Source organism: Panthera pardus, unplaced genomic scaffold (genome assembly GCF_024362965.1).
Source record: "Panthera pardus isolate Hobbes unplaced genomic scaffold, ASM2436296v1 HiC_scaffold_11, whole genome shotgun sequence".
Lineage (NCBI taxonomy): Eukaryota > Metazoa > Chordata > Mammalia > Carnivora > Felidae > Panthera > Panthera pardus.
In genome coordinates this window covers 71,614,445-72,100,256 of record NW_026526666.1, presented here as the reverse complement: position 1 = coordinate 72,100,256, position 485,812 = coordinate 71,614,445, and the positions used below count along the sequence as shown (strand labels likewise).

At 46.4% G+C, this 485,812-nt stretch overlaps 5 protein-coding genes, 4 long non-coding RNA genes, 1 other non-coding gene and 1 pseudogene across 25 annotated transcripts in view; 5 read left to right on the top strand and 6 right to left on the bottom strand.

Moving 5' to 3' along the window:
• Positions 1–8,347: 8,347 nt before the first annotated feature.
• Positions 8,348–16,906, top strand: DMAP1 (DNA methyltransferase 1 associated protein 1). The gene is made up of 10 exons (XM_053896189.1): positions 8,348–8,734; positions 9,287–9,378; positions 9,644–9,839; positions 14,644–14,802; positions 14,931–15,098; positions 15,355–15,540; positions 15,667–15,738; positions 16,042–16,114; positions 16,252–16,547; positions 16,792–16,906. The coding sequence occupies exons 1-10, from the start codon at positions 8,630–8,632 to the stop codon at positions 16,849–16,851; spliced, it is 1,407 nt and encodes a 468-aa protein (XP_053752164.1). The 5' UTR covers positions 8,348–8,629; the 3' UTR covers positions 16,852–16,906.
• Positions 16,907–17,313: 407 nt separating this feature from the next.
• ERI3 (ERI1 exoribonuclease family member 3) lies at positions 17,314–145,278 on the bottom strand. Of its 10 annotated transcripts, XM_053896211.1 has the most exons (10): positions 144,833–145,162; positions 142,739–142,814; positions 130,596–130,873; positions 112,330–112,446; positions 105,736–105,795; positions 101,365–101,456; positions 79,750–79,822; positions 43,653–43,752; positions 30,581–30,678; positions 24,708–28,282 (listed from the first exon to the last, which is right to left on the bottom strand). In XM_053896211.1, the coding sequence occupies exons 1-9, from the start codon at positions 144,965–144,967 to the stop codon at positions 30,626–30,628; spliced, it is 984 nt and encodes a 327-aa protein (XP_053752186.1). In that variant the 5' UTR covers positions 144,968–145,162; the 3' UTR covers positions 24,708–28,282; positions 30,581–30,625. The 10 variants fall into 10 exon arrangements, with proteins under 10 accessions (XP_019284560.1, XP_019284555.1, XP_019284554.1 ...); XM_019429015.2 differs by lacking the exons at positions 24,708–28,282; positions 30,581–30,678; positions 144,833–145,162 and adding exons at positions 17,314–17,844; positions 145,201–145,247; XM_019429010.2 differs by lacking the exons at positions 24,708–28,282; positions 30,581–30,678 and adding an exon at positions 17,314–17,844 and having other exon boundaries at positions 130,596–130,867; positions 144,833–145,158.
• LOC109254808 (uncharacterized) lies at positions 145,180–162,039 on the top strand. Its single transcript, XR_002074982.2, has 3 exons — positions 145,180–145,549; positions 146,237–146,255; positions 161,331–162,039. It is a non-coding gene; the product is annotated as an uncharacterized LOC109254808 (long non-coding RNA).
• A 13,583-nt stretch (positions 162,040–175,622) lies between these two features.
• On the bottom strand, positions 175,623–176,232 carry LOC109254807 (60S ribosomal protein L17-like; annotated as a pseudogene).
• Positions 176,233–201,050: 24,818 nt separating this feature from the next.
• On the top strand, positions 201,051–426,108 carry RNF220 (ring finger protein 220). 3 transcript variants are annotated; one of them, XM_019429025.2, is made up of 14 exons: positions 201,051–201,792; positions 390,597–390,729; positions 398,574–398,619; positions 402,148–402,249; positions 406,995–407,037; positions 410,172–410,215; positions 410,664–410,796; positions 418,941–419,037; positions 419,243–419,329; positions 419,468–419,523; positions 419,660–419,738; positions 423,976–424,084; positions 424,237–424,311; positions 425,055–426,108. In XM_019429025.2, exons 1-14 carry the CDS (start codon positions 201,168–201,170, stop codon positions 425,124–425,126), a joined length of 1,701 nt encoding a protein of 566 aa, XP_019284570.1. In that variant the 5' UTR covers positions 201,051–201,167; the 3' UTR covers positions 425,127–426,108. The 3 variants fall into 3 exon arrangements, with proteins under 3 accessions (XP_019284570.1, XP_019284565.1, XP_053752135.1); XM_019429020.2 differs by having other exon boundaries at positions 410,172–410,293; XM_053896160.1 differs by lacking the exons at positions 201,051–201,792; positions 390,597–390,729; positions 398,574–398,619; positions 402,148–402,249 and adding an exon at positions 406,611–406,865 and having other exon boundaries at positions 410,172–410,293.
• On the bottom strand, positions 381,713–406,571 carry LOC109254813 (uncharacterized). 2 transcript variants are annotated; one of them, XR_002074984.2, is made up of 3 exons: positions 406,529–406,571; positions 402,096–402,225; positions 381,713–381,942 (listed from the first exon to the last, which is right to left on the bottom strand). It is a non-coding gene; the product is annotated as an uncharacterized LOC109254813 (long non-coding RNA). The 2 variants fall into 2 exon arrangements; XR_002074985.2 differs by lacking the exon at positions 406,529–406,571 and adding an exon at positions 406,103–406,515.
• On the top strand, positions 409,497–409,603 carry LOC128775957 (U6 spliceosomal RNA). Its single transcript, XR_008420935.1, has one exon. It is a non-coding gene; the product is annotated as a U6 spliceosomal RNA (small nuclear RNA).
• Positions 409,643–420,036, bottom strand: LOC128775289 (uncharacterized). The gene is made up of 2 exons (XR_008419912.1): positions 419,610–420,036; positions 409,643–411,087 (listed from the first exon to the last, which is right to left on the bottom strand). It is a non-coding gene; the product is annotated as an uncharacterized LOC128775289 (long non-coding RNA).
• Positions 426,109–428,360: 2,252 nt separating the features above from the next.
• On the bottom strand, positions 428,361–449,098 carry TMEM53 (transmembrane protein 53). 2 transcript variants are annotated; one of them, XM_019429029.2, is made up of 3 exons: positions 448,990–449,098; positions 433,302–433,423; positions 428,361–429,089 (listed from the first exon to the last, which is right to left on the bottom strand). In XM_019429029.2, exons 1-3 carry the CDS (start codon positions 449,048–449,050, stop codon positions 428,436–428,438), a joined length of 837 nt encoding a protein of 278 aa, XP_019284574.1. In that variant the 5' UTR covers positions 449,051–449,098; the 3' UTR covers positions 428,361–428,435. The 2 variants fall into 2 exon arrangements, with proteins under 2 accessions (XP_019284574.1, XP_019284575.1); XM_019429030.2 differs by lacking the exon at positions 448,990–449,098 and adding an exon at positions 432,913–433,033 and having other exon boundaries at positions 433,302–433,415.
• Positions 449,099–461,376: 12,278 nt separating this feature from the next.
• LOC109254815 (uncharacterized) lies at positions 461,377–465,593 on the bottom strand. The gene is made up of 3 exons (XR_002074987.2): positions 465,240–465,593; positions 462,348–462,727; positions 461,377–461,929 (listed from the first exon to the last, which is right to left on the bottom strand). It is a non-coding gene; the product is annotated as an uncharacterized LOC109254815 (long non-coding RNA).
• ARMH1 (armadillo like helical domain containing 1) overlaps positions 462,339–485,812 on the top strand; it is a 37,266-nt gene continuing 13,792 nt past the window's right edge. The window contains exons 1-6 of one of the 3 annotated variants that reach the window (XM_019429026.2): positions 462,345–462,452; positions 463,481–463,708; positions 468,678–468,746; positions 469,439–469,605; positions 470,669–470,865; positions 474,083–474,167. In XM_019429026.2, coding sequence (XP_019284571.1) covers positions 463,503–463,708; positions 468,678–468,746; positions 469,439–469,605; positions 470,669–470,865; positions 474,083–474,167 — 724 coding nt within the window. In that variant the 5' untranslated portion in view covers positions 462,345–462,452; positions 463,481–463,502. Of the gene's footprint in view, positions 462,453–463,480; positions 463,709–468,677; positions 468,747–469,438; positions 469,606–470,668; positions 470,866–474,082; positions 474,168–485,812 lie in introns of all 3 variants that reach the window. The other 2 variants (XM_019429028.2, XM_019429027.2) reach the window with 2 other exon arrangements.

The following is a 485,812-nucleotide window of genomic DNA, read 5'->3' as shown; positions in this document are numbered from 1 at the left end:
ACTAATTTCAGCCACTCGTTCTTACCAGAAAACATACCAGAAATTATGGTTTTTAACTGATAAAGATGTTGATATCAGAACAGTCATGAATTTGGTATTTATTTTTGGGCAGTGAAAACCCAGCTAATATCAAAGGCCGCCCTTGGCCTGCCACTAATAGATTATCACCTGCAATTGATTATCACCTGAATGAAAGATGCACTGAAGGCAAAGCTTTGGGGAATCAAATGGTCTCTGCTACAGAAAAGCATGAGAACAGGGGGCTTTGGGAACTACAGTGAAGAGGAGTTTCTTTCTGGACAGAGTAAAGGCAAAATTGTCGAGCTCAATACCCTACAATTTTGGCTCAAGACAAGTCCCAAACCATTGACTTTCTGTGTCTAAGAAAAATAATTTACCTCTTACAGCCATGGGACTGTGTATAGTGGAAAATCAAATCCAAAGCGTGGTGCTGGAAATTATCGTAGTACAATGTCAGGTGTATCGACAGCTTTGCCAGGCCTCTTGTGTGAATGCTGGCGCACTGACCAGAAAAGAAAGCATTCGGATGACGTGAAGCATTCAAAATCCTACCCCCTTGAACCTCCCTCGCCAGCAGAAGTTCCTCTTCCTCTGCTGAGGTTAATGAGCGACTCCTGATAATCCTTGTCAACAGGAAGAAGTAGTGACATAGTTTTGTGAAAGGCTTCTGTTGACCCCTTCTGGTAAATCAAGAATGTGCCAGGATCACAGCATCTTAGATTCAATGAAATAAAGCCAACTCCATGAAAATACATTGCAAGGGTGTTTCTGGAGGTTCAGTGTTCTAGTGAGTGTCACAATGTCCCCTCTCAAGTACATGTTGCTTCACCTTATACCCTCCTACCATATGAAATGGGAAGAGTATCATATTTCATTGGTTCACATTAAAAAATAATTTATTAAAGTAAAATTCACATAAGTTAACCATTTCAACGTGAACCATTCAGTGGCATTTAGTACATTCACAATGTTTTTTCCTCACATTTTAACATCTCAGACATGAGAATTCATCTTGCAATGAATGGTATGTTATGGTTTAATTGATAGTGCTTTTAAAAAAAAAAACTTAAAAAAAAGTTTTATTTATTTATATCTGAGAGAAGGGTGGGGGGGGAGAGAAATAGAGAGAAAGAGAGAGAGTCCCAAGTAGGTTCTGCACTGCCAGTGCAGAGCCTAATGTGGGACTTGAACTCATGAACTGTGAGATCATGACCTGAGCCGAAATTAAGAGTTGGATGCTTAACCAATTGAGCCACCTAAGGGCCCCTAATTGATAGTGCTTTTAAAAATCTTCGTAGTGAAATATGAACGAAGGGACACGTTTCAGTTGATGGTGACTTAGAATAGTAGAAATATGGTACTCGGTGGTCTTAGATTTTTGAGGAGCATACATCATATCTGGGTGTCTTTCACCCCACTTCTTTACTGAGTGACCTGAAAGGTTGTCAGCTTTGGGAAGAATCCAGAACAAAGGAAAACTGTCCAGTTGGTCTAGGCTGCAATGTGAATAGGCCCCTTGGTTTCCATGACCCACCAGATCCAATCATGTTGATATCACCATGCTGATGGAGCAAGCCCAGAAGGAACATTGCAGAAGAAGCCCCTGGGATTTATGAAGAAAGCTGTGCACTGTTTGGCAAATAACTGATCTTCCTTGGAGAAACAGCTTTATCTTACTATGGGGCCCTGATAGACCCTGAATGCTTGTCCATGGGACAATCAGGTGACCTTGCAAACTGAACTGCCCAACACGGCCTGCAAACTATTTGGTCCACTATAAAGTCCTTAGTGTCCATAGCATTCATCCTCAAGAAGAAAGGATATAAATGAGTCCAGACCTAAGCTCGTTCTTTTTTGCTACCCATCTTTTGGCCAACACCTATGGTCTCAGGAGGCAGAGATTGTCTGAATGGATGAAAAAGAGCAAAACTCAAATATCTGCTATGTGTAAGAGATGCACTTAAAATGTAAACAAACTGGGGTGCCCGGCTGACTCAGTTGGTAGAACATGTGACTCAATCTCAGGGTCATGAGTTCAAGCCCCACATTGGGCGTGGAGTCTATTGAGGAAAAAATTAAAATGTAAACATACCAAAAAGATGAAAGAAAATAGAAGGAAAAAGATATACCACGAAAACAGCAAGCTTGTGAAGGCTGGAGTGGCAATAATATCAAATAAAGTATAAGACAAAGACTCTTACCAGAGATAAAGATATTTCATAATAATAAATGGGTCAATTCACCAGAGAGATATAACAATTATAAATGTGTATATGCCTAATAACAGAGATTCAAAATACATGGAACAAAAAAAGGACAGAATTAAAGGAAGAAACAGATGATTCCACAATCATAGTTAGAGATTTTAATCCCCTCTCAGCAATTGATACAATAGACAAAAAAATCAATAAAAGCAGATTATTTGAACAATACCATCAATCATCTTGACCTAATTAATATTTACAGAACTCTATACCAAACTGTGAGACACACGTTTTTTAAGGTATACATGGTATGTTCACCAATGGACCATATGCTGGGCCATAAAACAAATCTCAATAAATTTAAAAGGATTAAAATTATATAGAACATGTTCTCTGGCCACTGTGGAATTAAATTAGATATCAATGATCATAAGAGACCTAGAAAACTCTCCAATATTTGGAAATATAGTAAGCCACAGAGTTCTAAATAATCCATGGATCAAAGAAGCAATCAAAGGGAAATTAGAATGATAATGAAAATGGAACATAATTTGCAGGATGCAGCTAAAGCAATATTATGGTAAAACTTACAACATCAGGTATTAAGAATGGAAAACCCCTTACATTTTATCATGGAATGCTGACTTGCATCCCCACCTTTATGGTTCAGGGAATGGGATCATTCTCAGTTCATGTCAGGCAGTTCCAGTCTCATAGTTAGGTTTCGTGGTCAGGCATTCAGTTTCTACGAGGCCCAGGTATAAGCCAGAAACTGCTTCGCAAGTGGCGGCCAGTCATTTGCAGTCGGGATCACAGCCTTACTTCAGAATCCTGGGTGCCCAGGCTCTGATCCTCCTACTGGGATTGCTTGAAGGTATATATAAGATCTTTGTCACAAAATACTTCCCAGACCATTGGGTCTGTTGAATAGTCAGGCCCAATTGCTCACACAGCTTGCACTGCGACCTGGATCCACTGGAGAACCCCCTTTTTGAGCCAGGATCCTCTCTAAACTTCCAGGTTACCCGGTAAATGAGCCAGAGCAACATGCCCAAATGTCGTACATGTGGCCTCCAAACCCAGAGAGGACTGCCGAGCTTTGTAACCCTTTCTTTGAGGTGGGTGGTACAAGGTGTGATGTCTTGCCTCTGACTTTGATTCTGATTTATTTATTTAGTTAATTTAGAAAAGCAAAAGAGTTGACTCGCAAAGAAGTTTGTAAAGGACTCCAGACTTTAGAAGGACCGGCTCGCCAATACAAACATCTATCTATCTATCTATCTATCTATCTATCTATCTATCTACTTTTAAGTTTTATTTTATTTATTTTGAGAGAGAGAAAGAGAGAAAGTGGGGGAGAGGCAGAGAGAAGGAGAGAGAGAATCCCAAGCAGGGATTCAGGGCTTGATCTCATGACCATGGGATCATGACCTGAGCCGAAATCAAGAGTCAGACACTTAACCCACTGTGCCACCCAGGCACCCCCAAACATGTATTTAAAAGAATAAAAATGTCTTAGATTGAGCGGTTATAGCAGAACTACTACAGACTTGGTGGTTTAAACAGAAACTTATTTTATCACAGTTCTGGGAAGACTGCTTTGCCAAAAAACAAAAAACAAAAAACACACAAAAAACCCAGAACCTTATCATAGTTGTGGGAAGACTGCTCTGCCAAAAAAAAAAAAAAAAAAAAAAAAAAGAATTAGAAGCCAAATGGCATCAAACAGTCTGGAGTGACAGAGTGAGAGTGGAGTGAGGGAAGGAGCCAGGAATACACTCTGGAAAGCTGAAAACTGTCGGTAGGAAACCCGCCAGGGAAGGAGAAGAGAGATGCATGCAAGAGTGAGAATTCCAAAAAAGTTGAAATGGTGAGGGGAGAGAACTCCCGAGAGACCCGGAGTATGTGGAGGTGAGGGGGCCAGCAGCAGTCTTTTCCTTTGTGGCAGATGGGGCAGGAGTGCCCACTCAGCTGCAGGTCTGGAGACTCAGTGCTGGGGATTTGGGGGCTGCCCAGAGAGCCCCCCAAGAAGGCCTCACTCCAGAATCAGACTGCTTGGTGTTGGTGTGGCTTGTGTCCTTCAGCCATTCTCAGAAGAAGTCTTCATCTTTCTTGATCACAAAACTGGTCAGGGACCACACAGTCTCCATCAGAGCCCCTGTCCCCCAGCTTCTTGCCCCAGACTTCCTGGTCCCAGCCAGTTCCCCACGGGCTTCCCCCCCCCCCCCCCCCCCCCGCCCAGTGGCTCTGCCTGAAGTCTTGGTGCCTTAGGAAGGCAGCATCTTGATCAGGCCTAAATGCCAGCTCCAGTTCCTATCTACTTTGTTTCTTCTTATTGAGGAATAACTTTCGTACAACAAAGTGCACAGTTCTTTTTTTTTTTTTTTTTTTGAGAGAGAGAGAGAGAGAGAGAGAGAGAGAGCGCGCGTGTGCAAGCACCCAAGGAATGGGGTTGGAGGGAGGGGAAGATTCAGAGGGAGAGAGAGAATCCCAAGCAGACCCTGAGATGTCAACGCAGAACCTGAACGGGGCTCAATCTCACAAACCACGAGATGATGACCTGAGCCGAAATCAAGAGTCAGATGCTTAACTGACTGAGCCACCCAGGCATGCCCAGGCGTGCCCAGGCACACCGAAGTGCTCAATTCTTAAAGGTACCAGCTGAAGGCAGCAATCACGTTTGTCTTTACTGTAGTATACTCAGGGCTAGCACAGGGCCTGGCTAGAGGGCTGCACTTCTTCCTTTTCTTTTTCTTTTTTTTTAAGTTTTATTTATTTGAGTCATCTCTACACCCAACACGGGGCTCAAACTCACAACCCTGAGATCAAGAGTCGCATGCTCTTCCGCCTGAGCCAGCCACGCACCTCGAGTATGACACTTCTAAGTGGCTTACAGTAAGCACTAAACAATTTGTTGAGTGAATTAATGAACAAAGCTGGATCAATTTACATTCTCATCAACAGGGTAGGCTGGTGGCCATTTCAGTAATACCCTTGTCAAGAACAGGTATCACAAGTATTATTTTATGGTTTTACCCTACCTAATAGGCAAAAACTGGGTATCTCATTACACTTTTTGATTTTTCATTTATTTGAATACCAGTGATAATGCATGTTTAGCTGTCCATTTATTGGCGGTAGCACTTCTGTGACTTTCCTAATCACGTTCTTTGCCCATTTTAAAAAGTGGAAAATTTTTTAATGAAAAAGACTGAAATCTTACCATTTGCAACAAGGTGGATGGAACTAGAACGTATTATGCTAAGCGAAATAAGTCAGGCAGAGAAAGACAAATATATGATTTCACTCATATGTGGAATTTAAGAAACAAAACAGATGAACCTAGGGAAAGGGAAGCAAAAATAAGTTAAAAACAGAGGAGAAAAACCCTAAGAGACTCTTGAATACAGAGAATGAACTGAGGGTTGCTTGTGGGGTATTGGGTGGGAGGGTGGGCTAAATGGGCGATGGCCATTAAGAAAGGCACTTGTTGGGGCGCCTGGGTGGCTCAGTCGGTTAAGCGTCCGACTTTTCAGCTCGGGTCACCATCTCGCGGTCCGTGAGTTCGAGCCCCGAGTCAGGGTCTGGGCTGATGGCTCAGAGCCTGGAGCTTGCTTCCGATTCTGTGTCTCCCTCTCTCTCTGCCCCTCCCCCATTCATGCTCTGTCTCTCTCTGTCTCAAAAATAAATAAACGTTAAAAAAAATTAAAAAGAAGGGCACTAGTTGGGATGAGCACTGGGTGTTATATGTAAGTGATGAATCACTGGGTTCTACTCCTGAAATTATTATTACACTATATGTTAACCAACTTGGATTTAAATTTTTTAAAAAGTGGGAAAGTTTGTCCTTATAATAAAATATATTATATAAAACATATTATATGTAATAATATAATAAAAGTGGGAAGATATTCTTTATAATTAACCTGAGCAAGACCAGGCCAGATTGAGATGTTCTGGATCTTGATCACATCACATACAGACTGCCTCCCCTCTCCCAGTTTCTTTTGTTTGTTTGTCTGAAGTTTATTTTATTTTGAGAGAGAGAGAGAGAAAGAGAGAGAATCCCAAGCAGGCTCTGCATTAAAAAAAAAAAAAAATCTAGGCTGTGGCCAAGAAAGGATGATATTTGATTGCCCATAGGATAAAACCTAAACTCCTTTCTATGGACCACGATGCTTACCTCTGATTTCAAGTCTTCCTATTCTCCCACTCCTCACTCATCACCCAACACAGCGGACTTTTTTGTTTTTTCTTTTTAAGTTTATTTATTTTGAGAGAGACAGCACGAGTGGGGGAGGGGCAGAGAGAGAGAGAGGGAGAGAGAGAATCCCCAGCAGGCTCCATGTTGTCAGTGCAGAGCCCGACACAGGGCTCTAATTCACGAAGCCACAAGATCATGACCTGAACCAAAACCAAGAGTCAGAGGCTTAACTGACCGAGCCACCCAGGCACCCCTGGACTTTTTTCTTTATGTGCTTTTTACATATAGAGTTCCTTCCATTTTAGGGATGCGAGACTTGTTATTCCTCCTGTCTGAAACATTCCTTCCCCAGGTATGCTGTGGCTATTTCCATCATTTAAACCTCAGCTCAGATTTCAAGTTTCCAGAGGAAACTTCCCTGACCGTACTACATAAAGTAGTCCATCCTATTACCCTATTTTATTTTTTTCATAGCTCCTGTCACCATCAAAATTTACACCATTTCATTGTTTATATGCTCAGTGTTTCTCTTCTTTCACTAGATATAAGCCCTACCATGAGCCATTTGTATCTCATTCACCCACTGCATCCCTAGAGCCTAGAACAATGCCTGATACATACATACATTTATGTACCATGATTCTCATAGAAATAAATCTATCAGAGGAGCTAGATATTAAACAAATAATTACACAACCAACTACAAGCAGAGTCAAGTGAGGCAGAGGTGTAGGACTCCTTCCCATTGCTCTTTCCACTTCTGGCTCCAAGGGCTATTCCCTTCCCTGTGGGCAATTTCTGCAGCAGGCCCCTGGCTTCTTCTAGACACTGTTTAGAGCCCAGAGGATTCACCCAGAAATCAGGTCTCAGGAAAAGGGTAAAGTTTCTATCTCCAGGCCCAGTTCTCCATAGTTTTGGGGTCTAGGTAGGCTTGAGGCTGCAGCTGCTACACCCCTGTCCCCTCCAAGCCAGAACAGCCTACCACACTGATAGCTAACTTGTGCAGGCTGTCTGCTCCTCTAGTCCCTGCTGGGTTCTTTGTCAGGCCTTGGCTTGGAGTTTGGTTTCCTTAATGTCTTACCAGGCCCTGACTCCACCCTCCACGCTCATTGGCCACGTGTCTTCCATGTTTGCAGGCTGGTTTGCAGAGGCTGAAGTTGGGAGCTGTTTACCCTGTCCCTTCCGCCCTTCCTGAGGGCCTCCAGTTCTAGATGTCTCTCTCTCCAGGGAGATTAGTAAGTTTCTTACTTTGAGAGAGAATTCTTCCAGCTGCTCCCTGCTCAGGGCCATATTCTTGGGCCTTTTGGTAACCCAGTCTAGTGCAGTTAGCTCCCGGGCTGGTGATGTTCTAGGGAGTTGGCTCCAGGAAATCCCCATGAGAGGGGAGCTCCATCAGAGGAGGTGCAAGTGAGGGTCCAGACCTCACTCCATCTTGGAAGCCATCCTGGGATGCTCCACCTTGACTAGTTTATCTCTTCATCTCCGACGTTTAGCACAGTGCCTGGTGTGTACTTAGGAACAAGGGCCATTAATACCACTAATTAATTTAATACAAAAAAATTAAACGTGCCAGGCAATTTGCTGTTCTGCAAGGGTTATCGGTGCTTCATTTAAGCAGGTCCCATTACAATTTCCATTTTACAAATGAAGAAATGGGTTCAAAGGAATTAAGCGACTTCCAAGGGACAAAGCTCTGCGCTGTTTTTATAGCCCGAGATGCAACAGAGCAACATAGAGGGCAAATGCCAGAATGCAGGCAGCATCCGAACACTGGCCACCCCGTGGGAGCCAAGGCCGGTGATGAACCACCCCCTTCCCCGGGCTTTCACACTGGGATGCCAGCCGGCTCCATTTCTGCTCAGCACATACCGGAAGTGTTCCTGCCGGCCGCGTTTCGAATGCGCACGACCGGAAGTTTCTGTCCGCGGCTCATCGGGGCTAGGGGAGCAGCGGCAGCGGCAGCTGGGGAATCCGGGTGTAGAGGTGCTGGGGCTTAGGAGGCAGACGGGGCCGTAAGGGAGACCCAGGTGGCAGGACGCAGGCGGAACCCCGATCGGACCCGGACTACTTTCCTCCTAGCGGCCCGCCCCTTCACCCCGCCCTGCTTGGGGCTGGAGTGGCTCCGCCTCCTGATCTGAGCTGTGTCCCTTCTCAGGCACTGACCCTTGACCTCGGGGCGCTCCTCCGTCTCTCAGACACGATGGCTACAGGCGCGGATGTGCGGGACATTCTAGAACTTGGGGGTCCAGAGGGGGATGCAGCCTCCGGGACCATCAGCAAGAAGGACATTATCAACCCGGACAAGGTAGCAGGGGCGCCTGAGAGCCTTGGGTATTGCGAGTGAAGTGGTGGGGAGGAGTGACAATGGGAGAGAGATGGGGGAGATGGTGGGGTGCTGCACTTCTAGTGAGATGGGCGGTAAAAGGTGTGACATAGGGGGCAGAGACTATGTGTTACCTTTATGACATGGGGCAGAGATGGTAGGACACCCATGGGAAATGGTGGGGACCAAGAGAGTGTGGCACTTATAAAAGATAGGAGACCACACAAGAGTGTGACGCTTGTAGGATATTGGGGGGGGGGGGGCAGTGGCACCAAGTCAGCGTGACATTCTGAGAGATGATGGGAAAGTATTTTCTATTCTGACAGATCGGGGATCTACTCAGGTGAGGAGGTGGGGTTGGGGACAGGAATGACTTGCTCTAACTAAGGGTGCCCCTGTGAGTGGGTTTCTCTGCTTTCATAGTGTGTCATTGTACCTGTAGGTGCTGTTTGGTTCAGGGATTGAGCTGGGCTAAGGAATTTTAAGGGAAGGGAGTCTAGGTTGTTGTTTCTATCTTGTGGTTTCCATTCTCAGAAAAAGTCCAAGAAGTCCTCTGAGACACTGACGTTCAAGAGACCCGAGGGCATGCACCGAGAGGTCTATGCACTGCTCTACTCTGACAAGAAGCAAGTATTAGAATCCCAAGTCCCCCAGGCTCTGGCTCTCGACCTATCTGCATGTCCCGATCCATCTGCATGGTTTTCTCTGCCAGTTCTCTCTCCAGCTGCCCTCCCCAGCCAGGGCTCCTGCTTACTTAGTAGGATGCAGGATTTGCTCCGACTGCTCATTCTAGGACGTGACTTCCTTGCTGTAGGGTAGATCAGCTTGGTCCCAAAGGCTCTCTACACACTTTCTTACTCTGACTTCTCATCTCTCTGAACCTTGCTGCAGGGATGCACCCCCACTGCTACCCAGTGACACTGGTCAAGGTTACCGCACAGTGAAAGCCAAGTTGGGCTCTAAGAAGGTGCGGCCCTGGAAGTGGATGCCCTTCACCAACCCAGCCCGCAAGGATGGAGCTATGTTCTTCCACTGGCGACGGGCAGCTGAGGAGGGCAAGGACTACCCCTTTGCCAGGTTCAATAAGGTGAGCCACTACCATATGGACATAGGCCAAGATTGCTCACCCACTCTGAGCTACTCACATGACCTTTCAGCCTCCTGGGGTTGGCTCCAGAGGCACATTCAGTCTTTGTTTCAACCATCGTTACCCACTCAGTCCACGTGGCAAATACCTGCAGGGTGAGATTTCGTGGGTCTCTTCTGCCTGTGGGATCCTGTCCCTTCCTGGACCTGATCTGGTTTTTGGTGGCTGCTCTTGGCCCTTCAAATGTCACTGTTCCTCAGCTGTGTCCTTGTCTCTCTATACTTTCTCCCTAGTGTATCTCATTTTCTTTGAGGCTCCAGTTGCCTGCTGTATACCAGTGATCCCACTTAATATCTCCAGTTCAGAGCGATATCCAATCATTTACTTAACGTCTCTCCCTGAAAGCCCCACAGGTACTTCAGATCAAGTAGGTACCCTTGAGCAGAACTCATCTATTTCCTGTCTTTCTCACCCCAAACCCATATCAGTTAATGGCACCACTATCCACCCAGTTGCTTGGGAATGGGAAGTTTCCCACCCAGAAACTTGGGAATCATCCTTGACTTCCCCTGTATATTCTCCAATTATTTCAGTCAACAATAGGACAGGGAGGTAGGGAAAGACAGCGAACATGTAAGCAAATAAATTTGATTCTTTCAGATTTGGGCCATCAGTAAATTGAAACCAGGATATGAATGGGGTATGAAATGAATTAAAGAGTGAACTTATAGGCATAGGGGAGGCCTAATTTAGATAAGGTGGTCAGGTTGGGCCTCTCTGAGAAGGTGACATTTGAACTAGATCTCAGTGATACATTTAATCATTGAGGCCTGCTGATTTTGTTTCCATAATAAACCACGTTTGCCTTTGTTCTTCATCCTCTGTGCTAGCACCCTAGTCCAAGCTGAATCATCTGTGGTCTAGATTACTGAAGCTCAGAGCAGGGCCTTACCCACACTCCACCAGCCAGTGAGAGGCAGCCGGGCTAGGCTAGGATTTCCTAAGCTGTTGTTCAGGCCAGTATACAATATAGTGTCACAGTCCCTGCAGCCTGGAGCAGCCTAGATTTGGGGCCTAAAAGCACTAAGGGCCTAATCCCAGGACTTCAAGTCCCAGCTTCTTCCCCCTCAGCCCAGTGTAGCCAACTGTACCTGGACAACTCTGCCTGAATGGCTCACAGGCTTCTTAGACTGAGCACATCTGGTTGTGACCTATCATTCTTGCTTCCCCCTTCCCCCCAGGAGATCTGATTTTCTTCCATCTCACCAACATCTCAGCCCCCCGCCTCCCCCTCCCAACCCCCCACCCCAGGTCTGGTGGAGAGAGAGGCTGGAAGTGTAGGATTGAGAAGGGACAACCAAGAGGTGAGGTGTTGAGGTGATGGGTGGGAAGGTTGGATGAGATAATTTGAGGAGAAGACAAGAATGTTCATTTTGTATTTGATAAATGCTGCTCCATGCCAAGTCAAGCCCTGCGCATTGAGGACACAGAAATGCACCAGAAACCATATCTGCCCTCAGGAAACTCTGCATATTGTTGGGGAGGACATGAGGAGAGGCACAGGCAGTTACAGTTTGGTGGGATATGTGCTATTTTGGGAGGACCTGAAGGCCATGGAAACTTCCTGGAGAACTTAGAGCTGGAATTGAGTCTTAAAGGACGTCACCAGGCAATATTAGGAAAGGAGTGCAGTGACTTTTTCAGGCAGAGGGGCCAGCATGAGCAAAGGCATATATAAAAAACCAGTCATATGCATGGCATGCTGTAGGCATTTCCCTGTTGGTGAAGCCTAAAGCCCAGGGTAGGACATGGTGGAAGGTGAGGCCTGAGAGGTCAGCAGGGCCAGGCCAGGCAGGGCTTGGCAGCCAGGCTCAGGACTCTGGGCTTTGCCCTGATATCTTTTGAGTAGCTGCTGACAGGGACAGAATGCAAGTTGGGGAAAGGGGCAGAGGGAGAGAAAGAGAATCCCAAGTAGGCTCCATGCTCAGTGAGGAGCCTGATGTGGGGCTCTATCACAGAACTCTGGGATCATGACCTGAGCTGAAATCCAGAATTGGACACTCAACTGACTGGCAACCCAGGTGCCCTGATACTGACAAAGTTTTAAGTAGAGTAGTGTGAGGATCTGATTTGATGCTTAGAAAGATCATGGTGACTACAGATGGAGAGGGAAGCAGAGTAAGGTGAACTAATGGTGTTCCCTCCTGCCAGTTGCTGGGGTCCACTCTCAGTCCGTGGCTCTCCAGCTGCTCTCTTACTCACGCCCAAAACACAGGAGTGAGCGTCTTTCCTCACCTCTCACATCCAGTTGCCGAGTCCTGTGGTTTTTAACCTAAAATTACATCTGTGCCCTTTTCTTTACCTTCCACTGGTGCTGTTTTAGTTCAGTCCTCTTCACTTCTCACCTGGATTATTTCCAAAACCTGTCAGCAGGTCTTTCAGGCTCTTGTTTAATCCTGTCTGTCCTAAATGCTGCAAGAGTGGTCTTTATAAAAGAGAATCGTGGTCATTTCACTGTTCTCTTTCAAAGTAACCTGATTGTCTCCTGTGACCTCTTCCCTGACCAATGTTTGTCCCCAGGCTGGATCAGATGTCACTCACTACATTCTAGGCATATCTTTGTCATCAAACTCTCCACACTGGACTAAATTATTTTTTTCAGCTGAACTGTGAGCGCTGAGAAGGTAAGGCCACTGTCTATCTTATTCAGCACTGTGTTCCCAGCATAGGTCTAGCAGGCCCATGATAAATATTTATTGAATGAATGAATGTCTCCCTCACTTGACTGTGAGCTCCTTGGGAGCAGGCCTGCATACACAGTTCCTACGGATTTTTTTCTTTTTTTAATTAAATGTAATTAAAATACATAGGAGGGATATACTTAAGCAACCCTGGGAAATGAGAGAGACTTCCCAGAGGAAAAGATCGAAAGGATGAGAAGTTATCTTCATAGAGGAAGGAATGTGGAACTGGGGATGCATTTCAGGCAAGAACAGCAAAGGCTGAGGGGGAGAGCCTAGCAATGTTCCTGACATTGCTAGTCACTTATTTGAAACTTTGGATGCATGAGGGACAGTAGCTGCAGAGAGAGGCCAGGTCATCTACATGTGTTTATTGGTTGATTCTGTAAATATTCATTGATACTTAACAGTGTGCCTGGCCCTGTGCTGAACCCCAACGATAGGAAATGAACCAGACAACCCTTGTTCTTGAGGAGTTTGTGACTTATCTAGAAGGCATTTTTATCTTAGTTTATGGAGAGCTTTTGAGAGGCTTAGTATGAGGTAGTTGGGTGACATGATTGATACATATTCTAGAATAGTGCTTCTCAAGTTATCTGTGATGAAGAACTTTAAGAAAATATTTACAATCCATCAGAGTCTGATAAAGATAGTAAAATTACAAGAAAAGACAAAATACAAGTCCACGTTTCTTTCATACTAGGTTCAGTAGCATGTGACTTCTGTGAAATTGTTATAAAGGTTTCTAAATGCCGACTCTCGATTTCCATACTTACATAGACTAGTGGGACCAGTTTGCAAACAGCACAGGTTTGCAGGCTGTCCTCTAAGCAGTATTGGTCAGAGAGATCACATCTTGGCTGCTGATGGAGAATTGCTTGGGGGAGGATTGAATAGAAGCAGAGAGGTCAGTGGGGAGGCTGTTTTTCTGATTCAGGCAGTGGTAGTGGTGGTCTAGACTGCAATCTGGCTGTGAAGATAGAGATTCTGGAGGTAAAATCCACAGATTTGTGGAAGGGGAGGGGTCAAGGGTAAAGATGGGAATTAAAAATGCTTTCTAGGCTTCTGGCTTGGACACCTGTGTTGGCTGATGGTGACATTGACTGAGAACTGAACTGGAAGAGATAGGAGTTTGAGGGAAGGTGATGAGCTCAGTACTGAACACATGTATGTATTTTTATTGAGTTATAATCAATATATATGTTCATTTCAGGTGTACAACATGGTTCATATTTGTATATACTGCAAAATGATCACCACAATTAGTCTGGCTAACACCCATCACCTGAACATATTCAGTTTGAGGTGTATGTGGGACATCCAGTATGATAAGTGCAAGAGGCAGCTGCATATAGTGTCTTGAGAGCAGGTTCAGAGCCAGTGTGGTTTTTGATTAGAGAAAAGGGACTTCCCTAGTCCAGCCTAACATTGACTCCTTCCTGGGGAAGGAGTGGCGGTGGTCCTTTTTGTCCCTGAGAAAGGTCTGGAGGTTGGGCTATGGCAGAGGGGAGGCAGGGGCATGTACAGGGGTGCATCTGTTGGGAGAAAGATTCAGGCCCCTTTTCCTAGAGGTAAGTGACCTTTGGCCTGCTCTGGGGGAGCTGCAAGTCTCATTGTCACCACTGGGTGGCAGGAATGCTTCAGACAAATATTCCAATGGACCAGGGGATCCTGGGCCTTTCTCCGTAGCTCTCTGCTCTACTCCAAAGTTAACCTTTGGACTCCACAGAAGCACTTACATGTGGGCCCCTCCCCTTAACCATGAGGACAGGAGCATGCATCCTGTTACCGGGGCTCTGGTGCTGAAGGCATGGTGAAGCTGCTTTGGGACTGAATCCAGAGGTAGGCTGCCATCTTAGAGCCTGGCGAGTTCTAGTCGAGGAGTTTGTTTCCTCACTTGGAAACATCATTTCCAGGCTGCCCTGTGCAGGGGCCTAGGAAGAGGGTTTTGCTTCGGTCCAGCTTAGAGATTGGCAATAAACAGGAGGGGCTGTGACCACAGGAGGCTGGAGCCCACTGGACGTGACATGACGTGTCCTCCCTCTGTCCCTCTGTGCCAGTAGACTGTGCAGGTTCCTGTGTATTCAGAGCAGGAGTACCAGCTCTACCTTCACGATGACGCTTGGACTAAGGCAGAAACGGATCACCTCTTTGACCTCAGCCGCCGCTTTGACTTACGTTTTGTAGTTATCCATGACCGGTATGACCACCAGCAGTTCAAGGTGAGCTGGTGTCATGCATTTGCATGTGTGTCCAGACCCTGGGCCTGGAAGGCCCACTGCCTTTATGCTACGCCTTCCATATGCTTCTGGGTCTTCATCCTCCCTTCCTGCCATGTCTTTATCCTCAGAAGCGTTCTGTGGAGGACTTGAAGGAGCGGTACTACCACATCTGTGCCAAGCTTGCCAACGTGCGGGCTGTGCCAGGCACAGACCTCAAGATACCAGTATTTGATGCTGGGCATGAGCGGCGGAGGAAGGAACAGCTAGAGCGCCTCTACAACCGGACCCCTGAGCAGGTCGGCCCTGAGCCTCACTGCCTCTCTTCCAGGTCCTGAAGCCCTTTGCCTCTGTCCTGCATGCCCTCATTTCCCTCTTCTGCAGGTTCCCTGCTTTCCCACCTATCCTCCCTCAGGAGCCTCTGTCCCTGCTTTTATAGCTTTTCCCCTCCCTCATGGTCCCTTTCCTCTCAGAGTCCCTTACAGACAGCTCAGTGCCCCTGTGCCTCACTCCCCTGGGCACCTGCACACACTTCACGGCATCTCGCTTTCCCAGGTGGCAGAGGAGGAGTATCTGCTGCAGGAGCTACGCAAGATCGAAGCCCGGAAGAAGGAGCGGGAGAAGCGCAGCCAGGACCTGCAGAAGCTGATAACAGCAGCAGACACCACTGCAGAGCAGCGGCGCACGGAACGCAAGGCCCCCAAGAAGAAGCTACCCCAGAAAAAGGAGGCCGAGAAACCGGTATGGAGATGGAGTCCGGCCCAGGGTGGGAGGGCTCTGAGAGCACCTAGAGCTAGCAGGGTGTTGGGACTAACACTGGGCCCTTTCCCTGCCACGCCTTGGTCTCCATGACTTCTTCTCCCCCAGGCTGTTCCTGAGACCGCAGGCATCAAGTTTCCAGACTTCAAGTCCGCAGGCGTCACGCTGCGGAGCCAGCGGGTACGTGCCACTTCCATCATGGTGCTTGGGCCCTGGGCTCTCCACAGCCCACTTGCTGCAGCCATGGGGCTGGAGCACCAGGCGGGGTTGTGCCATGTGCTGCGGAGAGAGATCGCGGGGACGTGGCCGGGCTGAGGTCAAAGCACTTGCGCCCTTGCTATATTCCACTTGCCAGCTATTTCCTTTTCTGATGCAGAGCTGCCTTCCCGGGGTTAACTTCTCTTCCACTCCCCTTTGCCTTTGGTTCTCCCTCATCCTTAGCTACTTGTGGGGGAGAGGGCTTAGCAGTCTGGGTCATTGCAGATGAAACTGCCAAGCTCTGTGGGACAGAAGAAGATCAAGGCCCTGGAGCAGATGCTGCTGGAGCTTGGTGTGGGTGAGTGGGGGCTGGGCCTGCAGGACCTACCCACCCAAGGCTGCCAATCAAGGCTGGGCAGGGGAGGGCATTTTCTGTTGCTGGCCTTCCCGCCGCACACACTGGCTCTGCCTGTGCCTTCTACCCACCGCCTGCAGAGCTGAGCCCGACACCCACGGAGGAGCTGGTGCACATGTTCAACGAGCTACGGAGCGACCTGGTGCTGCTCTATGAGCTCAAGCAGGCCTGCGCCAACTGCGAGTATGAGCTACAGATGCTAAGGCACCGGCATGAGGCCCTGGCCCGGGCTGGCGTCCTAGGGGGCCCTGCCACGCCAGCATCAGGCCCGGCCCCAGCCTCTGCTGAGCCAGCAGTACCTGAACCTGGTCTTGGCCCCGACCCCACCAAGGACACCATCATTGATGTGGTGGGCGCACCCCTCACGCCCAACTCGGTAAGAGCCTAGATGGGCAGTGGGGAGCATGAACAGGCCCTGCACGTGAGCGAACACACGAGTGTGTACAGACCTGCTCCCTCTAGTGCCCGCAATGGGAGTGGTTACTCCGATGGGTTCTGAGACTGAGGGTAGGAGTGGGTGGCCAGTGGGCATCGCCTTCCCTGAGAGTGTGAAATACATGCACCGAGTGTGAATAGAGACTTGGGAGCCATTGACCCCAACACCTTCTGTGTCTTCTCAGAGGAAGCGACGGGAATCGGCCTCCAGCTCCTCTTCTGTGAAGAAAGCCAAGAAGCCATGAGAGGCCACACGGGGTGTGGGTGATGCTGCTGTGTAAATAGAGCTGCTGAGTTGGACTGGGCTGCTTCCTTTTCCTTCCCACCACTTGTGATGCCCCTGGTTGGGAGGGTGGGCAGGAGGGGTCACCTCACCCACTCCACGGAGTGGCATTGGGACTTGCCACTATTGAGGCCCTTAGCAGCCCTCTAACCACTGCGGTTTTATCCCAACAAATGTACTTGGTTCTCTACTCAAGATGGTTCACACACAGCAGTGGCCTCAGATACCAGCAACTTCAAACATTGCCGTGTGCTCAGACAGCCCCTGTAGCCCTGTGACTATTCAGTGAGGGTCTCACAGGTGCTCCAGTGATTGCCATCCACACTGGTGGCCTTGAGCAGAGCAGCCCAGAACATGCTCTAACCTCTGTACGTATTTTGACAGCATCAGGCACAGCAGCACCTGGTCCACACACACCCAGAGCCTCATTTCCCCGACTTTATTCAGTGGCACGTTCACAGCGGGGATGGGGGTAGACACAAGGTGGGGCCTGATCTGTCCTGGAGCCCTGGGGGCACCACACACCATGCACTACAGATGGGAGGGGGCACAGGGGGGCTTGGTGGCCCCGGCAGAAGCCTGTGTACCAGGGAGGAGGCGGTGAGTGCCTGGGTCCCCCTAGCCCAGGCCCACAATGGGAGGGGCTAATACTGGGCTGAGGTTGGGGGGTTGGGGTGGGGGCCACAAAGTGTCTGCTCCAGAGGGGCCAAGTGGCCAAGCCCTTACCCCGGGCACAAGCCCACAGGGCAGGCTGGGGGACACTCTGGATGTAGAGCTGTGCCACTCTCCCTTTTCCCCTCTGGTGAGGGAAAGGAGGGTTCTGGGCTGGGCCAAGCAGCTACCCTGTCCTGCCCCATCCCGTCCTCGGCCAATCAGAACGGCTTCGATGTCTGCTTGAAGATGAAGCCTTGATACGCAAGTGTCTTCATGATGTTGGCAATGTTCTTGCAGTCATCTAAGAAGAAGAAGAGAAGACATTTAGATGGGCCTCAGGTCGTTTCCCTCTGTGCCCATAGGTGCCCTTACATGGGTGGCGATGGGGAGCAGGGTCAGACTCAAGAGCCACAGGCTCCAAAAGAGGGAGGGGGGTCCTGTCCCCTGGTGGCAGCATCTCCAGCCTCAGGCTGGGCTGGGTGATACTGGGCCGGCGGGAAGCCTGGTCTCAATGCTGCTCAGTCCCATAATTCATGCTGGAAATTGGCCGGCATGTCCCGCCCCGGCCCCAGCGGTGATGTATGGGCGCCGTCGCAGTAAGAAAAAGGCAGAGTAAATGTGTAATTTCTCCCTTGACGGCCCCCGGCCGCTGGGCGATCCTTCTTGTTGCCGCCGCGTGGGGACGGCCCGTCCGCCACACTCCGTCTTCCCGCCACCCGCCTTGATGTCTCCATTTCATTACTGTGCGGCCATTCATCACGCCCACGGCCAGGGTGACTTTGCCGGCACTTGCGTGTGTGAGAGAGATGTGGCCTGGGCCATAATCACTGGTAACAAGGCACAAGTCTTGGCACTTTTGAGCTGGGGCCCTGGGAGACCTGCTCTGGGGCCCAGGCTTGTGTGCTCCAACAGCAACTTGCCTGGGCACTTGCTCCTGTGCAGCCAGTGGAGAGGGCCAGCTTTGTGGTCCTTTGATACTCTGGCCAGCGATCTTCTACTAGACATGCATGTGTACTCAATCTAAACCCTGCCTCTAGCTGTATCTAAATGTCTGCACCTGCCAGACCCTGTCACAGCAGTTTCTCCAGTACTGGTCCCTGTAAGAAACTCCATGCTCAAAACTCCTAGAACCGTGGCAGCTGCAGGAGCAGGTACTCCAGGGCTTCAGGATCATGGACATGGGCCAGGACTTGTTTTAACACCACCAGCAGGAGGTGCAGCTGCCCAACACTTGTCCCTCTACATAAAGCCAAGGACACAAATGGCCCAAGTGCCCAGGGTTTTTCTGTTCCATTGCTCAGAGCAGCAGCCAGATCCCCATCCCTTCCACCTGCTTCTCCCCCCATACTTCTCCCACCTCCTATAGATGCTCCTGGGCCATAACCAGGACCTCAGCCGCTACCAGCCCTCATGGGATCGATGCTGTGATTGCAGAAACATACTTCGATGTCATCATCAGGTGTGGGGCTGTGATAAGGTCAAGGTGGGGTCAGAAGGCCTCAGCATCTGTCAAGGGCCAACCCCTTTCATTAAGCACCTCCAGCCTGCCTTTACTAGAACCTTAGACTAGGAAATGGGGCCCAAAAAAGCTAGAAAAGGACTGTGGGAATGGGAGTCTTGGTCAGCCTGGGGCCTGTGTCACTAGTCAGACATGACTCTGTAGGCCCTATTTAGAGCAGAGAAGTCACACAGGGTCCCGTCACATAAGACCTCAACATGAATGTACCCATGGGGGATGTGGGCATGGAAAGGTGACACAGGCCTCAGACACCTTTTCCCTCCAGGGACTCAGGAAACCATGAGGGCTGGTCTGAGGCAGGACAGTGGGAAGACGGATGGGTGGATAGTGGCGGCCATGGCAACTCCAGACGTGACCCATCCCCGTGGTTTATGGGCCGGACACGCGCCCCGCTCTGCTGAGGCCCCGTCATTTGTCTCCCTTAGTGTGTATGCCTGTGCTGGGGGGGGGGGGGGGCGGGGGGAGGGTGGAGGGAGGGGCTGTGATAGGAGGAGTGAGGCAGCTGACAGAAGGGGAAGGGGGCAGGAAGATCTGGATAGGAGGGGCAGGGTGGAGATGGGGCAGGAAGGGCCCCAGGAACAGGAGGGTTTATGATAGGGTCCAGAGGCTATGACGGTACTGTCAAAAGGGCTATGATAGGGTGCTTTTCTTTCCAAAGAAGTCTGGCCTTGTCAGGGCACCTCCAATCCTTCCTGTCTCCTGCACTCTGGGGACCATGGCCGCTGTGCATATTAAGAATAAGTCCCCTCGTTATCTGCAATTACCCAGCGGCCACACACCTCATTTCTTCCAGCAGAAAAGAAAATTAGTTTTCTATTGACTTCATCTGGCTCCTCCCTCATTGCTGGACAAATTGCTCAATCTGCCTCCCCCGGCCCAAGTGATGTGCCCAGCCCCTCCCCCCAGGCCACCAGCCATCCAGTGGGCAAGCACTAACCTCCCACCTGTGCTGGGCCCCAGTCTGTCCTTGACCTCCCCACACTTGACACACTCACTGGCTGGCTTCATCCACCCCTGAAGATCGCTGTTTCCAGCCTACACCTCTCCTGAGTTCTGGAACATCTCTTTCTAGATATCCATACAAACTCAAAATGTTCAGTAATGAACGAATTTCCTTCACCACATGTCTTCACTATCCCAAGAAACCTGAAAATCAGGCTTGACACTTTGCCCTCTCTCTCCCCAAATCTCAAGTATAAACTGTGGATTTTATCTTCTTGTTCTGTCTAATCATCTACTTCCCTTCATTCTGGCAGCCACCCCCCAGTGTAGACCCCCTCCATCTCTTGCTCTTGCACAGCCTGTCTTCTTTTTTCCCCCTCTAATCCATTCGCTTGTAGCCCAAGTGATCTTTCTTACACAAATCTGATCACATCCTTGTCTCTTTAAATCCCTTCAGTGGCTCCCCCTGCCCTCAGGTTCAAAGCTCTACTCTTTAATATGACTTAAAGGTAAAGGCCCTGTAAAAACGGGTCCCTGCTCTCGCTGGTCTTACCCCTGCCATTCTCTATCCCCAATCCCTGTTCCAATCTCAAGGAACCACTGTTGTCTGAACATGACAAAGTGGCTTTTGGAATCAGAGACCTGTTTCTAGTCTAAACTTTGCTCACTGGTTGTGTGCCTGCGGCAAGTGCTTAGTTTCTTTGAACTTCAGGTTCCCCTTACTAGGGGTGATCATGGGCTACCTTTGTTAATTGTGAGTACTGAGCAGGTGATACTCACCCCCCCCCCCCCCCCCCCCCGCCCCACGTCTTTGTACATGCTTTATGTTTGGAATATCTCCTCTTCTTGAAGGGAAGGCAAGGATGCTAGTTTCCTGGATGACCCAATGGTGAGAAGGTATACACTGTACAATCTATGGCACAGATGACATAGGAGCCAGCGCACTTGATGAAAGCAATTGTCATTCACTCCACAGACTCTGACTGACTACTGACCCTGTTTACTGAGGATTCTGGAGTCTAACTTGTTGTAACTGGTCCACTACAACAAAGAAAAAGAGATCCAGATTGGGGAGGACGCTTGTTTCAGTTCACCAAGTCAGTAGTATGGCAGTTATTGGCTTCCAGCCAGGCTCTTTTTCTAGCCCTTGAAGCCTTTCTAAGAGCCAGTGCAACCTCCTGATCAGTTTAAAAAGTCAGTAGTACAGGTAGAAAATGAGGAAATGGGGCAGAAGCTAAGAGACAGATCTGGGGTTTTTGTTTTTTGTTTTTGTTTTTAGAGAGAGAGGGGGCACAAGTGAGCAAAGGCAGAGAAAGAAAGAGAGAGAATCCCAGAAGGGGCAGAGAGAGACAAGTGAGGCTTGCGCTCACCTGATGAGGGATTCGAACTCACGAACTGTGAGATCATGACCTGAGCTGAAGTCAGATGTGTAACCGATTGAGCCACCCAGATGCCCAAGTCTGGGGCTTTTAACAGGCCAGGAGTTCAGCAAGAGACAGCAGCAGGGTGAGGCTGATGACAACATGGCCTCTAGGAGAGTCCTTAGCTTGAAGCCCTGGGGCCACCTGGGTCAGCAGCACCCCCTTCTGGCTCCTCTCACTGAGGTGAGCTAATGAGGCCAGCCTAAAGCTGTTATGATAAGGGGTTGGGGTGGAGGGGACACAGTCTTGTGCCCACAGTGGAGGCCTCCAAAGTAGGTTTTCCTTACCTCCAAATTCTAGAAGCCTAACCTGTTTTTATGTTCCTGTGAGATCATCAGCTTGTGACAAGATGATCTTCTGTTTTGGGCATTAACATTCCTTTTTTTTTTTTTTTTTTTTTGAAGTTTATTTTTGAGAGAGATTGAGAGAGAGAGAGAAGTGAATAGAGAGGGGGGCAGAGAGGAGGGAGAGAGAATCCCAAGCAGGCTCTGAGCTGTCAGCGCACAGCCTGACATGCAACTCAATCTCACAAATGGTGAGGCTGTGACCTGAGCCGAAATCAAGAAGAGTCAGACACTTAACCGAATGAGTCACCTAGGAGCCCCTTGGGCATTAATATTCTTAATTTTTTAAATGTTTATTTATTTTTGAGATAGAGACAGAGCATGAGCAGGGGAGGGGCAGAGAGGGAGACACAGAATCCAAAGCAGGCTCCAGGCTCTGAGCTGTCAGCACAGAGCCTGACGCAGGGCTCGAACCCACGAACCATGAGATCCTGACCTGAGCTGAAGTCGAATGCTTAACCGACTGAGCCACCCAGGCACCCCAGACATTAATATTCTTAATGCTGGAAATATTTTTATATTTCCAAGACTATAAGGTGAGATGTGCAGCAGCTTAAATCCCTCAGGGAGGTGAGTGGGCAAGTACCTAACAAAGGATAAGCTTGCTGCCTGGGCTCAAAGGTAGTCAAATATCTGCTTGGCAAAGCTGCTAGTGGAAGGGTGGCTCAGATGATTTAGGACACCTAGTGAGAGCTTACACAGGGCAATGACCTGAGGCTGACGTGCTCCAGTTAGCTGCAGTTGTCTGGAAATTGAACAGTAGAGGGCAGGAAGTAGGGCCTGGGCCAGGGCCACCCTCAGGAGGGAAGGGGCCCTGTTCAAGGAGTTTATTCATATACTCATTCGTTCAGCAAATACACACTGACATTTCTGTGTGCTGGGCACACACAGGCCATGCTGAGTCACAGGACTGGCTGCACAGACTCACTTGCTCCCTGCCCTCAAGGAGCTCAGAGACAGACATGTAAGTGGTGGGGTGTGAGCAGTGCTATGGGAAAGGCAGCACAGAAAAGGCACTAAGAATCAAGAAAGGGTTCCTGGGAGGATAAAGCTAGGCAGAAGTAGGAGGCATGTGGGAGGCACTTGCCAGCAACCTGGGGTTGAAGTGGGGAGGTAGTCTTGAATAGTGAATAGCACGGGCACACTGCTGGAGGGGAAACATAGAGTGTCCCAAAAAACTTAAGTGGGCAGGTGGGGATGACGAAGAATAAGAGGCAGGAGAATGGCAAGAGCTGAAGCTGGCAAGGTTAGCAGTGACTGGCCAGAAGAGACCCTGGAGACTAGATGGCAAGCTAAAGAGCTTGAGTTTATTATTCTGGGAATGATGGGGAAATACTAACATGCTTGAGGAAGAGGAAGACAGGGTTAACTCTGAAGGCATAGACACCAATTAGCAGACTGTACTATGTCCAGACCAGAAATGGTGGCCCAGAACCAGGCCAGCAGCAGTGGAGATAGAGGTGGGGATATATCCATGATATGGAGAAGTGGACAGAGGCAAGAGAGTTTTAGGAAACAGAATGAATGAGCAAGCCTTGATGAGGGAATCAGGATGTAGGGGTGCAGGGGTGTGAGTCTAGGATCTTAGTGCCATTCATGGAGATAAGGCAAACCAGAAGTGGTATAGGTTTAGGACAGTGATGACCTTAGTGTTAAATCTTGAGATTCCTATGGGACATCTAAATGTACTGGGCATTTCCTTTACAGCTTCTAGGCTTTGTATCTCGCTTAAAAAGGCCTTCCCTATCCCAGTGCTATTAGAAAACTATCATATATTTTCTTCTAATACTTTGTTTTTATATTTAACTTTTTAATCTGTCTGGAATTTACTTTCGTATATGGTGAGAAATAGAAGATCTAACTTTACTTTTTTCCCTAGTGGTCAGCCGCTGTCCTATCACCATTGATTGAACTGTCTACACTTTCCCCACCCTTCTGAAATGATGCCTCTATTATATATACAATTCCCATACGTGAGTCTGTTGGAGCTAGGAAAGAGAATGAACACGAAATGATCAAAGAGGCAAAATGGAGTGGGAGACATCAGGGGCAACAGGGTGACAAGCTGCTGACCTTATAAGGCTGCAATGCAGTGTGGCCTAAAGGAAGATTCAGACAAACCTGAGGCCTCCTGTCTAAAAAGCTCAGCCTGGTAACACACTTTATTAGTGATCTCCAGGAGCTGGTGAGGAATGGGGCCAGAGCCCATGGAGCAGGGACCAACAAAGACAGGGTGGGGAGAATAGAACTGGGAGCAGGAATCTTGGTAAGGATGAGAGAGCAAGAACCCTGGTGTATTGATCTTCTAGAACCTCATTTTGCCACGACATCCTTCTGTTTGAACATCTTGGCAAGCATCATGCCTGGCAAGCATCAAGCAAAGGGCTAATGGGGTCAATGCTGGGCCTGCTTGACACAGGACTGTGAGATTAATAAGTCCTCAGCCCCAGATGGGACATACTTATACTAAAAAAGTATTTGTTGTTTGCCTGAAATTCAAATTTAATTGGTGTCCTATATTTTTATTTGCTAACTGGGCAACTCTACGCTGGGGGCCAGCATCTCAAGCTACAGCTGGGTACAATTCAGGTTACAACAGCAAATGGTAGTTTAGAAGGAAGATAGGAGCCAAGGCAGTGAATTTAGGACTGAACCAGAAGAGGGCCCCTGAATATCCTTAGATTCTGGGTTCGAATTCAAACTCCATCACTTTAAAACTATGAACTTGAGGGGTGCCTGGATGGCTATTGGTTAAGTGTCCGAGTCTTGGTTTTGGCTCAGGTCATGATCTCACAGTTTGTGGGTTTGAGCCTCCCGTCTGGCTCTGTGCTGACAGTGCAGGGCCTGCTTGGGATTCTCTCTCTCCCCCTCTCTTGCTTGTGCTATCTCCCCACTCCCCCCAAATAAATAAATAAACCCCAAAAAAGTAACTGTGAACTTGAGCAAGTTACCATACTTTTATTTCACCTCTCTGTGTCTTGGTTTCTTCTTTTCTAAAATGGCAACAATAATGATAATTATAGTAACTACGTCCCTCAAAGGGTTGTTGAAAAGATGAAATGAGTTTTTATTTGTGAAGTACTTAAAACAGTGGCTGGGTTAGTGATTATTATTGTGGTTGCTATTCCAATAATACCCAATAATAATGTTATTCCAGCAGTAATACTGATATCCCACAACCCCCTGTTCCTTGTCCCAGACATGGCCCACATAGTCCCCTGGGAGCCCAGACAGGGCTACCTTGGCCCACCCGACACCACTCCCAGATATACACTCCTCTCCCCACAGACACGGCTCCCATACCTCCCTCTGCTTCCCGCAAGGCAGGGCCCTTATAGCCTCAACTCCAAAGTGACCCCTTCTTCCAGCCCCTCCCTGCTGCCCCCTCCACCCCACCGAGGTGCCTGGAGGTGCCACAGGGCTGATGGTGAAGGATGACGGTGGTTCCACAATAAGGGGAAAAGGCAATTTCATCTTGATTAGCAGGCGATTTCTCTCTCCGTAATAAGCGCGCTCCAAATAATTAGCGTGTTTTACGTAATAATGAAATTACAGAAATGCAGTCCACTTATTCAAACAACTCACCATTACCATATTTTTAAATATTAGACTTAATTAGAGTTTATCACTTCAGAGAAGTATGCGGACCGAAGATGTTTTTAAAAAAATCCTCATAAAGTGTTTATTAAGCGCTGGTAAAGCTGGGATAATGATGTGTTTGGAAATTAAGGCAATCAAACACTTACCGCCGCTCCTGGAGGCCGGGCATGGAAATGAGGCCATTACACGCCCATTACCCGCCAGCTCACAGCCACTTGGGGGGCGGGGAGAGGATGCGCCTGGCCGAGAGGGCATAGTGCCCGGAAACGCTTGTGCCAACATCCCACAACAGCCTGGCCAGTAAGCAGGCATCAAAGCCCTTATGTCACTTACATCACATTTGGCTACTAGGAGCCCAACTCACACTTGGCCAGGCAAATGGACTGGATTGATCCCAAATGCCAAAGAAGACACCCAAGACCAAATCTTATCCAGACTCCCGGGCCAGGCAGGACCTGTCACCTCCATTCAAACCCTAGTGCAGAGTGGGGACAGGGCCAGCTTGAGTAGCCAAGACAGGTCAGTGAGAGGCAGAGCCTGAGGAAGCTACAGATCCAAAGCAGGTGACCACTCCCAACTATGGGCCACACAGGAAAGGGTAGCTATAGTCCACGGTCTAGGAGGGAGCTAGGGAAATGTGTCAGGAGCCAAAGATACAGAGGAGCAGGGGTCAGGCCCAGGAACACACCTGGGGACAGACCTTCATCAGGGAAAGCAGGCAAGAAGGGTGGTGGGAGAGGGGCTGGTGGCTCTAGGCCCCATTTATCGCAGTGAATAACTAATTCCAGAATTTATAGTGCTGGGTTTTTGTTCTGTGGCCATTTATATCTGCGAGGGGAGGAAATGAAGAGGCAGCACGGACGCCACATCTTTCTGTGTTATTGCTTGTCTGCCATTTGCAAATCATTATTAATTGTGGGCCCTGGTGGCGGGCTGGGTGGGGGCCGGGCTGGGTACATCCACATAGCTCTTCATCAAGGACCCCAGCCGCTGCCCCAGAGAGCCAATTACCCCGCCCTGATTGGGATCAGATAAAGAGGGAATTTTTACAAATTAGGGAATAAATAGAATTTCCACACAGGGCGCGGGCAGGACCTGAGAGGCTGTAATGAAAAACCATCCGTCACCATCAGCGCGGCCTGGGCACGCAGCCCCGGCACTCCCTCCCCTTGTGGGCCCGCCCTAATGCTCAGGGGCCTGGGCGTACAGGTCTAAGGACATCGCTACTCCCCTACCCTGGGCCCAGAAGCAAGGAGAGGACTTCTCTGTTGGGGCGTCTCTACATGCTTTGGGCTGAAGAGGCCTAGGCCCCAGCTCTGACACTGTCCCTACTGCCTCCTCTTCCTTTCCCTGTCTGCCTCTCCCTCTGGATCTTAACAAGGAAGAGTCTCAGGTGGTCATGAGACAGGCCAGAGTTGGGGACCACAGGGCAGAGACCACGTCCATGCCCCTACAGCTATGGCAGCCCTAGGGCAGAGCCCCAGCCCTGTGGACCACTCACTCTGGGCTCCCATTAGCGCTCCTCCCCTTGGATCATTAAATATGTATATCTTATTACACGCCTTGTTAGAGTATCGAGCTCTATTGACTGATGATAAATCCTGAGCCTCGTCCTGGCCATAAATTTATCTGGAGATGATGAAGACTCAATAATCTAGTCAGGCAGATAATATCATCGGGCCTTAAAAAAGATCATTACATTATATGTCAGAATTAAAAGTGAAATACGCCAGAGTAACAGGGCGGCTGTTCTGGCCATGACAACGGGTGCCCGCCTCCCCCACTCATTCCCAGCCAAGGCCCCATCCAGACAGAGGGACTGAGAAGCCTCACCCTCCTTCTGACTCTGGAATACTACAGCTGGAAGTGCCAGAGGGTAGTCAGATAACAGCCAAGTGAAGGGGACCTGGATGGGGAGGGGCAAGGAGAAGAGGCAGCTACCGAGAATAGTTGAGCACATCTGCCATTACTGGCAGCCATCTCTGCCCCAACCAAGCTTCCATCTTACCCTGTCCCTAGGGGTCTCCTGAGGGACTATCTTCTGAAGGTCCCTGAGTGGCTTTAATAGGAAGGTGATGGCCTTACCCCTTTCCAGAGTGGCCTGACCAACCAGGGTAGATTTTTTTTTTCCAAAATGGGAACATTGGGATACAGAGAGGTTAGGCTATTTGCCAGTATTGCCCCAGGCACCTGTGACCTGGCCCCAGACCTGTGTGCCAGCAGCCTATGTGAAACCTTACTTGTGAGCATGTGCTATCAATCCAGACCCTGGCTACCTCCTTCTCAAGAGACCTGCTTGTCCTAGCCTCTATAACCTGTCATTTGAGAAACTTGCTGCCAGTCTCTTGGTTCTTTGACCTCAGCACTAATGACCATTTCTACTGTATCTTATTTCCACTCATTTCCACAGTTACACTTTCTACCTTTTTAACATCCTCCACTGCTCGTCCTTTGAAATATTAAATTCAAATCTTCCTAGTTACTGGCAATAATACACTTTTCTTTCATCTCACTGGAACCTTGAAACATTAATACCTCTACTCTTTCCAGATAAACCACCCACCTCCTCTCTTCACTTTCTTCCCTACTTTTGACTGCTCACCCAATAGCCATTCCCTTTCTGCCAACCTGGCAGAACTCACTCCTCCCTCACACGACCAGGGTGAATCTTCTGTGTCTGAGCCACTTGTGGAGATCCTATCCCTCTTGCCGGTCATTGGTTTAGGGGTGGCCTTGGGTTCTGGCTACTGAGATGTGAGGGTAAGTTTGCTGAAAGACCTTCAAGGAAAACTTCACTCTTATGAAGAGAAACATGAGGAGGAAATAGTCCTTTATATTCTGCTGGATGTTTTCATGTCTGCACATAATGTCTGGGACTGCAGAAGCCATCTTCCAACCGTGAGGGGAGTTAGCCTGCGAAGAACATGTTGAAGATAAAAGAACAGAAAAATGGAAAAAATCTGGGTCCTTTATGACATTGCTGAGATGCTGAATTAACTAACCCTAGCATCATCTTATGTCTAAACTTTTGTGAGGTAATAAATCCTATTATTTAAGGTATCTTGCACTGGGTTTTCTTTTTCTTGTAGCCAGAAGCATAGTAACTGATATAGAAGGTACAGACAGGAAAGAGAATGATATAACAAATGCACCTTATAACATAAACTTAGCTAAAGGGAGGAGGGAGGGCAAAGGGCAATGAGTGCGCTGTCATTTCAAGCCAGGAAGTTGGTTACTCCTGTTATGCTCTCTTGAAACATATGACCAAATTGTTTCCTGTTATATCTCAAGACACAGGCCATGTTACTACTAAAAAGGCTAAAAGAGTCAAGTTTTGATGGGAACCCACGTGAAAACAGAGAGGCGAAGAACATACAACTTAATGAAGAAAAATTTTTTATGTCTGTGGCTTGCAATCTAAGGTGACTAAAAGTCCTACAGCTCCACAGAGTCATCAGGGGCTCAGACTTCTTTCTGCCCCTTTCAGCATGTTGCTTCCAATTTCTAGGTTATCGTATGGTCCAAAATGGTTGCAGGTGCTCCAAGCATCACATCCACATTTTAGGAAAGAGGAGGAAGGAAACAGCAAGAATAATGTACTTCCTGACTGAGTCACTTCCTCTTAAGTACTGTTCCTGAAGGTCCCACACAACGCTTTTCCTTCTATCTCACTGGCCAGAACTCAGGGACATAACCCTATCTAGCTGTATGAGGAATTAAAAAAATAGCGTTTTAACTGGGTACACACTACTGCCCCTACAAGGGCTCCTCCATTCAGTGAGGAAGGAACACAACGGATATTAGGTATGTACTAAGCAGTTTCTGTCCTAGCAACGTAACCGACACACCTCACGCAGGACCTTGGAGTCCATGGTCCGTCATCTCAATCCTTTCTTTCTCCCTTTTCCTTCCATCACTCTTGCCTGGAAAAAACACAAACCGCCTTCTCTATGTTTGCACTGGGCTAAATGTGACTAGAGAACACTGCAACCATATAGAGTAGGGACACTCATAAAATCATAGTCCTCAACCTCAACTGGGTATATAAAACTGCCCAGCCGATCTCCTATGTTCCTGATCAGTGTGCATTCTCTTTCTCTCCATTCTCTACTTTCTGCCATTCTCAAGTCCCCCTCCCCTTCCCTCCCCCCACTCCCATCCCTCTCCTGCCTTTGTGCCTTACTTCACAGGAAACACAGGAGGCGCTCTCCTCTCACCTGTTAAGAGAGAGGGTACCTCCCAGCCAGCACTTCTAAAGCCCACCCTCACTCCACCTGGGTTCTCCACTCCCCTTCCTTTTCGGGGGCCTTATGTGATGAGCAATCCCCTTTCTCTCTGATATAGTCTCTACTGTTTTTCTGCACTGCTTTCTTCACATAAGCATGAAAATATACCAAATCTCTCCCATCTTTAAAATTTTTTTTAAGTTTATTCATTTATTTTCAGAGAGACAGAGACAGTAAGAGTGGGGGAGGGGCAGAGAGAGAGGGAGAGAGAGAATCCCAAGCAGGCTCTGCACTGGTAGTGCAGAGCCCGATGCGGGGCTTGAACCCATGAAGCCGTGAGATCACGACCTGAGCCGAAACCAAGAGTCGGTTGCTTAACTGACTGAGCCACTCAGGCGTCCCAAATCTCTCCCATCTTTAAAAACAACTTTGCCTTAACTCCTTTTTCCACGTGGCTGGTACCCAATCTCTCCTCCTTTTCACAACCAAAGTTTCCAGTTAAGCCTCAAGGTCTCATTACCCAATCTCTCCTCCTTTTCATGGCCAAACTTTCTGGCTAACCAGGTTAACCACCGCTCAAAGTCTTCCTCATTTCCCACCCTGCAAATCTGATTTCCCCACCTGAGTCTTACTGAACCGCTTTCTCTAATGATCCTTACGACCTCACAGGGCTGAAGTCCAATAGCAGCTTTTCAGGTTTCGACTGCCCCTTACTCACACCCTGAAACTCTTCTCCCTTGGCTTTAGCGATAGCACCTTCCCTCTCTATCCAACTCCTCCCGCTTCTCTGTACTCATCTTTCGTCTGATCATCCCTACAAAGTGGGTGTTAGAGCTGCCACTGGCCCTCTTCTCTTGCCACTTTCTACTCTCAACCTGGGCAAACTTATCCAGCCCTAAGCTTTATCTACCATATATTTCCCAGTGATTTCTAAACCTATATTCCCACTACCACCACCGTGGTCCAGGGTACCACCACCTCTCACCTAGGAGACAGCAGTGCCCCCGCCAATCTCCTCCATGGTGTCCTTCTAAGCCACAAATCTGGTCATTTCACTCCCTGTCTTAAAACCCTTCAATGATACTGGAACAGAAAAAGGACAGCATTGGAAACACTGGTGAAATCCAAGTAAGACCTTCAGTTTAGCTAACAGTATAGTACACATGTTCATCTCCTGGTGCTAGTAATTGTACTGTGATTATGTAAGCTAGTTAACATTAGGGGAAACTAGGTAAGAGATGCACAGAAACTTTCTGTAATGTAAAATCAGTTCAAAGTAAAAAGTTCAAGAGTTCATAATTAAAACAACAACTACCTCCAACAGCAGCACCTCTCAGCTCTCAGGACAGTGTCCCAACTTCTTTATAAAGTTCCAGAGATCTGCCCAGGTTTCCCTCTAAGGCCTCATCTTACCCACTCTCCTGCTCGACCCCCAAGTTCAGTCTCTTTTGCTTCTCAGCTTTTTCACATGCTCTTCCTTTTGTCTGGAAAGCCCCAACCCCTGCTATCATTTTCTGAAGTGCCTTACCTGGGCCCTCATGTTTGTGTTAGGAATCCTTCTATGTGTTTTCACAGCACCCAATGTTCCTCCACTGTGATAGCCTGTCACCTCCTGCTAGACCACAAACCCAAGGGCACTGATGTTTCCTGTGCAGAGGCCCTCAGTAAACATGTATTAAGTGGAAGAAAGGAAGAACTGGAAAAAAAAGAGGGAAGCTGGGAGACAAGATCACAGGTGAACCTACTCCAGCCCTGACATGTTGCCTGAGGCCTCGACATGCCCAGGTCCTGAAAACTAGTCAAGGTTTTTGTTCCCAGCTTCCAAAGGGCTGAGGGCTTCAGCCTCTTCCCCACTGCCACTCCTTCCAAGTATCTTGCTTTCCTTAAGACCTGCTGGGCCAGGAGACTGGCTGGGACCTGAGCTCTCAGCAGTCCAGCCACCAGTCTGTTCAGCAAACCAAGGCATCTGGGGGTGGTAGTAGTGGTGTTGGGGCTCCCCAGTCCTAGCCAATGATGCCCTGGAGAAGGGCCTGGCTGTGCCTGGGGACTCTGCAAGGGGGGCTGTCCTCCCTAAGCCCAGTCCCACCTGGTAAATATTTCATCCTCAAGCTGCTCAGCTAATCCCTATTAATTTCAATACTGCCGCCTTGCCTGGCTCAGCTCCCAATGCATTATTTATCCCCTTTGTTTGTTTGTCGCTAACAGGTGGGCCCCAGCGGAGGCGCTGACTGGGGACAAGCCCACTCCATCACAGTGTGGCTGTGAATTAATCATGAGGACTAATGGGAAGCACCTCGGCTCCAGGCACTGCCCTAGCTGCCTCCCCCTGCCCTGGCACCCAGGGGTGGGCCTGGGCCACCCCAGCTCTACTTAATTCAAAACAACACATTTTATTTACTATCTGCCTACATGAGTCAGACTCAAGGTTACCCTTTGGGGATATAAGCTGAACAAACAGATATAAATTCCTGCCCTCAGGAAACTTACAATCCAGTTGGGGAGAGAGGCGTTAAACGACTATTTATTTGGACTGTGAGGAAATGCTGTGCAGGGAGAGTGCTAGGTGTTAGGAAGCTGTGCACAGGGGAGGACCTGACCAAGTCTAGGGGTCAGGGAAGGCTTCCCTGGGGAAGCAAACTTTGAGCTGTGCTCTGAAGGATGAGCAGGAGTTAATCAAGACAAGGGATGGGAATGAGGGGCTCCCAAGGACAAAAAAGCCATGTGGGAAGGCCCTGAGGTGAGAGAAGGAATGGCAGTTTCCAGAAAGTGGGGGAGGACCTTGTGCTGGAGTGCGGGGGCATGAGGAGAGTGGCCTGAGAGTGGCCAACAAGGCCCAGCTTGGGATGCTCTTCTCCCTAAATGACCAGTGTTTGTCCTGGTGGATTACCATGGACTCATCCTGAACACTTGATACATGCACTCACACCACCTCTGCTGACTTGAGCAACATCTGATTTCTTGACCTTCTGCTTATGGCTCCTGAGAGACGGTCAAGATCATTAATGCTCAATTGCATAGACTAGGAAACTCAGGTGAGCATTCACCCTGGGGCTTATAAGAAGGCCTGTATGGGCATCACAGCTCAGGTGTGCCCATGGCAGGACAGGGCTGGATCTGGCCTATTGACTTTGTGTGGGGACCAGGTACAGGGCTGGGAACACTGACCTGCCTCAGCCACAAGTGCTCACATCACCTCCCTCACCTCTGAAACCCAGCACTGGACTGGGTACCCAGACCTCAGCAAGTATCTTCCGAATGAATGGCTGATCAAAAGTAAACACCCCACCATCCCCCACAAAGATCTTTTTCCCAGACACTCCCTTTAAAACTTTTCCAGAGATTTAAAATAGACTCAGGCTTTATAGTAAGCCTGGGAGGTAGAAGCCATCATCAATCCCGTTTTAAAGAGGAAGAGACAGAGGGCTGGGGTGGTGAATGTCTTACCCAGGACCACACAGCCAGGAAGTGATAAGCCCAAATGAGAACAAGGTCATCCTGTTTCCAGGCTCCTGGCTCCAGCACATCCATAGGTCTGCCCCTCTGTGGGCATCTCCCCAGGAATCTTCCTTGGTGGCTCCAGGGATCCTAGCTCTCAAGAATGACCTCAAAAGGCACCTTGTTTATGAACCAAGTGTAGCTCTGCCAGGGCAGAGCCCTCACTATGCACATGGTCAGGGTTTGTAATTCTATTCAAAGTGGCCGCTTTGAAAATCCATATGTCTCCAGGCTCCCTGTACATCATGGTGTCAAGTCCCGGAGCAGAGGCATCCATCAGCACCTCCCGATGCCATGGTCTGTGTGCCCACATACCTGTTCCCACCCACGTGCCTGTCCTTGGCTCCTGGCTGCTCTGGCGGCACTGCCCCACTCCGTGCAAAGGCTCATGCTGGCCTGCCTGCTTGGCCCAGCCATACCATTACCTTCAGACTAGTCTGGCTAGCTGCTGGGCCCCACCCCAGCCCTAAATGTGTCCTCTGCTCTGCCTGGTTCTCTGCTCTCTTGGAGCCAGGCAGCCAGCACGGAGGCAGCCTCGATAACTCGCTAACGTGCTGCCCATGCTGTTCTTAAAAATTTATGACTGTGCAACATGAAAAATCCGGCTGAGGAGCCGTCATTAGCGGCGCTGCCTCCTTCCCCCACCAGAGCCGCCCTCGTAAATTGAGATTTATGGCTGCAGCAGGCGGGGTGGGGGCGTGTGCAGGCGGTGAGGATGTTGTGGGGGAGACAGGGAGACCGATGGATGAGACAGTGGTGGGGCCAGGGGCTCCCCCCTGCGGCAGCTCCAGTTTATCACAGTCTGCAGTGATACCCACGGAGAGTAAGGTCTGGCCTGGGGTGTCAGCCTGGCACTGATGCCGGAATCCGCTTAGCAGTGGGACTGGAGGGGGAGGGGCCTATCCTGTGCCAATCACTGGCTCCTTCAGGTATAGGACCAGATCCTGAGGTCCAGGTGCCAAGCAAAGGCCTCATAGGAAGATATTTGAGGAGGGTCATCCTTGCTGGAGTCACAAGACTGGGGCCCCCAGAGCCAGCTTCTCCAACTGTAAGCATGTAGGTTGGGCAATGATTGTGGCATCCCAACCAGAGAACTGGAGGAGAGGTAGGAAGGGAGCAGAAGGGTGCCAGCAGTCTTCCCTTCCCTCTCCTCTCTCTGGTAAGAAGGGCCAGTGGAGAGGACATTAGAGTTGGGAGTGCAAGTACCAGACCCTGTCACAGTGTCCCCAGACAGAGGCCAGACTGGGGCTGAAGAGAAAAGGTGATCCCACAAGCCCCCCCACCCCAAACCCCCCGCATATCCCCCCACAGGCCCTCCCTATTACCTCCCTGCTGCCTCCTCCCCTGCTCACTTAGCCCTGTCAGCCAGGCCATTATGAAATTGGGGTTTCATTTACAGACTAATTAAACATTACAGCTTGTTCACAATTACAACGCGGGGATGAGGGAGTAACTAATTACGGAAGAAATGAGCTAACATTTATCTCTGCTCCCACCCTCCCTCTCTCTACTGCCCCCCCCCCCCCCCCAATCTGGCTTCCTCCTACTCTCTGGTCAGTACCTACTCTCTAGGCTTATTTTCAGGATGGGGGACTGGAAGGGCTCTGCACCCACCCACCCACCCTGGACACAAAATCCGACTGCTGCTCCCAGACACTCTGGGGAGGGGTGAAGTTCCCAGGGCCCTGATGCAGGAGACAGGGCTTTTGTGCAAGACCTTGGGTGTGACTAAAGTATGGAACCCTGTGATGGTATGTGTGACTATTACATGGGGGGTGGGGGGAACACTCCACTGTGGTGTGTGAGTGTGACAGTTCTGTAAGGCTGTGTGGCTCTCTGTATCTTTATCTTGCAGGGCAAGGTTTTGGTGTGATTGCTGCAGACAACTATTTATGAGACGGGGTATGTGTGTGAATGAACCACACCTTCACCCTCAAGCCCTGGACACAAAAGAAAAGAACTGGGTGGCTGCAGGAGGTGATGGTCAAAGCAGCCCTGGGCCCAAATCTCCACTGCGCAGCCCTACTCATTCCTGCCTCCCAAGCAAGAAAGGGAGCAAGGTTACCCTGTTCTGGGGGCTCAGCTCATCCCTGCCCTCAGGTTGGTCTTGGCTTCTGGCCAGATGCCCCTGGGGCCCAAGAAGCCTCCTGGGGGCCTGGGGTGCCCCCTGTGGGCAGGAGTCCTGGGGTCTGGCTGGCCTGCTGCAGAGTTTAATAATAGTAACAGTGAGAGTAAGCGTTTCCATCCTTCCTGCCTTTGGGCAGAAGAAGAAAGGAAAGAGGAGGGAGAGGAGGGAGTGGAGGGAGCGGGCTGAAGGGAGGCTTTGAGGCCTCAGAACTCACATCAAACGGCCGGATCTGGGCCTAATTGTCTGACCCCTGCCCCTGCCTTCAATCAGCTCTGCGGCTCCCCGCCCGCCCCTCGCCTAACTAGCAGCCATGTTCTCCTCATTAGGACAAGCTCCCCTTGCACACGTGTCCCCGGACATGTCCCTAGCACTCCCAGCTCCCAACCCTGCCTGGTGGGAGGGTACAGTGGGGACCCAGTTTTGGAGGGGCCCCTGGGACAGCTATACCCTCTGCCACCACAGCTGCCTGGACTGAGCTGATCAGCCCCTCTCCTTGAGCTGCAGGGGCCTGGATGCCACATGTGGTGACATATTCCTGGGCTGGCTCAGCCGCTGGGTGCGTTCTGTCCTCTGTGCGTCCTTCTTGCTACAGCCCGACTGTCTGAGACACACTGCTCCTGAGGGTGGATGTGTTTGAACCCTCCCTTTTGGTCTGGCTCAGCCAGGCAGGGGGCCTGGTCTGGGTCAGGGTCTGTGTTGAGAGGCCAGGAGCGGAAGGAACGTGTCTGCCCGCTGTACAAGGGTGGTTCCTTTCAACGGACCCAGGCATGCTGAGGTGTGAGTGGCTGCGGCTGCAGCCACTGCAGTGAAGCAGCAGAGCTTGGTGGTGAAGAGCTCTGACCTTAGAGAGATGTATGTTTAAATTCCAGCTCTCCCACATCCTTCTCTGCAGCCTTGGGTGAACGATAATCTTCTTGAGCTTCAGCTTCCTCACACACAGTAGTGGTGACAGCCCCTGTCTCACAGGGTTTGGGAAGTCAATGAGATAACACATGTAAACTCCTCTGTGCTACATGTGGCACTCAGCAAATGTGGACAGATGCTGGTGTTGATGGGCAATTCAGACCAAGTTGCCCTCTCCACAGGCCATAGCCCAACTTTGCTCTGGTGGGGTCTGGGGTCTGGGGTCTGGGGTCTGGTCAACAGTGTCAAGGACAGAAGGAGCTGTGGGGAAGGCTCCAGAGCCCTGTAGAAGAGGAGAGCAGCTCCCAGGGGCACAGCTAATATCAGGGGCAGAAGCACCTAGACTGGAGCCTACGCTTAGGGGCAGGGATGTTACACAGCAGCTTCAGGTGGCAAGGGCAGGGCCCAGCTGAAAGACTGCCAGGTAGCCTTAGGTCAGCTGAGTGGGTCTGGGGCTGGTCCATGAGGCGGGGCCCATCCCAGGAGTGTTCTGGGTCTGGGAGGAGGAATGCTGTGAACACCACAAGAGTGAAGGCTGTCTGGCTACTCATGGCGCTCATTTTCAGGATACCAGACCTGTATGTGATTGGGGGAGGGGCTGGCCTGGTCTGGGCCCTGACATTGTCTCTCACCTTAAACCAGTGGTAATGACTTGCAAATATTGATGAAAACGCAAACTACAGAGATTGTGTTTTTCGGGGAGTGAAGGTGGGGAGCCGGGATAAGGAGGAAAATAAACTGAAATGAAGTCCAGTTATCTCTCATCTGTGGCTGCTCCTAATCCCCCAGCCCAAAGGAATCCAATGCAGCCCCTTATCTGCCCTGTCAATCACTCCATCACCGCCCAGTGCTTGGTGGGCACCACACACCCTCACACACTCAAGCACATGCTCACACATGCACATACACGCACACACTCACTCCACCGACTCTTGCTCTAACACTCCCGCCCACCCCCAGCCCATTACTCCTCTGAGTAGAAGCAGCCAGCACGCAGGTCCTGCCAGATGGATGCAATTTGCATAATATCAGCAGTGGAGGCTGCAAGATCACCAGGGGTCAGGGCGCTGACATCCCCGCACAGTCTATCTGCAAGTGCTAATTTGGCCGGCATTGATCTGTCTTTCTGATTTCTTTGTCATTTACGTCTGCGATGGTTTGACAGGAGATACAGAGAGAGACAAGGGGAGGCCAGGCCGGGGCCCGGGGCTAGGAAGGTAGGGAAACAAAGATTGTACTTCCCAGTGCATCACACACACAGAACATATACATACATACACCAGAACCTTCCCCCTTCCATCCATCAGTTCACTTGTCCATCCGTCTACCCGTTTTTCCATCTGTGGTTGTTACGGAAGACTAGAGCCTGGTGTCTGGCAAGGACCAATTCCTCAGATGTCCTGGGGGCTCTAGAGTGTCAGCTCAGGAAGGAAGGAGTGAGTACCCCTCCAGGTAAATACTACCTCCAGGCAGGCCAGTGGAGCCCCTGTCAATGCCTGGAGAGTTATCATCCCTTCTCATGGCCATCCATGCCCCATCTGCTCACTTTCTCTGGGCCGTACCAGAAAGAACCAGACAGGAGTGGGGGGTGGGGGTGGGGGTAGTGCCAAGGAAGCACATACTCCAGCTGTCTCTGGCCCCCTCTCTATAAAGCAGCTGTGCTAACTCCTCCTGTCCCAGCCCTGAAGATGGCCAGAGAGGGCAGGTGGGCAGGTGTGTGTGTGTGTGTGTGTGTGTGTGTGTGTGTGTGTGTGTGTATGCAGCACCCCTCTCTGCCTCTCTGGGACAGCCAGGGAGAGAGCTACTAGGTCTGCAGGGGACTTATATCAGTACTTCACTACCCTCAGGTCATCCGAAGCCCAGACTGGCCTCTAGCTGATTCTGAAGCCCTCGAGCTCAGCCAGAAAGTCTTAAATTAGATCTAAATGTTACCCACTGAACCCTTGGCCACTGTCCCCACATTCTGCCATGCTGTGGGAGAAGCATTCTGGATAGGGATGGGGACACTGCCTGGGTAGATGTCACGGGGAAAGGGAAAGGGAGGATAAGATCACAACTCTGGAAAGAAAGAGCCCACTGCAGAGAAGTAGACATGGTCACTCTGTCAAGAGAGGCAGAGGGGCTTGAGCCTTCCAAGGGTGAAAGCCCCCTCCCTGCCAGCCACAGTGGCTCTGTCTTGGCCCCACCTCCTTTCCCTTGCTGATGGTAGCAGAGCAGGGTGATCAGAAGGAACTCCCTGCTGGGCAAGAGGGGGGCTGGCGTTTGGTGTGTGCTAATCCCGGGCCTGAGGTCTTCAGAGGGACCTGGGGAACTTCAAGGAGGGGAAGGCAAAGCTGTACTGTAGACGAGCTCATTAGCTAGCACCCCCACCCCCCCACGAGGAGGAGGGCGGGCGGCCCAGGGAGCGTGGCGGCAGAGGCGGCAGAGAAAAGGCTGTCACTGTCCTTTCTTCCTTTTGGTACAAGCGTCTCCCTGAGCCGACGATTCTCCTGCAGTGACATCTCTCACGGGAGCTAATGAGATCCGTGTCACAGAGCTAATGCGCTCTGACTGGACTCTTGATAGACACCCTACTCCTTCAGGGGAGACCACAGGCCAGTACTGCCCCCCTGGGCCAGATCCCCACCTTGCCACCTGCCAGCCCAGCTCTTTTGCCAAACCCTACTGGGCAACAAGCTCCTGAGAGTCCACTTGATGTCTGGCCATCCCTCTTTACCATGAGCCTCACAGGGACCCTCCTCAGGCCCTGAACAGAGGGGCTATGGAACTAGGAAGACAGGACCACCCAGCCAGGCATCAGGGAAGGTCCAGTTATTCTCCTAGCCAGCTGAAACCAGCAATCTGTGGGGCCTCCATATCCCAACAACAGGTGAAATTTTACTGACATTTCCTGTGCAGATTTCCAAAAAGGAAAAAGGGAAGAAGGCCTGGGTCCTGCTGTTAGGGAGATCAAGTATGTAGGGCCTGAACATCACCCCCAACAAACCAGAAGAGAGGTCCAAGGGTGTATTCTGTACATTCACACTAGGAAGGCCAGGCAAGATTCTCAGAAAAGGTGGCCCCTGGAAAATGGGTGGGATTCCCCTGGTCCATGAAGTAGAGAGCAAACAAATCAGAGTAAGAACTGTCAGAGTCTGAAGGAGGTCAAAAGCCAAGAGTTGCTGGGCTCTGGCTCTGATGGCAACTGTAGCAGGGGTGAAAGGGTGGCAATGTCTCCTTTCCTTTCTTCCTCAGCTGCTGCTACCAAGGCTTTGTCAAGGCCTGTATGTTCCACATTAACTGAGGGAAATGATGGAAGTGAGCTTGTATTCTTCCTCAACATCTCTGTTGAGAGCACAAAGCCCGACACCAAAAAGGTGCTTCCTGGTTCAACATAGTGGTAAGAACACAGACTCTGCACTCAGATGGACCCGGGTTTGAGTCCTGGCTCTCCAATTCAACTGGCTGTGTGACCTCAGGTGAGTCACTTAACTGAGTCTCAGCTTCCTAATCTATAAAATGGGAATGATAATGCCTGTCTTCCATAAAACTGGTGGGAAAATTATATTAATAAAAAGTACCCCCAAATAATGTGAGTCCCCTGTTGACCCTTTCTATGTACATGCAGTCCCTCTTCGCCCACAACCCGCCCCACACCACCCTGTTCACCAGGCTCCCAAGGCCAAATCCACCACGCCTGAAGGAAGTATCCATCTCCTGACTAAGAGGCCGTGCTGACAGCCCCCCACACCCTCTTTCTGCCTGGAGCTCTACTGCCTCCATCCCTGAACCTACCTCTCCCTTAGTTGCCAGGGCCAACTGTATCTGTCTTGACGACAGTACCTGTGAGCTCTGTGGAGGGACAGGCACTCTGTCATCTTCACCAATACGTCTATCACAGTTCCTGACACATAATAGGTGCAAAGTAAACATACACTGACCTGGTCCTCTACTTCCATTCCCATGGCTACTGCTGGCTCTGAATTAACCATCACCTCCATGCACTTTACTGAACCTTCCCCTCTGCAGTTTCTCCTCGCTAGTCCTCCCTGTACAAACTCTCAGTCTGCTCTAATTGAAGCCCAACTCTGACCAGGTCACTCCTCTGCCAGGAGGCTCTCACAGCTCCTCCTCAAATAGCTCAGCCACAAACATCCATCCCAGTGGGCCCTCTCCCCTCCTACAGCCTACCCCACAGCTCCAGGCCATCTGCGTCACCCTCCAGCATACCTGCCCCTTGCTCTCTCAGGGCCACCACCACCCAGAACTCAGCAGGAGTCCCCACCAGGTAGGTCCAACAAACTCTCCCTACCACACGTACCTTAGAAAGAGGCTCAGGAGATCTCTCTAGGGCTAGAGAAAAATTGGCAATTTGCACACAGAGACATTGCCCGCCCCCCTCCCCCCAACACAGCACTGTGGGAGAGCCAAACACATCCCAGAGATGACTGAGCTCTGGGTTCTGAGGGACCCTTGCCCAGCATCACCAATGCTGCCCCCCCCCCCACCAATATGCATACCACTCCCCACTCCAGGCTGGCAGCTCCTCACGCAGTTAATTAGCACTATGTCACTGAGGACCAGCCTGAGTGGCCAGTGACAGGAGCTGACCCTTGACCCCAGGGCTGGGAAACAGTCCACATCAAACTCTTACAGCGCGACCCTTTTAGCACGCACAGTAACTCGGGGCACCGCCAGCTGAAGCTCATTAAAGCTGTCTCTTTGGCGCGAGGGCCATTAACCTCACTGCTTAAAACCAACGCCTCCCCTCCCCGCCTCTCCCAGCCCAATTAATGCCCTGCATCCTCCCTCCCCTCCAAGCACCCTCACCCACACCTCAGAGCCAGCTAGGAGCTGGCAGGGCAGCCCTCTACATTCAAAGATACAAAGACCCTGTGCCAGGAACCCCTGGCACCCTAGGGAGGCCCTGGTGTTGTCAGGGCCACAGATGAGGGGGCTCCTTGAGCACCCACTGTGTGCCAGGCCAGGCACTGCATAAGTCCTTTACACAGACAGCTTTACTGAACCTCTCCAATAGCCCTGAGAGGCACTGGCATTATCCCTTGTCTAAGGGCACAGGGCTCTGGTTGGTAGAGCCAGAACTTCCTTTGGCTCCAAAGCCCTTAGTCCATTATGACTCGTATCTTTGGACTGTCCCCTGTGGCCCAACCAGATAGAAAAATGTTCTTTCCTGAAGAGGGAAGGAACATCTCAGGAGTTGTAATAACAGAGTGGGAAGAAGGAACTTCTTCCTCTCACAAATACACCCTGGAACACATCCACAGAAGCAGGGCAATCCCACTGACCCAGTCCCACTGGTCCCTCCTACCACCCAGACTCCATTATTTGTAGCCCCTCCCTGCCTGGGCCAGCACAAGTCTTCTCACTGATCCTCATTCCCTGGTTCCTCCCTTTCCCATCCCATTGATTCATCTACTCACTTGTTCATTCAGCAACCCCCCAAAGAGTTTACTAAGCATCTACTAAGAAATAGTTTGTGCAGCACATACTGCCTCATCAATTCTGAGTAAGAGCTTTGATAGTGCTGTTCTCTCACAAACCTCCTGTCTCCTCAAAACCTCATGAAAGAGCCAACCCTTTAACCTGGCATTCAAGACCTGCTTATTTCCCCATTTCTTTTCCAGCTGTTCCCTAACCCAAATGTCCCTCCTGCTCCAATCACAGGAAACTGCTTGTAGGTGTCTAACTTGTTTTCAACATGCCTTTTTATGCTTTTGTACGTACAGTTGCTCCTAAGTAGAAAACCCTTCCCCCATTTTTCTACCTATAAAACTCCTATTCATCCTTCAAGGATCTCCTGACTCAAATGTTTTCTTCTTTAGGAAACTCCCTGCTGGCCTCCCAAGCATATCCACCTTGCTAGGTTTGGGGTCTTCTCTAGGTTGTATGGAATAGCTCCTATGGAAGGGAACAGCAGCTGCTGTGGGGAATCCCCAATTCTCTAGGTGTGTTGACTGCTTCCTCTTTCCCTCAGGACCCCACAGGAGCCTTGGGGTGTCCCAGCAAGAATGATAAGGAGTATCCCTGAAGTCAGTGAGATGTAAATAAAGAAGTAGAAGTCACTTTGGCACCTGAGGACAGGGGAATCCTCCTTTGGGGCAGCCTAAGTGTTCCTATCACATCCCTCAGTACCCTGGGTACCCAGTTCAATCTCTGTCTCCTCCTTGGATATGACCTCCTTGAGGACAAGCACTTCCACTCAGCATGCCCAGCACCCACTAGGCACCAGTGATGTCCGTGGAAAGGATGAAGGGCTAGTCTGTAACAGGTGACTGGGTCCTTTTGGTATACCTTGCCAGTCCCCTCCACCACCATAGCTCCCCAAAGGTACACAGGTTATGATAATGTCATAGCACCTCCCAGGAATACCCCCCCATCCCCCGCCACTCCTCCCCACTTGGAACAAAGCCTATGCTTGTCAAATACCCTGCTTGAGGGGCGCCTGGGTGGCTCAGTCGGTTAAGCGGCCGACTTCGGCTCAGGTCATGATCTCGCGGTCTGTGAGTTCGAGCCCCGCGTCGGGCTCTGTGCTGACAGCTCAGAGCCTGGAGCCTGTTTCAGATTCTGTGTCTCCCTCTCTCTGACCCTCCCCCGTTCATGCTTTGTCTCTCTCTGTCTCAAAAATAAATAAACGTTAAAAAAAAATTAAAAAAAAAATACCCTGCTTGAAAGCATTTGCATGACGTGTGCTCACACACACAAAATCAGATACACAGAAATGAACGGACTTTCTGGTGGATACACACACAGGCTGATGGTTACTTCCATATACAGACACATGCCCTCAGGAAAATGTACAGATATATTGTTACACACACACACACACACACACACACACACACACACACACACACACACACACATATACACCAAACCCATACTGATATATCAGAAGCAGAGCCTCCAATGCTTAGAACCAGAGTCACTCCAGCTCCTTCCCAGGCAGGAATCCCTCTGAGGGTGCACACACGCTTGGTACCCCAAGTGGCCCCTCCCAACCCAGGCAGTGCTCAATGGAGGCTGCTGCTCCTGCGGGGGAGTCAATACCCTGTGGACGGAGCCATCGGTCAGAAGGACCCCGACTAATTAAAAGCTGGTGAGGTTTAAATAATTCATCTCCTTAACTCCCATTGATCGCCCAGTTTAGTAGCCACAGACTTGAAACAATATTAAACAGTCTCCTCTAGCTCCATGGGGGGTGGGTAAGCTGACATGTGCCCACCCCTCTGAGGACATCACCCACCAGAGATGCAGGAGGGGTCAGGGATATCTCGGCCTGAATCCAAGGACACCTGTGACCCACCCAAAGACCAGATCCCAGTCTCCTCCTGAATAGTGTTTTGAGAGATTTTTTCCAATGGTCTGGTTCCACTCTCCCCTCACTCCACCCTCCTTCCCCACTCCCCCCAGCTATGGAAAGCACCCCATTAGAGCACAGAATGAGCCAAAGAACCCCTCTGTGTGCCAAGGGACTGGGGCATGCGGGCACGGGACTGACTGAGCTGCCAGGGGTATATGTGGAGGGACTGACCAATGCCGCTGTGGGGCCGGCCTATGTGTTGCAGGCTGAGGCCCTTGTTCATGTCTAGAAGTCCATTCTTGGGCCAGCAGCCCATGGCGAAGCTGTAAGCCTGGAAGACAGGAGGCAAGAATGGTTAACAGAGGCCCTGGTCCCCGATACTTACCACCTCCACCCTTCAGCCAAATCGTCCCACTAAGGGCTTACTCTCATCATGTCACTTCATGAGAGTCCCCTCATGGAGGCCCCTTTCCTCCAGGACCCCCACCAGAAAACCCCTTCTTCTTTCAGAGCTCCTTTTGTCCTAGGTATCTCCCATCAGAGACTCCCAACCCCCACTGGGTGCCCCCTTGCCAGGCTCCTCTAGAGAGCTCCCATTTACTAAGACCCTCCTTTATCAGGACCATCCTGGGGCACCTGGGTGGCTCAGTCAGTTAAGTGTCCGAGTTCGGCTCAGGTCATGATCTCACAGTTTGTGAGTTCGAGCCCCACATCGGGCTCTGTGCTGACAGCTTAGAGCCTGGAGCCTGCTTCAAATTCTGTGTCTCCCTCTCTGTCTGCTCCTCCCCCGCTCACTCTCTGTCTCTCTCCTTCAAAAAAAAAAAAACGTTAAAGAAAAAAATTTATCAGGACCATCCTGTCAACAGGGCACCCCCTTCACCAGGCAGCCCTATTAGATTCTGCCTTTCCAGACTACCCAGCACTCTGCTGGGCCCCTCCCCACAGTATTGCTGGTCATAAAGCCTGGTGTCAGAAAGGACCTAGGAGACTAACATATCTAAACTTCACTCTACAGATAGGAACACTGAAGTGAGAGGGGGCCAACCACCTGCCCATGGTCTAATTGCTTTAGACTGAGAGGCAGGCCAGGTTATGGAAGGCTAGGTTCCATGTGTGGGCTCAACTGAGGAGGGGTAAGGTCTCAAGCAGCTGTGATGGGAATATATGAAGAGACTGTGTGTGTGTGTGTGTGTGTGTGTGTGTGTGTGTGAGAAAGAGAGAGAGAGACAGAGAGAGAGAGAGAGAGAGAGAGAGAGAGAGAGAGAGAGAGAGACTGTGTGTGGTTGGGGGAACAGATCTCTGCTGAAGGTCAAGTGCTCACTTATGCATATTCAAAGCGGCCACCCATCGATCTGTACTTAATTGTTTTCCTGGGGTTGGGGAAGGAAGTGCTGGGGGCATCGATCTGCTCAGGCCCCTAGCACTTCATTGCCCCCCTCCGTCCCCTACTCTGCGCCACCTGGCCGCACCAACCTCCGTGGTGGGGGGTGGTACATGGTAGAACAGGGATGGCGCTTTTTCTCACAGCCCCTTACAGGCACATCTGACTCGATAGCACAGATGAGGAAACTGAGGCCCAGAAAGAAGAGACTTACAAGGGTTAGAATGTTATTAAGTGACCCAGTGGGAATTTAATTCCTGCTCAGCCCAACAAGGGGGTACCCACTGGGGGTTGGGAGTCTCTGATGGGAAGCAAAGTCCTGGGCTTCTATCAGAGGGCTGTATAGCTGGATGGCCCTTCAAACATTACCCATCCCTCACCTTTGAAGTCCTGGAACCCTAGGCTGCCCTTCTCCCAGGGGCAGAAAGCAAATGGGATGTGGTCATTGGGAATGTAGCTTGGTTGAGTTGCCAGAAGCTAGGTGGTGGAGCCACTGGTGGAATGGAACTAAGGTGACAGCAGCCACGGTCAGACAGGCACTGTAGTGTGCCCACCAATCCCTGGGCCCAGAGGTCCCCATCCCATCACAGACCCCCTCATGGTGAGGAAGGTCCAACACGGGGTCAGGAGGCTGGACAGAGTCGGTGCTAAGGCCAAGGGGCTGGGCAGAGGGCAGGTACCTTTCCTTCTCAGCTGCAGGAACCAAGCTTCAGCCCTGTGGGTGCTTCAACCTCAGCACCCTCCCTAGGCCATTTTCCTTGACATGGAGGTACCAGCCACAACTCAACTTCCCAGTCAACCCTCCCACGTTTTCCCAGGCCACAGCTGAACCCACAAATCGGGGGCTGAGTGTGAGGCACAAGGACAGGGGAGAGAACGCTGGCTTGGAGCCAGGGCAGAGCCGGGGGAACACAGGCAGAAGCGAGGGAAAGCAGCCAGTGGGTGGTGCACAGCTGGAAGAGCTGCTGAGCGTGGTCAGGGCCATGGCTGGAGCGCAGTGGGCCAGAGAGCAGTGGCGGGCCGGCTTTCAAGTACTTTAAAATCACTTACAAAGGCCGGATTAAACGATCAGAAATTCCATTTAATAGGACAAATAAAGAAATAACAATCTACCCTATCAGCCTGGAGAAGGCGAGCTGGATGGGTTTTTTTTCCCCTCTAAAAAGGAAAAAGGGAAGGAAGGGGGAAAAAAGAAGGATAATGTGTGTTTACTCAAGCAAAGAAAAAAATATTTAAGTGATGTCGGGGAGAAGATTGCAGTAACTAGTGAAGAATAACATCGTCTACTTTGCTGTCAAATCACACCCGAATTTCAGTAATAGATTCTCGGCTGACACTCAATTCAATTCGAAGGTGATCCTGCTTTATCCCAGCCCATCAAATATTAAACACTTGCATTAGCAGGTGCTGCCGCTTCCCGGCTTAAAGCGGCGGGCGGGCAGCGGGCTGCTGAGGCCCCTCTGCTCTGCTCACGGCTTGGGGACAGGGCAGCTCAACGTTATCTGCACGTCATCCCGAGTCTTATCGCAGCTAAGCGGGAAGACCACTTCAGATAACATTAGACGCTTGCCCTGACGCGTCACCGTGATTAGATTATTATTATAATTATGACTCCCCAAGATCTTCCCTAGACTGGGACATGTGGAAAGGGGGCGGTGGGTGGCAGAGCCCAGGAGGGCCGGGCTGGGCCTGGCTGGACCAGGGCAAGCTGGAGCCCAGGCAGGAAAACAGAGGCAGCAGGCAAGGCAGAGGCCCCGGTCCCGCCTGACGGATGCCTTTCAGGAAGGGCAGTCTAGCTTGTCAGAGCGAGGGCGAGATGAATTGGCGTCTCCAGCGTGGCCGCGGGTGTCATGCGCACAGTTTCCTATTCCCAGATAAGGCATGATAACCAATTGCTGCCGTGACATGGCCTCATCCAGTTCTTCCTCAGGGGGGCACAGGCGGGGGGAGGGGGGCAGCACGTGCACATGGGTCTGCCAAGCTCCTAATAAGAGGGATTTAATTTTTACAAATGCTGCTTCCAGCGGGGCCTTCACATACCAGCCAAAGTCCAAAATGATATTAAAAATGGTTAATTAAAACTGCTCTCCTTCAGCCTGGGCTCTCCCCCTGCTGCCCCTGCTGAGAACCCTGGCATGTCTCCCCCAGGCACTACCATACACCCCTGCAGAGCTGAACCTTCCGAAGTGACCACCAGCCTCAAGGAATCCCCACAGGCACAGCACCACAAGCTCCCTCCGGCTCCTACATCTAAGGTACCCCTCAGCCACAGACAACAGACAGAGCCACCCAGAGAACACAGGTCCTACAGCAATCTGTGTTCCTACCAACGTGTGGTCTGGATCCTCACACCTGCTGGCCCTCTATGTCTGTACGCACATGCCCACCACCCCCAGCACTCACTTCTTAAGTCCCTCCCCATCAGATACATAACCATCAAGTGTGCATACCCACACAGGCACCAAACTCCCCCTCAGGTTACTCGGCACATCCTTCCACTCCCGACTCCTTCCAGACATCCTCTGGGAGATTACATCCCTCTATGAACCTGAACAGAGCCTGCCCAGGAACCCAGCTTAGAACAAGGTGACATGGGCTGTGTCTCAGAGATTCTGGCTGAGAAGTCAAGGCTGGGACCTAGGGAACCATTAGAATAGGAGGATCAGGGAGGCTGTCCCCTGTGGTTGCCCACAGGGACAATGGAGACAAGCAGGCCTGTGTGGGGTTGGAGAAAGCTTCCTGGACAGAGTGGTAGTGGAGGGCTGGAGTGGGGCGGGGGGGGGGGGGGGGGGGCGCTAGGTTTGACAACATTCCAGGCGGGAGACACAGCAAGGACAAAGGAGAACGGCAGGAGCAAGCTTGGTGAGAGCACAGGCAAGGGCTTGGGTGTGGCTGGGGCAGCCAACAAGGACAGAAAGAGCCATATCTTGAGGTGCTGCTTCCCAGCTCTGTGTTCCAATGGCAACACTGGCATCAATCAAGGGGCCTAATTATCGTCCATCCCCTTTCTCCCGCCTGCATCCTATCCCCACTTCCTCCCTCTTTCCTGCCAGCTTGCAGCGTGCGGAGGTAAAGGACCCAGAAGCTTTCTGACTTTGCTGGGGCAGGAATGTGTCATAAGAGCTCTCACCAACAGCCTATGCCCAAGTCCCTTTCCAAATTCTTGGGGTGCCACTTCTCCAGCTGCACCTGCCCAGCTGTGGCTTCCTGGCCAAAGAGTGGGGCAGATGGAACGATGACTGAGGAGCCCCTGAGTCTATCCAAAGCAGGTGGAGCTGGGGTGAAAGATGCCGGGTCTACCAAACCACAACATCGCAGCCCTGTGCCAGGAAGGCACACACACTTCCCTTCCCCTGGGCTGCTGTAATTTCCATGCGCGGGGAAGCAGGTGCCGAGCTGCTCCCGGCTGGCTCTCCTCTCTCGCGGCTCTGCCCGCCTTGGCTGCTGCCCCATTAGCTTAGTGGCCAGCCATCTGCGACGGGCCTGCCGCGCAGCCCTGCTGTAGGCGCGGCGGGTGGCCCCCTGTGTAACAGGGAGCTTTGCCATTAGCGCCTTTAATATTCTGACACCTCAGCACAGCCTGCTATTACATGCAAACGCTGATCGCCCTGTGAAATTACATTGCTGGGCCCGCGAAATGGAATCGTGTATAATCAGCCTCCTCCATGCACTGTCAGTCCCATCACAAACACGGCGCCCGGCGGCTTACGGGGGCTTAGCAGCTGCGACAAGTGTATTGGGTTTAATAGATGAAGTAGCCCTCATCGGCAGCAGCATCAGATCCTTCAAAAAGGAAGGAAGAGGTATTGATGGCTGCTAGGGTGTCTCTGCCCACCCATTCACTACCTGCGAGGTCCCTGAGGGTGGGGTGGCTACTGAGTGGGCAGGGCAGTGGTTGGTGTTAGAACCCAGCTCAGAGTGCAGACAGAAGCACAGACTGCTCTGTAACTTCCAGAAAACCCAGATCTTCCAAGCTAGAACCAGCACATCAGACCTATCCAGCTTCCCCATGAGGTGGGGAGGAGCAGACCTTTAACCAGACCTGTAGGTGACATGTCACCTGGTGGACCTAAACCCAATGGGTCATTTCCCAAGACGAGCAACCAAATCAAATCACCCGCCATTTCCACAAACACCCAATGGATGAAGCTGTAAAGGTGATACTCTGAAGGATGGGGGAGAGAAAGCCTGACACACGTAACTACCTAATTCTTTATTTAATTGGCCAACACTTCCATAGCTGGTGAACCAAGTACTAAGGACACAGGTAAACATGAGGATGGCAGATCTAGCAGCCCAGGCTTCAGAGGAAGGCAGTGTGGTCAGGCTCAGGAGTCAGACAAACACGGATTTCGTTCCCAGTTCTGCCAGTTATTAGCACTATCACTTTGGAGGAGTTATCAAAGCTCTCTGAGCCTCAGTCTCCCACACTACAAAATGGGATGATCGTTCTTTCCCCAGGTATACCTGAGGTCACTCAGGAGCACCCACTCCCATTATTATCTCCAGATATTCTTGGTGCCATCACCCAAAATGCACACTGACTTTGAGGATGCTGCTCCCTCTCCTTTTCTGGGCTCAGCCTAGCACCAATTGTGGCAGACTGTATTTTTCAGTGATGGCTGCAACACTATCTCCCATCTCACATGTTCTTCTTACAATGTGACTTTGATATACCTCTTATCTACAGAGGGAGTCTATGTCCCTCTCTTTGAAACAGAGTAGGCTTTTGTGACTATTCTAACTAACAGAGTAATGCAGAAGTGATGCTGTCTGACTTCAAGGCTATTTCAGAAACGCTGAGGCAGCTTCCTCCTCATTCACTGGAACACTTTCCCTGGAGCCTGAGCTGTTCTGTTAGTAGTCAGACTGTTCCAAGGCAGCCATCTTGCTAGGAAGCCCAAACTAGTCCATGCAGGGACCACAAACAGAAGCCAATGAACCAGGCAGAGAAAGAGCCAGCCAGCCGCTGCTATTCCAGTCACACCCTGTGCCAGCTTCAAGGACTAACTACAAACGAATGAGAGAAGCTGAGCTAGAAACACCTTACTGAGCCCTTCCTGAATTCCTGACCCACAGAAACCATGAGATATAATAAGATAGCTGCTGTTAAGTCACTAAATTTTGGGGTGATTAATTATGTAGTAATACTAACTAGGAAACCAAAACCTACTCACTTCTGGATATACTCTGCCAATACCTTCAACTTCTTGCTGCTTGGAGACTATTCTTCCTCTCTCTCTCTGGGACTGCATTCCAGGTCATCATCACACTGGGTAATTTCAGTATCTACAGGATAGCCCACCCATGAACCTTGCCTTTCAGTTTCTCAACTTCCTGTGCTCTAATGACCTTCTCCTCCTCTACCTATTTCAGCCATCCATCCCTATGGCCACACCCGGGGCCTTATTATCACCCAGAACTGCTCTCTCTCAGAAATCTTAACAAAGACACATTCCACTCTGACCCCAGCCTCCTATCCTTCAGCTTTTGTACCCTTTACTCTTGCTCTTTTCTCAGCCTGCCCATCCCCTTCTGGCCTCAATCCTTTCTCTACCTGGCCTGTGGCCCTGGGGTCTATCATTTCAACCACTCATTCCCCAGTCTTCAACTCCTTGCCCACTTACCCTACTACACCTTCCCTGAAAAAAACCCAACCATGACTCCATCCCTCTACACCTGTGCTTGAGCTGAGTGATGCTGGAAAGTCACTCTTCTGCATAGGAAGTGGATACTGTGGGTACCACCTGAGCAATTCTCAGTGGTATGCAACAATCCTACTCTTCTCTTTCATAAAGATAATAAAGCTGTGGCACAGAATTCTTTCAACTACATGCCCCTCATCTACACATGCATCTGTATCCTTCCCCGCCTGCTCCTCTGCCAATGTTGTTCTAACAGAAGGGACACCTCACTTCTTGTCTAAGACCAATACTGTACCTGTGCTTTACACCTCGCCTTTCTCCCACCTGCTTAGTTCTGCTCCATCTGGGACCCCCTTTCTTTCTAAATTCTTAACCTCCCCCTCTCTGCAGGTTCCTTTCCACTAGCATTCTAGCAAATGCTTGACTCTCTATCAACTTCACACAACTTCTTATGTCTCAGGTTCCTCTTTGTAAAATAGAGGTAACAGTTCCTACTGAAGAGAGTTGATGTGAGTGTTAAATGAATTATTATGTGTAAAGCGTTTAAAACAGGGGCGCCTGGGTGGCTCAGTTGGTTGCGTGTCCGACTTCAGCCTAGGTCATGATCTCATTGTTCCTGAGTTCGAACCCCACATCAGGGTCTCTCTGCGGACAGCTCAGAGCCTGGAGCCTGTTTAGGATTCTGTGTGTCTCTTTCTCTCTCTGCCCCTCCCCGACTCGTGCTCGGTCTCTCAAAAATAAATAAAGCATTAAAAAAAAAATTTTTTTTTTAATTTTTTTAATTTTTTAATATATGAAATTTACTGTCAAATTGGTTTCCATACAACACCCAGTGCTCATCCCAAAAGGTGCCCTCCTCAAATATCCATCACCCACCCTCCCCTCCCTCCCACCCCCCATCAACCCTCAGTTTGTTCTCAGTTTTTAACAGTCTCTTATGCTAAAAAAAATTTTTTTTTAAATAAAGTGTTTAAAACAATGCCTGGCCCTCTAAAAATTATGACAGTGTTAGATTATTATTTTTAAAGCCCTCCCTTCGCTCCACATCCCCATTGGGTGACTGTTCTCCTATTAATAATAACCAAACTTCCCAAGTTTGTCTTCACTCGGCTCCACTTACCTCCCCCATCACTCCTTAGCCCTTTGCAGTCTGGTTTCTGGCCTTACCGCGGTGCTCTGCTTCTGTTAAAGTCTATGGTCCTCACCACACCACCCACACCTAGGGACACTTTCAGGGTCTTGCTGTCTCCTCTACTCTGTGGCCTGCTTCAGCTTTGAAACCCTTCTCCTTTGGTTATGTTTGAGTTTTCTTATCTCTCTGCCCTGCCATTTTCCTCACAATCTCCCTGCAATCTTTTCTGTGTATTGCCATCCTCTGCATGCGCTCAGGTGCTTTTCGCTTCCTGTTTTGGTCTACACTCAACCACTCTCCCTGGGTGCCTTTTTCAACTTCCTTGTCTTCCAACTCTCCAAGTTCCGATTTGATACTCTTTGCCACTACTTGAGTATCAAACATATATACTCTATTGCCTACCTGACATTTCCACCTGGATTTCACTCAGGTACTTCATCTCAAACTTAAAAAACAAAAAACAAAAAACCCGTTTCAACATCTCTCCAAAGTGCTCCTTCTCTTGGGTTCCCAAATCCCAGTGAAAGCCATTACCATCTCTGTGGTAGATCAGAAATGTTGGTTCAACTGTGCTTCCCTTCTTTCTTCTTTACTGCCCCCTGAGTCCTGGGATTGCTGTTTCATGCCTCCAAGACTTGAGCAGTTCCTTCAGCCTGCCTAGAATGCCCTCTGCCTTCTCCCACTTTTTGTCCTAGTGAACACATACTCTTCTTTCACCACGAACTCAAAGTACCTTCTTTTCCCAAGATTTCCCTGACTCATCCCTTTTTTAACTCCCCCCCACCCCATACTCTGAATAGCATCTGTAACACCAGATTTGTTTACATAACTGTTACCACGATGCTGGGAGATTCTTAAGGGGAGGGGCTGTATCTGCTTTTTCTCTAAATGGTCTCCATTGAGGGAAGGGAAAACCAAACATCTCTTTGCGTCTCATTTTGCCAAGGAGGAAGGCCTGGTTTTCAGAGTTACTACTCCTGTTGACCCTATCCAGTCTCCTTCTAGAATCATTGTTATTCTTGCCCAGCAGACCAGCAATCCCCCCACAGCCAACCTTACAACTGGGGTCTCAGCTGCCTGTCTTAGGAGAGAAGAGGAGATGGTTTCTGCCCCCCTTCTCTTTTTCTGAGCTCTTTGGCTTTATGGATAGCTCCCCCTCCATTCCTGTGGCCCAGCAGCGGCTTGGCCAGCACAAGTATAGCAGCAAAAGGATGGACACTCATATCAGGTGACAAAATCCATCCTCTCTACCCCTAGCGGATAGTTCTACAAGTTCATTAGTGTTCCCCAGCTACCAACACACTTGAGGGTCCCCAGAGCTGCTGCTGCTTCTTTTTCCATCAACAGAACTTGAGTGGGATAATTATGGTCTCTGTGTGCTTAGTCTTCCTGCTCACGGCCCACAACAGGACGGCTGCCTCTACTGTACTGGACCATCATTACAGCAAAGGCAGGAGCTGCACCACAGGTCCAGGGTCCACAACATTTGGAGGACAGCTGCCAAGTCAGTTGGATCTCATGAGGGGCCTGAGTCTATTCTCAGGTGGAGTAATCCAGAGCCCTTGCTTCATTGCTGAGTCAGAGGGGACGTGGAGGCACCAAGGCTTCTGAGGTGAGAACCAGACAAGAGGAGCTCCTGAGCCATGCTGCCTGAAACCCCACAGAAGAGGATGGCCTCTCTGGGGCTCCACCTGCACTGTCACAGAGTTGAAGGTCTCAGCCAGCTGCCCAGGGTGAGAGCTACCTTGTGAGTTTTCTTTGTTTTCATTACAATTTCCTCTCCCATTGCTTCTTTTTAGCCAGCCCTTTCCTCCCCGGGGTGCTGGGGATTGAATGAAACACCACCCCCGGCTCCAATAAGTGTATTTCAATTACATCTGTCACTGCATAACGATATAATGATATATCATGTGATATTAAATCCATGGTAATCATATCAGGGATTTTTTTTAATCGTGCACTAATCGCATTATTACATCTCTATAATTAACAACAGGAGGTATGGAAATTCAGTTAAGGCAGAGGCTCAATGTACTCCCCTCACCCCATCCCGCCCTAGCTTCCCCAGATTAGGGCCCGAGTAGGAGTTGGGAACTGCAGGGCACTAGCAGGATGGGCCAAAGCTCCCACCTCCCAGTGCCTCAGCCATGGGCAGAGCCTTCAGCATCCAGGGCTAGCAAAGAGAGGCCAGACTGAGACCAGGGTGCTGTCTTGTGGATGCTCAGGAAAGAGCCTGGGATAGAGACCACACAGAGAGGCCCAATGACAAGGCTGAGCTGGGCCTTCCAGACCTCCTGTCATTACAGCACTAAATCTTCTCCATGGGGAGGGGAGTTTCCTTTTCTTCAAACCAGCAAGGCCAATGCTTTTAAGGCGTAAGGCAAATTCCTGCCTCATAGTCTCCTGATCAGAATTCTTCTTGCTACTGCTACACATATTCCCTCTCTCTGACCTAGCCCTCTGTGGTGGCAGCTCTTAACATCACCAGGTCCAGCAGCCGTGATGTCTCTGCCTCTTGGTCCTAAAATCCCTGAGCTGAACAAACCCAATGGTTCCTGGGTCCCTTCCTCCCCAGTTCTCTCTCTGAAGTCTGGTCCTTCATATTGCATGACAAGTGGGTTTTTGATAACCACTGGAGTTGTTCCCCTTTCCCCCCAAATGGTCCAAGTTGTTATGTCCTCCTACCCAGACCTATATGGAGATGGGAGGGGCCTGGGACTGCAGCCTGAACTATGTCAAATGACCCTGTCTCTCCCACCCCCCTTCCTGATACTGAGCTGTTAGGGCTAATCCCCTCAGGGGTGTCAGAACCAGTCTGCAAAGCAGAATTTTGTGTTTCAAGTCCAAAGCTTTGAACTTGGCATGTAACTAGTCCTCAGTGAGGGGCAGGCATTTTGCTAAGTTTGACTCTCAGAAGTTGGACAGGCCTGAAGATAAAAGAGAAAAATCATGTCCTTTTTCCTAATAAAAAGGAGACACTAATAGCAGTCAGCACTTAGGCAAAGCACTTTAAGTTTCTAAAGTGCTTTCCAAATTAAAATATAATCCTTTATTGAACATGTGACACCACCAACCCCACACACACACGAAAGCATGTGCCTGCTTGTACACAGCACATACACCTTCACTTTCTTTCTCCCTGGGAAAAATGAAAAGGCTGTTCAAAACCTTCACCCCAGACCTCCCTCCATCTTCATTGGCTTGCTCATGTAACACACACTTATTATTGAGCAACTACCACGTGCCAAGCTCTGTGCTAAGTTGTAGAGACACACAAATCAAGTAGACTAGGCCACTGCCTTCAAGGAGCTTCCAAGCTAGAAGAAGAAACACATAAACTCACATGCAGTGGGGGGCTGAGATCCTGCCAGAAAGGCCCTGAGGCAGAAACCCTAACCAGGTCTGGAGGGAAATCACCAAGAAGACTGAGGTGGGCTTCAGTAGGACACCGAAGGGGGGCGGTGGCGGGGTGGGGTGCCTGGGGAAGGTGGATATGTGTGCCAGGAGCTCAGTTCAGAGGTCTGAGCTGAGACAAGAAAGTCCTAAAAATGTGTATGAGTGGCACATGAACAGGGAAGATCACCCAGAAAGAGAATAAAAAAGCCGTTAGGGTCAGAAGAGGCCCTTCTCTTTTCTGATGTTTGGAGGGAAAAGAGAAAAGCCAAGAGATGGAAGGCTGAAACACTACAGCCTCTAGAACCAAGGCCCAAAGAGCCTCCTGTCTGGGCACACCCACCATCCTGGCCCCCGTACCGCCCTTGTCACAGCCACCTTTACTCCACTTAGATGTGGTACGATGGAAGAGCAGGCTTTGTAATCATACTGACTCACTCATGACAAACATACTGACAGCCTATTACATGCCAGGCCACATGCACACGTTAGCAATACAGACACAGTACTGTCCTCAGACAGCTTCACAGTCTATTGGAGAAAGCAGATATTAAATAAACAGCAACATAAATAATCACTAAGTTATACCTATAGTAGGGGCTCAAAGAAGAAATGTAGGCTGTTAGGACAGGACAGGAGAGAGGAACCCGACCTAGTTGGGGAATGGTTCCCTGAGGACAGGTAAGCAGAAACCGATGGACTAAGAGGGGGAGAGGTTTGGGGTCAATGAAATGATGCATGCTAAGGCCTTTAGGCAAACTACAACAGTACTTGGAAGGAGTCAAGCCAAGGCTGGTATCCTTGGAGCACAGGAGGCAAATATGAGATGTGGCTAATGAGGAAGGCAGGAGATGCCAGACCATGTAGGGCCTCAGAGAACACAATAAAGGGTTTCATATTGTTTCCTAAGGCAATGGGAAGCCATACAAGGGTCTACCACTGTCAGGCAATGTGAACTTAGGGTGCTGTACGAAAGTCACCTTTGCACACCTACCCCTCCCTGTTCCTAAGGGTAGTCAGGCCTGGGAAATGCTAATAGAGGACCAAGGCCATTTTCTTCTGGAAGGAGAGAGAGAAACTGCACAAGCAGCTGAACTCATTCATTCATTCATTCATTGAAGACTCACATATTTGGGGAAGGCCTGCCAGACCCTGGCAACTCAACTGAATTACATGTAGACGTTGCCCTCAAGAACTCACAGCCCTTTGTAGGGAAATGAATACAGATGCTAGGAAGTGCCCAGTCACCGTATCAAAGCCATCAGTGAGAACTGCAGCAGCATTCATTATGAAGGAGAAAAGTGCTCAGGCCCAGAGGCATCTGGAGCCCAGGATAGGTGTGCTGCCTCCTGGTCCCCTCCTCACTGCTCAAGCAGCAATGGGCTGGCTGGAACAAACACTCTGACACAGACTGCAGACTGGGCTGGGGGTAGGGTGTGAGGAGGACCCTGAGCCAGGGCTCCTGGGAAAGGGCTGGAGACCAAGCAGCAATGAACTCGAGCCAGGATCTCCTAATGGTAAAGATGAAGGTTGGAAGGATGTGACCAAAGCTACAGAAGGCAGAAGAGGGAAAGGCTCACTGTATCATCCCAGGATGACAGAAGGGGCACCTTTAGAACAACTAACAGGACTTAAATAGGAAATCAGTTCAGGAAATGGCAAATCTAGTCCCCAGGCCTGTTTCCTCTTTGGAAAGTGAAGGGCTTAATTACTTGACTTCTTAGGTCTCTTCCTGATCTGAAATTCACTGGAACTGAGGTGAATTTCCCACAAGAAAGAGTCCAGCTTATTTCTGATTCCACACCTTTGCTTATGCTATTTCACCCCTGAAACACTAGCCTTCCTCCACCCTCTCCAAATCCTACTTGTCTGCCAGGATACCACTTTCAGGAAGCCTTTCCTGATTTCTCTTCCTCCCTCCCCTAAGTCCCATCCAGACCTCCATGGTTCATACTATGGTTCTCCCTATAGCACTTTGTTTAATTACATATTACACAGGGTCTGGTTCTCTTACCTGATTGGTCTGGGGACTGTCTTATCTCTCCCTGACCCCTGACATCCATTTCAGGGGCAGGAGGGGAGCTCCACTCTCTCAGGCCCTAGAAGCAGGCAGAAGTCTGGGTCCCCACTCCCTCTGCCCACAGTCCTTTGAGAACTCAACAGGGCTCTACTTGAAAAGGGTGCTAAAAGCAATGATGTCTCCAAGTGCGATGGGAGATATTTGTGTCTGCTTTACCCTTGGCTTTTTGCTCCGGTTCAGGTAGGAGCGGGGTGGGCCGGCTGGCAGATCTGAGAGCGCGGCACGCCCCAGCGGGCAGGGCGCACAGCGCGGGGAAGGCGCGAGTCAGTCTGGAGTGCTCCCCATTTATCAAGCTCACGCAGGCCGCCAGCCGAGCGAGTCTTTCTATCATTACACCTCTCAAAATCCGATTCATACCACTAATCCTGCCTTCATTCTCCCAGATTAATAACATCTCTTTCAACCTTCACAGTGTGATAAATAGACAAAGAGAGAACAAAAGGAGAGACAGAAGAGAGAGAAAGAGCTGGAGCAAGTCCCCATAATAGAGAGAGCCGAGAAAGAGGAGAGGGAAAAAAGGAGAGCGAGCGAGAGCAGGCAGCGGCCGGAGACTACAGCTACCTCAGAGAGCCGCTGAGGAGAGCGGGCCGCTGCGCCCCGCTATGCGCTCCGCTCCGTCCCTGAAGAGAAAGAAAGGCTCGTTAACAGCTCCTTCCTGCCTGCACTTTTGTTCAGATTCTTTTCTTCCCTTCCAATCCTGCTTTAGGTCAAATTCCAGTGAAAATGAGTTCCCGGTTTCATGGGCTCCTCCCAGCCTCCCTACCAGGCTCAGGAACCAATTGGGCCCCTGGCAGCCGGGCTGGATCTAGGCCCAGGCAGGGCTGGGAACAGGTTTACCAAGGGTGGGGCAAGCTGGCCTAAAGTTTCCTCAGAGCTGGTTCCTTAGCCTGGTCCCCTGCCTTGCTCTTTAGGCTGAACAGAACAGGAAACAGAGCAGAGGGAGGGCTTGGGGTCTATTTCCTAAGGCTCTGTCCTGTACATCTCTCTGACTTAAAGCCCTGGCAGGTGCAATCCAAGGCCCTTAGCCCCCAGCAGCCTAGCTAGCTGGTGAAAGTAGGCACCACCCAGGCTTGCTAAAACTGAGGTGTGCCCCATACCATCAAATTATGATGGAGAAGTGTGCCCGGGAAAATAAATCCCACTGGGTCCCAGCCCTAGCCTTAACACAACTGATCTGTGACTCCTCTCCTTGTTCTCTCTGCCCAGAGGCTCACCCATGCTTGTCTCCATAGCATACTCCCTATCCTCCTCACAGACTCAGTTTGAGGCCCCACTTCTGGATGCCTGTCTGAGCTCTTCCAGAAGAATTCAGGCACTCCCTCTTCTGGGCTTTGGAAAGCAACATCATTTACATCACCCTGTAGTGACGATCTGTGTCTCTTACTCCACTGGGAGTCTATCAGAATTCTGAGTTCTCTATTCCCAGGCCCACACGGCCAAGGCACTTCCATTCTTGCCCACACTAGCCCTAGCAGAAGACTAAGCCAAACAAGGGTGGACCCTCCCTCCTAACTGCAAAGAACTTCTATGCAGCCAGCAAGCCTAGCTCAGTGGCAGAGGCAGAGGCACTCTGCCCTGGGAAGCCCTCTTCAGGGAGCCTACTCCCTTCACAATCCATCACAATGGGGCAAAGTGGATTTTTTTTTTTTTTTAATATTCTAAAAACTTTATTGACTTGAACCTGATTTGAATATGTCAGATGAGGGGCACTGGGATAGCTCAGTTGGTTGAGCATCTGACTCTTGATTTCAGATCAGGTCATGATCCCAGAGTCATGGGATTGCGCCCTAGATCAGACTCCACGCTGAGCATGGAGCCTACTTAAGATTCTTTCTCTCTCTCTCTCTCTCTCTCTCTGCCCTTCTCCCCAGCTTGTGCATGCTCTCTCTCTCTAAAAAAAGAAAAGAAGAGAAAAAAAAAGAATATGCCAGATGAGAATATTGTACAGCAAGTTGTACAGAATTTCTTACATAGAAAACTTTACATCTGTAAAGAACACAGCCCTCCTTTTGGATCAAAATGGCTGCTACCAACTCCCACCACTCATTCCTAAGAGATCCCATCGCTTCCAGCCCCAATCCTCACATTTGGTGAAACCCTCTGCTTAGGGAAGGAACTTGAAAGCTCAAGAGAAATGGAAGCTTCATAGGGCCAAGTAAAAGAGTAAAGTGGGTAGAGGGTAGTCCTTGGGATCCTATCCCCTCTCACAAAAAATCCAGAAAATCTGTTAACCTTCCTTCAGCACTGTATCAGAACTCTCCACCCTCACCTGCTCCACCAGGCCTCCAATATCAGACACCTACAATAGAGAGGATGAAAGAATGACAGCAACTGACATTTGTCCATGAGTCCAAGTGACCCAAGGGCATGGGTAAGAGAGAGAATGATACAGTCTCAGTGAAGGACAATGGTCCTCCCTACAACCAACCTAGCCCACTGGTACTCTGATCTTCAGGGCAGGCTAGGTGCAACTGGCACATAGGCCCATACTGCTTTCAAGCCCACAGCCACAGGAGAATTCCAGAAGCATGGATCCCAGCCCCTTCCTTCCCTAAGAGCACACATTATTGGCAGATCAGACAGCCTCAGCCAGTCGACCCTGCAGCCCTCTAGACACAGGCAGCCAGCAGGCCCAGACACCCTAAAACTTGCTCTAACCAGCTTCCATGCTCTAAACTCCCAGGTAACTTCCTTGACAACTTCCCCAGGGGTTCAGAGAGATGCTCTAGCCCTTGTAGCCCCATGCGAGACAGGAGGACAATCCTAGGCTCTGAGAAGAGAAGTCATGGCAGCCCCTCCATCCTCTGCCTCTATTGCCAATCTTTACTCAATGCATAGACTCAGCGCCCACCCCTTAGGTAAGCCTCCACCAAGTCATCCAACTCTGAGGGATGAACCTCATGCCTTCAGGGGTTTGACGCCTCAATTAAGAGGGACCACCTAGACCCCAGTAAGGGACCTGTCTGGTGAGTAGATAGAAGGAAGTCAGCCAGACACAACAGGGTCTCTGTCAGGTCATGAAGCCAGATTCCAGTGATGTTTTCCCCCTAAATCAGACTCTGAAAGCTCGCTCCCTGAGTATCTAGTTCTAGAGCCCACTCCTCCAGGCAGCCAGTGGCATAGAGCGGGGAAGAAGTTGGGTCCTAATGTGTAAAAAGCTCCAGCAAAGCAAAATCATTTACTCTTCGGTGTGACTGCTCAGCAGAGCTAATAAATCTTGCATGAGCAGGGCCGATTCTAATTTCCTAATATGAAAAGGCATTTGGATTGAGAGAGAGGGGGAGATAAAAGTGATTGAATCTCCAATAGTCCAGGTTACTGACAAGAAACATCCTGCTCAGCCCTGAGAGAAGGATGGCAGCGCCCGCCCGCCTGCACACACCCATCCGTTCTGCCCCCCTCTTGGCGCGATACATCTCAGTCTCGTCTATTGACAGGACGTGGCTTTAAACACAGTTACACAAGTTATCATTTCTGCCTTCTGATCAATCTGAATTTTCAGGACAATTACCCTCTTAATCAATGATTGCTATCAGCAGCCCTGCGCCTGGACGGATTTCTCAGCAAGGTAATCATGCCGCCAGGCTGGACGGCGCGTGCATAGGCAATGAAGCTCCCGGTGGGGTCTCCTCCCTCCCTCCTGAGTCCCCCATATCCCAGTGCTGCCGCCAGTATCGAGGACAAGGACGGCAAAGTGTGAAGGCCACTTCAAGGAGTGATGGGAATAGAAGGAAGGGAGGGGAGGGGGCCCAGCCACCCAGTCAGTCTTTCAGACCACCTGATTATGGAACAAACCTATTAAAACCCTAGATTTACTGCCCACCACCCTGATGCATCTCCACATGTCCTCCTGCCATCATTCCTACCTCCTAATTAGCCTAATAAAGCCCAATTCTAATTATGGGCTCAAACTATTAGGGTGAGTAAGTGCAAAGAAAAGAGAAATATTGGTTTTACTAATCTCTCAGAGGCTACTGGTTCTAGAAATTCCTTTTTCTTTTACAGACCTGGTTCATATGGACTACTAACTGGAATGGTAGGGGCAACCTCTTCTCCTTCTCAGATGCCTAGGTGTCTGAAGCTATCACAATGCCAGCCTGGCCTACAGCCAGGAAGCCACCCAGCTCAACATTTCCCCCAGGGCCTTTCTGCCCTCTTTGTATAAGTTTTTCCCTCCTTGTATAAAACAATCCAGGATCCCTCAGGAGAAGAGGGAAGCAGGAGTGGGGGTGGGGGGGTAGGGTAGAGTTAGTCTCTGCCTCAGTGTTGAGTTAGCCAGAAACCTTACTGACCTTACTTGCCATCAAGGGGGCAACTCAGGAAAGCTTCTCAGATCAGTTATTGTTGGGCTAAGGACTTACACCAGAGAGGCCAATAGTGGAATGGGAAGGGCATGGTCCAGAACACTGATGAATGAACTTACACCTCAGCATGGGTGGCAGATATATGAATAGTTATACTGGGGGCAGAGTGGCTTGGGGGATTTGCTATTATATCCCAAGGGGAAGAGAATTAGAAAGCATGCATGTATTCATTCACTGACACTTACTGAGTGCTAACCATGAGCTAAGTGGTGGGAATATAGCAATGAACAGTATAGAAGTGACGCTTACTCTCAGGAGCTCACAATCTACTCAGAAAGACAGACAGGTGTAAAACAAACAAAATATATGCAAAAATAGTAAGTGAACTTGTACACAAATATTCATAGCAGCATTATTCATAACAAACAGCCAAAAAGAGGATGCAATCCAAATGTCCACCAATCAAGGAGTGGATAAATAAAATGTGGTATATCCATACAATGGAGTATTATTCAGCAATGAAAAGAAATGAAGTGTTCATTTATGGTACCACATGGATGAACCTTGGAAATGATGCGAAGTGAAAGAAGCCCATCACAAAAGACCACATACAAGAAATTCACAGGATTATAAGAATAGGCATATTTATAGAGCCCAAAAGTAGATTAGCGGTTGGTTAGGGCTGGGGCACTTTGGAGAAACGGGAAGCGACTGCTAACAGAGTTTCTTTTAGTGGGAGACAAAAATGTGCTAAACTCAGATGGTGATGATGGTTGCACTACCCCAGGAATATACTAAGAAATACTGAAAATGGTACACTTTAAATGGGTAAATTATATGATATGTGAATTATAGGTCAACAACACTACCACAGAAGTGCAGAGAGCCCACACAGCAGGCCCACCTAAGTGAACAAAGCCAGGAAGCTCTACCACGGTACATAGGCACTTAATATAGGTGTCTGAAGGAGAAGGAAGTTCCCAATGGGAAACTCAAAGTCATCACAGAGGACGCAGAGTTAAGTCTTGAAGGATAAGTAGTTCACTAGGCAAGAATGCAGCAAAGGGCATTCCAGGTAAATGGAACAAATGTGAATAAGGCCTGGGGGTGACCATGCAGGCTATCTTGGTATAGTTGAAAACCCACAGGGGTTTCAAGACACAGGCTAGAGAGCTTGGATTTCACACAGCAGACATCAAGATTTTTCAAGTAGAGAAGTTAGATAATCAGTACAGGATAGCTTGGGGTTTGACAGCTTAGGCACGGGAAACAACATGCCACAGTTGAAAGGCCATGGTCTTTGGAGTTACAAAGCCAGGGTTTAAATCCTTCAATTTTTCTTCCAATAAACTTGAATGACCAATGAGGGCTGGAATTTTTTCTTTTGCTCCCTATCTTATCCTCAGTGCTTGGCGGAGTGCCTTATCTAGTAGGTGGTCAACAACCATTTACCGAATGAAAATGAAGGAATGAATGACCACGTTGAATTCAGTCCCCTTTGACAAACCTTGATTTAACATCTACTGTGAAGCAGGCATTCTGGTTACATAGCACCAGTTCTTGATGGGCAGGGTCCCTGTCCGATCTCTGATTTCTGTCTCAGTGACTTATGTAGGTTCTGTTTGGCACAGGGCAAGTGTTTGAATTGTATTAATTCCCTTCCCTCTCCTGGTCTAGGAGGTTTCCCTAAGTGAATCTTGGATAGGTGTGGCATGAGCAAGTTGTAGTGACTAGCAAGAAAAGGGGAGCTGAAGCCGTAGGGGTGGGGGGCTTCAGGAGCAGGTGGTAGTATCCAAGGTATTTGTCCCAAAGAAAGTCATGGTGCTCCAGGAAGCCAGCAAGCAATTCCAGTTATCAAAGCCAGTGAAGACCTGAGTGGGAATGAGAGACGATTCCCACAGCCCGCTCACAGAACCCTCTGCAGACTGCCTTGCACCCAAGGCAGTGGGCCTACCTGCAGGGAGGAGGCCAGCATAGAGGTAGGGTGGGAACACAAGCTACAGGATGTACAGGTAGATGAAGAGGGGAAGGTCTGGGCCTTACTTCCTAAGCACCCTGTCCTGGCTCCAGAGACCTGTCATTTCCACTTCTCTCCTCTGGTCAAGAGAGACCTTCAGCTCACAGCTGACCACCGTACGAAGGGGGCTCCTCAGTCTCCCAGCCCCCAATTCCTATAGGGCCTCCTCTCCCCTCCCTCATCTTCCCTCCCTTTCCTTCCTGCAGAGCTTCCCTTGAGCCATAAAAATAAAATAAAACACAAACACCCACAGTCCAGGAGGAGGGCGTCAGACAGATAATGGGCATTTTATATCTTTTTATGACACTCCCCATAGGCAGCTTGGCAATCACAGCGCAATAAAGGCAGGCATGCAGCTTGCATAGTTAAACAACTGCCGGGTAATTAGGCACAGCAAACACACCATTGGGGAGGCCTCAGGGTTGCCCTGGGATCTGCCTGCAGCCTGTCCTCCTGCCAGCAGCCAAGTAGGTGCAAAGCCCAGGTCTAGCACCGTAAGACCTGGTCATGGTGCTGAAGACAGACCACTGGCTGGTGCCCTATGCACACTTGGGCTCATGCCTATGCACACTCACAGGCACACCTATCTACACTGACATATAAGCACTTCCCAAGCAGCTAGCCTGGATCTCATCTTCCCAGAAGGACCACTCATCTTTACCAAGTAGGGCAGCCTAGTGTCTCTTGAGGGCCCTGCTTTAAGGCTCTTGAAAAAGTCACTGGCCTGGCTACAGCCAGGACTAGCTCATCTGAGTAGCTAGCTCTGAGCTTATCAAATCACACAGGCAGGGGACATATAAGCACAAAAACATGCTTACAGGGACTCTTCTCTTTTGTGAATTCTGACTCAGGACAAAGCTGAATTCAAAATAAATTATTTTTAAAAACACAACTAAACACACAAGTCCTATTACTATACCTAATTACCTCTATTGTACTTTTTCCCATTTGCCTTGACCCACCCATCTTCCCTGCTAGACCCGGAGCTCTGTATAGGTAGACTAGACCTGATTCATCTCGGAGTCTAAATGTCCCGATGCACAGGGCTTTATTGAGTGACTGGTGGTTGAATGTGAATTTAGAGGTCCTGGTACAGGCAGAGCACAAGTCACTGGCTACCTGAGGCCTAGGTCCAGGCTGATCAACCTACAGACAGATGTCCTAACCAGCACTAAGGACACTGCACTATGAGTCCACACAGTGCCCATTCCCTCTCTAGTGACCCCAGCCAAATTGAGAAATTTCAGGGAACTGACGGCTAATTCATGGGACAGAATAGACAAAACCTTGGCTATAACTCCATCTGAAGACTGAGACAGCCAAAGGTCCCATATCTGGGAGCCACCCAAATCAGCTTTGAGGAATCAGCCAGGGAAAATTAGCATCCAACCCTAAGCCACTCTTCCCCCAAGAGAGCTGACAGCAGGCCAACAGAGCTAACACAAAGACCTTGGGCTGAACCAGCACAGTCCCATATGAATGTGAACATATGTCCACATTCTTGTCCACCATACTTGTTCTGGTCTCCAGGTGACCTTCACTCTGCACCTGCCTTGACAATCAACAGAGGGGACTGAAGGCCAAAAGAAGGGTCTGTGCTTCACCCTGCCTTTAGGATAGTGAGAGGCCTAAAGAAGCAGTGAGACAACAAGTTTTGCCTCACCCCATATTCTCACGGAGAAGCCCAAAGCCTCAAGGCCATTCAATCTAGTCCAGGCCACCCCAAACTGTGACAGGACCAGCTATCCAAACCCTTCTTCATTATCTGAGCCCCAGTTCTCCTGACCTGATGCCAGGCAATGCTCTGCATTCCCCAGACCTTTAACTTTTCCCAATGGGATAGTGGAGTAGTCCCAAGGCTCAAGATCAAAGTAGATAAAGGTTTAAGGGGAACTTCTCTCACCTTCCTTACATCTGTCTCATTTTCTCCTGAGAACAAACAAGAGGATACCTAAGGTACCATGAGTGCTCTCAGAATGGCAAAGGTAGAAGAGATGGCCTCGTCCAGCTCCCTTATTTGTTAGATGAGGAAACCTAAGGCTCAGAAAAGGCAAGTGACCCAACACCAGAGCCCGTATCTTTTATCTTCCAGCTTCAAGTTCAGCCCAGGGTTCTTTGTATTGTACTGTGCTGTTCTCTGGAGATGAGGGTCTCATCTGCCCACCTCCAGGTAGGTACATATTTCCACAGACTCCATACATACACCCTTACCCATATTCCTAGATGTGGGCATGTGCAAATACCTGAGTGGACACAGAAAGCTCCCACATGGAGAAATACACTTCATTTTTTTTTAAGTTTATTTATTTATTTATTTTGAGAGAAAGAGAGAAAGAGGGAGAGAAAGAATCCCAAGCAGGCTCTGCACTGTTAGCGCAGAGCCCAAAGTGGGCTCCATCTCAGGACTATCACATCATGACCTGAGCAGAAATCAAGACTCAGATGCTTAACCAACTGAGCCACCCAGGATCTCCTGAAATACACTTTTTAAAACACAAATAGACATCCATTTACACCTGGTGCACCCTCGTACACACACAGACAGATCCCCATTAAATAGGTGTCACTCCCAAGAGACCTGGAGTGTGAGGCCAATCCCTATCCTTCCCCCATCACTGACTTTCATTGACCATACAACTAGTAATGGCTGGTATGTGTTTGCCTCAGCCTCCTGCTCCAACCAGGCCAGACCAGAGGAACTGCCTTCAGGTGGTATCTGCTATGGGACAAGTGACAAGAAAGAAGCCAGGAAAGGAGAAAACCTGAATTTACATCCTGGTCATGTGGCCTTGAGCAAGCTTCTTAGTCTCCATTTCAGCACCCATAAAACAGGGACAACAGCTCCCTCCTTGCTGAGTAGCTGTGAAGATGAAATGTAATAAGTGTGTAAAGCACCTAGCACAGAGACTGGCACCAAGTGGGGCTCAAAATGCTGGTGCTCTATTATAGATACTGACAGATGAGGTCTGCTTCCCAGAGTGGCAGCAGGGCAATGCGGGAAGGAGAAGGGAGGCAGGGCTGTGACTCCTGCCTTCAAACAAGTCTCTTTGTCCTTTCCTCTCCTTTTCTGTAACTCCTTCTGGGTTCCGGGGTCCAGAGAAGCAGTAACAATAACAACAACAAAACAAAACACAAAAAGAAAAAAATGAAACAAAACAAAAGCCTGGGAGAAGGCAGAGTAACTCATGGTTCCTTTACTTCTCTCAGACTTAACACTGAGTGTTAACGGGTCAACCTCTCCCTCGCCTCGTCTCTCTCCCCAACTGCCCTCAGCTCTTCCACAGTATCTCTATGCCTCTACTTATTCCTGACATCCCCTCTGCTCATCTGACTCTGTGGATTGGGAATTCTGGTGGATTCAAGAATGAGATCTAGTCCCTATTCTCAAGTGGCTCGTGGTCCTGCACAAGGACAGACCAGGCCACATAAAATAACCAAGAGGTGTGGACCTTGGGCTACTCTGGGCCCTAGAAGCTAGCCCAAGGGTTAGAGTATAGGCTCTAGGGGTGCCTGGGTGGCTCAGTCAATTAAACATCCAACTTCAGCTCAGGTCATGATCTCATGGTTCCTGAGTTCAAGCCCCACGTCGGGCTCTGTGTTGACAACTTAGAGCCTGAAGCCTGCTTTGGATTCTGTGTCTCCCCCTCTCTCTGCTCCTCCTTTGCTCTCTCTCTCTCTCAAAAATAAATAAACATTAAAAAAATATAAAAAAAGAGAGTACCGGCTCTATAGTCAGGATGCCTAGGCTTAAATCCAAGCCCCAAATAGACCCAGGAGAGCTCACACACTCTCTTGTTCTCAGAATTCACTTCCTCAAGGACACAAGAGAAAGACAGAGGAAGGCCCACAGTGGGACCAGGAGAAAGAGGCAGCCTCACTTGACAGGGCGCAGACTCTGAGCAGCAATCAGCAAGAGGCAGACAGATCACGCAGCGGGCCTTGTTGCAAAGACCTGCCATGAAGGACACTGCAAGCATTCCAGAGTAGAGGTCGACTTGAAGCAGCGGCAGGGAACTTCACTGAGGACCCCAGCTGCCATGAGCTGAATGCTTCATCTGCTCCATTTCCCCTTGTGGCCACTCTTACCGGGGATGCAGAACAAGGTGGGCTAGCTCCCTGGCCAAGAGGGGGCTAGGTTACCCACCCACACACCAAGTGTCAGCACTTTGCTAAAAGCTTTACAAACATGACCTAATGGATTCTTCACATTTGCAATTTGCCACGTTTTGCCGTAAGGATGTGGAGGTCTTCTGGCACAGCAGTGTTGGACTGCCCAGCGCCAAAAATGCTACAAGGCATGGTGCCCTCTTTCCCTCCCTGCTATCCTGGGCCCATAGGTTCTTTCTTCCCTCACATGGACACGAACATGGCAGTTTTCTGGAGTGACTGCCCCATTCTTAGAAGGCAGCTTAGGCTGTATCCATCTAGACATCGGGCAATGGTACCTTACTGTGCTAGCTTGCTCTCATTTCTCTGGGAGAAGGCATACACATGGTAGGCCCACATAAGTAGCTTAAAAAACCTGAAAACTATGGTACACAGTTCTCCAATCCAGCAAGCTGCCGCACCCCTCCCAGCCTTTGTTTATACTGCTCCCTCCGCCTGGAGTGCCCTTCCCACCCTGTCTCCTGAAAACTTTCATGGCCCAAGTCAAATGTTTCAGTGACATCTTTGTTGACTTTCTCTCCTACACCCCAGAGGAGATACACCTCCCTCCTCTGCACTGGAGGCAACAAGAGCAATAAGAGCACTGTATCTGGAGTCTACTGCCTAGACTCGGGTACCTGTTCCATCACTCACTAGCTGCTGAACCTTGTGAAAGGTACTTTACCTGTCTGGATGTCAGTTTCCTCATCTGTAAGATGCTAATAATACTACTTATCTCACAGAACTGAGAATTAGTGAGTGACTTCCTATAAAGCATTTAGAGCAGTTACTACTTCATTATTATTAATTATCTCTACTGTACAAAGGAGGAAACCAAGGTTCTGAAAAAGCAAGTAGCTTGTCTGAGGTCATACAGAGCCAAGAACTGTCTGAAGGTAAGTGTGACTTTGCACTCCACTGGACAGCAGCCATGCTGATGGCAGCTGGAGTCAAGAACATGAGATGGTCAACTCTGCTCACTACCTTCACACTAAGGGTAAGCTAGTCCACAGATGGCATGAGGCTCTTCCTCGCTGGTGCTCACGCAAATTCTGCTGGGGGAGCCTCTTTTTCCTAGCTCCTACACACAAAGTCTTCTATATCTACCTTGCACTCCTCTCTCCTTCACCCCTATAGCCTAGTCACATCAGTCCTGGTGGTCAGTACGAGGACAGGGGAAGAGCAGAGGCCCAAGACAACTCTAAGAATGGGTACTGTTTTTCCTGTTCTACAAAGAATGATACTGAAGCTGAAAGAAGTAACTTTCCCAAAACCCCACAGCCAGTTAAATGCAGTCAAGATTCTAAATCATGCCTCCTGGACTCCAGAGTCTACATTCTGTGTGTCAGGTATTAGTCAGATCTTTTGTAGGTTCAGAGAGGTTAAGGAATTTGCTCCAGGTCACACAGCTTAGTTGGTAGCAATGTTAGAAGTTTGAGCCAGACTCGTCTGGTTCTAAAGTTCTCTCTCTTGCATTAATGGTCTCCAGCCTATGAGCTACATCCCCAGGGGCCGGTGGACACACCAAGCACCACCTGAAGACTAAGTGAAGGGCATATCTCACATATAGCCATACCACTAATTTACGCAGGTTTATGCAGATAGTGTTGTAATTAACAAAATACAAATCCACTTGAAAGCCAACCAAATTCACTGCAGCTTTTCTATTATGTACTTCCCTTATCTTACCTCTAAACACCCAAACCCAAGTTCCACCAAGTGCTGAAAGGGGAAGGGAATGTCTGTGAAGTTTTCTGACATAACTAAGAGCTCCATGTACTCTGCCTGCCTACCTCCCTAAGAGCTTTCCGAAACCACAAGTAGGCACCTTTCTTAAGGTACTTTCCTGATCCTTAGTTACAAATGCACAGTAGAGAAGTGTCTTTGTGTGGAATAATTGTCCAAAGGTCATTAGCAGTAACAGGAGGCACAATACCCCAGGACTTGTGACACATGAATGTTAAGAACCAATGCCATCTCTAGCAAAGAGGACTCAAGTCCTGAGCTATGAAAGGAAGGAGTCAGGTTAGTGGGTTTCTGTCTTTCCAACCCTGGCCTCCAACTCCTTCACTGCCCACCTGCCTAAGATATATGGTCTGGGGAAAAGAATACTCCTAGTAGGGTTCAAATCCTAGCTTTACCTCTTCCTGGCTACGTGCCCTTGGGCGAGTTACTTAACTTCCTTAAGCCTATTTGTTTGAGAAATCTGGCAGGGGAATAGGCATCTGGACTCTGGAGCTCATTAGTCCAGCCCTGTATTCAGTGTGAGTTCAGTTGGTTCTTGTTGATACCTAGTGTGTGCCAAGTCCAGTGCTGAGTACTCGAAATACAGAGATAGATGCCATGTATACCCCAAAGAGTTCACTTTAGCAGGAAATACAAACATGGAAGCAGATAATTACAAGTGGATGTGATACACTCATTATAAAAAGTACTGAAACCATACAAAGGTGATTGACTATTTCTACCAGGGGTGGGAGAACGTCAGAGAAGCCTTCACAGAAGAGGGTTTTGAAGGATGAACAGGAGTTTTCCCAACACACCAAAAAAAGGGGGGGAAGGCAATGTAAGCAAAGGCAACAGAATGAGCAAAGGGAAGCAAACAGTCCCTTTGAAGAGTACACTTGAAGAATGGCAAGAAGTTTGATATGGTCAGAATGTTAGAGGGACAGGAGATACAAAGATAGGGATGCTGCAGTGAGATACTTAATCCAGGGCCTTGGGTACTTTGCTCAAGAGAAGGGATGGGCCACAGCCTTCCATACCTACCCACTTGGCTCCAGTGCTCTTCCTGTCAAAACAAGCACACTGCAATCCCACCCTTTCCTGTGCCTTTGATTTAAGAGTTCCTCTCCTGGCCCTGACAGTAAGGCATTTCTGTCCCACAGATTATAACTCACTCTGGGCTATTATTCAGCTCCCCAGCCCTGGCCCTGCTGCAGTTAGTCCAAACATAATATCCTTCATGCATATATTATCTGTCTCCCTATTATCTGGAATCATTTCGGAATTAAATTTCAGTCCTGCAATATTGGCTTCAGGAGCGGCGCGCTTTATGGGCTAGTCAAAGGTTAGAATACCAATCAAAATAACAGTGCCGATGCAGCGAGACATTTTAATATTCCAAAACCCGGTAATTGTAAAAGGACATAATATTTTTTCCCTGATTACCCCAAAGGCAACACATGTTAACAAGGCGAGGGAAGGAGTGAAAGAAATTTCAGAGTTCAGACAGCTGTAAGACATATTTAAAGGAAAAGCCAGGCAGGGCACTACACCATGGGGGCAGGGAGATAAGAAAGGAGACATTCTCTCTAGCTCCAGCTGCCCCTGATTCCAAATACAGCACTATTCCCCCTGCTACCCTAACTATATCCCAAGAGCTCATTCCCAAGGGCAGATGTTGCAGAGGGGAGGAAGAAAGGAGAAAGAGCTCAGGATGTGAAGTCTTGAGGCCTGGGTTCTAGTTTTGGCTCTACAATCTAGGTGCCTCTAGCCCCCAAGACCAGCCCCTCCAGGACCTGAGCATCAAATCCAGCAGCAAGCACTCCAGGCTGCTCTCCCACTCACCTCTCTTTGTCCCATGCTTGTGTCCTCACCTCTCCCTCATTTATACCTGGTGCTCTGTGTCCTGTCCTCTGTACACATATTTCTTCCCAAAGACAGCTAGAGGCCCTGATCTACCTGGCTGAGAGCGGGCTCTCCCACTAGGATAGCGGCCCATAATTGTCCCATGGACAATGCTCTGTACTTTGGATGATGCCAAATACCTGGCCATGGTCTGTCTGGTTCTGACCATTACTGGTCCGGAAGCATGTGTCTTGTTACAGCCCTCTCGCCCTCCAAAATAAAAACAAACACCTTGTAGGGACTCCAGACCTCCACACCCCTCTCTTGGTTTTCGGGGGTTTTTTGTTCTTGTTTTTTGCAAATTAGCTTCTGAATAGCCCCAATGGAGGGGTTCTGCAGCTGGCACCATGTAGCCACCATTCCATAAAGAGTCCTAGCCTCTGTCAAGCTGCCTATAACTTGACCAGCTTTATCCCCTTGGCTCCAAAATAGTGACCTGACCAACAGACTTTCAGATCTGTTCACTCCTGATGGCTTCCCAGCTGACTGAGCCCACTCGCTGGAGCCTCCAATCTGCATCATCCCGACCTGCTGACCTGCCTATGGCCCCCAGCAAAGAACTTCATTAAGGCCAAGAATTTATTCCTCCATAAGCCCTTAATTTATTACTGCACTGATTGGGACTCTGAATGCTCCAAGGTCAGGAAAAGTCGCACTCAATCGTAGACACCAACCTTCCCTTCAGCAGTTTTTCCTGCTGTCTGCTCTCAGGGGAGGGGGGTGGGGGAGACAGAAATGCTTCTTGGAGGAATGCTTCTCCTTTTTGGAGGGATCCAAGAAGGTCTCCTCCTCCTTATTCTCTCTTTCACAGCTGGTCCCCACCCCATCCTCTTCAGAGCACCCAGAAATGACAACCAGGTAGATAGCACAGATGGCAGAGGAAAAGTAGAGCAGCAAGCACCATACCTGGTATATCCGAGTCTGTTAAATTCTAGGTGACGCCTCCCTACAACTTCTGAGCATGACTGCCTGAGCCCTGTCTGCCAGGACTGACTCAGAATCCTCCTAAGACTGTCTGCCTGCTTTCCCAAAAGCCCACCTGAACAGGCCCGGGGGGAATTCCAGACCAAATGTGACTGTATGTATATGCATGCACTTGCATGGTTTGGTCTGAATGCGCATGAACTATATATGTATACGTGGAGGCATATATTTGTATATATACTTATCCCTATGTGTCCATGCATATGCAGTGAGAATGTATACATTATGCGTGCATGTGTGTATACACATACTCACTTCCTTATGGAAGTCTCATCTGAGTTACCCATTTCTTGACCTCTTATTTGCACTAACATTTTCCTCCACCCAATCTTAGTTACTCACTCCCACGGGCACACTTTGGAACCTGCCAACACCAAGAACTGCCCCATCTCTGAAATCACTAATTCAGATACCCTACTCTAATCATAATCTCCTATCTTTCCATGTGGCATGCTCGACTACACCTGATACACCTTTCCTCGTCGTGGTACAGGGACCCAGCTACTTTTTCCATATCCGTCAGGCCCCCTGCTATTTTCTCTTTCCTCGGCATCCAGCTGAGATCTCATAGTTCATCCCGGCAGTATCTTCAACAACTCCTTTGTTCCTTTCATCACACTTCTTGGGAAAGTCTCCACCCTGGATGAATCTAAATGTATGCTCTCGGCATCCCTACAGACAGGCAGCGGAGCTCTGCTAAAGAAAAGTCCTACAACTGAACGGAGTGGTTCCACTAGGAATTAATGCCATCAACCTAGACGGGACTCTCAACACTGCCTAGAAATCCTACTATACTTCTCAAGTCGGCTCACACTTCTTTCCTTTACTAAAACTACAGCAATCCTTCTGACTTTCTACAAGCCTTCCCAGTCCTCTGTTATTAGTTACCAGCAAATGACTCATCTACTTCACAGAGAAAAATAAAAGCCATCAGATGGGAAATACTTCAACTTGCCATCAAATCTGCCAACCTTCTGCATCTACCGCATCCATCTTCTCCTTCCCCCTCACAAGACAAGGGGGTCCTTCCTCCTGCAGACAGCCAGTTTCCATACCACCGTTTTCTCCATCCCATCTTCTCTCAACATCTCTCACTCCTATATCTTCAAACTTTCCTAATAGTGCCTACAAACAAGCACATGTCTCCCATCTTAAAACGTGTCACCTGCCTCAACCCCACACTTGCCCCCTCATGGTTCTTGTCCTTTCTCTCTCCTTCAAAGCCACATTTCTAAAAAGGTTAAAATTTCTCTGTCACCTCATTTACTCCCCAATTCACTCCAATTTGGCTCCTGTCCCTCTTACACCATCAAGCGTTTTCACCAAGGTCACCAAGGTCCTTGTGTCTCAGTCTGGTGCTTGTATTTCAGTCTTTCTGTTATGCGGCTCTCCGAGAGATGACCAGTCCCCTTGTCCTGAAAACTCTTTCTTTCTGTGGTTTCTGTGGCACCACACTCTCCTGGTCTACCTCTTCTCTATCACTCTTTACTCTCTCCTTTTTACCCTGTTTACTCTCCTTAGCACAAAGAGTCAGGCAAAACTAAATTTAAGTTCTACCTCTGCCATGTCGTGGGACACTGAGCAAGTTTCATCAACACTACGTGCCTGTTTTCTCAACCTTAAACGTGAAAAATAGAGATATGCAAATAACAGATAATCATTTCAACAAGTAATCAGTATAAAAATTAATGAACTGTTGTGTATTTAAGTGTGCAATTGACACTTACAATACATCTCAATTCAAATGCTAAATCATCATCAGAAATACTAGATCTGTATTTAGATTTTAAACAGTTAACAGTTGAAAACGTAAATTCACCAACCCAGGTTGTTCTAAATATACTTCAAAGTACTTCAAGAAAGTGTAGTTACATTTAAGTTAATGAAACTGAAATAAAATGAAAAATGTGGCAATTATACCGGACAATACAGGTCTAGCACACAAGACGCGATCAATAAACAAGAACTTTTACCACTGCTATCGGTGACCACTCCTTCTTCTCTATGTCTGATTCTTCCTCCTCTATCTATCAAGTGTAGGTATCTCTCAGTGCTCATTCTTGGCTTTGCTCTCTTCTCACCCTGTATACTCCACTCCCATGGCTTCAATGATCACTCATCCACCAAGAGATCCCCTGAATCTGTACCTCTTAGCCAGACCTTATCCCTGAATCCCATATCTTTATATTCAACTACCTCCTCAACAGCTTCACAAGAATGTCTGAAAAGCATCTAAACTCTGCATGTCCCAATTCATCTTCTCTTTTAATCTATAAACTTCTCCTTCTTCCATGACATCAGTACATTCATTCCAATTCATCCAGTTCCTCAAATCATAAACCTTAGAGTCACTGTGGTTTCCTCCTCCATCATCAACCTTCACAGCCAATCAATCACCATTTTGTATCTACTGTATAGTCAGTTTTGCTATAATACTGGTTTTAAAAGAGCAAATTCACTCCAATGCAATGTATTAGTAAACAGTTGAGCATAATGCAAATTTTGCATTTGTTTATGTGTGATTTTGTCCATACGCTATAAACACAGGAAAGTATACCCAACTAAAGAGAGCTGTGTAAGAATATGCAAAATATACACATGCTTACACTTCAAACAGATAGCAGCTTCCTAGATTGCCACATGTATTATACACTGCATCCATCTGGCTACAACTTTCCAACTGATTCCAGAGAACTCTCTTTCCACCACTTCATAATAACTCCCAAGTTGCAACCTTTCTCATGCCCACTGCCAAGCAAACCTCAGGGTTTTTTCAAGGTAGAGTGCCATATTTATTGTAGTATTTATGTATTTCTTAACGATTTAACATGTGTAAAATTATGCTACCATTTTTTTTAGATTCCTATCTTTTTCATATGTCACTGATGAAGTTTGTGAGTATTATGCTCCTAACCCCATTTTTATTGCAACTTTTTCTTACAACTTTTCATAGCATGGTGATTCTTAAAAAGGTCTATGTTGCACTATAGCAGAACTGACTATACCATTTAACACTGTAAAATCAATCCATGTCTCTACATTTCCACTGCTATAAGTTTAATCCCAATAATTATCAACTTTCACCTGGACTATATAGCAATGGTCTAATTCTGTGGTTCTCAACTAGGGGACAGTGCCTCCCCATTCCCACCCCTGTCTAGGCCCCTGGAAATGTATGTGTACATGGCAGGGAGGGAATGTTTTTGGTTGTCACAATGACTTGGTGAAAGGCACTACTAGCATTCAGTGAACTGGGGGAACAGAGATGCTACAAGCTCAGCAATGTTGCCCATACAATGATTTGCCATCTTAACATGCCAACTATAACCCCATTAAGAGAAACCAGTACTGATCCCCCCATATCAACTCTTAGCGCTCTCTATACTGTATCCAGAAAGAGCTTTTTCAAAATGCAAATCAGATGATACCTTTCTTATGTTTAGTGTCCTTTAATAGTTTCCCATTACCCTAAGGATAAGGATCAAAATCTAAAGTGTGACCTACAAGCCCCTGCCTCCTCCTCTAGTTTCATCCCATGCAACTCTCCTCTCTTCCTCACACTCACTATGCTCCAGACTATCATTCATTCAACAAATAATGATTAAACATCTACTGTGTGCCAGGAACTTTTCAAAGTGATGAGGACAGGGGTGCCTGAGTGGCTCAGTCGGTTAAGCATCCAACTCCTGACTTCAGCTCAGGTCACGATCTCACAGTTTGTGGGTTCGAGCCCTATGTTGGGCACTGTGCTGATAGCACAGAGCCTGTTGGGATTCTCTCTCTGACCCACCACCACTTGCGTGCACTCTCTCTCTCTCAAAATAAATAAATAAACATTAAAAAAAAGTGATCAGGACAGAACAGTGAACAGAGGAGACAAAAATTCTCCATTCTCATGGCACTTACATTCTAGTCCCATGAAGCTGCCAGGCTTCTCCTTATCTCAGGGCCTTGCCACATGCTTAGCTAATTCCTACTCATCCTTCAGATCTCAGCTGAGACACCCTTCCTCAGGAAACCATTCTCTGACTGTGACCCCCTAAATCAGGCCCCCTTATCAAATGATAACACGACTCAGGACTTACAACACAATTAGAATTATTTAATATCCATCTTTTCTGTTATATCTCCAGGCCTGGTACAGTACCTAGAACACAGAGGGCACTCAAGAATATGTGTTTATTGGGGCGCCTGGGTGGCGCAGTCGGTTAAGCGTCCGACTTCAGCCAGGTCACGATCTCGCGGTCCGTGAGTTCGAGCCCCGCGTCAGGCTCTGGGCTGATGGCTCGGAGCCTGGAGCCTGTTTCCGATTCTGTGTCTCCCTCTCTCTCTGCCCCTCCCCCGTTCATGCTCTGTCTCTCTCTCTGTCCCAAAAATAAAAAAATAAAAAAAAATAAAAAAAAAAAAAAAAGAATATGTGTTTACTGATGAAGATGGGTATGTTTATATATACATATGCATGTGTCTTAATGCTTTATGAATAGGAATGTATAAGTGTATTTGTACCTGTGTATATTGCCATGTATTTCTGAAGGTGACTATGTACTATGTGAATATATATACACACCCATTTGTATGAATGGAAACATACATACAATTTTGGGTATGCCTCCTTGGGTATATTCATTCACATGAGTAAACATGTGTATGTTTATGCATGCGTGCATGCGTGTGTGTGTATGTGTGTGTGTATTCTTCTGGCTCCTCAGTGACAGCTCTGACCTCCTAGAGGGAGCTGGGAGCAGGGCCCCAAGTCTTCTCTAAGCTGACAGTTCAATAAGAGTATAAGATCATTCAATGACACTCCAAATGTCAGCAAACATTGGCTTGCTCCACTCTGCTACAGGGGAAGTAGGTGGAGGAGGGAGATGTGGAAACCTGGCTGCTGAAAAACTGTTCTTTCCTGATGCAATGCACACCATTTCTGGACAGGAGAGGCCTTCGGAAATGGGGATAGTGAATTCAGTCCCAGTTCACTCACTGGGCAAGTCTTGGTGACCAAGACCGTCCCTACTTTTTCCATGAGCAAAGTTCCGCTATTGGAGTTGAGCAGGAGAGGGGAAGGAAGGAAAGTAGGGAGGAAAGAGTAAGATCAAGTACAGGAGAGGGCCCTGTAGACAGCCAGGGCCTGGGTCACACAGGGGGTAAGAAAGCATAGAATAATACACTGCATAGTACCCATGCAACCCTGGCAATGCCCTCTCTGGCTTACTCTTATTGTTACTCTTTTTAAGGGAGCAGGAATCTTTGTGTGGCCTGTACTAACTCATGTAGTATAAAGGTCAGACATGCAGCCTCTCTGTCCTGAATGGCTGCTCACAAGGACTGGCCCAGAGTTTGTAATTAAGTCATCTTTCCTGCTGGATCCTGTGGCACAGCTGGAACATGATATGGCTAGAGGGCTGAGAAGGGGTTAGACCCCTCTATTGCCACTCTCCTCATGCCACTCTTATTTTTCCTAGACCTGCTCAGTTGACCTACCAAGAAGCAATCACAAGGCCAACTGGGAACAGAGTCCAGTTTCCACTTGTACCCATTTCCCCCTCTATGGCTCAGCACAGTCTGGCAGAGAACCAAGCGGAACAGGCTCAGGACAGCCTGCCTCCAACCCCTGCAGCATCAAGGTAGCCCTGAGTGGCAATGTTAACACACGGGTCGGCTGTTTTCCTGCCTCTCTGCCAAGGAACCTGGAGGCAGGGAGCTATCCAGACACCAAAAAGTCTAGTGAACTTCACAGAGCAATTGTTCAGGTCAGCGCCTGCCTCGCCTGGCCGGGCCTTCACATTGCATTTGCTGAGGCCAGCAAGCAGCCTCAGATGCACTCTGACAGCTGGCATGCTATCTTCAGGAGCACAGGCCTAGCCACACCTTCATGCATAGCCCGCCAAGCCCTGCATGAGAGGGCCTCTGTGGAGCCAGCTCTCAAAGATCAGTCAGCCAGCCAGCAACTATTCACTGAGCACATACTCTGTACCCACCACTGACCTGGCTACTGCAGACACAGAAAGGAGCCAGCCTCAGTCTCTATGCTCCAGATGGACATGTCTACAAGGAAACATATTTGGACTCAGTTTCAACACTCAAAGATCACAGGTATCCAAAGGGTCAAGGAGTCTCAAGATAAAAGACTGACTGCTGAGCTTCCCAGAAGAGGTGATACCTGAGCTGAATCTTCAAGAAGAGGGAATGTGCCCAATGAAAATTACTAAGGGGCACTTCAGACAAAGATAAGGCCACAGGCCAAGACCTGAAGGTAGGACAGAGCCTGGTCCCCTCAGCCAAAGATGGAAGTTAGTAAGTAGCTGCTGCTCAGGCCCAAGAGACATCAGCTGGAGAGGTGGGTAAGTGTCAAAATACAAACAAGCCAAGGACCAGGTGTGGAGGACCTGAGTACCAGGGGAAAGCAAAGGAGTTCACAATGTTGCCACAAAGAATGGCTGCCCTGAGACCTATGGAACTAAGTCCAAGGTCATTCTCTTCTACTGTTCCTCCACATGCTCACTTAGCTCCAGCCCACACACACACCAAAAGAATGCTGTTCCTCCTGCTGGAAAGTCTTCTCTCCTCTTCAGACCCATATTCCACCTTCCTTGAATGCCCAGTTCAAGACCCAAATCCTCACAATACCTAGTTTTACCCTTCACTGGCTTCTCTCTTCTCTAAGGCCCCCTGGGAGCCACTACTCTGATCTCTGGTGTGTTCTCTCTTCTCTGATTTCCTGGGAGTCACTAAGCTAACCAGCAACATGGGGTCCCTGAGGCGTTCAGGGCTGTTGTCCTTACATCAGAAGGATTTATGGGTGTGAGTCTCCCCAGTGGACTGGGCCTCCTGGAGAAAGGATGCCAACAGAGCAGAGATCTTGGGAGTCTATTCCTGTACCTTCTTTCTTCTGCTTACCTAGTGTAGCACACACTAGGAAAGTAGTTTTCTGGGTAATTCAACCTCTGCCAGGCCCCAACTTCATAGCTACACAGGGTTTCTCCCAGCCCACAGCCCCAGCACCCACTCCCCAGATACTTGGTGTTGTATTAGTGTCAGTCTCCTTCCTCAAATTCAAAGGGAACTGGGCTCTATTGTGCACAGTCCTTCTCACATGACCAAGGCTCTGCCAGGGCTAGGCAGGACCACAGCCAGCCTGAACCAACTCTACCTCTCAACCACATGGAGATACCAGGGCCAGTCAGGAGGGTCAGAGACCATACTCATGACCACATCAAATAAGTATACTTTCCCAAAGGCTTAGCTAGTGCCACATCTCTCCTAAAGGAAATGTAGCTCATCTCAGTGATTTAGTTTTGAGCAAGAATCTGGAAAATTCCCTTCACTGGGACTTCTCTGCATACCTGGATGACACCACATAGGGCAGTATCATACTCTACCCCTCGGCCTGGTCCCCAAGCAACTCCCCACTCCCAGAAAGGGCCCACAACCTTACAGTGCATGTTAACTAGGGAAGAGGAAGGAAGGACGTTGAGAAAAGAGAAGAACAGAAAGAAAAGGAAAGTGATGACAACAAAAAGAGAAGAATAGAGATGTGTAAAGAAAGCAAGAGGGGACAGGATCTGATGCACAGGAAACCCAGAGGAAGCACCAGAGTGGGGCTCAGAACACAGTACCTTTTTCAGATTAATCCACTGCTTGAAGTAGTCCGCCACTGGCAAGCCCAAGTACTGGCACTGACCTGGGAGCCTACAAGAAAGGGAAAAGAGAACAAGTTGGGCACACCCATTGTCCCAGGCATGGAGTCTGAATCTAGGAAATGCAAATAGACCTCAGAAGGCTACCCCATTAGTCACGGGTCCTACCCTGCCCAAGAAAGGCTCCCCACCTCTAGCACCCTAGACACTGGGCTCCAGATCTAAATGTGAAAACTTGGGAGACTCTTCAAAATACAAGCAGCTACTATTTTCTGATGGCCTACAATATGCTAAGGATCTTACTTACAGTTTCACATGATTCTTCAGAACGACGTTATGAGGTAGCTATTGTTGCCTACATTTTACAGATGAGAAAATGAGATTCAGAGGGGTTACCTAAGGTCCCAAAGCTAAAAAATGACAGTGCCAAGAAACGAACCCAGGTCTGTCTCACCCCAAAGCCTATGTTCTTTCCAATGCACCAGTTTGTAGCTGTTTTGTTACAACAGAGAGGCAGGGATATAAGACAAGAGGAAAGAGAAAAGGAACACGTGGAGCTGGCTAGACAGGGGCTTCAGTTCACCCTTAAGTCTCTAGCAATAGGCTTTTTGCAGATAGAGCAAACCATGCAAAAGGATAAGAGCTCAGAATTTAACCCAAGAGCCTGTTATTTTTTCTTTAAATTATAATTTATAAATGGTCTTTCCCTCTAGATATAATGTTTACCCACATAAATCCATTCAACCATTTACTGATGTTTAATAATAAACAGGCACTTAAAGCTCAAAAAGTTAAGACTTAGCCACTGCCTATAAGGGGCTCACAATTTGTTCAATGGAATGGACAATAAAAGAAATAGACTAAACAGCCTTAAGTTGGAGCACTGGGGTACATGAAAAGATGGAGGAAGATACCAAAAATATTAGCTGGGAAAGATCACAGAACTTTCTTGCTAAGCTTGGCCATAGGCAATAGAGAGGCTCTGAATAGTTGTGATTTACATAGATTTTTCTGGGGCCAGCAAAAACAATACACTAAAAAAGCTGGGTAGTAACTCAGAGACTAGACAACAGCTGTAGAGGTAACAAGCAAGGAACAGATAGAAGAGACGTAAAGGAGGCCTTGGCCATCAAGTGGGATGCAAGGCCCAATGAGAAGTGGTAGAGCCCAATTCAAAGGCTTATGGCTTGGCTGGTTTCATTCTACTCAGAATCAGACACAAAGAATGAGGCAGGGGCATAGAGAGGATATCTGACACCCAGAGCAGACCAGTATTTAATCATCATTTTTATTACTGTTTTTAAATTCTCTGCCTAAATCACAGTGACTGCTTACTACTTCACCTCCAAATACCACAGAAGGAGGCACAAATTTGGGAATGCAGTTTTACATACATGCATGGCACATGGCAAGCACTCAATATCTACTGAGTTCAAAGTGTTTAGGAGACATGTGGCAGTGGGATGACATCTAAAGGGGCAGCTGGATATCCACTTTGAGGAGAGGTCTGGATTGGAGATATAAATTGCTGAATCATTAATGTAATTTAAATGAAATTAAAGCCATGAGAGTAGATGAGAGAGCAGGGAAGAGTATGCTGGGAGATGGCCCAGATTAATGTCTCATAAGTTCTACTGAGCTAAAATGGAAATCAAGACCACTGTCACACACATAGAACCCACTACACGCACCAGCCAGCTCTAATTTTGGACTCCCTCAATTCTAAAATTTTTTAATGTTTGTTTATTTTTGAGAGAGAGAGAGAGAGACCAAACATGAGTAGGGGACGGTCAGAGAGAGAGGGAGACACAGAATTCGAAGCAGGCTCCAGGCTCCGAACTGTCAGCACAGAGCCTGATGCGGGGCTTGAACTCACAGACCACGAGATCATGACCCAAGCCGAAGTCGGATGCCCAACTGACTGAGCCACCCAGGTGCCCCAGCAAGGTTTTTGAAAGATGAAAGATAGCCTTAGGAGCTAAAATGTGGTTGCCTAAGGAGAACTATATTGTTTGGATAACTTTCTTATTTCCTTCAATTTTTCTTTTGTGTTCTTATCTTGTTATTTGTGAAAATGCTTGCTGAGCTCAGCTATTTTTGAAAAATCACATTAAGGCCTGTGAGTGAAGGGGGCAACCAGAAGCAGCAGAATCTGCAAAGGAACAGGTCAAGAGGTCTGGCCAGGAAAAAGCAAGAATCGGGCCACCTATCATATTCACCCTTAGCCATTCCCAGTGTCCCCATTCTTTTAGATGACATGGATCAGGAGTACTATTGGCTGGGCTAGCCCTGGCAGCAGGGTGGGTAGGAGGCTCCCTCTTCAGCAAGATTTCAAAGGTAGACATTTCTACCCAGGTAGGAAGGGTCTAGCACAGTAGGATCTTGCCTGATCTTCTAGGGGGAGGATCTGTACCAGAGGGGCTACATCTAAGACAGACTAGACAGTCAGGCTGGATAGGCAGCCTCAGATATGGCTCAGCAGCAACCCTGAGTGCTATCTGTATCCCATGACTGACTAAAGCAGAGGAGGATGGGACTATAATTCTCACCCAGGCTCTAGTCACTTGCAGATACACATAAAGTTTGCAGACTCACAGGCATTCAGGTTGTTGAGTCCTCCAGTTTGTGGGTGGTCCTAGCCCTGTGACTCCAGGACATGAGCAGTAGAAATGTAGCAGGTCCAGGCCCATCTTCACAGAGCCACAGAGCCATATGCCAGAACTTGAAATTCCAGATGGGAGTTTCACGGGAAGACAGCTACACATTTCTAAGACAGAACCCTACCCAGCTTAGAGAACACCAAGAGAAACCCTGTGAGAAAGGTAGGTCAGAGTAGTAGCCATCTCCTACATAAAATAGGACACTGATGTCCAAAGAAGAAAAGGATTTGCTCGATCACACAACAATCCAAGGGAGAACTAGAAATGGGATCTCAGCCTTCTGACTGTACAAGGCATCAGTCATGCACATGCGCTCAGAGTTCTTTACAGTCCCTGGAAAGGCAAGGTTTGGGGCTTTAGAGAGGCAGACAGCATGGTGGTTACTGCTCAAGGTCATACCTGGGTCCAAGGTTCTTAGGAGCCTAAGGCTAGGATCAGTGGGTACCAGTGGGCACACGGTTCCACTAATTTGGAAAGTAAAAGGGCAAAAGTCCCCCTGGCACAAAGGGTCTGAATACTGAGTTCCCACCAGATACTGATCCCAGGAAAAGAGCCACTGGCAGTGGGCCCTGGACTAGCCTGCGGGCATGAACGTGCAGGCAGGTTTATGGTGCCCAGGTCTCCATGCAGCTGGAATCACTGGGCACAGAGCTCCTCAACTGCCCAAACATCATCTGGCCATGCTTATTACTGTTGCCCAATGAAATTTTATGCACCGAGTCCACAGGTGTGATTTCCCCTTCTTTATGAGGGTCGGAATGACATCACCGATGGCCAATAGAAAAGAGCCAATTATGTCCAGGCCATAAAAAGGAATGAGATTTTTTCAACCAAATCAAAACTTCCTTCAGCTTCACGAACGTAAGGGGCCCCCTTTAAGGAAGGGCCCCCAGCCCTGCCATGGGCTCTAAACTGAGGGATATAATCAGTTTCCAAGTACTATCAGACCTAGGGCTAGAGAGGGGCTCCGTCTTCAGCATTCACCATGTGACACTGCTCTCATCACACTGGGCCATCAAAACAGAACATCAAACCCTCCTCAAAGATGCCTGACTAGCTCCTTGCTACTCCATCCAGGCAGGAGTTAGAAAAGATGGGGTATTTCTCAAGTTCCCTTCCTACTCCTTCTAAATAACAAAAAAGAAAGCAGAGAGCCTTCCTCCACTTAGAAAGAAAAGAGTGTGGGAGGAAGAGGGGTGCAGGAAACTCCCCCCCCCCCCACAAAAGCATAGGGCACAAAGCATAAGGAACCCGGCCCTCCCTACCCACCCCTCATCCAGCCCCACCACCTGCAGCCCAGTGCTTGGGCTGGGCCCAGACAGCCCTGATGGCAAACAGGTGTGACCAGCTCGGCGCCAGCCAAGGCAGGGGACTAGCTCATTAAGGGAACACCACCCTCGCTAATGGGTAGGGGCAGGATGAAGCCATTGTGAACAGGAGCTCAGCTTTGAAGATTAGCTGGAGCAGAGCTGGGGGGCTCTACTAGAACTGCTAGGATTGAGTTGAGGAGGCCAGCAGCATCCACGGAGGTCTGAGCGACAGACTGACAGACACCATCAGCCAGGAGCAGCAGGAGTGCAGGCACCAGTGCTGGCAAAGGTTATGCACACTCTTCCTTCTGTGTTTTTCTCTCTCTGTAAATCTTAGGGGCAACTCCAAATCAGGGAGATATATGTCACTCTCAGTTTTAGCACACTCGAGCCCTTAAAGAGCAGGAGGCCAGCTGAATCTGGAGCCATATGTGATCCCTTTCTGCCTCTCTGTGAAAGCCATGAGACCCGGATCTTGAAGTGATGTAGGCTGTCAATCCTGGTACCCAAAAGCTTGAGGATGCACATACAGCTCACCTGCAAGGGCGAACTATTTTGTCCCATCTGATATGTAGAAAAAGGAGAGTACTAAGGAGCAAAGGAAAGAGTAGGGAGAAAGGTTCGGTCTTCTTCAAAGTCACAGTTACACCATGCAGGGATAGAAGGCCCAGTATGGGGAAGAAGTAGGCCAACAGACCCAGCCAATCAGCCAGATGTATGCTCCTGCCAAAGGGACACCTATAAGGGGCAGTGAGGCTCATGGCCATGTTGGGTTTCTATGCTTGCCCATTCTGAAACGAACACGCGTGCACAATGTTGTTGCTGGCTGTCCTGTGTTTCAGAACTGCCAGGTTTCCTAGGCCTCAGGAAAGGTCCCATTCCCACTGGGTCCCAGCCTGGGAGGTGCACCTAGTCAGAGACTCCACAGCCAGTGTGATGAGTCTGCACCCAGCACCAGCAGACTATCCCAGCCAAGGCAGCACTTGGCTGGGGACACAGCTCTTTGTCTCTCCTGTTTCCGTTCCCCCCACCAGAGGAGATAAACAGACCCTGGGTGATAAACGGCCCGCCTTTCAAGATCACTTTTCCTCAAGTTGAGGAGAGTAGCTAGTGATGGATGGGCTGGAATTTGGTTATCGGGAAGGGCTGTCAGCCAGAGGTGCCTATCTCCTCCCCCACTACGCAGGGCATCATTACACTGTGGCATCGAGGTAAAATATGAGCAAGGGGAGGGAAGGAAGCAAGAAGGGAAGGCTGGGCTTCCACACGGAGCAAATTGAGCTACAATGAGAGCGGGTGTAAGGCTGGGACGTTAGTTATCTGCCGCGACACCTTTATCTCTGCGCAAATTGGTCCTTCCTCCCCCACCACATCCTCTTGTACAAACAGAGGCAGGCACAATGTGTCACCACTGCAATAGCGTGGCAATTTAACCCGAATTAGTGAGGGGGTCAAGCTAGGAAATAGGGGTTTCTCATTTCAACAGGTTCCTTAGTCTCTGCTGTGAACCACCACACTGGGGGGAGGAGGGTGGACAGAAAGCAGACTCATAATTGAATTCACTCACTTGGCCACCGCTGATGTATAAAAAATTAATGCTCAAGCCTCCTACTTATTAAAGCTGGTTAGTTTCTGTCTCACCTGCAAGATGCACCATGGCAGAAGACACGGCCTGGGCCACCCCGGGCAGGCTGAGCCCTCAGTGCTTTCAGGCAATGCAGGGATCAGTAAGGTCAGGAAGGGAGACAAAGGTGCTGCCTGAGACAGCAGCCCCACGCCAGCAACCCCTCCTAGAAGCCTACAGGATAGAGTGTAGGGTGGGGTTAAGGATGGAGGCCAGGGGGAGGGGTTGTAGAAGGTGATCACATTAGAGATGATCCTGGTCAGTTCAAGAATACACTTCAGTCTACAGATAGAAGCAGCATTCTGGTTTTACTCTCTACCCTGAGATGTCCAGGGTTTTTAGAGGGGTGTCCAGTAACCCCTCTCTGCCGCCCAGACAGGCAGACAGACACACACACACAGTTGTGCTGAAACTGAGGAAGCCAATGGCAGCACTGATGACAATGACAAGGCTAAAAAAGCCAGGTGTAGAGGAGTCAGGCCCATTCCCCAATGGCTCCCCCACTGCAGACCCCGGAACTAGAAGGGCCCTGATGGTGGAGGGGAGAGGGAGAGTACAGTAGAACCCCCCATCCAGCACACAGCTCTGCTGCACTAAGAGACAACTTGGTCAAGTGCCCATGTGTCCTTGGGCAAGTTACGTCACCTCCGTGCCCTGCTCTGTGAAGGTTGCAGGAGCCAGCCAAGGGAAACATATTCATACATAAACACTCACAGAAGGGATTCTGGCTAAAAGGAGATCAGCTGTGACCAATGCTGCAACAGCCTTTGGAGAGGCTTCCAGGCCACCTGCCTTGAGAAGACAGTGCCTTAGGCATGAAAAATATACTGGAGAAGCTTTGCTGGGGATGACACAGAAAGGGGAAGTTCCAAAAATACTCATCAACTACAGAAAATGAATTCCAAGAAGCTTTGAGGTAAGAAGAAGAGTTGTGCATGGAAGAGGCACTTGGGATTCATTCTCCAAATCTAAAGAATCAGCGCACAAATAGGAGGGAGGGAGCAAAAGTCAAGGCCCCAGTCTAGACACAAAATGGGAAAACTTTCTACCTCAATTGCCAACACATACTTTGGGTATCACTGAGACTCAGGACCCTCAGGGACAGAGGCCAATCAAACCTGATTCCTAGACTCAGGGAGCTTCCAAGGCCACCCAGAAGATAATCACAGCATGAAACATAATGATCACTCCAGGAGAGAAGACTAAGAAAGGGCCATCCCATTTCTGGTGATGGGAAAGCACTGCTGGGGAGCACTTACGCTCTGCTTCGGTCCTCTCTGCTTGCACACACACACACACACACACACACACACACACACTCTGTCCCTCCATTCTTCTCTGCCTGCCCACAACCCTGAGAGAGTGCCGACTTCTCAGCCCATTTTGCTCCCACACTTGCCCCCATCCTCTGGGACAGCTGCAGGTTACAATTCCAACCACAGACTTCAGAAAGATGATACACTTGCTGGAGCCTGCAAAGGGTCAGGAGAGAGTACTGTTTGAAATACCAGCGTGACAGCTGGCTCCTTGTCTGTCTCTTCCTCCCCCACTCCCCTCCCCAAACTTGTCATGGTACAAGAAGTCTATAAGCAGCCCATCAGCTTTAAATATCAGTGTGCGTGAAGCAGGAGCACGAGAGCGAGGGAGCGGGAAGCAGACAGCGAGTGCCTCTGTCGCCACTGCCTGTCAGGGAACACTAATGAATTTCACCACCAGCAGCCATGCTTCAGATGGGGTGGGGGGTGGTGGTGGTGGGGGTAGGGAGTTTTCTAGGGAGAACCTTCCAGTATTAAAACATCTTTTCCCAAAGCCCTGTTAATAAATGTCATTGCAGAGCTGAGAACTACGGCCCACAGCTAGGACTTCAAGGCAAGGGAGGGGTTGGGACAAGCCCTAAGGTCCTCCCAACACAAGGAGAGTGCAAGTGTGAGGCTGGAGGGGGCCCCCTCTGAGCCCTGCAATTGGGAGGGTGACCACCATGACCCATGCTCATCTCATAAAGGCCGTGGGCTGCCTAGCTCAGACGACCAGGACCAGAAGGAAAGGCCTCTGATGAGGGGAGATCACCAGCTGTGCCTTCTGGGCCAGACTTAAGTCCACCCCACTTCCCATCAACTTCAGCCATCTCACTTCACAGGGAGGCCCACAGGCAAGGGGCTCCAGGCCATCCTTCCAGATCTAGGGCGAGAGCAGTGGTGAGGAAACTCTGACACCAGTCCAAAAGAAGTACTTCCCCACAGGTGGCAGGAGTCAGAGCTTATCGTAATCTCCATTGTACAGATGAGGGCATGGAGGTAGAGTAGGAATGTGACTTTCCCAAATCCTACAACTAGTAAGTAGTGGAGTCAGGATTGGAACCCAAGTCTCTTAATTCTAAACAGCATGCAGCTTCTCTGAGGAAGGGCTGATCACCTCACTGTCTCCTGTGTGTCCTCTACTGTCAGGCCCTGCCCCTCCCCTCCATTCTCTCCCACTGGTACACACACACCTCTGGTCTGGCATAGGCCACAGCTGCCATGTAGCACAGGGCTGGGCTCCAGGCCAGGGTGAACCCAGCCTGGCAGAGAAAGCCCTGGGAATGAGCCAGGCCATCACCTGGGAGTCTCCACAGCTCAGAGGGCATGGTTGCAGACATAAGCTTTCCCTGGGGTACCCTCTGCACAGCTCTGATCAGCAGTGTCTGATCTGGCAGCGACCTGCTGTGCAGGGGGCAAATGACATTTAATTTCCTCTTGGTTTCCCTATGGTACAGACGAAAGGCCGTCACCTGCGTCTGGGTCTGGCGGCACAGCTGGAAGTGTTCCCAGACATGCTGCTCTGGAGAGTTCCCAAACAGAAACCAGAATACAGGCAGAGCAGAGGGATGCCCCATAGGCCAGGCTGCCAGTCCTCCCTGAGAGAACCAACCTCAAATCCCCATTGCCGAGCAGTTGCTCAAAGCCTCTGAAAGGTACTGATATGTAAACAGCACTTCCCTGCTCCACTGCTTGCTGGTCCACTTGCCAACCATTTGTCCCCCACAGAGCCCACAAAAATGACCACAAGAAGCACACCAGGTGTCCTGATCAGCTGGTGCCACAAACACCCTGTGGAACAGTAGAATATGCACTTTCCCAATGCTGCAAATAGTTTAGGAAGTCAAATACCTTCTATCTCCCCAGACCCTCTCCAGTGAAACAATAAGACAAGCATCTCTCCGGAGTCTCCCCAATGACAATTTGTCCAAGGAAAGGGCACAGTGCCCCACCTGTGGTGACTGTGGGAAGTGTCGGAGCTGCCACCAGGACCTGGCTAGAGCTCTCTCCCAGAGGGAATGGCAGAGGCAGCAGCAGGGAGTAGGGTAGGGGGAGGAGGGGGAGCTGCTGACAAGAGGTTCTCAGAGCACTTTGGCCAGTGTCTCAGCTGATGAGCTATTCTTTTTGGCCAAGGAAATCAAGAGCTCCTTAGCAATTTGAGCTGTTTCCAAGATAGCTCACTCATCCCCCCAATTATAGTCTCCACCTGGCCTATGGCCATCTTGACCCTTTGCCTGAGCTGCCTTTGTGTGGCCTACGATGCCCTCTGGAGGCTCCACAGAGAGGCATCCTGCAAGCGGTCAGGTTCTGGGATGTAGACTGCTCTCTGCTCCAGTATACTCAAGGACACAACTGTTCCCCTTACCCTGTCTGTGACCGATCTCCTCTGCCCTGATCCCAGCTCCCTTGACTCCTTCAAGACATGTACGCACTTGGCCTACACAAAGTCACCCTTCGGGGTAGGCATTAGAATGGGCTAGTGGTTTTTAAACTGAGCTCAGTGGGGTTCTAGGATTCTAGAAGGGACATCAGGCTACTTTGAGGACTGGGGGAACAGGAGGAAGAATGGCAGGGTCTCACCCCAGCTTCAACCAGAGCAGCTCAACCCTTATATACTTTGTAATATTGGGCTTTCTTTAGTATTTTTTAAAACAAAATTTCCTGCTAAAAAATACTCCCCATTCAGTCTCTCTACTGTGCTCCTCTGGGTTCTCATGGCATTTGTTTTGTATCTTCTCTGTAGCCTTCTCAGACTCCACCTTACTCAGCCTGTAGTTAGTTATGCACGTGCTGCTCTTTCTGTCCTGATCACCTGGTGCTCCTTATAGTCCCGAGCATACGACTTCCTGGCCCAGAGCAGCTCTCAACAGGGGCTAACTTTAGGCTACTGCTGGAATACCAGCACTTCCAGCATACACAGTGGTCAGCACCTTCGATGGCAGTTTCCATAAGAATTCCTTGGAAGAGAAGAGTTGCGGTGAAGCATAACTGACGTTTACAAGAAGGTCCTAGTGAAGACATGTGGCATATGCCACTCTTAAGTCACCAAATGAGGTACACCTGCTACCATCATCAATCACTTAAATCGACCTCCAAGGGACCAAAGAGACTTTTCCATCTGGCCAATCTCTGGGCAAAATGCAGATATTCCAACAGGAAATATCACTCATTAGAAGTTTCCAAACCCTGCACGTAAGACCATCCATGGCAACACAAGATGATGCTCATCAGATGAGTACTCAAGGGTCTGTTGCCTTGCAGAAGAGTCACCAGTCCCACAATTCTGCTCAAAGGACTCAAAATGGGTGCAGCTCCTCAGCCCCATAAACCAAGCCCACTGCCTGGCTTCCTTCTCCAGCCAGCTCTGGGGAAGGAGCAAAAGGGAGGCAGGGGTCTGTGCTCCTCCTACCTAAAGCCACTTGTTAGTAGGCCCCAGATTCCTTTATCCCCAGGGAAAGGAAGGTAGCAATGAGCCCTATCCCTCCCCACCCTCCCCACCCCCAGTATGCCTCCCAACAGGGCCAGGGAAGAGAGCCATTAGTGTGTGCCTCAGCAGACAATGGGGAGGAGAAGTCTCCAGAGCAAAGGACAACTGCAGCAATTAGAATGCAGGGAGGTTCAGAAGCTATTTAACTGGGTGACCCCTGAGGTCGCTGCATCTGACTCCCATCCCTGGATAAATATTGTATGAGAGGGGAGGGGGGAGGGTGAGGGAGCCCTCAGAGTGCTGCTCCTCCTTCCACTCCATTCCCCACCCCACACGGCTGCCTCCAGCCACACACACCAGGAACATTATTTACAGCCCTGACAGTCAGAGCAATCACTCTGCTAACCAAGAGGGAATGGACAAAGTCGACTTACCAAAAATTGACTATGGCAATTGAAGAAGAAACCAGAGCTGTGGGGGAGGGGAGCTGAGCCAACACTGAGATGCAAGGCTTCCCCCACATTCTGGGCCTAGCTGGAGCAAATATTTCCCATCACCCCAAAACTACTAGTAGGTGAAACTGGTCCCAACTGGCAGAGTAAATCAGGAATGGTGCATCTCTCCACCTTTTGGGGGCTCCATGATCAAAAAACTCCTGGATCTCATCACTACCCAGGTGTTCCTTAGCAAAGATGGGAGTCCTAGCTACCTGCCCAGAGGAAGTGGGACTAGCCACATGTCACTTATCCAGCTGGTTCCTCAAGCCACAAGCAGGAGAGTCAGCCATAGCAGAAAGGGGTCAGGCTGAGGGAAGAAGAGGAGAGTGTCTGAGTGCAGGCTGCGTCTCGGCCCCCACATGTGCCGCTCCTCCAGTCCTGCTCTAATGCACCCTGACATGCCTCTGAAGACAGAGAGCTGTTTGCAGTCAGCACCGTGATTTGTTAGTAATTATTTCCATGGTGTCACATTGCTGTCACTCTGTTAACAAAGAGACAGGCTGCCTCGGGCTGCCTGCAAGAAAGAATCGCAGAGAAAAAGGCCTGTCAGGCTCCCGGGATTCTCTGGGCTGGCTGGCTTTCTTCCCCAAACCAAAATCCTTGCAGGCTTTGGAAGAAACAGTTTTACAGAACTATCAAGTCTGAGTATGTCACCCTTTAGCCAGGGACACTGAAAATTTATCCCACCCACTCACAGCCATCCTTCCCGAGCTCTACTGAGCTAAGCCCCCAAAGTCCATAGATCATTCAGGCATGGGCCACTACGCCAGCTGCAGCCCTGAGTTCTCCAGCCCTCACCTTCCAAGACCGCTGCTTCCTGACTCCTCTTCCTCACTGGGGTGTTTGCAGCCTCTCATGCGCTCTTAGGAGTCTAACATAGGAAACCTATTTCAGACCAAACTGAAGCAGCCACCCCGCTGGCACAGATGGTGGTCAAAGAGAATATGATGGCAGGGCATCTTCTCTTCTTGAATCTGCCAACCGCAGTTCAGGGCCAAAGCTGCTCAGGTGTGGATGCCCCTGTAGTCTCTCGATGCCTGTGCACCTGTGAGGAGATCATCAGACTGCTCCGTCGTTCCCAGTGCCTGGATTGGTACAACATCCACTGTGGTTTGCTTTAGCACAAAGTAATGTCTCCATTACCCTGGCTGGGAGTGAGAGGACAGATTGGCAACGCTGACAAAACAGAGGTCACTCAACTTACAGGCACGGAAAGTTGGAGATTAATTCTCTCCTCTCATGGAGGGAATCAGACTCCTGGATAGTGGAAGGGAAGCACCAATATCGAGACACCCTTTCATTGCCAAGCAGCAGCAGCAAGAGAGGAACACTAAAGCCCATAAGCCCTACAGAGGCCTTGTCAATGTGGCAAGGGCCACTGACACCCAGTTCCTGCAGAATCCCACAGGACAGAGGAGCCCGGACAAAACCAAGATTCTTCTGGCATCAGGGTCCAAGGGGCCAGAGGGCAGTGCTGGCTGTATGAACTGGAATGTAAAGTCCATGAAGGCAGGAGGTTTTAGAAGTTTTATCTCTTTGTTCACTGCTATGTCCTCAATACCTAGAATAGTGTGAGACACACGGTGGGTATTCAATCAACATCTGCTGAAAATATAATTAAATGGGTCGGTATGGCTCAAAGGCCACTTCCACAGGCCTGGGGCCAGGCTCTCCCTATCACAGGAGTTCAGAGAAAAGGGAAGCCAGTGCAGGTTCCAGAAGAGACAGGTAGACCACATATCCAAAGGACTGGAATTAGGTTTTAAAGGATGAGGGAGATTCTCATATCAGACTGAACATTTACATACTCATTTGACAAACATGTACCGGAGAGGTAAAGAAAAACTGTAGTCCAACAAAAGGAGAAGAGATAAAGCACAGTATGGAAATACAATGGAAAACTATACAGCAATGAAAAGGCCAACTACTAATATACACAACAACCATGGAGGACTCTCTCATATGTCATGTTGAGCAAAGGAAGGCAGACATAAAAGAGTACATTTTGTATGGTTCTACGTATTAAAAGTCCAGAACAGGCAAAGTGAACCAAAAGTAATAGAAGTCAGAACAGTGGTCATCTGGTAGGCAGAGGGCATTACTGACTGAGAAGGGACACAAAACGTTTTCTAGGATGATGGAAAAGGTTCTTGACCTTGATCTGGGTGGTGGCTGCACACGTGCATGCTTGTATAAAAATATATGAAGCTATACACTTCACATCTGTATACTTTATGTACCCTAACATGCCTACTTCATACCTTGGTTTCTAAAAAAAATAGAAAAAAAAAGTTGGGTCTCAAGAGTCACACAAAGAGGTTTTTTTAAAAAAAAAACAAAACACAAAACTATCTCACCCAAAGTAAAATATTTTCCAGGAGCAAACTCCTTCTCCTTGGAGTTCAGGGGACAAGCCCTCCAATCTTCAGTCCCTATCTGCCAGAGGACAGAGGAGCCCAAATAAGTGGCCAAGGCCTGGGAAGGTCCAGAAATGTTCAAAACACAAAGGAGTGCAGACTGAGTCCCAGGTCTAGGAAGCAGTGACAGCCTTTATTCTGTACCAGGTGAGCTGTGGGGAAGCAGAGATGGAACATATGGTCAAGCCATGCCACCAGCTCGTTCTGAGGCCCTCTGAAGCAGCCTGTCAGATTCTGCCATAGAATCAGACTTCCAGAGACAGTCCTGAAGAGCCATAGGACCAATTTGTCTTCCTGACAAGCTAGACAGACATTGGCTGAGCTACCCCAACTCTGGGCTATGCAAAGGTCTCAGTGCCTACAGCCCCTCCTGCCAGCAAACAGGAGACAATAAGACCCTCACAGAGGGTCAAGGGGAGTATAAGAGTATAACTCCAGGGGCTACTACTTAGGCAGCAACACTTGCCTCACAATGAAGCAGTAAAGAGATATCCATCTAGTCAGTGGCTCTATAGCAGGCCAAAACATGAGACTCCCACCACTGCCATAAACATCTCAAAGCCTGATCAGTTACTACACAAACGTCTTGATCTTTTATCGGGATTTTAACGAAGCAAAACTTCCATTCCAGGAGTTCTAAAAATCACTAAAGTGCTTTAGACTCTGTTACCTTCCTAGTGGATGAGATGAAGCCAACATTAGAGCCCCCCATTCAGGCTCAAAAGTACCCAGAATGTGGAACACCAGAGGCTCTGCCTGCCAAGGAGGAACTGTACTTACTGATCAGATAACAGAGCTTCTCCCCAGTGCCCCCCAGGTCCAAAGTCCTTCCAGAGCAGACCAACTACCCCAAACCCAGGCTCCAAGGCAAGGACACAAGCTGAGTTGTCTGCTGACCTGCGGCTCCAGGACCACAAGCAGAAGAGAGGAAAAGGGATGCAGGCAGGGACCTAGGAGTCCCCATGGACTCCATGGAAACCTGTTCTTGCTCTAGGGTCTGCCCACAGGAAATGGATTATCCCACCAGTCCCATACTCAGGAGCCCTTTACCACTAGTGCCAGGCCCCAGGACATGTGTCGGAAGGAACTCTCAGGTCTCTGTGAGTAGGCTGGCCCCAGAGACCTGCGAGCTCTGGGGGGAGGCAGGGCACCCCTCGCTCCTCAGAGCCCAAGAACTCTCGGCCCAAGGAGCTGTCAGGCTAACGAGGCTACCCCACCGCCACTCCATCTGAGCGTGGCAGCCTGCACCGCACGACTGGCTTCAGGTGGCTCTTCTTTAATTAATGGCATCCCAGGCTCTGCAGGGAGCTTCACCCTACAATGAATGGCCCTCTCTCATTAGAGGCAGGCCTGCCATGATGTATTCAGGGCGAGGGCCAGGATTCATTTCCCTGTCTGTGGGTTGGGGATGGGAGGGAGGGGAGAGGCAGCAGGGAGAGATTTATATCGAGTGACTTGGATTAGCTGCAGCTGAAACATGACCCCATCAACTCAAGCTGCCTTCTTGGGGCTAACCCGATGCACCTCTGCTGACGAGAGGGCTCTAGGGAAGCTGAAGGGAGGGCAGAAGGTCTGGTTCTTGTTCTCTCTGGGCTTAGGCTACAGCTCAAAGGCCCAGAATTCCTATACAACCTCCAGAATCCCCTCCCCACCTGCCACACACACTCAGTGTGCACTGGCAGCCTGGTCTGGACTCTGAGCCAATCTTGCCCACCGAGAGCCTCTTCATGGCCAGGAAGCTGACCCACTGTCCTCCAAGCTATAGGACTGACCATGGCTGGCAGCTGGCTTTCGTCACTACTTTCTTTGGGAAATACCCTCCCTCCCTACCTCAGGGAAGGAGTCCATACCATAGTAATGCCCCCATATCTGCTGTCTGGAGAGGACAGCACCCAAGTACATTCTGCCACAGAGCATCTCAGACCACAGACTACCCGGCGCTAGGGAAAAGGTAGGCATTAGTCTGACATGAAAACACCCTGTCAGCTATCACCTCACTATACTGAGTCATTAGACTGAACCCCTACCTCTACGGTGGGGAGATTCTGTGTAATACTACTTTTTCCCTCCACCTCCCCTTGAGGCCATCTCATAGGGATCACAAGACTGAACAGGGGAAACTGGGGTCTTTGGGCAAAAAGTTGTCTTAGAAAGAAAGCTGCTCTGGCACCCTGCTAGCCACACAGGTGATTTTAGGCCTGGGGGCTAGGTAGGATCAGGCTGGCAGCAAATAGCACACAGCCCTACAAACTCCCTCTGTAGACCCCAGTGAATTAGACATTCAGTTTTGCTTGTGCTTGGGATAAGAATCATACATCAGAGTCTATCTTCTATCCATCCTCAACCCTCTTAGAATGCCCAATCCACTAAGAGAGCTGGAGAGTCGGCCTTCACCTACCCCTGCCAGCCAATCAGAAGGCTGCTCTGCAGGCTTCCTGTGTCCCTAAGAGGGCCAGGGCAGAATGCCTATCATGTGTACACACACCCACTCCATGTCATCCACGCTTCTCCCTGGCCCTTGTGGAAGAGCATTCATTTACCCTTCCTTCCCTACTCAGAAAGAGATGTAGCTCAGTTCCGCTTTGCTAAGCCCTATTTGGCAATGTGTCTAAACACATGCAAACTTAATTAGTTCAGGAGGGGAGCCCAAGCACTTGCAGTGACAGATAAAAGTATCGGGAAATGAGACAAGTCAGGACTGCCTGGGAGTTCTTAGTCAAGCCCCTTCCCCCAGCAGGCTGCTAATCAAAGGTGATGCAGCTCAGAGCTGGGACCAACTGGCACACCCATGGGCAAGGGCAAGGCTTTCATAAGCTTAGTGACATGATGAGATTCCCCCAAGTGCTTCCAAACATACTATAGGATAGAGTATCCAAAATGATACTGGCAGTGGTTTCCTTAAAACAGATCTGAGGACTCATTCATTTGTAGCTCATCAAGGAGGCTCTCAGCCCCAAATCATCCTTCACCACACCTCCTGGCCAACTACGCCCGCATAGCAAAACAAAAATAACAGTGCAGACCTCCACCAACACCAGATCAGGTACCAGCAGCCTAGGGTGTCAGAGAACATCTGCCACTCAGTGCAAACAAAGGAAAGAAAGGCATTCCCACCATATCACAAAGCCATGGGCCATGAAAGACAAAAGCAGATGGTCAGATGGCATAGTGGTTAAACACATGGTTTCTAGAGTCAGAATGCCTAGGTTCAAATCCCTGCCACAAACTTGTATAAGGCCTTGACAAATAACTTACCTCTCTGGGCTGCAGTTTCCTCATCATTTATTTAAGGAAAAAAAAAAAAAGGGTTATAAAAAGAATTTATTCCTTAAGATTGTGGTAGAATTAAATGAGATTGTCTAAATAGCAGAGCGGAACTCCTGGTATATAATAAGTGCTCAATAAGTGCTGACTATCTTTATTATCTAATATAAAACTTCCAGAGCAATCCCAGCCCTCAGTCTTGGAAGGCACAAATCTCTCAGAGAAAGCCCTTCACCCTGCTCCTAAGACCAAACTCCTCCATGGCCCAGGCCTATGGGCCATCTTACCCAGTACCCACCATGGAGGGAGGACCCAACACCCACTACTGGCAGTGAGAAAATCCAGGAACAACTTGCATTAACAGCACAGTTCAACCTTTCACACTGCAGGAAGGCCTAAGATTTCTTCTTCTGTTCCGTTCTCCCTGAATCTACCTTCCATCGATCCTCTGTCATTCTTCCTAAGTACGGATTCCATAGGCCCACTCCATTACTTAGCTGTCATTTATTCAACAAATATTTATTGAAATACTACATGTCAAACATTGTCCAAAGTTATAATGGTGCCCACAATCTAGTGAAAGATACAGATAAGTAGAATTTATACAATTCCAAGTATAAGTAAATACATTCCAGAAACACACAGGAAGGCACCTAGAAAATGTCGTTAAGATGGATCCTAAGGGGGATGCCTGGTGGCTCAGTCGGTTAAGCGTCCAACTTCGGCTCAGGTCATGATCTCACAGTTCGTGGGTTTGAGCCCCGTGTTGGGCTCTGTGCTGACAGTTCAGAGCCTGGAGCCTGCTTTTGATTCTGTGTCTCCCTTTCTCTCTGTTCCTCCCCTGCTCACGCTCTCTCTCTCTCTCTCTTAAAAATAAATAAACATTAAAAAATTTTTTTTAAAGATGGATCCTAAGGAACTGGCTAGCTAGAGCATCTGACTGGGGTCAGGGAGATGAGGTTAGAGAAGTAAGCAAGAGCCTTGAGGCCTCAATAAACTGTGTGACTTTGCCGTAAGAGCAAGAGGAAGCCTTGAAAGTATTGCGCGGAGGTGTGACATAATTTGCTGCAATTAGGAGAATGGCACAAAAGAAGTAAAACTGGGGTCAGAAAGACTAGAGCACTTTTGTATTCCAAAAAGAATATGATGACCTGAACTAGGGCAGTGGTAGCAGGGATGGAAAGAAGGCAATGACTTTGAGAAACCTCTGGCAAGAAGAATCAACAAGAGTTGGCAATTAATTGGTTGTGACTAGAGAAAAGGAATCAAGGATGGGTCTCGGGTTTCTGACAGAAATACCAGGTAGAGGTTCCAGTCACAACTTGAGAGCAAGTTGGAGGACTAGGTGTTGGGAGAAAGATGACACCTGAGCTTTAAGGGGACTGTGGGCACCTAGGTGGAGAAACGGAATCAGTAGCTGGATGTGAAAGCTTGGAGTTCAGATGGCAGATAAAGCAGATTGCTTTTCTCCAGCAGGATCTCTGCTGCCATGTCAAAGCTGGAACCTACAGAGGCATTCCCTGCCTGGGTAGGCAGAGAAGACAGAAAATTGGTGAAAGAACACTAAACCCCAAGAGGAGCTTCAAGAACCATGAGGTAAGGCAAAGGAAAGGTAGGTCAGGTAGGGAGGCAAGCTGACCCAGGGTCGAAGCCATAACAAGTGTCATTTCTTAAGCAAGTTGAGAAGGAAAATTAAATCCATGCCCACTAAATTAAAACCCACCTCGGCAGGATCTGTGACTACAGCATCAAAGCCCACAGAGTATCAACTCATCTGGCTTTGACAAAAGATGGACACAAAATGATTCTGTCGGGACGGGAGCAGATTTCTTTTCTCCAGTGGGATTTCCGCTGCCACTTCAGTTCCCATTTCTCAGTGCCTCACTAATCAGGCCCTTTCCAACAAAAGTGATGTGAAGCTGGTTGGGGGTGGGTGTTGGGAGAGAGGGGAAGGGCAGCAATGAGAAGGAGCCATGGCTCCAGAAAACTAGAGTGGGAAATGAAAATATTTTCTGAATTCCTTAGACTTAGTTAAGTCTGAAAATGGATGTCAAAATAAGAAGTAAGCCACATACTAACAAGTTGCGGGTGTCAATTTAACACCACCCTTGTCAGGCTCATCAGCAGCCTTTACCAGGCGCATAAAAAGGTGATGGCTCTGACGAGAGCCATCTGACGAGAGGTTCCAGGAACACCGATAAGCTGTGCACTGTCACGCAGCACTACTTAGGTTTCCTCTCTGGCTGTTTTTATTTTGTTACACATTTAATTAAGAGCCTTCCCAGCAGTTATGCGGAGTCCTGCTTCTAAAAGGCAGCCACAAAGCTCTCCTCCCCCCAACTCCTGCCACCTGATATCTGCTTCCCTCTTGCACATTCTTTTTCAGAGCTTCACTGGCCTTTTCAATACAAGCCCAAACCAGCTACCAAAGTCTCCGCAACCCATCTCTTTTAGAAGCAACATGGCCTTAGAGTTCAATTCTGTGTAGCTATGAATCTCTACCATTTTGGGCCTCAGGTGTAAATACTATTTTGCGTTTTGCCTCTATAAAAGGGAGATACCACCTTCTACCAGGGAAGATAGTTAGAAGGACTGAATGAGATATGGTACATGCTCATTAAAATTTGGTTTGTTTTATGGGGCGCCTGGGTGGCGCAGTCGGTTAAGCGTCCGACTTCAGCCAGGTCACGATCTCGCGGTCCGTGAGTTCAAGCCCCGCGTCAGGCTCTGGGCTGATGGCTCGGAGCCTGGAGCCTGTTTCCGATTCTGTGTCTCCCTCTCTCTCTGCCCCTCCCCCGTTCATGCTCTGTCTCTCTCTGTCCCAAAAATAAATAAAAAATGTTGAAAAAAAAAATTTAAAAAAAAAAAAAAATTTGGTTTGTTTTCCCGTATGTTTGGATTCAATAACCCAATCCCTCTTCTTGATTACATCATTTTTTGTGAAGATTCAAAGCAGCCTCCTGAGACACCAAAATCTGTTCTGGGCCCACTGGGCTAAACTGGTGCTGCAGGCCAGAATGGGCCAAAGAAGACAACATCCTCTGAAATTCCCTCTTCTTCTTATGGAGAAACCAACTCCAAGCTTAGGAGGCCCGGCCAGATAGTCCCTGCATGCATGCACAGGGAAGTTTTCATATACACATGTATGCACGTGCCATTCACAGTTAATGCAGAACATTCTGAAATGAAATGTGGGTGCCTGGGATATGAACACACCAAAGAGTGAAAACCACTGGAAGAGTGGGAGTCCTGGGAGGTTATCTGGAGAAACTAGGCCTCTGGACTAGGCTACATGAGCCCCAGATGCTAGGTATCAGCCTGAACCTTGCCACCCCAAATAGCTTCTCTTGTGCTGCTGAAATCCACCTAAATCCCTTCTCTGCTTCAAGTGCTCAGAGCTTTCCAAGATGCCATAAATAAGAACAACAGCCTTCCTCCTCCTCACCTTCTCCATGGAACCCTCCCCTCATTCATATCTGCTTCCAGATCCAGCCTCCATAATTTCCCTGACACATGAGTGTCATCTGGGAGCACAAAGATCCTTTGGAGCTCTGGGAGTCATGTGCACACACCTAGACGTATGCGGTCAATGTGTGTACATGACCTAAAGGATATGGAGATGAGGTGTGTGGGTGTATATGTGATCTGGGCTTGTTCCTCCTCCTGTCTCACTTAGGGAGTTGGTGTCCTGTAGCAGTCTTGACATCCACCTGAATGCATAACTTCACCTCAATACCTAGCATCCAAAAGGCATAAAGAAGGACCTAGTTAAGAGGATAATACCTAATTTGCTAGGAAATGTTACTCCAGAGCCACTATTCCCCACCCCCCACCAATACCCCACCCTATGCACGAAGCTTGTGTGCACACGTGTACACACACATGCGTGCGCGCGCGCACACGCGCGCGCATACACACACACACACACACACACACACACACACACACACACACCCAGAATGCTTGCTATTGCCTTCGGTCACAAAGAACACAGAGGTATCGATTCTATCAATCCTCAGCAAACAGTGCCCCCACCACCTCCACCCCGCTTTAGCTCCCTGGGGGCTGTCTGAAGCCAGGTATCCATAAGGATAGACAAGAGGCAAAAGTGTCAACCCGGCAAAGGAACCAGTTCTGTCTTCTATAACCAGGGCAGGACCGAGAGACAAAGGATAAAAAGCAGTGGGGACAAAGGAGGGACAAGGAGGCTGGGGACTTGGAGAGCTCCCTATAAGCAGCCCTCTCTCATTCCACCACTGGGCCCTCAGTTGAATCATCAGGGCTTTGTATTCCAGATAAAAGGGTAGGATGCCATAATGGCTAAGAGAAAGGACCCTGGAGTCAGGTTGCCTGGGTTTGAATCCTGGCTCTGTGTGTTCTTGGGTAAGTTACTTAACCACTCTGTGCCTTAATTTTCTTATCCATAAAACAGGAATAAGAGTACCAGCGTTTATTAATGAGTTACTATTTCTAAAGCACTAAGAGTAGTAAATGCTATATATTTGGTTTAAAAAAAAAAAGGATCTGGGGCACCTTGATGGCTCAGTCAGTTAAGCACCTAATTCTTGATTTCAGCTCAGGTCATGATCTCATGGTTGTGAGATTGAGCCCCACATTGGGCTCCATGCTGGACCTAAGGCCTGCTTAAGATTCTCTCTCTCTCTCTCTCTCTCTCTCTCTCTCTCTCTCTCTCTCTCTCTCAAAAAAGAAAAGAAAAGAAAAGAAAAAGAATCTTCTTTTAACCCCTTCCTCTCCTCCCCTTCCTTCCTTCCTTCCTTCCTTCCTTCCTTCCTTCCTTCCTTCCTTCCAGGACAATAAGTAACCCCACAACTGGAAGGGCTGTCCTGAGCAGTGGGACCTGGCAAAGGCCAGAAGGCCCCGACAACAGCAATCCCAGTAGGGTCCTTGACTTGTCTACTATTCCTTGTTCCAGAGGCAGAAGGCACGGATCCCAGCCCTCTTCCCACCTTGGCAGCCCCAAAGATCCAGACACTCCCTGACTCAGCTGCCCTGTAGGCTTGGATGTGTAAGCCTGTGAAAGGAAGACCTGGCCCCACAGATTCCAAGCCCTGACAGCAAAGTAGTTCTTCTTGTACTCACATGACTTTCAAGTCCCAGTCTCCACAGGTGACAAAAATTGACTTGACGTTTGGATCTAAGAGGCCTTCCTTCGCCATCCACTCATCGACCCTCTGAAAAGTACACAACAAGAACAGATGAGATTTCCCTCTTTTTTTTTCTTCCTGAGTCTGTGAAGAGCCACAACAGTGAAACGCAGATAAGCTGCTTGTAATCAGAGCAGGAAAAATCTGTAATCTTATCCAGCCATGGCTCTGCTCTGGGCTCTCAGCCTTGGCTCAGGGCTGTGGGGGCACAGGGAGGACAATCCCTGTAGGAAGATCCACAAGCCCAAGTGGGGGGAGGAGGGAGTCTCTCCACTGTCCCACTGCCTGCTCCAGACAGGATAAGGACATATCCCAGTAGGCTGGTCCTCAAAAGCAGAGCCTAGCACAGACACAGGTTGCCCTGGGCCATGAGAACAGGCTGGAAGGAGGCCTCAAGGAGGGACTCCAATCCACAGGTTTCTTCATTCACTCACTCATTTCATCCTCCTACCAAACGTTTATTAACCACATTTATGAATTTGGTGATTCCCCCCAATGAAAGTAAAGTTAATCTTCACCGTGAGTCTAGCAAAAAAAGCTCCCTTGCTGGGCTGGAACCCCTTCTTGATCTCTGGGATAGCACTGCCTGCTTTAGTTACTAAAAGCTCATAAACTGGCCCCAGACTTCATGTTTCTCCTCTCCTGGTTGAGGATTCAGATTCAAATTCAAATTCGGTGGACTCTATTGAAGGCTGAGCTCAATTCCTAGACAGAGATAAAAACTGTTCCTAAACATGCTATAAGTATTTCTTTCCCTTCATCCCTTTGATCAGTTTTATTATTTGCACTCACATTGCAAGTACAAACATTAAAATCAGTATATAATGAGAGAATTATCATAAAGAATTCATGAAATATTGCCTATTTTTCAGAAGATCCCAGGCATGGGGTGAGACTATAGCAGATCACCATTGCTCCACTCATGCAGAAGGATTAGTTTTTAAAGGCAAAGAAGCTAGAAACATAGGATTGAAAGTCAGACACATCTGGGTTCTAACCCTGACTCTTCCATATCCTGGCTGTGTCACTGATGGGAAGTCATTTAAAAGTCATTTAATCTCTCTGAACTTCAGTTTCCTTCATCTATAAAATGAGGCAGATGACTAACCTTACAGGGTTGTTTTGAGAATTAAATGTAATAAGGTATTAAGTGCCTACCACAAAACAGACAGTAGGCTGAGAAGGCAAGAAAGGCAGATCATCATAATACAATATAATAGATGCAACCATGGAGAAGTGAACAGAATGCTATAGGACCAAGAGGACAAAGTGGCTAGCTCTATCTTTTACAGGGTAAAGAGTCAGAAAGGAAGGCTTCACAAAGAAGACAACTGAACTTGGGATTCTGTGGTTGGGTTTGCTTGACAGGATGGAACACAGGAAAAGATGCTACAGGCAGAGGCAAAGGCACACGCACAATCATTTTGTATTTGAGAAGCAATTATGTGCTTAACGTCTGCCCTCCCCACCAGACTATAAACACCATGAAGGCAGGGAATCTTATTTGTCTTATTCACTGTCTTAATCCCTAATCTACTGCAGTACCTTCTCACAAGATACCTACTGATTTACTGAAATATGAGTAGGGAATAGTGTGACCAATGTCTACAGTGTGTAGAAAGAACGGACAGGAAATGAGTCTGGGGGCTAGGTTAAGCCAGACTGTGAAGACTCCAGCAAGTAATGGGGAGTCCATGGAAATCTTGAAGTAAGATGACTTCTAGCAGGTATAGGCTGGCTCCCCAGACATCTCAGAGATCCTGGAGGCCTGGTCCACACTGACACAGTCTTTGAGTAGGGCCAAGGATCCTATGTGGTTCCACGGCTAGAGCAGTCCCACTCCCAGGAGGTCAGAGCTGCTCCCTGAGCCAGACTGTGCTGATCCTCTTCATAGTCTGTACACCAGAGAATCCCTCTCGGGCCAAGAGTCTCTGCAGCAAGCTACATTCTGGACCTTCCACTGCTGAATGGCTTGTCTCCCCATCCAGTATGGCCCACTTGCACAGATGAACACGCACACTTGTATACCCTTTCCCAAGACTTTACAGAAGAGGTAAGGCAAACCTGGAGCTCCCTATGTCAGCTAACCTTGTTCCAGCTCACTGGCCTTAAATCCCCAAGGGAAGTGCCCCATCTTCCAGGGGGGCTCTTCAATGCCGCAACTCCTGCACAGTGCTCTTAGATAAGAGCAAGACAGGACTGTCAGGAGCCAATGCTCAGCAAGACCAAGCCTTCCCCATGAGAAGCACTTAATACTCACAGGGGGTCCTTCAGAAGCTTAGGATGTAGGCCATTCACTCATGTGATAGATATTTAGTGAAAACATTCCACTGTGAGCCTGTCCAGGGAAGAGATACTACATTTGGAATAAAGTCTGCCCTTTTCCTTCCCCCTATGCTTGAATGGATAAAGAGCTAGAGGAACCACTGAGAAGACCCCCAATCAGCTGGGCTAGCCCTCCCAGCTACAGAAGGTCTAGCTTGAGTCCTACTTGGACCAAATTAGTCAGGCAAACATCTAGCTGGCCACCTGCTCAGGGACTTGGTTAGGACAAGAAGTTAGCTTTTTAGCTGTGTGACCAACTCAGGGCTAATGGGACAAAGCAGAGCCTATTCTAGTCTCCTTGCCAGAGACTCCCTATTCAGGCTAATGCCAGGAATCTTCCCTCTTTACCCACACAGTGTGCTGAAGTAGCTTCCTGGGTGAGACTCAGAATCCTCTGAGCACCCTGCTCCAGGCTGGCCTGGGGTTAGCAGGAGGAAGCCTCCTGAAGACCACAGGTCCCTGGCAACCAGCACCACTGAAGAAAAAAAATCCCGTAATTTCAACAGCCCTAGTTTGGTGCTGGCCTACAGCAGGCATCTTCCTTTTAGGATCCTGGCCAGAGACATTCCAAGAAAAAAAAGCTGCCTGCTCTCTGGCCTCTGTCAGATGCTAGGCCCTGGCTGGGACATAGGAAAGGATGGGTCCCCTTTTTCTCCTTGAATCCGGTCTTACAGGGTGCAATCCATGCTAAGGGGCCCCCTCAATCATAGGAGTTAATCTCTCCTGAAAAAAAGAGGGTCAGTGGGGCTGGGGGACACCTCAGAGCTCATCTTATTTTCTCCCAATCTATTGCAGGTACCCTAATGCTGACCCTACCCAGAGCTTGACCAGTCACAGAGCCTAGGCTTATACACTCCCAGGAACAGAGAGCACACCTGCCACTAGGTGAGCCTAAATCTGACTCCATCCTGAGGAGCCCCAGGAAATTCAGTCTGCATTTCTCTTTCCCATGGGGCAGAATCTCTTGGCTAAATTAAGAGATCTTCCTCCCTCTCCCTGCCACCATCCAACTTCCTCTAGGCTGCCTACCTCCAATGCAGATGTGCCCTGCTATCCCCCCCAACACTCTGCTTTCTCTTGTGCTTTGATAGGGGCTAAGCTTTGGGTTTATTGGTCTTAAAGATAAATAAAGCACCAAATGAGATCCACAGGCTTTTTCTCTTCTCCCCTCCCTCTAGAGAGGAGGGAGGGGGAGGGGGACCTTCTCCCTTGGTGAAAACCCCCAGGCCAGAAGGGGTGGGAGACTAGCTGAGGCCAAGCATAGCCCTTCTTTATTCCCTCAGGCTGGAGCACAAGAAGTAGCATCTTAACCTTTTCCAGCTCCCCGAGGAGAACATCCTAGAAGTGTGGTCTCTGCCAAGGGTTCTAAAGCCTTTAATTTGATTTCCCTCACATAGGCAATTGTTGTAATTATTCTGATTAGGAATCATTACCCAGTGCAGCCTGTGCACCCCTGACAGGCACAACGCATCCAGCGGCAAGCTGCAGTGGGGCAGGCGGGCCCAGCCGCACCTCCTGGAGGAGCTGACAGCAAACAAAAGCCATCGATGGGGAGTTCTGGGTGAGTTAATGAAGTGCTCACATGCCACAGGAAGCCCACACTAAAGCTAAACAAAAACACCTCCAGTCCCCAGGGCTAGTCCTGCAGTGCCACAGCTCAGCCCCCCCTACTCCCTGACCCGCCCAGCAGAGGCTGCCAATGCCGCCCAGCAGAGGGCCAGGGACCAGGAGGGGGTGGGGAGCCCTGTGAGGATCTCAGGGCAGCACTCGGACATCTTGCCAGTAACCCTGATGGGAACAGCTGGAGATGACAGATCAATGGTTCAATACTCTCAACAGCATGTCACTGATGTGACAGCAAATGTTATTCTAATCAAGCCATAATCATAGTCAAATTACACGGCTACATTCTCAGGAGGGGAGGGAGAGAAAGGCAGCAGGAAAGGGTCAGAGGTCAGGAATTAAAGGTCATTCAACCTACCTCCAGTACTTGCTGCAGGCTTGGCTGACCATCCACCATAGCTTGAATAATCCCGGTGAGCTGAAAGGAAAGAGAAATAGCCAATAGGTGGAACCGGAGGGCATAGGGTTTCAAAACTGGACTGGATCCTTTCTTTCTGTTTTTCTCCTTCTACTGTAAAAGATTCTGGTGTGCACTGCTTTAGGCTCAGAATCTGACAGAAGCCTTGGGAATAAAGTCCCAGGATACAAGGTGAATTCCCCCTGCCCTGAGAGGGGGATACACACCTACATACTGACCACAGGGTGTGTTTCATACCTATTTCAGCTTTTACTTTGAAAAAAACCTGATTTTATGTATCTTTTGTATTCAATAGGCTCAATAACTCCCTACAAATTACAGTCTAAAGTCAATTCACCTCCAAGCTTCACAGAAGTTCCCAGAGAACTTGGAGAATACTTGCACAGGACAGCCATACTTGGGTTCTGATGTCCAGCATTTCCCCCTGTAACATCAGTGAAGAGCCAGGGGAGCCCCACAGGCATCTACCCTTCACCCTAAATACCTGGGCCCTCAACACCAACTAGGCAAGTAAGAAATAGACACCTTTAACTTAATGCAGATGAAAAGGCCTAATGTATGAATCTGCTCTAGAGAATTTCTGACTCACGAGCCTATGCTACACCCAGGTCAGGCCTAGCTTCAAACAAGCTTGTTGCTTTGCATTGTTTGGAAGTGAAAATATCCCTCGGACACAGACTAGGACAGACTGCCTCAGGGATCTGAGGCAGGAGGCCCCTATCCATAGACTTGGATCCAGCAGGAAATCACCATGCCCAATGTGCCCCTGGCTACTTCCACAGAGAGCAGCATCTCAGGCTTGCTTGGGAACTTCTTTTTTTTTTTTGTAAGTGTTGGGGGGGGGGGATTAAACTCCAATTAAACTATAATTACATTTAATGAATATCAAATACCCAAATCACAGGAACCGCTGGCTCTAAGAGGGAAGGTTATTTTCTCGTAGTGACTTACATGGAATGGTAATACACACCTTTTAGGGAAGAAATTTTCATTTTAAGAACGCTGAGTTCCTCTAGGTGGGTTTCTGTAGTTCATCAAGTCATTATTAGGTGGTATTTTAAGGAAGTGTAAGGACACAGCCACTCTATTTTATATTCCAGAAACTGTTTTTATATTAATCTGTATTTTAATTGGGTAACAGCTGCTGCCTACAGACTTCCCATGGTCTAAAAGGAAAATAAATTAGAAAGATTAACTACACTGTTGTTTCGCAAGGCTTTAACCCACAGCATGCCCACCCGGCTGGCACCTCCACACCCTTTCCTTGCTTGGGAGACCAAAGAACTGCCCAGCAGAGGGAGGGCCTGAGCCAAAAAGAAGAAGAGTTGGTCTGCTGAGGGGTGAGTGGAGGGTTAGGGTGAGGAAGAGCTCTGGGTCAGCAGCTTTCATCTTAGAGTGCCAAGACTCCTCCATTTATTTAGTCAACAGCTATTCATGGACAGCCTACAATGTGCCAGACTCCATTCTAAGAACTAGGAATCCAGCCATGAGGAAAAACATGAAAACCCTGCCCTCATGGAATCTGTGTTCTTCTTGGCAGCCCCTCCTCTTCCCAGTCCAGCCAGCACCCAGAGCCACACATTCAGCAGGCAGTTGCCCTGTGTTTTGCCTCAGGCACACAGGGGCCAGAGCCCAGAGTAGGCTTGTTGCCAACTCCAGGTCCAACATCCAGATGACTGACTAGCACCCATGCATCCACTGCTCTTCTTTCTGGTCCAGCTTCTCTCCTGCTTGGTTCTTCCAGAGCCAAGTCACGTCCTCAAGCTTGGAGCTGGGACTTAGGGTCAGAACTATCCTGGAAAACCTACAGCCACTCTTACTTCTTGGAAAGCTCTGGGGTCTGTGTGCCAGTCTCATGTCTAGTCTGAGTCTTCTGGGACAAGGTTAGGTCTACGACTTCTGACTCCTACCAAGGGTCACTCAGATGAGGTGAATACTGAAGGGCTTCCAGAAGGACTCGCAGAAGAAACCAATGGGTACCCTTGCCAAGAGCCCTCCCTCCTTGGAAATGGGACTTAGGTCAGCATCTATGTACTCTACAAGCACCTGCTCTGGGCCCAGGAAAATCACTAATGCGGAGAGAGAAAATCACTCTACTATAAAGGAAAACCAGGGCACTGCTCTCCAGGATCTCCCTCTATAGGCTAGGCCCGCCTCTTCAACCCTGGTGGTAGTGGGTAGGGCTCCAGGGTCCTGGGGCTTTCTCACACTCCTATCCGGTGGTCAGTAGTCCTAGAATCATCAGCCTGAGGGGGGCCTAGTGAGCTCAGCTCCCTCTCTATCTGGGTGTTTCTAGAGCACTTGTGGTTCAGCAAGACATGGCTTACAGCTGAATTCCTGAAGGGCATGAACTCACCCCCAGAGACACAGAGTCTTGAGCTATTGGTTCAGCTAGAGGCATCCTTCCAGGAGGAGGCCTCACTCCTCTGTATTAATGCTTCTAAGGATGGACTACATCTTATCAGCTCTACCAAGGCACTAGATGAAGAGACTGTGGAATTAGGAACATTAGTCCATGCACCTGACAACCTATAAGACATCTCTAAGACCTACACGAGAAGCCATGAGGGAGAGAGCCAATTTAATACAAATAAATATTGGAAAGTTCTACCTTAGGCATAACTTAAATCCTTCCTGTTGCAGTTTAAACCCAATCTCACTTGGGTTAATATATATTTGTAAAAAGCTTTCACATCCTCACAATGAAAGGTACTAGAGCAAAGCCAAGTATTATTAAGCTGAGAACCAGGGCTCACAGGCTAAACAGAGCTCAGAGACCTTAACCACTTAAAGCTGGAGAGGTGAGAGGAAGAATTAATGTGTGCTCTGTGGCTCCTTTCACCAAGGGATTACAGATTAACTCCCGCTTCTCCAGACTCGGAAACCACAAGGCGAGGGCTTTTGACCCTGACTGATAACATGACTGGTTACTGAGATCCCCTACCCACACAAGGGCTTTGTCCAGGAACAAGCTGGCTTCATCATAAACACTGGCAACTACAGGAAGCAGCCCAGGACACTCAGTGCCAATAGAATGTCAGCATCCAGCCTTTCTCCTTTCACAGTTTATCTCCAACACAATCGTATTCTGACACCAAGACAGTTTGTTGATTACATAAGCACTTGTCTCTGGTGTGCAATCTGATAATCAGACCCACTCTTTCTCCTCAGACAAAGAGACCAATAAATCTCAGCCTTTATAAGTACAGGTGCAAGACAAAGCCCTTTACTGGCATTTAGCAAAATGGGTATTTTTTCTAGTTTTTTTTTTTTTTTTTTTTTTTCCCCAAGACAATGACAACAACAACAAAAAAGACTACACATGGTCAGGGACTGTGCAGCAGCCCAGCTGCTAGAGGCAGAGATCTGATGAGCTGGAGCAGATTTTAGAGGTGGTAGGGAAAGGGCTTGGGAAGGAATGAAACATGTCTCATCCTGTCTCTATCAGAAATAAGTCTCCAGGCAGACTATCAACGGGGACTAAGAAAGAATCTCAAGCAGGCTAATAACATGTCCATTACACAGAGCAGTAAGAGTGTCTACATGTGGGCTACAGACCCACTCAAGGCAGAATGCCTCTTCCTGCCGAGCCTGTCTCTCCCCCCACACAAGCATGTGCTCATATGTGTACTCACGTGTCACAGGCATGCATGCATGCACACACACAGGCACACAGACCAGGGTTCTTAAGAACTTCTTGTGCACAAGAGAAAATCCTACTAGAGGAACTGCTGAGGCACAATCCACAGGTTTTGAGTTGTTCCTCACACTTACTAAGGAAAAAATTTCCTCTGATTATGATGATCTCTATCTCTACCCCAAAGGCAGCTACTGTCATGCTGGATTAGGCCCCACAATGATGGCTCCCATCCTTTGTCCATGCCTCTCTCTACATTACAACTCCATCTGGTATGGAGACAGAGCAACATTTGGATGATCTGAGGTTTTCCAAAGAAGACTTCACTTACTCAAAAGAGAGTCAGCAGTACAGTTACTTGGGGTCAGGGGTGGCAGGGAGAAAGGTGTGGCTGAATAGCTCTTTAATAATATTCATTCATTTAAGGAACATGTGTCAAGTGTTTACTTGGCACCAGGCCCTAATGATGGGACAGAGATGGATCAGATCTGGTTCTTGCCCTCAAGGAACTCACAATCTAGTGGGGAGACAGATAAGTATATACAGTTTAATGCATCTGATCAGCACTTTGTGTAGTGGGATCAGCCAGGGGCTCAGGGGAGGCTCCCCAGAGAAGGTGACCCTGAGCAAAGTCCTAGAGGACAAGAAGGGGGGTGGGTGGAGAGTGGGAGCAGCATACAGGCAGGAGGAGCATCATGTGCAGAGGCACACTGTGAGGGGGTAACCTTGGGTGAGGGAAGTGAGGGGGTGTGAAGCAGGGAGATGTGAGGCTGGACAAAAAGGCAGGGACCAGGTCAGGGAGAATTGGGGGCTCTGGAGGCCTGAGGTGAAATGGTACACTTGTTGCCACAGCACAGCCATATCTTCATTTTCAGATAAGGCTTCAGAACAATGGTCCCAACCCACCGTGCTTCCTGCCCTCCAAATTACGTATTTGTGTCTTGGGGTGAAACTTTCTAGAAAAAAGAAAAATATCTCCCATCACAATCTCACAATCCCTCCTCCCTTACCTCCCCAAAGAAGCAGTAGCAGTCCTGATTCCAAAAGATCCCTTTTCCCATTACTCTCAAGCATCCACTCCTGCCCAGAGATGAGCTTCCACAGTGCTGTTCCATCCCTAAACAGCCAGCAACCTTTCTCAAATTTGGGCCTGCCCCACTGCACCAGGCAGCCTAGCTGCAGCTGAAGCCCCCAAGGGGCAATCTGCACACAGAGAGGAGGAAGAGAAGGACAAGAGGACACTGCACTTTCAGGCTAGTGGAGGCTCAGGTAACTGGCTTGTTTTAGGAAACTCTTCCCTTCCCATATGGAATGGGATTTTTGCCATCATTAAAATTTGATTTTTTCCAAAAGGGGCAAAAAGAACAGATTAGCGCCCCCTGGTGGTACAGGTAATTCCCAGGGGCAAGGGTTGTGGGGGCGGGGATGTAGATCCCAGAGGGAGTAAGAATCTCAACATCATTACTGGAAACAACAAAAGGCATGAGAGACTAGACACCTTGGCAGATGGATACCTGCACCAAAAGGCCCACCTGGGTTGGGCGGCAAACACTGGCATCAAGCCCAGGAGCGACCCTCAGACTTTGTATCTGGGCTGAGTCAACCTCAGAGCCCATGCGGCCTTCCCACCAGTGGCAGGCAGGCCCTTTCCCAGCATTCTCCACACCAAGACGATTGTTTTGGGATCACTTAAGAACTCCTTTCCTCATGTTTCACTCATACTTAGCAAGTAGATCTCTAAAAGAAGGTACAAAGTCTCGAATATACCCTAGCCCCCAAATTCTTAAAAAGATTCCAGGAACACTCATGTTTTCCCGTTACCTTCTGCTGCCATACATACTTGGCCCATGATTCCACCACAGCCTGTGGCTACCGCAGAGTTTATAACACAACACATCACAGAGGAAAGCAGCCACAGGAAGCTTTTCCATACAGGCCGGAGAATGAGAATTCTTCAGGGGTACCTCCTCTCTGCTCCTAGCAGCTCTTTTGAGCTGCATCAAGCATCAAGATCTCAGTTAGTCCCAGTTTCACAATCTGTAAAATGGGGCAAATACTAACCTGCTGGCAAGGTGGTGGAGTATAACACCAGCACAGGGTAAGGATAAGGATAAGAATATTTCAGCCTTGTCCAGGCTGTCCTCATACCCCACTTGGACTGCCCTTCTCTTTCCTTGATGATACAGTTTTGCTTCCCACTAAACCAACACTTCACACAGGACCACTTTGCTCAAGGACAGAAAAGCATCACCAGAAAGCTAAGACAGCCTGAATACAACCTCTCCCTCCAAGAAGCTGAAATCTTCACATCTGGTCAAGTGGCCCCAACGGAAATGGAACTGAAAAGAAGCTGAATCCCAAGGGGCGCCTGCGTGGCTCAGTCAGTTAAGCACCCACTTTGGCTCAGGACATGATCTCATAGTTCGTGAGTTTGAGCCCCGTGTTGGGCTCTGTGCTAACAGCTCAGAGCCTGGAGCCTGCTTTGGATACTGTGTCTCCCTCTCTCTCTGCCCCTCTTTGCTCGCTCTCTCTCTCCCTCTCTCTCAAAAATAAAAGAAACACTAAAATAATTTTAAAATTTAAAAAAAAAAGCTGAATCCCAAAAGCACCACCCTAGAGTGGCATACCACTCCAAATGCCTCAACACGAGGAGGAGTAGGGATGATAAGGAAGAGAAAATATTAGGGAAGCTGGGATAGATTGTGCCCTCCTTGGGTCCCCAATGACCACAGTTGTGCAAGTGGAGTGGCAGACTTTATAAAAACTGCTGAATCCAATATGCACCTGCCTTAGCCACTGATAAAACTTAAGCTGTCCCTAAGCGGCATGTACAGAGCACCAGTGACCCATAAGCTCCCGTCCCAGCAGCCCCTGCTACCCAGCTCCAGGGCCCTTACCTCTGTACAGAAGGGAGTAAGCTGTGGATGGACTACAGGCTGGACATACATGTGAAAGGTAGACTCAATCTCCATGGTTCGACCATTTAGCTTCAGGATGGGGAACTCGATAATTTCCTGGAATGGCAAAGATACAGAAAAAAAAGAATATGTTTTTTTAACCAACCATTTCATAACTCAGAGTCAAGAATGAGGGAATGTTTTGGACTCATTAGCTCCTGCCAGGCCAGACCCAAGACTGAGTGTAATGGTGCCAGCTCAGTTCTTATTCTAACCTTCCCACTGTTAACACCCTCACAGGTGGCCAGGACTAGACACATGCCCCATCCCTGCTGTCTCTGGAAAGGGGAAAGAAGACAGTAGTATAAGCTGCCCAGTTTCCCCAACTGGTTCTCTGCCAGAGGCTTGTTCACTGGAGGCCATGAAAATAGCCCCACTCCTCCCCCTTGCCTAGGCCTCTGCCCTGATGGGCCTGGATCTCCAGCCACAGGACCAATCACAGCCCTCTACATTTAAATTTAAGCAGAACCGATGAGTTTCTTCATTCATTTAAAAAAAAAAAAAAAAAAAAAGAAAAGATAAATAATAAATAAAGCCAAAGGGGATACTAAAGAGAAGAAGAAAACTGAGTAAGAGTAATAGGAGCTAGTGCCTCCCACCTTTCTTTCAGGCAGTACACCCTCCCCCAGCCTGCTCCCCCCAATCACTTAGCCAGCCCTTCCCAGTCCACTGGAACGTAATGGAAGAGAAGGAGGAGGAGTGACAATTTGTTTGGTGTCTCTAAGATTAATTTGTCTCCGTTATTTAATAGAGATGCACAGCACCAAGGTCCTGGTGTGCAAACAGGCTTGCAGAACGCTGGCTGTGCAGCACGCCTCATACATCGCTCCTGGGAAGGGAGGAATGCACCAGAGGGGGGAGAGGGCAGGAGAGCACACACGCACCAGAGAGAAGAGGGAAAGCGAGGAGAGAGAATAAAAAAAATTATTGCTTTTTAATATTCAAAAACAGTTTGCAAAATTTAATCAAAGCAGAGGAAAAGCTAACATTTTTACCACTTTGACATTTTTATTAGCGCTTTCATAAATTTTTAAAACATGAATGGAATTAGTTTACAACACAAAAAAACTGCCCTGAAAACATCTGGAAGAGACAAATAGGAAATAATAAAAAAAATAAATAAAAAGCAAAATCCTCCGAGTAAAATTAGCATGTGGAAAAGACCTCCACTGCAGAGAGAGAAGGGGAGCTTTGCCCCCTCCGTGGCCCCAGCAGTCAGCTCCAGCAGCATCCCTACCCCAGGTCCCCAGTTTTGGAGAGGACCTTTCTCATATCACTAAAATCAAGGCAAACTGATTCTCTCCGGGGACAGCCTGGAGGAGCAGCACAGAAGCTGTGGACACCTGACTGCATGCAGGACAAGGACGAGATGGAAGATGGAAGAAATGGCCGATCTCCTTGACATCCCAGGGCAGCCAGGTAGCCTCTTCCTCAAACACACGTAATACCACCACGCTTGTTTTTAAAGCATCTATTTTTATCCAACACATAAAAGCAGGACTGAAGACCAAATCAAGGCAGTCAGATTTCATAACAGAGAAATTCAAAGGTTCTGCTTGCCTGGTCTCCCCGCGCTGATCCCCAAAGATGGGGAAGCTAACAGGAGCCCCTGGAGATAGGAAGGGCAGCAAGGCTGAGGCAGAGGGGGCACAGCAAGGAGGCCCTAGCTGCTGCTCAGATTAGGTGGTATCTTTCCTCCCAACTCGAAGAGAGGGGGGTACTCATCCCAATTCCCCGGGCCTCTCTCATTCCTCACAAAGCACTACTAAGCAGAGATGGGAGAGGAGAATTTCGTGCTGAAAAATAAAACTGAGGCACACATACAAGCAAAATACACATTGGTCCCCCTGAAAAATCAGAAATCAAAGATTTCCAAGCGCTAACTCTGAGGTGGGGCTCATCTGACACCCGAATTTCTGATCTATCCTCCCACTGTGTGGGAGCAGCACTTCCCCAACAGGGGCTCCACAGCCTGGTGAGTTTGGCTGCCCTGGTGTCTAAAGAAACAAATACAGCCAGCTCCTCACTAACAATGTTAGCTGGGCCCACAATGAAATTTAACCTGTGACACAACTGTACTTTTCATTTAAACTTTCATTTGGAGAGAAGCAGTGTTTGGAGACCTGCAGTTTGTCCTGCTAATAAAGACAAGTGTTGGGACCTTTAAGGATGCCATTCATCTCTGGCTTTTATTAAATTCAATTTTCTTAAGCCCATGATACATTATGAAATTAGGAGTTGACATTCCTCTGGAAACAAAAATATCTATCAAACATAAATAGAAAAAAACCCCTCTATTACCAAGAATTTATGGCTTAAAGTTGATCTCTTCCCACTTTTTTACAAGCACATGGTTTGTTTCAGATATCTGAAATGTTATTATAGATCTAGAATTTCATTAGTATTTATTATAAAATAGTAAGCGCTTCAGCTCCTGCTTTGACTAGCACCAAGTCAGCATCCCCAGTAGATTCTCTGAAAACTTAGCCTTTGGGTTTCCCCACTGCACCTCTGTCTTCAAACTGTCCTGCTGCTGGCTTCCTTGCCCCTAGGGAAATGGAGCCAACCTGTGCTTACACTCAGGATCACCCTCCCAGACAGGAGGAACAAGCCAGTCTAGGCTCCAAGCAAAAAGAAGAGTAGATCCCTGAAATGCCTGGGGGCCAGGGACTTGGTGGATTGGACCTATCATAAATACACCTGCCCAGTGTTACTAGCCCATCAGCCAGGCCTTCTTCCTAAGATCAAGAAGAGGGACTTTCAAGAGCCAATCTCAGAACATGACTTTGCACAGGCCCTTTCTCAGCACCATCAGCTATTGTAACAATGACCTTGCACACAGGCATATTCATTTAAGCCAATGAGGATGCAAAGAGAAGCTGAGAGATAGAAGACCCCATGAGGAGTCAGCAGAAAGGCTCTCACTTAGGTACTTCTTACCTTCCAAGATTGCCCAACCAAGCCCAGAACCTCAAAATACTGGCACCAACAGTCCATTTAGGAGAGCGGAACTCTAATCTCTACCAAGTTGACATGACTCTGCAGCCAGTGCACCTGAGGCATGCCAAACACTTCAACAGTTTTTAGCTCATAATGATCAGAAAGGGAATGCTAAAGTTACAGGTTTAGTAACTTCCAACCCAGGAGCTTATGAAGATGTGCCTAAGTACTAGCTTCTGGAGGCAATTGCTCTGATAAAGACACTGTTATTCCTGCCTCTCCTTTTCCCTCCATCTCCTCATTACCCTGGGAAAAAGTTTTTAGGAGTAGATGAGTGTCTGTTTGTGTGGAGGTAGCACCAGGAAGGAAAGAACCAGTATGTATTTACCAGTCCTTTATTCTTCCCCTAAGAATAGTTCCACGATTCCTTACAACTGTATGTCATTTACATTCAATTAAACTACCTGAGTAGCACCTACTGTGTGCAGGGCACTGTACAGGTGTTGCAGTGGGATTCAGAGAGATGTCTCTCTGCTTTGGAGAGGTGCACAGACTAGTGAGCAGAAAAGACACTGAGCAAATAATGAAGAATGCACTATGATAAGTATCTTAGCGGAGGGACATACTGAGCATTAGGACTTTCAATTTATAGTATACTTGCAAATACATTTTCTTTATCTTACCCTTATTAATCCTGGAAGATAGGTCATAGCAGCAGCAGCAGCAGCAGCTCATAAACCAACACTATTAAGCACCTACTATTTACCAGGCAGGGGCTGGGTGTGGACATAGAGACAAATACAAGAAGATGTGGCTCCTCTCTCTGAGGTGCTTGGAGTCTGGGCAAGGGGTAGAGAGGAGCTGGCTCCGACACCCTCGGGATACTTGGGAAATGGAATCATTTCATTCCTTCCATTTGTTGTTTACTACATGGCAGACACTCTGCTAAATGCTTAACAGGAACGACCTCATTGAAACCTCTTAACAACAATTGTCATGATCCCTGTTTTACAGATAAACTAAGGCCCAAAAAAGAAGTGGTCTCTTGCTCAAGGCTTCACACTTTGTGAGGGGCAGAAGTGGGACTCCAAATGGGGAAATAAGACTTAGAACAGGACTCACAGCTTTCAAAATCTGAAGGGTCAAGAGCTGATTCTTCCAGTCTGAAAGGTTGTCTTTAGTGAGCTTGGTCTGTCTCCTAGGAAGAGAGGCTGCTCTCAAGGTACAAGAGACCGTGGACTATGCGGGCAGAGAGTCCTGGAGGACCGCTGCTGCATAGGCTCCACTGCAACTGCAGTGATGCAGACGGTGCTATGCTCGGGGCTCGGGGAGGGTGGGAGCCAGGAGCCCTAGGTTTGCTTCGCCAGCACAAGCTCTGTTCTCGCATGCAAACCTCGCTCTCTCCACTTTTGGTAAGTAACATGTGAAAAGGGAGGATAAACAGCAAGATAAAAGCCAAGCACACGGCTCTAACAGAGATCTCTGCTTTTACAGAGCTCTCCACAGGAACAGGGAGGTGATATGATCTACTGAAGGTGACAAACATGGTAGGTGGTGGAGTGAGGATTCAAATCCAGACAGAGAACACCCCAAAGCATTTCCTGTCTCTCATCTTTAAGTGGCCTCCCATCCTCCCTTCACTGCTACAAACCACCAATGTCTCAGTTTTCTGTCTGTCCAGACCAAGGGTTTCCTGGAACACAGAACTTTCAGAGCTAAAACTGGAATAGCTAGTCACCCTACACTGTCCACAAGCTACCTGCACCACTAGGTTGTCCAAAGGTAGAGCATGATAGATTCAGAAAGCTGGTCTGCTGATGGTGGATGGGAACTAGCCACAACTTGACAACTCAAGACAGAAGCCTCAGAATTTGGACTTTTGAAAGTATCCATGGTTTCAAACCCACTCTATCCGCTGTCTCCCTCAATAAAATGACAACAGCAAACCTTTCTTTGTTTTTTTAAGGGGAGGAAAGACACATAAAAAGGAAGCACCAAGTAAATATTTGTCTCAGGACAAAACTGCAATAGTGGTCCAAATGAAATTTCACACCTACAATCAGTAGATTACAAGAAATAAATGTGTAGGTTGCTTTCAGGGTATTCAAATTCCCTTCAACTAAATTGTCCTCAGTGATAAGATTGTATTTGAAGATAGAACAACAACAGAAGGATTTTAAGCAGAAGGGACTTAGGTTGGACTGCTGGAATTTCTTGACAATGGGACAGAAGTTTTAATAGTATAGTGTTCTTACAGACCTTTTTTTTTTTTTTTTCAAAGCACAAGTTCTCCTTTGCCTGAGCTGATGGTTCTATGGTCCTGTATGAAATAAGGGAATCAGCAGATCATTTCTCATGGCTTCCTCCTCTCAACCTAGGAAATGGCATTCCTTCGATTTAGAAATGGTAACAACTAATCTATACCTTCCCTCTATCCTATGAAGAAAATTCCAGAATGTGCACAGAAAGGTTTGATAAATCCAAAAACAACATCACACCATGAGGTAGAAAAAGCAGTATGTGGCAAAATCATGAGTTTTATGCAAATACTTCGTTTTGGGCTACAAATCCCATGCAAAGGCAGGCTTTCCTCCAAGGGATCAAGGTACCTCCTGGCCACAGGGAAGAGGAGAAGTTGAGAGGGGGAAGTGAGGGCTGCACTGGGCAACGAACAGGGCACGGTTTGCTTAACAGTTTCTCCCTTGGGGGGAAAAAAAAGACATTTTATGCACAAGGAGCTTATTTCTTAAACAAACACTCGTGGTTTTGATTTACACCACAGCCTGCTCCTAAATAATTTATGGCGGGTTAAATTTATTGCCGAGCCCTGGCTGGCTGCAAATTCGAATTGCCAAATAATTAGATTTTAGGGCAAAGCTTATAAATTACCCGTCGATTTGTCCGGACTTGTTTGTCAGTTGCTTTGTGCTTCGGGTCATCTTTGGCATTTGGCTGTTTGGGTTTTAATTGCTGATTTACACTTTGACAGATGAGAGCTGATGCTCGAAGTTTCAGGACAAGGAAGGGTAAAAAATCAGAGCTTTAAAAGGCTGATTTTCACCTACATGTCCCTTTTCACTATCCCCATAGACCCCAAAGCAATTAAAATGTAGAAAAGAGGCTGAAAATAGACACTGCTATTCTTTATTGGGGGGGGGGGGAGGGGGGGAGTGTGCGGAGTGATGTATAATTTGCTTTTATTGAAATCTGAATTAAAAAAAAAACATAATACAATATATTGAGACCAAAAGTTTTCAAAACTGCATCTTCACCCAGTAGTGTGCATCTATGTGTCTACCTTACATGACTGTGGATCAGCCCCAGTTCAAGCATTTTTACATACTCAATTGTAAATAACTGCAGATATTAGTGGCCTCTGTGAAGCTGACCCTTTAGGGCAGCAAACGACCAAACGATTTCTTTGTAGCTACCTGTATACGTATTTGTCATAAAATTAATTGAAGCAAATCTTGGGGTTGTACGCAGGAGAGGCCCACCAGAGGCAGCACTAAGGGAAGTCATGGAAATGGAAAGTCTCAAGTCTAACTTACCATTCCAGTGGAGGAAAAAAAAATCTCTCTGGGTGGTGCCTAAGCTCTACCTACTATGTTGATAGAGGGCCTAAAGGCTTTCTCTACGCTTCCCAAAGCAGGGCCTGCTTCCCAGCCACCCGCTATTCCCCAATACCTTGCAATGAAGCCATGAGTAAGAATACTACTAGTGCTAATTCTACTCGTAAGAGCTAACTCCTATAGCTATTACATGCCAGGCACTGTTTTGAGCACCTATATCTCATCCTCCCAACAGTCCTGAGACTGGTGCTAATATATATTTTTTCATATATTTTTAAATGTTTGTTTATTTTTGAGAGAGTGAGAAAAAGAGGGGCAGAGAGGGAGAAAGAGGATCCAAAGCAGGCTCTGCACTGAGAGCAGAGAGCCCAATGCAGGGCTTGAACTCACGAACCCTGAGATCATGACCTGAGCCGCAATCAAGAGTAGCATGTTTAACCGATGGAGCCACCCAGGCACCCCAAGATTGGTGCTATTAACCCCTTTTTGGCAACAGGGCAACTGAGGCATAAAAAGTACAACTAACTTGCCCAAGGCAAGTCATACCATTAGTAGGTGGTGGAGTCTAGGCTCAAATCCAGAGTCCAGCTCTGGATCATTCTATGCTCTGAACCATTATGCTATATTACTTCTTATCAGAAGAACCTCTACCTTAGTTTCCCTCACTCTGGAGGTCCAGAGTACACATTATGGGACTTGGCCACATGCACCCAATGCCTGTTCATTTAATCAACCAGTAAGGTGAGGGAAAGTCATGTAATGTACTCAGTATCACAAGATAAAATCAGAGGCTTGGTTAGACAAAGGACATTTTCCCAATCAGCACAAATACTGCACTAAAGATCCACTACCCTGGGATAACAGGTGATCAAGACAGGACCAGGCTGCCTCACCAGAAAGAGGCTCTGGTAGGCAACTTGGGTAGGAGACCTGAGAAGCTGACTGGGCTTCAGGAGGACCCGCTCCTGAAGGGACTACTAGTCTCTCCACAGAAGACTGTATTCCCATGGGGTGCTTCACAGATTTCCTGTTCTCTGACCATTGCTGCTGGCCAGAAGCCAGGACAGGGAAACAGTTGTGCTGGCATGACAGATTTTTAAAATCACTGACCATGGAGCAAGCAATACACAGATTGACATCCTGCCTACGATGAACTGAATACTTTTCTCACACATTGGCTCATTTGATCCTATATCTCTGTAAGGCAGGCAGGAATCACTGTCTTATTTTACAGACGAAAAAGCTAGGGAGGTCAGTGGTTCTCAAAGCCTGTTCCCTCACAGGGAGCATCCCCTCACTTGGGAGTTTATTAGAAATGCAAATTCCTGGCCTCTGCCCCAGACTCTGGATCAGAAACCCTGAGGGTGGGACCAGCAATCTGTGGCCAGCTTTCCAGATGATTCTGATCACAATTCTGATTGCTAAAGTTTGAGAACCATTGGTTTAGACTAGAGCAGTGTTTCTCAGACTTCAAGTTATCCAAAACTCTTGTCAAATTACAGATTGTATTTAGTGTTGGATTAGGGCCTGATATTTCTAACAAGCATTTCTAACAAGCTCCTAGATGATGAGGATGCTGCTGGCTGTTAGACCACACTTTGAATAACAAAGATATAGTCTAGAACATTTACGAAACTACCTCCTGATCACAGATATACTGACCAAGTGAGAATCTGAGCCACAGGTGTCAGTTCCTTTCTCACATCAAACCCTTACTTGGCCCACTTTCAAGCACCTGGGACAAGCCCTTTAGATCTCCCAACCACTCCTGGTTCTTGCCATCAGAAACTTCATTCTCCTTGCTGCCACAATCCAGGGGAGAAAAATTGGCATGTCACATCCCAGAACATCCCAGAACTTTATTGAGGAAGTTGGCACCTCTCTGTTAGGGAACTAGCAAGAGGTCTTCTTTCACGACAATGCTTGCTCCCTTGACAAATATTGTCAAGATCAGGGCATCAGCTACCCACAGAGCACTCACACTATGCTCTCCAGAAAATTACCTTCCTTCTGTCCAAATGAATCAAAAAGCAGGACTGGATACTTCTCCTATGAAGACTTCTTGAGAAAGACCTAACTTTGGCCACAGATCTGGAAAAGGATCACAGTCAATTCTCACAAGATCCTGAGGCACCACGCTAAGGATTCCTTACCAACATCAACCAACTACCATGAACTTCCTTTTAAGGCCTACCCTGGCCTTGTTTCTCTAGTCACTTACCTTTCTAGTAAAAGTATACCTGATCAAAATGGCATGTTTCATATGCCATTCTTCAGTCCCTAGTTCCGCCATCCCCAACTAACTACCAATCCCTTCCAGTCTATTAGTTGGCCTTTCATTCAAATGCTACTAGCACTGGGGAAAACAAAACAAAACAAAAAAACTTGTCAACAATGCAGACAGAGTCCCTGGACTCCATTTCCAAACACCACACTCTTAAGCCGTGGCTCTCAGTTCTATCACACTTTTGGAGAACAAGGTTCCAAGCTTTCTTTCCGGTTATCATCCAATTACCTAATCATTACTACCTACCTCCCTTAGGTAGGACCAAACAAGGATCAAAAAGATCCTACTGGCTCAGTTGGTTAAGCGTCCGACTTTGGCTCAGGTCATGATCTCACAGTTTGTGAGTTCGAGCCTTGAGTCAGGCTCTGTGCTGACCGCTTGCTCAGACCCTGGAGGCTGCTCCGGCTTTGGTCTCCCTTTCTCTCTGCCCCTCCCCCACTCACACTCTGTCTCTCTCAAAAATAAATAAACGTTAAAAAAAAATGTTTTTTAAAAGATCCTACTTATATCACCACTACAGAACTCGCCTTATCAGATCTCCTTAGTATAGATCTTCAGTTCAGAGCACCCCATTTACAACAATCATAGGTTCCATCTTTACCCTTGCCAAATCTCTTAGTACCACTGACTCTTAGGAGCCCACCAGTATCCAAATGAGCTACAAGCTACTTCAAAGCATGGTTCTCAAGCTCATTTTCCCCCCGAGCACATCTAAAAGCTACAACACATAATTTCTTCTCTCCATCCCTACCATCACTGCCTTAGTCTAACCTACTAACATCACTTTCAGATAATGCCTCCTAATCAGGTTCTCCACGTCCATTTTTAACCCCTTAGAACACTTTCACTCCATTCCCATGAACCCTGGCTTGCAACATCTGTTTCTTCTATTCCATTCAACAACACCTTCACACTTCCTCTTCTGGCTCACCAACTTTGCCTCCCAGCCTCACTGTGGACTTGGTACGCTCCTTTCCTTTCAGCAACATCAGCAGCTCCACATAAGAACTTCTGCCAGCGTTTAGACTTTAGACCAAACCTTGGCTAAAAGGGCCTCCCTAGGACTAGATACTCAGCACTGGATACCACAGCACTGGAACACGTACTACCAGATACTACCACTGGATACTAGATACCACAGCACTGGAACAGAACTGCACTGCTCATGTAACAGATCTGTTTTGCTGCCCACAGACCAAGATCTCCCATTAGCCACTACATACAGGGATAGGACCAAAACAGCAACCTATTCCAAGGTACGTGTACATCAAATTAAAAGCTTCGCTGATGTTTGTCTCTCCCTCCAGAGTCTACTTACCTTCTTTCTGATTCTCTCAGCACCTAACAGGGCTTTGCCCGTGGCAGCACTCTATACACACAAACCCTTCTCTGCCTGTTCCAGCCTGCTCACCCTTCTGCTGCAGACCTGCCAGGCTGGGGAGCTAGTGTCAATCTGGGAATATTCTTGTTTCAGGCTTTTAGGCTAAGACTCAATTTTCACAGCTAGAGCTCAAAACTCATCACATAAATGTATAGCTGTGGGGTTTTTTTAAGTATTGTGAACACCCAGGATAAGAGAATAAAAAATAGTTACCCCAATGGCATCTTAATCAAAATGATGCAGGATCCTTTTCCCCAACAAGACAAAGAGATGGAAAAGGCATCTCCTAATATCAGTTTCCTCATGTCAAACAACTGGGATCAGTCTACAAAGCAAGAAATGTAATCAATATTGGGGGAGAAGAAAAACAAGACAGGATGGAGGCAGGGAGAAGTGAAGCCTATGGACTTACCCTGGATTTCACATCTCCACTACCTGCTTTTTTTCTATGGCTGTGTATCTGTTGCTGCTGCTCAGAGGGAGAGCTCACCACCCCCTACAACCTTATGCCCTCCAGTCACCTCTGCTCTAGCACATCTTCTCTTGTCACCCAGGTCTATTTCTTCATTAATCCTTCCATCTCATCCCTCAATGTTAGTCAGCCAGCTCTTTATCTGTTTGAAGGGTCTAAACCTCCATGGTCTATGGAAGGTGGGTCTTCCCAAGGGATGTCTAGCAGATCCAAATCCAAACTGCCAATACTTTTGGAGGTCAGAGGGAGGTGCCATGTCATTCTCCAGCCCTTGCTTCCTCCAAAAGGCCAAGTAGCCCAACCCTGTGCTACCTTCAATAGCAGTTGGATTAGCTCCCCTGACAATGATTCAGGGCCTCAGCTTATGTATTTTTTTTCTCTCAGTTTACATATTTTTATGCTGACCCTTACATTTTGGCCCATACTTTATTGGCTAAAATTCTCTCAAACCTCTTCTGGCCTTTACACTCTCACAACATCCCAATAAGACCTGCCTGCTAGCTTGAATGTGAGAAGCACCATATAACCAATACAGATAATCCTACTAACCAAACAGTGAAATATTTGCCACGTACAAAGTCTTCATTCTCCCTCTTCCTCATCTTCAGCACTCCCACACATGACCCTGCAATCCAGGTTAGTTTTTCAGACTTAGGCCAATTCATCGTGGCTTACTCTGTGAGCACCTTCTTTCATTCCTGCTGTAAAAGTTCTGAGAGGCCACAGGCCGACTTGGCCTCTTAAATCTCCTAAATTTCTCTTAACATGAAGCCCATGTGACTTCTCCTCCACATTGTGAGCAGGGTTGATCATTCTTTGAGTCCCCACTGCACCAAGTACTTAACTACGTGATGTAATCAAATACTTAACAGTGGTTACATGTAGGTTTACCCTCCTAGACTATGAGCTCCTTGAGGGTAGGAATCATTTCTTACTTGTTTCTATGTCCCCAGCATCTAATACAGAGCTTGAAGTTACTAACCCAAGAGTAAAGAGAGGCCTTTGCATTGCCTCTAAGGTAGTTACAGAGAATAAGGTCCTCCCCATTCCTTTGCTTACTTGATTAAAGGGCAGCTCAGTGTCACTGTTCATTTACAGTCCCTGATTTCATTCATCATTTATCAATGGCTCTATTCTTTAGAACTCTTCCCCACCACCAACCTTAGCCCAGTGTCTAACAAAATCTGCATTCCAACAGCTGTGTCAGCCCTGGGGAGGCCACCAGGATAATAAGAGGCTAGGGGGAGGTTTCTTGATTTGTACTAAATTATGTGGTGATTTTGTTACCAATGACCCAATGCTCCCCAAGGAAAGTTCCTGGTCCCACCCCCAGGCAACTCCATAGCCCTAACTACACACCACAGCAGCTTGAAGGTATAAACCCTGAGGAAGATAGAGAAGCAGGCTGAATAGAGCAAATAAACCCACTTCGATCTGTACCTCTGCTATGCCAAACACATAAGGCAGCACCACCATGCATCAGTGCTCCACTCCCTGGGATGTATATTTTACTTCTACATTGCTATGTCTGCTCCAAATAAAGAAGGGCCCCTTCAGCTCTCACATGAAGTTACAACAGGGCCAAAACCTGAACACAGCAAATGCTTGTTCCCATTTGGGGAGTGGTTGTGAGGAGCTACAGTGACAGTCAAAGAAAAGGGACAGCGGGGAGGTGGAGAGGGGGGGGTCCCTATGAGGGACCACCAGGAAACAGCAGCCCGTGAAGGGGGGGGGCTTTTGGAGATGGAGGGGGAAGCACCACTTTTATGGAGGCAGCAACAAAAGGGACAAAAGGGCCTAGTGGGCTGTCCCATTCCTACTACCATCACTGGCCACCAATAGAGGAATTCATTTATGGTGACCCTGGAAGAAGGGCGTGTTAAAGCAGAGATATAAGTAAAAAGAAAGGCAATAATTGGTCTGATGGGCAAGGGAAAAATTATACCAGGAGTCGGGAGCCTGTGCAAGAACACTTACAGCTCACACAGTCGTCATAACTCAGCCCCCTCAAGCATTTTGTGCTCTGCTTATGGTGTTAACTTTAATGTCTTAACATATAACACCATCCGCACTAACACAAAATACTACACACGCCAGATGAGGCTGAGTTATAGTTGCTGTGGGAAGCATAACTTTGAATTTCCTGATTTTGGTGCATTTAATCTCAACCATAATGTTACATTAACGTCGGTTTTGCATTTCATTTCCCAGTTTAGAAGAATAGCGTCAGCGCCTTTGCCTGTCTGTACAGAAAAAAATGCAGGCTGACTTGGGGCCACAGGCAGATGGACCACAACCCAACAACCGGGCCCTTGCAATAAAAACCCTGGCCAGACCCCTCCTACTTGGAGGGGCTGTGACTAGGACAAGTGAATGGGGAGGGAAGAGTGGGTTCTTTCTCTAGGGAACTGCCTTTCTGTCCACTTGGGAGTGTACAGGAACCAAGGTAGCACACGGTAAGAGCGGTGTACATGTGTGCACACTGGATGGGGGAGGGGGTAGGTGGTAGGGGGATTCTGCCTTTCAGCCCTAAATAAAGAAGGGAATAGATATAGTTTGATTTGTAGGGATCTTAACCAATTTCCTGTAAAGTTTTCCAAAATGTCTCTCTCACAAAGGACTAATAATGATGTACCAGCTCTAAGTCATACTGAAATCCTCCAAATGCCTCTCTTCTATATTATTCCTTCTCCTGTCACTATGAAACTTCCCCCACCCCCCCCTCCCCAAATAACCCAGCATCTGGACAATTTTCTATAAAAAAGAAACTCCTTTACTCATGGTTCTAACTCAAAATGCAGATGGAGTTTCTTCAAGGTTTCCTAAAAAAAAAAAAAAAAAAAAGCCCCTGTGGACAAAGACCAAACACTAGAAAACCTCAACCCCAAAGGTCATTTTTCTCCCAAGTTATGGGCACTTGAATACAGATGAGAAGGAAAACAGTCGGCAGGGCTGCTGCAGATCAGTGAGAAAAAAGACTACACCCCAGAACCTGATGCCCAGCCAGAGGGCACTCAGGGAGGCAGGGCAGGCAGCAGCTAGGACATGGCTTCCCAGATAAGGAGAGCTGGGCTACCTTCTCCTTGGCCATCCGGATAGCTGAGGTTACTTCTTTTCTCCTTGTGCTGTGGCCTATACCTCATTGTCCTCACTTACATTTGCTTTTGTTCCTTTCTAAATACTAAGGTGGTGAAAGAACCTGCCCCCAGGTTAAAGATGGACAATTAAAGATCCCACCAAAGCTTTCAGGCTGCTTCCTGGGCCTTAGGGTCACAACCACCATTATTCCATGCACATCCACACCAAAATGAGCAACACGAACTCCTGCTAGCCAGGACAAAGGAGTCAGGATTCTCCTAAACCAGATAAAAACCTACTTCCCTATCAGGAAATGATTCCTAAAGCAAGAAAGGAATTGTATTTCTCAAATTGAGAGTCTCTAAAGCAACTTAAACCACCTAAATTAACATTTAAGTGAAAAAATGTTTTCAAATGTAAAAGTCTCATAGTCAGCCAATATCTATCATGTTAATCTGAATCAAAACGTAAAACAAAGAGTGCAAAAACCAGAAAGTGAAGCCTTTTACGGGCAAACAGACCACTCCAGTTTCACCTAGCTGAACAAAGTGCAAGAATAAACAGCAAAAATGATGATAAATGGAAAATACCAGATGTTTTACCATGTTTATAACCAATACTGTTACTCACCCAAGTATAACAGAGCTTACACTTGTTAGTTTTCACAACGCCATTCCTTTAGGACAGTCCCAATAAGCTGATTCAGGGACTTCTGAAGATCAGAGACAGATCAGAAAAATGAACCCCATGCCAAGCATCCAGAAAGATCCTGGCCCCAAACTTGTTTCTGCCTCTTCCACCCCCAAGGGGTAATGGCACACTCCCATAAGGATCAGAAATGTACAATGCAGAGGACTCGAGTATTTGAAAGCAACTGGGAGCTAGGCAGGAGGAGAGCTGGGATGATCTGATTCAGTCCCAAGTCCATCCCCAGGAGGCATGCAGCCCTTGCCCATAAAGTGTCTCTGCCAAGTGGGTAGCCCATTCTGAAAGAACACTAGGGAGGGCTGATCCAACTTGCAGCCCATCTTCTAGTCCTTTTCCTGTCTCTTGTTAAGAGTTCATTTTCATTCTCATCCAAAATCTCAATCTTTCCGGTTTCCATTTAAATTCATTTCTTTTTGGGGGCGCCTGGGTGGCTCAGTTGGTTGAGCAACCAACTCTTGATTTCCGCTCGGGTTGTGATCTTGCAGTCTGTGGGATCAAGCCTTGCATTGTGCTGGGTCCGGTCAGCGCTGACAGGGTGGAGTCTGCTTGGGATTCTCTCTCTCCCTCTCTCTCTATCCCTCCCCAACTCGTGTTTGCTCGCTCTCTTTCCCTCTCAAAATAAATGCATAAACACTAAAAAACAAACAAAAAATAAATAAATACATTTCTTTTTTTTAATCCTTATTAAAATGAGGAGCAAGTTATTATTATACTCCTTGGAACAACTACTTTCCGTATGATGAATTTATTTAGTCTGGACAAGAAATCAGTCACCAAAACCATATTCTATTTCTTTTCTAAGTCCTATTTTTGTGCCCCTAATGATTTGTTTTCCCTCTTTTCCTGAGCTTTTCCAATTTCTCCACTGCCCCTGCTGACTGAAAGACCTAAACAGCACAGAGGCTCTAATGATGACCTCAGTAGAAGGATGACCTCAGGGGAAGGATGCTGTCCTATGTAGGACTGTTACCTTCTCCACTGCATCTTCCAAAATTTCCCTGAATCCTATCAGGATCCTGCTACCTGCAAACTTTATAGAAGATTTTTTTTTAAGAGACAGAGAGGCTCTAAGCTGCCACAAACAACAAGTTTCAAATCACTCCTGAACTACCCATTCCTTTCCTGAAAATGGTCCAATGGGTAGTCCAACAGAACTGCCTGGCCCCAAACTCACCTTCCTACCTGTTGATCACAGCATTGTGGAGGCTTAATGAAGTAGAGATGCATTACATTTATCACTTACCCCAGATCCACTCAAATCCATCACTATGTCACAGCAAGAAGTTAGATTGATCTGACAGGATTTGCTCTTCTTCACAAACCCATGTAAGTTATTACTCAGTACCCTATGCTCTTCCAGCTGTTTGCTGATTGATTATCTGACGATCAGGTCAAGTATCTTCTCTGGAATCACAGTAAACTAACGGGTCTATAATTTCCAAGATCATTCGTATTCCCCTTTTAAAGATAAGCAAGACAGCAAATGCTTCTCTCTGAATTCTCTAAAGCAACAGCTAATGCTTTCTAATAATGAACCAGGGCAGCCAATTCTTTAAGTGCCCTTGGAATCACATCATCAGGGTTCATTGATTCTGGAGATAATCTTTAATCAGGCCCAGATCCTGGTAAACAGCATGGAGTCCTACCTCAGCCTAGGTCAGAAAGGCTGTGGTGCCTAAGTCTGGGTGGGAAGTTGGTGATACGTGGGATTTAAATCTGTATTGCATTATATCTTCAGCATTGCAATAAATAAATAAGTAGAACAATGCCCTTGAAAGAGAGATGAAAGGTGATACTGACAGACCAAATTCAGGCATAAATCAGGCTTCACCTTGAGCAACATTGACAGGACCCTCTGTAGGACAAGGGAACAGAGCTACATAATTATCTGGGCTTATAATCTAACTGAAAAATGCAGAAATAAACATACATAGGCATGTGCCAGAAAGCAGAATGCAGAAAAAGCCATCAAGGAAGTGCCAAGTGATCATGAGAGTTCAGAAAAGGGATGAATCATACGCAATACGGATGTCTTGGATTTTGGACCCCCATCCCATTAGGGGTTACTCAGTAATTGGAATGTACATCAGTAAGGGAAATAATATGGTATGTTAGGATACGGATCCCTGATTCCTAACCCGAGAGAACGTATGTAACCCAAATTCCCACCCCATCACCCAGGCACACCCACCACAGAATCTCCAATAGTTTGGGGAGGCAGAAAAGACTCCACAGCATGGGCAGGAGCAAGACGCTAAAAAAGTTAAGGGTGGCTCAGGTAGCACCCAAACCACATTCCTTCCCTTTTATACAAAGGTCTTTCCCTCGGGACATTCTCCTCATCCTGCTCCTGTCTTCCCAAGCCTCCACAGGCCTGATTCCGATACTCCCAAAGACAGACCACTACTTGACAGAACAGGAAAGAGGAGAGAGAAAGAGGAAGGTAAAAGTGTGGTGGCATCTGCTTTATGGAAAATAATCTACTATTCTAAAGATAGAACCTCTTGATGGGAAAAAAAACAACCATGAGAAATGAACCCAGTAACTCTGAATGGACCCCACTCCTCCAGTCTCCCAAGTGCCTGATGTTATAGTCCCCTTTTCTCCCTCCACCCTACCACTGAAAGCTTTTCCCAGACTAACATGTCTACACATCCCAAAATTACTCACCTAATAGCCCAGCCCCATAGGGAAGAGTTACAGTCCTAGAGCTGGGCATACTCAAGGTTCCCACACTACAATGAACTGTCACATCAGCTCCCAATCATTCCCCAAAAACTAACAGCAAGCACAGGTACCTCTCTGCTGCTAAACCAAGCTTCCTAGTAGCACTACCTTAAAAATTTGTAAAAAGTCTCTGAACACAGTTGATGACTAAGAAAAAAAAAGGAAGCAAAGAAATTTTCCTAACAGACCAACAGTTGTACTTCTTCAGGTTATCTAATGCTGCAAAACACATCATCCCCAAACTCATTGGTTCAAAACATCACTAATCATTTCTTATCTCTCACAGTTTCTGCAAACCAAGAATTCAGGAATGGCTCAGCTGACCAGCCTGGCCCAGGGTCTCTCCTGAGGTTGAAGTCAGATGTCCACTGGGGCTGGTGGATTCACTTCCAAGACGGCACCAAGACACACAACTGGCAAGCTGGTACTGGTTTTTAGCTAAGAACCTCAGTTCCTGTACACCCATGCCTCTCCATAGGCTGTCTGAGAGTCCTCAATGCATGGCAGCTGGCTTCCTACAGAGTGAGCGATCCAAAAGAGCAAGGTGAACTATAGTGCTTTTTATGGCTTAGCCTCAGAAATCACACAATGTCCTTTCCACTGTGTTCTATTGGTTATACACGGCTAGCTCTGATGTGTGGGAGAGAAACTACCAAGGGTATGAATATCAGGAGGCAAGGATCATCGGGTGCCATCTTGAGGCTGACTACCACAGTATTCCTTAAAAGAACATGCAGCAATAGCAGTAGAAGGAAGGAGGGAAGGGAAAGGAGAGAGAAAGGATGGGACCAAAGAAAATATTTTGATTCCCAAAGGCTGAGACCAGAGAGAAACAATATGCCCAGTTCTCTCCAGAGACTTCTCAGGTCTACCTTACCCTAGCATGCCTGAACCAAGTCCGGTTTCCCAGGCAGGAACTCCAGATGAGTAGCTAAAAGCCAGGAAGACATGAGAAAGTTCCTCTGGAACCCAAAAAGCAAGACTATCCTCCCTCCCTCCTTGCCCACCCCACCTTTTCTGAAGCAATGATGCAACAGTTACCTGAGGATGAATCTGTGGCTTGTCGCACGTGGCCTCAAAGTCCAGCACTAAAAAGTAGTGATACCTCTGGGGAGGAAAGGGCACCATTGCCGCCATGGATGCGCCAAAGCCGTGGGCCGCCAGTTTTCTGGTGGATATGGAGCAGAACTCCGGAACACCACAGGGAGAAAATAAGTGGGAGCCCAGCACTTTTCTTGCTCTTGAAAGTAAATATGAAGAAAATCGAGCTGCTCCAGTCTGTAAAGGTGCTAGCATTGAACATCCAGAAGCATCTAAAACTTAGGGGAGGAAAGTTTAAAAAAAAAAAAAAGAAAGAAAGAAAGAAAGAAAAAAAAAAAAAAAGAACAAAGAGCCTGGGTTACTCCCCTCCCACTGTGGCCCTGTTCCATCTGGTCTTCAGGAATAGTCACACAACATGAACCACTCCCCAGTGTTTCTGGGCCCCTTTTCTAAATCAACAGTATTTATTACTGAAGTTCAAGACCCTAATACTGGCCGCTGCAGCATTATGACAGCTCTGAGTCTCCAAGATCATTCTCAAAACAACCTGCAACGCTGGCCTTCATCTTTAAACGGAGCTCTAAAGTTCAAAAGAGAAGAGAGAAAAAAATTCTGTGGTCATTTCTCAGGTGGCAACAGTTAACATAGAGCTAAGGTTCCCAAAGTAACATGAGGTGACCCAGCTGCACAATCAGTCCTGGGAGCTAAGGAGACTCAGACAAACAGTGGAAAACGCCCAAGATTCTCTCCTCAGCTCCATTACAAACCATTTGCCCCTGGCCTTCCAGCCTGTCTCACATCTCCACATATCCTCCTCCCTTCTCCCAAGGTGAAATGGAACACAGCCAATCACAGGGGAGCTTGCTGGTGACTCCCCAGCCCCCACACCAGTAAGTGGCACCCTGGGGGAATGAATGACGCCTGGAGAGCACAGCTGGCAACAGCCTCAGGCCTCCACATTTGCTGCCTTTAGACATACTCACTACTAGAGGCCTTGAATGACTGTGGGATTTTTTTTTTTTTTTTTAAATAGGGAAGAAAAAGAGAAAACCCAGATGTGGCAGTAATGGGAGCATTGCTTAAAAAAAAAAAAAAAAAAAAAAAAAAAGTCTAGTAAAGTTTTCTGAGTGAACATGTGCAAAAAAAAAAAAAAAAAAAATCCAAATCACTTTTCAAGTTTTCCCTTAAAATTTGCAGAATGTCTGTTCCTTAGAGGGTTAACTAAATATAAAAATCAAAGCCTAAGTTTTACTCACAAATAACTCAAACTTCCTTAAAATAAAAAGGAACAAAGAAGAAATTTTGTGTTTACCCCTCTTACACCCAACATTCAAATTCCGTCAACTTTAATCCTCAAAGTCAAACAAGAAATCTCACTGCTCAATGCAGAAATGGCCATAGTTTATGCCTTCTGAAGCCCCATTCTAATAGAGCCAAAAGCTTGCCTCTGAAAGGCCACAAATGGGCACTGGCCCCCTCCTGCAGGGTTGAGGGGGTAGTAGCCTGTGAAGTCCAGAGCATACTCAGAAGCAATGAGGTCACTACTACCTGAGCGGGCCTGGACAATGGCAAGTATCACTCCACCTCCTGGCTCTCCCCTGACTCACTGAATGACCTACCATAACTTGCCTGCATATTTATTAGGAGACATGCTAGTGTGGGTCCTCAATTTCCCCATCCCTGTAGTGAGATTCCATGAGGATTCAGAGGGTCTAAGACTGAAAAGTGAAAAGTATTTTAAGTTCTTCGTGGATCCTACAGAGCACAGCGCCTGCTTTACACCATGGCTTTACAGCATTTCCAAAACACAGTCCAAACCCCTCAGCTCAGGGTAGACAAAGGCTAGCTTGGATTTCACTACAGAATCCCTTGGAAAGGCAAAGAGGCCAATATCCCTTTGAAAGCCAGAATCCAAAATAACTTCACATCACCTACCCCGAACAATACTGGGGGCCTTGCTGAGATGGGAGACACCAGTCTGCTCAGATTATGCATTAGAATTTGGATCCAAAGTCCCTCAGAGCCTTAGAACTCTTCTCTAACTCCCTGAAGTCAGACTAGGGATAAGGACTTTAGAGAGTCCTAATGTCTGGCAATATGTATATATAGTATATATAGTATATACAGTCAACCAGACCCCATCTGCCAAATACTATAGGCAATTAAGCATCGTGATTAAGTAGGGCTTCCAGGTTTGAATCCTGGCTTAGCCACTTATTTGCCATGGAACCTTGGGCAAGCTCTGTTCTTCAAACCCTCACCTGTAAAATGACAAATATAATAGCTCTTACTCAAGTGAGAATGAAATGAGAGGACAGATGTAAAGCACTAGGAGCATTGTCTGGCACATAAGGGCTCAATAAATATTAGCCTACTAGTATTACTACTAGTAAGTAGTAGTTACCACTAGAGTTACACTCTATTGAGCTATGCCCACCTGGCCAAGCCCAGATCCTCATACTTGGGGCCTATAAATCCAATGATGCATAAGGCAATCTCAGAGAGTAACATCAAAATCTCCTGCATGCCCAGGATGCTCTAGACCCCCCATACATCATACTGTCTGTGTCCTATCCCTTCAACGAACAACACATTGATGACCAAAAGCCTCTTGCCTGCAGGCCTTGCCTTCTCACCTGATTTCACCCACATCAACAAGTTTTTCTTGTAGCAAGTCTTGAGAATAGACAACAGGAGACCAGGCCTCCATTTATCAGTAATCACTGGATTCCATACTTCCCTTACTTCTAAAAACCAAGTCCAACTTGAGTCAAGAAACAAAGAGCAGCTCTTCCTCCTCCTTTCCTGAAAAATTCAATCTAATGGTTTTAGAGCCATTAGTTGTGGCAGAGGAAGACAGGTATCTACAAGTTGAGGTGGGGGGAGCAGAAGAGTCTGGGGTGAGGGTGGGGGGTATCAGAGCCCAAGCAGAGTAAGGAAGGCAACTATACAGAGGCAGGAAGGTGTGATGTAGCATGTCAGAGCCCATGTAGGGTGTGGAGGGCATGGCAAGGGGTCAGGAGATGGTGGCAAGTCTGATGCAGGGAGTCATGGGCAGGGTAAAAGAGGCAGTCAAGAGAGGGAAAGAGCAATGGCAACAATGGGAGACTGGTTACATACAGAGGGATTGATCAAAGAAGGATGTGTATTAAGGGTAATGAGAACCAGGTTTCTCATGGCTAGAGGATGTAATTCAAGTAGGGAAAGAGGAAAAAATCCAAGGTGTCAAATTGAAATTGAAGGAAACAGTGTGAAACTCATGGTATCAGACATATATAACACATAAGAATAAAGCTAAATGTAAATATGAGTATGAATATATAGATATACACACACATATATTTTTTAGCTCTGTCTCCTGAAGGGCCAGGGAGCAGCAACACTCCAGCAGCAATGAGCACACCTAGCACCCAGTTGCCTTCCAAACAACATTCTTCAGTGGAAGAACCAGAGCTCTTTGGAGAAATGGTTGATTCTGTGGCAGGGAAAGTACAAGATGAGTCTGGAACATCTTGTTTTAGGGCCAAAAAGCAAGGAAATGCTCAAAGAATGAAGGCAACTTATCAAAAGGATGCAGAGGCCAGCTTGAAGGGACTCCTACTGGCAAATAAATAATGATATTAATAGATACTGCATTGAATTAAAAAGGAAACCATGAGTCTATAAAGCACAAATTAATTAACTAATTAAAGTTTGATGAGGGATATTCACATAGTTTCAAACTATCTCCTCACAGAATGCTTATTAATCATAACAGGAAGTATACAATGAAGAAACCGGGCAGACATCACCTTAATCAAGTGATCAAAATGAACATTATCAATAGTGGGATAAATGAAAACAGTGCACCACATGATAGGATGCAATGAGATGAAAGCATCATTTCTGTGATATTCCTGTCAAAGATGCATAATCTAAGTCTAACATGAGAAAATATTCAACAAACCCTAATTGAAGGGCAGTCTACACAATAACTAGCCTGTAATCTTCAAAAGTGTCAAGGTTATGAATGTAAAGGAACTTTTACTGAGCAAAGTCTAAAGGAGGTTAAAGGGACTTGGTAACTAAACGCAATGTACATTCTGAACTGGATCAGTTTGCTACAAAAGAACATTACTGGGACAATTGGCAAACTGGAATGGGGTTTGACAATTAGAATGAGGTAAGGTACCAATATTAATTTCCTGATTTTGCTGGTTGTATTGTGGTTAGGTAAGAAAATGTCCTTGCATGGAGGAAATACACCCAAAGCATTCAGGGTGATGGGGCATTAGGTCAGCATTAACTGTCAAGCAGTTCCACAAAAAATTCTTTGTACTCTAACTCCAACTTTTATGTAAATTTGGCCTATTTGAGACTTTTTAAAAATGATTTTAATCTATATGCTGCAATGTGGTTTAAAAGAGGGAGAGAGAACAGACGGTACGTGAGGGTGCAATCTCTCCACATTGCCCATGGAAGGTAGGCTATATGCTCTCCTTCAGCAGGGAGGCCAGCAAAAGCCAGCCCTTAATGCATCAAGTCTCCATGATAAGAGCTCCCACTCAATGGCCCCTCACTGGGCACTCCTGCCACCATTAGAGCCTTCTTAGGAAACACCCCTGCACACCCTGCAGAGGCATCCCATCGGTCTTGCACCCTCTGGCATCTTAGGGATTCCCCTTTCCTATTGCTGTGTTTATACTTCAGTCACAAGTTTGCAGAGTATAAGCCTGTAACTCGTATCATCAATTGGGACTTTGAGTATCTAGTCAAGGGGCAGAACTCAAAAGATCAGTTTATGATTCTATGTATTTGATACCATCTTTCATCAGAGACCAAGATTTAAACACATTTATTCTCAGACACCCTTTTTCTTCTCCTAGCAATAAAAGTAGTAAGTAGCCTATGGCAAGGAGGAAAATAAATGATTCCCTCCTCAAAATGAAAGGACCAGCCCCCCAATGGGGACAGGACAGTGGCAAACAGGGACTGCCATGGGGCCAGCCGGATTTGGAGAAACAGGTCTGCGCCACAGCCCCTGGAGGATGGTCTCTGTGCAGAGTATTTACACAACAGACACCAACGGCTCCTCTGCAGCCATTACTGTCGGTCAGGTAAATAACGCATGTGCCAAAACACACATTTAATGAGGGAAATAATATGCCTTTATAAAAAGCCTCAATCTGTATTTACCTGAGAGACCAGAGAAGCACCAAATCACCAGATTAGTGGAACCACAGAGGAGTCATTCTGGTGTCTTGGGTAAATAGACATTTTATAGCCTTCCATTACTGAGGGGGGAAGAGAGAGCAAAGGGAGGGGGCCCATTCTTTAACATCCACATACACAGGCCACAGGAACCTGGGGGATAGGAAAGTAGAGAAGGCTATCATGAAATATGTGGTCTACTCCCACCCCATCTCCCCAACTGCAAATACAGTTGATCTTTGAACAACACAGGAGATGGGGGCACCAATTCCCCCTGCCCCCACGCAGTGGAAAATCTGCCTATAACTTTTGAATCTCCAAAAACTTAACTACGAAGAGTAGTTGACCAGAAGCCTTACCAATAACATAAACAGTTGACTAATGCATATTTTATATATATAATCTATATGTTATTTGTACAATAAAGATAAAGATGTTAAGAAAATTGTAAGGAAGAGAAAATATATTTAAGTATATTTACAGTACTGTACTGTATTTATGGGGGAAAAAAATCTACCGTTAAGTGGATCTGTGCAGTTCAAACCCGTGTTGTTCAAGGGTCACCTGTATTTGGAATCTCTGAGGAGGGTATACATAGGCTTATACCATCTCTGGATTCAATCCATTCCATCGAAAACCAGACTGGGAGGCAGGAGTACATTCCAGAGAAACTCTAAGGCACTAGAGGCAGACTCTGAGTCCAGCTGACTATAAGCACCTGAGACAGCTGCAGCTTCCCCAGTTCCTAGTCCTAGGGTAAGTCCCTGTCCCAAACTGACCTTTAGTATCACAAGTGCTCAGGCACCTGAGTCACAGAGGCATCAACAGAGAACACGGTAATACCTGTCTGGAACCTGCTCAGTCACAGGCTCTGTATTAGGCAGATAAAAATAGCCTGGGAAAAATATAAATAAACTGCTTGCCTTCAAAAGTCATAATCTTCAATCTAATGAATGCATCTTTGCTGCCAGAGCACTTTCTGTGAAAATCACAGATTGTCCAAGGTGAAAGAAAACCTAATGGGAGACACAGTACAGCCACCTAGGGAAAATGAGCTCCAGGAAGAGAAAAGGGCTGCCCAAGACTCACATAGGAAGCAACAACATAACCCAAGTCTCCCAACCGCCATACCAGGGTTTCAGACCAATGCCCCAACACAAGGAACAGACCTCACCGCCCAACCCCCAAGCTTCTCTGCAGTCTCACAGTGGAGACCAAGGGCCTGAGGGCTTGGTCTAGTCTGCTGAAAGCTACAGGTTGAGGCAGAACAAAGCTTGACATGCCTTAGAACCTCTGCACCACTTTTGATGGCACCAAAGTGGAATGGAAGCAAGAACTGTAAAGCTAGGTCCTCACCTCAACAAAACACTCTCCTCCTCTCTACAACCTGTCACTCCCTCAGCCTGTAGCTACAGCTGCTTCTGCTCCAAAGCAGGGCTGGGGAGACCATTCCCAACCTCGGAAGAAGCTGCTAACCCCAAATTAACAGGAGAGCTATAGTCACTATAGTCCTGGAGACCTTCAGGAACACCAAATTCTGATGGCAACGTCACAGGCCACAGGAGGCTTACTCTCCTCTTCAATTAGCTATCTCAGCAGCTCAAGGCAGCACATAAAAAGAAGTGACTGATTTGCCTGTTGTTTGCTAACTTACCAGCCACACCCAGTAGTTTGGGCCAACTCCTTCAGGGGGCCAAAGCTGGGAAACATTTCTTTGCAAAGTCCTACAAGTCAGTTGTGACATCCATCGCACATGAGAAGGGCAAAGGTTTGTTTCCTAAAACACCATAAATAGGACAGAAATGGAGGAAGGGCATAGTATGTACTCGTATCCCTTTAAGTACCTCCCACACTTGTAGACAGCATCTGACACCAGAAGAGAGGTACTAAGAACCTCCCATATCCTGTTTGGAAACAGGGGTAGAGAAACAAGGAGTCTGGTTGTTTAAACACTGGAATTAGACAAGTCTAGGTTGAAATCCTGACTCTACTACATATTCTTTTTTTTTTTTTTTAAAGTAGGCTCCACATCTAACATGGGGCTCAAACTCATGACTCCAAGATCAAGAGTTGCATGCCCTACCAACTAAGCCAACCAGGCACCTCTCTACCATACATTCTTAATAACAATAACTATAATAATGAATAATGATACCTATCTGTTTGGGGTTCAGTTCAACCACACAATGTATATAAAGCACTTGGTGTGTTGAAAGTATGCAGTAGAAGGGAGCTAATATTGTTAAGGCATGAGAAAGAGGAAAGGAAAACAGGATTTTCTGAAAAATCTATTATAAGCCAGGCACTGTGTTAGTCATCTACATATTTCATGTCATTCAGCCCTCCCAACTCTCAGGCAAAGTGGGGAACAGTATTCCCATTTTACATGCAAGAAAACTAAGCCTCAGAGACACTCAGTTCTTCAGGGCCCTATTCCCTCTCCCATGTTTGAGGGCCCACATTCCCTACTTGATTGAGTCCCAGATCATCCAAAGGGCTAAAAATGCATATCAACTTCAGTTTTTCCTTTGAGTTAAGGTGTGGCTTTAACTAAAAGTAACTCAACCATAAGCAATGATAAGTCTGTCCAAAATCACCCAAATTTGTTATCATAATACATTTATTACATTTTAACAAGGAAAACAAATTGCAGCCTTGGGTACAAAAAACAGAAACAGGAAGTGGTGCCTTGGATTAAAACAACTGTAGCACAAGAAACTCAAAGCCTCTTCTCAAACACAATTCCAGAGGAGGAGCAGAGGAACTGGCAGGGGCAGGGTGACAACCAGAACTTGCTCAGGTCCCCAGATGTGATGTTTCCTTTTACAAATCTGTGCCTTGGCAAATGCTACTTTCCCACCTTTGGAATGTTACTTCCATTTTCACCAGGCAAATTATTGCTCCTTCTTCAAAATGCAGCCCAAAACTCCCTTTTAGTAGCTTTCTCTGACACTCCATCAGAAAGCTAACTGTTTAAATGTGATCCAGTAACACATTCTGCTCCTATTTCATAACTTTTGTTTCACTATATTGTAAAATTTTAGTTAATCTATTTCTCCTACTATAATTTTCAGAGTTAGGTGAGAAGGATGTAAGATAGCAGGTATAGGTATGTGTATGTGTGCATGTGTGTGTAAAAAAGCATAATTTCTTTGACTTGTTTCTTGTCAGACCCTTTAATGCATTTTAAAATTTCAAGTAGCATTAAAGAAAAGCATAAGATTTTTTTTTCCCACCTTAATAGTGCAGGAGTTTAAAAACTCTAAGAAATGGGGCACCTGGGTGGCTCAGTTGGGTAAGTGTCTGACTTTGACTCAGGTCATGATCTCACACTTGGTGAGTTTGAGCCCTGCATCCGGCTCTGAGCTGACAGCTGCTTGCTGACAGAGCCTGCTTCGGATTCTGTGACTCCCTCTCTCTCTGCTCCTCCCCTGCTTGTGTGCGCACACATGTGCACGTGCACTCTCTCTCTCTCAAAAATAAATAAACTTTAAAAAAAAATCTAAGAAACACAGAGATAGACACAGATCCTTAAGGGCAAGGACCACATTTTACTCATTTTTGTATTCCCAGCACCCAGCACAGGACCAGGAACGAAGTTAGTGTGAATCAATGTTTGTTGAATGAATATGCCCAAATTTTTCAAGTGCTCTGGAATCAGAACATGTTAGAACAGAGCACACCCTAAGCCCCAAGCAAAGCTTCTTTTTTCTCTTTCTCCTTCTTCCTAGCCCACCCTATTCTGTCCTCCCCAGTTAAAGACAGAGAGAGACACCACATTGCCTTAGTGCTGGAATACTATTAAAAGGATTAATTTAGGGACCGGTGTTTGGACTGTCACATCCAATCACTACCCACAGATCTACAGCTTCCCAAATCAAGCTCATGCAAAGAGGAATCAATTGCAAGGACACAGAGGGTCTGAACAGGCATACTAATGGCCTCCTGAGGTGCCAGCGGCCAGCTCTGACACTCCCATAAATTATCTGCCTTTTGATTTTACCTGTAGCTGTGGGGCACAAGGCACAATTTTGAACATATCAAAGCAATCTCTTGTAACCCAAGGCTCCCCCAAGAATGTCCCCAAAGAGGGAGGGGCTAAAAACAATGACCCAAAGGGAATCTGCTTTCCTGGTCCAAGCAGTCATCAATTAAAACCCAACAGGACCAAGTGGATAAAGTGGGACCCAAATCATTTCTAGCACATCTGGACAAAGCATGCATCAGTCTGCAGTTCTGCAATGACTACATATCTCTCACTTGAAGGAAGAGAAATCACAGCAATAAACTAACACAATTTCATCTGGAGGCAAATCTGCACTAGCTCTGACAGTACCTTATAGCATGACCTTGGGCAACACACTTAACCTTCATGGGCCTCAGTTTCCTCACAAGGGTAGCAGAGACAATAATACTGACCACCTGATTCATTCCTAGAGTGATGGTGAAAAGTAATAAAAAACATTCAAGAGGCACTTTACGAAGATGTAGGGCCACAAGGGTGGAAACACTAATAAATGACCCTAACCAAATGGGAGAAATGACTGGTCACACTTTGGTGAATTTCTTTCAGGTAGCTGCTCACTCAATTCACTTCACTGATGGTACTGGGGCTAAGGTCTACCCTGAAGAAAGTTCTGATTTTCTGGACTCCTGATGTCTGAAAATTTTCCATTATGAAGAGTGGCCCCTTGCATTAGTTATAACTTCCTCCTGTCTACTGGCTGCCATCACCAGTGGTTATGTTTCTATCATATGGCCTTAATGACAACTGTGAGGCCCCCAAACATACTACGCCAAAGGCCAACTCACCCTATTGTAGGGCTGCTTTTTAAAAAAATTATTAATTGTGTCAAATACTATTAGTGACAAAAGTTATTAAAACACTGTGCTAAGAACCTTACATACATTAGCTCATTAAATCCTTTAATAAACCCTATTAAGTCCCATTATCTGCATTTTACAGATAGGAAAGTAAAGCTCAGAGAGATAAGTCACTTGCCCAAGGTCACCTAAACACCATAATATAGGCTTTCAGAAACCTACAGACTTCCTTCCAGCAATGCAAGCAGGCTTATAGAAGGAGAAAGACAATTCATTGGGCACTCAACAGATACTTTATTTGGCTCCTGTGCCTGGCATATACCATCATATCTGAACCAGGAGACAGTCCCCAAAACAGAAAAAGGTCATCAGTCTGCTACAAGCAAGGAAAGGAAAGATTGAGTACGACATATAACAAAATGAGGACAATTCCCTAGAAAGCTTAGGAAAATGGGTCCTTCTTTGTATAGTTCAAAAAGTTTAAAGCAACTGACATTAAGCTATGAGCCCTAAGACCAACATCCCTACCAGGGTTCCATTTATTCCCTACTTCTTGGATTAGAAAAGACTTCCCCAAACCTTTTCACTCATTCTACACCTACTTCCCCTTCCTACATCTTTGGAGCTGGTATCACCAACTCCTTTGGTAGACATGCTTTAAGCTCTAGTCAATGGCCAGGAAATTAATAAAGAGAACCAGTATATACATTATGCAAAAATTCAGTTGTACCCAATTTTTAAGTGTCAAAATACTGCCTCAAAGGGGTAAATATAAAATGCTGCCCACGTAACTATCACAGGCTCCTTACTGGTCTCTGCCTTCAGTATCATCCCCTTCAGTCCATTGTTAACACTGAAATCAGAGCAAATGTTCTAAAACACAAATCTATTTATCATCAGTACACAGCTTAAAACTTTTTAATGGCTTCTTACTGCTCTTATGATAGTCTGATCCAGGTGTTGGCAAACTGTGTTCCATGGGCCAAATCCAGCTGCCGCCTGTTTTTATCAAGTTTTACTGGAACATAGCCATGCTCATTCATTTTCATACTATGCTTTCATGCCGTAACGGCAGAGTCGAATGGAACTGAATAGTTGTGACAGAGACCCATGAAACCTAAATAGTTACTATCTGGTCCTTTACAGAAAAAGGACCTACTCTTTTCCTGACTAGTCTAACTTTTTCTCCATCCATCACCTAATCCTAAAAGTTTAAAAGGCCTTGGCCTCTGCTTACCTTTCCTGCTTCATTTCTCATCATATTCTCCAACTTCTTGCCCACTGAGTATGCTACGTTTTAATCACACTGAAATTCAGTTTCTCAAACCCAACAAAACTCTGACCTTCATTCACACTTGGTCCCTCATGTCTTCATCTAATTCTAGATGAGGGGGTTCTTTCCTCTGAGAAGCCTTCCCTGAGCCTACAGGTCTGGGTTGAGGACCTTTCTGAGTACTCCAAAAGCACCCAAACTTACCCTACCATAGCACTCCCAGAGTGTATCATAACTGCTTCTTTACTATCTATCTCTCCCCAGAATTTGTAAGCCCTGTGGCATCAGAGACAGCAGCTGTCTTGTTTACTACAATTCCAGGACCTAGCAAAGCACCTGGCCCTTCATTATTGAACAAACAGCTTCTGATATCCTGGATATCAATCATCAGAGTCTGCCTTTTTAGTCAGTCCTGATCCTTATAAAATGGATAGACTGGGATTAACCATTCACCCAACAATGACTCTCAATCCAAATCAAACCAAGATCCCAAAGGCCTTGGTCAAATGCATTATCAAAGCCAAATGAATGTGTTCTTCCCTATTATCTTAAGCTGTGTATTTCTCAGGATGAAAGACTGTTCTGGCTGTATTCAACCTTCCTGAACCTAAAGTAGGCACTCATGCAATGCCCACAAAGAAATCATGACAGAACTGGAGTCTGGATAGCCCACCTCCAACTATCACCACTTTATAGACTTTTGGTACATTTCAGTAGTCTTTGAGCACATGGCGTCTTATCAAAAAAAGCTACAGAAAAAAACAGTCTGCACCAACCACCATCCCCTCACCCTCCAAACCCAAATACTCATAAGAAAGAAGTCAAGCCAAACTTGACCATGCAACAGGATTCTCACCTCTCCTTACTTCGAAGATGCCAAGACTGCCAGCTGGGGATGCTGAAGGTTCTGTGAGAGCTGGAAAGCCCCAATGCTGTGGATAAATACACATCTCTGCAACAAGTCTATTTCAGTATAAAGGATCAAATCCCCAGGGGGCTGCTGCTCTTTGAAACAATTTAAGGGTCCAAATCTCAAGCCCCTAAACTCAAAACTACTTTGGGATAAGTTATCTATATGGAAGAACAATGCCTGAACAGAGCTTTTGGAAGCTATATATATAGTACCATATATTTTCGGAATGATGAATTTCATGTTCTCTGGTAGCATACTTCTCTTCATAAGGAGGTTATCTCCTAGAAACACTAAACATTTATAATATCTGAGCTTGGACTGAGAAAGATGGCCATGAAGTGGTGTCTCTCAGGATAACACCAGAATCCTAGTCTACTCGAGGATGGGTAACTGGTAAGGTTGATAATATTCAGAACTCAGGAACTGAGGCCAGGATTGGAGGAGGGGCTGTTTGCCACAAACCCACAGGTCTTACTGCAAATGGCCAAATAGACCATTAAATACTTGCAGGATACCTCCAGGTCTACCTCAAGTCCTAAGAAATTCAAAGTGTAACCAAACCCTAAGTCAAATCATTAACGGACACCTGTCATACTCATCACCTAATTTAGATCTTTCAGAAGATTAGAAGCTGCAGAGGTGCTCCTGTAAGTGGGCAATGCCCTTTGCACAAAGAAACACTTAGGTTTGGAACCAATCTATTCCTGTCTACCACTCTACACATTTAAGACTTTAATCTACTCAAATCCCTTAGGAAAGACCACTCACCAACCTAACCGACCACAAAGAATACACTTTTCAAAATGAAAGAGAATAAAGGCACTTTTATTTGGAAATTTCAAGTTGGAAGGAGAGCTCTCAGCCAAGCTCTAGGACCTAGCTAACCGATTATTTACAGGATCTTTGGGCAGGAATTGTTAACGAGCTTTTAATTTGGAGTGCTTAAGTTGCCAAAGTGCTCTGAGCTCCAGTGAAGCACCACAGAATCCATAAAGGAAACCTTATCAATCACCTCCCGGCAGCTCCCTTCCCCCACACCCCACCTCTCTGAGGAAAGGCAGCCAAGTGGGTTTCTAACCAAGATCACAGACACACACATTAGTGGAGTCACACTCCAAGTCCCTGTTTATAAATTGGCTTTTAAATGGTAGGGGATTCAGGTATAATATACTTAAGCTCCAGGAACGAACCCACTAAAACAAGGCATGCCATGTATGATAAAGTCAGAATAAAGCAGAATTTGATGAAGCCAATTTCTGGTAGAAACGCTACAATCAAGAACCAATTCAGCCAATCACAACCTACTATAGTTCAAATAGCGTGTAGTTTTTAACCAATGGGATTCGTGTTTTTTTGCCCCTCAGCTCACAGAATGATAAAATGTCTGATAAGAGCTAATACCATAGAGGTGGCCAGAGACCTAGAGCAGAGACAACGATGGGCATTATCAATTTGCAAAATCCAACCCTAAGGGCAGAATCCAAACCCCCCATAAGGGGCCACATTCAGCATCTTCCAAGTCAACTAGGAGGAGTTACATTTTGCAAGAACTCGCAGTCAAGCCCTAATCCAAGTTCATGCTTTTTTTGTTTTAAGAAAACACCTGTTGCTGGAACATTTGCAGGAAAAGCAAACAGAAAGCTAGCTAGGTTAGGCCCCTTATTCACTCCTACCATCGCTACTACCACTGCTACAGATTTACAAATAGGTAAAATGCTAACACCGTGTGTGTGCTGGAGAGGGAAGAATGGGTTATTCTATCTACCACCTCTTTACTGAGTTATGTCCTCTGTGGTCAAACCTCTTGCTCTTCCCTAGTAGCCCTAAGTAAGAAGTTAGCACCCTTAATCACCTCACCCAGTCGGTCTTGCAAAGCCCTGCCCCGCTCCCTCTCAGCCCGAACGTTATTCAGTAGATCATGCATCCAGGGTGAGCACATGGGCTAGCACCCCAGGTTGCACATAGTGTGCGCGCCGCGACCCTCACCCCGCATGCATTAACCAGGGCCCAATCTGGGGGCCTCTCCCCATCACCCACCCCAGGGTGTTGCCCCCAACTCGGACCCATCCAAGTCCAGGGGAGAGTAAGGGGAGGGGCAGGGGGCCAGGAGACCAGCCCTCCTTCCCAGGGCCGCCCCCGCCCCCCGTCAGCGGCGGGAGAGGCTGTCGCCATGGCAACGCCCCCTCCTCGGGGCCAGCGCGGCAGGCTCCCTCCAGGTGCAGGCCCCGACGTCTCCCTCGGCCTCAGCAGGCGCTCGGGGCAGTTTACGGCGGCGGGCGCGGCCCGCGCCGACTGCGGCGCCAGCCAGGCAGAGGCAAGGCCAGCTCCGCCCGCTCCCCACCGCCCGTTCCCGGCCGCCTCAACAGCGGCAGCCAGCACCACGAGTCCACAACACACCGACTCACCTCCGCGCACTCTGACCCCGGCCGACGCGACTGACGGGCGGGCGCGGTGGCCAACCACTGAGCCCGCCGCTTGCTTCTCCGACCAATGGGCTGCAGGGGGGCGGGGCTTCTTCTCCCCAAATGCTTGCTCTCCCGCCGACATGCGCGCTAAGGTCTGTCAAGATGGTGACTCCCCGCGTCCGATCTTATGGGACTTGTAGTTTTGAGGTTGCACGTACTCAGAAGAGAGTGAAGGGGGAGTTCACTTCCGAGCTGTGAAAGAAATTTTTTAAATAACAAAAACTTTCTAAGACCTAGAGCGACCCAGGTCCCCCATTTCCGTTTTCCCATTTCCCAATATACTCATGAGGTGAGTATAGGCTCATAAAATGACGTGTTGTATTTAGATGACTGCTCGTGATTAGTTCATTCAACAAGTCATTATCATCCATATTCTGAGGTGGGTCTGGGGAGAGCTGAGAGGAGGGAGAATTTAGGCTAAGAATAAAATTCTCACATTTTTGAAGGGCCTTCCTACGGAAGAGGGAACTGACTTGTTCAGGTTGGTTCCCGTGGAATATCAGAGTTAAAAGAATTCTGGCCTCAACTATAGGGAGCTACCACAGAGAGTCTCTTCTGTCATCTGGAGGGAAGTGTGGCCAAAGCCCGAGACGTGTTTCTTCATCTTGGTTGTGGCTCTTTGGGAAGCCATGGGTAACAGGTTCTGAAGTGGGAAACCTGGGCCTTGGCCAACGATGGCTTTGATAGCCTCCCAATCAGCCAGGAACCATCTTCTGGGACCAGCTTGGTCACCAAGCCCTCTGTCTGCCATTTGCATATTTTCACTTAAGAAAATGATGTAATTTCTGGGCCCTACTACCTCTGTGAAATCTGACCTTTAACATAATGGTTCCTGCCTGAACTGGGAATGCCTAGTAATACCCCTATCAGGGAATGTCTTCCTTAATCCTGCATAATAGGTTAAGTGATTCTACTCTGCACTTACAGAATTTATTGCATTGTTTTATAATTGTCTATTTCCCTGTCTCTCCCCCAGGCCTGTAAATTCACTTAAGGTAAGCATTATTTCTATATTGTTTATCAGTAATACCCAGCACAGTTTCAAATATAAAGCAGGAATCTGGTAAATGTTTGTGGACAAATGAGGAAACAAACATCAGCAGGGACAGATGTCACTTAACCCAAGGTCGGTAAAGTGGATGCACATCTTCCTAACCTTTGATTCTTAGAGCTGGAATTGAGTCTTCTTCCTCCCGTTGATGTCACCGAGACATTAATCCCAGTTGATTAGTCAGTCAATATATATTTATAGTGTCTCTGTTAAGTGTCAGGCACTGTTTCTGTTGCTAAGGATTCATTGTTGAATAAGACACATAAAACCTGTATCCTTGAGAAGACTTTATATTAGGGAGGAGAAAAGAGAGGCAGAACAAACAATAAACAGATAAGTAAATAGACAAATGAGAGGCCCTGAGATGGTCTCTCCTGTCCTTGGCTTTGTTATGTCCTGAGTCTGGCCTAAGAATAGGGCACAGCCAACCTTCTTGGCTGTAAGAATGAAGTACACCTACTGTCTATAGATTGGAGGCTTCTTTTAAGGCCCAGCACCAGTATCCTCCAAGGAGCCATCCATGGTCCCCTCAACTTCTCCAGAATGTGCTCTTTCCTACTTGGTACTCTAGAGCTCACCTTTACAGCTTCCAGAACTTTACCAGACTATAAGCTCTTTTTGAACAAAGACCAGGCAAAATGTATTCAAATAATACAACAGTTTAAGAGCTAAGTATATACGTGGTGCCTTACACCGCTGCAAACCCAGCATTTGGCTCCCTCAAGCCTTTGGCTCTGTTGTGATTCCCTCTGTTTTATGGTTTCCCAGAAAACAGCCTGAGTAAAGCTTATTGTGGTAAAACTTCATTGGGAAATACAAGCCCTGGGCAGCAAGAGTTGAGGAGGCAAAGGGAAGTGAGGCAGAGAAGAAAAGAAAGAAAATACAAGGTTGTGTATTATGAAGTTGACCAGAGCTTCAAAAGAAACACGACTAGTTGCTCTCTTATTTAGGCCATATAAAACCATCACTTATCAGGGAGAAAGGGAAAGTTGTGTTACCCCACTACTCCGGTAGCCACAGGGGACACCAGATCCCACACCCTAAAGCACAGTGGTTCAACAGACTAGAAATGATGAGAGGAGTCATAGCCCCTGGTTTGGCCAAATTAGGCCCACTGCAGTCCCATCACTGTGGGCACATTGGAGGCTCTGTCCAAACCTAACCCTTATCCCTGAGGAGGCTAAGACAACCAGATGTGTTAGTAAATGAGGTGACCATAATGGCAGCTGGGCTGCCCAAAAACCCAAGTGGCCAAAGCCCTGGTGTGGGGGTATAGATGGGGCAAGTGAATTTTTGGAGGCAGATGAACTGAGTCCAATACACAGACACAGATATACCTTGGGCAGCCTCCGGGCTTCTGGATTAAGCGACTGAGCTAAAGTGAACACTGAGAGCAGGAGCTAAAGAGACCAAGTTGGTTCTTCTGCTGCCCTTTGAAAGCACAAGGGTGGCCAGCAATCGTAGGGCTTACCAAGCAATGGAAGGGCAGAGAACCCAAGGACCCCAAGAACAGTGCATGACAGCTCCCAAACTTGGCACAGCTGAGACAACCCAGGCTGGGTCTGAAACTATTTTATCTAAGAACCGGGAAAGCTGCTTCTGCTGTTCACAGTCCCTGTAAGCTGCATAAGACAGCATAGTGTGGTTACAAGGAGTATGAGCTCAGAGAAAACCTGTTCAGGTTTGAGTCCTGGCTCTATCTGTAGCAAGCCACTACCTCTCTGAGGCTCCATTTCTTCATCTCTAGAGTGGAGATAATACTAGTACCTACTTAGTAGAATTAAATACAAACATGCTTAGCATGGCATCCAGCATAAGGCATAAAGAGTTCAGTAAATATTGGCTCTTATTACTATTATTCTCGCCCCTCCTCCACACCTCTCTCCAACTCTTCCCACCATGACCACCACCACCACCCCACCTTCTCACCCCCCACCCTACTGCCCACAGTCTCTGCCGCAGAAGCTGTGGGAGCTGGACCTGGTCATGCCTTCTTCACCCTGCTTTTCCCCAGGGCTGTTCCCCATGAGCCTGAGCCATTCATCTCCCTGGTGACCTGAATCTGAACTAAGAGATGGATGTGGGGTGGCTGAGGCCAGGGTGGTAATGTGCTCCCTTATCTCTATGCCCCTCACTGGGGCCTAGTTAATTTTCCCTTTGATTTTAATATAGATTTATTGAAAGTTTCAGTTATCAAAACAAACTGCAGCAGCAAATTGGTGTTCTTTGCAGGCCTACAAGTGCCTATAAAGCTGCCATGCTCGGGAACGAATGGCGCTCTCCGGGAGGTCAGTCATGGCAACAGGAAGTCCCTGGGGACACACACACTGCAGTTTAATATTTTTCTTATTAGCCTTTTTCTTCTTGGCCATCTAAGCCTCCCCTTTAAATCGGAAATCAAATGGAGCCACCTGCCCAGGGAGGCTCTCTTGCCCAAGCTGTTCCACTTTGCCTTCCCTGTCCTAGCCTCTTCAGCTCTCATTCTCTGATTTCTCCCTGCCTTGCCCACTGTTCAGAGAGTGTGGTGATTCACATGCCCCAGAGATGTGGCTCACAGTCCTACCCCAACTATGGAAGATTGGCTTGGGCTATCTAGCCACTCTAGTCAGCAGAGGCAAAGCATTAGAAAAGATTGGGGCCCCAGGCCTCTTCTAGATCTGGTGCTCAGAGGGGAGAAAAAAGACAAGGTTTTAAAGCAAAAGAGTTGTTTGGGGGCACCTGGCTGTCAGAAAAGAGTATGACTTTTGATTGCAGGGTCATGGGTTTGAGCCCCATGTTGACTATAGAGATTACTTAAATAAATAAAACAAGAAGGAAGGAAGGAAGGAAGAAAGAAAGTTGTTTTTAAAAAGGCAGACAATCCTGTCAGGATCTATTGAACTCAACAGAAGCAAAAAGGAGATGATGATCCTAGAGACTGGGCAAGTTTTCCTTCCAGCCCCAAAATTGTCTGATTTCATTCCCATTTCCCCACTGCCACTCCCAATATAGCTTCTCCTCTCAATTGCAACTTGATTTTTGAGACCCTCCGTTCTTTGGTCCCAATGTACCTCTCTAAGAACCAGCCTGGTTTCTTGCCTCCATTGCCTTCTATAACTAAAACCACACACTGCCACCTCTAGGCTCTGGAATCAGTCCTACCCTAGGGGAGGGCCTCCATGACCTGGTAACCTTGAGGGCACCATCATCTCTTCTGGACCTGAGCTGCTGCTGGGTCACCTGTACAGGCCACATCTCAATTCCCATTGTCCTCTTCTTGCTCTTAAAAATTTCCTGCCAGTTGGGGCGCCTGGGTGGCTCAGTCAGTTAAGCGTCCGACTTCGGCTCAGGTCACGATCTCGCGGTATGTGAGTTCGAGCCCCGCGTCGGGCTCTGTGCTGACTGCTCAGAGCCTGGAGCCTGTTTCAGATTCTGTGTCTCCCTCTCTCTCTGACCCTCCCCCGTTCATGCTCTGTCTCTCTCTGTCTCAAAAATAAATAAATGTTAAAAAAAAAAAAATTAAAAAAAAAAAATTTCCTGCCAGCATCAAGGGCTACACCCTTCCTCAGAACTTGGACTCTGACAACTATTGCTGTGTGGCTAGAGTGGTGGAAGGTGCTAAGGTTTGAATCCAGACAATCCAGGAATTGATTCCTGGCTCTGACATTTACTGACTCTGTGACTTGGGAAACATCTTTGTGGTGTCATTGCACCTTGTGCTTATGCCTGCCCTTGTCTGCCTCTGTATCTTTCACCTACAATATTCTGTGGTCCTTAAAGAAGAGGACTGTGTTTTAATCATCTTTATATTCCAAGTATGTATATTTGATGAATAAGCAGTCACCTTATCTTGGCCTGTTTCCTCCACTGTGAAGTGGAGATAATATCTGCATAACCCAAAAAGTGAAGAAAGCATCTACCACAGTACCCACCCTTCTCCTGAGGTTGGTCATCAGCCACCAGTGCTCCCACCTTTTGCCTGTTCCCATCACAGCTTCAAGTTCAACTCTCTCCTACTGCCTGTTAGAGCTTCCTATCACTGATCAGATGTCTGCATTCACCCTGGACCCTTTGGAGTGGTACTGATGTCTCTTCTCCACCAAACCGGGCTCCCTCAATTTTTCCAAACACACTCATGAACTGCTGCCTCCTGGTGGCTCTGTTTCTATTCCATAGACTGCCTTGTAGTTTGTCTGTAGCATTGCAGATATTCCCTACCATCTATTGCAGCTAGTAGCATCAAGGAGTTTATGTTAACATTAATACACCAGTCTTGCTAATTCTAGACCTCTACCTGCTCCTATAGAAATAACAATCCCTAGCAATGTTTCTTTAAAAAGCTTCAGTTGTGCCCATGGATCAATCAAAGCTACTGTGCTCCACTGGTTTCTGTCACTAAGTGCACCATGGATGCTGGCCTTGAATGCCTCTGCCTGATATGCTGAATTCTCATGGTATCATGACCATGTGAGAGCACAGCACTCTCTCACAAAGTAAGAAGAATCCCTCCATATTTCATTTAGCTAAGAGGATGTGAAGCCCTACAGCAGAATGTTTGAGCTCTTAAGTGTTTCAGAGACAGCTCTTTCCACTTATTTAACTCATTCTGCATGAGAGTAGCTGGGATAGGGTGAGTTTATGTAAGAACCATCACAAAGAACCAGAGCCATGGTCCTCTTCAACCATCAGTCTTACTGTGGAAATTGGCTCCTCTTCCAGACTCCTCCCTCCTCTATCATTAAGCCTCTCTCTCCCAAGCTCTGCTGGCCCTTCTAGCAATCTGGTGTTCATTGTGTTGTTCACATACCCCTACTCTAATCATGTTGGTGTATACTGGCCAGGTTTGGTTCAAATTTATTTTTTTCTGAGAGGCTTTGTACCCCCATGTAAAATAGTAGATTCAAATAGATGTTTAGGTCAGGGGGTATTGCCTAACTCCTCACAGTGGATGTAGCCCAGTATCAGCCCCAACCCACTAGGACCCCCATTACACTGCATATTTCCCCCAAGATTAAGTGAATAAACTTGTACTGCCTGCTACTTTCCTTGATCTTCCTAGACTAATACAGCCTTGTTCTTCCACTGGACCCCTTGTGATTTCATAGTTCTTCCTTCCTGGTCTTGACTTGGCCTTCAAGTGCTTTACAACTCAGGCTCCAACCTACATTTCCAGCCTTATTTCCTAGTAGTTCTTTACCTCCCCCTCTCTTCCAGGACAAAAGGACTAACTATTACTCATCAAAGTACTTTGTATTTCCTTACCTCCAAGACTTTCTTTGCTGGTGGTGCTCTCTCAACTAGGAGTAACCTCCCCATTTTCAACTCTACCACTGAACCCCCAGAGAAATGTGCTCTGCCCCAGGAAGCATTTCCTGATCCTCAAGTGATTGTTCCTTCCCCTCTCTGAGCCCCAAAACCCATCTGTGTGTCCTGTGCAGCATGGCATCCACAGGACCAGGGTCTTGCTCAGTGTTCTTTTTTTTTTTTTTAGTTGACTCCACATCCAACATGGGGCTTGAACTCACAACCCTGAGATGGAGAATCATGTGCTATACTGACTGAGCCAGCCAGGAGCCCCTTGGCATTTTTAATCTATAGGCAGTGCCTGACCACACCCCTCAGGACCTGAAAATGCTGTGGGGCTTTTAGGAGGCATCTGAAGCCTTCAGGGGGATCTCCTCCAACAACCTCAACTAAACTAAGAGCTTGAGCCCACTCTTCTTAAAGTGTGTAATTTTTCAAGATTCAACAACATTCTTTGAATACCTGCTTTGTGTTAGGCTCCTTGAAAGCACCGGACAAGAGCATGAGCAATAGACACAGTTCCTGCCCTCGTAAAGCTTACACTATAATGAGGGAGACACTGGTAAAGAAATGTGTCACTTCAGAGTGATAACTGTGATCATAGAGACAGACCACTTACAATGAAAGTTTGAAAAGGAGGCACTAATCACAGCTGGAAAGGTTTAACATTGAAGTCCAGTGTGTTTTGAGTAGTAATTTCCCAGACCAAGGAGTGGGGGGAACACAAGAGTGAAGAAGACAGGGCATTCCAGGCAATGGGAATAACATGAGCAAAGTCATGAGGCAAAGAAATGGCCTACATCTGGATGGTAAGAAACTCAGTGCTATGGGAGCAGAACATGTGACAGAGCCAGTGGTGAAAGAGGAGTTTGAAGTAGGCAAGGGTTAGATCATGCCTAGTCTTTTTTTAAAAAAAAATTTTAAGGTGTTTATTTATTCTTGAGAGAGAAGGGGACAGAGCATGAGAGGAGAAGGGTCAGAGAGAGGGAGACACAGAATCCGAAGCAGGCTCCAGGCTCTGAGCTATCAGCACAGAGCCTGACGTAGGGCTTGAACTCAAGAACCATAAGACCTGACCCAAAGTCGGCGCTTAACCAACCAAGCCACCCAGGAGCCCAAGATCATGCCTGGTTTTAAAGTAAACCTTCTTAATGGGTTTGGACTTGAGCTTGAGGGCGTTAGAAAGCCACTGACAGGTTTGAAGCAGAGCAGTGCCTAGGTCTGTTCTGTGTTAGAGCAGTGCTTCTCAAACTTTAGTGTGCATTCCAGTCACCTGGGAATCTTGTTAAAATGCAAACTGATTATGGGGTCTGGGAAAGGCCTAGATTCTGCATTTCTAACAGATTCCTTAGTGATGTTGATGCTGCTGGTCCCCAGGCCTCACATGGAGTAGCAATCCCTCTGGCCCATCTTCCCTAAATGCATCCACTTACATCTGCAAGCACAGAACATTCTTTCTGCTGAAAATGGTCCAAGGCTGCTGTGGCTCTTCGCTTTTAAGAAGTGCCTATCTTTTAGAAGCTGTTTATTGAATATGTATTTGCTATATGTCCGTCTAGCAGAGGACCAGGGGCAGGGCTGGGGGGCTGAGAGAAAACAAAAAGCAATACATTTTCCTGCCCAAAAGTATTTGGTATCATCTCCGAAGAGGCAGCTTTCCCTGAGCTGTCCTCTGCCAGACCTGTCATAAACATGGTAAATGAGGCCTGTCTCAGTGGTACTCCCTGGGGCCCCCACCACTTCTGCAGCCCCATCCAGAAATGAGCCTGTTTATCCCTAACGGTTGTCTCTGACCTCTAAATCAATTCCCTATCTGATACAAAAACTCCAATCCTCCCAACCAGCCTCCCAATCCTCGACTCTGACAGTTTTTAAGACTGGAGGTGGTATATGATGACAGCCATTCCCAGCCCAGGCTCTGAAGTCAAACTGCCTGGATTCATAGCCCAGCTATACTACACATTAGCTGGGTGACCTTGGGCAAGTGGCTTAACTTCTCTAAGCTTCAGTCTTCTCACCTGTAAATTGGGGATAATAATTATTTCTGCATCATGAGGTTGTTGTGAGAATCAGTATGTCAATGCATGTAAAGCATAGCCTCTGAAACATGCAGAGAACACCCAATAACTGCTAGCTATTATTTTCATAAATATGAAAACTTGTGTGTGCAGAAGCTTATCAAAGCCCTTTTGGAAGCCTGTATAAACAAAAGTCCCTGTCATCCCTTATCTACCTATGATGGCTTTTCCTGCTGGCATTAGCCCCTCTCTAATGCTGGGGAGCCCGAGGCAGCCTTGGAGGTCAGTGCAGAGAAGCCTTGCCCTTGGGAGGAGGCAGTCCTTGGGGCCACTTTAGGGACAGGAGGCTTCAGCCTACGAAAACTGAGGCTCTGTGTTGGAGAGGGATCTTTTGTGGATCCCCTCCTACCTCAACCTCATCCCCGCAGTGTCCCCTCTGTCCGGGGTCACCCAGGCTGCCCCTCCTTCTGGCTGCAAGGAAAGAGGCAGCTTCAATCATTCATCTTAATGTCTCTATTAAGCAGGGTTATGACCAGGACGAGACAAGAAACAAGGTCTTTTAGTGTAAAAACATGGCTCCCAGGGCTTGGCCTCAGGGGACTCCTCCCCTGCACTGCTGCTGCTCCCAGATACCACTGCTGGAGGGCCAGTTGAGGCCCCAGATTGAACAAAATGATTCTGCCCTGAGTTCTCTTTCTCCCTTCCCTTCCTGGATCCTTCTATGGGGCTGCCCAGAGTTTTCTTTTCCAAAGAGAAGAACGATGACTTGGCGTTTAGAGGCAGCCACGAGAGTCTTGAAGCTATCTGTTCAGGCCTGCACCCAGACTTGGGATCACTATTCTCATCACCTTCTCATCTCTTGCCAGCAATGTGGAAGCAGTTACAGCCTTAGCCACTAGGCCCTGGGCACAACAGGGCCTCACCTGGAGTCTGGGCTCAGAGCCTAGGGGATAACAGGAGTATTCCTGATTATGGAAAGATCTTAAAAAGACCATACCATAAGTCCCCATCACTCATATTAGAAATTTAGGAGCTACTGGTGGAGTCAGCATATGCTGGGACCTGGGGCCTGGGTTCTAGGGCAGTAGCTGTCCTCCTGAGGAGCCCCGCGCTTACTGATTCTTACTTACACCCATGCACAGGCAGGGATTTGTGAGCAACAGCAGGATCAACCCCCTCACCTGGGAAGAAGGGCTGAGTCTCCTAGAGAACTAGAATCAAAAGGCCTCAAAAAGAGCATGTGCACAGATCCAGCCTTCAGAGGCATAGAAAGAGTCCCCAGATAACTACTCCCATAGTTAGTAATGTCCCCGTTAGAACACAAGTCCTTTAGCTAACCGGTGCTGGAGGGTAAGAAAGTAGAACACAGAGAGGTCAGGTACCAAAGAAGGAGACAGGTCCTTCTCAGCAACACTCCTTGCTGACCACAGCCCTCCCAATCCTCGGGCCACTGACTTCTATTTCCCACTGTGCTGCTGCCTTCTCACTGGTCCTGGAATTTCCCTCTCTATCACTACTTACCCTAAACGTGACCTTTCTCTGCGAGCTTCCCTGAATTGGCCTTCCCTGAGGTGGGCTGGCAAAGATGAAACGCCCTAGTGTGGGGCCAGGTAAAAACGCGTTCACATCCTGGCCCTACCTTGTGACCCTGTGCAAGTCAGCGCTGCTCCCTGAGCTTTAGTCTGCTCTTTTGTTCTTAAGATTTTGAGGAGTCAATGAGACAGCATGTATGCATTTGTTTGGCTTAGTGTAGAACCAGGAACACTGTGGAAAGGGAGAAGGGATGGAAGAGAGAACTGGGAGTCTCACTCAGGGTGTGTGGGTGAAGGGGTCTTGACTAAGGATGGCTGCAAGAGCAGGGGGGCTGTGGAGGGAATGCCAGAGCAGCTGAGGGCAGCACAAAGTCAGAGTGAGTTAGCGCTGGTCCCAGGGGCTGCATGAGCCAGGCAGGCTTTTACAGAGATATCCAGGGAACAAGAAATACCAGCAAGGAAGTTGCCCCATTAATAAATAAGAAGGTGGGAAATTAATGATGGTCTGAAAATGGCTGAGCTACTGAACTCGTTCTTTAAATCTGTCTTTAACAAGAAAAATAAAGAAAAGAGATTTGGCCAATTAGGAGGTAATGAAGACATTGTAGAAATAGCACCTGACAAAAGCACACGTGGTGGTGGGGGTGTTGCTGGGTGAATATCCAATGGCTTTGACCCTGCTCCCTTCAAAAGGAGAATGCCAGAGAAGCAGGGGGGCGGGGGGGGGGGGGACAGCCATCACTGCAGGGCCTGGGAAGGGGTAGGGAGGAAACTAGGGGTGGGGGCAGGATACTGTCTCCTGAGGAGGCTGGAATGAAGGTGAGAATGGGGGGTGGAGGGGACAGTTAGAGGTATAAGAGGGGGCCCAGAGAGGAGAGATCTCTAAGGGCAGAGAAAACCAGAAGGACCCTGATTAGAACTACAAAAGAGCTAGGTCCCTTTTAGGGAGTCTATGCCTATAAATGGGAGAAGGGAAGAGGAGAGGGGGCATGGGAGGGAAGGAAAGAGAAGTCAGGGGGGCCTGAGGGAGAGAGGGAAAGGTAACTGCACAGAGAAAGGAAGATTAAAGATGGTACTTGGGCAGGGCTTAGAGAAGCAGCTGGGGTGGAGGGTGGGAGGAAAAGGGGCCCTTTTGCTAAGTCGAGGAAAACCACATTGCTAGCCAGTTCTAGCCCTCCACTGAGGTGTAGGTGATCCACCCAGGGAGCAGAATGGCAGCCTCTGTGACAGGTGGCAAAAGGATAGAGGGCTCACAGGTTGAGTTTACTTAAGCAGGGGAGCTCAAGAAGTAAGGGAAGGGGAAGCTAGAAAGATGAGGGTGAGAAAGGAGTCTCAGAGCAGCTTTACCACTGTGGGGGAGCTTTTGGGGGAAGGAGTGTGAGGGCAGCATAAAGTCAGAGTGAGTTAGCACTGGTCCCAGGGGCTGCATGAGCCAGGCAGACTTTTACAGAGATATCCAGGAAACCACCCAGGGTCACTGCTGTAGCAGTCCTCATCCTAGCCACACTCTATGAGGAGGTAAGAAAGGATGGGTGCCTATGAGACCAGCAGTGCCACAGAGAAGGCCATTTAAAGGAAGGCTCTTGGGAAGATCTAGGCAGGGAGGGAGTGCAAGGCCTTGAAGGAAGGAAGGAAGGAAGGAAGGAAGGAAGGAAGGAAGGAAGGAAGGAAGGAAGGAGAATACAGATCCATCTACTCTAGCCACCCTTCCCTTCTCCTACACAGAAATAAAGGCAGTCCTATAGCTAGGAAGGGAGCCTTCTGCTCCCTTAGCCCTCGCATCCTTTTCCAGGCCAGAGACTCCCTCTCCTGTAGCCACTGGATCCTACCTTTGGACTAACCTCCCTCCACCCCCACCCAGGGAAGCCAAGACCCACAGCTCCCCAGGGACAGATGTGGTCTGGTCTAGGAAGCTTACCAGCTCCAGAATCTGTCCTGAATCTGCATCCGGAATTCAACCCAAAGTGGCTGGGCTATAACAACACTGACACCGTCTGCATGGGGGCATAGGGGGTAGGAGCAATGAAACTGCAGGAGAAGGAGAGGGCAGCCAGTGATGAATAGGGGCAGCCAGAGCCTCGTTAGAGGGGGGTGTGGAGAGGCTGGCCGCTGCAGGGATGAGCCCTGGGCCTGATTTATCATCTTCAGAGCTGATCTGAGCGAGAGGGGTTAAGTAGCAAGTTAATGAAATCCACAGATGCCGCTAAATGGGGAGAGCGGGGAGCACCAGGCTAGAAGGGGTCCAGGAGGGAGGCAGGCAGGCTGGCCACTGAAGAGGGGATTCATCTGGAGGGGAGAGAAGATAGACATGTTCCCGCTGAGGGGGATCCTCTTATAGTCTCTGAAATCCAGTTTGGGCCAGCCAGAGAGAAAGAGGTTAGACAGACAGCAGGGATTCAGGGAGAACCCAGGTCCCATCCCAGGGACATCCTCAGTCAAGCTTCACAGCCCCCTGCTCCAGTCCCAGTGGGCTTCAGCAAACACTTACTGGGCGGCCCCTGAGCCCCTGAGACCAGGAGGTGAATCAGAACAGGTCTCTGCCTCTCTTTCCCCCAGGCTGATTGGTGAAACAAGTAACTACAGTTCGCTGTGATAAGTGCAGTTGAGCAACACAAAAGGAGGGAGCAATTAATTCTGACAGGGGAGGGCAGGGAGGTCAGGATGACATTAAAGCAAGGCTTGAAAAATAAGGGTTTTACCAGGCAGAAAAAGGAAAAGTGGGATTCTGGGCAGAAGGAACAGCATGAGCCAAGGCCAGGAAAAGCACAAAGGAAGCCAAGGGAAAGGGAGCTGACCTGGCAGAGATGCCTGTTCAGGGAAGGGAAGGGGCAAGGGGAATGCTACCAAAAGGCCTGTGTGTTCTACCACAGGGCTCTCAGCTGGGGGCGCTGGGTGTTGTAAGGCCAGCGGGTCCAGATCCTATGGTGGTCCTGTAGTGGTCTGAATGCACAGGACAGACACAGGAGCAGCACAATCCTGGCCAAAAGAGCCCCTTCTGCATGCTGACCTCATGCTCTGTCTCCAACAGTAAGCCTGGACCTCCATTCTAGGGCTGACACAGAATTAAATAAAGTCATCCATAGAGCTTTTGGCACAGGCCTGGCACACAGTACATGCTTACTAAATGTAAATTATTATTTTGGTAGTTAATATTACCAGGCTTAACTAAAAACAAAAACAAAAAACCAAAAACAAAACTGGGTTAGTGTAGGACTGCAGCTCCAAAATGCACCTAGGGGACAGGAAGACACGTGGTTACTTAATAGGTAAAACTTGGGCCCATGGGGCAGAAAGTAATCAATCACTTTAATGATACAGTGGGACAGAGTACTGCAGACCTCAAGACTGAGATCCCCAAGAAGGGGAAGATGACACATAGGCTATAACTAAAGGAACTCTGAGGACCAGACCATCAACACTTCCGTCCAGACCCAAGAGGGGCAGCTTTGGGAAGCAGAGGAGAGCAGTTTGCATCTTAGGGCCAAATAGCCAAGCCATCTTATTCCTCCTTCAGCCCACAGAGCTACCTGGGCAAATGAGTGCAGCCTTTTCTATTGATGCCCTCCCTTTCCTACCCTTGTCCTGAGCAGCAACCCTGTCCTTATAGAAGAACCTCCCTAAGAGAAGTGGCAAGGGTATAGCAGCAAGACATCTGGTTCACTCATTTTTATCCTATAGTAATTAGGTATTCACTGAATGTTTGTTGGATGAAGGAATGGATGAGCTAGTAAAAATCTTGAAGCTCTTCAGCAGAGCACAGCACAGCCATAGTGAAAAACCTCCCCCTGCCCACCATACACACACACACACACACACACACACACACACACACACACACACACACAACTCTTTCCTCATTCCTCATTCTATCTCATGGCAGCTGGCATGAAGAGATTGGCTGATAGTGTGGCTATTTAAAGATTAGGCCTTGGAGTCAGACAGTCCTGGAATTCAGACTTTGTTCTTAAGGAGCACCAACTCTGTGCTCCTTAAGAAGTTACTTAACCTCCCTACATCTCAGCTTCTTCTGTAAAATGGGAATAATAATAATAGTGCCTACTTCATATGTAGTATAGATTAAATTAATAATTCATAACAGTTTGTGTGAAGAACTTAGTACAGTGCCTGGAACAGAAAAAGTAATTTACACAGATGGAATAGGATTTAATCAAATTAAAACAGTAGTAGAGAAAACATCTTAATTCCCCTTCACCTCCATTTATCCCTTCAGATCTTCTCTGGGTGCCTGTACTCCCTCTGCTGCTGCATGGTTTTTCAGACAGGTCTTATAACTTCATCCTCTCACTAAAACTGAATTCTGAGATCCGCTGAGTTGTGAGGTTACTCGGGCCCAGTGACAGTCCATCCTAAGATAGAAGAGCTACATGTGAGGTCTTGTATGGGTAGAACTGGAGGGCACAAGCAAGCCGCAGCGCAGTATCACAGGCTCCCATGTCATCTACCACCGGTGCAGCCAGTGCCTCTCATCTGCACATCTAACTTGTACAGAGGGCTTCCTTATGACCAGAAAATAGGAGGGAAAAGCCCCACCTTAGTTCATGGGCGGGTTGATGCAGTATGTGAGTACAAGCTGAAATGGACAGTGGCTATACTGAAAGACAGTGGAGAGGGAAGATCCTCCCAATGGGCAGGGCCCCTAGTCGTTTACTTTATGTAAAAAGCAAAGGGATTCAAGGATAGAATATTTATGGACTCATGGGCAGTGGTAATGACTGTGCTAACTGGAAGGGGCAAGACTGGAAGGTCACAGACAAGGAGGCCTGGGGTAGTAGCCAGTGAACAGATATATGAGAATGGGCACAAAGTGTGAAGATCTTTGTATTACATGTTAGTGCCCACTAGTGAGTATCCACCATGGGAGGGAATTAAACCATTAAGTAAATAAAATGACTCAGCCCACTGATACCAGTCAGCTTCTATCATTGGCTACCCCAGTCTCAGCATGATGAATGCATGGATAAAGTAACTATGATGGCAGGGATTTTGGAAGTTATGCACAGGCCCAAGAGCATGAGTTCCCACTTACCAGGGCTGGCCTAGCTACTGCCACTGTGGATTGTTCAATCTGCTAGTCACAGAGACCAATGCAGAGTCCCCAGGATGGCACCATCCATTGAGGCGATCAATCAGCCAGTTGATGGCAAGTTGATTATTTTGGGCCCTTTCCATTTTGGAAGAAGTGGAAATTCACTCAGGAATAGATCTATATTCTGGTTATGAGTTTGTGTTTCCTGCTTACAGGGCTATAGCCAGTGCCATCAAAAGAAAGCTTATAAAGTGCTTGATCCATCAGCATACAATCTTATATGCTACCTACCATATCATACCAATGGATCTACTTTATAGCAATGGAGGTGCAAGAGTGAGCCCATAACATAAGGTCCATTGGTTGTGTCACATGCTACAGCACCTGGAAGCTGCTAACCTAATCGAACAATGCAATGACCTATTAAAGGCACAGCTGAACCACCAGCTAGGAGATGATACTCTATGAGAATGGGGCACCATCCTTTTGGATACTGACTCTCAACTGGGGACAGTTTTGCCTCCTAGGGCAATTGGGTAATGTCTGGAGACATTTTTCATTTTCTCCACTGGAGGAGGGGAGAAGGAGAGGTAGTGCTACTGGTATACAGTAGGTAGAAGTCAGAGGTGTGCATCCTACGGTGCATAGGACAGTCCTGTCCCTCTCCTCCCCACCCCCAAATAAAGAATCATCCAGCCCCAAATGTCAATAGTGCTAAGACTGAGAAACTCTATTGTGGGACACAGCATGCATTTTAAATCAAAGACCTTTATATGTAGATGTGTCCCCATTGGGGTCCAGAAACCAAGGTCTCATTATAATTACTCCCAGTGATCCACTTGTGGAATATGTTATGCTGGGCTTTGCAAATTTAGAATAGCTGATTCCCAAAGGGGAGCATTTCTGTTAGAAGACACAGCAAGAGTCCCACTAAACTATATGAGATGGCTGCGTCCTGGCTTCTTCAGGTTCTTCATGCCAAGGACACAGGCAAGAAGAAAAGTCACTGTATCTTGGCAGAGGTAATTGGCTTAGATCATCAGGAGGCAGTAGGGCTGCTGTTACACAATGGGAGCAGCCATGTGATTCATGTGACACTTGATCTGTTAGTACTCCCTTCTCCTAATTTAATGGTATAGGGACAAGTGCAACAACCCCAGCCTGAGAAGGGCATGGTAACCAGTCTGAGATCCCTCAAGGATGTGAATCTGCATCATGCCACAAACCAAACTACCGTGACCAACAGATGTGCTAGCTGAAGGTGAAAGGAATCTGGCATTGTGAACAGAGAAGGAGTGAAATGGATAAAAGCTGTGACCCTGAGATCAGCTCCAATAGTGGGGTCTGTAGTCATTCTTCAAACCTTCCTCTTCTGTAAGTTTCCCCTGGGAAGAGAGGCCCACTGAAATCCTGGAGGATGTGCTCTCAGAACTAATATGAAAAAGTGAATCCAAGTGGTACCAGGGTAGATTACAATGAATGCAGTGATCTGCTGCCTTTAGGAATGAAGGACCAGTTCCTCCAGTTGCTGGGAGTGCTGCTAGCAGCCTTCAACTGTTAGCCTTGTTGGGGGATGGCTGCTGAAGAAAATTTCTTTGTTCAAGGTCCTATCTCCTTCTAAGGACAATTTGCATCAATGACTGATCAATACTGAGACATAAAGATCCACCCGACTTGTCCCAACTCTGGATGACTCTGAAAGACCATCCCAGCTCCAGGACTTCCTATGGGACTAGCTGAGGACTTTGTTGGGACTGCTTCACAATTCAGCTTCTCCCTCTGCCTAATCAGGCTTCCTTCTATTGGTGTTGATCCCAAGAGCAGTCTATTAAACATCTTGTATGCTAATCTTTGTCCCGGAATCTGCTTTCTAGGGAACACAACACATGACAGTCAAAAACAAAATAAGACCTCTATTCATATTGAGGTTACATTCTGGGGTGGGGGGGAGGAAGCAGGCAAAAAACCATAAGCAAATAAGTAAGTTAATCATTAAGTATGTTGGAAGATGATAATTGTGATAAGTTCTAAGGAATAAAGAATAAGTAGAACAGAGTAAGGAGATCAGTAGTGCCTGGGTATAGGAGTTGGCAGACAGGATGCAGTATTAAATCAGATGCCAAAGCAGGCCTCATTGAGAAGATGAGATTTCAGCAAAATTTAAAGGAAGTAAGAGAGTTGAACAAGTGGGTATCTGGAGACATTCTAGATAAAGAAAAGAGCAAGAGCAAAGATCCTAAGGCAGGACCAATGTGTTTCAGAGGCACCCAGAAAGCCAACGGAGGTAGAGTGGGGTGAGCAACAGGGGAATACAATGACAGGAATAGAATTTAGGAAGACAATGTGAGAATAGAGGGTCAGATTATGTAGGGTGATCTTAAGGGTGATGATTTTTGCTGTGAATAAAATGAGAACAGTATCTGACTCATCTTCCTCCAAGAAGCCCTCCCTGACTGTCTCTGGCTAGATGTACTCTTTCTGGCGCCTCCTCTGTGCTCTCATAGCCTCCTGGGCTTTTGCCGTAGTTGTGTTTATCACACTCTGTTGTAATTGCCTTATTGTCTGTCTGTGTTACCCACTTAATCATGTTGGTAATAGGGGATCATTGTGAGGATATAGAAAGAAATAAGGAAGTCAAGACATAGCCACACCATGGGACTTCACAGAGCCTATTGAAACTCTGAGAACTCTGTTGTTCAGGATGCAGTGTAGTGCTAGAAATTAGGTGTTTTCATTACTACCTCTGAGTGAGCATTCATTGATCTCCACTCTTGAATTTCACCAGTATAGTCACTTAGTACTCTGCCCTTGCTTCAGCAGCACCTAACACTTATAATTAACATGAGTTTACATTTTCCAAGAAAAAGGATCTAATTGACTTGGCCACATCCCAGTCAGTAACTCTGTTGGGCAAATTTCTTGCTAGGCCACTTCATGGACTCCTGGCCACTGAATAGATTGGCTGTCTTGGGTCACGTGTCTATCCCTGATCCAGTTAGGTGTGGCCAGAGTAGTAAAGTCACTTGATACAGGGCATGGTCATCTGTGCATAAGGAAACACCCAGAGCCTCCTTTCCTAGCATGGAGCTATAGATGTAGCAGTTATTCACTCTCCAGTACAAATGACTCGCCAGTAAAACTTAGAACAGTGACTGGCAAATAGGAAACATCAATCAATCAATCATACTTATATAGTATCCATCCCTCCCAAGGGCCCAGCACAGTGCCCGGCACCGAATGGATAATTATTATTTTGGAATGGAAGGCCAGTGCATGCAGACAGCACAGCACAGAAAGAGGCAGTACAGAGTAGTGGTTTTGCATGTGGATTCTTGCCATAGACTGCTTGAGTTCAGATCCCAGATCTGCTACCCAGCAACCATATGACTTTAAGCAAACTACTTAACCTCTCTATAAATTAATTCTTGCATCTGTAAAATGAAGCCACAAATGGCACCAATGACATAGGAGAATTGGGTGAATTGAAGGAGACAATGTACATAAAGTACTTTTCTATAGACCCTAGCACATGGTGATGCCTCAATAATAGTGATGTTGTTATTTTCTTTTGTGAGACTCATGCTAATGAGCATGGAGCTCTAGGCTAAATACAGGTCTGGAAGGTAGTAGTCATATCCCTCCCTCAACTGAGTGGGGCAGGGTCCTACCACACAGAGAGCTGCCTAAGCACACACTGATTCTCAGACTGGCAAGGCTGTGGTCAGCTGGCTGGACTCACTGCCTTCCCTGTGCCCCCACCCACCAGGTTACAAGAAACCTGGTGTTTATGGGTTATCTGGGCAGCTATTGCTGATTTTAGCAAAGAAAGCCACTATGAAGGATATATTCCAAACTTTTCTGGGTCTGTAATAAATATATATATATTTTAATGTTTTTATTTATTTTTGAGACAGAGAGAGACAGAGGATGAGCAGGGGAGGGGCAGAAAGAGAGAGAGACACAGAATCCAAAGCAGGCTCCAGGCTCTGAGCTGTCAGCACAGAGCCCTACACGGGGCTCGAACCCATGGACTGTTGAGATCATGACCTGAGCCGAAGTCGGACGCTTAACCGACTGAGCCACCCAGGTGCCCCTGTAATAAATATATTAGTTACTGGGCAAACATGTTGCTATACCCTCAGTCTCTTGAAGTGACAGGTATGTCTAGCAGAAAACAGGGGGAGAGAAGAGAGAGAAAAAGAGAGAGAAAGAGAGTGCACTGACCAAAGTCAAGGATTCAAGGATTCTGTATTCTCACTCAGTATCTCGCCAAGCCAGTCTTAATATTTCCAGTATGGAGAAGCCTTCTGGTCATCACCTCTAGGCACACAGAAATCAATGAGGTGGTCAAGATGGAGATAGCAGTCTGTGCATATATGTGACGGTGGACATGTTTGAGATTGAGGGCTCATTCAGGGCAAGGTAAGGCCAGCCTTAACAAGACCCTCTTGAACCCTGCGTCAGGCTGGCATATAGACTGGGACTGAGAGCTGATAGAAGATGAGGTTCTGCTTTGGAACCTACTTAACCACAAAGGGCTCCCCATGGAAGAGATTATAAGAAGGGTTGGGGAAAGGAGTGAGAGTAGTTGCCTTGGCTCAGGGTATGTTGAGGGGGCAGAGGGTGGTAGGCAGGGAGAAGGAATATAGAGAGCAGAGGGAAGATGGAGACACTGCTGCAAGCTGGCCTCGGTAGACTGGGCAAAGAGCAATGAGAGTTCCTTTCTCCGCAGAGCTCCATAGTGGCCAGCACTGAGGGTGGAAGCCTGCACAGTCTCCCTTTGGGGCTTTCTGGGGCAATATGGATGGGCCTCTTGGTTCACTCTAGGTGCTCCAGCTGCTACAAAACCTGCTGTGCTGGCCCCCAAGGAGCACCACACAGCAACGCCAACTCCCCTTTTACTCTGCATAGCACCCGATGGCCTTGAGACACACTTGCTAAGGGAGAAGTCTCTATTAGGAGATCAATTTTCTCTTTTCCCCCACAAATTCAGCTATGAATTTCCTTTGAGGAAATGGTGGTAACTCAGACACCACCAGGGGGCACTAGGGCCTCTAGGCACCAGGGGCCAAGGGAGATGAAATCCCTGAAGTGTGGAGGCCCAGGTCCAGCTGCTAAGCCCCTGCAGCAACCCCCTCCAGCAGGACCTTGATGTAGTCGATCAGGGAGACTGTGTTGCTGGCTTATCTAACGTGAAACGAGAGGACTGGGCCAAAGAGCCCTATTTCTGTCCAGCCCTACACTACCTGCCATAAAATTAAATGATCACAATGAGTACATTAATTACCTGACACGAATGCTTTAACATAACAAAATTATTAGCCATTTTAGATTTAGTGTTTGTACAGCACTTTATATTTGCAAGGGCGTTGCAATAACTTACCCTGCTGAGGGTGCATTTCAGGCCCTGAACGACATCCTAAAGGGTTTCTTCTGGCCAGCCAGCTGTCTGGCCTCTACCACAGCTGGTCTCCTGCCTTTCTTGCCTGCACTGACTGCTTCTCTTCTTCTCCAGCTGCCACCTGGCATCTCCTCCTGGCAGCCCCCTCATCTGTTCACTGAATCCCTTTTTTCATAGAGCCATGAGACAGTTTCTTCACTTGTGCTCAGGTTACCTACCTGATCCTGCATCAGAATTAAAGGGCCCAGGGGCAACAGCCCTGGGTAGGGCTGGCCTTGGTGTCCAGCAATTGTCTCTCTTGTCCTGGCTATAGCAGCAAATATGGACACCTGATGGGTTCTGCCCTAGCGGGAACTCTGAGTTTGGGGCCTGATGTTGCTCAGACTCCCCAGAAATTGACTACATGTCCTGTCCTATCATTTGCCAAGTGTTCACTGTACCCACACCAGAGCAAGCGCTAGGCCGTTGTGGGGCATGGCATTGAGGGGACTCACCACTGTACAGATTCAGTTCCAGACTGGACGGGATATTACAGGAAACTTTACTAGTCAAACTTGTTGCAGTTGGCTTGGGTGTGAAATCTGCTTCCCCAGGCAGATCAAAAGCTCAGTTGATGGATGTCTGTGTACCCAGCTCTCCTTGCTTGCTTTCATCTTCCTTCCAGAAAGAGGAGTAAACACTCAGCTAGTGAGCACTGCAGGTGTTCCCTTGAGGAGTGGAGAGGAATATCATTGAGAGCAGACAAGACCACTAATCACAGTGTCCACAGGATATGAAGGGTCTCAAGAAGGAACAAAATGAAGGACAGTTGCAGCAGCAGTTCCAGAATTTCTGGATAGGAAGGTCTTTGGGGAAGCAGCAATTTGATTGGAAGGCTGCTGGAGGACTTAACTTGAAGATGAATTTGTGTAGCTTATACAACGCAGATCAATAATATTTCCTAACATGTTTTTAGTCACACTTTACAAAAGTGGAGAAAACATGAGTTTTCTATGTAAAGTTTATCTTGGTGCATAGTATAGAGGTTAAGTAACTCTGGATCTGTATTGCTTGGGTTCAAACTTTAGCTTCACCATTAACCATCGAGGTGATCTCAGGCAAGGGCTTTAGCTTCTCTGTGACCTAATTTCCTCATCTATAAAATATGGATAACTATAGTGACTACCTCACAGACTTATGAAGATTGAATGAGTTAATCCATATAAAGTGTTTAACACATAGTAAGTCCTCTTTAAGGGTTTGCTACTGTTACTCATCGGGAAGAGACTCAAGAGGGCATAGGGGTCGCTATGGTGCTCAAACTGGGTGTTTGGAAGTCAATTGCTAAGTCATTCAAAGTGGAGTGGAGGTGAGAAGAGGGACTCAAGATTTAGGCGAGGAATGCGTGTGGTATGTATGGTGTGTACGGTGGGGTGCCGAAGAGACTCCTGGTAAAGTCAAGACAATTCCGTCTCCATAGGGGTCATGGAAGGGGAAGGGCTGGGTTTCAAGTCATTGAAGACCCACAGCTTTTCAGTGTGCACTAAGTAGTGGGGGCTGCCTGGCACCCTCTTTGACAAAACTAGATGTTACACCTACGAGTGGTAGGGGAAATGATGTATTCTCTTGCCCTTCTGAGCAGTCTGGGAAACCTGTGGAAGGGAGTACAGAATGGGAGGGAGGAGGGTACAGGCTGAGCCAGGGGAGTGGGAAGAGTGGGGTTGCAGGGGAGCGGGAGGGGTGGGCAGGTGGCTCCAAACCCCTGCCTTGCCCCTGCCTGACTGTCCGGGCCTTGGAGGGAGAGTGTTTCTCATGGATAATCACAGTGACTGGCTAATTAGCTGGTCTCCTCCTGCCCTCCCTGCTGCCTCCAGGCTCTGAGCCTCCTAGAAACTCAAGGGGAATGGAGGGGCAGTGACCATTCCAGGGAATGGGGGACATCCTGTTTCCTGGCCCTGACCCAAAGAGGTAATGGGATAGAGAGGAGCTCAGCAGGTGAGGAAACCTGGCCTCTGGCTGGGTCCTGAAAAGCCCCCCAGTTGGGGGCCTTGTGCACCTCACCTCACATCTTCCTCTAAAGTGAAACAAGGGACTCTGACAAGCTTCCCCTAAGAGCCTGTTTCATCAACAAGCTTATCTGAGATTCTGTCTCTTCTTGTGGTTGCAAACAGGAAAGTGAGGGAGCAGACCTGAGTTCTATGGTCTTCTGAGCTCTGGAACCTTAAAGCTGAGATGAACAGGCCAAAACCCTGGTCCTCCCCCACGCTCCAGAGACAGAGTAGGCCCACCCACCACAGCAGTGAACAAAAAGACCCACATGTCCATGTTTTTTCCTTGGAAAAGCATTCTCAGGAAGACTCTGGATTAAGAATTAGAGAGCCGGGGAGCCTGGGTGGCTCAGTCGGTTAAGTGGCTGACTTTAGCTCAGGTCATGATTTCGCGGTCCATGAGTTCGAGCCCCGCGTTGGGCTCTGTGCTGACAGCTCAGAGCCTGGAGCCTGTTTCAGATTCTGTGTCTCCCTCTCTCTGACCCTCCCCTGTTCATGCTCTGTCTCTCTCTGCCTCAAAAATAAATAAACGTTAAAAAAAAATTTTTTTTTTTTAAAGAATTAGAGAGCCATGGGGCGCCTGGGTGGCTCAGTCGGTTAAGCATCCGACTTCAGCTCAGGTCATGAATCTCATGGCTCATGAGTTCGAGCCCTGTGTTGGGCTCTATGCTGTCAGTTCAGAGCCTGGAGCCTGCTTCGGATTCTGTGTTTCCCTGTCTCTCTCTGCGCTTCCCCCGCTCACACTCTGTGTGTGTGTGTGTGTGTGTGTGTGTGTGTGTGTGTGTGTGTCTCAAAAATAAGTAAACATTAAAAAATTTAAAAAAAAAAGAATTAGAGAGCAAGCTAGAAAGCTTCTGACCCTGTTAACTTGAGGGGGTCCTCTAGTCTAGGGATCTTCAAAGGTGATTCCTTAGGTCAGGAGGAAAATATCAGAATGTATATGTATTTTAATGTAAGAAAGAAATAAATTGGGTTTTACTGGTATTTGGCATACACATTGGGACAGGCACCCTACTTGGTAAGTCACCTGGCCACTTGTCATGAAGGGACATGATGGATCCTGAGGGAACCTGGGAATTTGACAACATTGGAGGATTGACAGTGGTTCTTATAACATGTTGCGGATAATGTGTATCCAGTTGAGGGATTTACTGGTTATATTAACTAGTTTTAGCTAAACATCTTCATAGAATGGACAGATGGTTTAAAAGATTCCTGCAGGGGTGCCTGGGTGGCTCAGTCGGTTAAGCAGCCGACTTTGGCTCAGGTCACGATCTCGCGGTCCGTGAGTTCGAGCCCCACGTCGGGCTCTGGGCTGACAGCTCAGAGCCTGGAGCCTGCTTCAGATTCTGTGTCTCCCTCTCATTCTGACCCTCCCCCATTCATGCTCTGTCTCTCTCTGTCTCAAAAATAAATAAAACATTAAAAAAAATTTTTTTAAATAAAAGATTCCTACAAAGACAACATGACTTTTAAATAATACCCAAAAATGCAAGCACAATCAATAGCTTCTACTCCTAGTGGGAGCTTTTAGACAGATTATCAGATAGAAACAATTGTAAGCTAATCATATCTGACAAGAAGTCAGCAAAAACTTTTTGAAATTATTAAGTAGTGTATTTGAAATATGGATTTACATGCATTTTAATTAATTCTGCCCTAAGTATATATTGTACCTTTAGATATTAGCCGATGGTAGTAATTTAGAAATAAGTATACCTATGTTGGAAGAGTGTGTACTTTTTGTTTTTTAAATGTTTATTTATTTTTTGAGAGAGAGAGACAGAGTGTGAGCAGAAGAGGGGCAGAGAAAGAGGGAGACACAGAATTTGAAGCAGGCTCCAGGCTCTGAGCTGTCAGCACAGAGCCTGATGTGGGGCTCAAACTCACAAACGATGAGATCATGACCTGAGCTGAAGTTGGACGCTTAACCGACTGAGCCACCCAGGCGCTCCAAGAGTGTGTACTTTTTTACTGATAAGTGTGCATGGTCAAGAAATTTGGAGACCACTATGTTAGCTTCTCTGTGGCTCAAGTTTTGTCAAAAATAATTATTGGGGCACCTGTGTGGCTCAGTCAGTTGGGCGGCTGACTTTGGCTCAGGTCATAATCTCGCAGTTCGGGAGTTTGAGCCCCGCATTGGGCTCTGTGCTGACAGCTCAGAGCCTGGAGCCAGCTTCACATTCTGTGTCTCCCTCTCTCTCTACCTCTCCCCCCTCATGCTCTGTCTCCCTCTGTCTCAAAAATAAATAAATGTCAAAAAATTAAAACAAAAACAATTATTGTTTTCCAGAAAAGTGATAAGATAAAATTTCACTTCTCTTAACGTATGATATGCTATTTGGTGTCTGGACTCTCATTTTCTATCTGTGAAACCTTGTACAGGTGTCTTAAAACTCTCTGAACCTTGCTTTGTTTATCTGTAAGTCATTACAGCATTGTTATAGGATTATATAAAAATGTTTATATGTCTGCCACACTGTGGACCCTTGATAAATGGTTGATATTATTACAAAGAAAGGTATTGTTAAGCCAAATTAAGAGGATTCATAAATTAGTAGGATAAACTATTTTTGTGCAACATTGTTAAAGTACCTGAAGGGTTCCAGTTCACTTTGGGCTAAGGGCTGAGGATACAGAGGTGGATTTGGTGGAGACTCTGTAGTCTAGAATTCGGAGCTGACATTGTCTAGATCCCTACAACAGCCTCCTGACTGGTGCCCCAGCCTTCCCTGCCTTCATTGTCCCCCGCTGTTCCCCCGCTCTAGCTTTCACCTTCACGTGACTGGCAAACCAGTCCTCCCCATCACTTTCATCGCTCACTCCCATGTGCAAAGACCTTCAATAACTCCCTTGTAGTACACAATTCTCTGTTGTATACAGTCTTGAACTGTTCAGTAATTTTTCTTCAATTCAGACTTCTCTTCCCAGATAAACCTGTTGTAGTTAGGACTTAGAACTTACAAATAAGGAAGATAAGGTTGCCCCTGAGAGAATTTAACTTAATCAGCAGGTGATGAAAGGAACCCAAAGTCTCCTAGGCCCTTGGGAACGGTTACTTGACTACTAATCAGTGGTATTAACACATCTAAGGAAAGAGAGCTTCAGTGTGGTCTGCGGTACAACTCAAGATAGAGGAAAGCCACAGAGATAAACTTTAGCTGAATGCATCCAGCACTGCCCATGGGACAAAGATATTGGAAATAGGAGAACCTGAACCTTTCAATCATGAGTCTTCAAGGCTATTTATTGCCTCTGGCCAGGAGAGATCTTCCTCCATTGTACATTATACGTCTCTGGTAAAGATACTCAGCATTCTTGTCATCTTTGATCTCCCGGATGAAATATTCCCCCTTTTTAATTACTAGGTCTGGAAATACTATCAGGGTACTGATTTACTAATTCTAATTCTCAGGTATTTACAGAATGAGATGGGGAACCTCTTACAGGGTGTCAAGCATTCTGGTCAATTGAAAAATTATATCTTTATTGTTTATATGAGTCTGACAATCTTAGCTTATGTGAATCTGATAATTAAGTAAAGATCTAAGTGAAAAAGATGAAACTTATGAGGCAGGAGAAATACAGCAGAATATGTTTTTTTTTTTTTAATCATGTGGTTGAAATGCTCCTTTTAAGTAAGACATACCATCTAGAACCTACAAAAGAAAAGATTTAACTAAGTAAAAAACTTAACCTCAATACAAAGAAAAACACTATAAGCAAACTTGAAAGACATGATGGACTAGGATCACATATTTGCAAGTTACATAATAAGTAAAGGATTGATATCGACACTATATGAAGAGAACCTAAGAATGAGTAAGGAAAAGACAACCCAACAGAAAAATGGGTAAAGGATATGAATTAGGAAAGTTACAGAAAATATGTCTAATAATAATGTCTCACAAACATTTGAAAATGGTTCAAGTTCACTTTTAACTAAGGAAATGAAATTAAAATAACAGTGATATACCCCTTCCGTAAGATTGCTATAGTTTTTAAAAGATACATGAGATACATTGAAAAATTGATAGTGTCTTTAATATAACTGATGAGGGTGTGGGAAAACAGATGTTTCAAATATTAATGGGATATATGTTGGTACAGTTTCTTTTGGAGGATCACTTGGAAGTTTCTATCAAAATCTGACTATTGCTATTATATAGGCACACCTTAGAGATATTGCAGGTTAGGTTCCAGGCCACCCCAATAAAGCAAACATCACAATAAAGCGAATGTCGCCATAAAGCCAGTCAAATGAATTTTTTGATTTCCCAGTGCATACAAAAGTTACATTTACACTACACTGTAGTCTATTACCTGTGCGATAACATTATGTCTAAAAAAACCCACATACCTTAGTTTAAAAATACTTTATTGCCAAAAAATGGTAACCATCAACTGAACTTTCAGTGACTCATAATCTTTTTGTTGTTGGAGGGTCTTGCCTTGATGTTGATGGCTAGCTGACTGGTCAGGGTGGTGGTTGTTGAAGGCAGGGCTGGCTGTAGCAATTTCCTAAAATAAGACAACAGTGCCGTGTGTCTCATTGATTGACTCTTCCTTTCACACAAGATTTCTCTGTAGCATGCAATGCTGCTTGATAACATTTTACCCACAGTAAAACTCCTTTCAAAATTGGAGTTAATCCTTCCAAACTTTATCAACTCAGTTTATGTGATATCCTAAATCCTTTGTTGTCATTTCAATAGTCTTAACAGCATCTTCACCAGGAGGAGATTCCATCCCAAGAAACCACTTTCTTTGTTCATCCCTAAGAAGCAACTCCTCATCTGTTCCAGAGTTATCATGAGATTGAAGCAATTCAGCCACATTTTGAGGTTCCACTTGTAATTCTACTTCTCTTGCTCTTTCTACCCCAGGTGCAGTTACTTCCTCCACTAACATCTTGAACCCCTCAAAGCCATCCATGAGGGCTGGAATCAACTTCCTCCAAACTCCTGTTAGCCTCTTCTCATGAATCACAAATGTTTTTAATGGCATCTAGAATGGTGAATCCTTTCCAGAAGGTTTTCAATGTACTTTGCCCAGATTGTCAGAGGAATCACTATCTGTGGCATCTATAACCTTACAAAATGTATTTCTTAAATCATAAGACTTGAAAGTTGAAATTACTCCTTGATCCACAGGCTGCAGAATGGATGCTGTGTTAGTAGGCAAGAAAATAACATCCATCTCATGGTATATCGCCATCAGAGCTTTGGGTGACCAGGTGCATTGTCAATGAGCAACAATATTTTGAAAGGAATCTATTTTCCTGAGCAGTAGTTCTCAATAGTGGGCTTAAAATATTCAGTGAACCATGTTGTAAACAGAATGGTCAATGAGCATTGACTTCAGCTTCAAATCGCCGGCTGCATTAACCTCCAACAAGAGAGTCTGCCTGTCCTTTGATGATTTGAAGTCAGGCATTGACTTCTCCTCTCTAGCTATGCAAGTTTTAGATGGCATCTTCTTCCAATATAAGGCTGCTCTGTCTATGTTGAAAATCTGTTGTTTCATGTAGCCACCTTCATTAATGATCTCAGATCTTCTGGGTAACTTGCTGCAGCTTCTACATTGCCACTTGCTGCTTCACCTTGTACTTTTTTGTTATGAAGATGGCTCCTTTCCTCAAACCTCATGAACCCCTCTCCACTAGCTTCCGATTTTTCTTCTGTAGCTTCCTTGCCTCTCTCAACCTTCATAGAATTGAACAGACTTGGGGCCTTGCTCTGGATTAGGTTTGGCTTAAGGGAGTGTTGTTGCTGGTTTGATCTTCTATCCAGACCACTCAAACTTTTCCCATATCAGCAATAAGGCTGTTTTGTTTTCTGCCTGAGCCAACCTGAAGGTGGTGTTTTCACCTTATTCATGTGCTCACTGGAGTAGCACTCTTAATTTCCTTCAAGAACTTTTCCTTTGCATTCTCAACTTGACTAACTATTTGGCTTAAGAAGGCTAGCTTTTGGTCTGTCTCAGCTTTTGACACGCCTTCCTCACTATGTTTAATAATTTTGAGCTTTTGATTTAAAGAGAGATGTGCAGCTCTTCCTTTTGATCAAACACTTAGAGGCCAGTGTAGGGTTATTAACTGGCCTAATTTCAATATTGTTGTGTCTCAGGGAACAGCAGGGGCCCAAGGAGAGGGAGAGAGACCAGGGTAACTGCCAATTGGTGGAGAGTTAGAACACATAAAACATTTATGGATTAAGTTTGCCATCTTGTATGGGCACAGTTCATGGTGCCCCAAAGCGATTACAAAGTAACATCAAAGACCACTGATCACAGATCACCATAACAAATATAATAATAACGAAAAAGTTTGAAATATTGCAAGAACTACCAAAATGTGACACTGACACACAAAATGAGCAAATGCTGTTGGAAAAATGGTGCAATAGACTTGCTTGATGCAGGGTTACTACAATTTATTTAAAAAACTATGAAGTGCAGTAAAACGAAGTGCAGTAAAATGAGGTATGCTCATTGTTTTTCTGATGTTGAATGTTGCTTTACTCTTACCCCAGCATTTCCATCCATCTCTTGGTTAGTTTGATTTCACCCCAAGTTGTTTTTTCAAGAAGGGATTGCATGTTATTTACTCCCCAAGTTCTTGTTTGAGAATGTGTGTTGTTGGCTTGTTTACCTAAATGAAAACCTGACCAGGTATTATATTCTTGGGCTCACTTTATTTCCCTAGAAACTTTGCAGCCACCAAATGCTGCCATGGAGAAGTCTGAGACCAGCCTGATTCTTCCTTCTTGTAAGTGATCTGCTTTTTCTGCCTGTGTGACTAAAGAATTCCCTCTTCATCCTGAGAGCTGAAGAACTTAATCAGGATATATCTTTATTTCAACTGTTCCTTCTTGGCTTTTCTTGCAACATAGTATGTCCTTTTAATGTTTGATTCAGTCCTCCATAGCTCTTCACATCAGGAAAAATTTCTTCTGTTATATATTAAAACACCTTTTCTTTTTAATTTGTTGCATTCTTACACCTGGTTTTATGTTTTCAAAGCATTTTTCACTATTTGAAGGTATCTTGTTTATTAGTTTAATGTCTTTCTAACCCACAAAATGTAAACTCCATGAGAAAAGGAACTTTATCTCTCTGTTGTAATTTCTGTAGCCCCAGTATCATGAACAGGGCCAAAGAAGATCATTGCTGTTTCAGTAAATATTTATTTTCGATTTTACAAAGTATGCAGTGAACTTTCTCAGCATAGATCTTTTTGAACCATTTAAGTGATCTCCTTAAAGTAAATTTCTGTAAGTGGGATTACTATATGAAGAGGTAAGCACGTTTAATATTATGTTCCCCATTGCCAAACTATTTCCAGAGAGATTGTTCAAATATATGCTCCACCAAAAGTGCAGGTGAGTGCCCGTTTCACAGAATGTAGTCTATTTTTCCAATCTCTGCCAACCTATAACTTAATAGCTTATTGTTTTATTTCTATTTTCTTTAGGCTATTAGACACTTGCAGACTTTAGACTGTGAATTTTCTATTTATGCAGCTTGACCTGTTTCTAGTGTTGTTAATATTTTCTTATTGATATAGGAGCTAGTTAGATATTTGTTATTAACTCTTTTTAATTAAGTATTATAAATATTCTCACTATTTGTTATTTGTCTTCTGGTCTTATGTATGGCTTTTCTTGCTATGCAGAATGTTTACATTTGTATGTGGTTACTATTTTCTCTTTGTGGCTTCTAACTTTTGGGACATGTTTTGAAAGGCTTTCTTCAACTCTAAGATTATACAAATATTTTCCCATGTTTTCTTCAAGTATTTTTATGGTTTCATTCCCCCCATATATTTTGGCTCTAAGGAGTGAGGTTGGGATAAAATTGTATTTTTTCTAAATGGCTGGCCAGTTACTCCAAAATCATTTACTGAATTATTCAACATATATCCACTGATTAGAATTTATCAACTATCATGTGCCAGACCCTAAGTCCTTTTACATACATAATCTAGTGTAATCCTTTCATCAAGAGATGACAAAATCAGTTTTACATTTTGTTTGTTTTTATTTTTACTTGCATTTATTTTATGCAGAATTTATTCCCGGGCCATAAGTTTTTGTTTCTTCAGTTTTTTCGGGGATATCTTTTTTTTCCTGTGCAGCTTCCTCTTCTGGTTTAGGAACAATCTGCTCTTCTTCAGTAAGGATCATCTCAATGTGGCAGGGAGAACTCATGTATGGATTAATCTGACCATGAGCCCTGTAAGTTCTATGCCACATTTTGGGGTCTTTGTTCACCTGGATGTGCCTAATGACTAGAGAATCTACATCTAAACTCTTAAGTTCAGCATTACTCTCTGCATTTTTAAGCATATGCAGTAAAAATTTGGCACTCTTTTTGGGCCACCGACTCTGTGTCCAGCCCCACTGTTTGGCCTGGTCACACCCACACCTACCAACTCCACCCTTGGGGTGACAAAATGGCACACACTGTTTCTACAAAGTTACATTTTCAGATATATATATCCTTGATGGCCTGGGAAATTTCACGTGTATTCTTAAAGTGAACATGAATATCTGAACCTCTTAATTTGCATGATTTTGTCGGGTTTTCTGGGTCAAGTGAATAGCAAACCATTTTCAGAGATCACCTCAGGCCACTTAAGGGAAGAGAAAATCAGATTTACATTTAAACAAAACAAAACAAGAACATTGTTTCCAATGTGGAAAATAGACTAGAAGGGGAGAAAAGGAATTCAATGTAACCAGTTATTTAAGTGATCCAGGCAAAAGGCTCCTTTGCAGCTGTATATTCTAGCACTTACAGGTCATGGCACATGGTAGATATTGAGTAAATACTTACTGAACAAAAAATGATAGTGACTTGGACCAAAGAGGTGGCAGTAGAGATGGAGAAAAGTGGACAAATTTTGAGAAATGCTTTGGAGATAGAATTAACAAATCGTATTTAAATATGGGGAGATTATTTAAATATGGCAAGATGTAAGAGAGGGAGTCAAAAGTGACTCAGGTTTCTGGAAGGAATAGATTTAATGGGAAAGTGATGAGTTTACTTTTGAACACGCTGAGCTGGAGGTACCTTGGAGATATTCATTTGAAGATGTCAGGTAAGCAGTTAGGTATATCAATCTGGAGCTCAAACAACAAACTGAACTCGGGTATGAATTTGAGGAGCATATGCACACTGATGGTAATTGAACCCATGGGAAGAGTTATGATTACTTAAGGAAAGGGTATTGAATGAAAAGAGAAAATCCCCTAGGACAGATCCCTGAAACACTCTGATATTTAAAGGTTTAGTAATAGAAGAGGGAGGAGCCAGTAAAAAATGTCTGTGAAGGGCTGCCAGACAAATAAGAGAAACTGGGAGAGTGATGTCTTTGAAGACAAGGAAAGAGTGTATTCAAGGAGAGAGTTCAGGGTAATTCTAAGAGCGAGTGAAATGATGGACCATGAACGCTAAGCTATATAAACAGAGAAGTAAAGACAGGAAGGGGGTAATAGAAAGGAAGTGAAGTGATCAATAACCTTTTCAAACAAAGGGAAGGACAGTTGCAGTCAGGCTGGTTTAATAAGTGAGTTGGAAAGATAGGTGATTGTGGTCAGAAAGTGGACTATTAGAGTTAGTTATTTTATTTTATTTTATTATTTTATTTTATTTTATTTTATTTTATTTTATTTTATTTTATTTTATTTTATTTTATGCATGAGTGGGGGAGAGGAATAGAGGTAGGGAGAGAGAGAGAATCTTAAGTAGCCTCCACACTCAGCATGGAGCCCAACACAGGGCTCTATCCAACGACCCTGGCTGGTATCATGACAAAGCCAAAAATCAGAAGTCCGACGCTCAACCAACTGAGCCACCCAGGAGCCCTAGAATTAGTGATTTTAGAAATAGAGAAAGTAGAGGAGCTTTAGGTGATGATGACCAGGTCCAGGTAGTGACTGTAGGGGGCAAGTGTCAAGTAGCTTTGGAGAAGAACATTGGAGATTAGGTGGGTCTTTCACGAGGACTTTAAACTCACTTAGGACGATGGCAGGACTTGCAGTATAAGAAACACAGTAACCGAGTACCAGTATCTTCTGTGAACAATGCGCACACAGGAGGCAGGTAGATTACAGTGACCAATCAGGGAGAGGATAGCAGGAGTTTTACAAAAGGGTGGGGAAGAAGTGGACTCTGACTAGCACTGAGGAGTATCCTGGTCTCCTGATACTAAATAGGTGTGAAAATATGAGCAGACCTCACTGGAGAGAGTAGCAGGGAAAGTGGCCTAGAGAAGGCCAGGTTTAAATTGTCTTTTTTTTTTTAACGTTTATTTATTTTTGAGAGAAAGAGAGAGAGTGTGAGCTGGGGAGGGGCAGAGAGGAGAGGGAGACATAGAATCCGAAGCAGGATCCAGGCTCTGAGCTGTCAGCACAGAGCCCGACTCGGGGCTCATACTCACAAGCCATGAAGTTATGACCTGAGCCAAAGTCGGATGCTTAAGTAACTGAGCCATCCAGGCGCCCTGAGAAGGCCAGGTTTAAATAAGTACAGAAGTGGAAGGAACATTCAAGGAAATGATTGGGTGTGTTGAGGAGCTGGTTTCCAGAGGGCAATTGGAAGGTGTGCACAGGGAGAGAAGGGGATTTCATTAGGCTTAAGGAAATACAGAGCATTTTAGGAATGACAGTTCCGTAGAGGACAAATCTGGGAGGAGAGCAGGTAATTCTGTGTGGGGCTTTGACCTATGAAAATCGGAATGAAGCTTGGCAGGTTTAGTCACAGCTGACTCTTGGAGAACAGTGGACATAAAGGCTTAATAAAAGTCAGCTGTGGTCTGGAAGGTCCTGCAAGTATTTGTTTTCATGCAGAAGTGTGATTAGTCACAGTAGATGCAGCAGAGGACAGTAGTGGGAGCTAAAAAGCATGAAGTTCAAGATTCTTTGAGGGGAGGAAGGAACAGTGGTCCTAAGATTAAATTTAGGTTGCAGCATCAACTGGTATCCTCTTTAATCAGGGTTTGGAGGTCGTGGTACTTACAGCTCCCGGTGGGGTGTGGGGAAAAGGGGACTTAGTAGTAGTCCAGGAATCGAGCCTCGAACTACAGATGCAGATACAGTTTAGCACTTCCACTGGAGAGGGGCGCCTGGGTGCCTCAAGTAGGTTAAGTGTCTGACTTCGCTTGACATGCTCTCATGGTTTGTGAATTTGAGCCCCGCGTTGGGCTCTCTGCTGTCAGCACAGAGCCCACTTCAGATCCTCTGTCCCCCTTTTTCTCTGCCCTTCCCCCTCTTGTGTGCATCCTCTCTCTCTCAAAAATAAATAAACGTTAAAAAAAAAAGAACATTTAAAGAACTTCCACTGGAGAACAAATTTTTTATTTTCACTCTCTGAGTATGGCAATGATGCCAAAACTATTATTTCCAAGTACTTTCACTTGTCATTACAGGCTCAAATTTTAAATGATTTGGAACATTTCCCCCGTTTCCTTCTTATTTTAGCAAAGTTTGTCTTTGCTTAATTCGTAATTTACATAACTGTTGGTAAGTTAAATTTTCCAACACAAGAGAGATCATGGTTTCAGGTTGGTAGGACTACAGAATTCAGAAATCTTAACAAAACTTGAAGTCACATCTAAGGAGGGGAAGTGTAAATGTTAGTTTTTAATTTGTTATTTTCTTGCCAACCTTTATAAAACTGATAGAAAATACATTAGCAGAACTAGGTCAGTGTCATACACAGTACATGTTCCTCACCCCCCTCAGCTCCTTGTGACTTCTTGTTGCACTAAACTTCTGAGATGCTTTTTCATCTCTAACCCTCTTTTGGTACTATTATGGATATATTCTATTTTTTCACTACAGAAGCTCTTTGTTTTTTACCCACATATAAGCAGTTATTTTTGTTATTTTTAAAGGTTTTTTTGAATTTTTAAAATGTATATTTATTTTTGAGAGAGAGCGAGCAAGCATGAGCATGAGCGGGGGAGGGGCAAAAAGAGACTGAGATACAGAATCCAAAGCAGGCTCCAGGCTCTGAGCTGTCTGCCCAGAACCCAGTGTGGGGCTCGAACTCACGAGCTATGAGATCATGACCTGAGCCAAAGTGAGCCACCCAGGTATCCCAATTTATTTTTGAGAGAGAGAGAGTGCTCTCATGAGCAGGAAGGGGGCAGAGAGAGAGAGAATCCCAAGCAGGCTCTGTGCTGACAGCCCAATGTGGGGCTTTTTCTCATGAACCCCAAGGTCATTACCAACAAGAGGTGAACACTTAACCAAATGATCCACCCAGGCTTCCCTTTATTTTTTGTTTTTTTTTATAATCACCTCTTAGATGCATATTTTTCCATGTTTTAACAGCTCAGAAATTGAGATACTTCTTATAACCCAAACTGTCTTTGATTTGATGAAATCTAGTACTTTGTGTCACTCCCTTCCCACAGCCTAACATAATTTCTGATACACAGGAAGCACTGAACAAATGTTTGCTTGCTTATTGATTGACTAATATGTAAGTTAAGAAGAGGCTGTACAAGTTGAATTCTTCCTTCCTTCCTTCCTTCCTTCCTTCCTTCCTTCCTTCCTTCTTTCCTTCCTTTCTTAAAAGATTTTGTTTTGAGGGCTCCTTGGTGGCTCAATTGGTTAAGCATCCTACTTCAGCTTGGGTCATGATCTTACAGTTCATGAGTTTGAGCGCCACATGGGCTCTCTGCTCTCAGCACAGAGCCCACTTTGGATCCTCTGTCTCCCCCTCCCTCTGCCCCTCCCCTGTTCTCTCTCTATGTCTCAAAAATAAATAAAAACATTAAAAAAATAAATTTAAAAAGATTTTATTTTTAAGTAATCTCTATACCCAACATGGGACTCGAACTCACAGCTCCAAAATCAAGAGTCACAAGCTCCACTGACTGAGCCAGCCAGGTACTCCAAGTTGAATTATTTCTTAAATACCAACTTTGACTTGACTTCCAGCATTTATTCAAACTCTTAAGTTTCATAAGTCTTTATTCAATAAAATGTTAGGTTATTACAAAAATAGAGGAAAGGAATAAAGAAAGTATAATAATTTACCTGCTTTTATAATGATTTTAAAATGGATTTAATAAGCATTCCTTAACAATAATGATAATTCCTTAATAAAGCATTCCTTAACAATACCTACCTTACTTTTTTTTAATGTTCATTTATTTATTTTGAAATGGGGGGAGGGGCACAAAGAGGAGGAAAGAGAATCCCAAGCAGGCTCCACTCCCAGCATGGAGCTCAATGTTACAACTGTCAGATCATGACCTAAGCCAAAATCAAGAGAAGGACACTTAACCAACTGAGCCACCCAGGAAGCCCCCCCTATTTTACTTTTGTGTAGAATTTGTCACCTCCCCCCCAAAAAAAACAACATGTAGTATTGATAGAAAAAAATGACTATTAGAATCAGAGAGGGGCACCTGTCTGGCTTAGTCCATAAAGCATGTGACTTGGTCTCAGGGTCGTGAGTTTGAGTCCCATGTTGGGCGTAGAGATTACTTAAAAAAAAAAAAGGGGGGGGGGTGCCTGGGTGGCTCAGTCGGTTGAGCGGCCGACTTCGGCTCAGGTCATGATCTCGCGGTCCGTGAGTTCGAGCCCCACATCAGGCTCTGTGCTGACAGCTCAGAGCCTGGAGCCTGTTTCAGATTCTGTGTCTCCCTCTCTCTCTGCCCCTCCCCTGTTCATGCTCTGTCTCTCTCTGTCTCAAAAATAAATAAACATTAAAAAAAATTTAAAAAAAAAAGACCATTCACTTGGTGGGGCACCTGGCTGACTCAGTGTTGTAAGTTTGAGCCTCAGGTGTAGAGATTACTTAAATAAATAAATAAAAATAGAGAAAGTATGTCATTTACCTAAGTTCCACAACTAAGCTAAGCCGTCTTGGTTTCTTGGTTTGTAGTACTTGTTCTTTATGATGGGCTGAGTCATTCCATGGAAAGACAGATGTACCAAAACTATTCTTAAATGCAGTGCATTTTTGCAAAGTGCTTCTTAAAACTGATGGCCTTGAAGTGAAATTCTAACTGAATATGTGCTGTTGCATCCATTTCTTTCTAGCCTTCAAAAGCAGGGATAAAGGGGAAAGGGAAAAGAAGCAGCAGAGCTGAAGTATAATTGCCTAGTAGGCACCGTTCAATGAGAGAGGCAGTAAAAAGTGAAACTCCTGTTATTACATAGTAAAGAACACCTTATTTAGCTCTTGGGAAAGATTGAAGGATATTTACTGCTAAAATGCAATTTTCACTCACTTTGAAGGAATCATCACAACTGTCAACTCTTTTTCTAACTTAGAACCTTTAAGTCATTCTCATGAAATGTTTGTATTCCTTTGTCTTACCTTTTCTGCACATGCCTCCATGGCATCACTCCATTGCTTAGCTTTGATTTGACTTTCGGAGTTATTTTCTCTTCTAAACAGAAATTTCCAGGCGCTCCTTAGGTTATCCCTTTCTTGCTTTTGCTTTTATTGCAATGCTATCTTATCTGACATTCATTTTAGCCAAGATTAACTTTCTCTGCCCCGGAATATATGATTTTTCTTCACCTACAAGCTTGTTTGAAGCCAGGTGTGTCCCAGTGTAGAAGTGTCCGTTTTCCATTTCATTGAAGTTACTTCCTGGAATTACTTCTCTCTTGGGAAATGAAGGGTGGCTTTCAGTGAAGCTCACAACTCCAGAAAATAGTGAGCACTGATTTTGCAAGTTACAGTGAGGGATCTTGATAGTAGTGGTTGCCCTCCCTTATGGGGATGGCATCATATCGATGCCTTATTTCTCCCTTCCTACTCAGAGTGCTTCCAAAGTATCAGAGAAGGGACCTCTCATGACTTCCAGATATTTCGCCCTTTGATTTCTTTTTTCAATTATTTGTTTATATTTAGTTATTTTTGCTTTCTAGCTATGTTTTACTTATTTTTTTTTAAACAAGCTCTGATCAATTTTATTAAAGAAAAATTTTGCATGTTTTACTTTTCACCAGTCTGTTCTGGCATGCTTCTAATGATATCAGAATCACCTGGATCAACGATAGCCAGTGTGCATACTCCACAGTATTTTCCACGTTCTATGCCCAATTCAATACTATTGCCCCTGTAGTGATAGACACCAGTTTTGGCTAACATGACATAATACTCTATTTCAGGTTTCTTCAAGGCTGGGCCGTTGTTGGTCAGGATGACCAGTTTCGCTTTGCCATGTCTGATCATTTTCCAAGTCCACTTGGTACTTTCCCCTTTTCTTTCTTTCTTTCTTTTTTTAAAAAAATTTGTAAATGTTTATTTTTGAGGCAGGGAGGGGCAGAGAGAGAGGGAGACACAGAATCTGAAGCAGGCTCCAGGTTCTGAGTTGTCAGCACAGAGCCCGACGCGGGGGCTCAAACTCATGAACCGTGAGATCATGACCTGAGCTGAAGTTGGAGGCTTAACTGATTGAGCCACCCAGGTGCCCCCACTTTCCCCTTTTCATAATGAGTTGGAGCCCAGAGTAGATTGACTACAGCAGCGTTTTCATCTTCATTGTAGCCACCATCTTCCCACCTTAGGTGCAGGCTGGCCCCAACCAGGAGTAGCCACCAAGATGGACAGGAGTGAGAAAAAGGTGCTATGTCTTACTTTTTAAGCTACGTTTTAGCTAAGTTTTTGAGTGGGTTATTTAATCTAAGCTTAAATTATTTTGTCTATAAAATATGGATGAAAATGCCTACCAATCAGGGTTTTTGTGACATTGCTCATCTAAAAGTGGCTAGGTGGTTCATTTCATAGCTCTTTATAAAATGTCATTCAGTTCAGTACATTCCTTCACTATCTGCAACTTGAAATCATTCTAATTGCTTGCTATGCTCTTGTCCTAAATGTTCTTGCCCTTAACTCACTTAACTTCTCCAAATTCATGTGGTCTTCTGGTAGGCTGGTCATATAATTTATTTAGACACTTTTTTTTTAGCATGGGGGTTGAATTCAAGACCCCAAGATTAAGAGTTGCATGCTCTACCAACTAAGCCAGCCAAGCACCCCTGATTTACTTGGACACTTTTGAGAGTACAAGGGGGCAGGCCCATCAATTATTATGCTAGGACAATAGGTGTAAACACATTAACCCTCTCCTGGCTATAGAAGACTGCTTCCTACCCTGGGAATTATCTTCATGTTGCCATTTCAGGACTTCATTGCTTTACTGACCTGTATAAATTCTTCCCTCTGTCACTACTGCTATCAGAACTGCATGTATTTACTTTCTAAACCACCCTCCTTTACTAACTTTTCCATTTCTGTTAAAAGCTAGTCTATACTTCGGAGTTTACCTTTGACTTTCTATATTCCTTCAGAGCTCATATCCAGCCACTCGACAAAGTTCGTTAGTTCAATTTTTTTAAGTTTATTTATTTATTCTGAGAGAGACAGACAGTGTGAGTGGGGGAGGGGCAGAGAGAGAGAGAAAGAGAGAGAATCCCAAGCAGGCTCTGCACTCCCCAGGCAGAGCCCAACGTGGGGCTTGAACTCACGAAACTGTGAGATCATCACCTGAGCTGAAACCAAGAGTCGGATGCTTAATCAACTGAGCCACCCAGGTGTCCCTGCTAGTTCAAATCTGTAAGCCTATATTGAGCATGCACTTTGTTCCAGACACCAAGTGAAGTGCTAGGGATACAAAGAGAAATAAGATAGATAGTATCTTGGTATAGTGGTGATATTAACATGGAAGTTATCAAATATGCTTGACTGATTCAAGGAAGACTTTGCAGAAAATAAAGGTGAAGCCAACCTGCCACTTACTATGTGAATGAACTAATATATATTTTATTACCTAAATTTGCTAGACACTATGCTATGCACTAGGAATACATTGATAAGCATGCTGGGTATGGCCCCTGTCCTCTTGTATAAAAGTGAGAAATGTTAGAAAGGAGAAGAATGGGCATAATATGAATGTATAAAGGGAGAACTAACCAACTCTGCTTTCAGGTAAGCTGAAACCTGAAAAGATGAATAGGGGTAGTTAGGTGAAGGGTAGAGATTGATAGGAGAGGGGAAGAGAGAAAGGTGTGGAAGAGGAGAGAGTATGATGCATTGAAGCACTGATGGGAGCCTAGCGTGTCTGCAGAAGAGATAGAAGTGGAAAAAGGCACATAGAATGAAGGTGGAAGCACAGGCAGGGAGGGGTAAGAACATATAAGACCTTAGAGACCATATTAAGGATTTTGACTTTATCCTTGGGACAGCCATAATATAAGCATTGACAGTGATATAAACAGATTTGCCCTTTTTAAAAGGAGCTGTTGCAGTGGCTTAGATAAGAGATGGTAAAAATGGAGAAAAAGATGGTTTTCAGAATATCTAGAAAGTATAAGACAAAATTAGTAATTGATTTGTAATGAATGGTGAAGAAGAAATGGTCGGGGATGACACTCAAAACAGCTGATACTATCATTTACTGAGTTGAGAAACACAGAGGACCAAGTGTGGGAATGAAGATGCTAAGCGAGGTGCTAGTGAAACACTCAGGTAGAGGGCTTATGTAGGCAGTTGGATATGTGGGTCTGGAGCTATAGATTTGTGAGTTGCAGGTATATCAATGGTCATAAAGCTGTGGGAATGGATCCATTTACCTTAGGAAAAAGCCAAAGTAGGAAGAGACCTGTGCCTTAGAACAGAATGGGAAAAACATTCAGTGGTCACACAAAGGAAGATTTGTCAAAGATGGTCAAAAAGGAACATCGAGAGAAGAAAGAAGAAAATCAGAAATGTGTGATATCACAGAAGTTAGAGGAAGAAAGCATTTCAAACAGGGAATGGTCAAGTAAAATGAGAAATAAAAATTGATGATCTTACTGAGGCAGTTTTTTGAAGAATGGCAGGCGCAAATTCTAGCTTGGTGGGGTTGAGGAGTAAGAGGTAGGTAATAAAATAAAGGCAGAGTCTGTGGGTAACTCTTTCCACAAGTTTGGGAAGGAGGGGAGGGAGAAAGAGAATAAGAGCTGGAAAAGGATGTGGGTGAAGGACTAAGGAGGATTTATCTTTTTTCTTTTAATGTTTATTCACTTTTTGAGAGACAGAGACAGAATGTGAGCAAGGCAGGGGGCAGAGAGAGAGGGAGACACAGAATCCAAAGCAGGCTCCAGGCTCTGAACTGTCAGCACAGAGCCCGATGCAGGGCTTGAACTCATTAACTGTGCGATCATGTCCTGAGCTGAAGTCGGATGCTTAACTGACTGAGCCACCCAGGCGCCCCCCTTTTTTTTTCTTTTAAGGAGAGATACTTGAGTATGTTTAAATGTTGAATAGAAAGGAACCATTAAAGAGGAAGAGGTTGGAAACAGGAAAGAGACAATACTAGTGCAAAGACCCCCAATGAAAGCCAGGGCTCTAAAGCACAGGTGGAGAGTGCAGTCTTTAAAAAGAGGAGGGGCAGGGAGCCTTAGTGGCTCAGTCGGTTAGGCATCTGACTCAATTTCAGCCCTGGTCATGATCTCATGGTTGGTGAGTTCGAACCCCGCACTGGGCTGCACATTGATAGTGCAGACCCTGCTTGTGATTCTCTGTCTCCCTCTCTCTGTGCCCCTTCAGTGTGCATGCTCTCTCTCTCTCAAAATAAATAAATGAACTTAAAAAAAAAAAAAAAAAAAGGAGGAGGGGCTCTTCTTCCCTCTCTGGAACAGGAGAGAACAAGGAAAGGGAATTACAGGTGCAAGTAGGAGGTAGGAAGTGAAGTAGTTTCCCCTTGATGGCTTTTCATCTTTCAAGAACAGGTACTCAATAAATATTTATTAAATCAATCAATGAATAAATGCAAGTAACACAAATCTGAAATCACACAGTTTCTTCTTTTCGTCCAGAAGCATTCTGTTGTCTAAAAAAGCACGGAGATGATAGTGGAGGTGAGCGGGATTAAGAGTATTTTTGGGGAGTGCCTGGGTGGCTCAGTTGGTTAAGCGTCCGACTTCGGCTCAGGTCATGACCTTGCGGTCTGTGAGTTCAAGCCCCACATCAGGCTCTGTGCTGACAGCTCAGAGCCTGGAGCCTGCTTCGGACCTGCATCTCCCTCTCTCTCTGCCCCTCTCCTGCTCACACTCTGTCTCTGTCTCTCAAAAGTAAATAAATGTTAAAAAAAAGTTTGTTTTTTTTTTTAAAGAGTATTTTTGGAAAGAGTGCCTTTCAGAAGGAAAACACTGCTATATTGGATGAATTGAAAGTAAAAAGCTGCCTATCTGTTCTATACAGATTTGTTTTGTTCTATACTTTTAGTTAAAAAAATTTTTCAATCCCTAGAAGTTTCAGGCCACAAACTCAGACTCTAAGGGGAGATCATGGAACTGTCACCTACTGAGCACTTATTTGTCAAGAACTCTGGAGAGTAACTTTCATTTTACTTTTGTACTGACTTTATGAGATAGGTGTAATTAATACTGTCTCCATTTTAAGATGGTGGAAACAGCTTCAGAGAGGATAAATATGACAAGGCCACTCAACCAGTAAGTGGTAGAAACAGGATTCAGACCCAAATATGCCTTCAGTTGTTCTTAACTATGGTACTGTAGGTCCATCTCAGATTTTTTTTTTAATGTTTATTTATTTTTGAGAGAGAGAGACAGAGACAGAGCATGAGTCGGGGAGGGGCAGAGAGAGAGGGAGACACAGAATCTGAAGCAAGCTCCAGGCTCTGAGCACAGAGCCTGAAACGGGGCTTGAACCCACAGACTGTGAGATCATGACCTGAGCTGAAGTCAGACACGTAACTGACTAAGCCACCCAGGTGCCCCAGGTCCATCTCAGATTTTAACTCTTACCACTATAGACACTCTTTGTGGTGCTGTTATGAATAAAATGTTCCCCAACATGCTTTATTCTTGTGATATTTCCCATTCATCAAGATTCAAATCCTATCTCCTCTAATGCCCTACTTAAATCCTACTTTCTCCCAAAACACTTCAGGACACCTCAAACCCTGATGGTTTCTCAGTGCTTTGAAATTCTACAGCGGTTTGCCTGTGTTACTCATTTGATGAGTCTTTTCTTCACTGTAGTTAAGAATATTTAACCTTTCTTAGAATTTTCTTATAGTTATGACTTAACACCATAATTCCACAAACTTCTTAGGAAGTAGGAAGTGCATCTTATGTTCTTTTTTTTCTTTTTCCTTTCTTTCTTTGCTCCTTCCTTCCCTTCTTCCTCTCTTTCTTTCTTTCTTTCTTTTTTTCTTGACAGCTTTTAAAACTTCTTCCTAATGCCTTGTCCATATAGTTTGTAGTCCGTATTTGTTGCTAATGAGATGAAATGGGATTTCTGGGTCAATCTAATCATTGATACTGGTTGAATGTCTCTGAGAACTGTCTGCAACTACTTCAGAAAGTTTCTTGATGATGTCAATCTGAGAAATGGAGGATTTATTACTATTTCTGCTGTAGATTTAATTTTTATTTTTTGGTTACAAAACTGGGAATCTCAAAAAGTTTATTGGTTTGTATGTGTATGTGTGTATTGGGAGGGGGTTCTTTTTGAAAGGGACTGTAGAAAAGCAGACTTTTTATTTTGTCAAGGTTTTTTTGCAGCTTACAAGTTCTCATAAAAAAAAGTCCAAATTGGTTGAACTTGAAGTTCCCCTCCTCCTTTCTCCTTCTTCAGAGCCTTTTTCTAAACCTACTTCCCTTAAAATGACTTTTATTGATTTTCACTCAATGAGAGTTATTCTTCAGAATGAGGATGGAGGGGTCAGAGAGAGAAATTTACCCTGTGTTACCTGTGGAATAGGTGTACCTCCGTATCTAGTCTTGTTTTATTTGTTCTGTTTCCTGTATCCAGAAACCTGCACACTAGGGATCATTAGGTCCTCTGTGTCTTGGTCAGAGCTTGAGTACAGTATACTAATAGATCAATTTATGTGTTCATTCATTCAGCAAACATTTATTGAGCAGGCATGTCCTAGACATTGGAGATACTAAGATGAATAAGATGTAGTCACTGCCCTCAATGACCTCCAGATGTACATGAAGGCACCAACTTGGTGGGGGTTGGGGTCAGGGAAGGCTTCCTAAATGAGGTAACTGAATATCTTCCCTTAGGGAATCCTAACAGACTAAAGAGGTCAGCCTTGTAAAATACATATAAACATCTAATCAAATTAGCCAATTAGAAAGACATTTATTAAGAAAGGACAGTCTTTTACCAGTATGCCCTATTTCTTTTTCAATTTTTTTCCTAATATCTTTGTCTCCAGTCTTATCCCTATCCAGCCTGCATTTAAAATTGCCTCCAAAGGTATTTTTCTAAACCTTGATCTGATCATGTCATTCCTGTCTTGAGAATTTTTTTAAAAGTTTATTTATTTTATTTGGGGGGGGAGGGGCAGAGAGAGGGAGAGAGGCTAAGCAGGCTCTGCACCATCAGCCCATGGGGCTCAAACTCATGAACCATGAGATCATGACCTCAGCTGAAATCAAGAGTCCAAAAGAGTTGGACGCTTAACCAACTGAGTCACCCAGGTGCCCCTGTCAGGAGAATTTTTAATGGGTACTCATTCATTCATTCTATATAATCATCAATCACCTACTGTGTTGTTAAGTATTTGGGATGCAATGGTAAGCAAACAGTTCTTCTTCAAGAAGCTTATAGCCTAGACCAAGTAAGCAGACAGTTCATACAGTTTCATAGTTTCATACTAGCTTTGACAGGATAAGCACACAATTCTGTGGGAGTATATAGAGGAGCACCTGTCCTATCTTGGGAAGTCGGGTAGTGCTTCCTGAATCTTGTGCTCAGATTTAAATCAATTCAATCTTCTAACAGATACTAGTATCTGTTGTGCTAAGTCCTATGCAAAACAACTGCTTTTAAACAGATCATAGTCTAGTGGAGGTGCCTGTAAACTTAATCGATAATTCCAGCACAATGTGGTAAGTGGATAGATAAATGCATTGGATGCTAGGACAACAGTGGTTGAGGAAAAGAGAGGACTGGTTGAGCCTAAGAGAGAAGTCTAAGGCCTAAGCAGGGTCTTGAAGTATGAATACAAGTTGTCTACATATTAGATCATCCATATCCATAACAGACAAACAAAACCCTTCACAATCCATTGATCTACTTTTCCAATGCACCCTTTTATCTTCTATACCTTTGTTTTTCAAATTAGAAACAAGAACCCCTGAGTTATTTAGTGTTACACATGGGATATGAGAAAGTACTGGATAAATGTGGTGCATCTTTCTGGAACATCAGTTTTATCAGCTGATAAATAATTGAGAACATTGTTTTATATTCAAACATAATATATTTGTGGGTTGAAGGCAAAATTCCCATGAATTTTTTCGAGATAAAACAGGATACATAAATTCCAAGCTAGTGGCAAGCCATTTCAGGCTTGCCCTTAGACACCACCCTCCACCATCACCCCTTTCTTGTGGAAAGTTTGAAATGTACTATCTGAATGTGCCAGGAACTTTCATGTCTCTGTGCCTTAGCATATACTGTTCCCTCATCCTAGAGTGCTCATCCTACTTTTCTCCCTAGGCAATTTCATGCTTCAAAGCCCAACTTAAATGTCAGCCCGTAATAGTCATTCTTTTTTGTTGTTGTTAAGTTTATTTATTTTGAGAGGGTGGGGAGGAGAGGCAGAGAAAAGAGGGAGAGAGAAAGAATCCCAAGCAGGCTCTGCACTGTCAGTGCAGAGCTGGATTGCGGGGCTCGAACTCACAAACTGCGAGATCATGACCTGAGCCAAAGTCGGACTGAGCCCCCCAGGTAGCCCCCATAATAGTTATTCTTAATATAATTTCAATGTCATCCCATATAATAGTTATTTTTTTGAACACCCACTCCTGTCTCTGCCTCCTTTCCTGGTAGCTCCAGGCAGAGTTAGCACCTCCCTCTTTTGTGTTCCCACCACCCTTTACTCAGAATTTCCATTACAGCACTGCTCACATTGTACAGCACCGCCCACTCTCTGCTTCTGCATCTGTCTCTGCTGCTGAACTGTAAGCTTCTCTAGGGCAGGGATGGACTATTTTAAAATTTATCTTTGTGTCCTTAGTATCTGGCACAATAAATGTCTGTTGAATGTTGTATTTATGGACCATTCCTTATTCTGCATCACCTCTGCTCTTACTTAAAGTAATATCTCCTTTACTTCTCATTTTCAGGGAATGATGTGTTCCATGAAAGTATATTTCCCAGACAACTGAAATTTACTTCCTAAGGTATCAGAATCTGCTTTTGGTGGGAATTTACTTTTCTAAGTTTTTACATACTTGCTTGCTCTCATAAGTAAAATATACTAAGCATAATGTGTTCCCTGATGACTTACCCCTGAAAGCATTAGGGTTATGCTGGTTTGGAATTTGTGACATCCTCTGGGGCCACTGATGGGATAGGGCGTTTTGCCTCCACACCGTAGAACTCCATTCCCTTCTGGTTTTTGAGTTCTTGTGCTTGCTTCTTTTATATTGGTCACCACTTCTTGCTGTGAGCATGCTTGCTCTAACCACATTGCCCTTTGCTCTTTTTATGTGCTTTTTAATGGATATTAAAATTACAAAACTAATATATGGTCACTGAAACACAAACAGAAGCATTTGAAGTAAAAAGTCTCTTCTTCATTTCTGGCTCCCCCCTTCCCCCCCACCCCAGCACTCACCCACATCCACACTCCCACTCTCTGGCATAACCATTGTTGGCAGTTTAATGTAGGTCCCTACAGGCCATTTCTGTCAATATGTGTGTATACTCGGGGACATACAAAGATCCAGTCTTATTGTACGCGCTGTTATATGGCTTGCTTTTCTTCCCACTCGACAACATACAATAGGTATCTTTGCATGTCAGTATATCCAAGTCTATCTCATCCTTTTTAATGGCTGCCCCCTTTTAATTTGACAATCTTAATCAGCTGTGAATGGGAAAGCCAAATAATCAAGCTTATTAGAATTGTACCTAAGAAAGAGTAAATCGGCTCTGAGTGAAGGCTTGAGGAATTCTCCTAGGGGTAAAATGTGTTAACTTTAGTACAAGGACTTTGTAATGTTTATTTTGGCTATTCTGGGACCCTTTTTGCTTATTTCCTGGTCCATTGTGTTTTGGATAGCTGAGGTTGCTGGACAATGACCTGTGAATTAGTGAGGTATTACATATTCAATATTACATTATATAATTTTGCTATGATTTTGTGCACTAAATTTTTTCATTATTCCATCTAATTATTTAGTACTTACATCATAGTGCAGAGCATTGAATATGGTAGCAGTTAAAAAATGGTTGGCTTGATGATTGACATTGGGCTTTTTATCTATATCATCTACCTGTGAGAATGTCCACTGGATTTATGAGAACTCTAGAAGCTGATCTCAGGAAGCCTTTTACTACTAATGAACATTAAAGTACTGATAGTATCTTCCTAAAAATAATAAAATCCTATTTTGTATATCTGTAAGTTCTTCCTTCCACTATATCTACCATAGAAAGTGGCTAAATCCTGTTTTCTTTTCTTTCTTTCTTTCTTTCTTTCTTTCTTTCTTTCTTTCTTTCTTTCTTTCTTTCTTTTTTAGTAATCTCTATACCCAATGTGGGGCTCAAACTTACAACACCAAGATCAAGAGTTGCATGTTCTACTGACTGAGCCAGCCAGGTGCCCCTAAATCCTTTCGATTCCACCTTTTAGATCTCACTGTAATATGTTCCCTCTTCTCCATTCACTGCTTCAGTAACTTGGTTCAGGCCCTACTAGATCCCAACTGAATTACCTGTAATAAACTTCTTAATTGGTCTTCTTGCCTCTTGTCTAACCTCCACCATGCTCATCTAGTAACTAACTAGTGCTCTTTTTAAGAGAAATCTTACCATGTCACATCCCTGAAAAACCCTCTATGAGTTTCTCATCAGCTTTAGGATGAAGTCCACTTTCCTTAACTTAGTACACATAGTCTTTTGTGATCTGCCCCACTTGTCCTGATTATCTCTTGCTGCTCAATGCCTCATACTTCAAGTTCTAAGGAAATCAAGTGACTTATATAGTTCCTTGAACATAGAGAATTCTCAACAAATGCTCGTTAAATGAATGGATGAAACACCTCTTGGCTCAGGATGGTCCCTGTTCACACCACCTATCTCAGCATAATTATTAATAGTGCCCCTTTTCACTATCAGACCTGTCTCAGACCAATAAATGACATGGTCATCCTAATTATAGCAGGCATTGAATTGTTTTCTACCTCTAGTCTCCTCTACCAGATGGTGAGCTCTGTGGGGACAAATTTTGTTTGTTCGTTTTACTTCTCTATCTTCATTTATTCATTCAACTAAGAGACTGCCACTGTTAGATACTGAGGATATAATGTTGAATAAAACAAAAATGGTTCTTGCCCTCAGGAAGCTTACAATCCAGCAGGAAAGAATAATCTAAATGGGAAGAATAGCACTTAATACAATAAATGCTGCTGTGAATGAATGACTAACTGTAGATTAAGATTTAGAGGTTCCTAAACAAACAACCCTAATCCCATGAATTACAGATACAGAAATAGTCATAACCATAGAACTCTAGGTTGACCAACCATTATAGAGTTGCTAATTAAAATTTTGAAATACAAGCCACACATGTACACCTAAACACACATGACATTTAGATGCTGCCTTAATGTTAAACATAAAAAATGACCATGGAAAAGTAGCAAGAATGAGACTTTTCAGGGGTCTGTGTTTTTAGAGAGACAGTTTGTAACCCCATGTGGTTCTTTGCTTGAGTGGATTATCAGTATGTACCCTACCTGCCCCCCCTACTTTTTTTTTTTCAGATGAGAAATCTGAGGTTTCAGAAACTGAGCCACAAACAAAGGAATGATTTTTTTAAACCAGGATTAGACTTTGGTTGGGCTTTGCTTTCAGAGCTAGGACTACCTCTTATCCTGGACTTGTTAACCATGTTCCATGGGCAAACTGTAAAATGCTTTCAACCTCAGTTTCCTATTTTATATATAAAATAATGACAGTGTTATCTCCAGAATTAATCTAAGGATTAAATGAGGTTATGTAAAGACATTTAGTCCTGTAACCTGGCTCTTAGAAAGCACTCAGGGAATGTTAGTTCTCCATCCATTTCCCCCTATTTATCTTTCTGTCCTTCATATTTAAAAAATGATATAAAATGATTTGAAAAAAAGAACTGTAATATAAATACTGATAAAATTTTTAATTTTTGATTCTGGGTGCTAAACTAGGCCCTCTCCACCATCTCTAAAAGTTGCAGTTTTATTTGTATTAATTTGTTATCTTATTATTATAGGCAAAGACCCTGAGAAGCATTCCAGGAGCAAAACAGTAGGTAAGATTTTTCTGGAAAAGCAGAGTTTATGAGGGACCCAGGATTTGGGGATCATTTAGCTGCAGTGGGTGTCAGCGTTAAAGATGTACCCACTTATTCTTGGTCACTTTTGGTTCAAGAAAGGAAGAAGAGCACCAAACCATTCATTGAGGTCTCTCGGGGCAGGATGAGGGGGAAATGTGAACAAAAGCAACAGCTCTCTTCAGTTTCCACAATGTCCGGCGACCCCAAGACTTTCGAGCTCTTTCTTGAGGGCCAGCAGGTCTGTTCTCCAGGAGTGCCCTGGGTCTGGACTCCATTTCCCAGAGTCCCTTAGTGCCCTAATGTATTCAGTGCTCAGAGTGCCTGTATGTGTGTGAGTGTGAGAGAATGTGTGCGTGTGTGTGCGTGCGTGTGTGTGTGTGTGTGTGTGTGTGTCTCCGAGTCCCTGGGAGAGTGGAGGCTCATTCACTGATTAGAGCCAGCGCTGAGAGGCAGCACTGCTCCTTCTCTCACACCAACCGAGTCTCTTGATCTGTACATGCAATCCCAGGCAGCTCGCGAACACAAACCCGGGGCCAGCCGCCTACTGCTGCTGCTGCCGCTGCCGCCGCCGCCGCCACCGCTGCCTCCGCCGGCTCTGCGCACCCGGGACTTTTCATGCACCACACTCACCGCCTCCTTCCCTCCGTGTCCTGAAAAGTGCGACCGTTCTCCCAAGGAATTTCTACGGCAAGTATGGAGACCAGAATGGGGTGTGGGTGTGTGCGCATACACAGAGGGGTGGGTGTGAGAGCCGCGGGTTGCTCGGGAACCTAACTTTCCGGGTCCGTTTCCTAGGGATTCGGGCGGCTCCCCCCGACAGGGGCAGGGGCTGGGACCTGGGCCGGCGCGTCTCAGATCTTCGCGACGGTGCCTCCCGGCACCGGTGCCCTGCGCACTCTGTGCGCGCTGCCTCGCTCAAACTTTCCGTCTAGAGTTTTCCTTAATGTGTTTTATTTGGGGGGTGTGAGGGGGAGGGACCAGACGCGGGAATTGAACAAGTAGGGAGGGTGAGGGGACAGCCAGGGAAGGGAGCAGGACTTCTTTTCTCTATCTTTTAATAAGCCCCGTTCGCACTTTGTTTGGGTCGATGGGGAGAATGCCCAGTCGCCGGGCTCCCCCATGTACCCCGTGGTGATTTCCGGCAGGGCCCGGCCCGGGCGGTGCTCAGTGGGGAGCCTGAGGCGGCGGGCAGGATGGAGAAGGAGAAATCCTAGGGTCCCCACCGCCCTCACACAGCACACAACCAGCCCCGTGGGGTACCCGCGCACGGCTGGGAGCGTCGGGCCCGCGGGTGCTCGGCTCACTTTTTCCCAGCGGGGGCGGGTGTGAAGGGCGTGGAGGGAGGTGGGGGTGGGGTGGGGGGAGTCGCGGCGCGCAGGAAGGAGGCAGGTGCTGGCACTGAGGTGGACCGTTCGAAACGCAACCGGTAAACTCCTTGCTCCGCCCGGCTGGACCGGCCTGGCCTTAGAGCAACCCGACCCGTGGGGGGTCTCCCGGGATTTTCGGGGTCGGGACTCTCGCCCGGCGGTTCTATGGAGCGGGGCGGGAGGACAACCTTACAGACAGCGGCGCGTGGCTCTTTTTGAGGTTTTATTTTTATTTTAGACCTACCTTAAACTGAGTAACAATTTCTCTTCCTCCGACTTGAGAACAAAACTTTTCAGCGAGCACGCAGGTCGCTGCAGTCCTGCGGCCACCACCGCGGTGCTCGTCGGCCCCCGCGGAGCGACCTTCTCCGCCCGTAGCCGGGCCCCGCCACCGCGCTCCTGAGCCTCCGGCCGGCCCCCCTCCCCAGCCTCGGGCTTTTCAGGGCTCGGCCTGGGCGTTTCGCCTTTGTGCTTTGTAAGGGAAAGCCTTTTCTTCCAGGGCACAACAAACTTGGGCGGAGAGCTTCCGTGTGGCCCCCCGGGCGAGGCCGCCCACGGTGGTGAGACTATCCGAGGGGATGCCCGGTCCGTCCTCTGCTCCACGAGCCCCTCCAAGAGCTCGAGGCCCAGGTGGACCCAGGCCGGCGAGGTCGCGCGGGAGCCCCGAAGGAGCGGGGACTCCGGCTGCCCGGAGGCAGAGGAAGAGCTCTCGTTTCCCGTTCAGAACGCGCTGCTTTTTTGGGCCCTGGCCGCGGCGCCAGCGGAGGGCCAGGGCCCTGGCCCCGAGCCGGGCGCGCGTCGCACCGGATGGGTGCTTGGGGCGGGGGCGCTCAGTGTGGGGCCCAGCCCTGCCTGGCGTGGCCGGGCCGTCCGGGGTCTGTGGCCTGCGCCGCCTCCCTGCCCTGGGAGCAGCACAGAGGGAGGACTCTGGCGCTCTCTGCCCGCGATGCCCACCAGCCATGTCTCTCCTCTAGCCTCCGCTCTGGACTCGGCTTGAGGGGCAAAGGGGAAAGAAAGGAAAAATAAAGAGAAAAAAAGGCGGGCAGTGAGGAAGCCGCGGGGCAGGCTGGAGGGAGCAGACCGACCAGGGGTGCCCGGCCTCCTTCTCTGCGGGTCTCGGGGTTCTTGCCGAAAATGCAAAATGAGCCGTGGGGGGAAGGCAGAAAGAGCGTCGAGTAAGAGATGCGGGCGTCTTCCGTTCCCATCCCTCCTGGCCCGCGGAAACCCGGCAGAAGTGGCGTGAGTTCACTCGCTGCGATCCGGGACGAGGTGGGGGAAGGCCGAGGACTGGGCGGCGCCGCCCCGCTGGTGACCTACGGGGCCGGGGCCGGGCGCCCAGCGAACGGGGACACACACCTGTTCTGTGAGCTGCGTCGTGTGTGGCGGCCGGACGGCAGCGGCGCGAAAGGCAGAACCCTCCCTCCCTCGCCCCAGGCCTGCAGTCCCGGAACCGGGAGGGCCTGGCTGCCCCGCATTTACTGGAGCGCCAGAATCCATGAGCCCGGTGGCTGTCCGCCGAAGCGGTGGCGCGCGGCGATGAGACCCGGGTGACCGCGGGGCGGGGTTGTTCTGGGGCACGAGGTCCTTGGACTTTGATCGAAGGCAGCCTGCCCCCAGCTCCTGTCCCGCGGGCCTTGCCGGGCTGTGGACCAGGGCCCCTCGCACTTGTCCGTTCTTCCCTGGCCGGCGCCCTCGTTCCCCAAAGTTACAAGCAGCTTGTTCCGTGCAGAGGTTGTTGGGACCTAAAGTATTCTTTGTGCAATGGCAGCCGAGAGCTGGAGGGAGAGGTCTGGCCAAGGAGTGGTGGGCTCCGCTCTGTGTTGGCCCCAAGTTTTTGTAGGTTTTGCCTTCACCTCTTCTTCTTCCGTTTTCCCTAAAAGAGTTGGTTTTCCCTGGTTAAGACTCCTACCGGCTGAATTCTGCACCCGCTCAACTGAGCTGGCAGCCTCGTAGCCCCGCACTCTTCCACAGGCCGGGCTGTTTCGGATTCTCACCCGTTGGCCAAGCCGGGCCTGGGTCGGGGTCCAAATCTGGGACCGATACCCAGCCACGTCTGAATCGCAGGCGTTGGCCCCAGCCGGTGGAATCGTGTTAAGCTTATGCTTCCTGAGCTCTTGCATATGGTGGTAAAATTTCTGTTAGAGCGGTGTTTCCAAATACCCCCTGGGCATTTGGTGTGCGGGAATTCTCTTCAAGCGGAGAAGTCTGTGAACTTAAAAAAAAAAATTCTTTCCTGAGTTCTTCACAACCCCCCACTACCCTGGCCCCATTTCCCATTGTTCTTTGCTTTTTAAGTTGCCTGTTAATTTTTTAAAAGTTTATTTATGCAAAGGAAAAATATCGTTTAATTTGTTCTATTATTTTAATTCCTGGCTTTTGGAAACGGTTCAGAGACCACAAAAATGTCACCTGTTGTAATAAGCAGGGGAGTGTTGTGTGTGCGTTTTAATTGCCAGCAGAGTCGTAGTTTGGTGGGCGTTCAGAGCTAGGGCTCCGGGAAAGAAGCTTTGCAGCTTTTCTTTGTGGCAGTCATTTGCAAGTGGGTTTGGCTCCCAGCAGCGGCAGCAGCGCCGCTTCCTTCTACGCCGATCCCGGCGCGGGTCAGGAAGCCCAGACCCTGGACAGGGATGGTCAGAGGCTGGGGTGGGAGATTGCCGACTCTCTGAGACTTTCTTTCTGGCTTTCGATTTTTCAGTGCGAAAGTGGCTAGTTCGCGCCGGAGAGCGCGGAGCGCTGCGCATCAGCCCAGCTTCAGACATTTTCACGTTCCGAACGCCAGCTTCTTCGTTTCATTTGTCTTGGTTCTGGCATGTTTAACCACGCAATTAGTAATCTCACTAATTATTCAGTTAGCTGGCGTTGTGCAATCACTTTAAACCAGGGTCGGGTGTGTGATTTAACAAACAAACAAACTCCCACGCATACAGACCTGAACCAAACCCATCACGTCAAGGATTTGAAATTTTTAAAACTCAATATTTGTTGGTCCCTCCGTCCAACCTCACTGCCTGCCAGACAATTTATTTAGCTTCGTGAATTGATCCCTCCTCCTTGTTTAGTTAATTCAACAAAGACTTTTTGCAATCTGTTTGGAGTTTGTCTGATGCCGTGGAAAAGTAGCTGATGATTTATTTGGTTGCTTTTCGATTTCTGTCTTCAGCCCTTCTTTCTCCTCCTTTCAGCGGGGATGTCAGCTGTTATTACTTCCTATTGATCCCTTTGCAAAGTGAGAAGTGAACTAAAATTAATGTCAATTCCACTGCTCGGATCAATAGCTGGAGTTATTTTAATCTGGATTTGCACGAAGTGCTAAATTAAAAAAAATCAGCATAGAGGCAGAAAAGTAACAGTTACTTACTTTCCCTTTGCCTGGTTCTTTACAGTCACCCAAATGCTCCATCAAGCTGATTATCTTACAATCCATATTTTTTTAATTAAGAGGGTCAGTTAGTTTTCTTATTTTGGGTTCTGTGTTTAAACCCATGACATTTTGACATTGGGAGTGTATTAACTATAGATTTTCATAATGACTGTGGTCTGCTGAAGCCTCATCTATACAAGTTGTTAATGTGAGGAGGGGGTAAGAAAGAAAAGGAAAAAGAAAAAAAAAACACTCCTCCTTCCCCCACAGAGACCAACGCCCACACAGTGGAGTAAAAGAGATGTGGCCTGGAAAAATATTGTTGATTTATTTTCAGTATAATGAAGTTTCAAATGAATAACCAGGTTTGAGTGATTCACCGTGTTCTGTTGAAGTGTCCGGTGCTGTCGCCAGATTACTAATTTATGAAACTCATTTAACATAATGAGGTGATCCAGGAAGTAAAAATAGAAAGTGAATTCTCTGGGCAATTGGTTATTTGGGGGGAAAACATTTGTCCCCTCACCCCAGTGTATTATGTTCGTCCTCTTCTCCTGCTTGCCTCATGTAGTACTGCTTGTTGAGAGAGAAGTAGTTAGTTATTTCTGTTACGAAGAGCTGCTTAGAACCCTTGGAACAGCCCTAGACCCACTTTTAGAGCGTCCATGTTGTGTGACCATTAATCTGACTCGAAAACAGCCAAGAACAGGATTCCCAGACCAGACTCGTCAGGCTAACTGGCTATCCTTGGCAGATCATTCCCTGCACTGCTATAACTTGACAGGAAAGTTATTTAAAATTTGGAAGAGAGAAAAATCCGTTAATGTGAGATACATAATCTGGTAATTTAGCAATGATGTCTATAAGGAGAGATGCCAAATGAGGAAGCAGTCTGATGGTGTGCACTCATCTTCCCAATTAATAACAGTCATTGACACGTCTGCTACAGGATGAGAGAAGGAAATACTCTCTTTGCACTGCATTAAGCCAAGGGGATTCATCTGCAGTTTCACTGAGGCCTCTCTATTTGAGGGAATACCAAAGATACTCCATTATTTAGGGGTGTGTGTGTGTGTGTGTGTCTTAAGGGAGGGGGTAAATTCTTATTTGAGACATGATTCTCAATTTAAAGGTTTTAAGTTGTAGCAGATGGTGGCTTTTGGTTTACACTTTGAGTTTCATTAAGTTTCTATCTAGTGTATATTTTTGAAGCTAATAAATTCTAGTATTCGTCTTATGTAGTTCTGACTTCTGACGTATAGCCCTTCTCCCATGCCTCAGCCCCCTACTCAAAATAAATTTTGAAATGGAATCAGTGGCTATAGAAATGCATAACCTAAATTTAAAAGAGAAATTGAAAGAAGTCTCTCCGAACTCCAATTTGTTCCAGGGACCTTTATCAGACATCAACTCTGACTGGGCCAATAAGCTGAGCAAAATAAGTCAGAAATTTTGTTAACATTTTGCTCCAAATGTTAATGGCAAATTCAAGGCTGTTTACAAATCTACTTAAGAGCAAGTGCATTAGTAACTAAAATTACCGATCCGCTCTTTGCTGCCCCTGGAAGACAGCCGCTTCTAGAGAACATACGCCAAAGGCACCCATTATGGTTTTAAATATTGTCAGAGATGCCAGGCATTTTATTGATGAAGGTTTTGTTCCTTCTCAGAAAAGAGAAAACCTGTATGATTAGAGAAGGGGTGTGCATCAAAAATAATATTGCTGTTGTTTCTTCACATAGCACTTCTTTCTGGAAACAGTCTTAGATGATACATGAAGATGTGTGTTTATGTATGTGCCAATGTGTGTGATTTATCCACATGTACAATTTGTAACAGCTAACACGTACAGATGGTCTAGATGTGCTTGATTTAAGAATTTTTCAGCACCAGGGCATTGTTAGGGGAGATGAAGAGAGGATGTGTTTTTTTGGAGGGGGGTCGTCTAGGTAGAACCTCGCCTCTCTTTGAACATCAGGCCAGCCATGGGTGGTGTATGCAGGGGGAAGCCCTTTAAAACATAGACCCCACCCAATCTACTGGGTGACTTGGCCTTCCAAAGCTCATTTGCTCAGGGAATATTGTATTTGGTGGTTTTATGATTTTTTTTTTCCTTTGCTGGGCTCAGGCGCATTTCACCCGGAACGTGTAGGGACCAAAGTCAGCTACGCGTACATCACAGTAAGTTGTCTATTGATTTTCCTGAATGAAAATGGTCTGATGCTGCTGCCCACTGGCTCCTAAAGCCTGTGGTGTCTCTTGCCCGAGCATCTGTAAGCCAGAAGGATGGTGTTTCGATCACTTGGGGTTTCCCTTTTTTTTTCTCCCCCTGACCTTCCTCCCCCTTCTTTTTTTCTCTTTGCTGTTTCCGCAGGTCTTAGAAGGGGATGATTCCCCAGTAATATTCCCTGCCCTGATCCAAGGTGCCGCTTGGCCTCCCTCCCGGGGAAGACTGCTTCTTGTGTGACACCAGCCATAGAAAGAGACTCCGATGGACTTACACCGGGCAGCCTTCAAGATGGAGAACTCATCCTACCTCCCCAACCCACTGGCATCCCCAGCACTGATGGTCCTGGCGTCCACGGCTGAGGCCAGCCGCGATGCTTCCATCCCTTGTCAGCAGCCACGACCCTTTGGTGTACCTGTCTCAGTAGACAAGGACGTGCATATTCCATTCACCAACGGTTCCTACACCTTTGCCTCTATGTACCATCGGCAAGGTGGGGTGCCGGGCACTTTTGCCAATCGTGATTTTCCCCCTTCTTTACTACACCTCCACCCTCAGTTTGCTCCCCCAAATCTAGATTGCACCCCAATCAGTATGCTGAATCATAGTGGGGTGGGGGCTTTCCGTCCCTTCGCTTCCACTGAGGACCGGGAGAGTTATCAGTCAGCCTTTACGCCAGCCAAACGACTTAAGAACTGCCATGACACAGAGTCTCCCCACTTGCGCTTCTCAGATGCAGATGGCAAGGAATATGACTTTGGGACACAGCTGCCATCTAGCTCCCCCGGTTCACTTAAGGTTGATGATACTGGGAAGAAGATTTTTGCTGTCTCTGGCCTCATTTCGGATCGGGAAGCTTCATCTAGCCCAGAGGATCGGAATGACAGATGTAAGTACTTTGGTGCAAGCCCTCCCTACCCCCACCAAGCCCTGCCTTACAGTAGTGTTCAACAGGTCGGTGGCAGTTTTCATGCTCCTAGTAATGGGAAGGGCCAACTACTTCCCACTCAATGGCTGTGGAGTGTGAACATTTACTTGTCTGTTGTCAATGAGCATTGACAGTTCTGGTAGGAAATGTTTTTCTGAAGGTAGCCAGAGGCGAGTTGGCCTCCACACTGCCTCTCTCCAGGGGACTCTGGAGTGAAGAGGGGTGCCATATATATACTGGAGTGACTATCATTTTACTAGAAAGCATAGGTTTCTACGAAATTTGGGGGACCTGAAGAAATTCATCCATCCCTCCTCTCTTTGCTGTCCTTGTTTTGTTTCTCCGATCTTGGTATATTATTTTTTAGCTTTTCCATTGTATCACATCTAGTGGACTCCACGTGATTTTATTTTCCCAACTCTCAGCCCTGCTCCACATTAGGCTTTTTTTTCAGAGAAGGACAAAGGTGTCGTCAATCACCATAAAGCATTTCAAACAGCTGTGTTTTCCTTGTGATCGCAAGGCTAGAAAGCCGACTTCTCTTGGGATTTAACAGGTTTGCTGGATGCTTATCCTTGGGCTCACTTTTAGGACTAGACACGGTTGACCTGTGTGACTGCTCCATATTTGATGTTCACAACTATTATTAATTTCTGCTTATGGAACAGCTTTCTTGTGTTCTCCAAGTGCCTTGTTGAGCTTTGGCTACCCTTGGTAATAGTTGGAACTAAACCTTTATTTGGAACTTGTAGACCAGGAGTGCTGAACCCTACAATCTTCTCCTCTAATAGAATCAGAAAATAATTGTGTTCTGATGCTTTTGGGCTGTGGGTAGGCAGAGCAGTTTTCTTCAAGCCTGGTGAGAATTTATGAACTGAGGGTGTTTTTCCACCCAACCCTTTGTTCTGAGATTTGCTTCATTTTATTTTCTTAAGAAAACTACATCTGAGGTTTGCTTTCCCCTCTTCTGTATTTTTTGTGCTCCTGTCCTCTCTATAACCACCAACACGAATACCATTTTTTCTTCTCTTCTCTTTATGATGCCGAGGAGAGTAATAGAGACATTGCAGCTCTCTCCCCTGTCGGCACTGCTTCCTCAGGCTGTCTCCTTGAATTAGGCACTGTGTTAACTTTCCTGCGCTAAAAGGCATCTGCCTAAACCCAGCGTACCTTTTCAATAAAAGTCATCATAAAATCAACCTGCCTTGTAAATCCATCGCCCTTTGGTTTTGAAATATGTTGCAAGTGTGTCTTTTATGTCAGCGTCTGTAAGCCCGAGACCTCCCCACTTAAGGGAGAAGCTGCTGTATGCCAGCACAAGTGCCCGTGTGTTCTCACTTCCCTTCAGCTCCTTCCACCGGCTCCCCTTCTGGACAGCTGACGTGTGTGTTACCATCTTGCTTTTTGGGTATACCTCCCGAACGTGCTGGCTTTGTGTTGCTCTGTTTTGTTTTACTTCAGCGCAGTTTTCATTTGTCAATGTGCAAGTGATCAAGGCTAGCTGTAATCTGACCTCTGGCTAAAGCTGCCCTGGGTGAGGTTGTGACAGATTCTGCCCCCTTTTTCTCCAAATACAAGTTGAAAATGAAATCCTCTCAAAACTAATATGCTACAAAGTAACATCTGGAGATCAAGATTCCTTTCTTCTCTCCTAACAAATCCAGCTTGTCTCCATTTTTCTCTCTTTTTAGCCCAAACCTGTGTCAGACCCCCAGAGCAGGAGGAAGCTTGTTAGTCAAGTCAGAACTCATAGATGTGGCTATCCATTCCCTTTCCGAGTGTCAAAGCCATAACTCTTCTGTTTGCCTGGTTTGCATTGTGTGGTGGTGCCATCCCCCATGGAGATGGATCCCTCACACAGGAATACGCCTGGGTGGAGAAAAATTAAATGAGTCTATCTCCCAAAGTGAAATGGAATTCTGACCTTGAAATTAATGAGATTCTGATCAGAAGGGTGGGGAAACTTCTTTATTTGAAACTGTAGTATTATATAAATTGGGGCCCTTTCCCCTTTTATTTGTTTAAAATATTCTTCCTTTAGAGAGTACTTTGTGTTCTCTTTTCTCTATCACACAAACGTAAAACCTCTAGGCGTGTCTGTGAGTGTAGGGCGTTTGCACACCCACCTTATTATCGAGAGTTGCATTCGTGACTAATCTTCAACAAGAAACAAAGGTGCAAAATGAACAGGAGCCTCTTAGCCTGTGATCCAGGGCTCCTTCCTCCTTTTCTTCCCTTAGGTGGCATAGCAGCCCTCCCAGGGTTGTACTGGGTAGCATTTGTGCTTTTGATTTTGAGTTTTGGGAAGGTGGGAGAAACAGTTTTCTGTAGGGAAGGGCTGAAGAGGCACTGGGACAAAGTCTGCAGCAGCTTTCTTGGTTCCTGTCATATGCCGACGTGTGTCAGAATATTTATGGTCTGTTTTATGTAAATACATATTTAAGGGCCGTTAGAAGGCCTGATTATTCCCACTAGATGCCTTTCAGGTCCTCCCTACAGAACCGTTTTGAAATAAGTAATATTTCTCAGATAATCGAGTGACAGTGTACAAGACTGCTTCCAAAAGGAGAGCTTAAGGGGCAGATGGGGCAGTGAGGGGGATGGGAAGGCAAGAAGAGAGGATAGAAGGTGTTGGAAAGAGCAAAGTAATAGGATGCAGTGGCTTTTGGTCAGATTGCCAAAATTAACCATGTATATTCTGGTTTTTTATTCTTAAAACTTAGAGTTAATTTCTGATGTGGTGACTTATTTTTCAGTTCTCTTCATATAAATAAATTTTCTCATAAAATGTAAAAAAAATGTTTTAATTAAATACAACAGTAAACCTCCTAAATAGGCACTTAGCTTTAGGGTTTTTTTTCAGGGGCAGGGTTTTTTTTCAGTATGGGGATGTGTGTGTGTGTGTCCTTTACTTAGAGTAGAAGTTTTATGACTGAGTTTTAGGTCAATGAAAAATCAGTTTTACAGTGGAAACACTGACAGTTTTTACTGTCGCAGCCACCCCCTGCTCACACACTGCATCCATATGCAGATATGTCCACATGTGAGAGCATTTGAAAGAGGGGCCTGCAGACATGGTGTAATGCACACGTGTGCTTGCCTTAAATCTGGGTACTGATAGGCAGGATTTCTTTTGTGATTAAATATGCATTTTTGTACTGAAATGTAGCTATTTGGGTAAAGTATTGTTTCTCTTAGTAGATGATTCCGGTTTGCTTGCCTGTTCATCTACCTGGCATCACAGGTGATTCATGAGGTAGGTGTTGGGGTCTATGGAGAAAGGAAGCCTTGACTCGACAGGACTAACTTATTTGCCCTGGAAAAAGGGAGACGTGTTTTGTGAGAAGCTATTCATGGAGGATGCATAATTCCCCAGGATGGGAACTGAGGTAACTCCTGTTTATTGTCACTCCCTGAACCAGTCTCCAAGGCTTCTTGTCCAGGGAAATGATGCTAAAATTTATGGACCAATTACGAATAGTCCACGTGTGTCTTACATATGAAGTGTCTACAGATATGTTTCCCAGGGCTTTTAAAATAAACATTTCCTCATTAAGGAAACTTTACAACAAAAGGGAAGATAAGTATTGTCTGCTGCCTTGTGCTAGAATCTATACATTTATTACCCCCTCAGTGCCCTGGCTCTTATCATGTGCATTTCCCGATTGTTCTCTGTAGCCACCCCCCCTCATGCCCAGATTCTTGCCTGGGTGACACAGGTTTTTTTGGCCAGCCTGCCAGTCATTCCACTCAGCCCAAATTGGAGTTGGCTAGTATGCATGCTCACCAGAGAGCTGAGAGGAACCAGAACTGCACCAGTTGGAGCAGTGACTGGCCCTGCCTTCTGATTTACCTCAGGGACATGCAATGGGCAATGACCCTAAAGTGTCCCTGCTTCCCTGGCCCTTCCCTGTGTCAGGCAGATTTCACAGGTAGGTAGGAAACCTGGTGGCTCACAGCAGTTCTTGGATGTTCTGCTTTGCTCTCATCTTTGATGTATTTGAAAAGTCATTCTTGGGCCCCAAAAGCCCTGAATAGTAGATGGTATTTTGTACCCTGAGAATGTGTCTTTATGAAGGCATGTATCATTGAAGACCCTGTGTCCTAAGAATCATTCAGCTGAGCCCATGTAGGCCCAAGGGCAGCCTGGAATGAGGAGTCCTGGCTACATTGTGGGGGTAGGATTAAGGGGGATACTTCCCAAGGCTCTGGGATTGGGGTGGCCAGGGACCCTAAACTGGGCTTTTAGGAGGATTGTTCTTGCTGGGGCAGTTGTCACCAGGCTCAACTTCTGGATTGTAGCTGGAGCAGATGACCACTGTGAAAGGGCCAGCAAATCACCAGAGGAGGTGGGTCAGATGGTTCCATCCGTACTGAGCTGCCCAGACCTAGCCCGGTTGTTGCTCAGCTGCTCCCCAGTTTCTCCCTGAGCCCCTTTTCTCCTCCCTCTGGGGGTGGAGGGCAAGAACTCCCTGTGATGTGTGGTTGTTTCTGGTTGTTCACTCCCAGCACAGTCATGGAGACTCCTTTTCATGCTGCTGGGTTTAATTGTCTTGTTGGGATAAAGAAATGTTTGCACAGCTAAAGTGGGGCCGGGCTGGACGGGAGCAGTCCCTGATGGCTGCAGAGCCATCTGGCCTGGCTTGGCTTGGCTCAGCGCGCCGCTCGCCCGCCGCCCGCCCGCCCGGCGGCTGGGCTCGCTCCCGCTCCCGCTCTCTTCCCCTGTCCTCGCTCCACACCGCGCCGCTCTGGTCGGCGGCTGCCTCCTCGCGCGGCCGGAATGCCTAATCACCATGGTGAGAAAACGGACACCGCAGCCGTCCTCCCTCCTCGCCTCGCGCCCTCCCTCCCATCAATTGTCATGCAGAAGTGATCCGGGCTGCCGTTTCCTCGCGGCCGCCAGCCAGCCCCTCGCCGCTCCCGGCAGAAGGGTGGCTGGTAATTGATCGTTTGGGGGAGGGGGCGCGGAGAGGCGCGAGGCCCGGCCAGGGGGCTGGAAGGACCACAGAGCGGGCACCGTTGGCTCACTTGGAAAGGACTCCCTAGCCTCCGCCACTGAGATGGCTTTTAAGTGGTTTGAGAAATGTTGGTGACCTCGCCGTCGCTCGGCCGGACTCGGAGACTGCGGGAGAACTCCCGGCGCTGCCCCAGGGCCGGGCGAGCCCCGCGCTACCACCGCAGCCGCAGGCTGCGGCCGGGACCCCGCGGGCCGGCCTGGTCCCCCACCCCCGCCCCGCCCTCCACGTCGCGCGTCCCCAGGTCGCACTAGGAACCGAACCCTCGGTCGGTTTCCTGTACAGCGGTCTGAGCCGCAGAGTGTGGAGACGGGGTGAGGGGACACTGAGCGAGTGTGACCCGGGAGAGGGGCACGCCCACGCGGGTGTCGGGCTGACACGGGACAGGGCGGGAGGTGCACGTGGGCGGGTGGCGGAGTGAGGAGGCGAGGGGACCCCGCGCGGTCGTTGGGTGCCCTGCGTGCGGGGAGGGGGGCTGGGGGACTGGAGGGGGTGGAGTGGGAGTGGGAGGAGGGCGTGGAGAGGGCGCCGGGGCGCGTCGATGAGGAGGGACGTGTGTACACGCGCATCAGGAGCTAGCATTTCCCTCGGCACCCGAGGACTTTGAGGTTTCTCCTGTAGATTCGAAATGTTTTTCCCGTCTTGCTTTTCAAATCTGTAAAACGTTCCAGGGAATGTTTCCCAAAGTCCAGGGGTTCGTGAATCCGCAGGATAGCTGGTATTCGGGCGAGGCGAGTCTTGGTCGCCTCTGACCGTCTGAGTCTCGCAGCCAGCACAGCGGGGCTTGTTAAAGTCCGGGCAATTTCTGGAACTCTTCCCACGGGAAGTTTTCCGGGGCTGCCTTCCGGTCAGCGGCCCTAGGTTGATTATTTGGTGGCCCTTTTTTGTTTGAAAACAAAAAACACACATTGTGTCCTAATAACAAAAGTTGCTCTCCTTCCCCATCCCCTTTCCTCATTAGGCAGGGAAGAGGAAACTGAAAAAATAGAATTATATTTTTATATTAGTTTTTGTTATTTTTAACCCTTGTTAACTACATCCATCTGGTTAATAAATATTAGCACACATTGAAATGTATTCTTAGTAAATACTCGGCATTTAGAGTGACAATACATTTAATAGAGTTATATTTTCATAATGGTTTTTCATATTTTTAACTCTTATTAACCACATCCGGAATGTACTCCTTATAAACACTTGGGATTTGGGGTGATGATACATTTTAAGTGTAAAATCCACAGGATTTGAACACCAAAGCTACAATAATTTATGGATTTGAATTTTCTCTTCCAACAGTTTAACAGCATTTCCCAGTGCCATTTTACTCCTCTTAAAGACAGATGAACTGCAGACTTAAGGATAACTTATTGCTGTATAGCAACTAAAATGCCTTCACATTTTAAAAAATACCATTTAAATTGTGGCATTTGTGGCTGAACACAGTCTATTTTTATCCTGTATAACCTAAAAGTGTGTGCTGCAGGTGCGAATTTGTAAATATTTCTTTATGGGCAAGGAGGAGATTTTTCTGCAAAAGAACTTTCACCTACTTAGTCTCTTTCTTATGCCTTTTCCAGGAAAAGATCCTGATTTGGGACTATGGGTTTAGGCCTGGAGAAATGATAGGCTGTGGTATGAATCAGTTAACCTGGTAGATGCTTACATAAATGGGAGGAATTCATTCACTTCCATTTTTACCCAATGGATTTGACTTTTCTATTATCTTAACTACAGCTTAGTTTTAGTGCTAAAAAAAAATTTTTTTTTTTGGCATTGTTGCCAATCACATCGAAGGGTTCAGTAAGTGTTAGTGGAGTATTGAATAAATTAATGGTGGTAACTATAATCTAATGTTTCCTCCAAGTTTTCCTCAGTTTGCCACTCTTCAGCATCGCTCTGGATAATATCTATAAGACTGTGCTATCCCAAAGGTGTAGAGGTTTGAGGAAAGAAAGGAAGAATTTATTTATGCCTTGGGGTATCATAATGACCAAAGTAGGTAGGGAGTTTTTTAAGAGATATGTGAAATTACCTTTCTCAAACATAGACCTATTGTGTTGATTATTTGGTATATGTGAAATTACCTTTCTCAAATATAGACCTATTGTGTTGATTATTTGGGGTGCCAAAAAAATCTTTCATAGCTTAACAAATAATTTAAAATTTGCTTTTCTCACCTAACTCTCTAGAAACCTAGGATCAGAGGCTATCCCCTTCCCAAATGTTTTCTCACAGCATTACATCCCCTATCATGAAGTCCACAAATGCTGATCTGCTTTTGATGTGTATTTTAGAAAAACAAGTTCCTACCCAGGTCCTGGTTGAAGCTGGAAGCAGACAAGTGGTGTGGGGGTTTTGTAGACACATACAACCATCTGGCAATTCAGACATTTGACCGTCAATTTTCTCCGTGGAATGTGTTCTGATTGAAGATGACCTAGAGGAAATGAAAGTTGTGTTTTGGGGGAAAGACATGGTGCTGTGTCCCGGACATTCTGTTCAGCAGACATAGAGCTTTAGGAAAGTCTAGAGCTGTATGTGTGAAGAAGGAACCTTTGGTACAGTCTCATGAGAAATCAAGCCCAGTAAGCCCGAGTGTGAGTCACCAGATGAGGGTTGTCTTTTTCCACTGAAATTCATTTGCAGGCTGAGACTTATGGCTTTGCATCCATCTTAGAGCAGCAGACAGTGAGAAAGCTGTAGGGAGGGGGCAAGGGCCAGCCCTGGAGAGACCTTTGGTTTATTTTCAGGTATATGATTCCCATTTAGGTGCCAGCTAATCCTATAGTGCTCTCATTTGGCCTTGCTTTTTGGGGTGTGATTTATACCAAGTCAGAGTGGCCTAGCATAATAAATACCTGTTAGAGGAATAAATGTTGTGGTGACCCCTTTGAGCCTCACCCTGGAGGTGTTTCAAGTTGAAGGTGGGGAGACAATATAACATAGTAGTTACGAGTTCAGCCTCTGGAGTAAGATCCTGACCTTTTAGCTTACTTACTCTGTGTCCCTGGGCACATTACTTGGCCTCCCTGGGCCTTGGTATTCTCACCTGTAAAATGGGAATTATAACCTTAAAGGATTGTTGTGAAGGACTGAATGAGATTAAGTACATAGATAATGCTTAGAACAGTTCCTCATACATAATAAGCCTTCCATACGTAATGACTTATTGCAAGGATAATCTGGTGGCATAATCTTCATTGTCAGAAGCACCAATATAGCCAAACACATGGTCATTAACAACTAGCATATATGCAGGATCCTTTCACACACTCATGCCTTATGGCAGTGTGGAAAAAGGGAGAGTCTCAGAGCCCTTTTCTATGATAGCCAGCTGCTTCACCTCCCTTCATTATTACCCACCCACCAGGATTAGCCCTGGTGGCCCTCTGACCTCTTTCTCCCTCCATTTTATTTAGAAGCGAGACAATATTAGAGTTAAAGAAACCAAGTCTGAGTAAGAGAGGGACTTGACCAGGGTTAGGTATCTAGGCAGTGGCCCAGGTCAGGGTATCTAGATCTCATCATATTTTCTTATTCTGGAACTTGGTATTATCAGATACTGCTTGAAATAAATGGGCCATTAGAATTTGTTTGTGGTAGAAATTTGGACTATATGTAATCAGATTTTCTGTAATGGTATTTGACTAGTATTAGAATTCAAAGTACCAGAGTTTCTAGTATGTCGCTAGATTTTAAGTTATACAGGCACTTTTACCCTCTTGCCTGTGTGAGAGAAATCTGTGAACCTTCCCCCATCTGTGTGTGTCACAGTCCCACAGCATGATGGATTGTCTCTGCTTGGGGGAGGCTTAGGACGGGGCTTGAAGGGGCCTTGTAGGTCAGGAGAGAAATACAGCAGCAGGACTGAGCTGGGGGAGCTGCTGGGGAAGGATTAGCAGGGGAAGGGGAGGGCAGGGTTGGGCGGGGATAGGCCTCTTCCATGGTGTCTGTGTGCATTTTCCTAGGACTAAAAGAGGGCTGTCCATTACCCTGAGTGCACAAATAAACTCAATGTTTTCTTCTTTGTAGAAAGAAAGCCCCATGGGGCTTGGGAATATCAGAGAATGATTCTGCATGTCAGTGGGAGAGGTGGGGAGTAGGGGGATGGGAGTGGGCAAGACTGACCTTCTGCCTGAGGACCTTGGATTTGAGTCTGTTATTTAAATATAGTTGCTTGTATTTGAAGTCTTCTGTTCACATATGTATGTAGCAGGAGTAGCCACTGGAGATCAGTGGAGACTGACACCTCAATCCTTATCAGTTCCTTCATGGCTCCATTGAAGAGAAGGGATTCAGATCACTGTTGGTGGTGAAGAGCACCCACTTCTCCTCTCTCCCTATCCTCAGTCCTTTCCACATAGAGACAAAAGAATACGGGAGGTAGGAAGGGAAATGCTCAACATTCTTAATTTTCAGTTGTTAAAGAAGGGGGGAGGTCTGAGATTTAGGCTCAAATGCCAAAGTCATTGTAAGGAAGGAATTCCAGAAAAGAGAAGAGTTGGATCCAAGAGGTAGATGGAGAGGTAAAGGCATAGCGCATGCTAGGGCAAGTAATCAGCAGGACTGCAGTTAGGGCCTAGGCTTTGGCTTCCTTCCTGAGCAGTAAAATTAAAAAAAAAAAAAATCCTTAGAACAACAAAAGTCTGGACGCATGGGCTTCCTTCCTGACAGGCCAACCTGGTGGGGCTTCATTCAGCCTGAGCAGCAGTCAAGGCTGATTTACTGGTAAGAGATCCCAGACAGACGTTTGAGCTTAACCCTTTCCTAACTGCAGAGATGCCTCACTGCAAATACTTCCCTCTTCTCCCAACTTCCCATCATGGTGTGGGTAGCTTTTCACTGTCATTTGTTCTTTATTTAAAGAAAGTACCTGCTCCGGAAAGGCCAAATACCCTCTTCATGAGAAAGCTGGATCTATGAGAAGTTGAATGACTTGAAAGAGATCTTACCATCAAGTCGTGACAGGGCTGGCATTGTGGTTTATGGCCGGTTTAACTGTCAGGCTCTAGGTGACATTATATTGACTTTGGAGCATTGAATCCATCTTTGGTCATGGAAAGTGCCTCCTGGAGTCTGTATCGGGGGGGATCCTGTGAGCCACAGTTCCACCTCCATACAGTCTGGCAGCATAGAAGGAATAATGCTGCTTATCTTAGGTGTTTATTGGTGCATTATGGATAAAACTGGCAGAGTACGTGAGGCATGATTCAGTTTCCATCTCGCTAGTATGATGCATTCATTTATTCACATAATTATTCAATCAGTATTTACTAAGTACCTGCCTTGTTCCAGGCACTATGCTAGGTGCTGGGGATACAATAATGAGCAAAACAGATTATAGTCCCAGCCTTACTAGAGCTTAAGGTTTAGCAAGCAATTGCAAGATGTAGTGAAAAGTACTATCATAAGGGAAGTATAAAATGCCATGGATTAGAAGCAGGAGCACCTAATCTTGTCTATGAGTCAGGATAACTTTCTGGAGCAAGTGACCTTTAGCTGATATCTGGAAATCAAAAAGGAGTTACTTATTCAAAGGGGCTAGGTGTGGCAGTTTGCTTTTCTGGACAAAGTATAGCATCTAAGAGTGGAAGAAAGAACTCCAGAGCTGCCAAGGATTGCTCACAATAAGGTAAAAATAGAATTTTTGTCTGCCAGGACCTGAGACATGACCTCAGATGTCTACAGTACTTCATCCTATAGCCAGTCATTCTTGAGAAGGTACATTTGGTGCTTATGTGGTTCTGAAGCCCAACATCATATAGGGGCTTGCTTTTAAAGTAACTTTGTTTTGTTGTGTTTGTTTGTTTGCTTTATTGAAGCATAATTAACATAACAGTATTACATTAGTATCAGGCATACAATATAATAATTCAAAATTCTATACATTACTCAGTGCTCATCAAGAAAAGTGTCCTCTTAATGCCCTTCACCTATTTCACCCAGACCCCCACTCACTTCCCCTCTGGTAACCACCAGTTTATTCTCTGTATTTGAGAGTCTGGTTTTTTGTCTCTTTTTTTCTTTGTTTGTTTTGTTTCTTTAACTCCACATATGAGTAAAATCGTATGGTATTTATCTTTCTCTCACTGACTTAACATTTTACCCTCTAGCACCCTGCATGTTGTTGCAAATGGCAAGATCTCATTCTTTTTTTTATGGCTGAATAATATTCCATTTTATATATATATATATATATATATATATATATATATATATATATACACATATATACACACACATACATACATATATCAATACGTATATAGATACATATATCAATATTTTCTTTGTCTGTTCATCTACAGATATACACTTGAGTTGCTTGCATATCTTGGCTATTGTAAATAATGCTATAATAAACATAGGGGTGCATGTATCTTTTCAAATTAGTGTTTTTATTTTCTTTGGGTAAATACACAGTAGTGGAATTATGGGATCATATGGTAATTCTAGTTTTAATTTTTTGAGAATAATCCATACTATTTTCCACAGTGGCTGCACCAATTCGTATTCTTACCAACAGTGCACTTTTCCTCCACATCCTAGCCAACACTTGTTATTTTTTGTGTTTTTGATTCTAGCCATTCTGACAGGTATAAGGTAATATCTCACTGTAGTTTTTATTTGCATTTCCCTGATGATTTGCGGTGTTGAGCATGTTTTCATGTGTCTGTCACCCATCTGTATGTCCTCTTTGGAAAAATGTCTATTCAGGTCCTTTGCCCACTTTTCATCAGATCATTTGTTGTTGTGTTTTTTGTTTTTGTTTTTGTATCGACTTGTATAAGTGCTCTATATATTTTGGATATTAACCCCTCATCAGATATGTCATTTGCAAATATCTTCTCCCATTCTGTTTTGTTGGTGGTTTCCTTTGCTGTGCAAACAAAAACAAAAACAAGTAACTTTCTAAAGATAAGTCACTATAGAATACTTTCTGCTGACATATGACATCTTAAGACCCACAAGCACCCAGAACCATGCTTGGCCCAAAGTACTCTGGAAATATTTGTTGAGTATGGAAGACCATTATTATTACCCTGATGATCTTTAGGGGGATAGATCATAGGTCCTGGTCTTTTTACTCAAGTTCATGCTCAGCTGTATACTTTGCTTGCACAGAGACCTGATAGGTCTCAAGATCTAGAATACTCCCTGACTGTTTAAACTAAGCCACATAGCACCCAGGATTCTTGGCAAGATTTCTTGGCAAAGTTTCCTATGGGAGGTGCTTTGCTCAGGCGCGACTTTCATGAGGGAGGTTAGGTGTGTAGTGCCAAGACTATTGAAGAAAGGAAAAAAGAAGGCAAGGCAAACCGTTGTCCCAGCCTGGCCCGCATCAGCATACTAACAACAGTTCCCTTCAGCAGGGGCCTCGGTGCTCTGCCATCCCTGCTGTGGTTTTCCTTCCCTTGGCCTCTTATCATTGTCACTGCTCAACATCCACAGTGTTTCCTGTAGAGTGCTGTGCTCAGGGCTGTTTGCAGAGGAGTCAAAAAAGTAGATGATACTTCCTCTTCTTGAGAGCCTTATGGTTAAGGTGAGTGGTTAAGATGTATATATGAAAAAAATGATAATATGAGATAACAGACAACAAGGGCTCTGGGATTTCAGGAGGAGTCATTCCCAAGGCTAGGTTTCTCAAAGTGTGATCTAAGAACCATGAGCTTCCCTACCATTTGTGGTGGTGGAAGAGGGGGTGGCTTGGGGTTGGGGTGGAAATATTATTTATAATGCAGATTCCCTAGGCCCACTCCAGACCTCCTACTCAGAATCACAGGGAATGTGGCCTGGCAATGTGTATATTTAGCAAGCAGGTGATTCTTAGACTCCTTAAAGTATATGCATCATTCACCAAGGGTGAGAGTCTCAGAGGGAAGCTTTCACAAAGGAGTACAGCTTTGAAGGAAGGGAACTCAGGTTAGGCAAGTAGAGAGGAGGAAGAGGCTGGGATTCGGCCCAGAAGCCTGGACCGGTAGGAGTGAAGATTGAGGCTCTGCTCCTGACAGTTCTTCTTCTGTTGTGGGTACGATCTGTCCAACTGCCTCTAGTTGCCCCCTTGGCCTTTGCTCCTCCTCAGGTTGTTTCCCTTTTCCTCCCTTATTGCCCACCAGCTGATTGTACACGCTCAGACAGCCCCTTTCTTGGTGTAATATTGTAGTTATAAGGTGGCCCAGTGGAGGGGCTCACAGTGCTTAGCCAGATGTGAGGGAGCCAGTGTGCGCTTTGGTGCTTCTTGGGCTCCAGCCAGCTTGGCTTCTCACTGCTGTTATACTGCCGAGTTGGGGCTAGAGGGGGGTTTTGCCAGCCTCCTCTCTCCCCTTCCCCAGCCCTTAAGCTTTCTTCTTATGCTAAAATGCTCATTTGTAAAGAAATAAGGGTTAGTGGAGGGTTGGAGGGTTAGAGGAATCTCTCAGAGGCTGAATTAGTCACCAACACCTGCAGATTGGCTCTCTGCTTCAAGCTTTAACACTGCTGGGGACAGCTGCCAGTGGAAAGAAGGTTAAATGAACCGTGAGTAGGGGCTTGGTCTGAGGTTCAGGTGGTTCAGACACCTGTACATTAGTGGATACTCTCATCAACTTTGCTCATGGACTTCGGGGGGTGGTATCCTTTTCCCAACATACCCTCCCCTTTTAAAATATCCGTCACATTGTAATGTAATTATTTGCCTAATTATCCCTCCTCCATGGGCCCATGTCTATCTCCTTGTGTGATTCTATCCAGTGTTTCTCCCCATGTAGCACCTGGCTCAATAAATATTTGTTGTGAGAATAAGTGAACCCAGGGTCACTGTTTCCTCGGCTGTGTTATGCTGAGTGTTGCCAGCTGGCTCTACCCACTCTGACATAGTCTGAAGGACCACACAGGATCCACCGCAGGGCTGGGCACCCCCTGGCACATTTACAAGTGGGAAGTGATGACTAGAAATAGAAGCTTTGGAAACAGCTCAGTGACAGGGCAAGCTCACAGAGCCAGAAGCTCCGGCTTCTCATTTACTAACTGTGTACCTTTGGGTAAATCACTGTCTCTTTGTGCCCCAGAGCCTCGTATATAAAATGACAGGTGGCAAAAAAAAAAATCCTTGCCCTACCTTACAGGGCTGTTGAATCAGAAAAGATAACACAGATGTGTTTTGTAATCTAAAAGTAACCTAAATGGCACACACACACATAGACCACAGATAGCACATACACATACACTGTATAATCTATTTATCCCCTTCTGAGAACATCTGTCTAAAGGAGCAGCATGGTCTTGGGAGGCTAACGTAGTTTATGAAATACCTGAGTGTTCAACCTAGAGGGAGCCCTCCTACATGCAGTTTCATCCTTGAAGTTGGACTCTAGAAGAAATGCATTCCCTGCCGCTGGCTGCAGCATTATTTTCCTAGGTGGTTTGGGACAAAAGTTTTGTAGACTCCTTGTGAGTGGAGGTTGGTAGGCCACTTCCTACACAGATCTGTGACATCTGAGCTGAAATATTATTTTGCCAGATTCCCACTGAAACAAATTCACCTTCTGCCTTTCTTCTCAGCAAAGTTCGGAGCACCTTTATTTTTTCAGTTCCCAGGGCCCATGACTCTGTTCCTACTCTGTGGACGGAAATATTTTGGCTTACAGGCGTAATGGCTTTACCCAAGGAATGATAGGCAGAATTGAGGTGATGAGGCTTTCTGTCCCAGAGACCTTGCCTAGGCTGCAAGAATAGCCATGCTTTACAGGCGAGTGTGATAAGATGAAGAGGGTCATCAGATTTGGAAGGATTTGGTAGGACTTGCCCTTTAGGCAAGATCTTTAGAAGTCTGAGCTGGGCCAGAAGGATTGGAAAGAGCAAGCATTTGAAAAAGGCTTTACTTGTGCGGTAAACTTCATTGTGTGATTATTTAATAGACCATTAACAAGCAGATTCATTAACAAGATCTTAATTAACAAGTTCCAGGGTTATTCCTCCAACTTCCCAGGGGAACTGTTCTCCTCCTATTTAGTCCCAGAGACTTCCTATCCTCCTTAAACTAACCATACCAGATGCATTTAAATTCAGTCTTTTTATTGCAAGTAAAATGACTGCAGGCAAAGGCAGGCACAGAGCACTACTCCTCATAAGAAGAGCTAACACCTTTGAGTGCTTTCCACCAGTCAGACACTATTCTGCATGCTTTACAAGTAATCATGTATTTAATCCTCATAAATTCCCTGATAGGTATGGTTATCATCTCCATTTTACAGATGAGGACACTGAGGCCCAGAGCATTTAAGAAATACACCCACTGTCACGAAAGAAAGGGATAGCAGAGATGAGATTCAAACGCAGGCAATCTGGCTCCAGAGCCAATGGGAAGAAGGAAAACCCCCAGGGGAGGGAAGCCTATGGGTCAGATTCCTGAGTTAATAAGAATAATGCTTGTGTCTACTCTCTGTGTGCCAGACACTTCTCAGAACCTCACGTCTGTATGCCAGGTTGTGTCCATACTGGAAAAAATTGTGGGAGTCCTTTGTAGTGAGGCAGCCCTTGGGCACAATTTATTTTGGCCCACTCACAGGCCTTTGTCACCCTACCTGCAACTGTGAGTTCCTTGGTAGGGACTGTCTTACTCACCTCTGTTCTCAGTACCTAATGTGTTGCCTGGAGCTTACTAGTTATGATCCAAAACAAAACAAAAACCAGTTTGTCAAACATACCCCTGATGGGAGAGAGGGGGAGATGGTTTGGCATCTGCTAACTCCTAATGCTCTTTGTGGTGCAGAGCCCGCCTTTGGCATGCTCTGCACTTCACAGCCAGAGCAGTTCAAGAAGAGCTAACTCTGAGACAGGACAGATGGGTCTAGTCTTTCTGTGCCTCAGTTTCCTCAAGGTAAAGTGGGACTGGTACTAGTACTAGTCTCCTAGGGTTGTTCTAAGGATTAAGTGAGTTCATATAAAATACAAATAAAGTCCCAAGAATAGTGCCTGGCGCAAAGTAGACCTTTAATACATGTTAGATATAATCACTATTCCAAGGGCCCAGGGACAGATCTGAAGTCTCTTGAACCAGATTCTTTCCCCCTTAGCCTCCATTCTTGATTACATTATGGGGGCAGTGACGGTGAGCCCTGATCTCTTATGGGTTTGTGCAGTTTGTGACAGATCTTTCTATAGCTGAAAAAAATTCCCAGTTGACATTAAGGGGTTGGTACCTATAATGTTGTCTTTTCTTCTTGGCTCCAGTTAAATGAGGGCTGGAGCAAGGAGGACTAGAGCTCACCTGATGATCTCCACCCCCCGCGCCCACCTTTATCCTAAAAAGCATAGGGTGGAAGTAAGCAGAATTCCATACTAAACTCCTGCCTGGGGAAGGCCAGTGAGCCATCATGACTTTATTTTGGGATAAAGGGTTTGGTTAGTTTTGTTCCCGCCCTCTACACTGCCAACCTTTCAGATAGCGAGACTGTGGACTCTGCCAGCTATACTGGGGAGAGGATAAGGAAGTGGCAGAATGCCAGAAATCTTTGGGAAATTGACCTAGGAAGGAACTGTTGCTGGTTGCTTTATTTTTCTTACTCTCTGATTACTTACATGGAGCTTATGTGAAGCCATGTTTTCCCCTTTATCCTAAGAAAACAATTATTTCTTCTCCAGATTCTCATCCCATTTGTAGATTCTGCAGATACCCTTCTCCTCTGTCTCAGCTTGAAGACCTACAAGAGCACCTGTTCTCACACTGGCTGCTTTTGCTCCCACTCTAGTATCCACCGCCTGCCCCATCATCTTTCGCTAATGATAAATGCTCATAAACCCCCACACTGGCCTCCCTCTTCGCAACTTAGCATCCTTGTGTTCTCTCTAAGTAGCTTGGCCATAATATCACTTTCTTTAGCAGCATTCTAACTTCTAAGAAGCTTAATAGGCAAGGAGATTGTGGGGTCTTTGACTTTCTCTGAGCCTCAGCCCTAAGTGGTTTATTCTATTAAGCTGATTCTTGGTGGTGGAGCTTTGCTGGATAAGAAGTTGGGGGTGAGGAGGGGGTTGTAGTTTGAGGAATAGGATACTTTCACTCCCTCTTTCACTGTTCCCCACCCTCCAACCCATTCCTGCACTAGGATCCTGTTTTCAGAGCTCAGGAATGAAAGGGGTGGTGATGGAGCCAAAGTAAAGAACTTTTCTTTAAGGACTTAAGTTGGCTTTTTTTTTTTTTTTTTTTTGAGTTGTGTTTTGCCTCTTTACCTCTACTCTTCCTGCCCATTTGTTCCTCTTCTTCAATCAGCCACTTTTGGATTTTTCCTTTCTTTCCTTCCACCCTTACTTTTGCCTCCTCTCCAATTCTAGCTACAAAAACAAAGAGTAATTAATAAAAATTATGAACTATTGATTCAAAGAGAGGAAATCCAGGAGTGGAATGTAGGGGGAAAAGTAACAGATTCAATTTTAACAAAGGAAACAATTCAGAATTCTTCTCAATGTTCTTTTTCTTTAGAGTTACACCAAGATGGATTCATTCCTTCTGATATTTTGGCCCCGATTAAAGATCTTCAGGTTTCCCTATTAACATTCTCTCTTGGTTTAGGAGTGCCAGCAGGTTGGGAGAACAGGGCAGGAGTGGAGTTTTTTGGTTGTTGTTGAATCCTGTTGAGCTGCATAAAAACTATAAGGGAAATTTGTGAGCAGGAAAAACAAGGTTGCTGGAGAAGTGAGGAAAGGAAATTAAGAGTGTAAGTGTAGAAAAAAAGTACAGCAAGACGAGTGAAGGGGGTTAAGAGGTACAGACTTCTAGTTATACAATAAATAAGTCATGGGGGTGAAAAGTGAAACATAGGGAAGATAGTAATATTGTAATAAGATTATATGTAATGTGTAATAAGTAACATGTAATAAGGCGGTGGCTACATTTATCATGATGAACCTGTGTAATGTAGAGAATTGTTGAATCATTATGTTGTACATCTGAAACTAATATAATATTGTATGTCAGCTATACTTTAGTAATAAATTTTTTTTTAAAAAGTACAGAACAGGGGCGCCTGGGTGGCTTAGTTGGTTAAGTGTCCAACTTTGGCTCAGGTCATGATCTCGCAGTTCATGAGTTCAAGCCTTGCGTTGGGCTCTGTGCTGACAGCTCAGAGCCTGGAACCTCTTTAGATTCTCTCTCTGTCTCTGTCTCTCTCTCTCTCTCTCTCTCTCTCTGCCCCTCCCCCGCTTGCACTCTGTCTCTCTCTCAAAAATAAATAAACATTAAAAAAAAAAAACTATAGAACAGTCTCCTCAGAGGGGGCAGGAAGAAAACCAAAAGTGACCAGAAAGCTAAAAAGAAGGAAATACCTGAAGCTGGAGGCAGGAAGACAATGACACATCTGAAGCATTTCACTGAATTATGAACAATTTGTTTCATAATGTACCTATTATTTTTTTTTTAATTTGTTTAATGTTTATTATTGAGAGACAGAGACAGAGCATGAGCAGGGGAGGGGCCGAGAGATGGGGAGACACAGAACGTGAAGCAGGCTCCAGGCTCCGAGCTGTCAGCACAGAGCCTGACGTGGGGCTCGAACTCACAAACTGTGATATCATGACCGGCTGAGCCACCCAGGTGCCCCATAATGTACCCATTATTGATGAAGGTGCGGGGCAGCCGGCCCTGTACACATGGTTGGTGGGAGTGTAAAGTGGTGTAGTCTCTTTGGAGGGCAATTTGGCAATATCTATGAAAATTTTATTTATTTATTTAGAAAATTTTTAAATGTTAATTTTGAGAGAGAGAGAGAGAGAGACAGAACACGAGTGGGGGAGGGGCAGACAGAGAGGGAGACAGAACCTGAAGCAGGCTCTCAGCTGTGCTGACAGCTCAGAGCCCGACGCCAGGCTCGAACCCACAGACCATGAGATCATGACCTAAGCTGAAGTCCAATGCTCAACCAACTGAGCCACCCAGACACCCCTTTAAAAAAAATTTTTAATGCTTATTTATTTTTGAGAGAGAGAGTGCAAGTGGGGTAGAGGCAGAGAGAGAGGGAGACACAGAATCTGAAGCAGGCTCCAGGCTCTGAGCTGTCAGCACTGTGAGATCATGATCTGAGCCAAAATCAAGAGTCGGCAGCTTAACCGACTGAGCCACCCAGGCACCCATCTATGAAAATTTTAAATGCGAATATCCTTTGATGCAGTTCAACTGTAGGCATTTATCCTACATGTGTTTGGTCAAGTACATAAAGATGTATGTACTTTATAGTATGATTTGTAATTTGAAAAACGAGAAGCCACCTAAATGTACACTAATAGGAAATTAGTAAATTATGACACATCTCTATAGTAGAATACTATGTAGTGGTTTTAAAAGTAAGTTAGGGCCCTATGTGCTTATATGTAAAACAAGCTACAGAGAAGGGCACCTGGGTGGCTCAGTCGGTTAAGCATTCAACTCTTGATTTTGGCTCAGGTCATGATCTCACGGTTTGTGAGATCGAGCCCTACATCAGGCTCTGTGCTGACCAGAGCATGGAGTCTGCTTGGGATCCTCTCTCCCCCAATCTTTCTGTCACTCTGTCCACTCTCTCTCTCTTTCTCTCAAAATAAATAAACATTAAAAAAAAAACAAAAACAAAACAAGGTTCAGAGGGGCACCTGGGTGGCTCAGTCGGTTAAGTGTCCGACTTCAGCTCAGGTCATGATCTCGCAGTTTGTGAGTTTGAGTCCCGCATCAGGCTCTGTGGTGACAGCTCAGAGCCTGGAGCCTGCTCCAGATTCTGTGTCTTCTCTCTCTCTGCCCCTCCCTGCTCGTGCTCTGTCTCTCTCTTTTTCTCTCAAAAATAAATATTTAAATTAAATAAATAAATAAATAAATAAATAAATAAATAAATAAAAAAGATTGAATCTTAGATGATTGGATAAAACTGGGGCATTTCTCTAGTTCTAGAACTAATTGCTGATTTGTTCCATGTCTTCCAAATGGCACAGTGTGATGATATGTGTAGTCACAACTGCTGTGAAAGTGTCTGATTTTGTTGTTGTTGTTGTTGTTGTTTACAAAATTAATTTTCTGAATTAGTTTATAAAAAGGCTAAATTGGCTGATGGTTGTTTTTGTTTCACCATCCAAAAAGTACAGACTGATCCAGGAGGTATACAGTGAAGAGAGTTTAAAAATGAAAAGACACTTAAAGGTGGTCACATACTTGCTACTTTCTTCAAGTGAGCAAGATGGGGTAAACAGAGAACAGATGTGAGGACTAATGGTATCCCACTTAACCAGCTCTGTTTGTACCCAATTGTATGAGATTTTCCCCACAAGTTGGCACTATGACCAAGTAGATGCAGGGCAGAAGACTATCCCTAAGTCATCCTCTCAGTGGGCTCTCTTCCTTCCTCATGCACTGGTCAGGGTTGGTGGTGGCCATTGGCTGAGGTCTTGGTAGGATTCGAGTCTAGAGAACGCAGATCTGCCATTGGCTCAATATGATACATGCTCTTCTATCTTTCTGCCTTTGATGCTAAAAACTGGTTAAGAGCAAATATAAGAAGTTTTCCCTTTGAATTAATTTACATGCCAGCCAGAGGAAGGTAGAGTTGATTTTACCTTTCACGTAGTAAAGGGAGATCTCTAAGCCTTGCTCCCAGTTGGCCCTGGTACCCAATTCAGAGGAGGGATCCTTTGTAGTATTGGATACAACCGTTGACTTCATCCTTCTTGGATTTCCCATTCCCTTGGCTTCTGGGACATTATACTTCCATTGTTCTTCTCCTACTCCTTTGACCCTGTTCCGTTCTCACAATACCTGTGTTTCCCCATATAACAGCACTTACAACTTTTTTACTGCGATAGAGTGTAGTGTGCACTGGTGAGGGGAGTAGAGTGCTATGTTAGTCTGTAGAGGAATTTTAAAACAAAAGTCAACTAAAGTTGGTTTGCTTTTTAATGTCGTCATGTGCTAGCAGTTTTAAACAACATCAGTTTTAATATATTTCTCCCCGAAAATATCTTTTGTTGGTCTAAGTTCTAAAAATTTGCTGTGGTTACTCTTGAGTTTTACTAATATATGTGTAAAGTTTTAAAGTAGCACATTTTAAATTTTATTCTTTAATAAGCATTATATTCTATAAAGAAGAACTGAGAGAACTTTTAGTTATATTGTGGACCCATGACACCTGCAGACTTGGTTTGCTTTGAGAGCAAGTGTCTAGCAGTTCAGAAGCAGTTGGGCTCACTTAGGACTCCAGCTCCTGTGATATTGCACACTCCTGCATGTAAATGGTAGATTCAAAATAAACAGCGAGAGCACATTAATTATAAAGATAAAGAAACATAAATTGAGTTATTTCAGTCTGCCATTCTTTTTGACCTCTTGGAGTTCTTATTTGCATTTAAATTTTGAAACAGTGAAACAAACTGTGAAATGGGGTGTGACATTTTTGTTTAGTATTTGGACATTTTAGTTCATCTAATAAAAGTTTACTAAATTAGAATATCTTAAAAACATTTTTTTAATGTTTATTATTTGTCTTTGAAAGAAAGAGACAGAGAGAGACAGAGCACAAGCGGGGGAGGGGCAGAGAGAGGGGGAGACACAGAATCCGAAGCAGGCTCCAGGCTCTGAGCTGTCAGCACAGAGCCCGATGCGGGACTCAAACCCACAAACTGTGAAATCATGACCTGAGCCAAAGTTGGATGCTTAACTGACTAAGCCACCCAGGTGCTCCAAATTAGATTATCTTTAAAAATAAACTATTATTTTTGGGGCACCTGGGTGGCTTAGTCGATTGAGCATCCGGCTTTGGCTCAGGTCATGATCTCACAGTTCATGAGTTCGAGCCCCGTGTCAGGCTCTGTGCTGATGGCTTAGAGCCTGGAGCCTGCTTTGGATTCTGTGTCTCCCTCTCTCTGCTCCTCTCCTGCTCATGCGCTCTCTCTCTCTCTCTCTCTCTCTCAGAAATAAAGAAACTTAAAAAAAATTATAAAATAAAAAATAAACTATTATTTTTATTTTTTTAATGTTTATTTATTTTTGAGAATCTCAACTGTCAAAAGGTCCCAAGTGTTCCTGATATCCCAAGGAACACCAGAGCAGGGTAGAAGCAGAGAGAGAGGGGAACAGAGGATCTGAAGTGGGCTCTGTGCTGACAGCAGAGAGTCTGATGCAGAGTCAAACTCACGAACCGTGAGATCATGACCTGAGCTGAAGTTGGACGCTTAACCCACTGAACCACCCAGGTGCCCCTAAAACCATTATTTTTAAATTATTAATCACTTATGTTAAACTGAAGAATCAATCAGGAAAATAATTGTCATGATTGATTGTGACATGATTATTTATTTGTCATAAAAAATGATCCGCTGTGTCCAATGTGCCGGGTATGCCCCGGGAGGTGATGTTTGGATTAAAATATGAATGGTGAGCAAGTACATATGGGTTTGGGAGAAGGGTGTCCTGGTACATTTGAGGGATAGACAGGTCTGAGGGCTAGGATGGGGTGAACTTGGGCGAATACAGCAGAAGATGAAAGAAAGAGCAGCCAGATCTCCATGAATCTTTTAGATCATAGAGAGTTTGGATTTTATTCTCTAGACAATGGGAAGCTACAGAGTGTTTTAAATGGAGAAATACCATGTTGTGATTTATCATTTAAAAGATGACAATGGCTGCTTTGTGAATAATGGATTGAAATAGGGTCAGTGTTAGTAAAAGAAGATCATTGTAAAAAGGCTATTGCAGTAGTCACAGTGAGAGAGGGGGAAGGAATAGTGTCTTACACTTTTTGAAATATTCACAATTCCCATTAAGTAGGTACTCAATAAATACTAAGTAAATAAATTTATAGAACACTAAATGCTTTTTTAAAAAACCCAAAACTGCAACAAAGCAGGTGCTGAACAGCGTGGTGTTAAGCCAAGAACACTGACTTTGGAGTTCAACAGATTGGGCTTTAGCTGCAGCTCGGGCACTTACTAGATGTGCTGCTTTGAGGCAGGTAATTTAAGCTCTTTGAGCCTCAGTTTCCTTGTCTGCAAAATAGGAATGAGCTGACTCATCTTTTTTTTATTGAAATATTATATTTATTTTTAGCCTAGTGCCTGATCCACAGTGGCCACTCAGTAAATGGTGACTGTTACGGTTAGCAGGACATGAGACAGTGGTCAGTGAAGCTTTGGTATGTTTACAGCCATAGGGAAAGGGCATCTGATGTTCCTTGAGATATCAGGAACACTTGGGACCTTTTGACAATTGAGATTCTGCCTCCTAAATCTAAACTTTTGCTGGCCTTTGAGTAACTGTGTTTGTGAGTCTTAAGAGGAAAAAATATAAGAAGAGATCTTTGGAAAGAGACGGGGTTGGCATATTCTCTGTCAGCTCCTGATTTGGGGAGGAGTCAGATCTCCTGTCCCTTCATTTCCAAGTTGAACAGTGAAGTCCTAAGATATGTGCTTCCTTTACACACAAAATAGCTATCCTCTGAAACAAGTTTCCAGTTTTCTCTGCAAAAGCTGCCTGGGGCACAGGAAGCTTGAGTCTTGTACCTAGTTAAATACCTCAATTAAGGATGCAATCATAGCTGTTTGGCTCTGTATATCATTTGACCCTCACCTAAAGCACCCCAGGCCTCTGGGGCCGCAGCAGTGATCATTCTGAATCTGTGAGGACAGGGAGGAGCTGGAGACGTCTTTTATCCTTAGTGGGGAGATAGCCACTTCTTTGGGGGTGATATAGTTTTCTTTTTCTTAAGATTTTCTTGCTAAGATGTGTGTGTGTGTGTGTGTGTGTGTGTGTGTGTGAAAGAGAGAGAGAGAGAATAAAAAGAAAGAGAAAAAAAGGCCCAACAGTGCACAGAAACTGTTAGCACAAAGGCCAGGGGAGGGACTTGCAGGGGAAGACAAGGAAGTGATTTTGCCCAGTTTAAATCCCACTTGAACCGTGTGGTTTCTGAGTCCTGAACCTTTTGAGGTTCAAGTTGAGTGCACTCTTGACAAAACGTGATTTTCTGGTTCACATCAAAAAGGCTTTAAAAGACTTCGAAGTCTTTTCCTTGGGACATCAAACAGTCCTCAACAAAGCAGGGTGCTGATGAGATGCCTGCAAATGAACAGATTAAATTCTCCCGTGAGGATTAGATTCTCCTTAAGAAGCATGCAAAGTTGGAAACACGGGAGCCGAGGCTGTGCCCAAACACACTCACACGCGGGACCCCAGAGTGCCCTCACGCCTGTTTACCCACAGTCCCTCCCTCAGCCTAGGGGGCTGACCTTATTTGTTATAAGGTTCACACAGGAGTACCCAGGGAATTAGAAACTGAAAACAAACTCTTCTGTATTCTCTATGTTGCCTAAGGCAACACTTATGTTCCCCAATAAAAGGTGTAAATTAACTTAGAAAAGATAGGTCATTCCTCTGAAAAATTGTCAGTTGTCTTGGTGGCTTAGAGCAGAATTTTGCTTATTGAACCAGCCTCAATCTTTAGAGAAATAAGGACCTAAATGTCTGCTGCCTTACGGTAAATGGACTAGCAGACTTGAGGATTGGTGTAGCAAACCAACCAGCGCAGTCGGATTTCTGTTAGTAAGCAAGCCCCTGGAGCAAAAGTTGACTGCGTAGACACAGCTGTGGGTGGGTCAGCTGCGAAGAGCAGTTTGTGAGCTGAGCAGCTAAAATATTAATGATTAGCTTTGAGGAGGAGCAACTCTGACTGAGGCCACTCTCTTGAAGAAACCATATTTAGCAATTAAAATATATTTTAAAAACTGTTCCAACCAACAGTTTCTAAACAAATGTCACTGCTGATTGAACTTGTTTTATTTTCCTGTGTTTTTTCTTATCTTTTTTCCCCCTGCATAACTTACAACCCTGTAAATGCTCAGTGGCTGTTAATATGATTCTGTCAATACGTTTACCATGGTGACTTGGGCTGTATTTGGCGAGCATTTGAAGAAATCAGTCACTGGTTGGAGGGAGGAAAGACAAGCTGTCGATATCCAGGGAAAAATGCTAATAACCCTGGTGACAAATCGTCCTCAGGATTCTCCAAGGGTTAAGAAAAAGCACCTCTTAGACATGGGAGCTCCAGGCTAAGTGGTAGTGACTCGTTAGGAAGCACAGACGTTAGCTGTCACAGAACTGCAATGTCCTTTTCATTGTCATACTTTGCACCTTTCAAGCCACAGATGAGTTTTTCAGAGACAAGCAGGCCTGGATTTGGATCCTGATTCCCCTGCTTTTTAACTGTGTGACCTTGAGCAATCACCAAACCTTCATTTTCTCATCTGTGAGTTAGAGGTTGTAATACGTAGTCTCATAAGCGGGTGGGAGAGGCCTTGCACAGAGACATTATTCACTGTTTCTCAAACTCTTCTGGGAAAGCACACAAATGATAAAATAAAATGAACTTCTAGCCCACAGCATTATAATGGTGTGTAAGAAATATAACATATTTGGGAGTCTTGTATTATCTTAAATTTTTGTGGATTTTATATTCTGGGTTTAATTTATCAAAACAATGTTTACTTATGCTTATCATTAGGTATAATTGGGGCTCTGATACATTTCATTAATTTAATGCATATTTGTTGAATGCCTACTATGTGCCAAGCAATTCAAGACACCAGGGATACCGCAGTAAATAAGATTGGTAGGGTCCATGCTCCCAGTGACTCACAGCTGCATCAACCAGGAAACCTAGTATTGGATGTTTCTTAGGTTCCCTGTGACTCATCTGAGGGGATACCAAAGCCCACACCTGAGAATCCTGGGGAGGACCTCACACTGGCTAACTGCCATAAGTTTAAGTGGGGAAAGAGAATCATTAATATTTTGGTGTATGTCCTTCCACATTCCTTTTTATGAGTTGATAGATAAGAAAGCTGACAAATATTTTTATGTAAGTAGGATCATGCTAACATGCTTGCTTTTTCACTTTTTCATTTATTATAGATAATGCTTCATGTTAATAAATACAGATCTATATCACCACATTTAAATAGCTATTTAGTGTTCCATCGCAGAGATATATTTTATTTAAAAAGTATCTGGTTGTCTATTTAGGTTTTCCCAGTATTATAAACAGTGCTGCAGAGAACATCCTTGTAAATTCACCTTTGACAGCTATCTGAGTATTTTCTTAGGATATATTCATAAAAGTAGAATTGTTTAATAAAAAGTATACATATTTAAATTTTTATGCTTATTGCCAGATTACCTATTTCTTTATACTTTTATCAATATATTATAAAACATTTTCATTTTTGTCAATTTAATAGACAAAAAATGGTATTTTGTTTATTTTATCTGCATTCTTTAGTTACTAATGACATTAATCATTTTAAAAATGTTTATTGACATTAGTTTGTCTTTTTTGAATTGCCTGTTCATATCCCTTATCCATCTTTCTCTTATTGATTTTAAGAGCTCTTTTTATTTATCTATTTTTAATTTTTTTAATGTTTATTTTTGAGAGAGAGAGACAAGAGTGTGAGCAGAGGAAGGGCAGAGAAAGAGAGAGACACAGAATCTGAAGCAGGCTCCAAACTCTAAAGCTGTCCACACAGAGCCCAACGTGGGGCTTGAACTCATGAACCACAAGAGCATGATCTGAGCCAAAGTCAGACGCTTAACTGACTGAGCCACCCAGGCGCCCCAAGAGCTCTTTTTATAAGAAGGATATTCATCCTTTTTTTCAAATCTATCATATATGTTGCACATTTTTTCCCAGTTATCATTTATCTTGACATATTAAGATGGTGGAGTTTTGTTGTTTATATTGCATACAGAAGTTTTTCATTTTTAATGTTATTTTATAGTTCCTTTCCTTTTTAGTTTCTGACTTGGGCTTATCCTTAGAAAGGTACAAAGCCACTTCTAATCAATCCCTAAAGCTATTCAAACATGCTGTAGTTATCTCAAAGGTAATGGTTCCCAACTTGGAAAAAGTCTAAATCCTAAGCTCCTGTGGATGTCCACTAAAAGGGAAGATAAGAGGCACCCAGATCCATGAGGTAGTCCATAGGTAAGATAACTGAAGAAGTTCACAACCTAATGGAAAATACAGGCAATAATTAAAATAAAATATGATAAGTGATATAATAGAAGTATAGAGGATGCTTGGAAGGTAACAAAGGGGAAACCTAACAGGGTCCAGAGTCCCAGGACACACATCCTGGAAGAATAGATGTTCAAGTTGAGATTTTAAGCCTGAGTAGAAGTTAGCTAGATAAAGAGTGGGGAAATATGTTTCATGCAGGGAAATGGCAAACTCAAAGACCTATAGTCTAAAACTGTAAATTGTTAGCCACCAGGTATGGGGGCTGTTTAAATTTAATTAAATATTTTTTCTCAGTCCCACTTAGCTACAATTCAAGTGCTTGACTACCCACATGTGACTAGTGGCTTTTACGGTGAACAGCTCAGGTACAGAACTTTTTCATTATTTAGAAAGTTGTATTGAACAGCACTGTGGAGAAAGAGCTTTATGTATTCAGGGAACTGAAAAGAGTTCTCTCTAGCAGGTACATAGTGTGCAAAGGAGAGGGTGGCAAAAGATGAAGAGTACATGGGAAAGAGTGGAGGGACTTAGTCAAAGCTGACCCTGATATTGGGGCCAATGTTCCTAGCCTGTTAGAGAGGAAGTGGAAGGGAAACAGGAGAATAAATTTAAGTTTTATTATATATCAATCTCTCATGAAATGGTAGATTTCATCTCCATTTTACAGACAATGCAGCAGAGACTGAGAGAACTTGAGACATTTGACCAATGCATACCTAGTTAGTGGCAGAGCTGGGATTCAAAGACAGACCTGTCTGATGCCAAAAAACCTGTACTCTTTCTGTCACTTCAGTTGACTAAGGAAAGCTCTACTGAGTGGTCTGTTGGATCAGAATGGAAGAGATTCTCTTTTGGAACAGATCCCTTCTCAATTTGATACTCTACTGTGGGAGTATTGCTCATGGGTGAGTTTGGGACCCAGACTAGAAGTCCAAGAGAGAGAGTTTAGAGGCAGAGCTTCCTTTGGATCCCTGAGTCTCCCAAGAGAAATTCCTTCACCTGCCCAGGAGGGGCAGACATTACCATGGAGACCGTGACATTAGCCAAATTCAGGGGGGAGCTCTGGCCAGGGCCTGACTCTTAGAACCAAGACTACATTGCCAAAAAGAGCAACTGGCTTGAAGGACCCCATCTGAAACCTGTCAGAGGCACTCTTGGGTATCAGAATATACGACTTGGTTCATCCCTGACCTAGAATCGACTGAGGTGGCCACTTCCAAGTCTATTATCTTTGGAAAGGAAGAGTGATTGCTAGCTAAAGAGAGAAGTCCTTGCCTTAGTACAAAGCCCATCTAGTCAACAGTTGAGAGGAGCACAGGCCATGTCTGCTCCAGTCCTAAGCAGTCATAGGGACTGATGCTTTTAATTTGCTGTCATAGCACCAAAAATTTTCTGAGCCAATGACAGTCATGCCTGGCAGGATATATTAAAGAGAATATTACTAACAGAATGTGAACTCTACATTAGTCTGTTTCCTAAGTCTAGTATTTTCTAGGGTGAGTATGTTACCTTCACATTGCCTGAGCTTGTATGAGTGAATGAAGGGGAAGATAAAATATGTGATCATACAGATCGGGAATAATGAAAGATACAAATCTGAGAAGTGCAAGAGATACAGTTAAGGTGATAGATAAAAGGGTTAGCTTTGGAGATGAGCAGGAAATCTAAGAAGAGTGATAGAAGAGAAAATTCAAAATGGATGAGGAGGAAGATGCCATGGCTTCTACCTTTAAAGTAGGAAGCAGGATACTTTGTGAAGAACCGTGGAGGAAAGGATGGAGTAGCAGTTAGAAACATAGTATGTAGAGGTTTCTGATCTCTGTCGAATGTCGTGCAGAGATTACTCGAGACTAGTAAGAGGAGTGAGTAGCATGTCATCATTCATTCATTCATTACACAAATATATTGAGTACCTGCTATATGCCATGAGCCATTAAGCCATCAGAATCCAGTGTAGGGACACCTGGGTGGCTCAGTCAGTTGAGCGTCCGACTTTGGCTCAGGTCATGATTTCATGGTTTGTGAGTTCAAGCTCCACATTGGGCTTGCTGCTGTCAACCTGTCAGGGCAGAGCCCTCTTTGGATCCTCTGCCCCCCTCTCTCTGCTCTTCCCCCACTTGTGCTGTCTGTAAAATAAAATAAATATTAAAAAAAAAAAAGAATCCAGTGTAAACAAGATCAGGTTCTTCCTTCAAGCAGCTTATAGTTCTTGTGGGGAACACAGATATATAAACGGCTCAATACATTACATTAAGGTAAGTATTTTAGAAGAGATAAGTACATAGTGTAGTTCACAGTAATAACACTCAGCCCAGAATTAGGTTAGGGAATCTCTCTCTCTCTCTCTGCCTCTCTCTCTCTCTGTCTCTCTCTGTCTCTCTCTCTTTCAGTTTTATAACTTTGTCAGTTCTCATCCACATTGTAGAATTTTGAAAGTGGTGAGAGGTACGTAGGTAACGAACATATAGAGCTTGTTCGGTGAATCTTTATCCTCATTACATTTTCTGGACAACTGCACACAGGAACAGACATTCCTTATCCCTTTGGCCCAGACAGCTTTGTTGAGCCTGGTTAACATCTGGACTTCCCATCTTCTTCACGGCAATTTCTGGATCTCTTTGAGTGCCTGAGGGGTATACTTCTTGAAGCCCACTCCATGGATGCACTTGTAAATATTGATGGTATGCTCCTAGGCCACCAATTCATTGATGGCAGATTAGCCCTTCTTCTTAACATCTTTACTTGCGGGAACCATTCTGCTGGACCCAGGTTGGAAAGCAGGGAATCCTTAAATACTGTCTTTATACAAATGGAACCAAAAAATTATAATTCCAACTGTGACCTTGTCCTCTAAACTTCATACTGGTCTACATAATTGCCTACCTGATGTCTTCAATTGGAGGTCTAAGAGAGATTTCAAGCATAATGTCTAAAAAAGACTAAAGGAGAGCTCTTGATTCTCTTTCCCTCTCTAAAAACAAGAACAATTTAAAATACCCTTGTGGGGTGTCTAGGTGGCTCAGTCAGTTAAGCGTCTGACTTCGGCTCAAGTAATGATCTTGCAGTTTGAGCCCTGCATCAGGCACTGTGCTGACAGCTCAGAGCCTGCAGCCTGCTTCAGATTCTGTGTCTCGCTCTCTCTCTGCTCCTCCCCCGCTCATGCTCTGTTTCTCTGTCTCTCAGAAATAAATAAACATTAAAAAAAATACCCTTGCTTCTTCACTAGTTTTTCCCATCTCAGGTGATGACATCACCATTAACCGGTTGCTCTGGCCAGAGAGTTACGAATCATCCCTGTTTCCTCTCTACCATCACACCCAAGTATGCTCTTACTCTACTCTTTGCTCAGTGAAAGCAAGACATCTCAAATTGATGGTGGCTCAAATTACATTGAAGTATTTAATAATTTTGAGACCAAGTATCTCTGTTGCTGGGCTTCATATGTGTATATCTAGCTGCCTTGTAACAGGCTTTTGTGCTTGGGTGTCCAACGGCACTTCCAGCTCATTAAGACCAAACTGAACTTAACCATCTTCTTGCACCAAACCTACTTCTCCCCCTGCATTACCTATCTTGATTTATCATGCTAACAGTTATTCAAACTAGAAACTTAGGATCTCTTTATTGCTTCACCCTTTACATCTAATCAATTTCCATGGCCTAAAAATTCTACTTATTAAATACCTCTGTCTGTCCGTTCTTCCTTCTCCCTAGTCCATGCTCTCACAATGTCTTACCAAACTGTTCCAACAGGCTCTCAACATTCTCTGGCTTTAGTGTTCTCTCTCTTCCAATCCATTCCCATAGACTGCCAATGAGGATCTAACAAGCAAGCCCTTTGTGTTGTCCTCATCCCTAATACTCATTCCTATCACAAAGAATCCAAGACTCTTCATCCTCCCTTTCCAGGCTTTTTCTTAACGGTTCTCCTTCCCTCTCTCTTTTTTGAATGTTTATTTATTTATTTTGAGAGAGAGAAAGAAAGCGCACGTGCGGAGGCGGGGCAGAGAGAGAATCCCAAGCAGGCTCCACACTGTCAGCACAGAGCCCAACACAGGGCTCAATCTCATGACCATGAGATCATGACCTGAGCTGAAAACGAGTCGGATGTTTAACTGACTGAGCCACTCAGGCGCCCCGCATTCTCCTTGTCTTAACTTCTATCTTAGTCGTATAAAGTATTGCCATTTCCCTTGTTATGCTCTGTTCTGTCATACTTCCATGGATTTTTGGACATACTATTTTCCCTCCATGGAATCCCTTTGTTTCCTTTATTGGCTGGGCAAATTCCAGCCAATCCTTTATGTTTCAACTCACATGTGTCTTCTATGTGAAGTCTTCTCTGATTTGTTTGTTATTTTCAACAAAAATAGTTTTTCATTTATAAAAACATCTAGCAGTACAGAGCTGTTAATGTGCTTTTTGTTTTCTCCCCAAGTACATTCATTTTTTATCTTTTTATTCTCAAATATAACACACATAAAGAGAATGGTACACAAAACATATTGTATGGTTAAATAATTATATGGTGAACATTCATAAAACCACATCAGCTCAAGGCACAGAACATTTCCAGCACCCTAGACCCCCTTGTGTGCTTCTCCTTGATCACAGCCTGTCCCTCCCTTACTTGAGTAATTACTATCTTGACTTTTACCATGATTATTTTCCTGATTTTCTTTATAATTGTATCACCTATGTATGCATCCCTGAACAGTATAGTTTAGCATTTTTGAATGTTTACCTAGGTGAAATAACTTTTTTGTACTGTTTGTATTTTGTTTCTTCTGTTCATCACTATGTTTGTAGGATTCAACCAGATTATTGCATGTAGCTAGAGTTCATTTTTTTTTTTTAATTTATTTTTGAGTGGGGGGAAGAGAGAGGGAGGGAGAGAATGAGTGGGGGAGGGGCAGAGAGAGAGGAGACAGAGAATCCCAAGCAGGCTTGGCACTGATGCGGGGCTCCAACTCAACAAACCACGAGATCATAACAACCACGAGATCATGACCTGAGCAGAAATCAAGAGTCCGACGCTTAACCGACTGAGCCACCCAGGCACCCCTAGAGTTCATTCATTTTTATTGCTGTGTTATAATAGTCCATTATATGACTATACCCTGATTTGTATTTCCATTCTTTTTAAAAAAAAATTTTTTTTAATGTTTGCTTATTTTTGAGAGAGAGAGAGAGTGGGGGAGAGAGAGAGGGAGACACAGAGTCTGAAGCAGGCTCCAGGCTGTGAGCTGTCAGCACAGAGCCCCACGCAGGGCTCGAACTTATGAACTGAGAGATCATGACCTGAGCCGAAGCTGGACGGTTAACCGACTGAGCCACCCAGGAGCCCCGTATTTCCATTCTAATAGGGATACACATTTGAGTTATTTCCAATTTTTGGTTCTTATGAAGAATGCTACTCTAAACATTCTTTATATGTATCCTGGTATATAGGGCATAAATTTCTTTAGGTAGAGATCCAGGAGTAGAATTGCCAGGTCCAGGAGTAAGGGCTTCTTCAATTTTACTATTTAAAAAAAAAAAAATTTAATGTTTGTTTATTTTTGAGAGAGAGAGAGAGAGAGAGAGAGAGAGAGAGAGACAGAGTATGAGCAGGGGAGGGGCAGAGAGAAAGAGGGAGACACAGAATCCGAAGTAGGCTCCAGACTCTGAGCCGTCAGCACAGAGCCCCAATGAGGGGCTCCAACTCACGAATGTGAGATCATGACCTGAGCCAAAGTTGGACACTTAACCAACTGAGCCACCCAGGTGGCCTGGCTAACATCGTTTTTTAAAAGAGCTTCTACTGATTTGTTCTACTGCCAGCAGTGCATGGGAATTTTTATTCCTCCACATTCTCCCCAATACTTGGTATTATGAGACCTTTTAAATTTTGCCAGCCTTGTGGATATATAATGATTTCTTAGTGTGGTTCTTACTTACATTTCTCTGATTTCTGATAAGCTAGAGCACACTTTTCATATTTATTGGCCATTTAATTTTCTCTTTGTGAAGTGCCTGTTCAGAGTTTTGTCCATTTTTCTACTGGGTTGTTTCTTCCCTTATTTCTTCAGGGAAATCAGGGTCTATTCAACCATTGCTCCTTTTGAATATCACCTATAACTATAGCCTATATATTCCTTTTTTTAAGCCTATATATTCTTATTGATCTCATTATTTCTAAACTCAGACCCTTTCATTCCATCTTCTTCGTAGCCACTAGAGTTCTGTTTCTAAGACAAGCCTTGTTCTCGTCATTCCCATGCCTGGAGCCCTTCAGTGTCTCCCCATGGCCTCATGGACAACATAGCATGTAAGGCCTCCATCTGCCTGAAAAGCCTCAGCTTTTGCTGGATCCTCTCAGCCCCCTCCTTCATCTTTATTTACTGTAACATCCATCTCTACCAAACTGCTTGCAGTTCCTTAAACACATAAAACTGTTTTATACCTGCCTTTGCCAGAGTTACCCTTTTTTTCCCCTTTGTCTTTAATTTGGAGAATACCTACTCATCTTTTTTAAACTCAGTTTCAAGGTCACTCCTATAAGACCTTTCCAACACTCCTTCTCATCCCTCATTAACGTCACCATCTGTTGTCCTTCTACTAAATACACTATTATTATTTCTAGCAGGACACCTGGTTATTCTACTGCATATACTGGTTAATATACCTGTCTTTCCCACTAGACTGTACATAAGCCCTCCAAAGGCATGGGAAGCCCCTTGAATAGAGGCATTTTTCTTATTTCTGTCTTTAGTTTTGGGGCCTACCACGGTGTCTGGCACAGAGCAGGTAGCGGTAAATGGTAGAAATTGTCATTAGTGTTATTAGTGTTATTGTGAGTACATATCCACCTGTTTCCTTATAAGATTGGGAATTCCTTGAAGGCCTGGCACTGGGGTGGCATGCAATGACATTTGTTGAATGAATGAGTACCTTTAAAAACTTCTGAAAACAACGATTGCTTTAAAGTGGTATTTGGAGTAGGAATATAGAAGCCATGTGTATTAAATATGCAGAGAAAGAAATTTGATTTACATTCATTTCACGAGGTTGAAATTTCTCATCTCAAATTCAAAGCAAAATTTTATAAGAACAGATGTAAAAGTTTATGCTTGGGTTAAAAATTTAAGCTGCAAAAGTGGGAAAAGCCTAACTTGTCAGTTCCTGTGGAAAAGGAGCTGAAATCTATTATATGATATTATCCTCCATCTAGAAAGATTAAGTTTTGCAACAGATTATGATTTGTATGTGAGTGTGACCGGAAGATTATCCTTTGGTTAGCACCTATGCCTACTGTCTGAAGAACTTGTCACTGTTACAGTGAAGTCTTGTAGATGGCCCAGCTAAGACTTTCTTTGATCAGAAAGAATGCCTCTTCCCCAGAGTAACTATTCTTAAACTATTTTCGTCTCCACACAGTGGATGAAGTTCACATGCATGGTAATCTGTCATAGACAAATCTGTAGGGATGTGTAATTTCTGCTCCATGAGCTCTGCCTCCTCCTCTTTGTCTCCCCCTCAAGAAGGCATATCATAATGGAAGTGTACAATCATGACATTATTTATTATAGTGATAACCTTGATCTGCTCCAAGTTATATTTTCCAAAAACTCAATCATTTCCCTAAACTTCAATACTTTAATTATTAGTGGTAAGAAATTAGTATATTCCTCACAGTTGACATCTTGGTTGAGAACCAAGATAGGAACAGTGGTATATTTTATTTGTAGAAAGATGAGAGACTTTGGAGTCGTACCAATTGTGATTCATTTTGCAGTGCAGTCACTGCCATGGGATCCTGAGCTAGTTGCTTAATATCTCTGACTTCCATCTGAAAAATGGGCTACTTTGTAAATTGCTGTCAGGACTATAAATAATTATGTAAAACACCCAGCATAGTACCTACCTCCTAAATATCTTTCAAATCTGTATACATATCTCTCCCCAGTCCCTACCCCACACCAGCTGTATCCTTGTTTTGAGCCACGAGTATCTGTGTTCTGGATTTCTGCAGAAGCCTTCTTACTAGTCTTTTGCCCCCACTCTTACTTGCTCTGTTTTGTTCAAAGCAAATATTCTGAAAGGCTGACTTGAACCCTTAACATGTATGTCCCTGGTGTGGAGATGGATGTAGCTGCCATTTATTGAGTGCCTATCACATGAGAGGATGGTCTAGCATTTTATGCATGATCTCACTTAATTCTCAAAATAAGCCTGAGAAGTAGGTATCATCATTCACCTTTTAAAAACAAGGCTGGAGAGATTGAGTGACTTGCCCACAGCCACTCTGCTAGGAAGTGAGGAACTCTGTGTGTTCCAGGTTAATCTGGTTCCAGAGTTTATGTTCTGACCCTGTTTCATGCTGCCTCTGCATTGGGTTATCAGTGACTGGTGCTTTTAAACATCCTGATCCTATTACTAACTCCCTGTGTGCTGATTCTGAGTTTACCATAGGGTCTTCTAATAATTTGGCTTTGCACATCACTTGGCTATAGGGGTATGATGATGGATGCAAATATCTGACCGTATATTAATAAACTGACACTCTAGTTTTGTATGTCAGATTTTTATGACTTAGTGAATGTGCATGTGCCTCCCTGTGTTCTCTCAACCAACAAGATTATATTTCTGGACCAGCAAGGCCAAAGGCCAGATTCTGGACTTGGATAAATTTGCAAAGGGAAATACCCCTTGGTAGGAGTCTTCTGGCAACCAGCCTACTGTTCCAAGCTACAATTTTCTGATGCCTATCATTAACCTTGATGACATTGATGAAAAATCTTTTATTTGGTTTGAAACCTGACTGCCTCTATAGACTTTTAGATAGTAACAGAGATGGAGACTCTCTACGCTTGGTTTGCCAAGACTTAGGCTAGCCTTCATGAATGGCTGCTTATTTCTTAATGTTTTCTCAAGCATTCAGTCGACAAACATGTTTTGGTTTTTATTGACATACATGTTTTGAGCCTTATAACAAGGGGAATACAAGAAATTTAATATTTTAAGACACTTCCTGGTGCAATTGGGAGCATTAGACATGAAAAAAGAAATGACCAACAATTAAAAATACCAGATCTGGGTGCCTGGGTGGCTCTTTTGATTAAGCATCCAACTCTTGACTTCAGCTCAGATCATGATCTCCACACTGAGCATGGAGCCTGTTTGGGATTCTCTCTCTCCCTCTCTCTCTCAAAATAAATAAAACATTTTTAAAAATACCAGATCATAGCACTTTCACATAGTAAGCATCCTATGAATCAAATGGGTTTGAAGTGAATGTTTGATATCATATGTTCACTGGAACTAATATGGCAGCTCAGTAAATATTTATTGAATGATTATTGAATGTTGACCTCCCAGATACCACTCTCCCATAGACAAGTTCCAATCCATATCTCTAGCTCTGACCTCTCTACAAAGCTGCAGACTTGTGATATCCAGCCGCTCCCTGGACTGCTCCACCTCAATGAATATCCCATTAGCATCTCAATCACAACATGTCAAAATTGATTTTATTAACTTTCCATCTTTAGAGAGGCAGTATAACCTCAGGATTAAGAGCATGGAATCTCGGATATTGGTTTGAATTGCAGCTCCTGCACTTAATGGCTGCATGACCTTGGGAAAGTCTCTTAACCCTTCTTTTCTTATGTGAGGTTGTTCTTAGGAGTCAATGAGATAATGATAATGGTTACAAAGCATTTAGCACAGTATCTGCACATAGTCAGTGATCATTAAATTTCGCTATTGTCATAATTTCCCCCAAACTTCCTATTTTTTTTTTAACTTGGTAATGACAGCATTACCCACTCCAATCCTTTCCTTTACCCCATCTCATCTACTTACTTAGTCAAAACTGTATGTTCTACCTTTTTGTTATCTTCCAGATTATGATTCATTCTACATACACTTACTCAATATCTGCTGAATGCCAAACCCATTGTTAGGCACCAAAGACACAGAGATGAATACTTATCAGTTTGTGTTTGCCAAGGCAGATACATACATAGTTGCAGTCTTTAAGTGATCCCTTTAATGGAAATGCACAAAGTGAGTTAAAAAGAGCCTGGGAGAGATACTCCTTCCTCCTTTCAAAACCAATGCTCTCATTAAAGCCTGTATCACCTCTTAACTGTGGATATTTCAGGAATAATTCCTCCTCTTCCTCCTCCTCCTCCTTCTCCTCCTCCTCTTCCTCCTCCTCCTCCTCTTCCTCCTCTTCTTCCTCCTCCTCCTTCTCCTCCTCCTCTTCCTCCTCCTCCTCCTCCTCTTCTTCCTCCTCCCCTTCCTCCTCCTCCTCCTCTTCCTCCTTCCTCTTCCTCCTCTTCTTCCTCCTTCTCCCCCTTTTCCTCACCTCTTCCTCCCCTCCTCTTCCTTCTGTTTCTTCTTCTTCTCCTTCTCCTCTTCCTCCTCCTCTCCCTCCTCCTCCTCTTCCCCTCTTCCTCCCCTTTTCCTCCCCTCCTCCTCCTTCTTATTGATTTTGAAAACATACAGGTAAAACAGAAATACATGCTCATTGAAAAAAAATAAGTTGCAGAATAAGTACAAAGTAAAAGTCTCTTTTACTCCACTTCTGTAATCCTACTTCCATCCATAAGGGTAAACACTATTTACAGTTCAGTTTGTACCCTCTTTAGACCTTCTCCTATTTATAGATGTATATGCTTATATAGATATATACTTAAATGTAGGTAAAAAATATTTTGTACACAAATGTGCTCATACCATAAACATATTTCGTGCTTTTTTAACTTAATATATCCTTAATCTTTTTTCATGTCAGTACATAATAGAATCACCTTATTCTTCTAACCCCTAATGCTATTCCATATTTTGTAACTATCATAATTTATTTAGTTGTTTCCCTATTTGAAGCCTTTTAGTTGCTTCATTTTTCACTATTACAAGCAAGCAGCAGTGAACTTTTTACACATATGTTTTTATGGACATATGCAATTGTTTCTGCACGTGAGTTTCTAGTAGTGGAAGGGCTGAGATAAAAGATGTGAGAATTAAAATTTTTGTTTGAGTGTGCTCCCATCCCACAGTGAATGAGAATACTCATTCACATACTCCCACACTGGCTATCATCAGTCCTTCAGTTTATGCAAATCTATTGAGTAAAAAAGCTGTATTATAAACTTTTACAGATTTGTATTTCTGTGGTTACTAATGAATTAGAGCATGCTTCCATATATTTATTGATCATATGTATTTCTTCTGTGAATTGCCTGTCTATATTATATGCCTATTCTCTATTAGATTGTTGTCTTTTTCTTATTGATTTGAAGGCATGCATCATTACATTTGATATTAATTCTTTCATTACGTTACAGATATTTTTTTCCAAGTCTATTGCTTGTCTTTTTTTTTTGGCTGTCTTTATATACACTGGCTTACATGACACAAAGGTTTTCTTATGTAGTAAACCCTGCCAGTCTTTTTCTGTTATGGCTTCTGAGTTTTGTGTTTGGCTTAGAATGCTATTCCTACTTTCAGGAGATTTTATACATATATATAATCTTTTTCTTTTTAATACTTTCACAGTTTTGTTGTCAAGTTAGATCTTCAATACAATAAAAATAAATCTTTATCGATAGTATGAATTAGAATTATAATTTTGGTTTTTCTAAAGTAATTTCCAATTGTCCCAACATAACTAATTAAATACTCTACCTTTCCCCCACTGATTTGAGATGCCAAGTTGTACACAGGTCTGCTTCTGGATTCTATCCTGTTTTCTTGATTTTTTTTTTTTTTTTGTGGCCCATTTTTGTGCCCTCACCACTCACTTTCGATTATTGTAGCATTATAGGACATTTTTATGCCTTAGGGGACCCAAAACTGCGTATTCTACCTTTTTATTATGTTTCTCTTTTTTTTGTCACATGGGTTTTTTTTTTTCTCATAATTTTCTTGACTGCTTTTATACATTTCCTCTACCAAGTGAACTTTGGAATCAATTTGCCAAGTTCCATAAAATATCCTATAAGTATTTTGATTGGAATTTCATTAAATTTATAGTTTAATTTGAGTTTCATCCAAGAACATGATGTATTCTTCATTTATTTTTGTCTTCTTTTAATGTCTTTCAATAAAGTTTACAGTTTCTTCATATAAATCTTGGACACACTGGTGAGTTTAGTCACATGTATCTTATAATTTGCTTGCTATTATAAATAAGATATTTTCCAATATATGTTTCTATTTGGTTTTAGTTGGTGTGTAGGAAAAGGAGTTGTTGATTATCTTTTATCATGCTTTTACTGAAATCTAATATTTGTTTTGAATTTTTACAGTGAATTTTTAGATTTGCTAAGTTGAAAATTAAATCACTTATGAATTGTGACTGTTTTATGTATGACTTTGTAATACTCCTATTTCTTTTTCCTGTCTTATTGGAGCAGCTAGGATCTTCTGTGCCATGTTCAGTAGTTACAATGATAGCAGTGAAAGCAGGCATCTTTTTCTTGTTCCTGACTTTAATGGGAATAGTAAATGCCCTTTATCAAATGAAAGAAGTTTCCTTCTATTACTGGCTTGTCAAGAGTTTTTAAAATTTTTGTTTTGTTTTTCATTTGTTTGTTTGTTTTTGCTTGCCTCTTAAAATCAGAAATGGAAATTAAAATATATCACTTTTTAAAGTATCTTTTTGTGTGGTGATCACAGCATTTTTCTTCTTGAATCTATTGAGGTAATGGATTATATTAGTAGATTCCCTAATAGAGAATCAGCCCTTATACTTTTGGGTAAATCTTATCTATTAGTCATGAAAAAAGTTTTTTAGAACAATTAAGTTTAAGATACTTGTATTGATGTTCTTAAGTAAGCAGATTGTTTTCTTGTCTGTTTTTCATGTTAGAGTAATATTAATTTAGTACAATGTTTCTCAAATTTTTCTGTCTCAGGACCCATTTACACTCTTAAAAATGATTGAGGAACCTCAAAGAACTTTTGGTTGTGTGTTTCTTGTCAATATTAGAAATTAAAATGGAGCAAATTTTAAAACACAAGAATGTACGAGCACACTTTCATTAATTGTCAGAACAATGATATCATTACACAGTATTCCATTAGTCTCTAGAAAATGCCACCTACACTTGTGTGAAAGAATGAAAATGAAGAAGTCAAAACATCTTGCTATTGTTATCAAAATATTTTAGACCATATGGACTCCCAGAAAAAGCCCCAGGGCTCTTGAGGGATCCCTAGTCCACACTTTGGGAACTGTTGGCTAGCAGAATGAGTTGCAAAATTTCCAGTTTTTTCCTATACTATATAAATAACATAGAAATTATTTGTTTCTTGAAGTAGAACTCATCTGTAAATTATTTGGAACTGATGGTTTTTGGAATGTTATAGCTTTGTCTACTATTTTAATTTTTCATATGATTATTGGCCTACTCAGGTTCTATACCCCTCCTTGAGTCAGTATATACATTCATATTTACCTAGAAAAATATGCAATTTCATGTAGATTTTTATTTTTTATATATAAGTTATACTTAAATTACAATTTTTAGATTTTCTTTGTATGAAAATTAAATCCACTTTTTTATTTCCAATATTGTTTGCCTGTGTGTTTTCTCTTTTATTCTCATTTGGGTTTGCTAAAATGTTTTCTATTTTATTGCTGTGTGTTGGTGTATTTTAAAGAACCGGTTTTTTGTATTGTTTATCAGGTTTATTTTTTGCTTATTTCTGCATCTCTCTTTATTAATTCTTTTCTTTTGGTGGATTTATTTTTTAAAGTCATATATATTGAGATCTAATTTACACATAGTAATGTGAATTTATACTATAAATTCACTCTTTATGGTGTATAGTTCTAAGTGTTTTGACAAATGCATACAATCCAGTAACCACTAGCCCAATCAGGATACAGAAAAGTTCTGCTATCCTCAAAAATTCCTTCGTTCTCCTTTGCAGTCAGCTTCCCCTTGATCCTCAGTTTCTGGCATCACATTTCCTGTTTTAGTAATTATTCTTTTTTTTTTTTCTTCCGAGTGATATTCCATTATATGGATGCATCACAGTTTTATCCATTCACCAGTTGAAGGATATATGGGTTGTTTCCAGTTTGGGGCAATTATGAATAAAGCCACTATCAACATTTGTGGATATGTTTTTGTATAAATTTTAGTTTTTGTTTTTCTGGAATAAATAACCTAGAAGTGGAATTTCTAGGTCATATGATAAGTATATGTTTGACTTTATAAAAAATGCCAAATCGCTTTCCTGTCATTCTCAGTTTACTGGATTTGTATTTGTTTTGTTCTTTTTTTTGCTTCTGTCAAATCTGTCTTTTTAGAATGTGAGTTTGATCTCCTCATGCTGATTCACCTTAGCAAGGGCATAGGGTACACCACAGTGCCTCAAGGATAAAACATGAGGGAGGATACCTCAGTGACAAGACTTGGGAAGTGGTTGAGCAAGATGATATTGAGTTTTCCCAAGTGAGACCACCCATGAGGTCATAGGAGGGAGAGGAAGAAAATGGGAAAGATGAAAAAGGAGAGCAAAAGAAAGGGAAGGAAAGAAATAAAAATAGAAGTGCTACCTTGTAATACCTTAATGTTACATCAATGTGTCATGGCAGACTAGAGCACTGGCCTTGAGGGCAGTAGAATAGGGGAGATAGGCCAGGAGCCACAAATGCAGATCCTGAAAGTCTGTAGTTCCAAGGTTCGATCTGAGTAGAGAGGTAAGCCACTGCAGGCTTTGGAAAAGGGGAATGTTCTGATCCCAGTGACTGTTGTGAAGGGATTGGGGTTTGGGAAAAAGAGAGAGGCTGAAGATGGGGCCAGCAGTGAGGCTACTTTAAGAGTCTTAGCTGGGGGTGGGGGGAGGGGGGAGTCATGGTGCTATCAAAGGAATGAGAAATTTGTGGGATGGAAAATGTGGTAGGTATTCAACAAATACTTGCTTAATTAACTAATTAAAAAACTTGTTATTTTAAGTTGGTTGCAGGAAATAAAGGTTTTTTAGAACTGCAAATGAATGAACTGGAGAGGTGAAAGCATTAAGAACAGTATGAAAAGATGAGTAAGTTGAGAGGGGAAAGAATTCTGATAACTAATTTAATCGTCTAGGGTATGGGAAGGAGTTGGCAACAGATACTTAAAGCTGTGAATATTACACAGACTTTCTGAATAAACATGGAAACATAGTGAAGATCAAGGATGACTTTCTGAGTTCTCTGGCTCTAGCACCTGCCACCTGTCCTTGGTTGATGCCTGAGCTTGTCTGAGGATACCCTGAGGTCAGGCAGCCAAGTGATGAGAAGGAATGTTACTGAAGGGGTTTAAGCTTTGGGGTGGGGGTGAGGGATAGATGACATGACTCTGAAGAACTTTACTAGCCTTAGGGTCTTGTGATTGTAGTGAAAATACTACTCAAATATCATAGTCCCAGAATAAGAACTCTCTTGACTTGGAGACAAGGCCCTAAGACCTTCAGGGGGAAAGAACAAATAAAAGCTATTGGGTAATCCAAATCAAGCCAATTATCATTCATCTCTGGAGGTGTTTAACTTAGGAGAGAAGGAAGCTCTTTTGTACTGCAGAATCTGTGGAGTTTTTTTGTCCAGTGCTTTCATGATGAGACATGGTTACTCCATATTGTAAGAGAAGGAAAAAAAAACAGGTGACAAATATCTTCTCCCTTCAGATTATATGATTTTTTTTTTCACACCTTTAACCATGCATTAAGTAGGACTTTAGTTTCCCTTTTACAAGAAAGGTCATTTACGTTTCGGAGCACTGGAAAAGCTCGGTGGAGATGAGATCCTTCCTGTGTACAAAAATCATTACAGTGTAGTGTGAGAAATGACATCATAAAGTGGCATTATTTAGATAACATTTATTAGGAGCCTACTAAGGGCTGGGTGCTGTTTTAGGCACTGAGGATACAACAGTGAAGAAACAGACCAAGGCCTTGCCCTCAAGAAGCTTCTCAGTTTTGGTGGGAACACATGGGAGAAAGCATTAAGTCCACTTAACTGGCCATACTCCCAATCTGTTCTCTACATGGCAGCCAGAAAGAACTTTTAAAAATCACAAGCCTGAAAACACTATTCCTTTGCTGAGTCTCACCAATGGCTTCCCTTTGCTTTTCTGATAAAGATCCACGTCATGTTAGCAAGGCCTTTAGGGCCCTGAGGACCTGGCCTCATCCTCCTGTAGTCTCCCTTATGCTCTGGCAATCCTGCATCCTCACCTTGTCCCACCCTCTGCCTCTGGGTCTTGGCACCTGCTGTTCCCTTGAATCTGGATCCTCCTACACCACCTCTTTGCCCCTATGCACCCCTGCCTCCAACCCACTTTGCCCAGTTAGTCCTACCTATCCCTCAGATCTCAGCTCCAAAGTGAATTCCTCAGTTTTCCTGACCAGTCCCCTTTTCCTGTAAGCCACATATGCCCAACTTGTGCCCACCCTGCTTTCCTCTGTTTTCCTTCTCCTCTTCTCCTTCCCTCAGGTATCAAACAAATGAACACAAAAATAAATAGAAAATGGGAAATTTTGATAAATGCTTTGAAGGAAAAAAACAGCTTATCATACATTTCAGGAAGGATATATAAATATATATTACATATATTAATTCATTATTCACACAAATAGATGTCCAGAATTATTTGTTGAATAAATGAATGAAGATCAATTTTGAATAAGATATCTCAAGTTGGAAAATATAATAAGAGAATTCCAGGTAAATAGTATGGCATGTGAGGTTGCCAGGATGGCACAGTTGGTTAAGTGTCGGACTTTTAATTTCTGCTCAGGTCATGATCTCACAGTTCATGAGATCAAGCCTTGCATCAGGCTCTGTGCTGAGCGTGGAGCCTGCTTGGGATTCTCTCCCCACCTCCCTCTCTGCCCCTCTCCTGCTTATGCTCTCTCTCTCTCTCAAAATAAATAAAAATAAACATTTTTTTAAAAAGTATGACATGTGAAAAGGTACAGAAGCATGAATGGGCATGAAGTATAAGCACGACTTGGAGATGCAGTGGGTTCGGTTCCAGACTACACCAAAAAAAAAGCAAATATGGCACTAAAGTGAGTCAGATAAATTTCTTGGTTTCCCAGTGCATATAAAAGTTATGTTTACACTATACTGTATTCTATTAAGTATACAGTAGCATTGTGTATAAAAAATCAATGTACATACCATAATTTAAAAATACTTTAGGGGCACCTGGGTGGCTCAGTCAGTTAAACTTCCAACTCTTAATTTTGGCTCAGGTCATGATCTCACATTTCATGAGATAGAGTGCCACATGCTGAGCATGGAACCTGCTTAAGATTCTCTCCTTCTCCCTCACTTTGCCCCTCCCCCATGTGCACACGTGCATTTATGGTCTCTCTCTGTCTCAAAAAAATAAAAATTAATTAGTTAATTTTTAAAAAGTAAAACTATTTTATTGCTGGGGCTCCTGGCTGGCTCAGTTGGTAAAGCATGTGACTCTTTTTTTTTTTTTTAATTTTTTTTTTTTCCCAACGTTTTTTTTTTTTTTTTTTTTTTTTTTTTTTGGGACAGAGAGAGACAGAGCATGAATGGGGGAGGGGCAGAGAGAGAGGGAGACACAGAATCGGAAACAGGCTCCAGGCTCCGAGCCATCAGCCCAGAGCCTGACGCGGGGCTCGAACTCACGGACCGCGAGATCGTGACCTGGCTGAAGTCAGACACTTAACCGACTGCGCCACCCAGGCGCCCCAAAGCATGTGACTCTTGATCTCGGGCTCATGAGTTCAAGCTTTACATTGGGTGTGGAGTTTACTTAAAATAAACAAACAGATAGCTAGCTAGCTAGCTAGCTAGATAATAAATAAGTGAAATTTAAAAAAAATACTTTATTGTTGGGGGCACCTGGGTTAAGCGTCCGACTTGGGCTCAGGTCATGATCTCGCGGTTAGTGAATTTGAGCCCCGTGTCGGGCTCTGCTGACAGCTCAGAGCCTGGAGCCTGCTTTAGATTCTGTGTCTCCCTCTCTCTCTGCCCCTCCCTCACTTGTGCTCTGTCTCTGTCTCTCAAAAATGAATAAATGTTAAAAAAAATTTTTTTTAATACTTTATTGCTAAAAAATGCTAAACATCATCTGAGCTTTCAGCGAGTCATAACCTTTTTGCTGTTGGAGGGTCTTGCCTTGATGTTGATGGCTGCTGACTGGTCAGGGTGGTGGTTGCTGAAGGCAAGGGTGGCTGTGGCAATTTCCTAAAATAAGACAACAGTGCAGTTTGTCTCATTGATTGACTCTTCCTTTCACAAACAATTTCTCTGTAGCATGCAATACTCTTTGATAGCATTTTGCTCACAGCGGAATTTATTTCAAAATTGGAGTTAATCCTTTCAAACCCTGCTGCTGCTTTATCGACTAAGTTTATGCAATATTCTAAATCCTTTGTTGTCATTTCAGTAATCTTCATAGCATCTTCACCAGCAGTAGATTCTATCTCAAGAAACCACTTTCTTTGCTCATCCGTAAGAAGTAACCCCATTCAAGTGTTATCATGAGATTGTAGCAATTCAGTCCCATCTTCAGGCTCCACTTTTAAACCTAGTTCTCTTGCTCTTTCTACCCCATCTGTACTTACTTCTTCCACTGAAGTCCTGAACCCCTCAAAGTCACCCATAAGGATTAGAATCAACTTCCTCCAAACTCCTGTTCATGTTGCTATTTTTGACTTCTTCCCTTGAATCATAAATGTTCTTAATGGCATCTAGAATGGTGAATCTTTTGCAGAAGATTTTCAATATACTTTGCCCAGATACATCAGAGGAATCACTCTCTATGGCAGCCTATAACCTTACAAAATGTATTTCTTAAATAACAGACTTGAAAGTCGAAATTACTCTTTGATCCATGGGCTGCAGAATGGATAATGTATTAGCAGGCCTGTAAACAACATTAATTTCATTGTATATCTCCATTAGAGCTCTTGGGTGACCAGGTGCATTGCCAATGAGCGGCAATATTTTGAAAGGAATCTTTTTTCTGAGTAGTATGTCTCAATAGTGGGCTTAAAATATTCAGTAAACCATGTTGTAAATAGAATGGTAAATGAGCATTGGCTTCAACTTAAAATCACCGGCTGCATTATTAGCCTCCAGCAAGAGAGTCAGGCTGTCCTTTGAAGTTGTGAAACCAGGCATTGACTTCTCTCTAGTTATGAAAATCCTAGATGGCATCTTTTTCCAATATAAGGGTGTTTCGAAAAATCCGTCGTTTAGTGTAGCCACTTTCATTAATGATCCTAGCTAGATCTGGATAATTTGCTGGAGCCTCTATATCAGTACTTGCTTACTTTAGATTTGTATGTTACAGAGATGACTTCCTCATCCAACCTCGTGAACCTACCTCTGCTAGCTTCCAGCTTTTCTTCTGCAGCTTCCTTACCTCTTTCAGTCTTCATATATTGAAAGAGAGTCAGGGTCTTACTCTGGATTAATTAAGCTTTGGCTTAAAGGAGTGTTGTGGCTGGTTTGATCTTCTATCCAGACCACTCAAACTTTCTCCATATCATCAATAAAGTTTTTTTGCTTTCTTATCATTCATGCATTCACTGGAGTAGCACTTTTAATCTCCCTTAAGAACTTTGTGGGTGCCTGGGTGGCTCAGTCGGTTAAGTATCAGACTTCTGCTCAGGTCATGATCTCCTGGTTTGTGGGTTTGAGCCCCATGTCAGGCTCTGTGTTAACAGCTTGGAGCCTGGAACCTGTTTTGGATTCTGTGTCTCCCTCTCTGCCTCTCCCCTGCTTGCGAGCTCTCTCTCTCTCTGTCTCTCAAAAATAAATAAACATTTAAAAAAATTTTTTAAAAAGAACTTTTCCTCTGCGTTTGCAATGTGGCTGTTTGGCACAAGAAGCCTAGCTTTTGGCCTGTCTTGGCCTTCCACATTTCTTCCTTGCTAAACTTAATCATTTCTAGCTTTTGATTTAAAGTGAAAGATGAGCAACTCTTCACTCGAACACTTAGAGGCCATTGTAAGGTTATTCATTGGCTTAATTTCACTATTGCGTCTCCACAGAACTGAGAGGCCTGAGGAGAGGGAGAGACACCAAAGGAACTTCTGGTTAGTGGAACAGTCAGAATACACACAACATTTATCTGTTAGGTTCACTGTCTTATGTAGGCGGGGTTCATGGCACCCCAAAATAATTGCAATAGTAACGTCAAAAATCACTGATCACAGATCGCCGTAATAAATATAATAATGAAAAAGTTTGAAATATTGCATGAATTACCAAAATATGACTCAGAGACACAAAGCAAGCAAATGCTGTTGGAAAAATGGCACAAATAGACTTGCACAACACAGGGTTGCCACAAACCTTCAATTTGTAAAAAACGCAGTATCTCTGAAGCACAGTAAAATGAGGTATGCCTGTAATTGGCAAATGACTAGAAATATGAGTAAGGGTACTGGCTGGAGATAAAATCATAAAGGTAAGGAAGATCCTGTTTGTATCTTTGGATTTTTTCCCAGCTGGGAGTGGGCGGAGCTGGTGGAAATCAAAGGCTTTTAATTTTAAGCAAGTGAGTATTATATTCATATCTGTATTTTCAGAAGTTAACTGATTCTTCATCTATTGCTATTCCATCTCCAAAATTTTAGATTCCAAAACAGAGAAGTCCTACTCATTCAGCATTGTTACTAGGTTCATTAAGCAAAATCAGCTAAAGTAGGAAATCATAAAAAGTACCACATATATGTGTTCAACATTTTATTCTAATTTAGAATGTATAAATGTACATCCACCACCTAATCTTCAGGTAGTGTAGAGTCCTTTATTCTTTTTTTTTTTACGTTTATTATTTACCTTTGAGAGAGATAAGAGAGAGAGACAGAGCACAAATGGGAGAGGGGCAGAAAGAGGAGACACAGAACCTGAAGCAGGTTCCAGGCTCTGAGCTGTCAGCACAGAGTCCGATGTGGGACTTGAACTCAAGAGCTGTGAGATCATGACCTAAGCCAAAGTTGGATGCTTAACCGACTGAGCCACCCAGGCACCCCTGGAGTCCTTTATTCTTGGATGACTGCACCCATACTGAATCATCTATGGATTTTACCTTCAACTTCTTTAAATTTTTTTTAATGTTATTTATTTTTGAGAGAGAGACAGAGGAGCAAGGGAAGGGCAGAGAGAGAGGGAGACAGAATCTGCAGCAGGTTCCAGGCTCTGAGCTGTTAGCACAGAGCCCGATGCAGGGCTCCAGCCCAGGAACCGGGAGATCATGACCTGAGCAAAAGCCAGATGGTTAACTGACTGAGTCACCCAGGCGCCCCAGCTTCAACTTCCTTAAAGCAGAACAAGAAACTTAAATATTTCTTGTAAAATAACCTGAGATTCTGTTGCTATGATTTTTCTGGTTTTTTACATGATAGCATCATAATGATTAAGAGCACAGTCTCTCAAGCCAGACTGCCTGGGTAACAAATCCTGAATGTACTGCTTCCTAACTCAGGCAGATTGCTTAGTTTCTTTGTGCTTCAGTTTCCTCAATACTCACTTCAGAGAGTCATTATGAAGATCATATAGATATTTTATATAAAGCCTTTCTGTGGTGCCTGACACATAGTAAACATTTGATAGATATTAACTATTTTCCGGTTGTCCTACCCATACCCAATTCAACAGCATTTTAAAAAGGAAATTTACCTTTATTGAGACATTACAAAGCATTTGGTTTTGTGTTCTTAGAAGCAACAATTCTTTCTTTTTGCACTGCTGGTTTACATAATATTTAATTAAATTATATGAATTCAGTAACCATTACCATTGGCATAAACAAATTTTGGAACGATCACAATGACTTACACTCAACTGGTAGAAGCAGACATGGATATGCCAGAGAGTAGCTTACTCACCAGGAGCATTCAAGGTGCAGTGATCATTAAGTAGTGCGTGTTACAGTGAGAATGAAAAATTATAACAAACCCAGTAGGTCATTAAAGACGAGGTCAGTTAAGAGAGCATCTAATCTTGGATGGCAACCTCTATCCTTCCAGCATCCTCTCTCCCTTGCTCCTGTTTTATCTATATTTTAATTTCATCAACTTCCTAGACCCAGGCCAGACCTTTAATCTTCCTAAGCACCAGAAAAGAGAATGCTCCCCTATGGAATTTAAAATAAAAACAATACTAACTTGTAAAATAAGCATAAGGAAGTCCAATAAAGTTCTGACTTTTCCCCTGGTGATTATTTCAGTGCTTTCTTTTTTTTTTTTTTAATTTCAAATTCTTTCCCAAAAAATGTTGTAGGTGGTCCCTTTGCTTTGCTGGTGCCCTGAGAATATGTGTATCTGTAGGGTAATTCAGCACTGCCTTTGACTCTTCCAATTTTTTTGCCAATCTCTCAGCCTCCCCCCAGAATCACTTCTCTCCTTTTTGAGCCTAGATCCTGTGGTCCATCACTTAAAAAAAAAATTAATGTTTATTTTTGAGAGAAAGAGAGAGACAGAATGCAAGCAGAGGAAGGGCAGAGGGAGAGGGAGACACACAATCCAAAGCGGGCTCCAGGCTCTGAGCTGTCAGTACAGAGCCCGATGTGGGGCTTGAACCCACAGCCTATAAGATCTTGACCTGAGCCGAAGTCACACACTTAACCAAATGAGCCACCTAGGCACCCCATCACTTTTTTTTAAGAGTTGATTTATTTATTTTAAGAAAGAGAGAGAGCACAAGTTGGGAGGGCCAGAGAGAGAAGGAGAGAGAGAATCCCCAGCAGGCTCCATGCCATCAGCATGGAGCCCCATAAGGGGCTTGATCTCACGAACCATGAGATCATGACCTGAGCCAAAATCAAGAGTCAGATGCTTAATCGACTGAGCCACCCAGGTGCCCCTGATCAGTCACTTGACTTTCTTGCCAGTATCTTCTACCCCATTTCCTTACATACTTGTCTTTGCACAGAACCCATCCAATAACCCCTCAAATACTGGATATATTGAATTTGAAGTGACTTTGCAGCTTCTGGGTAAAAATGTCCAATGGGCAATTGAACATAAAAGTCTAGAATGCAGGAGAGAGTAAAAATAGATAAAGAGATTTGGAAATCTTGAGTAAATAAATGGGATATGACCCTATGTGAATATGTCACATCACTAAAAATGGGGATGTCAAGTGGGAAGAGCAGTGGCTGAGCAGAGAGCTCAAGGGAATATCATTGTGTAAGGGGTAAGTGGGACAGGAGCTGCTGATGAAAGGGGGAAGCCTGAATCCAAGGAAAGAGGGCTTCAAGAAGGAATGGTTACCGGGGCGCCTGGGTGGCTCAGTTGGTTGAGCGTCCGACTTCGGCTCAGGTCATGATCTCACAGTTCGTGGGTTTGAGCCCCACATCGGGCTCTGTGCTGACAGCTCAGAGCTCAGAGCCCGGAGCCTGCTTCCGAGTCTGTGTCTCCCTCTCTCTCTGCCCCTCCCCCACTCACACTCTGTCTCTCTCTCTCCTTCAAAAATAAATAAACATTAAAAAAAATTTAAAAAAAAAGAAAAAAAAAAAGAAAAAAAAAAAAAAGAAGGAATGGTTACCAATACCAAATGTAACAAAGAGGTGAGGTAAGATTAGACAGTGCCCAACACATAGTAGGTACTCATTGCATACTTGTTAACCAACTAATTAATTAGGACTAAAATAATTAGGATGTTGGTGGTGATCTTGGTGCTAGGTTTGGGTTTCCCTAGAAGCAGCCTCTGAGATAAGGATTAGTGTATTTGGAAGATGAAGGAACACTAGTAGGAGGTGGAAAAAAGTGAAACAAGCCTGGGGTACAGCCAGTAAAGGATGAGTTATCAAGCCAGCAACCACTGCGAGCAGTTAGAGTTTAATCTCACAGGGAAAGCTCTGGAAGTCAGTGCAGAACACCCAGTTATCCCTCTCAAGGGATGAGGGATCTGGAGTATTTATATACCAACTCCTACAGGTTATTGGTTGAGAGCTGATCAGAGAGGGCATTGATTTATTGACATTTCCAGCCTGCTGCTTGGGCAACAAAACAGACCTTGGTTGTACAAGGAAGCAAGTGAATGCAGATACTGGCAGTTGGAAGTCTGGTGTGCACTCTAGTAATAAGTGCAGGAATATGGACAAGGCAGCAAGAGCACCTGTAACTCTTCAGATCTGCAGTTTCAGTAGTAGAAGCTGGATTTTTGGGATTGGTAGTAGATTGGAGGTGAGAAGTGGAGATAAGGAATGTAGATATCTATTTTAAGAGGCTTAGCTGAAAAATGAAGGTAAAAGATATCTCAGCAGGTTGACTCTGCAGAGAGGAGGAAAGAAGGGCAGGGTATAATGGAAGATCAGAACCTCCTCGTGATGTTCACTGAAGAAATTCACCACATTTTCCCATTTTTAGTTAGGATGAGACATACTTAGCTGCACTAACTACTACTCGCCTCAGGGTCCTTCTTCAGCTTCCTCGGACCAGCATCCAGAGTTTTCTCTGCTGGGCTTTGGGACCTGTGTTCCCCTGCTGGAGAAGCCCTGCTGAACTAGCCTTTTCTAGCCTCAAGGTCCCAGAGGAAGAGACTGACTGTAGTGCCAAGCTGATTGTGGCAGGTGTGGAGCCCTGGCCAGTGGCCAGACTGGGAGTCCACAGAGAACTACAAGGTCAGAGGAGAGCTGCTCCTGAAGGGTCTTCCACTAAGTAGCTCCTTGCTTTTTGCTTTCCTGGCCTTCCCCTCTCATGTCCATAAATCACAATAAGTGGTTTCGTTGGGGCATAACAGGTATAATGTTGAAAGAAATATTCTTGTGACATTGATCTGAAGAATGGCTCTTTATTTGATTGATGTCTATCTCTTAGCTAAAGCATAAGTTCATGAGGGATTGTATTCGTTTTAGCCACATCCTACCCCTAGTGCCTGGCACATAGTCAGTATTCAATAAATATTTGCTTAATGGGGAAAAAACCCACAAATACTGCTGTCTATTGATGGTGCCTAGACCAAGAAAAAGCTGAGATTTTTATCTCTCTAGAAGTAGATTTTCTATGAAGCTAATGAAATTTAAACTTACAAGGGCCCCTAACTTGTAGAGCTCCTTTCAAGACCCTGGGAGAGGCCTTAGCAATATTTTTACATGGTCACATTTTTCAAATTTACAAAAATAAAATAGCTTAAAGTTAAGTTAGATCACTGTTTCTGTTCAGACTTCACACATCCCTTCCTGTGGAGTGGCTTTGGAGTGGTTGTGGGTATTTGGGGGACCTGGTGAAGGGAAGTTGAATTGGGAATATATTTAGTTTATTTGGATTCAATGGGATCTATTTATGTGGTTTGCAGTCTCTTCTGTGCTGAGTCAACTTACTACCGGCTGTCCCAGTGTATGGCTGTCAGGAATACCGCTCCTGCCCACTATGCTGACTCACTGGGTGTCAGGACATGAAGGCACATGGCCAGAGCTTGTAGGGAACATGAATGTGCCCCATGGCTCCCTGTAATAGAAGAGAAACAAGGCTTAAAATGCATAGATCCATAAAGTAGTCATCACATATGTAAAACGGTAACTGGACATTTTTATTTTTAGTGATGCCTGGTCAAAACAGAACCTTTCACCCGTTGGAAATATACTTCTTAATGCAGTATCTACAATGATATACAGTGATAAAGTGTGTGTGTGTGTGTGTGTGTGTGTGTGTGTGTGTGTGTGTGTAGGATTTTTTTAATGGGAATCACTTAATAAGATAGTATTTGTTAAAATTTCTGTTTAGGGGTGCCTTGGTGGCTCAGTTGGTTGAGCGTCTGACTCTTGATCTTAGCTGAAGTCATAATCTCACAGTGTGTGAGTTTGAGCCCCACGTCAGGCTCTGCAATGACAGTGTGGAACCTGCTTGGGATTCTCTCTCTCTCTCTCTCTCTCTCTCTCTCTCTCTCTCTCTTCCTCTTTCTCTCTCTCTCCTTCTCTCTCCCTCTCCCTCTCTCTCTACCCCTTCCCCACTTGTGTGCTCTGTCTCTCTCAAAATAAATAAATAAACTTTAAAAAATTATAGGGCATAATTTTTAATAATTGTTTATGTTTATAGGGCATAAACGTATACTATTAATAATGAGTGCATTCTTATGTGAAGTTATATATTTTACTTATCTCCAGAATACTGACATCACCAAAAGCAACATGAAATTCCTAGTATGCCATTATAGCTAGGACATCAATAATAAACTGGTAAAAGAATGTCAATAAAGAGTATTCAGAAAAATTTGAAATGCACTGAAACCTTACAATTCCTATATGAAAGAAACTTGGTAGATGTTTCCCAAATTTCACAATAATCCTAAATGATTTATATAACAATAGGGAGTTTTGCAGCTAAATTATAAGTAATAAAGTTTGATCAACAATGGTAGAAGACTGAATTATATTTCTATTCTCCATAGAAAGTGACAATATTGTTCATTTGAAGAGTCAGTCAAAAAACCTGCAGCCCAAAAATTGTAGGAAATAATCACTTAGGGGTGTATCAGACAATTAATTTCAAAATTATATTAAAAATTTTTTGTGATGTTTATGGTCAACTTTAAATTTTTTGTAATCTGTTGTATTATCATTTGTCATGCTTAATAAATACTCACATTGAACCTAAATTTATACTTGTAATTTTGTTTCTTTTTCTTTTTTTTTTTTTTTAAGAGTGCCCTCAAAGTTGTATATGCTAAGCTTCAGATGCCACAAAATATTAATCTGCCCCTAATCCTCCTTTATCTTCCTGGCATTAGGTGGTTTTGGATAAAAAGCAGTATCATCTTTAGAGTCCCAGCTGCAGATAATTGGTGTATGACTAGTTTCCATGCAGACATTTTAGATGGCTCCTGGCCTTCTTTTTTGGTTTATAGAATAAGTTGAGTTTCTAGAATTAACCAGGAGTTGAGGACTACTCCCTTCTGATTCATTCATGGAATTTGAGTTTGAATCTCTTAATCCTAAAGTCTCTTTGAGCCCAGGCCCTAAGGACAGCTTTCTTCTTCCTTTGCCATTTGTCTGGCTCTTGAATGGAAGCAGAGTTAAAGGGAGGAGGGAGAAGAGGGCCTCAGGCATGTGGAATTCTAATTTGATGACTTTTGGAGAATGCCTCCTAATTGGTCCCAGGTGGTATATCTTGCTGAGAAAGGAGAAGGCATATGAATGACCAGTGGAAGGAAGTAAAGATATTTAGCCTAGAGAAGAGATATCTCTGTTGGACAGCTATATTCACAGCTCTTGCCACATTGCATAACAAACCACTCAAAACTTGGTGCTAGAAGGTGGTGGATATTCATTTCTTGAATGCACAGGTATTTGGATCAGCTGAAGTTCAGCTGATCTAGGCTGGGCTCAGCCAGGCTTGGCACCACTGTGGGTAAGGTCCAAATCTGCTGCATGTGTCCTTTATCTTCCTTCAACCAGCAGCTACCAGAGGCATGATTTTTCTCATGGTGAAAGGCAGGAGACCAAGAGACCAAGCCCAACTTTGCAAGCACATTTCAAGCTTCTGCTTGCATAATATCTGTTAACATTCCACTGGATGAAGCACATCAATAGCCAAGCCCAAATTCAAGGATAGAAAAATCACTCCACCCTGCTTTGAAGACAAAGCAAGCCATATGGGCAAGGCAACATGAGTGGAGCAGGGAAGATGGAAGTGGAGGAATGGAAGGAATGAACATTTTGATGAACAACCTTCTGATATGCCTCAAGAGCTGTCATATCCAAGAAAGAGCAGATTTCCTCACCTCTCAGTCTTCAATGCACTACAGTCTATTCACATTCCCTGCTTTTACCAAAATCACTAAGTCTTACTTATTTTGTCTCATTGTATACAATCTGGTTCTTCTTCATTCTCACTGAATTGCTTGCCCAGGTTGCTGCTACAGCCTGCTAGCTGCTCTCCTCGTCTCTCCTCTTGTCCTTTCCCAATTCATCATCCACAGAGCTGCCAGCTATTACCACTATCTCATCAGGATCAGCGGCATCATTATTGTTACGTGGTTTGCATTACACTTACTGGTTTATGTGCCTTGCTCCTTCATCATATTGAGAGCTTCTGGATGGCAAGAACTGTGTTTTACATATCTTTGCATCTCCAGCATCCTGCACTGGGCCTTCCACCTTGTAAAACTTCAATAAGTAAATAAAGAAAGAAGGAAGATGGTATTCCAATTTAAGTCTGTATGACCTTAAAGCCTAAACTCTTTCTACTCTACCATAAAGTAGCCTTAGTCACAGATGTGTTCCTGAAAAAAATAAGGATAAAGCTCAAACTCTCCCACTGCTATACCAGTGGAAAAGTAGGTACTAGATCTAGATTAACAAAATCCTTTCTCCAATAATCCCAGTTATCCTTCCTAATCCTAACTCTTGGGAAGTGGAAAGGTCTTGAAGCCATAAAAAAATTTTTAATGGCCATCAGCACTTTAAATATATGAAAAGATGCTCACCTTCACTCTTAGAGAAATACAGATGCCATTTTTTTACCTATCAGGTTGGCAGGGATCAAAAAAATTTTAACATTGTATTGGTGAAGGGTGTGGAAAGAGGCATTCACATGTGTTGCGAATGGGGTATAAATCGGTTCACCCTCTACAGAAAGCAATTGGGCAATGTCTATCAGCTCTTTATGTACTGATACAGGGAGGTCTCCAACACACCCTGCGTTGTAAGTAAAAAAGGAAGTTGAAGAACATGGGGTACATGGCTACCTTCTGTGTGTTTGGGGAAAAAACAGATGTACCTGTATGTTGTTATTGTTCAGGCAAGCTCTGGAAAAATATCTAAGACACTCTTAATAGCACTTGCCTTTAGGAGGGGAATTGAGCTGGAGAACAAGGGTGAGAGGAAAATTTCTTTTTCTTTGTGTATTCTTTTGTATCTTTTACATTTTGTTCCATTTAGAATAAAATTGTTTAGATGGCATAAACTATATCAGAAGATCAACAAACTGGAAAACATAGTTGCAACATAATATGGCAAAGGGCTAATTTCCTTAATCTATAGAGTTTATAAATCAGTTAAATTAAGGCACAGGGAGAAGCGGGTAAGGGATATAAGCACTAGTTTTAGAAAGAAATACAAAAGGCCAATAATTACATGAAAAAGATGCTTAATTCATACATTATTAAAGAAAATAAAGGAAAAATCGGAAGGAATCCTTCATAGAAGAATTGTGAGCTTTATCATTAGATATGTTTAAGTAGAGACCAAGTGATTGGTTATTAAGGTTGCTGTTGAGTTTCTTTTAAGAAAAGGAAAGGAAAAAGCAAAGCAAAGATTTCTGGCATTTGAAGGAGTGAATTCATTCCAATCCCTAGAGGCCTTAATTCCTTATGGTACCCAGTGGAGGGGTGTTCACAAGGCCTATGTTAAGAGAAGGAAAAGGAAAATAATGAAAAGTCACCTAGAAAGCACAAAATCTCAGAAATGGAAGGGAACCTCCTACCTAATACTTCGTCTCTTGGGACACAGTCCTAGATTTGCCACTTAAGAACATTGGGTAAGTTTCTTACTACATCATTGCTTCAATAAATATTTATTCAGTTCCTTATGTGTGTCAGGCATAGCCCCTGTCCTCATGGAAACAGACATTAATCAAATATGTATTCAAACAAATGTAAAATTGCAACTGTGACAGACTCTGTAAGTCTAAGGGTAGGCTGTGACCCAGAAAGGGATTTTAGGAAAGTTGAACAGGAGTTTAACGAGGCGACAAGGAGAAGGGAAACGTGTTAGGCGGAGGCAGTAGCATGTGCAAAGGCCCCATCAGGAGGGCTCACAACAAGGTCTAGGAGGGAAAAAATTGGAAATGGCGATGACCATGTGGTATGAGGCAGGGCTGAGGAGATAGGTGTCTGACCCTTAAGGAGCTCATTCAGAACCCAAGAGCAATGGAAACCCTTCAGAGGGCTTGGGTATGAAGAAGAAGGGGACCAGGGTCTAGATCAGATTCACATTTTTAAACTATTACTCTGACTACAGAGGGGAGAGAGAATTGGAAGGAGCCAAGAGCAGATTGCCCAGGCGAGGTAGGAGGGCGAGAGGCTGGTTGGTTGCTCAGGTTACAGTGCTGGAGTGCAGGTGGAGCAATCTGGACCAATGTAAAAGAGTCCTAGGAAGTAAAATTGACAAGACTCTCTGATGGATTCGATCTGAAGAGTGACAGAGAGGAAGGACAAATGTCTATAATGCTTCCTGACTGGATAGATGATGGTATCATTCACAGACAGAAAATAATGGGAGAGAACAAAGTTTAGGAGGAAATGTCAGAGATCAGTTTAGAAATATGAGATGCTTTTGAGAGGACACATCAGTCAGTCAGCAGCATTTATTTGTGGAGTGTGCACTGTGCAGCTGGCAGTGGAATATATGGGTTTGTTTATTTGTAATAAAGGGGACAAAGGGATAAACGCAATACCCACTTTGAGGCCCCTTCTGTTCCACTCTTCTGTTGTCTATTCCTTCTTCCTTCTGTCATTTGCCTGTTTTCTGGCTCTCTTCTCTCCTCCTTATTTGCTGGATGGAATGATCCAATACCTTACATTTATAGTTTCTTGGCCTATTAACTTCTAAAGACCTTTATCACCACTCCCGTCACTGTCTAGTCCCATGGCCGCACTGTGAACCTTATCATTCAGAACTCATCAACCTTAAACTTCTTGCACTAACAGAGCTCTCCTGTCCTTCCGGCTGTTTCCACTCTGTGTCCATGTCCTCCTCCATTTGCTGTCCTGTTTCTTTCCTTCCCATTATTTCCAAACCTCCCAGAAAGATCTCCTCCCTATCATAACCTGACACATAATAGACATTCAATAAATATTTGTTGAGAGAAAGATTGTCTCCACTTCCTTAACCAACCGCTTGGAGTTCAGTGTTGACCTCCATCACTGCATTAGTAGGCCAGTAGGGCTTCCTAATTACCAAATCCAGTGGGTACTTTTCAGCCTTGATTTTATCAGATGCCCCTCATTGTTACTGGCATTGTTGCCTTCCTTTTCACACTCTACATTTCCTTGAATTCTGTATTTTTTGCCTCTCTGGCTGCTTTTTATTTGCCTCTTTTGAGAAATTCTAACCCTCAAGGATTGTCTTCAGCCTTCTTCATGCCTCAACCTACCCATTTTGCCTAAATGATCCTATCCATTCTCTTATGTTGTGAATCCCAAACTACGTCCAGCTCAGAACTCTCTATCAAACTCCGAAAATGTGTTTCTACCTGCCTACTGGATATTCGCACCAGACACCTAGTAGGTATTCATTAAATACTGGTTGAATGAATGAAGCACCTATAAGCTCCCATAAGCACTTCACAATTACCATGTCTAAAAAAGGAATCATCTTTTCCTTCCAACCCACTCCTCCTCTTTTTTTATTTCCTATTCTGGTTAATGGTAGCAATGCCCATCTAGCCATCCCAACTCCTCACATTAAGCATTAAGATCTGATTATTTTTACCCCTAAATATGTTTAAATCTGTATCTTCCTCTACCCCCACTACTGCTATCTTAGTCCAGTCCCTCATCACATCCCTACTGGTTTTTCCTTTCTTACTATTATAACTCACCTAGATTATTTGAATAGGTATCTAAACTAGTCTCTCTGGCCTTTATCTTGCTTCTTTCCAGTCTTTTTTTAAAATTAAAGATAAAATTCATCATTTTAATCATTTGTAAGTGTACAACTTGGTGGTTTTCAGTATATTAACAATGTTGTGCAGCCATCACCGTTATCTAATTCCAGAATTTTCCCATCACCCCAAAAAAGAAGACTTGTGCTTCCCAACTCCTCCCTACCCCCATCTCTTGGCAACCACTAATCTACTTTCTGAATTTGTGGATTTTTGCATTCTGGACAATGTACCTAAATGGAATCATACAATATGTGGCTTTTTGTGTTTGGCTTTTTTCACTTAGCATAACATTTTTGAAGTTCATTCACATTATAGCATATATCAGGACTTCGTTCTTTTTTTATGCCTGAATAATATTCCACCACACGGATAGCTACATCAGATTTTGCTTATCCATTCATCAGTTAATGGACATTTGAGTTGTGTCCCTTTTTTGGATATTTTGAATAATGCTGCTGTGAGCATCAGTGTAGTTTTTTATGTGGACATGTATTTTCATTTCTCTTGGGTATAAACCTAGGAGTGGAATTGCAGGGTCATATGTTCACTCTGTGTTTAACATTTTGAGGAACTGCCACACAGTTTTCCATTATGGTTGCACAATTGACAGCCACCATTCCCATTGGTAGTGTATGAGGGTTCCAGGTTCTCCACATCCTGGCCAACACTTGCTATTTTCTGGTTGGTTAGTTGGCTTATCTGTTTTTCATAACCATCTTCCTGGGCGTGGAGTGGCATCTTATTGTGGTTTTGATTTGCATCTCTCTAATGACTGATGATGTTGAGCATCTTTTCATTTTGTGGCCATTTGTATATTTTCTTTGGATGCAGAGAGTCTTTTTTTTTTTTTAAGCAATTTCATCATGGTACTTCAGTACTGAAAAACTTTAATCACTCCCTATTGTCTAAATAATAAAATCAAAATTTCTCAGTGTGTCATTCAAGGCCCTTCAAGATCTGGCCTCAGCCATTTGCTCAACATCTTCTGTTACTCTCCTCCTCTGACTTGATGTTTTTAACCATGTTGAACTGAGGAGAAGAAGGAGGGTTGTACTTTTGTTTCCCTTTTTTGCCAACTCAGTCTCTAATGATACAGGATGCTCAACCAGAGTTAAGGGAGAGTCATCTGAGCAGTGAGGTGATGAGGTGGGTTTAGGATATCTGCGAGCCTGCTGGTGTTTTCTTTCTTACTCTTTTTCTCTTGTCAGCACTCACTTTGCCCTCACCAGGCCATGTAAGTGCTGGACAGGACTATATTCATGTCTCTAGACCTTACTGAAAGGCTCTAGCTTAGGTCTTCCTGGGCAACAAGGTGTGTGTTTCTTCATGTCCCTACACATCCTGGAACTCTTCAACCCAGGAGGAGGCAGTTGGGCAGAGGATAGTGGCAATTTGTTCTGTAGACCCCTTCCCTCTCTTGTCTTGACTGCAAAGGGCTGGAAACTCAGCTTCTATTGTGATTAAGTTATAATTTAAGGCAGTGAACATGTGCTCTGCTGGCGGCTATAAAGATTCAAATCATAAAGTTTTACAGTGGAACGGTTTCTGTAAAAGCATCGTTAGGAAGTGGGAACCATGCCTTTAATTCTTATGACATATGGGACTGCCTGGTTTGTTTTGGTTTCAGTGGAGTTTAGTAGGGTGATGGTCTGACTAATTAAAGTCAGACCTTCTTCTTCGCCGCAGTGCTCTGCCCTGTCAGAGGACAATGTAGAAAGGTGGAACTTTCTCTCTACTTCTGTTCCTATCTCAATTTAATTTATTAGGGACAAGGAACTCTTAGAAATCAAGAGTAACCCTTCAATAACCGAGTATTTTAAAATCTCCTCCAACCTTCCAGGCTTCATTCCTTGGGGAGTCCCTTTCTTCTTCTGTACCTTACTGGCCAAGGGGCAAACCTAGACAATGAACCAAGCCTAACATGATTATCAGGGGGATCAGCTGAGGAGATAGGTGGGCCTTGTAACTCTGTCAACAGTAGAAACAAAGAGAATAATGAGAGTAGTTCTCTTAACCAACTTTCATTTAACTTACTTGCCTGGTTAACCAACACTCTCTATACCCTGTGTAAAATGTACTGATGCCTACAATATACTCTCAGGTGATGGTTGCTCTTCATTTTGCTGTTATACAATATGTCCTGTCACTGCTACTCCCACCAGCTGACCTATATGCTTACCAGGATTCAGCTATACTTGTCCCGAAGCCTGTTCATGCCAGAGGTAGTTGCTATTACAACTGCCTGATTTCATTAAATATTTTATAAACTCAACAATAAAATCAGAAGGAGAGATGTTTTTTGTTGTTTTATGAAAGCCGAGTTGAAAACTCAGGTGAGTTCTTAAAATAATGGTTGCCAAAAGAGCTGTAATACTGATTGAGGGGAAACATTACAACAATCTAGGAATCTGCACTCTAATTTCTTTAATTTATTTTTCTACAATTAAAAAAAAAAACTAAAACCAAGAATGGTAGACAACGTATTACTGGTGTGATTTACGCAGGAAAGATCTGGAAAGCCAGTTAGCAGACACATTCCTTGGCCTTACATCAAAAAATTGGAGGATGAATCTACATTTGTATATTTTAAGTTAAAACAAAATGTTTGAGGTAAGTATATGTCTTTTTAAATGATATTTTGCTTTACAGGACTTTTTAGATAATCAACCAGTGCATTGGGTGAGAGGGTTTCTCTGTAATAGGATTCATCATTTATTGGTGTCATGATTGAGTGTGTTAAATCTTTGCAGAGAAAGGCATTGCTATCCCCATTTTATAAGTGAGGAAACTGAGGCTTAGAATAGTTCAACTTGTGCTAGTTCACACAGAGAGGGTGACCATTCGAGGTCTGTTAGCTATAGAGCCAAGAAGAAGAAAATGAAAAGTCTTATGTGGAATACATGAGCAAATGGACAAGGAAAGAGGTGTTTGTGTTTGATCAAAACATTAGTAAATAATAATAATAATAATAATAATAATAATAATAATAATAAATGTTCCCAGCACTTCATAGGCTGCTGGGAATATCAACTGGTATCAACACTTTGGAAAACATAGCATTATCTTCATTTATTCATTCAATAACTATTGAGTCACCTACCCTGTGCCAAGCACTGTTGTAGACTTTAGGGACATGGCAATAAACAAAATAGAAAACACAGACCCTATGCATTGTAGCTTACATTCTTGTAGAGCTGAACATGTATATATCATATGCCTTAGCACTTCCATTCTTTGGTATAATCCCTAGAGAAACTCTTGTTCATATACTCCAAGAGATGTGTATCAAAGAACGTTCGTGGCAGAATTGTTCATAATAGCAACAAAACAAAGCCTGTAAATAACCTCTATGTCCATTAACAGGAGAATGGATTAACAGATTGTGGTATATGCATATAGCTGAATATTATACAGGTGAAAATGAAAACGCTATAATCGTATGAATCAACGCAAGGAACTCTTAGAAATATAATATTGAAAGGACAAAAAGCCAGTTGCAAAAGAATGCACACAGTGTGAGTATGGACTGAGGGGAGAAAAAGTTTGGGGAAGGATGAGGGAGGTAGGGAGATGGGATCAAGAAGGAGCACATAACTATTAGCAATTATGTTCTATTTCTTAAGTTTGGAAGATGGCTCACATGTTTGTTTTATTATTATAAATAATAAATATAATGTTCATATGCATTCATAATTTCATGTCCTTATGTCATATCTTCGTATCATATAAGATATTTTCATATCATATACCTCATACAATATTTAATAAAATGTTAGTGCCTTGAAGAAGGAAAAGAAAGTAGAGAAGTATAGAGATTAAAGTCAAAGATCTTGGAGCACCTGGCTGGTTCAGTCAGTAGAACATATGACTCTAGATCTCAGGGTTGTGAGTTCAAGCCCCACATTGGGCATAGAGCTTACTTCAAAAAAAAAAAAAAAAAAGGTTGGGGCACCTGGGTGGCTCAGTCGGTTAAGTGTCCTACTTTGGCTCAGGTCATGATCTCACCGCTCATGGGTTCGAGTCCCGTGTGGGGCTCTGTGCTGACAGCTCAGAGCCTGGAGCCTGCTTCAGATTCTGTGTCTCCCTCTCTCTCTGCTTCTCCCCAGCTTGCACTCTGTCTCTCAAAAATAAATAAACTTTAAAAACAAAGTCAAAATCCTTGACTTGGAGAGGTGGGGTTAGAAAAGCTAGAAAGCCAGACTCCCAGAAACAATTCATCTAGCTTGTACCAGGATCCAGGCCCTGTTTTTAATTTCTACCCCTCCCTTATAGGAGGGTCTTCATGCTCTGGAACCCCTGTGTTTCTCCATACTATGTGGTCTATGGCTTCAGAAACGTTGTTGAGACTGACATTGGGACCTTGCAGCAGGGACAGCAAATGCTACAGGGAGGAAGCTATTGGTAGCTTGGGGAAAGTATATGTTAGAGTTGCCAGGCTATGGGCTTGAAGTCATCAGGCTGAAGGTAGAAGATATCTTTCGACTTCAGGTTTCTACCATAGTCTTGAACCAAGCTCTGTGTGTCTGCATGTGTTTTTTGTGGGTATACTTATGTTTTTAGAGTGGATGGACTACACCAACCAAGCTTGGTGAAAAAATTTGCTCTGACTTTGGCAGAACAGCAGATGGCCTGATCTGCCTCTTTGACCCCCAAGTCCTAATATTTGTCCTAAAGCAATCAGGTATAGTGTAAAGAAGGAGTCCATTAGTTATGTATTTTAGCTGGGTTTGTTGGTTTGGTTACCAAAAAGACAACCTAATTCCTTGGGAAGTATAGCTCATTAAGAAGGGGAAAAAGCAGTTACTCTTAAAAATATGAAGAAGAATGGAAATAAATTGAATTACACTTTCTAAATCTGTCTTCCGAGTAGCCCAAAGAACATTCCAAGTGTTTCCCACTTTAGGTTCATTCCCTCACTTTAAAAATTCCTTTATTCAGGGCGCCTGGGTGGCTCAGTCAGTTAAGCATCCAGCTTTGGCTCAGGTCATGATCTCATGGTTGGTGAGTTTGAGCCCCACCTCGGGCTCTCTGTTGTCAGTGCAGAGCCTGCTTCAGATCCTCTGTCTCCTTCACTTTCTGCCCCTCCCCTGCTTGCATTCTCTCACTCCCTCTCTCTCAAAAAGAAATAAACATTTTAAAAAATAAAAAAATAAAAGTTCCCTTTATTCAGCAAATATTTACTGGTAAGCCTATTATGCACTAGTATTAATCCTAGACTTTGAAAATGCATTAATGAATAAGTGGATATGGTCCTTCCCCTTACAAGGTCTATAGTCCAGTGGGGAAAGCAAACAAACCTAAATATTTATTATTACACATGGGGATGAATGCTACGAAATAAATTAATTGCACAATAATATAGAATAATTGGGTAATTTCTGAAGAAATGCTTCAGGTCTATAAAGACCTGAAGTGAAGGCCTTCAATGAGCAAGGGCATGTTCAAAAAGAAAGAACAGGTTATTTCAATAGTCTTGAAGCAGGAAAGTGCTCATTGCATTTGAAGACTGAGAAAGAAGCAGTTAGCAATTGCTATGTAACAAGCAACCACAAAAATCTCAGTTGCATACAACAGTAGCACTTACTTCTTGTGTATCTATAAGTCAGCTAATCTAGCTTCAGCGTGGCCAGACATCTTTGCTCCTTGAAAGTGGGTTGAGCTCTAGTCTGATCCCTTGATATTCATTCTGCAGCTTGGGCTGAAGAGTAGCAGCTACCACGGGAGGATTTCTCTTCAAGAGGGCCAACCACATAAGTACATTTCAACCCATGCTTGGGACATATCTGACTCCATGTATTATTAGCCAAAACAATCACATAATTAAGCCAAAAGCCAAAAGTTCTCCATGGAGGTAGCAGGGGAGTAAACGTTCTTGGATGATAATCTAATCTAGCACAGTCTACCTGTTGTTCATGAATTCACTTCCTCTCACCTACAAAATACACTCACCTACAATCCCAAGTCTCCCCCAAATTTTATCTAAATCATGGCACCTGGTGGTAAACTCCCAAGATCATATCATCTCTATATCAGGACTAAATATAATTTCTCTTGATCTGGAGATCTAAAAACCAAAATAAAAAAAATAAACCAGGGGTGCCTGGCAGGCTCAGTCAGTTAAACTTCTGACTTATGCTCAGGTCATGATCTCATGGCTAGTGAGTTCGAGCCCCACATCAGGCTCTGTGCTGACAGCTCAGAGCTGGAGCCTGCTTCAGATTCTGTGTCTCCCTCTCTCTGTGTCCCTCCCGTGCTCGTGCTCTGTCTCTCTCTCTCTCAACAGTAAGTAAATGTTAAAAAAACTAAAAAAAAAGTTAAACCATTATCTCCCCTCCCACTGCCACCACTTAATATACAGTGGTGGAATAGGTACAAGATAACAGCAATCAACTACTCCATTCAAAAAAAGGGAAGAACTAGATGCATATAGAAACCACAATCCATATAAATTCTGAAATTCTACTAGGCAAGTATTGGCAGGTCCCACCATCCTGGTAGTTGGGAATTCTTTGGTTAGTCCTTGGTTCTGTTTCTGGGAGTGGATCTCCAATCCATTGTTCTCTATGGCTCTTTGTTCTCATCCTCTAGAAGTCCTTCCTTTTCCATCAGCCTGGGATGCTTCTAAAGAAGGCATTAAATAATAATGCCTTTTTGGTAGCTGAACAACTTTTTCTGTCTACTGCCTGACTGTAGAAATTTGGGGACTCAGAGATCTTTTTACATCTTGAACACTCTCAGTCTTTTTCAGTTGATGCTGGCAGTGCTTTTGCCAATACAACTCTTTCACAAACGTTATGGGTTTTCTATGTATTTGATACTGGTCTACTCTATGTGCCACAAGCTACACCTCAAATTTTTGCAAGACATGATCTATACAGACTTAATTACTGGCAGTCTGGGCATGCCATGCTGCTGGAGAACCACACCCATAAGCTTTCTAAGAGCTTTTTTTCCCAGCTGAAAGAACCTACTAGATGCTACCTTATAGCCCTCAGAGCTTACTGAAGACCCTTGATTTTGACTTCACCTTGAAATGATCTCTTCTGGCAGCATCCTGAATTTGATCTTTAGCCCCAGGATGGATCTGAATTTGAAAATCTTTTACTGGAGAGGCTGGAATTTAGAATGTTTTATGAAGTTTTGAGTTCTTTATATTTCCACTGAGCTCTGCTTCCAGACTAGCCAGTTCTTTTCTAAGTTACCTCTTTCTTGTTAGTGCCTTATCAAAGGCAGCTAAAGGGAACCAGCTCATGATCTCAATATTTTGCCAGAAGGTCTCCTCCAACTGGACTAGTTCATTAGATACATTTCCTGTCTTCCAGATTATTATTGTTGAGCCAAATGTTTACCTCTATATAATACAAGTTGCTACTATTCTGGTCTTTTATATTCACTTCCTTGCAGCTCTGTCTAGTTCCAAAGCCAGTGTCCCATATTGCAGATGTTTTGTTGTTTTGTTAGAACATCATCTCAATATTTAAAGTGATTGGAAAAGATGAAATCACCAAGGCAATTGTGTTAAAAGAAAATAAAAGGGCACAGATCCAACCCCCTGAGAATAACATTTAAAGATTTAGTAGTAGTAGTAGTAGTAGTAGTAGTAGTAGTAGTAGAAGGAGAAAGAGAAGAAGAAAGGAGTCTAAAAAGGATGGTAAAACCAAAAACAGAAGGGGAAGTGTTTTAGGAAAAGAGTAAATGGGGAGCTATGTTAGGTGCCACTGAGTGATCAAGTAAAGGGATGTGTCTGCAGGATTTGGCAATATGGAGGGTGATTGTAGCCTTGAGAGCCATTTCAGTGGAGTGACAGGGCAAATTCAAATTGTCATGAATTGAAGAGTTAATGAGAGGTGAGAAAAGGTACACAACATATGTAGACAACACTGGGGATGTTTGGCTATAAAGAAGAGCATGAAAATATGATGGCAAGCACAGAGATGTGAGGTTAAGTGAGGGATTTTTTTTAGTAGAGGAGACTAGTACATATGTGGCTGCTGATGGAAATGATTCAGACAAAGAAAAAGACTGATAATGTAAGAAAAATAGATGATGATTAATGACATGGTTTTTAAAAAGCAAGAAGCACATGTAAAGGACTAGACTTTAATAGAAAGAGGATTTTTGTTCTCATCGGGAAAATGGGTGCTACTCCAGAGATCGGAAGCCAAAACAATGATAGCTAACATGTCCTGGATGCCTGTTATTTGTCAGGCATTGTGCCAAATATTTTGCATGCAATACGAAGTCCTGTGAACTTGAGTTTTTTTCACCCCCATTTTACAGACAAGAAAACAGAGGTTTAAAGAGGTTAAGTAGTTTTCCTAAGATTTCTCCATGTAATAAGTGGCAGAACTAGAACTTGAACCCAATCAATCTGACTCTGAACCCACACTCTTCTATTCCAAACTGAATCAAATCATTTTTCCATAAAGGGATAATATTTTTTAAATGAGATAAAACCAAGCCAGACCAGAGCTGGTCTAGACAAGATCTCTGCAGTCTCCCTTCTCAAGTGGGCGGCATGAGGAGGGTGGAGGAGGGAGAGAGGGCCGCAGTAAAGACATTTGAAGGAAGGAGGGAGATCAGACTCATGCTTATCCTGATGTGTTCCCCTTTTATACACTGCATATTTTTTCAAAGCATTTTTGTATTCCTTCTCTCAGTGTGTAATGACTAGCTTATATGGAGCTAGCTACAGTCTTTCTGTAGGAAGAAAAGGAGATCTTTTCTGGTGGCCATGAGGTACTTGAGTACTAGGGGATCTGAAATGGGATTCTTCACATTTCACACTGCTAGCCGTTGGCATAGCCTGTGGCTAATTCAACCACAGTGTTCACTAACATACACCTTTCAAGTAGATGAGTTCCATCTCCTTGTGGGCCAGTTAGCTCTGCTCCATGCTGCTCAATGCCACAGCCCAGCTTGCAGATACTTGCTCTCCATCAGAAAGAAAGCTGAAAGGAAGTATGGGGGAGGAACTATCTCCAGTGTCACAGCACTACGTTAGAAAACACCTCCATGTGTAGAGTAAGGAGAGGGAGGAATGCCATGCCTGTATCAGAAAATATACTCATCACATTGGGTGCAATGTTTTGTACCCATTCATTCAGCAGATATTGAGCTGGTCCTGGGTTGCAGGCTTTGTGCTGGCTAAAGGGGTGTAGAGGGAAATGAGGCTCTTCTGACCTTGAAAAGCTACCAAGCTTGTGGACAAGCAGATTACTTTGAGAAGGTGTTTGATGAAGATACGTCCAAGGAGCTGTGAGAACCAGCAATAGACGAGGAACCAGATCCAGAGAGGACCAAAAGGTGTAGTGTAAGCAGTGATGCAGCTTGATCTGATTTAAGATTATGATTTTTAGTTTGCTTTCATATACACGTTTATTATTCTGTTTGAATTAGATTTTCAGACTTCCCCTCATTACCTTTTCTCCCTTGAGCCTTCCAAAGCCTCATCAGAATGAAATTGTCAGGTATGTGAGGGACCAAGAAACCCCCAAAGCTGTGAATTCCCTTTTTCAGGTCAAGAGTCTGTGCCCATAGCTGGCCTCTGTTCTCCTAAAACACGTATCCTATCCAAGCACTGAACTATCTTCAAAATCTGTTTTCCCAGCCTTGGACTCCATATTCTCCTTTCTTACCCATCCTTCACATGCTGTCTGAGGAAGGGGCTTGGTCATCTCACTTTCAGAGTTTATTAGTCAGGATAAGGTAATTACTACACCAAGCAAACCCTGTTCAGAAGGCAGCTTCATAATGGTGATTTTGGAATTGGGGTTTGTCAACCCCTAGAGTTCAGAATCCTCTGCTGGATCTTCTAGCTGCCGTATGAGAAAAGAAAGCATAAAGGATCAAGTAGGAGATCTTTATTGGTCCAGGGAAATAGCATAGCATATGCTACCTTCACCTACAGCCCAATGACTGGTATTCAGACATCTCTAACTGCAAGGGAAGCTAGCAAAGGCCATCTAGCTGTGTGCCCAGGAAGAAGAAATGGGTTTCAGTGGGCACACAGTAGACTCTGCCACACAATAGGTAGAACTGACAGAGAGAGTAGACTGCTGAGCTCTGGTAATGATGTTGACAGTGAAGCAGCAACAGAATACCCCAGTGTCCATGTCTAGAGACCAAGAATATTCTAGTTCAGGTTTTAGATGGGATGGCAGGCAGAGGTACTATCCACTGTATTAATAAAAGGATCTCTGCATGAGGGGATGAGTGAGACCTGCTTTGAATGGGATGGCGGCTGACTCATGTGGCCTGGAAGAGGGTTCTCTGGTGGGCTCTCTGAGTAATGCTGTAACTGAGTCTGTCTGTAAGCCTTTTCAGTCAGGGTAAGCACAAATGCCCTAAGCCATCCCTTCAACCCAATTAACTTCTCTCATGCATTTAGAATATACTGTTTAGATGCACTAATTGTACCATCCTTGGGAGAACTAAGAAAAGAGTTACTCAAGTAATTTTTCTGTCCCCAAGGTTCAGATGAGGGACCCTGGTTGAGAACCATAGCCTCTGAAGATGAAGACAGCATTTTGTATTTGAAGCAAATGCTCTGGACTCCTTTCCCCCTTCCCCCAATCTCCTGCCCCCTGAAAGGAAACAAACTGATGTCATGAGAAATTCCTTTCTAATAACAAAAACAAATGGGAGGTCTCAGGGGATTGTCCGTATGGAGAGACAGTGGTCGTTTAAGAATGAGAAAATGGTGACTCCTGCTCAGAGTTCTGGTTAAGTATCAGGTAGAATTTTTCCAACATCATTCTGAATCAAGAGAGGCAGTGAAATCACTTTAGTAAAATCTTGGAGTGGGAAAAATGTAAAGAAAACAAAATCCAACTAAGGCTGCTTTTCCCCAGGAAAGGCATTAGTCAGGCAGCCGTTGGAGCCAGCCGCCTCTCAAGAGCCTGTTTTTCAGTGTCACTACGGTGACTCTCCATGCTCTGGGTTTTAATTCTAGCCTCTAATCTCAGTTGCTTCTGTGATAAATTAATTGTAATGATAGAGGCCCCAGTTACGAGGTCTGCACCGTTTGCTTGTAATGTGAGCGACAGGTTTAGGACCTGCTTTATTTAAGATGCTGGGGTAATTACATGGGAGTTAGCATATGCAGGCAGAGATATGATTCATTCTTCCAGCCACAAGCATGACACAGCTGTTTGCGGGATAAAATAGGGGAACCGTGTTGTTACAAAATGTTCCCCTTATTATACCTCATTAAAAACAAGGCTGTGATAAGTCAGGACTGGCAATGAAGAAAATCTATTGCCCCTCTGTAAAACCTGATAGGAGAGAGACTTAGAGCTGTGCTGTGTCATTTTATTTTTTATTTATTTTTATTTTTTTTATTTTTTTGTCCTTTCTCTGACTCTTCTCCCTGTTATTTAGCAACTCACCGAATACTTGGGGAAGGAACAGTCTCCCAGAACCTCTTCCTTTCTTCTAATGAAATAGGGTCTGCCCTTTCCCTTTCTTAGATAAAGCTGAGGATTTTCAGAAAAAGAGAGCATTCACTGAGAACAAAGGATAGGGGTCTTTTTGGTGACCTGGCCCAATTTTGTCCTCATCACCTTCAACAGGAGCACGTGGGCTGTGAGAGCGCCCAGAGCAGAGAGAGCTCGGAGGCTCCAGCAGGAAGCAGAGCTTCAAAGTCAGAGAAAACCACGGGCAAGAGACAGAGGCTCGTTCCTTTCAAGAGACAGATATATGCTGTCTTCCCCCATCATCTTGCTTTTTAAAAATAACTTTAAAAATGGAAATGCATTTTTGGCCTCATTTTCCTTCTTTTCTCTCTGTCCAAGGAAACTAGTGAGAGTCTAAACCAACCTGCAGATTAACACTGAACTTCAGACCCAGGGCCAAATAAATTAGGCTATTCTTTATCAAAATGGATGGTTAGGAAAGATAGGAGCTACAGGATAGAAAATATTCTTCAGGAAATAGCTACTGAAGCCCATCCCAGAAGAGTTGTTCCTTGAGACATGCATGTGTCTGTCCAACAGTGAAGCCCACTTGAGAAGCCATAGATCTTATGGTTAACAGCATGGGCTGGAACTCTAGACTACACAGGTCCAAACTTTAGCTCCACCACTTCTAGCTACGTGGCCTTGGGAAAGTTGAGTTAATACATGTGTGCCTCAATCTTCCCAGTCTACAAAATGAAATTGGCAATAATATTACCTACCTCTAGGGTAATTATAAGGAGTAAATATGATAATACATGTAAAGAGCTTAGATGCCTGACAAACACCAGGTGCCAAATAAGTGCTAACTATTATTATAAGTAGTAACACAACTAACAGCAGAAAACTGCTGTGAGCCAGGTTGTATGTTAGATATGAAAGGATAGTTTTGTTCTGTTTTGTTTTATAATGTTGTTGCTGCAACAGAATTAAGGACTCTAACCTGATTTGTGATCCTTCTTCAGAGTTTGGGCTTGGGGACAAAGTCTCAAAATCTGGGCTAGAGATACAGGGAGAGAAGTTTGTGGGCGTTCTTAGTTGTTTGAATAATAAACCAAAGACCTGCTCACCTTGTAATATGGGTTTCTTAGAGTAGTGGCCTTCAAACTTTGCACACTATGATTTACATTAAAAAAATGTTTTACAGTGCAACTCAGTACACACACTCACCAACTGAAACAAAAATTTCACAAAGATAGTACTATCCTTTATGTGATGCACTCTACAACATTATCTTACTCTATTCTATTGTATTTCATTTAAAAGTGCTCATGATCACTGTTAAGTTGATATTAACCTCCACTAACAGTTCTCACTTTGTAAGTGGTGGGCACTTGGTTAATTCTCAAAAAGTGCTCGTTGAATTGAGCTGAAGTATTCTGGAAAGGGGGTTAGAATATGAGGACAGAAACAAGTGTGCATGACACTTTAAAGTTTTAAAATATTGCTGAAGTGATAAAAGTTGATGCTGAAGGGGTAGTCAATGGCCAGATAATATAAAATCAGATAGATAGATAGATAGATAGATGATAGATAGATAGATATCTTAAGTAGTTAGGATCAGAAAAACATTAGATACTAAGAGAACAGATAATGCAGATTTATAGATACCTATACTATGAAACAAACATGGTAAACCATAAGAACAATTCTGAGAAGTTGTGGGAATTCAGAGGAAGATGAGATGGCTTTCAGCTGGGATTCCTGGTACTCCTCAGAATTCTGTTCTACACATTGTTCATTCTTTCATTTGTTCAATGAATATTTTTTGAGTCATGTGCCAGACACTCCCCGTTGGCTCTCATCCATCTCCCTAGTTTCAACTACGTGAGGATAACTTGGGTTTTTAGCTATTCATTAGGCATTTTCCAGCATGGAAAGGCAAATCATTTTTCTCAAAATCCCAGTTGAAGTCCCAGTGCCTGCTTTTAGCTTTGACTTGTGCCATCTTGAACCAATCACCTTGGCCAGGGCAACATAATGCTCTGATTATCTTATGCCTGTTCATACCCATCATCGTGGAGTGAGGGTAAGAATGTGCTTCACCAGAATCTCATAGACTGAGGATGGGGGAAAGGATGGTCTTGAATGCCATATTTAGAGTTGTGAAACTCTAAGTCTACACTTACTGTTTCCACATCCTGGGAAATGGTCTTTCATAATTTTGCCTAACTAATGAGTTACTATATGTCCTTAAAAAACCCTGCTCAGTAATTATCTCTATTGTAAGACTTACTTTGCTAAAAAGAGCTAATTACTTTCTTTTCTATGTTCTTTTGTACTTTGAAAGTAAGTCTGTCATTGAATTTATCAACCTATAATTGTCTGTTTCAGGATCATCTCTCCCACTGTACTGTGAATTACTTCAGTTCAGAAACTGTCTTAAACATTTTTATATTCCCAAACCTGAGCTTGAACATAGTAGGTATGCAACAAATGTGTATTAAACTAGATTGTTCTTCATGAGACTATTTGGGCAACAAAGTGTAATATCAACTAGAAAGGGAGATACTGGGTATGTTTCCTAGGGACAGTTAAAGATAAATAATGAGGTATCAAAGAAGAAATCAAAAGGGAGATTAGAAATTGAGATGAAAGAAAATGAAAACACAGCACACCAAAACTTGAGAGATGCAGCTAAAGCAGTGCTCAGAGGAAAATTTATAGCTTTAAACACCTCCATTTTAAAAAAGAAGAAATATCTCAGATTGATATCCTAAACTTTCAACTTAAACTAGAAAAAAGAAAGCAAACTAAACCCAAAGGAAACAGAAAGAAGGAAATAATAAATATTAGAGAATAAAATAAATGAAATATGGAATAAAAAACAAAGGAGAATATCAATAAAACCAAAAATTGATTCTTTGGAAAGATCAACAAATGAACAAACCTTTAGCTAGACTGAATAAGAAAAAAATAGAGAATATTCAAGTTACCAAAATCTAGGAATGAAAGAGAGACATCCCTACCAGCCTTGCAGAAATAAAAAAGCTTTATGAGGGAATACAGTAAATAACTGTATGACAAAAAAGATAGATAACTTAGATAAAATAGACAAGTTTCTGGAAAAGTACGAACTACCAAAAGTGACTCAAAAAGAAAGAAATTCTGAGTAGACTTATAACAAGGAAAGAAATTGAAGTAGTAATTTTAAAACTTCCCACAAAGAAAAGCCCAAATCCAGATGCCTTGACTGGTGAATTCTACCAGACTTAAAGAACAATTAATACCAATCCTTCACAAACTCTTCCAAAACATAGAAGAGGAGGGAATCCTTTCCAAGTCATTTTGTGAAGATAATATTACTGTAATACCAAAACCAGGCAAATGTACCACCAGAAAATAAAACTACAGATCCCTTATGAACATATGTGCAAAAATCCCCAATAAATTATAATAAGCAAAATCCAGCAACATCTAAAAACGATTATGCACCATAACCAAACAGGAATGCAAAGTTGGTTTAACATTTGAAATAAATCAATGTAATACACCATATTAATAGAGGACAGAAGCCATACAATCATCTCAATAGATGCAAAAAAAAAAAAAAACATATTTGACAAATTCATCAGCACTTCACTATAAAAACACTCAACAAACTAGGAATAGAAGGGAACTTCCTCAAAGATGAAAGATTGGGAGTATCAAGAACAAGACAAGAAGTCTAGTCTCACTACTTATGTTCAACATTGTACTCAAGAGTCTAGCCAGAGGAATTGGGCAAGAAAATGAAATAAAAGGCATCCAGATTGGAAAGAAAGAAGTAAACTCAATAATAAAAAGAATAACTCAATATTAAAATGGACAAAGGATTTGAATAGCTATTTCTGTAAAGATATATGAAAACTCAATAAACACATGAAAAGATGCTCAATATCATTAGTTATCAGGGAAATGCAAATCGAAACCGCAGTGAGATTCTACTTTACATCCAGTAGGGTGGCTATAATCAAAAAGTCAGATAACAAGTGTTGGTGAGGATGTGGAGAATTAGAACATTTATAAACTCCTATTGGGAATGTAAAACGTGCTCACTTTGGCAGCACATATACTAAAATTGGAGCAATACAGAGAAGATTATCCTGGCCCCCATGCAGGGGAATGTAAAATGGTGCAACCACTTTGGAAAACAGTCTGACAGTTCCCCAAAAAGTTAAACATAGAGTTACCATTTGACCCAGCAATTCTAACTCCTAAATATATACCCCAAAGAACTGAAAACATATGTCCACACAAAAATGTGTACACAAATGTTCATAGAAGCATTATTCATAGTAGCCAAAAGGTGGAAACAACCCAAATATTCATCAAGTGATTAATGGATAAACAAAATGTGATTTATCCACACAGTGAAATAGTATTCAGCCAAAAAATGGCTGGCACATGAAGTACCAAACATTTCAAGAAACATTAATACCAGTCTTTCTCAAACTCCTCCCAAAAACTCAAAGAGGAGAAACACTCTCAAACTCATTTCACAAAGTCACCACTACCTTGATGCCAAAGCCAGATAAGGATACTATAAGAAAAGAAAACTATAAGCCAATATCCTTGATGAATATAGATGCAAAAATTCTCAACAAAATATTCGCAAACTGAATTCAACAGCACATTTGAAAAAAGGATGATACACCATGATCAAGTGGAATTTATCCCTGGGATATGAAGATGGTTCAACATATGCAAACCAATAAATCTGATACACTATATTAATAGATTAAAAATCATATAATCATCTCAACTGATTCAGAAAAGCATTTGACAACATACAGTATTCTTTAATGATAAAAATTGTCAACAAATTGAGTATAACAGAAATATACCTCAACATAATAAAGGCCACATGACAAGCTCACAGCTAACATCATACTCAATGGTGAAAGATTCAAAGCTTCTCTAAGATCAGGAATGAGACAGGGTGCCCACCCTCACCCCTCTATTCAACATCATACTGAAAGTCTTAGCTAGAACATTCAGGCAAGAAAAAGAAATAAAAAACATCCAACTCAGAAAGGAAGAATAAAATTGTCTGTTTGCAGATGATATGATCTTAGAGAAAATCCTGAAGACTCCACCAAAAAAAAAAAAAAACAAAACTGAACAAATCAAAAATTCAGTAAGGTTATAAGATACAAAATCAACATACAGAAATCATTTGTGTTTCTATACACTCACAATGAAATATATGAAAAAGAAATAAAGAAAATAATTCCATTCACAATAGCATCAAAAACAATAAAATACTTAAGAATAACTTTAACCAAGAGGTGAAAGAGCTGTACACTGAGAACTCTAAGACTTTGATGAAAGAAATTGAAGAAGACACAAATAAATGGAAAGATATCCCATGTTTATGGGTCATAAGAATTAATATGTTAGAATGTCCATACTACACAAAGCCACCTAGACATTCAGTGCAATCCTCATCAAAATTCCAATGACATTTTTCAGAGAAATAGAACAAATAATCCTAAAATTTGTATTAAACCACCAAAGACACTGAATAGTCAAAGCAATCTTGAGAAAGAACAGAGCTGGAGGCATCACACTTCCTGATTTCAAACTATCTACAAAGCTATAACAATCCAAACTGTATGGTACTGGTATGAAAATAGACATACAGAGCAATGAAACAGAACTGAGAGCCCAGAAATAAACCCTCACATATACAGTCAACTAATATTTGACAAGGGAGCTCAGAATCCTCAATGGAGAAAGTCTCTTAAATAAACAGTAGTGGGGAAACTGGAGAATCACATGCAAAAAAAAAAAAATGAAATTGAACCCCTATCTTAACACCACTCACAAATTTTAACTATAAATGGATTAAAGACTTAAATATAAGATCTGAAACCATAAAACTCCAGGGAGAAAACAGAAAAAGCTCCTTTAGGGGCACCTGGGTGGCTCAGTCTGTTAAGCATCTGACTCTTGGTTTTGGATCAGATCATGATCTCTTGACTTTGTGGGTTGAGCCCCATATTGGGCTCTGCACTGGCAGCACAGAGCCTACTTGGGATTCTCTCTCTCCCTCTCTTTCTACCTCTCCCTCCACTTGTGCTGTCTCTGTCTCTCTCAAAATAAGTAAATAAACTTTAAAAAAGAAAAAGACTGCTTGACATTGGTCTTGACAACAATTTTTTAGGTATGACACCAAAAGCACAAGCAACAAAAGCAAAAGTAAGTAAGTAGGACTACATCAAACTAAAAGTTACTGCACAGCAAAAGAAACAGTCAACAAAATGAAAAGACAACATACTGAATAGGAGAAGATATTTGCAAATCATATATTGTTAAGGGGTTAACATCCAAAATATATAAAGAACTCTTACAACTTAATAGCCAAAAAAAAGTCTGATTAAAAATTGAACAGAGGAGGAGCGCCTGAGTAGTTCAGTCGGTTAAGTATCTGACTTTGGTTCAGGTCATGATCTTGCTGCTCGTGGGTTTGAGCCCCTGTCCAGCTCTGTCCTGACAGCTGGAGCCTGCTTTAGATTCTCTTTTTCAGATTCCCTCTCTCTTTCCCCCTCCCCCACTCACATTCTGTCTCTCTCTCTCTCAAAAATAAATAAACATTAAAAAATTGTTTTTCAGTTGAGCAGAGGATCTGAACATTTTTCCAAAGAAAACATAGAAATGTCCAATAAGTTCATGAAATGTACTCAACATTACTAATCATCAGGGAAATGCAAATTAAAACCACAATGAGATATCATCTCACACCTATTAGAATGACTATCATCAAAAAGACAGGAGATAACAAGTGTTGGTGAGGATGTAGAGAAAAACGAACCCTTTGGCACTGTTGGTGAGAATGTGAATTGGTACAGCTACTACAGAAAACAGTTTGGAGGTTCCTCAAAAAATTAAAAATACAACTGCCATATGATCCAGCAATTCCACTTTGGGGTATATAGCCAAAGGAAATGAAATCAGGATCTCAAAGAGATATCTGCACTCTCATGTTTATTACAGCATTGTTCATAATAGCCAAGACATAGAAACAACCTGTCCATCAACAGATGAATGGATAAACAAAATGTGCTGAATATATATACAATGCAATAGTATTCAACCATAAAAAAGGAAGGAAATCCTGTCATTTGCAATAACATGGATGGACTTTGAGAGCATGATGCTAAGTGAAATAAGTCAGACAGAGAAAGATAAATACTGTATGATATCATTTATATGTGGAATCTAAAAAGCCAAACTCAGGGGTGCCTGGCTGTTCAGTCAGTAGAGTATGCGACTCTTGATCTTGGGGTCATGAGTTCAAGCCCCACGTTGTGGGTAGAGGTGACTTAGAAAAGAAATAAAAATAAAAATAATTAAAAAGCAAAACTCAGAAACAAGACAGTAGAATTGTGGTTTCCAGGAGCTGCTAGGTAGGGGAAATGGAGAGATATTGATCAAAAGGTACAAACATCCAGTTATAAGATGAATAAATTGGGGTGCCTGGGTGGCTCAGTTGGTTAAGTGCTGGCTTCAGCTCAGGTTGTGAACTCGTGGTTCATGAGTTCAAGCCCCTAATCGGGCTCTATGCTGACAGCACAGAGCCTGCTTCAGATCCTATGTCACCCCCTCTCTTTCTCTCTCAAAAATAAATAAACATTTTTTTAAAAGATGAATAAATTCTGGGGATCTAATGTACAGCATGGTGATTATAGTTAACAATACTCTATTATATGCTTGAAAGTTGCTAAGGGAGTAAGTCTTAAGTGTTCTCACCACAGAAAAAGAAATGGTAATTATGTGAGGTGATGGAAATGTTGACTAACCCTACTGTGGTAATTATTTTGTAATATGTGTGTATCAAATTAACACAATGTGCATCTTAAATTTATGCAATGTTCTGTGTCAATTATATCTCAATAAAGATGGAAAAAAACAGGGATGGATTACTGATACATGCTATAACATGGATGAACCTTAAATACATCATGCTAAGTAAAAGAAACCAGACACAAGAGGCCATGTATTATTTGATTCCATTTATATGAAAGGTCCAGAATAGGCAAACCTGTAGAGACAGAAAGTAGATTAGTAGTAGGGCTGTGGGGCATAAGGGGATTGGGGGTGATAACTCTAAGGTATGGCTTTTGTGGGGGGTGGGTGACAAAAATGTTCTAAAATTCACTGTGGTGATAGCTGCACAACTCTCTCTGAATATACCCAAATCATTGCATTTTACACTTTAAATGAGTCTATTATGTGCTATGTAAATTACACCTCAATAAAGACATATAAAAAAAAGACAAGAGGGGCGCCTGGATGGCTCAGTCTATTAAGCATCTGACTTCCGCTCAGGTCATGATCTCACTGTTCCTGAGTTTGAGTCCCACATAAGGCTCTCTGCCGTCAGCACCGAACCCATTTTGGATTCTCTGTCCCCCCTCTCTGCCCCTCCCCCACTTGTCCTCTCTCTCATTCTCTCACTCTCTCTCTCAAAAATAAATAAAATAAACATTTTTTTAAAAAAAAGGGGACATCCAGGTGGCTCAGTCAGTTGAGCATCTGACTTTGGTTCAGGTCATGATGTCAAAGTTTACTAGTTGGAGCCCTGCATTAGGCTGTCTGCTGTCAGCCAGAGCCCTCTTCAGATCCTATCCCTGTCTCTCTCTGCCCATCCCCCGCTCATTCTCTCTCTGTCTCTCTCTCTCTTTCAAAAATAAATAAACATTTTTCAAAAAATGAAAACATTTAAAATTTTTTTCAAAAGACAAGAAATCTGAGGACTTGAACTGGAACAGTAATAGAATAAAAAAGAGGGAGATAAACTAAAGACATTACAGAGCTACAGGATCTATTGGATTTAGCTAAGATTTTGATTTATGGACAAGTGAGAAGAAATACATTCATGATCAAGTTTCTAAGTTGGGTGCCTGGGCACAATGGGTAACACCATTAATAAGAACAGAATATAAAATATTTTTAAAGAAGAGTGTTTGGGGGCTCCTGGCTGGCTCAGCCAATACAGCATGCGACTCTTAATCTCAAGAGTTGTGAGTTCAAACCCCATGTTGGGCATGGAGCCTACTTTAAAAAAAAAAAAAAAAAAAAAAAAATATATATATATATATATATGATTTAAAAAATAAAGGAGAGTATGTTTGGATGGCAAGATAAATATTCTCAGACTTCCCCACAATGCTTGGCATGGAACAGGTGATAATTAAATATCTACTTAATTAACTCAACAATGCTAGGCACTAAGGATACAAGATAATGTCGAAAATTGCCTTCAAAGAATGTATAGTCTCATGGCAATATAAACAACTTAAAAAGCAGTTAAAATAAAACGTGGTGAGTGCTTTGATAGGGCTGGTACAAGTTGCTTTAGAACCGTGTAGTTAGGGGAACCTAACCTAGTCTGGAGAATGAGAGAGACCTAAATGATGAGTAGGGGTTAGCTAAGCAAGGAGGAACTGGAACAGGGAGATTTCTGGTAGAAGGAAGACAATGAGCTTTCTAGGCAGTGTACGCTTTGTATATACTGGCCCAGAGGTGAGAGGGGAACAAAAAGTAAATCAGGATAGCCAGCGCTCCAGGATGGAGATCCATTTTTTTCCCTGCTGTATTCCAGCAGTTAGAATACCGTCTGGCACATAGTAAGCCCTCAGTAAATGTTCACTGAATGAATGGATAAATGAAACAGTGACAAGAGATTATGCTGGAGAGATAGGCAAGAGCCATCCATGTGGGGTGGACCAAATCCTAAAGACAATGGGAAACCATTGAAGAGTTTTAAGTTTTAGGAAACACGGTAGATTTGTACTTTAAAAAGAATAGTATGGCTATGAGTGGAGAATAAAGAGTAACTCCGGGATAGATTAGGTGAACAGAAGGCCATCCATTGAGATGGAAGGACAAATTAATGTGAAGGGGAGAATATATGAGTTCAGCTTTTGACATACTGAATTTCAGGTGCCTGTGGGGAATCCTGGTGATGTTGGGGATGCGGGTAGTTTTACCAAGATGGAATTCAGAAGAAGGGTCTGGACAGGTGATAGAGTTAGAGTCACTAAAGCTGTGGAAGTAGATGAGTTATCACTGGAAGAGAGATGAAATGGCATGAGAATGAATGAGTGAATGAATGAATGAATGAGTGAAATGCAAAAACCTGCTCTGAACAGCTTTAGCTAAAAACCTGCAGGATGAGGAATGTTGTGGGAAGAAGGGAAGGTGTAAATGAATGAGTCAGTGCCCCCTCACAACCCCATGCTGCAGAGCTGGCGTAAGAGAAGAAAGGTGTGCACCATGGAGGAGGCAAGGGTGATTTGCCACATCAGCAGCTCCTACTTTTCACCCTTGCCTTTTGTCACCTCCCTAGCGCCATGTGGTGCTGCTGTGTAATAGATTTGTATGATGTGGGCTGCTGGTCCAGAGCCCAGCTATTATTCTAGCTCTTCCTTCTCCACACCCCACCCCCAACAATGAAACAGTGTCCCCTGTTCACCTAGCAGGTTGCTAAAATTAAAACTTAATCAAGCATATTCACTTTGGAATGCTGAATAAGTTTGTAGCCAGCCCTAGAGCATAAGGAACTGCTAGGGCTGAGAATTATAGCATGACAGCCGCAAAAGGTGCCTCCACTTTCCTGTGGTCCCCCCTCCAAACTCCTGATGAACAGAAAGACAGTGCACCTGCCTCCTGCCCACTTGCCTGTTGCTTCAGAGGTGACGCGTCCTGGCCAGTAACGTCTCCTGGCCTGAGGAGGGAGGGCAGGATCTTCAGGACAATTTCTCCTCTGGCCACTTCTGCCCTTTCCTTGGATGCAGAACAAGAGTTACATTAGTGTCACTTTTCAAATAAATTCCAAGTCTTATAGTTCAGAATTCCTGAAGTACCTCTGAAGGTTCCTTTAAAAACAGTGCTGTTATGACCAACATATTGCATGTGTCTGTTTCCTCCTTTCTGGTTGTGTCCACCTTATCCACAGTCTGGGTATGTTCTCAAGTGTCTTATTGGTTCTGGGCACGTATGTACTTGATAATTCCTTCTGTCCCCACCCCCCACATCACCAGTATTCTACCCTATGCTTAGAGACCAAGCTCTTGCTATATAAAATCACCTGTCCTTTATGCCCTTGGGCCCTAACACACCTGTGTGGGATAATGTAAAATCTTGAGTGAACATCAGGTCTCCCTCCCCAGGGTGTGATCAGACTCCAGTGCATGGCAATTCCTCACCTGTGTATGATAATCCCTTATTGTCCCATCACCACCGTGTGATAATCCTTCTCTTTGGCCTTAGTGTTGTTTTATTATATGAGATAATCTCCAACAGTCAAGTCTTCCTCCATAAAGGCCAGACTTCATGAATATATGATCATCCTTACTCCCTTTCCCCAGTACACGATAATCTCCCCATTCCCCCAAATTCAATATTTCTCCTCATTCCTGAGTTTATTATCTTTTTATTAAGCACGTATTATACTGCTGTCAAGACACCCCCTTTCCATGTCCCCCTTTTTTCTGTTAAAAGTTGCCTCCTAAATTCTTAGGGTACATCTTTCTCCAAAGCTAATGATGTTCCTTCTCTTATCTGAACTCCCAAGGCATCTGGACTGGACCTGGAGGCCAAGATGCCTGACACATGAAAAGTTTCTTGTGGTTCCATGAGAACAGAAACCAACTGAGTAAATCTTGGCGTGCCAGGAGCTCACTGGTTGGAATTAGTGAATCAGCAGAGACCTTGCCATAACTTGGGTCAGACAGTGCTTGCTTCTCTAGATCTGGGCATGCCCAAAGAAAGCCGGCATTTACCATGGAGTGTATTTGGTAGGCAGTGAACATCCCTATTTCTTTCATTTATAGATCTGTCCTCCCAACATTTCTTCTGGGTTTCCAGAAGAGAAAGACATATTGGCAGGTATAAAGTAGAAATTCTGGAGGTCCACATGCTGCTGATAATACTGTCACAACTTCAGTGCCAGCACAACCAGTCTCACCACCACATTCTGCCCCAGAGTCTACCTGAACCAATGTCATCATGCTTTCTGTTTACTTCACTCACCACAAAAGCCCCCTGGCTCCCAGGACACCTTCGTCATCTGGACCATATGGGACTATATGTCCCATAATCTAGTGGTTCTCAACCTTACCTGCATATTGGAATCACAAGACAAACTTTTTAAAATACTGGTATCCTCAGGCACCTGGGTGACTTGTCAGTTAAGTGTCCCACTCTTGATTTCAGCTCAGGTCGTGATCTCACGGTTGGTGAGTTTGAGCCCCACATCAGGCTCCACGCTGACAGTGCAGAACCTTCTCTCTCCCTTTCTCTCCCTCTCTGTCCCTCCCCTGCTCTCTGTCTCTCAAAAATAAATAAATAAATAAATAAATAAATAAATAAATAAATAAATAAATAAAAAATACTGATATCTTCAAGGTCCCCATCCCTGACAGATTATAATTTCATTAACTCTAAAATACAGCCTGGGTACTAGGATTTTTAGAGCTCTCCTGGTGATTCTAATGTTGTGTGACCATGGTTGAGAACTACTCCCCTAATCTGACCCTACTCTCACCACCCCCCTTCAATTCCCACAATCCATCAAAATCCACTATACCAGTAATTCTCCAACTTTAACATCATCAAATCATCCAGGAGGGCTGGAGGGCTGGGCCATACCCTCCAAGTTTCTAATCATGTAAGTCTTGAGTACAGCCCAAAGATTTGTGTTTCTAACAAGTTCACAAGTATTACTGGTGCTGCTGGTCCAAGGACCCCACTTTGAGAACCATTTCCAATTTAATGCTACCTCGGCTCTTACACCTTCTTTCTTCCAATAGTCTTGTCTTCCATCCTACCTCAGTCAGGGACTCTGAAGTTCATCCCAAAACCTTGTCATTACCAATAACTGTACCCCTTTGTAATATCCATTTTAAGCATCCTTCCCACAAGCCACTAATTCACTCCTTCTAAATGCCCCAATACTCATCCCAGTGGGACAATACTACATAGGTCCCATAGGACAGCTTTTCAGTGTCCCTCACCACATCATGCCCTAACTTCTCTCCGAACCTAGCTTAGATTTCATGGCCCACTGTCATTTTTACTGCCTTGTATGTACCCTCAGCCAATTCCCTTACCCCTCTCTCTTTCATTATACTCTCCTAGCTAACCTCCAACCCTGGCCGAGTCCACCTCTTGCCTTCTCTCTGCTTAATTCTTGCCTCTCATTTAATTAATGCCTCTTGCTTAATTGAAAATGGAGCAATTGGAAGATAATTTCTACCTGTTACAACCTGTTACAACCATCTCATGTACCACATCTCATTGGTGTCTGCACCCATTTTGTAGCTTTCTCTCCTGTTCCTATGGGTGACTTATCATGCTTCTCTAGAAGAACTCCTACACTTATGCTCTGGATCCCAGTCCCTCCACTTAAGGATGTTCACTGTCCCAGCAGTTGTCCACTCTCCATCTCATCATCAGATTTTCTCTCTCTGCTGGATCATTCCTGTCAACATATAAACATGTGGTAATATTGACCACTGCCTAAAGAACCCTTCCATTGGTCCCATTCCCCTTTATGTCTACACTTGTTGTCACCCTTCTCTCCTTTCATTTTCACTCAAACCCTGTCTAGTCAGATTTTCCCCAGTCTTTCCTCTGAAATGACTTTTTGTCAGGGTCACTAGTGACTTCTCCTATTGCCAAATCCAATGGACCAATCCTCAGTCCACAACACACTCAACCTACCATTCCCTGCTCCCAGCCTTTCTTCACTTAGCTTTTGGGACACCGCTTTCCCTTAGTTCTCCTACCTCACTGCTTGCTCCTCTTTTGCTTGTTCCTCCTCCTTTCTCTGATCTCTAAACTTTGGGGTACCCGTGGACTTGGCCCACAGATATCTTCTCTTTTCTATCTACACTCCCATCCCAGGCAGTGTCATCCAGTCTCATGACTTTAATACCAGATTTGTGCTGGTGACTCTTAGATGTACATCTGTAGCCCAGACCTCTCCCCTGAACTTCAAATCCATGTACCCAGTTGCTTACTGGACATCTCTAGTTAAATGTCTAATAGGCAGCTCAGATTTATAAGCCCAGAACTTAACTCATGCTTCCAACTGTGCAGGCCCAAACAAGTATCCCCTTTATCTCTGCCATATCAGTAAATGGTGACTTCAGTCTCCCATTTGGATCAGGCCCCCAACTCTGAAGTCATCCTTGATTCCATCCTCTGACACCTTGCATTAAACCAACCAGCAAATCCTGTTGGCTCTACCACCAGGATATATCCGAAATCTGGCCACTTCTCTCCATTTCTACCACAGTCCCTGGTCCAAGCCACCATCATCTCTCACCCAGGTAATTGCAACAGTCTCCTGATAAGGTCTCCCCATTTCTGGGTTCGCCCTGGGAACTTTTAAAACATAAATTATCTGACCCCTCTGGCTTCCCACTCATTCAGAGTAAAATCCAAACCCCTTATCAAGGCTTAAGAGACCCTATATTATCTGGCCTCCCTGTTCCCCTATAATCTCAAGCTTACAGTGTTCCTTTGATCTCATGGCTTCAGCCTTTCTCTTCCTTAATCAATAATTTAGGGCCTTTGCTCTTGCTGTTCCCTGAGGCTGGGATCCTCCTTTCCCAGACACTTCCTCCAGGTAGGTCTCTGGCTGAATTCTGACTGTATCAGGAGGCCTGCCTTCATTACACACTCTCCCCTCCCCTCATGTAATGTAACTCCCACCTGGCATTCTCTAGCCCTTTTTCTTGCTCTATTTTTCTATATAGACTTATATCTGAATATTATGTATTGATTCAATTTGTTGATTGTCTCTCTCCCACTAGAATGTAGTAAGCTCTGCAAGGAGGGACTTTATTTTGTTCACTGCCATTTCCCCAATGAGCATATGATTATATGATAAATGCTCAATAAATACTTGTTGAAGTAATTAATTAAATGAAAATTGTTTAGGTTTTTCCTCCCCCACCCCCTTGGCTGCCACTCTGCTCAGGGAGGTGTTCCCAGGCTGCCTTTCTCCATTCTCTAATAGCCTCCTGGCTACCACCTGGGCCCCCTCCCCTCTCCAGAGCCTGCCAGACCATTCTAATCGCTCTTGCAGCAGAGGGAGGGAGTAAGTCTCTAAAGAGGAAGGAGGGAGGGAGGATCTCCATCTGGTGTCCAGGAAAACAAGGGAGCAAGCTTGGGTCTGCTGTTCTAGGTTCACCCTCAAGCCTAGGATATGTGGCTAGGGAGCTATGGGGCCAGGCCCCCTTTTGGCCTAGACTTGCTCTTGGCTCTTTTTCCTTTCGTCAGAGGGTGGGCCTTGAGCCTCCATAGAGGCCCCAACTTCTCTTGGTTTGGTCAACTAAACTGGGCCCAGCGTTAGGCCTCCAAGCTGCAGAAGGCAGTGGGGGTGGGGGTGGGGGTAGCCAGAGACAATGGAGAGCCCAGAGCCAGCTCTCCTTTTCCACCAGCCTCAAGTGATACAATGATACAAAGGGAGAGTCTTGTGCTTGGGGAAAGGGGGTGGGAGAGCCCTTTGTCTCTCTATTTTATGCATTGCTGGGGGGGTGAAGGGTTGGAAGGTTGGGATGGGGGGGGGGGGGGGCTGGTGACCGGCTGTCAATATGGGGAGGAGTAGAGAGTAGTGCTGAGGCCCTGGAAAGTTTTTGAATTTCAATCAGATTGGCTTTGAAAGAGTTTGGCTTTTGTTATAGGAGAGAGAAAGGTTAATGCTAAAGTCGAGGGGGAGGGGGTGGGTTCTGAAGATGAAGTCCTGCTTGCAGGCCAGTCAGCTGTGGGACACCCAGGCTGGCAGAAAGGCTGGGATAGGAGAGCAGAAAAGCGCAGGAGTCCCATCTCCCTCCATTGGAAGCGGATTGAGGAGTGCAGGGCAGAGAAGAATCAGGGCTATTGACTGGGAAGAAGCAGAAGAACCTGGTCGGCAGGGAAGCACTGCAGGGCAGGGCAGGGCAGTCTGTGACATCTCATTCCTTTTGCAAGCCTTATGGAGCCTTTGACTTATTTTAAGCCACCAAAGAATGAAGTTCCCTCCCTCTCCCCCTCCCCCACCCCCAATCACCCTGAGGCAGCACCTTTGCTAGGACTGATTCTGTGACTTGTGCAGACTTAGGTTAAGGGGAGGGTGGTTTAGGACCTCCTGGTGGTCAAGAACCAGCTGTTTTCCCTGCTCTGGGCCTCCCTTGACCCTCCCTGGCATCCTAACTCCTCCAAAAATAAAACATAAAAACATGGAACTGTAGTAGTCTTTGGAGCAGCAAGAAAAGAGAAAGAATGAGGGAGCCCTGGCTACAAAACAGGCTGCAGCTCAGAGTAGGGTGTGGGGGCCAGCCATTCCACAGCTCAGCACCTTGGGGAAGACAGACAGGCAAGGTCCTCAGGTCTTCCCCTTCCCTGAATTTGTGACAGAAGTACACACACACACACACACACACACACACACACACACACACACACACTTTATAAGGCTCTTGGCTAAGGTTGCAACATGATCTGGTGTTCTGGGAATCCTTGTGAAGAAATCTAATGGGATGGTCAGTTCTCCAAATGGTACCACTCTGTGCTCTGAGCTCCACAGGTTACGGACCTGCCAATGATACCCCCAGACTAATCCCTGAGCTCCAGCCTGGAAATATTTGAGAGGAAAAGGGCCTGAGGAAGAAAGAAGGAGAATTGGGTCAATGGACTTATTCTCATTTTTACATTTAATAAACATGTACACGGTATTAGGCCTCTTCCTCATGGAACAGATATTGGTTCATTAAATATCTGTTAAACATTCCTGTGTTAAACATTATACCAACCCCTTGGAGACAGGAGGGGATAAGAACTGTCCCTTGCCCTCAAGGAGCTCACCTTCTAGAACAGAAAAACATTAACAAAATAATTATAATCCAATGAGATAAAATCACCGCACCATACAACACATTGTAACATAAATCACATCTAATTTCATGTAACAGAAGAATACTACAGAACTATGTGTGAATTAGTTTTTTTAAGATTACATTCACGTTTTTGTCTTTGATTCTGGCACATTTGAAATGTTTACAAAGGAAAACCATTCCAGAGATGAAAACTCACCCCGGGGAACAAGAAGAGGCTTGGACTCCAAATCCTGACTCAAGAAAATAAAAGAGGAATGTACCCATTTTTTGTATGCACACAAATTTGCGTGTTAAAAGATGTCCATAACTGTGCTGCCCTTCATCTGATGACACACAGAAAAGTATTTTTCTTATTTAATTCTCCATCTGGTTTGCAGCCAAAAAATAATCCCAGACCCCTCAGCACCAACCTCCATCCCCACCTCCACCATCTGTCAGGACCAGGCCTGAGGTGAAGAGAGGGCACTGGGAAAGTTAAGCAGAGGCAGATTTCTAGGCCAGTATTCTCAAAGCCTGGTCCCTGGACCAGGAGTGTCAGCCATCACCTGGGAATTTAGAAATGCGAATCCTCAGGCCCCACTCCAGACCTACTAAAGCAGAAACTCGGTTTGGGCCCACAATCTGTGTTTTGACAAGCTCTCCAACTGATTCTGATGCTCCCTAACATTCTAAGCATGCTGATCAACATTGTTTCTCTTAGATAATCCTGATGTGCCTCAAAAATAACCCCCTCTGAGTAGAAGCCAAGACAGTGGGCCAGTCCAGCCCAGCACCTGTCTTTGGGTTAGGTCATGGGCTCATCCGCCCAAGGGTATGAACATGAATGGCTGTCATACAGAAGCTCTAAGGACCACGTAATTGTGACTACCTGGGGCCCAGGCCCTTCTGATCCTCACTGGCCTCCTGTGCTCACATTCGGAGAATAGGGCCTGGCAGAAGGAGGAGGAGCTGGCAGAGGCGCAGAGTGGCAACTCAGTGTGGCTGGTTCCTTTGAGATTCCTGTCAGGAATCCAGGCTGTAATAACACCTAATGCAGTGTGATTCTCTGGGGTTCTGGATGGACACGGGTTATGAAGAGCTGGTTAGAATGGGACAGGGGAAAGGGCAAACTCCCCTCTTCCATATTTGATTTTTTTTTTTAATTTTTTTTTAACGTTTATTTATTTTTGAGACAGAGAGAGACAGAGCATGAACGGGGGAGGGCCAGAGAGAGAGGGAGACACAGAATCGGAAGCAGGCTCCAGGCTCTGAGCCATCAACCCAGAGCCCGACGCGGGGCTCGAACCCACGGACCTCGAGATCGTGACCTGAGCTGAAGTCGGATGCTTAACCGACTGAGCCACCCAGGCGCCCCTTCCATATTTGATTTTGCAGATAGTCTGTGACATCTCAGGAATGAGGCTTAAGAGCCCCCGGTGCCTGCATCTCTTTGGTGTCAGTATGTTTCTCAGCATAGATTGACAGTTTCTCTTTGGAGGCCACGTGACCATTGCTGCCTCAAGAAGGTTAGCATCTAGCCTTTTATCCAATCTGTCTCTTTGGCCTCTTTACCCACTCCCAGCTTTCCCTTTTACCTTGAGCTAGAAACTTTTGGCATCCTCAGGACCATTTCAGATTGCTGTAATCCCATGACCAGTCTTAATTTATAAAAGTGAAGCTAAGAATTCCTTTCAGAGGGAAAGAAAAATCAACATTAAGTAGATGTTAAGTGCAAAGCACCGTGCTCCCTGCTTTACATTCATTTCCTTTATTTTCAAGGCAACCCCTGAAACTACATGTTATTTCCCCCGTTTTATCTCTAAGGAAACCGGAGTTTGTGCAGGGTCCACTAGCTTTTGAGTAACAGCAGGATTTGAACCCAGATCTGACTGGCCTCAGAGCTCATGTTCGTTCCTCTTTACCACACCATTTCAACGGAGTTCCTCTAGGTGCTGGATCCCTCCCAGGCAAACATCAAGGAAACAGGACTCTGGCCAAGTCCATGAGCCACATCAGTTCTGGCTGGATTCCCTCTTGGTTAGGCTCAGTGTCAGGCTTTACCTAATTTCTCTCCTTCCCTTCTGGCTTGCTGTGCCGTGTGCCCTCCTGACTCTTCATGGGCTCCTGGGGGAGAGGGCAGAGTGAGGCCTAGACAGGTTGCTGTGAGTGTCCCTTCCATCGTCTGTTAACCCCTGCGGCTGGCCCACAGCAGGGAAGCCTCCTTGCCCGGCTCTGCACAGACTGCTCGCCTGCCTGAGTTTGCATTATTTATTTAATGTCTTGTACCGTAAATAATGGTAACTTTATGGTTATTAGGAACGGGTTAAGGTACATGCGGGTAGCACCAGGCTGCCTTCAAAAGGAACAGTCCTGGCATAAAATGTTGCGATAATTGCTTTACTGCTGAGTGTTGGTCTTTATTTTGTGTCTGATTTGTCCCTTAAGCCAGCGTAACATTCTCCCCACGGCAGGAGAATGCAGAGAGCAAATTGAAGGGCTGAGCATGAACAATGCGACATGGCGCACTGCTGGGTTTTTCTTTTTTCCTCTTTCTTCGTTTCTCCCTTGACCTCCCTCCAATCCTCTCCGCTCCCCTCCCCCCATGCCCTGCCCAGTCTCCGCCCTACTCTGGTTGGTAGAATCATTTTCCCCCACCCTTGACACCTCAGGAAGGTATCCCATATTACCCCCTTATTTTGAAAATTAGGAGAAAAGAGCACTCTTATCCCTTACCTCTTCTCTGGGCAGCAAACAAGACAGAACAAAAGAATAGACACAAACACCAAGGCTTCCTCTGCATGGATCCAGTGCCCAAGCAATGCCTGGGCATCAGAGCCCAGAGGTGGTTGTCCCTTCATTTCTTACATGGAGGCAAGGGACTGGCACCAACCAGGACACTCGGCTCCTTAAGGCCCACCTCACCAACTTGACAGTCCTGCCCGGCATTGCAGTGGTCAGAGAGGGCAGGTGTGCAGGAAGACCGGGTCTGCCAGCGACTTCCTGATAGTGGGATAGGGGATGGTCTCCAGTGGCCACTGGGACTCTTCCTCTTCTCCTCATGCCATACACCAAGGCAGGCAGGCTGAGGGCATTGTACTACCCATATTTCCCTGGTCCTCCCAGGAAGACTGTCATCATAGGCAAGAGAATGGAGAAGGAGGGCAAGTGCCATGGGGCCCTTAGTTTGGGACAGACCTTTTGCTTTCCCAGAGGTGGGTGCTCCCAGCCTTCATCTGTTGGCCCCCAGGGTTATCACTCAGCCTCTGGCAATGCCCTACAAGCTGGGATGGTCCAAGTAAAACCTCCACCCCCTCTCCCCAAAGAGCAAGCCCAGAATCCCTGGAAAGGGTGCTGCAGCTTAACTTTGGGCCTCTCTGACATTCCTGGAGTTTGGCTGGGGGAGAACACTGGAGTAGGAGTCAGGAGGCCTGGGTTCTTGTCTTAGTTTTTCCACTGACTTGCCCAATGGTAGTAAACGTGTGATGATGGAAGTTCCTTGAAATCTTTCCATCTCAATTTCATCTGTAAAGTGAAGGCAAAAATATCTGCCTTGTGAGCTTTTGAAGATCAAAAAGGAGATAACAGATTACTGCAAACCCCAGAACCAGTGTTGTGGGTTTATCATGGAGGCTCCAATGCCTCATCATGCTCTCTAGCCAAAGGCAAGTGGCTAATTCTGGGCAAGGAAGAGAAGGTGGGAGTGGGGGAGATTTGGGGTGATACAAAGAGGGGGAGATGAGCGAGGCAGAGCCCCCTCATCCAGCTCCCAAGGCTCCCCTTGGGGAAGGAAATCACTGTCGCTCTTCTCCACATAGCTGGTCATCAGGGCAGACCACAGGGCTGTGCCTGGCATAGCAGGACACCATTCAACCAGCAGCCAGGATAGCCTCTCACCCTCAGGCCCACTCCCTTCTCCTTCTTTGGCTCCCTTGCCTCAAGCTCCTTTTCCTCCCTCCTAGGGTTTCTCCCTCTTGGCTATAAGGGACAACAGAGTCCAAGCATGTTGACAGCCAGCACTTTAAGCTACAGGAGGCTGAGGAGATTTGTACTTCTCTCCACTCACCCCACCTCTCCAGAGCCTAGTAACTCATCAATAGCGGAAATTTGAACAAAGTGGAGAACCTGGGATGAAAGGAGAAATGCTGCGGTGATTGGGGTGGGGGGGAAGGGGGCAGGGGGATGGCTTTAATTAGGGCTTCTTGGCCTCTTTAGTCCTGGGGCTGGTTGGGGTAATCCAGTTAGAGTCCTCGCCTTTCATCTCAGCTGGCTGGCCTCTCTGGGGCCCTGTCAGAGCCTTTAGGGGGCAACAAGTAGCGGAGTGGGGGAGAGGGGTGGGGGTTGGTACCGCACTCATTTCCAGCTGGACGCAGAGGGGGGTGCGGAATGAAGCCCAGCCAGCACAGCAGTTGGTGGTGGGCAGTGAAGTGGCCTGTGCGGGGCGGCTTGGGCGCTGGGCGGCTGTCTCCTGACACCAGAAACTCTCTTTATGAAAGGATCAAGTCAGGAGCATTGTTCCCTAGGCCAGGGAACCAAGGGCTCAGAATGCTCTTTTGTGTGGAGGTGCCCCCCCACCACACACTCCCCCTTCTTTTTTCTCCCTTTGAGCCACTGCTGGCTGTGCCTCTGCCCCCATGCTTGGGAGGGGGGAAGCAATGGAGTGGTGGAGATGGGCTCGGGACAGACAGTCCTGGGGGAGCCATCTGTGCTGGGGTAGGATCCACTGGAGCTGAAAAATTAAACAGCATTTTCAATTAACTTTTCCTCTCTTGTTTGGGGGTGGGCGTGAGGGGGGTGGTGGAGCAGGCTGGTTGAATTTAACCTTTGAAAAGCTGCTGTGGAGACCGAGGAGGAGGGAGTGACCTTTCTTCCTGAGGCAGGGTTGGGCGGGGGTGGAGAGCAGTGAGATTGTTTCCTTAGGCCAGGCAGGGACCCTCTCCTCTGGCGAATATGCTGAGAAGCTCTTGGTATCCTTGGCCTGAGGCCCCACCTGTGTAGATTGGGTTTGTGCATGTATCCCCAGAGGGCACACACTAAGGAGAGATGGGGGGAACTGCATGGGGTCAGCAGGTGGAGTACAGACTCACTGCTGGGCAGTGAGAACCTTTTTTACCCTTTAATTGCCCTCTTAATGGCTATCCCTGTTTCTCTACACATCTCCCCTTCTTTTCCTCGAGAAGTCTTGCTTTTTTAGTTTCAGCTCTTGGGACAGGTGCCCCAGAACATAGAAGAGCACTTGTAGAAGGGATTTTGTTCATGTGGTGTTTGACCTAGATGTGCTCAAAGGCTTTTTCAAGCCTGTTCCGGTGGCAACGTAAGACTATACGTTATATCTAGACTATAACATGGCTGGAAGTCATAGTCCAAGAGTCCAAGTTGTACCATTCTCACATCCCCAATGCTGCATCCCATGTCCTGTTCCTTCGTCCATCTTCCTGAGGCTCTGGGAACAGATCTTCTTCAGGCTTTGCTGTTCTCTTCCTCCCTCTAGGCCACATAGCAACTATAGGACCCCCAGCTCTTCCTGGGTCTGCCTAGTGAAGACTTCTCTCACCATTCTGACTACTAGTACCTGAAGACCACTCTGTAGTTTTCAAGACTCATGTGAGTCTTCTTTTAATCTGTGGGGGTAGGTGGATAAGGTTAATCCCTTTTATGTGATAAGGAAACTGGGATTCAAGAGAGGTTAATTTTGAAAAATTAACCCTTGGATGGTACATCAGCATCACCTAGGGGGCTCTTACAAATTGCCCATCCATCTCCAAAGATCCCAAAACTTTCATTCCTCCTACCCTTACCTTCTCTCCAGAGTAGAATTGTTTCATGAAATTGTATCTTTTGCAATTTTCTTTAACTAAGTATAGAGTCCCACTTATAAGTGAGAAAATCAGGAAGGTCACTTGAGTTAGCTAAGGCAAAAGAGAGAATAAATCCAATGGTTTCATTTTATTTTTTTCCCAGCCCTGGTTTTCATCAGAGCAATAGGATACATGATATTAGAATATTTCAAAATTTTGGAAATGAGTTGTCCTTCAACTCTTCTAGGGCACAGTGGAGCATAATTTTCTTTCCTGGGCCTGTTCCTTGTCTTGAATTTCATGCTCAGTTTAGGACACTATTCTCTGGCCTCAGCTCAGGGCGTTCTCCCCTACCCTGTAGGCAGTCAACTACTTTTCCTTTGGTTCATCAAACACTCCAACTTTCCTTTTCAGCATCTTAGCGTATACTTCATCCAGCTCTTACCCATCCTTCCCATCTCTGTGAATTTTACTGCTTAACGTAGCCTTTCTTGTCCTCCCAATGTAAATTTTGTCCTCCAGTCTTACTTTCTCATAGCACTCAGAGAGTATTTAATGTCTCTCCTCCACTGGACCTTAAGAACTGTGAGAGCAGGTATCCTGCCATTTTGTTCATTACTCCATCCCCAGTGCTTGTGGTAGGCACTCAAGGACTTAATACATGTTGAATGAATGAACAAATGACTGAATGAAAGGAGAAAGGGGAAAGGTCACAACTCACAGACAAAATGAGCAAAATGAAAGCCAAGTCTTTCCAAAGGTAAAAGTGAGGACTGAGTATTGCTTTGACATCTAGAAAATTTCTTTAGAACCCCATAATGGAAGCCAGAGAGGCTGAATGGTGCAGAGAACGCTTTCAGGGAAGGGATAGGAGAAAATGGGAATGACGGTTGAGGTCTTTTAGGTGAGGCAGGGAAAGCAGGTAGCCAACTTCTGATTTTCCCCTATATTCCAAGATGCCAGTCCAGTTTTGGAGCACTGAGAAGGAGAAGGCTGGAAGAATGCTAAGAACTGCAGCCAGTTCTGACACAGAATAAGAGAAAAAGAAAGGTTTTGCCTGCTAGAATAGCTTTGGGTGAGGTCACCCTAGCATTCAGCAAAATAAAAGGGTTGTCTTTGGTAGACAGCAGAGGAGAGATCCTGGGGACTGTAGGCAAGAGAACAAACCAGAAGAGGTGGAGAGAAACTTGAATTAATGAAGAGTTAAAGCAAGTAAACATGTTTTGCAATATATTGAGGGTGAGGGGAAGGGAAAGGTGGGGGAAAGACCAGTGAGCATATAGACCCTTAATAAATGAGGAGAAGTGGGAGATTCATCTTACCTCCTACAGGGCAGAGATACTCAGCTCATTTTTTAGATCAGTCTTTAAAAAGAAAAATGACAAAAAGGAATTTGGATAATTAGGAAGTAAATGCAGACTGTGCAAAAATCGTTACTGATAGAAAGCAGGTAGGAGAATACTCAGAAAATGTAAAGGTTTCACAAATCAGCAAGCCAGGATGACATCCATCATGAGGTATTAAGGCTAGTGTTCTGGGAACATGCTAAGCGGGGAGCTGATTGAACCACTTATAATTATGTCTGGAAAATCATAGAAAGTAAAAGGGGCCATCAGGAGCCTGGGGAAGTGAAACGGATGTGACTTCTAAAAAATGGTACAACAGTCCTCACAATGTTCATCCAGTTAGTTTGGAGCTAGATACAGTGAAAAGGGGAGAGAATCTGTCATCTTCGGGAGGAAAATAGAACTAAGAGCAGTACGTGCGTGCGTGCATGTGTGTGTGTGTGTGTGTGTGTGTGTGTGTGTAAGTGTGCCTAAGGGCCAAACCACACCAAACAGAATAATACTAAGTGATCAAATTGGAAACAGAACAACAGATGTGTTGTAACGGGTGTATCACAAGTGGCTGTTGTTAAAACAGGTTCAGGTTTTTGCCAGGGGTGTAGTCATGTCGGTAAAGTCTGCACAGAAAGGAAAAATTGGAGGCAGAGAATCCATTAAGGGAGAAGGATACCCTTCCAATGAACAGAAGATCCTGAACCCATTGACAAGGTCTCACTTTGGACCCAGGAGGGTGGTGGGGAAACTGTGTGCACTGAAGAAACTTATAGGTAGATGTGGCTGAGGATAACACAGGAACCTGAAGAAGTCATCAGCGTGAGCACCTACATATGTGTGTGTGGTGGGGACCAGATCGACTCCAACAAATGAATTTCCGGGGGAAACTACCCCTCCTCTTCCAAGAGAGTCATAGGAAGGCGCTGGAAGCTACCTAGCTTTGGGGGCTACCTGCACAAAGTAGTTTGGGTGCATAGCTCTCAGGCCTAGAGGGGAGGTGACAGTCTGGTGTGGCTTCAGAAAGAGTGGGGAAGGCCCCTACCAGGCGGCTGAGAGGGAGTGGCCTCTCATGGTAATGATCCTAACTGACTCCACAGCCCCAGAGCCCTGCACGCTTTTACAAGGTTAAAGCAACAGCTTGAACCTGTATGGGGTGAGCATTTGTTTCCTTTCCAGATTGCCAGCTAATGAGGAAAGATTAAAGGAGCTAAATCTGTTTAGCTTGGCTAAGTGACGACGGAGGCGGCGGGAGTGGAGTGGCGTGCTGGGCCTGCCTGGCCAGGCTAGGGGTGTGATAACTGTCTGCAGATTTCGGAAAGGTGGAATATTCCTGTGCAGGAGGAGCAGCTGTCTCAGGTGGTGCGTGGGCCTTGGCTTCTTCCCATGGAGGGAGATGAAGAGACAGTTTCCCAATAGTGAGTACGGTGCTCCTGGAGTAGTCAGTTGACCCGAGGAGAAGAGTGTGTGCAGAATGTCCCCGCTGAGCTAAGGGAAGGACCGAGCCAACCGCATTCTTAGCAGGACTGTCCCAATGGACCAGCTTTCATGTTACTTTCTGCTAACAGCTTCTTCAGTGTTCCTGAGGGTCCTCTCTGGCCCACTGCCCCCACCACAGCCAGTGACATAGGAGGGTTGGAGCCCAAAAAGATTACCCCTCTTCCTTGCCTGTGACCTTAGTAGCGTTCTGGTAGTTCATATAGTCAGGTCAGTCTCTCAGGATGTCTTCAGATGGAGTCTTCAAGCTGTGAGATCAGCACCTGTGAGAAGAGCTCTTCTGGGAGTAGAAAGAACTCCAAAAAGGGGGACAAAGCCCAGTGGTCCCCAAGCCTGGACCCTTAGGAGTGCTGAGCTTCCTCTCACCATGCTTCCTGTTGGCAGCCTCATGGTTAAACACTTAAACAATCTTTCTTTCTCCTCTTCTCTCTCTCCCCCTCTCTCTCTTTCTCTCTTCTTTTCAGAGTTGACAGGGGCCAAATAAAGGCCCTTTTAAAAAAAACACACAAAACAATTTTGTTCCTTCTGAAAGTGATGGAGCGAAAGTGAGTGCAGATTATAGGCCTGTGAGGCGAGGGCCTTCCTGACGGGGAAGAAGCAGTGACATGATGGGAACCTAATGGCAGTAATTGGCCCTGGCTTTGACAGGGCCCATATCACAGCTCAGGAAAAGAGAGATGTTTAAAGTAAAAATTTACACAAAATTATATGTTTTCGGGGTGAAAAAGACTGTTTGGATTTCATTTTTTTTCTTCCTCTTCCTCCCCCTCAGGGCATGTTTCATGGGTTTTCTTTTGCTGGGTGTGTGTGTGTGTGTACATGTGTATGCACACATGGCCATGCATCTGTCTGCACAGGTACATGTGCATTTTATACCTGCATTGTCAATGCCTTCTATTTTCTCCCTTACTCATTTAGAGGCACTGGTTAGCTTTGGAAGTTTCTCTTTCAGAAGTAGAAGGAACCTACAAGAAGGCAGGAAAAGGGAGCCATTCGGCCACCCTTAACAATTTTGCCTTAGCATTGCTTGTTCAGACCCAATATATAGTCAGCTAGCATCTTGTATTTATCCTTGTAGCACTTCATCCTAAATATAACCAAGTAATAGATTGGGTAATTATATTTGTTTAGTGTCTGACTCCCACTCCTCCAGACTGTGAGCCCTTTGAATGAAGGACTTTGTTTATCTTGTTCAGTGCCATAATCCCAGCACCCAGCACAGTGCCCAGCATACAGCGGTCTTTCAGTATTTGTTCAATGGGTGGCCCAGAATCACAGAATTATATTGAGACAGTAGCTGTGTTGGAAGACCACACCTTCCTGAGTATAAAATGCTGAGAAATAAGACTTTTGTCTTGGGTACTAAAACATTCAGATAATTGATTCTTCATTGCTCATTGGAAATGTGGCCTGACAGGAAGACTTCTGAGGTGGCAATGAAACTAGAACATTAGGTGTTCATCCCTTATTCGGAGTAGTTAAGACTTTCTCCATTGGGAACTGTACTAGAAACTCTATAGTCAAACTCCAATCAACTCTTTAATGCTAATGACCATTTCCAGTGTAGACTGGTCCAGTTGGGGCTTGCAAGATAGACTGCAGCTCCCTGTTTAAGCATAATGTATGGGCTAAGCTGAGAACTAGTCAGCTATCTGTCTACTTTTTAGATTTTCAAAAAATATATACCCTTTGGCTAAAGTAGTAATGAGATGCACAAATGAAACTAAATCAAATGTTTTCTTCAGGTGAGCTCAAGGTGAAGTACCAGAATCTCAGAATCTCAGACTGGGGAACAGCATTAGAGGTTGTGAAGTCCATCATTTTTGCTGGTTGTATGCACGACCTCTACAATAACCTCTCAAGCTCCAGAGGCAAAGATTGGCATGTCCAACAAGAGTAAAGAAATGAAGGAGCTAGGAAATGTGCTGGGCAAGAACCTGTCCTTGGGAATGGGTCAGTCGTGGGAACAAAGTTAGAAAGGGAAGACCTAGCAAGGACTGTGCTGGGGAGTTGCTGTGGAGGTGGGAGCCAATTCTGAAAGGAGAGTCCAGAAGACTGGGATAGAGGGGGGATGTATAGGTACCAGCAACAGAGACCAGGCAATATTCTATGTCCTTTCCATTTTACCTTAATTGAAGAAAATTTCAACCCAGGCAAAGTAGAGGTTCCAAGACCAGAAGGGGAATCTGGGCATTGCAGTGGGGTAGGAGAAAGGCAGCAGAGGCTAGAATCTAGAGCTGTGGCAGTCACTGAGATGACAACTGATGATGAGTCAATACAATTCAGTGGACGGTTCTTGAATAATATAGGGTATGGTACATGTGCTCAATACAGTAATAATAGCAAGTGATGTAAATGATTCATAAGATTCATGTGCTCTAGGAGCAGAGAGGATGAAGTGATTATTTATGGTCAGAGTACAGGTTCTAAAAGAAAAACTGAGGCATTTGGGGTTTTAGAACCATTTATTTGTACCAATATTTATGGAATGGCTACTCTACTCCAGGCATCCTGTTTGGTCAAATCCTTTCAGACATAACTATTTAAGTCATTTCCCTTTTATTTTCCCTTTATATGCTGAGTTGAGATTGTTAGTAAAGGAAAAAATGGCTGGCATCCATCAAGGAAAAATCACAAAATATGAGAAGTCTCTCTTGGCAACCTCAGGGTTCTCCAAGCTCTGTAGATCCTCCAAGAGTCCAGGGAAATAGTTGCAGCTTACAGAACTTTCCTTCTTTGACATTTAGCACAGAGATGATAACCTTGTCCTCCTATATTACCTCTGTGTAGGACTACTAAAATTATAAATTACATGCATTTTCCTAAAATAGAGTCCTTTCACTAGGATCTGGAATAATGACTTGGCTGCAGGTGCCTCTCAGTACCACTCGGCTTGCCAGTCAACGCAGCACGTTGATCTAAAGATGAGATGCCAAAACCTACTAGCCTGATTCCCTTGGACGTGATCTTAGCTGTTACAGCATACCCTCCTAAAAGGATAGCAAAGGAGCTGTGGGTGGTGCTTGCTTTTTCACTCATCTAAACTTTTTGCTTAAAATTATGGAATCTCAGAGCCTTCGAGGTCATGCAACATTTTTTAATAGACTGCCTACTCTAAGTTAAATGCTAGAGATACAGAGGTTTAAAAACAGTTCCTGCCTGGGGCACCTGAGTGGCTTAGTTGGTTGAGTGTCTGACTTTGGGTCAGGTCATGATCTCGCAGTGTGTGAGTTCGAGCCCCACATCGGGCTCACTGCTGTCAGCTTGTCAGCACAGAGCCCACTTCAAATCCTCTGCCCCCTCTCTCTGCCTGTCCCCTGCTTGCGCTCTCCCAAAAATAAATAAATATTTAAAAAAAAAAGTTTCTGCTTAAAGGAATTCATAGTCCACAGAGGAGACAGCACAGCTAAAGAGCTAAAGAGACCATTTCACTCCACTATGGTAAGTGCCAAAATGGATGTATGAGCAAGTTGCAGCACCACCTAGAAGAAGCAAGCACCCAAATCAGCTAGAGACCTCGGAAAGACGTCACAGAGTTGGCAAAACTGGAAATGGTTCGTTAGGGAGAACAGAGGTTTGCTAAGCAGCGGAAGAGCAAAGGGAAGGGTGTTCCAAGCAGATGGCAGAGCATAATTGTTGGAAGCGTGAATTTTAAGTCGACTAATCCTGGCCCTAAGTTCCTTCGCAGTTTCTAAGAAGTTCACTCTCCTCACCTTTGTGACAATTGTGCGCAATGTATAGGGACAGTGAGAAAGGGAAAGGGCTTGATGAGCCACTAAGAGGAAAAGTGGGAATAAATTAGAGGGAAAGAAGAAGAGAAAGGAAAGAAACCAGTATTTATTGAGTGCCTATTATGGGCCAGGTGGTTTTTACATTGTCTCATTTCATGTGACTGCTCCCACTTTAGAAGAGGAGAAAATGTGGTTCAGAGAGATGAATGAATTCCTTCACCCTCCCTTTACTCCTCAGTCCTCTCCCACCCCCCACTCCCCGCTGTCCCCCCGCCCCTCCCACTGCAAGTCTACCTCAGACCCTTCTTTGAAGCCCTCATCTGCCACTTAGATCTCTGACAGACACTCTGACCTACCTGTTCAGAATTCTGCCAATAATTCACCTCCCCTACTCCCAAATCAGCTCCTTCTCCATTATTCCCATGCCATCTCCCCATCTACTTGCTTGCACAGGAAACCAGAAACATTCTTGACCTTTCCTTCTTGCTCAGCCCCATATTTGACACATCACTCAATCCCAACCATGCTATCTCTAAAACTTATCTCAAATACATGCACTTCTACCCTGCTTCTCTGGCACCTCCCCCAACTAGGCCGTCAGCACCTATCCTCTGTTACTGCTGAAATAGTCTTATTTGATTTCTCTCTTCCATTCTTTCCACCTCCCAATTCAGCCTCTCTGCCAAGCAACCCAGAAATCTCTTTAAGATGCATGGTCCCTAGAGTCAAGCTCATAATCCTTAACCCAGCAAGATTTGCTCCCTGTCTGCTCTGACTCTCCACTCACTTTGAGGTCTTTGCATCCCACCCACCTCTTCACATGGCTATGTCCTTATGCTTCAGATCTTAGCTTAAATGCCATTTCCCCAGAGAACCCTTCCCAGTCTAATAAAAATGGCCCCTATTTTTCTATTTATTATCTTTATCTTTAAGTGTTTATGATGAATTGTAGTGATATGTTTGTCTTGTGTGTTTGTTTAATGTCTGCTTCTCCACTAAGCATAGGTTCTGTGAAGGTAGTACGATGTCTCATTTGTTCAACACTGAGTCATTGACACCTTGTGCAACACCAAGCACTGAGTAGGCATTTCATGTTATATTTTAAAATATTATATATTTTGTTAAGGAGGAACATTGAATGAAACTGGTTCAGCATAAAGAAGAGCTTGGATTTAAGCCCACCTCTTCCTGACACCAAAGCCTTGGCACTTTCTTCTCCACCATCCTGCCCTCCTGTGGGTGAGATCCAGCATGGATGGGCAGGCAGCGTGTGGTCTTCCTACAGTTCTTTTCAGAGATGGGATGAAGAGCCACCAGAAAGTTAATCCTGATTGGACAGTGAACTCTATGAAACCAGGGGCCATGTCCTCACTGTTTAGCAAAGTGCCTGGCACAGAGCAGGTGCTCAATGAATGATGAATGAACAAATGAACCATGAGAAACTCTCAAGTTTCTAGTAGGAGCCAGTGGGCAGAGGTACCATTTACTGAGGTGGATACAGGAGAGGAGGAGGAAGAGATTTACTGGTGGGTGGGGAGGAGTAGGGAAAAATGAAGAGTTTAGTTTTGGAATGACATACAGAGAAGGCACAGTCATTGATAAGCATGTGTTTCAGGAACAATGAAAAATTTACTCATTTGTTTGGTCATTCATTGAATAGACAAATGCTACATGCTTAACATAAGACAATAAATCAGATAAAGGCAAACAAGGGAAATGGATAAGAAAACAGATTAAAATGTAGAGTGGTTATGCCATTATAAAAATGAGCACATAGTTCTGTGGAACTTCAGAAGTGGAGGCAAAAAGACTTTCTGGAGAAAGTAACACCTTGCTTGCATCCTGAAAACTGGAGGAAGTAGGTGCCAGCCTGACTAAAAGCCAGAGAAATGGTGTTCAAAGCAAAGGAAGTAGCATGTGCAAAAGCCCAGTGGCAAAAGAAAGAAAAGCATTCAGGGAACTATAAATAATTCAGCAAGTGGGAATCATGGTGTTGGGAGCAGGGTGCTCCATGGAAAGTAGTTATGAGATCCAAGCTGTGGACCTCTTCAACATCCCTCCTTTCTGTCTCCCCATTCAGAGAGATTAGATAATGCTGAAAGTCAAGTGCAGATGTTAGTAAGTCACTGTGGCTCACAGTGATGTGTGTGAGGGGAAAGTGAGGAGAAAGTGGGGTTGGCATCATTAGCTTGGACCAAACTGATAAGAGCCTTATTTGCCATAATAAAGAGTATGACTTCTAGGGGCAATTGGTAATTGAAAGTTTTAAATCAAGAAGGGAGTGGTAGTGATCTAATCTGATACATACCTTAGAAAGATAACTCATAACTAGTGTGAAAAATGGATTAACAGAGATATAACCCAGAAGCCACTTTCCATCATATTTTGTCAAGAAGACATTCTTCAGATTGAAAAAAAAAGGAATGGTAAGAAAATACCAAAGTCCAGGGGCACCTGGGTGGCTCAGTTAGTTGAGAGTCTGACTCTGATCAGGTCATGATCTCACCATTCGTGAAATCGAGCCAGGCGTCTGGCTCTCTGCTGACAGCACAGAGCCTAGTTGGGATTCTCTCTCTCCCCCTCTCTCTGCCTCTCCCCTGCTCGCTCTCTTTCTCAAAACAAATAAACTTAAAAAAAGAAAATAACGAAGTCCAAGATAATGTGGGGTGGGGTGTGGGGCGTGTCTGTGTGTGTGTGTGTGTGTATGTGTGTGTGATTGTAAGAAGCTATCTGCAGGAGCCCTGTTCTGACCCTCACAAGTCATCTACACTACTTATTTATTTGTCTCACATATCCTGGGTTTGCCTCCATGCCCAAACACATTTTGCCTCCTCTTCTTGAAAGGTCCTCCCTGCCTCTTATCCATCTTAAACTAAAACTGTGAGTCTCTAGTTCAAGCCTTCCCTACCATTCCTCTCCAAGTCTGATTTAACAGTTCCATTCTCTGGACATAACAACTGCTCTAGAACTACTGGTTTTCTTATCTGTCTCCCAAACTAGACTATCAGCTCCTCAAGGGTTAAGACTGTGAGAGTTTCTTTGTATCCCCAACATCAAATGCATTCAGGGTAAACAGTAGATACTCTAAATATGAGATGGATTGAAACGTAATGGAATGCTAGTAACTGGGGTGGTCTAATGTGAAACTTAATAAATGCAAATTCCTGTGCTTGGATCCAAAACCATCTGCACCAGTATAGGATGGGAAAGAAATGATGTTTCATTTAGCAAGTATCTATTGAATATCAAGGGACTGTGTTTGACACTGGACATAAAGCAGGCAACCAGGGAGACACATTCTTTGCCCTCATGGAGTTTACAGTCTATTGGGAGGACAGATTTTAAACAAGCAATTAATGTAAGTGAAACACTATAGAGAAGAATATGGAGAACAATGGAGACCTCACCTCGTCTGGAGGATCAAGGAAGACTCTAGGAGGAGGTGCTATATAAGCTGACCTGAAAGACTGCTGGAGCTTTCTAGACAAAATCAAGGATTGGTAGAGCCTGGCAGAGGGGTTTGGGGTAGGAAATGTGGTTCTCAGCAGATCTCAGCTCTTATTATTACTTCTGTAGGTCAGCTTTCCCTGACCTTCTTGACAAGATCACACTTCCTGCAGCAACATGGATTGCTCTTGCAGAACTTATCTCTGTCGCAGACTCATGTGTATTTCTGTCATTACTGAAGGAATGCCCATCACCCCCCTAGACTGTATGCACAGTGAAGAGACTTGTCTCTTTTTGTTCACCAGTGTATTCCTAGTGACTACCACACCTGGCATATAGTAGGCTCTCAACTGACGTTTATTGAAAGAATGAAAGAGTAATGAAGGAATTAGCGAGAGAATGAATGAGGAGGTGGGTGTTCCAGGCAGAGGGAACAAACACCAAAGACCAATGTGTCTAGGAATATAGTGAGGGAGAGACCGAGAGTCTGAGAAAATCTGAGGGTTTGGTTGACTGTCAGCTATACATGAAACAACAAAGTAAGATAGATGGCTGCAAACTTAGGCTTCATAAGAAAAATCTCTCTACTCTGCCCTGGCTAGACTAAACCTAGGGTGTTACTTTCTTTCCTGGGGGGCCACACTTCAGAAAGGACTGTGACAAATATTTGCAAAACATTTCCATGTGGGAAGCTCCATCACATACTGGAAAGATCATGGGATTTCTGATTCAGACAGACCTGAGTGTGAATTCCAGCTCTCCCATTTGCTCGCTGGATTGGATGAATCAGTTAACTTCCCAGAGCCTTTTTTCTTGTCTATAAAATAGAAATAATAATATCCAGAGCTCTGAAACCTGAATAAAATAACATGTAAAATGCCTAACATGGTACCTGGCACCCAAGAGGCACCTAATAAACGTGAGCCCCTCATCTATTAGAAGAACTCTGGGCTATTTCAGTTAAGGAAAGCTTCTTCAAGGGGGCAAAATCTGAGCAGGTCACTTAAACACTGGGGGATTCTATTTTATTAAAGAAAAGAGACAGGCCTTGTTGAGGGGGTGGGCGATTACTGAACATGGCACTATGCTAGGCTCTGTGCATGGACAGAGAACCAAGTAGAGCCCATTCCAAACTCCAGACCAAGAATTTCCCTTCTGGGCAGCGACCTTCTATCCTTCATCTCACCTTCCCAACAGGAAGACAATGCCCCAGAAACATTTCTGACTAGTGTACCAGTTTTGGAAAGTAGGGAACCTACAGTCTGGTTCAGGGTTTGCTCCCAAACTCAGGCAGAACCTCTGAGAACATGTACTCTTTGAGCTTATGTAGTACATGCACTCCACTGATGGAGCTTTGAGTAAGTGTGTGCATGTATGTGTGCAGGTGTGTGTGCACACACGCACATGCACACACCAAAGTATGAAGCCAAGCCAAAACAAAACAGGCTACTCACACCGGAGCTTGGCCGTAATAACCAACAGCAGCCCATCTAGAGGGTAGCTTTGGGTATGGAAGGACTAGTGAGGGAGAAGGGAGGCGAGAGATGGGAAAGAACATATGTTCAAAAATAAACACTGCCTCCTGCTAAATGGTCTAGAAAGCATCTGTAAGAGGGGCTCTGGGCTGTGGGGTTTCCGAGGATGGTTAGTGCGGGAATGTTTTGTCTGTACAGTTGGGGTTGGGGGCTTCCACATCCTGCCCCACTGCCACATCTGGGAAAGTCATCTGTGCTGGGCTGATGGCTCCCCGAGCACTCCTATTTTAATGGCTCGTGGTGCCGCAAGAAGTGGCCCTGGAATGGCCATTCCAGGTCACCCTGGGGAAGGGTCTGGGGCAGGCCCCAGGCAGCCTGTTTGCTTTTCTCCCACCCCAACCCATCTACCACCTTTCAGCCCCTTTTTGCCCAGGTGAGCTGGCCTGCATCCTGGTTGGGATCCTCCAACTGCCTGCAGGGTGACTGTGGAACAAGAGGACTTTGGCATTCCAGAATGGGGAAAGGACTTGGCCCTGCTCTCCTGGACTGCCATCCCCTTGATGAGGCACTGGCTCCTACATCCATCACGGCTTGCTTTCTTCTTTTGATGCAGCTCTGTCTCATCTCTTTGCAAAAGAGGGAGGTTCAGGGTTATGGGGTCACTTCCAAGACCAAGTGGTGCAGAAAGGGCAGGCACAGCACATTTTGAAAGAAGTGCTTCTTTCTGTGAAGCATGGTATTAGGGAGAGAAATGAAAAGAGCAAAGCAGAGAGATGTGCTGAGGGCTCCTGCCTCTGCTGTCCCCTAAGGTCTTAAGAGGACCCCCTAGTAATTTCTGCCCTCATGCTCCAGTGCAGCCCCATCCTATAGACAGTCCCTCAGCCTGAGACAGATAACTGCAGGTGTAGACAAAGCTGCTCACCAGAGAACTCTGGGATGGCATAGTTTAATGGCACAGCCTCCTTGCCTTGCTGCCAGCCCTGGAGAATTACCTGGAGGACCCCAGAGAATGAGCATTGCCTGCAGAGATACCTGCAGGTTGCAAGGATTGTGTGATGGGCCATGGCTTCAGCAAGGGTGAGGACCCCCCCACACACACACCGTGGTGCCCACACAGCAGCCTGGCTCAAGTGGGAGCCCACAGTGTATGGGGAGAAGCTGGAAGGGGCAGAGGAGAGGGGAGGGTTTGCGCTCCTCTCGGCAAGGGCTCGTAAAGCTGCAGGTGTGAGATGTTGTTATTTAGTCTAGAGCCTGGTATGTGACAGCCCGGGCCCTCTCTCCTGTGACTGCCCCCGCCACCGCCTCTGCTGGCCAGATAATTAGTCCATTACGACTCTCCCACCTCGGGTGGGTGGGGGCAGGGCGAGAGCCCACCCTCAGACTCCTTGTAATTCAACTTCCTGTGTTTTATGGAAGCGGGCTGTTGGGGGCAGAGAGTGAAAGGCCCTCCCTAGGCTTGGCCAACCCCTTGCTCAGCTCCCAGCCCCCACCTCTCTCCTTCCACCCAAACCCAGTTGCTGTGGTGACCAAAGGTTATTTCCCAGCTTCGTATTCAAACTAATTTGTAAAAGTTTTTCTACGTCTCTTACCTGCCGAAAACATGAATACAAGACGGGTATATCTCGTCCCGAGTCTTGCTCTGCCTGTCTCTCTTCCTCTGCATCTCTTCTCTGTCTCTCTCTATTTTTATTACACGCTTATCGCCTTTTTCCCTCCTGCTTTTGAAATTGATTTCCTTTCCTTTCTCCCCCTATTCAGGACCTAAACGCTGAATGTTCGATATTTCATTTGAGACCGCTAATCGCATTACTGCCCTTGACGTTTTACAGATATCATATTATGGGCGCAAATTTGGCAAATTATTAGCGCTGTAATGTATAGCTTGTCAGAGGTATTTAAGACGCTAAGAGCCCAAGGCTTATCGGGGTTAGCAGAGAGCTCTCGTTGAGCTTTTGAAATGCAGAGAGCCAGTTATAAAACACACTGTGACTCTCTCTTCAGCTGGTGAAAAAAAGGAAAAGAGAAAAAGAGAAAGAGAAAGAAAAAAAATGTCACCCGTCTATCAGAGGCTTCCAGGGCTGATAACAAGCAAAATTCTTCTCTGTGGGTTTCACTGGAAATGTGAGAAGCTTTTAAAACATTTCTCAAGCTGTCTGGAAAAGAAAAAAAAAATCTTTATTGAAAGGATGTAGCAATCTTTTTTACTGTGGCCTATTTATCTCTGGGGAAAAAGCTGTAACAAGAAGATCCCCTACTGGCCATCAGCCGTGTCAGGGCCTGCCTGGCTTTGGTGGCAGGACTTTGGTGTGGGGGGCTTGCTGAGAGAGAGTGGGGCCACCTTTGGCAAAAGGAGGAAAGGCTGCCAGTTCTAGTGCATTCCTCTGGCAGAGGTAGCCTCAGCGCAACAGCTAGTGCAGTGCTCAGCCCTCATCAGACACATCTCATCAAATCCCTTTTGAATGAATGGGTGATTGAACCAGCCAACAAAATAAACAGAGCCTTGAAGCTGCTGCCCCTCCTTTGGCTGGCTTAACTGTGCCCCAAACATGTTGGCCCCTAGTACTGTCAGCAGTGATACCTCTGTGTCCACTGAGGTGCTCTTTCCCCCCTCCTACAACCAGCCCTGCTCTCTGAGGCTCTGCCAGCTTCTTCACCTTCCTGTCACCGCCATCTGCTGATGACATATCCCCTCTATTCACGGTGAACTTTGGCGCTTGGCTCAGTATCTCCCTGGCCTCTGTTTCTGCCTTCATCCTGGGAATTTCAACACCCACAGGGACCATCCAAATCCTGGATTCTCTACTCCAGTCTCCTTCACTCCTACAGCAGAAGTCCAGAGGAATGTGGCCACGCCCTCTGTCTGACCATCCCCAGAATTTCTTTGCCGGAGAAATCCCACGTTCTGACCAGACCCTTTACACCTGTGCTACTTCCTCACTCCCACTGAGACTGGTTTTTGACCTTACTTAGACCCTTGATCCTTGGACCATTCCTAATTTAACAAGCCCATCATTCCCTCCTAGCTTCACTTTCTTTCTTACTCAACCTTGACCCTTTGATCAATCTCTTTAAAGAATCTCTTGGTTCAGTTTCCTTACCCCTTTGCCTTTCTGCCTATCTCAAGTCCAACTCCATAGAAGCATTTGCTTTGTCCTCTACCTCTGCCCTGCAATGCTTGACTAAAAAATCACACAACCATTCTGCCTGCTATGAACTTTAGCTGGGCCCTGAATGGTTCTCACTGCTCCTCCGGCTTGGCCTGTCATCAATTCCCTTTTCCATTTCCCACAGCAGTTGCTTTAAGCTTTTCCTTCTCTCAAAAAATTTCCTTCCTTGCCTCTATTTACCACATTCTCCCTGGATGACTTCATTTCCTGCTGTACAGAGAGACTTGAGGCCAATAAGTTCAACTTTTCTCCCCTCCTAACCTTACCCTTAACCCTGGGGGTCATCTTCACAGCCTGACATCCTGACTCAGTACTAATCCTCTGCCTGTGCCCTGGTGCCCATCACCGCTGCTCCTTGAGACCTCACACCACCATGTCTTCTTCACTGTCCCTCTTCCTACCAGTGCCTGTCCCTCTACCTTCGAGAGCCCTCGTGTCTCCCCTTTAAACCTTGTTCTAATGCTCTCATTCAAGCACGTTACTGCCCATCTGCCTCTTTCTCTTTACTGCTAAACTTGTTCGAAAGCAGTCTTAACTCGTGTGTGTCCATGGGGACACTCACTGCAGACTGTGTTCTATCTCATACTTTATGGTTATTCTGGTCACCTTTTCCATCCTCAAATTCTCTTTTTCCTTAGCTTCTCCAACCCATTTCTTTGGATTTTATCTACTCCTTCTTGTTCTCATTCCCTAGCCTCTCCTCCTTTGTATGCCCCTTCAACATGGTTGCTGCCCAGAATATCTTCACTCGTCTCTGTTTACACATCTGCCCTGGGTGAGTTCATCATCCATGCTGTGGTGCCACTTGCTGTCTAAATACTGATGACTCCATGTCTACAACTTCAGCCTCAACCTCTCTCCTGAGTTTCATGCCCATATTCCAACTGCCAACTCACTATCTCCCCTTGGACCCTTGCAGGACACCTCATATTCAACATATTCAAAAGTGACATCATTGTATTTTTTTCCATCTGGCAACTTAAATGATCCTTAAGCACCATCCAACCAAACACACAAGGAAAACTTGGTTCAATCTAGATTCTTCCCTCTTTCCCTGCCCTTTATGTGTCCTCCTTCACCTAAAAAGAAAAGAAATATTGGAAAGTAGCAAAGGAGCTACTCCTTGCCTTGTACCTCATATTAAAATAAGTTCCAGATGAATTAAAAAGTTAACACAGACGGGGCGCCTGGATGGCTCAGTTGGTTGAGCTTCTGACTTTTGGTTTTGGCTCAGGTCATGATCTCACATTTCATGGGATGGAGCCCCCAGGTTCCACGCTGACAGAACGGAGCCTACTTGGGATTCTCTCTCTCCCTCTCTTTCTGCCCCTTGTGTGCACACATGCGCACTCTCTCTCAAAATAAATAAACTTTTTAAAAAGATCTATAAAAAATATATATAGTTAAATACAGAGGATAAAGCCATAGCTAGATCTGTTTCAAATGTGGATATGTATCTGGTTACAGAAGGACCTTCTTAGCATAAACACAATGGAAGAAGTCACCAAAGCTTTTAGATTTCTATACAACAACAAAGAAATCCCCACCACAAACAAAAGTAAAAAGCAGATACCAAAATGCCACCTGAAAAATAAAGATTTCCTGTAAACATGGCAGAATATTTGATATTCCTAATATATAAAGAGCTCTTACAAATCAATAAAAAATATTACTAGCTCAATATAAAATGAACTAAGGCATGAACAAAAAGTTTGCAAAAGAAATATGAAAATCTTCAAATTAATATAGCTAGCATAAATTAAATAAGAAAACATTTTGCCTATACAAACTGACAACTTTTAAAATTATAAAGTTCAGTGTTAATAAGGGTGGAGTTAGATAGGCATTTTTACATACTGTTACTAAAAGCACATATTTGTATAACCTGTCTGGAAGCAATTTTGTAATGTGTAGCAAAAGCCTTAAAATATTCATGTCCTTTATTTTAGTAATTCCCTTTTTGGAATCTATTCTAAGAAAATAACTGGAAATGTGCTCAACAATTTATGCATAAGAATAACTATTTCAGTATTATTTATAGCAGAGAATATATGAAAATAACCTAAGTATTCAACAACAAAGGAATGGTTACATAAATTATAGTGAAATCATATGATGGAATATTGTGCAGCTATTTAAAAAAATCAAGTTTTTGAAGAATATTTCAGCAGAGATCCTAAAATAATGTTAAAACTATGCATAGAAAAAAATAAAAGGAATTACACCAACCTTTATACTGGGTGGCAGGATTATAGGTCACTGAGTTTCCTTCTTTAGAGTTTTCTTGATTTTCTAAGTTTTCTATAGTGGGCATATGTTACATTTACAATTAGAAAAAAATTCTTAAAAATTTCTGAGCATATAGTCACCAATCATCCATTCTTGTGCTTCCCTTTCTGTAGCCTTCTTCCATTTCAGTCCTTCCTTACAGCCCATTACAGTGATCATTTTTAAACACAGGTGGTTGGGGGGCAGGGGGGAGCGCCAGGGTGGCTCAGTGTCTGACTCTTGATTTCGGTTCAGGTCACGATCTCATGGTTTCTGAGTTCGAGCCCTGCATCGGGCTCTGTGCTGACAGTGTGGAGCATACTTGGGATTCTCTTTCTGCATCTCTCTCTTCCCCTTCCTTCCCCCAAAATAAATAAATGAAACAAACCCTGAAAAAAAATCTTTAAACACAGGGGGACTGTGTCACCGTTTTTAGATCCCTCCCATGCTTCCTGTAACCCTTAAGGTACATTTGAAGTCCTCAGTACGTTATACTAAGTGCTTCACAGTTTACCCCAATCTATTTGTTTCCACATACCTCATCTTCCCTAAACGTGTTCTGCTCGTCCACAGTTCCGTGGCTTTGCACATCTTGTCCCTTCTACCTGTTGTACTCTTAACCTCCCTTTTCCATCTGATAAATGTCTTTCTTCAAAACTCAGCACGAGGACTCCCAGTACTTAGTTATTCTTTGGCGTGAGCCCAAGCACTCTACCGGATTTCAGTCACACACAGCAGTTAGCCCTATTAGACTGCAAGAGCTCTGAGGCCAAAGTCTTTTCCTTATTTTTGTGTATTTTCTCAGCAATCTAGCACAATGCCTGGCATGTAATAGACATTAATGAATATCAGAATTGTGATCGATTTGAAGATTTCTGACTCTCCCCCGCCCCCGCACCCCTGAACTTGGTGATAGAGAACAAGAGGAAGAGAGCCCCTGTAGCCATGATATTTCAGGGCCAGGAGAGCTCTGGTCCCAACTTCTCTGTTTGAATTCCCTCTATTAGGACCAACTAACATCAACCAACCTCTGCTTGGGTACCTCTTATGAGAGGGAGCTTATCACTTTTCAAAGCAGTCCTTGTCTAGATATCTTAGATTGTTAGAAAATACTTTTCTTAAAAAGAGCCTGAATCTGAGGAGTCTAAATCAGCTTTCAGTTTCCTCACAGGGGACATACAGGAATCAGCTTCCTCTGCCTTTATCAGCCTCCTTTTTACAAACTGATGTTTCCCCTTTCTTTCTATGGTGTTGAGTCCCCTACCCTGCCTTGTAGTACTGTTTGCTCCCCCTCTGAAGTCACTACAGATTATCTCTACCTCACTCATTAATATGCAGCTGATGGTTCATGATAGTGCTTTCCATGTGTAAAAAAGCTCTATGGTTTACAGTAGGCCTTCACATATATGGTTGGCTGGGGCTCTTAGAAAACTGTGCCCAGACCTGCCCTACCCAAGGCAGCTGATGCAGGGTAAAGCAGGGTGAGCCTGTCATTGCTTTGTGAATGCAGCAGGATCTCTCATTAGCTGCTGACTCTGCTTGTGCTGGTTACCAATCCAAATCCCAATATCTTCATTGCTGAGTCCCATCTCTTTCACCCTATTCTATGCTGTTGGATTTTTAGATCCAAATTCAGGCCTTTACATTTATTATAATTAGTGTTATTATTATCATTATCATTATCATCATCATCATCATCTTGTACTGTTTATTGAGTCCCTACTGTATACCAGGGGTAGACACTTCAGATATATGCATATATTGATATCTTTTGTCATACGTTTCATTCCTTATTAAAATTATAGGTGGGCTTTATTATTTCCATCTTATAGGTAGGAAAACGGGAGCTGAGAAAGCTACACAGTTTTCCCAAGGTTGCATGAATAGCTTAGAAGAGACAGAAGTGTTTTCGGACTTCAAAGCCTGTGTTCTTTTTTTCCCCCCCTTCTTCTGCTTCTCATTATAACAGTGTGCCTTTCAAAGGGGAAGAAGGACCAGGACAGTATGACTTCAGTGTTCGTTGTGTGACTGACACAGTGTTGGGAGCGCTGCATCAATGATCTCAGTTAATCTCCATAACGATTCTGGGAAAGGCATCAGTTGCCTGCTTCCTGTACACCTAAGGCTCCTGCAAATGGAGCCCAAAGCAGAGGGGGCTCCTGGGGCTTTCTGTGGGACAGCCCCTGAAGACCCACTGACTACCGCATGGGAGGAACAGGGAGCTTCCAGAGTCCTCAGGGAGTGGGAGTGGTGGTCTACCTGGCACAATAGGACTGAGCCACAGTGGAACTGTCCAGGGACAGCTGGTCAGTCACTCCCTGTGCCTTTAAGGACTGAATTCAAAGGAAGGAGAAAGTAGATGACAATGAGGTAAAGGGCTTTCATTACCACGGAAGCAGGGGTTCGCCCTTCTCTCTGGTTTTGGAGGGGATTGCTGGGCTCTGAGTGCCTAATGCATGCTGGATTCATGGTTGTTACCTAGAAAGTAAACAAAAGGCCACTGAAGGCTCTGTCTGGTTTGGGATGCTGGTGTGAGTTTAAAGCTCCAGGCAAAGTTGGTTTGCTCAAACTACGATAAGTAAAAACATGTACTAAGTGCTTGGTCTGGGCCAGCCTCTATGCTAGGTGCTGGGACTGTAAAGAAAAAGACACCTGCCCTGTAGAGATTGACACTGAGACAGAGGTAAGTACAGGCACATAAGGGCACATAAAGGGTCACTTAGATCAGACTAGAGATGGAGTATTACAAAAAACTTCTGTAAGAGATAATACCCAACCCAAGGTATGAAGAGTTGGCAGTGGAAAAAAGTAGATGGGCATTCCAAGCAGAGGGATCAGAATGAGCAAAAGCAGAGAGGTACAAGAAAACCTCCTTTGTTAGGGGGAACTAGACCCAATTCAGCATTTCAGGGGCAATGGGTGAGGAGTAGAGCACAGAAGATGGGTTGAAGAGGGAGGCAGGTACCAGTTCACAGAAGACCTTGCAGCCTCTGCTGCAGAACTTGAATTCACATAACAATTGCCCATATCCCAAATACCATTTATTCACTGTTAGACTTTGCCAGAACAGAGTATAGTATGTAGTCTATTCTAGAGACACGAATCACCCTTCAGCCCACTGTTCTCCCCTTGGATATGGGGACTGTCAGATGTCAGAATGAGGTGGTCATTTCTTTATCATCATTGCCATCATCATTATTGTGGTTATCATAATAACTGAATAATAAAGTGGAATTGCATATGAGAGAGAATTGTGATCCTCTACTTCATCAACCTAAAGTCTATGTTACATGAAAGCATGCCTCTGGCACTAGAAAAGAGTCAAATGGAAAAAAAGAAGAAAATAGTCAAATGGTCACTTTTCTGGCCATTTGTAGTCTGGTTGATGCAAACATTTAAAGGGTATAGAGAATTAAGACAACAAAGGACATATCTAGAACAGAAAGTTTTGACATTATAAAGCTCTTCAAGTGGAGATGTTAGTCATAGTGGAGAAGGTGAACTATTGAGTTGTCCACAGGGTATTTACAGCATGTATGTACATATACAAATACAGCACATATGGCATGTATATGACCAGGGAGGTAGTTACAGCATGGCCTCTTGTTAGGAGGAGTAAAACCTTCTGGTTTCATGAGGGTGATGGCCGTGTAGACTGAATAGCTTCATTCCATTCCTTTCATCCTCGTGGGGAGGGGCTTCCAAAATCCCCTCCCTTCAGGAGGCTGCTTCTTCTGAGAATTTAGTGGAACTCCTACTGGTATTGCCTTGTCTTGTTTACCATTGGGGTTCTTTGGGGTTTTTTCCTTTTTTTTTTTTTAATGTTTATTTATTTTTGAAAGAGAGAGACAGAGCATGAGCAGGAGAGGGGCAAAGAAAGGGAGACACAGAATCCAAAGCAGGCTCCAGGTTCTGAGCTGTCAGCACAGAGCCTGACACAGGGCTCGAACTCACAAACTGTGAGATCATGACCTGAGCCAAAGTTGGACACCTAACCGACTGAGCCACCAGGCGCCCCTACCACTGGGGTTCTTTGGAAGGAGCCCAGAGTCTAGGACAGATATGTTCAAAGTCTGAATTTAATATGTGAATTAGCAGATCTACCATGGATCAAGAAAGGGAGTATGGCTGCTTGGGGTACATCCCCAGCTTTTGAAGTTGACATCCATTTCCTGGAACCTATATGCATCCTTTGGTACTTCAAGACAGCACGTGCAAGACAGAACTGACTCATAGTTCTGCTATAGCTCCTGGGGAACTACTAAAGCTGATGTCCCCTTGCAGGTCTGGGAGAACACACAGAGCCTAGTTAAGACTTCTGGTCAGAAGGCTCCCTTTTAAAAACTAGCTTCTTTGGTCCTGTGGCCCATTCCTGACAGTGAGGCTGGCAGGAGCTGGCTATGTGCTGTGGGTGCAGACAGTTCACAGGAGACCTTGATAGGAAAGCAAGTGAGAGCCCTGCAATCCTCTTGCAGCCTGGGGAGAAGTGGGAAGGGGTGGCAGAGCCCCAGAGCCTCCTCCTGCTTCATCACTAAATAAGGGAGCGCTTAAAATCTAACAGAAAAACTGAGAAGAGGGCCTCTCTGTTTCCCAATCCCAGCGCCACTATGGGCCTCTCCTGTGTCTGCTGGTGATGATGGAGTAGAGTGACCCTAAGAGGTGTGGCTTGGGCCCAGTGGACTGGCTGGAAAAGTTGGGGGTTCCCTCACTTGCTCTTGGCTTCTCCTATGGAGCGGGGAACTGGGTTTTAAGAGTGCCTTGAGGGCACTGAGGCAGAAAGCAACTCTTCATAAGAACCACTGATCTCTGGAACATCTTCCCCAAACAAGGCTGCTTTGGCTAGAAGTCATTCAATAAGCAGCCCTTTGGGGTAAGGCAATGGGGGCGAAGTGTTGCTTTGAACTGAGTTACTGGAGCCACCACTCTGGAAGGTTGGAAAGTAAGTGGTACAGATTTACAAGGTCTCATTAAACAGCCTGTGAGACTGATACAGGACTCTGTCCTTGGAGGTTCTGTGCTGTCCAAAGGGCTATGCGCACTGTGCCTCTGGATCCGGAACTGTGGCCCTGCAGCCTTCTTCAGTGCTCACCCTCCTTGCTTTCCCCCTGAGCTGCTGAGGTGGGGAAGGATGGGATCTCGTTGCTTCACTCTCATGAAATGGCGCATCAGTAAGTGCTACTTAAGAAAACACATGGTCTGCCCCTCGAAAAGGCCCCCCTCTGCTGCCGCCGCCACCAACACCTTTCTTTATTCCGCCCAAACCTCACCAAGGGGAATTCGAAACAACTGTGGTGATAAATCCGCCTGCAGATAATTGGCAAGAAAACAACACTTGTGCAGTATATAACGTTTTATGGTTGTTTCATGTACTTTATTATAATACTAATGAGCAGTTATATATCAGGAGCTAACTGCACGCCGGATTAGCTTGTTAGCATGATATGAAATGGCAGAGCAAACAGTCCAGGCCCCTCGCTCCCTGCATGCCTCCCCCACCCTCCCTCCCTACCCCTCAGTCCCATTTGCACTCAGTAATTAGTATGCAAATTAGGCCCCGGGACCACACAAGTTCTAGTATATTACAAGGGCTTTATTATGCTCTTGTGAGTACATGATGGAAACGGCCCATGACAGTGTTTATCTCAGTACCTCTGTCTTGCCTTCTCCTTTATCTCTCTCTCTTTCTCTACCCTTCTGCGCGCGCGCACACGCATACACACACACACACACACACACACACACACACACACACACACACCTTGCTTTGCATGGTCTACAACCAACCTCTTCCTGAAATAGAGCTCCAAACTTGATAGAGGTTTAACTAGGTCTTTCTGCCTCTATTTCTCCCTCCATCTAGTAATGGGAAGCCTGCTCCTTCTGGAAGCCATAGTTCCATTCCAATTGTCATATTTGAGAGACAATTCTCCCTTTTTTTAAGGTTGTTAGTGTGTGTGTGTGTGTGTGTGTGTGTGTGTGTGTCACAGACCCCTTTAAAAATTTGTTGAAAGTCATGAACCCCGTACATATTCACATATACACAACACTTTATATTCAAGTTTAGGAGTCCTAAAACCCATGCATAAAGGGGGAGCTATAGACTCCTTACCTCATATTAAGCCAAAAATTTGTTTGCCTTTATTTAATTCTCACCCTGGGATTAAAGTTCTGCCCTTTGAATCACTTCGGAAGAAGTCTCTTCTTTACCATATGACAAACTGGCAAGTGTTTAAGAATTCCTATCACATTTCTCAAATTCTTCTTTCCCCAACTTCCTAAACCATTGATCACAAATCACGGTTTCAAGACATCTTTCCACCCTGACCGAATGTGCCCTGGTGATCCAGGGCCCACTAGCTGTATGAAGCCCAAATTGGAGCAGAATGTCTCCACTGTGCAGTGATGTGGCCAGCCTTCCTTTGTTCTGTCCACTGTACCTCACTAATGTGGCCAAAGTCTTCAGAAGTCTTTTGGCAAATGTAAATTCACCTAGAACTTCCAGGTCTTCTTCCCATCAATTATTCTCAAGGCATAACTCCTCCAACCTACACTTTCTCAGATTTTATATGTTTTTTTAGCTTACATGTAGAATGCTTGCTCTTTTCTATTAAATTTTACTTGTGTTCAAACTTGCAGAAGTGACTTTTGAATCCTGATTCTGTACTCCATCTTGTTAGCTGTCTTTAGCCTTGTCTCACTTATACGTTTATTTAGCCTTATTGTTTGTGATTCAAGTTGTTGATAAAAATGCTGAATAGAGCAAAGGACATAATCCTGCTGTATGTCACCGAAGACTGATCGATATTCTTTGGGCATGGTTATCCAGTGAGCTCTGGATCTCCCTTTCTCCTATATGTGTGTCACTTCTTTTTTACCCTCTTTTTTGTTTGGTTTTACCCTACAAATGTTTTTGAAACCCTCCCCCTTCCTGAAAACATCTCCCTTGATCCTGTACTTCTCCTGAAGTACACCTATTTTTCACATTCCCTTCTGAGCTATATTCTTAAAAGAGGAGTCCACACTTTCTCACTTCCCATCCAGAAGTGAACTGACTGGTCTGGCTTCTGCCCGTACTCACTCCAATTAAACTGCTCTCACAAAGATCACTAACAACCCCTGAATTTCCAAATCTTATGGACACTTTTCTCTCTTTGACTTATTTAATTTCACTTTTGCATGTGGCACCAAAATCACTACCTTCTTCTTAAAAAGCTCTCTATTCCCATGACTTGCCATGACATGACTCTCATAGATTTATCCTAACTCTGAGCACTCCTTCTCAGTCTCCTTGGGTGGCTCCTGTTCTTTTACCTAACCCCTAAGCCCCTCAGCTCTCTACCTCTAGTTATGTTTTCCCCCTTCTTTTTATTTGTTCATTTGTTTGCTTATTCAAAATAAGTACCCCTGAGTAAGTCTATGTGCCAGGCACGTATTAGATGGTAAGATTCAAGGATTCTTATAGCACAGGCCCTACCCTCAAGGAGCTCAAGATAATAGTTATAATACAATGTGATGAGTGTTTGAAGGGAGGAGAGGTATGAGAAAGCTACTATAGGAGCCAAGAGGAATGGGTGAGCCAATCTGGAGAGGGTGGAAATGATTTCACAGCAAAGGTAATACTAAAATCAGTCTTAAAGAATGAGTAGGGGGATACTAAGCTGTCCTAAAAATCCCTCATTTCTGAATCCACTACTTTATTCTGTTTCATCATATCACTGCAACACTCTTCCATAATTTCCTGATTCCCATCTCATTCCTCGCTCCCTTCCACCTGCATGAGTCCCCAGTCTATTCTCCACACTCATCATGAGACTCTAAAATGTAAATCTGATTCTTTGTAAAAGACTTTATTGACTCCCTTTGCCTATAAGATAAACTCCAAACTCTTCACCATGGTATGCACAATCTCTCTTACAAATCTAGCCTCTGTTAACATGTCAACTCTCTTTGGGTGCTTTTTGTTTGGCAAGTGTCTTGCCTGCTCTGATAGGTTCCATCACAGTTGGCCATGAGAAATCCAGCCTATAAAAGGCATTCTCTCACATAGCTTCAGTTGAACTTTGAAGAATCCTCCTCCACCCACCCAAGCTCAAAGTCTACTCCTGAAGACCTCCCACAGATATCTCCCAGCCACCTTCCTCTCCCACTGCCCACCTCTCTTTCCCAGGCTGCAGCAGAGCCCTTCAGTATAAGCAGGAGGAGAGAACAGGGCATTGCTGGCCAAAGGAGAAAGACAGAAAGGAAGAATCTGTAAAGCAGGAGCACAGAATAATGGGCTTCATGAATACTTAGCATAAGGAAGAGAGGGAAAAAAAATCTGTGTAGCAGGCAGTTTTTGTAAAGCGTTGAACTGTACCACACATCACCCCCTGACAGGCCCTGATGTTAGCTCCTGGAATGGATCACAAGAGACTCATTAGAAAAAACAAATATTATCGCACGCTGAAATGATTTATGGAGAAAAATGAAAAATTTTGTGTTGTTGCGTTCCCTCTCACTCACTCCCCCTCGCCTCTGCCTTCTTATGGGGAAGTTATTTATGGCTCCAGACCCTTAACAAGAGAACAGCAAAGCTCTGAGCTGATCACTCCTGCAAACTGCCTACATTTGATTTTTATTAGTGACTTAAAGCTTCCTTTTTTTTCTTTATTGTCCTGGGTGAACCAAAATGCATTTTAATGCCTGCTATTCAGGCCAGATAAGAAATGTGTATATGCCTCACACACAAACCAGCCACTACAACGTCTCTGCCCAGAATCAAGGGTGATGCTGAAGTGGGGAGGGAGAAAGATCAAACTCTTTGAGAGGGCAAGCCAGGTGCCACGAATGGGGCACTGAAGACATTTCCCCCTTGCATGGTGACCACGAGGTACAACAAACTGGGTTTCCTTGTTGAGGTAGAGACCGAACCAGGTAAGTTTCAGACAAGGAAAAGAGACAGTAATTAACAGTTATTGTGGTATTTGCTATAAACCAGGCATTATTCTAGGTGTTTTTACTTAGATTGTTTCACTTAATCTTCCTAACAACCAGGAGTTAAGGATCCTTATGCCTATTTTATGGAAGAGGAAACTGAACCTCAAAAAAGTCAACTAACTTATCCAAAGTCACATGGCTAGTAATCAACTGAGCTGGGATTCCAGTCCAGGTCCATCTCATACCATTGTCTGGATTTTTTCCTCTGTACACATTGTCTCCTAGATTGAATCATGAAGTCTCTAGGAACGTAACTTCTGAGCACTAATTGGAAGATTCCTCAGAGACCTATTTCATAGTCCCATCCTTTGCCTGCCATAGAATCTTCCCCTTTTCTGTCCTGGATAGGTGTCACCAAGCCCCTGCTGGAGGGTGTTGTTTTTCAAGCCAACCCAGGGCGTTGTGGAACAGTTCTAGGTGACCCCAAGTGCTCCTCACACTAAACAGTGATCTGAACATCTCCAGTTTGGTCCGTTGCTTCCCCATTCTGGTCACTTCACTCTGGAACAGGGCAACTGTTAAATCCTTCTTACCATGCATCTCTTGGCTATAGTTAAATTTACAAGATGAAATATTGAGAAATTCCTCTTGAGAAAAATTTTAGCATTTGAAAGTCCCCAGGTGGAAGGTAGTCCTTGCTTTCCTCACTGTGGCAACCAGGACCTGTGCTACAGGAGAGTCTGGGCTTGATGTAACTAAAGCTGATCTGCCTGGCTGTCATGACCTTTGACCTCTGTCTTTGCACTCTGGTTTTCTAAGGCCCTAGAGTCTCTCTAGCTGCTTCTCATATAAATGATGGCAGCACTGGGCCAAGAACAGCGTGAGTACCAGCACAGACCCCTGTGGGCCCTCAAGATATGTTTACAGTTGGGGCGCCTGGGTGGCTTGGTCGGTTGAGCGTCCGACTTCGGCTCAGGTCATGATCTCACAGTCCGTGAGTTCGAGCCCCGCGTCGGGCTCTGTGCTGACAGCTCAGAGCCTGGAGCCTGTTTCCGATTCTGTGTTTCCCTCTCTCTGCCCCTCCCCTGTTCATGCTCTGTCTCTCTCTGTCTCAAAGATAAATAAATGTTAAAAAAAATTTAAAAAAAAAATCTCTAAAAAAAAAAAAAGATATGTTTACAGTTAACCACCATTTTTTCTTTTCCTAGTTATTTTCATTCTGATGCAGCAAATAGTGAGCTTTTATCCTGAAACAGTTAACTAAGAAATCTCAGCAGGGAGAAGCTGACCAAGTCTTTCATTTGTATGTGGGTGCTGCTATTCCAAGGTCGTGGTCTCTCTAAGGACAGTGAGTGGTGAGTTACAGACTGAGCCCCCAGTGACTAGCCTTGGGAAATGCCCTGCTAATGCCTCTGTGCTTCAGATTGTCTCTGAAGTGGTCTCTGGAGAAGTGGTCAACAGGAAGTAAGGAACTACTGGAGAGTTGGTTTGGGAGTACAACCCAGCTAATCCTAATCTGTGCTCTCCCCTCCTCAGTTTGTCGCAGGGGAAGCTAGGGTCCTAAGAGAGAGGACAGTGGTATCGGCACCACAGGCCTGGGAGCCCCAGATGAAAGGCCACGGGGGCTGCACTTCAGTGTGATCTGTAACTCACTCTGACATCCAAACAGAAGGAAGGGCCACTGACTGAGAAGCAGCCCATCCCCCTACCCTCCCTCCCCCACCACCACCAGCTTTCTTTTAATCCCCAGGAGAACTGGCAGCCCAGCTGGGACATTGCTAGCAGTTCCTCCCAAGCACCAAGTTCTCCTTTGGCAAATTGGGTTGGGCCAAAGAAGCCTAGAGATGGGAGCATAAGAGTGTTAGAGAAAGTAGGGGTGACAGAGCAGCTTGGAGTCTGGAGGGTCTGAGCCTCCCTGCCCTGCCCCGGCCCTTCCCGGGCCTGCTCTAGGGCCAGCCACACGGGGCCTCATTCCTGCAGGGCCCCGTCTCTCAGCAGTGTTGCTAGGTGCGGTGAGCCCCGGCGCCTGCCACCGGCTGGCCAAGGCTCTGCCTGGAGACCACTGGGGAGGCTGGGAAGAAGGAGCTGCATTATTTGGTTGATCCCTCCCTCCCTCCCCCAGCCTCAGCACAGTGAGCTTTCCGGAGGGATGGTTATGAGCCAGCCCATCCCCAGGCCTTCCTCTTTGTGCAGAGACCTCCCCGTCAGACCCCCCACCTTCGTGCACTACCCCCTCCCCCTTCCCTCTGGTTCAGCAGAGCCAGAGTTAAGCCCGGGGTTAATGCCCAGTGACACCTGCAGGTTGGCTAGTGTTGTTGACATGGGGGTGGGGGGAGGGGAGGGGTGATGGGGGAGATCGTTGGTGGCTTTATTATGGAGAACTCAGCAGGCCTGGGGCCTTCTATTGTCCAAGTGGCAAATAAATAAATAGGAGAAAGTAAGTCTTCCCCATGGCTTACCGACGGGAGGTTAACAGCTGGACATGACATGACAAATTGGGCATTTTTCTTTGGGGACTGATCCTTACAGCAGCTAGCAGGGAGAATGAGAGAGAGAGAGAGGGAGGGGGAGTTGAGAGAGAGAGAGAGAGAAAGAGAAAGCCGGAGCACAGACCCAGCTAGTTACCGAAGTCGATGTTGAAGCCGCATGTGCATGGACAGGGGTACGTGAACATGGCATCATATTTTGGACATTTGGAAAAAAGCATATACAAGCATCTTGCATGACTGCCTCAGGAGTGAATCCCAGAGCCCCAGAGGCTGGGTATCTGGCTGTGGGGGGAGATAGTTCTGGGATCTGTCTCCTTGGACCCCAATCCTGCCAAATGGAAAACCAAAAGGCCAACCTTGGCTCCAATACTAAAGGATCTCCTCCCTCCAGATGGGTGGAATGTTGACAATGGTGGAGCCTATCTTCCAAGCCTGAGAGTGCAGAGGTGTACCCAGTTGGCTGGAACTGGTCCCAGCTGGGCAGCAGAGCATCCCACTTGTACCTGTAGCTGGGGTCAGGGAGCAGCAGCTGTCCCCTGGCCCCAATCCACCTTCTCTCTCTTCCCCTAGGAGTGCCCAGCAGGAAGGCTGGAGACCCAGAGGCGATTACCTCTCTCAGACCATCTCAGTTGCCCAATGTAAATCGAAGCCAGGGTGGGGTGTGGGGAGGGGAAGAAGCAGAGCAGAGCAGAAGCAGATGGAGAATGCTTGATCTCTGCCAGGGCCTCGGAACTATTCAAGCCAAGGACTGGTCTCCACCTTTTTCTGAGGCAGCAGAGATGTGTTGGTTAATAGCTTGTTCTTAAGCCAGACAGATCTGGTGTCCCATGCTATTCCTTTTCTTCTTGGCCCTGTGATGTTCACATGTTATTTAACCTTTCTAAGCCTTGGTTTCCTTATAGGTAAAATGGGGATAATACTAGACCTTCCAAATAGGAAGATGCAAAGTTTAAGTGGGTCAATGCATGAAGTGTTGAGTGTAGAGTATGACATACAACAAATTCTTTATAGACGCTACCTAGCACTATTCTGGGGCTGGCCAATCTTTTTCTCCCTTTTGCCCTATAGTTTAAGATTGACCAGGGGGTGGGAGCTCTATGGAACTGTCTTCTAGAGAGGGCAGGAAGTGCATATCCAGTCCACATCCACAAAAGTTACATCTCCACTGTCTTCAAAGGCCGGGTGTGGATTAGTCTAGAGCCTTGCCTGCAAGAATCACCCCTTTCCCTTCATCCTTCCAAAACTCACGTTTCTACTAGTGGGTTGCAAGGAGAATCCTTGCTGGCAGTGATTATGCTATGCTCCCTGCCCACTCCATGGGGGAAGCCTGGCCAACATTTCAAGGACATTTCAAGGGAAGAGAACATTCCTGACTTTCAGGAGGGTTTGCAGTTTGTTTTTCTAGAGGGCAAACATCCATTCTCTTTCTAGAACCAGAGAAAAACTGCAGGGAAATGGTAAGAGAAACTGAAGCGATTGATTCCTTTAAGAAAATACTTATTGAACACTTACCAAGTGTCAAGCGCTGCTCTAGACACTGGGAATAGAGCCAGAAACAAAGTAGGCAAAAATCTCTGCCCTCGGGAAGTTTACCTCCCAAGTCTCTAAGAAAGGCACCTCGGTGTTGGGACACCTCAGAGTTGCTTCCACCCCTTACACGGGCTTTCCAGTGTGGCCTTGGCCTATTGTGGTCTTTGATGCTCTTCCTGTTGGATGCAGGCCCACAGGAAAGCCAGTCACAAAGGAGCCTGGGAGATGTGCAGGACGTGAGCAAAGAGCTGATGGAACATCTGGCACCTTTGGTTGCACAGAGGGCAGTTTCTGACAATTAGCAGAAGCTTTATCGAAGGGAGGTTTCAGAGGAGGGGGAGAACCGTGGAAAAGGAAACTAGAGCATATTGTGAACTTATTCCATGCCGGAACATCAGGCACTTTACGTACATTGTCCAATCTCACCTCATAGCTCCTCTGCAAGGCAGTTAATATTATTCTCCCCCTCCCCCACCCCAGGTAAGGACACTGAGAGTCAGAGGAGAATGTGACTTGTCCAAGACCCAAAGCTGGTACGCGACAAGAACTGGATTTGAATCCAGACCTGTGGTTCTTTCCTCTGCCCTGTAATGCCCCACATTGGTTTGCAGGGGAGAGCCTGTCAGAGGGTTCAAAGGCAACAACTGTGGAAGAGAAAGAGGTCGGGAGAGCCAGAGTTTCGAGTGTTAAAAGGGCAAAGGAGAGGAGAAGCCTAGGGGGACCCCAAGAGCAGAGGAGACCTCAGCCTCCCTAAAACATCAGCCCCTTCATCCTTTCAAAGTTACAGTCCCTATGCCCTGACCCTACTGCAAATCTTTCTGTACTAGGTGAGGAACAATCTGAACCTGAGCAAGAGAGAGGGACAAGCTCTCTAAAGATCACTGACAGACCATAGAACAAAAGGGGTAGGAATCTAACAGGAAGGAGATTTGAAAGCTGTAGGCCCTTCACGTGTTGCAAAAATAGGAAATACACCTTGGTGGCTCTTGCACATCGTCAGGTGGGCGACTTGTGGGAGGCTTGGGGGAACTCACTCCCAGCCTTGGTTGTTCTGACCATTCAGCCTCCTTACAGCCAGTACCAAAGGCTGAATCCCTTGTCCTCCTCCCCAAGCCCAGAGCCTTGGTTCAGGGACCCCTGGGCCCAGCCCAAGAGTCCCAAGGGTCAGGCTTTCTACCTGGAGAATCACTTCCGCTGCCAGGATCTGAGACCAGGAGCCACACAGGAGTGCTCATCTTCCAGGAAGCCCTTCCCCCAGCCCCCGCTACTCACTCCCCTATATAATATTCCACGTTAGAGCTCATAAATGCTGCTGCGGGTCCCCAGCCTGATTGAATTTGGAAGCCATTGTTTACAGACGTCTGGCTGTACAGGGGGATTTATTGAATTTTCCATGAAATGTTGCTCCCCTAATGCTGTAAAAGGCAAGCAGCCCACATCAGAGGAGCCCTGCGTTACAGGATCATGTTACCCCGAGATGGAGTGCCTGCTTCAGCTCTGGCTGTGAGCAGGCAAGAGAGGCCTTGGGGCTCACTCCTGACCCTGCCACACTGGCACCCCAATGCTGCAACTTCTGAGGCGACATCTGTCCCTTTTTTCCCCTCAGCCCTCTTCCAGTCAGTCTCAAAGGCCTGGAGTCTCTGTCTCAAACACAGTCCTTAGAGCCACCCTCCCTCTCCCACACCTGCTCCTGCCTACTTCAGACAGCTTACTGCTGCGGCCTGGCCTGCCCCCTTGCCATGCTTCCCCTCTCAGCCCTATTGTGCCCCCTAACGCAGATGATATGAAATAGGTGTTCAGTAAAAGTTTGTTTCACAAAGGAAGAGGAGGAGTTGGGGCAGAAAGAAGGGAGGAATGCATCAAGGTGTTCATGAGTGTCACAGGTGGAAGAGGACCCTTCCTCCAGGGATCACTGGCACACTGGCCCTAGGGATCTATGAACACAAGAGGTCCCAGGACAGGGGAAGGGCAATGTAACAGCCCCATGAGACAACTAAAGTAGAGATGTGTCTTTGTGTGCATCACAAAAATGCAACTGGGCCAAGTCTTCCCCCATTTTATTTTATTTTATTTTATGAGAGAGAGAGAACACAGCGGGAAAGCAGAGGAGGGGCAGAGAGAGAGAATCCCATGAAGGCTCCATGCCCAATACAGAGGTGTTGTAGGGCTCCATCTCATGACTGTGAGATCATGACCTGAGCCAAAATCAAGAGTCAGACACTCAACTGAATGAGCCACCCAGGTGCCCCATGTCTTCTGCATTTAAAATATCTGTACCCTTCACTATCTCATGGCTCAAAGGGTTGTTTATAACTTAACCATCTTCACTTCTCAGCACTGGCTCATTTCTGCCATCATCCGTTTGTCTTTCTTCATTGGATCTGTTCTCTTAAAGGTCATGCATCTGAATCCCTAAGTCTATCTTAGTCCTTGCCTTTCTCAGCACCTCTTCAGCTAACCTGCTGGCCACCTTTTGGAAACTCTTCTCTCTAGTACCATACTCCTGATTCTTGCAGACAGCTCCTTCTCTGGCTTTTTGCCCTCCTCCCGCCCTAAATAAAAGTAGGTGTTTTCCAGTGTTCTGTCTTTGACCCTCTGCTCTCCGTATACACTTGAATCTGATGATCTCATCCGCTCTGCAGCTGCAGCCATCATCTTTATTTAGAGGACTTCTGAATATAAAGCTCCAAATCTGACCTCTAGCTGCTCTGATCCCATTTTTCCAACTGCCTGGTGAATATCTTCAGTGCCATGTCCCATAGACATTGCAGAATTCAATCCATCATCTAGCCGCACCCCCATCATAATTCACCTTCAGTGGTCCTTATTTCTGTTGATGACATTATCATCCTTTCAATTACCCAGTCATGAAATCCTGGAGTGATCTTTGGTACAGAGGCTGTAGATCCATAAACCCACTGCATACTGAATATCCCCACTTGGACCAAAGTTCAGTCTCCACTCAGCATTATGACACCTCAACATGCACACACATACACACACAACTTGTTCTCTTTCCTTTATGTCTCTCTCAGCATGAACAGCACCACACACCTCCCAGGGAATGTAAGCCAGAAACCTAGGCATCCTCACTGTCTTCTCTCTTGGCCTTATATCTCCCATGTTCCATCAGTCACTAAATCCTATGGATTCCTTATCATCCCTTATGTATGCCCCCTCATCTCTAGCCCCTGCTACCAACTTAGCTCAGTATGGGGTCTTCAGTATGTCTCACTTATATTATCTAAAAATCCTCCCAACTCGGTTGTTCAACATTCAGTCTTTCTTTCCCCCACCAATCCTCTACCCTGCTGGTAGCACAATGCTGCTAGAATCCCACTCTAATACCTGCCTAAAGCCCTCCAAGTGCTCCTCATTGCTCCAGGATAATCTCCAAGCCCTCCAAGTCTCCAAGCATTCTCACACACCCTTTACCTGGCATGCTGTCGTCTACCCAAGCGCCTCCCCACCCCCCACTGCCGACTCCTTTATTCGGCCTCCATCAGTACACTCCTGATCATTCTTTAAGACCTAGCTCAGAGGTCCTCTCCTCTGTGAAGTCTTCCAACCCTTCTAGGCATAAATGAGCCCTTCTTCCCAATAGGCACTTGGTTCACTGCCACCATCAGAAAAGACACAATGTAGCTTTATCATGCTTAGTATATGTGTATGGCTGTCTTCTCTAGCTAGGCCATATCTTGTTAGTTTCTAGCCCCAGCAGCTAGCACAGCACCTTACAATCTAGGAGGATCTCTGTGAATCATTGCTAAAGACAGGTCAAATTTAAGTAAAAGAGGCACAGCATCTTTATCTATGGTGGGATTTTTTTTTCTCTCCAATTTTTCTGTAGTTCTCAAAAGGGGCAGATTCCAAAAGGGATAATCTCTCTCTTGCATCACATTGTTCCCAGGCTGATCCTGATGTGTTCAGGAGGCATTCACCAGCCTCAAGTCTCTAAAGTCTAGGAACTACCTCCCTCTCCCCCAGCTTCAACCAGCCTGATCTGTCATCCCTCCCAGTTCTGCCTCCCCAATCTCACAACCTCCTTCCTCTTCCTTTCCCCGCCTCTTAGCTGGGGAACACCTGGCCTCTCCCATTCTGACTGAAGGACCTCAGAGAGAAAACAATGATCCTCCAGAGACATGTGTTCACCACGTTAAGAAAACACACCACGCTACGGTGGCCAGCCTAAAGGAGGGGGTCTCTAGCCAGGGACAAGGAGAGTCCCCACACCAGTTTCTTAGCTCTCAGACAGACCCAACCTCAGTCTGACTCAGGGGGTGAGCAGTGGTTCTGGAGAGAAGTAGCAGGACATTGTTTTCTCAGATTTAATTGGTTTATTTATCCTATGCCTGGGCTCCATCTGTCCAACCTCCAAAAAGAGAAGCAGCAAGGGCTCCAAGCCACCATAGGAGCCCTGTCCTCAGCCTATAGCTCTGCAGGGACTTGGAGCCAGCTGAGAAGTTTGGAGTTTGTCCTCTGCAGGGCAAAAGCCAGGGAGGCCTTCAGGCCCTAAGGGCCTATTGCCCAAAAAGAGAGCAAATTGATCAAGGAGAGAACATAGAGAGCCTAAGTGCACACCTGAACCTTCCTGACTGCTGACTGGTGACCTCTGTGGTCCCCTTATCAAGGCCAGGAAGTCCACGGGGTTTTAGAAAGGTTGCCAAAGGCTGACCCAGAGAAAAAACCCAGAGGGCCCAGGTCTGACCTCTCCTACCTGCTGCTGTGTGAGGCAGGTGTGATGCGGAGGCAGGTGGAGGTATTTAGGATTAGATAGACATCCCCTGGGGGGAACCCACTCTGTGCCAGTCTCGGGGTGCATTAGCTGGGAAAGCCATTGAGTGCCAACAGCTGCCCTTGGTTTTGCAGCATTCTGGCAGCATTCATGTCCCCAAACTCATGGAAAACAAGGGTAAAACTCCTCCCTCGGTGCCTAGGGAGAATCTGAGGGCTTGTCATTAATGATGAGCTGATGGGAAGAAAAAGAAATGGGGAAATCAGGAGAGCCTGAGATCCTAAACAGATGCAGAAAAATCGCTTTTCCACCTTTAGGAGCAGGAACCTCTCCAGAAAGCAAAATTGTATCCGCGAGGATTTGCCCAAGATAGGTGCTCTGCCTTGTCCCAGCCCCAAGATTAGGCTGCAGGAGATGTACCAAAGTATATCATAAGCTTGTATTGTATGGATCGTAAGCATAACATAAGCCTGTGATCAGCTTCAGTGGCAACTTATCGGAGACATTCAGGAAATTCTTGACCCTCCCTGCAATGCTTCCCTGGTTGGGTTTGTCCCATTCATGTCATCCCCACCCTCCACCCCTGAATGTGTGCCTCCTCCCAGTGTTACATAGCACACTTTACCCATGGTTCCCAGAACCATGGGGACCCTGAGGCAGGCCTTGACCTCCCACTCAGGTTGTTCATGGAACTTTGGATATCCCATAGTACCTTTATGCCAGCAGAGCAGAAGCCAAAGTCATTGTTTTCCCCAGCGCTCACCAAAACTGGCCCCCTTTCTGGAAGTAACACCAAAATGTGCTACCATCTTCAATTCTTGACTTTATCACCCATGCGTCATCAGATGGGAAGTCCTATCCTTTCTTTCCCCTATCCTTTTTCTTCCCACAACAGCCCCCAAGGGGGAAAAAAGGAAACGTGATTCCACCTTCCAGAGATAGCCACGATTAACCATTTGGTACTGCATTTCTTTTTTTCAATGAAGAATTGAAATAGCACAGACCTTAGAGTCAAGAATATCTGAATTTGAATCCTGGCCATATTACTTAAAATCTGTATGACTTTGAGCCTCTGGTTCTTCATCTGTAAAATGGGCTTTAATAGTACCTACCACATAAGATAGTAATGAGGATTAAAGGGAATATTATAAGGAAGGTAGGTAGTTTATACAATGCCTGATGTGTAGTAAGCTTCAAAAAATGTTAGCTACTGCACACCTGGTATTTCAGTTGGGTAAGCATCTGACTTTGTCTCAGGTCATGATCTCACGGTCCATGGGTTTGAGCCCCACGTTGGGCTCTGTGCTGACAGCTCAGAGCCTGGAGCCTGCTTCAGATTCTGTGTCTCCCTCTCTCTCTCTGTCCCTCTCCCATTCATGCTTTGTCTCTTTCTCTCTCACACACACAAAAATAAACATTAAAAAAAGTTAGCTACAGATTAACAGAAAAATTACAAAAATCATATAAATTGTTCCTATATACCCTTCATCCAGCTTCCCCAATGTTAACATCTTAGATCACCATCTTATATTTGTTGGAACTAAGAATTAGTTAATATTGGTACAATGTTATTATTAACTAAACTATTAAGCTATAGCTACAGACTATATTTGGATTTCCATAGTTTTTCCACCAATATCTTTTTTCTGTTCCAGGATTCAATCCAGGATACTAAATTTCATTTGTATCATGATTTTACCACTTATCACTCTATTGCAAGCATTTTCTAATTCTATTTAAATATGCTTCCAACCCCTTTTTTTCCAATGATGTTAAAACATTTATTTTCTTTATTTCCTTGCATTTTAATTTATTGAACCCTTCTCCCTTCGATGAATTCTTAGATGATTCTTTCTTTCTTTCTGTCTTTCTTTCTGTCTTTCTTTTTTTCTTTCTTTCTTTCTTTTGCTATTATTAATAACACACTGATGAACATCTTTGAGCATACATATTTTTGAATTTCTGATAATTACCTTAGGTTATATTCCTAGCAAAGAAATTATTGTGTCAGATGGTATGAACTTTTAAAAAGTTGTTGATACATAGTGATAGACAGCTTTCCAAAAATGTTATACCAATTCACAATCTCCTCAGCAGTGAATGACTATACCCATTTTCTTAAACCATCACCCACATTATCAATTTTTAAATCTTTACTAATTTGGTTAGCATTAGAAAACCCCCATACAGAAAAAAAAAGCCACTTTCTACATTATTATAACAACCTCCCCATTGGTCCCCTTACCTCCGATTCACCTTACACATCACCACCAGTTTACACATCATAAGGCTACAATTTCACCATAGTCCTTCTCTGCTCAGAATCCTCATTCCTGCTCCCTACTCCATAATGCAGAGCTCCTCAGGCTGACATTCCACAAGCCAAGCCAAGCCATATATTTTGTTTCCTCCTGACATGCACCTCCATCTTACCTCCTTATGGGAGATGGATGGGAGCCCTGTGGGGCCCTGACCCAGAGTTGGAACTGGTTTGATGTATGCAAGCAGAAGCCAGTGCCCCTCCAGTGCTGGGAGATGCCATCAAAGAACAGGCAGCAGGCTATTGAAACAGGAAGTATGGAAGCTGCTTGGTGGTTCTGATAAACCTCATCCAAGACAATTTTGGGGTACTCAGAGAAAGGAGCTCAGTAGCAGACTTAGAACTTGTGAACATGGAAACTCCAGATCCCTGTAACTGGCTTCCTTTAGGCTATACTCGGACATGACATCTCAACATCTCTTCAAGAATGGAAATGAAACACACCTTCAACCTCCTGTCAGACCTGCTCCTCCCCTCTTTCTTATTTATGTCCCCTCTCCACAGACACTAAGTCAGAAATGGGAGCAGTCCCTGACTCTTCTGTCTTCCTCCCTCTCCCCACACAATCACTAACCAGTCCATATTCTATGAAGTCTCACTGTCTCTGTTCCTGTCCCTGTCCCAGCCTCCAAGATGGCCCCCTGGTCCTATCTTGCCTCTTCCAACCACAGTACAACCAGCTACTTCAATACAAAACTGATTGTGTTCATTCTCTACTTAAAAACCACCAGTGGCTCCCCATTGCTCTCAGAACAAAGTCCAAACTCTTTAATACAGTCTAGAAGGCTATATATGATCTGGTCTACCACCTTTCCAGACTAATCTCTCACCACTCTGCCCCTGACCTACAACTCCAGTCATACTGACTTACTTTCAGCCTTCCAACACACCAGGTTCCAACTCCTCACCTTTGCACATGCTGTTCCCTCCTTCCCCCCAACTCTTCACTCCTGTCAACTCCCAAGATTTCCTTCAGATCATAGCTTAGACTCACTTCCTCTGGAAAGCCTTCTGTGTCCCACCTCCGAAGATTAGGATAAGTGCCACATTTGTGTATTTCCACTTCACCCCATACACACCCCTCTAATAAGGTTATCTTATTATAATTGCCTAATTACTCCTTTGTTTCTCCAACAAAATCACATGCACAGTGAGACCAAGATTGTATTTTGTTTACTGTTTGTTGAATCCATGGTACGTAGCATGGTGTCTAGAACATGGTAAGTGCTCTACAACTATTTGCTAACTATAAGAATGAATGAATGCTTCAAACCACCCACCTTCCCAGTTCTGACATTTTCTGTGTCTCAGTTTAACTTCTATTTTTATTTATTTATTTTTTTTAAGAGAGTGAGCAGGGGAAAAGGGCAGAGGCAGAGAGAGAGAGAGAGAGAGAGAGAGAGAGAATCTTAAGCAGGCTCCATGCTCATCTCCATGCTCAGCTCACCATGGAGCTCAGCCCGAGGTGGGGTTTGATCCCATGACCCTTGGATCATGACCTGATCTGAAATCAAAAGTTGGATGCTCAACCAACTGAGCCACCCAGGTGCCCCAGCTTCTTTTTAGCCATTGTACTCTCTGCAAAGCTATAGGAATGAACATCTAATTAAAGTTATATGAGAAGCTGCCCAGGCCAACAGCATGGAATAAAATTTGTTTGGTTTCTCTACAGTTTGCCCATCAGCCCAGAAAGGAGTGGCATTTACTAATACAATCCCAAAAAGTCCATGATAGACAAAGTAGGATGGAACTGAAAAGAACTTGCTAAAACAAATATGTCTAGCTAGTGTGATACATCTGAGTATGCCTGCAGTATTAGAATTCTAGGGGAAAACAGAGGTCCACAAATGGTGTAACTGAGGAACATCTGAGGAAGGGACTATTTGCAAAGAGAAGGTGAAGTGCAGCAGGGGAGCTGTTACCACTCCTTGGCCTGAGGGAGCATGTGCCAAATCCCAGACAGAGCTGTGGCTACAACTACGGCTATGCTTAGGAGCTGTGACCTTCAGTAGAGGAAGAAGGAGCCAGGATAATATTATCCCAACTGCCTCTCTCCTCCTGTTCACTAATGTCCTCTATGTGTCAAACCCAGTAAGAATCCTGAAGGCAAGGGAGCTTGTTTGAGGCAGTCCATTGTGGTCAGCTTCCTGGGCATAGGATAGGATGGAGAAGGGTGGTACGTAGAACTGGAAGGGCAAACAGATTCTGCCAGCCCCTGCTCCTAAAATGGAGGCAGGATGGAGATGAGGAAGGCTGGATCTCCTTGTCCACTCAGGCTTACCAGAACAAAGAGCAAGAGTCTCTGAAGAAGCAAAGCCTAGAATGTAGGGAGCTGACAGCCTGGTGGGCACTGAGAAGAGACTTAGGCCAAAAAGTGAGAACCTCTTATCACTGCATAGGGAGTGTCCTTCTCCCTCACCCTACTCCTCTCCTGATTCACTCCCTGAGTACAGTATCGGGCCCCAAGCTAAGCAGAGTAGGAATCCTGACATGTGTCTCAAGATTACACTCCCTGGTCTATCCATGCTCAACAAAGCTGTCTGTCCTGTAGAGCCAAAAACCATCCTAATAGCTTCTTCAGTGTGCAGAAGGAAGCGCTTCGATGTTAGATTTAAGAATAGGAAACAGGCTGGGATAGGAGTGGGGCATTGATCAGGGGCCCAGAATCAAATGACAGGAGAATGGAATGGCAAAAAGATCTATCTTTTGCCCAGAAATCATCTGAGGCAAACCTGTGGGGCCAGGCCACCCAATGCTCCATAACGGAGCAGGTCCTTGCATGCAGCCAGGTGGAGAACTAGTCTAGGTCCTGGCTGGAATTTCACAGCAAGCAGGTAGAAGGCAATGGCCTTCCCGGCTTACCCTCCCCACTCACCTCTTCACTCTGTTTGATCTCTTCCTCTTTATTCCCACTGTTTCCCTGTTCCATTGTTCTAGCTGAGACCTCTCATCCTTTCTCCTGGATTTTTGCCATAGCTCCTTCGCAGTCTCCCTGCCAATAATTCTGATTCTTTAATTTCTCCACACTGTTTCAAGAGTGATATTTCTTTTTTTTTTTAACATTTATTCATTTTTTGAGAGACAGCAGCATCAGCAGGGGAGGGGCAAAGAGAGAGGGAGACACAGCATCTGAAGCAGGCTCCAGGCTCTGAGCTATCAGCACAGAACCCAACGCAGCCCAAAGCGGGGCTGGAACTCACAAACTATGAGATCATGACCTGAGCCACCCAGGTGCCTGAGAGTGATATTTCTATACTGCAAATCCAATCATGCCTCACCTCTTCCTTAACTCCTTCAATGGCTCCTTTTTGCCTACAGGATCAAGTCCAGACTCGTTAGTACAGCATTTAAAGCCCTTTATGAGCTGACCCCACCCATCTCCCCAGTCTCAGCCCTTATGGCGCCTCCATGCATACCCTAAATTCCAGCCATATTGAAGTACTTCCTTTGCAAATACCAATTTATTTTTACCTCCTTGACTACACATACCCTTCCCTCTCCCATGAATGCGCTCTATCCCTTCATCCACCTGTTGAACTCCTACTCATGTTCCAAGATGCAGCTCAAGTGACATATCTTTCCTTAAAGCCTTCCTTAATGTTGCTGACCATTCCCCCCTTTGTACCTACCCAGAACTTAATTTTCTAACCACACCATTTTCTAATGATCTGTCCATATGTTTTTCTTCCCTACCAGACTTTTAGCTTCTTTTTTTTTTTTTAATTTTTTTTTCTTAACGTTTATTTTTGAGACAGAGAGAGAGAGAGAGCATGAACAGGGGAGGGTCAGAGAAAGAGGAAGACACAGAATCTGAAACAGGCTCCAGGCTCTGAGCTGTCAGCACAGAGCCCGACGCGGGGCTCGAACCCACGGACCGCGAGATCATGACCTGAGCCGAAGTCGGACGCTTAACCGACTGAGCCACCCAGGCGCCCCCAGACTTTTAGCTTCTTAAAGACAGGTACTGTATTTCCTTGGATCTAGTACAGTGCCTGGCACATACAACATGCTCCATAAATTGCTAGTTAATAACAACCTGAGTGAACAAATGACTCCCTTCTGTGTCCTAAGATTTGGCCACTGTCCTCTGGTAAACCTACCTTCTTTTTATTGCAACCCGGCCCCCCCCCCCCACACACACACACACACTGGTGGACCTATTTAGGATATCTCCTTTCCTCTCTTATCTCTTCCTGGCTGCTCCTAATGTTCATTTTTAATCAAAGTTCCCCTCTGTACAAATGTTACTGGACAGGGAGGGAGTACCCAGGGAGCTCACAATGCAACTGGGCTCAATGTTCTTGCTCGCTAAGAACCCCAGGAGGCCAGAAATGGCAAAGACAATCTCTGTGCTAATGGGGAACCATGGGACCTCATTCTGCATCTCTCTGGGGGCTGAGCTGAAGGAACTTCTTTCTGCTTAGCTCTGAAATCTACCGGTTATTTTGAGTCTTAAATTTAAGAACTACCCTAATCTCTGTCTGCTCCTTTCCATCTCAGGGCCTGATTGTCATAGGATCTGGAAGATCTTGCCTTGGGAATTCTGACTCTGCTTTTTTACTCCCTATAGGGCAGCGCAGACTTTCCTTTGCTATTGGACTGACACTATTCTGTTCTAAGTATCTCTCTCACTCCCTATTTCCCTCCTCCCCACCCCTTCTTACTATGCTTATTATCAGTACTTAAACATATTCTTTTATTTTTTCACCTCCAAATCTTGGAACTTGTCATTTCCTTGTTCTGGGATACCTTTATTTCCTTATCACCTTCTCCATAAAATCTTTTTTGATCCCTTTTCTAAACCTTACAGAATTTCTCCCTTCTGTGAGTGCCCATGGTCTCATGCATTTTTCTTACAGCACTCACTGTGTTCTCCCTGTGTTGACACTGTTCTTTCTAATCCTCTTATAAAAGTGTAAGCTTCTAGATAGAAACTGTTCAGGTTTACATCCTGCACAATGCTTTGTCATAGTAGGTACTCCATGAATATTTATTGTATTGAATTGAAATACCTTGAAAACCAGGATCATTCATATTCATTGGTTCATTCACTGAACAAACCCTGATTAAAGAGGCATATATGACTGTCTTTCATAAATTTGTCCAAATACTTTTTGATTCATTTATGTTTTCTGCTAGACCCACCACTTGGGCTAATGAATTTAAGTTTACTGGCCACTGTGTTAAATATCAATCACCTTTGTTCAACTCAAATGTGCTCAAGCTTCCAAAGCAAACCCACTTGCCTAGGGTTTCAGGATTTCATGAGTAAGTCTTTAATCACCTTCTCGACACTGTTTGTGATTTCCTGTACATCCCCCAGCAGCCTTCAGCTTTGCAGACTTGAGAGTAAGTCATTTAACCTTTCCTAGTAAGGAAGTTTCGCACCTCCTGGATCTTCTCTAGGACAGGACAGATTGACGCAGCAGAGCCCTGCAGATAGGACTGCTCCAGCTGGACACCTCGAGAAGTATGTTCTCCTTCTTCTTTAATATCTTATTCACGGCTCTCTTAGTCTTTTAGCCAACAGCCTCGGGGAACTGTCTAAATGAAGAAGGATTTCCAGGTCCTTTGCCAGAACCGTGGCTGACCATGCAGAGTTGAACACTGGAGAGGGAATTTTGATGTGTTTATCACAAAAGGCGCTGTCTCGCACTTGCTCACATTTAATTGAGTCTGTGCCCTTTTGCCCTGAAGTCTTCCTGCCAACTAGATCCAGAAGGATCCTGGAACACAGCATCCCATGGCCCATCCCCCACCATATATGCACATATACTCCATGGGTCATGCCTTTCTTTGGCTGGATGCCTGGTGCTCTTTTCTGGGAGAGTCCTTGCACCATGTGAAATATCTATCTCTTCCCATTCTGTCTAATCAGACACAAAACCTGTAAGACTTTGTCTAAGCTTTCAAGGACCTCATGGTAGACTAAGGGGGGAAAATAGATGCATATGATAATACTATTAGTAGTATCATCTACTGCTTATTGAGCATGTCCAACATGCCAGGTACTTTATACATTCTTTACAATGAGGATCAAGTTTAACCTTTACAAGAGTCCTGCAAGGTGGGTGCTTTAACCCCATTTTACAGATGAAGACACGACGACATAGAAAGGTTAACTAACTTCCCCAAAATCACACAACTAGTAAATTCACAGCTAGAATTCATATATAGGTGTGTCTTACTCCAAAGTCTGTGTCCTTTGCCACTACATTATGTGGTCTCAACACATAACAATTACACAACATGTAACTGGTGGAAGTGAGCAGTTATTGGGCTATTCCGGTCTCTCCTGAGTTACCTGTCACCTGTCTCAACCAGTCTTTTTCAGACCTTAGCTTAAACCTCATTTCCTAAGGGAAGCTTTCCCCAGTCCCCATTGTTTATTACCATAACACCTGTCATTGTCCCTCACGGACCTTATTTAGGAAATTATTTGTTGAATGTTTTTGTTTCCTGCTGGAAAGCAAGTCCATGAGGGCAGAGCCTATGATAATTTTGTTCCCCATTCTGTCCTTAACACCTAGCATAGTTCCTAGCATATAGTAGATGTTCATTAAACATACCTTTCTCAGAATGTCTCCCTCACAGAGCTTCACTGGTTTGCAACCCCACCTCATCCCCAGTTTGGAGCAGGATACCCCAGGTTGGCTGTGCTGTGCCATATCCACTTGCCTCTAGAACTTCCTTCAAAGGTGGTGGCTCTGACACCCCCGGCCTCTGGCCTTAGCCTTCCTGTCTCTTGGCTACCATGAGTTTATTTGCATTTTCATGCTTTTCTGTGGAAGCAGGGCATCCCCTCAGCCCCAGCAGGGAAGGGTGCTGACAGGAGCAGCCAATAGCCAGGATACCAGGTTTCCCTTTGCTAAGCTTTTTCCTAGGAGTGATTTAAGGCCCTGAACAGATAAGTGAAGAGCAAAGCCGCAATGAAGTCAGCACTCTGCTTATTAAGTGGAAAAAGCTGTGCTCGGCTTATTGAAATGTTCATTAGACAGATATATAGAGATGAAAAGGAGGAAGGGGGGGCAGGCAGCACCACAGGATCAGACCAAGCTCATGTAGGTGAGGCAGGGGGCACCTCAGGGGAGACCTCCGTCTAGCCCAGAAGGAAAAGGAGTTGGGGCTGGAGCAGGTGGGTGGTGCCTGGGAGGCAGAGGGGCCACAGCTCTGACTCATGGAAAGCAGAGCAAAGTTGGGGAGAGCTGTGCCCACTGAAACTGCTCTCAATCCAGGGTGGTAGATGGAGGGACTTGGCCCTAGGGCGTCAAGGCATCTTGGCCCACTTTTGAGGATGCTCGCTTCTCTGCATCAAATGCCATTCCCTTTGCCCTGGGCAGATAATTTCCAAAGACCCCTGACCCTGTTCACTTGCCTGCTTTGGAGGCAAGAGGGTGACCTGTGCTTTGTGAGGGAGAATGGGCCTATACAGAGAAGTGTGGTGAAGTGGCCCCATACTGCCTCCTCTGAGGGCGCCTCCTCTCTGGCAGAGCCCCCCCTTCCCCACCTACTGCTCCATCAGCCCTGAGCTCCCTCCAGGAAGGGCTGTTCCTGGGGTGGGAGCTGAGGCTTGCTGGGCCCCCTCAGACCAGGCCGAGTCATAGCTCATTTAGGACCCTCCACACTCCCTGGCTTCTGTCCTCTTTAGTGCTCACCCAGATAGCACCAGCAGAGCTCAGGGCTCCGGAGTGGGGCGGCCTTTAAAAAGGCTGTAGCCACTTGCTAACTGTATCACCTCCTGAGACATGGTGAGAACCTGTGGTGAGCAAGAACTTGTCCGATGGTTCTATGTCCCCAGCACTAGCACAGAGCCCAGGGCCAGAAAAGGGCATCTTCCATATAAGGTTGAGTTGAGGACCAATTGAGTCAGTGAAAATTCTGCACCCCTCTCTCACCTCTCAGATACCGGAAGAGGGAAGAACCATGATGTGACTAGAGGAGCAGGTGCAGTTTCTAAACAGGAAAAATAGCTTCAAGATTTTCCAGCATCTTCAGATTCCTTTCTTGCCTTCATCAGTTTGGGTCCCGGAGAACAGAGGTGGTGGTAACCAAATAGATAAGAAAAAGGAAGGACACTGGCAGGATATGTGTGGGAACAGAACAATGAAAACAGTATCTTTAGAGTCTGAGTGTTTTCACACACATTATCTCATTTAATCCTCATTGACTTATTCAATTAATAATTGAACTCCTATTCAACTCCTGTACCTAGCAAGTCAGCAAGCTGTGTTCAAACCTCCTCTGAAGCCATCTGATCCATCCCTGCCCCTCCTTCCCAGTGCCACTGCCCTGGTCAGACACACCATCTCTCGCTCAGCCCAGGGATCCAGCGTCACTGCCTTGCCCCTACACTTGTGCCACTGCCCCTACCCTTGTGTAGCGAGTGGCTCTGCAGAATGCAAACTTCATAACACTTCTCCATTCATTCTTTCACTCAGCAAATCATGATACCAAGCCAGACTCCTGGGGATGGAGAAATGAATCAGACATGAATCCTGCCCTAGAGAAGTTTATACTCTATGAAGCACTTGTACAAAGAATCACGATTATCAAACAGTGTGATTGATGAATGCATTGAGAGGTCAGGGAAGCCTTCCTGAAGATGTCTGAGCTGTGTCCTTAAAAAAGAGCATATGTTTACCAAGCATTTGGGGAGAAGGAATTTCTTGGCAGATAGTACATGGATTTGGGGGGGGAGACTCTAATTGTTCAGCCTTGGTGGGAAATAGTGGAAAATTGTGTTAAAGATCAAGGAAGGGTGCAAGCCTTGAAGGAATGTCCATGCTCTATCAAGGAATTAGACCCATTCTGCAGGCAACTAGAGGTCACTGAAGAGGGAGGATCACCCCAGGAGCAGTGGGAGAGGTTGTCTAGAGGGGCCGACCAAAGGCAGGGCCTTTGGGAGGCCATCTAGATGGACCAAGTAAGAGATGATGCATCTGACCAGAGCAGTGGCACTGGGAGGAGGAGCAGGGATGGGTCTGTAGCTTCAGAGGAGGTTTGAACTCAGTATAGTGACCTACTAGATACGGGAATGAATGAGGGAGTTTCCGTTTCACAAGGTGGGAGAACGCTGGGGTAGTGCCCCATCCAGGTGGACCCAGAGCAGGGTGAGGAGTCCAGGATGCTGCAGGGAGCTGGGGCCACCTCAGCCCACCGGGCCATCTCTGCCTCTGATGCTGAGGCAGCTGACACCTGCTCCCAGGCCCTGATGACTCCATTTCCCAGCTCCAACCCCCCCTCTGCCTCGCTGACTTTGGAGGTGATTAGTAATAAAACTTTAACAAGCATCCATAGGTGCGTCTCCCTGTCACTTTTATGAGGCCATTTCCTGAGCAAAGATATAGGAGCGCCTTCAGCCTCTCCCGGCCATGTCGTTGCTGCCACTGTTTCAATCTCCGCCTCAGACTCAGCAGGTCCCAGACAACCACAGGGGCTAAGTGGGTGTCTGGAGGGAACTGGAACATGCTCAGCTCAAGGAAACCCTAAAAGGCAGGCACAAGCTCCTTATATGCCCCCAAAAGTTTCTTCCTAAGGACTGGAAACTGTTGCTAGAAAGCCTGGGGCCATTTGCACTGCTTGGGCCATTATGAATCACAAAGGGCCTCATTTCTCCTACCTTCCCCTCCTCTACCCCACATGTCTCCTTCCAGCCTTGTCCTAGAGTTTCTTGATTCATTCCATCAATGTGTATTTATCCAACACCACCACAGAAAGATGTCAGGGATCCAGTCAAGAATCATACTCGCCCCCTGCCCTTGGGCTGCTGGTGACCTGAGTGGGGCTGAGAATAACAGACACCTACCAGGTAACTGAAATATACCGTGATCAAGTTCTCACAGGCCTGAGTAAAGAGCTATGGTGGGAATCCAGAGAAGAGAGCACTTCGTGAGGCCAGGGCCATGGGGAATAGCTTCAGGATATTTCACCAAGAAGGGGACAATGGGCCAGGGCCTTACCAAATTAGAAGGGTTTTGTGAACTGGGGAGGAGGGAGGCAGCCCCTTCTCTCCCAGCACCGTCCTAGGGACACAGGGGTAAGGCCAGGCTGGGCCCCTCCAAGCTGAGCATGCTCTAACTGGGCTGAGCTGAAGCTCAGGCACAGCCTCCACCCCCAACCAATCTGCCTGTTGGCCGCCTGCTGTGGGAGGCGGCTGAAGTGGCACAGTTGATTGTGGACAAAGGGGTTCTATCCAAAAAAGCTGAGGACTTGAGGGGTGCCTTGCTTTCCTCCCAGCCCTGATGGCACCTGTTCCAAGGCCATCCAGGAAAGTGGGGCCAGGTAAACAGGAAGAGGGGAGGCTGCTGCATTTGATACTGTTGGCTCCTTCCTCATCCTTGAAATTCCCTGTCACTGGGCTCTGTGACCCTTTTGTGTCCTATAGTATGCCATAGTGCAAAGATGCCTTAGATTGGACAGACCTGGTTTCACATCTTAGCTCCCAAATTTGGGTCCCCTCACAACACCTGAGCTGAGTTACACTCTCGGACCCTGGATCTCCATCTGTAAAATAGAGACAGAGCGCCTCCTTCAAAAGGTTGTGAAGTCCAAATTCAGTGATAATGGCTGGACACCCAGGACAGCATCGCAGGGAAAGCTGGCTACTTGGTTTATTCCTTCCTCCACAACCCCTTTCTCTGCCTCTCTGGTTGTCCTTCTGTCTCTTTTCTGCACTTCTTTTCTTCCACAAGCCCCTTGGTCTTCCCCAGGGCTAGTGTCCCCCCAGTCTGTGTTTTCTCCTCACATCTGTCTCCTCAGCTGGGGACCCACACTTCTAGGTGCCCGCTAGTCAGTTCAGTTCAGCATCTATTAGGTGTCTATCCTGTGAGAGCTCCACTGACCCCTGTGAATTCAGAACTGCTGCCTGCCTGTAAGGACTTCCAGTCCTGCAGAGTTTTACCTGATGGCCTCAGTTTCTTCTGTGAAGTCATGACTGAGGTCATATGAGACGAATGGTGGGAGTATTGGTTAAATGGGAGACCAGATAGTGTGACCAGTTAGAAACAGCTGCAAGAGAAACAGTTCTCAAATTTCCTCTCCCTTCCATCCACATTATTGCTACCCTTGTGTGGATCACTATCTTTTCCTGCCTGGACTATTGCAGTAGACATCTAATTCACTGGTTTTCAACCTTGGCTCCAGGACATTGGAATCTCCTGATGGGGTAGGGCTTTTTAAAATCTGATGCCTGGATCTCTCCCTGGAGATTCATATTTAATTGATCTCTGTGTGGCCTGAGCATCATCATTTTTTTTAACCTTTATTTATTTTTGAGACAGAAAGAGACAGAACATGAACGGGAGAGGGTCAGAGAGAGGGAGACACAGAATCTGAAACAGGCTCCAGGCTCTGAGCTGTCAGCACAGAGCCCGATGCGGGGCTCAAACCCACAGACCACGAGATCACGACCTGAGCTGAAGTCAGACGCTTAACCGACTGAGCCACCCAGGCGCCCCTGAGCATCATCATTTTTAAGCTCCCCAGTTAATTCTATTGTATAGCCAGGGTTGAGAACTACCATGCTGCTTTACCATCTCTGCTCCCATCCCCATTCATCCATTCTCCACCCTGTAGGGACAAGTCTGGTTGTGCTGCTCCCTTGCTTACCTGCCCTTCAATCTTAAGTTCCTCCAGGACAGGGAATGTACCTGAATTAGCTCAGTATCCTCAGTACCCAGCCTAGGGCCCTCAGTAGAGTGTTCAGTCAGCACAGTGGATGAGTGAACGAATTAATGAATCAGTAACCAACAAACTGATAGCTGTTGGTTCTGTTCCTAGTAATATGTTGGTGAATGATAGCAGTTTATTACTGAGCCAGGAGAATAAGGCCAGTTGGGTACAGATCTGGAAGCCTGGGGAGGAGGTGGGAGGTGGGGTGGGAGCGGGAATGGGGGAGGAGGTGATGAGAGGTCAGAAAGGCAGAGTTTCCTGAGAGGTGAATTATCAGTGGGACCACCACGGGTAGGGTAAGCACCTCAGCCTGGGAGTAATGGAGTTAGGGGAGGAAGGCCCAGGCAGAGCCAGGGAGAGCGATGGGCGCAGCTTAATCTGCCCCCAGGAAGTGCAGGCTGGGGACAAACAGGCAGGAGGCAGCAGGCCATTCCTCAACGGCTAATGCCCCCAGCCTAACCCAATTCCTTCTCTCTTAGCCCAGGCAAGGGGGAGGTTGCATGGAGGGCAAGCATGCCCCGCAGCTGGGAGGGTGGGGGCACTGCTAGAAATCCAATCAGGAGTTCCACTTCTGCATCAGTCTGTGCTACCCGATTCAGCTGGCGGGGCTGGCAAAGAGTCTGGGTTGGAGCTGGGGCAGAGACGCTGCTGGGAAGCCTTTGAAGCCCTCATTCCAGGCCCTCCCTGGGCACCACTGGGACTTGATCTGGAGACTCCTATCCAGTCCTCACGGCCAGCAGCCTTACCTCTTCTCTGAAGCCACTATGCCACCTCGGGGTTTGCCCCCAATGCTGCTCCTCACTCCCCCGCCACAGCCTCTCACCCTCCCTCTCTGCTCCACATTGATATAAATGGAGGCTTCGGCTGCCTTTAAATAGTCCGATCTATCAGAGGGGCACACGCTGCCCATAAATCTGCCGGGGCTGATGGCTCCCTAAGTGGACTGATGGGAGCTATTTCCGGCAAGGTGTTCAGTTACTGTGCCCCTCCCGTCCCTCCCCCCAGCTTGCCCTTCCCCAGGGGCAGGGACCCTTTTTGTCATCTGGTAATTGGTGTTTTTTCACTTGCACTTGGTCCTACAGAGGGAGTGCAGCGCCCTAGCCTGGCCCCTAACCCGATTAGCATTGGCTTTCAGAGAAGGCCCCTCTGGAGTCAACCTTCCTGTTCAAGAGATCAAGATCGAGCTGTTGGTCCAACAAGGAAGTGGGCCAAAATGGGAGGAGGGTGCCCAGGGGAGCCAAGACTAAGTGTTGGGGGGTGGGGTGTAGATCAAGTCCTAACCCCTCTCTAGCTAAACCTGCCTGTTTCCCAGACTCTGGCTGGCCTGTACGGTATGGAAGGGACCAGAAGATAGGCTTTAGAGTTGGGGACTTAACACTCTGATTGCCAGATCGATCTCCCCCTCCCCATTAAGCCTGCTTTGAGCTAGTCTTGAGCTTTCCTTGTCTAGAAGTGACCCGGTATTGAATAGAGGAAGGGGTCTCTCTGGACAAGTGGTATGGATCTGAAACAGAGCTGGAGAAGCCTCAGGGCTGACTGTTATACTGTAGGGGGTCTGTGCAGGAGCACATACATTACCCTAATTTGGAGGGCAACTACTAATGGACAGATTTCCCTGGGGGAGGAGAAAAGACCTCTGGAACTCTGCCTGGCCTCCTGGCTCCAGGGCCCTGCTTGGGGAGACATAGAGGTGCCCTTGGAGGTCACCCTGGTGGCCTCTGGTCAAGAGGTCACTATGTCAGTCAGAGAACATCACTAACATAGCTCTGTTTCCCACCCTATCCTCACTGTTTTCGGAGGAGAGAGCTAAGCCATCCCAGTTATATAGGCCTCAACCCTTGCCCCTGCCAAGGACTACTAGAATATTCCTAAGGTTTTTGTGTCTAAAGAGGAAAAACCAGAGATGGTAAAGGGCAGGGAAGAACTGGTGGGGAATTATCCTGGAATATGTCCATAGAGCATTTATCAGGGTTCTTTCTTGAAATCTGGGTTCTTGGGAATGGGTTTGTGTTCTTTATCAGGGTGCACGAGGTTGGATGTTCCTGCTATGGACTCTGGTTATGGAACCAGGAAGAGTCCAAACAGAAGGCTTAGAAAAATATTATTTTGAACAAAACAAGGTTTTCCCATTATAGTGGCCCCATTTCTGTCCAGTCACTGGGGATTTAGACATAGCAAGAAGGTGAAGGGAAGGGCATATGATGAGATTTCCAGCTGGGTGGGATCCTGGGGCAGTTGAGTCAACACAAGTTGTCCATATAGCCCCCAGCCAGAGTTTGGAACCTGAAGGGGACCTTTTCTCCTGCTCCAAGGAAGGGCCAAGCACTCATAGCAGTGACAGACTGAGCCCTATGAATGACATCAGGAATGCCCAACGTCATGGCAATTGTTAAGGTCATCAGTAGCATTTCTCACGTGATCTTTCAGGACACTGGGAGAGAGCCTGCCCTTTCTTGGGTGGAGATGGGGGTGGGGGGTTTAGAGCAATCCAGAAAGATTCTATGGTGCCCCCAAGACCACAGGTCATGCCTCACAGAGCATAAGCATTGCCTCCCCTCCCTCCCTTCCTCCCTCCCTTCCTTCCATCCTTCATTCATTCATTCATTCATTCATTTGCTCATTCAGTGCACTCTTGCCATCAGCAACTGCATACCCTGCCCTGTGCTGGTGACCAAAGGAGGAAAAATTAACCAGTCCCAGTTCTTGCCCCAAGGAGCTTAAGTCTAGTAGAGAGAATAAACTTGTAAACACAGATGATGAAATCCAATGTGCAAGGAACTGTGTGAGCCCAGAGGCCACTGACTGAAACCAGCCTATAGAGCCCAACCTCACCCTGTCACTCCAGATTCCACCTAGGCCCCTGGACATTCCCACGTGTTTGACCCTCATACTCCTCAGATTCAGCTTGTCCAAAATTGAGCTTATCTTCTGTCCCCTAGTTGGCTCCCCCTTCAGTGTCTCTAACTCAGTGAATGACACCACAGTGAACAGGCACTGAGTCACTGTAGCCAAAATTCCAAATCATCCTAGATTCCCTCCTCGCCCTCAACCTCCACATCCAACTAGTGATCCATTAGGGTGTTCTTTTTAACAGTGTAGGTAACACTGTGCCACTCCTTTGCTGAGAATCCTCCAGTGACTGTCCTTCTCGCTCAGGATGAAATCCTTACTGTGGTCACAAGGTACTGCAGGATCTACCTCTCCTCCCCTCACTCTACTCCAGCCACACTGGCTGCCTGGCAGTTCCTCAAACATTCAATAATAATTAAACACTTGCTATGAAATAAGCATGTGTTATCTCACATAGGTGTTTGTGTACCTGTTACTGTCTTTCCCACTTGTGATCTTGAGGACACCAAATTTATCTTAATTCTTGTTGGATACATTCATCTTTGTAACCCTGGTACCTGGCACAGTGCCTGGCACATGGTAGATGTTTGATGAATGAATGGGAAAATGTATAGTGGGATATCCCTGAATGGAGAGAGACCTTGAAGAAATGCACTGGTCTAACCACTCTGCAGAACTTGGAAGTGTTTCTCTACAGCCCTTGCCTTCCTGGAGCTCTGTCCAGACCCGTGACAATCCTAAACAGAAGTCAAGGCCACATGACTAAGACCAAAGCACATGAGACCACCTACTCATTGTAGGTGCTCCACATTTGAGCTGGGTCTTGACAGATGAGGAGGATGCCCAGGCTGGGGCCCCACAAGCATGAAGCTGAAGACAGGAGAGGCTTGGAGGCTGTCCACATGCAGAGGCATGTGGAAGGTCCCTTGGGCTGAGCCCCTGCTTTCCTGAAAACTCACTGTATAGCATAGAATAACCCATCCCCACTCTCCACCCTTTTTTCCCTTTCATTGATAAACAGGGATGGGTGAATTAGATGGAAAGACTTCTGAGGGCCATTCCTTCTTGAATATTCTAGGGTGCTACAAAAATGGTTTGGGTCCAGGCTGATTGGACCTGGAAGCTCAGCAGAGGAGTCTGGCTTCGGTCTTGTCATCAGAACAGTTTCTAGGCAGAAAAGTTTTTCTTCAGAACTTGGTCCATTTGAGGACCAGAAGCAAAACTTCCTTCCTGCCCTCCAAACAGACCTTGAGGTTTTTGGAAAATTAATGAAGAACAAAGACTTCACTTGCAGGCGGTCTGGGGCACGTGGAGCTAAAGAGAGGTGGCTGTGGCAAAGGTGTTGTCCCCCCAGGGAGACTTGGGAAGGGGGCTTTTGTCTGTTTTTAGACTAGCCTCTCTCCCCGCCACACTCTCCCCAAAAATTATTATAAAGAATTATTGCCATTAGTACGTCTTTCCTACTGAAAGGAGAAAATCGCCTCATTCATAATTTATACCCTCAATTACTATTAATAAAGAAATATTTCAGCAGAAAATCGCCTGGGAAAATTACACGTAACATTGCATTAACATTCTATTTGAACATTTTCATCACATTTGTTATAGAGTTAATAAGAGGGATACGGTCCCCTGACTTCTTCATGAAATTATGGGCTGACGATGATAGTTTAATCTTTTAGACTTTATATAATATATTCACTTTACTAATTGAGCTATCCAAGGAGCAGTTAGAGATGTTCTTAAACGTGGAGACAGAGGAGTCAGGGCCATGACTTTGCTGCCAGAGGCACCGCCTGTCAGGGTGGGGCTGTGGGCGAAGCCTGCTGAGTTAGGCTGGCTAGCCTAGATCTCACCCGGGCAGAGCCCAGGATCTTTGCACTACCTCCAGGGGCAGCAGCTGGCCAGGACCCTATGGGAAGGTGTGGGGGGCTGCTGAGAGACAGCAAGAGAAAGGGAGAAGGGAGGCCATGGGGAGATGAGAGAAGAAAAGGAGATGAAAGGGGCATTCCTTTCTAGACCATTCCTTCAAAAGTCATTTACTTAGATGCCTTCTGCTTTCTGTCCTGGACCCCAAGGGGAGCTCAGGCCCATGATGATGATTTGTGGGATGGCACTTGGTGGTAGTTCTAGATACCTAGAGCTCCTGGAAGATCTGGCATCTTTGGAATAATCCTGTGAATCCTGTGAATCCTAGAGACAGGTGCTGGAGAAGGTGGTGCCCCTAAGCACCATCCCAGCACACAGGAAGGAGTTGTGGGTTTGTTTGTTTTTTCAGGTCTAAACAGAAATGATGGGTGTATATTTTGGGTGGAGACCTGAGCCAAGTTAAGACAATCATTTTTAACTGCTTTCGTCAGCGTGCTTTTCCATTCATTGTCCTAGTGAACACCCAACAAAGCTGGGAGGCAGACCCAGCGAGGGGTGCAGTTCCCACTCATGACTCGGGTCCAATGTCACCTCCACAGGGGCTTTTCTTACACATCTCCCCTTTCCTTGTCACTTTCTCTGACATACGCTGACTGATTATTTGGTAATGTTTATTACTTCCTAAGTTGCTTATTTTCTTTCCTACTGGAATTTAAGCTGTTAGGCCCAGCACCTAGAACAGGGGCTACATACCATAGGCACTCCATACATATTTGTTGGACTAATGAAAGTGAAGTATAGGATGGAAAAGTATAGGAAAGTGAAGTATAGGATAGTAAAGTATATACCTGAGACCACAGAGTTAGAGCAGAGCAGAGCAGACTAAATCTGAAGTCTCCTTTCAAATTCTACTATGATTCTTGGCATCTCTTCTTACCTTCTTTATCCAATGTATCAGCCAATGGGAATGTGTTCAGACTACTTCTCACCATCTTCATTGCTTATATGGTAATACAGGGCACCATTTCTCACTCTACTAGTGCAATAGTCTCCTGCTTCCTTTCTTGTCTTCCAACAATCTGTCCTCCACCCTAGCAGCCACAGTAATCCTTTACGACGTAAATCAGATTATATTACTCCCTGCTGCAAAGTTTTCCAGGCCTTCCTGTCACACATAGAAGAAAATCCAGTGTCCTCATCCTGGCCTACAGGACCCCACAGTCTGGCCCCTGGCTTCTTTCCACCCTCATTTCCTGCTCCTCTCCCACATGCTCTCTGCACTCCAGCCACATCAGCCCTGCTGCTCCTTAATACACCAACTATATCTTGCATCAGGGCCTTTGACCTTGTTTCCTCTGACCGAAACACTCTTCCCACAGATTTCCATGAGTCTCTTGCTCACTTCATTCAGACATTTGCTCAAATGTCACTTCTTCAGAGAGCCTTTCCCTCACTGCCTGCCATCAGTCTGCACCTCTGTAGCCTGCTTTATTTTTCTTCATTGCAACTATCCCTTTCTGACTTCCTATTGTATTTGTAGTTGTCCGTTGTCTGCTTCCACCAGTAGAAGGTAAGTTCCATGTTCACTGGTGTATTTCCAGCACCTGGAACAGTACCTGGAACATGGTAAGTGCTCACTAAATTTATTGAATGAATGAATGAATGAATGAATGAATGAATGAAATTTTGTTCTGTTTTTCTCTGCACACAGCCTGTCTGGGTGATCTAATCCACTTGCATGTAAATGCTACTCCAATATGCCAGTGGCTTCCACATCTCAACTTCAATCCGGGTCAACCTCCTGAGCTCCCAAATCACTTTCCAGTCACCCACTGGACATCTCTCCATGAAGATACCTAAAGTACAATACATATCATTTTTCTCCCTCTTTTCATTCCCATCTCATTAAATGACACCACAATCTTAGATGTCCAATCCAGAAACCTGGGATCATTTTTTAAAAAGATTTTCTTTTTGGGGCGCCTGGGTGGCGCAGTCGGTTAAGCGTCCGACTTCAGCCAGGTCACGATCTTGCGGTCCGTGAGTCCGTGAGTTCGAGCCCCGCGTCGGGCTCTGGGCTGATGGCTCGGAGCCTGGAGCCTGTTTCCGATTCTGTGTCTCCCTCTCTCTCTGCCCCTCCCCCGCTCATGCTGTGTCTCTCTCTGTCCCAAAAATAAATAAAAAACGTTGAAAAAAAATAAAAAGATTTTCTTTTTAAGTAATCTCTACACCCAACATGGGGCTTGAACTCACAACCCAGAGCTCAAGAGTCACATGCTCTACCAACTGAGCCAGCCAGGCACCCAGCCCTGGGATCATTTTGGACTCCTCCTTCTTTCTCACTGGTATATCCATTCAGTCTCCCATTGAATCATCAATTCAAATTCTGTTAATCCTACTCTTAAATATCTCTCAGCTCTAGCCACCTCTCCCAATCTCCAAGGCTCCTTGCCTAATCTAGGCCAGCGACATTACCTCTCCCCTGAATTACTGCATCAGCCTTCAGCCAGTCTCCCTGCCTTCAGTTTCCTTTCCCTCTAATCCATCCTCTACAGGATGTTTTATGTTTTATCTAAAACATAAATCTTGGAGTCAGAGATAATGTCCAGGCTTCTAGCTTGAGGAATTAAATGATAATGAGTCCTATCACATTAAATGGAAGAGGAGGCAGTCTGGAGACATGTGACATTTGACTGCCTTTGTGGCATTTTTTTAGCTTGGTTGTCTCCTCCCACTAGGTGGCAGAGATCATCTCATTCATCTCTGTGTCTTCTGTGTCCTCAGCACCCAGCACAGTGCCTGACACAGAGCAGGTGCTCATGAATATTCATTACATGTAATTGTCACCCTGAAATTCATTAAGGGACTCTTTTTTAAATCCATGTCTCAGTGGCACCCCCCCACTGCTATTATGATACTTATCACATTGTACTGTAATTTCTGTTTACTTGTCTGATTCCTTACTAAACAATGAGCCCCCTTTCATAGCCAAATCTTCTGCACAAAGTGGGTGCCCAATAATATTTGCTAACTAAACGACAGATTGAGTCTCTCCCCAGTACCTTGCAGCATCCTACTTACTGGTTCTTCTACTCCTCCTGACCAGCCAGCCTTCACAGCAGAAAGGCCAGCCATTCTGTGGGGCTCATTTTCTCTGGCTCAGCCACTTCTCAGCTCTCTGGGTGTCTGTGACTCACTGCCTTAGGGTAGCTTTTTGATCTCTACCATCAGCTACTGCCACTAAGGATTTGGGTCATTGTCACCCCTTCTCTCTACAATACCACATAAATATTGCTAAGAGAAATGTGTGTCTGTAGAATTTTGCTCTGCTGCTCTACTTGTGGATAGATGCTCATGAGGAAGGATGATGGGGAGTTGATCAAGTAAACAATAAACAAGCCTAGGGTCCTCCAGGATGAAATGAGTTTGGATGAAATGGATGAGGACATAAAGGCTTGAAAGAGGAGTTCTCTCAGAGCACATGGAAGAATGAGTGGAGGAGAATGGCACAAAAGGAGAATGAAGAGGAAAATGGGCAGCACAATGTAGGTTGGAGGGAGCTTAGAATATGATTACAACATGATGTATTATTAAATTATTATGTTAGTAATAATAGCTATTAGTTGAATTCCCCAAATGTCCCAGGTGGTGTGCCAAATGCTTTACGTGCATTATCTCATTTATCCTTCACTAGAAGTCTGTGAGTTAGGTGCTAAGGAGTTTGAACTTTCATCTTGTTTACCCTGAGGGCATGGGGATCTATTGAAGACTTTGAAGGAGAGGAGTTGCATGGTCAGATTTGTGTAGGGCCTGCATGTGGAATGCTGCATACAAAAAAGGGAGATGACGGAATCAGGAAAACCATGGGGTAGGTACTGACCTATCAGTCCATGGGACCCCAGGCCAGAAAGAAGAGAGGAGGCCAGAATCTATGGAAGGAAGTTAAAGACAGGCATCATGGAAAGCAGACCTGAACCAGGGCAGAGGCCTGAGCTAGGATTAAGAATAAGTTTGGGGTGCGCCTGGGTGGCTCAGTTGGTTAGGCAACTGACTTCGGCTCAGGTCATGATCTCAGAGTTTGTGAGTTTGAGCCCCACGTCAGGCTCTGTGCTGACAGCTCAGAGCCTGGAGCCTACTTCGGATTCTGTGTCTACCCCTCTCCTGCTCATGCTCTGTGTCTCTCTGTCTCTCAAAATTAAATAAACATTAAAAAAATTTTTTAAAAAGAATAAGTTTGGAAGGAGACCAGGAGGAGTTTCTATTGGATAGTTTGACTTTCAGGCGTTTACATCCACTGACAGTTGGATATGAGAATCTGATAGTCCCAGGAGAGCTCCAGGGTAAAGATACAAATTTAAAATCAACAGAATGTAGATGGCAGTTGATTCCATGGAAATGTATTCCCATTCAGGACAAAGATCTGGGCTTACTAGGCCCTTCATCAGCCAGCCCTTGCTTACCTCTCAGGAATCATCCTCAGTGTTCCCCCAGAGTTAGTCTCCCCTCTGGCCATACTGTAATTCTTGGATCTCCTCAGCTAGATCTTGCTGGCCCACCTGCAGGCCGTTTCTTGGGCTCTCCCCACTAGTTCTAGTTTAGAACTGTCTCCTCCCTACCTTCTTCCACTTGGCTACCTCCTACTTGTCTGTCAGATCATATTTAAAGATCAAGCTTTAAATACTTGCTGTTGAGAAGGTTGATGCACTAAGTCCAGGAGAACATATAGCTATCCTGTGCTTCCTGCAGCCCACAGGTACACCATCACTTTCCTCTTCCTGCTCCAGTTGAAGAAGATTGGATAACAGGGACAAAAGCTTGCCAAGGCTTCACGTGATTCTTTAATAAATTTACTTAGGCAAGCCAGATCCAGACAGTTTTCTGGCCTCAGGGCCTAAAAGCCTCAAACCAGGCCCTTTTCAGTACTATTTTGGGAGGACAAAGGGGTAAAGAGAGATCACCCAAGTCACCCTGCCCCTGCACTAGCATTAGGGCTTCTGCACGTTCATTCTTTCTTCATTTAATAAGCACATTTGTCCACTGTATCTTAGATGGCGTTACCTCAGAGAAGCCTTCCCTGACCTCCAGGCTGGGAAAGATGTGTCCTGTGTGCTTGCTCGGATCCTGTGCTCATTCCTGTCCTATCATTGCTCACGCTATGTTTTTATTACCTGTCTCTCCCACTAGTCTGAGAGTTTCTTGAGAAGTATTTGTTTAATAAATGAAATAATTGTGCCCCCACTGTGTGTCATGCTCCACAATGGGCCCTGAGGCTACCAAGTTGATGAGGATAAAGGCCCTACCTTGAACAGCTGCCAATCTAGGACTGGAGATCATCTGTTTCATTTCAATGAATTACCATAGATCATTTCATCATAGTAACAAGTGCTTTTTAAGTCTTGGCATACACATAATTTCCTTTGATCCTCAGAGCAGCCTTGAGGGAGGTGGCAGATAAGGCAGAGATTAGTTCCCAGACCTTAGCTACCAGGAAGAATGGGGGTGGGGGGAAGGGGGCTGCCATCTTTGTTGTCACAAGTTCACCACCTGAAAGAACAGAGACAGAGGCCATGGGATTCCAGGTCTTTCTTCTCTGGGATTCCTAAGGGGCAGAAGTTTGCCTGTGGGGCCAAGTCTTACTTCATTCTTACTCCATCTTGAGGTCAGTGCCCTCCCTGGCCATTGGGCATGTAGGATCCCCCAGACCTATTGCTCCCCAGCCTGAGAAAGAGACTGAGAAGGTCTGGGCTAGGAGAGGCCACTGGCTGGGCTCTGACTTGAGCTCCCAGCCCAGCCAGGACAGGATGGGCCCCAGTGTAAACCGGATTCGCCTTGTAAACAGCTGAGCAGCTGGGCTCCATCTTGGCGGGGGAGCCCCAGCAACAACCCAGCAGGACAGCCCCAGCCCAGCAGGGCATTGTCCAAAGAAAAAGGTGGGGAAAAAGCTGAGTAAACAAAGAGGGCTGGCCAGTTTTTCAGTCTCTGACTTGTTATTTCAGCCGGACAGTGGCTGTGCTGACTGTGAGGCTCGGCTGGGCTGGGCCGACCTAAAGTCTGAGTAATCTTCCTCACCACATCTCCTCTCTTCTCCCTCACCTCATCTCACTCTGCCTTCTCTACTCTAGGCTCATTTCCAGGAAAGGGGCTAAAGATGGAGACTGCAAACCAGTGAAGGCAGGCTCCAGGAGCTGATGGGAGGGTAAGGAATTGGGCATTTGCCAAGTTTCCTAGCATCCATGGGGGTGTGTCCAAGGTGCTGCAGGAGCATAAAGCAGGGATCCAACCAGTCAAGTCAGCTTCAACCACATTGTCTTGGACACCCCCACTCTAGCTCTGCAAAGCAAGATCACCCTAACCTTGCAGTGATCTTGATCCCAAGGTTCCATTTGGAACCCTAGAACTGTCCTTCCTATCAGGTGTCACATCCCAGCCATCCCCAGTCACTGCCCAAGTACAAGCCCCTACAGTCTTCTCCCCAGTGTTTCCATGCCAAATTACTATACACCCCTTTCCTTACCCACCGCCACCCCTCCTTCCAGCTTTTCCCTGCCACCTGAAGCCACCAATAAATTCTACACAACCCACACTTCTGAATATTCCCTCTACTTTCCACCCTGCCTGAAATGCAGCTCTCTGCAAAGGCCTCATCTATGGGCCTACAGCTCTTGTCAGCAGAGGCCACCCACTCTCCCAGATTCCAGCTTCATGCTCCTCTTCTGTGCCATTTCCAGGCTGTCTCTACTCTACCCCCATGCAAAGAGAAAATCCCCTTCAAGCTCTTGACATTTCATCAGACCACTTACCTTTGCTACCTATGTCATCTACTGGCTTCTTTGTTGTTCCCTACATGTATACCTGTATCAGTCTTCTCTCCCCCACTTCCTTCCCTCATCTTAGGGGATCTCAGGACCCATGAAATGATGAACTACCCAGCCACCCCCCCAGTTCTTGGGGCTTGCCACCTCAGCTTCAGTGATTTTTACCACCACTTTATTTGTCCATCCCTGATTCCATGTCATTCATTCAACATGTGTTTATTAAGTGCCTACTCTGTGTTCTCAACACTACAGATAGAGTACTGTACAAAACCCTGTTGTTATCAGAAAGCTTTGGTTTTTGAGGTAGGAAACAAACATGAAAAAATACCAAGTAATTAGAGTGATCAATACCATGAAGGAAATAAACAGCATGCTAAGATGGGGAGTCATAGTGGGAGGGACTCCTCTATATAGAATGGTCAGGGAAAGGATTCCTCCACATGTAAGCTCAGAACCGATGGGTGAAATGGAGTCAGACATGCAAAGAAGGGTCCCAAGAAAGGAAAGAAGTGGGAGTAATCAAGGACCTGATAAGGAGGCCAGAGTAGCTAGAATGTATTAGGGGGGATACAAGAAGAAGTCAGAGAGGCAGGAAAGGGCCAGGATATGTAGAGCCTTGTAGCCTGTGGCAAGAAGTTTGGGTATACTCTAAGTACAGTGGGAAGCTATTTGAATGTTAAGTCAACGGATAAAACTGCATTACCTCTGAAAATATCCACTACAGCCACCTATAATTCCCTGTCTCTCACACCCAGACTCCCACTTCACCTCCTACCCTCCTGCCACCGGAGGGGCAAAGACAGCATCCACCAGGTTCCACCCCTGTATCCCTGGCCCATGGTTGGCTCCCAATAAGTGTTTTCTGCATAAGGGAGTGAATAATCAAATAAATTACAGTTGAATATCTCCCCTTTGACCTCATCAAGACGTCCCATACCCAATTCTAACATTTTCTCCCAGTGTATCAGCACACCCTGCTCATTATTTCTTTACTCTGACTCAACCCCTGCCCTCTTTTCTCACCAATACTCCTCAAGTCCTGTGCACCTGTCCTAGGACACTACTTAGCAAAACCCTAACTCTAGATCATTTCTACAGTCTATCTCTACACCCATGGCTGAGAGCTGGTAAACAAAATGACACACCTCTGCACCATCTGTGTGTCGGTATTGACTCTCTTCTATCCTTCTACCACTCTTGCTTCCTATTTTACCTAGAAAACAGGGATACCTGCCCCCAAAGTTGAGGGCAACTTTGAGCCTCTCCCTTCAACTCCACTCAAACCCTTTCTTCTCCCCTTCTCTCTTCCAGAGGCTGGCTCCCTCTTGTTTCAAACCAAGCTTCTCTGCCTGCATCCAAGTCCCCCTGTGATCTGATTTCTACCTTTCCCTTCTCATCTCCCTTCTTTCTATGCCTTCTCCTTTAACACCAAACCATGCTATACCCAGTAGCCAACACAGCTAATGTTTATTGAGACCTAATTCCATATCTGTTTCAGTGCTAAGCACTTGATGTGTTAACTCATTTCATTATCACCATGACCATATTACACTGTATTACTCTCTACTCTAAAGCACTGTATTATGAATACTATGCTATAACTCTCCCCATTTTGCAGATGAAGAAATTGAGGCACAGAGAGGCTCAGTAACTTATCAAAGTCACATAGCCAGTACATGGTAGATTTAGGATTCAAATCTGGACAGTCTGACTACAGAGTTCATGCTTTCTGCTCTAATATTTTTCTGCTGAGCACACTATTTGCCTCTACTTCTTTGCCTAATTTCTACTCATCCATGAAGACTAAGCTCAAGAATGATTTGCTCCAGGGAATGTTCCTTTACCATCCTTCCCCAATCTTTCTCCCAGCCCTCTAGTTCTACACTACCAATACTTAGCATGTAGTAGATGCCTGATAAATTTTTTAAAAACAGCATTATTCAGTTATAATTCACATACCATATAATTTAAAGTGTACAGTTTAATTTAATTGGGTTTTTTAAGTGTATTCACAGGGCTGTGCAACTGTCACCAGAGTCTAATTTTAGAACACTTTGTCCCTCCTAAAAGAAACTCCATTAGTAGGCAATTTCCGTCCTCCCCCACCCCAACCCTAAGCAACCACTAAACTACTGTCTCTATAAATTTGCCTATTCATATCAATGGAATTCTTTAATAATATATAGGCTTTTTTTTGTGACTGGCTTCTTTCATTTAGCATGTTTTCAGTTTATCCATGCTACATGTAGCATGTGTCAGTACTTCCTTCCTTTTTATGACCAAATTATATTCCGTTGTATGGATCTAACACATTTTATTTACTGGTTCATCAGTTGAAGGCATTTGGGTTGTTTCCACTTTTTGGCTCTGATGAATAATGCTGCTATGAACATCCACATAAATGTTTTTGTGTGGAAGGATGTCTTCTATTCTCTTGTGTATATACCTCAGAGTGGAATTGCTCTCTCTTATGGTAACTCCGTATTTAATATTTTTTAGAAACTGCCAAACTGTCTTTCAAAGCAACTGTACCATTTTACATTCCCACCAGCAAATAATGAGGGCTCCAGTCCCTCTGCATTCTCACCAACACTTGGTATAGTCTCTTTGGTTGTAGCCTTCTTAGTGAGTATAAAGTATTCTGACAAATATTTTTTAAGCTAAATATTAGTCCAGGGTTCTTAAGGAAGGTTGACACTGGAGTTAGGTCCCAAAGGGCGAGAATGAATTTACCAGGTAAACTAGAAGGACTTGAGACAGCTGGCTGCCAGGCAAAGGGGATGTTTTCTCTCTTCTGGCTCTGAACTATGGAATTTCACAAAAGACCTAAAACCATATTGATGAGACCTGCACAAGACACAACTCTAGGAGGAAAAATGACTGAATCAGTGTATCAAGTGATCTTGATTGGCTCGAATAATGGGTAGCGACTTCCAGCCAGATGAAGTGCAACCAGGATAAATATTTGATTTTGAGTACATGCAGAGGGAAGGGAGGCAAAGCTAGAGAAGCTCTGGGGAATCTCTGATAGTAAATTCAGAAGAATCCAGCAAGTGCTATACCTTACCCCTAAGTATCTGGCATCATTTGGATCCCATACCAATTGAGGGGACAGTTATGCTCCACTTCGCACTGATCAGACCAACCTGGAGGCCTATGCCCAATGCAGGAAAATAGGCAGTTGATAATTCGAATCACCCCCATAGGACACAGAGCTTGATTGTTTGCCAAGAATGATATGTTTCTATTATTTAGCACCCATGACCTTCACAACTGTCCTAGGAGTGGGATAATAATAATAGCCAATATTTATTGAGTGCTCACAGTGTGCTCAACTTTCTTTGTTCTGTTATACATTATAACTCACATAATACTTGCAACAACTCTGAAGTAGGTAAATTATCTGCATATTTCAGATGAAGAAACAGGTACAGAGGGTTAAGTAACTTGGCCAAGGTCACACAATTAGTGAGCCGTTAGACCAAGATTCAAACCCAGGTAACAGAAGAGTCTGAGCAAGCCAAAGAGACTCTCTGGGAATCAGCACTAGTTGCCACGCAGGCAGTGCAAGGCTGGGTCTTATCTGTCTAGACTTGGGGAGCCCCACTCTGAGCCGAGATACTTGAGTTCTGATGCTGTGGGGCCTAAGAAGGGGATGGCTCTTGGGGCACCTGGGTGGCTCAGTCAGTTAAGGGTCCAACCTCGGCTCAGGTCATGATCTCACAGTCCCTGAGTTCGAGCCCCATGTCGGGCTCTGTGCTGACAGCTCAGAGCCTGAAGCCTGCTTCAGATTCTGTCTCTCTCTCCCTCCCCCACTCACACTCTGTCTCCCTCTCTCTCTCAAAAAATAAACATAAAAAAAAAAAGAAGGGGGTGGCTCCCTCACTGAGACAAGCAGTCTCTTACATGTGGGCTTGTTTGTCAGAGCATGAAGGGCAAAAATGGAGGTAGACTGCATGCTTGAAGCTTTTTACTAGGATTTGGGGCACTTAGTTCTGGGCACTCATCTGGGACGAGGAGCTATTTGTGGACAGTGTATACTTTTTCTGCCCTTCATCCTACAACCTCTGCTGATCTCCTCTGACTGAGCAGGTCTCCACTGAGGTCCTGGCCTATCCTTGGACCACATCCTGAAGAAGCTGTTCCAATGAGGAAGTTGTTGCTTCATCTAGTGTTATGATAAAGAAACTGAATCTCAAAAAGGTGAAGTACCTTATCCAAATTCATGTCACTATTAAATAATGAGGCCAGGATTTTGAACCTTGGGCTCCGACTCGGGATGCTTGCCCTTTTCCCCTTTATCACACAGATTCCCTTTGCCCATGATGACAATAGAAAATGGGCATAACGTCCTCAGTGGAACAGAACTGGAGTGCCTATGGGTCGTTATACGTGAAGTTGGGTCACACTGGGAATCATCAAATGGACTAGAAATGCTCAGCCTGGAGAAAAGAAGACTCCAGGGAACATTGTTAGTGTTTTCAGATTCCCAAAAGGCTATTGTGTAAAACAGAGATCAAACCTCTTCTGTCTGAGGCCAAGGGGTTAAACACAGACCAGTAGGTGGAACTTTCAGGGAAACAGATTTTAGTTCAAGCTGTGTGTGAACTTTCTAAACAGCCAAAGCTCTCCAGAGCAGAAATGCTTCCTGGGGATGTCTGGAGTCTCCTGGCCTTGGAGGTGTTTAGGCAGGCCACCTGTCAGGAATATTGTAGAGATAAGCTAGACCATGGGAACTATGAGGATTTAAACAGAAGAGTCTGGGGTTCTTGGCTCCAAGTCCAGCCTCTCCTGGCCTTCAGAGCTCTGGAGGCCTCTGAGCATCACACTTGCCACCTGGCCTGCTCTCTCTGGTTATGTGTCCTTCCTTCCCGAAGTGTCCTCTGGCTTCTTCCAAGGGGAAGAAGCAGAGTCCAAGGGGAGGAGACAAAGGGGAAGAGACCAGTATGCCTAGGGCCTGTGTCTACAGGACATCAGCTTCTGGATGGCTGCCTCCTCCAGGTCTTGCTTTTCCTCTGATGCTGGGTAGAACTTCCTAGACCAGGAAGTGGAGCCAAGGCCAGGTCTAGAGCCAGGGTCTGAGCCAGGGAAACTTTGTGACAGAAAAGTTTATCTGTGTTCAAGAGCTAAGGTCTGGGGCCAAACCCTGGCCGAGAGAGGGAGTGTCCTAAAGGACTGCCTATCTAGGGCTGAGGAGGAAAGGCTCATTTGATGACATCTTCATTAGGATTTTCCTCTCGTCATACCGACTCTGCACCACACTCACACACATATATAACTATTGGAAAAACGATTTTAATACCCATGGCACATTGTCCTTGTGTGATATAAAATCCAATGACATGTGGCATTTGGAAAAGGTCACTTCTCCCATCAGGATTCATTAGCCTGTTTCAGCCTCTACGCCTGCAGGACGGGTCCCAGCTGCCTGTCCCCTGCAGTAGGGCCAGCTGGACAGGTGGAGCCCACAGGGACCCTCCTTGGAGAGCAAAAGGACTCCCCAGGGTGCTAGCCAAGGAATCCTTGCTTTGGCCTAGCTCTTTCCCACACATGCCTGAGGAGGAGGGAGGGGTCATATCCAGAGAAAATGAAGTCTCTGGCCAGGCAACCATGACTTCCAGGTCTGAAGTACATGGAGAGGGGAAAGACAGAACCAAAGCCTCAATGTTTTCCTAATGTATCATTCCTACTGTATACATTTCCAATGTATCATCCTTTGGGCAGAGGGAAGGAAACTCGAGGAGCTCTGCAGAGAGAGAGAGCTGGGGATATAGAGTGGGTGCTCTGAGGAAATGTGGGGGAAGAAAGAAGCCTGGGAGGCCACAGTGAGCAGGATCCTGGGCCTTGCTTTGAGGGTCTGGATCAAACCAGGGATCTCCTGGTATTCATCCATTCCCCTTTGACAAAGCTGGGGCCCAAGACTGGTCTCCTTATATCACGCTTGTATTCTTTATGTTCTTGGATTTCATCTCTAGAATGAAGCAGCTGGGCCCAATGGGCAGGTGCATGGGAGCAGGCAGTATCCATCAGTGCTGGCATTGGTGGGACCAAGGGATAAGCCAGTTGGCACCAGCGTTTGTGCCTCCTCTGCTCCCTGCATTTGACCCCTGCCGGTGCTGCATCTGCATGAAACACCCAGCACTCACCTTGGGAGGGCATCTCGTTACCTAAGCTAATGAGAGCTGCCTGATCCCTGGTCTCTGGGGTGGTTTGTTTGTAGGGAGCTACCAACAGATCACAGAGGAGGAACTCTAGTTTCAGAGTAGAAGCATGAGGACAGTCAGAGAGACAACTTTGAAAACACTGGAACTGGGGGCCAGTGAGCTAGGATCAGGGGAACTGGAAGGAGATACTCCCTGACAGAAAGCCTGAGAAACTAGCACCCTAGCATAAGCAGAGGGGGTTGGAGCCTGGACTTTGTGTCGGTTCATTCACACACTCATGTGCACCTTCTTAAGTATCCATCCTTGCACTGCAGTATTTAGAGGATGGGAAAAGGTGGACCTCCAGCAAAGTGACTAAGAAGGAATGTCCAGGGGAGGCAAGAAGAAAACATGTTGTGGCAGAAATCAAGTAAAATAAGCCTTCAGGGAGGAAGGAGTGAGCTACTGTGCTAAAGTTGCTGCCAGAAGAAGGCAAGGGTGACTGAGACCTAACCATGTGAACTGGCAAATGGGATGACACTGGCCATCCTGGGAAGAGCACACTCGAGAGAGGATGGGAGAGAAGGAAGAGAAAATGATAAATATGGACGACTCTTTTGAGGAGTTGTGCTCCCAGAAGCAGATATATACATGTACACAAAGAATCATTTGTTCATCTGAGAAACATTTATTGAGGCCCTAATTTCTATGAGCTTCCATACTAGGCCCTATGTACCCAGATGGAAGCAGCACAACCCTTGACCTTGGCAACCTCATAGAGTCACGCGTGAACAGACGAGATGAAGCCTCGGTTCTCTCACTGATGATTTTAGCTTCATTTTCCTAACTGTTCAAATAGAGATACTGAAATCCCTGCCCTCTCTGCTTACGGAACTTGGCATGTCACAGACTTTTTAAACAGCCCGAATTCGAAATGTTTTGACCTGCTGTCACACCAGGTGGTCACACTGGGTTCTAATTTTTTATTTAGAAAATGTGGTCATTATGGGATTGTCGTGAGGATCAAACGAATGAATCACATGGCAGTATTCTGTGACCTGCCGAGTGCTTTGTCAGGACAAGACATTATTCAAAGTGGCTTAGACCAGACAGGCAGGCCTGGCCACTCCTTTCTTTGTGCTTCCAGAGTAACGCGCACATCCCTCCTTCCCAGCACTGGTCTTCCTGCATTTTCAGTGTGTGTGAAGGTCTGTGCCTCTCACACCAAATTGTGTGTGACACAGGGCCTGGCACACAGTGTAATTTCTCAATGACGATTTATTGGATTTCTGAATGAATGGACAAATGGCGAAAGGACATAGACGAATAAACAGCAAATTATGATGTAAGACAGAAGAAAATGATAATTACTGTAGCTATCACTTATTGAGGACTAATGCTGATTTCTTCACATGTGTTACCTCACATCTTTTTCACAGCTACACTAAAGGGTAGATGGTATCCTCCCTCTCTTACAGATGAGGCTGCAAGATATTAAATGACTTGCCCAAGACAAAAGATCCTGAGAGCCTGGGGACTTCGGCTCACTCCAGCCTAATGGGGGGTTACAGAAAGGGTCCTTTGGCCCCTGGATTGTCCCTCCTCCGGTCCTCTCAATTCAGAGCCCAGACAACTGGCCATGAACCCACCACTTAAATCTTCTCCCCTCCTTCACCAGGGCAGGCCAGGCCAGGCTAGTCTAACCCTAAGCAGCCGCTAGGGAAGGAGCTGCCCAGAGTATTCATTCCTCTTTTACAGCCCTTGTCAAACTCCAAAGCAAGTCGTAAATTCATTAACCTCGAACGGATTAAGCTGTACAGCTTACTTAGCACCATAAACAAGATCATTGGGATGTTGATTTTCCCCTTTTATTGCTTCACTCAAGGAAAGCGTAGCTGGCCCCAGCTCTGGAAATAGGGTTGGCTCCCCCGGTCAGGGTGTAGGATGCTGGGGAAATGCCAGCTGGCTGTCCCTTACTAGTTGCTGGTACCCAGCAAGGCAAGACTCGGACTTAGGGCTCAGGTATGTGTAGCCCAAGAGTTGCCCTCCCCCACCTCCGGCTTGTCCTGGTACAGCCAGAAGTGGCTATTTCTAATCCAGCCACCCAAGCCCCTCTTTATGGAGCTGGCCCTAAGCATTCTGAGGGAAAGCTCAGGAAGGAAGCTCAAATGTCCACCCTCCAGGTCACTGGCTGTCCCAGCAAAGATGGTGTTAAGGAGGCATCTCCTCCCAGCTCTCCAACCCCTGGGGTTTCCTCCAGCTCAGCCCTGCCCTAGTGAGGCTGCCATTATCTGTTTAACTCAGATCTCTCTCTCTCCAACAGAGTAATGTCCTTCCTGGCCAGGAATTGTCCCCTCTCCTGGGGCTTGGGATCCTATTTCCTCCTGTCCTCTCTGAGGCCTGGCTTCAGCAATGGTGCTCCCTCCTGGAGTCCCAACCCTTTTCCATGCACTAAAACAAAACACACATTAGTCGTTACCCAGACTCTGTGCCCCCTCTCTCCTCCCTTCAAGTTCTTGAATGGGTTGTCCACACCTGACACCTATCTAGCCTCCTTCTCTCCCATTCACTCCTTAGACCACTGCAGCTTTCCTTATGGCCTCTTCCTGGACCCCGCTTTTGCCAAGGTCAGCAACTACTCTGTCAAATCCAGCAGGTGCATTTTAGCCATTTATTTGTACTCCTTTACTCAACGGATACTTTATGGTTTCCTAGATGCTGGTGACAATAGGAAGCAAAACAGAGTAAAACTAAGACCCTAAGAGGTTAAATATAGCAAAGTGGCTTTAAGTACAGACTGCCTTCCTGCCTGGGTTCATTCTTTGGCTCTGCCACTTACTGACCTATGTGACCTTGGGCAAATTTCTTAACCTCTCTGTGTCTGTTTTTCCGATCTCTAAAATGGCATAATTGTAGTAATACTGTGGTGGTTGTGCAGATAAAGTGGATTATAAAGGTAAGGCCTCTAAGTCAGTGCAAGGCAAATAGGAAGTGCTCTGTGTTCACTTTAACTTGCCTAGGAGCACGGGACACCTGGGTGGCTCAGTCGGTTATGTGTCCAACTTCAGCTCACGTCATGATCTCAACAGCTCGTTGACTTTGAGCCCCGCATCAGGCTCTGTGCTGATAGCTCAGAGCCTGGAGCCTGCTTCAGATTCTGTCCCCCTCTCTGTCTTCCTCTCTCTCTCTCTCTCTCTCTCAAAAATAAATGAACAAAAAAAATTAAGTAATTTGCCTAATATCACATGGTCAGCAAGCAGTGATGGGGCCAGACTTTGAGCCTGAATCTACCTGATTCCAGAGCCTTCATTCCTGGTGGCACCACACTACTCCATGTTTGTCCTGCCTCCCATCTCCACCTCCACCACCCTGGGCTATTTGGGCTTTGCACATGATAGTCACCTGGAAAATATTTGCTCAATATATTAATTTAATCAGTGGATCGGGTGTTTGGGGAGGCTAGGCAACCAGAACAATAGCTATTTTATGGATAGAAATGAGGTGGAGGAAAATGAGCCGTTTTGAAGAAAAGGTGATGATGTCCAATTTGCGTGTTTCATCTGAAATGAAAGTAGAGCATCTAAACGGTTCTGTCCTTTGGACAGTTGACAGCTCAGGGTGGGAGTTCAGGAAAAACACCAAATTAGAGGCAGCTTTGGGAGTCACATAGAAGAGGGGGAAAGTTGAAGTCCCCGAGGGTAAGAAGACAAATTCTCTAAGAGGAAAGAGCACAGGAGTGAGCCTTGAGTCAGGAGGAGTGGGAGGAGGAGACACGATACTGGCCTGAGATCAGCCGAGGAGGAGGGAGTGACAGGGAGGGGAGGGACCACAGAGGTGAGGTGAGGTGGCAGAGCAGGGGCATGAGGAAAAGCTACAGGTGCTGTGAGAAGGAGCCCACAGAGGACCTAGGGTCATGGATTCCATGGGGCTCCAGTGAGTGGCTGAGGGTGAGGCCATGGTAGTGACACCAGCAATGATGGGCACTCCATCCCGGAGGGTGAAGGCCTTTCCTCCAGGAAGCAGATTAGAAGACAGAAAAAACTTAGGAAAGAGGTATAAGAATTAACAAGGTCAAGGGAAGGGCTGGCCATGGTAAGAGAGAAGTTACACACACGTTGGAAGACAGAGGAGAAAGAACTAATCTAGGGGCAAAAGCGCAAGAGTGAGAGGAACGGACATGAGGATGAGCTCCATGCTGAGGACTGAGAGAACTGGCCCTAAAAGACAGTAGGCACCGGCTTTGGAGAAAAGGCAGAAATTCTGAGGCTTGAGAAAATGGGAAGAACCAACTAGAGGCAAATGGTACATGAGCCGAAAAGAGAAGTGGCAAACTCCTTTTACTTGGTCTTCCCAGTAAAAGTACAGCAATAAGAACAAGAATGACAACGATGATAATACATTAGCCAGTTCACTGAGTAGCTCAACTTGGGAGGCACAAATATGAAATCTTTTCCCTCTCTACCAACTATACCTTCTCAAATACCCTTTCTCGGATGGGTAGTTGATCCCTTAACAACATGGGCAGATTCCTCCCTAATTCCCAACGACTTCTGATTTTTAAACGTTTGGGTAGCTTTCAATCCCAATCTCATATCTGGTTAAGGCATTCCTCTCTTGGTTTTTAGTCTCCCTTCTAGCACTTTGCAGGGGGCCCAAGGGACAGGTCTGCCTCTGAAACATTCCCTCCCACTCCGAACCAGCCTCAAGCTGCTCTGATGGGGAAGAGGGAAGAGGGTGGGATGGCCTCTCTTACCCCTGCCCCCCAGGCTTCTGTAGCACCCATTCTCTGATAGATTTAGTGTTTCCCTGGCCAAGAGCCGGGGCACTGGGGCTCTCTGTAGAGCTCGAATAATTTAACCTGCCTGAGCCTTAGTTTGCTTCCTCTCCTATAAAATGAATAACACTGCTTCAACCTTACAGGATTGGCGTTAAGGATTAGACAGATGCCTGTAAAGCACCTAATACACAGTACTTGTTCCACAAACAGAACTCCCATTGCCAAAGGCCTGAGCAGGAAAGCTCCTGGGCATGAATGTGCGTTTGTGTCGCTGTCGAGATGTGTGTATGTGTACCTGTATGTGCAAAAGAGAGTTATGTGTGGGCTGGAAATGGGGCACCCTTGTGAGTCAGCTATTGTGTGTGTCATTGCCTACAGCTGACCCCAGAGCTGTAAATCCTGCCTCAATGCCGGCTACAGTGAACACTTTATAGCCGAAGGTCAGGCCCATGAATCATAAGTGGGGCTGGCAGGAAGCAATCAGACCAGGCTGGGTGGGGCCGGGCCAGGGTGGGGAGCTGGGCTGGAGGAGTTCCCAGTATCAAGACCACTTGGAGAAAGGCCTGAGCATATCCTTCAATCCCAGATCTCTGGGAGCCCAGAGGTCCCCAGCAGTTTCCCTGGACCCTCCACTGTCAGGGGGCCCTTCTCTAGATGGCACCACCCAAACTGGGGCTGTGAGCTGAAGTCCTGCCTTCCCAGGACAGGCCTCTTCTGTCTTCTGCGGGGGGTGGTGAGCTATACTTCAGGCTTTGGGGGATGTGGGTCCTGAGACCTGGGCTCTCAGCTTAGTGGATGGGGAGCACCCGGCCCTTTGAGCCAGATGCTTTTATTTCTTCTTTTCCTTTCCAATCTGTCTTGGGGAAAGTGGCCCCAATAAGGCAGCCCTTTCACTCTGAAACCTTTTTATGACTCCAGCCATAATTAACTTGAGTAATAAAATTTTTCAAATCCAAATAGATATAATTAACATTTAATGCCCCTGGTTGGTGCTGGTGGCTGGGCCCATTAAGAGCGCAGTATTGATTGAGAAGGTGAGCCAGCTGGGCCTGCTGCTGGGCCAGGGGGCAGAGGTAGCTGGAGCCCGGGGCTGCCCATGGGTTGGGCCCCAGCCCAGGTGTGAGGAGGGTGGCAGGTGGCCAGTCCCCACTCCTGCCTGCAGAACCAGGTTATGAAGAGTACCAAGCCTGGGCCGACTCGTCTCTGCCATCCTTCTCTTGTGGCTCTCCTGCCTTCAGACCCTGTGTCTCAAACCTCCTTTACCATCATGCCCTTCTACCCAGCCCACCTGCTGCCTTTCCTTGTGCCTGCAGCCTGCCTCCTCTCCCAGAATTTATCAGACTCTCAGAAGACAAGGCCATGTCTTCTCCCTGAGGAACCACCCTGGCTTCAGGCATGCTTCTCCCCATTATTTCTCCTTTCAGATTTACCATGAGAGGCTGTGTGCTTCAAGCTGAACTCCACACCCCACTGGTCAGATAAGAACCTTATCTGACTCCCCTACTTGACTTACATATCCATACCTGCAACCAAACTTCACATTCCCACCCCCAGGAAGCTGGAGAGTAGCAGAGAGGAAGAGAGGATTCCTTTGAATCCCAGCCCCTCCACTCTCCTGCTGTGTGACCTTGCACAAGTCCCCAAGCTTCTCTGAGCCCCACTGTGCTTAATAGAAATAATAGAGATAAGAATATCCACCCCCTAAAGGTGGACTAATGCCAATCTTACACTTCCCAAGCATCCCAGGTGATGGAGATTACTGTCTCCATTTTACATGTAACAAAACAGGCTTAAGGGAGGCAAAACCCCCATCCCTGTTTCTTATACTTCTGGCTCTCCCAGTAGTTAAATTTAACATATATTTATAAACAACACATAGGCTGGGAACGAGATGATTCTAAAGCAGAGCCCCTGCATTCAGGAAGCTTCTAGTCTGGAGGGGGCAAAGCCAGGTGTGAGGACAGAGGGACTGGGACAGGGCACACTGGGACTGGTGTGTGTGGCTCTGTGACCATGGCCACAGTCTGGTCCTCAGAGAATGCATTATCTGTGGTAAGCCCTGAGCTGGGGAGCAGGCACCTGGTGTCAGGATTCACAGGTATAGTTTATAACATCCCAGTTCACCCACTCAGCACGTTAGAAGGACCAGTGTCCTGGGCAATCACCCACATGGTGCCCTTTGGTGAGGTGGGCAGTCTGGGCCCTGATGGGCAAGGAGAATCTAGGTAGGGAGCTGAATTCCTTCTTCTGCCCGTCTCTGCTCCCACTCATCTGCCTGCTCCTAGGCTTACAGTCCCTGTGTTCTGTCCTGGTGGCTCAGTCGTAGGCCAGGTCTCCCAGGGCCAGGGCTGGGCTCAAGATATGGAATAGGAGTAAGGAGGGTGGAACATGCGTTCTGGCGTCAGAGAAATCTGGTCTTGAAACCTGCCTGAGCATTACTAGCCATGCATCCTTTGGGCAAGTGCCTTACCCTCTCTCCATGAAGTATGGCGTTCCCCATTCTTCAAGGGCTCTCTGCTCAAAAGCACCTTTCCAGCCTTCAGGAGCCCTGTGTTTCCTTGAAGGTTCACAAGGGCCCGCTTCAGGCGAGGTCTTGCACTAACTTAAATTCAAGTAAATCTCTGCTTTCTCCAGTGCTTTGTTCCTGGCAGGCCCAGGGCCATCCTCAGCACCTCCTGTGTTCCTTGAGCCCAGGTGCCCACCCTCCATGTGACGCAACGCTGCTGAGACCGCAGCCAGCATAGGAAGGCTGAGACGGGCAGAAGCTCACCTCTCTACCCGTCCGTTCATTTGGCATCACTCACTGTGTCAGGCCCTGCTGAGAAAATAGACAAGAAAAGTGTAATTACAATGTGATGGGTAAGGCTTGGAGGCTTTGGGGACACATATTCTAGCCTAAAGATTCGAGTCGTCCCACTTACCAGAAGAGTTCACCTTGAAGTTCACCATCTAGGCAGAGGGAACGACATATGTAAAGGCCCCAAGGTGAGAGAATATGGCCCATTTGAGAAACTGAAAGAATTCGGTGTGGCCAGAAGCATGGTGTACACGGCAGGAAGTGGGAAGGGACAAGGCTGGCTGGCAAACAGTGGTGTATACATAAATGCCCATGCAGGCCTTGCTAAGGAAGCCAACCTTGCAAGTCCCAGCTCCATTATGTGCTGCTGTGGGACTTCAGGTATCTCCCCTGACTCCTCTCACTCCCTCATCAATAAAATGGGGATAATAACCCCAGCTACGTCCACCATGTGCAAGGATCAAACTGCTTCATGCTGGGTCAGGGCTTGCCTTGTGAGAGTTACAGACATGTCAGTCTTCCCAGCTCTGAAATGCCAAGGCCATGTTCTTCCCTGGCTCACAACACATCCTTGGCTCCTGATGCCTACAGAATGAAGGCCCAAGGGAGTCCCCCCACCCCAGCCTGTATCACCCAGGCCCATTACCCCCTCCATCTTCCCCTACTCCAGCATACTCTCCGGCTCTGCTGGACTGTCTCCCCACCTCTGTCTTGGTTATTGTTCCACCCTTCCTTCTCTTGCCATCCATCCTACACTCCAGACTTCTGGTGCTCCCTCCTCCAGGAAGCACTCTCCTCCTCTGAGTTCCAAACCCATTCTCCTCCTCTGTCTTCCCACATCAGCCTTGCAGTAGGATCTTCTGTGCCCGGCCCTGGAGCCTGGGCTGCTCTTCTTTCCACCCCCCTAAGCATTGGTGCCCCAAACTTTGAGGGTATTCCAGGAAGTTTGGAATAGATTGTGATAAAATTGAAAGAAAAGGGAGAAAGGAACAGACGGACCAGTGGACAGAGGGAGAGAGAGCAGAGGGCAGGCTCTCCCTTGAGCCAACCCAGCCTGAGCTATGGTAGACTTCGCTGGATTCCTTTTCCTTTCCCACTCCACAATTAGAACTGAGAACTAAGACTCAGGAGCCCAGGGCTGGTGACTTTCAGCTAAGGGGTGCTGGTGGTAGCAGGACTTAGAGCCCCAGGGTGCAGCTGGTAACAGGCTGTGCCTGGCCAGGCCTCCCAGCTGCCCCTGCCTCAGGTCCTCTTTCCACATAACCTTCAGCCCAACCCCCCACACAGCTGCCTTCCTCATGACACAGGCCTGTGTTGTCCCGATGACCACTGACCACTCTGTCCTGGGGGAGGGCTAGGCCTGCGTGGAAGGAAGAACTCTAGAGCCTGTGGGCAAAACCTCCCCAAGCCTCCCAGGCTGTCAGCCTGGTCCCCCTGCACTCCCAGGCCTCCAGCAACCCCACCACCCCCATTTCCCAGCAGGGCAGGAAGGCATGCTGACACCTACTCAGTGCAAGCCTTTGTGCTTCAGGCGATGCACACTCATTTGTTTGTTAAAGCAACCTGGGAGGTCAGTATTATTATCCTCCGTCTCTGGGTTTGAGGAAATGAAGACTCATATAGAGCAAGGCACTTGCCCAAAGGATGCATGGCTAGTAATGCTAAGGTAGGTTTCAAGACAGATCTCCCTGACTCTAAAACTCATGTTCCACCTTCCTTACTCCTATTCCGTACCTTCAGCCCAGCCCTGGCCCTGGGAGACCTGGCCTATGACTGAGCCACCAGGACAGAATGCAGGGAGTGTGGGTGGAGGGAGTGTACCAGTGCCAAAATGAAAAAGAGCCTGGAGGGGAAAGGCTCTGTTTCTGGTCAGGGGATTGGGTCCAGATCTGCCATGGTTAAGCGTCATCACTCTAGCTGTCTCTCCAGGTCATGGAAGCCCAGCCGGCAACCACAGAACAGATCCAGCAGCAGAGCCTACCCAGTCTCCTGCCCCCACTCAGACCCCCCATCAGTTCCCACAGCTCAACAAGGGGGAGGTGAGCCTTCCTCCTCTGTTCCTTCCCATGCCCTAGACCCAGCAGAGGGCAGGGGACTCTTGGACCTACCCTCCTACCCAGTCAGTCTTTACTTCCTGATACAGATTGCTCTGGCCAGATGTTTTTAGTGTGGTAGACAGAACACAGCACTAGACTGTAGATGCCAAGTGTTTTATTTTTAAACTTACTAGCAACAGACTTGGGACAAATACTTTTACCTACCCCTATCTAAAGAAACTACCCTGGGGCGCCTGGGTGACTCAGTCAGTTAAGCACCCGACTTCAGCTCAGGTCATGATCTCATGGTTCATGGATTCGAGACCCGCATCAGGCTCTGTCCTGACAGCTCAGAGCCTGGAGCCTGCTTTGGATTCTGTCTCCCTCTCTGCCTCTCCCCAGCTCTCTCACTCTCTCTCTCTCAAAAATAAATAAACATTAAAAATTTTTTTAAAGAAACTTTCCCTAAGGTGCTAAATATCCCACGATATTAGTAATAACAACAACAGCAATAATAATAGCAACTACTTGACATAAAGGACTTATATGTGCCAGGTACTATTCAAATAACCTTATGTATAATCCTGTGAAGTAGCTACTTCTTTCCATTTTACAGATGAGAAGATTGAGGCACAGGGAAGTAAAGTAACTTTTCCAAGGTATTCAAGAGCATCTTTTTATTTAAATGGTTGCTGAGAAGTGATTTGTAAAACTAGAGAGCTATTTTGTAAATATGGAGGTGCTCTCTAAAGGCAAAGGTAGTTTTCCTAAATGGAGCTATTTATAAATGGAGAAGGGGAGTGCTTTTTAAAGGCAGAAGTGTTTGGCACAGGCAAGGGCATTTTTTATTACACGGTGCCTCACAGTGTGAGAGATGGTTCTCTGATTGGACCCATCTTCTGCCTTCCAGAGTTGGGGAGTTGTCACAGTGCATAGCTTACCAGGGCAAAAACAAATTATTCCTATTTAAAATTGCATTCCTTCTTTAAAATCACAAAATGTCAGACTAGGAAGGGGCAAATTCTTCTAACTTATCACCCCTGCAAGAATCAGCCTCTGTCGTGCCCAGGAGGGCCAGATAGTAGACAAGGCTAGGAAAAGAGGAGGGTCCCTCAGAAAAACCTTTATTTGGGGGGGGGGGGGAGGCCATTGAGGGTGCTTTGCTTACTTCACCCCCCAAAACTCACACACGCACATACACACACACACACACACACACACACACATACCCTCGTTTTTCACCTGCAATCAGGGCTGAGCTAATAGATATGCTTCCTCCCTGCCTTCTGCACATCCTTAAAAATGGAACCTTTAGGACAGAGGAGAACACAGAATAAGGACAAGACTCGCCCCTTTCCCCGGCAGAAAGGGGCCTTCCAGAAAGCGTGTGGGAATGCCTAGTCTCAGCTAGACTGCCAAATTGCTTTTTCCCCTCTGCCTGGGGCAAATGCCTAAATTCTGCTGCTAAGGCCTGGACCAGCTTGATGAGGCAAATGTTCTCAGATCCTACTGCCCCATTGTCCTGACTCAAACTGGTATTGAGAAGAAAGTTTGGCAGAGGACCAGAAAGATTATCAGAGAGGCTAAGGGAGCATTTATTGAGCAGGACTGAAGCAATGGATACTACAACTGTTGGACTTAAGGGGGCACAAGAGTTGGGCTGAGGTTGGTATCGGGATGTAGCTCTGAGGGTGGGAACTGAGGTTATTTGGGGAAATTGGGATTGGATTCAGGTTTAGATTTAAATTTAGAATCTGAGCTAGGTGGTAGGGCTGAGTTGGCTCAGAGGACCGGAGGTAGGTTTTGCTTCAGAGCTTCCCTAGAAACTGCCTGCTTCATGCTGGTGTCCAAAAAGAGGGGGTTCCGTGACAGTTACCCATGGCCTCTGGTCTGGAAGCTTTACTGAGGAACTAGGAGTGAAGGTGAGTGTTGGCTCTGGAAGGGAGTGCAATGTCCCCCAGCCAGGGAGCCTTCCAGGCTACAACCTTCCCACCTCAAAGAGTGGTCCACAGAACAGCAGCATTAGCTTCACCTCTGAACTCTGTAGAAATGCAAAATCTTTGGGACCCAACCCAGAGCTACCAAATCAGAATCTACATTTTAACACGAACTTCTAAGGGCTCTGGACACTTGAAGTTTGAGAAGCACTGGGGAGGATTTCCTGGCAGAAAAGCCTGAGGGGAGGGCAGGGAGGCCAAAGGGCATCCAGCCCCTGGGCCTACTCCAGGGCCCCCTGCCTTACACCCCCTCCTAGTGCTGGAGCCACAGCGACACCTACTGGCCATGGGTGCCTAGATCACCCCCTCCAGGACATCTGGACCCTACCGTCCTGCCCTGCCTGGCCTCTACCCGGAAGCTGGCATTCCTGAGTTCTGGATCTCTGGCTTCCCCAGCTAGGCTGGAGCAGGTGTAGGATGGCCCAGAGCCTCAGAGTGGGGGCAAGGCTGCGTACAGTCTAGCGCTCTGAGGCCTCAATGTGAAGAAAGCAAGACAAGTAAGCAGGTGTCCTCTCAGCACAGAGTTCAGGACACATCCCTGTCCCTGGTGTTCTCGCCACACTCAGCAGCACGGAGCACATGTTTGTCTGCTCTCTTCACTGAGGGCTTCAGCCAAGATGGACAGAGTGCAGCTTCCCCGTCCCAACCAGCATGTATCAGACGCTCCTCGAGGAGGTGGCATTTGAACCTATGTCTGAACAACTCTTCCTGAAAGCGGACTTTTAAGAACTACAGTTGAGAAGCAACTCAGGGAAGGAGAACAGCTAGGGTATTTCTGGTCCAGGGTGGTAGTTGCTGAAGACTGAATTCCCATGACAGAATTCTAAGTTCAAAAGGAATTCCCAAATCCCAGTTATTGTTGACACACACCCCGCCCCCTGCTGTCTGCTCTCAACTATGAGAAGGGGTTTGCCTGGGAACGAAATGATTGTGATTGCCCACCAGTGTCTGCCATTAGTGGTGATTAGTTAAAACATCAGAGTCTAAACAGTCAATTGGTTCTAATAATTAATACTATGGCTCAGCTGTGACTGAGAGAGTGCGAGGCAAGACAGAAAAAGAAGAGAGAAAGGCAAACAGGATTGGTAGGGAAGCCCTAGTTGTCTAGCTACCATTTCTTGACCCACACGCCAGGGGCTGTGCCAGAGTGACCCCAGCTCCTAATTCTATGTGCTCACAAGTCATGTTAATGCATTCCATCACTGAGTTCTCATACTCGCCCCGTTAGTCTCCGCTTTCCAGGTTAGAAAAATGAGGCACAGAAAGGAAAAGCCAGTAAATGCTCAGTAACAGTTGGATGAATGAATGGATAAGTAAATGAATGCAGTACCCAAAACTGAAATTCAAACCCAGGGTAGCCTGACTCCAGAAACTCTGGGAGGAGAAAGATGGGAGAAATTGCAGAGACAAAGAAAAACAGAGAAAATACACACCAACCCTTCTCTGTCACCTCATCTCCTTTTATACAACCTCCCTCTTGCACACTCACTCCCCTCTCTAGCACCTGACACACAGATCTCCTCTGTGCTCCCCTTACCGAGGGCCCTATTCATGCACAGTATGTCCTCTCAACCCCATCTACACACCCACTCTGTCACACACACCCGCTTCACACAAGTGTCCCCTAGATGCTCCCTTACACTTTCCTGTCTCTCTCTCCCTGCTCACACACAGACTTCCCTCTGCCTTTCCTCTGAACCTCTCCCTCTCCACTCCTATGTTCACACCTCTCTTTCTCTCTCTCACCGCCAACCGCTTGCTTTCATTTCTCTCTCACATGCTTCTTCCTCTTTCTCTCACACACACACACCCCACCTCTTTCTCGGGGCCCTGTCTGTCCTCTTCTATGCTGTATTTCCAGCTCTTAGAATATCACTTGGCCCATAGTAAGCACTCAAAGAGTGTTTGGGAAATGAAATAAACACACCCACTTCTCTCTCCCTCCTACACACACACCCCCCACTCTCTCCGTCCACCTCTACCCCACACCGTGCACACATCTCTCATACACACAGGCATACACTTTGGGCCTTATCCTAGAACCAGCCCCCATCATGCGCTCCTGCTATCTCACCCCTCCAGGAGTCAGGCCCCAGAGGCCTCTAGCTGGGCTGTCCCAGTCTGGGCCTGCTCATCTCTGGACTGTCCCCAGATCTGGAAGAACCACAGGGACTTCCCTCTCCGGCAGGGGGCGGGGGGGTGTTGGGGGGGGCCTCTAGCCCAGACCCCTTAGTTACCCTAGATCAGGCTCAGCCACTCCCCACCCCCTCCCCAGGTCACACACAGCAGCAGAGCGGCCAGCGAGCAGGATGGCTGTGTGTGCATTGCTATTAATCACCCCTCCTGGTCCGCTAACGAGGCTAATGCGGTAAGTGACAATAGCCCATCTTGGTTCCTGATTTAGGGGCTCAGGACGGAAGCTGGGCTCCTGGGAGTGAAGACGTGAATTCTCCACGACACTAAACCTTCAAATAAATCTCCTCCAGTCAGAGAAGCCCAGGGCACTAAATCCCATGCGCCGGTAATTGAAACCCTTAGAGCTTTCTTGGGTAGGGAAATTGCTGAGAGAGAGAGCAGCTTAGGGGTTCCACGTGGGGTGGTGGGCTAGCAGGCCCGCAGAGGGCTCTGTGATGGGGGAGGCTACTGAAGACCCTCTGTGAGCACGTGGGTATCTGTCCGTCCTGGTGGGTATGTCTGTCAGTGTTTTTTAGGCATGGGATTTTACTGTCCAGCTGTGTTCACGTGGTCACTGCCCACCTTCTTCTCACCAGGTCTGTGGACACTGGCATTTTTCTAGGACAGCTAGAGCATTTGTCTTTCAAGGGCTTCTACCTTTTGAAGTCCTTGGGCTTCTCCCTCTCACTGACCATGAAACCAGGCTCTATTTAAACTATAGGCTTGACAACATTACCTTGATTGCTTCCTTCCCCTCTTCCTTCACCCCCACCCCTCCACCACCTACCTACTCCACCATTCACTGTCTTTTCAGACGTTCTCCTGCAGTCCCATCAAGTTCCCCTCCCATTGATTTGGCCACTGAATCATTCAACAGTCACTACCAGCCACTCTGTGCCAGACCCCGTGTGGGGTCCTCTGTGTACCAGGCGAATCAGAGAACCTCCCAGCCCTCAAGGAGCTCAGAGTCTACCAGGGGAGACCGATGTATAAACAGATAATTGCAGTATTAGAGGTATAGACATAAGAAATAGCATGACAGAGTACTTAATATCAGGGAAAGCTTCAAAGAGGAAATACTGTCGGAGTGTGGTCTTAAAGAATAAATAGGAGGTATAGGTTGCCCATGGGAAGATGGATGTCACAGGCACCGTTGGCAGTGAGAACACGTGAAGAGCTGGGACTCGTCCAGCCATAGCATACAGCATTGCCGGAGGGGTAAGAGGCTGGAGAGGGACTTGCACGATAAGGAATTCGGAATTTATGCTGTGGGCTTTGAGAGCCAAGGAAAGGTCTTAAGTGGCCAAATGATAGGATCCCATTTGTGTTTTAGGAAGACCCTGCTGGCTGTAGAGATAGAAATGGATTAGAGGGGGACAGAGATGTGTTAGGAGACTTGACAGTAAAGACTGGAGATGATGTCTGAACTAAAGCAATGGAGAAAAGAGGTATATAAACAGCTAAGATGTAAACTTACTGGATGTAGGGGCCAGAGTAAAGAGTAAGCGTCCCGATTGCTGGTGGAGGGAAGTCTGCGGATGGTGGTGGCACTCGCTGAGCTAGAAAAAGCAGGACAAGGGCAGGTCTAGAGAAAGGTAAGTCCCATTTAGGCACACTGAGCTTGAAGAGCCTGCGAAACATCCGAGCGGAGGATCCGGTACGCAGTGATACAGGACTGGAGGTGAGAATTGAGGAAGAGAGTGTGCAGAGAGAGGAGTGGCTGAAGACAAGGTAATGGCTGACATCCGAGGGGGCAGAGCGGAAGGATTAAGAGCAGGGGCTCTGGTATTGCCCTGCTGGGGTTGAAAGTCCAGCACCACCACTTACCTGGGCAAGTTACAGAGCGTCTCCATGCCTGTTTCCTCACTTATGAAATAGGGAAGTGCTTGGCACAGAGGAAGTATTTGGTCAGTGTTATCCCTTCCCTTCCTCCTCATCTATTCAACTCGTACTTATCCCTCACATCTCAGCTTGTGTCTCGTCCTCAGGGAGGCCTTTCTGGATTCCTCTGGGCAGGGCAACTCTGCATTTATAGGTTCCCACAGCACTGTTCGCCTCTCTTTGGCACGACTGCAATTTTACAGTTGTTTGTATGCTCTTATTGTATCTGTTTCCTCACTACTTTGTAAGCTCCGTAAAGACTTGGAGTTTATTGTATCCTTAGACCTTGGTGCCGTGCCTAGCACATGGAAGACCCTCAATACATATTTACAGAGTTAATGAATAAATGAATATAGCTGGAGTATACATTATGTTTGGTGAATGATGACCATCCAGGATCTGACTGAGCACAGTCTGACTGACAGTGGGGTGATGGGGAGGCAGACTGCGGCAAGGCAAGAAGTGCTTAGGAGACAAAGGAGTATGGACAGCAAGCAAGCACAACTCTGGAGCATCTTAGGATAAAAAGGGAAGAAGGAGAAGGCGTTAACTACAAGGCAGAGATGAGTTGTTGAAATGTTTGCAATGGAGCCGACTCCAAGCACGTAGATTCTGATGGAGGGAAGCATGAGGAGGGAAAGGAGAAGGCACAAGAGAGAGGGGGCCCACGTAGGGAACATAGGCAGGAACGGGATTCTACATCCAGGATTTAGAACATAGGCAGGAATGGGATTCTAAATCCAGGAGAAAGATTCTAAACCCATCTAGAACAGGAGGATGAATACCTCTTCCACTAAAACTGGAAGAAGAAAAAAGGAGGCAGGTGTGGATCTGGAAGTTGAGGGAATTCATACCTAAGGACTTCAGTTTTCTGAGTGAAGTGGGAAGCAAGGCCACCCAGTAAGACAGAGGGGGACAGAAGATGGGGTGGGGGACTCCAGATAGTAAAATATGGATTGTCTCTGTGGGAAAAGGGAGACAGAGCTGACCAAGGGCATGTTAAAGGATTGCTTAGTAGTGCTGAGATTGGAAACTGTGAATTTTTATTGGCACATATCTGCGTGGTTTTGTGATTTTCCCCCAGCTGCTTTTAGCTGTCTGTGTGTCTGAAACAAAAAGGAGAACAGCTGGATTGTGGAGAAGGCAAAGGAAGCAAGAGGGTGTTGAAGCGATGTGCCCTAGGATTCGGGCTAGAATCCATGAGTGAGTGGTGTCTCAGGAGATGGGAGGACAGAGCAGGAAGCAAGTATGATGGGTGCAAGGCTGTAGGAGGGTTGGGTGAGAGGGAGTTCTATCAGAGAGGAATTCAAGTCGTTGACAAGGGCCTCCAGGAGGAAGTGAGTACAGGAAAAGATAACAGTTGCTGAGGAGGTCAGTGATGGGGCTTGGGGTATACAAGTGAGAGTCAAAGTCCTCCATGACTATGGAGAATGGGGGATGACAGTGATGAGAGATGCAGGGTAGCACTTGACCGCAGAGCCCATCGGGTGGGAGAAACAGTGGTCTGGAAGTGGCAGTGAGCACAAGGAAGACACTGACCTCACCTCCTGGCCTGAGGAACCTGGAGTTGGGAGAATAAACAGCCTGCACTGGAGAGGATTTCAGGGAGTGGTGTCTGCAGGGGAGGTGCCGGTTTCCAGGAAAGTAATGAGAGAAAGTAAAGGAAGTATCTAGGGACCAAGGAAGGAGAGTTTATTGGCATGGTACTCTGTCCCAGAGGGCATGATGGGAAGATGGTAAAGAGACATCAGTGGAGCCACCTCCACCCCCTCACTCCCCGGCATCTCTCCCAGGACTGTCGGCCTCTCCAGCCCCCTTCCCCCAACTTGACATCTCCTCCTGCACCGTCTACTCCACACCCCACCTCCCACACGTATGTTCCCCATGTTCCCCCACCTCCTCCCCAGGCCCTCCCCCTGCCCTGCCCCACCCCAGCCGGCCTGAGCGAGCAGGAACCCCTGCACCTTCATTTCTCAGGTCACTGCTTGGCTAATGGGCTATTAATTTGCTCAATCGTCCCCTGTGAGGCAAACTCAATTTCTGCCAGCCAGTCGTCCCTCCCTGTCGACAGCGTGATTGATTGGAGGAACAGCTGTCACCGCCCGGCTGCCTGCTCCTTGCCTCCTTTCCTTCGAGTCCTCACTACCCCTCCTCCTCGGGCCGCTGCCCCGCGCCCACAGAGGCAGCGCACCCCTGCCACCTGCCCAAGGATCTGTCGCCAGCAATGAAAAATGACAGAAATATTTAAGGACAAATAAGGTTTCCCAACGCAATTGAAAATGATTACAGGCAGCTACAGATGGGGCCAATCTGATGCGCAGCAGCAAATCAAATCGAATTTCCTTATCGGCGTATTATTTTAGGCGTTATCTGGCACGTTGATGCAGTTATCAATTCAATTTCAGCCGCCGGTCCGCTGTTTACTGTCTCGCCTTTGCTGGGAAAAGGTAAACATGCTCAGCCCAGCAAATTAATTTCTGGCTGAAGCCAGAGGCTGCGAAGGACTGCGATGCAGGACCCACGGCCCCCACCTTGGCCTTGGGCTAGTGGGCCAGGCTGGCTGGGCCCGGGGCAGGCAGGAGCTTGCCCAGGGAACCGAAGCCCCGCTAACTGCCTGTCCTGGCCCCGCCCCGGCCTCGAGCAGGATTCAGGGCTCCTAGGAGGCTGAGGTGACCGCTGTTGGCTCCGCGGCTGCTGCCAGGGAGAGGTGAAGGTCTCCCATTAATTCCCAGCTAAAAATGACAAATTCATCTTGGACGACAATTAAATGAAGTCAGTAATTGATGCTAATTGATCTCCAGATGCGAGGGCTCCCCTCAGCCTCAGCAGCACGTGCCTGTCTTGCTCACTCTCCCCACCCCAGTCCTCTCCTCCCCTACTTGTCTCTACTCCTCTCTCGGTCCTCCCTCACCGCCTAGGGCTCTGGGTCTCTTGACCCCGCAGGTCTGTGGAAGACAGCTGGCCTGGGCAGAGCTAGCAGGCAGGGCCTGAGGCCGAGCAGCTGGCCGGGTGCCCACCCAGCCCCGCAGGCACTTGTAATCAGTGCCCCGAGTCCCAGCCATGAGCCCAGAAGGCAGGTAACATGCCCTCCTCGGTGGTTCAGGATTTATTGCCCGCAGCTGTAGAGGTTCCCACTTCATTTTTATAAGCCCATAGTCAGAGCCAGCAGGGGGTAAAGCACACTTGGATTTACTTTACTTTAAACAGTACAGTCCTAGCATTTTGGCTCCATGGCAAGGAAGGCACTGGGGGAGAGTGAAGTGTGTGGGCATGATGGGGAGAGTATATAGGTATACTCAGTCTATACTCGCAGATATGTATGCATACGTGCTCAGGTGTGTTTGTCTAGATGTGAAAAAATGCCCACACTTGTGTGAGCACCTGTGTGTGCCAGTGCCCTCACATGCACGCGTGTGTCCAGACATCTGAGAGGATATGTGTGCATGTCCATATGCGGATATTTTCCTGAATCGGGCCCTTTGCCACAGTCAGTAATGGCTAATCCCAGAGAACTCTGCGAGGCTCCACCTGCCCCGCCTACCACTGGCCCAGCCCAGCACAGGGCACTGTCTGGAAGTTATTAGCTAAGGGAGGCGGGGAGCTGAATTGTGTACCTCTAGAAGGGGAGAGAGGCTGCAGTTACGTTTGGGACAGCCAAGATCAGGGATATGAAATAGCTGTGACCCCTGAAGCTCCACCAGTCTCTAAACAGGTTGGCTGGTGTACTCGGTGGAGCAAAGGCCGGTGGGGCCAACAGTTGGGGTTCTATGCCCCAGGCTCAGTGAGCTTGATCGTGACTTGGCCCAGAGCCCTTGGCTCCAGTTTGAGCCCAAGTCTGGGCCTAAACCTGCCCACAGGGTGACTGACCTCCACCTGGCCGTCCTGCATATGTTTGCCTTTGGCCACCCAGGAGACATGCCTGGGCTCAAACCAGGCCCCCTCTACTGCTAGAGACAGCAAATAGCATCACAGTAGGTCAGGGCACCAGCCAGGCTCTTGTTTCGCAAGAACCTGGAGCTGGCAGGAGGCCACAGAGAGTGGGCAGTGCCACTCTGAGCTTTTGCAGGCTGAGATGGGAAAAGGGAAGATGGCATGCGGGCATAACTATGTCACCCTGTGTATTATATCTGTGTATAAATGTCACATGTACGGAACCTGGTGCTGTGAGGAGTCTGTACTTCTTAAGGAAGGAAGAGGAGAAAATGAAGGAAAAAGCATATATAGGAGAGATGACCAGACCAGACCCTAAATAAGGGTCAGAGTAGAGGCAAGGAATCAGAGAAAACTCCCACGACGTCCCTCAGCTAACCTCTGCATTTTTGGGGGGAGTTTGGCAAGATCAATGGTCATTTATTCATTTGTTCATTCAAAGAATATTTATTGATTTCTACTATTACTATTATGATTTTCTTACTTTGGGCTATGTCCTCTGCCAGATGCCACAGTCTAGGGGTGCCTGGGTGGCTCAGTTGGTTAAGCGTCCAACTTCAGCTCCACAGTTCATGAGTTTGAGCCCCACATGGGGCTCTGTGCTAACAGTTCGGAACCTAGAGCCTGCTTCAGATTCTGTGTCTCCCTCTCTCTCTGCCCCTCCCCTGCTCGCACTCGTCTCTCTGTCTCTCTGTCTCTCTCTCTCTCTCTCTCTGTCTCTCTCTCTCTCTCAAAAATAAATGGACATTAAAAACAATTTTTTTAAAAGAAATTTACAGTCTAAAGAGGGTGACAGACACAGAATAGGCGATTGTAACATGGTGTCACTAGAGGTGGCACAAGAGGCTTTGGGAACACAGAGAAGGCACCTAGTACAGTCTGGAGGAGTCGGGGAAAGCTCCCCAGAGGAAGGAGTTCTGAGTCCTTTAGAGTGAGAGTAAGAGCCAGCTTGAGCAAGTGGCCCCTGCCATAACCTTTTTGGTTGTTTGGCAAGCCCAAAGCAAAGGCAAATAGGCCTATTTGGTTCCAGGTGACTCAGGAACTGCTGAAAATGTCGCCTCTGCCCCCCGAGCACCAGCCATTGCCCTGGAGTCTGGGCAGGAGGGTATACAGTGGTTTTCAGGGCATCCCTGGGTACTGGCAGATAAATATGGGCCGTAGCTAAATACACGTCTCTCCTCTGCCTGCCCCACCCCCACCTCCTCGACCAGGGATGCCTATTAATCCTGACAAATGATGACTTACGAACATGTAATGCAAACTGATTCATCATACATTCAAATCCGCCGCCCCGCCCCAGCGGGAGGCCCCAGCCAGACAAGTGTATTACACGGATAATGTATTTGACGTATTAATAAAACCAGCCGCATTGCTCTGGCGCAGGGACTGGGGAATGCCAATATACGATGACAGATCACATATTGATGAAATCCAGATGTTTGGAATCATAGTCTTGGGGCCTTGTTCATATTGACTGAAGGTAAAAAATGCCATCTGTCAGCATGTTAACTCTTCCTGTCCCACACTCAGCAGAGGCACCAATCGTGGTTCTCTGGAGGGAAGAGAAGGAGAAAGGGGAGGAGTGAGAGGGGGGAGGATGAGTATGTAGGTGGTCTGGATGGTGATGGATGGATGAAGTTGGGGTATATGGCTGTACTGTGGATACAATAGGTGGAGGGGACATTTTCATGCCTTACGTTCTTGACCTCTCAGCAGCATGTGACCCTATCAGTGACAGCCCCCTCCTCGAAACTCTTCCCTTCCTGGCTTTGACGATACCATGCTTATTTTCATCCTCCTGTTGACTGTTCTGTCTTAGTCTTTGATGACTTAAACTTCTTCTACCTGTTGGACTTATTCAGGGTTCTGTTCCAGCCTCTTCTCACTGTATACTCGCTCCCTAGGTGATCTCACCTACTCTTAACTTCAGTCACTGATTTATTCATTCAGTGAATGTTTACTGGGTATTTACTATATGCCAGACATTGTGCCAGGCACAGAGGAAGCCTGAGTGAACTTTAGCTCTTACCTATATGTCAATGTCTCCAACTCCATAATTCTGACTCCAGTTCCCATAGAGTGCCCAGAAAGCATTTTCATGTGGATGTCTTAACAGTTCCTCAGAGTAAGTACTACATCCAAACTGAACTCATTTTTTTCCTCACCAAGCCTGCTGCCCCTCCTCCTATTGTACAAGGCAGTAAATGGTCTACCACCCAGCAGTTCTCAAGCCAGAAACCACGGAATCACTGTTGGCTCCTTTCAGTCCCTTAACCCCCAGATCCAACCTGTCCCTTTCAGTTCACCTCCATCATCATCGTCATCATCATCATCATCATCATCATTATGCTCCAGCAAGGCACCATCATGCCTCCCCTGAATTAGTGAGATCACCTTCTAAAGAGCCTTTCTGCATTCTCTACTTTGCCCCCTCAGACCGTTCTGTACTTTGCAGTTAGAATGATCTTTTAAAAATTTTTTTAATATATATTTATATTTGAGAGAGAACGAGACAGTGTGTGAGCAGGGGAGTGGCAAAGAGAGACAGAGACAGAGTCTGAAGCAGGCTTCAGGCTCTGAATTGTCAGCACAGAGCCCGATACAGGGCTCGAACTCATGAACCATGAGATCATGACCTGAGCCGAAGTCAGACGCTTAGCCAACGGATCCACCAGGAGCCCCAGCATGATCTTTTTTATTTTTTTTTTATTTATTTATTTTTTTTTTTTTAAATTTTTCTTAACGTTTATTTATTTTTGAGACAGAGAGAGACAGACAGAGCATGAACGGGGGAGGGTCAGAGAGAGGGAGACACAGAATCCGAAACAGGCTCCAGGCTCTGAGCTGTCAGCACAGAGCCCGACGCGGGGCTCGAACTCACGGACTGTGAGATCATGACCTGAGCCGAAGTCGGACGCTTAACCGACTGAGCCACCCAGGCGCCCCGCATGATCTTTTTTAAATGCAAGTCTGATATGTCTCTCTCCTGCTTAAAACTCTTCGATGACTTCTCACTGTATGTTAAAAACAACAACAACAGGGGTGCCTGAGTGGCTCAGTCAGTTAAGCATCCAGCTCTTGATTTCAGCTCAGGTCATGATCTCAGCTTGTGAAATCGAGCCCAGCTTCTGGCTCTGCACTGATAGGGAGGAGCCTGCTTTCGATTCTCTGTCTCCCTCTCTCTCTGCCCCTCCCCAGCTCACACATACTCTCTAACTCTCTCTTGCTTGCTTGCTCTCTGAAAAAAAAAAAAAAAAACTAAACTAAATATACATTAAAAAAATCATTAACGTAATTAAAAAGTCCTCCAGGATCTGGCCTCTCTGTCATTCTCATACTCTGTCCATCACTCTTTCTGTTCCAGCCACACTGGACACTCTTCACTTCTTCCGTTGGGCTGTCTTTCCTCTGTACCTTCAAACATGCTATTTTGTACCTAGAACACCACTTCTCCACAATCATTGCCTGACCAGTTCCCTCTGATCCTTCACACCTTTGTTTGGATGTCACTTCCTTCACCTCCCAGGCCAGCTGATATACTCCCACAGTTCCGTGCACTTACCTTTTTCTAAAACCACTCTGGGAACATTTGTTTAATGTCTCTATCTGCAACCAGTTCCTAAGCTCCTCGAGGGCAGAGAATGTACCTGTCTTGTTCATTATTGCATGGCATCCATAGGGTAGCAGACCCATCATCACTATCCAGCTGCCATTGGTTGGATACTATCAAATTATTGCCTAAGTGAGTGGAAAAGGAGGTAAGTAGCTGGGTATTATTCAGTAGTTAAGAGCACTAGCACTAGTGGAGTCAGGCAGACCTGAATTTATTTATTTATTTTTTTTTTAATTTTTTTTCAATGTTTTTTTATTTATTTTTGGGACAGAGAGAGACAGAGCATGAACGGGGGAGGGGCAGAGAGAGAGGGAGACACAGAATCGGAAACAGGCTCCAGGCTCCGAGCCATCAGCCCAGAGCCTGACGCGGGGCTCGAACTCACAGACCGCGAGATCGTGACCTGGCTGAAGTCGGACGCTTAACCGACTGCGCCACCCAGGCGCCCCAGACCTGAATTTAAATCCTGTTCTGAACCTTCTAGCTATGTCATTTCATTGTTCTGAACCCCATTTTTTTCATCAGTGTGATTGCAATAATAATACCTATCTCACAGGACTGTTGTAAAGATTAAATGAGATAAACTATGTGCAACATTAAACCTATAGCCTAACATATAATAACACTCAATAAACAGTTATTATTATTAATAGATAGTGGATAAATGGTTAGATGGATGGACAGATGGATATAGTGGCATACAAACCAATCAATAGATACATGCATGTGGATGGATAGGAAGAAGGAACTCCATGGAGGCCAGAAGGGCCAGGACCAGAGTACCTACTGAATGGGACACAATCTTGACCGTAGCAGAGAAGAAGGCCGGATACAGGGCAAGGCCGGGCCCTGTCAGAAGGGGATGGATACAGGCACAAACAACAAACTGTGCTAGTGTCCTACTAGAGATGATAATGAGCCATCACTTTGTAGAGAGCCCTGGTTTAATTGAATCCTCACAAAAGTCCTGGAAGTTAGATATTATCATACCTGTTTAACACGAGGAAAAACTAAAGCTCAGAAGTGTTAAGTGATTTGCCCAAGGTCTCACAGCTAATAAGAGACAACTCTGTTGAATTCTGCTTGAAGCCTCCTCTGTGCCTTGGTCACCAGGAAATGGAAGCCGTTCTACTGGGGGGTCGGGGAAGGGAAGGGTGGGGCACATATGTGTGTACACACAAACACACACACACACACACACACACACACACATTCTCTTAAAAGGTCCCCCCTCTCTTGCCATTTGTCATTAGCGGTACCCTCACCCTCACTTAAACCCTGCTCCTTCTTAAATCAGACACCAGGCAGTCAAGCCCTGCCTTTTGTGGTCTGCAGAGCCAAAGATCATCAAGATGGGATTTGAACAGAGAGGCAAGAATGGAAGCCACAGGCAACAGAACTAGGACACAACCAAACAGACCAAGCCCGAGAAGCAATCCCACAGCAGGCGTGTGGCAGGGTCAGACGTGAGTTAGTGGTCCAAGAAGGGAAGGCTTTCCCTTTGAAAGAGTCCCCATCCTCCAGTGTCCAAGTCTGCACCTGTCTTCACTCCCTGGGATGGCAGAGATGGAGCAGCTTGGTGGGCCTTTGAGTCACCCGCCCCCGATGGTCAGCACTTCCCAACAGAGGGGGGCAGCAGAGGGCTGATCTGGGACCCCAGGTGCCTGAGGCCCAGTTCCAAGGCCTGATGGCTGCACTGGTTGGAGCCTAGCCCAGGCAAGGCAAAGGCTACTTGGCTTAACTGCTCCTCTCTCCTCAGCCTGGCTATCAGTCCTCACAGCCTGCAGTCACTTGTGGTGGAGCGTGGCTGTTCTGGGTGTGGAGTATTCTAAGCAGCTCAGAAAGGGAAAGGGGCCTTCTGGAGGCCACACAGCTAGGGAGCCTGACCCCGCAATCACCTCTGGCTCTTTGAGCTCGAGGTGCCCCGCGTAAGGCTGAGGACAGGGTCAGTCCCCTCGGCTCCCTGCTCTCCTGCTTCAGGGGATACCTGCAGCAGGCAGAAACGTGGAGGTGGCAGGCGCTGTGGTGGCGGTGGCGGTGGCGGGAGGGAGGTGCGGTAATGAATGTGGACGGGAGGCGGAATGAGCGATCCATCTTTGCATGGGAGGGGAGGGGGCCGCAGGCGTTCCCCCCACACACTCACACACTCAATCAGGCGCTGTCAGACCTCCGGCCGCCTGGCATTTTGGTGAAGAATCTCTCAGCTAAAAATTGTTGTCAGTCCCATTTCCTCGTTATCAGTGCAAGGGCTGAGGCAGCGCCCGGGGATTAACAGGAGCGGCGAGCGCCCGCACCGCCATCCACCGCCGATAACACCAGGCCTCCCGCCTCACCTCCCCCATTCATCATCTTTAGCACTGACAGCCCGTCCCAGTCCCTGTCCCCAGTCCCTCATGCTTCCCACGTCTCCCCACTGTGCTGCTCAGCCTGCCTCCTGACCTCCCTGGGGAGCTAGGCCTCCTGAAGAAGTACAAGATTCAACCTAGGCCCACATGACCTGGACCCACCTGTGGCAAAGGGCCTGGCCAGCCATGGGGTGGGGCACGGGGGCAGGAGTGAGGAATGCTCAACGAGAAGATGCTTCCTGACAGCCTGCCTCTGGGGGGCTCCGTCAGCCTACCTGTGATGCCGGCTTTGGCATTGGAGAAGGAACTCCTACATCAGAGGGGCAGCTGGACTAGGGATTTCCAGAGGTCTCTCCGGCCTGAGAAGGACTCTTAGATTCTCGGAACTGTGGCAGAGAAGAGCCAGAGGATGTCTACTCCCAGGCTTAGGAAGAGTTGGGGGTTGAGGACTTGGTTCCCACCCCCACAAGACCACAGCCCCCTCCTCTTGGCCATTCCCAGTGGTTTTATGGCCCGTTTTATGGCCACTGTAATGGCCCAGGTCAAAAGCTTCAGGGAGCTGTATTCTGGGAATTATGCAAACGAGGAGCAGGCCCAGGGCCAGAGTATGGATTTTGTCATTAAACCTGGGCAGGCCATGTCGTTAGTGCAGTAAAACCCACGTCATGACCACAGGTCTCAATATAAAATTATAGGGAACACAGCGGGGGAGGGGAAGCAGGGGGCCCATGGCCAGGCTGACACCTGCCACTCTAACCCCTGAGAAAATGGGGGTGGGATGGAGGGCATAGGCTGCAGGGACCCTCTGCTGATCCCTGTCAGTGCTGTACCTAAAGCTGGGAGTCAGGAAGAGGACCCATTGTCTCAGTAGAGAAACTGAGGCCAAGCTCAGAAAAGTAGATCTCTGTGGCAGCAAAGCAATCAGACTGAGAACAAGCATGTGGGAATGCTGATTCCTGGTCCCAGCCTTGAAGGGAAGACTCTGGGCTCCAGGAATCCCTAAGAGCCAGAGTTGGTATCCCAGGCTACTGGGCAGAAACCCTGATATTTCTACCTCAGCATAGACCCCATGCCCTGAATCCTCCCCTTTCATAGGTCTCCTCTCTTACCATTTCCCCGCTATGCCCCAGGCCCTGCCTCGATGACCCATTTCAACAGCCTTGTCAACTCTCCCTTATTCATCCTTCATGCCTTCCATCAAGTATTGCCTTCCCCTGGACCCTACCAACCATCTACCAACCATCTTCGGGCCACTCCTGCCTCGATCCTGGGGTGGCCATTCGTGCCTCCCTCAGCCCTGGTCAGGGCTGTACGGACTGGATCCACTGACTCTTCTTTGGCTTTCCTATTAGTTTGTGATCTCCTTCCGGCCAAGAATGTGTTTTATTTATCTCTGAACTCCAGTTTCTCCTAGAATAATGCCTGACGTAAAAGAATTGTTTAATAAATGTTTTGCTGAGTGAATAAGTAAATGAAGTGATGAGATCATGAGCTGAGTACAGGGGTCACTATCCAGTTCTGAGCCTTACTTTCCCCATCCTTAAAACAAGGTAATGGCCTACAGAATTTCTAGGGTCTCCCTCACCTGGGTGATTCTCTGACTGAATGAAGTTAGAGTCAGAGCTGAGACTAGAATCCTCAGCTCCCATCTTCCAGACCGGGCCACACCCGCTTCTTTTACTCACAGCTTCCAGCTGTCCTCCAAGCATCTAAGGCATAGCCACCAAGGCACATGATCAGCAGGGCCCCTTTGCCTCCTCAGACACCTGACCGCACAGACTGGAGCCACACCCACCCCACCCTGTCACACACAAAGCCTCCACAGTGGACATCCCAGCTCTGCAAAGATCATCTGGCTTCTAGGACAATCCGATCTTCATTCCTATCCCCTTTCCCTTTCCTCTTTTCTCCTCCCATTATTCATTATTGCTTCTTTATTGCCCATCAAGTCAATGCCAGGTCTGTTTTCAATTGTCTATAAATATAAAGTTAGATAAGAAATGGCCCCTTCCCACAAGAAACTCACAGCTCATTCATTTACTCCTGTTCTCTGCCTGGAACACTTCTAAGATGCAACTTAAATTTCATTTCTTTGGTTAAGACTTCTCTATTTTCACTCCCCTAAACATGCAGCCAGAATGAACTACTCCCTCCGTTGAGCTCTCAGATGACTCAGTCTGGACATCCAGGAGAGCTGTGACCATCCTCAATCTTGTGTCAAAGGGAGGTGGGTTCTTGTGCTCAGCCTGAACTGGAAGCTCCTTCAGGCATGGGGCGCTAGAGTTAGCAAATGAAAATATATGATGCCCAAGTAAATTTGACTTTCAGAAAAACAGTGAGTAACTTTTAGCATAAGTATGTGCCATGCAATATTTGGGACATACTTACACTAAAAAAGTATTCATTATTTGCCTGGAATTCAGTTTTACCTGAGCATCTTATATTTAATTTGGTAACCCAACACAACCACCTTGGTCATCACTAGCATGGCCTTTATCTCTCTGAAAGCTAATTTTGACTCTCTCAGGACAAAAGTGGGAAGAAGAAGCAGGGAGGAAGATCTTGGCTTAAGCTAAAGAAGTCTTTCTACAGGCATGCCTTGGTGGCTCAGTTGGTTGAGTGTCCAACTGCAGCTCAGGTTATGATCTCACATTCGTAGGCTTGAGCCCCGCATTGGGCTCTGCACTGACAGCTCGGAGACTGGAGCCTGCTTTGGATTCTGTGTCTCCCTCTCTCTCTGCCCCTCCCCTGCTTGTGCTCTGTCTCTCTCTGTCTCTAAAAAAATGAAATAAAAATTTTAAAAACTAAAAAAAAAAAGTCTCTCTACGGAGTTTACATAGATAGGCAAGGATATATCTGGATAAACAGGGCTCCTCAATTCCACACCTTAAGCAGAGGCCAGAAGAGCACTGGGTGGAGACAGTGGCAAGGGAGGGGGTTTAGGCTCCTCAAAAGACGTGCATTAAGCAACCTTCAGGCTCCTTCCTAGCATAGTGTGCTCTGGTTACCATCAGCAACAGAGACAGTGACAGAGCTGGGACAGAGTGGGAACAGAGTTCAGGTTCCCAGCTGGCCCTCAAACCAACGGAGCCAGCAAAATACCCACTTGGGCTCCCATACAATTTGAAGGATATTTTGGAGGGGGAAACCCAGACTCTGTTAGATTCACAAGAGGCCAATAATGTTATCCAAGTGAGAGGTGGTGAGACCCAAACAGGAAGAATATAGATTCCAGGAATCCTGTAGAAGCAGAACGAACAGGACTTGGTGGTTTAATGAATGTGGGAGGGACAGTAAGGCACGAGAAGGGGCCTCGGGGGAGGCATAGGTTCCCGGCTGGGGTAACCAGGTGAACATTGGTGTCATTAACTAAGAGGGCACTGCTGAACAGGGAGCAGGGGTGAAGACGCTGAAGAACTTGTTTTTGGATCATTGAGTTTCAGATTCTTGGGGGACACCCAGGCATTGATATCCATTAGGTGCTTGGATAGAGGGGCCGAGAGAACCAGGGAGCGATCTGGGGCAGAGATAGAGATTCTGGAGTCTACAAAGCACAGGTGGGAGTTAGGGCCATAAGAAGGAAGAAGATGATCCAGCATACAGAATAGGGAGAGAAGAGGCTACGGGAAGAACCCTGGGAAGGTGAGGAACTGGAAGAAAACACTACCCCAGAAGTCAGGCAGATCCTTTTTGGTCTTTCCCACTCAACTGTGAGGGCCTCAAAGGCAGGGACTAGATCTGATTTTATGCTGTGGCCCCACTGCTCTGCACTAGGGCTAGTTCAGAGTAGACCTCAGACGATGTTTGTTGAATGACAACAGGAATGCAGGAATGAGTCCTCTTTCTCCCTCTTTTCTTCCTTCTCCAGATTTGGAGAATATAAAAACAGTAAGGAAAGGAGAGACAGAGGGGTCACTGGATATTCTGAGTGATGGTATGATTAAACCAAGACCTTCCCTAACCTGTATGAAATGAAGTGATCCAGGTTTGATTACACAGAGCATTGACTGTGTCCCAATAGATTTCCCACAGGGGCGGCCGGCTAAGGAGGCACCGTTCATGGCCCCTGGAGCCACAGAGAAGAGTGAATGGTCATGGGCTCTGAGACCCTTGGGCTCAACCCCTCTCTGGGCCAGTAAGCCCTAGGAGGCAGCAGCACGCTTGCATTGGAGGATTGGGACACTGGGTTTCTATATGCCCACAGACAAGCCCAGCTTATCTGTCTGTCTCTTCTTCTTCCCTCTCCAGGTAAGAAAAAGGCAGCAGCATTGTTTGACAGCCAGGCCCCTATTTGCCCTATCTGCCAGGTCCTGCTAAGGCCCAGTGAGTTGCAGGAGCATATGGAGCAAGAACTGGAACAGCTGGCCCAGCTGCCTGCCAGGTAAGCCACCAGCTGGGGGAGCCTGCCTGCCAGAGGGTTCCACTCAGTGTTCTGGACACCAGGTCCCAGGAACCTGGCCCACACTCCATCCTCTAGGTAGAAGTAAGGCCCTACTGTTGTTCTCCTCTACTCTGCTTTCAATCCTCAGATCCTGCAGCTAAATGGTGATGCATTTCCCTTCTTGCTGTATTTTCAGAGATGGGAGGAGAGTGACCCCCTCTTCAGGCCTCAGCCTCAAAAGGGCACAAGAGGAGCTGGAAAGGGGATGAGCCACTGCCACAGGCCTGTACTGCCATGCTAAGCCTCAGGGTTAGGGTACCGGAAGCAGGGACTGGGCCTGCCAGCCTAACCAGAAGTGCGGCTTCGTGCTGCCATCCAGGGGAGTAAGCACTACCTTCTCTATCAGTCTCAGGGTCTGAAAGGTGACAATCAAGCTTAGCCATGCCCTGCTGCTCTACCCTACCTCCCTTCTCCCTGCCTGAAGGACCAGGTGGAGTCTCCTTGAGGGCCTTATGGAGGAGCCAGGTTATCAAAGGGACAGAGGAGAGGTATAACAAATCACTCCAAACCTTAGCAATTCAAAGTAGCCACTTCATTATACTCATGGCATCTGTGGCTTCAGGAATCCAGACACAGCACAGAGGGATGGCCTGTGTCTGCTCCAGGATGTCTGGGGCCCCAGCTGGGAAGACTCGATGGCTGGGAGCTGGGATCCTCTGGAGCCCCCTTCACTCACATGTCTGGTGGCTGATTCTGGCTCTCAGCTGGGACCTCAGCTGGAGCTGTGACCAAAGCACCTACACTTGGCTTCTCCACGTGGTCTGGACCTTCTTATAGCATGGCAGCCTCCAGGTAGCTGGACTTTTTATGTGGCAGCTTAGGGTACTAAAGCAAATGTTCCAGCCAAAGAGATGGGAGCTGGATCACCTTTTACAACCTAGCCTCAGAAGTCACTTAATGTCAGTTCTGCTGTACTCTATTGGTCGAGTCAGTGTCAGCCCAGCCAGACTGAAGGGGAAAAGATATACACCCCACTTTTTGATGGGAGAGTGGCAGGGTCATATTATAGAAGAGCACGTGGAATGGGAGACATGGGTGGTTGCAGCCATCTCTGGAAAATATGGTCTGCTACAGGGGAATAGCCTGTCCCACCTCTCCCAACCCCACCCTACCCCTTGTTCAGTCCAAGTCACCAGACTCGACTGATCTCCTTCCATCTACCCACACCTAATCCCCCATGCAGGGTGCAGGTGACCCAAAGGTAAACCAGAACTGGTCCCACTCCCAGAAGCTCACTACATGAGAGTAAGGAGAGCTGGGCCATGAAACCCCAAGGGATAGAGGCTGCTCTATGGGAAGAACTGTGGGGCATGGAAAAAGCACCAACCCAGCACAGAGCAAAGACCTCCTAAGGGAGGTGAGGCCTGAGCTGAATTTTGAAGGAAGAAGTATTAGTTATCTAGCACTGTGTTACAAATTACCCTCAAACCTAGTGGCTTGAAACAACAAACATTTATTACCCACAGTGTCCATGGACCATCAGTTCAGGAACAACTTAGTTGGGCAGTTGTGGGTAGTTGTGGCTTTCGGCTCAGTCTCTCATGAGGCTGCAGTCAAGATGTCAGCCAAGACAGTCATCTGAAGGTCTGACTGGGACTATGGGAGCCATTCCCAAGATGGCTTCTCCACACATGGGTCTCTCCATAAGACAGCTTGAGTTTCCCTATGACATGGTGGCTGACTTCCCACAGAGGAAGTGAGCCAAGAGAGAAACTAAGTGGGAAGCCACAGTGCCTTTTATGATCTAGTCTCCGAAGTCATACACTGTTGCTTCTAGCGTATTCTATTCTCTTCATTAGAAGCAAGTCACCAAGTCCAGCCCACACCAAGAGAGGAGAATTAAACTCTATAAACTCTACTTCTTGACAGGAAGAATATCAAAGAATTTGTGAAAATACTTAAAACTGCCACAGAAGACTATACAAATGATAAAAATAATAATCTGTATGAGCCTTCGCTATATGCCAAGCACTTTACATTGCATTAATTTATTTACTCTTCACAACCATCTAGGTAGGCAATAATTATTAAGTCCATTTTACAGATTAGGAAACTGAGGTACAGAGGGGTTAAGTGACTTTTCTAAGGTTGCACAGCCTGTAAAGTGGTAAAGATAAGATTCAAATCCAAGCAGTCTGACTGTGGTGCCATGCTCTTAACCCACCCCCCACCCCCCGCCCCCGGGCGCGCGCGCACACACACACACACACACACACTCCTGGGACTAGCCTAGAAGGGGCAGAGCATGAAAGAAATATCCTTCCGCAGATGAGTTCTACACCTTAGCTGTCTGGGAGAGTGTCTGGGTAATAGAGGACTTCCCTCAACAAGAAGAGGAATAGAGACAGAGATGTGTGTGGAGGGCCCCGCAGGGCCCTGTAAAAGCAGTGTACCCCTAAGGGTCTGGAAAATGGGGGCCCAAGCTCTCCTTCTGCCTCCTCAGTAGGGGCCACACTAGAGCCTCATCTTCTTGGCCCCAAACCTGCACTGCCCAGGGCATCCACATCTAGCCACAGAAGTGCCCCCCACCCCCAGCCATGATTCTGCACCAATCCCCCGCCCGCATATTTTCTCAGGGCACCCCCTGCTTCCACACCCTAATCCCCATGTCCATTTCCCCACCCAGAGCCCCCACATCTGCTCCGCTCCTCACGGCTGTGTCTTGCGTCCCCCACTTCTGTGCCCCTCACGTCCAGGCCCCGCCCAGCACCACCTAACCCCTGGCATGCCCCCCCCCACCCGGTGTCTGACAGCCGGACAGCGGGATCTGCACAGCAAGTGAAATTCCCGTCGGATCGATAAAGCCGAAGCGCTGGCGGCGACGGGTCGATGGTTTTATCTGTCTCGGCCCCGCCGCGCCCGGCGCGCTGACAGTCCGACCGGCCGGCAAAGGCGTTCAAGGGCAGCCGCGCCCGCCGCCCCCTCCCCTCCCCTCTCTCGCCCCCCCCTCCCTGCGGCCGCTGCGCCCACCGGACTGCAGGCTGGACCGGCCGCTGCCGCCCTCGTGATTTATCTGGATTTTTAATTGGAAAAAATTTGCGAATTAATTGATTTCAGGAACTTGCCAATTAACATTGTAATTGGGTGCGTGATAAATTCCCAAGGAGCGTGTCAGCTCCCTCCGGGCTGAGGGCGCCGCAGAGCCCGGGTAGCGCTCGGGGAGGGCCCCAGCCTTGGCTGCCCTTGCCCCGCCCCTGCCCGCTGTCTGGGAGACCTGAGGAGAGCAGAGGAAGTTGGGAAAAGATGTGGCACCTGGACTCCTGACACCCCTGAGACTCCTCCCTCCTCTCTCCCGCCGCCGGCAGCTCCAGGAGCTGAACGGAACCTTTGACCAGCCATTTCACAGATGGGGAAACTGAATCCTGCAGGAGGACACTAATCCTGTGTGTGCCTGGGCACAACCCAAAGGAGGGCATTCCCCCATCCATGACCTGTGGCCAGAGTCTTTCTCCACAGCTCTCCAGTCTTCCCCTTTCCCTTCCACTTCACGTTCCCTCTCTCTTCTCCCTTCTCCCTGCTTCCCTGCCTTCTTCTCTTCTTCTCTCCAGTTTTCTCCCTCCCTCTCTTACCCTGCCTTTGCCTCTTTTGCTCTCCCCCCCCGCCCCCCCAGCTTAGCCAGCTCTGGAGCCTGTAGATGCTGCTTCAGGGTGGCTCTCCATCGCCTGGGGGGCCTCCCTTCCTCCCACACGGCTGCTTCCCCAGAAGTTCTTCAGGATGGGCCTGCGTTCAAGGGCCCATCTGCCTCCTTTGTGCCTTCTGTCTCCCTTTGCCCAACAGCACAGAACAGGCCTCCCTGGGGGCAGGCTGCTATTTCAGACACACCTAAGGACTCGCACAGAGAAACGGGGGGGCGGGGACCTCCCAGCTCCCAAACTAGGGCTGGCTACTTTTCAGAGACACAGGCAAACATGCATACATAACATACAGGCACACGCACACCCCCACATTCCAACACACATAGATGTGCTCACCACACACACACACACACACACACACACTGAAAGAACCACTTCCAACACATGCTCATTCCCACAGGTACATGGGCACACAGACACCTACAGGAAGAAGAGTCAGAACTCCTGTTGGCAAAGCGTTTATACTTTTCAAAGTACTTTTACATTTGGGATCAGAGGCTATGGCCATATACCCTCCCTCACCCCTCCCTTTCTCAGTCCTGCACTGGAGCACCAGTAGACCCCAGGACTAAGTTAGTTCGAATAAGGGAGCTAAAGTTAGATTGAGGACAGGTTGGAGGGGGCTTTCAGGGCTGAAAGGTTGTCCTAGCTGTGGTGGGGGAGCTAGAACATTGGTGGGTCTCAGGAAGTTTGATCACATTGCAGAACTGTAGGAGAATCACTCTGGAGGCCAGTGCGGAGCATGAATTGGGGGTTGAAGGGGGGCAGGTGAGGAGGTTGGGCAGGGTCCAAGGGACAGATGATGAGGCTGACCTGGGACAGTGGCAGTGGGAATGGAGAAGAGGGAATGATGAGAGACTGGTGGAGGAAGAAGCAAGAAGGGAGCAGGGTACTTACTAGGAAGAGCTTTCTGACCTGGGTGATGGGAAAGGTGATGATGGCGAGGAAGCAAATTTCTGAGGAAAGGAGGAAATAATGGATGGCGCTCTGGGCACACTAAGCCTAAGATGTCTCTGGGATGGTGATGGGGTGGAAACTGGATGTGTACAGACAAGCAGCAACATAGATGGGGGCTGAACATTGGAGGGTGGTGGAGAGCAGCCCCCAGACTTGTGAGGCTTAGCTTGGTGAGGCCTGAGCCCAGAGGCCTTTTCTGGGAGACTTCCAAAGCCACTTTTAGATCTGGCCTGTAGGATAGGAAGCCAGCTCTGTGGTCAGTGCTTTCAAAGGGCTGGAAGGAGCCACAGGGAGGCTGGGTGACTCTAGAGAGGCGGGGTATGGAGATGGCAGTGCCCCCACCCCCACTTAAGCCTTATTTAAGGCCGGCCTCGGTGTTTGGTTGGGTAATGAACTAGATAAACAATTCCCCAAATAGATTAAAACGAAGTGTAACTTACAAAGGCGGCTGGTGATGATGGTTTATTCCCGGGCAGCACACCATTTCTTTATTTCCAAGGATAATTCAGTGTAAATCACCTTAATTAAAAGTGTCAGCCCAGCCCATGAATATTGTACTTAGGAACGCGTTTCCTGGGTCCCAGTTATAATTTAAAACCCATGGATCACTAGGCAGCGAGTGACTGAGAAGGGAGGAAATCGTTGGGGGTGGGCTGTGGAAACAGGGAGGGACGGAAGGCAGAGGAGCCGATGGGCTGGGCAGGATCCAGTCTGCCTGTAGCTCTGGGGCTCAGACCTCTCCTTTTGGAGGCAGGCTTTTCACCAGACTCCTATCTCTGGGGGACCAAGCACACTTGGTGGTGATCAGGTTGTTGGAAGAAAGGTGGGGTAGGGTGGGAACACTTGCTCAGAGAGAGGGCGGGAGCTTGAGGTAGTACCAGTCTGACTTAAGGAAAGGTAAGAGTACTGGCAAAGGGAGAGCCTGGACATTCTCACCCTAGATGTCCTCATTTCTATTCACCAGCCGAGGAAACTAAAGCCCAGAGTCAGTAGGATGCTCCCCAAAGTGGAGAGAGAAAAAGAACTCCAAGCTCTGTCCTCCATCCTAACCCCTGAGTAGCTTTAGGAAATCAATGTGGGCAACTGAAAAGCAGCACTTTGGACTCGGTCAGACATGAACTCAAACCCTACATGGGCTGTGTGAACGTAGAGGTGTCACTCAACCTCCATTGGTCAACTTTGTAAAGTTTTTGTGAAGATTAAAGAGAGAACACATATAAAGTACCCGACCCATACCTGTCACGTGTGGTTGATGCACAATCATTGTTCACTCTTTCCTTTTCTGTCCCAACCTGATCCTGCTCAGATAAAGCTCAAACCTCAGGCCAGCAAGAATGCTGTCGCACAGTAGATGCCTCATTTCTGTACCTGTCCAGGTACGGTGCCGGGCACAATGGGACGTCAGTACTTGTTGACTGAGTGAAGGAATGCTAAAAGTAATGAACTCAAACTAGTTGCTCCTCAAGAGCAGCTCAGTTTCCTCTCTGTATCCCCATTGCCTAGATCAGGGCCTGACAGGGAGCAGGAATACAGGGACTGTTTGAGAACCAAATGTAACTGAATGGAACCTGGTCTGGTTGTCCTTCCCAGTCTGTGATGCCCACACTCTGTAATCAGCCAGGCAAACAGTTCTGTGTTTACATTCAGATCTGTGATGTGTGTATCTATGTGGGTGTGTGTCCACGTGTGTCTGCATTTGTGGATGTGTATCTGGGTGTGTGTTGGTGCATGTGGGTGTACCTGTGCATGTGTTTATGTAGATGTTGGTGCCCGAGCAGCTCTTCACAGTCTGGGTGACTGTTGTGAATGTGTCTGTATTTACAACATGTTTGAGCCACTGGGTGTGACCACATGTGTCTGAGTGACTGTTGACAGAATTATGGACAGTGGATATGTGTGTATCTGCCTTTATACCAGGGTTTCTCAACCTCAGCACTATTGACATTTTGGGCCAGATAATTCTTTTTTGTGAGGGGCTGTCCCATACACTGTATGTTGGTTAATATCCTCTACCCACCAGATGCCAGTAGCAAACTCCCTACCCCCATCTGTGATGACCAGAAAGGTCCGCAGACATTGCCAAATGTGCCCCAAGGGACAGCCGCTACTTTATCTGAATCTATGTCTTTGCTCACGTATTGGGGTACCTATGTCTGACCCTATGGGTGATTCCTGTGTATACGCCCTGAGTCCGTGCGTGTCCCATGCACTCTGCCTTGGGTATGTGTCTTTTGTGCTTTATGGACATCTCTGTGGGCATGCTCTACCTGAATAGCTTGTATGGGTGTCTGTGCAGGGACCCTATGTGAATGGGCTGTGTCTGCCTCCTGCACATATCAGCCAGCGCCTCTGCGTGCATGTATTTGTATGTGTGTGTGAGTGCACGTGCGTGAATGTGTGAGCACAGATGTGGCGAGCACAGTGGGGGCAGCAGGGAGGGAGGGACAGGAACAGGGATATTAATGTTTCTGAAGTGGATCTGATTTGATACGTCTTGTTCCATTGTCAGCATCTGTTTAGCAGGGATTTGTAATACTTTGTGGCTCTGGATCACTCATGCTTAGCGCAGGATGTGGCCTTGCATACCAATTTTGTTATTAAACACAGTCCTCGCCTCCCCCACAGCCCATCCATCACCTCCCACCCCCGCCCCCGCCTGCTCCGAGCCGCCCACCATATTTCAGGGCCCAGCTCCCGCCCGCCTGCCGCGCCCGATGCCGGAGGGCCTGGGGCTGACAAATTGAATCAGGGGGAGATCATTCCTGGCCTAACGCAGTTTGCAGCGTGTTGGAGGGAGAATTGACAAGAGCCATGTCAGCTCCATCACCCCCAATCCCATAGGAGCTAAGAGCAGGCTGGGGACAGGAGGTGGAGGGAAGGGGGCATCCAGGACAAGCAGAACCCTCAGGGCTGATACCAGGAGTCAGGTAAAGCCCCTTTCCTCAGATTCATGGGGGAGCCTACCATGCCTGCTGTCTCTGTCCCCCTCCCAGGAGCCAGCTGTTGCCACTGGCCCCTGATGGAGGCTGAGCTAGTCAGGGCCAGCTGAGGTTGAAAGGCCTTGGTAGAGCTTGGCTGAACAGGGCTGGGCTAAGCTGGCTATGCCTTCTCTTTTTGGGGTTTTCTTGCTATTCTCTTGCATGCCCTGGGCAGCAAGTGGGATAGTCACCCTGTTCTCTTCTTTCTTGGCAGCAAGAATTCCCTTCTGAAGGATGCCATGGCTCCAGGTACCCCCAAGGTAGGTGGACAATTGTGTGTTTTCCTCCTACCCATCCTAACCTAGGCTTCCCCATAACTGATTCCTCTTGAGGAAAAGGAGCTCTTCCTGGATCCCCAACTGTCTCCAGGGTTTGATCGTCAGCCTGAGGCCTAGGGCTTCCCTGTGTGCTTGAGAGAGAGAGAGAGAGAGAGAGAGAGAGAGAATGTAGTCTGAGTATGAGCCAGAATATGCTCATCTGACTTCTTCCTTTTCCAGTCAGAACAGGAATCAAAGCTAAGAATGACATGGGGGCATGGGGGACCCAGACACTAAGGCTGGGGAGACTCCAAGAAGGAAGGTGAGCTGTAGCAGGTAAATAAAAATATAGAAGTGCTGGTCAAGACAGATAGTACACAGGCCTTAGAAGACACACCATGGTGTGTGTGTGTGTGTGTGTGTGTGTGTGTGTGTGTGCATGAGTATGTGTATACTTTGTCCTGAGGGCAGCAGGGAGCCAGGGAGGATGTTGGACTCATCTGGGGAGACAGTCTGCCCCTCTAAACAGATACCATGGGAGAGAGGTTTGGGAGCATCAGATGGAGAAAGGAAAAATGAAGGGCAAGTAGCTGGCTCAAAGGAGGGGCCAGAGAGGCCTCAGCACAATGATGTGATTTGTATCAAGAACTCCCATAGATGGCCACAGAGGCAGATGGTACTGCTTTCCCAAAGGTGATTATTTTGAGGAAGTGGGGACCTGGGGAGGAGAACTAAACCCTACTCACTAAACCCTTCCTCACCCTCGGCAAGGCAACATATTTTGTTAAAAGTTCTCACAATGACTCTTAAAGGCAGGAATCCCTGGCCCTTTTTATAGGGAGTGAGGAATGAGTGTTGAAGCTTCCAAAATGGATGGAATCAGTCAGGAGGACTGCACAGAGAAATCAAAGAAAAAGCCAGGAAGAGTATCTGGGGACCTCTGTGGGGGGGGAGGGGTCAAGATAAGGTACAGGCGCCAGGAAGGGGCCAGAGGAGGAACAGTCATGCATCGGGATGGGTACAGGAAAGCATGGTATCCCAGACTCCTAGGGGAGAAAAGTTCCAAAACATATGGGGTGGTCAGCAGTCAAAGAGAGAAAGTCTGGAGAAGGGGGCCATCGTGTTGAGAAATCTTAAAGCCACTGGTGACCTCTGAGGGGGCAGTTTGGAGAAAAGGAGCCAGAGTGATAATATTACCTCCAGGGGTTGGCCCAACTCCCCTGCAGGCCTTTAAAAAGGGTGGGAGTGGATTTTGCACCTTCGCTCAGGAAATCACTCGACACAGAAAGTTGGACAGAGGAGGGGCAGGGAGGCTGGTCCAGTCTTAGATGGGTGCAGGCCCTGACCAAGGTAGCAAAGCCCTCCTGCCTAAAGAGAAAAGGTGGGGGTTGCCAGGCAGCCGTGGATCATACAGGTAGGGAGCCACACTCACAGAGCTTGGCCCGGCCTGCAGCATTCAGTGGTTGTGGTTAAGGAAGGTAGGCCATGGACAAGCTGCCAGGTCAGCCACCGCCACAACCACAGACACCCGACACCTGAGTGTGGCTGTCAGGGCTGGGGATTGGACCGCAGTGAGGCCAGTGCTCTAAGGATAAACACAGATACAATCCACACCCATACCTAGTCCCCCGCATACGCAGATGCACACACACCGAGGCCAGAATACTCACACAGGAAGTCCTAAAACACATGCAGATCCTCCAACTGCCGACACAGGCATATTGATAATTAGGCAAGGACCCCTGCTCGCCCAATTCCAGATTCACACTTATGCCCCCAAAGCTGACCATTTCAACCCCCAAAGCTGACCATCCCCTGCCTGTGGCTGAGGCTTTAGGGGAGCAGGTCATGGGTGGAAGAGGCATGAGGTAGAAGGTTCAAGCAAGAAACTGAGAGGACAGGGAGAAGGAGGGAGGGAGGGAGAGGAGAGGGCGAGGGGGCCTTAGACAAGATTGATGGCCTCATTGCCATTAAGAAAAAAATTAGCCGGTGGCGGCTATCATATTAAAGGGTGAAGAAGCCGTGAATTATTTTCTTAAAGATCTTATCGCTTACAATGATAATTTTACCTTCCAAAAGGCCACTTTTAATGAGGCGAAGAGCCAGGCAAAAAGTCATGATTTAATGCCGGGATTTTTTTTTTCAAAACACATTTTACTGCTTTTTGGTCCATGTTTAAAAAGCGCCAGTGACCTTTTTTTATTCTGCTTGCCCCAGGTGTAATGCTGGGGCCTCTCAGGGCTTCTAACCCAGAGAGAATGAGAGAGAGAGACAGAGAGAGAGACAGAAAGCAAGCATACAAGAGCAAGCTTTCTCATGGTGGGGGGCAGGGACCCCACTTTGTTTCCCCTCCTCAGCATCTTCCCTGGGACCAGAGAAGGCAAAGGACATTGCCTGAAAGACCACCTCAGTCTGGAGTGGGGGCTTAGTCACCCACTAGGCCTCCCCCTGGGCCTGGCTGGGTGAAAAAAGGGCTCCGAGTTGCAGGCCCTTCCCAGCCTCTTTCCTCCACCAGCTCTGGGGGGCCAGGCTGAGTCAGGGAGCCCTGCCAGACCAGCAGCTGCCCCTCCCTTCCCAGGACCCTTGCCTGAGGATGTGCAGCATGGCCACCGCATGCGGGTCACATCCTAAGGCTCGGTCGGAGATGAAGGATAAATGGCTGCTCCATCTTTCCCAAATTGCTTTCTTTGGGCTGTCACTGGTGATTTGGCATGGTTTCTCGGCTGGGGAGGCCTCCTAGGGGCTTGTATGCTTCCGGCTCAGAGCTGTGCAAACTGGAAAGGGTGAGAGAAGGAAGTAGGGATTGCTTTCAGGCCTCCAGGCCCCCAGGTTGCAGCTGAACAGGCCTTGGCAAGAGCCAGCAAGAGCAGGCTGAACGTGCCATGTAGTATTTAGGATTGTGGCGCTCACACACAATGTAAAGCGGACAGTTTATTAATCTACACTGCAGGCGCACGTAGGAGAGGCCATGCGGGACTGACGTGGGGGGGTTAGTTCTCCTAGAGTTCTCGCTGGGGTCATTGCCGCAGCGCAGGGATAAATGGACCCAGCGTACATCCCTAGCTGCATGCAGGAAACTCATACATACTATTTAATTTACTGTCTCCATAGCAGGGCTGCCTTCAGCCCGTATTAGGGGCAGGCAGGGCAGCAGGTATGCGGCTTTACCCCCAATCCTTCAGAACAGTCCCAGAGTCTCTGCTTGTGAAGGGAGAACAAAGCATGTATTATCTCATCCAACTGGGAGTGGGCAGGGAGTCCTGCCCCACTGGGACAGAGATTACCTGGGGTCCACGAGGTTTGGACCCTCTCAGAGGTCTCTACCCATCCCTGAAATCAAGCCATCCTCTCCCACAACCACATCCTCAGGGCCTCAAAGCCTGCCTTCCGGATCTCAAGAGTGGTTCCTCTATCCCTCTGCCTCCCTCAATGGCCCTCTCCCAAAAGCTCTGTTGGACTGGGAACCCTAGGGGACTGACCGACTGCAGGTCTCATTTGGCCTGAGGCGACATGTCCTTTTTCTTCTTCCAGTCCCTCCTGTTGTCTGCTTCCATCAAGAGGGAAGGAGAGTCTCCGACAGCATCACCACACTCCTCTGCCACTGATGACCTGCACCATTCAGACAGATACCAGGTGAGGAGGGAGTGCGTGAGCGTGAGATGGAAGCTCCTGTGGTGAAAGCTTAGAGGGGCATGCTGGTGCTGATTCCTCCCCTCCTTAGGAGGTGAGAAGAGAAGCCAGAACTGTATTTGGTTCCCTCTGTGTCTAGTGCCCCTAACTGAAACCAGAAGGCACACGTGTCAGGGAATGGCCTTAAACAGATAGGTTTTAAGGAGCAATGCAAGGTCACCTGGGTTCTGGTGGGCTGTAAGCACTTCTGAAGCCATCAAGAGGTATCCCATGTGGTTTGGTTTCATGAGGGACCCAGAGGCATAGCCCCAAATCCCCCAAAGACTTCAGACTTCCAAACCAGGATCCCTTGAGCAAATAACTATTCAATCCTGCCAAACCTTCATATCAGACCCAGAATGAGACAAGAAGACACTGCCTGAGTGCCTTGAGCAAACAGGAAAGGAGTAATCACACAGTCCTAAAAGATCACAGCAAGACGGGGGCCTAAGGGTAACATCCTAGCTCTAAATGGGTCTCCTTTATGGTAGAAAGAGAAAGAACTCCCCCAGAAACTTCTGTCTGGGGAGAGACAGAGCCCTGCCCTTGGGAGCCCCAATCAGATGGAAAAAACAGGGCCCTGCTCTAAGAAACATTGGCCTCAATGGCAAAAGGGCTTCTTGGGGAGCCCAGTACGAAAGGAGAAAACAGCCCTGACTCAGAAGCCCTGATCTGATATGGAAAGACAGGCAGCAGGGACCTACAATTCTGGGTGGAGAGCCTGGGTCACTGCCCCGGCATACAGGAACTCTTTGCTGGAGTTAGAGATGTTCCCCTTGGGCCCCCTTTCCTCCCAACTGACACAGCCCGGCATCAGGGTACAAGCTTAGAGAAGGGAGTGGACACCGGCCTCCACTGGCACCTCCTCTGCTGGGTGCTTCGGTACTGGGACTCAAACTGCATAGCCCTAAGTGTGAGCCCCAGGGAGGGATCCCCCTCTCATAAACCCTGGTTCGAGACAGGCAGCCCAGTCCGGCCCCTGAAAAACACTGCTATTACCCAGACAACCCTAACATAGGTGGAGAAATGACCCAACCTCAGGGAATTCCGGTCTGATAGGGAGACAAGGCTCTGTAACAGAAAGTTCCGCTCCAAAGGGATGGACAGAGCCCTGCCCTTAGGGTGCATCCTGCCACCCTCTCTACTTCAGTCACAGCATTCAGCCTCAGCACCTGCTGAGCTAAGAACTACCATCAGGCACAGGCACAGGCACGGCCTGCTAAGACATGGCACCAAGGTCTTCTGTGATTTAGGTTCAACCCGTATTTCCATTGCTAATACTTCCATTCCTAATACTGCCCTCCAGGAATCCTCTGAGCTATCCTCACAGAATTAATGCTCACTACTCCCTGACTGTGCCATTCCTTTCTTGCCTGCACACTTTTACGCATGCTGTTTTCTTTTAATGGGACTATTTTACCCCATCCCATCACATTTCTATTTATATTTCAACAACCTGCCCAAATACCATCTCCAGGAAGCCTTTCTGGATTAGCTATCTCTTCTCACAAACCCTATATGTCCCTATGATTACCCTTATCATCCTATATTGTGATCACCTGTTTATCTATGTTTCCATTATTTACTGACATATAACCAGCCATCCCAAAACTTAGTGGCTTAACACAATTTGTTATTTCTCATGATTTTTTCAGTTGACTGGGCCTTTCCTCATTTATGCAGCTCATTCAGCTAGATGACTGACTAGGCTGGAAAGCCTCACATTCTGGGAGATCAGGGTGCCTTGGTTTTCTTCCATGTGGCCTCTGGTAGGTTAGACCGGCTTCCTTACTTGGCAGCCTCAGGGCAGTGTCACACCAAGGGGACGAAGGCCAAAAGTGCAAAGCCTCTTGAGGCCTAGAATCTGGAACTCACACATCACTTGACAAAGCAAGTCCCAAAGCTACCCCATAATCGAGGGATGAGGATTCTGTCCTCTTGACAGAAGGAGCTGCAAAGAATTATGGCTGCATTTAATCTATCACAATGAGCATGACTGTTTCACTAAACTGGGAGCTCCTCCAAGGCAAGGACGTTGTCCCATCCTTCTATACTCCCTTCCTGTACTCACACATGCCCGGCCCAGTGTCCTTGCCTTCAAGGGGTTAGATTTGCAAATAAATAATTATAGCCCAGTGTTTAAGTGCTGTAACAGTTATAAATAACTTTCTGGGATAGTCCAGTGTAAAGAGGGGGTTTATCAGAGCAAGTTTCACAGAGAGGTAACGAATGAACACGGTTTCAGAACACAAGTAGTTCACTTTGATGAACAAGGAAGATTCTTCGTCTGCCATTTCAAGGCAACGCTGTGTAAAGAGCATAGAGGTGTAACACAGAATGATGTATTTGGGGACTTGCTAGCAGTTCACTTTTGTTAGCATGTAAAACCCAAGGGGAATTAGCAGGAGGTGAAGCTGGAAACCCCAGGGACTAGCTGGATATCCCATCCCCTGATCTTTACACAATGCCTGGCATGTACTAGTTGGTTGGTTATGTTGGATTTTTTTTTTTAAAAACCATCAGTGTAGGTCTTGAAAGCAGGGAGTGTTGGTTTCTGGTTTGGATTCCCATTTACTTAGCCCCTGCTGGGTTAGCCCTCTTAACCATTCCTCATTTTATCCTCATAGCAACTGTGAAGGCTAGGATTCATTGTCCCCCATTTACTGCTAAGGAAACAGGCCTGGAGAGGGGGTGTGACTTTTTGGGGAACACATAAATTATGAGGAACAGAGTCAGAATTTGACCTGGGATCTGTCTGGCCCTGAATCCTAAACTGTTTCCCAGCCCTGCACTGGGCTCAGGGAGTTCCATTGTAAATATCCTTCTCCCATTACCACTGATATCTCCTGCATGCTAGGCCCTGTGCTGGGTGACTGGATACTGGAGAGATATCATCACCACCACCACCACCAGCCCCCACCGTAGAAGGGACACATAGACACATAGGTAATCACCATATGCAAGATCAGAGGGAAGCCAAGGGATGGTGAAAACTCAGAGGAGGCAACAAACCCAACCTCGGGGGGGGGGGGGGGGGAGTGAAGCTTTCTCAGAGTCCTGAAGGGAGGAACAACCGTTAACCAAGCAGGGGATATGGAAGCAGCAGGATAATCTAGCCCAGAGTCCAGAGCATGAAGTGCTCAAAGAACTATATATAGTTAGCTCTATAGAGCTGAGTGTGGAGATGGCAAAGGGAGAGCACAAGAGTGGTAGAAGAGTCTGAAGACAAAAACAGGTCAAATAAGGCCTGTGTGCCATGCTACAGATCTTCTAGGTGGAGAACCACTGAAGGATTTAAAGAAGTGGGGGAGAGGGAGAGAGGGTCGATTTTGCATGATACAAAGATTACACTATCTGTTGTCTGAAGTATGGTCAGGGAGAGAAACTGAAGACCAGAAGGCCAGATGAGAGACAAATTTTGAAAGCTCACACGATTATGAACCAGAGCAGTGACATCCAAGACAGGTATAGTCATAGAAGAAACACTCAGGGATGTCTTGCCTATGCCAAGCGCTATGCGGGGACTCTGGGTTCACCTGTATGACTCAGACATGACCCCAACCCTAGAGTGGTCAGCCCACCGTACAAATTTGTATGAGCTATAATGAGGGTAGAGATGGAAGCACTCTAACGGGAGGAAAAGAAAGGTATTTTTGCTTAGGTCTGGAAAGATGAGTAGGAAATGCACAGAAGTGGAGATGAGAACATTTAAGAGACCTTTAAAGACAGACTTCCTGGAATCTAAAGTTGGACTGAGTATGAGGAATGAAGGAGGGTGGGGCCAACGACACCTCTAAAGTTTCCGGTGTGGGCACACCTGAGTGGATGGTGGTATCCCCTTACGAACTGAGCACCCAGGAGAAAAGCGGCTGCTTGCGGGATGTTGAGTTCCACGTTGGCTGTGTGGGTGTGAGGTACCCGTGAAAGCTCCAGGGGCTGTCCAGCAGACAGCAGAAATGGGAATCCTCTAACAACGGGACTGCAGAAAGGCTAGGGGTTGGGACGGGACAATTTGGGACATTCGGTGGGACCGCCCAGAGACGACCCGGAATCCAAACGCCTCCTCCCCAGCAAAGCGCCAGCAGCAGGGCCGGGGTCCGGGCTGAGGCTCTGGGACTGAAGGAGCTCCGCGCGGGCAGAGCGCGTGGAGCGGGGTGGGAGGACCCGGCAGTGTCTAAAACTGGGGCTGGTAGGCTTTGGGTGCGGTGGGAGGGACCCCAGGGCGGCCCCAGCCGGTTACTACCGGAGTAAGAGCAGCTGTTTCCTGGTCCTGGTCCGGCCGCCCCCCCCCCTTCGTGAACTTTCACCCCGGCGCGCGACGGCAGTGGGTCACGTGATCAGGGCCAACATGGCCGCCGCCGCCGGTGGGAGCTGAGGTGCCGCCGCCGCCGGGCAGCCGGGGGGAATCCGCCCGCATCGCCGCCCTCGCCGGCCGGGCGGCCGCAGGGCCCGGAGCGCCGGAGACCGGGGTTGGGGCGGCACCGTGCGGCGGCCACGGGGTCCCGTTAGAGCATCCCCCGGCGGCTATGCCGAGGGCCCGGAACGGCCGGCGGAGCAGGGGGGCCGGCGGGAGGGAGGAAGTAGGTTTGTTTACGGGCTGTTTGGGGCGGGGCAGCCCGGGACCGGGGTCCAGTGCTGGGGCGGGGGTCAGGGCTCCAGGCCGCGCCTGACGCTCTCTTTTTTTGCTTCTGCCCGGGATCTTCTCCCAGACCTTCCTGCGAGTGCGAGCCAACCGGCAGACCCGACTGAATGGTGAGTCTTGCCCGGCCCCTCCCTCCGCCCCACCCCCGGCCTCCTCCCTCCCTCACTGCCTGAAGCTACGGGCTTGCCTGGGTCTCTTCGACTTTGGGGCCATTTGGCTTCGTCGCAGTCACAGCGCCTGAGAATGTGCTAACCAAGGTGGCCGCCCTCAGTTTCCCCGTCTGTCTAATGGAGGTTATGGTTCCAGCTCTTGCCCACGCCTCTCTGAAGGCCTTCAAGAACCCTGGCGGGCAATAAGTACCAGAGAATGAGGAACAAGCTACACAATTCCACTCGGGAGCTCAGCTTTGAATTTGCAAACTGCTGGGACCTCACTGTACAAGCCGGCAGGGCGCTGAGAATGTTTTTCTTCCAGTTTTTAATCAGTGCCCAGTAGTGTGAATACAGCCTCTCTGCTGAGACTTGACAATGCAGTGAGATCTGGAGTTCCCACGGCAACAGGAACTAACTCATCCCAGGGCTCTTTGAGTTATCAGTCGGCCCACATTTCACAAAGGTGATCAGCGTGGGCTCGACAGCTCTTAGAGGCCTTCTCTGAAAGCACGTCGTGTATGCACTACCTGGCGCCCCCCCTTTTGGATTCAAACCTCTGGAGCATTGCTGTTTGCTGAACACAATTGGATGATCCTAGCTTTTTGTGCTGACATGGGTGTGGTATATCTGGGTGTTAGCTGTAAGGGGCTTTAGGGTCTCTGGCCAGCTCCTGCCACTTGGTTTCTGCTGCCTGGCTGAACTCCAATCTGGGAACGGGAAAGCATTCATTATGGGCTGACCCCATGTTAAGCATCATTATCACAACACTTCTGAGAAGAAAGTGGTAACACACATTTTGTAGATAAGGAAACTGAGGCTGGGAGAGGGGAAGGTGATTTGTTTAAAAACACACAGCTGGGATGTAACTGAACCATGATTTAAACTGAAGTTTACCTTCAAAGCTTGTGCTTCTTTGACCGTGCTGTGTTACCTCCTTAAGCAAATACAGACCTTTCCCTACCTACATTTTAGTAAGCTTAGTTCAGGATTTAGAAGGTGAATGGTGAGTTCATTCATCAGCAAGACAATGCCTTGAGAATTTTCAGGTGTTGTCTAACCCCAACAGGGTGCTTTCCTGGGATTACAAGGGATCTTCTGTCCTGGGTGGCTTGGGCAAGAACAGTGTCCAGTATCACGCCCTCCTTGGCAATTCTGTAAGATTCATTTCTTTATTCAGTCATCAGTGTCTATGATAGGCCCTTTTTATTGGCACACTGCTCAATACAGGCTTCAAGAACCACCAGGGCCCCTTGCCTTTCTGATATCTAGTATTCCTTCTCCATCCCAGTCATGGCTGTAGGGTGCCAAGGTCACTCAAGTCTGAAATTCCAAGCGTTAGGACAGTCAGGGTGAGGGGATCTAGATCTTTGTCCACAAAATCAAGGACGACACTGGAACATAGTCACCTCTCCTGGGTAAGAGCACAGGAAGTTGAAGATGAGGGCCAGGCTACTGACCAAGATGTCTCAGACTTCATGCCAACCCTGGTGGGATGATGGCTTTCCTGTTGGTTTAGGTCTTTCTAGAGTTACTAGTTTGGAGTTGGAATAGCTCCCTGCCTCAGACTCTCAGTAGGCAAGAGTTAGGTCCCCAAGTGCATGTTCTTGCTGCCCTGGCACACTCACGGATCAGTCTTTGTTGCTGCTATCAGTCAGTGGGGAGATTCTTAGGAGAGCATTCTGACCTATGGAGTCAGGCTTGATTTCTTATCCTGCCTTTGCCGCTTTTTAGCTACTTGGACAAGTATCTAGTTCTCGCTGAGCCTTGAGTTTCTTCTGTTAAAATGGATAATACAGCCTTGCTTCAGGTTGACTGTAGAATTAAATGAGCTACTTTGTGTAAGGTATTTGATGCTGAGCCTGATACACAGCTGAAGCTCTAAATTGTAACATCACCTTTCACCTGTGTCCCCCCCACCTAAACTGCATTCATGAGTTTCCCACCAGGATCAATATCCATGAGAAAGTTTTTCCTGGACCTGCAATGGGGAACATTTTTCTCCCCGATTGTCTTGCTACTCCAATCACTCTGGTCTCAGAGTGGCTAGCTCTACTTCTGCTATTGCAGAGGGAGGGGGGCAGTCCCTTGTTTTGACCCCTTCCTGCTTCAGTGACAGGAGGGCTGCAGAGAGGGATTAGTGAGCTAATTAGAAATGATTGCATCTCTCAGCATTAATTAGCAGTGCTGTGGGCTTGCAGTGTGCACTTTGGAATTGAGCCCCCTGCGGGACAGCGTGGCAGGCAGCCGTCTGCCTCAGGGGCCTGCCAGCCCCCTGCACTGATTAGAAATGATAGAACAGGTTTGGGTAGGCACAGTAAAGGCTGCCCTCTCAAAGTACTGTGGGCTCTCTGATTCAGATCCTCTATACCTGTATGACTGGGCCTCAGTCTCCTCTTCTGTAAAATGGGACCAGTGGAGTGCTTATTTCAGCAGCACATATACTAGAATTGGAATGATACAGAGAAGATTAGTATGACTCCTGCACAAAGATGATATGCAAATTCATAAAGCATCCCATATATATGTGTGTGTGTATATATATATTTTTTTTTTTTTTAATTTATTTATTTTTTTTTAATGGTATCTGGACATGAGAGAAAATCTTCCTGAGGGATTCTAGGTAGGATACTAAGGGCTATACCTCAGGGCCCTTGGCCCTGGAACAAAAAAAAGGGTGATGAGTGAACAGCAGGCCAAATCAGGCCCCTGGAGGGACCTTGGGTTCTAGCCAAGAGATGTTCTTTAAGAGAGCCCATGGTCTTGGGTTTCTGGGCAGATATCTAGCAACTTGGAATGTCTTTGCTCACTGGACTTACTGAAGGCTGCAGGTAGGGGAGTATGGATTGAACTTGAGCCAGCTGTGGCCAGAGTGGACACTTTACTGGCCTACCACCAGCCTCCTCCCCAGGTGCTCTTGGCAAGGCTCGGTCCCCAAAGGAGCAGAAGGCGCTGCATAATGAGGGCCAGATCAGGCACTGAACAAAAGGGCTAATGGCTGGCAAGGGGTCAGGATGTGTCAGCTCCACTGGGACCAGGGGAGCTACAGTGACCGTTCGCCTGTTCTGTGCTTTGTTTTCGGTTTCTCCATGCAGCTCGGATTGGGAAAATGAAACGGAGGAAGCAAGATGAAGGGCAGGTATGTCCCCTGTGCAACCGCCCCCTGGCAGGATCGGAGCAGGAGATGAGTAGGCATGTGGAGCATTGCCTTTCTAAGGTAGAGGGGCCATCACTACCTACCTCTTCACCCCTTCCTCCCTCCCTTCCCCTACACTAGCTGCTGACTACCCCCAGATTTATGGGCTGTGTTGGGGTCTCCATGTGGTCTCAGCAGCTTTTTCCTCTCTGTTCTTTGCCCTCTTCCTTTGCTTTCATTCTTCCACTCCTCCCCTGGGGCTCCAATGGAAAATAATTGGGAAGAGGCCCAGGTCTTCGACCTCCAGATTGGTTTATGTGAAAGGGACCCTAGATCTGGAGGCCCATCTGGCTCACCAAAGCTGGAGGTTAGGGCTGTGCCCTCCTCGTAGACCCTGGGGAGCAGGTAGTGGTGGCCTGGGACCCACATGATCCTACTCTGCTCTTCACAGAGGGAAGGCTCCTGTGTGGCCGAGGACGATGCTGTGGACATCGAGCATGAGAATAGCAACCGCTTTGAGGAATATGAGTGGTGCGGGCAGAAGCGGATACGGGCCACCACTCTCCTGGAAGGTGGTTTCCGAGGTACAAGCAGCTGACACATAAGCAGTGGCATTCTGGCGGCCAGGCCTCTGCTGGGTATCCATCTGTTGGGAGCCAAGAGGCCAGGGCTGGTGGCTGGTCATCCGTTCCACCACGTGGGAACTGCTGCTGGCGGGGCTCCTTTGTGACCGTGCTGCCTGCCTGTGATGTGCATATTAAAATGGATGTATTTGGGTGGGGAAATGGAATTGTGAGGCTGCAAGCTAGGAATGACGAGGGGGGCTCTCAGCCTCGGGTGATGCATTGAAGGTGACAGCCAAGCCGCGTTAGCACCTGCATAAAATATTAAAGGGACGGTTATGCATTTATCACTCCATCCCTCTTAAGGCTGATAAATGAGAATCCAGCAACCTGCTGTACACCTCCAGCACTGGGGGCCCTCAGGGCTTCCAGGCAAACACATTGGATTTTCCTCCTCCTCCTCAACCCCACGTCAGGGAAATCAGTTACAGAGGAGAGAGTGAGTTATGGCAAAATTTGACCTCCCCTGAGCTTCATTGGTGAATCTAATTTTAGCTCTGATCCCATCCCTTCTCCCTGGGTGCCCTCTGCCCTGAAGCAAGAGGGGCCTGGGCCCAGCTGCTCCTTGCTTCCCTTGGGCTCCCCAGTTGCTGCAGAGGGGTCTACAGGGCTTTGCACAGCTCCATTACCCTCCTAGCTCCTTGGAGGGATATGACTTCGCTCAGTGGAAGTCTCCCACCCCTCACCAGGTCAAACAGTACACAGGTTGGATGCCCAGGGTCGTGTCCTCTTGTCAGACTCCTCTGCTTTGGGCAGGAGGAAAGGGAAGCAGTTTGCCTCCTGGCCTCCGGCTCTCTGTGCACAAGCACAGCTGGCTCTGCACCTTACAATCATTAAGTGAACCAATCTGCTTCCCATCTGCCTCCAATTCTCTGGGCAACACCCTTGGGAGCCCTGGTGTGTTTGGTCCCCGGGGAATCTCACAGCAGCTGGGAAGAGGGTGTCTGACTTATGGGGGCTTTGCTGCATGGGCTGGTTTCGAGGAGTGGTCTCCATAGTACCGTGCAGTGCAGACTGGATACGTGAAGGGGCAGCAAGCCCAGGTGGGGCATTATGCTTCTGGGTTTCTCTCATTCTCCAAGCATTTGGGGCAAGCCAGAGTGTAAATCAGGAAGGTAAATCAGCCCAAACCATTGCCCGAGCCTGAGTGGAGAGTTCATTTGCCACTTCGCTATTGTCCTGTCCCAGAGTTTTAGAGTGCCTGAGGCCCTGAGAAGATGAGCGGCAAAGACCAGGATCCTGGGAGTGGTACACGCAGGTGTCTGGTGACAGCCCATTCAGGGTCAGTTGCAGGATGCTGCTCTGGGTTCGCTCTGTTGGCAGCTGGAAATACTCACGCCTTCTATTACTGTGGCAACTTCTTAGGTTTCTTGGCACAGATCTGGACCTGATGGTTTCTGGGCACCAGACAAGGCTTACAGGGGATAAAGCTGCATAAGGCCTGCTGATTTGACAGTATTTCCCCGCGCTGGGATGCACTTGGAGAGCCGGTGTGCGGTGCTCTTAGGCCCTGGGCGGGTGTCAGTTTTCTCTGAGTGTTTACACTATGAGGTTGTTCCTTTCAAGAATTCCTGAGGGGAGTTCAAAGGGGGCTTTTCTTTGAGCGATTTGGAGAGCGAGAATGAGAGTGAGGCTTGAAGAGGGAGCAGGGCCGGAGGTGCCTTTATCTGCAGAGAATGGTTCCAGCTTGCCTGATAGAAGCCGCTGCTGCCTCTTAAACAGCTTAGTGCAGTCAAAAGACAGGCAGACTTGAAAGGCTGTTTTACAGCAAGATCAGCGGGGGCCACGAGGCAGAGAGCGGGGCACAGTGGAGCAGAGGAGGCTGAGGCTCCTCAGTGGGGGGGGCATCAAAGGAGGCCCTGGTTGATCCCGACTGCCTCTGCCCCCTGAAACCCTGTCTGCAGAAACTGGCCATCTGTCAGTCTACACTCCCTGGCCAGGACTGGTAGGCCCCAACTCTTGGGGGGTTGGGTGTGGCCCCGCCAGGCGGGCTGGTGTCAGTGTGGTGCATTGATCGCCCGCCGGGCGGGCCGGGCCGCAAGCCGGGCAGCGCGTGCTTAATGTGATTGAAAGGCAGTTAAAATGGCGGTGACCTTTTCAGGAGGAATTAGATTGCCTGCCAAGACCGGTTAGAGGGAGTGATAACGCCGGCTGAAGAAGCTGCCCAGCCGACTTCAGAGAGAGGGAGCAGAGGCAGGATGAGCGGGCGAGCAGTGAGGCCCATTTAAGCTGCGCTGTGCGTGCTGACAGAACAGAGATTGCTGTCCTTGTTAGATATGAAAGAATTGAAGAATTGCAGATAAGTTCCTATATCCGATCATCCCCTATTCCTTCCCCCAGACCAGGGCCCCTTCGTCATCCTCAGCAAAGCTTCCCACCAGGCCCACTGGGAACTGGTTTGATGGAGCAGATCTGTTACCTTGAACATAATCTGCTGTGGAGCCAGTGAACAAGCGAGAGTTTTGGTGGAGACACTTGACTGAGGGGAACGGGCCTTGCAGTTGGACCTATGGCTATTGAGGGCAAGACCGGATAGCTCAGGCCCAGGAGTGTTTGGCATTGGGACTTTAGAACAAAATGAAGGACCAGACAGAACAGGTAAGCACCAAGATAGGTCCAGCTGGACATAGATCTTTAAGAGGCTAAAGGAAATAAAGATTTCAAGAGAGTAGGTTGGAAGGCCTAAAACTTTCAGTGTCTAGGAAATACTGTGGCCTTCTTAGTTCTCAGAAATTCTGGACTGTGTGCCTAAGCTGTTGGACCTCTCAGTACCTTAGGTTTGCTAACCTGCTACTGCTGTTTCCTCCCACCCAGCATTATAGTTGCATAGAGGGTGGCACAGGGCCTAGTGCTTCACCAACATTCCCCTGAGAGAGTTCAGCAGCTAGGAGTAAAAGATAACTCTTCTGGGGTACCATGCCAGCCCTGAGCAGAGCAAGAAGCCTCTGGGCTAGAGTAGCAGGCCCCAGGGAAAACCTAATCATACAGCCCTTGAGGACAAACGTACTCCAATCTGTAGTCAAGAAGGTATGTGACAGACGAACCACACCTTTCCTCATTTTCTATCTCCAGTCCTGGGTCCTAGAGAAGAGACTCATGTTGAGCTTTGATCCCTCCCCTGGATTGGTTGCCAGTGAAAGTTCACCCAGCTGGATTTGGGGAGCCTGGAGCCCACCATATCTGGAGTGGACAGGCTGGAGAGAGGACATAGGAATGGTTGATTTCAGATAAGGTGACAGTGATGTGGCAGGCACAAGAGTGGCAAGATGGAAAAATTTCCCAGGAGGCTGCACAGGAAATAGAAGGTGCTGCAGCTGTCTCTCTGAGCCCTGGCGGGGAAACACATTACTAGAATCCAGCACTGAGCCCCTTTGAAGCAAACAGGTGGAGGGGAGGGAGACTATGGGGACTAAGAGAACTGCTCTTCAGGCCTCTGCCCTGCCCAGATCCTAGCCTAGGGACTGCATTTTTCTCAGGTTCCTGTCTTGGATTTAGGCTGCTTCCAAGTAGTCTGGGATGAGATCTCATGGAGAGGACAGGCAGGGTAGCTGTGGCACAGATTTTTTAACTGGCTGTTGCTTGCTAAAACTTCACGAGATTCTGAGTCAGGGAATGAGAGGTTTTGTGAGTCCAAGGGCACGGAGAAGTAGGCCTTCCCCTAGCCCCTGCTCCCTTTGGCATGTTAGTTCCCAGAAGGTGGGAGCCCCAGCTGCTAAAAATGTTCCCCAGTGCAGCCGTGCTGCCTTGTCTGGTCAGTGACAGGTGTTGGAACAGCCGACTGCTGGAGGCAGTCTTGATATGGAGAGGGTTAGGGCTGCTGCCTTCCAGCTCCCTACCACCTTTAGTTATAACTGTCGCCTGGTGGGAGGGGTGAGAAGAGGTGGCAAAGAGCAGGGCACCTCCGTCCCCTGTGGCGACTGACGGGGATTTAATCGCCTTTTGGAACACAATTGTTAAGCTGGGACAGAGGGAGTGCAAGCAGAAGGAGCAAGTATCAATGGTTTTAAACGGCGTCTGTCTCTCTGCGTCTCTCCTGACGTGAGGCAGTGAAACGCGTTATTGAGGAGGCCCGGAAAGTGGCTAAGTGCGTTTGACACACGCCAACTCCCTGCCTCCACACTGGATAATTGCATTGTCAACTGTTCAGCGAGGTGGCAGGTGACACTGCAGGCCGATTGATTGTCCCGCATCGCAGCTCCCCAGACTGTCAGCTCCCCAATCGATGGCGTTTACACAAGACACCGTAACTGCATCTGTAACTAATTCCAGTGTAAAACTCTCCGGAAGCTGCTGCCCCTGTCTCCTCCCCACACACACAACCCCCCCGCCCCCGCCACAAGAGCACAGCCTCTGGAGGGCCCCAAGACTTTCCTTTCTCCCTGGGCTCTGGTTTTGTTAGGAGCAGCAGGTGAGGAAATTGATGGCTCCTTTTTTTTGTGGTTTCAGGTTCCAGGACGTTAGTGCCCCCAGTAAACGGGCATCTCCAGTTTCTCAATCGATCACCTAATCGATTGATTAAATTAACACTGATTTTTTTTTTTTTTCTTCTCCTCAATGAGCCAGGAAGAAATGAGTTTATGGGAGAGGGGTCATTTTTATAAAATTTAGACTTGCTTATCATTTCTGTACCGAATCCTCTTTTTCTCTGTTGCCAAGTACTCATTTGCAGGGAAGGGATTTTTCACACTGCCCACCCTCCCAGAACCCACTCTGCTGAGTGTCATTGACCATCAGGCTCAGTTTGCTTATAGATAGCAGCCCAGCACATTGTGCTACTTTAGGTGGGGCTGAGCCATAGCAAGGGGCCTCCCCTGCTGACTAAAGGGTACTCCAGGTCATCTTGGAGGTCCAGGGAGCTGAGTCTCTTCCCTGGATAGCAGCAGCAGGAGTGGCAGCTTGCTTGTTATCCCCAGAGCTATACAGAACAGGAGCCAGAGGCTTGGAAAGGAGCTCTGTGTGCCATCTTGCCTCTGAGTACTGGCTTGGGATGTGCCAGCAGCTGAGAACATAAAATGACTGTGGAGCTTTCCTCTCAAACCAGGGAAGGGGGGGGGCAAGCTGGTGGGGGCGCTGTCTGCGTAAAATGGCTTTATGGCCGTTTCTTTTTATTATGATTCTGCCAGAAGTCAGCAAGTGACATTTCATTAAGAAAATAAAGTTTAATGTGCTGGGAAGGAGGTTGGAGCAGGCTGGGGCAGCATAAGAGGGAAATTGGCAGTGGCAGCCCGTTCTGAACACCTGTGGGGGTAGGAAGAAGTTCCCAACATCTGTCTCCACTGCAGGATGGGGTCAGGGTCAGAATGAACTGCTCAGACCAGAGACAGGCCTTTTCCTTGGCAGATAAGATGTGCCATGCTCTCTGTCCTGCCTGGCTGGTCAGAGGAGCAGGAGGTTACCACCCAGCTGGGGGAAGCTGATAGGGAAGGTTGTATCCTGAGTGGCTTCACACCTCAGCCTCCTTTCTGACGCAGGGCTCTCAGCACTTCGTAGAACAGTATCATCAGTGGTTAGTCATTTCTGCTGGGGTGTCTTGTATAGCACCTGCTCTGGGCCTGGCCAGGTCTGCTGGATGGTGCTGAGATCACAGTAGTGAGTCAGACCTGGGCTTTCAGTCCGTGAGGGACCATGACAATACATGTAATGACTTTGGAGTTCCATAGGAGTCCATGTGGACACCAAGGAAAGGACACCTATCTGTATAGAAATACCTGGGGAAGTCTCCACACTGAGCACCTTGAGGGTGGGGATCAGATCTTGAAATTCTTTGTCTCCAATGCCAACCCAGGCAGAGGATGAGCTCAGTAAAGGCTGAAAGAATATTCCTGAGGTGAGTTCATTGCGGAAGTATTTCTGGAGCAGCTATGCATATAGGCACTGTGAGTTCCTAACAGGAAGCGTGGTTGAGCTAGGTCAGACTTGCAGAACAAGCAGGCATCTGTTTTGTAGACCAGGAGGGAGAAGAGGTAATAAGATGTACAAAAGCACAGGAACACGAGCAAACACATAGGGTTGGGGAAAGCACAGTAGCTATGCTCTGCTGGAGTATGAGTCCTGTTCTAGGCCTGTCAGAGGAGAGGACTTCAGGCCATTGGGCTACTTTCTGTGTTGAGAAACTGGGACCTTTCCTGGCATCTTTGGGGTACCCTGTTTTATCAGCTTTGCCATGGATTCTTTGCTTTCCTTTTTGTCCACTTACCAGGCAGGGCTGGGCAGGGCCAGGCTGAGGCAAAGATGGGAGGCTGACTGCTGAGCTGCATGTACGTGGGGGCGGGGGCGTTGGCAGGGTTCGGGGGCACAGGCTGTAAGTGAACCTGATAGCTACATTCTGATTGATGGCAGAGTTTGTCTCCCAAACTGTCAGAGGGTTTATAGAGGTGCCACTCACCCACAAGGAGGGAATTGCTTGTCAGGACACCTGGCTGTGAACAGGAGACAGAGCTGTAACTTGGTGTTTTCTCAGCTTAATGGCCCTGCTGCTGACCTGCCTGCTGCCTCGAGTTTGTTGATGCCTCAGTGTAGAGGGGGAAATGAGGATTGTCGGGGAGGGGTGGAGCCTAGGCAGTGCCTAGCTTCTCTCTTTCCCTTGTGCTGTTTGCCTTTGGGATGGATGGAGCCTTTGTGAGACCAGAGACCAGAGGTGTAGATGGGAGAAGAAAGATCAGGAAGAAAATGCTTTGGAAATGGACTTGAAAGATGGAGAACTTTCCACATGGAGTGAATAGCACAAGCTAAAGTCTCAAGAACAGGATATACAGGGTTTTCTGAAGAGCAGTAAATAGCGTATCTGTAGGCATCTGGCTTATGGAGTAAAATGAGAAAAAGAGCAAAGGTGGAGAAGTAGGTGCATCCACATCTTGACGGATCTGGCTGAGAAGATTTTGTATGCAGTGGGAAGCCATAGCTGGTTTTGGAGCTGGGAAAGGAATGGTCAGAGCCATATGGTAAGCAGGATAAAGGAATAGACAAGAGGCTCGAGGACCCGTTATAAGATTGTCATCCTGATGAGAGTGGAAAGAATGGATAAGAAGAAATTTATGAGATTATCAGACAGAACCCTGAGCTGCTTCCTCATCTCTTTGATGATTTCCTTGCTGCTTCTACTTGCCACAGATTCCATCGTTTTCATCTCTCTCTGTCCTGGCATGGTTGCTATGCTGGCCAATAGGGTATGGTCTCAGTCCACTGAGAGGAGTCAGAGGCAGGGAGGGAGAAGCAATCGGCTTTGTGGCCCCTGACCCTGGCCATCAGGAAGGGTGGTCCTGGGTGTCAGAGCACATAGCAGGTTAAGGGGGCCTAATGTGACTTCAGCAGCTCCCCCACTCCCCATTGGCCAGGGGTCTACCAGTGGCTAGGCCAAGCACACCTTGGTAGGGACAGCCACCTGCCTGGCCAACGGCCCTGTGTCCACCCAGCCTGCTTGTCTTCATGGATTGCTTTCAGAAGCAGGTGTGCGTGCCTTCCTCCCTCATCTGTCCCTTCCTAATCCCTTTATAACTGCACTTGTCCAGGAATCTGGGCTGAGTGAGGTGGAGATGAATAATTAATGTCAGGCGCTTCAGACACCAAATATTTGAACAGCTGCCTGGTGTTTTTGCTGGCAAGGACCTGGCGGCCAAAATCAGGACATTGGCTGGGGGTCTTGCTGTGTGCCTCTGACTGGCCCTAGCCAGTTTGCTCTTCCCTCTGATGGACTGTCAGGCTGGACCATGGGACACAGGGGGATGCCCAGGTCCTGGTTGGGGATAGCCTTGTAGACCTGAATTTCTGTGTCTTCTTCCTGCTCTTCCTAGACCTAGAAGACAGGTGGGCAGCAGGGCTAGCTTGGGTGTCTCCTGAGGACCTAACATAGTGTATGAATGGTCTAGTTTATGAGCAGAGACCACTAGGAGCAGCAGGAAGTGGCAGAGAAGGATGAGGTACGCAGAGTGAAAGGGATTGGAGTGTCAGAGCCACGAGTACCTAAGTAATTGGCTTTCTATGTTCCAGGCCCAAATTTCTGAGCCTTACCTGGCCCAAAACCTGACCCCTACCTAGGGAGAACAGAAAGGGCACTCTTGGCCTAGTCTTGCTGGCCCCTGGCCCTCCTCACGTCCTGCTTCCCACAGGCTCTGGCTTCGTCATGTGCAGCGGCAAGGAGAATCCGGACAGTGATGCTGACCTGGATGTGGATGGGGATGACACTCTGGAGTATGGGAAGCCACAGTATCCTTGGGGCACTGTGGGACAAGGTGGGGCTGGTGGGACAGGTCAAAGGGAATTTAAAAAGTAGCCAGCACCTCTGGTACTTGCCCATACCATCCACACCCCACCCCCCCCCCCTTTGGGGTCAGTGTCTGAGCTTTAACTAGGATTCAACCTTCATGGCCTACTGTAAACTAGGATCTGTTGTCCTTGACCACCATGCCAGATACACAGAAGCTGACGTCATCCCCTGCACAGGCGAGGAGCCTGGTGAAGCCAAGGAGAGAGAGGCACTCCGGGGTGCAGTCCTAAAGCAAGTGTGGGCACAGGCTTGGGTGGGTGGGATAGAGGGGTGGGAAGTCCTGAGGCAGGGGTCAGCCTAGTACCCACTCTCAGGGCTGCCCCACCTGCCTTTAGAGCTCACTTTGTTCTTTTCTTCTCCTTTCCCTAGTGGCGGCCCTCCCAGCACACGCATCACGCCCGAGTTCTCTAAATGGGCCAGTGATGGTAAGTCCTGACCCACCACAGGAGTAATTAATGGGTAGAGGAGACCTCTTTGGGTGGTGGTGACTGACTCAAGCCCAGCCCCTCACCTGTGCTGCCCAGTCTGGCCAGAGTATGAGTTGCCCCTCTGTCCCAGCAGAGATGCCATCTACCAGCAACGGTGAGAGCAGCAAGCAGGAAGCCATGCAGAAGACCTGCAAGAATAGTGACATCGAGAAGTGAGTGTCTGGCCAGGAGGGGGGCCTCTGGAATGGCAGTTCAGAGGGAGGGGGGAGAGAGGGGCTCTTTGCTAGCAGGAAGGCCTGCTGCTAAGGCTCCTGGCCTCCAGAACGCGACTTAATCCTGCAGCCCTGGGCACACGACGGGCATTGGGGCCCAGCTGGTGCTAAGCATGACTCTGTGAATTGATCACTGGGCCACGGCCCTGGGAGTCTTGGCGGAGGGAGGAGTAGTCCGCCTGCCTGCCTGCCCGCTGCGGCGGCCTCCGCCCGGGAATGTGATGTATGGCCGCCCAGCCCAGCCGGCGCACTTGATTCATCTCCAGTTTCTGTTTCTTAATCGGGAGCTAAATTGGTTTCATTTTTCTTGTCCCGGGTGGCGCTTGCAGTGGGTTTTAGGCAGGAGCATTGGGTCTCATCACTTCTGGTAGGAATTTTTGGCCTAGGTTCTCTGGCAGGGGAAAAGGGGATCTGTTAGCACTTCACATGGGGCTGGGCAGCCCCTGGCCTGGATCCCCAGGAGCCACAAGCAAATCAGTTGGGCATCTTACTGTCTTTCCAGAAGCCCATGCAAGGCCAGTTCTGGCCCAAGAGGTGGTATTGTCCAGCTCTGGCTGCCTGGAGTTGCTGCTGTTGGCCATTGCTTAACTCCCCGCACCCCACCCCTCTCTCTGCTGGAGGCTAGGTTGCCTGGGGTTAAAAGGCAGCCTCTTCATTCCAGGGCCAGTGTTCCATCTTGCCTCCTGCCAGGAGAGTGGATTGCAGGCCGGTGCAGGGCTGGGTCGGTGGCCCAGGGTCACCTCCCATTTGTTTCCCTCCATTTTGTGTTGTCATAAATTCATTCCAGCCCGTTGTGGTTGATCAGTTTATCTCGGCCGGGGCCGCGAGTGCTGCTGGCATGATGTATGGGCCGCGGCTCGGGGCCCGGCTGCCCATGAATCACCGCAGCTGCTCCGTGTCAGTGCTGGAGCGGGCCGCACGGGTTCGGCGCAACCAGCATGGGGGGGGGGGGGGGGGAGGAATGACGTATGGATGTTTATTTAATAATTCTCTCCTACTCCAGCTGAGCGGGGCGGGCGGGGCCATAAGGGGCGCCCACCCTCGTCTGGAGGGGCTGCTCATAAATCAGAAAGACAAGATCATTAATCAGGGATGGCGCCCGAGGGGGAGGTGGGGGCCAGAGCTAGTGGCCATCCATGAAGGTACTACCCACCCAAGGCTGGAGAAAGTTGAGACTTCTGTCCCACCTGTGTGAGCACAGGAACCAGTAGGCAGGGTTCTCTGGGATGCGTCATAGACACTCAGTCATATGCAGAGATCTCCACTGGGTCTGGATCTGCCCAGATTGGGACCCTTCAGTCCCTATGGCTTCTCTCTTCCTCGTATACAACATAGGTTCCTGTCCTAGATCTTATTCACCACCTAGGGGAAGCAGGAAGGTAGGATGCCATAGTTTCTTCCAGGAAATTCTCCACTCCATGCCTTGGAGGGTCTCAGGAATAACTCAGAAGCAGCCTGGATCAGGAGCTAGAGAATTGGGTATTACACCAGAGCAGAGATTAGAGGTCAGGTGTATGCTGAGCAAATCCACAATAAGGTGGGCTCTGGAGTTGGATGTGGCCTTGGAGCTTTTGGGTATAAAGGGAGAGATGGCTTCATTCTCTCTTGGCCCCATCCTGTTTGCTTTGTATATCTAACTCCTCTGATTTGGGGTTTGAGAGTGCTCAGCTCTGGGGTAGCCCTGTGCCCCCAACTCCAGGCCTTTGTTTCCCAATTTTCAAAATAACTACATAGGACCAGGCAAATGCCCAGCATGGTCGTTGGGAGAGAAAGAGAGCACAGCTACCCATCCTTGTCTCCTTGTCAAGAATTTACCAGCAGATGGGGTGGCACATATGGCATTGGGCAAAATGCCAGGGGAAGAGCCAGCTGTGCTGGTGATAGTAAGGGTAGAGGGGGTGGTGAAGGCTTCCAGATCTGGAAAGTTGAATGGACACTTCCAGAGAATCAGCCAATGCCAGAGGAAATGGAGTCAAGCCCTTTGCAGCTTCCCTGGAGAGACGTAGGGCAGAGAGGGAGTCACAGACCTATGGATAATAGATCTAGGGCATCTCTGGCATAGGGACACAGCCATCGAGAAGTCATATTCTGTGTTTCTGCTAAGAAATTCGAATTCAAATTCTGTATTTCTGCCCTAAGAGAGAAAGGTCAGAGATCAAAGTTTGTTGTTGCCCGTGGAATGTTACCCACCATCCTCCCTGTGCCCCCCAGTACCACTTATGCCCAGCAGGGAAAGACCATCTGTAAGCTTTCAGGCTTTCTGAACCGATTTTCTGCTCCAAGCTAGCAGAACAGCTCACCCTAGGAGAACATCTCTACCACACTGCACCACACTTACAATTCCCCCTCAGTCCGCTCTTTCTCCTGATTGAATACATCTTGTAGCCTCAGCTCTTCAGCTCTTACCCTGTCACAGCCCTCCTCCAACACCCCCAGCAACTTCCCATTGCCTGTGAGATAAACTTCACTTTCTGATTGTGCCTCTGAAGTCTTTTCTGATAGAATCTCCTTGCCCACTTTAGCATTGTCTACTTACCCACAGGTGAGCCTTAAACAGCCACCTGGGTCTCTTGGGCCTCTTAGCCTGTGTTCCTACTGGTCCCTAGACCTGGAGACCCAGCTCCTCCTGGGTATTTCCAGTGTTGTAATGTTAGTCATGTAGTTCTTGGTTGATCACAGCATCTGTCTTTGGGGTTTGAATCCCACCTCCCCCATTCTGTGTGAACCATAAGCAAGCTATTTAATGTTCCTTTGCTGCTTTAGTTTCTTCATATGTAAAATGGGAATATTCGAATCTCCTCATGGGGTTTTGTGAGGTGTAAATAAAATAATAATTTTCAATCCCTCAGTACAGGCCCTGGCATTCAGTAAGCACTTAATAAATGTTGGCTCTTTTATTTGCATTACCATCATTGTTATTCCCTAACGCCCATCTCTAGTAGCGTCTTCTCCAAGAAGCATTCTTCTCCCTCGGTGAGCTCCTCTGGGTTCTGTCCACTTGTTTTAGGAGGGGTAGGAGGGATCAGTCCTCAGGATAGTCCTAGCTATTCACTAGCTAGTTCAGTACTGCAGCCCAAAGAGTCTTCAAGAAGTTACAGGGGACCTTCACGGGCAGGACTTGAACAGCAGGCGAGGACTCTCAGGCCATCTGATATGCCTGCCCAGGAAGAAACAACAAGGAGCCCTTGAGGTAGGCAGGCCTGTGGCCCAGGACTGGATTCTGTGGGACTCACGCAGTCCCCACATCTCTGACTGTTCCAGGAGTGAGACTGGCTTTTCGGTCAACTAAGATTTACTCATACTCACGTGCCTGCCAGGGGGCTGACGTTCGTAGTCAGTATTGGTGGCATGGGCAGCTTGCCCTTGGAAAACTACGCCTCGTACAGGAGACAAGGACGTTTGCAGTTGTGTTGCTGTGGTGGAGTCCGGTGCAGGGTGCTATAGAGTACAGAAGAGCAGCCACCGGCAGTGGTGCTGTCAGGAGGGTTGGAAAAGGCTTCTGGTGAGTTAGGAGGTAGGGTGGCCCAGAGGAAGCAGAAAGTGCCGCAGGAAGCCAAGGGAGTGAAAAATGGTGGAGCGTGTGGAGAGGCTTTATAGTTTGGTGTGGATAGAGCATCAAGTGTGGCACAGTGCTGAAGGATGCAGGCTGGGGCTAGACCAAGGAGTCCCCGGTCTCAGTTTATGAGGAGTTTAGTAGAGCTTTATTCTGAGGGAAACATTGAGATGTTAGAAGTAGAAACAGTCAAATTTGCAAAATTCTAGGTGCTGGGAGAATGGAATGAGGGATCTGGAGGCAGAGGGGCCATTCAGGTCAGTGGAGGGATCGTAGGAGAAGTCATGAGGGCCTGGACTAGTGGTAGCGGTGGAGAGACTACAGATACTAGGAGCTAGATGACAGATTGTGGGCGCCGAGGGTGACTGGGAAGCAATGGTTTGAGAATGGTTCCTACGTATCTGGTTTGGAAATTGACCAGGATGGAGGTGGAAGAACAAGGAGGATGAGGAGTTCAATTCCAGAAGATGGAGTTTCCAAATATAGGATATGGGCAGGTGGGGGGCGGGGATATCCGGGAGACATTTATATATGCAGTTCTGGAATTTAAGGGTGGTGTGGGCTGGAGGTTCAGATTAGAGATGTCAGCCTGCTGCCTGCCCAACCATGCTGTCCTCTTCACAGAATCACCGAAGATTCAGCTGTGACCACGTTTGAGGCCCTGAAGGCTCGGGTCAGGGAACTTGAACGGCAGCTATCCCGTGGGGACCGTTACAAATGCCTCATCTGTATGGTGAGAGAAAGGGAACCTGGGATGCCTTTGGTCAGGCTTCAGTGCCCTCTGGGGGTTGGAAAGGGCCTCTGCACTGTGATCTGAGCTCTTTAGAGGGTAGACCAGCCTCAGAGTGACCCCCCCCCCTCCTTCTCTGCCCACCTCCTCCCTAGGACTCATACTCGATGCCCCTAACGTCCATCCAGTGTTGGCATGTGCACTGCGAGGAGTGCTGGCTGCGGACCCTGGTGAGGTGGCATGGGGGTTGGGGAGTGGGTGGCTACTTCCGGTGCTACCCACATGTCCATGCTTACGCTTGAGCCTGCTTGAGGGGAGGGAGGTGCAAGGGCAGGGGAGAGCACGAGCATCAAACACAGCAGCGGGAAACCAGGATGTTCACCCCCCCAAACTCCCCCCATTCTTGTCTCCACCACCAGCTTTATTAAATTCTCTCCCTCCATGGGTTCACTGCCTGCTCTGCCCACCCCCAAGGCCCACTGTATCACACGTATTGGTGTGATCCCAGGTCAGGAGGAGGCTGGGTGTGGATAAGCAGGACTAGGGCCTCAGCCCCTCCCCCTGCCATTACTAAGCTCCTTCTGCTCCTGCCCCTGTTCTTCGCTCGGGAGCAGCCATTAAAATGTCGCCCGGAGACAGCAATAAAAGGCCCGGACGTGGGCTCTGTGTCCTGATCAAAGGCCGCATGTAATCTCGTTAGGGCCGAGGCAGCCACAGCTGGACCCAGCCTTGTTCTCATTACTGGGGCTCCCGCTGCGGGGCTGGCCAGGCGGTTTGATCCTGGCGTCCCCCCAACACAGGAGCATGCCTGCCTGCTTGCAGAGGCTGCCCATGCATCCCCAGCCTGGGCTGACAGGACCAAGGTGCCAGCATACAACTGGTGCAGGGGGACATGGCTCTGGGCCCAGGTGCTCTCATGAGCAAGTATGCAGCATAGTGTGCATAACCAGAGCCCTCCCTGTTCTCCCTGCAGGGTGCCAAGAAGCTCTGCCCTCAGTGCAACACCATCACAGCGCCCGGAGACCTGCGGAGAATCTACTTGTGAGCTAGCCACCCCCAGCAGGCCTTGCCTGGAGCAGCCCCACCTGCCCGCCTCTGTGACGTGACCCTCCCCCTTGTACATATTTGCACACAGGTTCCCCATGTACATACATGCGCACACACACGTGCACATTCGTGTGCGTGCACACACACACACACACACACATACACACACACGCACACACGCACACACGACTCTGGAGCCAGAGTGGAGGCTGAGACCCAGGCCTTGCCTGCTGGTTCCCACCAAAACTGAGGACCATACTGCTGTTTGGGGTTTTGTTCCCAAGGTGGGGCAAGGAGGTGGGAGTGAAGGGGAATAGTTGGGCAAGGCTCCTGAGATACAGCCCCCAGACTGACAGACGGACAGACAGACATGCAAACACCAGACTGAAGCACATGTAATATAGACTGTGTATGTTTACAATGTTGTGTATAAATGGGACAACCCCTCGCCCCCCACTCCACCCTCACCCCTTTGGTTGTATGATTTTCTTCTTTTTTTAAGAACACCTGGAAGCAGTGCCCCCTTCAGGGCTGGCTGGGGGCTCGGCCCATCCACCTCTCAGGGTGCCTGCCTCTCTCTCTCCCATGGTATCCCTTCCCTCTCCCACGTGCTCGGTGTTCAGTGGTGTATATTTCTTCCCCCAGACATGGGGCACATGCCTCAAGGGACACGATCCTCTCCTTAGTCTTAGCTCCTGGGGCTCTTTATAAGGAGTTGGGGGAGAGGGGAGACACAGGAAATGGGAACCGAGCTGAAGCAGGGGCTGAGATTGGGGCTGGATGAGTATGCTCCTGGCTGCCCAGCCTTCTACCAAGAACCATTCCTGGGATTAGAACTGCTGTTCCCAGGGAAAGTGGTCTCCCCCGCCCCTCCTGTGGGCCCCACGGTGTGATGCTGTGTCTGTATATTCTATACAAAGGTACTTGTCCTTTCCCTTTGTAAACTACATTTGACATGGATTAAACCAATATAAACAGCTGCTGCCTGTGTGTATGTGTGCAGGAAGGGGTAGGTGATGGGGTGGTATGGACAGAGGTAGTTAAGGAGTTAATTCCTGCAGCAGTGTGGGGAAGAGGACTTGGATGTCCCTGTGAAGCAGAAGCAGTGCAGGGTTGGTCCACTGGGGGTGGGGGGCCTGAAGCACTCCCATCAGGGGTGGGGGTGGAGCTGGGGACCTGGACTCCTGACTATTGATGGGTAGGGGCTCCAGGTTAATTCCTTATCGATGCAGAATCGTCAGCTCATTAATCACAGAAGAGGTCAGAGCTTGGGGGTACAGAGGGGATGCAAGCTCTATCCCCCAATCTAGAGCAGAAGCAGCTATGAGCTTGGGTAAAGACAAGCCTCAAGCCCCTATACCTTTCTAATGCCCAGAAATGAGCCAGGGACCAAATGGAACAAGCATCTTGGTCTCTGCGACCTTTTTTCTAGTGACCAGCACCCCAGTATAGCTACTCCCTAGATTCTCAAATAGCTACCGTAGAAACCCCAGTTCTCCAAGGTGGACCTTCATGTCAGGGAACTGAAGCTGGCCAGCTAGCACCAGAGATTCACTCTATCAAATCATCCCCAAGGCTACCCACTGCCAGTGAGTAATCCACATCCTGGGCGCTCTGGCAGGTGCTCACAACTGCAGATGAGTCCTTTCCTTTACACATTCTCACACACCAGGCCCGTCGTCCACCTTTCCAAATTCTCCACCTTAGACACACCGATCTCTGGGTGCCTGCGATGCATATACTACAGAATAGGATCCAGTTGGCAGCTCCTGCCTCTTGGTTAGAGCCTAGTGAAGGCCCTGCAAAGACCCGCGCCCAGCTTGATGGCATCGAGTATCCTAAATAGGAGAAACCTGGGGCCCAAGATTCCGGGGAATGTAAGTGTCCTGCCAAAGCAGGGCGGCCCCAGTAATGGCTGGTTTTGGAAGAGAGGTGGATAATGTCCAGTTCACATCGGGCTGGCTGCTTTCAGGTCTCAACTCTCCCCTCTCCTTGTCTTGGACTTAGCAAGTCCCTGATGGCTGGTTACTCTCACCCTAGGGGCCATATGCTCTCAAATAGGGGACGTTAACCCTGCATGAGGGCACGAAGCCCACTCTGCCACGGGATCCTTAAGCTTGGTCTCATGGCCCAGGCAGCACTGCCACCTGTTGGCCATGGCTAGGAATGCAACCACACAGCACCGGGGGATTGGAGGCAACTGTCTCAGCGGTCCCAGAGGGCTGACAGATGCAAATTGAGCTCAGCTCTTGAGACAGAGTCCATCAGCCCTGAGACTATCAAGGGTTAGCTGCCACCCAGAACTTGGCCAGCCATCTCCTTCACTGTCAAATTATCAAAGCCCATTCCTGCCCCACCAAGTCCCTTGAATACCATAGCAGGCTCATCCAATCAACATATTTACTGAGTACCTACTACGTGCCAGCATTGTGCAGCAGTGACTTATAGAATGAGAGATGATACAGAACTCTAAGGCTGAAGCCCCCTCTCCTGCCTGGAGATGATCCAAGTGCATCTCTCAAGAAGATGGAGTTGATTGTTTTAGTCAAATGGCCCCCAGCCCTGGTTCTGATCTTCAGGGCTACTGAGTTTGTCCCAGCTCCTGTACGGCGCTACTGTCTTCCTGCTCCCCACTCCACCTGCCTGTTACACACCTTGCAGCTTTCCTGAACCAGTGGCTTCCTGGTAGTGTGACGGACCCAGGCAGGCCTGCCACCTCTGCATCCTCAGCTCCCCATCTGGCTCAGGCTCCCCGGCAGTGAGCACAGAGAAGCCTCTCTTGGTGAACTATTAAGTGGGATCTAGGCGGATGGTGCTTCATGCTGCAGGGCTTTGCCCTTCTGGGGCCTTGGGGTAGGGACATCATAGCCCCTGCCCCGGCCTGACCCTCCTTTCTGGCACCTCCCACAAAGCTCACCTTCCCTTCAAGAAGTCAAAGATCAACCCTGGGGTTCATCAGCAATCCCACCCTCCCCACTTTGATAACCCTACACAGCCTAACTGCCACAGAAATTAGCAGCCTCACTTACACTTGTCCAAACACAGCCGCTGCAAGACTCCTACAGAGACCTGTCCAGGCACTCCCACCCGCCAGGATCCTGGGATAAACAGACCACCACAGTCCCTGGGGTAGAGGCTGCTAAAATTCAATGGGGATTCTCTATTTGCGGGACCACGAAGTCCCAGAGGGCTGTAAGGGAGGTGAAGCAGAAGAGGACCCCACTCGTGGATATAGGTTGTGGGGAGGTGTCAGGCATTTATTTCTGGAGTAGGGGTAAGTTGGGTGGGTGTTGGGTGGGGAAGGAGCTCAGCAGTGGACACAGCTGCGCATGAAGTTGACACAGAGGCTTGTGTAGTAAGCAGGGTAGTCGCGGAGGTGGCTGACATGTGCAGATGACACAAAGTCCACAGAGCGCACCAGGACCCGGTGTGCCAGGCGTGCCTCCACCATGCGTTCCACATCCCTGGCCAGGACCACCTCGTCGGCCCTCGAGTAGAGGTAGAGCTCAGGCCAGCGAGAGGCTGCATCGAGTAGCCTGTCATAGAAGTGGGTGTGGAAGAGGGCAGTGAGTGGAGCGAGCAGGACATGGAACAGGACTGCCACCAGGGCGAAGGCCACCAGGAGCAGCAGGCGCAGCACAGCAGGCCGGTGCTCCAGGATGGCTGCCAGGGCCCGCAGAGCCCCCACCAGGTTGCTATCACCAGGACCGCTGTCAAAGATGGTGCCCACCACACGCAGGTGGCAGAAGCGCCGATGGGTCTGCAGGAGCTCCAGCACGTATCGGTACAGCATGACACCAGCATTGCTGAAGACATGGAAGAGCAGGGGCTCCTTCTCAATCTCGTAATCAAAGAGTAGCTCAAGTAGCTTCTGGGCCAAAACACGAAGTGAAGGGATGCCCAGGGACTCGGAGAAGAAGACCATGTGCCATGGGGCTGTGTATCGGATCACGATGCAGCCCTGGGGAGAGGAGAGAGGCCTGGTCGGTCCTCGGGGATGGGGGTAGGGGTAGGGGAGTACCGCTAGGTCAGAGATGTCCAGAAGCTCCAAATGCCAGAGGCCCACAGGCCTAGCAGTGTCCAGGCACCAGCTCACCATTCACAGATGCGGGTGCCTTCCAGAGTGGAAGGTACACTCAAGGCCCATTTATGGAATAATCACTTCATGCTGGCCAAGGCCACTCAGCCTGGCACGGTACGTGAGGCTTGGAGCTCGCTTTGGAGATATCTAAGCTGACCAGAAGAAAGTCTCACTCTGGCCCACACCCTGTCTCCCTCCCAACCTCCCCCTTACACCCTCATCTGCTCAACTCTGACATATTTACGGCCTCACTGCTTGGCTACACCTTGCTGCAGTGACTCAGCTCAGCACTATCCCCACGCTCCCAGGCCCAAGGAGGACCATCCGACACCCCACCCCATAAAGACCCAACGCAGGAGCTATAGCCTGCAGGCCCCAGTCTTGACCACCAGAGGCCACTCGTGAGCTAGACCCCGCATCGTGTCAGTCTCTGGCCACTGCCACCTTCCAGCAGGGCCTTGAGAGCAGAGTCCATACTCTCTGGCACAGGAGCCTGGCACCCAAATCTATCTGGTTCCAAGGCCCGGAATCACTCCTCCCACTCGCCCTGAAATTCCAAATATAGTAAACACTGTTGTTCCTCAAATTCTAAAATCTGAGCCAAACTCTTAGGCTTCTGTACCTCGCAATGCCTGGGTCAAGTATGCCTCAAAATCTCCAGATAGATCCTCTTCTAGGTCAGTTAAAAAAGGCAGCCAAAGCCATGAGCCTGCATCCTAATCCCCTCTCGTTGTCCTGTTCCAGAGACAAAGGGCCCTTTGTCAGGGGAATCTGTTAGGTGGGCTCTGGGGTCATACAGGTCTGGATTCAATTCCTGGCACCACCTCTTAACAGCACGAGCAAAAAGAAGCCTCCTTCATCTTCCCAAGTCTGTGTTTCCAACTGTAAACTAGGATGACATCCATCTCACAGGGCTATGAAGATTGAATGACAAAATGCATCTCAAGTGCCCAAAACAGCACCTGGCACAAAGTAAACAGTAGCAGCAATCAGTAATGGTAGGAGTGATAATGAGAACATCATACGGCCACAGTACTTGAATGACCTATAGCTCAACGCAATGGTCGGCTGAAACAATCCTGCCATTAACCCCCTAACTTCATCCCTCCCGCTGACTCCAATCTGACATCTGCCCCAACTCCTCCTGACTGTTCTTACCAAGGCCCTGGCATGCCTAAGCCCCCTTTCTGATACTCTGCAGAGGGGCTCACCAATGCCACCTGCCCCCTCAGGCTCTGGGAAACTTCACAAAGTGCTCTGTTCTGACTTCCCAGTGGGATGTGAAACGTCTTCCCCCCTATGCGACACACAGCATTGCCCACAAATGCAAACACACTCCCACATCACACCACCACACACGTGCAACTCCTAGGACTAAACAAAGCCCACCCACATCACCATCCCACAGAGGCAGACACACGCGGCACCCACCACTCACTCACGTGCACCTACCATACTATCTGTGAGTGCACAAAAAAGCAATAGCCAGCTGTACATACCCACAAGCACCCACACCACTGGCGGGGACACACTTGCCTGCTGCACTCCCTTCAAGAGTATACACACACACACACACACACACTCCCCTGCTGGAGGCGTCACATGCAGAACTACCTGGTGGTGCAGACACAAACAGCAACTCCTGTGAACACGCCATCTATGAGGATATGCACAGCATGTGCCCTCCAACTGCGTGTCACCTGTGAGCATACACACAGCGCACACAACCTCCACCCCCCGTGAAGGGCATGACATGCCAAGCCAAAATACAAGAGACCCGCTCGTGGGTCTGGGCCTCACTTCGAGGTTTCCCAGGTGCCTGGCATCTCTGCTGCCAACTCCCCAATCACATGCTCCTAGAAGTCCTTGCACATCAGATCCCAGTGTCCCCCTGCCCCTCCAGCCAAGCATTTCTCCATCTCTGTGCATACTTGGCCCCAGGGCCTTGCTGAGGGTCCCTGCCTCCCTCTCCTGTATTTTTAGTCTCTTCTCTCTAGATTCCTAGCAAACCAACCTCATTAAAAAAAAATCCTCTGCAGTTTCATTGTGTCCCCCTCTAACTCTATCCCACCCTCTCTCTCCACCTTCCTAGACGGTCTTTGACACCTTCCCTCTCCGCTTCACCCCTTCCCACTGGCTCCCCTACACTACTCTCACGAAGGTCGCCCATGCTCTCCCAAATGGTCAAACCCCATGATAGCTTTTAGCGCCCATCGTACTTTCCTTCCAGCACCTTTGGGATCACGCACTCACCCCACATTAGGTATAGAAATTACTTAAAAATAAAATCTTAAAAAATAAAATAAGGAGCGCTTGGGTGGATCAGTCAGTTGAGTGTCCAGCTCTTGATTTCAGCTCAGGTCATGATGCCAGGGTCATGAGATCAACCCCCACATGGTGCTCCATGCTCAGCATAGAGCCTGTTTAGGATTCTCTCTCTCTCTCTCTCTCTCTCTCTCTCTCTCTCTCTCCCTCTACCCCTCTCCCCTACTCGTGCTCGCTCTCTCTCTAAAAAAGTTAATTAATTAAATAAGACCTTTAAAAAAATAAAAGAGCCTTAAGGAACAAAATAACTAGATGCCATGGGTGATCCTGGATTGGATCCTCGTTTGGGCAAATCAGCTATAAAAGACATTCTGGGGACTGCGGAAGAACCTGAATACAGACTGGGAACTAGAAGAGATAAAAACAGATTAACATGGGAAGGTGGGGATCATGATCTGAAAAAAGGCAAGATGCAAAATAGTGTAGTCAACAGATGTGGTTTAGGTAAAGAAAAGATACAGAGAAAAGCTGAAAGGATGGGCACTAACGAGCAGATAAAGGTCATCTCTATGTGTAGATGCAGTATTTTTCTTTTCTTTTAAATAATAAAGTATTAGAAGTATGGGTTTGGAAAATCTTTTTCTCCATACCCATCCTGTCCTGACCCCCTTCCTTTCCCAGACAACCCCTCCACCAGCTTGCCAACTCAACCCCACTGCCTTCCCTGGGATCTAACATCACCCTCTGCTTAAATCCCCCCAGGACCCTCCCAGCCTCGTCTCTTGACACCTGCCCTTTCTTTCATTCTCTGTTCTGGCCACACTCACCTATTCCTATTCTTCCACCTGCCCTCAGGGATCTTAGTCCACTGGAGAAGCCAGACAAACCAGCCTGGCCCAGTGAGTGGAATTCAGAAGTAGCTAAAACTACCCACAGAGCAAGGCCACTCATAAACAGCAATGCCCGAGGACCAGCCTTGTTGGTGGGGGAAGGCCTCAAGCTCAGAACTACATGTTTCCCCCAACCCTTCTCCCATTCCAGGGCCACCATCTACTTCATGCACAGTGCAGACAAAGGTCAGTGGAGAGAGGCTGAGGCAGGGGGCAGAGGGTACTGCCTGGCCTTTCTCCCAGGAGATTCCCCACTCCTCAGCCCAGGGCTTCCAGGTGGCACCTAGGGCTGTCCGCACTGGTGTCTCCCTGCTTTGGGAGGTCTGGGCGGAGGAAGACAGGGCCAGGCCAGAAGCCAAAGATGTGAAAGGGGCTTCCAAAACATAACCCAGCCCTCCTAAGCCTCTCTCCAGTTACCAGTAGCTCTATATCCAACTCTTGGGGTAGCTTAAGAAGAAGCAAGAACCTCCAGCCTGAATCACTTTTCCAAGAGGCCCTTCTACTATGGGAATGTGAAGGTCCATGGTCAACCTAAGACAGAAACTCACCTGGTCAGAAAAGGAGAAAATTCCCAGCACACTTGGCCCAGGCTTTTGCTGCCCATCAGGGCAACAACAGACTTGAGGTCTGGGCTGACTCCACAGCTGGGAGCACATCAGGGCTGGGCTGCTGTGGGGTTTGAGGAGGAGGAAGGGGAAGCAGGTCAGGGGGCTAAGGGAGACAGACCAGGCAACAGAGCTGGCAGCATCAAGAAGGGATAATCCTACCAAAATGCCCATGACCCCAACATCTTCCTCACAGGCTGTTCTTCGTGCCATTCCCAGGCCTGCCACACTGCAGCCCAGGGATGAGGGCGGCCAAGGCTGAGTTCCCCACAGAGGGGCCACAGGGGGCAGCGCCCCAATGGGCTGGGTGTCCGCAAACCTGCAGTACTCACCCTTTTGTGGTAGATGGCGCTGTACTTGGCAAGGTTCTTGTCGGTGCAGCCACCCCAGCCCAAGAGAATCACCAAAGGCTGTCGTGTCCCCACCTCCTTCCCGCCTTGGTTGGGGCTGTTCTCTGAAACACAGACACAGTGGGACTGTCAGCACCGAGCTGTCATGTGGGGTGAGGGTGACTGGCCAGTCCAGAGCCAGCACCACTCTAGCTGTAGGCAGGGAACCAACAGGTGCCAGACCTAGGCATCCTGCCAGCCCCTGGGCCTCTGATTCCCACGGGGCTCGCTCCTCTGTCCTGCCTCAAGTGGCATTTAAGCCTCTTAGGAGGCACTACAGGGTCACTGGAAAAACCCACAAGAGGGCACTTTTCTTTAGTAACTCAAAGACATAGCCCAGGTGAGAAAAGTAAGTGAGGACTTTCTCCATGCAATTTCACCTTCTAATCCAGATGTCAGCAAATTACAAGTCATGGGCCAATTGTGACACGTGGTCTGTTTTTATATAAACCGCAGGCTAAAAATGATTGTTGTTATATTTTTAAATAGTTTAAAAAATAAAAAGAGAATCGTATTTTGTGACATATGACTTATATGAAATTCAAATTTGGCTGTCCACAATAAAGTTTTATTGGAACACAGCCATACTCATTTACTTAGTGTATGTAGCTGCTTTCTTGCTAAAACAGCAGAGCTGAGTAGTTGCAACAGAGATCGTGTGGTTCACAAAGCCTAAAATACTTACTGGCCCTTTACAGAAAAAGTTTGTCAGCCCTGTTCTAATTTCACGAGCACATGGAAGAAGAGGATTTTTTAAGTACAGTTCACGCCCAACGCGGAGCTTGAACTCACAACCTCTTGAGCTCAAGACCTGAGCTAAGATCAAGAGTCAAACATTTAACCGACTGAACCACCCAGGAGCCCCAGGAAGAAGAGGATCTTAAAAGGAGAAATGGCTAGGACAGCACCAACAGGGAGGTGAAGCAGACTGATTCTGAGGGCCCATGCCAATCCACCCATCCTGTCCTGCCAGAGAATAATAATCGCCAATATTTATTGAGATTTAACCCTCCTAACAACACTAGGAGGCATATTATTGCAGATGAGGAAACTGAGGCACAAAGTGCTTAAGTAACTGGTCTAAGGTCACACTGGAAGTACACAGGTGGCAATGTGGCCCTTGCTCCCCATCCTAACTAAGCCACTTGAGACCTCCTGTGCCACGAGCACCACCCACAACTAGAAGCATGTCTCCTTCGGTGATATGCTAAGGCACAAAGCCAGCTGTTTCTTTTACGGCTGCTTTCAAAGAGGCCTCCCTGCAACCTTGTTGGTCAGACCTCATCTCATTCCCCCTGCTAAGCCAGCACCCGCCCAGTCAGGGGGACTTTCGTGCGGGGACTGTCTGTTACTAGCTATCTGCCCTCCCAAAAGGGCCAGGGTGTGCCCTTCCAAGTATCAAGCCACTTGGCAATACTCAGCTGCCACCTCGAGATTTATGGATGCCAGCGGTGACCCGGCAACAGTAAATTTCAAGGCTAGTTAAGAGGATGGTAAATATAAATCACTAACCTTTGGACAAAAGGAAGACAACAATTTCCTGTGGAAATTAATGTGATTGAAAAGTTCAATGTGCCTGCTCTCCAGCAGTGGTGACTCTGGCCTTCAGAGATTAACTATCCGCCCCCATGGGGATCCCAGGCTGGGTCGCAACTCAGCCTGGAGCAGGAGCTGCCAGCGCCTCAGTCCCTTCTGATGCCTGCCAGCGCTCCCAGGCTCCCCTGATGCTGGCCTGACCTCTGATAAGGGAGAAGGTCCTACACCAGGCCACTCCAAAAATTCTCACCACCTTTCCCAGCCTGGTGTCCCCACCCCCTGCCAGGGCAGCTCTTCGACTGCCCTGGCCCTTCTGGTGGAGAAGCCATATCTGGGGAGGACTTGCTGGGGATGACTCCCCATGAAGCTCAGGCTACAGCAGTCTCAGGGGTAGCAATCAACAGCCACCCATTTGGATATGCCTTTGAATCTCTGAGACCCAGGAACTAGATGTCTGAGACCTGCCCCAGGGAGGCCCCCTTACCTCTGTGCAACTGTCTGAGCATAGGCTCCCCTCCCCCAGCCTATAGCGGTCCCCTCCTAGGCCACCACCAAGACACCAGCAAAGGGCCTTGGCATTTATCTCAAATACAGAGAGGGCAGCCATGGGATGTCACACCCCCTGGTGGCCTCCTGAAGTTAAGGCCAGCCCCCACCAGTGGCACTGGTGCATTCCCAGTTGGACAAGGTTCAAACAGCCTCTCCTGGGCCTCTGACCTGCCCCCTCCCAAAGCTGGATGTGAAACTCCATTCTGCTCCACCAGGTTTTACAGGTTCCCTTGGCTTCACCAACTCAAGTAGAGATGACCCTTCCCCTAGATAGGCATTTCCATGAAGAAGCTCTCAGAATACGGACACCCTGAACACACTGCCTACGGCCAGAGCCCAGCCTTTCCGTACTACTCCTAATGGGAGGCAACTGGCCCCTCCACTCAAGCCAGGCCCTCGAGGCTGCCCCTGAGCCACAGGTGCCCTTCCTGTCTGCAGGCATGCCCACTCCCCCGGCACAATCTCCTCCTGTGACCCATTCCTAACTGGAGCCTTCACCCTGACCTCCTCCCACCAGAGCCATGGTGCCCCTTCTGATTCTATATTTCAAGGGCTACAACCCAGAGAGGTCCAAGGTGCTTTGGCAACATGGCTGAGAGTGACGGAGACTGGGAAAGATCTCCCGAAGGAAGACACATTTGTTGTGCTGGCCCTGAGGCCCGTTAGGAGCTGCCAGGTGGAGAGAGGGCATGAGGCTTTGGAGATGCTGCAGTTGGTCTGAGGCCCAGCAAGCAGTCCTGGGGGGTGGGGGGGGGGGGAGGGCTAGAAGCCTGGGTGAGGAGAAGCAGTGGTTGGGAGAGCTGCCAGGAGCAGGTCCGGGGGCCCAATCCTGCAAGGCCTTTCAAGCCATGCACACGAGTTGGGATTTTATTCCACAGCAGTAGAGAACAAATGATGATCCTGGAATTAGGGAAGTGGCACAATCCAATCTGTATTAATAACTCACACAATTATATAATGTCTATCTCTCCCTTTAGCTGGCAGGCTCTGTGAAGGGGGGCACTGAGTGTGTCGTGTTTATCCCCACATCCCCCAGTGCCCAGCCCTGTAGCTGGCCCATTCAGGCACTCGGGAGACACGTGCTGGAATGAACATGTGGCTGCAAAGTGAAGGATGGATCCAAGGAGAAAGAGCTGGCATTCTTCTTGTTACCCATTGCCCTTTCCAGAGTAATAAAAGTAATTGTTATGGCTATTGTTATTTATTGCCACATCCAGATCATGATTCCTCCATCCTCCTATAAAAGCCCCTGTTCCTTTTATGCTCATTCCACTGGCCGTATCACCCTCTCCCCGCCGTGGCTGCTGCCCCCAGGGCCAAGACTCAAGCACTGGCTCCATCTCTCATTTATACTCCAGGACTTCCCATGACCCTGCAGAGGCAATCAAATCCACCTTGTTCCTAAACCATCACAGACCTCTCTGAATTCCACATCTCCCTCCAGCTCCTACCTCCCCCTCTTTCCCATCACAAAGAAAAACAATAATGATAACAGGAAAAGAGCATTATATGTCAAGCACTCTCTAAGCACTTTATTATCAACTCATTTAATCTTTACAACAATCCCATGAACAATGTACTGTTACTATTCTCATTTCACTGATGGAAAACTAAGCCACAAAGATAATAAATGACTTGCTCAGGGTTACACAATAATCAGTGAAACTAGAATCCAAACCCAAGTGGTCTAGAGACCAGCTTGTCACCACTATCCCAGCCGGCACCCTGGGTAAGAAAATCCAAGCCCCCAGTCTGTTTGTCTGTCTGTATTTATTTATTTGGTTCTTTATGTTTGAGAGAACACAAGCAGGGAAGGGGCAGAGAAAGGGGCACAGAGGATCCAAAGCGAGCTCGGCGCTGACAGCAGTAAGCCTGATGTGGGGCTTGAACTCACAAACCACGAGATCATGACCTGAGCCAAAGTCAGACGGTCAACTGACTGAGCCACCCAGGTGCCCCCCAATCCCCTAGCCTTAACCAAATCTCTATTACCTCAGCTCCAAACGTGTACACATAGCTCCCTCTGTACATCAACAGATCCAATGCTGACCTCTTCCACCTGCTTCTCCTCAGGGACTGGCTACCCCAACCAGAACCCCAACATATGGGGCTTCATTTGGTCCTGCAATCATCCTAGAAGTTAGTTACTAATGTCCCCATTTTACAGATGGGAAAACTAAAACACAGAAGAGCAAGTCCCTCTCCCCAAGAACATGGAGCCAAGAAGTGGCAGAGTCAACGTCCATCTCTCTGGACCACCATGCCACCCTGCCCCGCCCCGCTCCAGGACCTTGCACATGCTCCTCATTCCCCAGCCCGGGATGCTGATGCTCCATGTTCATGCTTTGCTAATGCCCACTCCACTTGCTGAGTCAGCTCACTGTTTGCTTCCAGGAAGTCTCCCTTGATGTCTTCCTCAACCCCTTTTCATCCTCCACCCCAAATCACCAGACTGGTTAGATGCCCCTCTTCTGTTCTGTCACAGCACCTGTCATCACCGTGCCACCACACTTATCACACTGCATGGGCAGTGCTCATTAGGAACAGACAGAGGCTGCTGTAACGTGCAAGGCAAGAGATGGCAGAAGCCTGAACCAGAACAGTGGAAGCCAGGTGGGAGGGCAGAGGGAAATGACAGGGACAAGAGCAATTTTGGAACCTGTATCAAAAGTCTCAAAAACATTCGATCTTTGACATAGCAACTCCACTTCTAAGAAAGAAAAGTGTTTAATCATATGAAAATACTCAATAATACCTTAAGAAAATCAGAAACATTAACGTAGGAGCTAAAACTATAGAAAACACAGGAGTCAATTTTTGTGGCCTTGCGCTAGGCAATGGTTTCTCGGACATGTACAAAAGTACAAGGAATAAAAGAAAAAAAAATAGATAAATTGGGACTTCATCCAAATTAAAAACATGTGTACTTCAAAGGGCACTATCGGGGCGCCTGGGTGGCTCAGTCGGTTAAGCGGCCGACTTCGGCTCAGGTCATGATCTCGCGGTCCGTGAGTTGGAGCCCTGCGTCAGGCTCTGTGCTGACAGCTCAGAGCCTGGAGCCTGTTTCAGATTCTGTGTCTCCCTCTCTCTGACCCTCCCCCATTCATGCTCTGTCTCTCTCTGTCTCAAAAATAAATAAACATTAAAAAAAAAATTCAAAGGGCACTATCAAAGAAGTGAAAATAACAAGGGATGCTTGGGTGGCCCAGTCGGTTAAGCATCTGACTCTTGATTTCGGCTCAGGTCATAATCTCACAGTTCATGAATTCAGCCCTACAGCGGGCTCTGTGCTGACAGTGCAGGGCCTGCTTGGGATTCTCTCTCCCTCTCTCACTGCCCCACCCCTACTCACTCTCACTCTCTCAAGAAATAATAAATCAACATTTTTAAGTGAAAATCAAAGCCCCAGAATGGGAGAAAATATTTGCAAATCATATATCTGATAGGGGAATTGTATCCGGCATATACAAGAAAACTCTTACAACTCAACAATAAAAAGACAACCCAATTAAGATGGGCAAAGGATTTGCAGGGTGCCTGTGTGGCTCAATCAGTTAAGCAACCGACTCTTGATTTCAGCTCAGGTCACGATCTCACGGTTGTGAGATCAAGTCCCCTGTCTGGCTCCCCACTGGGCGTGGAGCCTGCTTAAGATTCTCTCTCCCTCTCCCTCTGCCCCTGCCCCACTCATATATGCATGCACGTGTGCACATTCTCCCTCTCTCTCTTTCTCTCTCTCTCAAGGTAAATAATTAAATAATTTGATATCTCCATACAATGAAATACTATTTGGTCATAAAAAGCAATGAAGTATTGATACAGGCTACAAGTCATGGATGAACCTTGAAAATATATGCTAAGTGAAAGAAGCCAGACATGAAAGACTATATATTGTATGATTCCATTTATATGAAATGTCCAGAATAGGTAAATCCATAGAGAAGTAAATTAGTAGTTGCCAGGAGCTAAAGGAAGGGGGGAATGAGGAGGGACTACTAATAGGTATAGGGTGTCTTTTGAGGTGATGAAAATGTTCTGGAGTTAGTGGTGATGGCTGCACAATTCTGTGAATATACTCAAACCCAATGAATTGTACATCTTCAAAGGGTGAGTTTTATGGTATGTGAATTATATCTCAATAATGCTATTATTTTTAAAAATTAATAGTAATAGGGATGCCTGACTGGCTCAGTCAGTAGACCATGCAATTCTTGATCTTAAGGTTGTAAGTTTGAGCCTCACATTGGGTGTAGAGATTACTTGAAAAAAAAATTTTTTTAATTAATAGTACATTAAGTGAAAAAGCAAGTTGAAAAGCAGCATATACAACAGAATACACACACACACACACACACACACACACACACACACATATTTGTGCATAGAAAAAAACACATCAAGGGGCACCTGGGTGGCTCAATTGGTTAAGTGACCAACTTCAGCACAGGTCATGATATCATGGTTCATGAGTTTGAGCCCCGTGTCAGGCTCTGTGCTGACAGCTCAGAGCCTGGAACCTGCTTCAGATTCTTTGTCTCCTCTCTCTGCCCCTCCCCAGCTCACGCTCGTGCTCGCTCTCTCTCTCTCTCTCTCTCTCTCCCTCTCAAAAAATAAATAAATATTTAAAAAAAATTTAAAGAAAACAGAAAAAACACATCAAATATTAATAGCAATTATTTCTGGGATTAGAGGCAAATGGTTTTTCCTGATATTTTTTACCCATTTTCTAAAATCAGTATGTATCACTTTTGCAATGAGAGTTAAAATGTTACTTTAGCCCAGGGGCCCCTGGGTGGCTCAGTCAGTTAAGCGTCTCTGACTTCAGCTCAGGTCATGATCTCACGGTTTGTGGGCTCAAGCCCCACATCAGGCTCTGGCCTGCTTCAAAGTCTGTGTCTCCCTCTCTCTCTCTGTCCCTCCCCTGCTTGTGCTCTCTCTCTCAAAAATAAATAAATGACCACTAAAAAAATGTTACTTTAGCCTCTTGGCAAAGGCAGAAGTATTCTTTTCAACCCTGGCACTTCTTGAGCACCCACAAAACAATTTAATCTCACAGGCTCCCTGTCCTCTGGAACTCAACAAAACAACACTGACACCAATAATACAAGAATTACAAATATATATATTGTACAACAGTCCAAGTGATAAAATTAAAGCATAAATTAGATTGTGTCTATCCCAGGGGCATGTGGAGAAGACAAAGGAAAGGCTGATGAGGCATAAGGGTCTGTGACACAATATGTGCTTTTTCTCTGTAAGCCAGAATCAAAAGGCAAAGAACCTGTTTTCTTTTTAAAATGCAAAGAACAAAAGATCCTCGGTTTCTTCTGCTTCCTCAGAAATACCTTCTAAATTCTCACAGTCCTGATATATATTTTTTAAAGAAACCGTACCCCAACATGGGACTCGAACTCATGACCCCAAGATCAAGAATCACATAACAGGGGTGCCTGGGTGGCTCAGTCAGTTAAGCATCCAACTCTTGATTTCGGCTCAAGTCATGATCTCACGGTTTGTGGGATCGAGGCCCACATAGGGCTCTGCACTGACAGCTCAGAGCCTGCTTGAGATTCTCTCTTGCTTCCTCTGCCCCCTCCCCACTTGCATGTGTTCTCTCTCTCCAAAAAAAAAATAATAATAATAATAATTAATTTTTTAAAAAAGAGTACTTACTATATAAAATCATATCTGAATTCAAGAGAGAAAGACAAACCAAGAAACAAACTCTTAACTATAGAGAACAAACTGATGGTTGCCAGAGGGGAGGTGGCTGGGGGGATGGGGGAACTAGGTGATGGGGATTAAGGAGGGCACATGTCCTGATGAGCACCAGGTGTTGTATGGAATTGCTGAATCACTATATTGTACACCTGAAACTGTATGTTGTTTTGTACATACGTACATATGTATGTATTGTACACCATAACACTGTATGTTAACTAACTAGAATTAAAATAAAAACTTTAAAAAAAATACAAATAAAACCTTATCTGAGTTCAAATCTGTGGCTCTGCCACAAATAACTGTGAAACAGACCTTCAGCAAGTTCTCTAAACTTCAATTTCCTTATCTGTGAAATGGGGCTAATATAATAATGACGATAGAGGGCTTAGCATGGTAGCTGGCACAAAGAAAGAGTTCAATAAATCAAAGATACTATCCCTTCACGAGGAGCACATGCTTACTGTAGAAAAGGAGAAAATGAATATCTAATAAAAATGGAATCAGTTTTGTAATCTGCTTTCTTCCATTTAGCAATATATTGTGAACATCTCTCCCTGTCAGTTTATATTTTTCTACACCACTCTTTTTAGTGGCTACAGAGCGACTGTAGAATATTTCATAATTTGTGGTGAACAATCTCCCATTATTGGACATGATATTTCCAATTTTTGCTGTTATAAAAAGACTTTATTGGACACCTCTTTCTTTCTGTGTGTGTCCTTAATTGTTTTCTAGAAATGGAACTGTATTCAAACAACACTTACTAACGGCAACTGAAATCTGCATGCACTAGCTTAGGAGTGGAGCTCCAGAGTTGAAAGCTGGGATAACTTGGGGTAAGATACTTGAGTTCCCCCAGGTTTCTGTTCCTCATTTGTAAATCGGCGTAAGAGCACCCCCTGCTTCACAAGGTGGTTGTGATTAATAAAATCATGAGAAGTGCTCCTGGCAGGCCTGGCACGCGAGCAGGACATGGTCAACAGTGTAAGTACAACAGCAACCCTGGAGACCTCAGAGAAGGGAAGCTTGTAAAGGTCTGGAGTTCAAATCCAGAGCCTAGCACAGCACCTGGTACAGAGCAGACAAATTAGAAAGGGTTTTATGAATGTGTGAAAGAGACTATGATTCAAAAAATATAGGCATACCTTGGAGATATTGCAGGCTCATTTCCAGACAACCCCAATAAAGCAAATGTCACAATTAAGTGAGTCAAGTGAATTTTTTGGTTTCTCAGTCCATACAAAAGTTGTGTTTATACTATACTGTAGTCTAGTAAGTGTGCACTAACATTATGTCTAAAAAAAAACAATGTACATACCTTAATTTAAAAATACTTTATTGCTGGGGCACCTGGCTGGCTCAGTTGTAGAGCATGTGACCCTTGATCTCAGGGCCGTGGGTTCGAGCCCCACATTGGGGGTACAGGTTACTTTTAAAAAATAAATAAAATCTTTAAGAATACATTATTGCTAAAAAATGCTAACCATCATCTGAAATCTGAGCTTTCAGTGAATCATAATCTTTTTGATGGTGGAGGGTCTTGCCTCAGTTTATGGCTGCTGACTGGTCAGGGTGGTGGTTGCTGAAGGCTGAGGTGGCTGTGGCAATTTCCTAAAATAAGACAAGGAAGTTTGCTGCATCTGTTGATGCTTCCTTTCACGAAAGACTTCTCTGTAGCATGCAATGCTGTTTGATGGCATTTTACCTCACAAGGGAACTTCTTTCAGAATTGAAGCCAATCCTCTCATACCCTGACACTGCTTTACCAACTCAGTTTATGTGATATCCTAAATCCTTTGTTGTCATTTCAACAATCTTCACAGTATCTTCACCAGGAGGAGATTCCATCCCAAGAAACCACATTCTTTGCTCTTCCATAACAAGCAACTCCTCATCTGTTCAGGTTTTATCAGTGAGATTGCAGCCATTCAGTCACACCTTCAGGCTCCACTTGTAATTCTAGTTCTCTTGCTCTTTCTACCCCATGCGCAGTTACTTCCTCCACTGAAGTCTTGAACCCCTCAAAGTCATCCATGAGGGTTGGAATCAACTTCTTCCCAAGTCCTGTTAATGTTGCTATTTTGACCTTTTCCCAGGAATCACAAATATTCTTAATGGCATCTAGAATGGTGAATCGTTTCTAGAAGATTTTCAATTTACTTTGCCCAGATCCATCAGAGGAATCACTGTCTGTGGCAACTATAAACTTACTAACTGCATTTCTTAAATAATGGTATGTGAAAGTTGAAATTACTCCTTAATCTATGAGCTACAGAATAGATGTTGTGTTATCAAGTCATGAAAACAATATCAATCTCATTGTACATCTCCATCAGAGCTCTTGGGTAACCAGGTACATTGTCAATGAGCAGTAATATTTTGAAAAGAATCTTTTTTTCTGAGCAGCAGGTCTCTACAGTGAGCTTAGACTATCAGTAAACCATGTTGTAAACAGATGTGCTGTCATCCAGGCTTTGTTAAATTTACAAAGCACAGGAAGAGTAGACTCATCATAATTCTTAAGGGTCCTAGAATTTTTGGAATGGTAAATGAGCATTGGCTTCAACCTAAAGTCACCGGCCGCCTTAGCCTCCAACAAAAGTCAGCCTGTCCTTGGAAGCTTTGAGGCTAGGCACTGACTTCTCTGTAGCTATGGGAGTCCAAAATGGTATCTTCTTCCAATATAAGGCTGTTTCATCTACATTGAAAATCTGTTGTTTAGTGTAGCCACCTTCATTAATTATCTTAGCCAAGTCTTCTGGATGACTTTGCTGTGGCTTCTACATCAGTACTTGCTGCTTCCCCTTACACTTTGATGTTATGGAGATGGATTCTTTCCTCAAAACTCATGAACCTGCCTCTGCTAGCTTCAAACTTTTCTTCTGCAGCTTTCTCACCTCGCTCAGCCTTCACAGAATTGAAGAGAGTTAGTATCTTGCTCTGGATTAGGCTTTGGCTTAAGGGAGTGTTGTGGCTGGTTTAACCTTCTATTCAGACCACTCAAACTTTCTCTGTATCCACAATAAGGCTGTTTTCTTATCATTCGTGTGTTCACTGGAGTAGCGCGTTTCATTTCCTTCAAGAACTTTTCCTTTGCATTCATAACTTGGTTGTTTGGCTTATGCCAAACATAGTGTTCGGCCTATCCCAGCTTTCCACATTGTCCTTCCTTAATAAGCTTAATAATTTCTAGCTTTTGATTTAAAGTGAGAGTCTCGTAACTCTTCCTTTCACTTGAACGCTTAGAGGCCACTGTAGGGTTATTAACTGGCCTAATTTCAATAATGTGTCTCAGGGAATAAGGAGGCCCAAAGGGAGGGAGAGAGAAGGTGGAATGGTGGTCAGTAGAGCAGTTGAACACGCACAACATTCATCTTATATAGGTGGGGTCTGTGGAGCCCCCAAACAATTACAATAGTAACATCAAAGATCACTGATCACAGATCACCAAAAATATATATAATAATGATGAAAATTTTGAAATATTATGAGAATTGGGGCACCTGGGTGGCTCAGTCAGTTAAGCATTTGACTTCAGCTCAGGTCATGATCTCGTGGTGTGTGGGTTCAAGCCCCGTGTCAGGCTCTGTGCTGACAGCGCAGAGCCTGGAGCCTGCTTCGAATTCTGTGTCTCCCCCTCTCTCTGTCCCTCCCCTGCTCACACTCTGTATCTCTGTCTCTCAATAATAAATGGACGTTTAAAAAATTTTTTGAAATATTATGGGAATTGCCAAAATGCAACACAGACACAAAGTGAGCAAATGCTGTTGGCAAAATGGAACCCAGAGACTTGCTTGATGCAAGGTTGCAGCAAACCTTCAATCTGTAAAAAAAAAAAAAAAAAAACCCACATCTGCGAAGGGTAATAAAGCAAAGCAATAATAAATAAGACAGGGTATGTCTGTAAATAAACTCCCCTGTTCAAAAAAAAAAAAAAAAAATGCCTTTAGGAGGCCGGCAGGCAAGGAGAGGATCAAGTCCCAACTCAGTCTTCACCTGGGCCTCCAAGGCCTCTCTGGTGTGACAGCTCAGGCCACCTCAGGCCTCTCCAGCGCTCTTACTTCCACACTCCCTTTGCTCACCATCGGCTCTGTGAAGCTTTCGGTCACCTTGGGCCACTGTTCTCCAGGAAGCCACCTCAATGCCTGGAGCCCACCATGGTGTTCAAAACCACTCCAGACTGTTTCCCAGGGCCAGTGAAAGCTTCCTGAGGGTTAATTGGCCATTCTTGGGACACACTTTTTTTTTTTTTTTTTTTTGCTAGTGCTGACATAAGACCAGGTTCACAGTAAAGCCTAGGCTTACAATACACCCGTCACTTCCCCTCTCTGTGACCTCCGAAGGCCTTCCTTGTACTCTAAGATGAGCCCTTGTCCAGACCCTGTGAACCAATCATTTCTGAAAATGTTTACTGAACATGAGAGCAATATAGTGCTCCCAGCAAGCCGAGGGGGGGCCCTGGGGCAGGACTTGGCTGACCATTCTCTGGCTGGGAGGAGGGGCAGCATAGCCTCGGCCTGGAATGTCAAGAGCATCTCTGGCTCAGGCCCACAGAGCCGCCAAGTGACTCCATTCAGCCTAGTTGGCACCTCATCCTTGCCAGCCCCTAACAACAGTGAGCAAAACCGTCAAAAGCACTATGACAGGGATCCCTGCTACGAGAACCAGAGAACAGAACCTTCTCCAAGGAAACGAGATAGGAGCAGAGTATTAGGAGGGGGAGGGGATCACTGGTCAGAGAACCAGGATGCAGGGAGACACCAGGGCAAGGGAGCAGCTTCAGCAAAGGACCGGGCGGACTATCCTCCCAGCATGGGCAACCACAGACACTGGCTGGTGGGATTCCCGGCAGAAGGATCCTGGGCTGCCCAGCCTGGGCTCTGAACAACTGCAGGTGTGCAGCTGCCTTCTAGCTAACTGATATGCCAGTAGCAGCTGCTCGCCTGTCACTCACCGCAGTGCCAGGCACTGCAGTTTTGATGTTTAAATACAGGGAAAAGATATTCTGGAAACCAAATATAACTGTCCTATACACTTCTCCACCACTAAACAATAACTGCAAAAGAAAGACAATCTCCAGGATCCCCACAGAGTATCCCTGTGTGAAGCCATGTCGGCCTGGAAAGAGCTCTCTGCAGACAGATTCAGGGGATCATGGTGCTGTGACCTCCTTCTGCGGTCCCACGTTCCAGCTCAGCTCTAGGGCATGCACTCTAAGAGGGAAAGGCATGATGAACTGAAGCCAATCCAGAGGGGCCATCAGAAGGAGGAGGTTCTTAGGACCACATCAGAGGAGTGACAGCTGAAGGCCCTACAGGTATTTCTCTAGGAGAAGAGAGATGTGAGGAAGGCATGAGCTGACCTCTTTTTTTTTTTTTCTAAGTGTTTATTTTTGAGAGAGAGAGGGAGAGAGAGAGCGCGCCTGAGTAGGGCAGGGTCAGAGAGAGAGGGGGACAGAGGATTTGAAGCAGGCCCTGCACCGACAGCAGAGAGCCTGATGTGGGGCTCAAACTCACAAACCATGAGATCATGACCTGAGCCAAAGTCGGATGCTCAATCGATTAAGCCACCCAAGCAACCCCTGAGCTGACCTCTTGAAGACAGAGGAAGAGAGACTACCTTGCTGTGTTGTACCCACCACGACCCTCGAGCCCTGCAGTTATCACATCATTGTGAAACCACCTGCTTATAAACCCTCACTCCTCCCCCAAACCACAGCTCCCTGAATGGAGCCTTTGCCTGAGTCACTTCTGAGGCACCAATAACTAACCCGTGGCCAGGACACAACAAATGCTGAACTGAAAGCAGAAATGACAGGAAGGCCTGTTGTGGCTCAAGAAAGGGAAGTGCTTTCTAACAATCCCAGTTACCGACAGCAGTCCAGGATGTTTGAGAGGAAGCATCCTATCAGGGAAGGGTCTTGAAGCAACAGAACACCCTCATGCTAGTAGAAGGACGCAGTACTAAATGGCCCCCTAGGACCCAGCTTCCTCAAGCAGTGAGGGGAGCCACAAATAGAGGAAACACACAGACATGCCAGGCACACACACCCAGTCCCTACCTTGTAAGCACTCACAATTTCATGATGCAGACACTATTACAATTCCCATTTTACAGTGGAGGAATCTGAGGCCAAGGAAGGCTCAGTCACTTGCCAAAGCCATAGAACCAGCAGGAGGTAGAAGTGAACTGTGAACCAAGACCAGCAGGCTGCCCACCTGGGCTGAGGGAGAACACCTGCCCTACCACGGCAGCTCTACCCCTTCTCGTGGCTGGTGGCTCTCCAAGGGCAATAATATTAACTGGCTTCACCTCCCCCTGATGCCAAAACCTTTCAAAAGCATTTTTACATCTGTAAGCTCAAGAGCCCTATGCCAACATACCCAGCTCTAAGGAAATACATCTGGTCTAGAGCCATCTGTCCTGTAGGAGCCTAGCGGCTGCCCTCTCCTCCTAGACCCCAACCAAGTAAAACAGATGCCATGGGAGGGGATGGGAAGGCTCTCCTGAAGGAGGCAACATCTGAGCTAAGCCTTCAATGATGAAACGGACAAGGACAAGGGAGGGGTGGTGTGGGGCAGCAGAGGGGAAAGGGCATTCCAGACAGAGGAAACAGCAGAAGCAAAGGCAGAGAAGCAAGAAGTGTGTGGAGAATCACAAGCAGTTTGTGTTGCCAGAACATAAAACTTAAATTGAACAGTGGAAGGACACAGTGATCTAAGTGATAAGCAGGGGCTGATAAACTACGAAGGACTTTGAATGCCACGTTAAGGACCCTGGACTTGATTTATCCTGAGGGCAGTAAGGAGCCACTGAAGGGTTTTAGGCAGACCAGTGATAAAAGCAAACCTCTACATTAAGAAAGATCACTGTGGTAACCATACAAGAGGCTGAGCTGCTGGCAGTGAGACTGGAGGGCGGAAAGGCCATGTGAACTAATGCAGGGAGAGACATGCTGGGCTCAGTACTTCAAGCCTCCTCTCTTAAAATTCCCAATCGAGGCCAGACTTTCCATTCTCTGGGGCCCCAATTCAACTCTCACTGCAAGGATCCAGGCCTGCTCTACAGGCTACTCATTTTGTGGAGCCTCCCACACACCACTCTTTAATGATATGACTCTAGGGAGGAGTAATGCTAATCACTATACTTACTTCATGCCAGACACTATGCTGGGTCCTTTACACAAATTACCTCAGTTGTGTAACCAACAGCCCTGGGAGGGAGGTTACTATCGGTAGCCTCATTTTGCACATGAGGAAACTGCCAAAGGTCACCCAACTACAAAAAGGGAGGATCTGAACCGACTTCTACCTGACAGCAGAGACTGCTCGGTTAGCCACTGTGAAGGACAGTGGGAGGGATGAGTCCTGTGTCCCGGGCTTCTGCAAGGACCCCCGGGGGAAACAGTGGGTGGAAAATAACGGGTGGGTCCTCCAGCCACAACCACCGAAGAGAGGCTGGAAGTGGGAAGCCTGACCCCAAACAAACGAATCAGGACAACCCCTGTCCTAGGCAGCTCTCAGCTGCGAGAGAAAAGAGGGCACAGACCGGAGATCTCCAACCGAAAAGACAGAAAAATCCCTCAACAAAGCCCAGGCCGCAGGGAAGGGGCGGGGCTCGGACCCGGAGACGACTCCGGGGGCGGGGATTGTACAGGGGCGGGGCTCTGTGGGCCCGACAAAGTCTAGGACCTGCGGGACCCCGTGAGGGGGCGGGTCGCGAGAGGGCGGTGCCGCGAGAGGGGAGGAGCCACAGCTATGCTTGCGACCCACAGACTCGCTCGGTTACCTCCCCACGATTGGACCCAACCGTCGTTCCATACCCTGGCTCCAGCAGGGCTGATCCGGGATCTCGATGGTGTAGTCCAGCTCAGACGAGGCCATGGTGAAGGCGCCAGCACTCAGCACGGGCCTCCGCCGGAACTCCCGCTCGCGCGCCCGCGCCTCACCCGCAGCCTCTCGGGCACCGCCCAATCACCACCCACCTCTCCCGTCGCTGCCCAATCTCTGAGCCGCGCTCTGTGACCTCCCGTCCTAGCAACCGCCGAGTCTCTCTCGGAGCCTCTCGCCGCACCCCACCAGTAGGCCCTAGCAACCATGCCCCGCCCCGTCTATCTCTGCTTCTCAGCCATTGGCTGGATCTCCTGATCTGGGTCCACTATTGGTCAGCCGGGACGCCAGTCGGAAAGAGGCCCCACCCTCCAGTGTAGGTAAGAGGGTCTGCGGGAGATTTACGGTATTCTGGAAATGGGAAGGTTTCCCTTCCCGGTCGTGTCTTGTCCTACGAGGTGGACGGCAGTGCCCTTTGACTTACATCATCTCCTACCTCTACCATCCTTTACCAGACGCAGCTCCGAGGGCTGGAGGTAGAAAACCGTACAAAACGGCCTAGGACGCGTGCCGGCCATCCTCTACCCAGTGGGTTCAGGCGTATTCTGGCTGGTGGGGTGAGTGGTAGACAGGGGAGTGGTGTCTTAAGGGGGAGACTCTAGAGAATGCTCTGTTCATGGGGGGCACAAAGGAGCTAGCGAGTACAGTTTTCTTGCATTTATTCATGCATTTAACAAATATTTATTGAGCACCTGTTATGTAGGTGGGCTCTAGGGAGGATTAAGCTTTTGGCCCTGACTTCCATACATCTTAAAAGGAGAGGGAAAAAAACCATGCATGAACCAACTGTAATTCTGTGTGAGGGATAAATACTACAGAAGGGTAGGCCCTAAGGATTTTAGGGGCTCAGAAAGTATTGAAGGGACATTTATGGCAATGGGGATGTCTCTTGAGCTGGGCCTTGAAAGACTGTGGAGATAGGGAAGACAAAAGACTCCTTCCTCAAAGAGAGGAAACTGAGGGGTGAGTGCCAGAAATCTTGAGCATCTTCTGGCCAGAGGAGATACTAATGTGAAAACCTTGGAAGAACAGTTAGGTCCCAGTCCTGGAGGGTCTTTGATGCCACACTCAGCTCTGAGCTTATAGGTAGATGGTAAAAATTTTCCAGTGTGTTTTATAGCCACAAGCACAAGAGTTCAGACTTTATCCTGAGGACAGTGGGGAGTCATTGAAGGGCTTTAAACAACAGAGTAACAATCAGATTTGTGTTTTAGAAAGATCAATGCAGAGAATGAATTGGGGATTGGGAGAAGGAGGGAGACCAGTTAGGAAGTTGTTTCAGTAATGGGAAAAGATTATGGTGGCCTAAAGAATGAAGAGGAGGGGATGGATTCCTTAGACACTTGTGAGCTAAAAAGAACCAGACCTGGTGCTTGATGGGGCAAGTAGAAGTGAAGAATGACTTCTAAATTCCTGGCTGGAGCACACAGAAAGAAGAGATAGCAAAGTTTTTAGGAGAGGGTAAGTTTTGGGACTGATGAGTCCAGTGGGACATCCAAGTGGAAGTGTTGAGGCAGCAGTGAAATATGCCTGACTGGAGCTTGCAAGATTTCTAGTTTAGACTAGAAATCGAAATGTGGTGGTCTGTAGTGCCTTGTAGACATCAGCCACACGGGTGGATGGATTTGTTGGGCTTTCCAGACAGTATATACAGGAGTAAGAAGAGAAGAAGGCCTAGGACATAGTCCTGAGAAGCCCCTGAGTCTGAGGGTCTGCAAGGGAGGATGAACTTGCAAAGTCAATGGAGATGAAGTATCCTAAATGGTAAGATAATCAGTGGTAGAACGTGCTGTTTGAGAAGCCAAGGCAGGAAAGTGTTGAAGGCTGATGACTAATCAAGTAAAATAAAGTCTGAAAAAATCCACTGGATTTAGAAACAAGGAAGTCGTTGGTGGCCTTTGCAAACGCAGTTTCAGTGGAAGTGATAGGAAGAGAGGTCAAATTACCGTGAGTCGAGAAGTGGGTGTGAAGGTGCGGCAGTGAAGACTGTACAATACATTTTCAAGACATTTGGCTCTTTCCAAGAAAAAAGAGAGAAGGCAATAGGAAGGAGGCAAAGATTTTTATTCAGATGAGAAAATGCTTTTGGCGTGGATCCAGCAAAAGGAATAAAAGGCAAATTTACAGAGATAAGTGAGAAGGTAGCACCCCCAGAAAAGGAATAGGAGGGAATCCAAAGCATTGGTGGAGAAATTCACTTGGAAAAGCAGAGGGACATTTGCACTGTGACAAGAAGGAAGCATGAGAGATTAGTACATTAGTAGGTTTCGTGGCAGGAAGTTGAGGAAATTGTTGTTTGGTGGTGTCTAGTTTCTCTGTGAAATGGGGACATGATATCAGCCAGTGAGAGTGGGATGGGAGATGGTATGCAAGGTCTGAGAAGAGCAGAGAAAGATTGAACTAGCCTCAGTGAGTGAACAATGGCAACATGATGACTGAGGCAGCATACAGATTTCTGGGCAGTTATGAGGCCTCTTGAGGTCCGTGACCATTCATTGTAGCAGCAGCAGTCTGCATGGTTGTGTGATAAGCATTTTTCCCCAACAGTATTCAGCCATCTAGTGGGGGGTGCAGAGAGGTTAGTTCAATCGGTCCAGGTTTGGGTTTCATCAGGTGGTGAAATGGAAGGACAAAGAGGTGGATGATCCTGCAATGGGTCGAGATGATAGAGCTTAGCACCTAAACTGCATGGGAGAGTGTAAAAGTGTTATAGACTGGGGGTCCCAGTGAAGTCAGAGATCCCTTATCTTGGAAATAGTTGAATGAGAGAGGTGTGATCAGAAAGTGGAGTGATGAAGCTTGACTAGGTCCAGCTGATGGCAAGGTCCAGGATGTAGCCATGGGAGTGGGTAGCTGGAGTGGAATATAGAAGACAGTCAAGATGTTGACATGGCCAGCCCCCCAGATGATGGCAGGACTTGAGGAGGGAAAAGGATGCTTGTGAGCTAGGTACCAAAGTCCTTGATGGATTAAGAAAATTGTTCTTGAGTCTGATGCTTGAGGTGATGCTGTGAATATGAGGAGGGATAATGGTCAATACATTAGAGTGGCATGACCCTCAAAGTAGCAAGGGTTTTTACAAGAAAGAGGCGGAATAAGGAACTGGGTTGGGCTTTGGTGAGGAGACCCCAGCCCCCCTGCCAATCCTGAGACTTTTGGGGTATAAGAATATAAACAGCCTCCACCAGGGAGGGCTCTGCAGAAGTGGCACCTGGAGTAGAGCCAACTTTGGGGGCAGGCTGAGGGGAGGCAGAGCAAGTGTGGAGAAGCTAAGGGTGGAGAAGACTGCTGATTGGGAACAAAGGCCTTTGAGGGCAGAGTAAAGAGGCTGGGAAGGAAGGAGGGATAGGAAATCAGGTCAGGGAAGATGAAGCACAGAGCAGTGCAGGGGTGAGGAGACCATGGGTAGAAAGATGATGGTTGGCCTAGAGAGTTAATGTTTGGTGGGGAGAGCATGAGGGCAGGTCTGTGGAGTGGAGATCGGAAGCAGAAGTGATCTAGGAGAGGAAAATTGGGGTCTGGGTAGAGAATGAGGGTAGGTCTGGCAAGAGGATGAAGGCAGAGGGTTTCACAGGAGGGAAATGGGAGAAAGGTGGTCTCTGGGGAGAGGATGGAGGGAAAATAAACTGGGGGAAAGATGGGGCACATGGAGTCTGTAGGGAAGTGATGGGTGGCAGGAGGGATCTGTGAAGAAGTTATGAATGGGGAGCAGAAGGAAGGGACTAAGAGAAGGAAGTGACAAACTGTAGTACATCTGCCCTGAGGGAGAAGTAAAGGCCAGGACACCCTCTGGCTAGGCCTGAGGTCAGAAGGAGAGTGTTTCTTTCTCTGTCTCTCTTCTCCCTCCCTCTCTCTTTCTGAATGGGGAGCTAAGAGTGAGGAGTTAGGATGGGAGCCCAAGGAGAAGATCTCTCTCCCATTCTGCAGATGGAGCCTGCAGGAACAGGGGACACTGACTGCCTTGTCTCCAAGGCCATCTGGGGACAGGGAGCCAGGCTGGCAGCCCATGCTCTAGAGGCTTCTTGCTTTTAGAAACGTGTCTTTGGTTTAGGGAAAGAAAGCCCTCTGAGAAATTTTATTTAGAAACAAGACCAGGTGACCTTTTGGGTTTTATTACCTCTGCTCGTTTGTCACTAAGGACTTTTGACTTAGTACAATAGCTGGGGTTTTTGAGATCTTGTGATCTTAGTTTCCCTGCGTGAAGAAGAACCATTTGTCTGCTATAGATATGATTTGTGGGGGAGTCCAGATTTATTAATCACCTCTGAAAATGGAGAGGAAATTAAAAACAAAGAGTCCACTCTGGGCTGAAGACAAAGTAGGTTTGTCGTCCTTGCAGAAGATTTTGCCAAGGTTAAAAGGCCACAAACAAACCAATTTGGACCATGGTTCCTAATCCGGATTTTAATTTCATGTGCTTTGATTTTTTCAGGCCATTTTCTCTCCAAGGTAAAATAATGACAATTTTAATTGGCTGCCACTTACAGAGAGATTCCAATAAGCATGATGGCATACATATATTTTTCTCTGGCATTCCATGTGTGCTCCGGTTCTTATGATCAAGCTGGTGAGGCTGACTTTTACTGCATGCTGCATGCCATGATCAGCTGACTATAAATTAAATCCTCTTTTCCAAAAGCCATTTTCCATTAGTGCTAATTTGTTTGCTTCTCATTTCCACTGATCATTAGAGTCTCTGCTTGTGAGCACCAAATTGGAAATAATTTCTTTGACATTTCAAAAAAAAATCTCCCCTTCTTGAATGCCATTTGGCTGTGCAGCTAAAGAACATTATGGTTTGCAGAGGAACAGTTCACTCCAATTATAATTTAACTGACCGTTCATGGCACTGAATCCCTGTCCTTAGTGTCCAGAGATGACACCGTTGCTGACATTGCTATTTCCTGTCATAGCTGTAAAATGCCTCATAGACTTTGCACTGGCCTTCTTGGATGGAGATTCTGCCACCCTGCACATGGTAGCTTTGGGAAGTTGGTAGTTTTATGGACCTACATATCAGGGACCCTCAGATATAACCATCTAAAACAGGAGCAGGCTGATTTCTTCACTCATTCACCCAGCAAGCATTTATTAAACATCTATTTTGTGCCAGGCATTATGCCAGGCCCTGGGGACACAGAGATAGGGAAGACCAACCCCTGCCCTTGAGGAACTCACACTCTACTGGGATGGATGGTTAGTTTTACAGCATAGTAGGGGAAGAGGTGGCATAGGTGGGACCACAGAACCAAGAGCCCCTAGTTGTCTTGGGGAATTAGTCAAAGGGCAAAAAGGAGGCTGGCCATTCCCCATGGCAGAGCATCATTGAAATAAAGAGGGTCTGGAAGGGTCTGGGAAGTTGAAAGGTGAGATGAGGTTAGCCCGGGGCCAAGTTTGAAGGGCCTTGTATGCCACGTGTTGTTTAGAGAAATTTGGGGGTGAAGAATGGAGGAAGGGTAGAAGCTTGAAGGAAAGATCATCAAAAAAGCGTTATTTACCTATTGATTTTGGTTGGTGAAGATTGAGTAGGTATTTACAAGGAGTCAGAAATGGGGTTCCTGGGCGGCTCAGTCGGTTAAGCCTCTGAGTTCAGCCCAGGTCATGATCTCTCAGTTCATGGGTTCAATCCCAGCATCGGGCTCTGTACTGACAGCTCAGAGCCTGGAGCCTGCTTCAGATTCTGTGTCTCCCTCTCTCTCTGCCCCTCCCCTGCGTGTGCTCTATTTCTCTCAGTCTCTCAAAAATAAATTAACGTTAAAAATTTTGTTTAAAAAAGAGGAGTCAGAAAGATGGAAAGATTGAAAGATAGAAGGGCAGACTCTAGCACCCGTGGAAGGGCTAGGTGCTGACATGGTAGGGTTGAGAATGGATGGGAGAGAAGGGCCCTATTTTCTCTGTTAAGTAGGAAGCAAGGTCAGCTGGGCATCCTTGATTCCTCCCCCACTTTTATCCTTCAATGCCAGTCACCAGGTCCTGTCGATTCTACCTATGTGGCATTCCTGCTCCTCTCCAGCCCTACTGTCACCAGAATCTTTTGCCAAGATTAGGGGAACAGCCTCCTAACTGGTGCCCCATGTCCAGTCTTGCCCCCTTACAATCATCTTTCCACACTGCAGTCAAGAGATTTCTAGAACAAACTCTTTTCTTGTCACTCTTGACTTAAAACCCTTTAGTACCTTCATGTGGCCCTAGGGATCGAGGGCAGACCCTGTAGCACAGCACACACAGCTCTTCATTCTCTGGCCTCTGCCTATTTTCACAGTTTTATCCCTCGCCACTTCCATCCTCACACTGTGGCCAGACATTCTGAAATGGTCTCAGCAATGAAAATAGAAGCTAAGTTTTATGTTGGCCCTTTGAGGTATCATCACCTTTTCTCAGGTAAGAGAACTGACGCCTAGAGAGACGTTAAATACTTTGCATAAGGTCACACAGCCTGGAGGCGGGAGATCATGGCGCTCTAGTCTCTATGTTCCTAACAACAGCCCTGTACTGCCTCCCACCTGGAATTCTTTAAATATGCCTCACATTCTCTCACCTCTAAACCTTTGCATATTTTATTTCCTCTACCTGAAATACAATGTTATCACCTCTTCACCTGGCTGGCCATCTATCATAGCCTTTCAGCCTGGAGTAGTACTGTAGAGTGCTTTTAAGAAGCTCTCCTGTGGAGCGCCTGGGTGGCTCGGTCAGTTGAGCGTCCAACTTCAGCTCAGGTCATGACCTCACGGCTCATGGGTTCGAGCCCCGTATCAGGCTCTGTGTTGACAACTCAGAGCGTGGAGCCTGCTTCGGATTCTGTGACACTCTCTCTCTCTCTCTCTCTCTCTCTCTCTCTCTCTCTCTGCCCTCCCCCGCCTGTCCTCTCTCTCTCTCTCTCAAAAATAAACATTAAAAAAAAAAAAAAAAAAAGAAGCTCTCCTGTGAAGTAAGAAAACCAGAGAGGGGACTGGAGGGAGACATGGGGCTGAGGTAGCGGGTTTTGTTTTCATTTTTGCTTAATTTTGTTTTAGACTAGGCAAGAATTAAGTAAGTTAACAAGAAAAATGCCTAAATAAAGAGTGCAGTTGAGGATACAGGGGAGAAGGGGGCAGTGGGTGGAGTGAGAGCCTTAAGAAGGCAAGACGGATGGAGAGTTCTGGGAGAGGGAGAAGGAAAAAAGGACAGGTGTGGGTACAGGTCAAATGGGAAGAGTGAAGAAGACTGTGAGGACATTCTTGCCTCATGGCTTTTTGTTAACCCAGGAGTAGATGTCCTGAGAACAGATGGAGGAGGTGGGAGGGCAAGGAGCTTGCAGACGTCACAGGCGGCTCATCGTGAGTATGAATGCGGGGCTGGTTAGAGGTGCAGGTTCAGGGTCATTGGAATCTAGATTCTGTGCCTCTCCTACCTGCTTCAACAGATCCTGGGATTTACTCCATCAGAGCACTTTTCACTTACTTTTTAAGTCGTGATTTTTTTTTTTAAGTTTATTTATCTATTTACTTTGAGAGAGAGAGAGAGAGAGAGCATGAGTGCGTGTGTATAAGTGCAGGGTTGGGGGTGGGCAGAGAAAGGGAAAGAGAGAATCCCAAGCAGACTCCACCTGTCAGTGCAGAACCCAATGTGGGTTTCAATTCCATGAACCATGAGATCATGACCTGAGCCAAAATCAAGAATGGGATGCTCAAGGCGCCCAAGAGCACTTTTCACTTTTCATTAAAATCACCAGGTTGCCTTTCTCTCCACCCACCAATCTCTAAGCATCGTGAAGGCAAAGACTAGATTTGTCATGTTAACCAGGCCCAATCCCAGTACTTGGCTGGGAATCAACACCCAGGACATCTGTTTAATTAATTACTGTGTGAAGTTAAGGAAATTAAACGCTCATTATGAGCACATTATGTCAGATGTCAATTAAAATAACCCTTGTTGAGCATCCATTATGTGCCAGGGATGATACCAGCCACCCAGATTTCAAAGTTAGAGCATGTTGATGTTGAAACTGCCCAGCCGTGCTTGGGTAAACAGGAAGACAGGTGCCCAAACCATCAGGAGCATCAGGGAGTGGCCCATAAATGAGCGCCGAAGCCTAGAAGAGGGGGAAGGACAAGAGGCTGGACCTCAGAGGAAAAGAAGTAATTTTTTAAATTTATTTTTATTTTATTTTTTTTTAACTGCTGACTTTTTTTTTTTTAAGTTTATTTATTTATTTTGAGAGAGAGAGAGCACAGGAGCAGGGGAGGGACAGAGAGGGGGGTGGAGAGAGAGAGAGTCCCAAGCAGGCTCTGTGCTGTCAGCACAGAGCCCAGTGTGAAGCTCAATCTCACGAACTGTGAGATCATGACCTGATACGAGATCAAGAGTTGGATGCTGGGGCGCCTGGGTGGCTCAGTTGGTTAAGCGTCCAACTTCAGCTCAGGTCATTATTTTGTGGTTCACAAGTTTGAGCCCCATGTCAGTCTCTGTGCTGACAGCTCAGAGCCTGGAGCCTGCTTTGGATTCTGTGTCTTCCACTGTCTCTCTGCCCCTCCCCTGCTCTCTTTCTCTCTCCCTCTCTCTCTCTTAAAAATACTGAACATTAAAAAAAAAAAAGAGTTGGATGCTTAACTGATTGAGTCACCCAGGTGCCCCTTTTTATTTTATTTGAGAGAGGGAGAGCGCACAAGCAAGGAAGAGGGACAGAGAGAGAGAATCTCAAGCAAGCTCCACACCCAGCACAGAGCCCAACATGGGGCTCGATCCCACACCCCTGGGATCATGACCCGAGCCAAAACCAAGAGTCCAGTGCTCAACCAGCTGAGCCACCCAGGCACCCCAAAAAGAAATGATTTAATATGAGGAATTTAGAGAAGGGTTTGAAGCATGGGAAAGAGGGCAGCCTCCTCTCAACTCCCACTGGAAGCCGTGACTCGGGGCAGGGGCGGAGGAGGTCAGATTTCAGTTGTGGCAGAATTTAGAAGTTCTTTGGGCTGAGATGTTTGAAACTTTATCTTGAGACTAATGAGGAACAACTGAAGACATTGAAGCAGGGAAATCTGTCGGATTTGCATTGTTTTTAAATCTCAGGTGACTGAAGATTAGGATGAGGTAAACCTGAAGATCGGGTAGAGGCCATTGCAGCAATCCATGTGAGGGATGACGGGGTCAATGAACGTAGTGGCAGTGGAGATGAAGATAAATAAACTGATGGAGATTTAGGAAGGCCAACTGGCAGAACCTGGCAACGGCTCAGACAAGGAGGGTAAGGGAGAGGAATGTGTCAAAGATAGCTCTTGGGGGAGTGCCTTGGGTGGCTGAGTCGGTTAAGGTTAAACGTCCCACTCTTGATTTTAGCTCAGGTCATGATCTCACAATTCGTGAGTTCAAGCCCTGCATTGGGCTCTGCACGGACAGCACAGAGCCTGCTTGGGATCCTCTCTCTCCCTCTCTCTCTGCCCCTCCCCACTCACTCGCTCTCTCAAAAATAAAAATAAACAGGGGTGCCTGGGTGGCTCAGTCGGTTAAGCGTCCGACTTCAGCTCAGGTCATGATCTCGCAGTCCATGAGTTCGAGCCCCGTATCTGGCTCTGTGCTGACGGCTCAGAGCCTGGAGCTTGTTTCAGATTCTGTGTCTCCCTCTCTGTCTGGCCCTCCCCCGTTCATGCTCTGTCTCTCTCTGTCTCAAAAATAAATAAACATTAAAAAAAAATTTTTAATAAAAATAAAAATAAACATAAAAAATATATATATCTCTTGGGTGACTAGGAGAGTGGTGAGCTAGTTACGAACTAGGGCAACACAGGGGAAGGAGCAAGTGTGAGGGTTTGGCAAGCTCAGCTGTGGATTTAGGATTTGAAGAGTGTGTGAAACATACCGATGAGGACGTCCACTGGTCATTAGGTACAGGCATCTGGACCTCAGAAGGGAGGCCCAGGCTGACAGTGTGGCTTTGGGAGACCTAAAGCCTGCAGATGTAATATGAAGTGATTAAGTGGAGGAGGCCAGCCGGGAGATTACAAAGCGTGAGAAGACAACTGAGAACAGAACAGAGCTGCACAGGAGCCTGAGGAGGATCCAGTGAGGGGTAGAACCAGGGAGAGTGAGGTCAGGAAAGAAATGTTGAAAAGGGAGTCACCCACAATCCATCAGAGGTCAAGCAAGATGGGACTGCAAGTTAGCCACCGAATTTGACAATAAGAGGTGTTTGGTGACATTTTGGAACACAAGGGAGAGCAGAATCAGTGCTTTTGGTTTAACGGAGAGAAGATGGACTCTGGAGTTACACACAAACCTGAGTGCAGTTTCCGTTTCCACCCCTGCTTAGCTGTGAGGCCGTCAATAAATGAGCAAACTTTCTAAACCTTAGTTTTTCCCATCTAGAAACTAGAGATAATAATAAATACTTCCTCAGGATCTTAAGAGGATTAAAATAATGTCCATAAAATATATGTGACTAGCTCTTATAAACACTAAAAAACATTAGTTTCTCCTCCCCATCATTCCATCTCTCCTCCCTTCACCATGAAAGATACAGAATGTATCCCCTTATATTTGGTAGTCAAGAAGAAGCTCAGATACAGAATTTATCCCAGCCACTCTCTCCCGAACGTGGTACATTTCTCTCCTTTTCCCACTGTTTTCTTCTTTTTAATTCTTTTTAAAATTGTACTTACTGGTTATTTGGTTTGGGGTTTTGGGCTTTTTGTTTTGTTTTGTTTGTAATCCTCACCAAGTCCTATTTTGAAGAAAAGCTGAGATAAAAATAAATAAGTGGCTGGAGGCTCTTGATTCAACATGACTGCCATCCTGTACCTCCCCTACTTCTCCATACCTCCCTAACATAACACTAAAGAAATACAAAAAGGTATTACAGCAGATGAAAGCTCGATAAATATTTAGAAAGCAGGTAGGGAAATGTTACCTGGCTTGAAACACCCTAAGAAATCACAAACAAAGTGCCAGCAGGGGGAGATTACCAACAAGAAGCAAGTCAGTTCACCTAGTTTAACTTCCAAAAAGCTTAGTGCCTTGAAGGCACGAATTAGCACATGTTAGAATGAGGTATGGGGCTAACAGAGGGGAACTGGCTGAAATCTGTATGCAGAGCACTTTGCCCCCACCCCAAGCTCCTTCCTCAAAAACCACATGGCAACTCTAAACTCTTGCAGCATCAGAAAGAAGGAAATTGAACCCTGGAGGCCCCCATACTCAAGAGACCTCAGGCATAGTCTGAAGGGCAGGGATGAGATAGAGGATGGAAAACTGAGTGTCGGAGGGAAAGCCTACACACTGCATTGGGGCAGCCCGAGCCCCTCACCTCGTCCCAGGCATCTAGCACCCTCCAGCCTCTCACGACCTGTAAAGTAGAAAAGTCCTGAAGACACCCAGGAGGGGTAAAAAATAAAAAAACAACCCTCCACTGACATTTATGTGTTCTTCAATGAAAAGACTGGTTATTGCCTGATAAAGAAATTTCCAAAACTCGCAGGAACATAGCACCTGATCAAGAGAGCCCACCAAGGGCCTAGAATACTAAGTGAAAAAGACCTGCACCAAGGCATACGGTCATACAATTTCAGAAAAGTGTTTAAAAGCATCGAGAATGAAAAAGCAAGCCACAGGCAATGGCACATAAATCAGAACATCAGACTTCTCAACAGCAACAAGGGAGGCTCAATCTGAGAGGAGTTTATTTCTAACATGGAATTATATACCCAACCAATCTAACACGAGGTCAATATACTTTCAGACTTTCAAGGACGCACACACACAAAGTAATTTTCATTTCTTAGGAAACTACTGAAGAATATACTTTAGGAAAACAAGAGAGCAAACCACAAAGGAGGAGAGGTAGATCCAGGAAACAGAACAGTCAACAGAAAACTGGCAAAAAGGAAATCCTAGGACAACATTTGTGTGCCAAGCTTAGCAAGCAACCAGTCTAAACTGGAGCAGAAAGACAGAGGTCTGTGGGAAAGAAGTCGCCAGAGAAGGGGCTCCTGGGTGACTCAGTCAGTTAAGCGTCTGACTTTGGCTCAGGTCATGAGTTTGAGCCCCACAGTGCAGAGCCTGCTTTTCTGTCCCCTTCTCTCTCTCTGCCCCTTCCCAGCTTGCTCGCTCTCTCTCCCTCTCAAAAATAAATAAACATTAAAAAAAAAAAAAAAGTCGCCAAGGAAAAGATGGAACTGATCTGTTAGGGATTGAACATTTGGAAAAATTGCCATGTGTTTGGAACATTGGGAAGAAAGTAGCCCTAGGTACTCAGAAGTCTAAACAATTAAAAAAAAAAAAAAGAAACAATTGTTAGCTCCAGGTTAAACCAACTTGTAAGGAAAGAAAATGTAATAGTAGTTTACGGCTTGAGTGGACAGTATTTATTTACCTAATCAATAATGTAAACACTAACTATTGATTTAACTATAAATTGTGGAAAACTATATTATGAGGATAAGGGGAGAAGAAAAAATGGAAGTTAGCATGGTACGAGAAAGCTAATTCCTCAACTGTCAGAGTAAGAAATAAATACTGCCTAAAACAGATAAATTAAGTGAGGGTGATGTAGGAGTTTGCTGGGGCTGCCATCACAAAGCACAATAGGTTGGGTGGCTTAAACAATGGATATTGGTTATCTCACAGTCTGGAGGTTCTGGTCAAGGTGTCTGAGATCAAGGGGTTGCAGGACTGGTTTCTCCTGAGGCCTCTCTCCTTGGCTCCCAGTCTGACTCCAAGTCTCATGTTCTTCCACTGTCACAAGATCTGGGGCTCCTCAAGGGCCCTGGCAGTGCTGTATTCATCCCCGCATGTCCTGCAGCGCCTCACACAGTGCCACGTGATGGGCCTGCCCCACATACTCACTGATGGACACCTGAATCGCTGTGACCTTTAAAGCTGCCATTTGTGGGTTTTCCTTTCCTGTTAAGAAAAGATTAAGAAAGGGAAGATCCAAGGAAACCTCAGGATCCAAAGTGGGGAGAGCCCAGCTGCAAGTGTCCCACCCTCCCTGGCCTAGAATTGCTGGGTGCATCTCTGATGGCACTTTAAATTTTAATCCTGGAGAGAGTCCACCCACGGCAGCAGGGGGCAGTGGGGTGGGCACAGGGTGCTTTTCTGCTTCTTAAACCTAATGGTGGTGTTTCAACTCCTCTTCCCTGAGGTCCAGAACGGCCATTCATCCCCATTTTCTTGAGGCCTGTTTGGATGCTGAAGGTGGCCGCGGCCTCTGAAAGTTATTCCCAGACTTAGGGCTGTAATGTCATTAACAGTGATTGATTCCTGATCCTATGAGGGATTTTGGTCATTTTTGTGTTTAGGGTGATCCACAGTTACTCACCTGGCTGTTAAGGCTGACAGGATTTCGTGGTTGTCTCCATCCCTGAGGCTACGTGGACGCCCTTCCTGAGAGCGCATATCCAGTGTCCTCTGGGGAGTAGTGGAGGTTGGTGTGTATGTATGTCTGTCTCAGTGTGCCTCAGATTATTGCTTCCTAATAAAATTCTGATAGCTGGGCCCCATCAATATCTCAAATACATGTGAGGAAACGTTAATTTAGAATCAATTTTAGGATGTTTCAGACTGTAAAGTCCTTTTAACTAGATCTCTGGCGAAGATGTAGAAGCACTTTATGGGACTGTAAATTTCATGTTGAACAGTCTTCGTGAAATACACATCTCCCCTACACACAAGCTGTTCTCTCCATATCAATCATGGCCCCTGCAAGTAATGTTTCACAAATATTCTGTAAATCACAGAAAACCCCGTGATAATGTGAAATATGACTTTCACTTGTCTGTTAGACAAAAGAATCACACATGCCTCTCTCCCATCAGCACTAACATTTGTTATGGATAATAACACTTTCAATCACAACTATTTTTGGAAAACGGGTTGATTTTAAACCTTCCCTCCCCCACTGAAAACACTCTCCCAAGGACACAGACTCCTACAAACCACAGCCCATTAATCTAACTATGGAATGGGAACTTTTTATTCTTACTAACTTTTTTTAAAGTTGTTTTTAAAAGAATAGTATAAGAGCCCAAGGCACAAGGTTAAGGAGCATTTTTCCTTGGCCGATTGGTATGAGAAGCGCCAGGTCTCTAACGACCCCAAATCTCTGACACTGTGTGAAATGAGGGGTGAAAGAGACCCAGGTTTTTAGCAAGCACCCTCATCTCAGCTGGCATCAGCAGAGGATCCAAGGAGCTAAAATCTTAGCTCTTAAATGTGAAGCAGATGTTTGCCACCTTGATATTCTTCATGCCATTACAACACAGCTAGATCCTGCCTGTTCAAGTAGGAGGTGACCTGTTCTAGAGGTATATTTTGAATGTTTCAACATCCATGTGGGTGACAGAGACTCCCCCTGCCTCCCGCCGATTGCTGGAAAAGCAAAACCCATAGAGTAGCCCACAGGACTTGCATGGTTCTAACTATTTTGGTAACCTGTTTTCCCTCCCTCTGTAGCCAACTTCAGGACTGACTGACCATGACTTCTATAAAGGAGCAGGCAGCCATCAGCCGGCTCTTGAGTTTTTTACAGGATTGGGACAATGCTGGCAAAGTTGCAAGGAGTCACATCCTCAACACTTTCATCGAGACCAACCAAGGCAAGACCGCCCCTGAACTGGAGCAGGAGTTTTCTCAGGGAGCCAGCTTGTTCCTGGTACGCCTGACCACCTGGCTTAGACTCATGTATCCTTTGCTGAACAGAAATAAATTGGGCAATCTTCAAAGGAGAAAAGGAATGAAGATTATTGAGGGAGCTCTTCTCTTGAGTCTAAGATTTTAGATCAGGACATCTGGTGATCAAAGTAGTGTCCCCAAAGTCAAGAACTCTCTCCTTTCCTGTCTTCCCAACTTATATCCTCATTCTCACCCCTAACCCCTTCCATTCCCATAAGATTTGACATGGGTATTCCTTCCATCTGGGGTTGTCCTCTCTCTGTCCTCAGGAACCTTATTCTTTCTCTCTGGTGGCCTTCATTTTTGCCTCCCTACCAGCTTTTTCATTGGCATTTACATATGCTCAAATCCCTTCTACCTTAAAACATTAAATTAAATCCGCATCTCAAACCAGTATTCCACCTAGTTCCTGCCCTTCATGGTGAAGCTTCTTGAAAAGGTTATTGACTTTCCCTGTCTATACTTCTTTACCTCCCTTTTCTCCCCCACCCACAGCAGTCTGACTTCTGTCCCCTTCACCGATGCAGGTCTTGCCAAGGTCACCAATGTTGTTCTAATTGCAAAACCCAATGACTACATCCTCAGTCATTATACATGACCTCTCAGTGGCATTTGTCAATCAACCATTACCACTTCTCAAAACACGCTTCCCTGAAACTAATATAATGTTATATGTCAATTATACTTAAGAAAGAAAGAAAGAGAAAAGAAAAAAGAAAAAAAGAAGAAAGAATGCACGTATAGATCATCACAAACAAACAAACAAACAAAAAACTATATACTCTTCCCTTGGTTTCTGTGACACCAATTCTCTTGGTTTTCTCCTTTATTTCTCTATGTTCCAAATTTTCTTCAGCCATCCCTGAAATGTGGATGTTTCTTGGGGCTCCATCCATGTCCCTCTTCTCTGCTCACTCATAGATTCTCCCTGAGTGACCTAACCCATCGTTGTGATGTCAACCCCACTACCGTTAAAGGGCTCTCAGTTGTGTATCCCTGCCCACGTTTCTCTCTGGAATCTGAGTTCCATACCTATTAATCCAACTACCATCTCCACTTCTATTCCACAGAATGACTCTCATGTTTCTGGCTTGGGAAACTGGGCGAATGGGGTGCCATCATGTGGGAAGAGAATCCAAGAAACGAGGGAGCTGGAGTTGATAAATCTGGTTTGGGACATGTTGTGTTTGAGGTACCTTGCTCAGGAGCCCCGGAGACAGATAAGGGTTGAAGACAGATTTGATAGTTTGAGTTAGGGATGAGTTTGTGGATATTCCTGCTGGGTGCCCACAGCATTCCACGGAGCATCTCAGATCCTTTTATATATTTTTCTTCTTGCCTGAACCCTCCCCTCTTCTCTAAACCTCCTCTTAATTTGACTAATTCCTACTCCAGTATTCAGATCTCAATCTAAAACATCCCTTCCTCAGAAAGCCCTTTTCTGAGCCCCAGACTAGCCTATGCACATACCTAGCCTGTTACATATGTAGCTCATGACATTCCCTCTGTCTTCATTGCCATAATATTGTACTGTTCATACCTGCTCAGTATCTCTCTTCCCCACTGGATTGTAGACTCTGTGAGGGCAGGAACCACATCTGTTCTCCTCATCTCTTCAACCCTAACACGCAGGACCATGCCTGGCACATTAGGGATACTTCCTATGTGTTTACTGAACAAAGGAATGAGTGAACCAGAGTCTGCACCTGGGCAAAACTAAAGGCTTAAGTAATTACAGCTCTCTTCTTCTTACAGTTAAATCATTGATAAAATTACTAATCAGACTCAGGCCTAGAACAAGCCAAGGGGAAAACCACTGAATATATCTCTAGGTTGACCCCAGTGTCCTCAGACATTAGTGTGCATAAAAGAGGTTTAAGATGCAGATTATGAGTCTACCTCCCCACCCCCACCCCACTGTTCTGATTTAGTAGATTGAGGGAGACTCCCTGGCCTCTTTGTTTCTCACAAGCATCCTTTGGTGACTCTCATGTGATCCAAAGATGATACTTTGAGAAGCATCATCACCTATAATCTGGCTTCGACCTCACAATTTGTGACACTGACCTCACCAAGGTTATCTGCAACCCCTTTGTCACTGAGTCTAGACTGCCTTTTTCCCTCCTCATCTCACTTGGCAGCACTTTCCACATGACAGGAGGAGGGGAGGGAGTCAGGGTTGTACAAGCACAGGGTCAGACCCCATCTTCATTTAAAACTTTAATATTTTATTCATCATGGATTTTTTTTGTGTTAATTTTTATTTTTTTAAATAGCACATTGGAATATTATTTGATTACTGAGTTGTTTGATGCCCCCTGAAATTTCACAATCGAAGCAAGTGCCTCACTCACCTCACCCTAGCCCCCATCCGGCTTGTCCACTGCCCCTATCTATGCTCTCCTCTCCTCCACCTTCTCCCAAGGCCATTTCTCAGTCTCTGTTGCAGGATCTTTCCTACACCCACCCCTTAAATGATAATGTTCTTTTCTTACTCAGTCACTGCCCTTATTACTCTAGGCCTGGTATCATTCTTCCCCATATCCCAAGTGCCAATCAGAATGCCTAACATTTAGTAGACGCTCACTCAGCACTTACTGAATGATTCAAATCATGCTTTTAATATACAGTTGTATGTTCAGTGTCTATACCTGAAATTATTCATAATTTCCTAACTTGCTGTGACCTTGTCATACAACAGAGAAAATAGACCAGCCGAAGTGATACCGTGTTTTAAATCAGTGACTTCACTCCTCCTCCCCAGTCCTCTAGTTATGGTGGATTTTGAAGGAAAACAAATCAACATAGCATCATTATGTTTTACAAAATCGACTACCGCCTAATCTCACAGAAGCCTCAAACCCCTTTTTTAACCTTGAACTTCCAGAATAGACCAGTAGAATTAAGGATTTACAGGGGCACCTAGGTGGCTTAGTTGGTTCAGCGTCTGACTTTAGCTCAGGTCATAATCTCACGGTCCATGGATTTGAGCCCTGCGTCAGGCTCTGTGTTGACAGCTCAGAGCCTGGAGCCTGCTTTGGATTCTGTATCTCTCTTTCTGCCCCTCCCCTGCTCAACTCTCTCTCTCTCTCTCTCTCTCTCAAAAATAAATAAACATAAAAATTTTTTTAAAAAAACAAGGATTTATATATTATAATGACAAAATTATTAGTTGCCATTTATTGAGTCTTTTTATGCTCTAGCTATGTGATGTACAAATATTATCTCCTGTGAGCCTAACACCAAGCCTAATAGGTGATTGTCATTACCTGAAAAGTTTGAGTAATTTACTAGTAAATGGCAGAGATAAGGTTTGCAAAGGGTCTATCTGGCCCAAAGCCCGTGTATCATCCACTCTACTTCACCGTCTCCCTCCCCAGTGAGAGGGCAGACCCACGATTCCACCTCCAACACCATCCAAGGAAATAATCCATAAATAGCCCCACTCCCTCCATCTGTCTACAGGCAGAGAGGCCTGACAGGAAAAACTCAGACTCTGAATTAGACTCCTAGGTTCAAATCCCAGTTCCATCAGTTACCTTTGGGACTTAGAGAAGTCATTAACCTGGCTGAGATTACATCCTCATGAAGTACATGGACATGTTATAATAGCAGCCCCCATGGGGTGTGGTGAGGATTCAGTGTGACAATGCAAGCAAAGCAACACAGTGCCTGGCACACAATGAATGCTTAGTACTGGTTAGCACCTGCTGATATGGTGACAGACTTCTGGAACTAATTGCTGAAAATAAGGGATCAGAAATATGCATAATGAGTGACTGTGAAAGCAAGACTAGCCTGGGGCAGAGGAAAAAGAGGTGACAAAAGTTGGTGAGCCTAGCTAGTAACTGAGGAGAAGAGGGAGAAGGCAGTGAGGTAGGAAGGGGGGGCGGGGCTGGGGCTCCTGGGGAGCTGGGTGGGAGACAATGGAGGAATACAGAGACTACCCTGTGGGCTGATATCCTGGCCCCCAGCTGGAGTGGCAACAGGCAGGGGAGCCTGGCTCTAGAGCAAACACTGTTTTTGCAGCAAAGAGCCTTTCCTAATGAGCCAATCTGTCTCCACTTCTATTGGCATCCTGGGAACCAGGGTGCAGCAGAGATAATTTGCCTCACGCGCCCTCCCCCCCCCCCAACAAAGCACCATTACCTCCAACCCATTACATTAGCCTTTATCAGTCTTGGAAGCTCTCAGTCATCCTCCATGAGCTGCAATAATTTCAGCTAATTTCTTAAGTGTTCTAAGAGCCTGTGATGTGTTATGAGCCTAGTAATTGTTGACTGGTTTCTTTTCTGTTGTGGGTTGATTTCATACCTTGTATCTGAGCTGATGCGTGCTCTGGGTGCTTTATTACAATGAGGCTTTTTGCAAGGCTCACATTAAAAAATAACATTAAATACTGAGGTTGTTTTAAATCAGAGTTTAATTTTTCCACCATCTCCCGTTGTTCTTATTAGGAAGACACGCAATTCTTCATAAAGATAGTGACCTCCAGTGTAAAGCTCTGAGCAAGTACAAAATTGAGAATTAATGATGAAGCTGATTATTTTTAGAGAAGTCTAAAAACGAGGCACAAAGTAATGAACTGTGCAGAGACCCAAGGGTGCAATGGTCATAGCATAGAGAGGCTTGGAAAATTGACTATGCTTTCTCCATGCACCTTATATTCATCAGAGCCTCCTTGCTGTCTAGGGGGCCTGTCAGAGTCAAGGTTGCTGGAATACCGGTGAAAAGCTTCCTGGGGAACTGTGAACATGCCTGCCAGCATTCCCCCACCCCATGTTTGTTTCCACTTCCCCTTCACCCTAGGGACCCTTCTCAGATAAAGGATACAATTCAACTATCGGTCATCCTGGGCCATAGATGTAGGCCCAGGAATGGGCCATGATCATCATAGATGATGACCAGGAATCAGTCACAGGATCTGGTTCCTGTGTGAAAAACCATCCTGAAATTCACTCTTTAACTTGTCATACAGCTATATGACTGGCTCGTGTTTAGATAAGCTTCTAAAGTCAATTGGCATCTTCTTGTCAGCTGTAAGCAGGTGAGTTCTAGAGAGATTCTGGGATCTCAGTTGTATGTTGGGCTCATGGTGGCCTTGGCATTCACACCACATGGGACCACCACATTTCACCATCTGGGTAGAAATGCAGATTTTCGGCCTGACTAGATCCAAGGGCTCAAAAAATGTCATCAGTACTTGGTCCCTGCCTCTCTTTTTCTCTATTTCTCAGCTCTGTTCTGAGCGCTATGGCTCTCAGAAACTCCAGACATGCATCCTTCTAGCTCAGTCCACCCAAAAGAGCACTTATCTTTCCCAGGGATTCCTAAGAAAGTCCCCAGTTTTGAACCTCCTTGAGCCAACTGAGGTCACATGGCTGGTCCCAAACGATTACTGCAGTCAGAATGATGGTGTTCCCTGTCACCCGCTCATCCTGCCAAAACCACATGGCCCTTGAGTGGCAGAGGGGTGATTACCCAAGGGTCATTGAGGTGCCATTTCAAGAAGAGAAACAGATGCTGAAAAACCAAACACAAGATATGTCCATTGTATTTAACTTTTTCATTTGCTGCTAGAAGGAAGAACTTCTAAATTATTGTGTCACTTTGCCCATGAGCACTTCCTAGATAGGAGGGCAAAGTATGTGAAGAAAGGCCCTTGAGATCCCTCAGAAAGGTGAGTGCCAAGGAACCTGACAGGGTGTCTGATTTCTACTCTTGTATTTCTCTGGACAGTAATCGGTACCTTATAGAATTTCTCGAGGTTGGAGGCGTCCTAACACTCTTGGAAATACTTGGGCTGGAGAAGATCAAGGAGGAGGACAAGAAGGAATCCATCAGGCTACTTCAGGTCATTGCGAACTCTGGCAGGAAGTACAAGGAGCTCATTTGTGAAAGCTATGGTGGGTACTGTGTATGACAGGGTGGCGATCCCATGTCTTCCTAGGGGCCTGGGCAAAATGGTGGCAGCACCCAGCACTGCTCTAGGAAAACACATCATGGAACTGGTTGCACAAAAGCACTTTGTACAGTGGAGTCAATTAGCCCCTGTCCACGTCACTGCCAGAAGAGTCAGATTTATGATTTTCTTGATTTGTCATTTGCTCAAATCTTTCCATGGTAGTTTTGGAAATACTTCTCCATTTTAAATATATCCTCTTTTATGTACCCATTCAACAAAGATTTATTGAGCCATTGCCTAAAATCCTTTGTGAAATTAAGTGAGTTATGAATAACTCTAGAAATAAAAAGGAAATAAAGTCATTGAATATGTGTGCTAAGTATACACACACACACACACACACACACACACACACACACATACATATACACTAAGGTGCTGGGAGTACAAAGATGAATAAAATACAGTCCTTGTCCTCAAAGAGCTTACAATATAGTGAGAAGTGTAAATAACCGTGTAATTTCCGTATGTTCCATCAAGTGTCCTGATCAGGGTGGATAAAGATGATGCCATCCCCCCCACACCCCTTTTTCAAAGTATTTCCCTCACTGCACTTTTCATCATGGTTCTCCTCTATGTCTCCCCATGGCCTCTCTGAGCCTTAGTGTATTTATCCATGAAATGGGACTAACACCTCCCTCTCAGTATAGTGATTAAATGAGGCAGCATGTGTCAGAACATTTAGTAAACTGCTGAATGCTGCATATGTGTTCATTATCACATAGCAATCCCAAACACGTGTTTAATTGTGCATTTTGCAGAGCCATTTTCAACTTTACAACAGATTTTGACAAGCGGACATGCCCTGTGTTGAAACAAAATCCTCTGGCCACAGAGCCATGAGGCAAATAAGGCAGTGAGGCAACGCAAGAGCCTTGATTTTTGCTTCGCTTGAACAGGCTTGGTTAACACATTTCAGTCCTTACCCCATATTATGTAATCTCAAGTGAGGCTCTTTCTCATAAATCCCTTCCAATTGGGCATTTCCTCTTTTCTTTGTTCAGGTGTAAGATCCATAGCAGAATTTTTGGCAAAGTCTAAATCAGAAGAGACCCAAGAAGAAGTGCAGATTCTATTGGATTCTTTGGTCCACGGTAATCCCAAGTACCAGAATCAAGTGTACAAAGGTCTAATAGCTTTGCTGCCTTGTGCGTCCCCAAAAGCTCAGCAGCTCTCCCTGCAGACTCTCAGGACTGCACAGGTGAGGCAGCCCACATGCTCCTGTGGTTCCGATTCAACACACTAACCTGAAAATTACCTTCCACAGTTGCACTTCACTCAGGCATGAGAAACTGAGCTCAGCCTCCCACTGCACATCTGCTGTTCAATCAGCGTTACTTCCAGAAGGCCAAGGCAGGACAAAGAGTTCATGTCTCCCAGCAGAGTGATTTGTCCTGTTTACTTAAGGATCAGAAAGATGTTGGCAGACTTAAAAGTGGTTGAGACAAGAAACAAGGATGATGAAAAGACTGTAGAAAAGCTTACAGAACTCAATTTAGTAGGGAAGGCATCATGGGCACATTTGTTGACAGCATGGAAGTGAGAGGCCAGATTGCCAGGGCTTGGGAAAGCTCCTTTTCTCTTGCGGGCTCTACCTTCCTCTCAGTGCCCTTGAATGCTAGTGGAAGCAGATTTGGGACATGGTGGCCACATGAAGACACTGTGCTAATAAGGAGGGAAGAGAGGCTCCAAGATTGGTCTTGAGGTAAATTATTAAAAGATCTCAAAACAGCTCCAGGCTCAGTGGAGGCAGGGAGACAAGAGGTCAAAGGAAGGGTAAGGTCTGAACTGTGGCAGTGGGAACAGAGAGGACAGGGTCAGACAGACATTTCTGAGGCAGAGTGAGTGGTAAGTGGGGCAGTAAAAGAAAAGCAGTAAAAAATGACATCCAGCTTTGGACTTAGCATCAGGCAGAGTTGGGTACCAGCAGGAGAGAGCAGGAAAAACCGATCTGATTTGGGAGGAGTTAGGTTTTGACTTGATGAGCCTCGGTGGCTCCCAAGTACCATTTAAGGAGCAGGCCCAGCCAGCTGCAGAAGATATAAATAGGCCAAAAAAAAAAAAAAAGATATAAATAGGTCATTTATGGAAAAAATACCAAATCCTGGGGGCATCTGGGTGGCACAGTGAGTTGAGCCACTGACTCTTGATCTCAGCTCAGGTCATTATCTTGAGTTTGAGCCCCAAGTTGGGCTGGGTGCTGATGGCATGGAGTCTGCTTGGGATTCTGTGTCCCCTACTCTCTGCCCCTCACCCTCTTGTTCTCTCTCTCTCTCTCTCTCTTTCAAAAATAAATAAAATTCAAAAACAATTTTTTTAAATACCAAATCCTGGGCATCCCTCCCATAGAATCTGACAGTTTTCAGGCAGCCTTTGGTAATGCTTTTTCTTGTTAAGCTCCCCAAGTAATTCTGACTCCTAGCTTAATTGAGGAATTACTGTTGAGGACATCTAGGAGAGAGGCCCACTGGGTTTCATGAGCAGAGAAGTAGTAACTAAAACAACAGAAGTGAATAAGATCAGCCAGGTAAAGTGAACCAAGTAAGGAGAAGGAACATTGCCAGCATTTAAGAGATGAGCGGAGGAGAAAGGCCCAACAAAAGAGCTGGATTATTATTATTATTATTATTACTTCCAGTTTTCAGTTTTTAAATGCCTCCTACCTGCCAGGCACTGTGCCAGGGGCTTACTTTAGTCTTTACAATAGCTTATGGAGGCAGACATTATTATCCCCATTTTAAAGATGATGTAACTGAGCCTTGAGGGGTGTTTGGTGACTTATTCAAAGCCACACACTAAGTAAGAGGTATGTACTAAGTGGGCATTTAAACCCAACTCTCTTGGGGCGCCTGGGTGGCTCAGTCGGTTGAGTGTCTAGCTCTTGATTTCAGCTCAGGTCATGATCTCACTGTTGTCAGTTTGGGCCCCACATCAGGCCCCACGTCAGGCTCTGTGCTGACAGAGTGGAGCTTGCTTAAGGTTCTCTCTCTTCCTCTTTCTCTGCCCTTCCCCTACTCACTCTCTCTCTCTCTCTCTCTCTCAAAATGAATAAATAACCTTTTTTTTTTTTAATTAAAAACTAAATTGGGCACCTGGGAGGCTCAGTCAGTTAAGCGTGCAACTTCAGCTCAGGTCATGATCTCACAGCTTGTGAGTTCGAGCCCTGCGTCAGGCTCTGTGCTGACAGCTCAGAGACTGGAGCCTGCTTCTGATTCTGTGTCTCCCTCTCTCTCTGCCCCTCCCCCACTCATGCTCTGTCTCTCTGTCTCTTTGTCATAAATAAACATTAAAACATTAAAAATAAATAAATAAATAAATAAATCCAACTTTAACTCCACAGAGTTCTTAGTTTTTCTAAAACTTGTTTTAAATGTTTATTTATTGCGAGAGAGAAAGAGAAAGCACGAGCAGGGGAGAACAGAGAAAGGGGGAGAGAGAGAATCCCAAGCAGGCTCCATGCTGTCAGCGCAGAGCCCCACACAGGACTCCATCTCGCAAACTGTGAGATCATGACCTGAGCCAAAATCAAGAGTCAGATCCTTAAATGATGGAACCACCCAGGCCCCCCTGAGAGTTCTTAGTCTTTCCATATACCACTCAACCTCTTTGGAAAAAAGCAATGGAAGCCATAAAATGAAAACAGGGAAAAAATAGGACTGTGAAAATGCAGGGAAAAGAGTTTTAATAAGGAGAACATGACCAGCTGGGTCAAGTACAACAGAGAGATTAAATGTGGGTAGAACCGAAAGATGGTCCCCAGAAGAAAAGTTTGGTTGAATCTTGGTCCCATGGCAGGAAAATTTAAATTGCAGCAGCCTGTCAAAGGGGGATGCATGGAGGATGAAGTAGTTTCCCCTGGGCTCCTGCAAAGCTTAGGTGTAAAGGGGGAAAAGAGCAGTAGCAAGAGAAGATTGAGCCGAAGGATAATTTTGTGCAATCTGGGTGAACTTGAGGGTGTTTCATGCTAATGGACAGGAAGTGATGCACAGATAAAGGTTGAAGAGGTAGAAAGGAGCAGTTCCCCTGTTGGGTGAGGTTCATGAGGGAGAGAAGATATAGGATCCTGGATCAGTGCCACTCTCCCCAGCCTGTGCCCACCCTCCCCCCAGCAAGGGGGGAGGCTTGTCCCCACACCTCTAGCAGGTGGCCAGCTAACCCCAACTGAACACCTCCTGAGCTAGAGGGGTCGGTGGTCACCTCAGCAGACGCTTCAGTCTGATTCTTGGATGCCCATCTGTCCCTCCCCTGGAAAAGAAATGTACTTGATGGTGCGGGGGCCAAGGCCCGCTGACTCACCACTCCCCTCCCTCTCCCCACTCAGCCAGGCTGCCTAGCTGTCTGGGAAGTCCGCTTTTCATTTCTTCCAGGTGTACTAGATCTAAAGAGTAACTAGTTTGTCCTGTTGTCTATCTTGTCAGTCGATCGTTGGGACCACACACCCCAGCATTGTGGACTGCGTGCTGAAGGTACTGCGCACGATGCACCTGGAAGTGCAGTATGAAGGTAGGGGAGGCGTCCGGGTCTGCTCCCACTCACACATTATAGTCACCGTGAGAGCTAGACAGGTTTGCTCTTCAAATTTTCTTTTAATATTTATTCATTTTTGAGAGATAGAGTGTGAGTGGGGGAGGGGCAGAGAGAGGAGACACAGAATCCGAAGCTGGCTCCAGGCTCCAAGCTGTCAGCACAGAGCCCAACGTGGATCATGACCTGACCTGAGCGAAGTCGGACGCCCAACCGACTGAGCCACGCAGGCGCCCCCAGACAGATTCACTCTTGAGAGTTTTCTCTTAGTCATGGAGCACCTGGATAGTTCAGTCTGGTTGAGCATTTGCTCAGGTCATGATCTTACGGTTCTTGAGTTTGAGCCCCACATCGGGCTCTTTGCAATCAGCCTGTCAGCGCAGAGGCTGCTTTGGATCCTCTGTCCCCCTCTGTCTGCCCCTCCCCTGCTCTCACTCAAATACATACATACATACATAGAGTTTTCTCTTAGTCACAGGAACCATGTTAAGTATCCTAGGTAACCTCAGCAGATGGAAGATGCTGGTTCGATCTGATCAGCCAGAAAATGACAGCCACTTTCTATACTTTGAATCAGCCACATGATGCTTTAACATTTGCTAGGACCTGCCTGGGTGAAGAGCTGGCTCTGGTTCTCAGTCTTATGTAGTACTTCCCCACTAAACAGAAGTCACCTGGGGGACCGTCCCTCTCCTAAGAAACTAAACTGGATGGTGGTAGTATTAAGTTTTCATGTATTCAGTACACCTATGTGCTAGCCACTTTCCATGCATCCTTTCATTTAATTCTCAAAAGAACCACAAGAGTACAGAGCCTGGCACATATTAGGTTTCAAATGTTCAAATGAATAAATGGTGGAGGTAAGTATTGTTATGTTTTTCAAGCTAAAGCATCAAAGCACAGAGATATTAAGTATGCTTCCCACGGTTATGCAACTAACTAGATTCAAACCAGATCTGACTGCAAAGTGTATGCTTTTTTTTTTTTTTTTTTTTTTTTTTTTTTTTGGGACAGAGAGAGACAGAGCATGAACGGGGGAGGGGCAGAGAGAGAGGGAGACACAGAATCGGAAACAGGCTCCAGGCTCCGAGCCATCAGCCCAGAGCCCGATGCGGGGCTCGAACTCACGGACCGCGAGATCGTGACCTGGCTGAAGTCGGACGCTTAACCGACTGCGCCACCCAGGCGCCCCAAGTGTATGCTTTTTAATTTTTTTAAGGTTAATTTATTTTTGAGAGAGAGAGAGAAAGAGAGAGTGGGGGAAGGGCAGCTAGAGATGGAGACACAGAATCCAAAGCAGGTTCCAGGCTCTGAGCTGTCAGCACAGAGCCAGATGTGGGGCTCAAACCCATGGACCACAAGATCATGACCTGAGCCGACGTCAGACACTTAACTGACTGAGCCACGTAGGTGCCCCTAAAATGTATGCTTTTAACATGAGCCCATAGTAGGTGTTTACAGGATGTTGTTTCCTTCCCTGTTCCTAGAGTGGTTCAAAGAAAGAAAATTCTGTTTTCAACAGGAGGGATCAAAGAAGGGTTTGCTGAGAAGGTGGTATTTGAGCTGAGCCTTGGAGAATGGGAAGGATCTGGGAAGGTAGAAAGGAGAAGAGGAGGGCATTCTGGAAAGGAGAATGGTATAAAAGAAGTCCCAGACGTAGGGATATACAAGATGTATCTGAGGAGTGACAGATCATTTAGTGGAAGTTTGATAGAGGTCTCAGTCCAGAAAGATCTAGAAAGGTAGGCTAGGACCAGATTGACGAGCACCTTGAAAGCCAGATGGAAGAGTAGCAGGTACTCTCTCCAGTAGGCAGCACAGAGCCATTGAAAAGTGAGCCGTGAACAGGGGAGTGGCAGAGGGAAAGCACTGTCTCAGGAATGTTACCTGAGTGGTGGTGTGCTCAGTAGGTCAGAGCCACAGAAGGCTCTCAAGTCTCGAGGACAGTTGGGAGGCCTTTCAGGTTGTTCAGATAACAAAGTAAGAATGTGCTGGTCTGGGGGTGCCTGGCTGGCTCAGTCAGTGGAGCATGTGACTCTTGATCTTGAGGTTGTGGGTTCAAGCCCCATGTTGGGTGTAGAGATTACTTTAAAAAAATTTTTAAATCTTTAAAAAATTTTTTAAAAAATGTACTTGGTCTAGCCAAATAACAGGCCCTGGGAAAAGAGAATGGACAGGACTGGGAACTGCCTCAGTATGGAGAATGAGATGGCATATAGAAGGGGGAATGAACAGGGCTGTGGAGGCCAGGACAGAGAGACCTATTAAGCAGGAAAGATCTGGACATCAGGACATATCAGGATTCGGCAGGTGGAGCCCCAGACCCAGGAAGTCTGGGAGGGACAGAAGGAGCAGGCGTGTACCAGGGTTCAACTATGCATGTGAGATCCTGGGGAAGACCAACAAAGGTCCAGATGCTGACTTCCAATATCATTTATTTTGGGGAGGCCGTGTTGAAACTAAATGTCAGTCAGTTTTGCCTTCAGCAGCATTGTCAATTTCATATTTGTTTGACCCCTGCAGGTGTGCCTGGGAAAATGGACCTTGTAAATTGAGAAGTAATGCTATGTTGAAATCCATTACCAGCTGGAGGAGAGTCTCCTAGCTTGGCAGGAGTTGCCAGTAAAGTGTGGGGTAGTGGAGGGAACCGAGTAAAGGTCAAACCCAGCAGCAGAGAGTTGTTGCTGCATTGGAGCAAGGGGGTAACCTGGCAGTTGAATCACGTTAGGAAGCATAATCAAGCAGCCCAAGGGGACTAGACTGGCTGGCACTGAGCCTCCCTTCCCGCCACCACCTTCACCTGACTCATGTGACCACTCCTACTCATCATCACTTCTTAGCTTAAGCATTTCTTTCCCAAGGCCTTCCCTCACCTGCCTTCAACCCCTGCCCAGATGTCAGCCCTCCTTCCTTTGTACCACCCTGCACCTCCTGCCCTCCAGTACACCCCTTCCCTAGAGCAGTCATCTCTAGAATGCACTGTGTACAGTTTCAGTGCACTCCTTACCACTTTTGTCCTTATCTCCTCAGTGCAGTCTCTGGCATAGGGTAGATCCTTGTTGCATGTCTGTTGAGGGAGGGAGGGAAGACTGTACATACACACTGAGGCAGAGGCAGGAGAAACATGAGATTTTCTCACTGCCTTTTTGGTTTGATGTCTGCTCCTGTGATAACAGTAAAACCGTGAGTCTCAAGATAATTTCAAATATGCCAAACTCATAACAGGTGCCCAAGATGTCTGTTGAATGAATGAATCATTCTTTTTTACCAGGAACTTCAAAATAGTCTTGGTGGAACTGGGAACGTAGAGCATGTATATGCATGTATATGCGTTGTCCACAAGGGGGAGCTACGCTACGTGATCGGTGGAGTGGAAGTTCTGGAAGAGAACACAGTGTTAGCTCCCGCTGAGACTCCTCCAAAGGCAGGGGGAGGGAAAGTCTGACAGGTCTTAGATGTGGTCCTAACAGTGACAACTGGAGAGGATCAGAGATTAATTTCTCTGAGTTGGACAACACTAAATTACAAGACCAGGATGATGGCAACAGTCATGGTTAGAGAACCCAGTAACCAGGAGGAATAAGCGATATAGTTGAATGGACTAACCTTAAAAGGGCCAGAGTTCGTTTGTTTTTTAGAAACAAATATTAATTGAACATCCGTGGTGTGCCAGGTACTATGCCAAGTACTGGGGGTTGCTTGTGTTTGTATTGAGGAGAAAAGTTAATGGGTCATAGGGCATCTGGGTGGCTTAGTCAGGGGGGCGACTGAGTGGCTCAGTTGGTTAAGTGTCCCACTCTTGATTTTGGCTCAGGTCATGATCTCTGGGTCGTGGGATCAAGCCCCATGTCGAGCTCTGTTCTGGCTGTGGAGACTGCTTAAGATCCTCCCTCTGCCCCTCCCCGACTCTCTCTCTCTCTCTCTCTCTCTCTCTCTCTCTCTCGGACTCTCTCTCTCCCTCCTTCTCTCTCTCTCTCTCTCTCTCTGTCTCTCTCTCTCAACAAACAGACAAAACAAAAAACAAAAAACAAAAACAAAAAAACAAAAATGAGTGGTTCAGAAGGAAGGAGGAGGTTAAGGAGGATGTTCACTCTACCTTCCATGATGGGAGGGGTAGTTAACATCCTTCCCCTGAGAAGGTTACAAGGAAAGTGGAGTTCTCAGGGAGAGTCCAGTGAAAACAGGGTGGAGAGGCTTAGGAGACCTGGTGACTCTTTCCCCTTGTCAGTGGTGCAGGAGCCAGGTGAGACCTTCACCTCTTTTATCATTGAGAACTCCACCCCCACCACCTCCAAATCTGCCAGTCTGCCTGGCCCGTTACTCATTCTCTGTTCTCTTTCCCATTACTACCAAATGTCCCTGCTCCTACCACAGGCCAGCTCTTCTGCTTCTTCTTTTTTTTTTTTTTAGGTCTATTTTTTAAGTTTTTTTAAGTTTATTTTTACTTAAGTTTATTTTTTTAAGTTTAATTTTTTTAAGTTTATTTATTTACTTATTTGAGAGACAGACAGCACAAACAGGGAAAGGACAGAGAGAGAAGGAGAGAGAATCCCAAGCAGGCTCCACACTGTGGATCTCACCATGAGATCATGACCTGCGCTGAAACCAAGAGTTGGTCACTTAACTGACTGAGCCACCCAAGCATCCCATCCTCTGCTTCTGCTTATTCTCTGAAGCACATTCATAAAGCCTTCTCACAACAGCCTCTCTCTTTCTGTCTGGTGGATCATCTCCATTGACATGCAAATATGATCTGTATCCCCCATCTTTTTTTTTTTTAATGTTTATTTATTTTGAGAGAGAGAGAGTACAAGTGGGGAAGGGAGAGAGAAATCCCAAGCAGGCTCCTTGTTGTCAGCGCAGAGAGCCTGATGTGGGGCTTGATCCCATGAACCGCACAATCATGACCCAAGCTGAAATCGAGAGTTGGACACTTAACCAGCTGAGCCATTCAGGCACCCCCTGTATCTCTCATCTTTAAAATAGAGCCCCTCCTTGGTAATCTATGGATTAAAAGAGATTTAAAAGACTTGCCCCCCAAAATTAGATTAAGTGATAGCGTTTAAGGATGCATATCCCTCCTTGACCCCAAGTTCCCCTCCAGCTACCCGTTTTTCCATTGACCCAATTGGCCCAAAGCATCCGGCTTTCTTCTCTGGGCTTCTGTGATACCACTTCTCGTTGTTCTCCTGCCAGCTGGGTCTGCCATGTTTGCTCTGCTTGCTTTTCTACTTTCTCCTAATTTCTCTACCACTCTGTTAGGTCAGCCTACTTCTCATCTCTTTACCAACACCTCCTGCTTGCGTGATTTTGTCTAGTCCCCTGGCTTTACGCACCACAAATATGTTATACATGCAGATACCAGACTGTATCTTTGGCCTGATCTCTCCCCTGAAACCTCCCCAGACATCTGAAATTTATATCCAAAACAGAACGCTTGATTTTCTTCCCAAATCCTTTTCTTTCTCCTATTTTCAATAAAAGGTGCCACTACCAACCCAACTGTTCAGGTAAAAAGTGTAAGACCAGTACCATGATCTGCACTTTCTCTCACCTCCCACCCCATCCCACCCTTACCAAGTTCTATCTGGCTCTCTCCCTACTTACCCTCTTTGTCCGCCCCAACCCCACCCCGTGATCGCCCAAGGCTAACCCACCATCCTGTTTGCTAACGTCTGCTTCCATTCCGGCCTCCTGTAACCCATCCTCCCAGTGCAGCCAGAACAATCATTTCAAAATAGCTTCCCACTGCACCTACACTAAAATCTACACACCTGTCATGGCCAGCAAAGCTTCTGGAAGGCTCTTCCCCCAGACCTTGGATTGATGGACAGCTTCTCAAACTTCAGCTCAGATGTCACCTCTGCCCACTCTCTCTAAAGTTTCCCCATTCCCTCCTGCCACCCACCTCAGGCTCTCTCCATCATAGCACATCATTGCACTTATCTCCTTTAGAAATCACCTTGTTTGTTTACATGTTTAATGTCTGTGCTCTGTAAGAAAATCAGCTCCAAAAGAGCTGAGAGTTCCTCTTCTTTGTTTACCATTGTATCCCTAGGGCCTGAACAGTACTGGCAAAAGTAGACTCTTAAATATTTGTTGAATGAATGAATGGAGACGGGGTGAATCGTGTATACCCTAATTTATACTGAACAGGCATCACATTGGAAATAGAATGAAATAACTAGTTTTTTCAGCCCAGGTGGCTAAGTGGAGGCTGTGTGTAGTAAATTACCCTTTATTTCCTGAGAGTTCCTAGGGCCAAGGAAGAAGGTTTGGAGAGGGAGAAAAAAGAAGTGGTACTTGGAGGAAGGTAGGAGATAGTAAGGCCACAGGAGCAGGGCGTGGATGCCCTGGTTACCTGTTGCTTGTAACAAACCACCCCAAATTTCATGTCACAAAACTATCACTGTTTTACTCTCACACTACATAAGTCAAAGATTACAACAGGACAGAGCAGAGATGGATTATCTCTGCTCCATGTTATCTGGGGCCTCACCTGGAAGACAGCTGGGGGCCACAGCTGGAACTAAAGGCTAGTGCGGATTAGTATTACTGATTTCTCCTTTTCTCTCAGGGTCTAGTATGGTTCCACAATGGCACCTTTTTCTCCCAAAAGAGTGCCAGACGAAATGTGTGCATCAAAGAATGGTTTCCTAGTCCTCACTGCAGGGGATTCTGGTTGTCCATTCTTGTCTGTTCTTCACTTTGAAGTAGAAATAACCATGGCAAGGGTACTGGTGACCACTAATTTCTGAAGGTTTTTTTTTCCTAGAATTAAGATTTTAGAATTTCTTTTAATGATGATCCCATTTAACATTAGAGAGCCAAAATTAAAATTAAGGGAGGCCTTCTTCAAAGTGGTCCTGCCTGGAATTTATCTCCATTTATGACTTCTGTGAAGTGAAAAATGGCAGTTTCCTCCCAGGGAGGATTGCTATTCCAGGAATTGGTGGCAGGCAGGGACTTAATCATGACGAGCAGTCTAAGCCACAGAAGTACTCTCTCACTGGCCTCTCTTCCTAGAGAAGAGAAATTTCAAAGTCATAGAAAGTTTTGCAGAAGAATAAATTAATGAGTTCTGTTGGGAATTTGAAATATATGTATGTGTAAATATATTAGCATCTTTTACAAATAAATTATTACCTTATGAACATCACTATGTATGACTTAATTAGAAGCAGACCATTCATTGTAAATTAATTTGCCAAATATATGCTTGCCAAAAATCAATTGGCCGAATGACCAATTTGCTGAGTGCCCAGTTCACCAAATTCCCAATTTACTGACATGTTTCCTTTAAATATTTGTGAAGTTTAAAGCATTGGTTGTATTAATGGGACCTAAGAGAGCTGAGAGAGTCCGGAACTTCAGAGTTCTCAGAGATTTTACACTCTCTCTGTCCCTCAGTTCCCTCATCTGCCCTTTGTTGGCCCTAGGTCTCCCTTTCTTTGTCCCACCTCTCCCCATCCTCTCTTCTCAAGGGTGGGTAGTGTAGGCTATGCAGTATGGTGACCTCCAGCAGGCTCCTCCACGGGGTCCCCCTTCCCTGCCCCCACTCCCTGCCACTGCAGCTACAGAGCTTGGGCAGAGACAAATGAGAATTCCATAAAATGCCACTATGAAGACAAAATGAAAGCCATTATATTCACACTTTGCAGAAATCTATGAAAACTGCTAAATCCATCCATCTCTATCCATTACCCATTGCTATATAACAAATTATCTCAAAACTTAGTGGCTAAAAAATAAACATTTATTATCTCACACAGTTTTTGTGGGTCAGGAATCTGGGAACAGCTTAACTGAGTGGTTTTGGCTCCAGGTATCTCATGAGGTTGCAGTCAAGCAGTTAGCTGGAACCATGGTCATCCAAAGGTGCCATGGGGCCTAGAGGACCCCCTTCCGTCATGGCTCACTCACAGACGTGGCAAGTTAAAGCTGATTGTTGACAGGAAGCCTCAAGTCTTCGCCATGTGGGCGTCTCCATTGAGCTGCTTTAATGTCCTCACAGCATGGCAGCTGGCTTCTCCCAGAGTGAGTGATCTGAGGGAGTGCAAGGAGGAGGCCCCACTACCTTTTATAATCTAACCTCAGAAGTCGTACACCGTCCCTTCTGTTTTACCCTGTTCACTAGAAGCTGGGGAGAAGAAATGGGCTCCACCCCTTGAGAGGAAACATACTAAAACTTTTGTGGACATATTTTAAAACCACTATACCATCTCATAAAAATTGCTGAAAAACAAACACAGGCATAAGAAACAAGTTCATGGTAAAATGGAAATGTTTGTGAATTTGGAAAAATGGTTACTTGGGGAATAACATTTTTGCCTAATTGACCTAGAACCTAGGATTAATTTGACTTTCTAATAAATGATCATATTTCATGTAGTGAAGTTTAAAGTGTAGCTTATCAGCCACAAAATACAAAAGCAGGGTTAATGGCTGAGCAAACTGTACTGCACTAACAAAGTAGAATCTTCTAGAAATGTAGTTCAGAGAAACAGTGCCTAAGTGAAAGGACAGACATAGACAAGTCTTTGAATCTCTTTCCCTGCCCCTCAGAGACCTGGAGAAAGACTGGCAGTGGACAAGAACTTCATTGTTAATTTTTCTTAGGTTTTGTGAAGTTACAAAGATTCCTAATACTAAGGAGAATGGTTTATTTAGAAATCAATCACAGGGGCACTTGGGTGGCTCAGTCAGTTGAGTGACTGACTTTGGCTCAGGTCATGATCTCACGGTTTGTGAGTTCAGGCCCTGCACCAGACTCTGTGCTGACAGCTCGGAGCCTGGAGCCCGTTTTGGATTCTGTGTCTCCCTCTTCTCTCTCTCTCTGCCCCTCCCCTGCTCATGCTCTGTCTCTCTTTCCTTCAAAAATAAATAAACATTAAAAAAAAAATTTTTTTTTAAAGAAAGAAATCAATCACAGATTTGGTTTACTTCGTTTTTCTTCATTAAGACATTTTTTTAAATGTTTATTTATTTGAGGTGGGGTGGGGAGGAGCATAGAGGGAGAGAGAGAATCCCAAGCAAGTTTCACAATCAGCATGGGGCCTGATGTAGGGCTTGATCTCATGACCATGAGATCATGACCTAAGCTGAAATCAAGAGTCAGACACTTAACAGACTGAGCCACCCAGGTGTCCCCATAAAGGCATTTTTAAAATTGAGGTAAGATTCCCATAACATAAAATTAACCGATTTAAAATGAACAATTCAGTAGTCTTCAGTATATTCACATTGTTGTGTGACCACCACCTCTATTTAGCTCTGAGATATTTTCATCCCCCCAAAAGGACACTCTGTACCATTAGGTATTTGCTCCCCATTCCTTCCCCTCAGCCCCTGGAAACCACCACTCTTCATTCTGTCTCCATGGATTTGCCTGTTCTAGATATTCCATATAAACAGAATCATGTAACATGGGACTTTTTACATCTGGCTACTTTCACTTAGCATAATGTTTTCAAGACTCATCTATGTGGAAACATGTATCAGTACTTCATTCTTTCTTATGGCTGAATGATATTCCATTGTGTGTATATACCACAGTTTGTCTATCCAGTCATCCACTGATGGACATCTGGGCTGTCTCCCCCTTTTGGCTATTGTGAATACTGCTGCCATGAACATGCATGTACATGTACATTTTTGGTGCCTGTTTTCAATTCTTTGGGGTGTATATCTGGTAGAATTGCTAAGTCATATGGTAATTCTGTTGAACCTTTTTAAGAAACTGTCAAACTGTTCTCCACAGCAGCTGGACCAGTTTACATTCCCACCATCAACGTATGAAGGTTCCAATTTCTCCACATCTTTGCCAACACTTGTCATTTTCCTTTTTTTTTTTTTTTAATAGTCAACCTAGTGCATGTGGAGTGGTTTGGGTTTGTGGTTTGGGTTTGCGGTTTCCTAATGACTAAAGATATTGAACATCTTTTCAAGCGCCTGTTGGCCATTTATATTTCTTCCTTGGAGAAATATCTACTCAAGTCTTTTGCCCATTTTTAAAATCGGGTTGTTTGTCTTTTTGCTGTTGAGTTGTAAGAGTTCTTTATATATTCTGGATACTAGAATGGTTTCTCCCACTAGAATGGCTGTCTTTTCATTTTTTTGATAGTGTCCTTTATTGATTCACTTTTATTTTATTTTGTTTTATTTTATTTTATTTTATTTTATTTTAGAGATGGGAATGAGGGAGAAAGGGGCAGAGAGAGAGAGAGAGAGAGAGAGAGAGAGAGAATCTCAAGCAGGCTCCATGCTCAGTGCAGATCCCAACACGGGGCTCGATACCAGGACCCTGGGATCATGACCTGAGCCAAAATCAAGAGGTGTATGCTCAATCAACTGAGCCACCCAGTCACCCCTTGTTGGTTTACTTTTAAATGATTTAAGTTTTTTGTTCAATCATTTACTTATTCAAAAGAGCAGGCACTAGGCTGGGTACTGAGTGTTTAGTGACAAAAGAAACAAAGTCCCTGCCCTGGTAAAGCTCTGATACAAGAGTAATAACAACAATAATAGTAACTAGTAATTGCTACCAGGGACTCGTGAGGACTGTGTGCCAGGCACTGTTTTAAGCTCTTCAATCAAGTCACACAGTCCTCAGAACAATTCTGAGAAGTAGGTACTATTATCATCCCCCGTTTACATGATGAAACTGAGGCACAGAGCAACTGAATAACCCACCCAAAGTCTCAGAGATAGTAAGTGGGAAAGTTGTGGGTCACACCCAGGCAGAATGACCCCTGAGCCCAAATCCTCACCACCACACTATCCTGTCCTTCCAGTGTTATGAAAAAAGACTTGTAAAATTTTTACCACTTTGAGAAATAGTCAAAAACCTGAGGACAGACAATATGATTACTACCATAAAACATAATTATGTTTTCTTAGCTTCATGCCCTTCAGAGGGTCATGCAAATACTATAAGGTCTCATTTTTAAAAGTATACTTTTTGCCCCATAGAACCTTGTGCCTTTGCTCTCCTTTTCTGAGCTAACCCACAGTAGCAGGAGTTTCAGCCTTTCCTGCTGCGTAAGAGGCCACCCAAACTGTGCAGCTTCACTGAACAGTCACAAGGCTCTGACACTAATGGATAGTTTACATAAAAATCTGCTGAATATTCTTAAAAGATGCATTATTTCCCCCAAATTATATGAGCACTTCAACTGCCACACTTTATTCAGTGTTCCTAAGTTTTATTATATAGTTTCCCATAGATTGTTGTTGTTGTTGTTGTTGTTGTTGTTGTTTTTAATAAGTTCTTGGGAAAACTTGTTTCTACTTGCCCGATTTGCCTAGCCCTCAAAGCCTCTGTGTCTGCCCTGGCCTGGCGCTGTCTCCCCTTGTGCACCTCGGGCAGTGGTGCTCCCCTCGGGTGTCAGGGCCAGTTCAAAGCACCAGCGCATGGGCTGGTTGGACTTGGTGAGCCTTGCCCAGAATAGCAGATGCCTAAAGAAGACACACCACAGTAATTCTTAATTTGGCAGTACATACACCACCAGAGTACATGACATTAACTGCTTTCTCGCCTGACTTTTTCATTTTTTTAATGTTTATTTATCTTTGAGAGAGAGCGTACGTACGCAAGGGGCTGGGGGTGGCAGAGAGAGGGAAAA

Bases quoted from the DNA above. Each gene is read 5' to 3' on its own strand.
- DMAP1 (XM_053896189.1), top strand. From the start codon at position 8,630: ATGGCTACAGGCGCGGATGTGCGGGACATTCTAGAACTTGGGGGTCCA. The intron at 9,840-14,643 runs GTGAGCCACTAC...CTGTGCCAGTAG, and splicing joins CCTTTGCCAGGTTCAATAAG to ACTGTGCAGGTTCCTGTGTA. The intron at 14,803-14,930 runs GTGAGCTGGTGT...CTTTATCCTCAG, and splicing joins ATGACCACCAGCAGTTCAAG to AAGCGTTCTGTGGAGGACTT.
- ERI3 (XM_019429009.2), bottom strand. From the start codon at position 144,967: ATGGCGACAGCCTCTCCCGCCGCTGACGGGGGGCGGGGGCGGCCCTGG. The intron at 101,457-105,735 runs GTAGGTTGAATG...TGTACTTTTCAG, and splicing joins GCCTGCAGCAAGTACTGGAG to AGGGTCGATGAGTGGATGGC. The intron at 79,823-101,364 runs GTGAGTACAAGA...CCTTTCTTGTAG, and splicing joins GACTGGGACTTGAAAGTCAT to GCTCCCAGGTCAGTGCCAGT.
- RNF220 (XM_019429020.2), top strand. From the start codon at position 201,168: ATGGACTTACACCGGGCAGCCTTCAAGATGGAGAACTCATCCTACCTC. The intron at 201,793-390,596 runs GTAAGTACTTTG...TTCCCTCTCCAG, and splicing joins AGAGGATCGGAATGACAGAT to GTAAGAAAAAGGCAGCAGCA. The intron at 398,620-402,147 runs GTAGGTGGACAA...TTCTTCTTCCAG, and splicing joins TGGCTCCAGGTACCCCCAAG to TCCCTCCTGTTGTCTGCTTC.
- TMEM53 (XM_019429029.2), bottom strand. From the start codon at position 449,050: ATGGCCTCGTCTGAGCTGGACTACACCATCGAGATCCCGGATCAGCCC. The intron at 433,424-448,989 runs GTATGGAACGAC...TCTGTGTTTCAG, and splicing joins TCAGCCCTGCTGGAGCCAGG to AGAACAGCCCCAACCAAGGC. The intron at 429,090-433,301 runs GTGAGTACTGCA...TCCTCTCCCCAG, and splicing joins GCGCCATCTACCACAAAAGG to GGCTGCATCGTGATCCGATA.